The sequence below is a fragment of the Poecilia reticulata genome, chromosome 15 (assembly GCF_904066995.2).
Source record: "Poecilia reticulata chromosome 15, P_reticulata-male-v2, whole genome shotgun sequence".
NCBI classification, from domain to species: domain Eukaryota; kingdom Metazoa; phylum Chordata; class Actinopteri; order Cyprinodontiformes; family Poeciliidae; genus Poecilia; species Poecilia reticulata.
Genome location: NC_088844.1, coordinates 26,067,763 through 26,597,868, shown reverse-complemented (window position 1 = coordinate 26,597,868; position 530,106 = coordinate 26,067,763). Strand labels below are relative to the sequence as shown.

The 530,106-nt window shown below is 38.6% G+C and overlaps 11 protein-coding genes, 2 long non-coding RNA genes and 2 other non-coding genes across 31 annotated transcripts in view; 6 read left to right on the top strand and 9 right to left on the bottom strand.

The window, feature by feature from the left end:
- Window positions 1-19,523: 19,523 nt before the first annotated feature.
- Window positions 19,524-75,207, top strand: cfap46 (cilia and flagella associated protein 46). 6 transcript variants are annotated; one of them, XM_008430424.3, is made up of 59 exons: window positions 19,524-19,846; window positions 19,920-20,035; window positions 21,176-21,313; window positions 22,493-22,557; window positions 23,231-23,395; window positions 23,844-23,967; window positions 24,399-24,493; window positions 25,187-25,342; window positions 25,494-25,593; window positions 25,941-26,039; window positions 26,803-26,993; window positions 28,222-28,447; window positions 28,627-28,744; window positions 30,194-30,323; window positions 31,721-31,845; window positions 32,756-32,862; window positions 33,978-34,090; window positions 35,263-35,475; window positions 36,005-36,167; window positions 37,880-38,032; window positions 41,089-41,199; window positions 42,475-42,656; window positions 43,076-43,207; window positions 43,298-43,460; window positions 45,007-45,073; window positions 46,329-46,467; window positions 46,555-46,738; window positions 47,109-47,262; window positions 47,332-47,549; window positions 47,771-48,031; window positions 48,581-48,739; window positions 49,136-49,284; window positions 50,572-50,670; window positions 50,745-50,802; window positions 50,938-50,985; window positions 52,099-52,299; window positions 52,370-52,476; window positions 53,032-53,214; window positions 53,749-53,884; window positions 56,142-56,339; window positions 57,168-57,356; window positions 57,477-57,584; window positions 58,293-58,475; window positions 58,635-58,808; window positions 59,445-59,542; window positions 59,628-59,704; window positions 60,079-60,230; window positions 60,478-60,584; window positions 61,366-61,436; window positions 61,678-61,839; window positions 63,646-63,734; window positions 64,151-64,211; window positions 65,218-65,250; window positions 66,685-66,778; window positions 66,869-66,981; window positions 72,955-73,033; window positions 73,187-73,323; window positions 74,161-74,259; window positions 74,944-75,207. In XM_008430424.3, exons 1-59 carry the CDS (start codon window positions 19,798-19,800, stop codon window positions 75,054-75,056), a joined length of 7,734 nt encoding a protein of 2,577 aa, XP_008428646.1. In that variant the 5' UTR covers window positions 19,524-19,797; the 3' UTR covers window positions 75,057-75,207. The 6 variants fall into 6 exon arrangements, with proteins under 6 accessions (XP_008428646.1, XP_008428642.1, XP_008428641.1 ...); XM_008430420.3 differs by having other exon boundaries at window positions 50,938-51,090; window positions 58,296-58,475; XM_008430419.3 differs by having other exon boundaries at window positions 50,938-51,090.
- Window positions 68,873-69,914, top strand: LOC145555073 (uncharacterized). The gene is made up of 2 exons (XR_014091148.1): window positions 68,873-69,163; window positions 69,291-69,914. It is a non-coding gene; the product is annotated as an uncharacterized LOC145555073 (long non-coding RNA).
- Window positions 75,208-103,194: 27,987 nt separating the features above from the next.
- On the bottom strand, window positions 103,195-118,641 carry valopa (vertebrate ancient long opsin a). Its single transcript, XM_008430418.3, has 5 exons — window positions 117,855-118,641; window positions 114,932-115,142; window positions 109,981-110,098; window positions 109,147-109,380; window positions 103,195-106,415 (listed from the first exon to the last, which is right to left on the bottom strand). The coding sequence occupies exons 1-5, from the start codon at window positions 118,216-118,218 to the stop codon at window positions 106,179-106,181; spliced, it is 1,164 nt and encodes a 387-aa protein (XP_008428640.1). The 5' UTR covers window positions 118,219-118,641; the 3' UTR covers window positions 103,195-106,178.
- Window positions 118,642-136,698: 18,057 nt separating this feature from the next.
- Window positions 136,699-136,772, bottom strand: trnai-aau (transfer RNA isoleucine (anticodon AAU)). Its single transcript has one exon. It is a non-coding gene; the product is annotated as a tRNA-Ile (tRNA).
- A 166-nt stretch (window positions 136,773-136,938) lies between these two features.
- Window positions 136,939-137,012, bottom strand: trnai-aau (transfer RNA isoleucine (anticodon AAU)). The gene has a single exon. It is a non-coding gene; the product is annotated as a tRNA-Ile (tRNA).
- Window positions 137,013-156,692: 19,680 nt separating this feature from the next.
- nkx6.2 (NK6 homeobox 2) lies at window positions 156,693-160,398 on the top strand. Its single transcript, XM_008430417.3, has 3 exons — window positions 156,693-157,519; window positions 158,377-158,549; window positions 158,667-160,398. The coding sequence occupies exons 1-3, from the start codon at window positions 157,099-157,101 to the stop codon at window positions 158,916-158,918; spliced, it is 846 nt and encodes a 281-aa protein (XP_008428639.1). The 5' UTR covers window positions 156,693-157,098; the 3' UTR covers window positions 158,919-160,398.
- Window positions 160,399-161,008: 610 nt separating this feature from the next.
- LOC103461042 (inositol polyphosphate-5-phosphatase A) lies at window positions 161,009-356,594 on the bottom strand. Of its 4 annotated transcripts, XM_081616722.1 has the most exons (18): window positions 356,507-356,594; window positions 355,768-355,956; window positions 355,280-355,386; window positions 282,065-282,106; window positions 267,842-267,942; window positions 267,563-267,650; window positions 234,632-234,695; window positions 231,918-232,021; window positions 224,134-224,186; window positions 223,235-223,354; window positions 212,282-212,366; window positions 191,297-191,392; window positions 190,942-191,016; window positions 181,549-181,622; window positions 169,975-170,086; window positions 165,504-165,599; window positions 164,044-164,131; window positions 161,009-162,750 (listed from the first exon to the last, which is right to left on the bottom strand). In XM_081616722.1, the coding sequence occupies exons 3-17, from the start codon at window positions 355,361-355,363 to the stop codon at window positions 164,051-164,053; spliced, it is 1,275 nt and encodes a 424-aa protein (XP_081472848.1). In that variant the 5' UTR covers window positions 355,364-355,386; window positions 355,768-355,956; window positions 356,507-356,594; the 3' UTR covers window positions 161,009-162,750; window positions 164,044-164,050. The 4 variants fall into 4 exon arrangements, with proteins under 4 accessions (XP_081472848.1, XP_081472846.1, XP_081472847.1 ...); XM_081616720.1 differs by lacking the exons at window positions 355,280-355,386; window positions 355,768-355,956; window positions 356,507-356,594 and adding exons at window positions 283,606-283,632; window positions 321,890-322,442; XM_081616721.1 differs by lacking the exons at window positions 355,280-355,386; window positions 355,768-355,956; window positions 356,507-356,594 and adding exons at window positions 283,606-283,632; window positions 321,890-322,441 and having other exon boundaries at window positions 164,095-164,131.
- Window positions 356,595-358,073: 1,479 nt separating this feature from the next.
- Window positions 358,074-369,847, bottom strand: pwwp2b (PWWP domain containing 2B). 2 transcript variants are annotated; one of them, XM_081616295.1, is made up of 3 exons: window positions 368,780-369,847; window positions 363,379-365,106; window positions 358,074-359,538 (listed from the first exon to the last, which is right to left on the bottom strand). In XM_081616295.1, the coding sequence occupies exons 1-3, from the start codon at window positions 368,917-368,919 to the stop codon at window positions 359,532-359,534; spliced, it is 1,875 nt and encodes a 624-aa protein (XP_081472421.1). In that variant the 5' UTR covers window positions 368,920-369,847; the 3' UTR covers window positions 358,074-359,531. The 2 variants fall into 2 exon arrangements, with proteins under 2 accessions (XP_081472421.1, XP_008428638.2); XM_008430416.3 differs by having other exon boundaries at window positions 363,375-365,106; window positions 368,780-369,839.
- Window positions 369,848-371,879: 2,032 nt separating this feature from the next.
- On the bottom strand, window positions 371,880-380,870 carry LOC103477347 (uncharacterized). 2 transcript variants are annotated; one of them, XM_008430414.3, is made up of 10 exons: window positions 380,385-380,868; window positions 380,175-380,305; window positions 378,684-378,742; window positions 377,563-377,715; window positions 375,652-375,820; window positions 374,396-374,491; window positions 374,199-374,259; window positions 373,103-373,182; window positions 372,209-372,329; window positions 371,880-372,113 (listed from the first exon to the last, which is right to left on the bottom strand). In XM_008430414.3, the coding sequence occupies exons 1-10, from the start codon at window positions 380,634-380,636 to the stop codon at window positions 372,012-372,014; spliced, it is 1,224 nt and encodes a 407-aa protein (XP_008428636.1). In that variant the 5' UTR covers window positions 380,637-380,868; the 3' UTR covers window positions 371,880-372,011. The 2 variants fall into 2 exon arrangements, 1 of the variants encoding a protein (XP_008428636.1); XR_014091147.1 differs by lacking the exon at window positions 373,103-373,182 and having other exon boundaries at window positions 380,385-380,870.
- Window positions 380,871-383,545: 2,675 nt separating this feature from the next.
- On the top strand, window positions 383,546-485,911 carry stk32c (serine/threonine kinase 32C). Of its 2 annotated transcripts, XM_008430412.3 has the most exons (12): window positions 383,546-383,955; window positions 415,163-415,218; window positions 440,385-440,536; window positions 456,622-456,795; window positions 464,162-464,199; window positions 465,677-465,766; window positions 466,762-466,865; window positions 467,136-467,252; window positions 471,006-471,131; window positions 472,414-472,542; window positions 477,736-477,803; window positions 479,246-485,911. In XM_008430412.3, the coding sequence occupies exons 1-12, from the start codon at window positions 383,874-383,876 to the stop codon at window positions 479,445-479,447; spliced, it is 1,338 nt and encodes a 445-aa protein (XP_008428634.1). In that variant the 5' UTR covers window positions 383,546-383,873; the 3' UTR covers window positions 479,448-485,911. The 2 variants fall into 2 exon arrangements, with proteins under 2 accessions (XP_008428634.1, XP_008428635.1); XM_008430413.3 differs by lacking the exons at window positions 383,546-383,955; window positions 415,163-415,218 and adding an exon at window positions 420,150-420,323.
- On the bottom strand, window positions 416,860-421,182 carry LOC103477345 (uncharacterized). The gene is made up of 3 exons (XR_535629.3): window positions 420,828-421,182; window positions 418,659-418,776; window positions 416,860-417,756 (listed from the first exon to the last, which is right to left on the bottom strand). It is a non-coding gene; the product is annotated as an uncharacterized LOC103477345 (long non-coding RNA).
- A 246-nt stretch (window positions 485,912-486,157) lies between the features above and the next one.
- Window positions 486,158-499,693, bottom strand: LOC103477360 (ZP domain-containing protein-like). Of its 4 annotated transcripts, XM_081616680.1 has the most exons (9): window positions 499,541-499,693; window positions 497,846-497,890; window positions 497,664-497,735; window positions 497,123-497,313; window positions 496,691-497,046; window positions 494,295-494,396; window positions 488,083-488,174; window positions 487,931-488,001; window positions 486,158-487,820 (listed from the first exon to the last, which is right to left on the bottom strand). In XM_081616680.1, exons 3-7 carry the CDS (start codon window positions 497,725-497,727, stop codon window positions 488,162-488,164), a joined length of 726 nt encoding a protein of 241 aa, XP_081472806.1. In that variant the 5' UTR covers window positions 497,728-497,735; window positions 497,846-497,890; window positions 499,541-499,693; the 3' UTR covers window positions 486,158-487,820; window positions 487,931-488,001; window positions 488,083-488,161. The 4 variants fall into 4 exon arrangements, with proteins under 4 accessions (XP_081472806.1, XP_017164666.2, XP_081472807.1 ...); XM_017309177.2 differs by lacking the exon at window positions 487,931-488,001 and having other exon boundaries at window positions 499,541-499,688; XM_081616681.1 differs by lacking the exon at window positions 487,931-488,001 and having other exon boundaries at window positions 497,123-497,310; window positions 499,541-499,688.
- LOC103477344 (L-threonine ammonia-lyase) lies at window positions 489,113-517,405 on the top strand. Of its 3 annotated transcripts, none has more exons than XM_081616677.1 (11): window positions 489,113-489,153; window positions 508,771-509,092; window positions 510,176-510,292; window positions 510,372-510,613; window positions 511,460-511,625; window positions 512,422-512,521; window positions 513,193-513,268; window positions 513,430-513,555; window positions 514,248-514,415; window positions 514,500-514,557; window positions 515,695-517,405. In XM_081616677.1, the coding sequence occupies exons 1-11, from the start codon at window positions 489,128-489,130 to the stop codon at window positions 515,791-515,793; spliced, it is 1,500 nt and encodes a 499-aa protein (XP_081472803.1). In that variant the 5' UTR covers window positions 489,113-489,127; the 3' UTR covers window positions 515,794-517,405. The 3 variants fall into 3 exon arrangements, with proteins under 3 accessions (XP_081472803.1, XP_017164665.1, XP_008428633.1); XM_017309176.2 differs by lacking the exon at window positions 489,113-489,153 and adding an exon at window positions 504,517-504,618; XM_008430411.2 differs by lacking the exon at window positions 489,113-489,153 and adding an exon at window positions 504,625-504,857.
- A 1,664-nt stretch (window positions 517,406-519,069) lies between these two features.
- On the bottom strand, window positions 519,070-525,634 carry tmem254 (transmembrane protein 254). Its single transcript, XM_008430410.3, has 4 exons — window positions 525,483-525,634; window positions 522,947-523,050; window positions 520,280-520,339; window positions 519,070-519,292 (listed from the first exon to the last, which is right to left on the bottom strand). Exons 1-4 carry the CDS (start codon window positions 525,558-525,560, stop codon window positions 519,172-519,174), a joined length of 363 nt encoding a protein of 120 aa, XP_008428632.1. The 5' UTR covers window positions 525,561-525,634; the 3' UTR covers window positions 519,070-519,171.
- Window positions 525,635-529,673: 4,039 nt separating this feature from the next.
- Window positions 529,674-530,106, top strand: part of LOC103477359 (uncharacterized) — a 6,909-nt gene continuing 6,476 nt past the window's right edge. Inside the window, exon 1 of the mRNA XM_008430433.3 lies at window positions 529,674-530,106. This exon is cut by the window's right edge and continues 1,103 nt beyond it. The gene's annotated coding sequence lies outside the window, so the exon portion shown is untranslated.

The following is a 530,106-nucleotide window of genomic DNA, read 5'->3' as shown; positions in this document are numbered from 1 at the left end:
TTGATGCTTTCTTAACCGTATGAAAACCACTGGATGACTTTTTCTCCTTTTGAAAACACAACCCAATCAAAGCCAAAGAAAAGGATCGGAAGAACATTGAGAAAGTTAAAGGAGGAGAAATGCTCCTACTCATGGCTCCAAAAAACACCACAAATTGACTCTTCAAAGCTCAGTCAGTGACCTACTTTGTGCAGCCAATTATACGATGTCTCCCTCTTGCATCTTTTTTTAAAGTGGGTCAAGATGTCTGAAAAAAAGTGAAAACAACCAAACAAAGTCGGGGCGTTGCACATAAGGTGCAATGTTTGTTTGCTTTGTCTGGTTAATGATTAATAAATGCGTTGGGTTGTCATTATCTATTAAACATGAACCAGGCAGCTGATGACATGAATGGAAAGATTTCTGTTGAACGCTTTGCAGAGAACTATAGCTGCAGCATGTCGTCTTCTGCTGGAAATCTTTGCACCTGAATTATTGTCTCATGTGAAGAACTTTTGAGTTCTGTGAACAGCAGCTTGTGTAGAAATCAAAACGAAGGCGCGATCGGCATTGTGAGCACGTCGACAGGACGACTGTGACTGATTGCTTCTCGGATCATAAGCAACCATGATAGCGGAAAAACTGGCAACCCCCAGAGCAATCTGCTGCTGAACAGTTGCCTGCACTTGATTAATAGGTTTTACCAGCTGACAACAACCAACTGGCTGACTTTCAGTGCACCTGCGTGAGTCACGATATGATAAATCTGTCATGGATGTCCTCCTTTTGGTTGTGTTTCCACATGTTGACTTCCTACACATGACCTCTGGCCCGTCTTGATTCCCCCTGTGTTTACTCTGAATGCACCTTCATTAATGAACTCCTTCAGTGTTAAACAGTCAGACATGACTGACCTTGCAGTGGCATCACTGTCTTTGTCCCACTTCTCTCTTTTACAATCAGATAAACAAGTGAAAACATCCTCAAAGTAAATGAATCTTTTATAGCATAATCTCACACAGAAAAATGTGAAAAGTGGGATGACAGTAATCACACATGCTTTTAACAAAATCACAAGTGGCACAGTTATCAGTATCTCTAATAATCCCTTTGAAAAACCTTTAAATTGACCATTATTATCATTTATTTAAATTTTTCGAAGTTGATCAGAGTCTCTAGGAACTTCAGAAGTCTTTCCGTTGATCTGATTAAATGTGACGTGACACAGAAGCCTATTTCTTTCAGCTATTGGCCACTTGGCTGGACAAGGACCCAAATTTATCTTGACAGCACGCACAGTGAGGAGGATGGTAGGGAGGTAAAACCAATCTCCAAAGATCGCTGTTGGAGAGCTGCAAGTTTCCATAGCAACCATCAAATGAGAAATATCTCATTTGATGTATATATATAATATATATATATATATATATATATATATATATATATATATATATATATATATATATATATATATATGCCAATTAGTTTTTCTGATTAAAAATGTGCACATGTGGAGCTTGCAAGAGGGACTTTAGAAGACAAGTGCTTTGGTCAAAAAACAATGAGATCAAGATTTTCAGATGATCTCGGTTTAAATTAAATGATGAATAAAGGTTAATAATCTAAAACTATGGCCGGTACTTCAACACATTCATTTTTATTATTTAATTATACAGATTTCAAGATGACTGAAAACCCAATTCAGGAGCTTTATATTCATAAACAACAGTGATGAATGACAGAGCTGCTTCTCTTGGCCCACAGGGAGAAACGTTTTGCTTCACAATCTGATAGGACACTGGAAAAGACTGTTGTTGTGCTAAAAGGAATTGACCTATCACTGAAGCTATTCATGCCTAACATACCATCTTAATGTGCAATGCTCTCAATGTTGCAGCAAGCAGATGTTCCCAAAGCTATTGTCAGAATCCTCATTTTGCATTTCTAAAGAATTATTTTGACAAATAAGTTACATGCATGATCAGGGCTTCCTGAAACACTTGAAAGCTGAATGGGTGTAAATGCACTTAGCAGCAATCTGTTGTTTGTATAACTTTAATAACCAATAGGAAACAATAAATATATTTGTTGTTTAGCTCATATATCTATTTATGCAATAACTTAGCAGCAAAAAGGGTGTCTGAATTTAAAATGTTGCTTATTTTGTCAATATATAGCTTGATTGATAATTGCAGACCCTAAGAGTTCCACCTTTAACTAAAACATATGGCCAAATTAACATAAATGTGATTTATAACTTAAGAAATCAATCTCCTTACGTTTTTATCGGACCTAAATCCTATAGAAACCTGTGCAATAAACTGAATGAGGAGAGCTTAATCAAAGATGAAGAACTCTGGACAGCGCTGATTGTGAATAGTTGGTTTTCTCAGTACATAATTTTTAATCTAACATTCCTTATGCAGCAGCAATGATTAAAATGTTAAAAAAAATACAAGTGAACTACAGAAAGGGCCAGAGAGAGTTTTTGCTAAATGGAAAGGAAAGGATTGAATGGTAATTTATGAAAGCTGCCAGATTCTGCTGGATACAAACTGGACAGAAAACCTGATCCAAATAGATTCAGACCATGTAAAATGGACTCTTATCACTCTGTGAATTTTGCCCAAAGATCTCCTGTGGATGGTATGTGAGTAGCTATCATACTGTACATCTGGTAATGGAAATGAAAATGGAAGTAGCATCGATACCAGCATCCCTCACTTTCATGAACCTGAAGTTTTTCTCAGGCATTGGAATAGCATGTTGTTGTCCAACATGTTGTGTGTCTTAGAATCGTGTTTCTGCTGCCTGAAACATTCATTTAGCAGTTCATCACTGTGGCTCATCTTCCTAATGTCCTCCAGGATTTCAGTGTTTCATCCTGAATGTTGGCTTTGACATTCACTCCTTGCCCTTCCTCTCTCTGCATGGTATGCTGGACTTAGAATGAAAATTAAACCGTCTTCTCCTTTAGTCAGGCCTTTATGCCAGAAGGATGATGATTGGTATGCATGTACACACAATATAACACATGGCATACATGTATAGTATTGACTTTAACTTTGTTTTTACTATTCATTACTCTTGCTTATTTATGGCAGACATCTTGCAGCCTCTTCAACTTCTCCATTTTCCTACCAGATCGGAATGTTATTTCTTCACAAACTGCATTTTCATCGATCAGAAAATAACGTAAATTGGAATTATGTCAATAAATTTGCTTAAGGGAAACAAAGCTATTTTTAAAACACAATATTTTTGATAAAAGGTTTTTGCAGTAGGATGAAGACGTTTTTTTGAATGAAAAGAAATTAATGAATTTTGCAAAACTGCAATGGAAACTCTTTTTTGCATCATGTGCATCATGTGATCAACAACCAGATGTTGGTGCTAGTGCTGGTTAAAAACATGAAGAAGACGACAGGAATTTGTAGGAAGATAATAAAGCAGATTTTTTTTCTGACTTATTGCATTAACATCAAATTGCAAAGTTGCGCTTTTTTCGACAATAGCAAAATATCAACCGTTTCCCGCTTAATTAACTCTTTAATTAGTTGTCCGTGTCCAATTTCCAAGGAAAAAGCATGTGCTTGCCTCATAAAGCATCCCGATAGCCATGTTTTCATTACAAATGTGTGCAAAACTAATTTGTATTCCACTTATGTAAAAAGAAAAACACAATTATGCAATTGTGGTGTTTCCTTAAATAATAACTGCAATTAAAATCACATGTAAATAACTTTGTTCAGGCAATAAGTTATAAAATATTCCACACCTCTATTCTCCAACATTTTACTGTCATCTTCTTCTTTGTGGTTTGTGTCAGTGGCAACATCCAGTTGTTGATCATGTGACTTGTGTGATGCAAAAAAAAAAAACTGTTTCCATTGCAGCTTTACAGCCAAAAATACCACCTCATCCCAAGACCAAACTTTTTATCAGAAAACATTTTTTGAAATTGGCATGTTTTCATTAACCATATTTATTTTCAAAATATCAAACTGTGCAATTATATGGTCATTGGAAAACACAGTGGATAACACATTACATTAAGTATTCCCCACTTAATATTATGCCTGATCAGTATAGATTCAGACTACTACGGAAATGTTCACAGAAACAGAAACTTGGTGCCAAAGTAAAGCTCTTTTTATTATTAAAACCCACTCTTCTCTATCCCAACAAGAGATAAGACACACAGAGGCCTGAGAGGAATTTGAAATGGTGGATCGAGGTGTAAAACAGAGGATCAGGACCTCTAACAGCTTGTGTGAACATTTCTGACATAAAAAAAGCTCCTATCTTCACCACAGCCACAAACTGTCTGAAGTAACCAGCCGTAAACACTCGGTTCTATTTCCACTCTTTCTCCATCGACTCTGACAGATTTTCAGTCTTGCTGTTTAGAGAAACCTTAATGACTTGTCACTGTTAGTTTTTGATGGCTCTATTTTCTGTTGGACTCAAAATAATAGCAGATCCAATCACTTAGATACAGTTTTTTTTTTAAAGTTGCAATATCATAACTTTTGACGTAAACCCAAGCAATGATTGACTATTAAATCATATTGACATCAAAGTTCAAACTTTAAGGGCAATATTTTCTAAAAAGTAGAGTGATAAAAAAGTAATATAGAGTAACAGTGTGTGTTTGTGTGTGTCTAACACAAAAACATGGCAATAAAGAGCAGATTGCCTGCAGCATTACACAGCCAGTCAGGGCCATTTGGCAAGCAGAACTGTGGTCTGTGACACCAGGAGGAATACACAGTAACGCTGGAGGAGGAGGAGAAAGAAGTGGAGGAAGGCAAAATGCCAACAGACTCTAAGAAATAATCACTCTCTTGCGCTTCTCCCACACACTGAGATCCGTCAGCGCAAATACAGCCACCCACTTGCACGGCGTAGAGATCCGGCAAACACTGCAGAGCCAAGCGCAGTTAAGCAGGTTTCGGGGAAAAGCTTACTGCTGCTAATCACCGTCAGAGCTCTCCGTACAGCCCTATCAACTACACTGTTTTAAAAGAGGATGCCCCCATTACAATTGAAACGACAGAAATTACTTTCAAAAAGGCAGATGACAAACTTTTGTTACAACGTTTCATGATCTATCAAAGCCAGTGTCCTGTCTTCTCTGTTCTTTCAGATGATTGCTTGTATAGTAGATTGGTTAAGGTTCAAATTTTTCTGAGCCTGGAGAAATGGAAAGTGTGCTGCTGCTTCTGCTCCTGCTGGAGTAATAGTACATATTACTGCAGATTTGGAGAAGGTTTTCTGATGGCCGTGTCTCTCTAGAAAAGGAAAGATTTACATAAAAGGAAAATATGTTAAGACTGCACAGTGGAGCAGTTGGTAGAGCTGTTGCCTTGCAGCAAGAAGGTTCTGGGTTTGATTCCCGGCCCCGGTTTTTCTGCATGGAGTTTGCATGTTCTCCCTGTGCATGGTGGGTTTTCTCCAGGTACTCCGGTTTCCTCCCACAGTCCAAAAACATGACTGTCAGGTTAATTGGCCTCTCCAAATTGGCCCTGGGTGTGAGTGTGTGCATGGTTGTGTGTCCTGTGTGTCTCTGTGTTGCCCTGCGACAGACTGGCGACCTGTCCAGGGTGACCCCGCCTCTCGCCTGGAACGTTAGCTGGAGATAGGCACCAGCACCTCCTGACCCCACTGAGGGACAAGGGTGTAAAGAAAATGGATGGATGGAAAAAATATTATTTTTTGTTTGTTTTAAAGATGGAAGTCACTAGAACTGAAAAGCCAAATTTCTGCTATTTTCTGCTATTTGTTAACGTAGATTTTGGAAAATATCCACATGAATTGTAGGAATCAGTGAATTTGGATACTACAACTGATCTTTAGTGTGTGACTGACACTTAAGACATTTTATAAACATGATGTGGTAGTTAATTCTTTCAAGGTTGGTGATTTCTGGATTGACTAATTTCTACAGTAATGTGCTCTTCAATCAGTTTGAAGGATGCTGCTGAAAAATATTGTGGTTTACAGTTCTTAGTTGTCCTATCACATTAATTTACTCCTCTATCTAGAGAAACATCTAAATATCTACAACTTATTAAAGAAAGTAACACTGTGCAAAAAACCAAAAAAACAAAACAAACAATAATGCTGGAAATAAACAGGGAAACACAAAAAGCTGGGAAGTCATATTCTCATGAGGCAGTGAAAATCCATCAGGTCTAACCTTGAGTTTTCCTCTGTGTTTGATATTCTCCACCCAATTTTAAGTTTGTCAAACCTCAAATCCCCAGTCACAACACTGTTCAGAGTGTTCAGAGTGTGGAAGCATCACTAAAGCAAGAGGGCTTAAATTCCTTAAATAGAGGAATAAATGAATCATTAAAAACACACATAATCCCTCCAACAATGTTTAATTAGCGTTTTTGTTTCTTTCAGTTTAGCTTCCGTTGAAAGGATTGCTGCGAGCGTCACATTTTACTGGTTGCATTTTCATTCCAATCATTGACTTGCAGTGACTTTGTCACATTTTGTCACTGAACAACCACCAATTTCAGAATATTTTGTGGAACATTTGTTGTGATTGACATATAAAAAAAACACAACTGGGAAGTGGAAGAGAAAGTAACTCATACTGCATGCAGCACATCTCAGGTGAAATATGTGGGTTGGTAGCATCATGCTGTGAGGATGTTTCTCTTCAGAAACTGGTCAGTGTTTTATGAGAAGGTAAAACATAAACATATGTCTGTCCTAGGAAAAACACTGGCAGAGTTAGATTAAAGCATACTCATGTATAAGAATGACCCAGTCAAATGCAGACCTGAACTCAATGGAGTGTGTGGCGTGATTTGAAAATACATTTCTATACATACTCTCATTGCTTTTTTTTTTTTCTGGGAGAAAATGGACAAAAGCTCTCATACATTTTCTGCACTGTACTCCAACATGCAATACCTCCTCATGTAGCACCACATCTCCACTCTTGGCAGCCTGTTATGCACCTTTTTCTAAATCAGATGCAGTGCAGCTCCTCTAGCCTTTTCTGTCCTTCTCCTTCAGCATCCGTTCATTTCATTTGTCGTACTCTTTCTTGGCATAAAAGTGTAATTCTGCTCACAAATGCTCACTTCTCACCTCGGTCTAGCTTCCACCACTCTTGCCAACTTATTAGCTTTACTCCTCTGTAGTACCCACAAGAGTTTTAGCTCCAATGTATATTAGAAGTACCTTTGGAGAAAAGGGTTTCATATGGTTCAAGTATTTCTTTCTTTTTTTTTCTTTTTTTTAAAGAGGGAAAAACAAGTTTTTCATCCATCAAAGTGGCAGCAAATGCTGACTGTTACCTCAAGTGACATGTTTTTGCTTTACATTTGGGTCAAACTGAGGTGATTGCAGCAAGAGCAACTGAACATGATGGCAAAACTTCAGACTCAGCACTGCTGCGTATTACACACCATCATCCCATTTCAGAGAGATGTTTCAATTAAATCACTGACAGGGCAGTATGTTTTACTGTTTCTCTGCTGTGTTTTTTTGTCTCTGACTGACAGAAGTTGGATCCACAGTATTCAACAATCTACTAAAGCACATAAAAGAAGAGATAAAAATAACAGTGAACCAAACCAAACACAAATTGACTGCTTGGAGCTGAAAGATTGCTCTGCTGCAGCTGGAATTGTGGTAACCACTTACTGTCAAACAATAAGACTAGCATCAAACTAGCGTGGCTTTCTTTTGGATATGTAAGCCTAGTAAAATGAAGAATCACAGCTGCACAGTAACATTACTCTCTAATTTTAATGACCTCATTTAATGCATAAGAATTTCTTTCACTGCACAGTAGGAGGGTTGGGATTAGAAAAGAATCATGACAGAAAACCGCCCAGTACACCTCACATTAACGCCTGTAGCTTTCTCATTTGAATAACATATTAAAACAAGTGCATTGCTGCTGTTTCTCTGTGTGTGTGTGTGTGGGGGGGGGGGCGCGTGTGTGGGGGTGTGCATATGTGTGTGCGTGTGTGTGTGTCTGCTTCAAACTCAAAGTGTAATAGGCAGAGAGAATATGTAATATGAGAGAATGAGAGTGAAGTGGGCAGAAGCTGATATGTGCTGGTGATGATGTGTGTCAGGAGGACAGAGATGGCGGGAGGAGGGAGAATGACAGAAGAGAAATTGGGATTTGCTATGGGCTGAGTGGCAAATGCAAAAAGAGATATTCAGACTACTGAAATATTTGCTTCTATTTTATGCACATTTACTCACCAACTCTGAATATGAAAGCTGCCTCAATGCTGATGCTATAAAAATTATTTGACCTTGTACATATTTTCTTATGATTTGGTCAAATTGAAACATTTTAGATAGTCAATCAAATGTTTATCAGAAAAAAATAAGGTGGCAGCTTGTTGTGGTTGTTTATGACTCGACTGATTCTAACAAATGCATATTCCTTATGAATGCAGCTGCATTTAAAGAGGCAATATTATGTGTTTTCCAGGCACATGGTGTCATTTTATAGCACAATCAAGTAACTATATTAAACTTAGTTGTTATAAAATTGCTGCATATATCAAATATGACTTAAAAGAAATTTGACTTTCAATTTGATGCCTTGAAATTGGCCTCTGTTTCTTTAAGAAGCCCCTGCTTTTCCTGATATTCCATCTTTAGCAAGTCATCACAACATCTTTCCATTATGCTGTTTGCAACTGTTCTTAGGACTGAGAAGTCGTTTGTATGATGAGATAAACAAGCTTTCCAGATCCTGACTCAGCTGCTCAGTGAACCACCAACAGAATCTCTGAGTAAGTTGTTCCCCACAAACTCCTTCATCGTGTTTCTGACTCAACTTGCACAAGCTAAGTTTCACTGGCGATGTCAAAGTGATATGCATGCATTCCTTTTAAACTTTTACATCAACTCTTCCGTCCAGGACATTACCATTGCAAAGTGCATGTTGCTCTTTCATACATAACCTTTTCATTGCACAGCTTCACTGCTCCTAAAAAAAATCACTGATGTGAACAGGAGATGATGTTTGTCCTTGCTGGTTGTCCACTTGACGCTCTGAATTACTGCTGGTTACGAAACTTGTCTACATCAGGAATCCAAGGACAAAAACATCACAGAACAAAAGAGAGACAATAGCTTGTAGGAAATGTGTTGCAAGGACAAACTGTACACATAAATCACTACATCAGAGCTGAATTACATCAGAACTACACATACCATCCCTGAAATCTAAGTCATTTAAGCATTTATGCAACAAAACATCCCTTTCTCTGCAACTGAAATGGAAAACAGCTGTGATAGCGCATACTGGTTCGACATAAAAAAGCTAAAGTACACAATGTAGGTTTAATAGGCTACACCCAGCAGTGTTTTCAGTTTGATGTCTCTGCATCTGCTGTAAGCTGCAGAGAGGCTGTCTGTTCACAGGAGGTGTTGGCAATATCTTCCCACAGCATCTTACAGATCAAGCAGAGAACTGCGCCCACAGGATCTGTGGGGTTTTGGGTGCATGTCTCACATTCTGACGTGGCTGTGAAGTAAAGGGGGCAAAACAAGCTGAGTCAGTTTAAAGTCCGTCTCAGCAATAAATATAAATGTTTTTCTTTTTATCAAAATCCTCGTTCAGCAGGAATTCTCTGTAAACAGAGCACTGGAGAAATAATGTTATTCAGGTTGTGAGTGGAGTTTTCTATCAGAAACCTTGATCCAAACATGTACTGAATGAAGCGATAACAGAGTGGCAGCATGACCTCATAACAGAGAATGAGCAAGCGTGACAGAATACAGCAGGCAGCAAACACTTTCCAAGCAAGTTTCCAAGGATGTAAGGAAGCTGTTTTCATTTTTTAAAGAGGTCCATCCATGTCTCAGGACACCTGCAACCTGCAAAGCTTGACAAATGACTCAACTGAGTGACAGAAATATTCAAGATGTGGATATAAAGGAGGGATACTGGATGAAATTACAAGGTTGGGGAAAGCCTGCATTAAGTAGATCTTGATGTCTTGGCTCACATGAGACTCATTTTCAGGAGCATAACAGTCCATCTGTGCCCTTACGTAAGGTGTTTCCCCCAAGTGGGATTGCGAGTTTGGAGGGAAATGCCCTAATCTGTGATATTCAGCCTGGTGAAAGAAAAGATATGTGAACCGTAAAAAAGCTGGGACCATCCTGAAGGCGGTGTGATGGGAGAAATGACGCCTCGCTCAGTTTTTGCTCTGCATTCGTCTTCTTTTGCTGTGAACACAAAGAAGGAAACTGTCAATTCAATAAATCCTTTCCTGAAGCACTGGCAGTTGCTAACTCTCCCTGTAGGAACGGTCAGGTATTTGATTTATTCAGGTGAAGTGATGTGCAGGATTAGGTGTGTGGCTGACAGAGAAATGCAGCATGAGCAGAACAAAAGCAGCTCGAAGGAGATGATTAAACTTTGTGTTTATTTGCTACAACACCGATGCATTCGTTCCATTGCTGGCAGCAGGTCACATTAACCACATGGCTGTTCGCATCTTCCTCAATCACTAGATTTTATTCCTCTGCTGAGCAAATGTCATCCCTCATCCTCCAGAATAGTGCTACATGACAGAAATCTTTTTTTATTAATGAAGTGTCAGTCTCTACTGTAGACTCGGCACAGTGTATTGACATTTTAAAAATACAGAGTCCAGACACTGCAATGGTTCCTAAACTATGCAGGTGCCAAAGCTAAAATGATTGATATCAGAGGAAGAGCATAACAGAATCAGGAAAGCAGCAGCATCAAGAAACGGCAACCCGTAGGAGGGGAGACCAGCACTCTGCCCCGGGAGGACGTACCCAGAGCTCGACAAACAATTTCTCCCTTACCAGTTTATGAGTGCTCTGACCCTCCTGCTCTTTTTAGGAGACATCTTCAAAGGAGTGAAACCAGAAAGGAGCTGTTTCAAGAAATCTGGAGGGTTCAGTCCACTGTTTGCTGCCTGCACTGGACTTTTAGTTTGGACTTTTGGGATTTTGATAATGGACTTTTGGCAGCAAGACCTTTTTTTTGTGTATTATTTGTTGAAATACATTTCTTATCTCATTTTTATCGACTATGTGGTTAAGAATATGTGCCCCTTGTTTGACATTCCTACTCTGCAGAAATAGTGAAATGTTTTTTCTCCATCAGGGCAGCAAGAGCCAAAGTTATGCTATTCTCTTTTTGCAGTCCTGATTTGGACAACTTGTTCTTGACACATTTTCTGGGAAGATATATTCTTTTCTTAGTTTGGGTCCAATAACCCTTGTGTGATTGGACAAAAAAGTGAAAATCCACTGCTGATTTGTATCTGCAGCTTTAACATTTACATTCTGGAGATGGTGCATTGAAGGAACAAAACATTTCTTACTCATACACTTAACGTGATTTTCCTCACAGAATATAATGTACAATTATTGCAGATTCTTTGAATGTGATAAACACATTGTGATGTGAAGCTAATCTAATGTTGCAATGTTAGTAGCATCGGTTTAGCCTTTTGTTCTGAAAAATCAGCTTATGCTGCTTCCTTATATAGGAAAAGAAAATAATGGACAAGAGGAAGAAAAAAGATTTGGTTCTCCCATCAGAACAAAGGGAGGATTATGTCCTGGTAAGTGATGAAGACAACATTAGACTTAATTACAATAACCAACAGTTGGTCAAATAGGTTTATTTCTATAATGATAAAAAAGTACATTATTTTTGCTGTGGAAGAATTTTATCCTAGTTTTCTTTGCAGAATTGTTTTAATTCAGCCCACAGAATTTCCGACTGAATGTTTTCAATTAGATTTAAGTTCAGCAAATAATTTTTCACACAGACACTTTGCATGTTTTAAATTAGTTAAATTTTGTATATTTAAGTGCAATAAAATATTAAAACTGATTAAATCTCAGTGTGAAACACATTTCACTGCACTGTAATTTCAGTGCAGTCATAAATGTGTCCCTTCACACTTCTACATGGTTGCAAAGTAAACAATGCTGTTTGCATTTTATCAGACTGCAAAACAAGGAACAGATTCCTCGGCTAAGCTTCACAGTAATCCTCCAGGAATGATTGCCGAAATGCATTTGATGTTGTGAGGCATTTGGGAAACGCTGTGCATTATCAGACAAGGCACTGCAGCCAGAGATGAGCTCATGACATCATACATCAAGCATGCTCTTCAACTTGAGCATGCCTTGAAAATGTCAAAACTTTATTTAGAAAACATTATTTTTAACAGATAAATATTACTTAACAGTCTGTTAAGTAACATCCAGTTTCATTTTCTTGCTGTGTTGTTTACCTTTGCTGTGTTTTAAATAAAACCACTGGGATAGTGAGGATCCTGAGGCTGAAGCCAATTTGTTGGACAGGCAGCCAAGAAGCAGCTCAGAAAACGCAAAGCCACTAGAAAATATCAAGCACAATAAAAAATAAATGCGTATCTCCTTTACTAATCTCATATAAGATTTAAATACCTGACCAAAAAGCCCCTTTTTGACATTTCTTTTCATCATTTCTGCTGTGACAGCACAGCATTGTGTTTCAACTTCACATTACTTAAGCTTATCATCAAAGAAGCAAAGGGAGAAAGTGAAGAGTGAGCAAGAGGGGAGCAAAGGAGCAGCTCCCACAGAAATTTCTTTAATAACGTGACCGTGATCTGAACTCTGTCATCAGCATGGCTTGTCAACAATCCTATACAGCACTGTAAAATTAGGCTGTTACGGCTTCTTAACCAGTTGCTTGTGCCACATTGTTCAGGTATTTTCATGACTGTTTTTTTAATGAGGGCAAAAATAGTTAAAAAGATAAAATGAGAGCAGGGAATGAGTGAGATTTCGGTTGGTTACCATGGTATCTCACATCAGGGATGTTTCTCAAAGTATTAAATATCAGTGAGAGTCCCTGTGCTTTTGATCCAACTCTTCCATACACCGGCTGCTCCTCCTCCACATCCTGGCAGGACCTGCACCTGCTCTCAGAGAGACATCCGCCGCCAAAGAGGAGAGACACATCAACACATGTTTACACTAAGATGAATAAAGCACTTAAAGCAAAATGGGATCCTGAAATAAGGGGTTTTCATTAGCCAGGTGCGCAGTTCTCTGAGTGACAGCACACTTTTCACATATTCTTAGATCCAGATATTTCTGGAACTTGAAATGATCATTTTTCTCGCAGTCTGCTTAAAGCCAGATTTCTTGTTGTTATTGCTCACCATTTATTCAACATTACCTGTCTAGCTTAAAATGGAACCAGTTTGACATTTCCAACTGAGAAGAATTTGCATTCAAAAGGCATTTGAAAGTCCCCTGATTGCCAGCATAAACACCTAAAGTGGATATGTAAAGGTGGCTTAAAGGAACCTGTTATCCACTGTAAATCTTAGGATCACAGAAGAAAGCACTTCACTATAAACGTTTTATACATATTACTGTTGTCAGCATCGTCAATATATTTTTAACCTCCAGTTGTGTGAAAATACTTATCTATGTTGCTGACAGAAAATTCTTACAAGAAAAAACACAAAATTCAATGTTTCTAACAATTACCCAAAGATGCCGGCCACTGGTGTGTTTCTCTTCACTAATATTAGTCAATGATAAAACAGCCGAATGTACTGATGTTAAGTAAAATGAGGTTATATTACTGTTCATATCCCATCCAGTCTCATAATTGATCACAATCAATCAATGGTGAATTATTTACCTTTCCAGTATGTAAAACCAAGAGATTTCTGAACATTTCTCAAGCAATAAATCTATTTGCCTCAAGATTAAATTAAATATATTTACCTCAAAATTAAAGTTAACACTTCAGCTAAAAGCTAAGAAGGTTCACAACTGCATAAATGTTGGCAGGTATTTTAGTTTTAGGATGCTTCAGGATGTATACCAAATAGTCAAAATCCTTTTGTGAATTGCTTCAGTTTTAAATTCATACCAATACAGTTTACCCAGACGACTTAATTCAGCTTCGCTCCAGATGAGCTTTTGTTTGGGTTGTTTCTGCGTTTCCCGCCGGTGTTGGCTGGACTGCTGCCAGTAGTCATAATAACGATGTCTGCTCTGCAGGTGCAGGCACGCTGGGGCTTTCATGACAGAATGGATCAGATATTTTGTGTTTTGTTTTGTTTTGTTTATTACTATTTGTCTATCTATGAAGACGTGTCCGACTGTCATTGACATTTTTAGACCCAGATGCATTCAGGTCCCATTTGTTAAACAGTTTTCCCCTCTAAAACAGTTGTCAGACTGGCTTTATTTTGCTTTCACACCCTTGCCAGCATTTGTGATCTCTTCATTTTAGTCCTTTTTTTTTAAGTGTAGATATTTGCAAGTTTTTAAGTACTGAGAAGTTGAAGTAAGGAAGAACTAAAGACAACAACAACTATCTATCCAACAGCCAAGACATGAAACAGACTTTATCAGTCTTCTCAGGTTTAACACTTTCAATTTCAATTGTTTCAATTAACAGTAAAAGTCAGTCATTGCAAAAATCAATCCCATCTCACTGATCTTATCAAACTATTATGGAACAACTGAAAGAGGACTGAGATTAACTGAGCCATTGTGATGAGGTTTTGCCAAAGTAAAAGACACTACAGTAAATACAGTATGTGTTATGTTTTTTGTTTGGGTCGAACTTTAGTGTCAGCAAGAAGCAGAGCTTAGAAAGGAGAAACTAGTATTTCTTTAAGTGGTTTATTGATGCCTGTCAACAGGATGCTACAGTGTGGCTAATGACAATAAACATCCTGTCTCTCTGCTATGAGTTTTAAAGCAGAAGTGTTGGCCCTTAATAAAATCAATCATACCATCTAGTTCTTAATGTGAGCAGTGTTTTTTGCCTCTATCTAACTGCTTATTAAAAACGCTGCTCATGCTCAAACTAATAATAAAAAAGTTGTATGGCATAATCATATTGCTTTTCCTGTAAATGTTCTTTAAGGCTACTTTGTAGAGTGCATTACACAGTCAGCACAAAATTGTAAGCAGAAATGTTTGCTTAGAAATGAGAACACATTGCACTGGATGGGAAATTAACACTATGAAGCATGTGAAACTTTCCTCATGCATAATATATAGGAGTTGTTAAATGATATGCATGTACTCCTAAGTAATGCTAAGTCACAAAAAAATAATAGCCTATCTGGTTGTATATTTAATACCTTGCTGCTTCTCCAGACATGCTCTAAACAAGCTGTATGTACTGTACTACTGCATAACTTTAACCCTCTAATTTAATCATTTTGACATTTGAAAGTAATCCAGTCAGTCAGAGGTAGACCGTCAGACATGCAGTTTCTTATCTACAGCAACATGTGTTCAAGCAGCTAACGAGTGTATTGACTTAATGTTCACACTGTTATTAGAGATGGCGGATGTCACTGATTTGTTTAAACAGCAGCAGCGTGGGGGCAGGATTTGATGGCTCCCTGGATGCATACTTAGTAAAAACTGTCATGGTGCCCAATCTCTCACAGCATGCAGTTGCTGATTTGGTTGCGCTCTATAAAGATGTGTCATTTACATCAAATGGAGTGTAAGCAGGGCATTACTCTACTGCATATTTTCACCTATACATGTGAAATGTATGTTGTAACGTAAAGGCAAACTAAATCTGTACAGTTAATTTGAGAAGGATGGCAATATTTCACCCTTTAGTTACAGTAGGTACAGAAATATTTGGTTATTTGGACTTTGACTACATTATTTTACTAGCCATCAATGAGTTTCAGGTAAAAATCTGTCTGGGTTGCACGTCATTTTTCCACATTGTTTACATTATTACAGCACAGATTTTTCATCTTGTATCTAGCATGTTATGACTATACCCAGTGAAAGAAACTTTTGATATTCATACACCAAATCAGTATTTTTAATTTAAAAAATTGCTACTATTCATTACAACAGATTTCTTTTGCTCTAATAATTTAAAAATAGCAAAGACTCTTTTCCATTCTTCTTCCACCAAGTTCTCTGACTTTTGTAATAATTATATCTACACAGACCTGCAAGATTGGAGCCTGCTTGGTTTAAACATGACAATTGTGGGCCCAGAAGAAGCTTAAAAAACAGTTTTAAAACTGTTTCTGTTCTTGATTACATGTGCAATCAATATCTTTTAGTATAGTTAAGCCATTGGTAGTGAGACGGTTCTAATAACAGTATCATGCAGCTGTTTGTTTAGATACATTTAAACAGTGAATTACAGCAGTTCTACATGTTTGCATTAAAAAAAGACACCTGTGTCAATTGTATTTGTTTAATGGTGGCCTTCTGTTCTTACAATACGGGTATTGCATGTATAAAATGTTTAAATATTGATGACAGTTTGAGAGTTAATATTTTATTGGATCCTTTTGATTTAACGTCGTAAGCATACGGTAGTGTTGTGGGGATTTTTCTTTATAGATGCTCAAAACTTCCCCTCTGGGTGGTTAGAGGGTGGGGTGGGAAATGGTGGGGTGTAGATATGAAGCATACAAGATTACTGCACACTGGCTTTGATTCATAATAAATTAGTGCATGCATTTAAGACTACCTGTAGGCAAACAAGGGAGGATATGTATGTATGAAATGACACCCACTCTAAGAGGAGCTGATGATCTGAAGCTGATGAATGGAAGGGAAATACATTATAACTTATAAAGATTATAGAGATTATAAAGATGTTAGTTTCAAAATAATATGAAGGTCAAATGTATTCTGCAAAACCCTGTGCAGAGACTAAAATAGATTAGTCATGTGGCGAATGGGTTAATAAATCCCTCCTATAAACATTTTTCCAGTTTTTATAGAGTTCTAATAATTCACTTAAGCAGCAAACAAATAAGCTCTGATGGATCGTATCTTTATGTGCTTCTGCAATTCAGAAGCTTATATCCTCCTGGGTTTCTACGTCTAACTTCTGTACAAAGCAGCCGAATAATATCATTTTGATTGTGGTAATATTATAACCAAATGTGGCTTGCGTATGTACACTGGACCAAAGATAAGAGACGCAGTTTGTGTATCATCTCAACACACCGTTTCACTTTCTTATCCTAATTTACATAAGACACAAACATTCTGCATTTCAGAAAATAAAAAAACTTCATAATGCTGTTCAATAAAGAGCTGAATGGAAATCTGCTACTGTGCTCATTCATTTGCTTGAACTTTAGCTCGCTCTTCAGTTCCTTAAATTAAATTCTGAAAAGAATCCCAGCTTGTTATTTGTGTGTAATCCAAGACGGTTAAGTCTCTCTTTGTGAACACGAGCCAGTCCTGGAGCTGCTTCAGTGACAGTAAATTAAAACAGGAATTGTTCACAGTAAAATGCCACAGCTGTAATTTTCTGAGCTGTTACACATATCCTCTCAAATATGTATTGTCCTCAAAAATTGGATACAAGTTTTCCTGCAGCATGCTTTGACATTAAACAATCAGACATTGGTATTGTTCTTTCATCTAGACTTTGGTTTAGGATTTATTTATAAAATCATTTAAAACGTGCTGGGAAAGATCAGCAGGCTATTTAATGTGACTCACAATTTACTCTAATCTACAACAGGATATCTGGATTGTAATAAAATATTGCATGAAAAAAGAGCATCCAGGGTGATTTTTGTCATTATACAGCACCATCTGTGTATCCCAGATTTGCTGGTTGGAGTATTATGAATTCAGTTATTCTATTTTCTGATGGGAATCCAGTATATTGCACAAATATAAATAGCCTGTCAATCATACTGTAATCAAATTGGCAGGAATTTGGAACCTGCACTGCAAAAATAAAAACTCACACAAAGTATTTTTGTCTCTAGTGCAAATGTCTTATTTCAGTACACTTGAAATAAGACAAAACTAACTTGCAAGTAACTTTATAGCGAGATATGGGAGCTTGTTTTAAGTAAACAATTCCTTAATTCTGATTAAATGTGTTCGTTCCTTTGGCAGAATATTTCACTTAAAACATGTTTCCCATAGGCTGGTGGAGAGATCATCTCTCAATGGTTACAGGAAAGAAAGAAAACAGACAAGATTCAATGAGGCTCAATGTTCTGGACAAACATGTATTTTATTTTATGTGGTCAATATTTTTATACACATACTGTGAGAAAATGTGAATTGACTTTAGCTGTATTTTCCTTTACAGTCAACAGCTGGCCTGTGTAGGAAGAGTTACATTTGCTTGCAATGTTTTATAATATAGATTGAATTATAACGGAAAAAACACAATCTCAAAATTGTGTCTTTGGAACAGCTCAAGTGACAGACTAAAAAAAAACCTTTTTCAGAATAAAAACAATTGTAACTCTCCCGCATTTAAATTTGATCCAGAAAGCATTCCTTTTGTGTGTATTTCAAAACAGAGTGCCCGATGAACTGCTTAATAAATTCGCTTGAAAGCCACAGAGGATCTTTCCATGCTGCTTTAAAATACTGTCAGCTAACACATGACTCTGTCAATTAGGCCTTAAACTAGAACTCTAAAGGTCATTACAGGGCAGGGACAGCAAGCCTTGCTTGTCTCCTGTCACATCAGCAGCAGAATGTGGTTTGACCAAGCAAATTATATTTGCACATTATGTGGCCTGATTTCCAATGACGCGCTTTGAAGTGAAGAAGCACTTAAACTATATTGATGAAGAGGTTCTTTACCAAACTGTGTGCCTTTTGTGTTTTTGTTTTTATTTTTCCTGACAATACATTTTGTACTTATTGCATAACAAGTAAATAATCAAAATGTTACAGCTTACAAAGTCCACAATTATATAATCAGTTTATTTACGCAATTCACAGTTTATTAGGACTAAAAACAAAACAAATGGCTGAAGAATTACTTCTGTTGAATTATTTCCATCAATTCCTTCTGCTTATTTGAGATGGGCAACTGAGTTGACAAACATAAAGTAATATAAATGTTTTGGACTGGTCTAACCAGATTAAGGACTTGAATTTGTAGATTGAGCCAAGGATTATGGTCATGACAACGAGGCCTTCCAATGTCAAAGACTTGAAGCTCATTTTGAAAGATAAATGGTTAAATACTACTGGAAACAAGTACAAAATAAATCTGGTCAGCAAGAATAACAAACGTATGGTTGCTGTGATGACAATTTTCCAAATTTTTTGAGAATATAAGTGAAAAAAGAATTGACATGTAACTGTTTTAAATAAAATGTAATAAAACATTTTTAAAATTGTTCCTCCTTTTAAAGTGTTTTCATATATTTTGACAGATGCTGTTAGAGTAGTAAAATTCAGAATGTTGCCTTGTTGATGATCAACATCAACAAGATTAATGTTGATGAAATATCAACATATTTAATGTTTTCTTTTTTCCTTTTTTTCCCTTTTCTTAACGTATCTATAAATTCAATAGAATTCCAGATGCTCAACCAGGACAATAACATTTAGTTGCACTGTAAGTGGCATGAATGGTGACACAGATGAGAGAGATTGAGACAGAAAGAGAAAAAAGAGAGCGAGAGCTTTATGGCCTTTTCGTGTGCCGTAGGTGAAGTTCGGGCAGGACAGTTGTTGCTATGTAACACGCCTCTTAGCAACGCTTCCCCAGCAACAAACTAACGAACGGTTGGAGATGGGTAACACGCAAAGTAATCGTTTAGTGCAGAACTTGAACAACCGTTGATGTATTTAGTTAAAAACCGACAACATTATTATTGTTTCGTATTTTTAGAAACTTTTAGAAAGAAACTTCAAAGTCTTGACGGTTAATTTCTAAAATCAGGTGCGGGTGTTTCATTTGATAATTAACCAACTTCAGTCCAACTTCAGCACGTGTTAAATTAGCCTCAGCGTCTACACTTTCTCCATACAATGGAGTTCGATATTCGTGAGCATCTAGCGAAAGCACAGGAGAGCCAAGGTTTGTCATGCGAATATGGAAAGGTATAGAAAGTGGGAGATATAAGTTCACGGTGTTTGTTTTACATTTTCAGACTTCGAAGCTCTTCAGTCTGCTTACCGTATGATTAAAGACATGACACCAGCTGAGGCTCGCGGACCACGCATTCCTCCAGAGCTATACGTCATGTGTGCGGAAAATGCTCTACAGGTGAAGTATTTTACTACCCGCTGAAATAAAAAATTAACAAAAAAAAAACGTGCAAGAATTTAGTGGAGATTGTTCCCCTATTCAGACAAGCTTTATGAGGACGTTGATTTCATTTTCCAGCGGAACTTGGCACATTTTCACACTTTCAAAAGAACCAACAACATCTGCTTTAATTCCCAATGGACCACTAAATATAGATTGATCACCAATTAGAGTAAATATCTTGTTAGCATGTTGGTATAAAGGTGTGAAGTGTGAATATAGGATCTAAGAAAAACACCAGCTCTGAAGTTTCTCACAAAATGCTTTGAGAAGTGCTATTTTATGTTGAAAAGAGCACATAACTACTGAAGTGTCATGCAAGACATGATGCTGTGAGCACCCCTCAGGACTGAAAGATTTGCATCTGACTGCAAATGATGTCAAGGTATACATACACTCCTGCTATAGTGAAATAGCATGAGACTCAAGGAGGAACAAAGGTAGTCTGATAAAGTAAAGACTTTTTAAAATAAGTTTGGTTCCTTTAAAAATGTGTTTTTCTTGAAGATTTGTGGAGTAAAATTTTGATAAATCTTAAAAATCCCAGTGTTAACTAAGATTCACTGAATTTTAATGCAACACTTACAGTTGTGATCATAGTCTGGGAGTGTTTTGTTCTTGTAAATGAAGTCTAAAGTTTGTTTTTCTATGTTTTTAAGCAGTCCCATTGTTGTTAGTAGAACCCAGCTCTGCTGAAACGTTTAAGCATTCGATGTTGCTTGTGAAACTTTGAAAAATTAACTGTTTTGAGTAAGAACAAAACATGTCAATAATGAAAAACAGGAATATTTAGTTATCTTTTTTTCTTCACTATATCATAAAGTAAGTTTTCTGTCAACTTGTAATCGCTTTGACTCTGACAACACTTCCACTATTGGACTACTTGTTTCTCACAAAACGATTCTTAGCAGAAAATATGTAAATATAAACATAAACTTTACAAAAGGCGTAGGTTGATATCTCTTGACTGCACTGCATTGATTTTACAATTTAAAGTTTAAACAACATTTTCTGATTTTCATGGTTTTCTGAATACATATAACATTAAACTTTTTGGCATTTGTCCCTGAGTGTTCCTCTTCCTCTTTCTTTTTTCAGATGGAGCACGTGCAGATGTGCTTTGAATGTCTAAATATGTACTTTGAAGGTGATCCGCCTCATGACCAATTTTTCTGTCGAGCTCTCATGTGCCAGGGCCAGCTGATGTCTCTGTTTGTGTCTCCTGCAAAGAGTGTGGTGAGGACAGTAAATTGGGCACATGACTATGTGTGAATGTTTGTTTGGTGACTATGTGTGGGTTTTTATTCCAGAGTGATATAGATGCAGGGTTTATCTTGAGGTACACCAAATGTAAGCAGGACCCGATCAAGATGTTTTATTTCCAATATGCAAGTCCTTTATGACTGGCCATTAGCTAATACCAAATCCTAGTGGGATACCAAATGCTTAACAATGCAGTAGTCTTAAAGTGTAGCCAAATGATACAGTATCTTTTATCAGTATGAAGTGTCTCAAGCATCTGTTTTTCTCAACAGGGATTTATATTGTGTAGCAACAGAAGTTTAGTGCATAGCAGTCTAACATTAGCATTATTAATCTCTGTTTTGAGATGCCTCATAGTCGTGACTCAGCCATAGATAATTGCTTATAACATATTTCAATGTGGTTCCATTCTGTCATGTTCGGACATAACTTACATGAATGGTTGTTTTTCTGCTTAAGAAAATCTATCACTTTGATATTGGTGTTTGTAAATTTAATGACTGGTGTTCCAGCTGTCTGAGCACAAAGCACCAGTCATGACAGACAGGAAACTGCAACAGCTATAAGAGTCTCTCTTTCAGAGTTTTACAAACAACACAGTTGAAAGTTGCTTCTCTGATTTTAGAGGTAAAGACAACATTAAATCGACTATACCAGAAGGTTTTAGTAGTTAACTTTTAGGGACTCCGATACCAATAATTTAAAAACACAGGAACCGCAGGCTGGTACTGGGAAATGGATCATGAATAAAATAGTGGACACTTTTACCTTTTTAAAACCCTTATCCATTATTATTTTTACTTCAGTTTAGAAAATGTGTAGTATTTTTCTTTGAATATTTTGTTTGTCTGCTATTGCGGTGTCCAATGTCGGTGTTCAAGGGAAAATGTCCTGCAAGTTTTAGTTGTTCCTTCATTCAACACACTGGCATCCAGTAAATGACTCCCATCTTCTCTGAAACCTCCTAATTGGTTTAATTAGCAGGTTAAGCCTGCTAATTATCGGTTGAATTTGATCTGTTGACACATCAGCAACACGTAGGACACAAGCCGGTAAGGACTGGGGGTTGGACATCTCTATTGTACGTGTTTTTTAGGTTTTCTTATGTGACATGTTGACAGTTCCCTATTTTGCAATTATTTTATATTTCAGAAAGATATCAAGGAGGCTGCGAGTGATTTTCTGAAAGCAATTGAAATTGCGAAGAGCGACCCAAGGTATGCTACCACTCAGAAGTGTTCAGCCTTCTAGTTTCGGTATGCTCCTCATCAACAGTCTCTCTGAAGGTTTAATTTGTAAACTGTTAAAGCACAATACTGAACTATTGTTTAGAATCCATTCCTCTCAACGTTAAAAGTAACTTCAGAAAACTGTGCAGAGTGGGTTAAAATAAATATAACAGTAGAAGCTGTAACTGATATGTTGCCTTCTTGTTACTGTGAAAGACTCTTTGCAGACTCTGGTCAGCCTTTGTGAGCAACCGCTGCTGGAGCTCCTTGCTAATTAACTCATAACCTGTCAATAAACGGGTCGAATGAGTATTACCAATTAACACCAAAGGGAATACATATCTAATACATCCAGCTCAGATTAATGCACTACGCACTCTCTAGTGAATAAATTAGAAGCACTCAAACACCCTTCTCACTGAATTTTCTCCAGAACAGCTCCTTGAATTCAAACATGCCTCAAATTTCACACAGTTTCTTGTGCCTGCTCCTCTGGCTCATTGAGCCATCATTAATGCACTCGCATTTAGAAATTCACAGGGCTTCTGCAGACACACAAGTCTGAAGTGAGCTGTACTAAAAGATGGAATTGGTGGCAAGTGTATTGTATGAATAATTCAGTGTTCCGTTTGTTTTCCTGTATATGGTTTGTGTCTTACAGCACCCACTTCTTGGTCTTCAACACTTCAGTTCTCTACTTTCAGGGAGTGCGTCCTCTCCTTCAGCCTGGACTGTGTCAACATTTGGTTCCCTCCTTAAAGCAGGTGGTAAAAGGTTTGGAGGAGGTGGCTGACCAGGACCACAGCTGGAGGGCAGAGCTCATGATGCAAGTGACTGACTTCACCAATATGTCCAATATATATGCTTTTGAATCCGACCACACTCATGCACAATTTATTGAGATGACACACCAAGCTGTTTAACTAGCTCAGCCTTCTGGCGTCCCCAATTACTGTACTTGGTTGTCATTTTCTATTTATGAAGAGGACAATCTGTTCTGATGCAAGCTGTTAAATCATGTTTTCCTTTTATGCCATGGGTCCAAATGTTTGTTCCATCTTTGTTCGGTGAAGAAAATGTTCCATCCATGAAAAACGCCAAAGCAAGGATATCAAAAGCATCTTATACCAAACTAGCCAGAGTAGCTTGTGTAGCTAAATACTGTGTGTCCTTGCAGCACAATTATTTTTTTTTTGTCAAAATCTGATAAATAACTTGGCAAACACATATTAGGATTTTAATACACTCATAACATTTGCCCTTTTTCTATGCAGACAGTTGGTTAAATGTATTTTGGATTCTGGAGAACTGGAGGACGCTGCATGTTATGCCAAAGTTACTGAAAAGTTCATCAAGTCACATACGCCATATCTCTATCCAGGCTTTTATACATTACAGGTAAGCAGATTATTAAAAGTGGAGTGGTTAAGTTGTTTTGTGAGATGCTTCTTGCTCTTACTTCTCTTAGATCAACAGATGAAAATTGGCTGTTGTGCCAACTCGGACATGTTGATTAACATACATTGTACCACCTTGATCTTGACTGTAATTTCTAAGCATCATGATACTAATTTGTTAAACTTATTTGAAAAACAGCTGTACAACACGACTTGGGAAAAGAGAAACATGTTCTTTTTTCACCAACTGTTGAGCAGGGGTCCCATTTATACGTGTGGTGGTGCTGTAACATCTATGTTCTTTATTTTAACCAGAAGGGAAAAGACGATCCTTGGCTACAAATATTAAATCTGATAGCAATAATAAGGTTTTGTAATATTACACCTTTCAGTCAAACATATTGTGATGATGGGATGTCTTCTTCTCTGTAGGTCCAGGAGAAACTGTTACAGGATGACAAGCTCCATACAATCAACAGTCAATGTACCAGCTTGAAAGTTATTTATGAAATCCAACAGTTCAAAACGTAAGAATAGAGTTTGTCATTTTGACAGATCTGGAGGGGAGGGAAGAAGAGTGCATGGGCAGACACAGTGCAAGGAGGACTAAGTAAAGGGTATAGGGATTTTATATTTAGTCTTTTTCCATTATTATCCAGATTTAAAATCTACTGAAATCAAATTTCATTCTTTTCCGCACTGCTCTGGATCCATATAGAGTCTGCTCCATCTGCTGCTGCAGCATAGGTTTTATAGCGTTTTCGGTTGGAATCCCAGACAGTGTAGACACAGGTTTCTTTTTCAAAATCAGTGAAAATATCACCCATATACAGAAGTAGTTGGTGTTAACTCTTCTCTCAAATAGGAAGAGATTAATTTGGCTTGCAGCTTAAATGTTGGCATGATGATTGCATTAAGTGAAGGCATAGCCTATCATCTCCTGTGCCACCATCTAGTGCATAACCCAACCCCCACTCCTTTTCTGAAGGGCATGTACTCAGCATGTCAAAGCTCCGTATGGCTCTGGATTTCAGCAGTAAACGTAAGCAGCATTACTCAGGCGATGCTCCATATAGTATTTGTTTGCATTGGATTTATATAATGTATGGTGTGAGTATATCACTCGCACCAAAAAGGGGATGAAGGTGCTAAATGTGCATGGTCTTGGATGCATACATGTGGAAATGCACTCAGATCTTCAGCTCTCTTGATGTTTGCAGTGGGTGGAAGGAACGAAATGAGAAAATGCTGACAGAGGAGGATTCTGTGAAGCTGAGGGAGATTTTCTCTCTCCTTGTGGATTCAGCCAAAGAGAGTGGAGCACCTGTACATTCTGGCTCTGAGCAGATCCCAACTCCCATCCAGCCTTGTGACAGGTTCGTGACCCAAAGTGTCCCAGTCAAATCCCCTTTGTTCCTAAACCTCCGCCTACCAGAAACCTTCTCTTTAGAGGACGAGCATGGCTCAGATTACGCTATTCAAATGTCGTGAATCATATAAATTATGTTTTTTATCTGGGATATGCAGGGTTACCTTCCTGCTGGAGTTGGCTCTGCTGTCCTTGCAAGTGAAGGATCAGGAAGTAGCTGCTGACTGTTGGGAACAGCTGAAGTTGGCGGAAGAAGTTGTAAGTGTCAATATTCTTTTTAAAACCTCAGGCAAGGAGAAGTATGTGCAACTGTACAAATTGGAGAGACGTGGGAATTTATTCATAAAACCAAATTCAGCCGTTCAGATGGAATAAATTATCTTAGCTTGTGACAAATAAAAAAGAGGTCACTTTATTACTTTATTGTGGAATTTGTTTAATAGGAAAGAATTCTGTTCTTTCAGTCATTCTACACAATCAAACATCACTACATCGGCACATTCCTTTAATGACTAGAATGTTAATAGAAATTTCTGATCTGCCACCTCATGCTTTGTGCAGTGCTGAGCAGTAACCCAGGCTAATTGACTCTTCTGTCTTTTTAGAATATTGACCAACGCATAATGATGGAATGTGTCAACTGTGAAATTAACCTTCTGAAGAAAGGAGCAAAGATGAATGACTACTCCAAAGCCAGTGTGGAGGTGCTAAATCATCTATTGCAGTTATTATCCATGGATTTTCACTGGTTATTGTATGCAAATGGCCCATTGTCTTGATGACTCATTCTCTATTCTGAGGATCTTCATTTGTAAAAGTGAATCCTGAAACTCTTCAAAGCCAGTTATGTCTCTTTTATGCAGTAGAGAAAAACATCAGTTCGTAGGACCCCTCCTTTTTATACTTTGTACAACCCATCCATCCATTTTCTTACCCCCTTTTCCTACCTTGGTCATCTAAAGAAACCTGGTGGGTTGAGGTAAAGACAAGAATGCACAAATTTACCCAGGACTCTGGAACGGCCCAAGATCCCTCCCTCTGTGGGTTCCAACCTTGTCAAATGTTACAGGAGAATATGTGCTCTCCCATTTGGAAAAGTGACAAAGGATTAACAGCAGGGTGCTACGCTTGGCACTGCTGGCGTTATATAAAACAACTATTGAAGTAGAAATTTCTCCTCACTGCATAAAGTGGTCAAGGCTGAATATTTATAAATTATTTCATTGTCGAATTCAGCTGCTGATTTATTATTCAGTTTTACACATCACTACCAACGGTGCCAATAAGTGTAGAGTTACCTCCGTCACGTGTCCATTTTTTTCCCCTTTGGAAGAACTGACCTTATTAAAAATCGTCTTACTTAGCATATTGAGCTCAATTTAATCCAGATTTAGTTGCCAAATGATGGAAGTGCTGTGCTGTCATTGCCAGAGGAGAAATCCTCAATGTGCAGGTGTTCTCCCACAGGCCCGCCTGAAGGAGATAGAGAAGCTGGATCAGTGGCTGGAGGCTGCAGTGAAGGAAGGGAGGCCCCAGGCTGCGCAGGCGTTGTGTGCTTCCCAGTGGCACCTCTGCCTGCCACTCCTGCAGCACAACCTCAGGAAATGCATCAAGATGCCGCTGATCAAGTTGGCCCTGGTTCTGGAGTACACACAAAGGTTTATAACCTCCTCCAACTCACAGTCAGTTACACCTGCAGTGCCTTTTACAGCAATTGGCAGAACTTGGTAAAATGTATTGACGGCTTTAAAATCAATTGTAGCTATAGAGACTTGGTGACCCCAATATGGTGCACCCAGCTGGAGTTCTCCAACATACAGCCTTGGATAAATATATACATTTTTTTTTTTTTACCTTGCCATCTTGATCCTTGTGTGTGGTGGAAAGATACCATTTGGTTACTGTTGAGGTTATTTTACAGAGTTCAATAACTGGTCCAACTGTAGACAATTGAAAGCTGAGGTGAGTAGCTGTTTTCTTGTGGTCACTGTGGTGATTTATATAGATCAGCATACACCAGGTTTTTTTCTTTTTTAAATGCCCTGATATTTTAAAGTTTTCATGATGCTTTGCACTACGAAAAGGATCCCAGGGCCTTTGGGAAAGAAACTTCACCACAGCATCACAAATCCTTCAAAATACTTAGCAGTAGGCATGAGTTTGTTGCCAAAAAACATAATCTTACTTTAATCTTACTTAAGGTACCGGTAATAGTTTTAATGAAGTTTAATATGGAGTGTGGCAAACTCCAAAAGTTTGCAATTGGGGTTTTTTCTTGCATGCCTCACAAATAGCTGGTTATTATTGAGAACTTTTGTTTTTCATGTACTTGAAATATATAAAATAAAAAAATTTTAAAACAAAAAATATATTAATTTACTACCCAATATGATTTTTTTGTATGCCTTGCTTGGCCAGTCCAGCTGTTTAGAAGGGATCATTATCCTGTAGTGTCATATTTGGTTTTTCTTTCACGCTGCTCCATGGAACAACATTGATGTCTTTCTGAATTACTGTCACATCATATGTTGAAGGGATAACATTTTCATAGAAAGTTTTTTTAGTTAAAGTTTAACTACATTTTAAATTAGCTTTTAACTTCAGTAAAAAAATATATATCTTCTCATGTATTTGTTTTATTAATAATTTATTCATCATGAAAGATTGCATCAGATTTTTTTTGATGGGGATTAAAGATATATTTTGGTCAGGTTTTTGTTCTGCAGTCGTCAGTTCTAATTATTTTGAGTTTAAGCCAGCAATTTGTCACTTTGTGTTTATCAGAGAATCAACATAGTTCATTAATATTTCAGTTTTGAGAAGCAAAACTGCCACAGATTTTCAGTTCCCCAAGAAATGAGCTGTTGCTGAACATTTTTTGTACAGTATGTCGCTGGAGATGCGGTGCGAAGTCCACTCAGAGCTGGCAGCAATAGAAGAGGAGGAGGGGGATCTGAAAGCCACTCTGTCCCACCTAGAGAAAGCCCTGCTGCTGGACAATGGGACATACGGAGAACGCCTGTCATCTGCTCTTCATCTCCTGCAGCTCAGACGGACCCCCTACCTAACACCTGCCTGTCCCCTGGACAAAGCAGCTAAGATTATGCAGCAGGTTTTCTCCCCATCTGTTTCATTACTTAGCTCATTACTGAAGGTGATATTTATCAAGTCTAAATTAAATGCCTAATAGCTTTAATTCTGCTGGGTGTAAGAGAAGTGGCCCAGGGGACGATAGAAAAAGCAGCTGACTACCAATTAAACCTGATTTCCAACTCTTCCTTTCTTTTTCAGGTTAGGGACATTCCACCCCATCAAAGCACAGACCGACGTCCCCTTCTGGTGTCTGTTGGTCTTCTTTTGGCTCCCTTTGACTTTCAAACGGCCCTGGATGCAGACCACCACACAAAATGTACAGATGTGTTTTCTTTGATTTCACTCTTAAGTAATGTGCTTCATTGTTTTGTGCCCCTCCCCCTCAACTTCTCAGGGTTTTATTTTAAATCATTATGTTTATATCCATTTTACCCCGCATGTAGATCATCATTTATACTACAATCAAAGCTTTTCACATGTTGTGGGGATAATATCAGTACTAAAATCAAAGCAAACAAATAATTAAAAAATAGATAAAACAGTGCTGGGCTACAGATTCTTAAACAGTTTTAGCTTATACGTTTTTTTTTGACACTGTTATTCTCCATTATTTACAAAAAATAGTCAGAAACAGAGTGAGGCAGATGTAGAAAACTCATGGAAACAAATTCAGTGACATGATTTAGTGAGCAACACTGGGCTTTTGCTGTACCTCTGTCATTTTCTCTGCTAATTCTTGAACAGCCAATCTGCATAGATAAAACACAATTGAACTTTTTTTATTCACGTTTTTTTATTACCAAGAAGTGAATGTTTGACAGGAGAAATTAGTTTTTCCACAGAACCTATTATGTTATGACAAATCTGTATTGAGGTGTCTCAGCACATCGTATCTATACCAGGGATCTTCTGTCACAGACTGTATACACCTAGCTTAAATTTTTCAATTCCCTCTCTGAGAAAAAATATTAAATCCTGAAAACATGTTGCAATACTGCATCACTGTTTTATCTTGCTTGAAAGAAGAGAGCTTTGCTTACTGAGCGCTTATTTAAAATGCACCTGGAGGGAAGGTTACAGGACGTGATGCTGTGGCAAAAAAACGGGCAGAGTTGCTTACATGCAAACTAGAAGCTGGTTTACAGTCCAATGTAGACCAATGTATCTCTTGTATTAAAAAGGGTAAATAGAGAGGTTTTACAGCTTGAATGTGATTTCTTTGAGTCTGTCTTTCAGTGCTCAGAGTGAGTCACCATCAACTGTAGGGAGTAAATTTAGGGAGCAGAAGGGTGTGAGCTTTGGGAGCGCCTTTGATCTCTGCCTCATCCAGACTCTGGTCCACAGTTCGACTTGAACACTCAGCAGCCCTAATGACCCAGGGTAGAACTCGCCTTTGACAGTGAGTCAAAAGGCTTTTTCCTCAGGCATGGGTTAAAAGCTTTGCTCCCCAGAGGCGGTTCTTGCTGCTCTGGAGGAACCTCAAGCATCTTTCTAAATGAAGACACTTAATCATTGTGCTCTTTCCTTCAAAGCCAGCATGTGATGAAGCACTCGAGAGTTAAGAGACTTAATAACTAGCAGCTTGTAATTTAGCCACACATCTGTATTCCCCCTTCAAGAGCTCTTTTTAAATTTGAGGTCTGTGAATCATGTCAATGTGAATGTGCATTTTTTTTCCTTATTTTCTTCTTATGAAACAATGTTTTGGATAATACAGAATGCTTTACATTTTTATAAGAGTATTTCTTTTACAACCACTGTGTAGTTTTTGCAGGAACTCTTGGACCGGATCCTGTAACTATGCTTGCTTCTAAGGCTCTGCATCATTCCACCTGTGTGGAGAAGCTGAATGATTATCTGGACAGACAAAGTGAAGACACAGATATTACAGTGAGGTGTGTGTTTCCACTTAATAACTATGACTAAAAAGAATATGAACTGAATTAAAATCCCTATTTTTTTCAGTGGAAAAAAAATAGGGATTCTTTTTACACTGACCATCTCTTCTCTTCTCATCATCATCTCTTGAACCTTTTCACATTTTTCACCAATCCAAAAGACAAATTTTCATTATTTTCCTTAAATCTTTATGTTATAACAAGAAATAGCACATTGTTGACAATTGGAACAAAAGACGACAAAAGGATAGATTTCATTACGAACAAAAATCAATCGGATAAAAGCAAACATCCTGTCCTGCTTACTATTACCTTTTAAAGAAAATCCAGTGCAAAAACTACCACCAGAAGTCACCTTGATTTATAAATAGAGTCCACTTTTATGCTATTTATTTATTTTATAGGCCTCACATAGTTTTTAAAGGACTTCAGCAAGCAAACAGCATCATAAACACCAATGAACATGGGAGACCGGTCAAAGAAAACTTCTGGAGAAGTTTAGAGCAGTGTTAGGTTACAAAACAGTATCTCAGGCTTTAAACATCACACAGATACCTGTTTAAAGTTTATATGTAACAGAAAAGCAGCACTGCATGTTACCCTGAATACTAATATGGAATAGTTTAGATCACAGCATATTCTCTTGTTTGGCCAGTCTAAGCTTACGCCATTTTGAAAAGGAAAGAGGAAAGATTTTTTGCAAAGCTAGTAGAAACATATCTCAGAAGACTTGTCTGTGGCAAAAGGTTTTACAAAGTGTTGACTCAGAGGAGCTAGTGACAAACGCGTGCTTGTATAAAACATGCATCACTTTTTTTCCCCTTTTCAATTATACACTACTTTGAGTTGCTACCAAAAACCTTAGTAAAATGTGTCTGAGTCTGTGGTTGTTTTTAGCAAAATATGAAAAAGTGTGAATGCTTTTGTAAGGCACCATGTACTTATTGTTACACTTTCTGCAACTCAGCTGGAAAATTGACTATAGACTGAAACGTTTATGGCTAGTTGAATTTTAATCCCTATATTATTACTGTACATGAGATACAAATGAGCATTTAAGTTATTGATGCAGTCACTGTAAATGGGAAGTGTTAATGAAACACATTAACACTTCCCATTTACAGTGAAGTATCAATTATTCTGTCCATTCTGATGTCACTAACTCGTAAATCTTTAACCACTTTACTGTCACCCTCAAAATGCTTCCATGTAAGTCAGTGGATCCATGAAGATGCCGGTGTCATCATGGCAGTAAAGGGGTTTTAAACAAGCTTATTCCTAAGAGCATGCATAGACATCCAAAAAAAATTATTTTTTTTTAATGTACAGTTCAGCTTCTCAATCTAAAGAAACTAATCATTTATAAATCTATTTTTATTTTCTCACTATTTCAGGGTAAAGCTGTGGGTAACTCTAGCAAAGACGGCCAGGAAACTGGAAGTTTGGGACGTGTGCCGGGCTGCGTGTCGATTCTGTTTGCTTTATGATGGCGGAGCAGGGAAGAGTGCTGAGACCAACAGTGAGTTGATGAAACTCCTGGCAATTAAGTCTAAATCCACATATTATGGCCATAAACACATTTATTTAGAGCTTTAAACTGTTTTTTAGAATAATTATGATTCAACATGCAACTGTTATAATTTTTAAGTTTGAATGTATTATTGTACACAGAGTTAAAATTACATGTTTCTAAAAAATATTATGTAAAGCTACACTTCAAGCATGTGCTTTTTTAGACGTCAACAAGCTTACACCATAATGCCTGCTGGATATTTGACCACTTTGCTTGGCAGAATTAGGATAATTCATTTAAGCTTATTGGATGCGAGGCTCTGACCGAGCTTTTGAGCGTAATCCACAGTTTTCAACAGGATTCAGTTTGGGTCGTTCCAAAAACTCTGTTAACCTGCTTGAACCATTTCAAATCCAAAGTTGGTTCATGTGTTAGATCATTATCCAGTTGGATCCATTTGCTTCTGAACTTTAACCATCTGACCAAACCGATCTCGCTCAGATAAAGATGAACTGTTTAAATTTAGTGTGTGCATATATTTGAGTAATTTTGTATAATTTTTACACTGTGTGATGTTGACAAAATCCACAATATATTCACACCTATGAATTAATTCCTTTTACAAAAGTTTTATTTTCATAATCATCCAACCTAATTTATTCAGATGCATTTTAAGTCCTTAATTAAGATAACAATTATTTCGGAGAACTGAAAGATTAAGTATATAAAGACTTTTGCTGTAGAATGAATTCCCTTTCTGTCCAGTTTATAGATCAACTTGCTGTAAAAAGTCTAGTAACTGATTTGATTAATGGACAGTTTCACTAACTGGACAGAAATTGGCAGTATATTTTTGTTCTAACTGATGAAAATGTTTTGTCTCTGATTCACATCCAGAATGTTTTTAACTCTGCAGAATCTAAAACCTCCATAAGAGGAAGCACTTCACAGCCTTCCAGTGGAATCCTGAAGAGTGTGGAATTAATGCATCTTTTAGCAGAAATTTGCTTCATCAGTGCTGAGGTGTGTTTTCAAATATATGGTTTTGAGCCACACAAGAACGATAGTTCTGTTTGGTTCTTACCTAGAGGAGTGAAATATTGTCTTTATTAGCATAAATAGTCATCTTCCTATCTACAGCTTCTGATCTGAATAGCATAATTATTTTATTATGGAGTTTCTTCAGATAATTGGATTTGTTCCATAGCGGCATTTCTAATTAGATAATCAGGCACATTATTACTGTGTTCTCAGATTCAACGAACTGAGTGGCTTTTCATATGCCTTAATTGTTTAGGCGCATATTTTAAAACAATCGCTCCATTATATATCATTTCTATTTTCAGTGATTATGTTATAATTTGATATAACACAATCCTGAATTTCTTTGTCAAGTTTAGTAGATGTTCATCAAATTTCTACTTTATTTTTTTAATGTTTATTTTAATATTTTAATCTATTTTGAGTGGTTTATGTTTCCAAACACACAATTTAGACTTTGTTCGTTTATAAGAATATTACGTTTGCTTCTTTTACTCTAGCTCGTCAACAAATGCTCCACAGGGACGTATTCATGCATTATGGGATTATTTTTTAACAAGCCCGTGGGGCTGCACACAGATTGGTCAGAGTCAGAAGTTGTTGGGCTCGTCGTACGAGCTTGTCTTTCTGCGTAATCCTGCACCACATCAAGCCTGCAGCCTTAAGTCTTCATTAAGCCTATAGAGATGTTAACTTGACAGCACTTTGAAGAAAATGAAGACCCCCATGCACATCCACGACATGACCTTGCCAAAACTGACACACGTGCACACACACAGTGATGTCTTTTCTTGCTTCTTTCATGTTTCTTTTGCTTTGTTCTATGACACACGACTATTTTTTTTTCTGGGGAATTTGCTTATAATTCATTAATTTTATTCTGATGATGAGTACCACTCTTGCCTAAATTGTCTGCCATTGATCCTTTCTTTTGTTTTTCCTTTGATCTATGCAGCAAGGTTTAATGCCTCTAGAGACGTTGTCGTAGCCACAGTGGGAATTCATATCTTTTTTTATTGTGAAGATATCGTAACAGTATGTCACCTCTGATGTCATGTTTTGAGTCTGGAGAAACAAATTTGTTCTGTCTTACTCAGGCCACCGTCCAACAGCTGTTGGAAGAGGGAGTGCATCTTAACAGTCCAGCTGTGCCGCCACAGGGAGAGAAGGTGCATGTTGCTGAGGACGATCAAAGATGGATTATATACAGGTAAAATTAAAAATATATTTTTTGTTTACTAGTTTAAAATTGTATTGGGAAACAATGATATGGGGCAAATTCATGAGGCTAAATGCAAGTTTGCAAGACCTTCTGACTCTCAAACCACACTTAGATTTGCTCTGAAAATAGCTCTACTTAGCAAAATAACTCTCTGCTCTGATGCAGTTTGGCCTTATTTAAATATAAATACATGCATTTAGATAAAAAGTTGCCAATTTTTATGCATATTTAATTGCAACCAGAGCAAATTGGTGGGAATTCTTAAAAACAGGGATAGTTGTGTGATTGGAAAAAAGAAAAACATCTGCTGAAAGGAGTATGGCAGGAAGGAACGGTGGATCAAAGCCCAAGTTTAAAACTAGGGTTGCCAGTTGATGTGGACTATATTTTATGCGAATTCATACATTTTCAAAACTATTCTTTTTATGACCATTTTTAGCAAAAATACAAATATTTTGCTCCACATTTACAAGTTGTAAAAAACATCGTCACTTCCTCATGACATTTTTAATAAAGGGCTCCTTGCTTCTCACGTCATGAGAGACCAAGTGGAAGTTGATCATCTTCTTAATCTGCAAAACATTTTCTGTGCTGAATTTTAGTTTTTCAGTACCTGAAATTATTACATTTTATACTTTTTCACAGAGTTGAGAATCTGCATACTTCTCTCTGGAATGGGGTTGCTGTTTTGCTGCTGGCTAAAACATGGCAGAACCAGTAATTTAATACTATGTATAGACCAGAATTATTGGTAAAAATACATTTCCATTTTGGCTTTCTAATAACGCATGTGCTGCAGTGATAAAATTAATATAGTGTTCACATCAGCCCTCGCTAAGTCGAGGATGAAATGTTAGAATTATACATTGTAATCAATAAGGTAAACAAGATATTTAAAGTTTAAAATAAGTTAATATTTATCAGTTGGCAGCTAAAGTAAATGCATAATTTTTTTCCCTCATTGTCCTTAAAAGGAAAAAAATTCAGACATTTAAAAAGGTTAAACTAGCATCAGAATTTGTTGCACATTATTTTTTGTTCCTTTTTATTTTAAAATTATTTACAACTCATAAGAAATCATTGTTTCTTTTTTCTTCTTCTCTAACTGCTTTCTTCATCTCTTGCCCACTATGAGCTATAAGTGTTGAACTCATTTACAGAGACTGGATCCAGAGTCTGTCTGCCTATGCCACCCGCTGCTTCCTGCGGGGCGGAGAGATCGGGGTGGAGATCGGGGAGCATTGTCTGGTAGAAAATGCAGCCATTTACTTGTGGAACTATAACACCCACATGCTGGCTGCTGAGGAGTACAAACTCCTGCTTCCCACCTTTCAAAATCTAGTGGAAATGCTCCTAAGAATGAAAGATATCAGGTAGTTCAACTTTCTAAATTATATATAAAGCAAATATGATGCTTCTACGTAAAATAGTTCAGATAGTAGACTTGATGTTGCAAAAAGATTTAATTTTTCATGTCAGAGATTAAAGAACAAACCACCTCAACAAATTAAAGACGAATTTTGAGCACTTGCTTTGGATATGAAATGCAATCATTCATCAGTGTAGTATTCGAAAGATGTCATCATTTGACATTTTTTAGATGATTGTCTGCACATATTAATTATTCAGTGGATTTTAAGAAGTTTTTTTGTCATGAACTCTTTACAGAGTGGTTCAGCTAAAAAAAACATTCCAATTCTTCATCAATATTGACTTGAACAGTTGTTTTTAATCACAGATGACGAATAATTATTATTTTAAAGTGAATAAAATTGGACAAAATTTCTTCCAGTTCAGTGGTAGTTTTGACTAATGTAAAGAAATTGGTGTTTAATCTCTATTAATCTGCCTATTTTCATAGATGATGTGAGTTTGGGGCATTCCTTGTGTTGTTTCCCTCAGTAACCTTACCATGTGTGTAATGGCGTGTAATGCTGTATCTCGTGGGCTGATGCTCCAGCCTGTGTGTGATTCTGTGCGGTCAAGCGCAAAAGGGAAACACAGTGCATCAAAACATGGCACCCCAGATACTGCTGGCTTAAAGGATGTAAAGAAGGCATTAGAGGTACGTGTGACTGGAATCTAAAAAATTGAATGATTATAATAAACATATTTAACTTAGAAATGTAAGAAATAACTTGCTGCTGGCGTAAGATAAATTGAAAATTTTGAACTCCAAAAGGGTGATGTAAAGACTATAGGCATAGTTCTAAAGTACAGCTCAATACTTTGAGTTGTAGGCGAATGCTAAGCGCTGTGAGCAGCTACGGAGGGAGGCGGTGAGGGACAGAAAAGAAGTGCCACCAAGAAAGAGACAAAAAGTGTCAACAGTGTGGGATCCCTTTAAATGAAATAAAATGAAATAGAAAAGATAACACGCCTCAGTGGTTTACTGCAAAGCGGCATTTTACAATAGCACGTCCTAGATCAGGGGTGCCTAAAGTCAGCCCTGGAGGGCCGGCATCCTGCATGGTTTACTTCTCTCCCTGGTGACAGTAACGACCTTTTCAGGAAGTCAATGTTCTTCTTAGGCCTTCTAATGAGCCAACATTTGATCCAGGTGCGTTAAACCAGGGAGATAAATAAAACATGCAGGATGCCGACCCTCCATGGCCGACTTTGTGCGCCGCTGTCCGATGCTCAGCATAAAAGATCCAGTACATGCGTCAAGCTCATTCGTGGCTGATAACGGGTGACGTTTTTGTTCCCGTTGCAAAAAAACGTAACTTTTATCTGTGATTGTTTGTACCAAATCTGTCATGTTATATGTGTACAAAGAAATAAATTTTGGCTAATACTACATGTACTTGATGATCAAGAAGTGTAATGACATAAAAAAAATAGATTATAAATATCTATTTTATAATAATAGTTTTTTCAAACTTGAAACTAGGACAGATGTTTGAATTGTTTTTTCTTATATATAAAAAAAGAGAATGTTTTTTTTTTTTTACTAGGGTTTCTCTTTCATATATTTAACTAGCTTATCTACATAAGCTAGTAGATAAGCTAGCTTACGTAAAGAAAATCCTGCAAAACAAGAATTTTTTTTATTGGCTTGCTTGATTTATCTTATAATATATAGATGTCTTAATTACTAAAATAATAGTTCACAGCAGCCATAGTATGCAATTGCATTAGGGTTTAGAGAGACGCATATCCAGTGTTCAGGAAGCATCACTCTTTTTTTTCTTTTTTTTTTTTTTTTAAGAATAGCAGAGATGATGAATCACCTCAGAAGTATCTGGATGTATGCTGGAGTGTCTTAAATGCTGCATACATGCATGCATATAAGCCTCTATGAATCTGTTGGAAGTCAAATTTTTGACTTGTTCTTTGTTGCCAATTAAACTTGGTTTCCTCTTTTCTGTTCTGGAAATCCTGTATGAATATCAGCTCTAACTTAAGATGAAAGAGCTTTTATCATTGAATTATTAACCGAATTTCATCATGCCTGCTTATAATGAGAACTAAGAAATGGGCCTTTGTGGTGTATTTTGATGTGGATTGGTGAAATACCACATGAGAAGTCACTTTGAGGTCACCACAGGTCCTCTCAGGTCACCTACTGGCCAAGTCCATGTTCTAACTAAAGTTACTTACTGACTAAAAACATGTATTCAGGAATATCTTAAGAGTAGATGCAGGTTGATGCAGTTCTGTGTTTTTGTTTTTTAATGTAATTTATTTTTTACTGCATTTGCTTCTTAGTGAGTATAAAGTACACGAAGTTCTCACTGATGGAGCCCCAGTTGTCTTCTCTGCACTTTCTTCTAGCTGTGTGAGTATGCCCTCCGCATATCCAGTGGTGACAGGACTAGGGAGACTGTTCCAATTGCAGTGAGAAAACTGGCGTTAACCTCATGGGTGCAGATAAAGCAGCTCCTGCATCAGCAGATTGGCGTAAAGCTGGACATATTCAGAGATAAGGTACCTTTGATGTGCATTGTCTTCCATGCTTTGCGTATCTATCAGAACAAATTACAGTGCAGTCTGAGACTAGTGGAAGTTGTTGATAGGTATTAATGTCAAAATACTTGCTTGACTACGTCTTGACTATTTACAGTTCATTTACAGCAAAACAAGTTCTACATTAAAATACCTTGTTTCATGTTCCTCTTGTCGGATGTGAAACTCTCCAAGCTAACCACATGAAGCTGAATTTAATTCATCAGTCAAACTGGGTCAGATTATCCACAGATAAAAAAAAGTAGGTTTACAAATTCGTCAGCATCATTCAATGATGGATGATGAAATATAAATTAGCTGATTGGTTTTTGTATCTAGTTTTATTTACAAAATTTACACACAAAAAAACTGAATTTAGAGAATACATCGTACAAACAAAAAAACTAAGCGTTTGTCAAAACAGTACTAGCAATTTTAAATAATTTAATAGATACATTTCTATTCATGAGAAACTTTAATGAGAAAAAATGAACTTTATATGGGCGTTAATTAAATAAGGTAAATAAATTTTACATTACGATGAACCAGAAACTAAATGGATGTTTGTATTCCTATCTCTAAATGTGTTTTTATGTTTGTATCATTAGTTTGTCTGACTGCATTTGTTCAGAGTTAATTCACACTCTTTAACTTCATTTCTTCAAATTCTCCTTTGTTTATTGGAAACCAAACACATTTAATGTCACCAGAAGACTCTAAAATAATGTCAGATCTCAGCTTCAGACACGTCTTTAATGCTTTAAATGTTGTGAAATTGTTTGTGTTTTTTGAGAAGTATGTTAAATGATGATTTAGATGAATTGTTCAAAGTTTGAAACGAAAACTTTAGTTATACATAAAGCATCAAAGTACTGACAGTTTTGTTTTTTTATGTCTGTTTTATAAGTCAGAGATGATTAAAAGATATGGTGATGCCATTTTTAAACTGTATATCTAGTGCTTTCATATCTACTTCAAACAAACCTCCATTCACTTTCATTTCTGCACTAAGAATAAAACAGTTAATTACGAACCATTTTCATCTTTTTACAGTATGTGTGACATCAAGGTGAACGTGGCTTCCAGCTTAAAAAAAATGTTTGAGGTGTATTTTTGACCTTGTCGAAAATATTCCATTATATTGTTATGCTCCATGACAAAAAGTATTGTCTCTAGAACACATAAAGAAGTTTGATGTGTACAGTTTATTAACTCTATCAATATTACATTTGTAAAGATGCATTACAAGTCAAATAATCCATAGATTTTTTTTTTAAATACATGATGTAATTTTCCTGAGGAAAAAAAACAGATTTTTGTGCAGAAGGTGACTTTTACAAGCAGTCTATGTACTTCTGTTCATAAAATGAACTTATAGAGATAGTTGCTTCTGACTGCATTGCATTGCAGATGATCCAAAAAAAAGATGATAGAAACAAAATCTAGAAACAAGATTTTGTTTCTAGCTTTTTCACAAATGGCAAAACTAAAATGCTTCACAACAGTTGTTTTAAGAGACGACTTTTTCAGGCCATTTTAAGAACTTCAGAGTGCATGTTTAAAGCTTTTTTTTTTGTGAGAACATAAAATATACTAATGCTCTTCGTGCCTCTTCAGGCAAAAAAAAAAAAGCCCCATTGATATTTTTGCTCTCATTCAACTCCTATATTACCCACCTTTCTTTTTTCACCTCAAAAATATTGCAGGTCTCTATACTTCACTTAGCCAGCGTGACACTGAAAAACTGCTCCATCCCTTCATCTCTTCCAGACTAGATTACTGCAACTCCTTGCAGAAATTTTGAATAAAAATACCCAGAAAATACATTCCATTCAAATCAGTGCGGCAAGACTACTCACCATAACCAAAAGATATGATCACATAGCACGAGTTTTACAGTCCCTCCACTGGCTCCCGATTACTGCCAGAATATAATATGAGATTGGCCCCTTTGCTCACCAGCACATTTAAGATACTTCCACCTTCCTCAAGAAATTAGTTGAATTGCACCACATCCCTTATTTGCATCCGGACTGAACTTCCAACTGATGGACTTTCTGCTCAGCATCATTCTGGAATTTGCCCCCTGAGGGCCCTGAAAACCACAGAAACTCATAAAAAGGACCTCGAAGCTTTTCTCTTTCAAACTTTTTATAATTAATGACTGTGTTTTGGTTGTTTTTATGTTTGAAATTTCTAAATGTAAAATGCATTACAAATGTATTATAGTTGATGTTACTTATGCACTGGATTTCTACAGATTAATACAAATGGTGATGTAGAAAGCCAGTGCAGGCCTGAGCACAGCTACATTTTGTGCTAAAAAGTGCAATTGAGTTGTTTTTAGAGGTTTTCCACATCTGTAATGTTCTGCCCTGACTGTCTCCATTAAACATCAAATTTGGGCTGAAGTGGGGTGCTGTGGTCATGCAGAAGCAGAGTGTAACCCATGTGGGGAAGCCTTAGTCGTCAGCGCGGATGTCACGGGTTCAATTCCTGGCCAGATGACCTTTGCTGCCAGTCGTCCCCCTCTCTCATGGCCCACTTTCCTGTCTCTGTCTGGTGAAGTCCACTAGAGCCAATAAAACCTCAAAAAATGAGCTGAAGAAATGAATAGGCAAGAGGTGATAAATATTATCAATAGAAATCAATGATTGTTTGGGGAGAATTTGTAAGCTAGCATTGCTAGCTTAGTCATTCTCTTCGACTTATAAGTGTTCATGGCATATTGTTACAAAAATATTGAGGAGTAGAACAGATTAAATCTAAATTATGTTTCAACAAAGCAAAGATACTTGGATTTTCATCTTCTGCAGGTAAAATATTTACTGCTTATAATATCTTCACAGAACCCCACCTCAAAAATGTTCAGTTTCAAATTTCTCCTCCCGAACATGAATTACATAGTTTCAATCTTATGTGCAATAATATCTACATATAGGCTGTCGACCCCTCTGAAATCACACTTAAGAGACTGGTGCGTATTTAACAGAGTACTGGATTGAAGCAATCAGCGCTGTTCTCCCTCTTGTTTGCAGAGTGATAATAAGGAAGTAGCGGCGATGAGTCGCGTGCTGGTGGGACTGGAAATGCTTAACTGCAATAGGCATCCAAAGCAAATGGATTTTTCAGCTCCCAGTCTCTCCACAGTATGTACCTCCCTGTCTGTGTTTTTGTGCTGTAGCTGATGCCCAGATGGCAGCAGCAGATGTTTCAATAATCTTATGAGTCTCATGAATCTGTCAGTTTCTCATAAAGTGTCAATTCTTTGAGAAATGATATTCCTGTCTTGATTAAAAGAGGGGTTTTTTGTCATAATATGAGCGCTACATTATTTTTTTTTAATGCAAATTGAATTTCTCTGAAAGATCCACACATCAACCCTTTTCCATTTCCTTCTGATTTATTTCCCTAATCATTTCCATTATTCCAATGTCTTCATGTTTATCTTTCTTTGATTTCTCTCTGGCCCTCCTCTCTTTATGTAGCTGTTCTTTTAAATCTATTTCCTGTTGTGCATCCCTCTTCAATCCTTTTTTCTCTAGTTCTATTTTTCTTATTTTGTGGAAGCTGGCTCTCGTTTATCAACAGAGGCTGTATAATTTGGTTGCTTTAATGCTTGTACAGGTTTTGCATGGGATTCACACCAGCCAATCACAGTGTATCAACAGTTTTATTTTGATTAATTATATGACTGAAAACAGCTGTCATTGACACAGCATGTACCTTTGAAGTATTGCTGCACATCATAAATGTAGCCCTGTCCTCCTGGGTAAGTGAGGACAGGGCAATGGGTAAGTGACCCATTGTCTGAAAGCAGAGTGGAAATCTCTTGCACAAATTTTTGGCAAACATTGATTATGATGGTGCTCAGTTGAAAGAGAAAACTCTCGCCTTTGAGTTTCACATGAGAAATCCACCATCATAAGCTAAAGAAATCTGCTTACATCCCAATAAAGACAGTAACTGGTCAGCCACTGATGCCACACAGAGTTTAGATTTATATAGTACGACTGTTTTAAGTAGAAGATACTGTTTATATAGCCTCAGCTCAGTCACTACTGACTAAAAGTATTTCATATTTCAGAAACAAAAGTTGTTGGATTTTTTTTTTTTATATCCTCCAGCCTGCCAAATAAGTAGGCAATTTTTCTGTTTTCCTATTTCCTGCTTAATTCTATGATATTATTTATGTTGTTGCAGAGACAACTTTACACAGCCTAAGGCACATTCATTCTATCAGCCGTTCTAATCTTCATAGTGAATCATTAATTAATTAATTAATTAATTAATTAAGAGCAACGGTAAAAATATGTGTTAAATCTCAGAGGTACCTTGAGTTTCTCTACTGCCCTATCCCTCGTTTCCTCTCTGAACCTCTTTTCCCTGTTTTGTTTTGTTTTTTCTCCTCTCCTCACCTGAAGCTGGCGGGCATGGCGTCTGAATGCAGCTGGCTCGATGCTGTGGTGGAGTTGCAGGTGTGGTGCCAGCTGGCTGCCTTCTGTCACAGCGCCGAGGACCACAGCTTGGTGTTACTCTGCACAGAGAAAGCTTTGCAACTGGAGAAGGCTGCAGAAGACGGTCTCACTACAGCGCCCTGTCTTCTGTGAGTCAGATTTATTCACTTTATGTATAGACGGTTAAATTATAATAGAAGTAATCTCAAGACACTTTAAGAATCAGTGGTTTAATCCATGTAAATAGTTATATTTTGTATCAATAATAAAAAGATTTAGCTATTTCAGAGCAGTTATTGTTTTTATTCTTACAGTTCTTCAGAAAGACAGTAGTTGAGAAAAGGCCTTTGATACAAACCCAAAAGGTTTGTTTATGAAGGCTGGAGATGTTTTCTCCTTGGGATAGTCTGAGGGAAAGAAGGACATCTTGTGCACATCAGGAGAATTACATTAAACTAGGGCTTGCAACTGGACTTAAGTTTTGCCTGATAGAGTTTACATGTTTCTCTGGTTTAGTTCACTGACTGATGGATTGATTGTTAGCTTATTATTTGCCATGTATCTCTAGATATGAAGAGACCACTGTGAACAAGATGCTGAGCAATGCAGCCTGTTTGAGGGGTTTGAGCCTCGTCTGCACGAGCAGTGGAAATGTTGACAGATACAGGGAAGCTTTGAAAGTGATTCTGTCCGGTTTCAGGTACTGTTTAGAATAGATTGATATATCGACTAATGCCTCAGGCTCAGCTTTAATCCGACTGTTTTTTTTTTCTCCTTCCGTTTTTCATAGCTTCGCAGAGAAAACTGGCAGTCAAGAATTGTGTGTCACAGCTGCTGGGCATTTCTGGAACGCTTGTCTGCCGCTGACACAGAGCCCTCGGGACAAATGGTGGCTCAAGGAGCACCTGGAGAAGATTCTTAATACTCTACTTCATATCAGGAAAAGTGCCAGTGTATCTCATCTCCGTTGTACTCTTGCTCACAGTTTGAGTCAGAAGTTTACATACGTTCGGCTGGGCTCTTAATGTCACTAAGGCTTTTAGTTGTTGTTTTCTGAATGTGAAAAGATGAAGTTACAGTGTTGGTTGATTTTGAACCACAAGCTTGAGTGGGTTGAGATGTTTCTCTTGTTCACTCAGTGGTAAAATTAGACTTGCAGGTTAAAATTTAAACATACTTCCTTCAATATTTGAGTAAATGTTTTGTATCCATTATTCTTCTGGCAGGATATTTCTGTCAATAAACAACTGACAGTTTATTTAAGCTGGTTGGTTTTCTGACATGGACTGAGTATTATCTATTCCAAACAGTTTTTAAGCGTGTTTGGAATCATTATCCTTCTTGAACATCCAACTGTTTCCAACTCTCAATTTCCTGGTCAAATCTATCACCCTCAGATGAAAGAAAATTGGTAATCCCACTATCACAGTACTGCATATCTATTTTGCATTATAATGGCATAAAAGAGCTCCAGGACCACCGTTCTGCATCTTTCATGCCATAACGCAGTTCAAGCCACTGAAATTCCTGCCATTGTAGAGAAAATTGACAGTGTGAGCATCACAATTTGCACCAGTTCATATAGAGTGCTGAACTTTCATCTGTAGATTGTTTAGTTTTAAGAAAAATAATATGACAAAGAAGTATCACAACAGCAATGTACCTGACCTTGTTGCAGTAAAACATTGTGAAATTTACAACTTTTATCCACCACAAAGCTATGTAACAAGACTTATGCTGATCTGTAAGCCAATCATAAAGGAATGTCAAACATCTTGCCAGAATATCAGGACTATGATAAAACCGTTTTTCTGCAATTTAGTGGAAACATTTTTATTCAAATGTTAGTGGCAGTGTAGAGAAAATAACTTATGCACTCAATTGTTGATTTTTAAATTCATTGAAACTTCATGTTGCATCATTGCAAGCTACAAAAACCTTTCAACTCAAACATTAAAATTCACAAACTGTATTCTAGTACTTCAAGAGCTAGAAATATTGTTTTTATTAAAACAGTCAGTTGATGCTTCACCCATTTAATCATTTGTTCCTACTTGCAGCTGCAATTTCATCCAGATGATTCCTATGAAACGAAATCAGTGCTGCAAATTACCACTCAAGTATAACCTTTTAAGCTGGAAAGCAGCAATAAGATCCACTCCATTATCTTAAATTGATGGTGAAATAAAACAAATGAAAAAGTTGTTTAGCGTGGCGCAGAGGAACGTCTTCATGAATTATGAATTACAGTTCAATGAAGAAATATAGACACTATAACTAGATAGAAAATTAACTGCAGAAAGTTTCCACTTGCTTTGATACACATCCTTTTAACGTGCATGCTAAGTCTTCTTTATTGTATGCCTTAAGAAAAAAAAACAACCAATCCCAGATAACTGCAAGAGTCCAGCATTACCTCATCCACAGCCAAACAGCACAGTCGTGTGTTTTGTTTTCTTCCCAGACATGCGTGTAAATTTGTCCCTTCTCTCTTCTCAGAAAAGCAAGAGAAAATCATGGACCATGAGGGAAATGCCTCCAGGGATTCCTAGTGATGGATCAACAAGTTAGTTCTTAAAGGAGTCTCAATTTGTTCAGCTGTGATTTAATCCATGACAGATGAAAAGATCATAACTCTCCTAAGTGACCTATAAGGGGCTTGTTTTTATGAGTGGCTAGCAACTCTTGCTACGCCTTGAACTGTTTTCAAGTTTTTCACCTTACAAGCACAAACGTCAGTGTATTTCATTCGTATTTTATGTGATAGTACTGCATCATAGCGTAATTGAAAGAAAATAACATGTTTCAAGGTTTTTGACAAAAACATTTCTTAAAATTGTGGCATACGGGTTCAGCCCAAGTTACCTCAAGTTCCCAACTCTGAATCCAACGTTCGGTCTAGTTAGAAAAGTTTTCCTGTTCTTCTGTTTCTTGGGAACAGAGGAAACCCCAAAGAAATGTGATGCTACCACAATGATTCCAAGTGAGGATGTCGGGGTTTTTTTCAACAATGCCGTTATTATTGTCATTTTATCATGAAAATCAGATTTGTGGAGTGGCCACCTAAGTTGTTCTGCCGACAGTTTCTTCTTCCTGAGCTGTGGATTTCTGCAACTCCCACAAAGCTACAATGAATTTCTATAGGCTGCTTCTCTGTCTATTTCTCTCCTTGTTTGTCTTATCGGTTTTGGCGGACGGCCATGTCTTGGTTTTCTTACAGTCCTTAGCAGGAGATTGTTTAAAGCTTGGGAAACGGTTTACCTAACTCTGCTGTATCCCTAAGCTGTCTCTTCCGTTCCTTGGTGTTCAAAGTAGTGCTGAACTAGTTTGCATGTTATGGATTTTTAAACCTTGCACTGTATGATTCAATTGAATTGATTGTATATTTCTGCATTTAAATTTGGTCTTGAGATGAATTTTGTTGTGAAATTGTGCCATATTAATAAATTGTGTGCAAATTTGTGCACTAATGTTGTCTAGCAAATCTTGAAGGCCTTTATATTACACACAGGCAGATTCTAGTTACTAGAATCTAGATAACAGAAGGTATTTGGTTGTATTGGATTTTACCTATGCAGAGAAAATAGTGGTGCAATGCACATCATAATTTTAAGATCTTTGATTTGTTAAAGATTTTGAGAAGTATGCAATTTTTTTTCTTTCACTACTTAGTCCTTCGCTTCTTGGCACATAAAATCCCAATAAAAAACAGAAATTTGTGGTTTTTAAAGAGGTAAAATGTGAAAAAGTGTAAGGGACAGGAGTACTTTTGCAAAGCACTGTATGTACTAAATATCTGTTGCTGTTTTATGTTTTTTCAGAAGATACTAAAGAACTTTGTTTGAGAGCAAACATTATCCATTTGCTGGTCTCCATCTACATGGACAAAGAAGACTTTACACGTTCTCTAAAGCTGCTGGACAAAACTATAAGTGAGATGACTCCCAGCAAGCATCGGCTGTAAGTTACAAATGCATTAAATTGCCAAGCGAGAGGCACTGTACAAACCTGAGAGCTCTTCATTGTCTTTTCTGTTCGTTTTTCCAGATTACTTTTCAAAACTCGCATACTGCTTAAAGTACGCCTGGGAGAATGCATAGAGATTGACATGGAGATGTTACACGAGGAGGGAGAGCAGTGCTGTTCAGCGATGTGGCACCAGGTGGCTCTGTGTGGCATCACTTTAAAGCAACAGCTAACCTGCTACCAGAACGCCATCAGAAGACTCACGGTATCGCTTCTCTTTTTTTGAGCAACAAGAATGAATGTCATCAGATGAATTGAGATAGGCTGCTTTGATCTTTGACAAGTTTTAACCACAGTTATCATTTTCCAATTAAAGACTGGGTATAATGCAACATACCATTTCCTTTTGTGCTGAAAGTAAGGGACTCTTTAAAGTAGGTTAAAAAGTCTCTACCACCATCATGTGGACTTGCCATGCCATTGCACTTAAGTGTAGAAAAATATATTGTAGCATTTGTCTGGAACAGGAATAAAGTTGCATGTTTTGAATGGAAAAAATAGGCTCTACAAAGTAAATATTCATGGTGTACAGAAGTAAAATAGTCATTTTGTATTCTTGTGGGATCTGCCAACAGAGCAAAGAGTTTGAGTGGCAAAAGGTCAACCTTTTGCTTGAATTTGGAGGGTGGCTGTACTCTCACAACTTCCCAAAATCTGACGCTCAACTTCAGGTTCAGTGGGCCATAGATATCCTCCTACATCTGGAACCCAAGCAAGAAGCAGAACCAGGTTGGATTCATTATGCCTTCTTGTTCTTTATCAGCAAAGCTCTAATTTACCATATTTTTCCATATGTAGATGAAAGTGTGCTAAAGCACGTAAAGACAGAGCAATCCAAGTCCTTGATTGGAGTCCATGGACAGTTCACGCAAAACTTGTCTAGCCTGAAGGAGGTGCGCACACTTGACCAGTTGACACAGGCACACACGCTGCTCGCTATCATGGCAGACAGGACTTCACCTGAGCATCAGCAAAACCTGCTTCAAGCCTATACCTTCGTTCTTCAGATATGGCAGGTACTGCATCACCATTTTTACAATTTAACTTTGACATTTTGGAAGTCCTCAACAGACCCTCTCACTTATGGGGTTCCTCAAGAGTAGAGTCTAGTCTTGGTTCACTGCTTCTCACTCACTTCTGTTATAGTCTTAGTATAAATATCAACCAAAAACATTTAAGCTAATTTTGTCATTTATTTTAATGGGTCACATGTACAGTTCATCATATTTTATGGCAGGTTTCTTTGGCGACAGCCTCTGAGATTTTAAGTGAGATGATGAAGAATGAACCAATCCCTTCTCCCACTGATGCATCCAAGAAAGGCAAAGGCAAAGACAAGGGCAAAGGCAAAGACAAGGGCAAAGGCAAAGACAAGGGCAAAGACAAAGAAAAGGGCAAAGACAAAGAAAAGGGCAAAGACAAGGGCAAAGATAAGGATAAGGACAAGGGTAAAGACAAGAGTAAAGACAAGGGTAAAGACAAGGATAAAGACAAAGAAGTAAGTCACTGAATTTACTTAACTCATATATATACTTAAGCCTATCACAAAACAATTAATTTCATGCTGAATTAGATTACCTTGATAATTTCCATTCTGAAGACTGATATTATTTGAAGGATTGTTTAGTTTACAAAGACTTCATAATCCATTCTATTTATGGTTTCGTTTGTGTGTGGTTTTTATTTTGTTTTATCTATTGTTTTTGGTCATTGTGTTTAATTTTGAATATTTAAAATATCTTCCAGTGTTACATGTTCTTTACAAATTTAAGTTAATCAGTGTTTGAAAGAGTGAATTTGCATTATTATGCCATTATCAATAAATTACTTTAAAATTGTCTCAAAACAATATTATCATTTATTTAAAGAATTTGGTTTGTTTATATAGTTATTTACCATAATATCTGTAAACAATGACAAATTGGTTGATTATATGAAAAATAAGAAGAGGCAAAATAACAAATTTGAATAAACATTTCAGTAGGTATATGTTTGACAAAAAGAAATAAAGATAAGTGTCAGCTGACTTTCTTCTCTGTGTGACCAGCGTGTCTCGACAGAAGACGAAGAAATGCCTAAAGTGGATGAAAGTGTTCCTTCGACTCTGAAAGAATGGGCTCACTATGTCTGTCCTGAGTACATGAGACAGATATTCAAAGCCACTGACAGTCCCCACTGCATCAACAAGTACAGCTTTTTAAACCAGGTACGTCAGTAATATAGCCCACTTTCAGATTTGAACATGTGTTGTTGACTCAGATTTATTTTTAACAGTAGAAATTTTAAAGAAAAGCCAACGTTGTGGTTTACTTTTAGGCAGCACTGTCTTGCAAAAATCTTTACAGCGCTCAAACTTCTTATATTTGCAACATAAAAATAGTGCATAATTGTGTTGAGGTTCCTCTGAATAACTGTGGTAACACTTATGGTAACTGTCTTGTTGTAATGCACTCTGATCAACATGTTGGCATTAAACATCAGATAGATGGGAGTTTGTTTAGTTGATATGAATCCATGTATAAAATGATATGTTTCATATGTTTGTGATGGAAGACTATTGATTCTAAATCCTTATTTTTCTGTGCTGTGTATTTTTCTGAAGAATCTAAGCCTGTTTTATCTCAGGCGGCTGGAAAGAGAGCTTTGCTCTCTGTCTCTCGACCATCTCACTCTGCCCATACTGCACCTTGCTGAGATTATTTCTCTTGACCTGCTTCAGATGAGGAGCCTGTCTGATCTATACAGACTCAGGTAAAGTCAATAAAAGGGACAACATCTGCTTTGGACATTAAACATTTCTTTACTGGGTGTTAAAAAAATGGCAACATTTCTTTGGACAGTAGGGCATGTGAAAAGTTCAGACATTCATACATGCTTTTGTTTATTGATCAGATTGAACAGCCTATAAGATTCTACGATATATTAGAAATTATATGAGAATGCTATCTATAGAAGCCAACAGATTTTATGCAGGTTTATAATATACTACCCAGGTATTTTAGCACACAGACCTCTGAGCTAGAGTTACATGCTGTTCAGGTAAATAAGATCTGCTGATGCTGAGACAGTCGCTCACACAGGAGTGTTGCTGCTTCGGACAGAAAAGTAAGAAGATTAGGAGGTGCTCTTAGCCAGTCCACTGTAGCCAACTGTAATCTTCTGACTTTCCTGGGTGCAGCAGAAATGTAGATTTTCTTTTTCAAAAACAGAATTAAACTATATAGTTTATAAAGAGAGGTTGTTGAAGCTGCTCCCAAATGTGACAAAAGAGACAAATAAAGCAATATTCTGACATTTTTCCCCAGTGGTTACAGTCTAAAATATTAGGAAAATTAGTTACATTTTGTAGTAATCTGTAAACTATAGATTTTAAAGGAAGTGTGATAATCCTGATGAAAATCAGAGCCATTTAACTTTTAAGATAACCAGCAAAGAAAAAAATCTATTACACTGAAATGTTACATACAGCGTGACTAGTTTATTTCCTAAATCTGTTATTAACCCACATTCTTAAAACCAGTGATTGTTTGAATGTGTGCCTTGATATATAGATGCTGTAAAACAGGGGTGTCCAAAGTCGGTCCTCGAGGGCCAGTATCCTGCACGTTTTAGTTCTCTCCCTGGTGGTAGTAACAACCTTTTCAGCTTGTCAATGTTCTTCTTAGGGCTTCTAACAAGCCATCATTTGATCCAGGTGCGTTAAACCAGGGAGAGAACTAAAATATGCAGGATGCTGGCCCTCGAGGACTGAATTTGGGCACCCCTACTGTAAAACATTTAAATATGCATGATATATTAATTTGACTTAAGATTTTGTCTCCACAGGCAGCTAAGAACAGATGTATTAAGATCTAAATCAGTTAAAGTCAACAGAAAATATTCATAAAATTAGACATCTGGAATGACTGAAATATTGTATGAAATATTCAATCTGTCCAATTCCTTGTGCTCCAGGATTACAGCGACTCGGTTGCTTATTTAGCCAACTCCTATCTAAGGTTTACATTTCAATTTTTTTTTTCCCATGCATCTAAGTAGAATTGTGAACACATGCGTTGAGCTGGGTTTTGGATCCCATTCACCATACCAGGACACGCTTCAAAGCCTGAGTAAAATCCAAGTAAACGAACAAATGAAGTATGTAAACTCGCACACAAACGTTTAAAGATTGAACATCTTTCTTAAAACTGTTTTTCAAATCATTACTGCAGGTGCCGCAAAGAAGTGTCTCTTTCAGAGTTGAGAAGACTTGGCACAGTGTACCATCAGGTCAGCTGCTTCTCAAAATATCCATTCAAGGTTTTCCTGAGTCTTTCTATTGTTTTTGGACATCTTGATTATATAAAATTCTGTAAACATCTGTTGGTTTTAAATGTTACTGTTCTGCATGTTGGGAATTTTCAGAAAGCTGAAGTGGATGAACACATTTCTTCTGGGCAGTTGGGTGCAGATGTGAGTTTTCATGATATTTGGCTGAAAAAAGCAGACGTTTGCCTCAGCTTGGGTCTTTATCAGTCAGCCAGACAACTTCTAGGAGAGGCCCACAAGGTGGCTAGAGTAAGTTTAAAAATCAAGTAACGTTAGCTGTGTTTGAATTCAGCCGTTACTTCCCATTCCATTTGCAAATTCACAATAAAAGAGGCATTTAGAAGTTAAAAATTAAAATGTATTCCAATACTTTTTTCTTATTTTCTGCTCTTCTGTCCATGATTACCATCACCTTTCTGTGTTCACTGTCTATCTACTTTTGCCAGCTTGTAGTCTCTGAAGCACTCTGGTAATCAGTTAAAAATAAAGTATTCATTATTTCTGAAGCCTATGCAGACAACTAGCTTTTACAAAATTATCCATCCATCCATTTTTTTTACACCCTTGTCCCTTAGTGGGGTTGGCAGGGTTGCTGGTGCCTCTCCAGCTAACGATCCGGGCGAGAGGCGGGGTCACCTGGACAGGTCGCCAGTCTGTCACAGGGCAACACAGAGACACACAGAACAAACAATCATGCACACACACACTCACTCCTAGGGACAATTTGGAGAGGCCAATTAACCTGACAGTCTTGTTTTTGGACTGGAAGGAAACCGGAGTACCCGGAGAAAACCCACGCATGCACATAGAGAACATGCAAACTCCATGCAGAAAGACCGGGGCCGGGAATCAAACCCAGAACCTTCTTACTGCAAGGCAACAGCTCTATCAACCACTGTGCAGCCCTTCTACAAAATTATCTGGAAAAAAATATTAAATGAGATGGAATTTTAAAGTTGCTTTTAAAAAATATTTAATTGGTGAAATCGAGGTATTTTATTATCTGTAACCAAAACCCTTTTTTATGTAATTGTTTGCTTTGAAAATTTGAGTCGTTTCCAATAAGCTGCTTTATTGTTATTGCAATAAATATAATCACATAATATCACAGTAATATTTTAGCCACATAATAATACACTGAAATGTTTAGAAAACTAAAGCCTTCAATGTGAGTTCATTTATCAATTGTTACACATTTTTACACGGTATCCCAGTGTAACAGGTCAACACTGTTTCTTTGCACTTCTACACTTTCAGGAACTTGGAGATGAGAGAGCTGAAGCAAAAAGTTTAGTAGGTCTGGCAGCTCTTGCCTGTGAGGAGCAGAATTTTGCTCAGGCTCTGATTCTGTTGGATAAAGTCCAAACCCTTAAGGGTGACCATGATTTCTGGTACCACTTCACTCTCACCAGGGTAACGACTGTGATGGGACTGAGAGACAAAGCTTCACAAACTAAGGTGATGAAACGACCCGCGGACTGAAGATTCCAAACTTGTTTCACACAATAACATATTTATGTTTTTACAGGTTGATCAGATCGTCAAACAAGGCTGTGAGGCTTTGCAGCTGATTGCAGGACTGCAAGTAAACAGAGTTCAAGAGCTCAGATCAACAATCAATTCTTTAGAAAACAGGTAAATCCAAACCTCTAAGCATGTTAAGCAGTGTTTAACTTTGACCTCAGTGGTTAGTATGACTTATTAATTATTTTTAAATGATTTGTAAATTGGGCTGCACCGTGGCAAAGTTGATAGAGCTGTTGCCTTGCATTGCATGTTCTCCCTGTGCATGCGTGGGTTTTCTCCGGGTACTCCGGTGACTGTCAGGTTAATTGGCCTCTCCAAATTGCCCCTAGGTGAGTGTGTGTGTGCATGGTTGTTTGTCTCTGTGTTGTCCTGCGACAAACTGGTGACCTGTCCAGGGTGTACCCCGCCTCTTGCCCGGTACGCTAGCTGGAGATGGGCACCAGCAACCCTCCCGACCCCACTGAGGGACAAGGGTACAAGAAGATGGATGGATTTGTAAATTAAAAATAAGCATCTGCTAATGGTTGCTTAAGGTCAAATCTAATGTATCTGAACCACTTATTTTTAACGATTAAAAGTTCAAACATGTTTTCTAAGAATGTTTAAGCTTACTATGCTCATATATAAACATGGTATAATTCAAGGTGTTGTGCTTTGTTTCAGAGGTGCAGTTGAATGTGTTCGAGCCATTTCTAACGCTACGACTGCAGAGACGTCCGGCACTGAGGTTGTTGAGAGGCTAATGGCTGCATGTGAGACACTCAGACTGTCTGCAGATGGTCTCACCAAGCTCAACTTCGGACAACAGGCAGCAGAGGCACATAGAAATTGTGCATATGGTTTGAGGTCAGGCCATTGCTCAGCGTTTTGAGCAGAATTGAATTTAACTGCAAGCAAAATCTGATTATTTTTGACTCCACAGTTCTAAAAATTTTATTTGAAAATAAGTTTTTAGCTAATATGTTACTCAAAGCTCATCAAACGTAGTTTTAATTAACGCAGCATTACCTTTTCAGTCTCCACGCTGTTTTTTGCAACTGGACATATTTCCACACAGCCAAAAGTGTTTTGTAAGCAGGGAACACCTGAGCATTTTTAGAGCCAGCTAACTGGAAAAAATGCAGCAACAAGTGGATGAAAGGTAGATGAGAGCAGTGTTCCATTTGAAAACCTCTATTCACTGGAAGATTTCCTCTGGGATCTTATTAAAAAAGAGTTTAAACCATTAGAACAGCATGACAGAAATTTTTAGCAATTTTGAAAGTTTATATTTAAAAAACAGAAACTATTGTCTAATTAAGCAACAGTAACACCAACACAGGCTTTATCACCAGGTTAATTCACTCCTTCTTTCCTAGAAACATTTTTATCTTTCTGCAGGATTCTGGCCGGAAAGGTCACTGACGTAGAGAGGAGACATCAATACCTGCTTGATGCCCTCTCCCAAATGCAAGTGGCTGTCGCACAGCAGGAACATGTGACACTAAGTGCTCAGAGGCTGTTTTCGCCTCAGGAGGTAAATAAAGTGTTCCCTCAGAATGTAGCTTTCAAGGTGATGATGTCCTCCCAGAAACCGTGGGAGGGATTACATCTCACATGTTCGGAGAATCCTTCTATCTTTGGATTCGCATCAGCTGCTAACATGTTTAGCTCATAAGGTTTAGAGAGCAAATCCTTAAAAATACTTGGAGTATAAGCATAAAGCAAACTACAAAACTATAGTGTTTTAGAGTTTTTAATAATAGTAAGCTGCAATAGTAATAAACTGTTGTGGGAATATTTCTTATTAACATATCCATAAATAGAATCCTGTGCTTCCAAAAGTTTAAAGCAGAGTTGGCTTATAAAACAATATGCCAATCTTTGAACATCTCACGCGACTTTTCCATCCATTATCGGAAAATGTAAAGATTACAAGATGACTGCAAACCTACCAAGAAAGACACTGTTGAAAGAAACCCATAATAAGTTTGTTTTGCATTTCGCAAACATGTGGAAGACGATTCTCTGGCCAGATCGGACGACAACAAAACATTTTGCTCTACTGGCAAAATACTAAGTGTGATTGAAACCAAAGAGTACATCACCCTGAAAACCATAAAAACCAACCCCACAATCATGATGTGGGGATGCTTTTCTATAGCAGAGACAGGAAAGCTGGTGGGAAAATGGATAAGATATTTATTTACAAGGCAGTCCTGAACCAAAACTTGTTATAGACAAACTGTACAAACTGTACTTGTTGGTTTATTTAGCAAAGAAGAATGGAGAAAAAAAATCTGCTTCTAGATTTGCAAAGCTCATAGACACCTACTAAAGAGTCACAGCTAATTGCTGTGAAATGTTTATTAAAAAAAAAAACATAAATACAAATCTACACCTCTTTTTTTTGGTTTATCACATTAAATCTTCATGAAGTTTGTGGCTGTAATGTAACAACAATGTAAATAAGTTGAAAGATGATGAATACTTCTGCAAGACTGTTTTGGTACCACCATTTATTTTGATCTAGTTTGTACATGGGACTAGATAATTATCCCATAAGCAGCACATTTTGTGTAGGTCTGTGACAGTTCTCTCCTTTGAGCTGAGCCCTGCTATAAAGTGCCTGCTGTGATTTTGTCACATAATAAAAACTCACAACTTGTTTCTAACTTTTAGGGAAGTTTATTAACAAACAGCTTAATCTGAACAGCTTTGGAGGTTGATAGTTTGGCTCCAGTATCAATGTGGTGATGACTGCTGGCTTATTTAAAATGTGTGCAGATGGCAAATGTTGTAATTGCAGTTAGATTTTCTTGAGCTTGTTTTGGAAGAAGGGTGTTATTTTGATTTTAGAAACCCACTTGTACCTAGTACAAAGAAACAAAATGTGTAATTCCTTTGAGTGCTTTATTTTAAGTCCTTTATGCAAAGCTTTGCAAAATATTATGTCAGCAACAGATGGGAGTTTAAATCTTCCAAGCACTGGAAAAAACAAAATCTACCGTAGATTCAGTCTCCTGAGAGTCTCTGACAGAGATGGACTGCCATACTGCTGGCTGAAACTTTGAGTCAAATGTTGATAGAATCACGAAGCAAAATGATTGATTTATGAGTTCTCATAGCTGCTGCAAATCCTGGTTCAATGGATTTTTTGATGAGATGTCGTGTGGAGGATTTTCTCCAGCCACAGTGGAAAGAAGCTATGTCTGTGCCCTTAGCTTTCAGCAGATGGAGCCAGAGCCCAGTTTTACACATAATTGGCAACCAAGCTGCTGTGCAAATTCTGTTTCTTGTGCTTACTGATGCGTTTTCAGAAAGCATGTGCCAAAGTCATTTATCATTCTGAGGATGATTAGATTAGATTTAATTTACATCTGTCCCCTCTTGGATGTTTTTTCACATTTATCACCATCTTTTCTAATCATGCACAGTGATTTTGCTTTAACTTCTTCACTTTTTGTTATGTTTTATCCCCAAACTTAAATCAATTTTATCAAGATTTTATGTGACAGACAAGAAACAAAGCTTTTAATAAACGTGTGGCAAGGAAAGTTGTACTTGGTCTTCATTTTCTTTTCTCGTATAAAAATCTGAATGGTGTAGAATGCATTTGTATTCATGCTCGCTGAAACAATGCTTTGAAGAGCCACCTTTTGATGTCATAACATCAAGATATTTGACAGCTTTTATAGTAAGATTAAGGTGGATATGATTTGAATATGGATTATATTGTGTACATCTTCTCAGTTTAGATGTGACTTTAACATTAGTTCTCACACTCTCTCCAGAGTTGCAACCTGTCGCAGAAATCCATAAGAAAACTTTTGGACCTGCGAGTGTACATGACAGAGTTGTGCATGGAAATTCTGGAGGAGAATTGCGCTTATCAGACACAGGAAGTTTTTGCCCGTTTAAAGAAGACGGCTATTGAAATCATCCTGGAAGACTTCACAAGGAACTCACCAGAGCCAGGTTCCACAGAAATGGTAAGAGATTTAGAGGTTACACTCAGTAACAAATGCTAACAACTGTTAAAATGTAGAAGAAACCTATGATTTACAGTAATGTTTCAAGAAGTTTAGACTGCTTATGAACTCTTATGATAGTATTGTTAATAAAGTTACCAAACCAGTCAATAAAATCCCTTGTCAAGTTTCTTTCAGATCATGGAAACACAAAACCAAATGTTTACATTTTTCATATTCAGAGATGCATGCACTGATCCAATCAGAAAGGCTCCATGAGGCTGTACTGTACATGGGCACAAACACGTGAACTATTTTAAGCTTACACTTAAAATAGTTCTAAAATAATAGTTAATAGTTAGCAAAATGCCTTTTCACATTTTGTTACATAATGACAAACTCCAAAGTTTTTCAGCCAAATTTTATTTGACAACCCAACACAAAGTTGTGTAAAAATGAAAACAGGACACCTGACTTTTAGTTCTGTTTTTTTATTCTTTCATTGAAAAATCTGAGATTAAATTGTGTACAGCTTGATATTTAACATTGCATTGTATATTTATACATTTCATCTTTTTTTATTAGAATCCAAACTCAGAGAGTCACATTTTCTTGCAGGATGCCTGTGATTCTTTGTGAAGTAGCATTTTAAACTCTATTCCCTGATTAAAAACAGTGAAAAGGACTTTCTTCCAAAATATATTAACCTGTTGCTAGCACTTTGTTTCCAAACCGTAAATTTTTTTCTGCCAGATTCTGAGCACCTATAATGTCAGATCTAAGTACAGTAATTGGGTTAGTTATGATCCATCTCCACATTTAGTCTTAATTTACTTGTGTGTTATCCAGGACTGGGAGTGCACAGACAGAACCTTGGGGCAGACGATCCTCAGCCAGCTGGCTGCACTCAACTTCCAAACCTCGGACAACATGGAGATCCGAGCTCGCTGCCTGAATCTGCAGGGGAGGTACCTGAAAGTGCTGGCCATGCAGAGAGCGCCCATGTACGTGAAGGCTCTCTGGCACAAACATATGCAGGTAAGTGAATATTAAACATGTGCAGTCAGATTTTAGATTTTTCCTTTTCATTTCGGCTTTTGAAAGGAGATGGCATTCTTAAATGAAAACTGGTGTTTTTTAAACATCTCTGTGCTGTAGGATGCTTTGCCGGACTCTGTTCCCACGGCAGAGGAGAATTCGGGGAAACGCAGTGATTCAAGCAGCAAAGAACTAGACTTGACCTCCGACAGAGGTGTGGAGCAGCAGGTACGTGCCTCCTGTCAACTGACCCCATCTGCTCTGACTTCTCTCTAATCTGGGATCTTCAAGATCAAACTGACTGATCTCACTAAGACTGAATAAAAAAGGGTAATGTAATTATTATGTGGGAACACTTTGGAGGATAAATTATAGCTCAAAGATTAAAAACTACATCTACATCTTAAATGTGACCTATTATGCTTCCTTGAACAGGCTATGATAATGTCTATGGGCCACACAAAACATGTTCATTAAATGTTTTGCATATTCTTAGATCATGAGATTTTAGTCTGGTCAGTTTTACCTATTTTGAGTTCCTTTCAGAATGTGCTGTCTTTCACTTTAAATCCAAATGGCCCCGGCCCACAGCTTAATTTTTACACTTACACATGAAAATGGCTACTAACAGATGTGCAATTATGCAACTGTACATCTTTGGCTCTGAGGCAGACCCAAAACCAAAAGAAGAGCTTCCTGCACAACCAGTAAGAATGCAGAAAGAGGGCAGCACTGAGGCGGTCTTAGGCTAAATGTTGCAGAATTACATGGACGTGTTGTAGAGCTGCAGGCTACTAGAGTTTAATACAAATCTTTAAGAAAATAACACAACCAAAATACAATCGAGCCTTTCTATTTTTTTATTGAGAATTGTTTTGGTGGCTGTGGTTGGTGATGTCATGTTTCGTTTGAAATTGTGGCATTACTGTGATGTAGCAGTGGAAAGACGAAGCACAGGAACTGCTGGCTGAAGCAAGTAAAGTCCTGTCTGAGTCCGCCAGGCTGTGTCTGCAACACAACCTACCCTCCGCCATCTTGGCCGAGGCCTCCTTTCATATGTTGGACTGTATTGGGCAGTCTGACCCTACAGAGACCGGTCAATACCTTGCCCTTTTTCAGGTACTGCACTGCTGCAGGTTGACTGAGCATCACATAGTACATGTTTCTAATTGTTGGAGTAATTATAAGATGCATATAGCCTGAATTAAATGCAAACAGCCGTTATAACTCATCATATTGTCCCTTAATAAAATCATTGGTCCAACTCCTTTTTCCCAGACCTGCTGCACTGTTGCTATGGCGGCCGAACTCCTGAGCTGTGCCTGCGCTGACACCTCTGTGTCCCAGCTCTCTGCTCTGCTCAGCCTCCACAGGAATCTGTTCGTCTCCCAGGAAAAGAGATCCAGCAGCATGCTGAAAAGATCGGAAGAACAGCTCCTCCACCTCTTCAAGGTACAGGGTCACTAAACACCCCTCATGATTTATAGATGCTGTCACATGCAGTCCACTAAACTTTCTTCATGGGTGGCATAATGTTGGTGCTACTATGATGCTTGCTTCAAATCTGCAGAAGGGGTTTTAAATCACAAAAACCAACTGGCTGCAAATATATTCAATTATAAAGTTCAGTGATGTCAACAAACTGGTTTCTGCAAAGATGCTGCAGACGTTAAACACAACAGGATGCATGTTAGCTATTGACTAATGGTGGTGAAATCCTTGCAGTATCACATTTTAAATGTCAATTATCATAAAAGAGTATTTCATTAAAATGTATCATAAGAGTCTTTCATTTCTAAAGACTCTTTAGAAATGAAAAGGTCAAAGGTTACACCACATAACTCAAGATAGTTATGTTATCGGGCACACTTTTTCACCAGTCATCTTTTGTCGATCAACTGTTCTTTGATTAAATATTTTTCTCGCGTTATATTGAAAACGAAATTACTTTGGTCTTAAATCTAAACTCTAAAACTTGAATTTAGCTGAAAGTTGCAGGAACTTTGCCAAACATATACATTCCCATAGAGACTAGTTTTTCTTCTCATCCTGCCAAATTTGTGATCCTGAAATTGCATTTTTATGCAGGCCTTCCATCATCTGACCATCATTCCCAACCACCTGGACATCCTGTCAGACATCCCTCCCAGCATGAGCATCTTGTTGCTTCAGCACTCCAATGACGGGTAAATTTTTTGCTTTCAGTTGCTTTAAGTCAGTTTTTACCCAGTTAAACATTTTCATTTATACATGGGTTTTATTTTGTTTTAGCTCTGAGCTCTATGGGGGCTTCTATGAGACAACCAAAGCTCCAGAACATCCAAAAGCAAAGGCTTCACCTCAAACAGGTTTCCTAATTTCCATCCTTTAATTAATGCAAAAGAAGACAATCTCAAAGGAAGATGTGCCAAATTATTTTTCGTACGCTAAGAAAACAAAATCATGCTTTCCCTTTGACCTCGTCCCCACTGGATGTGACAGTGAGTAGCTTACACAATTTATTGATTGTTTTATGTGACCTAGCTGCTGTGTTGGGATAGAGAATGTGTTGTGGCTGGAGAGCAAAGAGAAGTTCATTAAGCAGATAAGACATTGAGGCAAAAACATCAGACACATGAAGAGAGAGGGAGAAATGCAGACGGAGCTCAGGGGGACCAATTACAAAGCCTGCATGTTTATGTGAGTGTGCATGTCTGACTGTTATTCACTTGTGTTGTTGCAGGTCTGGTGTCACGCTCGCAGGTGGCAAAGGTTTCAGTCTGCCCGCAGGCACTGGGGGCACTTAGGGAGCAGACTCGGGTCTTTGGCCTGGAGAACAAACATTCAGTCCTGAAGGATGAATCCAGCCAGCTGGAGACGTCCGAGGTGCATCAGGTATCGCTGAGGCTTTTCTTTGGCTGTGTATCAAACAGAGCAACAGAGCAGCCCTTATATAAACAAGCTTACTCTGGTGTAATTCTTATCTCCAACATGTTTTTACCTAATGGGGAAACTTGGGACAGCTCATTTTTATTACCAAACTTCATGTAGCTGAATAGGATAGTAATCAGCAGTGAGAAGCAATAAATTCTGAATAACAATAAAGAAAACTGCCTTCACTGTCTGTCTTGTTCTCACACAGAACACGACGAGAGACAGAGAGTTGGAGCTTCACTTCAGAGAAATAGTAGAAAAAATGGAGGACTATTTGGATCCACTTCTGTCTCAGTTTGATTTCCCTTTCATCAGGTGACCTGCAAAAAAATATGTATATACTTCTTGTCGCATCACAACTACAAACTTCAATGTTTCTCATTGAGTTTTTTATTTGAAAAACCAACATAAGGTGCTGTGTAATTGTGAATTTTAGGGAAATATAAGCTTCATTTTAAACATTTACAGTGAGTAAGAATCTGAAAAGTGTCGAGTGCATTTGTGTTCACCATGTATTTTCCTTCCACTTGGCTTGTCACATAAAATCTCATTAAAATACATTGAAGTCTGCGGTTGAAACATTAGAAAATCTCATAAAGTTCAAGTGGGTTTACACAAGACACTTGAAGTGCCAGTGAGAAGTTTTCAAACCCTTTAACCAGTTTAAGCATCAATGTTTTAATCATTTTAATGCTTAAGCTCTAAATGATAAGATCAGAGGACTGTTTCTTTTGATAAATGTCATTAGTGTCTTTTAGTGACATCCAGGTTTAAGGCAGACATGACTGATGAAAGGAATACATTACATTGCCTGTTATCTATAGCTTGTAAGATGGGCAGCCATATCTTTGGAAAACTGGCAGCATTTTCAACGTTTTGTATCAAATTCTTGAAATGCAACATTAAAATCTGCATTTTGAAATAAACATCACACGTAAAATTCGTAGAACTTGAAAAAATTCAGAAAAGGTTCTGCTGGCACTTTGTAGCATTCTAAAGAGTATTTTTCTGTTTCTGCTTATTGTGATCCCTATAAATGCTTTATTGTGCATTTCTGTCAGAATACAAATATTTATCTTCCTTATTCTTCCATCAGGTCTCAGACTATCACTCCACCTACCTCTGAAAACGAGCATAAGCATGTAAAAGAAGAAAAATGTATCTCAGGTAAAGTATTTAGTGTCACTTGTATATAGCCTCTTTCAAATACAACATCATGTGAAATAAGTTTCTCCTTAGACAATCCGAAGGGCGATATTGTTGCTGTACATGTGCCAATATGTTAACATTGAATGTTGATAACTAATAGGACTCTGCCAAAGTCACAACAAAGAGAGTGAACTGTGTTACTACTTTATAAATACACTTTTCAAAGTCATAAAACATATTTGAAATGTTTTTCTTGCAGTTGACAATGGAGAACATTTGGTGGTCCTCGCTGACAGGAAGCTGCTCGAGTTGCCTCTGGAAGCGCTGCCTCTCCTACCAAAGGAAGGCCTGGCTTCTGTGTCTCGAGACTTTTCTCTGCAGCTTTTCTTCAGTCGTCTCAGTAGAGAACAAATCCTGAAAGGTATGAAAGATACATAGAGAATAGATTTCAGTGCTGGCTTAAGATGCTGGTACAGTTTCAGAAGTTTGTCACTTCCAAGATGGCACTGCGTTTAGATCGACACGCCTTCCAGGTTCCTGGTCATGTGGTCATGTGTTCCTCTCTCACATGTTTGCTGCTTGACCTGTGGGAAATTGTAAACAGGAGAGATTTTGGCTTTCTATCAATATTTTGTCGGTTTAAATATATATTTTTTTTTTTGCCTTAATCAGTGAAATCATCATTTAGACTGCATTTTTTAATTATTCAGGCGTTTTGTTTTTTTTTGTTTGATTTTGAAGTAAGTGTTTGATAATCTCAACCATGACAAGAAAAGCAAAACCTCAATAAATATGTAAATGGAACATAGTACTTTTGCATCCTGGTATTTCCTGTTAAGCAATAAATATAAACTATATGTTTTTGTAAGAAACTCTCTCCTTAGACCCAGAGACTGTTTTCACTTTACTTTTAGACACAGAAAAGTTCCAGTGAATAAACTAATCGGATTCAGAGTTTCAGATTATATGTAGTCAGTAATCAACATTTGAATGTACTACCAAGAAGTTGACAACTTGTTTCAGTAACTGGGAGCTGGGTGTAAATACATTTTGGACTTTAGAATACCCATTAATATGAGTAATGGGTATTTGTCCTGTGACAAACTAAGCTGAAGTGTTTCACTGTTGCCTGAATAGTTACTGAACTCAAATCTTAGTGAGAAGTTCATCTTGACATGTGCAAAGTATGCTCTGAACACATTTACACGACTGTGTGTGAGAGAATGCAACAAATTATGCAACATTGCATCATCAATCATGCATTTCAGTCTTATCTGATGCAATCTCTGCGAAACATTTTCATTTGCTTTGGCTTATTTGGACACCAATTATAGTTTTAAGGGTTATTATTCATTTTGTGTATGTTTTCTGTATTGGTAACACACTGCATAAATGAACAATTATAACTGAAGCTACTTGTTATCTCTGTTTGTAGGCAGGTTGTTTTTTCTAGTAAAGATTAATGAAGTGGGGTTTTTTAAATTAAATTTAAGCGAAATATTTTTTCTCCCAGTTTGTTTTTAAACTTTTATTCTAGACATATTTCTGTAAAGCCACTTCCCAAATATGAAACAGCCTTACATAATGCCTTACGTCCTTTAGGCAACACATAAAAGGCACCACTGTAAAGTTTGGATCTTAAAATGCTAACAGTGAAGGTGTATGTGTGTGACTTAACAGTTCCTCATGCTTTAGAAAAAATACGGGCTTTATCCATCATCCTGTGTTTGTATATTTATCAATCACTATCTGAATGAGACATAAATGACAAAGTTGTCATTTTTATTTTGTTTTGTTTTTTTCCCTACAAATTTAGATAGATGGCACAATCTAAAATCTATCTTCTTTTAGGAATTTATAAAACTAAATACACAAGATTATTAGTTTATATCTTTATGACACTTGCATCCACAAGTGAAAAATAATCATACGTTATTAAACAAACGTTTACAATTGCATTTCTTAGTGTAGCTTTTTAAACAATTTAGACAGTTTTAAATGAAACTAAATATAAAGAGTGAAGGCAAGAGAAGAATCTGTTTTAAGTTTCAGAGGAAGACAGAGGCAGCCTCCTGCAGACTACCTTTACTAACACTCCTAAATAAATGTCACTGACCTTGCATATAAATTCTAAGGAAGATATTTTCTGTCTTTAATCTGTCCAAAAGCTGTGTAAACTAGCCTGCAGACAAGTGTGTGTATTAACTCTGCTTCCTGTTTGTTGTAGTTGAAAGTGACAGCAAAAAGGAGACCAAGACCAAAGGTGGCAAGGGAGCTCAGAAGAAGAAGGGAGTTAAAAGCAAAGCCATCAAAGCGGTGAGTTTGCTAAATTAATCCGGGCCTGCCAGATACAGACAGCAATATAACTTTTCCCTGCTGTCAGCGTTGCCACTTATTTAACTTCCTTACGCCTGCCTTTTAAGTGCAGCTTTTCAATCAATTACATAATGTGTTTTCATAAAGATCTTGTTTGGAGCCTCACAGAATGTTTCCGAATGATGTCATGCACTAGTTTTATGGGGTTTTTTTTTATTATTTCCGCTGTTTTTCCCTTTGAGTTCTTTAACTCTAACCTTGCATATTGTCTCATGTTATACTGACAGATGTTATAGATGTTTGCGCATATATGTAATGCATCAGTCGATACCTTGTTTTTCAATTCAGTGTGTGTTGTGCCACCTGTATGTGTTTTTGTGCTGTAGCAGAATATGAATAGTTTGTTGTTTACACAGACACCTGTCAATCCTGTGTTGCCTTCCTACACATTCCCAATGGACACAACAAACTTGAAATGTATCCTTTCTGATGAAGCTGAACTTTTACAAAACATTACATGTGACTTTATACTTAGAAATGTTTCTAAGGTAAGGACATTTCTATTTTGTTTTTACATTTTTGGGAAAAATTAATTTAGCATGAATGAAGAAAAGAGACATTTTCTACTGTCTTTTATGTTATATGTCTTTGCACACATTTGATGAACCAGGCATCCTGTGTAAGTTGGAAAAAATAAGTTGTTTCCATTTTTTCTTTTAATATCAAGAAAAATTGAAACAATTCCCTCTTTTATATACTCTTAAAACCAAAATCATCTATTTGTCTGGTGGATTTAGGTTTAATGTGTCTTTCAACTTTACCAACATGTTTCTTCTTTCTGGATTTACTATAAATATTTTGAAGTAGCCCAACCAGATTTCCAACTTAATCAAAAATTATTTGGACGGAACCAAAGATTGGGGTCATGGTGACATTTCACATTTTACGCTCATCAAGTAAATATGTCATCAAAATACCAGAAACATCTAAGAACCTGCTCATAAATCAAAAGAAGGGTCCAACTGTTGTAGTGCCAATAAATATTTCATATACACTTATATAGTTTTATGTACAGTTTAGCCCCAAATTATTGGTATGTCTCACATTTTTAAGTTAAATAATTTTTCTTCAACCAAACTATTTGTTGAAAAGATGTTAACAGCAGTTAAAGGAATATCAATTTATCAGTATCTTTTTTATTTCATGTCAAAAATGATCCATTCTCCTTTCAATAATCAGTGGAAAAATCATTCTTGGCATTCCAGCAATCAAACTTTTTTATAATTGAGTGTTTTTATTTTTGGTGATGAGCTCCATCTCTTTGAGGTTGGAATGCCTCAAGATTGTGCCATAATTGCCTTTCTGTAAACAGAGTGTGTTCATACTTAATAAATGTCTCTCACCCCCCAAAACTAGTTCAGTAGTAAGTATAAAGTGTTTAAATGAAGTTTGTCATATTTTTACCTTAAAATACCTTTTAAAGATATTGTTGACCCTTACAAGGAAGGCCAGCGTGGTAAGAAAACTAATTTACACTGTGTAATAATTATATATTATTATTATTATTATTATTATTATTATTATTTATTATAATGCTATGACAAAATAAGGATGTATGCCTGAATGTATGCTCTGTAAAATAATGTATTTTCTCTCAGAGGCATCATCTTCCAGCATATTAGAGAGTAATCACTGTAAAAAATCTACTACTGATACTACTATTTTATGATAAAGACAGAATGACTTACAGAATTGACATTTTAAGATGTCTTCATAGTGATTAGCATTAGAAAATGTTGACTCCTGCTTTAAAACTGAGATTTACTAAAGCTAGCCAGCGTTTCAGGATCTGGCATTTTCCATCACAGAAGCTGAATGTTCAAAAAGATAAAACAGCAACTTTAATGAACTCTGTGTTTCTGTTATCTGCTGAAGTTTCACTGCCTGAAAGCCGCAGTCTGTCTGACATGACTCCACAGAAAACTGATGTCTGTTACTTTTGTGTTTCCTCTGACTTCATTTCTGATCTCTGATCATAAAATTTGGAAACTTTGAGTTGTTTCAGTAGGCTGCACAGTGGCGCAGTTGGTAGAGCTGTTGCCTTGCAGCAAGAAGGTTCTGGGTTCGATTCCCGGCCTGGGGTCTTTCTGCATGGAGTTTGCATGTTCTCCCTGTGCATGCGTGGGTTTTCTCCGGGTACTCCGGTTTCCTCCCACAGTCCAAAAACATGACTGTCAGGTTAATTGGCCTCTCCAAATTGCCCCTAGGTATGAGTGTGTGTGTGCATGGTTGTGTGTCCTCTGTGTCTCTGTGTTGCCCTGCGACAGACTGGCGACCTGTCCAGGGTGTACCCCGCCCCTCGCCCGAAACGTTGGCTGGAGATGGGCACCAGCAACCCTCCCGACCCCACTGAGGGAAAAAGGGTGCAAGAAAATGGATGGATGGATGGATGGATGGAGTTGTTTCAGTCACTAAAAGCAATCAAACCAAAAAGTCTTGCTGTTAGTGCAACCTGTAGCGCTTGGGTATGTTTGTGTGTACTGATCAGAAAAAGATGTTTTTAGTTTCCAACCAACCTTTCACCGATCTGGGTCAGTCAAGCTGAAAATCCTCCTGTTCAAATCATTTGCCAATTTCTCTTTCTGTCTCCAGTAGTGAGCATCATTAGGTAAAAGTAACTTAATTGCTTAGCTTTCCATCTTGGTGTTGAGAGGCCAGATGAGACCAGCTTGACTTGTGTTCATGATCTGGTTCTGGAGGGTAATGGTCGGCCAGGTTTGCAACTTCAGGATCAGATTCATCATTGCTGCACTCAACTCCCAAACTGTTCAAAATGTCCTTTTCATTATACAGACGTTGGGAGCTTGAACATTTAAGCAGTATTGTGTGGTTTGCAGATTATAGATACAAGGTACTGTATCTAAACTTTGTTTTTTTATTTTTAACACAGAAAGGGCCAAACTGACTTCAACAATGAAGGAGGTTTTAGAACACCACAAGCATCATCTGCCTCAACTCTGGAAGAACTTCTTCAGCAGACCCAGGTTTGAAACCTTTTGCTGAGATTATCTGTACCATATAAAGTAGAACGACACTTGCTACTCACTCACTAACAAATGTTTACATATGTTAAGTCTTTTCGAGATGGAGCAGGTCCTGCCCAAATGCAGTGCCTTCATTTACATGGGGATGGATCCACTGCTGGTGAGCATTCCACCTGCCAAAGTCGCTGCCTTCAATCTAACAGGTACTGGACCCAGAAAATTTCAGTTCATAATTTTTTCCTCTGTGTTTATGACAATAGAAATGTATTTCTATTGTGGGAGATCAGTGATTAAATATCTTGATTTGAGGTGCTCTGTACGGTGGCCCTGAGGTGCAAAGCACTGCAACTTTAACAAAGCACAATTACAAATACAAAAACACTTCAACATTACGGAAAACACAATGACATTACCGAAAACACAACGACATTAAGGAAAACACAACACATTAAGGAAAACACAACGACATTACCGAAAACACAACACATTAAGGAAAACACAACGACATTACCGAAAACACAACACATTAAAGAAAACACAACACATTAAGGAAAACACAACGACATTACCGAAAACACAACACATTAAAGAAAACACAACACATTAAGAAAACGGAAAAGGTAGGTCCCAGTGGGAGACATATGAATTCGCTGATTGGACTACAGCTCGTTTTACTTTTGAACCGGAAGTTATTCTGGCGTGCTCAGTTTGAGTGAGAAGCAAAGCGGGAATACGGTCGTCATTTATTGCCCAAACTGGGAAAAAGCTGATTGAGCCGTCACCAAACTTTTGCAGCAGTTGTGGAAAGAGGCTTCAAGAAATGTATATGGAAGATACTCCACAATGTTCAAGTAAGTTAAGCATAAAGAAGTATTTATCTGTCATATGGATGTAGTAACTTGCTTATGCTGGCGGGACTCCAGACCGCGTCCACTGTCACTTAGTTGTTCATTGTAAATGCAATTAAAAGTAAAAAAAAATCTAGATGTAGTTCAGCAGCATTGTATTATATTATTAGTAAGGTCCGTTACAGCCTTATGCACTTTTTCTAGGGTAATTTGTGTCCTTCTGGTTCTTTTGCACTGCGATCAAGCTTGCCGCCTTTTCGAAGCGAACCCGCATTCAGTTTAGACATGTGCTAACTTTACTTCAGTTTGTTATACATATTATTGTCTGTTTGCATGGCTGTGATGTGCGACATTTTTTCTTTAATTTACTAATAGCACAACAGACTGTCCCATCCTGCTCTGCACCAGTCCTCAGCACCTTCCTTGAATACAGAAAGAAAAACATGAGGAGCGACAAAAAATACTTTTGGAAGAAAGTATTCTCTTGGAAGAAAGGGGTTAAAGCAAAAGGGAAAAGTGAAAGTTCGGGTAGGTCCGTTATGGCTCAGTCCAAAAACAAGCAGCTTTTAACTAATAGACTTGCTTAAACAAAGTACAACGGTAAACAGTGAGCTATTTATGGTTATAAATATTTTCAAACAATTGTAAAGCTTGATGCTCAAAAATCAATATCGATGACATACTTTCAGTTGTTCATACCTGCCACCGACTTTATGACACTGTAATTTACTATGAAAAAGTAATTGGGTATAAAAAAATTTGATCAAATTAGAGATATGAAATTACTTGATCAGATATCAAATTTAACCAGCTTTTTTCTTTGTTTTTGTGTTTTATCTTTAGTTGGTAATAGATCTTTGCGTGCCCTTCTGAAAAATTGTATAAAATACTGGAATATATTGTGCAATACTTGTTAAATTCTGTATCAATGATGATAAACTTGTATAATCCATTCAGAATTTTAGGTACAATAGCCATTGTCTTCTTTGTACTCATAAATAAAACTAATTATTTTGAATCATTGTTTACCATTACAATATGCATGGCATATGAATATTTTTTCAATGTGATTTATAAAAATTGAATGTTGCATGACACAATATCAATTTGTTGCTGTGAAAACTTTTTTCTAGTTTAAATTTGATATTGTGTTACTTTTATTTTTGAATTTTGGAGCACTGTGCAAGATTCTTTACTTTGTATATGTAGTTTCTTTTTCCCCTGTACATATTGAACTACAATGTTCACGTTTACACAGGACTTAGAATAAATCATATCTATGCCACGAATAAAGTATATTGCTTATGTTTCTGTCCTAACAGATTCAAAGATGGACTGGGAAGTCTAGGATTTTTTGCTGCACTGCAGAAGCATTCCAGGGTCCTTTCCCCAATACTGTGTTTCTCTGCCAAGGCCCTGACTGCTTCAGACTTGGAGACAATGTTTAAACCAGTTCTGAGCCCAGTAGGAAGCAATAGGCGGCAAAAGGAGGGCAAAACAATCGTTTTCTGGGCAGATTATTTGCTTGACTGCGAAGGTTAGTAAGGACGGATTGTGTTTTATTCTAAAATTGGGCTTTTTGTTTGTTTAATTGGGAGGACATCAGAAATAAAATCCATTGTGCAATGGATTATCTATTGACTACATTGTTTATCATCTTTCAGAGAAAACAACTGCTGTGTCTCTGGAGGAAGTCCTCATGTTCTCTACAGCTCTCGCAACGATTCCACCAGCAGGCATGATGCCATCCCCACATCTAGAATTTCTGAGTGATTCACCTTTTCCTCTCACAAACACCTGCGCAAACACACTCAAACTGCCGCATTTGGATTCTTACACTGCTTTTAGGGCCAACATGGACTTTGGGATACAGAACGCACCGGGATTTGGATGCTACTGAAACAAAGATTTCTTCCAGTCTTGTTGAATATAAAACATTAATTAAAAATACATAATTTGATATGTTTTCACATAATTTAAAACATAGCAATGTTTTGCTACCTAGACAGACATAAATGTTAAATGTGTTACAAAAACCTAGTTTGTTTTGAAAAACCTTTTTCCTGTTCTTTTTTTTTCTCGCAGCTGTAAGAAAACCAATAGGCTCCTCATAACTTTGTTAGAATTGTATTAAGAGTGTAATGTGCACATTTTATCTTCATAGTTCACACTGAATGCACAATTTGGTGTATAAAAAAGTTTAATGCACTTGTTGCTGTTCTGAGTAACAATGAGGTTTCATTTTAGCAAAATGAACAGGAGACAAAATATTAAACGATTTGATTCTCGTTTGTGTCTACAGCCTCGCTATGTCCTTAAGCAAGAAATACAGTTCCATAGCTGACTCCCAGTCTTCTGACTGCTGTTGTCCATGTTGTTGCATGGCTTGCTGTAGGTATTCCTCAATGTCTTTATCACCACACAACTCTGTCACCTGACTTGCTTCTGGAAAACATCCAGATCGCTGTCCTCAACAGGAAATCCACAATCTCTTCAACCATATCTGCAAAGTCAGAATATAATAAGTCATAGAATTGTGACAGATATTTTCTACAAGTAATTCAAATTGTCTTTTTTTTTTTTTTTTGGCGGCTATATGACCCAGTATAAGTGAGCACTATAAGTGACAGGTTATACAGTGTATCACAAGAGTAAACTCACATTTCTGCAGATCTTTATATCTTTTTGTGGGACAACACTGAAAATGACACTTTGACACAATAAAAATAGTCTGCAGCTTATATAACAGTGAAAAAAGACGAGCAGTCCTCAACTTGGACATTATGGGATGTAGTCTCAGGGTTTTACTCACATTTATAAAAATAAATGTTTGAAACAAATTCAATATGGCATGTAAACTGTCAAAACGACAGCGATGTGACTCAACTCCATAGGTACTTCCTCTGGAGTTGTCATGACAACAATAAACTCAAAGATTCTTGACACAGTTTATATAATGCTGGGCAATGACAGAAGGATTGTTGTTTGTTGCCCCACAAACAAGCCACATCATTCTTCTCGAAAAACCATCAATGCATCCTGAGATGGCCAAGCCGAATGGCTTCAGTTTGTCGTAGCCATCTACATGCCATGTGTAATTGGGCCCCATAGAGTGATACGTGTGTCTTGTAAATCTGCGAGTCCTCAGAGCGATGCCTTGGGGATTCAGCTGCTTCAGCAGTCTCATTACAAGATCACGTTTAACTCGCAGGTTGTGTTTTTGTTTCAGAACTTGCCACATGGTCCGATAGCCAAATAATTGCCCTGGTCCTCTCAGCTCGGTCATAATGGCACGCCTCACTTCAGGAAGTGGAGAGTAGTTGCCTCTTCTATGCAATCCTTCTTCTTTCAAATGAGACTTTAGTGTCCGCATACTAAGTGACACATCGTGGTTGGTCCGTAGCATGTCTAGTATCACCTCATATGTGTGTCCTGACTCAAAATATTCGCGAATAGTAGTGGTAAGGTGTGGATCACCAAGCACATTCATGTTTTTAAAAAACACGTAAAGCCAGAATAACTTCCGGTTCAAAAGTAAACCGAGCTGTAGTCCAATCAGCGAATTCTTAGGTCTCCCACTGGGACCTACCTTTTCCGTTTTCTTAATGTGTTGTGTTTTCTTTAATGTGTTGTGTTTTCTTTAATGTGTTGTGTTTTCTTTAATGTGTTGTGTTTTCTTAATGTGTTGTGTTGTCCTTAATGTGTTGTGTTTTTCTAAATGTCGTTGTGTTTTCCTTAATGTGTTGTGTTTTTCTTAATGTGTTGTGTTTTCCTTAATGTGTTGTGTTTTCGGTAATGTCGTTGTGTTTTTCGTATGTCGAAGTGTTTTTGTATTTGTAATTGTGCTTCGTTAAAGTTGCAGTGCTTTGCACCTCAGGGCCACCGTAGCTCTGTATGAACCAAAAGCAAAAACAAAAATAATGCAAATAACAAGGATGAGTTTAGCTGGATGATAAAGCACTATTTATGTATTAGATTTAATAAAACAACTCATGTTTAGTAATAGAATAAATGTCACTGAATACTAAAGAATGAATTGATTAAATCTGCAAGCTCTCCACTTCGTAAGAAAACTTAATTCAGACATGACAATCTTGCATTGCCATAGTGCATAAAGCATGCAAACATGAATATCCCTGGAATGTGCAAAATCCAGCCATTATGTTTCTCAAATTTTAAATATGCTTGTTAGTGGTATGAGGAAGTGAAGACCTCTTATTGTTTACCGTTTTAAGCAGAAGGTCAAACTGATGTGGTTTTAAGACATCCATTTTTTCCTTTACATTGCCAAGTTTGCTCTGCTAAAAAATAACTGGAGAATACAGATTTACCATCTGAAAAGAACGACTCGTGCCCTTGTTGCTGCTGCATGTAATTAGTTATTTTAAGGATTTCTAATATTTTTAACCTTAATTTCTCAAGATGAAACATTCCCAACAGCAACATGCTTCAAGCAAATAAGAACAGAAAGCAAGACTAATTTCTGTTGAACTTATATGACAGTTTGATAAATCTGTCCTTTTAACAAGCACATCATTTAAACATCTGTGATTTATATTTTATGTTAATATACACAAACTTCTATTTTTTCTGAAGAATTGTTCAAATCTGTTTTGTAATTTCGTTTTACTACCTGAAGAAGACATGGTTCTTGGTTCTACAGATTTTTAATCCCTTTAACAACCGTTGACGGTGTTCATTGAAAAATAAAAGAACATCCTCGAAACTTTCACCTTGTTTTATTGAGCTTAATAACACCGTGGAAATGTTTAACAAAAACATTTAAAACTGAAATGGTTCACTGTGAAAATCTAAATTTGTGTCTGTCCCAAAGCTTCAAACACGATTTAAAAATAAATATGTATCTGTTAGAACCTGTTAGCTATCAAAAAGCTTCAAAAATGATCATATAGCATCAAATAAAGATAGTCTACAAATATTTCTAATTTTCCAGAGTGATTGGCAGAGTGTCAGGCCTGACTGGCTTGTTGCCGCAGGCCGGACACATGGGCCACCCAGCAGTCTGGCGTTAGTGCAGCTAACTATAGTGTGACCGTCAACATGGACTGAATTACACTGTCAATATTATCTGTCTGGCAATTAGGACATGGCACAGTTAGATTATTTTTAGGCATCTGTAATTGAAATGGGTTTTATCTCCATTTCCTTAACTCTCAAAAAGCCTCAAAGGATCTGATTTCTGTACGCTATGCAGTGAAAAGGTTTTAGTTTAGTCTAAGATTTGGGGTGAAGGAGGATTTGTGATGTTTTTGTTGCAGTTTATTGAAAATAGTTTTTCTGATAATGGCGATTGCTGTCTGTCCTCAGAGTGTCGCATGGCTCTGCTCTTTGACCGGATTCAGAGCAAAGTGAAAGTCCTCCCATCAAACAATGAAAGTCAAAAGAGGTATTGAGTATTCTCAACCAATTTTTCTTTTTTTTCATTTAGTCTGCACTCATCTTCATTAGTGGCTTTTTATATTATCATTGTGGGTTTTTTTATGTGGTTAAAAACTTGCCTTTGTGTCCTGAAAGTCCTCACAGTTTTAGTCTCTTTCAGTGCTGAACTGCTGACCTTGGAGAATCCCCTGGAGACCGCCCTGTTGTTGAGTTTGACTGGTGTTGGCTGCATTGTCCTCAACCAGTGGCACAACACTCTTAAACAGAAAGCACAACATCTTACTGCTGTGCTGGACAGTACGTGTTAAATTTGTGCTTTATTTCCTCATGTCTCTTTGCCGCTGTGCACACACCCAGCAGCTTCTCTTTGCCCCCAAGGAGGATTTCAGTGTTAGGTTGCAGCCAATCAATGTTGTAATTGCATATTTATTGGGACTCCTGGTTAAAATTAGTAAAAACTTTAAAGTTGCACTATCTAACTTCTATAATGTCGTGACAATATGGTGTGAGGTAGGTAGTCTGAGAAGAAATGTAACCCTCATGCCTTCTCCCAGTGCTCCCAGTGCTATCTAGAAACAACCAATCACAACCAGGAGGTGTCTTAGCGCTGTCAATTATCCCTTCATATAATGCTGCTCATTTTCCTCCCACTCCCCCTTTGTTAGCATTGCCACCGATGATGGCAGATAAACGGTTTTCCGCTATTAGCAGCGAATACATGAGGTTGATTGACAGCGCTGAGACGCTCCAGCTAGCTCTGATCGGTTGTTCTTGGTAGGAACGATTCAGGAGTGATGCATTTCTTCAGATGGCTCACCCAGCTCAGGGAAAAGGTGAAGGGGTTAGATCTTTTCACAGATTATCTGTCTCATAACGACATGGTGAGAGTTTTAACAAATATGTAAAAAACATATATTTTTATAAAAGTTACAAACTGCACGTTTAAATAAATTCAGATTTTGCTGCATTGGTGAATTCTCCCTCTGAAAATCCAATCTGTAGTTTTAAGACAGAAGCAAAAGAAAAATATACATTTCATGATGTTTTTTTCAAGGTTTTTGGGTTCTGACTTTCTCATAATTTTGTTCTCTCCTTCCAGAGTTTTTCCATAGTTTGTATCATTGTTTGTTGCAGATATGCTGAGGGCCAAAGAGACCTCTGGCCATGCCATCCATGCTTTGAAGGGACGGGAGTATACCGGTATGCCACATCACAAGGTCACAGAAACATATGGTACTGTGCACTCCACTCTCAACCTCTGTCATGTCTATTAGTTCATTCTATTTTTGTGCATCACACCAATGCTTCTTTATCAACACAAAGTATAAAAAGTCTGTAGACCTCTGCTAAAATCCTGCCAAAAAAACAACCTTGATTAATCATTTCAAAATTCTTTGTGCCTTTAATTTGAAAAAGTTAAAATCTTTGAAGAAAAATAAAAATGCATACCTTCAGATCAACAAAATAATGCCTTTATAAAATACATTTAAAGTTTTAGGTAAGGCCTATCTGGTATTTAGAACTAAAATTGACAGAAAATCTGTAAGGTCTCCTGAAGATGGTGGGAGGGTGAGAGATTTTCTCACAGTGTAAAAAAAAAACAAAAAGCATTTGTATAAATGCAAATTTAAGGTGTTGGATGCTGAAAACTTCCTAACAATTACTGAAAGATGGAATTGCATCCAAATGTAGTTCAACCAGTTATCCATCAAGCACCGTTTCACATATTTTCCCTGATAAATTGTATGGCATAAATGTTTTTTTACAGCTGGAAAAAGTTTGAAATCCTTTCTGACAGTTTTATTTCATCTCTTCTACAGACCTTTTTTATTTCTACTGTATATATGACTTCACTCCAGAAAAAATACTTTACATTATCATTCCAGTACCAGACACTTTTTTTTTTTTTTTTTGCAGATCAAGATCTCAGCACTGACTCAAAGGAAAACACAGTTCATCACACTTCAGCTCTCACCCCCGCAGCCTACAATTGCATTCTCTATGGCCTTCCCAACTACAGTGTCCCATAATATACTCAATGTTTCCTCCACATTTCACAGTTCAAAATGATTGCAAGCATAAATACCTGAGAGATTTTCTTTTATTGCTTTATATGATGCAGTAAAGCTCCTGTTATATGAAGGGTTTAAAAGTTTCATTAAAGATGATCCTGCAATCTTTGTTCATGTTCTCCACTTTGCAGTTTTATGACTCGGTTCTTTTATTGCTCATATGACACACAGCAGATGTAAAATACAATATCTAACTTCCCTCAGCTCAGAGAAATAAACTTACAGCTCTTTGAAACTCACTGTAGATGAATTCCTTGTAATATCAAAATTTTACACCTGAACTACAAGCTCCAACTTTGTGATAGGTCTCAGTAAGTCTCATTACATTGTAAAATAAAAACCACATATGTTTTGCTCAGAATGCCGCATGGCTCTGATCTTTGACCGGATTCAGAACAAAGTTAAATGTGTCAAGTATTTTACTGTTCACTGTATACAGAAGTAGTTCACGCTTTTGTTAACAGTTTTCTGCACAAATCTATTCAAATAAGCAAGTGCATAAGTGACATTAACTCTTTTTGGAAAATCTTGAATTTAGCCATGTTTTTTGGGGGTTTTTTTACATGCTGGATTTAAACTTAATGTGAACTCAAACAGCATCCTCCAACTGGTGGATTATGCTGATTGTTTCCCTGTGTTTATTTTTTTAGTTTTCAGCGTTTCTGTGTCCATGTGGTTACCTTGACGGTCACATATCCTGTCATGCTTACAATTAGTATATTTTAATGTTTTATAATCAGAAAATCTTGATTACAGAACAAACTAGTCAGACTGCATTTGTAATCTGGATTACTTTGAACCATCTCACTAAAGCAGACTGAATCTAGCATTGTTTTGTTTTGTTTTTTCACTTTCATCTGTAATTGCAAAGTCAAAAACACGGAGTAAAACTGAAAAACTGCCCGATACCGAAAGGTTCCAAGTCAGTCAGTGCAAAATTATTGACCATTTTAAAGCAAATCGTGTAATTTTGGCCATGAGATTACACTACAGTTTTCCTCTGTAATTAAACCTTGAACTTATTACCCATAAATTAGACTTCGATCCAGTTCACGTTAAGGATGAACTGACGGATGTGACGGGACGCAACCAAAATAAACAGAGCTTTGTGTTGCTGTCTTATTTCTAGTGTGGCATTATTAGAATTAACCGAAGACAGAAAAACAATGATTTATTAAATTGTCACCAAAACTGGATTTTTTTGTAATCAGTTTGCCACCTGACAGCCACGTAGAGCTCCCATTAACTGGGAGATGCTTAAGCAATCATTTAATAAAAACAAGGCTTCAAATACACATAGTTGTATTCACGCATTCATTTCAATAATTCCATCTTAAAATGCTAAATGTTAAAGAGCTAAATCCCTTTGAGAAAAATAGGCTCTCAAAGTAAAAAATGAATGCCAGGATTTTTACGTGTTACCATTTTAATGAAAACACACTGAGCTCAAATTAAGCTAAAACTAAAATATAAATAACTATAAGATGACTACCTCATGGTTTCTCTCCTCATGCAAATATCCGAGTGCTTAACCGACTTAGTGCAGAGATCACACTGGGAGTAAACACACAGCTGAAACATAATCATGTTTACGTTGCTGCCTGGAGTTAATTGCATAGAAAATTGTTCTTTTTATACACTAGAAGGAAAAGCTGCAACCAGAAACCAGTTTGGATTCTAGGAGAGTACATGTACTGAAGTATAGAATCGTATGCCCTTTTACTATTAAATAAAAAAAATGTATTTGTGTGCTTGACCCAAAGTGACACCAGTGTTTCCTTTGATCGAGCTTCCCACTGGGCGGAGACTGTGGGCTGTCTTTTATCAGGACAGGATTTCAGATGAGCTTCAGAACCCTGTGGAGAATAAGCAACAAACCAACACAAGGAGCATTGTAAACCTTTACCCTAAGAACATACACCTACATAAACGTACACCTTCAACCAACAACCACTTCCTCAAGCGTATCGGTGATCAAATCCCAGAAGACTGGCTTCTGACATTTGGACTCCCAGTGAAAGCTCCATATGTGTAGGAACTAGAATTGGAAATTTAATTTTAAATAACTCCAGGTGGTACTTCCTGCTCCGTCATTTAACAAAGTTAATCTTGTACATTAATTTAATGATATTTATTTAGTCTATAATTTACTGTAGGACAATTTTATGAAGTAAAATCATCTTTAAAAAAGATGTGGTTCCCATGGAAACATGAATCTGACGTTTTGAAGTTTATCCTCTCTGGGATCCGGTTTCAAAAGTTTCCTCGTCTTCCAAGATGCCAAATCCATGTGGGAATTCATCCACAACAAAAGCTCTAAAATCGTCTCCATTTGAACGAGACCTTCAAGGTTTTTCATAGTATTTTTTTATGTTATAAACGGCCATTTACCATGTGGTCAGTTACAGACTGGGCTCCCCATTGAGCTCTGTAAATGTCTAGGTAGGGTTCTGGTTTGATAGATCTCCAGGCTGCTGTTCTTGTACAAAATTTCTACTGATTTTCTGCATTTTTCCTGAACAAACCAGCATGTAAATGTTTTTGTTTTGAATTCCCATTAGTGTCAGGGTTTTCATCCTGGGGGGGTCGTTTCATATGTCGCCAGGTTTCATATTACATATGTAATATCATCTTTATGGGGATATGATGCCTTGTGCTTAATTAATTTGTTAAACATGGAAATGAATAAAACTGAGCACAAAGAAAAGTTGTTAAATGATGATAAAGGGCCTTTAGACACATTAAACCAATCTATGAACATTCTGACCTGATTCCTTAATGCCATCTTTCTGTCAGCTAATCAGTTTTTCTGTATGTAAAAATTACTTTCAACATGTCCTATTTTACTTATGCAGTTGTCATATTGAGCAGAATAAAAAAAATACTACTTTTGAAAGGAAATGAGTAAATGTACCACTTCAGCTTGAAGACTGTCATCACTGCAGAGGAGAAATATATCATAATTATTCCTGTATGGCTTAGTGCAAAAATGCTGATTACCATGTAACATTTACAAAATAATTGTTTCAGCATGCTGTGTTTAGACAGCTTATTTGTCAAAGTGCAGTCGGAGAGTTTAGCTGGATAAAGACTTTTCTTATTCCTGTTATTCTAAAAACATAACTCCTCACCGTTTCTGCACTGCTTTTGTCTTTTTTCACGAGACTTTTTACTTGCCAGCATACATGCAACAGCTCCAAGAGAATATTTTTACATTGACCTCTGAAGTGCTTAAGCATTATAAATATTAACACATGCAGCATCAGCTAGAGGATGTTCTCCTGCCTGTTGGTTGACCTTTACATGCACCGTATGCATGCAACTAGGTCAGAGAGAGTGTGCTGTTCACTCTGCAGCACATCAGAGACGGGGACGAAAAAAGCTGGATGAGACATGAGGATAAATAATATCAGAGTCCTCTACGTTTAGTCTGTGTCAAGTTCAGCAAACCAGACCTGTCATTGAGTCTTGCTGAGGCATCATGAATGTATTAAAGAAACTGAGTGGTAATGTCTCCCAGGTGGCTGTTTTTGTCAGTGAAGTCAGAATAAAAAGATAATTAAGTGTTTTGTGTCCTTATTTTTTGGCTTCCAGAATTAAATTTTCTGTCTCTTATTCCTGGCGGTGCTGCTGGAGGACGTATTGTGTGTAGCAGCTTGTATTATGGCAGTAGCAGCTTCAGTAAAGCAGTTTGTTGTGGTGTGATTAGTAGTTTCCAGCTAAATGTTATTTATTTGTTTATTCTTCACACCCTGACACCTCTGAACATGTCCTCTTGAAGCTCTGATGTGTCTAGACATGCCTGAGCTTCATCAGCTGAATGTTTAACATGCACTCAAAGTGAATCTGGATTATCCCTACAACTAGTGACAGGTTTTTCACAAAACAAATCTCACTAGTTGCTAACAAGTATGGAGTCAAGACGAATGTGGCTGAAAAATATACATTTAAAGTGTACGTTGTTAAAAATGATCAGAAGAGGAATAATTAAAAACCTTTTGACTCGTTTGTTTTCTCTTCTGCCCGGATTCATTGAAGTCGTCGTTGTATCAGTTGAACCATAAAGACGCGACAACGCGTTTCTCCAAGTCCAAAACATAACATTTATTAGACAAACAACTAATGAAACTGACAGAACTCAATAAAATTACAAACCAGCAATATTTACCTCACACGACAGACATCCACACACCACGACAAAATAGTAGGAGGAAGCATTTCGCCGCTGCTTCCCTGGAAATTGCGTCACAATGACCTCCTCGGAGCGAAGTTTGAAGTTCCGGGTCCCACACTTTTAAAAGGGAGGGCGTGTTTTCCCTTCTGCTGTATTCAAACTGGGGGACTGTCCTTAGCTAGGTTCTAGTTAACATCCATCCATCTTCTTGCACCCTTGTCCCTCAGTGGGGTCGGGAGGGTTGCTGGTGCCCATCTCCAGCTAGCATACCGGGAGAGAGGCGGGGTCACCCTGGACAGGTCGCCAGTCTGTCGCAGGGCAACACAGAGACACACAGGACACACAACCATGCACACACACACTCACACCTAGGGGCAATTTGGAGAGGCCAATTAACCTGACAGTCATGTTTTTGGACTGTGGGAGGAAACCGGAGTACATGCATGCACAGGGAGAACATGCAAACTCCATGCAGAAAGACCGGGGCCGGGAATCGAACCCAGAACCTTCTTGCTGCAAGGCAGCAGCTCTACCAACTGCACTGCTGTGCAGCCTGGTTCTAGTTAACGAAGCAGTGTTATTTTCTTTTGAATGAAGACAGATGCTTTTTCCTTAAATCACTTATGCTTAGGAAGACTGGGCTTCTGAGAAGAACTACCAGCAATTTTAGACAGCAATTCAGGTGTGATCTTAGGTTTAAGAAGTTCCGAATAAAGTAGTTTAATCCTTTTATGAACAGTAATAATTCATTAGTCCATCATCATGGTCATTCCCGACCAAACCAACAGAAGATTACAACTCAAGAATGACCAACTAGCCTACACAAATAATGTGCTTTCAGTTATTTCAAAGCATAGAAAACACCAATTTTGCACAAATATATTTGCATTATCTGTGTTGTTTGTGCATAGCAGTGGAGACGATAAGGCAGGTTAATATCCTGGTTCAGAACCACAGACTCAAGTTCTTCTCCCACTCATCGACAGATGAAGTAATTAGTATGTATACCATCACTTTTAAGAAGAAAAAGTTCATGTTCCCACAGGTTTTTAACCGTATTTGGTCTGCAACACGCAATGCAAAATTTGTGGATCTGGCGCTTTGATTTGGTCACCGCAGAGGAATTCTGAGCTCAAAGATGGTTCCTCATATCTATAGGTTCCTTGCTCATTGGGCTTACATTTGATGATTGCTTGTTAAAAATATATATATTTATAAAAAGCCCTGCAGACTGACATCCTTCAACCTTTTAGCTGACGGAGGAAACAGCCAGGGGCCAGATTTCTTTTCATTACAGGAAAGTTTCCTCTGTGATTTAGAGTGAGCCAAGTTTCTGGCTTTTTTCACTTTCACACCTCTGTTCCCCATAGATGTAATTATATTATCTGTCCTAAAAATACAATTAGCTCATGTAATCATATCCCAGCAGCAGGGTTTACAGTTTGTTCGTTGAACATCCACGTTTTCATCGATTTTTCTCGTTGAATATGGTGTGAGATGCTGCGCACAGCAAATCTGTTCTGGTTCAGCATATCAAGTCCAACATCTTCACGTTTCAGATTATGTTACAAAGCCATTACCACACAGAAGGTACAATGAGAATCTGCATGTAAAGACTAGCGGAGATGCAAGATTTGGCAGCAGTAGCCTCTGAGGCATTAGCTTTCATCTCATTGCTACTTTATTTTGATTCTGAGAACTAAATATAAGTGGATTAGAGCCACTAAAATAATTCAGACTTTTTTTTTTCTTCTCAGAATTCAAACTTTTTTGTCGCCCTAATTGTCTTCCCTACGATGTTGCTCTAGTTGCATAAAGTCAAAGTTAGTCCACATTAGAAAACAAGTAATCAGTTAAATACAAATGGTGTAAATTTATCAAATGTTCAGTTAATTGCATCACGTTCTTGACTTGGAGCATTTCTTTATAAATCAACAGTGTCCACATGCTCATCACAGCACTGGCACTCTGAAACATTTGGATGAATTTTTTGTGTAACAAAAATTTAAATATTATGCATAAATCAAAACAAACATTCATGTCGTCGTCTTGTTTCCCATGTTGGCCTGATTTGTTCTCCTTCCACCTGAAACAATTCATGTCAGGTTTTATTCTGTGACCCTGGATTTGACTTGACTGCTTTTTCCCTCCAGTCATTCTTTATATTCTACTGAAGCTCCACTGAATGTACAGGAGCAGCAGTTGGTGCAGCAGAGACATCAGTGTCAAGAATACACATTTTCTGCTCCTTTCTATACAGCTGACTTGGTTTATGTTCCCTTCTAAAATATAATATTCATTTTATAGGTGTAATATCAGCAATTTATACTTTTCAGAGGACACTTTTAGGCAGCTAATTTGTCTCCTGCAGTCACATTAGGCACCATTCTTCATCTGATTGCATCCATCAGTAGTCGGCACATAATTCATCTTTTTTTCTCCGTGTTTGACAAATTATTATTCTGATCAAGAATGCTGAGCTAATGAGAGTCTTCTGGTCTGTCATTAGTAAAGGAAAATAGCTCCTCAGTGGAGGAGATGGTGTTAATTTGCTGGAAGTTAAGTTGAGTTTCTGTGCTAAATGAGATGATTGCTTTCTCATCCTGCTAACTGTTCCCCATTGGCTGCTGTGGTCTCTTGTGTTTTCCTTCGCCTTATATTCATTTGATCTCTTAATTGCTGAGATGTGCCTGTGTATCCTAATGGTTTCTCAGATATTTCTGATAATGCTGTATAGCTACTCTTCTCTTTTCCAAATATACAGAAGGGAAACTGGAAAACTTTAAAAAGCACAAATTTTAAGCAACGCTTATTACAGTTTGGAAAATTGTGTCTTTTTATTTCGATGCAGGGCTGTGAAAAAGTGTTTACCTCCCTATAGATCCAGCAAACTGTTGTGAGACACTTACAGTAAGATATACTTAACTATTTACCCAAAGAAAATATGACCCTGTTACAGCTTGATAGGTAAAACTGAGCAACGTTTTAAATTGGAAAGGGAGGAAAGTGTTATGGTGTATCCATGCATCCTTCCTCGCGTGCCTGTAAACATTTAGGATTTCACCACTTTGCTCAGCTGTAACTGCTGACATCTGGTTGCAAATTTTTACCTAGAAGTTTCTCAAAACGTAGCTGACTGGGAGGTCAAACGGTTTAGTTCCAAATTCCAGTCAGTTTTCTCCACTTTTTAGAAAAACTGTCAGGGAACAGCATCAACGATATAGTTGCAGCCGTTCTATTTACGGTAGTAATGTCATGATGTAATGTGGTGGGCCCAAAAGCAGCAGGCAAGAATGTAGTGCGGTTTTGAGTATTTAATGAACAAAATCAGAGTTTAATTTACAAAAATGAACATCCAAGGGAGCACAAACCGAATCCAAAATTGGGATACTTAGGAGCATGAGGGAAGTGACAAGACGAAGTGGCGAGTTGTGACTGAGATAGAGGAGCTTAAATACTGAGGTAGTAAATGGAACAGTGGACCAGCTGGATGAGATAACCACAGGTGTGAGTGGAGCTAGTTGAGGGGCGGGAAGAAGGTGAAACAGCGAAAAGATATACTGGAGAATACAAAGGGAGGAAACACCAAGGAGATGAAAATACTTCTGAAACTAAAGAAACACTAAGACTAAAGAAAACCTAATAAACTAGAAGAGAAAAAGACATGAGGGAAAACAAACAAACCTAAACAGAAAGAAGGCTAATCTAACAATAATAAGAACCAATGAACGTAGAGCTAGAGTAACTAGAAGGACTAAACAAAGAAATAACCTAACTAGAATTGCTGAAGAAAGATGGACATAGATTCAGACAGAAAGACTAACTAGACCTAAAGTGACGAAATAAGGAAACTAGAAACATTACGGGGCAAGCTAGAAAGATTTACAAAGAGATAACTTAACTGGAACCACTAAAGAAAGCTAGACATAGACTCAGACATGTAAGAATAACAGAACCTAGGCGAACTAAAATATAAATCTACCAAGAAGGACTGAAAATAAGGAAAACAATAACAAGACAATTCTAGGCACAGTAAATAACCTCAAATAGTAGAAATAAAATAACCATGAAGGGCTAAACTGAAGTGAACTAAAACATAATGATAAATAAAATGAAAAAGCAAAACCAAACCCAAAAACCCAGAGTCCTGATAAGTTATTACAGAGACGGGAGGATCTCATCGCGTCACGTTTCCCCTCAGCAGTCCTAAATGACGGGCCGGGCCACTCACTGATTCCAGCCTCATGGCAGTCACTGCAGCAGAGAAACGACCCGTAATCGTGTTTGACACCTACTGACCCCACTGGCGATGAGATTAACTAGTGGCAGCCCTGAGGGGCTTTAGACTCCAGCTACTTCCATCCTACCCCCAATAACTTCTTCGCCTGTCTCACCTCATCCTCGACCATCTAGCTGTCTCTCTGCAAGAGTCTCAGAGTTTTGGGGAAACTGGAGAACGGTGACAAAGCAGCTGTAAGCCTGTGAGTCTTAAACTATATTTCCCTGAAGTTGCTCTGCTGCTGGACAGATACAGAACATGCAGTCTAATAGTGCTGTGTCAGCACACAAGGAAAGTTTAGAGAAAAAGTTAGGAAAGCAACTAAAAGTCCTCGAACTGTTAAATGAGTCAGTTCAAAAGTCATCACCTGTCACTAACTGCAGACCAGTTTTCTCCTAACTCTGTTTTAACAAGCTTACTGTTTGTAGAGGACAGTATGTACAGTAGCGGTCTCATTTATTGACACTCCCAATAAACATTGGGTTCCCATGTTTCAAGGAAAAAAGAACCAGGTCTCACACCTGTACAGGTGTTACTATTCAGGCTATGGGAAGCACCAGCAGAGGTTCAACATAACTAAAATCATTCTTTAAGATTATGATCCATACTTAGCATTTGAATTGATCCATTATCAGTAAACATTACAGGGGACCTTTGACTCAAAATGTATATGTGCACATTTTTATACTTCCATTTGGGTCTCCGAAAAATACGTAGCCTTTTTTGGCAATGTGTTGATATTAATAAGTTAATGTCTTTTTAGAAGTAAACTAGTGGAACTAGTAATTTTTTTAAAATCAATATTAAGAAATGTACTTGAAACAAGCTGTTATATGTTACAGAAAAGTTATTTGTAAGTTAGTTTTGTCCTGTTTCAGCTGCACTAGAAACTAGAACAGACATACTTGGTAAGATTTTGTGTTTTTGCAGTGTAATGACAGTATAATCTACAATGAGGCTCTTTACCTCTTGGTGCGCTCAGTATATTGTGCCCTCAGAGAAGTAACCTTGTATGCTAAGCCCTTTATGTATAGGTTTGTGAGTCTGACTGTTGCATCTGCTGCTGGGGGCTCAGCTGTGCCCTGAATAACAAATATGCATCATCCACCATGTGTTTGTGATGATCCTGTTTGCTTCACTGTTGCCAATGGGCTGAAGCATATACAACCTCTTGAACAGTGTTTACACCAAACAACCAGGCATGAAGCAGGTTGAAAAAAAACAAAGAACGATTATTTCACACTTTGCAAGCTAATAATGCATAGAGATAGTTCAAGAAGTGACATAAAATAAATTTCCATCATTCCTTTCATCAAACTGCTGTATTGTTATGTAGCAAAAGCCATTTGGCTCACTGCCTGCCTAAATCCTAAGCATTAGAGACCAACTCAGTCAAGGAATGTCATCTAAAAACCAGCACACCTGAGCAAGCTTGCTGCTGAGTTTATGTGCAAACCTGTTTCAAAAAAGCAGAATGTACACCATGATTCAAAGTGACAAGATGTCCGGATTCTATGTTGGACTTTAACAGGGAAGACAAACCAGCAGACTAAATCAGAGTAAGATCAATCAGAGTAAGACTGCCTTCAAAATTGCAAATAGACCTTCAGGTTTTCACATTTTGCCATTTTATAACAGAAAACTTTGATGTATTTTACTTTGTTTCTTTATGTTAAAGAAAACAACAATGTAGTGTATAATTTTGAAGTGGAATGAATTAACAAATGGTTTTAAATTCACTTAATACAACTATGGGAAGTGCGTTGTGCATTTCTCTGCAGCTGTAAGCCTTTTGATGTGTGTCTTTACTTTAGTCTTCGGGACTTTAATGTTTTAGATTTTTACTTGCTGCCACAAACCTCTTTTTTTAAGAAAATCAGTGCTCCGTGAAAAACTGCAGATTTTTGCCATGGTGGGACTAAAACACGGCCTTAAGTTTGGCCTCCACTGTCTGATGCTTACTGCTTGCTCTCCTGACGAAGTAAGATAAATAACTGGAATGAATAGATATTTAACTATTTAAATTGTTTTAAATAGTTAATTGATTTGTTCTGTTTAGTGCTTTGATAGGTTCAAAGTCACCTGATGACACCGTAATGTAGAGCCGTGTATCATCTGCATAGTTACGGTTGCTAAACTTATTTCTTGAGCTAGGGGGAGTATATAGATATTGAATAAGAGGGGTCCCTGTACCCTACATTCAACAAATATCTACTCCAACCTGGCTTTCCAGTCGCTTCAATATGTCATGGTCAACAATTTCAATGCTACTGAGGTCCAACAGAACCAGCACTGTGGTTCTTCCAAAGTCTGTATTTATGTGGATTTATGTGCTGGGTGTCAAAAGTAATGACTCATTTCAAAGTACTTGCTTTGAGCCCGGAAGCTGGACTGAAAGACGTCCAGACCCACAGACGAGACTTCGGGTCACATTCCCATTTCGAATGACACAGCGAACAGTAGTCAGCAGTACAAGGCCGAACGGCCCTGCAGCACCACGATAGCTGGGGCAGCAATATAGATTTATGTGTGGAATGTTGAGATCTTTAGAAAACAGAGGGCAGCCATGGAAAAACATTCAGCAGAGCGATTGATAAAACCTTCAAAGGAAAATGACATCACATCAGGTTGGCGGAGGATTTGAGGGGATCACGTGTAACCCTTGGTGTCAAAAAGTTCATGTTTTTCATTATGGTTCAAAGAAGCTGTCTTTCATGCAATCATACTGGTCTTTGTGAACATATCCCCCAGAGCATTAAATATTTTAAAATCCATTGTTATTGGTTACACACTGGGTATCAATAATGTTGACAGAAACGGCTGTTTCAGCAGTGGGAGAATCATCGGTGTCTGTCTAATCATGGATCAAACCTTTGAACTGTTTTTGGTGTGTCATAGAAACAAACAAATCTGCAATAAAATTGTGAAAACATAGGACTTTTATTTGCTTTTGTAAAAAGCAAATAAAATAGTAAAAACATGAGAAGTCTAACATAATAAATAGTAAGGATAAGTTCATTTATTCTATCTTTTTATTTCAATCAACATTTTAAAGCTCATATGAAGTTATTAAAAATGTGTTTACATTGTTTAAAATAAGTTATCTTTACTTTGTGGGGCCAGCGAAAATTGTATTTTCCTACGGGAGTGCGGTCTGTGAAGGTAGCACAGGTGTGAGGGAGAAAAAAAGAAAAGAAAGAACAGAGAAGAAGAGTTTGGTTGAGCGTGAGAGGAGATAGCAGAGAAGGAGCAGTTAGCTGGTTTCGACGTGAGTAAGCACAAACTTGTCGTCAGGAGAAGTTAAAATATACAGTATGCAAGTTAGAAGGACACATTAAAGTTTCAATGAGAAGCTGTTGGACTGTGTTTTCTTCGTCGCTGTATGTACTCGAGAGCTAGAGCGAAGCTAACCTAACTGTTCGCTAATATGGACTGCTGTAAGCTGCTGTTTCGCTGTTAGAGTGAAACTTAAAGGGCTATAGAAGATCGTTACCGGACAAGATAACGAGAGACGGACTCCAGATAGTCACTCTGAGTGCCCGCGTCTCTCAGAGTACCTCTGGCAACGTGGGAACTGGGGGCCTGGAGGAGCACGTGGAGAGCACATGGAAACCACACAACTGCATCGTTCGTGAACTGCTGTTTCTTCAGACTGCTGAGAGGTCTTTTTTGGACCACAGGACGAAGGATTCATCTGTGGGAAATCACGATTACCAAGGTACTGAGTTGCACTTTAATATTTTGCTTTTTGAGTGAAGAGGCTCTGGACTGTTGAGTCAGTGGGACTCGTACCTTCGAGCATCTACACAGACCTGCAACGTAGGGTGTATTTTCTGCCGGCATTAGATTTAGGTTTTACAACAGTGGGGTATATACAGATTCATTGTAATACTGTTTTTTCTGTTTTGCCTGAAACCCAAAACCTGCCATTTCTTTATTTTATTATTATTTTTTGCCTAATTAAAGGAGGGTTTGTATGGTTTACATGGTGTGAAGTGTAACTTACTTTAGTAACGTCCAATGCTGATCGATCTGAAAGTATTAGAGAGAGATTAAAATTAAATAGTCAAGAGAGTATACTGAAATAAAGAACCCAAACTCACTTATTTACTGACATTGCTTAAGTGAGGGCTACACTTTTAAACTTTTAAAGAAAGTAATTGAAAGCCAGGTTTACCAAGATATAAGATGATCCTTTGTTAGTCCCACAAGGTGGGACATTTAAGTACAAAAATATCACTATATGTACAAAAATAGAGCGTTACTGTGAAAGTTTTAGTTAATTACAGCGACTGTAGTGCCAATGAAGTAAATATAGTCACACTGGCAAAGGGGAAATTTAATTGGACCAGAACTAATGTCATTTGGATGTAGAGAACACACCCAGTCTACATTGTTCGGTGAACTTTTCTTTATCTTCCTCACTCGTGACATTAATTAAAGAAAAGGCTGTATGAGAAAAATTACATTCACTGTAACCTGATTAAACATGGCAGCCATCATAATACCATCTGTCGCAAGTCTTTTTTTTTTTATAAACGATCATGTCCTTTGAAATTATGTTTGTGCTGAAGTGTTTTAGCCTGCAGGATATACTCTAATAATACGCTCAGGACATTCAGGAATGATGAAATAAATCAGGACAAATACAAACCTACTGCACAGTGGTTCACTTTCTTTCCATAGAGCATCCAAGGTCATCTCCATTAAAGTAAAACACGTGGACCCTGTTATTTGATATGCAAACAAATGTGATTTTCCAGGCAATAGGTCTTTTATTGCAGCTTTGACAAAGTTCCTTTGTTAATAACTTCCTCTGCCTAACATTTCTGTCATACTTTACCAAATGTTCTCCCTTTTACGGCATTCACTTTCATGTAATCAATAATATTTCCAGAAGAATGCAAGAATGGAGGCACATCTGCTTCTTTCAAAGGAATAAGTGTTTTCTGTTTGCAGTTTTGTGTAGCCAAGACAGAGAAGTGTCGCTGTATGTGACATATCTAGTGATGTTTCATCGTTCAGGGCTGAGTTCTAGCTCTCACTGGTGATTTTCTGTCAGATCATATTCCACAGCTTCAGCCATCAGTCAGGGAACAAATCAACAAACCAATTTCTAATCATCTCTGGGATTTTATCACCTAAGCATTTATTTACAGAATTTTGATTCCTCTTTTTTTTTGTTTTCCATTTGCAGTATGAAACACAGTAACTTTGAAATGTAAAGTTTGTTTTGTTTATATTTTGACCAAATTGTTAGAAAAAATTATTTGTTGTCACAGCAATGTAGTAGACTTTTCTAAGTACAATGCTGTGGTTCATGTGTGGAAACTAGTGAAATATTTTGTTGAATGCAGTGTTGTGCCGCTGCTCTGAGAGTCAAATTAAAGCATCCTGCTGTCCCGTTCACAATAATGCAAAAGATGGAGGGATTTAAAAACATTTTTGTTTCATTAGGCCTACATTTCTATTTTTATATTTTTGGTCTGATCTAATATTCTAGCCTTAAATTACATGGTTTTTATTAGCTGAAGAATCATAAACAACAACTTGAAGACATCAGTCTGTGTGAAAATGTGGTGACACTAGATGGAAACTCAGATTTGGTGAACTTTTAGTTTTAATAGGTTGCCCAACAACGCCACCCTGGGAATTTCACCCAGAGAGTATTTCTTTTGGTTTAAGGCACACAGGTTCAGTTATGCATGAATTTAAGACAGTTTAAAATTTATGAGAAAAAAAATAAAAATTCTTTTTAAAAACCAGTTTAAGAATAGCACACGAAGAAAAACAAAGAAAATCAAAGAAAGTGCAGTAGCTGAGGTTACCGGCCGGAGGGGGCGCTATAGGGACGGCATCCACCAAACCAAAAAAACCTTTAACACACCAGACGCAGTGAGACAACCCAAAATTACAGCACGCAGAAAAGGAAGGCACCGTCACCACACCAACACCGCCACCGGACCTCAGCAACTGCAAAACAACAAAAGAAAAACAGTTAACCAATAACAATCTTAGACCTAATAAGAGAAAAACAATATCAGCCCGACTAAATAAAGAACAAAAAGGGCCGTAAACAAAATAAGTAAAGAAATAGAAATGAACAATAGACAATACAAGTTAAAACATCAGGACCAGGCGTGGCCCTCTTGTCACACACCACAGCGGGAGGTGAAATGGGCGCGCCGATGCCACATCCCAAACACTGCCCCGATGAAGACGGACAATGCCGCCGCAGTCCAACTTTAAAACGAATGTTTAGAAGTCCGGGAAACGAACGCAGACAGACAGAGATCCGGGAGACGAACTCGGACAAAGCCGAGCAGAGTGGAACAAAACGAAGCAGAGCAGCAATGGTGCAACTGTGGGGGACCTAGGAAAAATTAATTAGTCACCATTTTAAATAAAACTAACAAATTGGAACTTAGATGAGCGTTATTTTCTTACCTGCCGATCCAAACACGCACACACACACTCGCAGAAGGAGGAAGAGAAGGAGCGCAGCGCAGTGGCGCTTTACCTATAATCACAATTCAATTTAGATTTTCTGACCAAGATCAAGTACAGGGAGAGAGAACACCTACCACCAGGATCTCAGCGTAACATGCACAAGCCGGAGATTTGTTTCTTTTCACTGCCAGAGTCCACAGGACACAAGCCACACAGTGGGAGAACAAAGGCGACATATCCTGAATGAACGCCGCAGCTCTTTATATACCACGCCCACCTTAACAACCGGAACTTCTCACCTGAAACTATTTGTGTGGAATTGTGTATTTCTATACCACTACATAATTAATTCACTTAGTTAATCAAATTACTGAATACTGTCATGTTAATTTATTTAACATGATAGTATTTTAACTTGCACGTAAAATTTGTTTCACGACCACTACATAAAAATATAAATGGCTGATGTGTGTGTGTGTGTGTGTGTGTGTGCGTGTGTGCGTTGGTAAATGTGGGTTAGCAGGACATTTCGTCAGAATACACACAACACTAGCGGAACATTTTGAATTAACAGGACAGGAGCGGTGTCCTGGTAATTTTGACAAAAATCTAAAAGCGTAGAAAGGTTTCTATTGGTCCAATAACCCCAAAAGTGCAAAAAAAAAAAAAAAGGATGTCCATTTAATACACATAAACCTGATTTTGTGTATAATCTGTGCATCACCACAGTGCCCCTATGGCAGGTTTGTGTAATAGCAGGACCTCATGAATATTCACACAAGCTGTTATTCTGATTGGTTGTCTGTCGAAAGGTCCTGCTAATTACTACAGTGTCTTAATTCACGTGTTGCTGTTACACACAAATTGTGTGTAAATTGCCAACTCTTACACTGGGGATGAGTTGGCAAAATGATTACTCTGTGCTATAAGACTGAATATTTTATGAAGGTTAGTTGGATGCCTAAACCCAACCTTTTGTCCAACCTTGGAATGTATGTGGCACATAAAAATATACAGAAATTAATATATATTTTGATAAAATATTTTTTATTTAAAATATTATGAATAATAAATGTGTGGAATAAGTGCATGGATTAAAATAAATATAAACCATAAGAGAGACATTTTTTTCACCAAACTATTTTTGCGCTCCACTACTAACATTTTGCTGATTCTGGTCTGCTCTGCATCCCCAGAACCAGAACCAAGCATTTTGAAGCAGAATTTAGCTTCAATGCACCACAAATCTTGAATAAACTTCCAGAAAACCTGCAACACAGCTGAATTCCTTTAAATCAAGGCTAAAAACACACTAATTTACAGTTGTTTCTCAATCTTAATCAATGGTACATGTATCAATATGTTTTATGTATATGATTTTAATTTTGATTTTACTTTGAATTTAATTTCTTTGTTTTTCTTTTTTAAGGTGAATGTATGTTATTTTTATGACTTTACTTCTTTGATGTAAAGCACTTTGAACTGCCTTGCAGCTGACATGTGCTATACAAATAAGATTGACTTGACAGCAGTTGTCAGATTTTGCCAAAGATTCTCCACTGAGTTTATGTCTAGACTTTGACTTTGCCATTCTAACACATAAATATGTTTTGATTTAAACCATTCCATTGTAGATCTGGCTTTATGTTTAGGGTCATTGTCCTGCTGGAAGGTGAACCTCTGCCCCAGCCTGAAGTCTTTTGCAGACTCCAGGCTCAGGAGTGTTCAGGTTTTCTTCCAAGATTACCCTGTATTTGGCTCAATCCATCTTACAATCATCAAGAAAAGAAGCACCCTCAGAGCATGGCTCTGCCACCACCATGTTTGTCAGTGGGGAAGGTGTGTTCAGAGTGATGCGCAGTGTTTGTTCTCCACCACAAATAGCTCTTTGCATTTTTGCCGAAAAGTTCAATTTGTCTTATCATTTTTGCTGTATCCCAATATGGCTTCTGGCATATTCATGGAACAGTACTCTGTGAGATGGCCTAAGCCTGCTTTAAGCTTCTCCACAACTTTATCCCTGACCTGTCTGGTGTGTTCCTTGGACTTCATGATGCTGTTTGTTCCCCAATATTCTCTTTGCCAACTTTTGAGGCAGTCAGAGGAGTTGAATTTGTTTACCATATTCAGTCATCAGGCAACTTCTGAAGGCAATTGGTTGCATTCAGGGAAAGGGGGCGGAACACTTTTGCACGTCACACTTTTTAGCTTTTATTTGTAAAAAACGTTTTAAATCATGCATAGTTTTGTTTCTACTTGCAACTGTATACCACTTTGTGTTTGTCTTTCCCATAAAATTCTGCGAAAATATATTTGCAGTTGTGAAAAAATATGGAAATGTTCCAGGGCTATGGATACTTTTGCAAGGTCCAGACAATCAACAAGTATGCATTGACAGTTATCATATACCCTGCTGGCATAATAAGACAGAAAAATTCAGTCCACTGATATAAGAATACAAAAGCTGCTTATGATGCATGGAAAATTGTGCCGCTCAAAGTTGTAGCACAGTGGAATAGCTCTGTTGTTTCATTGAGATTTTTACTTTTGAAACTTTCATTCCCACCTTTCTGGAGGAAAAATAGCTTTTGTTTGGACAAAAGTTGCTTCTTGCTTTGGATACCATGTATTTGGACTGATTTTTGGAAATATTCTGAGCAAATAATGTTCCAATGGACAGAAAGGCTTAGACTGAAATGCAGCACAGAGGCAGTATTCATGGTGGGACATAAGCAGGTCCCTAGCACCAGAGCAATAGCGGCCCAGATTTGTAACACCAAGCAAGATCTTTGGTGAATTCTATGCAAAGAGTCCCCTGAGACAATCTAGCATCTAACACCAGGATGCAAGATGGTAGCATAATACATGGAACACCACAACCAAGTACCCAGAATAGTGTGAAGAAACATCTGAAGGGAATATAACCTTGAACACACCTCGTTAAAATGGGAAATGCCACACAAGGTGGTAGAAAACATACAAGCTAAGATCCTGTGGACCTTCCAAATACAGGAAGACAAAATGGGAAAAGCAAACCAACTGAACATGGTGATCATTGATCAGCAGAGCAAAGCAGTTATGATGTAGCTATCCTGAATGAACAGAAGGTACAGAAAAAAACTAGAGGAATCTACAGTATAAGGCTAAAAAAAACATCATCCTCCTGAAACCTGAGAAAAAATTTTACTTTCTTGTACAGACTTAAAATTTGGTACACTTGTAGAGCTCCCCAAGACGCTCAGAATTTACAATTAATGTGATAGTGCAAGTATGAAGGAAGTCAGACATTTTGGATCAAAGTTCCGATTTTGACCCCATTTTGGCCGTTTACAGCCATCGCATCTTATCAAACTCCTCCTAGGGATTTCAATTGATCGGCTTCAAACTTGGTCAGATCATTCATAAAACAGTGGCTCTCACACTCACTACCTGACTGGCACCAGTCGTTCACCTGGGAGACCAGGGTTCGAATCCAGGCTGAGGCAAAAACAAAAGATACAACAGTGACATATGTCTGTGTGTATATATAAATATTATATTTTAGCTTATATTAAGGTTGTGAGAGTCAAGTGGCAGTGGATCTGATACTCAATAGCTGTCTGTGTAGCTAGCAGTTAGCACAGCTAGTAGCTAGCAGAGGGCTAACCCTTGTCCCCAGCCTCCAACGAGCCTGGGTCCCAAAATGGGAAAAGCAAACCAACTGAACACAGTGATCATTGATAAGCGGAGCAAAGCAGTTGTTATGATGTAGCTATCCTGAATCAACAGAGAAAAAAAACTAGAGAAATCTATAAGGCTAAAATAAACCATCATCCTCCTAGAACCTGAGAAAAAATGTGTCCACATAAGTGGATGACTTATTTTGGGCTGTCTAGTCCACAATACAAAATTTTGCTCTAGATGTGGTCTGGTGTCCACACATTTGGCCATTTTTTATGTCTTAGAGGTGGTGGAAGATTATAAGACATTACAGGTTAGACTCAAGATGTTCAGCGTTTACAAAAGTTAGCAATTGTATAGATTTACAATGGTGCTAAACATGGTTTTCTGAGAAAAAAGATGTCCACATATCATGTAAAAAGATAATTGTTTTTGGAATCATTAGGTCCCAATCAACCCAAATATCAAAGACGAATTAATAATGCATGCCATGCGAGAGTTTGGGTCTTGGATGGTTACAAAGAATGTGAAATGTGAAGGCAATAGTAGTGCCTGTGGTCACTGAAACCCTCAGAGTAATGACCCCTAAACTAGAAGAGTGGCTCAAACAAATACCTGGAGATACATCAGACTTCTTGATACAGAGAAGCACACCTTTGGAAACTGCTAATATACTGTGAAGACCACTCACACACCAAGGCCTGTGGTAGAGGACCCAAGCTCTTTGTAAATTTAATTTCCCTTTTAAGATCAATAAAATATTTTTTGAATTTGAAAGAAGGGAAAACTAGTCATGGAGTAATACTGAATTACAAATATAAAAATAAAAAGCATTTATTTAAAAAATATTTAAAGTGCCAAAAATATCATGTGTGTTACTGTTTGCACAAAACTTTAAAGATTGATATTTTGTCGTTATCTCAATCTGCATACATGCAGATTGTCTAGGTCAGGGGTGTCAAACTCCAGTCCTGAAGGGCCGCTGTCCTGCAGTTTTTAGATGTGCCACAGGTACAAAACACCTGAATCAAATGGCTTAATTACCTCCTCAGTTCTCCAGAGCCTTGCTAATTACTTAATTATTCTATTCAGGTGTGGTGCAGCAGAGGCACTTCTAAAAGTTGCAGGACACCGGCCCTCAAGGACTGGAGTTTGACACCCCTGGTCTAGGTAGTCTATATTTTCTATTGGCAGGTCCATCAGCCAACCTGCCATTAGACAACAGTTTTTGGTTTTATTATATAAAGCGTTTTGAACTCCCCTGCTGCTGAAATGTGCTATACAAATAAACATGATTAATTGATTGAACAGAGGAAGTGACAACTATCTAACTGTTGCCTCTTAATTGATGAAAAATGTATGATAAACTATAGGGCTGAAACGATTCCTCGAGTAACTCGATTACAAAAAATCCTCAAGGAAATTTATCTGCCTCGAAGCTTCGCTAAATTTATTGTATTGTAATAAGCAATGCTGTCAAATACACAGCACACTGGTCTAGCCGGAGGGTTTTTGTGTTGCACAACGCTACCACTTCCGTTAGCGCCTGGAGCACATGTGCTAAGTTTGTAGCTATGGAGGGAACCGGAGAATGCTCAGAGGGAGAACCCCGAAAGCGACAAAAAATGTCAGAAGTTTGGGAACATTTTAGGCTAAACAGAAAGGACAACACAGCGCAATGCATCCACTGCAAAGCAGAATTGGCGTACCGCAACAGCACGACATCAATGTTGCAGCATCTGAAGAGAAAACACCTGCTACATGCATCCAACTCGTACATGGTTGCCAACAGGTAACGTTTATATTCTCTGCTAACTACGTTGTGTGATAATCTGCCATGTTATAGATGTAAATTGAGGCACATTATTTTGCTAACGTTACATCTACCGCTTAAACATAGCGGTTACTTAACCGGGTGTAGTGTAAATTGTATGTGAGGGTGGAACTGAGAGAAATTATGCAGGACTTAATGTAAGTTTAATAAAAATATGCAGCAACAGATTACAGGCATAAGCTGAAAAGCATTTATTTATTGGTGTCTTTCCATCCTGAAAAGTTACAATCTTTTTTTCTTCTCGCCTTGCTGTACTACTGATTTGAAACTTTACTGGAGGTTTAATGTTTTTATACTCTACACTACACACGTGTCAAGATCAAATTCTTATCTTAAGATTACACTTTTTTTGGTTAACAGTGGTTAACTGTGTGTGTGTGATCATGATCTCATCCATGATGAAATGTCAAGTTTAGAAAAATGTGTTTTATGTGAAGGACTTTTTTCGCCTCTGAAATGGAGTGGTGTGTGATGTAAAGGTTATTTTTTTGAGAATGGGAATTGGGTTCATCTTTTGAATATGATCCCATAGGAACACTTCTAAAAAAGTGTTTCATGTGTAGCTGTGCTGTATGTTGAAAGTGAGTCATAGTGTGGCACTGACGTTTTAAATATTTATCATGCTACCTCCCTTTGTCAATTCTTATTTTTCTCTGTCTAGTTTACAACCAGTCCTGGCACAAAAAGTGTTATCGTAAATAAAAGAAGGACATCACTGAACTTCAAGTGGTAAGTTTTTAGTAGAAATATTCTTGCTGAAATGCTTTCAATGTATACAAAATCTGTTTTTAATCAACAGGTCTGTTCAGAACAAAGTTCAAGTGAGGTGACATCATCAAAAGAGGAGTATGTTCCTGATTCCATAGATGATTCAGACATCTCATGGGATGACAGATGCAGTCCACAGAAATATGGACTAGTTATAGTCCATATTTCCATGTTTGGACTTCTTAATGCACATAAATTGTATGTTTTCTGTATGTGTATGCCGTAGTCCTGATAAATAAAGTTGGCCCTGACAATTACTGTTGGCGCCATGTACGGAGCCATGTAAGTGGAAAGGGGTGTCCATTTAGTGTTGCAAAAAACTGGTTTGAAAAATTGTCCCGCTAATACACCAAAACCCGTATGCGTGTGTTGGGTGGCTGGGCTCTTTTTCTTTTAGAGATGTCATCTTGTGATCCATGCTGTAAGTTACTTTGTTTACTCTTATTAAAATGTTGTGCTTTGTAATTGTCGATGTGTATGGATCCTCATTAATGCAAATCTAAAGTACTTGAAGCTTATAAATGTGCAGCTTCGTTGAAGTAATTTGAAAAAGATGAACATAATCTACCAGCCAAACCTCTTAATTGGGTAAAATGTATTGTTCAGTTGGTGCTTTTAACATATGAGTAGATTAACACATCACTGCATAAAATTACAGTAATTATTACTAAGGAATATTGCTTCTCTGTGGTTTCTGTTTCCTTGCAGAGGGAAGAGTATAGTTTTAAGATCTGAACAACTAATTATATCTGAGCCAAATTTAGTGGAGATTTGAGGTCATTTTTTTTTTCCACCAATATCTATCAATGACATTTGGATCTATTTTTAGTCTCCTTCATCTGAATTACCCAACAGCACCAACAAAGTAGGACCTTTTCATTCAGGCCCGTTTCATCAAGATTCTGAATGTCCTGCCTTCGCCTTTTTTCCAGAGATAAAATATTAACACTGAAACCTTGACAAAATGATGACACCTTATCAATTAATGATGAGTTTTAAAAGTGTGAGGGGAAATAGAAATCCTTAATCTCCTTTTTTAATCATGTAGAAAAAAACTGACATTTTGGAATATTTTTATTCCAGGAATTTGGCGTGTCCCGTTTAAGAGTAGCGCTTCATTGATCCGGTCAGGGACGTCACTAAGATCGAAGAGCTGGAGGTCCGGCCCCCATGGCAGTCGGGATATACTGGCATGCATTTCACCATGTATAAATAAGCTTACTACTAGAGTATTCATGACGTTCTGCTATTTAGTTCATTTATTTACCTTAATGAACAACCGGCATAAACATTCCTAACTTTAGGAGGAAATTCTTTCTGTTTTGTTGGTCTAGAAAGTTTCTTTATTTTCCCAGCAACTTCATTCAGCCAAGTTTAATCAATGGATGGTCCAGTAGAAAATACAACTAAGTATCTCCTTTTGGTGTCAGGGAGTCAGATACACACGGAATAAGAACTTGTACAATTTTTGTTTGTCATTCTCCCCTGAAGGTGGATTTGAAGCAACAAGGAGATCTGAAATTATGTATAAACTGCTGCCTTACAAGAAAAGGCACAGTCTTTAGTTCAGTGTGTTGGAGCGCAATTTCTCAGAGAGATCTCTGGAAGTCCTGGTGAGAGGATAATGATGCTCTCATCAGGAAGTAGTTCTTAAACGCAGCCATCAATCTATTGTTGAGGAAGAGTCCTGCAATTAGTGAGTCAGACAGGAACAAATTGCCTCTGATATTTGCCTTCTCCTCGGGCTCTCAGTGATCCACAAGTCAAAACTGTCCCCTCTCCTACAAATCACCGTCTAATTGATTGGAACTGATTGATTTTATTGAGTAGCTTCCAGGTTTAGCAGCATCATGTTTAAACCAGTCTTCCTGTCCAACTGATGTCAATCTCACAAGTCAATAGACCGAAGCAAAAGTCTCATTTCTTAGATGGAGAAAAGCCGAAGTGGAGAAATATCTTTAGGAAAAGAGACATTTGGAGTTTAACCTTTGAACCCTGAGGAGTTTTTCCAAACTACGTAATATAATCTCAAGACGTGTTGATAATGAAACGCGGTTCCCATGGAGACTGAAACTTCATAATCCGAGTCTGTTTTAAAATGGAATAAAAGAAGAGTTTGGAAACACTTTCCATCTATCCATCCATCCACCCACCCATCCATCCATCCATAATTTCTTCACTGTGTCTTACAGTGTCTGTTTTTTCCAGAAACATTTCCCATATATTTATATTTGACTTTCTAACTATCTTGGAAATCTTTAGTAAAAGTGTGTAACTAATTTGTCATAAATTGAATATTGACATACAAAAAGTATGCTGCCAGAAAGCAATAAGTTATTACATATGGTGAAAGTTTTCATTTTAAATCTAGTTTCCAGTTTTTTTTTTCTTTTCTATTTTAAAATCATGCTACTTTCCTTTATTTCTGTAATAAAGCACATGATTAGGGTTTTGTCATCCTTTTTTCTTTGTTCTTTTATGAACTTCTGGATAACTCACTGATGCCCTCTTGGAGTAATTTTGGTTGGCCATTTTCTTCTGGGAAGTTTCTCCTCATGTCTTTTCCATTTGTAGATAATGGTTCGTACTCTGGAGTCCTAAAGCCTCAGACATAGATTTGTAATGCTTTCAGGACTGACAGGTGTGTTAAAACTTTGCTTCTCATTGGTCCTTGAATTTGTTCAGATAGGGTGATGTATTTTCCTGAACTCTTTCACTGAAATCCTCATCTGAAAATGTTTGTCTAATATGCTGAGCTAATACCAGATACTGTATTTCTTTACACAATCCTTTTTTTTCGTGAGCATGATCCCAGTTACCAAACTAACACTGTTATAACTCTTCCCCTGTAGCAGATAAGAGAATGTCCCAGCCATTTTATCAGACAAGACAGATGAGCTGAGGTTGCTGTCCATAGCCCTCACCTTCATTCCACCCACTTTTTGTCACTCGACTCACACAGATGATGAACGATCCCTGTCTGTGTTTTCATTAGATGAGAGTTTAAGCACTTTTAGTGATTTATAAGGTTCAAAGTTCCCTCTAGGTGAATTATCATATGCTTTAATGAGATTTTAAGCATAAACAGAGGGGATTGTTGTTTTTTTGGCACCTCAACTTATTAAAACGAGCAACAATTATGAAACTAACTGCTCTGGTACAGTGCGAGAGATCTTAATTTTATTTGATAATCCTTAATGCGGGTTTGTTCAAGAAGCAGTTTTATGGGGCTCATGATAACTAAAAACAAAACAAATAACATGTACACAAGTTTTATTATGTTCCCGGAAGTCATCCAAAACATGTAGCATAATTTATCATCATCTCAGAACCAGAGTGAAGCTCCTCTTGTTGTCTCTGCTGAACGTCTCGATAATTACATCAACTTATGCATTTAGAGACAGAGAACTCAGCTGCTGTGGTTTGTGCATCGTCTTCTTTACCCGTGTTTGTTTTTTTCTATAGCTGACACTTTCATCTCAGCTGTCAATGTGGTTTGACAGTCTTTGTAAATATTTATTATGTCTTCCGTGATGGATACAGAGCCACTGGTGTCATTGTTGCTTCAAAGGATGGATAGAGGTTGTCTAGTGGATAGAGAAGAAAGAAAGGACCACTTGAGAACAACAGTGATGCTGTGCAACAAAGAAAAGAGTCTTTCAAGCAACCTTCCTCTTCAACCTTTTGCTACTACTGGCCTGTATTTCTTTATTTTTTCCTTCTTTGTTCTTGCTTAGTGATTTATTTTGCAGAGTGCATTTTTAAGTTGTGCTGGTACTAATTGGTTGTGATTTTTGGCACACTGGCAAACTTTGGGAGAATTATGTAAAGGCTCCCCTTATATTTACATGAGCATAAATTAATAAATGTAAGTAGTAATGTAAGATTTTATACTGTATGAAAATGCAAAGGGACAGAGCAGACTGTACTTCTGAAGGAAGCTCCTTCAGAGCTTGCAGCTAGATGTTGCATATGTGAAACTAATGTAAAAAAAAAACAGGTAAAGAAAAAAATCAAAATCACTTGTATACTTATATTTTCTTGAACTCTGTCGGCTTTATGATACAGCCATAACAACTCCACTAGAGAAGAAAATGTTTTACAATCTTTTATCTAAGTTGTTTGTAAGATGTTTGTTTCATTATTTGCATCTAGTTAGGCGGAGAATGTCATGATTTTGTCATGTTTCAGGCCTTACTGTGAACAAGCTGACTGGTATTTTTTTTGTGTTTGTTCCCTATGCCATGGGCAGGTGAACTGATGCCGTCTTGGTGTTTTTCAGGCTGCTGAAATGTTTAATACCACTCTGCCCAGTGCCCAGGTATGTTTTATTTTTGCAGTATACACGTTGTTATGCATTTCAATTATTAATCGTAGAGATCAGCCTTTGATGTGTTTCTTTCCTCAAAATATGTAACCTGATTCTTTATGTTACCAATTAACACACCAAAACACACCAAATTGCGCAGTATATCTACATGTTAAGGTTGTCAAAGTTGAGCTAGTATAACTGACCTACTTTTCTCTCCCTAGCTTTTTTTTTTTTTAAGAAAAACTTATTCCAGACCTGTGAAATGCAATACCCTTGGACCTTGCTAGTTGTCTTAGTGTTAACAATTAATATCAAAGCACTGTGTCCCTTTTTATTTTATATATCATATGTACATTTAAGATTTGGCGTGTTATTTTGATGACGTCAAGAGGAGCCAGTTGAGGTGGCTTGGGCATCTGGTCAGGATGCCTCCTGGACGCCTCTCTGGTGAGGTGTTCCGGGCATGTCCCACTGGGAGGAGGCCTTGGGGAAGACCCAGAACTCGCTGGAGGGACTACGTCTCTCGGCTGGCCTGGGAATGCCTTGGGGTTACTGGAGGAGCTGGAAGAAGTGGCTGGGGAGAGGGAAGTCTGGGCCTCCCTTCTGAAGCTGCTGCCCCCGCGACCCGACCCCGGATAAGCAGCAGAAAATGGATGGATGGATGGATGGATTTTGACGACTTAGCAGTTAATACCAATGGTAGTCATAAGTCATAGTCGGTGAGCAATTTTTTGAGGGCTGGGATCTTGCAAGCGTGACGTCACGTTGCAACGTATCTATATCAATGTTGCCTCGCTCCGCCTATCAAGCCATCCAGTACCCCCAATACAATCATTATAGACATTGTACAACTCTGAACTGGAAACCAATTCAAATCCAAGCTGGGGCCTTGGCACAAATAACTCACTGCAGAAGGGATCAGCCTCTTAGTACAACACAACAAACAGCTGGATAGACTTTATTCAGTTGGATAATATGAGCTTAAGTTTACATAAAGATGGTGGATGTGCTCCCTTTCTTTTAAAAGCATGCTGTGGAGTCTCTTAAATGTGACACTGGCAGGTTTGTTTGATTTATATCCCACCCCATCTTCAAGGCGATATGAAAAAAAGCCCCTGGACACCTCGTGTATTTCCTGCTATTGACGGGTCTCATTTCTGTTCTGACCTTCTTGGGATATTGCTTTCTTTGTGGTTCATGCCAAAGTTTACATATAATAATTTAAGTACCTTTTTATTCAAAGATGTGCTCACTATTTGTTACACTTTGTTCTCGCTGGGTATTTGAAGATTTGCCACAATTTTCTGCTTTCTCAACACAAATCACACTTACACCCCAGTCATGCTATTTCATATTGTCCCTGCTTTCCAACGGCATACAAGGATACACAGCTTTAAGTAAACACCGCCCCTGATAATATTGCAAAGATAAAATGATCTCCAGGTGAACCAGGATGCCACAGATTCTTTTGGGCAGGTCGAGAAATTCTGTGGTATGAAGTATTTATTTTAGTATTTGAAAATTGTTTTTTTTTACATTATGTAACACTGATTAGCCTACAACAACAATCCTGTATATTTTAGATGCGTCTCTGTTGTAGAACAACTGATTCAAGTAATTGCATCACCTCCTCTGCATGCCATCAAGTCCTGGCGGAGCCTGTAAGTAACCCACTTATTCAAGTTAGTTGTGGCAGAAGAGAAACACCAATAACATAGAGGTAAGTAGTCCCTGAGAACTACAACTGCTCTACAATAAAGTGGAGAAGGATGGTGTTTTGAAAGGTACTGGGGGGACACTATTGAACAATTCTTATTTAGATTTTTGTGAAACCCTTAAAATACGTGAGTTTCACATGCAACTTAAGTGCATAAAAAGGTTTTATGTTTAGGCCTCCAAAACACCAATTCATTACACGGAATGGTAATAAACTCCAGTGATACAATTGGTCTTTGCAGCCGTTTTACAGTTTTGATCTAACAGCAACAAATTTAATATCCTAAATACGGGTGCATCAATTTATTGACCAGCCGATTTCCTTAATTTAGTTAGATCAATGATTGGCCGATACTTGCATCGGAAGCCGATCTTATCCCCCGATCTTAACTGCCTAAGCAAAGGTTTAAAATTCAACCACTGTCCTCTTTTGCTGTCCCATGAGAGGTTTGACTGCCAGACTGGCCCACCAGGTCATGTCATGTCTAAGCCAACGTTTGCAGTTAATAGTCACATCTCTGTTACCAACTTTTATGCTATATTTAGTGATATTTCAGACCAAAAAAATTGATATTGACCAAAATTGGAATCAGCAGGTCAGGCTTCTTAAAGATTGATAACGGGCAATTGGCCAGAAAAATGCAATCGCTGCAACCTTAATCCTAAATATGTGCATCAAACCTGAGTAGTGAATTACCAAATGGCCAATATGTATCTGTGGACAATCTTTTTTGTAGCCCATCTTTCTAAAGCCGTATATATAAATGTGTTTTGGGTTAATGGTACATAAAATGATGATACACTATTATTTCTTTTGATGATGCTGCTTGAATGCAACTGTATCTTGGAATATTTTAGGGTAGCCAAAACAGAGACAGAGACATTGAAAGGAGAGAATCAACAAACAGCATGAGCAAACTGTAATTTGAGATTGAAAAACAATGATGCAAACAGCACATTTAGAATACAAATTTGACATTTTATGTGAACAGTACAACATTTCTGGTGGTCTAACTGGTTTCTCTAAGAAGATGTAGCATTCTAAAGCCAAGATTCAGCCTACTGACTCCTGTCGATACACAGGAGTAAGTGACTCTACTCTGAAACACCCAAAGGAGCAAGTTCATTTCACCCATGCAAACAAAGATCATTTACATTAGTTAAACGTTGTTTGGATAATTTAAAACCACTTTTACCCATTTCAAAAGAGATGCATACTGTAGTAATATTATTGAAGGATGTCACCAAACTTAGCATTTGTGATCACCATGGCCTCATACTGTTATGATTACATTAATGTAACACAATAAATATAGCACAGATGTACACACCCTCATGATGTGATTTTGAATAGAACTGCCTGACATGACTGGGACACACAGACACCATAATGTTATATTGTTCATACATAGAGTATCATTGTGCAGCAGATAACAGTGATTGACATATACCAAATAACAGTGAACAAACATGCAACACAAAGTCCAGCAATTAGCAACACTCTCTGCTACACCTGTTGTAGCTAAAGCTTCGGTGCTAGTTCGTTGGACATCATTTGACTTCGGTATTGCTTTTGATTTTTGCTTAACATAGAAATTATGGCTAATTATCAAAGCAACTCTAGTCCACTGCATTTTTGTCACAGTGACTACACTTAGCAACCTGGTTTCCCAACATTCAGGGAACATTGTGCTAATAGTGGGTTTGATCCAGTTTGTCCCTTAGAATCGTCTTTATTACATTTGACATACATTTAGCAAGGTATTGTCAACACTTATGAGATTTTGGCATCAGACATGTTGTAGATTTGTCAGCTCGATATCCAAAAGGAGTTGTGTTGGACTGTGATTCAGTGACTGCAGAGAACATTGGAGTACAGTGAAAAAACGGTCTTGTCTAAGAATGATTTGAGCTTTGTTACCTGGGAGAAGGAGATGCCAGATGTTGGATACAAGTGGATCATGAAGGAATGGACATGCTGAGCAACAATAGTCAGGAAGGCTAAAGTATTTGTACAACACTCAGTTGGTAATAGGTGTCTGTGCATTCTTAAAAAGTCCTAAATTCATGCATCTAAAATTAAGGTCCTAAAAAATCTTAAATTTACAAGCTGGCTTTAGATATGTCTATCTCAAGCCTTAAATTATGTCATGACAGGACTATTTCCTTTTGTATATTCTCATATGAATTGTTTTTTGTTTGACTTTCCATATTGCAGAAGTTTTAGTTGTGCGTCGACATCTTCATTTTGTTTTGTAGCAATCAGTTTGGATTGAGGCTACCGCTAACTAGCTGCTAATACACCCTTGCTAGCTAACTAGCCTTTTATATTTCAGGTGATGGGAGCGACAAATGATGGGGTGAAATCTAACAATAGCAATAGTGACAACCGTGACAAAAGTTGAAAATCTTTCATCTTGTCACCTCTACATTTATGAGCAAAATTTCACATGCATGTCATCAGTTGCTTGACTGGGCAAGCGACTGTCCCCTCATTGTATACATTTCATAGAAAATGAATGGAAAGGGAGTGGCGTCGATCTGCCTGTGTCGAACCCTTTAAGCGTAAAATTTATCGCCGGTCGGCTTCTGGGTTACTTCTGCTGCGAACCCATACGAGGCTAGGTGCATTCTGTGAAAAAACACATTTGCATTGTGAGGACAAGAAGCACAAAGATGCTGCCAAGAGCTACAAAAAGACCCTAGAAATGTAAAACATTTTGCTATGCTTGATTGTAATTCAGCAGGATTCCCGGACCATCCCATATATTTATAGTTTTTTTTTTTGTCTTAAATTTTATTCAAAGTGGCATTTATGTAATATTTCTTTCAAAGCAGCATTTAAAAAGTCTTAAATTTGAACTGCTGGAACCTGCAGATACTCTGGAGTATCTGGAGTACAGAGTATCTGGCCTATTTTCTGGAGCAATGTGTCCAGAAAATAGGCACGTCTGCTGCAGTAGAAATATTTTTGCATTACATTATTTTCTAACAATAAACAAATGAGCAGTTGTCCGTACTAAAGTGGCCAGTAAGTTTTTAGAGCTTCTTGTTAGACAAGTGCTGTTCATATGCAGTGTTGCATATTTCCTAATCTCTTGCTAGCAGACTCTAAAACTGCAAAAGAAACAGTGGCAGACTGGTGAGACAACTCGACCATACTCAATAAAGATGAAAGCCTTGGCCCAAACTAGTCTGTGCAATAAACACTAAAATAAAAAAAGAGAAGAACTCCCAATTCAAAGACTGCTTCGTGCTTTTGACACAAAAAGCTGACTGAAGCTTGCTGCCAAAGCAAACACTGAAAACAGCATAGGAAATCAACATTTTCTATGCAGACGCTATCAAGGGGCTTCAAAGGAGAGGGCAAGGACAAGATGAAAGCCTGGATGCACTGTGGTTTTTGAAATACGCTGACCATTCCTTAACTTACTGATGTCGAGATTTTTCAATCCACTGCTACACTGAGATTTAAAGGCAGGCACTATGAAGTTGAATTGAAGTGCCCTCTGATGTGATTCATAAACAGGAAGTGCGTCAGGGACAAGGAGAAAAAGAAGAAGAGAAAGGAGTATTCAGTATTTACAAGTGGCCTACTGGGCAAAGGCTGAATATATCTGTTACTGCTATTTTCTGGCCCTATTTTAAACAAAATATAACGAACTACCAAAACAGGCTAAAGCACAAAACTTTTCCACAGTTCCAGAGAACAATGAAGGTTCTTCAAAAGTGCCCAGTGCCCTCAAAGTATAGCCAAGACATTGACTAATTATCTGAACTTCTCTTAGAGTCCGCAGAGTTTCTGAAGCACACTGTAGCTGGATGACAGACTGGTAATATTCACTCTTAGGGAGGAAAAATGACACCTAATGGAAGAAGGCTTGCAGTTACAATGGGCACACTTTGTTCTCTGGGATGGGAAGCTGAGCAAAGGAGCCACAGTCAGTTGGAGAGTCATCGGATCTGGGAGACACGGTGCCGCCTACAGGGATGCGGGCTGCGATGGCAGACATTTCCCCCGTGTGACTCTCGGCAGTAATTCCGGGTCGTTCTGTGGTCTGATTCATGTTGCTTTCTGGGATGGTTCCCATGCCGGTAAAATGCTGGATCAGGCATTTCCTGAACTGCGGCAAAAGCAAAAAAATATATTTAGTTTCAAAAGAACCGTTTAAAATTCTCTGTTTCAGACTTTGTGGACTAAGTACTTTATTACAGATGTAAGAAATGTTTGGCAGTTTAGAGGTACTGATGGACATCATACTGTTCACAGAAGGTCAACTGTTCTTGAACAAAAGTGAAGCCAAAATAGAAAACCTGTAAAAGAAATACACCCCCATGATTCAGTAGACTGTAGAACCATCTTTATCAGCAACACCTCTCACTGGTGATTAATCTGTCTGACTTCAGAGGTCTGAAAGTGTGGTAAAATTTGGGTTCTCTCTTTTTTTGTGTGTGTTTTTTAGGCCCCTAATGTCATCAAAAATTATTTGCACAGCTTTCTTAAGGTCCCACCTCAGAATTTCAAAGTGTTTGAGATCTGATTTATTTTTTTTATTCACCTTTTAGTGCATTTGCAACAAATATTACACAAACTTTTCTAAACAATCCTCTGACTCCTTCCGTTGTTTTCTCGTTGTACGGTGACAAATTATAGCAGGGTTACTGAGAATGACTTCACTTTTTTACATTATGCTCACACACATATATATGCTCTGGCAAACTGCAAAATATTGTGCGTTTATACAGTTGATGAGTAACCTTAAAACATATTTATTCTTATAACCAAATGATTTCATATGCATTTGGTATGAAATAATTAAAGCATGTAAAAACAGCTATTTGTTATTGCTTGTAGTATTTTTGGTCAGATATATTTATTCTAACTATTCTATTAATTATAACTGAACCTGTGGTGCCTTACACAATGACAAAATAAACAACCTCATTATTTTATTGAAGCATTAAACTTTTTTTGACACTTCAATATTTTTAGTTGGATTTTATGTGGCACACCAACACCAAGTAGTACGTAGCTGTTTTACAATTAAAAAAAATTGCAATCATGGTTTTCTTTTGAACTCGGCCCCCTTTACTCTTGCACTCTGAAAGAAAATGTTGAGCAACTAATTTCCTTCGAAATGTACCTGCTTTTTAGAAATGTGACTGGTAAAACAGAGATAAGGGAAGATGGATGGAGCAGAGCTATCCTAGAAGAAAACCTGTTTTAGGCTGCAAAACATTTCACACAGGAATTGAGGTTCATCTTTCAGCCTGACAATTACCTTGTTTTAGCAGGAGCCCCTTTGTCTACCAATATTAGATTGACCTAAATCTGATTTTAGTTCCTGGCAAGACCTGAAAAGTGATGCTAATAGACATTCTTTATCCAATATGACTGAGTTTGAGCTATTTTTTGCAAAGGTGAATGGCCCTCAAAACACATGCAGCTGTAATAGAAACTCCCAATTAAATAAACTGAAATTTTGAATGTAACATGACAAACCTAACTCAAATCTTTAACATGTTCTAAATATTTTAACTAAGACTAAGCGAGGTGACACTGGGAGATTAAAACCTGTTCAAAACATTTTAAATAACCTCATGAAGTGATGCGGTCCAAGGATGTTTCATAGTCAGCAACCTTTGACCTTTGAGTTGGCTGAAGGCGTTCACCCACTAAACTACAAGCAGAGTTAGTCACGCATCATGGAAATCCCCTCAGACTGTTTGAGCTCACCTTGTTATCTACCCTAGTGGGGGGGAAAAAATCTGACTGTTGCAGGTCAGCTGGAATCATATAGTCATGTGAAGGAAATTAGGACAAGAGAACCTTTCAAACCTGTCAGATAGATTAAAAAAATTCAACTTCTGACATCTAAAAACTTCAAACTATCACAAGTGGCCATCATTTCAGTCTGCTTTGGGCAAAAATTACATATCAAATCAGACCCAGAACGTTGTTTATCCTGTTTAAACTTGGACATTTAGTTTGGTGTCCTCATTGTTGAAGTGAATGTGAACACCATTGTGAGGTAGAAAGAGCTGCCTTAGGCCTCTAGAAAGAAGCTAACTGCTTATGAGTCTGGTAGGGGATTTGAAGAGATCTCACAGGAATTTCAAATCAGCTTTTCCACTTTATAGGAAATAGTCTACAAGAGGAGAGGCTTTAAAACAACTGTCACCATGTTCAGATGGAGGCATTCACTCTGAAACCATCGACACAAAAAAAAAAGCCTACAGAAACTCTAAATATTGGTGAGAATTTATCGTAATGTTTATTTTTTATTGTAATACACTTTTTATGCAATCCTGTATTGTCTTGCTTGCATAAAGTCACAGCCAAAAAGACAAAAGTATTAAATTAAGTATTAAGTATTCCACAAACATAATTTCAGACCAGTTTTGAGGAAGTTTCATGGGGATGCTTTGTTCCAGCAGGACCTGGTCAGCTGACCATTAAAGAATATTAAAGGTTTCTTTTTATTGTCATTAATTAGACTGGAAAGATTCATTTTTGTTGCTTAAGTGCTGTTATTTCATAATTTTAGTGTTTTTCCAGAGGTTAGGGTGTCTTAATTGTTTCACATGACTGTTGGCACCTTATGTCTGTCTGAGGCCCGTTGAAATCATTTCCTGTCTGCTAAATGCTGTTTACATCCAGTCGAGGTCTGCATGCAAATCCCCTCTTTGCAATCACATGGATGTCCAGACTTCACGCAGCTGCTTAGCTGTGCCATCTTATGATCTGGCTAAAGTTATTGGCATTTTAAACTTCCAAAAAGCTGCATGAAAATATATTGCTACGCTCTTTATTGTGATAATGTTTCTTCATGTTGCTTTAAAGGGAACCGTTACCTGTTTGTTCATAAAGACGTAGATGATTGGATTGTAAACGGCGGCTGTTTTGGAGAAGAAAGCCGGGATGGCAGCCGCCCTTGGGTCAAGCTCAATAGTGGGATAAGCTGTGACCAGTATGGAGAAGGCTGCGTAAGGGGTCCAACCCACCATGAACGCCACAATCATCACCACAACCATACGGGTCACCTGCCGCTCGGGCTTTCTGGCAGTTGCCAGACGGCCATGAGATACCTGAAGGAAACAGAAACTATTAATGCATTGATGAATTATGTCACCAAAAGAATTGTGTGCTTTTTTTTCCAGCAGTTTATAGCCTTTTCTTGGTCATATACAACATATCAGCATTCATAAAGGACAATAATTAGGAGAACAAGATTCCAGGGACACAGCTGTAAAAAACAATTGTACATTCTTCAAAACTGCAATGGAAACACTTTATTCGCATTATGCTAGTCGAGTGATCAACAACCAAATGTTACTACTGGCGGAAAAGACGAAGAAGACGACAGGAAGTCATAGGAGGATAGCACTGCCGCATGTTAACATTCAACTTATTGCATGAACAAACCTACTGACGTGTGATTTTGACAGCGTTTCAAATTTGAAGGAAATGCTGCAATTGCAAAATTGACTTTTCAGCATTAGCAGCATATTGACATTTGTAATGGAGACGTAGCTACTGAAGGTTTTTCCAATTACAAACAGTGTAAAAAACGATTGACTATGCACTTCACGACTGCATCTCTATCTTCTAGCACTAATGCTGGAAATCATAAAAACATTAATTCTATGCAGCACCCTGCACACGATGTCTTCCAACTCAGAACTGACCTTTCTGAGCTTCCTGAGGAGCTTCCCATAGCAGAAGAAAATCACTCCAAGTGGTAAAATGAAACAAGTGGTGAAGAAAGTGATGATATAACTGTGGTCTGTTATGTTGGTTGAATACCTGTGGAGAGGAAGACAAAAAAAAACATTGATAATCACTGTTGGCTATTTGGTTATTTACTGTTACAGTATTTCTTGATAAGGTAATAAGCGGATGCTCGGATCAGCTGCTACACTAATTGAGCGTCGCTTTAAGAACCAGAAGGCAAACAATCAATTCCCAGCTATGAGACGCTGTGAAATTCAAGAGCTTTTATGTGACTCAAGAGAAACATCACAGTTTGGCTCCTCATTTGAGCTTTAGTTAAATGGAAAATTTCACAGCTGAGACCAATCTCTGCGAACACTTAAGAGCCCTCAGGACAGCAATTTAGCCTAATTAAGTTGTTTCCATAAGAACACCTACGAATCTCTAATGAAACACCATTCAGATTAATTTCTGGGGATCCACCTGGCAGATAGAGCAGCATGATTCCCTGCCTCCATATGAAAGCAAGAGTTTTAGTAAAGCCCAGACCAAGAAATGTTGCTTCTGCAATTTACCAATTAGATAAGTAGACTGTTAGGCGTCTATTATGAGTTAAAAACTCTGTTTTTCAGCAGTAGTGTGATGTAGGTGATGTATTTGAATGCACCATAAAAGTGCAGCTGTTTATAGCAGTGGTGGTCAAACTTTTTGCTTCAAAAAATGTTAAATTCAAAGTGCTTAGGGCGCCACAAAATTTAGCTCTCAGTAAAATTTTGAAGAACTACTTTATTTTTTTCATGTCTACCTGTTCAACAGTAAATTAATCACAATATTTTTTATAAAAAAAAGTAGTCTGATTTCTCAAGAAAATCGATCGGTATCTCAAAGGTTTATCTGGTTGAAGAAAAATACAAACGGCAAACAAGTTCCTAATTTTTCAAATTGCATATTGCTCGCTACGTGAATTTGTATTTTTTTTTAAACAGTTTTAGTGAAAATTGCATCATAAAGGTTTTTTTTTAATTTTTTAAATGTATCCAAACCAAATTCAAGCCATTTTTGAATTGTGATCGATGGCCGTGTCAAATCATTTGCCTCTGTTTCGTACTTTGGACACTCTTTCATTAGAGATTTCTCCTTTTCGTTTTTTTTTTTCATATAGCCTGTCCCTTCCAGGAAAAAGGTGAGGTTTCACAGCATTTTATTTCTTTATTTTAAACAGAAGAACACTGTGAGGTTAACTCAGTTCTATGTAACCCAATTACCATAATGCCATTTGAACATTTAGCAAGCCATCTTTCCTTGTGTGTCGGTTATCAGTGTGAGCAGGCAGCAGCACCTCATCTTTCATCAAACTGATTTCAATTAATTTGATATTTAGTCTTCTCAATTGGTTAATCGGACAAATTGAGGTCAGTTAAGAAATTAGGTAATCTCAAAAACAGGAAATGCGCGACGTTTGAGTTAATTCTGATACTAGGACAAAAAATGTATCTATAAAAATCTGCTAGAAATTATTTCTATTTGCTACAACTTGCAGTCTTTATTTGGTTAAGTGTAATTAGAATGTCATCTTGACTATCCCTTATTAGCCTTATTTAAGAACTTTTGTGTTAGTTATATTTGCAACATGGTTTTGTAAACATAAAATAATAATAAATTAGTATTTTGGCATTTGTCCGTCAAAAAAGGTTTTTTGAGGTGTTATGGCACCATGGATGAAAATTAGCATTTCAACAACTTTGTACGTTCATTAATATGAACTGTCCCACTTAAATATAATCAATCAATATGAATATAACAAATATAGTAAACCATCATGAAGTATTTCTACAGCTAAAGGGAGATGTACATGCGCCTATGTAGTTTTAATTAGTTCCATCTTTATAATTTCTTTAAACATTCAAATATTTAACTCTTACTGTCATTAGCTGAAACAAGCACTTTGTCTATTAGCTCCTTCGTCTAATTGAGTTAATTAGCACACCATCCATCCATCCATCCATTTTCTTTACACCCTTGTCCCTTAGTGGGGTTGGGAGGGTTGCTGGTGCCTCTCCAGCTCACGTTCCGGATGAGAGACGGGGTCACTCTGGACAGGTCACCAGTCTGTCGCAGGGCAACACAGAGACAAACAACCATGCACACAAACACTCACACCTATGGACAATTTAGACAGACCAATTAACCTGACAGTCATGTTTTTGGACTGTGGGAGGAAACCGGAGTACCTGGAGAAAACCCACCATGCACAGGGAGAACATGCAAACTCCATGCAGAAAGACCGGGGCCGGGAATCAAACCCAGAACCTTCTTGCTGCAAGGCAACAGCTCTACCAACTGCGCCACTGTGCAGCCCTGGTTATATCAATCATTAAATGAATTTAAAATATTGACACCCATTGATCTTTTCTTCCGTTTAACATGTTACAACAAATTTCAATGTATGTTTTTCAAGTGATCAAGATGAAGCATGATGCATAATAGTGGAATAAGTTTGGAAAGTTGTGCCTGACTTTGTGTTCAGTCCCTCCATTCCAGCTGCAGGTTTTCCTCCAGGATTGTCAGTTATTTTGCTGCGTCCATCTTGACATCAACCCCAACATCCCTGTCTCTGCTGCAGAAATCATCCCCACATCATGATGCTGCCACCTCTACTTTAACCGTGTCAGTTTTGATTTGAGAGTCTCATCCGTCAAGAACACCTTCTATCACTTATTTGATGTTTCCTCTGCATTGCGTGTGGAAAATTCCAAACAGGACAGAAAATGTTTGTTTTTTTCTTCCCAGTCTTCCATAAAACTCCATAAAGATCTGTGAGGAACACAAACTAGTTTTCTCCAAAACAAATTGTATATCTCTGCAGCCCCTCCAGAGTTACGGTTGGCCTTTTAATCCATGGATATTGTTTATACCCAAACTCTGCAACATCCTCCCTGACCTGCTGTGCTCTTTGGTCTTAATGACGCTGTTTGTTCAGCACTGTCCTCTAAAATCAGCATTTTACTGAGAATAAATGACACCCAGGGGTGCTACACGGCATTATTAGCCGAGTTTTGAAGTCAACTGGTTGCACTAGATTTTATTTAAAGGCAGACCAGCTTAGTCCTTGCTGTTAGCATCAAAGCCAGTTTGGCCTTTACTCTTCTTTGTTTGTAGTTTGCATAAGGGGAATAATCTCTTTTGAACTGTTCTAATCATATTTTTACCAGATTTCAACTATAAAACTGTTATTTTGACACGGTTTTTTGCACATGAATACAGCTGCAGCACTGAGGTGTGGTCTACTCATTTTCAGTGTCAAAATTTTTCAAATTAATGACGTATTTAAATTCACCAGACTGATGATGCTGCAGTATCTGGACAACACACACGCACGCATACACACACACGCGCACACACACACCTCTGAAATCTCTGATCTGCTTTTAACCAAATGCCTTCTGTCGTTCTTACATTTACTCTGCTACATTTATTTTAAAATTACTTGTAGGAGTAGATTTACTGCGCTGTAACTTTTTTTTTACTTCTTCTTGAGTCGTATCATATTGAAGCAGTGCTGCTCTACTCACCTGTGGCATTATGCAGCCAGAGGTCATCCATGTGTCTGGACTCTCCAATGAGAGATCTGATAATTGTTCTGTGTGAACCGTTTGTTCTCCCACATTGTAGTTTCAGAAATAATTCTCCTTTCTGGGCTCGAGGTCAGCACTCGGTTCAAATCAAAACATCTAAATAGCGTTATCCAGATGGCTCCCTGGGGGCAGAGGCTGCTCAGCTCCCCTCATGAAGCGCATTCAGATTGAAGGCCCTGGGCCGTGTGCAACATGCCTGTTATCTATCTGTTTGTGTCAAAGGTATGTGGATGAAAAGTAATTACCTGGAGGGAATCGTTAGGCGGAAACCTATCAAAATTAGCTTGGTATATAAAAAAGTCCATAAGACTTCGTGCTTGTGAAATTCTCCTCAAAGTCTGCCATATTTTGTCACAATACAACCACTGAGTTTAATGTATTCATTGAGATTTTATGACATATACCACGCCACAAAGAAAAGTCATTGATAAGTAAGGAAAAATGTAATTGTAAAGGGTTTTAAAATTTTTTGCAAAGCACCCCCTAAAAAAGTGACGTTTTTTTTAACCTTTTTTTATCCAGTTATTAAAAACATTCTTACACAACCTGTGCACCATGTATTCATATTCTTTTAGTCTGACACAGATAAATAAACCAGCTGAAGGTTTACAAAGCTGGTAGAGACACAAGAATACTTGCAGCTGGAAATGTGGAGAAACGTGGGTCCACACAGCAGCTGAATGCAAATACAAGCCACACTTTTCAGATTTCTGCAAGTTAATATTGAAAACCTGCGAGTTAATTTTTTTTTCTACTTCACAATCACACTACGTTTTCCGATAATGCTGTCAGTTTTGTTTTATTTAACATTAATTGGAAGCTATCGAGGCAATTAATCAAATTCTTATCGCAATAAGACATTTTTCAAGATAAATAAATGACACGACAAAAACCTGTCTCTAGGTGAAGCATGGTGACAAAACATAAAACTGCAAGTGACTCAATGGGTTGTTGCTAGGTAACCAGAGATTAAGTGAGTTGCTAGGATACCAAAGAGTGGGTAAGTTTGTTGACTCCACCAAACTTGCTTATTGGACTATGAGAAGTTGAGCAGTTCACACTTTCCCTTTGCCTACATCCCCCACAACGCCGTGCAGATCTGGATCAGAACTCAGTGAAATTATTGAACATTTATTGGCTGTGTTTTCTATTGATATTGATCATAAATCTATCACTTTATATATTGCTGTTGGTTTATTTCAAGCCCTAATTACTAGGTATTTATATGGAGCAGGGTGCCCTTCAGACAGTCGCCACTGCCCACATTAGCAACAAAACTTGAGCGTCTCACCAGTCGGGCTCGCAGGTGGTTCCGATCTTGCTCACAGTGTATCTGTTCCAGCCCAGAACAGGAGGGAAGGTCCAGATGAAGGAAAACGTCCACACGAACAGCAGGCCCAGGATGGCATGCTTGGCTTGCAATCTAATGTTCCCCAGCGGCCGACAGATCACAAAGAAGCGCTCAAAGGACAGGACGGCCAAGGACCACAGGGCCACGATCCCTGAGGAAATCAGCAACCACAAACACACCGGTGATTAATGTGTGTGATTCAGAAAAATGAGCTCACGAGGGGGTTTCGCATCCTTTTTTGGTCTCTAACATGCTTCTGAATTTTTAAGCAGACATCCCAGAGGTCAGCGTGGCTGCGCTGTTTCTGGAAATACTTTAATGATCTGGATTGGGTGCGTTCTGCTGCCTGCTAATGGGGCTAAAAAAGGCAGCCTTTAATTGTGGTAATAAGTCACTTTGAGAGACTGGAGTTAATTACTTATCCCTGTGTAGTCAGGTAGTCTTTGTATCTGCCTGATAGACTTACTGCAAAGGATAAAGGAGGCAGGTGGAAACTGGCTGTTTAATTACCAGCCTCTTTTTAACAAGAGCATCTGGCATAAAGGTTCAAGAGTAAAATTAGCACCATCAACGTCCAGGGCTGTTTTTTTTTTTCAGGAAGTTTCAAACTGAACATTTAAAGTGTGTTGTTTGCACAAAACATTCAATCTGGTTGTTGTTTTTACTTTATCACAGCACTGTAGATTCAGATACACTGCAAAAAGGCAGGAAATGTCAAATTAAAGCATTGATTTGATTTTAATCTGGTGTAATTTCCTGAGGAGGACCTTCTCTCTCCTCCAGGGAAACCTTTCCAAAGGTGAATCAAAAGAAAAGCTTTTTCTTCTCAGAGTGAAAGAAAGAACAGACTTCCACATGAACTATTCAGGTACTCCTGGTTGCATTTATTCTCACCAGGTTCCCATGATCCTGCGTTCGGAGCTCCCTATGTGCTTTAGTAAAGGAAGGCCCTAAAGCAAAACCCAGTGAATTAGTTAACCTGGTGATTACGGGGATGGTAACCTACTTATGGCAAGGCATGCAGCGCAGTGTGTGAGAAAACTCCAGCAGGACTCTGCAGCTGATGTGAGCATAACTTTGTGAATCTGTTTTTTTAGAGCGCAGCACAAAAGCAAATACTTTGCAGGTGCAAAAAAGTAAAAAAAAAACAGCAGGTATTTTAACTCTAGAGTTTCACAGCAAATGCTGTGATACAGAAATCAGAATAGTCACAATATTCCTTCTTTTTTGGAGTTTTTGTTTATATTTCTCATTTATTTGTGATAATGTTTAAGAACTAGAATTGGTCAAAATTGGCCTTCAGGAACACTGGAAGTCATTATCAGCCTGCAAGCACCTGATTGGTGCGTCCCTTCTTCATCAGATCTGAGTCAGTTTAGACTTTTCAAATTTTACATGATAACCTTTTCAGTGCATGACTGCTCAAAGAAACCGAGTGAAATTGCTGCACTCAGAAGGTCAAAGTTATTATGACATTTTTCACAGATATGTACGTCTTGGATTCTTTTCCAAGAAGTTCCTGTCCGTGAGCAGGTGATAAACGCCAGTTTTAATTGAATTCTGGGAATCTGTGGAGTTATTAAAGCCATCAAACTCGCCGGTAAAGCATGTGATCTGAAAGAAAGCTGCGATTCCGAGAGCTGTGGAAACTATATGTATCCTTCCCTATACTTATAGCAGCAAAAACTGAAACCACTTTCAAAGAGCAGAAGCTCTTTTATGTGTTTTGCGGAGAAATTTTACCATAAATCTCCCATTTTAGTTACAATCCACAGCATGTTACTTTATTATTTTATCTCTGCATCAGAGACTCCAGAATCAGCGGATTTTTACTTTATTAATAAGACGAGAACTGAAAAATTTATTTTTATTCTCCTCATTGATAACTCACCCTCTTTAGTCTATAAACACACCACCTAACAGCATGCATGTTGATGCACTACCATTATCAAAGAACATATTCTTTTCCTTTTTCCTGTTGTAAAAAAGCAAAGTGGGATTGATCAAATATAAAATTAGTAAGTCAGACCTCAAGGAAAACAGGAAGTTGGTACCAGGATGGAAACATGATCGGTGCATCTCTACTGAGTCAGATATGATAATGAATGAAAGAATTTGCTTAAAGAATGTACTAAAAGGTAAATCTTTGCCATTTTTTTACAGGAATTCATTTCTGTTTGAACTCTTTTCCGAGTTGTACCTGTTCACCAGAATGTGTTATAAGTCAGAGTTAATGCTGTTCTGGTCATTTCTGGATATGTTAAAGTTAGCCAGTGTATATGGAGACAGTGGTGTCAGAAGACAGTCAGTGGAAAAGATTCAGTCCCTAAGTTGCCCTAAATTTTCTAAACACATGAACGCATGTTTAATGCAATTGTTCAGTGAATTAAAACAAATACTAGGATTTGAGTGCTTTGAATCATAAATGTGATAATATTGTAATTTATTCATTTTCTGGTAGATTCAGAACTACTTCTAACAATAAATCAGAAAAAAAACTCTTTTATGTGTTATAATCTATGAAGATAAGAATTTGCAAGGGAAATTGAGAATCAATATAAACCAGAAAAGTCCTGATTGGTGCATCTGCACCAGCAGAAAATATTTCCGATTTCACTAAATGTGTTTTTTTCCCTAAGTGCTCAAGCAAGCTAAACGGACTTCCTGAACTCGAAATTATTCTGACATGTTTTACAGATATTAATTTCTCATTTGTCCCTCTTTCTGAGAGCAGGTGGTAAAAGTCAACTTTTCAGAGAAGTCACCAAACTCATCTGTTCAGATTCTGACGCCTCCAGCTGCAGAGTTTGCGATTTATCCGTCCACAGAGTCCAAAAAGTCCAGAATAAAAGTCTAAACCTACCAAAGAAAGTGACGGCAAAGCCCTCCAAGACACAAGCCCACCTCCCCAGGAAGAAGTAGCCCCGGGCGTTTGTCAGGAAACTTATCAGTCCGCCGGTGAGGGACACCAGAAAGTCCGCGATGGCCAGATTAACTATGATGTAGTTCAGCGGCTGTCTGAGCTGCTTGAACTTGAAAGTGACAAACATGACCAGGAAATTTTCGGTCAGAGACAGCGAGGTGACCACGAACATGACAACGGCCAGGACGGTGAAGTTCCACGGCGCGATGTTCTTGATGGGTCCGCTGAACGGGTCGTCGGTGGTGGGGATCTCCGCTGCCACGGTGGAGGAGACCGCGTTCACTGACAGGCTCAGGGTGTCCATTGTCCACGCCCGGGGATGTGACGCCTTAAAGGGTAGAAAATCCCGCTTGCTCTCCTTTCCCCATGTTCAAAAACTTCCCTCCGGAGTCAGTCCTGGAGACTGTGGCTGCGCCGCGCGTCCTGTGCGCTGCGGCGCTCCGCTTCCTCAAACTTCTGCTGGAATCCGGACATCGCAAAAAGCGCCACAGACAGACAGAATCAAACAGTCGCTACCGTAAAAGTGGGGCTCTGGAGCAGAAGGTGTGAGGTGCAGTCAAAGGCGATGATGATGATGATGATGATGATGGTGGAAGCATCTTGGAGGGTCTTATATAGAGGCAGCGCCTGCATCACTGCTGCTGCCCTGAGGAGAAGCGGCGGCAGGGCAGCTGAATCCAGTCCAGACCACAACAAAAAGCTCCTGGTTGAATCGCGCATCCCAGTTTGATCAAGTCCCGCGTTTCCACCACGCACGTTAATTGACCGAGTAACGTTTACTGTCTTTTACTCAAAAGAAGTGACACAAAAACATCTATTTAACAAGAGAATAAACTTATTTTCAATTCAATTCACTTTATTTATTTAGCGCCAGCAAATTTCTCAAGGCACTTTACAAATTTTTTTTAATTGGTATGCTGAATTATTTAAAGCCAGCAGGTTGCATCAAGTCAATGAGTCAATTAGTGAACAAATTAAGAATTCAAATTCAGAAATATTTTACTGATCCCAAAGGAAATTGTTATTGTAATCAGAAGAGATAAAAATACTTTTATTTTTAAGTTACTCCAGTAAATGTACATTGAACATATTATAACTAACATATTAATTCAAAATTCACAATTCTTCCACACGAGAAATTAGTAAAACAAAGTACTTTAAAATGTTTTCACAACTTATGAAGGATGCTTACTTGTTTGTTTTACAGATCTTACATAAAACTATCATTTAGCATATAAGTATTCTGACTTAGACAAACAAACCTAAATCTAATTGCATTGTAGATAATTCCTTCAAATCAAGATGGAAAATATTGACACACTCAACCTTGAGGGAAAAAATTATGGAACCACTAAAGAAAAAAAAATACTCCTTTGTTGTTCCTGCTGGCTTTAAATTCTTTGTAGTTTTGAATTTATGAATAGAAAGTCGCTGCTGTATCAATCAAGTTTCAACATTTTTTAATTGCAGGTGTCTTATGGACTCATTGCTCCGTTTCTTTTCATTTCCACTGTGAAATCTCAACTGGATTTACAGTTTGGTCTCTAACGATCTCTCATCTGTCTCTGGATAAATCAAGGCAGCAGCAGAGCAATATTCCTGAGCCCGGGTTCGTCTTGTCTCTTATTCATAAATGTGGAAAAATTAAACATGCCCTTAAAGTATTTATACTAAAATATTACACACTTTTCAGTTCAAAACAAGCTGGTGTTGTTCATCACATTGCCTGAACTATTTTGCTTGTGAGGGAAGGGTATTATTTCAGAAACTTTAAATGACTGGATGTCCGCCTCGCCTGCTGCTCACATTCTAGGCTTCTGTGAAGATTTAAAAAAAAAATAATTGGCCACCTACGTTTCTGTTTTAGCTGCATGTTCCTAAGTTTTATTGTTTTTTTGGTGAGCAATTTATTATTCATGGGTAATTAGGCACCTTTGTGGACTAATTGGTCACAGTGGACATCTAGTATTAATCAAAATTAGGTCCATTTGTTCCCCTCTCATACTGTTATGGACCAAATACATATAATTAGTTCATGGTGGACTTGGGGCTTCTTGGTTCCTCAACAACCTCAGCAATGTCCTTTCAGTTAGCTGTGATCGTTAGATCTTTATTCCAGGCCCTGTAAAGTTGTGATGCAGCTAAATAACAGATGCTTGCATGCTATTGTTTGAAATTGGCCGTAGAAAAGGTAAAAAAAACAAACTTTCCCAAGTTCTGTTAATCCATAACTTTCCTTCTAAAATCTTATCTGAGTTCCTTGGATTTTCTCAATTTTCTAAGTGTTGGTTAGTCCATTGTTTCACTCAGTTGTGGTTACTGTTTTGAAATTAACAGGCCTTTGCTTCGTCAAATCAACAGGTACTCCTGAATTTGAGCTCCTTTCAAAATTGGCTCTTTTAGGGCCTTTTGTCACTTTAAATCCAGATCAACTGCTGCCAGCCACGCCCTCAACTCACCCGCAAGTGAAAATCACTGCAAACTGATGCACAATTACATAACCGGACATCTTTGGTTGCTAGTGATGTGCAGTACCTGCTAATTTCTGACATTATATTCTGGATGTTTTTGAAACAGCTCATTTTCCAAACACCAAAGAAAAAATAAAAATGAACTTATAGTCAAAAAACAGCTGACTGCTTTTTATTTATTTATTTTTTAAGAACTGGTGCTGTTCTTAGAAGAAATTAAGACACAAATTTAAGTACAAAAATGTACAAAATGTGATTTATTTTAATAGGTCCCCTTTAACTAACACTTCTTAAAAATTTAAAAAGTACTGCTTGTATTCTCCAAACCTATCAGAATTTTCAACACTGTTTTTTTTTTACCTTTCATCTACAATTGAAGAAATGAAATTCCTGAAATTGTGAGTTCAGTGCTCAGTAGAGGATCAAACTTAAGGATAATTTCTACACAGTAAGTTATTGAAAAGTCTTTGAAGTCTTAAGACTCAAAATTAGCTCCACATCCATTCCAAAAATCCTGCTAACGTGACATTTGGTTTCCACATTAAGATGAAGAACGTCAAGGTCAGCTCTGCACAGAACCTCTCGCCAAAGGTGAATGTCCGTCCAGCCATCTCCATCTCTGCCCAGTCTTTGATCTAGCTCCGTCTTGTGGAAGCCAGCTTGTCACACCTCAGTGACCATCACGTAAATGAGGATTTATTGCCCATTCTGTCTGTCAGGACCTCCGTATGAGAGCTTTTGTTTGGCAGCTGTTTTAAAGCACCGCTGCCAAGTTCAACCTTGTGCTTTTCGCAAAGAGTCAAAAAGAGCCGCTCCAATTAGTCAAAGTTTCACTAAAATACTTTCCGTGACTTTCTGTAAAACTTCCAAGATGCCTTTTGAGGCACAGCTGATTGGATTACAGCTTGGAACAGACTACAGTGTTCACGTCTCATCGTACCTTCAGTACCTGTTTTTCAGTTCATCATTTGGACAGCTCTTCTTTGAAAAAGCGTTTGGGATTCATTTATTGATGAATGTGTGAACCAGCAATAAATGTCTCAGTGTACCACATTATTCTAGAATAAAATGTTTGGCCAAACAGTAGCAAATTTACAACAAAATGCCTGAAAAGTGAAAAGAATCAAAGCACCATGAAGATCAGTGCAGCCAAAGCAACATTGCAAAGAGAAACTGGCTTGTGGTTTTCTGGCCCTTGGATGCATTCAGTCAGTTTTTTAGGTTCTTTTCATGCCTCATAGTCCAGTAGATTCAGATTGATTGGGGACCAAAATTGCAACAATTGTTACATTTTCACCTGGTGTGGTTCGCTTTCACACATTCAAATGAATTAAAAATCCTGTTCTCCTTCTCTCCTGTGGTGGCGCTGCTCTAAGAATCACCACAAAAACCCCTAAGCTCAAGTTCCTTTTTCATAAAATGCAAACAAAAATGGAGTGGTGTCACATTTTAGCTGTTGTAGGATTTCTTTTTTGTTTTTGGTAAAAGACGACGATTTAGTTCTCCTGCTAACGTTGGACTGATTGGTTGATTTGATTTTATTTACCCAGAATGCCAGGTGCTGTAGTTTGTTTCTGGTCTGCTTGTTGTTCACATACGCATTCAGACCACACCAGAGTTCACTTCAATCAAACCCAGAACTGCGTTTTCATGCGGACCAGAGTGTCAATGCGCCCTTACTTTCTGTTTGTGTGTTTCGATTGAAATACTCTCACAGTTCGGATCCCAAGCACAACAAACACAAACATTAACACCAATTCCCAAGCACGGTGCTGGAGGGGTGATAATCTGGAGGCTGTTTTGCAGTCACATGACCTTGGCAAGTGCACTCATTAAATTGACCATCCATCCATCCACCCATCCATTTTCTTGCACCCTTTTTCCCTCAGTGGGGTCGGGAGGGGTGCTGGTGCCCATCTCCAGCTAACGTTTCGGGCGAGAGGCGGGGTACACCCTGGACAGGTCGCTAGTCTGTCGCAGGGCAACACAGAGACACACAGGACACACAACCATGCACACACTCACACCTAGGGGCAATTTGGAGAGGCCAATTAACCTGACAGTCATGTTTTTGGACTGTGGGAGGAAACCGGAGTACCCGGAGAAAACCCACGCATACACAGGGAGAACATGCAAACTCCATGCAGAAAGACCCCAGGCCGGGAATCGAACCCAGAACCTTCTTGCCGCAAGGCAACAGCTCTACCAACTGCGCCACTGTGCAGCCCTAAATTGACCATGTAAAGTATTTTATAGTAAAATGTGAGATCATCTGAATCTATACCCAAACTTTTTGTTTACAAAAATATTGGAAAAGAGGTTCAATATACCTGAGCAACAATGTGATTCTGATAAACCTGCACAGAAAGGGACTAGCTAAAGTTGTTGCTGCTAACGTTGTGTCTTCAAGCTTGAATGAAAATACATGTTTCCTGACATCAACCAGAACAGCAAGGTGTCTCTTCTAATGTGCATGCTGGGCTTTTATCTGGTTGTGTTTTCTTGGTGGTCTCCATTAACATGCTCCACCTCAAAACAGCATAAAGAAACAGGCTCTGGGATTTTTGCATCAGTCTGAGCAAATCTGTGATTACAGTTGTTACATAGATGTTGTTTTTCAGATTTCTCTCACAGAGCTGTGTGCTTATCAAAAATGAAATAACAAATAAAAATGGATTTTGTGTTCAGTCAGTTTAAAGCCGCGCTGTATGCGATAACCATCAAAGAAAAACACTCTGGGCCTCAAAAGTAACTCAGGGTTCTACATTCCTCCATTTTTGAATCAAATATAGATGTGAGCAACCAGACTTGCATCTGAAATCAGAGGAGCTATGTAGCTAGCATGTTTTATTTCCCACTTTTCTTTCTTGATAAAGCATCGCACTAAAGTTTCGCAGGACAAATGCTAATAATAAGGCTAATAATGAGAATTTTTTCCATCCATTTGTAAACACACTCCTAAATCAAAAGGATATTTCTGCCCACTTATGCTGATGCATCTGATTAGAGGTTTTAAGAAGTTAGAAAGAAAAAAAATGTCTCAGTCTTTCCATGTTGTTGCCAGGTAGGAGCAGAGTAGTGCTTTGGTGTAACAAGGAGGGGATGCTCTTTATTCATGTGTTCACAAGAAAAATGATCACATCAGTGCTCCAGACGTCAAATGTTTGTATCTTTCCATATCAATCATCTTCTCTAATTACCGAGACAGTAAGTAAGTATTTCTTGGAAATACTTACAAAAAAAATAGCAAATATCAGCAACATTATGTCCATTTTCTTTTGCTTTTGCTTTTCTTTTTATGTGATAAACTCAAAAGTAATGCATAATTATACAGATAACAACAAACACCTCATATAAAGTATGGTGTGCATACCTTCTGAGACAATGAACCAATAAACTATCCTTCACTTTCAAGTCTTTGGAAAAAACTGAGCTTTACACAAACACATGAACTACTGAAGAGCTCAAAACCAGAAGCTTAGGATGAAGAGGCTCTAATAACAGAAATGTTTAAGTTTTTCCACAGATTCTGACCTGATTCCTGCTAATCATGTGAAACAAAATACACTGAAGTTTGTGTTTGTAAGTGAAGTGCACTGATTCACTGCATTTCCATGCTAATATCATATTTACCCAGTTGAACTGAGTCAAACAAGAAAATGAGTAAAACAGACAATATGTTGCAACTGATGTCGCAATGTTATCATCGCAAAATTTTCTAATATCATGCATCCCTGATCTAACTCAACTGACTCATTTTGATGTGGATGCTGTACTTTAAGCTTCTCTTAGATGGCAAAGTTCCTCATCCCATTTCTAAGGCTAAAGAAGAAAAACACTGAGGTTAATGGAGTGAGCTAGTTTGTCTGAATCCTGCTAAAAAGAAGCTGAAGCTCTAAGTTACCAAACAATCACCGAGAAATCAGGGGAAAGCCTGGTGGCCAGCTACAAGTACTTTACCACAAGGATTTTCTAGAAAATTTTGGGTCATATGTTACTTGATATCAAATACAGATTTTACTCATCGACATTAAAATGTATTTTTTATGTTCAATAATGTGGTTTTTCAGATTTTTATTTATTTTTTTGTCTGATATTCTTTTTCTCGACCAACTCACAGCATCAAAATATCGTTTCTTAAACGACGGTTTAAGAAGAGTCCAATCAGCATGAAGCCTCCGAGAATGATTGGTCAAACTCGACGTGAATCACGAGCGGTGCTCTTCGCAGATATTTGGAAAATGTTCTGAACGTGGTGCAGGAAGCAGAGCGGGATGACACACCTGCACAAATTTCACCCAAGTGCGTCTCCGGTGCCAGGGTGACCCAAAAAAACGGAGTGAGCTTTTGTTGCAGCAGCAGCAGCACACTTGAATGCAGGATGTATCTGTCAAACTGTCAAATGAAAGCTTTGGCTTTACTTTTACTAATGAAGTGCAGGAGAAAGAGCTGAACAGCAGCTGAAGGGGTGAGGCTGTATTATATCTTCAGGGCAAGATATTAATTCAAAGATTTGGGGACTCATCCAGTGGATCCGTCTTTACGGTGACTGTCAGCTTCCAGGACTAATTCAAGCTGATTGGGAAACCATTTGACAACCTGCTTTGGAGAGCAACATTTTGCATGCGGAGGCAGAGAGGATTGTGGGATGGCAAAGTCAAAGACCAAATTTGTGGAGTCGTGTTTGAAATTTCCAGAGTAGAAAAGCAAACTGAGATTCATGGAGCTCCATGGTGAAGCGGGGTCAAAAAATGTCACTTTGCTAACAAAACATCAACAAAATGTCTTTTGCAGGGAACAATGACAAATAAATCAAAGTAATCTTTAAAAGTTTTACTTTTTTATTGCTAATCTTGTAAAGTCTTTATCTCAGAAATGTTTACTTATATACTTAAAGGTGGTAATGCTTTGTAACTTTATTATTAAGATTTTATATGATAGATCCTAACAAATTAAAGCATAATTGTGAAGCAAAATTAAAATGATACATCGTTTTGTTTTTTTTTTAGGATTTTTTAAATTAAAAATCTGGAAGGTGTGGCATGCATTTTTATTCATCCCCTCAGTCATTAATTTGTGACATTTTGCTGTAGTTGCATCTGTAAACCTGTTGGAATAATCCACCAGCTTCCTGAAACTTTGAATAGAAATACTTTCTCTACTTCATTCGTCTTTGCAAAATAGCTTCTTCTCGTGTTTGTGAACATGCCTTTTTTTCAAGATCAGATTCTCAGTTGGGCTGGGCTTTGACTGGGCCATTCTAACACATGAATTTGATCTAAACCATTGAATTACAGGAGGACAAATACTTGTGCACAAAACACTTCTCAGTTTATTTGTTGTTGAAAACCTTGTATAATTCTTCCTCCATTCTCCCAGTCACATAAAATACAATGAGATTTGTCTGTGTAACATGACAAAAGCTATTGATACTTTTGCTTTAGCTTTGGTATTATGGTAAAATGAATGTAATCTGTGAAACAAAAACAAATCCTTTGTTTGGTGGGTTTTGTTTGCTTCACTTTTCTAAGAAGACGCCTCTTAACTGAGCTCAGAGAAATGCTTTAGCAGTCCCTCTGGTCAGCCTGCGTCTTTAGACGTAAATGTGATTAGGTACGTGTGATCTTTTGCTCTGTCTTAGAAAAACATTGTAACATTGAAGATGATGGTATATATTTAACCTCCCGACCCCACTGAGGGACAAGGGTGTAAGAAAATGGATGGATGGATGAATGGATGGATGGATGGATGGATGGTATATATTTAATGTAATTATATAAATCAATGACAGGCCACCAGTGAAAGTAGAAACCAACTATTTACTATCGGTGAACTGATTTTAAGTCTGAAGGCTGTGAGCTCTTTGTTGTGCCGTTACACAACACATAATTGTTTGCTGCTGTTTGTGTTTAAGATGCTTTGACTTGAGTGATGAATGCAGTTTGGGTGGAAATAGTGTGAAATACAAATCGTTTTTTTAAGGATCGTAAATCAGGAAACTAAAAAGTCAGACCAAGCGTGAAACGACCGGCCAGAAAAAGAAAAATATGGACCAAGAATGTGACTGATAATCCAGTAGGTATACACTGAAGTAATGCTTAAATATCACCAAACACAGGTGAAGCTTTGGAAGAAAGAAACTGAAAGTAGCTGGAAGGACAAACGGAAACAAAATGTTTGTGGGGAAAAGATAAAACCTTTGTCACATTGTTTATCATATAACCACACAGTGCATGCTGGTGTATTGGAAACTGTGTAGCACAATGTCAAATGTGGAAGAATGTAGTTGATTTAGGTGGAATATCAAATCCCGTCACTTCTTTAAAGTGTAAAGTCTGATGCTGTGAATAGTGCGCGTGCATCGGGATGAAGGATCTCAGTGCTCTGCTGCATCAGGATGTGTAACCGTCTTCCTGTTGTTTGTTGATTTTATTCAATAGTTAAAGACCAAATGATTACATGGGAATTAAATTTCAATACTCTATAGTTGCTTTTCCTCTGAAGGGACATTTAAAGGCAGCCATTGTGTTTTTTGAAGATCGGTGGCTTATTACAAAGTTATTCTGAGTTAAAACTGCTTTTTTTTTGGTTTTAGAGCGTAGGCACTGTAAATCTGTCAGAAATGATTTTCCTTTATAATTAAAGTTTGGAGTGCCTGGAGTGCCAGTATGTGATTCCGAAACCAAATAATAAATACAAAAGCATAAAAGACATAAGAGACGATCTCATGTTTTGCCTGTTATATTCCTATTTTAATCATTTGACAGCCCTAATAAAACATTTGCAACTCTTTCATTAACTCGGTTCATTAAAGAAAATTATTAATTCACAGCAACCCTGTGATTAATCAGATTTAAAAAAAAAACAAATGGAGAAATTAAAAGTATGTTTTGAAAAGCTAGAATGTTCAGCTATTCAATTCATATGTATGATTTTATTTTGAAAAAAATGAATCGGATGCCTGAAGTTTTTTTTCTTCATCAGTGGAATCTGGAGAAACAAAAACCATCATCATGTCTCAATTGTGGTTTTCAATCTTCAGGTTTTAATTAACTCTGACTTACTTCAAAGTAACTTTTAAAATCATTAGCTCTGTACTTCCTGTCTGACTAAAATAAAGCCCAGCAGACAGCAGGTCTGCTGAGAGGGAAGCAGAGATGACCTATGAATGTGTCCAGATCGTTCCTTCACCTTCAGCCTGAACAGAACATTAAGAGATCAAACAAACGTGACCCCGACTTCGCGTCTGTGTGTTCTTACAGGAGGGAGAGTTGATGGTAAGGAAAAAGATTTTGGCGACTCATCTGGGACCTTTCTTCAGATGCCAGCCCGTCGAAATGACATTACACGTTTCCCTTTCCCAGTTTATTTTACCTGCCGTCTTATCTGTCACATGAAAGGCCCAGACAACCACCCCCCGCCAGGAGACGAATGATAATTATCGGTTCCTTCCTAGAAATGCACAGGTGAAGTAAATGGACTGGCATTTATTCACATTAGTCTACTGGTCAATCGGGAGAAGATGGTGGCGAGGTCACAGGCAGCTGGATGCAATCTTATTGAAGGTAGAAGAGAAATAAAAGCTGCAAAAGTTCAAATCCTTCCCTTCATCTTGATATTATAAACCTACTATAGTACTGAACTGCTTGGCTTAAAGTTCGGCGCCGAACGTTAATATATCTGTAAAGAAAACTAGAAAGTGGAGCATAATTAAATGTTAAGTCACATGTGTCAAACCGCAGCATTTACTCTTCCTGTAGTTATCTTAATCAGTTTCGCCTTTCACACTTGGAACCTATATAAATGCTAATTGTTCTTTTGTGAATGTGCACAAAGCCAAACATTTGCTGCACATGCTAATGATATGCAACAGTTAACATGAAGCTGCAGCAACCTTTGTGATCACACAAGTAAATGACTTTGGTGCTGTCCTAACCTTTTAGCATTGTGCTGAGTCAGAGAGCAAGGCATTACGCCGATCATTAGCCGTATTGTGATGAGTATCGTACAAGTGGGTTTCCAATGTTGCTGCGCAGCTTTGACCTTTCCACACTGCTCTGTAAATGTCGGATCACTTCCAGGTATGAGGAAAAGCTTTTTCACATCTCGCTTCCTGACACCTTGCACATGTTTAACACTGGTACGCTGCATGCTAACGAGTCTTTAAAGCTCACTTCAGCCCAGATTGAGACCACCCTACATTATCCACAACCCTTCATGTCGTGGCTGGAAACCTTATTTTATTATAAAGGTAGTCTGTGAACTGCCTTCATAATCAAGGCAGCTCTTTTTTCTGAGCTTTTGTGTCCAACAAAAGCTGCAATGGTGGAATTATAACGTCACTAAGATGTTTGTCCAAATCACAGTCTGTGCAAACAGCAAAGGCTTGTAATGCTGTATTATGTAATAATGTAATAAAATCAGGCTTTCGTCAATGTAAAATATAATAAAATCCTTGAAAGTCTGAGATTAATCCGAGAAAAACATTTTTGAAAACATTTTTGACTTTTGAAACTCAAATTTCCAAGAATTTTTTTAATTTCTGAGATTAATAAAACATTTTCAGCATTATATTATTCTCTAGCCACTTTTCACACTCAGAAATTTCCTTTGCTTTTCAATAAAATTTCCAAGATTGATCTCAATCAATCTCAGGCAGAGATTTACTCTTTTTTTATTGCAATTTTCTGCATTGTGGTTCTTTTTGAATTTCTTTTGTCCTCTTGCTTTTTGAGAATCAACAATTGTTTGTTTAACTTGAACTATTTTTGAGACTATGCTTTCTCAATTCAGAGTTAAATCTCTTGGTGCTTATACTGGATCTGAATTAGGAGAAAACATCCAGTGGGAACTAATTTTGCAAGCCTAAAGCTTTTCAAAATTAAAGCACATCACCGTGCAACAGCTGTTTATTGGGCTAATAATGTTGACCTGGTAGCTTTTTGTTTTTGTGGAATGATGCCACTCATGTGTGCAAGGTAAAATAATGAGAGAAATGATCACAGTTGGGGCTATAATTTTGTCCTGAAATGTAATTTACCAAGGCAGGGAAGGTGAAATCAATGATTAGATAAATGTTAGCCTCCTGTGTGGCTGTGATGAGCATCTCTGTGTTTCTAAATGAGCGTGGTGGCCTGAGGTGAGGAGGGCGATGGAGCAGCTGGCTGTCTGTTGGGACCTTAACTGCCTCTGGAAATCCAGACTGGATGCCTCTTGATGCATGTCTCCGGCTGCAGTCACTTCCAAGAAATTCACTCTCCCTTACAAAGTGTTTTGGGAATAAATGCTCAATATCTACATGGAGTCTCATGTTGCATAATCGCTAATTTCACCAAACCAAGATTATTTGAACTTGGTTTGAGCCTTGTTGTTCTCATTTTGTTATATTATTCCAATATTTTCGTCTGCAGATGAGGGAGTAAAACTAGCTTTCCACAGAAACCTGTCAAACAAGCGAATGTTTGGCTCTTTTATGTCAACAAAATGCACCTGGGACACAGTTACAACACAGTACAAGCAAAGATCGCAACGCCTTCCCTTTCCCTCAGTCAGTCGTGCTGCAAATTTCAGATCAAGCTCTAATCATGTCAAGAGGGCAGAGCGAAGGGCGAGCGAGGCGAAGACGGAGCTTCTGGAACGGGGCCAGTCTCAGCTGTTTGCCTGAAGACTTGTGAGAGGAGGGAGATGTTTATCTGTCAGCGCTGAGAAAAACCAAGTGTCACCTCCAAAACACTCTTCCTGTGACTGCGGCCACATGGGGACCGAGAAGACACGATGTTCTTCACCTCCTCCTTCTGTGTTACGCAACGTGACCTACTTCGTTCGGGTCGTTTAAATGAGGGAAGGCCACTACTTGCAACAGGTTACGCTAGGAGCTCTGTGAATTTGAATTTAACCTTTTGACCCTTTGCGTAGAAGAAAGGAAGGATAAATGCACAGCATATGAACAAGTTTCATTCAGAAGGAGAAATAAAAAGCTTTCAATTAGTCCAGAACAATCCCTCTGCTGCCGTGCTCATTCAATTTGTGAATAGAAAAGAGGAACAAAATCAGAGCACAGCTAATTGAAAGCTGTAGTAAGGACTTTTTACAAAAATAAGTATTTTACATATCTCTTAAAAGTGTCACCATGTTGTGACAGATGAATACAAGGCAGGTAATCTGTGAAGAGGTCAATGATAACTGGCGTTAGCATTCATGGCAGACTACATTGTGGTTGAGCACAAGAGTGATTGACAGCACTAAGATCCTCCCCCTGGCTCTGACTGGTTGTTTCTGACTGAGTGGTGTATTTCTGCAGTTAGAACTGGAAGCACTGGGAGAAGGCAGAGGAGCATGAGTTTACTGTCTTACTCTGACACGACATAATGACAATTTTGACAAATATATATAAAAAAAAAAAAATTCATAAAGACAGACTGCAGGTTTAATTGTGTAAATGCTAAGAAGCTAAAATTTATGCTTCTGAACTTTTCTGCTAAAAGTTTTTTTTATTTGTTTTTTTAGCAAGTCAACTTCTTTGCTTTTCCAGAATGTCTTCATTTTTTACTATTCAAAAGAGGGCTTTGCGTTGATTTTAGCTTTTTTGTAGCTATATGTTCAGCTTAAAGTTTTTGTATTTATATTAATCAGCTGACAATTTTTCTTTTCTTTCTAATGTTCTCATTATTTACATTTCAGCAAGTTTTTTGTTGAATTTTCTCTCATTCAAGTCGCTTGAAAAGCTCTCGGCACATAAGAAGCGGCATTCAGTTTTTATCATTGCCTAATCTGGAACAAACTTCCAGAAAACAGAAAAACTGCTGAAACACTGAGTTCACTATTATTAAAATAGACACAATAAGAGAGTTTGAAAATAATATTTTAAATTACATGCCAGCTGTAGATGCAGGACAAGTTTAAGACTGACCCACAATCCAAGAGACTCTAAATGAAACACACTTCACTGACCACTAGGAGGAAACTAAAAACTGGAGAGGAGATGAAGGTCAATCCTCAGAAAGATTCAGTTACTGTGCTGTTAATCTTCCACATAAAAACCAATAAAAAAAATTATAGCATCAAACATAAAATAAAGTTTGTAGGGGGAGAAAAACTGATGAGACATAAAATCCTAAAAACGAATAACTTCACACATAACCATCTCCTGTCCTGACAGAAAATAGTCCAAAAAAACAAGAAATATCAACATTACCACAGTACATGGCAGTGTAAATATGAAGGAATTAGCACAGTAGCTAAATGTTATCCCTGTTTAAAACAAAACACCTCCTTGTGCAATTCACAGGAAAGAGAACAGTACATATAGTTCTATTAATAGAAGAAGAAAACGATCTAAAATTACGATACAAGATGCTCAGCACTAAGCACTGGAAGACATGAATGGGTACATTTGCAGTCACAAATCAAACCAAGAAGAAATACAATCTTAACAGTTACAGCAACTAAAGAAGATAAATAATAAATCTTGAAAGTGTAAGAATATACCTAAACCACAAGTAGACATTTTACTAAGATTAGATTACATTTAGGAAACAAAACACTTACTAGAGCGGCAAAGTGGGAAAAAAATCAAAATGCCACATGCTGTGCAGCCACCTTTGTATTAAAATCACACCAGGAAGTGGGCGGGGCTTATGTCTGTCTGGAGGTAGACTGTTAAATGTGATGAACTAAAACCTATATAACATTCTAACTTTACTTTTAGTGCACTATCTTGGTTTTTATGGGCCACAACCAACCCTAACTAGAAAGATTGTCTGGATCGTGTCCTTATGACACAATCCAGTATGTCGTCTGTACCTGCTTCTCATTGCAGGGTTGCATCGTTAGCTTCAATCCTTGATTTCTTCTCAACATGACCTGCATCCAGTCTCACTGTAAGGAGCTACAGAAACATCAGCCGCCTGACAGATTGGTAAAATGGGCAAAGATCCATGTTAGAGGTTGAAGAGAACAGCTTAAAGGCTAATGAGCCAGTCAAGTGAATATCCCTTAGAAAAATATGTCATGAGTGCCTCTCATCTCACTGATCTGTGTAACTGAAATCTGCTCTTACTCTTTCTTAGACGAACATCCTGCCTGGACTCAATAGACTAAGTCGGCATGATCTAATTTGTCAGATAATTTATTAAACATTTCACATCACTCAATTTGACATCAAACCAGCTCTGGTGAATCCCTGGGAAAACACCAGCATGGCAATTAGATGAACTACCTAATACATCTATTTTTTACTAATGTAACAGGAGTTTTAGATTGTAATAAATGTTCCTTATTCTCTTGTTTCAGTGACAAACTGAGAAAGATGTAAGCTATCCATAGTTCCTTTTGGCTTCAATCTGTGGATTCAACAGAGGATAAAACCTGTTTTAAAGCAAAAACAGGAAGTTCAGTTGTTAGAATCCAGGCAGACTTTAATTAAACATTGGTGACACTCGCCTCATTCTACATATAAATCTAAAGGTTTAAAATGAGGAAAAAGAATCATCAATGTTTCAGTTCATGCATATAAGCAATAACTGGCCACTCTAAGCAGATTTTTCAGCCCCAGTGATGGACTGATGTGCTACCGAGGACGACTTAGACGTTATTGTGGGTTATTTTGTGACCTCCTGTATGAACTCTTGAGGTAAATCCAGTAGGGAAAATTCACTACTTTTCTCTCCATGTGTGGATAAGCTTTTGCTGTGGTTTGCTGGAGTCCAAAACACATAAGGGTCCATTTACACCAGCCGTGACTAGTCCCCTTTATCTGAACTCTAATTCGTCGTTTTTCTAGAAAGTCTGGTTCGTTTGGGGAGGTGTGAATGGACAATCAAACTCTGATGTCGACCAACAAAGTAAAGTCTGGTACGCTCACAAACTTCAGCCTTGGTTCAGTTGAAGTGAACTCTGGTGCAGTTTGAACGCGTATGTGAACACCAAGCAGACTGGAGACCAGGAAATGGACTACATTAAAGGACATTCTAGGAAAAAAACAAGCAAAGCAAACTTGAGTCTGACGCTAGAGGGAGAAATAGCTTTACCAAAAACAAGAGAAACCTTTCAACTGCTAAAATTTGAAACCAGTCCATTTTTGTTTACATTTTGTGAAATGGGAAGTTGTGCTCAGTGTCTTCTTCAGAGGTTTTGTGTTGTCGGGGTGAACAGGTCTTTTTAAAGGTGCAGCGTGAGAGCAAACTGCAGCAGCTGAAAGTGCTTTTGATCCTCAACCAAACTGAATCTACCGGAGTACGACGTGTGAAAACACCTTTAGAAATTTCGCTATAACCTTTAAATCTGATTGAGATGCTGATGCACGACCTTGAACTGCCTTTCATTCTCTTAAACCTGGTTTATGAGTTCTGCAGACGTTTTAAAAACAATTTGAAAGCCATTTTGTTTTACAAGGCTCTTGTCATTTTATTGTTCTTTTATATGCTTGTTTTTATATTATATGTGATTTATGACGTATAGCGCTTTGCCTGCTAAATAAAAGTAATTCTGCAAACAAGAGGGAGCTAAAATTCTTCTTCTGTGGCGTAAAAGACTGCCCACCATCATATGATCATTATTTAAATGATTAAAAAAAAATCCATGCAGGTTATCTTTGCTTCAGAATAAAATTTGATTGATTGACCTGAGAAATTTAAGTTTGGCCCACCAAAAGCAAAAATAAAAGAATAAGTACATGCATGCAAATACACTCCTGGTTTACATTGAAAATACAATTAAAAGTATGGTTAATTTTTCTATAAGTGGGGTTTTGAGATGCAATTAGAAGTTGTAAGTATCTTACCAAACATTAGAGCAATTTTAGTCTAGAAAGTAATGGGGGGGAAATGATGGAGTCAAGATAGATGTATTCATAAGACAGCTGGTTTTAGATTAAATGTGCACAAACCACTGCTTGTCCTTCATTTGTTATGCAGATTTATTTATTTTTTTACTTATTCACACAGCACAAGGTCATGCCTGTCTGTTTCCTCTGGCCTCTGCATTCCTTTAAACTGTATTCAGATTGAACACGTGGTATTAGGTCATAAAATGCAGTTGTGACCTGTTACATAAAAGCATGATGGCTGTTGGGAAATGCTGCAGCTGTTTTATCACATGATACACAAACTTCTTGAGTTTAAAATGAATTCAATTTATTTAAATTAAATAAAAGTATTATATTTGTGGCTGTGTTGGAGCTCTTTCACCAGGTTCATGCGTCCAAGGCATTACAGTAGGAACAGTGGTGCTTTTGTTTGCTGGTCTTGCAGGTCATCTGTGATGAATTGTTGTTTTGTAATGAATTGACCTGCTCCTCAACAGGTCACCAACTAATTCTTAATGTGTTGAGACCCCTGGTGAAGATATGTAACAAGCCTTGAAATACATGTATATTTTTTGCAATAGGGATTTTTTTTCAGAGTAATATTTGTTGTTGCTTCTGCAACCCCATTTTGCCAATTCTACCCAGAACTCCAGCTTTAGCTTCACCTGATTAGCATAAATGAAACATTTTATTGCCTAAAACATTTTTTCGAATTGGATTACTTGTATATTTTCACTTTTTTTAATGCAAATTTTTGATTAACTGTCAGAATGAAATTAATAACTACTAAAATAACCATTAGCTAATTTATTGTAGTAAGCTCTTATCACTATCCTCACTGGCAAGAAAATCACTGGTTCTCCTGTCACATTTCCAGTTATTTCAGCCTTTTATATTATTCTTATAATTCTGCAAGTTCCGCTGAGAAATTGTCTTAAAGCAATTTCCTGACTTTTGAAGATAAACACAAACCTTCTTTACTTGAACAGGATGTTTGTCTATCTTTCACATTTTTAAGGTGACTTATTACGCTTCCCTGAACAGGTTAGGGCAGGTTTATGGTCTACACAAAATCATTCCTAGATAAGAAGATTTTAGTCTTTCAGTTCTGCCTATTTTGAGCTCTTTTAGAGCGTCCTATCACTTTAAATCCAAATAGTTTGCTGTTGGCCACACTGCCAACTCAACGTTTACACTCGCACATAAAAATGGCTGCTAACAGATGCAAAATTATGCAACTGTACATCTTTGAAAAGCAAAAGTAGAGCTTCCTGTACAACCAGTAAGAATAGACCAACTGATTTGTGAATGCAAAGTCAACAACAGAACACTTGTCTTTTCCAGCAGCCATTGTACAGCGCAGACAGTGGTAAAACCAGCTAACCAAACATCCTGGCACTCTCTTTGGGTTGCTAGGTAACAGCACAGTGTTCATTCAATGTGACTTAACAATCAGGAGGTTTTTGAAACGACTCAGCTTCCGGACATCTAAAAACATTTTCAAAAGAAGCATTTGAGACTCAAATGGAAGTAAAAAAGTTCTAAATTGTTTACTTTGAGATGATGAAATTATATTATAGTGTTTGAGCTTTTTACACATACTTTTGCAAATGTGGAAATAAATACTATTCTAATTACCAATCAGTGGAACGAACCATTCATCCCTACGTTGCAGCAGTGAGATGAGCTGGCGTTGCAGCTCAACCTGGAATCTGTCTGATGAATATAGCCTGTTCTTTTTTTCAAGGCAGAACCAGGCACACCAGCCTCATGTGAATTCATCAGAACAGAGGATTGGGAGTACACCGTCCCACCACCCCCACCCAGAAGTGACAGCTTTTCCAAAGTGAATCACTAAATGGGTGGTGAGCAGGAGCCTCAGGGGAGCGTGTCGTGAGTGGAGCTCCTGCAGCTCCTGTAACAGAGGGTCACCTAGATGAGGAAATTCAATCTAAACCATGACAGCGTTTTACAGTAAAGTGGGGATAACAGGCAGTATAAAGCTGCATGCATAGCTGCGCTTGTAAAGAAAAAGCCTGATGGGGCCCAGAGGGCGAGTGAGAGCAGATTAATGGGGCTTCTGTTTGATTTCTGCTGAGACTCCTGAGTTTTCCACCTGCACTCCTTCATTGTTTTCAGCAAGTAAACAGAACAACATGTAACCAGTCCAAGTTTGTTAGGATCAAACTTCGGACATTTTTGTATCCCTAAAAAGGACGAGTCAAAGGAAAGTTAAAAGAAAGAAAACAAATTCTCTCCTCCAAATAATACTAAGAGGAATTAAATGTGCAACCATTCAGGTTGTTGAAATCAGAAACTATTAATTGTCCCGTTTTGGGAAGCGAGAAGAACAACCTGGACACAATATTTTTTGCACAGATAACAATTACTTCATATGCAGATAACAATCAGCACAGGAAATGGCTGCAGCAGCTGCTGCCTCTTGTGGTGATGGACATTAGAAATTCAAGAATGATGTGTTACTGTTATTAAGACTTCAGATGTGAGTTGGCCACTGTGGGGATTGAACCCATGACCTTGGCGTTATTAGCATCACGCTCTGACCAGCTGAGCTAATCGGCTACACACACTGGTCTCTTTCCATGGATTTAAGAAATACGTAGTTGATCTTAACAATGAATTGAAGAAAAGTGCTCATATTCTAATGGTTTTCAAAATCCATATGTGTAATATTTGACTTGTCAGGCTTTTATTATGTGTTGCTTTTTCTAAGACTTCAGATGAGCGTTGTCAGGTGTGGGGATTGAACCCATGACCTTGGCGTTATTAGCAACATGCTCTGACCAGCTGAGCTAACCGGCCACATAAACTGCTTTGATTCCATGGATTTAAGAAATATGTCTTTGATCTTAAGTGAATTGAAGAAAAGTGCGTATATTCTAATGGTTTTCAATATCAATATGCATAATAGTTTATTTTTCAGCAATTAATGATGTTGATGTATTGATATTATTTCCCAGCAGTTTTTAGTTTGAAGTGTTGATTTTATTTAAAAAATAAAAGCCTGATTTGATTGATAGATAGATGATAGATAGATAGATAGATAGATAGATAGATAGATAGATAGATAGATAGATAGATAGATAGATAGATAGATAGATAGATAGATAGATAGATAGATAGATAGATAGATAGATAGATAGATAGATAGATAGATAGATAGATAGATAGATAGATAGATAGATAGATAGATAGATAGATAGATAGATAGATAGATAGATAGATAGATAGATAGATAGATAGATAGATAGATAGATAGATAGATAGATAGATATTATCTGGCATGATGTTCCCTGATCTCATTAGTCATCAGCACAAGATCAGTCTGACTAAAATGAATCATGTTATCTCAAACTGATTACATTTTTATTAAAATTAAGTTGTTGAATTTCTCGTTTATCCAACATGATTTTATCACGTTTGAAACATTAAATTATTGTGTTAAATGTACATGATATGTTTTGTTAATGTAATAACCTCCTAAGTCAATTTTTTTGAGTGTATGTTGATGACCTTCCGTATGACTTGGACAAAAGCTTTAACTTAAGAAAAAAATGGTTTGTGTCTTTATAATCAGTGTATCTATCTGACTTCAACTGTATGTGAAATGTTTAATAGTTCTTTTATTAAATAGAGTGAAGTGATTTTTGACATCTAGGACTTTTAGTATGCTACTTATTATTGTTTTGCACTATGAATTAGAGATAAATAGAGATAAATGCTTTGATAGTTGTGAATATCCTTGCATTCATTTTCTGACTGACATGAATTTTCTAGTTTTGATTTTGATGGATAAGCAGAACTTTTAAAGATTTCAGCATGTTCTGGATCTGTGATGGAAACTAATAAGGCTTTGTTTCTTGCTGACTCTGTATTTTATTAAGTTATTCTGTATGTATTCGCTGATAAAGTTGAGCATATTCTTATTAAAATACTGCAGCTGAAGTCTTTCTCTTACTTTTTCCTCAGCTCTGAAAGGCTTACTGACACCAAAAGTCGCAGAAAGAGACTGAAAGGAAGCTGGGTCACCGTTTGGTCACAATCTCATCCTGCTTTTACTCTCCCAATCAGTTCTGCAGCTGATGCTAGAAATTAGTCTGAATGGTTGCACGGTCCATGTCTCTGAACAATGCCTTCATTTGTAGCCATTTTTATGATTAGAGATTTACCCGTCAGACATGACGGATGTGGTTCTGGCCTCATTTCGCTCCACACTTACGAACAATCCTCCCATTCTGAAATTTTCTCTTCATCCACCGTGAGATCACACAATTTGAGATCATCAGGAGCTCGAAGGTAATGAGAACATCAGAGAACAGGTTTGTGTCCTTGAAAGGGGTTGTTATCATTTCCAAACCATTATTCTACTCAGAAAGCTCCTAATAAACTAACCATGACTCCTAATGACCAACAGAAAAAGTCAGCATAAAATGTGCTAATTTGCAGAATTTATTTGTAAAAGTATTAAATAAAAACATGTTGACAAGACTCCACAACTCATAATTACTTATATATTCAATTCAGTTGAAAAAGGCTTTTTTAAATACAGTCATAGTGAAAGAAAATTGCACCCTCTTTTTTAATTCTTTTGGTGAGGAGATAATAATAATCTTCCCAAAATAATAAAAAATACAGAGTGTTGATTGAACAGGATTAAAAATTGAAGGTGTCATCATTAGTGAAATCGCTTCTTCAAAAGCAGAAACTGTCACCTCCAGGGAATATGGACTGAAAATATTTATCACAAAATCTTGTGGTATGATTGTCTTGATGATAAAAGTGATTTAAAAGAAACTATTCATAACTTCTTTGTGCAAAAATCACAGCCCCAAAAACACTGAAAAACTACCCAATAGAAAGCTTAAAGAAGTGTAATTCATATTGATATTTTTTAATTTATTGATGTTCACTAATAGAAAAGAGTAAATATTAATTCTGACAATGCTGTCAGTTTTGTTGATTTAAAAAAAAAACATCATTAAGTGGAATTTATCCTTCTCCCAATAAATCAAACTTCTTACTATAAATGATTTTTCACAGCAAACGCGAAGACAGAAGAGTGGAAGAGTTATGAGTTTATCCAGGACTTGAGTCAAATGTGAGATCAATAAGAACAGCAATTTTTATTTGAGAAAAAATGTAGAAAACTCACATTTTACTTCTAATTCTATATACTTTTTTCTGGCCCATCAAATAATATAGTGCTTGCAAGCCATGAGCACACAGCTCTTCTGATTTTATCTTGAATAAAACCTCTTTGTGCTTTTGTGCACTCGAGGCTAGATTTAAATAAACAATTTTGATATGTGAAACTGTAGAAATGAACCACCAGTGTGTGCTTTCCTTCTTACCACGACCGTATGTCTTCATTTGAAGCCTGACGTGACGCTTCTACCTTGGCAGCATTTTTCAACAACCCTGTCAGGTTTTCTGAAGTTCAGCGATGGATTTAATGAAACGGAGCAGTGATGAGAACCTTCTGCTCCTAACTCTGCTGCTGAACGTTTCAACCAGTTCATCTCCATTAGGGAGCAAATGAGTTGTCCAACACCACGGGGAAAAATGTTGCTCTGCCCTCCAGAGGGACAACTACAGTAAGTAATTACTGAAACCTTTAAATCCCATTTAAACACAATAATTAAACCATTTAGTTCTGCTTACTGTATTAATTATGATGCCACATGTGGACAGTGGCATAGTGGAGAATGCATGTCTGCACTAAAATTAACATTCTTTGCTAAACAAGAATCAGTTGTGTGCTTTGGGGTTTAGCAGAAGTTTAAAAAATAGCTAAAGGCTAAACCGCTAAACAAATAAAAAGACATTTAGCAGACACTAGTGCTAAACCACTAAACTGTTAAACTGCAAAGCCGCTAAACCGCATCACAAATCTTCATCTCCTTCCTGTTGATGACTGGTGTGAGATTCGCAAATAGCAAAGTCCTCAGTTTCAGTTTAGGCATCTGATTTTTCTACATATTATCACTTTAAAGTTGATGATCAAAGTTGAAAACGTGATGTGACATAAAGTTCATCCAAGTCATAAAAATAAGCATCATTTTATAGGAATAAATTGGTTTAAAAGACTCAGAAATCTTGAAAAAGGTTGTCATCCTGAAATCCAAGTGGCTAATGGGAAATATGAAACACCTGCGACCTGAGAGGTGAGAATACAGACTTTATGTTTGTATTCACAGTCGGAAGATTTTTACAGTAATTGGAAGACTGTAAATCCTGGCCAACAATCTCAGAGAAGCCAGCGCTGTCGCTGCCGGCCGCTCATTTGTCTTCATCTGGATGAACTCCTTATGCTTCATGTGCTTCTAATTCTCTCACTTTTTATTTGCTTTGTCATCAATAACAGCCAGCCACGGCGGACCGACAGGCAGCCAAGGAGAGCTGACATCAACAGACCCTCCTTGACAAATGTCCGCAAAGAGTTTCGGGGGTTTTTTTATGAATTTTTTTCTTTTTTTATGTCCAAAGCGAGGCGGCTGCCGAGACCTTCGAGCAGCATCAGAGGTGGGAGAACACCAGCAGCGGCGAACTCTGGGTGTCGGAGCAATCAATCAGTCTGACCCTGCGTGCGCGCCGGCTTTATGACCCAGACTGTACCCTTGATATCTGCCTAACGGAAAGCGTGGCATTAATCTCTGTGCAGATTACACAGCAAAAACACATAACCTTACTGAGTATTTACTTCTAGTGCAAATATCTTGTACAAATGAGACAAAACTAATTTACTTTCAGTTCAATCTCATGAAATACTATGTTAACAGACGGTAAATTGTAAATAACGGTAAATAACACCGATTACCGATGTTTAAAAATCATCTGATTCAGATTCTTTTTTGTTTTTTATGTCTGAAATGACCTGAGTGAAGTTGGCCCCCCCACCTTCTTCAAATCAGACAAAATTGATGTCAAACGTTTGTGCTACGTTTGTGCAGCAAAAATTTTCCGTTTGTGCCGCTATCATTTTAAAGATATAAAGAAATGTTTCTAGAGGTCATCCAAGGTCAACCAGCCCCCCACCTTCTTCAAATCAGACAAAATGGGTGTCAATCAACTCAACTACGTTTGTGCTGGTTTGTGCAGCAAAATTTTTTGTTTGTGCTGCTTTGTCTTTGAAGATATTAATGAAAGTGTAAAGGTCAAAAGGTCAACCAGCTCCCCCACTTTTATGAAATCAAACAAAAATAGTGTCAAACGTTAGTGCTATGTTTGCGCTGGTTTTGGCAGCAAAAATTTTTGTTTGTGCTGCTATCATTTTAAAGATATAAAGAAAGTTGGATTTCATAAAAGTTGAGGGGCTGGTTGAGCTTTTGACCTTTACACTTTCATTAATATCTTCATTAATATCGGGGGGTGGTTGACCTTGGATTATCTCTAGAACATTTCTTTATATCTTTAAAATGATAGCGGCACAAACGGAAAATTTTTGCTGCACAAACCAGCACAAACGTTTGACACCAAATTTGTCTGATTTGAAGAAGGTGGGGGGGCCAACTTCACTCAGGTTCTGAAATGTTGCCAAATATAACAAGAAATTTACTGAATTGGCAACAGCGGGGTGAAGATTGTTACCTGCAAACATTGGAAAGTGATCTGGTCTGTCAGTCAAACCGCGAGTAGAAGAGGACAGTGGTTGATTTGTAGACCTTATATGCAGATAAAATCGGTGGAGAAGATCGGCTTCACATGTAAGCATCAGCTGATCACCAATCTCCCAAAATTAAGGAAATCAGGACCAATTTATTGGTGCACCTTGAATTTGTGCGTCGTTTTTTTTTTTTTTTTTAGAAGTGACGTAATTAACGCTCATCAGCCAAAATGCTTCACCAAAGACACATTTTTACAAGCCAGCTTTGCGTTGCCGTAACTCTGTGATACTTTGAGCCATCTGAAAAATTTCAACTGTTTCTGAAAGGTTGTGCTTTCCAGCCAATGTTCTATTATTACGGTAATTCATTCCCGCCGTTGCATGGAGCGTGTTTTACTTCCTGTTCCGCAAGAAATAGGAGCTTGTTTTAAGTCAATATTTCCTTAATATAGAATAAAAAATGCTCGCTCTTTTTGGTAGGTTATTTCAGATATAACATAGGGAAAATGTTTTGTCATAAATGAAATAATCTGCCAGTGGAGCTAGTGCTTTTTCATCAAGTTTGAGGAATTATTGACTTAAAACAAGCGCCGATATTTTTGCTGAAAAGTCACTTGTAACTTGTGAAAACAGGTGACTGTTTTGACTGAAGTCATGAAGTGTCATTTGGTTAATGATGTCACTTTTAAAGTAACTTTGAATTAAAAGTGTGATTATTAACTGAATGACACTTCATGACATCTGTTCTAAACATTCATGAAATCTCTTTCATGTTTATGACAGAGTCGAGTTAGTAACTCCTTTTCAAATAAAGTGCTACTGTTTTGCCTTGTTTCAAGTGTATTGAGATATTTGCACTAGAAACTAGACCAAAAATACTTGGTAAAGATTCCAATTATTCCACAGATTATTATAACTGAAATAATCTGCAGTTGAATACTGTGGAACTACTGCCTTTTCATCAATATTAAGGAATAATGTACTTTAAAAAAGCTGCTATATCTTGCTGCAGTTAGTCTCATCTTATTTCAAGTGCATTAAACAAAGAATACTTGATGAGATTTAGTATTTTTGCAGTGTGTGGTTAAGAGAGCAGCTTCATGGGCGCCACATGCCGTCCTTTCCTACTGTACATGTAGAACTAAATTCCCTGGATGCTCTTAAAGTCTCGCTTTATCGACCAGCTATGCTCTAAGTCCTTCTACATCAACGAAATCCCCCCCAGACAAGCAGTGTTTTTCTTTCCCGTTGAGTTTCAAACTGTCTCACCAAAAGGACACAGACATCATTTGCTGGAAATCACTGACAAATGAACTTTCAGATAACTCTAAACCACATTTTTTCCAAGGCAATAACATTTTAGGGAAAGGTTAATCTTTCACAATCGACAGATATCTAATTTCCAACTCTCAGCAGGCGAATGAAGTTACATCAAAACACCTTCAATCCAGACACTGCAGGGGAGCACGGAGGGAGGGGATCTGCGATCATTTGGCTGTTGTGACTAAATCATTCCTGCCTCGCAGCTGTAGGAACCTTTCAGTGTTGTGGTCCTAATCACGTCCATCCAGTTCAATCAAGAACTTTAATCTTCCTCTGACGCCTTCAGATTTGTTGTTCGTTTTCTTTCTCTGCAACGCTCCGACGGTTTTTGAAGTGCACGTGTCTCATCCGTTCAGCTTTACCGTTCACATGATTCACATTTATAGTTGCAACTGTTAATCCACAGGAGTCCAATTCAGTACTCTTAACTGTGACCAAAAATGTCATTTCAACAAAAATACTCTCTGTTGACTCCTTTGGGACATAGCGACATGAGAAACATGTTTGTCTACAATACAATATATATTGTATTGTAAAAGAAGAATGCGCCCATTAAAACGGAATTAGGTTTTAATAGGGAATTGAAATTTGGGACATAGCGACATGAGAAACATGTTTGTCTACAGAGGTTTGCAGAAGCTTTAAGTCAGGGGTCCCCAAACTGCGGCCCGCGGGCCGGATCCAGCCCGCCTCCACATTTGGTCTGACCCCCTGAACAATACCAGAGAGCATTCAGATTTTTTTATATATATATTGTATTTTTCGGTTTATATGTGGATTTTTCTTCAACCACCAGGGGGCTCTTGAGCAGGAAGTGTGTCCTGTAAACTGTGGGTGTTTTGTTTTACATGACGCATTGCTGCCATCTGTTGGACTTTTGGGGAACTGCTCGACTTTTATGTTATGTACGGTTATGTACGGTTGTTTGCCAGCGGTAGAGCAGATGAACACACGTGTCTGTTATGAACGCCGCATTCCAGGTCGAGTTCTTCGAAGCAATGCCTGTAAGTAGCAGCTTATACTTCAAAGCGAGCCTTTATGTTAACATATGATAAAAGAAGTAACTTGTTTATTGAATTAGTTTTGGAAATACCTGCGGGCGTTTGATTATGTGCTACGTCATTGCTAACTAGCAGGCTGCTAAGATTTCTTAGGTCGTTATGTAGCATTGCAGCTCATAGCATTCTGAGGTAGTACTGTGTATCTGAATGTAAAACACTTCTGTAAGCTGCTCTGAGCTCATCCTGAGTTATTTGTGTTTTGACAGTTTCACTCCATTCTACATGGAAATAAAGGAAGGACTAATTAATCCTGACTCGTGTGAAAGGAGTTTGGCTGATGGTTAGTTTTGGTACAAGACACGATAGCGAGACCATTACAAAGTGAATCACTGGAAGTCAAAATTGGAAATAAAAGAAGAACGCGCCCATTAAAACGGAATTAGGTTTTAATAGGGAATTGAAATTTGAGAATGTTGTTGATCAGTTAAATAGCATTGAAGGGAAATGCTATTTAACAGTTTTTTAAACAATACTGGGATCATTATGAGAATTTGAGGTATAGATATTAGGATCCAGTAGATGGCAGTAGTGCAACAATAATGGATGCAAGCTTCTGTTGAAATCTAAAGAAGAAGAAGAAGAAGTGCCCATTTTCATTTAGCACATGCTAGTAGCAACACGAAGGATCAGCACTTTTACTGTTACGGTTACCATACGGAAACTACCGTAATCAGTTCAGTTAAATCTAAACTTGGCAACTTTTTCTTTTCGAACCGTAATAAATGTGATATTCAATTGACCTGTTATGACTCAGATTTTGGATGTCCACCCCCCTCTGCAGCTGCTGCATTGTTGTGGAAAACCTGGAGATATCTGCGGCTGATATGTGTATGTTTACTGGTTTAAAAAAAAACAAAAAAAACTTTGGGGTTGTGGCTTATAGTCCGGTGCGCCTCATAGTTAGGAAAATACGGACTATGATCCTTCCTGGATTTTTTCTGTGAAGAAACCAGAGAGGGTTATTTGATTGTGCTTTCTGAAAAATGTTTACATTTACGAACTCCTGCAATCGTCACACTTTTTCTGTTACAAACTGACTCCGGCCCCCCTCCAGAGAAGGGAAAAGTTATGTGGCCCTCACAGGAAAAAGTTTGGGGACCCCTGCTTTAAGTCATCCAGACTTTCTTAAAATCTTTTTGAAATTGGCTCAAGTAAAAGTTTTTTGCGTACTACAACTTTTTTGTATGTTTTTGCTTTGATTTGGTTGCTTTTCATCTCACAAGACACAAGCAGGGTTTCCTCCAGTGTATCATAATCCTGGCGGGCCACCAGACTTTACATGCCCCACTACCAGGCTAATCATCTTTTGTTTATTTTAAATAAGGTTTTTATACACCGTGACAGTAAAGACGGATTCAGCTGGGTTTGTAGCTGACACATTAAACTGTGATGCCTGCTTTGTACCTCTCAATTTTTGTAACTTTAAGCTTTTTTTTAAACACGAAAACACTTTGGACCGCTGGTGGACGTCCCTAACGCTGCTTACCATCCGGGCTTAGCAGGTTTTCTGGGTGAAACCATGACAAGTATCCAAAAGAAATGGAGGATAAAATGCAACATTGGTAAAATGCAATGACCACAACGGGGGGGAAGAAGTGGAGGAACTTGAATTCTTGGCTGCAGACACACTGAGGATACAAACAGGTGTGAGAGTCTAAGAATAAAATATATTGAGCTTATTCCTTAACAGACAAGAGGTCAACAAAGTGTCGCCTAAAACCTGTCAGAGGAATCTAAGATTAAATTTCGATAACAAGAAATATTCAGCAGAGTGACAGGAATTATCCAGCACTGCCTCCTCCTTCATGCACAGCATTGAGTTCCTCATAGTCAGCAGATTTACTGAATCCATTACGAATTTAAAACGACTTTTCAGTCATGACATTGAATAACCCTGCTCTTTATATTAGCCTAAATGGTGAAATGTGTATCAAGTTTGTATTAAATTTGCATATTTGAGGTGGTCAGTGAAATGGAATATCATCAAAGTTTATTGATCCATCAACTGCTAGTTGGCTGGAGTTTCTTCTGCATGACTTACTGTACCGATGCAGCATGGCATGGAGGCGATCAGTCTGTTGCCATGGTGAGGAGTTCAGAAAGCCCAGGTGGCTCTCAGTCTGAGGCTTGTTGGTTCTGGTGTCATTTTACTGACCAGTCACACCATGACCTGGTACCTTTAGCAGAGCGGACCGGTACCAAGTCCTGCTGGGAAGATGAAGTCAGCTTCTCCATGAAGCTTATCAGCAAAGTGAAGAATGATGATGATGATGATGATGATGATGACATGGAACTGAAAACCGTCCATGACTTTAAACTTCACACTGGACTCCACGCAGACTCTGTCCACTCTGACAAAGTGGCTACTTTTTCCTTCCACTCAACTTCTCATACATTTGATTGGATACATTATTTGTGCATATGTTTTAATTTGTTTCACCTTTGTGTATCCAGGTTGTTGTGTGTTGCAGATTTCTGCCCAGGTCCCTCTTGAAAATGAGATCTGGATAAATTAAATAAAAAAAAAGAATATTCAGCTTCTTTGCAGATGGGAGAGCTTTTATCATTCTAGCTATCAATTCCCCTTTATTGTGTAGATCATAGTATTGCCACAACACTATTATTTTATAAGAATTTTCAGTTTCAAGAGAAGCTGATTTTTTATTATTTTTTACCAGATTTTTCTTGCCATTTTAAATTTTCTTGCCATTTTAAATCTCAATGGGATTTGTCTGGTGTCTTGAAGGATTAAAAAATAATCCTTCACAAACACATCTCTGTGTTTAGTGAATCTACTTTCAATTCAGTACAAGTTTATTTCACCAAGCCCAGCACACACAGCAAGAAATGTTACGTGATAAAAACGTTTTGTAGGAAGGTTTTGTAGCCACACACTAATTTACAAGCTCATTCCTTGGTTGGACCTTTTTTAAAGTACATGTACATTTAAGATAAAAAGACCTTTCAGGAACATTTACTGAGGCGCACCTGTACGTTCTGTTTACATCTCCACCAAGGTGTCAGAGCTTGTGAAGCATCTCCTGTTACCCCTCTGCTCTGATGATGATAGCTGTTACGGTCGAGTGTCTGAGTGATTGTGAAATCTCAGCAGGTGTTTCTTTATTTTCAGAGTTTGAGCCATGCAGGAAATCAAATAAATGGTTTCTTTCAGGGCCTCGGAGCGTCTGAGGCAGGCGCCTGAGGCCAGCGGATCTCAGAGCGAAGACTCACTTTGATGTGAAGGAGGAATTTAAGGCTCTTTCACTCGTCAGTCGATCATCGGCAGGTGTTTTCATCTGGAGCAGCTTGAATAGAGCTGTTCTTGGAGGAGCCCTGTGTCTGTCTGGTGCTTTCCTTCGTGGGTTGTTGAGATCAGATGCTTTACAAACGCCTGCAAAAGTGTGAACCGCTTCACTGTTGTGTCACTTCTTCTCCCTGAAGCTTCAACGTTACGTTTTTGGGAGGAATGGGAGTCGATGCAACTCATCAGGTGATTGTAGCAAAGTGTTTGGTAAACTTGAAGTTTGAAGTAGAGCTTAAAAATGCAAAAAAAGATAACAGAAGAATTTTATATTTTGGAAATAATGGAAACATGCATCCCACAGGATGAGGTGAGATTATTTGGTCATATTGAAATTGGTTTATTTTTCCAAAACTGCGATGGAAACACTTTTTTCGCATCACACGAGTCTCATGATCAACCAGATGTTGCCACTGATGCAAACCATAAAGAAGATGATGACAGGAAGTAGTTAGTGACGGCACTGAGTGTTTTTAATGAACAAACTTCATGTCTGATTTTAATTTTGCTTCTTATTAATGGAAACGCCACAATTGCAGCATTGCATTTTTTTCCAACATTAGCAGAATGTTGACAAAATTTCGCCTACATTTTATTGGAAACAACTATTATTCCTCTCTGGCTCCTTCCATGAAGTTACCCGTTTCTCTGTTGCCTGGTCTACATGTTGGTGTTTTCCATCCGTTTCTTTTTTCCTATATAATCTGATTAAAGACTTTGCTTTCCAACATAGGCTGAGCTGCACTTGGGTTCTCCATTCAACACCAAACATGAACGATAGTAGACAATAAAACTGCAGGAAATGGATTGTTCAGCTCCTATCAGTCCAAATTTAGAAGTCAAGAATAAATTGTTGGGTTTCATATCACTGTTTCTCTCTATAAATAGCACAACAAACTGAATATCTTCCAACAACAAAAATTCAATATTTAGCAGCTAAATCATTCTTGTTTAATCCTCTTTCACTGACATAAAATTATATTTTAAGCAGTCTTACTCAACGATTTCTTTTAAAGAATCTTCCTCACCAACGTAACACCGCCAGAGGAAGAACAGACAGATGTCTGCGGATATGGCGGGGCCGATGGCAAGCAGGATGTGAGCCAATCAGGTCACATTTACATCGCTCCGGACGTTGAGCGCTGTGGCGACCTTCACACAGTCACGACATTCATATTAGAGTCCAATAAGTTCACAGTCAAAGCAACAAAGGGATTCTTGTCCAGTTTGGTTTTGGATCTCAGTGTGGAAGTCAAAGGAAAAGATGGTGATTCAGAACAACCATGTGACTAAAGATCACACCAGATGGTTCATCTTAGGGCTGTGTAATAATATAGATTTTGCGATATCAATATTTTCTTTCCTAGACAAAAAAATCGATATTCATCCGCAAGTATGGTAACATCCAACTGTCACCTTGCTCACTCACTGCTTGCTTCTCCAGGAGAGTGATTAGGTCATCAGGCTTAGAGTGATTCCTTCAGATGTTCAGTGTTGAGGTTAAAAAGGTATCAAACTATTCAGAGCAGGTACTTGGTGCACTTTATTTACTTTACAAATGCATCTAAGCTACAGTTTGTACTGTTTCAATTAAAAGAAACATGTTTTCTCACCACTTCTTTGATTCATTTTGTCCAGCTGTCGACTTTAAGTCAGTGTCCAACCAGAGCCAGGTATTGTGTAGTTGGTGCTTTTAATCAGTTTTCAGTTAAATTCAATCCAACTCTATGACAGTTACAAAATGTCACCAAAATCACTCTGTCCCTCTAAAATCTTTCAGAAAATCCCAAAAGTGTATTGAATTGTATCGTTTGCTGAACATTGCAATATATATCATATCGTGAGCAGAATATCGTGTATCGTATCGTATCCTGAGATTATTGTATCACTACAGCCCCAGTTCATCTGAGACTTAGGGGGCAAAGGTCAAACTGCAAAAGCAAATACTTAGAAACAGAAATACCAGCATGATGAATATCTGTTTGCATCAGCAGAATCCCTAATGAAAAGCTGAGAAATCAGTGAAACTGTTTTGTCTTTGGTATTTGTCGTTTTCTTAAGATGACATTTAAAATGCTTCTTTTTCTTCAAGGTTATCTGTTTCTGTCTAAACCTGCTCATGCTTGCAGGTAACCAATTTTTAAAATCTTTAGGATCTGTATTTCGGCCCAACTTTGGCGGAGCAAAACAAACCCCAGGATGGAGCCAGAAATAATGTTTCTCCAAGCTTTCCAGCCCATCACAGCTGCACTGCAGCACCCAGTCCATTCATTTCCCTCTGGTCCCCCAGGTTATTGCTCCATGGTCTGATGCAGCTTCATATGGTCACATAAAGGAGGGAAAATGACAACACAGAGATCTGACTCTATAGTCTTTGCTGGTGTTGGCATCGGGGCTCAACGTCTCAGAGTAAAACCCACCCAGTGTCCTCTGGAGACCGATTCCAGCGGACTTCATAGTCTGAGCGGGAGAAATTTGAATCGCCTGAGGGGTCAAACAGCAACGTGAGGAGCTTTGGATGAACACACTGACCTTTTGCATCGAATCCAGAGCAGGCGTTGCATGTTGTTGACCTAAATGAGAACTGCTGCAAGCAAATTAAATCATTCATATGTACAGCAAAGAAATAAAATAATTAATTCATTTGTTCATCTAAAGAGTTTCTGTTTGGTGAATCATCCTGGTTTCAATTGATATCCTCACTCAACTTCTGCAACTTTGAAAATGGTCCCTATGCACCAAATATTTTTAATGAATTCTTCAGAAATGTATTTAGCACTGCAGGAGAAAAAGAAAGGTTTTCTAGAGTAACAACGCCATTTTTGACATTAGTTAACTTGGCCTGTTCAGCCATTTAACCCAAACATCCAAAGTCACCACCTTCAACCGCTTCTAAAATCTGCAGCTTTTTATTATTATTACTATTATTATTATTATTGGTCTGATGTAATATTTTAATTTTAAATGTTTTCATTAACTGTAAACAGATATAAAGGCTTTCAAATATCCCTCTGTGTCCAATTAACTTTGTAAAGTGTTCCACTTCATGATAAATGAACTTTTCAATAATATTCTGATTTATTGAACATAAAATAAATTGACTTTAATTTAATAGGAACATGTTAGGCTTATTGTGTTTGTGTTTCTACTGTGAAGTGATTCAGCTGATCGGTCTGTATTGATCGGTTCTCATGAGTTCATCTGAACCGGCTCAGTTTCCTGCTCGTGTTCTGGTTGCAGGGCGCCATCTAGTGTTTTCACAGGTTAAAGCACTCAGTTTGTTCACGTAGCGCCAAATCACGGCACGTGATCATGTAGAGGCGCTTCAGAAAAAATACATTTATTTTAAATTCATTTCAAGTTTCAGTTTCATCACACATACATTCCAGCTGATCCTAGTTATCAATCAGTGCATTAAGTCAAATAGTTTAAAAAGTTTCTACCTACGGAAACCAGCATTTCCTCCAATCGCTTGCATTCTCTCAGCAGTCCCTCCTCCAGTAAACAAACCACAACTAAACTGAACACCAGACCAGGTGGAGCTTCTATGGAGAGAAAAAAAAACTGAAAGAGTACATAAGGTTAACAGTTGAAGTAACCATAAATACTGCAAACTGGAGAGTATTAGAATAAGAAAGTGGTCAGTTTGTCCTCCAGCAGCCAAGCCTAATGGCAGCATAACTACCAAGATAGCTCAGGAAAAGTTAAGCTAGTCTGACCATAAGCTGCTTTACCAAAAAGGAAAGTTCTAGTCTTAAAAGTAGAGCCAATAAAAAAATGGGAGAAATATGATCTCTCTTTTTAATTTTCCATCAACACGTGCGTGTTGGATCAGTTGAAGCCTTTTAAATTTTAAATGCATTTAGTAGACTTCCTTCTAGTGAGGAATTACAAAAGTCCAGCCAGGACGAAACAAATGCATGGACTCGTTTTTCAGCATCACTTCTGGACAGAATATTTCCAATTTTGGCAATATTCTGGAGGTGAATGATGATGGTTTGAGTTTTGTTGCAGAGGAAAAAAAAAAAAAAAAAAAAAGAGAGAGAGACTTTTTAAAACATTTTTTGGTTGCACCAGATCTTATTTAAAGCAGGTCTGTGTAACTTTTATAATCCCTAATTCTACCACATTAAAACTCGTTATGAGCCACAAATGTTACTTGAGTGAAAAAAAGCACATGGTCTTTGAAAAATATCATAATATTGGAAATTTGTTGCTATTTCTTTAAAAAACCCACAAAGTAATTTATATATTTTCTTACCAATTTATGACAAAAATAGGTCTGTTAGAGTTTTTTTGGTATTATCATTTTTGTTATTTCTTTAGTTCTTATTCAGTCTGATATTAATCAATAGTTAATCAACATTCAGTCTAATGTTAATAGGTAATGACGTGCTATGCGAATACTTTTTGATTGCTGTGTTGAATATCTGTGTTCCTGAAAACTGATTATTCCCTCCAAGGTTCGCTCTCAAGGGAAAGAGCTAGATGACCTGTGTGTTAGGTAGAGCTTGCCGCTTGTTTTATTGTTTATCTTTTCTGATTTTGTCTTACTAAATAAAAGGCCTGCTCGAGCAGAGAGAGGGCAGAACGCTCTGTAGACGACTCGGAGGAGCAGTTTGCTGAGCAAAATTCATATACGTTGTTTGTGGTTCTTTTAATGAAGGTTCGAAAGGAAAAATACCTGTCAAGGTCTTTAAGAAAATCTGGCTTTTTTTGTGTGTCATTCTTTTATGAAAATGCATTTTTTTCAATTATTCCATGAAAAAATGTGAAACATTGCTGCATTTCTTGTTATATTCATTTGTCCTTTATAGTTTTTTACCCAAAATTCAAAAGAGCCATTTTGAATAAGAAAAATGTATTTTTCTTCACAAATAAAAGATTTAATTACAATTCTAAACGTTTTGATCACTATTTATTTTTATTTTTTTAAATAAAATAACTTTATTCCAGTGAATAACGAAAAGACAAATTGCCCTAAATAGTAATGAAATGCAGCACGGGCATAACTTTGAGCTGCTGCAGATTGTTCCCACCAGAGGGCGCCATTGATCAAACTATAAAAGCGCCTGTTGATTTTTTTTTCCCCCTTCAGGTCGGTCGGTCAGACTTTCTTATGGCAACACGTTGTACGTTTGACTTTTCTTTTTTTTCTGAACCTTTCCTCATATTTAAAATGTTTTACCACATTAGTGAGGACAAACTCAGAGAGAGACGGGAAGTAAACGCACCAGATAGTCTCTGTGAGTCGATAAAAAAATAAACAACGCATACATCGAGATTTATTATTATTATTATTATTATTATTATTATTATTATTATTATTATTATTATTATTATTATTATTATTATTATTATTATTATTATGTTAAATATATGTTTTCCCTCTTACTATTTGATCAGTTTCCCCGTTTCTCTTATTAGTTAATAATTTTTCGCTCATACAAAACAATAAAATCGAGTTTAAATGTGAAGCTACCTGCAGGTTTCTGATAAATCCAACTCCTCCATGGAGTTAAATTGTTACATTTGCAGTGATCACCAGCCTGGCAGCTTCATCTCTGGCTGCAGATGAGGTGCGAGAGGGAGGAGGAGGGGGAGGGAGGGGAGGAAGGACCCATTTCTCTGTCATTGATCTCCCTCCGGATGAGAACCATATCTGCCCCACATTTAACCTGCTACGGCGGCTGAGCAGCGCTTCTGTCACATATTTATAGATATTTATTTTTCCTCCGATATGTGATCATTTCAGAAAGACCTTCAAATAGGATGATAAAATAAATGCGCACAATCAGAGGAAAATACAGGAGGATAAATTAGAAATAGAAGGCCATTTACAGGATTGGAAAACGCGCGTCTGCTGCATCTCCTGAAAGCTTGAAGAAATACAGTCAAAATTGTGAATCACGTCGCGTTGAAAACCTCTTAAAACCCACAATCCCTCCGCGGTGAGCAAATCAGACGCAAGGTGCATTTTTTATTTATTTTTTTTATTTTTTGCGGGAGCCTTTTAAACACTAACGGTGCCATATTTCACTCTCTCAAGCTCCTCACATCTCCATAAAATATTACAGCACTCAGGGTGATGAGTGGAGCCGCGTTTTCTCTGCAGCGCAGCGAGACTCACAAGTAAAAGCATCACATGTTTGTTTTGAGCACTGAAATTAGGACTAAATAAAAGACTTTACACGTTTTATGCGCAGTTCTGGTGAAAAAGAATTAAAATGTTTGTTTTTAACTCATCTGAATAAAAGTCCAACTAAATTGAAAGGGGGAAAGGAATTTAGACAGCGTCTTCTAAATCTAAAAACAAATAAAATAAAAATAAACTTTAAAGCCAATGATGGAGTTTTCTTAACTGTGTTCGAGTTCGTTTTTAAATCGATTATAATGTTTCTTGTAAAAACATACGTAAATATCCTTTGCTGTGGAAGAAACGAACTACTTCCGCTCGCCAGACTGTAAAATAAGTCAAACTCATTTTAGATATAAATTGTCATCCACATAACAACACAGTTTCTCTGTGGGTTTTTTGCGTTTCTGTTTGAAATGCGTGTTTAATCAAAATCAAATCTTTCCTCCCAGCAAGATTTCATGCGCACCTTTCATGACGTCACATAAGGCAACTAATTAGGGTTATTTTTATTATGACAATTTTCTGTTTTTTTTTTTTTTTCGTTTTTGTTTGTATCTGCATGTTTCTAATTTCTCATTTTGTTGATTTTTTTTCTTGCATTCTTTGTAACCCCAGGAAAATATCATAACTGTAAAAATGAAAAGACAGGAAAATTATAGAATTTTTTTTTAATATAAAGACAGTCAAGACACCCGGAATAGTCAGATTTCAATATGAAAGATCAATCACTCCACTAACAAATATGTTTCTTTTCTACACAGAGAATCATGAAGTTCTCTGTGGAACTTCCTGATTGAGCCTCTTGTGATGTCATCAGCGTAAATGCACACGAACATGAATTAGCAGGGCTTTATTCTCCTTTAGTAAGCTCTTGGAAAATGCATGAAAATTCATACTTCATTTCTCATCTGTCTTCTTATACCTGATGTGTATTTATTAGTGGAAAAAAATAGACCACCAGCATCTTTAATTTCAGTTTTTGTACAGAAAAACTTCACCTTTAATATCAAGAAAACTTAAAGCCATCATATTGAAATTGATAACAACAGAATTTAGGCCAAATTTTAATACTCTTCATTCACAGAAGATTACAATATAAATGTGGGATTTTTGTTGTTGTTGTCTTATTAGAGGTAAACTTTCTGACTCGGCAGAGACCTGGAACACCTCACCTAAAATCCCCCATAGTTTGGATTTTATTTCTCATTATGCGATATACTTAAAATTATGCTAAATAGACGTGTCCCATCCTTCTCTCTTCTAGAAGTGCTGATGTGATAAAGAAAAGCTGCGTTAGAGCTGCTGTCATTATGAGAAAAACGGAGTGTGGAAACGTTTTGGCTGAATCACCAAAGATCTTCCACCTCAAACCTCAACAAAGATCCTTACAGGAACACTTGTTGCACATTCATGACCATCAGATGCATGGAAGTATGAGCAAAGTATGGCAAGCTGTATTAATATATGCAGGCATAACATTATGACCAATGACAGCTGAACTGAAGGAAGATGATTCATCATGGTAGCTGCTGCCTGAATATCTTAGGGAGTAAATGGAAATGATGCTTTAGAAACAGGAAAATGGTTGTTCAAGTTTCAGGTATTCGCTTGGCCTCCGACTTCAGTCTGATCAAGCCTCTGTGGGATATGTTGTACCAAACTCATCCACAACATTAAAAGATCTGCTGCTAACCTTCTGGAGCCAGATTCCACAGAAAACCTTCAGAGCTGTTATTTAGCAGGTGGTCAAACCACTTTCTGCTCAGTTTTTAGAGAAGTTAAAAAAATCTTTGTGAACAATAAACATGCTGTCATGTTAGTAATATGTTTCAATTTAGCTATAGAAAAATTAAAAGCATTATGCCTGGATTATATTCCAAATAATCCAGGCATTATGCTTTATATTACTAAATATTTATACTTTACAATTGAAAGAATTATTGATTATATGATTTATATAAGAGATACAAGGTAAACTTCTTCCAGATACTTTTAATTTACAATGTTTTGCATCATCAGTAAATAAATTACTGATATTGAGTTTGACTATTTCAAAGCAGTTTCAGACACCTGCAGCAAAAACATTAATTACCGATATCTACAGATATAACTTGAGGTATTTATTAATGTTGGATGTGATTTAAACGGAGTCATTTGCAGTTTTTTGTCTCAAAATGTATCAGTAACTTAAATTAGTTTTTTATGTTCAGAATAACAATTTTAAAAAATCACAGGATAACAGAGATGAGTTATAATCCAGTTTTTACGTATCCTAATTCTGCTGCCTTTGTTACCCATATCTGTAGGAGGCGCTGTTCGTTCTGTACGCCTTAAAGATGGCCACAGATATTTTCACCTAAAAACACAAATATTAACTATAACCCTTAAAATGAATGTCCATGCTCCATTTTTATAATTTAGACAAGATTAAGTATATAAAGAATGGCTGCTTTAATTAATTGCATGTGAGCCTGGTGTCCTGGTGGGCAGTGACGTCACGGAGGGCAGCGCCAGAAAATTTGACTTTTTCTTGTTCCACTTTGCCCTTGTTTTTATGAAAAAATGTAAAATTTTTATTTGTGCTCTAGACGAAATTGCATCTTAATTTCATATTTTGCATTTAAAAATACGAATCAAATTACCATAAGTTTTCTTTTTAATTATTATTACAATTATTTAATTAGAATCCCTAATTAACAAAGCATGCAGAGATCTCTAATTATGCATCTTCATATGTCAATATTGATTACATAACATTACTTGTTTTATCTTGAAACATGTGGCTAGAAATTTTGAAAAGATTGCGTTTGTGATTTTAAAAAATATATATGTGTATTTAATAAGCAGCAATAACTTACGAGAGGAGAAGTGCAGGGAAATGTTGACAAAGGAGGGAAAAGAGGGGACAGTTTTCAGGCTCTTAACTGATTAATCGCTGTAAAAACAAATGCAGTCAACAATAAATGTTATATTTCCGACGGTACGTGAACACAGCATTAGGGTAAGACGTATCAGCGGCGGTTCCGTGTCCTCCAATCAGAACGCAATATCACTCAGCGGTATCCAATCAGAAAGGAGCGCCTGCAGGTGGCTGTGATGTTATCAGTGACTCCCGCTTCCCTTCTAGCAGAGAGGGAGTCAATTTATGGGATGAAAAGGAGACTCTTTAATGGTTCCCATCAAAACCACTAAAAACATCATCGAACCGGCTGACTTTGGCGAGGATTCCTCCGGCGGACTGCGACCTAAACAAACACGGAGAGACACTTTCAGGGGGGGTTTCATCCGGGTCTGAACTTCCCAGGAGAGAAGAAGTTTTTCCCGACTCTTCCTTCCTTCCTTCCTTCGACATTCAGGATACTTTGGGAGGAAAAGCGACAAAACCGCCTTTTTGAAAAATAAAAAAATATCTTTAAGTCATTTATTTCCACTGAAGTGAGTTCGGTGGTTAATGTTTACAAATGTTAGCGGTCGGGCAGATGGACGCTAACCGGCAGAGTGCGTTCGTTCTGGGCAGCACCCCGCTGGCGGCGCTGCACAACATGACCGAGATGAAGACGTCGCTGTTCCCGTACGCGCTGCAGCACAGCCCGGCGGGCTTCAAGGCGCCCTCGCTGTCCAACCTCAGCTCGCAGCTCTCCGGGGGAACCCCGCACGGAATAAGCGACATTCTGGGGAGACCCATCACCACCGCCGGGCAGCTGCTGTCCGGCTTCCCGCGGATAAACGGGCTGGCGGCGACCACAGCGGCCGGGATGTACTTCAGCCCCGCGGTGTCCCGGTACCCGAAGCCGCTGGCCGAGCTGCCCGGTAGGGCGCCCATCTTCTGGCCCGGGGTGATGCAGGGGGCCCCGTGGAGGGACCCGCGGGTTCCGTGTCCAAGTAAGGATCCGTCATTAAATCACTTTTTAAAAATTATTCATCTTATTTGCGTGCGTGGATGTTAATTTTTTAGTTATAATTTTAGTAAATGTAGGTTTTCTGGAGCTATTATGGTTTAAATTGCATATATTAGATTTTCTATCTTAGCCTAAAATATCTTATGTCATTTTTTCCCCAACATTGAGTAAATTATTTTTATTTTGAGTTATCGACTATTATTTTGTGTCTAAAATATTGTAGCGTTTATACACATTTTACTAAACAACCTTAGAAAGACCTCGATCACCCAAATTATTATAACATTTAATTTGTCGGCTTTATCCAGGTTTACTTGCAATTACCCGCACAAATTAGAACAAGTAGGTTTTTTATATTTTATTTGTGCAAAACGCTTTACAACAAAAGCCTTAAAAACAGAGAATAATAGGCAAAAGCTGTGAGTTAAATAGTCTATTACGTTTTTGTAATATATTAACTGTAAAAAAATAAGTTTTATTTCAAACTAAATGTGGGCTATTTTAACCACTAATTGAAATGCAGTGGAGGTGATTTAAATAATGTTTTAATTTTAAATAGATAGTTTTATATATTTATTAATTTCCTGAAGGTGTCCATTGATGGGCTTTTAAGTTTCTCTAATGACTTTTTGCTGCGTTTTTCACTCTAACAAAGCAGACAGGGATGTAGCTTAAATCACAATTATTTAAAAAAAATATGTATATATATTTTTAAATATATATACATATTTATTTATATATGGCAAGACAATCCTGAAAATATTTTTGTTGAGACAGCACAAATTAAAGGAGTTTTCTGAATTTATTTCCCCCTCCATGCTTCTCTCTTGTGCTCTGCAGCTCAGGCTAACCTCATGGTGGACAAAGACGGCAAGAAGAAACACTCCAGGCCGACGTTTTCCGGACAGCAGATTTTTGCTCTGGAGAAAACCTTCGAGCAGACCAAATACCTGGCTGGACCCGAGCGAGCCCGGCTGGCCTACTCCCTAGGAATGACCGAGAGTCAAGTAAAGGTAAACAGAATTATGTCTTTTAAAAAAATAATTAAAATTCACAGCCACTGTAACAGATAATAGGTAAATATCTGCTTCATTTATTAGACTTTTCTTTTTTCCTGCCCTGCGCCTCAGGTTTGGTTCCAGAACCGGAGGACCAAGTGGAGGAAGAGGCACGCCGCAGAGATGGCCTCAGCCAAGAAGAAGCACGACTCTGAGACGGAGAAGATGAAGGAGAGCTCGGACAACGAGGAGGACGACGAGTACAACAAGCCGCTGGACCCCAACTCCGACGACGAGAAAATCACGAGACTGTTGAAGAAGCACAAGGCCACCACCAACCTGGCGCTGATCAGCCCCTGCAGTAACAGCTCGGACACCTTGTGATGGACAGAGCAGCGGGAGACCCGTCCCACTCAGCTCCCACCTGATATAGCAATGTGCATCTGATGGGAAGCGCAATTTATTATTATTTTTTCTGTTTCATTTTGCTCGGGCAGAGAAAATTGCCAGAGAGGGGGGCTTCATCTAAACTGGACACGAGGCGCTCCAGAACTCCTCGTCCGAGCTGAACTTGAAGGAAGAAAAAAAAAAAAACAAAACTGAGGCCAAGTTTCTGTCGGTGCAGAGGACAGTGAAACTGAGGAAGAAACTTGCCAAGTGGGAGTTTTAACAGCGGCGGCAAATTTAAACACAATATTAAAACCGGATCGGCGAGACTCACTCATTTATTCAACAGTAATTCCAGGGTACTTCAGGACTTTTTGGTTTTTTATTATTATTAGAGATGCACCAATCAGACATTTCCTGGTCGATACAGGACTAAAACAGATTAAAAGAGAGAAAATTAATGGTATTCAGCTTTTTTTTCTTAGTTTTCAATCCAACCTAAAACAGAAATATCATCTTTATTCATGCATCAAAGCATTTTCCCCATCTAGAAATGCACCAATCAACAGTCCAGGAATCGGAATAAGCTGATTTTCATTGATTGGCTCTGATTCAATGATTTGCTAAAAACTAAGAATTGCTACTTTTTGTTGTTGGCACATTAACACATCAACCAACAACTTGCACTTTGATGCACTTTTTTCAGTTTAATATAAATAAAATTTAGGGTTAGGGATGTACGCTTTATTGCATAAACGGGAATTATTTTGTTAAAAAGTTTTTTTAAAAAATTGGTACCGACCAGGAAAAGTCTGAATAACCTAAACTTTTCCAATTCAAGATTTGTTTCTCATTTCTGTTGCTTTAAAGTAACTTTTTTCTGCTTTAAGCAGCAGTACCCCTCTGTTATGAGCTGTTTTTCATTTTGTTTCGCCACGCCGCCTCCGTGCTGATCCGGATCCCAGACGCATGGTGTAAACGGGCCTGTGAGGTTCTGAAGCTCACTTTAACCAGGGTAAATCTGCTGTGCTAAAAAAAGCAAAAGAGTTATTATGCCTTTTGTTTTTGGGAGTGTAGGGGGGTTGTCTGCTTGGGATGAGTGAAGTGAGATTGTATATATTTTATACTGGATAAGTTATGTTGGCTCAAACTTCATGTCTCTCTCCCTTCCTTGGCTATTTGACCCGCTGTTTACGTTTTTAATCCGTTTTCTCAACCTTTTATTCGACTCTACACACAGAGAAGTGCAGGCAGAAAATACTTGCTGTAAATAATCACTGTAAAAAGAAGGAAACAGTTTCTTTTAACATCTTTTTCATTCAGAAAAGTTTGAGTTTTACCTCATAATGCAGCGGGACAGAAAACTGCAGCATCTTTAATTATGTTGATCTAAAAAAAAAAAAAGTATTATTGCTTCCAGGAAGAATATAGGAAGGAAAAACAAGACTTTGTATTATGAATAAATTATTTAACAAGCTTTTTTTGTTTTATTTTATTGTGTGAGCGGGCTTTATAGAAAATGGAACAAAATCTTAAAAATATTTAATTTACCAAAAAAAATGCACATTTCTAGAAATAACTAACATGATTATTCTATGTATTCTAATTTAAGGAATAAAACAGGCTTTTGGTGGTTCACAGTAAATGTAAGTGGTGCTGCTGGACAGAAGAGCGCCCCGTGTGGACTGTACCTGCTACTGCAGCTGACCTCATTGAGGCCTCATCAGGCCAATCAGGAATTCATTAGATTTGTTTAAATTTGGTAATAAACCTGCAATCAACAGAAATATTTCTTTAAAATAATTTATTACAAATATCAGACTAATATTAATAGAAATATTAAATTTTCTAATTTCAAAGTATCTTTATAAAGATGTTATTTTTTTATTTATACGCCAGTTCACAATTTTGTCGACATACATCTCTACAATTTCTATAAAGAGTTAATTGGTAAAACTAACTTGGAGACGCTGAAGTAATAAAACATTAATTAATATGTAGTTTTTAATCACTCATGCAAAACCTAACATACAATAAAGTGAGTCTCTTCTGAATAAAGAAACACGATTAAAGAGACAAAACACGAGTTGAGCTCTAATGGTTTTTATTGCTTAAGAACTGCATCACCTACAATAGAGGCCAGGCCTTCCAGAAGGGGCTAGAATAAAATCTCTTGTCTGCTTTTATAAGATGGAGTGAAGAAAACAACAACTGTGGCTTAAACTCCTACAGCAAACTCAGAATGACCAGCAGGAACAAAAACAAGCTTCTCTTTTGCCTACAAACCAACACAAACAAAAGACATTAAAAGGCACAAAAAAAAAAAGGAAAGGAAAAAAAACATTAAAAAATTCCACTTGCTGTGATTCATCAAGATGAAACAAATAAAGAAATCACAAAGAATCGGTCTGACGGCTTCAAACAGTCCGAAACCTGTAGTGTGGTGAACGAAAGCGATAAAAGAAGGAAAAAATAAAAACGCTGCCGTCTCCGGTTGCCCCCTTTAATGCTCGTCCTGGGGGCTCCACACAGCAAAAGAAGAAGAAAACCTCCCTGCTTTCTTCTTCTTCTGAGTTTAGAGTCTTACATTAGGAAATAAACACCTTTACAGATGACATTTCTCAACTCTTACACACTTTATGTCTGTGTAGGATACTTGGCACCACAATGCAGTAACAACAAAAAACAAAAACAGTTTACATCTTAAAGGGACACCCAAGCCTACCTAAAATATCACATTCAGAACCATAATATTATAGAAATAAGTTAGAGTAGGAATAATAATGACATAATGTGAGGGTGCTATTTATATCAAACATTATCTTATATATATTCCATATTTATATATATATATTTATATACTTGAATGGTCTATGGCACTGCTTAAAACATTCCTGGATAGGCAATAAATCACCAAAGAGTTTTTCTTCCTGAACTTATCCGAAGGTTTCCGTGGCGTTCCCGCTCGCTCGGCGTCTGCGCACGCTGCAGCACAAACGTTTTGGTGCGAATCATAAATTAACTCTTTAAAAAGTACAGCATATAAAATGAAAGAGTCCACTGATGTGTCAGGCAACAGGATGAAAAGTATATAGTTTCATATAGTTTCATAATAAACTAAGATCAGAAGTCCTACTTATTCCAACAGGGACGGCGAAGTTTGGTCAGAGAACTGCACTAAAACCATCCAAGGCTCTATATTATACTGTCAAATGTACAAATAAACCTAACAATATAGATATACAACATTTTTTGCATTGCACATTTTTCTTATCTTTTCTGATTTTTTTTTGTTTAACACCTTACATATTGTCTGAAAAGTAGCTTCTATACATTTAGGAATACCTAAAAATGGCCAGTAAACTGTCTAAAAGCATGTAGTATGACTGATTTGGATTAGAGTTTTGGAAATGAGGCTGTGGCATGGAAAAAAAAAAAGGGTGGCTTATTCATCGCCCTGATTGTCTTTTTTTCTTCTTCTTCTTCTGGGGAATGGGGTTGCATGGCAACGGTGAGGTCAGCAATGTGCGTCTGTCGCACGGAGCCGGGGCCCTCCTCGGGTGCTCGTCCGCATCTCGACAAGTGTTTTATGGAGAGAAAACGGCACGGATGAGCCGTCCGGAAAACTCAGCGCCGCTGAAAATAAAAGAAGCTTGTCTGGGATCTCCAGTGTGTGCTTGTGCAAACTGTGTGTGTGTGTGTGTGTGTGTGTGTGTGTGTGTGTGCGTGCGTGCGTGTGTGCGTGCGTGCGTGTGTGTGTGTGTTTTTTCAGGTGTTTTCACATAGGCTCTTCATGGAATATGTTCTAACTCCCTTTGGCAAGAATTCCCTGTGGGAGAGGAGAGAAAAAGGAAAATAAAACGTTTACACATTGATTTTAAAAAGTATTCGCTGCAGAAACACAAAATCTTATCAAGTATTTTTGGTTCAGTTTCTAGTGTGAATATCTTGATGCACCTAAAATATGACAAAACTAACTCAGAAGAAGCTTTTCAGTAAGATATTGGAGCTTGTTTAAGTAAAAAAAAAATCCTTAATATTAATAAGGAATTATTAACTTAAATCAAGCTCCAGTATTTTCATGAAAGTTACTTGTTTGTTCTGTTTTGATCCAACTGTACCAAGACATTTACAGTAGAAACTAAACCAAAATACTTAGATTTTGTGTTTTTGCAGAGTTAGGATGCTTTTCAAAAGTATTCATGAATCTTTTGCACATTTTGCGACATCACAACCACAAACTCCAGTGATTCCCCCCCATAATTTTCAAGACTTAATTAGATATATGTCTGAACTTTGACTAGGCCATTCTAACACTTCAATAGACTTTTATTGATTTATATTTCATTTTTAGGGTCGTCGTCCTGCTCTAGTCTCAAGTTTTCTACTGGTTTTTGTATTTAACTCAATCACTGCAAAAACACGAAAACCTACCAAAGAATTTTGTCTTCCTAGCGCAAATATCTTGGAGTACTTGAAATAAAACACAACTAACTAAAAAGTAACTTTTTTAGCAAGATAAATAAGCTTCTTTCAAGTAAAACATTCTCAAATATAGATAAAAATACAAGTTATTCTTATAGCAAAATATTTTCCTGTTTAAAGTGAAAACTGGTACTTTTTTGTTTATATTAAATAATTATAGACTTAAAACAAGCTTATCTTGCTGAAAAGTTACTTCAAAGTTATTTGTCTCGATTTAAGTGTACTAAGATATTTGCTTTAGAAATTAGACAAACATTTTTGACAGGATTTTGTGTTTTTGCAGTGATTGTTCACAAACCTCAAAATACTTCTGTTTGTGATAGTGAAGTGACAAAATGGGAAAAGGTCAAAGTAGTATGAATACTTTTGGACTACTTGACCTACAGGACATTCGCTCACGGGTTAGAATAAAAAAATTAAAGTCTAGCTTGTAAGACAGCATCTTAAAATGGCCGAGGCATTTTAAGTTCTCAACGGTTGAAGTTTTATCTCTGGATAAAAACTCTTCAGACAGGAAACGTTTGCTCTTACAAGTACTTTGGTGTGAGATAATGGGAGAGAAAACACAAGCAAATCAAAGCAAACAGTTGCAACAATGGGGAGGAATGTTAATAAAGAAAAGAAAAATGATATTTACCACGAAATCACTGCACCACACAACATCTGCAGGTACATGCATAAGGATTACCTTTCCCCGCTGGTAATCGGAAGGACAGGAAGACGGGCTGGCGGGGGGGAAGGAGACAAACCACAGTCAGGAAAAAGAAACCGGTGAGTTGCTGCTCTGTGGGAAGAGGACTCGCTGCTGCCCTCTGACCTCTGAGCACCTTTAACATGCAGGTTAAACTCACACAGCAGCACCGCACATTTTTGGGCCTGAGTGTCAACTACACCGGACACTTCTTAAACAGAGGCAGCCGAGATTTTAGCACCAATGTGTGATTTGGAGGCTGCTGCAGTTTTTTTTTTTTTTTTTAGTGTCCAGGGTGCCTTTGCTTGAGAACAGATTTAACTTAAGGCACCTCTGTCCACGTTTAATGTGTTTCTCTACTCTGTCATGCAATATTTCTCCAAACTCCTAAGACTGTGAGAAAATCTGTTGTCCTCACAGGTTTTCAATCAGATTTAGTTTTGGCATTCACACCAGCCCTGTTTAATCCGCTTTTATCCAACTCTACTTTGTTTGTCCAGAAAGTTTAGTTCATTTGGGGAGGTGTGAATGCAAAATTGAACTTTTATGTGGACGAAAAAAGGCAACAATGGTCCGTCTAGAAACATAGATCTCTGTTCTGATGAATTGAATTCTTCCAAAAGCAGGAAGTGGACTAAAGCGCAGGGCATTCTGGGTAAATACATCCAAAATAAAAACACTAGTCTAGTACTAGCAGGAGAAATGGCTAACGATGAGAGACAAAACAGAAATCCTATAATTGCTAAAATACTCCATATTTGATTACAATTTGCACAGCAGGAAGTCATGCTTCTTCTTCAGAGGTTTTCATGTTCTTTAATTCAGTGGGTCTTGGTGCAGCGCCACCACAGGCGAGGAGGGGAACAACTTTTTCAATCAGTTTGCTTTGACACAATAGATGTGAAAGCAAACTGCACTGACTGAAAATGTAACAAATGTTGTAACTTTAGTTCCCAATCAAACCAAATCTACTGGACTGTCAGATGGGAAAACAACCTACATTTTCTCTCGTTGAGTTATTATTTTTGCTGGGTTAAGTGCATGTTTGGACTCAATGTGATGATGAGATGAAAAATAAAGTCCCTCTACAGACGCCTCAAGATCAAAACTGACTGGAATTAGAACTGTTCTACATTAGATCACATTGACAAAAAAAGTCCCTCAGCATGACGGTGCCACCAGCGGGTTTTGCAATAACATGTTGATGCAGAAAATTGTATTTGCACTGCACGTTTTTTTTCTTTTCTGTTTAATCTATAAGATCATAAGACATTATTTAGCAATACTTTGAAAAGGCGTTTCTCAGTGAGGTGAAAGCCTCCTCCACTTCCTGTCAGTTTCAACAACATTTAAAGGGAGATTCAGTTACAATAACAGAGAAAAATGGTTGGAGACCCTGGTGTTACCTTGTGGTCCCCCATGCAGACATTTGGCCCAATGTTATCATACACTACTGAATTCTCGTCATTTTCCTGGTCTTCCTCCTCTCTCTTATCTTTTGGCTGCAGAGACAGAAAAATAAAATGCATTAGTGCTGCAGAACCAACAGAAACACACACAGACAAACACATTTTGGTTACAGAGGCAACAACATTTGCAACGCAGCCAATCCAGGAGTGACATCTATTTTTCTTGGTACAGACTGGCTGCAAATAATTAACACTGTAGATGTTAGCGTCTGGTAGTTTCCACTGCGTATTAATGGATATTATTTTGTGTTTGAATTATTAAGCAGTTTTAAACGTTCAAGTATTGGTGGATTTTTTTCTATTCATTTGAGTTGCAATAATATTTGGGGGATTTTTATGAATGTAAACAATACTAAAGTATTTGAAAAATAATGAAGTTATAGTTTTTTGAGATTTTTTTTAGAAGAATGGAGCTACTGGCCAAGGGAAGTATTAATCCTACCATCATCAGTGGGTATTTAATACCTGGTTTTTGTATAGGGTTAGTGATGATTGTGCGGTAAACTGCATTGGAGAAATAACTTTTCTTTAGTGGCACCAAAAAAGCCCACATTGCAAATCCGTGCTGTTTTGATGTTGGACACGTTTAAACTCAATAATTCATATAAAAACGTATGTAGATAAAATGTCCCAGAGGCAACAATCAGTTGGACCAATATGTTATATAAAATACCACATGAATGAGTGTGTAATTCTAAAACAAGTCGCAAAATAGTTAACTCCATGAAAACATTACAATTTCTTATTTTAATTTTAGACCTAAATGATTTGAAACCCTTCAGAGAGAAGGAGTAAAGAGCAGAAATAATTCCCAAATTGCGTATTTGCTTCATCCCCCCTGCAATCTGAACGCTTTGTGTGAGACAATGTTGTTTCTGGATTCCTCTCCACACACCGAGAGCCCGATGCCTATTCACTCATGAATCTTCAGACTGGAGAATAAATCATAACGCGTCTGGTTGAACTAAAGAGTTTTTGAACAGCCGCACGCACACAGATCCGCAGTCCTGTTTCTGAGGAGGGAGTTTGAGAATGAGCGATAAAGCAAATTCAGAATTAACTTCAGAGCGATCCGGCAGCGGCGCGGGGTCAGCGCGCCGCCCGCCTCCACCTCTCTACCTCTCCAAGCGAGCCGCCACCTCTCTATTCAAGTGACGGGCGCCCCCCCCCCCCCCCCCCTTTTTCCCCGCAAGCCCGGGATTCATTCATCAAACACACACTTGGTAATTTACAAAGGCAGCATAAAATTGTGGATTTTCGGGCTGCGTAATCTTTAGACAGATAAACAAATTACCCGGGGGCTCCTCTGGCAGGGAGGGAGCGCTCGCTCGGCTACACATTCATTACCGGCGCTCCCGGAGCTGGTGCCGCGCCGCGCAGCCAGCGGGCAACCTTTGGCGTGTTAGGGCTCGGCAAGCAGAAAATAACATGATGGCGAGTTAACCGACCGTGCCATGATAGATGACGCCGCATGCCGGGCTGTTTACGGGCCCATGTCTCAACAATCTGTAACGCTCAGAGCCTGAGAGTGGGCGCTCGGTGAATCATCAGCCAATCTGCGAAAGCACTAAACTGTTCCACTCCGGCCTTGCATTACCAGCAATTAGCCGGCACTTCAGGGCGAGGAAAGCAAACAAGCAGCCAGCTGTGAGGGAGAATCACCTTTAACATAATTCTGATAAATTAAGTTGATAAAGGAGACTGGATGTACCTACAGCGACGGGGGAAAGAAAGTACACCCTCTTTATTTCAGGGTTTTACTAATGAGGACGTAAGGAAAGCAGTTGCATAATATAATACTTGATAAGCATCATCATCATCATCATCATCATCAGTGTTTCCATTGATCATATATTTGCGCAATTTGACTTTTTAAAAATAAATGTGCTTAATGGAAACATCCTAATAATGAAAAAATATAATTTTCTGAAAAAAAAAAAAGTTTTGGCGCTAGGATGAGGTGTTTTTGTGGCCATATTGAAATTGTTTTATTTTGCTAAACTGCAATGGAAAGACGTTTTTTCACGTCACATGATGTTGCTACTGGCGCAAACCACGAAGAAGAGGACAGGAAGTAGAGGACAGACACATGGGGCAGCATGATTTTAATGACTTATGGTGTGAACAAACTTATTCATATGTGATTTTAATTGTGTTCCTTGTTTAATGGAAACTCCACAATTGTGTTTTTTTGACATGAGCAGAATATTGACAATGTTTTGTGCATCTAAATTGCAGTTTATGCAATTTGCATTATAATTTCTGCCAACAAAATGGCAAGATGGAAAGATAGCAGCAATAGCCTCATATTATCAATCCAGGAAGAGCTACAAGGATTTTTTTCAAAGTATTTCAAGTTTATCATTCTGCAGAAAGACTATTTACAACTAGGTCTGTCATAATTTTGTAGGACTATAAATTGTGATAAACTATAGTATTGCTTTCTTGATAATGGTGTAATAATGCAGGTCCTCCTTCTCATAGAAGAATAAACTAATTTTGCAACAAACACCCAACACTGAAAGTGGAAGACATTTTAAAACTCCAAAAACAATAAATAAAACAGAAATATAAAACATACACAACTGAAGCCATAAATAAAATGGATTATGATGTGTCTGTAAACAAAATTGCCTTTCAAAAAATATAAATCAGAATGGAAATTATCGAGCTCATTTTAATTTATCATGCGATTAATTGATTAATCACTTATGGCGACAGGCTTATTCATTCAAGTGGAAAGCTGGCAATCCTCCTGGAAAACCCAACAAATTCATCCTACTGTGCTCGACAAATATTATAAAAACCAACATTATTTATTAAATCAAAATGTGAAAAACAAAAAAATTCCTACATTTCAGCAGCTCTGTAGCAGCAAAAACTTAGGAAAGATTTTCTGTTTCAGCTTTTCAGACTCACTCGCTGTTTGCAGAAGAATTTTGGCCAACCGGTCTTTACTTCATAGATTTAAGTAATTAAAGTTTGTAGACGGGAAAAAAGAAAAGGATGAAAGAAGGAAAGAAAAAAAGAGCAAAAGATACAAAGAAAGAAATGTTAAAAAGAGGAAAAAATAAATGGAAAGAAAAGAATAAAGGAAAAAATGAAAAATGGGGAGAAAAGAAGTTTGCAGAATCCAGTTTCTGCACATCTATCTTATGCTCCACAGCATTTCAGTCAGGTCGAGGTCTGAACTTTGACTGGACCATTTTAACACCTAGTTTTGTTTCATTTCCAGCTGTTCTCCAGTAGATTTGCTGTTTGGCATTGTTGTCATATCATGACCTTGACCTTTGAGTCAAGGTGTAGCTGTCAGACAACAGGAGTGACTCATGTTAGCCCACTGAACCACTCCTCCATCACCATGCTTTGACAGTGGGTAGCCATGTTTTGCTTGTAAAGCCTGAGGTTGACCTTTTGTGTTTAGTAATTTTTCTGAGCTCCTTTTCCTGTAAACAGAGATTAATTCCAGTTTCTTCCTTGCTTTACATATAATAACTGTTTTGAATAACGTTTTGTACACTTGAGGTTAAACCTAAATTATTTCACAATCGGCAAACACCAGATCAGTTTTATTACGCTGCGATATCTCATACTTTAGGTGTTTTAAAGTTGCTGTTTTCTCAGCCTTTTGTTCCAGAGATCAGCCTTGATGTTTTAGGAAGGCTGCAGATTTCCATTGAAGCTTCAGTCACTGGAGAAGAAAGATCAGGAAGGAATTTCTTCTCATTTGCTGAAGACAAAAGAAAGCCAAACTTCCTGAGCAGCCCCCCCACTGTGGACTGGTACTGTACAACACACTGCTGCACCTCTCCCACACACACACACAAACACACATTTACAGATGAAAGCCGGGCTTTTCCTGCACAAAATGAGTCAAGTGGCTAAAATACTAAGGCTTAGAAGTCCAAAACGCTCAAGATTTGATGTTTTTTCGTTACTGGCTGGTTTGGGTTTAAAGATGTATTTGTCAAGGAGTAAAACCAAATGTGTGAACGCTGCTCGGCTGCACGCAGGATCACTCCGTAATCCAGCAAACAAATTAGAGAGTCAGGAGAGAAACAGACAGCAGCAGAGGCTGTGGGAGCGTTGGAGGAGCAGAAAGGTGGCAGATTGGCTGCTGTTTGTGATTCTGAGGCGAATCCAAAGTTAAACAGGGGTTCAACTCTCTGAGGAAGACGAGGCTTTATGAAGAAGATGGGGCCCAGCAGAACTCTGTAAGTGCTGGGATGCAAACTGTTCCTTGTTTATTGCTTTTTTCATAAGTCGTTACTATGTTAAGCTTTCATTTTGTTGTTGAAGTGCTCTATGCAGATACATTTGGCTTAAAGTTTGTGACCGTGACATTATAATGACCAAATTCTTTGGATAAAGATGTCGCAATTTTTAAAATCAAAAGTCCGTTGCTCACCATAGCCATCAGAAATCTAGCAGAAATTGACGTGAGGATCCGGTCACACCAGGCGGGGCACCTGGTGGTGTTGTACTGCTTGGCGTTATGGACGTCCTCACTGTACGGATAACTGCAGAGAAACACAAACACAACAATCAGAGCAACAAACGAAAATGAAAAGCTATTCACTCCTGGTAATGATTCCCTTAGAAGACGACATTAAACATAACGTGTATTAATCAGAGTTGGAAGAGAGAAATAAATATCATCTGTCATCTCAGAGATAGAGATCACAAGAAAACAGGAGGTCCATTAATATGACCAATCATCTGAGTAATCACTTGAATCAACACACGAGGATGGCTCTATCAAAGCAATCTTTCTCTGCCAAATGTACAGGTTGTGCGCGTGTGTGTGTGTGTGTGTGTGTGTGTGTGTGTGTCGGAGGCTGAAGTAAAACAGAATGAGTGTGATTTGTGCAGAGCGGGCCAGAGGGAGATTCAGTTGCCCATATGTACAGCGACACCCCGGCACGGTCATCAAAAACAGATTAGGCGCCGCAGCAAATGGCCATGAGCGATTGTGCCTTGGAAACGGCGGGGGAACAATCGCGTGATTTAAGTGGCGGAGTCGGGCGGGAAGCCATCGAGCTGATGCAGATTTACATTGTTGAGAATTCAATTTGCCCCTCCGGCTCATCAAACTGCTTCAGATTTACACGCCACCAATCCAATTTGTTTGTCTGCGCTCATCAGGATGTAACAGCAGGCTTACATACTGTACTACCAATCCAATTTGCTCCCTCAGTGCCACGCACGCTAACTGTAGCATAACACCGAGCCACTTTCCTCCGAGGACAATGATACCCTAATGGTAAAATAAACACACACAAACACTGGGGGGTTTATTCATCACACTTGCCAGGCTTTGATAGCTTAATTGGACATTGTAGTGAAGAATATCATATCTTTCAGTGCGGTTCTTTTTAGCTCTTTCACCACAGCAAGAGCTATTAGGACAACACTTAGCCTTTCTCTATAACACTCCTCAGTTCTGGAGGATACACTTTACACTGGGCTGCAAAGATCAGCACAATGATAGAAACTGTCATGTAAGATATGAGAAAATATATCTTACCATAAGTTATATATATAATATTTGCTCCTGTATTTGAACAGATATGTTTTTATTTGACCACAGTATGTTATCTGGCCTCTTTAATCTGAAATTAAACGTTATTTAAATATATAACAAGTAAACCACTGCAAATACATAAATCTTACCAAGTAATTTTGGTCTAGTTTCCAGTGTAAATATCTTAGTAAACTTGAAATAAGACAAACTAACTTAAAATTAACTTTTCAGGAAGATATAGAGGCTTGTTTTAAGTAATACTGATGAAAAAGTACCAGCTCCCTTGGTAGATTAATTAACTTATAACATGGAAATAATATCTTGTTATAATTGAAACAATCTGCCAATGAAACTAGCACTTTTTCATCAATATTAATACTTACAACAAGCCTCTGCATTGCTAAAAAGGTATTTGTAAGTTAGTTTGTCTTATTTCAATGTACTAAGATATTTGTACTAGAAACCAGACAAAAATACTTTGTAAGATTTTGTGTTTTTGAATGGACAAAAGTTCCTGTTATACATATATGTAAGGTTTTTTTGCTGTTGTTGTTTTTACTAATTTTTCAGTCAGAGGCCTCTCCAGTTTCGATGCGTGACTGACTGCTACCAGAGTTCCTTCTTGCACAAGATATATGTACTGTATGAACATGAAACAAATAAATTATTTTATTTGCCCTCTGAAAGTCTAATGAACTTTAATTTTGTACAAAACACTCCAAACTGGAATTGGAAGACATTTTAAATATCTTAATAAATATCTAATTTACCGAGATGCACCTGCACCTAAAACCAGAAGATGTCTCTGGCTCACACACACACACGCATACACACACACCCACATCCCACCAGGTGTACAAACAGACCTGCTGACTTCTTAAAGGAGTTCCCCGCCTCCAATTAGCATTAATAACATTCAAACCCTGGGAGGGGGGGGGGCTGTGGGAAGCATGGAGGTTTTGACATGCAAATCAAGGGTCTGAAGGAGTGATCCTGGGATAAAAAGAGCATGAAGAATAGGATGAGTGAAACAGATAGAGAGCGGGAGGCAGAGGAGAGGGGATAAAGATGGATCAGACAGAAGTGAGGGTGGAAAAGAGCAAAGGCTTCAAAGAGCTTTGAGAGCTGCTCCACTTCAGGGTGGCCTGAACGCCGCCGCTTCCTGAGGTGACGGCCTGAGAACAACCCACCAATCAGGGTTGGTCTTGGAGCTTCATTGACTAACAAGACTGGGGTCATTTTGGTGTTAAACAGATAGAGAGAAAATCAAGTTTCCCTCTTCACCTCCTTCAAACAATGAACTCCCGCTGGATAACTTCCACCGAACAAAACAACTTGGTCACTTCTGATGACGGCTGGTTGTAAAAAAGTGATTAAAAACACTCAGCTGTAACCATTAAACTCCCATTCTCTACATTTGCAGGTGCATACTTCCTTTTTCTGTTACCACACCCTCCACTGAGTCCAACATGAATGCAAGAGCAAACAAAGTGATTGATGCGTCCGATAAGGAAACTCACAAACTTATCTTGGAGGGTAAACTGTCGGAGAGGGTGTGTGGGTTACAGCAAGGCTAATTACTCTCATTAATGAGCTGCAGCTGATAACTTCTAGCACTGTGTGGCTGGAAAGAGGCAGCATAGCTAAAACCTCTCAGACACAAATCAAACATGGAAAAATGACCCCAACACCCATGATTGTGAATGAGATATTTCCCAGAGTTGTGCACGTAACGCCAGTCACATCAGGTTTAACAATAAGCACATGTTCAAGTTGAGACTGAAAAATGTCCTGTGATGGATGCCTGTTGTTGAGACTGTACAGTTAATCCATTCTTTTGTACAGCCGGCCACTCTGCAGATGATACATGTGTGTACGGTCTCCTATCAGGACCCCGCTAGCAGCCATGGAGAGCTCATTCATTCATGCTTGGTTTAGGGTTTAATGTTTGACTTGGCTGCTGGCACATTACTCACATGTGTTGCTGCTGGTGTCAGCTTGTTTGTCTTGCAACAGTAGAAACAAAACCCTGGCAAGGTGAGGACAGCTCCGACCTATAGGGTGAAACCTGGCCTCACCCAGCAACCTGGGAGGCAATATTTATATACAGTGCAAAAGTGTTTATACTGCCTGAACTTTTTCACCTTTTGTCCAGATTACAGCCACAAACTTTGATGTTTTTCAGTTTATCGTTCTAGATTTTATTACCCCAGATGCTGACATTTTGCCCATTCTTTCATGTCTGATTGGACAAAGAGCGTCTGGTGAATATTGAATTTGAAATCCGATTACTTTTGCCCATATCTAACGTTTTTCATGGCAGTCTGGACAGCTCAACTCCAATCTTTTCCTTAGCCTATTCCTTTTTTGGTAAATTATGGGTTTGTTAATTAGCATTGTTTTTGTTTTCTGTGTTTAATGTTGATCATTTACCAAAATAAAGTGAACCGAACTGAAATATATCATTTTCTAAACAACTAAAGTTAATATAATTACTTTATTGTGCTATAAAATGGCACTTTGTGCCTGGAAAACACATAATACTCCCCCTTTGAAGTGGTTTATAAATGAATAAATAAACGAATGAATCCCATCCCTTCATAGGATATTGTTTTAAAACCTAGTGTTAAAATAATCTGAAAAAAAAAAGATCACTTTCTTGTCACATAAAATCCCAATAAAGTATTTTATTGGGATAAAATGGGTACATAAAAGTTTCTGGTTGCAATAAAACAAAATATGCAAAAGTTGAAGTACTATAGATGCCTTAGACAGGCCCTGAGTATACATTGCTCTATTATATCTAAAGTGGCTACACCCAGTGCATTTTTATGAAGCTGTCTTTTCTTAATTTTAAAGTCCATTTAGCAAAGAGCAGACACTCTTATCTCCAAAGCAAAAGTCTTATATGGTGAAAAAGCGACAAGCCAAACAGTGGACTATTCACTTACTGAGTATTTAATGAGTGCAATATAAACTTGAGGATATAGGTAGGGCAGGAAGCCAAAGATAAGAGTTTTTATATGCGAGACATGATGTCATGGGCGTTAGCATCGATGGGATTGGCTGGAAGTAGGAATCTGTTGCTTTCAAATGACTCGTAGCCTCTCTACATCTATGTTTGCTTGCGGTTGTCAGGGGAAGCCTGGTAAAACACAACACACAGAAAGCTTCAAGAAGATCAGCCAAACGCTATCAATAACGCTGAATGTGTGGAGCTGGGAGGCTCACAGGCACAACCCTGGCACAGAAGAGCGCAAACAGAGTGCAATGCCATCGGTTGCCCTGCAGATTTTCTGGGATTCAGCAACGACAACGTCTGCCTTTAGCTGATCTAAATGAAGACAGGAAGACACAGATGGCGTCCATTTAAGCCTCTCTGAGCAAGATCGCTTTAAACAAAGCCTTCGTCTCAAGAAGCGTCGTCTCAGGCAAGAGGCGACGGTATACGACAGCAGCGAATCTTCCGCTGTAATCGCCACAGTCGGCCCTCATCATCTCCACTGGCTCTCCAGTAGTTAGAATGATGGATGCGCTGCTGCTTGTAAAACAATGTTCCTGTTCAGCAGATCAGGCCGTAACGCCGGGAGCAGCCAACACAAACCACACACTCACAGCGGAGCGCTTTTTAACACAACGCTGTGGCGCCACTGTATCGGTGGCGCTCCTTAAACGGAGTCACGTGCCGCTGCTACGGAGCAGCACAGCTGTCAGAGAGCAGCAAACAAGCAGCTTCCTTCATACGTGGAGCAAACAGAAGGGCTGTTCAACTAATGTCTTCACAACCAAATGCTCATACAGAGAGGGTGAGATCATTTCTGCAGCGCAAGGAGGAGGTCTGTTCATAGATAAGGTGTAGAAAACAGCCAGAAACCAGCAGGTAGCTTCATGTTTCTCTTGACATTTAGTTTCATCACAGCAGTGGGACGTTTAGCCTCACACTCTCACATCCTGAAGCTCTGAAAACATGAGAAGCTTTCCATACGTCGAGGACACAAAAGCGTTCATCAGTTTCAGCCTCACAACACACCTCACCTCCTGACCTTTGGGTCAGGTCGGGCTCCTCTGCTGCGTCCCATGTCTAGACTTGACACACAATGAAACAGCACCAGAGACACTACAACGTGTCAACCAGTCCTACCACAGGAGCCTACAGAGACGTTCGGGTTAGGAGAGGAGAATTATTTAGGAATCACTCCCTGCTGTAATTATACTTTTGGTCAATGTTGCAGCAGCAAACGTCGGCTTGGAACAAATTTAGGTGTTTTTTATTTAGTCTGTTGAAATGAAGCAGCTTGTTGTAAAATTAAGAACACAATATGAAACTAAAATATTACTGTAGCAATACATAATACAACCCATAACTTACAAGTAATTTTCTCCAACCTACAAGTTATTTTCCAATAATAATAAACAAACTAGCATGTTGGTACTTTCATTCATATCATTTTCATTTTTCCCAAAATATTTCAACTTGAGAGCCTTTCAGTTTCTCTTGCGCGATGCTGCATATTTTGGTATTGATCCGATAAAGTAAATACAAGACCAGTATCTCTGATATTGATACCAATACTTAATATTTAAGTTTAATATATCATCAAACTTTTGATCTTTAGGTGCTTTTGTAGTTTTTCTTTTATTATTTCGTTAAAAATTAGGACAGAATTTAGATAAGGCTTTTACAAGATATTTTAACAACATATTTGTCATAAAGTGAAGTGGTGAGTGGTGAGGGAGAACGCAGGGAGGACCCAGGATGAAGATGATGATGAATTTAATGATGATATTGCTCGTAGACAGTCCAGGACAGGCAGCACGGCAGGAAAACCTGCACACAGCTAAATGCCGGTAGCAACTGACAAAAGGACAAAAATGAGAGCTAGCACAAACCAGGACTTAGCAGGACTACTGGAGAGCACAGACAGTGTGACGACATGCATGGACAACAATTGACAAGGATCCAACGAGGAACACAGACAACAGGTGGGACTAAATACACTGGGAGGGTAATCACAGGGAACGAGAAACACCTGGGAAACAATCAACGGGGAGGACAGGACAGAGACTCACAGGTAACAGGAACCATACAGAAAAAACTCAAAAATAAACACACAGAAACACGGATCATGACAATATTAACATGATTAACAAACAACCACTGGTTTATTTCATCTTAGTTTGGATTTTCTGAATTCCAAAGCTTAATTTTCAAAAAAAAAAAAAAAAAAAATCAGAGAAGAAAAAAGTTAAAGCAGCTTCAATAAATTAGCTACCAAATAGTTTGCAGTAATGGATTATGATAAATTCAGGCAGTAAACAACAAATGCTAGCAGGTAAACTCAATCAGCTGAAGTTTACTACAATTCAGAGATTACAATTTTTATTCAGGAACAAAGCTGAAGATAAGAAATCTTGAAGTTAAACATGGATTCAAACTCAGAGCCTGACGTCATCTACCTTTGGGTATCAATACTAGCAATCAGTAAGTCATTAATATTCTGGTTTAATGTGCTCTAGGTACCTCCAATGTTGCTTTCATACTTAAAATGATTAAAAATCCAACAGAAATCCCTCAGAAATCTATCTGACTTCTTTCCCAGTGTCCCCCCTCTTCCATATATTCTGGAATCACTCATCATATGGCCACTGATGGAGTTGTGCTGCTGGTCTGATGTCACTCAAAATCTCCCTCAGAGCCCGCTTCAGTAACCACGTTACGGCTCCAATGTATTCTCCCTCCACCCGCTCATCAGCCTCTGCATTTATTTTACTTTTTTTTTTTTTTTCAGAAGCTTGGGACCAATTCAATTTTTGCATCGATCTTGTGCAAAAAAAACAGAAGAGAAATCAGATCAGAGGAGTACTAAAAGCTTTCCCTTAAATCAATCAAAAAACATGAATATGTTACTGGTACTTTTGTATGTTTTTAGGGGGATATTACCTATGTTATGCCATTAAAATATGAAATAAAAGGTACCATGATCTGCGGTAAAACTTACCATTACTTTTAATAATGGCTGTGCAGCAGTCCATGGCCTCATGGTTGGCTGGCAGTTTCATGTATTACAGCTGATAGAGAAACCGTTTCTAAATAAACGATAAGCGTAATAGTTTCATCTTTCCCCCCGAGCGGACATGCGATCCTGTCTGCGTCGCCCCGACGGTGTTGAGGCGCTTCGTCGGCCCGTTGGAACGCCAGCCGACTGGCTCCAGGTCCAACTGTCACAAGGCCCGGGCAAATTCCTCACCCCAGTGCCCAAGTACTCAGACGTGTCACCGCCGACTTTGACAGATGACTCCTTGAAAGTGGAGGAATATATATTTTGAAATTTTAGGCCTCTGTAAAGATGCAGAGGGAAGGAATTTCCTGCTTTAAAAAAATTGAAAAATGCATCACCTTTTTGTCTTGTTTTCACGACTCAAGGTTTGAGACAAACAGGTGCATCACAATAAGTCAGAGGACTATCTTAATATTAAAAAAAAGATTAAACACCAATAAGTATTACAAGTCAGAGGTGTCCAAACGTTTGGCCATATTGGACAAAATGTGACTTGCAGGCCCAAAAAATTTAATAATAAAAAGAAGGAAAAACAAAACATTTTGTTTTACGTACTGAACAACAAACCAAGCTGCAACATTTTAATTAGAACAATTAATTGATTATGTTTTTGTTACAAACTGTTTTAACCGTATTGTGTCAACTCTTGTAAATATTTTCTCTCAAGGAGTTTTATTCTGGTTAAATAAAGATTGAAGACTTTTATGTTGGGAAGGGATTTGCAATTTTTTTGTAAATCCAAAATGTAAAAAAAGTTTTGCAAGTTTGCCTCATTAAAAGAAAAATATCCACTTTATTTTAAAGGTCTTCACAGAAAATAAAAAAAATGTCAATCCTGACCAATAAATACAAGATTTATTGACAAGATTTTGGTCACTTTTTATAAAAATACAGCCAAGTTTAATAAATTCATTAAAAGCAAATCTGGCAGCATCAAAGCCCGTTGACACAAAAGATTAATAAAAAGAGTGGATATCGAATACTTTGTGCTATTACAAAGATTTTCTATTGTGAAATTTTAATTTGTTTGAAATAATTTTACCCAGATTAAAAACAAAAAGTCTCTGTGTGCATCACCCACCTGAGGAAGGAGGAGCAAGTTTCTATTATTCTTAATTTGCAGCCGGGAGCCACATAAAATCAGCTCAGGGGCTGCAAATGGCCCTCAGGCCACACTTTGGACACCCTGGTACATGTACTACTACAATTGTGCTGGTTGGGGGGTTAAAAGAGAGAAATTGGGCCGTTCAGACTGCCATGAAAAAGTTGGACATGGCCCAAAAAAACAGAAAGGAATTGGATTTAGTTGCAATTTGTCGACAAATTTTTGCTCTTACTTTTAAACTGCTGTTATGATGCCTGGTATTGTTTGTACAATTAGTAGCAGCTGATTAGCATATCAGAAGCTCAAACAATACCTGAACTCTGACCCCAAATCTCAGAGTAGTTTAAACGAAGCTTCATGGATGCAGAGCAGAGAGAGAAGGAGGAAGTTCAACCTCTTCCATCGATCATAACGGGCAGGGATGGTATCCCCTACTCCAACATCTTTCTGCCCAGTTTTCTAATCATACGGCCAGAGAAAGAGGAGCGGCAAAAGCAAATGAGATGGATTAACTGTGCTTGCAACTGATGGTGTCATGCAGGACATGCTACTGAGAAATATTAAGCTGTTAGCATGTTATACAGCAGCAGTCTTCAGTCAGAGGTCTCATCAAATTCGTTGCAAGACTGACTGCTACCGCAGATTCCTCCTGCCCAAATTATATGACATGTAATTTAACTCAGGGAAAAATAAATTATGTTTTAATTGAATTGAATAGAGGATTTGGGCAACAGAAATACTAACACCTGGGTTGGTCAGCTCTAGTCCTTAAGAGCTGGTTTCTTGACCTGAAATAATGCATTAATTCACACAAGAACGTGCTTACAAAATTACAAAAAAAATTAATAAATACTGCAGCGCAGAAAGATATACCCTAAAAAACCTTAAATGTTTTGAACACATCAATTGTAATGGTTTTATACAACATCTATTTATATAAGTATATATAAGAAACATAATTTTGAGTGTCCATTAGCTGTAAACCATAATTAAAAAAAAAATACTTCAAATACATCAATCTGTCGGAAATGAATCTACATGGTTCACAAGTTTCTCCATTTTTACCACTTTTCTGTCAGATCCTCAGTTGATTTGTGCAAGGCTATCTCACTGTGATATCCAATCCACGGAGAGAATTACCTTAAAGATTAAATGTTTGTGACTATTATTGATTTATAGATTGGGAGCAAAGTGAGTCGTGTGTGTGCATGCCTGCGTGCAGCAGGGAGGCTCCGCTCTGATGGCCGGCATTAAAAAAAAAAAAAAGAGTAATAACCTCACAGATGGCGAGGGGACGGTCCTGAGCAGAGCATGTGATGGTGAGCAATTGGTGAGGCTTGACAGGGGGAAGGGTACCAGAGAGGCAGAAACGGGTTGTTTAAGTTTAACTGGGCCGCCGCTGCCCATTACAAGCCTGACAATGATGTGTTTTGTCGCAGACTAAGAGTTGATCAAATCGGATTTCATACGCCGCTCCCGCGTTTCATCTGTTTGATTCATCATCACCTCAAGTGCGAGGAAATCATTTGTATTCTTTGGCTGCAGCACGTTCATGCCTCCCTGTGGAGAGATGATTCAGTGTTATATGGAAAGGTGCAAGAGTCAGGCGGTGTAAAAGGACGATAAATCCACCTGTCACTTATGCAAAGTGATGTAAATGGGGTCCCTGATTAAGACACAGAGTCATTTAAAAAACAGGGACTCGCAGCGCCGCGACTGAGCCGAGCACAAGCAATCTCTAATCGATTCTCACACACACACACATTTGGAACGTCCTATGTTTCTAAAGTCCTTCCTCACACACACACACACACCTACACACACACACACACACACACACACACGGACAAGTTAAAATCCCCCGCCGCCCCGCGCCTGCCACCAGAGCAGTTTATCAAGTAATTATTGTTTGATTACAGCGTTTCATTATCTGCACTGATTGAGTCACAACCGACGGCAAAGGTCAAGCGCCATTAACGCGACGCTCCCCGAAACATATTTCCGCGCCAGCCGCGTGTTTGCCCTCCCTCTCCTCTGAAAGGGCTAATTGCAAATGCATTTGTTTGAGGAGGAAAAGGACCGCCGGCTCCCGTCTCCGCCACGTCCCGCTGAGACGGCGTTATCAATGCGGCCCGTGGCGCTTGGCGCGGCACGCACGCCCGAATCCACACGGGAGCCGTTTGGGAACATGTGCAATCATACTGATCCCTATAAAGCAAGAATTCAAGAGCTTTTATTGTGCCGCCTGGTGAAAAAGTGGCAGAGTCTGCTTCTGGTTTTAGAGTGTTCAGAGCATGTAAAGCCTGCTCACTGCAACAGAACGCTGCTTCAGGTTTGATTTTTAAGCATTTTGTGCATGTCCAGAATATTAAAAAGCTGCTCTGAGTTTAAATCAGGAATAGTTCAAATAAACTGAAAGTATTCCTACATGATGTGTTTTAAACCGTAAAAATTATATTGCAGCGACTGCATTTATTTTCTTGCTTGGTGAAATAAATTAATCTTTTAGTTTTGCAGTAAAATAATTTTATCTTGTAAAAGTTTACTTGGAAGGAAAAATCCACACAAAATATATATTCACACAAAATGAAAGTAACTGAAACATTTTTTTGTAATTTTCACTTTGCATTAAGATGATCGGAGTGTCTAGGACTGTAAAATTATTATAATTATTAATCCATGACTGTTTGCGATAAATGTGACATTTGAACCACTCTTCAAAATGAGAAAGACAAGAAAACATGCTATTTTAAATAAGACAGATGTGGTCACGATTGGACAAAGATAAAATAAAAATTACAGTGGAGGGTTTTTGTTGCATTTCACAGCATAAAATCCTTCACTGTTCTGGTTGTTATGGTTTTAATGGTTATATAAAAAACTGGTTTTCAGACAAACATTGTATTTAACAATGAACTACTAAGAAAACAGCTAATGTTTTTTTTAGTAAATCATTATTTAGGAATGGGTTAAATTACTTCCTCATGATTTGATGTAAAGTCTGATAAAGTAATTTGGTTTTCTGTATAGTTTCCTCTTAAACTAGGGTGTTATATTCTACAAAATATCAAACCTTTCAAGGTCAGTTTTCATGCAATTATTTTTAAAAAGTGCCACAAAACAACATGCTTTGTTCAACAAAACAGAAACATATTCGCATAAAAAATATGTCAAAGCTGCAGAGTTTGCTTTGAGATAGTAAACATGCTATTAAATAAAACAAAGAGGATTACAGATGTTTCTATGCCAACATGTTCGGGACGTAAAGGTGCTAAAAGGTGCAGTAGTTCTTACGTGGGTGGGAAAGTGATCTCCATCTCATCCAGCTGATCCCTGAATGCCCTCAGCTCTTTGTCATACTGTAGAAACTGGGAAAGCAAAAAACAAAAAAATCAGAAATAAAGAGAGAAACACGAATAAGCAGGTAATGAATTATAACTAATTAAGTTAATTTGTGATCACTAATTGAGTTTATGTGAAGCACAGTCAGATGTTTTTCCTGGCTCACAGTCAGAAACTCCAATTTCCACTCAAATACAAAATTTCACTCTGGGTTAAAGTCAGATATTTGCTTTTAGTACGTAACCTGGAAGGAAACTCAATCACAGAGTTCAGGACCGCTGAGTGTGCAAGAAATCTTTGTGTCATTTTGAACTCAGACGTAGATTTTAACAACCGTATAAACACGATAATGAAATCAGTTTAAAAACACTTTCACTATAAATATTTTCCAGGAAAATGAATCACATGATACCGGTTCTGAAATCAGTGAGTCCTTGTCTGAGACAGGAGAGATTATAAACACTGCAGTTTGTTAATACAGTTCTGACTGGACAAGTCTGAACCAGAGACCTGCTAACTCAGAGCTCCAAGAACCAAAACTGAGCAAAGGGAGGTAGAAGTTCATTTCTGCTCCTTAGCTCAGAAACAAACTGTCTGAAAACCTGAACTGTGGAGAAACTTTTGGTTCTCGAAAACCAAACTGGAGGCTTTGGTCAAGGAACCTGACTAAATCCACCGTTTTATAAGAAAAAAGTCACTGAGGTTGCATTTACACCCTAAAATTAAACTGTTTAGTCCACTTTAATTGAACTCTGATTGTTTGTCCAGAAGGTTTGGTTAGTTGAGTTTGTATAATCAAACTCTGATGTGTGTGAAGCAAATTCTGGTCCACCTACAAACCCAGGCTTCAGTTCCGGTGCGGTTGGAATGCATATGTGAACGCCAAGTGGACTCCAAAAGCAGGAAGTGGACTATGGTGGACTACCTAAACAAACACAAGAGCCTAGCACCAGCGGGAGAAATGGCTCATCATCTTTTACCAAAGACAAAAGAGAAATCCTATTATTGACCACTAAACTCTCATGCCGCTCCATTTATTTCATGAAGAAGAAAATTTTGCTCAATGGATTCTTCAGAGGGTTTTGTATGGTTTCCATCAGTGGCTCTTGGTGCAGCGCCACCACAGGCAAGGAGGGGAACAGCTTTTTTCAAAGGGTTTTGTTTGACACAATCAGTGTGAAAGCAAAAAATGTAACAAATGCTGCAATTTTGGTCCCCAACCTAGTCAAGTCACCTGTATCAGGTGTGGAAAAAAACAAACCTTAATGTCTTTACTGTGTTTCTGTGAAGAACTTTGGATTGCTGTGTTAATAAATGGTGCTATAGTAATAAAATAGCTTTTTCTCTAAAAACCATAGGAAGACAAACGGATCAATGAAAAGACAGATGGTTGGATTCTGAGTTGATTTGGATGGATGGACAGGGAATAAAGCTGGGAATCGGTTATTTTTCCAATCTCTATCTAAACTCCTACCAAGAATATCAGAACCAACTTCCTTCAGAAACAGTGCCAGACTTTATCAAACTCATAGACAGTGGAGTTTATTTGAATTCACATAGCATTATCCGATTCAGCTAAGAAGTCAATACCCATTCATCACCCGGCCTTATAGTCTGAGGAAGAGTCAAACTGGATCATTTCATCTTTGTGCCCATTCAGTTACTCCTACATACCTGAAAGAGTATGTAGGAGGGTATTGATGCCAGTTCACCAACTGTGTGTGTGTCACCAGTTCTCTCCAACTGGGGTGTGTCTCTCTATAACAACACAGCATCCACACACTTCATCAATCATGTCTCCTCACCCAGCTGTACTCACTCACTAGAGTGTACACACACACTTCCCCCAGTTTCCCACCTTTCACAAAACCCATAAATCATTAGTGAAAAGTGCAATTAGCAGCTCCTTGTACACATTAATTATCTGGGAGATGAACAGGTAGTCAGGGCACCTGCATGACTGCCTCCCTGTGAGACTGACAGTCGCGTTTCCCAGCAACCCCTTGCGGACCTCGCTCCAGCCCCGCCCCCTTTCCCATTCGGACAGGAAGACATGCAGATGAAGGGCAGCCATGTTGGTTTGCTGGTAATTTACGCTACCGAAAATGATTCTGACATCGGGGAACGATTATGGCCTGACGAGGACATCCTCCGCCGTGAGTCTGACAGCGGTTGTAGAGCCGGCCTGACGTTAATGACATCATGTTGCTGCATTAAACCTGACAATATGTTGATGGGTACATAATGAAACATCAACGGCGCACATGGCCGATATTTGGAAGGACGTCCGGGAATTATTACACCGGCGGAAGGTAAGGGCTGTCTCCAATCTGCGGTGACATATTCACGCCTGTGCATTGTTTGCACACGCTCATAAACGACTCCCGTGCAAGCCTTCGCCCGTGCTCGTGGGTGTGATTACGTGGCAGCGGTGTAGAACAGCAGCCATTACTTGCAGCCGCGGCGGCCTCCCAGACAGAGTCTCAGCGGTTCAGGAGGGCAGATGTGCCGCATTCATCAAACTCACACCGCCGTGGGGGGGGGGAGGGTGGTCGGGGGTCACGGGAGAGACTCACACACTGTGGATGAGGGATGGCAGAGCAGAGGATGCAACCCCACGCTCTGCTGTACTCCCTAAATCACCATGTTGGAGGATGTGTTTGAAAAGCTTAACCAGTATTTTTTTTTTTTTTTGCTATCTGGAATTTCAGCCAATCTAATACAACAATGCTGAGTTGCAAATGTTGGTTCTCAATCTGACAAAAATAATTTAAAACCCTGAAGGTGAGTGAAAATGACCCTAGAATATCTGTTAGTGATGCATTGAAGTGAACATCTTTACACACGTTGGGTAAATTCATCTCGTCAAGGACTGAGATGTTACTTTTATATGGGGGGATTATATAAAATCAACTTTTTTGAGCTTTATGTCATGTTATAAAGTTATTCCCTCATCAAAAGCACATCTGGAGTGATGCTTGGATTCTTTAATGCATGTGTGAGGAATCTTTGAATCTCCCATAGCAGCCAGTCAGGTTTGTAAAACCTAACAAAGCTCCACCTATTTCCACAAGTTTATTTTAAGTTATGTTTGACATACAGTATTATTATAACATCTGAAGGTAACATAGTAACTTGACTGTGCTATAAATGGCACGCCGACCCTTCCTCTGCCTGGAAAATACATGCTGCTGCCTTTTCAAGGTCAAATTATAATCTAGAAACTGCTGGATCAACAGTGTCATCACCCACAGTGAAGCCAGTTTCATGTAGGCCTGGACTGAGAGGGAGCAGAGCAGGAAAGAAGTGGACGCTCCAAACTGGACGCCTTTGAGCATGACTGAAAGTTACGGCTGTTTACATGGACGCAACATCTGGAGAAAAGTTTTATAGTCAGAGGAGACAAAGCTGGAGCTGTTTAGCTGGAATTACATGCATCTTTGACGCATGTGCCACCACTGTGATACTGCACGGTGGTGGCAGTATCACGTTGTGGGATTGTTTCATTACCGGCAGTAGAGGAGAAAAACCCAAACTGGGCAAAGAGACCCAACTGGATGTTTCAACAGCTAAAATGATGCCAAACAAGAGCTAAAAATTGGTTTTTGGATGTTTGAGGCAGGATAAACTAGTCGTCTAGAAAAGTCTCTGTCACGTCTTTGTCGAACAAAGCAGGATGAATGTACGCAGAATCATAATAAACTGGATTTTAATAAGTAAACCAACAAAAAAACAATAGATTTACATCTAAAAAAAATGACAGATATGAGGATCTGACAATGACTGAAAAATCTCTGGTTATAATCTCTGGTACAATCTCTGGTACAAGGAACAGGTGTGAGCAGTTTACTGAATGTGGAAATCGTTGAAGGAGGATGATTCGATAATACTTGTAGAAAAAAACACAGAGGGAAATGACAGATCAAAGCAGATCTTCTCTTCCCTCTGCCAGGTTTCCAAACTGCTAGAATTTATGTTGGTATTTATTTAATGAGATGTATCCAAACAGCCAGAACAGAATAACTCAACACCTTCTCTTGCCAGCATATTGCTACACATTGCCAGTAAGCTGGCTGAAAGAGAGCTGCGTTAATTTAGCTACTTCTGGGAAAAAACAATTAACAATTTGTAACTGAATGGCAACGATGTACCGGATTCAGGTAAACTAAAAACTACATCAAAATGTTTTTACCAATTCTTATTTTTGATCTATAGACAAATACAATTATAGATGTTCATTTCAACTGAGCAGAAATAAAAATAATTGTTGCTTTTCAGCTTTAAATAAAAGCCATTGAATCAATTTCTTTACTTTGGCTTTACATTACTTCGAAAACATCATGAAAACCTGGTATTTTTATTCAAGGCCGTCACATCCTGGCCTGAAACCAGTTTATATATGTGTTTACTGCTGACTATGTTTTTATAGGACACACCAGCTCTTGCTATAATGTATGGTGGAGTCAAAATGACACAGGATGAGCAACATATGGCTGTGTGTACGCACATCGTGAGCATGCTCCTTAAGTGAATCTTGAGTTATTCATCCAGATGAATGGAAAACCCTGCGGCCGGAAATTTCACACTACATTTCATCCCAGGTCAATTAGGCATTATGCGCCGCTGCTCTACCGGGTCGGCAGCTTAAAATAAAAAAAATAAATAAATGAAAACACAGCTTATACAGGTTCAAGGCTTGTGACATTATAAAGCCGGCTGTAGTTTGTCAACCAGAAATGACCTTGGGAGTTGTGGAGAAGGGTCGGCGCGAGATGATGTCGCTCCGGCAATAACGCGACGGGAGAAAAAGATGAGGAAGTGTCAGGGCAAAAACTACCCTGTCATGGGCTCAAATTTCTGGCTGCACTCGGATGATCCGCTCCCTCCTAAATCAGATCGATGCCGATAGTTAAGGAGACGGGCAAAAAAAATAATAAAAAATGGGGCAATGCAGCGTCTCTGAGCATGTCCACCACCTGTAATTGTGCTTTGATTTACGCATTGTCAAATATTCCCTGTGACAACACCTGCTGCCACTGAAGACCATCAATAACTGCTGGGGTGAAAGGTCATTTAATTTGATTTTTACCCATCTCTCTTGGCTTTCATTGAGGTGGCCATATTTTTCCCACTTCTTTTTATGGTATCTTCATTATTTTGTGTGGAAAAGCGATAAAAAAGTGTCAGTGGCGTGGCCGCGAGGCGGGAGAGTGGAGTGAGGACAGAAGGAGCCACTCCCAGAAAAACTGCAGGAGGAATCATTTCATCAGCAGGAAAATTCAGATTCAGTCAAACTTTAATCTTCTTTAGTTTCAGTTTTAGTTAATTAAATTTGCAATATTTATATGTACTGTAGTCGTTTAAGATAAATAGAGAAATGGGGCTATTTTGCAATTCATAGAAACACAATAACATTTATAACTTTATTTAGATTTTATATTTCGAAAAAGATTTAAAAACAGATATACTATATTTATTTGTAAACAAATATAAATATTGTACTGAGAGCTGTAGTCTCAAGTTAAAACAGTTTATATGCATCACAGCATAAGTTTGACATAATGCTAAAAAAAATAAATGTTTTGTGCTGTTCAGTATTTTTGATGAAATATTTAAGCCTGTTGGACGAAAACAACGCTCAACATCCAGGGATTTAAACTCAACAAACTGGTAATTCATTCTCTAAATTAGTTTTCCTCAAGAAAAATAAACTTTAGAAAACTTGGTTAAAACTTCTGACTATCTCGCTACAGGGTGTCTCTTGGATATTGTCTCTTTTTGAACATTTTGGCTTCAAATTTATATTTGTCAGTCAGAGAGCTTGTTTTCATTTGTCACATATTCTATTTAAATGTCTTAAACTGTCACTGCATTAATAATCCCTGCTCTTTATTTGTCAGATTCTTTGCACTTCACATTTTTTATTGTCTGTTTTGTTAATTTATGTTGTGCCATTTTTGGCCAGGTCACTCTTAAGCTCAGCGGGTTTTTTGTCTGGCTAAATAAAAAATTACTAAATAAAATTTTACCTAGTCTACTGTAAGAAAAAACATTTATACATCCACATTAAATAGCATTAATAATATTTGCTTGCATCTTAGTTTGGCTAGATTTGAGTTAATTGGTCCCTGAATCACAATAAATTAGCAATACAGCATTTTCAGATCATAGTACAATTAAACTGTTAGAACTGAATATTTTTGTCACAATATATTTTCATAATTGATAGAAAAATAATCAACTACAATAAAAAATAAGTTTAAGTAAATAGTTTTGTTTACAGATACAAATTAGGAGGAAAAAGTGACCAAATGAAGTGACAAACTGACCCAGAACTGATACTAATATGTTCATCTCACTTTTTATTCACTGAAATCTCAGGCATCTTTAATATGAATAAGTCTTTATGTAGTTTTAGTCTAGAAAAAAGATAATTGATGAAATCTCTGGTGAAAATTTTACTGCTGGTAAAATAAATCTGCAAACTATTTAGCGTCTTTTGGTGATTTAGTGAAGCGATTCCTGATACAATGGACTGAAAATGTAAAATGACATATTCCAAATTTAATTTCTGCCAGGAGATTTACGTAAAGCTAAAGAGCCATCTATTTTGATAAAGCGACACAAACATTTTCCAGCCAAACTAAATGACAGAACTACTGCAGGATCACTTTAAATCCCTTAATGCTGGATTTTATTTAGCATCGATTCTGAAGTGCCACTTAGAGCAGCGACGGGCGAACTCTGGGCAGGAGGAGCGCTTCCTCCTCTTGTTTAAAACATCTCCTGGTTTGTGAGTAATGCTGAGCGCCGACGCCAACAGCATGACGAGCAGAGGCACGCCGGACAGGAAGGTTCATCACAACACAAACACATCCTGGTCCCCCATCTGCCAACACCACACTGATAAAGTTACAATAAAGAGATAGTGAAACAAAATCAATGCGGATGGGGGAGAGAGACGGAGTCGCGGGTGTGTGCTGCAGGGAGGAAACTGATTTGCAGGAGTGCGGACGCGTGCGCGGCCACACACAAGCACGCAAGCTAACGCCGCGCTCCTCCCATCCCTCCGCCGGTGCAAGGCCCCATGGTGCCCCTTGACGCTGCGAGCGCCTGGAAAATTTAATCTTCCCAAATACTCATCAGGGCTCTCCATCGTCCTGCCGTGACAGCGCCGGGGATAATTAATTATACAATTTCGATGGGAATATCGACTAAACAAACCTATTAATCATAGCAAAAGTCAATAGGCATGGACACATTCAATCATGTCCCGGCCAATGATTACTCCTCTCAAAATACAATAATTATTTTCAAGAGCTGCCTCGAATTAAATTTCTGTCAAGCTGGTACAAGTCTTGCAGTTGATGAAGGATGCAATGGATTTTTTTCCTCTACCCCACCCCGGTGGAGGAGCGGGAGGCGGGACATTTATCCTTTTGGAAAGGTAGTTTGTTTTATAAGGATCATAACACGGTGTGTTTAACTAGACCATGACCATCAGATTATCTCTGATGCCCCCATTATGTCATCCATCTTGTCTTGCTTGCTGAGGAGGTGGAGAGGGAGGAAGGGGGGAGGAGGAGGAGGTGAAGATGAAGGCGGAGGGGGGGCATCAGCCTCCTGCAGCAACGGTTTCACAGACCATCTCATATTCTGTAATGCTGCCTCTTCAATGAATACCAGGGTTTACAAGTACTACCATCTAGACAGACATTTTAAAGCAGCAGTGCAACTAAATCTGAAGCTTTTCAGTTTCTTGCATCCTGAAAACAAACAAAAAATGTGAAAAAATAAACATTTTCTGCATCTAATGGATGACTGGCTAAAGGATGCAGCTGCAGTTTACATAGCATTTTTACTCAAAAGTTCAAATTTCCAAGTTCAAAGTTAGAACAATTACCATCCAGGTATCTAGGAATCATTTTAATGTTAGAAAGGTGAAAGTTTTTACATAAAATCCAACATAAAAACCCTCCTTTTTAGAGTTGTCTTTGATTCATAGTAACTGGAACACTGATAAATATATTTGATGCATGTTTGCTTGATAATTTTGATGATGGCATTTGACAAAATGTAAAGTTTATTGCTTGTTTCATCTTTGCTTTACATGATGTTTTATCATAGAAAGCAATTTGAACTGCTTTGTTGCTGAAATGTGCTGTACAAATAAACTTGACTTGAACTTCTTCCAGGGAAAACTCACATCAAAACCCATCCTAGTCAGAGAGGAGCAAAAAATAAATAAATAAAAAAAAAGGAAGGAAAAACTGAATTTACAAAAGAGGAGAAAAGTGATAAAACAGAAAAGGTCTGAGTTACCAGAAGGAAAACAAATGCTGGGCCATCCGCTGCCTGCTAATAATCCAGCCAGGACTTTCTGTTTTCATCCATAAAACAATGATTAAGGTGGAAGGAATTCATCCTAATAATGTAAAGTGTATAATTTTGAAATAACTCATTTAACATATTTATGTGTTGGATAATAAACAACATTCCTGCTATGTTCTTTTCTAATCACTTTGTTTCTTCACGATTGGGCTTAGATTTGTTTATGTTGTTTATGTGTGGTGATTTTTAGCTATTTTACCTTTAGAGGTTCATAAATGACTGCTGATTTATTGCCCAGGGGTTTATATTAACTTTTTATATTATGAGTCAAACAGCATTAATAAGCTCTGGCTTCATGCTTCATTCTGTTGATGTGAAGGTGTGTGTGTGCGTGCGTGTGTGTGTGTGTGCGTGCATATGCGTGCGTAACTCCTGGGGAATTTAACAAGCTGCGACTTTGAACTACTTAATGTAATATACAGCCATATAAAAGCAGAGGAATGTAAAAGGTGCTTTCAGCTGCACATACTCAGCCTGTGTGCACACAAAGTTACTCCAAAGACATGAGAGTTCAAACACCGTCCATGAACTGCAAGAACGGATCCTAAATCCATCCTCCAGAGCCGGCAAATCCGGTTCTAGGGCGGCTCCGATTAGCGCTGGTGGCACCCTGGAACTGGATTTGCCAACAAAGATCTGGTCTTAAGGTTATTAAAGCAATAACACCAAAACAATAAGACATGGCTTGCTTTGTTAGGACAAAGTTTCTGTATGCAGGGCGTTTGTCGGTGACACATTAGTTCAGCATGCGCTTATTTTAGCCTCATTGAAATCTATTCAAACCACCGTGCTGCGCCTCTTTCATCTTCTATTTCACAGATAATCAGTTTAAATCCTTATAAACAGCAGCTGCCGTTATCATACCGAAAAAGGGAGAGTCCATGAAGCTGTTAGGGTCAATCTAAGTTCCTAGAAGATGAGAGGGAAGCTGAGCATATGAAGGTCAGGGCTTACCGAGGTCCCGTTGTTTTCCTGGAAAATGTTTGGGTTGGCGAAATTGAAGCTCTTCTTTTCAACTTCAAGAAGAACCTAAATGAAAGGGAAGAGATGAAATGTGCTCTGATTAATAGCGGTAATAATGAGGAGAGGACTCAGTAATTAGAGACTTAATTAACATCAGTGAGCGATGGAGGCAGGCAGGGCTGCGTTATCCGCTGCTGAGGTGAGGCAGGATCTCACCTTTACTGAAGCGGGCCAGGTAGAACAAATGTAGAACTACAGAACGGTCCAGTAAAACAGTTTTACACCTAATTACAGACGCATCATCAACATTTCACAGAGCGACTCAGGTAAGTGAGAGAGAACTGACCTTTTGGTCGTTACCAATCTCTCTGTATCTTATCTTGTCCACTTCATTGTTGGAGTTTGTGATGGTCTCCAGTTTGCCGTTATAACAGAGATGATGCTGGAAGAGACAAAGAGAGAGAGAGTGAGCGATCATGACAACATGAAAAACAAAAACACACACACTGAGTTCTGGTTGGAAGCTTTGGCCCCAAAAGTTAAAAGATTTATTGCAGATTTTCTCCACTAATTTGGTGTTAAGTCGCTTAGCAAGTTTCACGTCAAACCACCAGTTCAAGCCACACACTTCCTGGTCTGAACTGGTTCATTTATTATGTTTATCCTTCTCATGGTAGTCAACAAATTCTCAAACAAGTTGAGGTCTTTGGGAAAGTCAGAAGATAAATATTTGAACTTTTAAGAACAATTTTGATTCTTCTGGCAAATACACAATAAATTAAAAATTATATATCTACTTACAGCAGTTTAAAATCATTAATGTTATGTTTCATCGTCACTCCATCCTAGAAACCAGTTTGAATTAATTATACTTTAATTATACTAACTGCTGATCACAAGTGTATATAAAGATAGAAGCATGATAAAATGCTCACATTGAGCAGGTTTTACTGTTAACCAGATGTTCATTTATCCTCAACACTGTGTTGCGTTCAAATGCCTGTCTTAAAAGAACCGACCCACAAACTCCCACCTCACTGTCCTCCTCTTTATCCAGTTTATGTACTGAGCCCCTGGACTGTGTGCGGGGTTAAATTCGGCTTTGTCAACTCTCTTAACAATTAGTTAAACATTCGGCCATCTGTGTTTGAAGAAAGCTGAATAAGGAAATCCCTCAGCCAGAGGTTCCCATAGCACGCAGCAGAGGCTGAGGGGAACCTGATTGAAATTCAAAGCACAGATTAGATAATCGGGTCAAGCCAATATAGCCGGCAGAAAAAGGCTCTTTAGGCTGAAATGTCACAAATCAGACCTGCTTCGGCCGCGAAGAAATGGCACACCAGATTAGAACAAACACCGACCCTGAGAGAAAGTGGAACAACTCCTTGAAGACGACCCCCCACCCCTTCACCGCTCCAACGCTTCCTTCGTACCCCCCCCCCCCACTCCCAAAAGGAAATTTCTAAAGCCCCAACAAATCGCTCCATCTTTCACTCATTTAGGCCATCCAAATGCTGGGTCAATATGGTCCCCTGGCAGCCAAATGCTAATGCGCTTAAGTGTGCTTAAGCAGCTTTGTGCAATGAATAGGCCAAAGAAGGAGCTAGTGAGAAGGGCAAGAGATGCTTTTCCTGTCAAAAAGTCATTGTAGCCACATTTAGCAAAGACAATCATAGAAAGTCCTTTTTGTTGTCACTGATGGCTTTACTGTCAGCACCAAACACATTTTAGTTAATAGAAATCATAAAAAAATAACCTTTTGCAAAAGCCTGGAGAAAAAAAAAACAGCATTACTTGCTTTCTTAATTACACCTTGTTAATTTGACAAGAATCCTTCCAAATGAGAATCTTTTCCTCTTTAGAAATCCCCAGAAATCTTTAAGTTCCTATCAAATCCAGATGTTGACAATTGCACCGTTTCCACAGGCAAAAAAGAGCTTTGAAATGCCAGTGAATGCATAGACCCAGCACCAGGTCCATTGGACTTTTTCACATTTCGTCAGCTTACAACCACACACTTAATTGTTTTTTACTGGGATTTTATGTGACGTACCAACAGAAGGTCGTGGAAGGAAAATTGTACGTGGTTATTAACATTTTTCTAAATACTGTAAAGCATGGAAAGGTGCCTAGATTTGTGCCAGAAATACAAAGATTCAAAATGAATAACCGAGTCAGATCAGATATCAGTGACAATGATACATAAGTGCAGATCTATTCAGTCTAAATCTATGCTTTGTGTTATGCGCAACATCATGCTTTATTATTTATTTTACATTATATTTAGAATTCCTAATTGTTAAGTATTTGAAAGAAAGTTTGTTGCAGTTTATTTTTACGTTTGACCCTGGTAGTGCACCTGATGCTTTGGTCAGTTTTAGTTTATTTTTTATTCAGATTATCTGTTATACTCCTAATTGCACTGACTGAACTAATTAAAGCTGTATTGTTTTTACATGTTTGACCAAATTTGTGAAGCTATTGCTGTATTTAAGCATGCATACGTGTCTGTTCTTTTTTTTTAAAGCATTATAAGTCAATTCAGCACTGTTTTTATGTATCAGCCGATACTAAACTTCAGATATTTGTATCAGAAGTGAAACATGTGGATTGGGGCATCCCTAATTTGCGTTCATATCCCCAAATAAAATGCCCTGCAACCAATTGCTTTCAGTAGTTGCCTGATAATTAACTAGAATCCAGTTCACTACTTTTAGGCATGTACTCCACTAATCAGACCTTTATGGATGTTTTTGTTCACAAACACTTTCCATCAAAGCTAACTCAGTTTAAGCTACTTTGAATGAACAAAACACTGCACACTGTTGACCAGTGTTTTCAGATTTTTATTTAAGACAATAAAGAAAACACATGCTTCCTCCTCACAGTTGTGCAATACTACTTTAACTCTAGTAAAATACATTGAGGTTGTGTGGTTGAACTCTTACAAATTCTGATAAGGGTTAAGAGGTATGCATACTTCTGCAGGCTACTGTAAACGCACAGATCATGCACATAATTTGCAGAGTAAAAACAGTAATAATGGATGTCCCAGTAATAAGATAGCTCCATATATTTTGTATTTATGTGAGCCTCGAGCTTGTGCCAGGAGAGTTCGGCCAGGACAGTTCAACAATTAGCTAATGCTTCCTTTTCTTGTAGGAAAATGTCTTTTCCAAGAACGATTACTCTTTGGAATCCTGGCTGAATTCAATTATTTCAGCTTCAGGGTAATGTATGATTCCAGCTGGGCTGTAGGAATAACAACACAGACGTAGGAGAAGGAAGACCTTACATGCACAAGAGCCTAATGAGAAAAATATTTTAACAAATTAAAGTTTGGTGGATCAATACTGATGCAGGCTCCCCTTTAGCTACCGAGTTCTGCACATTTGCATAGTCCTGCAAGCTCACATTAAAACGATTGATCCATCCATATGTTCAACGACGGAACAATCAGTGTATCTGTGAAGCGGGTGATTGCACACAATTGATCACAGCTAACCTATGGTCTCCCAAATGGCTCATTCAAGCGAGGGATAAACCTCCAGGAGCTTCGACTCATCCCCGATGTTCCTGTCATAAGATCTAGCCAGCAAACTCCAACCATGGAGATGGGGAAAATGAGAACCCCATGCTGTCACTTAAAGCCATACCAGAGCACTGATGTGTCCTTGGTACCGCCAGCTGCATGGCCGGTCCAGGTGCTCCTGCAGAGTCTCTGAACAGTCAGCTCCCTTCAAAGCTGCTGCTCCTTAAACATATTACATGTAGATGCTGATCAGCCTAAATGACATTACGACCAATAACATAATTTGTGTGGTTGCAATTGACTCCTTGTTTGATGCCTGCTTATTAGCTTGCAGGAGGGACAAGAAGGCAGGCAACGGGAAAATATTAACAAGCATTGGGGGTGGAGACGGCTGGGTGACTCAGCATTATGGGTCAGAGGTCAGCACTGAGTGTTTGTAGAGGGCCACAGATTGGAGGTGCTGTTGAGGACAGCACTGGCTTTGTCCATCGATGGAGGATAATCTCCTGACTGTGGAAGGAGGAAGCTCTCTATTCCAAGAAGACAAGCTAAAAGCAATCTGTCTCACTTCGAAGACCAAGGTCCAGACCCCCAGCCCTCAAATTCAAGCCTTATGTGGATGGCACTACTGGCCAATGGACGCCATCCACTGCGTCCAGCTGAAACATTTAGGAAATCCCTATATAACGCCATAAAAGGACTCATAAGAGGGTCAGAAGTCACCAGTTAGAAGAAAAACTCATTAGACTGAAGAGAAAGATGAAAAAACTACACTTGAAAGAGTATGACTCCAATCATCAATCTTCCACCACTGTGCTTGGGTGTTTGGGTTTATGTGTTGTGGTTGGTCATTTCTGAAGATGGTGCTATGCATTATGGTCAAACATTTCTACTTTGGTCTTATCTGTTCAAAAAATGTTGTTCCAAAGGTTGTCTTCATCCAGATCAAAGGTGTCCAGATGTCTTCGAGGACCAGTGTCTATGGCTGTCGTACTTGAGACCAATCTCGTTCAATCTTAGGATGGTGTTAGACTCAACCACATTTGTACTTGCTCTTGATGAATTTCAACCGAATTGTAGTCCGTAGTAGTTGTAGTTTGGCAATGAAAGTGGAGGAAGGAAATGAAGTCATTCGGTCCATGCTGGTCATGTCAATCACAGCCATTGTCCATTGTGTTGCCTGTTTTACGCTGCTTCCATGCCATTGCTGACATATCAAAGGAAATCCATTAAAAGACAAGTAGTTGAGTGGTGAAGCTCTAGTGTATTGTTGTCAGTCAATCTTGCACTGCTTTGGTGTGGACTACTTTAGAGAATTGCTATCCTAGCCATGGCCTTCCAATGCAATTCCACTTGATTCTCATCTCCCTTCAGTTGTTCTTCTGGGATTTGTCCTATTGAGCTCGACTTCTCAGAATGGATTTGATCCTGGCCAATCAGCGAACGGAAGTAGTAGTTGTAAATGATGACAGAGTTTCTGTGTGTTTTGAATTGTAGTCTGCCCATTGTTGTAGTTTGGCAAAGACATCAGAAGAAGTGAACAAAGCCATTCAGCTTGTTTTGGACATGCTTCCAAATATTAAGCAATTAAATTCAGAGAAAGAGGATAGTTGTTTGCAATGGACGCAATTTTCGGTAAGCTTCATAGCATCTTCCTTCACAATCAAGCTGGCACATTACCTACACCACAACCAAACGTTAGCGATCCAATCATTTAAAACTTCAACAGAGTCCACGCCTCCGACAAGCAATCGTTTCTCAATAGCCAAGGGTCCAGCGTAGAAGAAGGGTACCAAACTACAGGTGTGCCCTTAATATCAGTTAGCATGAAGAAGTATGAGACGAGGAGTGTGTATGCAGCAAGAGAGAGGAGTGGAGAATGAGCTAACTATTCATTCTTCATTACCAGAGAATTTGGACAGGGGCGACTGTGTGACAGCAGGGGCAGTGGCATTGTCAGAACGTACTATTATTTGTCTGCTGACATGCAAAGCAACGCTGCCAGAAGATTTAAGGTTTGGCGGCTTCGTCCAGCTTCGCACTGCGATCACTTTTTTCCCACTCGCTACCGTTCTTCATCATCAACATGAATGGGGTGAGAGAGTGCAGCTTGAGTAGGTAACAACAAATTTGGTCTCCTGCTTTCCTACAAGCTATTACAGAGGATGGCCAGTAAATCAGCAGTGACCCTTCCCACCTCATCTGGCTGGACTCAGGCCAGAGTTATCCTCTCCTCTCTGCTTGTGGCGAGCTAATTTAATGCCTCCAAGCACAGCGGATTCATTATTGACACATACGGAGCTCAGAGAGGATTCAGCATGGAGGAGAGGTGAGAGTGGACACATTATCAACCGCAAAGTTAGTCTCTGTGTGACCTGCTGGTCAGCAGCTGACCCCAGTAAGCCCTCAGTTATGCTAGCCTCTTCCCATGAACTCGCTTGACGATGTGAGAACTGATGCTAAGAACTCATGGCGGTGTCCGCATCGTAGGAGGTCTTCCACCTCGCCACGCCTTCGCCGAAACCAAGCTCGGAGAGGTAAGAGGGCGTGCGCGGCAGCGATAATGTGCCCTATTTATCTTGTGCATTATAACATCTGGGAAACTTCTCTAAAAACAAAAGGCGAGCACTGAGGGCTGCCATTCTGCCTTTACCTTCAGAAATCCACCAAAAGCATTTGTCCCTTCGAAATGGATAATGGACAGGCCACAAATCATTCAGGACAACAGGACCAAGGGTTTCTATGTGTGTGTGAGGGAACCTGAATGCGTGTGTGCGTGTGTGTTCCTGGCATTTAACTCCTCTGCTGGCCCATTCTGCAGAGCCCTGCAGGACAAATTGCCCTGCATGGTTGTCTTTGAGAAGCAGTGCAGCGCGCAGAGAAAGGGACAGGCCTGAAACACAGAGAACAGGCCTATAAAAATTCATCACTTTGACCCCCCTGACCTTCTTTTATTCAGGGGCTACACACGCACAAGCACACACCACCCATTTGAGCTCTTAAGACAGAACTATTTGGAAGTTTTCTCCAATGATTCTCAGTAAAGTTTCCAACAAACAAAACCGGAGCAACTTAAACAAGACATCCTGAAGTAGAGAAATTCCCCAAAGCTCCTGATCTCTGCTTCCAGTTCTCCAGCATATGATCCCAACAAGCAGCAGACACAAAGGCCAAGGAAAAGCTTTCTCTGCAAGAAAAAGGCCACCAGATGCTTCTTTGTGGCCGTTCTTCTGTGTAAAAACAGTGGCAGTAAAAGGAGGGTTGGCTCTCCTGAGGCATATTAGTCCCAAGCAAGAAGAGGACATTGTCTCAGGCAAGGTTCCTGACACATTACTGCCACCTGTACAAAGAAAACCTAATGAGAGATTTAATCTGAGAAACCTCCCGTGCCACTTTAAGTCAGCACTTTGAAAACCAACCACGGCAGATGTCTGCTAGACTGTTTAACACACAGGCTTTTCCTAAACTCTCAATGAGGCCGGGTGGGTTTATATTGTCCAGCAGCCATATGGTTAAATGTTCGCTGCATTTGTTTCCAAATGGGTAAATCCTGTTTTCTTTTTAACACCTCAGGTATACAGGAGAGCTTTTATCCAGTAACTGAGAAAACAAATACACAGACAAAACTGCACCCAATCTAGAGCTAGAAAACCTAAAGTAGGAAATATAAATAATTTATAAGCTTTCTGCTTTTAGGTACTGAAAGCTGAATAAACCAGATTTCTTTCTTGGTGAAAAAACAATCTTTAAAAAAGGTGTGTAGTTTTCTTATTGGCAGCAAAGAAAAAGGATGAACATTGGGTCTGCAGGTTCACTTATTCTGACTTTTGTGTAAAATATATCTGAAATATTTTAAAGAGAACGTAGTGTGAGAAGATGAAATTCCTACCTGACACACTATTGGCTGGTGCTTGCAAACCAGCCGGAGCACCAATCATTTTCTTTGGTGCTGTTTGGGTGCACCAGTAGGAGGGGAGCTAAGGAAAACTTTAGATGTTAGCTTCTGGTAGTGCTAAATCGATTTCCACAGTGAGTATTAATACATATCAAAGTATAGTTGGTGTTTCAACAATTAAACTAAGCAGTTCTAGGTGTTTTTATTCTATAAGTAATCATAGATTTCAGGTATATGTGGACGGGGGTTCACTGGCTGAAACTTGAGTGAGCCCAATGGAAATAAACACAGGTAGGGAGGACAGAGTTTGGCTCTGGTAATTAAGAGGTCAAACATTGCAAAAAGTCCAACTTTTTTATTGTTCAAAAAATTCCACTAACCTGAAGAATTTCCACTACAAAACATGAACCAAAATCATAAACTTGTTTTATGAGTTGAATAAAATCCAGAAGCTCAGAACTAATTCCCTTACTAAAGCACCTGCAGCACATTTTTTATTCTATGCATCATTATCCTTAGGAAAAATAAAAAATGGAATCAAATGTTCAAACTTCAGAGGTACTGGGAGCTTTTAAATTGCTTTGTAAGGTTTCGGTTTGCTAGGTCACCAAACTCCTTTATTCCCACTGGGTACAAACACACACAAAAGCTTTCACTTTATGAAGCCCAAGTGGAGCTGGAGACTGCCATCTCTATTTTCCCCCTGGATGATCATTGAGTTTTGCACTAATTCACCAGCTTGATCGTCCAAATGTCACACTTTGCTTTTTGGCAACTTTCTGCTGCCTTTTTTTAAACATATTTCTTAACTTCTGCCATAAAAGTGAATTTAATTATCTTGAGGCTGCATAAATGATGATATAATACTTTCAAATATAGCCAAGAGCAGGGTCATTGATGGTCAAATAAACACATGCTAAGCACCTGAAAACACTGCACACTCATTTAGTTTACTTTTTCAGCTGCACCTCTAAGTGGGAATCAATTAAAGGAAACATACAGCGAAGCAATCTGTTGCTGCTGAGTCAATTACAGAACATCGACGAGGCAATCTGTGATTAGCGACGGTCCAATAAGCATGGGAGTATGCCGAGTTCATTATGCTGGCATTCAATACATTTATTTCTGTATGCCTTGAAAAAGACAAAGCTTTGATGGCGCAGTACAAATAGCAAAGAGCAGGATTTATTATGTTACAGGATGGTATTATTGTTATTAAAAGATTTTATTTTAATTGTTTTTTCCTTATGGAGAAGGAGGGATGACAGGCTTCATTTTCGGGGAGGGGAAACTCCAAAACCCTCCTTCCACACAGAGAACATCGATTCACTCCGAGTAGCAGCCTTTAATTTGTTTACACCATTTCATCCAAATGATGTTTGTCCACCAGGGTGAGGGAGAGGGGTGTAATTCAGCCCAGGAGAGTGTTGGGGGATGCTAGGCAACCATCTAGTGGGTGGGCTTTGTGATACATTTTACCAATTTTTCATGCCCATCCCTCTTGATGTGACCCCACTCAGGGCCCTTTATGCCCCTGACAGCTCCGCGCAGGAAAACATGCTGCCGCTGTGATAGCATGAAATCGGGAACAAAGACCCCCGCGGAGAGGAGAAGGGGGCCGCCGGGGCGCGCTGTGCTCCGGACCCGCCTGGCTCTGGACACAAACAGATGTTGGGCCGGCCCCAGCTCTCACTGGCCACCCCCCCACCCGCCACATGAGGAGGTCCTTCTCGGAGAAATGAACCCATTCGGCATTGTTTAGGCCTCCTCTAAGACATAACCCGCAGCCACTCCTTCTGAAAGGGCCCGGCGGCGTGGTCGGCGCAGATAAATCACACCATGAGACCCATGAATTCTCAATGCGGCCCTTAATAGGCCCTCTTAAATATGATGGGATATTTGTGCGAGAGTGTGAATGGGGCCTGGCGACTGTTAATGTCAGTGGGCAGAGGAGTTTAAAAGGCAGCGGTGCCAACAGCAGGTTTACAGCGGCGTTACAATGAGCCGTTCTGGAGGAACATCACTCTGCTGCTGACTGTTTGGACTTGTGTTTAAATCTTACTTCCTTTAACAGAATCCGTAACTTTTCTTATCCGATCCTGAACTTAGAAATGATTTAAAGCAACAGAAAACAAAAAAGTCAAAGCAGAATAAAAATCCATTCATAAATAAGAACATTAAAGCTATGAGACCCGTATCCAGCTTTTCTCAACAGTCGGAACAACCCATGTCTGACCTTTTCCCAACAAAAAATTATGATCTGTGCTACTTCCATTTATGGCACTAAAATGGATTTGTAGTTAAATAGTTTTCAAATTGTCTGCAGTCTGCATGACTGTGTCACATTTCATCCGGGACGTGTGTCATATTTCTGCACCAGAAAAAGCCAGACATTGTAATTCTGCACGTAAACAATGGTAGAAAATTATAATTATGAACTTATGAAAGAAGTTTGTCAGTGAAGCGCGTCACATCACAATCCCCCTGCTCTCGGCTCTGGCTACACATCAAAACAGACTTCTCTACAAAAGTTGCAGTCAAAATGCAATTTATATTAATAGTGCTTTCTTTTTATTAGTTTCCTTCATCTTGTCATGGTTTTGTGACAATATTGTTGTCTCCGATTGCTAAATAACTTTAAAATCGATCCATGAACGACTCCGCACGTTATGACTTTTGGAAAAGTGTGACATGCATGTTCTTCTTCTGTGAATGCTGGCCGTTCCAGGATTGTGAACCATTCACACAGAAGTCTGACTGTGGTTGAAGTGAATTAGTGCTACGAACAATCACAAAAAATACATAAATAAATAAATAAATAAATAAATAAATAAATAAATAAATAAATAAATAAAAATTGAGCAACAAGATGTGTGATTCTGCATCGTTTAGACGTTTTGATGCGCTGCTCCTCAAAAGTAATTACAATTTTTAAACATTTTCATATTTCGTCACATTGCAACTACAAACTTTAATGTAACTTATTAGGATTTCAAGTGCTGGACCATCTTCTTATCAACTGTGACGACCTCCACAGCATGATACTACCAACACTGTGCTTCACCATGAGGAAAATATCTTCAGGCTGATGTGCTACGATGGTTTTCTACAGACCAGATTCTTGCATTGCTTGCAATTGCTTCAAGATACAGGAAGTAAAGGAGTGAAAAGGGGGGTAAATATAAATGCTTGACACATTTTTGATATTTTTATTTGTAAAGGAAATTTAATACTTGATTCATCTTCTTTCCAATTCACAGTTGAATGTAATTGGTGTTCTTTCAAGGTTGTGGTTGCAACGAAATGTAAAAAATTTCAACGGGCTCAAATGTTTGTGCAAGACAGTAGAAACTTAATACTTTGCTTGCACATTATCACAATGATTGGATGATTAAAATGCCAGAATTAATGATGCATGCAGTGAATGTTTGTGAACGAACCCCCCCATCCCCCAGGGGACAACGTGTGTTATCGGAGCAGCCACTCCATCCTTCAAAATAGAACAATTACTGTGCTCTGCTCTACAAAGGCTGAGGACTGCATTAGTCAAAAATAGACTGACATCATACAAGTCGGACACTATGTACCAGGCACAAAGGCATCCCTATCCTTCACAGTTTATGCCACATTTCATCTGCAGTAAATAAGAACGTCACTGTTAGCTGACGCCGGCCCTTCCCTCTCACTTCATCGAGTCAAACTGAATATTAAAACGCAAAAGAAACTCAAATATGATGATTGATACAGAACCTGCTTTGTTGAGGAAAAAATGACTGAGAAAATAAAGAGAAACACGATGATTTCAAATTTGATCAGATTTTTTTTCTTCCCTTGATTAGATTTGAGATATTAGTGTTTGCATAAAAACACATTTATTTGACTTTACAGACAGCAGAACACAAAATCTGAATTAAATACGTATTATTTTAAATTATTGCACAAGGTTTGGACCTCCAAACAAATTTTTAAAGAACATTTTTGGAACACTGTTGTTTTAAATGAATGAAAACTACAAAATTAGCAACTTTTAGCAACAAAAGCAAGATTTCATATATATGAATTTATATTGATCGATCAAATGTTTACTACAATACCAATGTATTAAACAACACATTGTTTATGTATTGTAGCTAAACAATACATTTGATCGAACAAAACAAGCAAATACATTTAAATTGACATTTATATATTTTTCCCCTTTTACATGAGGAACCAAATAAAATGTTTCTAACCGATAACAGAATGAACTTTTATTGACTAGTTATGTTTTCAGTGAAGATTTTCAAATTACATAAGACCCACAATCTACAACAGGCATTTTGTTTTCTGTTTGTTTTTGCATTTAACTTTCCGGAGGTTTTTTTTCCAGATTTATGTTGCATAGAAGCTGAAAGCTGCTTCTCCTTGTTCGGTTCTGATGCAGACCAGAACCAGAAGACCTGAGAGGTCTGAAAGGTTGATTCAACAACAGCAGATCTTTAATGTATTGTGGTGATAATTCAGTGAGTTTAAAACTAACAGAAGTACATTAACATCTGTCCTCTGAGCTACTTGTAATCCCTGTAGGGTCTTTAGAACTGGGTGATGTGCTCTACCTTCCCGGTTTTGGTCAGAACGCCAGCAGCAGTGATCTGGATCAGCAGCAGCTGTCTGGTTGACTTAAGACACTTTTGCAATAATCAATGCAACTAAATATATGCATGTATGAGTTTCTCTAGATCTCGCAGAAAAATTAGTCTTGTAATCCTGGAAATGTTCTTCAGGTGACAGATGGCCGACTTTGCCGCTGTCTCTATGTGACTCTGAAGGTTCAGGTCTGAATCCATCAGTTGAACCAGATTTCAGGCCTGATCAGTAGTTTGTAGTAGCTTTGTGCCGACTCTGGGTCGTTCCTCTTTAGACCTCTTTAAGACAATAACTTCAGTTTTGTTTACTAGCACTAGTAAAAACAAACCCAGCTGGGGTCTGCGGCAGCCGCGAAGGACTGAGGGGTAACTCGGGTTGCGTCCCCGACCGGGACCAACCTGTGGGGCCAACGTTGCCTCACCCCGCTGGTGCCAGGCTCTGCGCTCATCCTTGGCTTGGTTTGTCACGCTGTCCCACCATTGGCACGGTGTTCCTAGCTGCCAGTCACAGTTGCCCCCCTCCCTTCCAGGCACACAATGGCAATAGCATGACTGGCGCCGGGCTCAAACGGCCTGTTGTTAATGAGCAGCGCCAACAGAAGCCACTGCTTGTTCTTCATTTGCCAACGTTTTAATTATATGGACAGCGCTTCCATCAAAGCCGCATCGCTCAAGTTACGCCCTCATTGCTGAACTCTTTCTTTCCTCTGTGTCTCCAGAGCTGTATTCATTAGCAGAGTAAGCAAACAGAGAGAAGAGAGAGAGAGAGAGAGAACAGGGGCTGTTGTCTAGAGAGAATAGTCTCCTTCTATATCCAGATGGGTTATCAGTGGGATAATAGGCCCTCATTGTGATAGATTGGACTCCTCTTGCCAGATAAAATGTCTGTATTGTATTGTGAGGAAATATCACCACAGGCGTCACCTGGGAGGCTAATAAATAGGCCTGGATAAACGCTAATAATTCTGCTTCGACTTGCAGAGCCGCGAACAGATGAGGTGTAATGCTCCAGCACAATTAAGACGATGTTAGGAGGGTTGTGTTTCACAGCAAACTATATTGATTTAGTAGGTCAGGCATTATACGCAAAGGATTTGTCAATACAGTTTGGCCGAGCAATGAAATACTCAAATACAGCCCTGCTAGGCATTCTCCAGTAAGTGTTTATACATAAAACTGTCCCATTTATTGAAATGTGCTTCCCTTTTTAGCTAAATCACAAGGAAGTTGGCATATTTATTCCTTTATATACATCTGCGTGAGTGTATCTGGGAGCAGCCATGGAGAGTCCCCGGTGTCAGGGGTTCCAGAGTACAGAGACCCAATCAGTGCTGGCCCGATGGTTAATGGATGGATGGCCCCCAAAATTAATTAGCCTGACTAATGTAGTGTACACTTAATTACACCGACTGCCTTTTGATTTATAGCCGGCCAGATCCGGCAGCGCACACACATGCGAGCCGCGGTCGGCCTGAATAAGAGGGGGAGGGATTGTTTTGCATTTACAAATTTATTTAGCAAGTTTAGGTTCAGCAGCCAGGACAGCGGCCGTCGACGAGCTGATGGACTGCTGGTGGTTTCGGCTTGGGGCTGAAGGTAACAAGCATGGGGTTACTTTTCCCGCCCATCATTTACTTTAACCCCTTCGTCCATGAATTATGATAACCTCACCCAGCCTTGTTTTTCCAATTATCTTCAGGATTTTTTAACCGTGTTAAATAATAATTTTTCACATTTTCACACTGTACAGACGTTCATTGGGCTCTGATGATATCGTCTTCCTTATTTCACTCCCTTATGTCATCTGCTGCACTTCAGCATTATAAAATAAATAATAAAGAAACTGTAACTCACACAACTGAACTAACCAGCAAAAAAAAAAAAATACATTTGATTAAAGTTATAGTTAAATAGAGGAAACATTTACAGCTGATCAAGAACTCTTAATACCAAAATGCTCCCAGATATGGTGAAAATTTCACTGCCAGTGATGTCAACTTTAACGATTAGATACTTAGAACAGAAAATCTATCCTCAAAACAATATTTTTAAGTGTTTAATCGTATCAATTTGGTGGATGGAAGCACAGAAGCATTTCTGTCAAAACATTTTTTTAATTGGTCTGATGTAAACCTTTAATCTTAAACGTTGCGTTTTTATTCACCGTAAGCAGAAAAGTCTCATAACCAGAAGAGAAATTGGTTGAAAACCTCAGTTTGTGTTTAATTATCAAACCCTCAGCTGCTTTTACTGAGCTGTGGCTTCTTTCCCCTGTCGCCACATGCTTGCTCTGGAGGAGAGATGGCTGCAAAGTCAATAACTCGATGAAGCTAGCTGGACTTCCTCAAATGGATTGCATTTTACAAACTACCACCTTAAACTGCATTTTACTGCCCTGTATAATCAGTAAGATCAAACTGAAATGTATGTAAGATGAAAAACCTGACGATTCGTAGTTCAGTCTTTGCAGATTTCTTCATACATCTGCAATATTTCAAAGCAAAAGCAGTTAGAGACGCTGAAATACTTTGTTGCAATAATACGTGAAAAACAGCCAATCCATTCATTTTCCTTGGAGTGGAAATAAGGAAGACTGAAGAAATGAGTTTTGCAGTAGAGCTAAGATGGTTTCCACTGTGTGTATTAATGCATACTAAGGCATAGTTGGTGTTTGATTTATTAAATTGGCAGTTTTAGGCTATTTTAGAGTCGGTCTCAAGAATTCGTAGATTTCATCAATTCATGGATGGCTGCGCTCATAATCCACATGATTAAACAAACAGGAATCTGTCTTGACGAATAGATTGATTTGATTTTATATTTCTGTCAATTAACTGGATCTGTTTTCCTATTAAAGGCCCTGGAGATTACATTTGCTGTAAATTACAGTTATATAGACTGAATCTGCTTTTAAACAGTTAAAAGCAATGCATGACCGAGTTCAGCTGAAACATGACATTCATGCTAACCCGTTTCTAATCCTTACACTAAAACTGCTTGCTTCAATCTGTCCTGACATTGTCGTACGTGCGTGCGTGTGTGTGTGTGTGTGTGTGTGCTCCATGGTGAGAAAATGAATGATCTATCACAGTGGTCTGTCATTACAAGGCATCTTACAGCATTCATTTTCAGCAGGGATAGTCGAGGGCCCCACCTTTAATTTCATGCTGCTCAAGCGAGAGAAAGGACACAGGACAAAGGAAGGGAGATTGATACCCGGTCCGTCCCTTCCCCCCGCTCCGGCCTCCCCCTGCACTTCCTGCTGACGCCAACAGGGGGACGCTAATCCAGTAAGTGAGAGGCCAGCTGAGCCTAATGAAATCTGCCCAACAGATCAGCCTCAATTAAAACAGCCCCGCACCATGTCCGGGCGACAGTAGATCAAGTCGGCAATTAACCCCTCCCGCTGGCCTCTATCAATCCTTATATTGGAGCAAGCCGGCCAGCAGCACACAATCTCTGCAGATATTAAATTTACATTCTATTAAGTTTAATTAGGAGGGATTTTAAATATACTGGGAATTTGGGCACGGGGCCCCGAGTCTGTCATCGACGCAGCTGATTCATGGCCACATCGAGGGAGGGGGGGTACATGCACATACCAACACTCTCCCTGAAACACATACTGCTGTAATTTCTTGCCTGAAGCGTAGGAAGCCAAGAACAAAATGTGTATTTGTGTATAAATGTGTCAACAACAGTTGTAAGATCTGGTTTACTGGCTGAGAGTCCAAACTGAGAAAGCAACTTGTGATTTAAATTTGCATTTCATTTAGGTTTGCAGGCGTTTGTTGCTCCACAGCGCTCTTAAGGTCCCATAACAGCTTCTGCATGTTCATGTCAGTGACTGCAAGGCTGCAGAGCAAACACAAATCATGAACCCCCCACACTGCAAAAACACAAACGTATTTTGGTCTAATTTCTGGTGCAAATATCTGAGTACACTTGAAATAACTTACAAGTAACTTTTCAGCAAGATACAGGAATTTGTTTTTATTGATCTAAAGAAGATCTACTGGCAGATTATTTAACTTATAACCTAGGAAAAAATTCTTATGAGTTAACTTGTCAGTGGAACTAGAACTTTTTCTTCACGTTTAATAAATTATTGACTTAAAATAATCTACTACATCTTGCAGAACAGTAACGTTTAAGTCAGTTTTGTTTTTTGCAAGTATACCAAGATATTTACTTGGTAAAATTTTCTGTTTTTCTCAGCTCACTTCCATGGTTTCACATTTGATTTGAGGTGTTTGTGCTGACTTGCTGAGTTGAATTGCGCACAAACTTGTTGCTGAATATTAGAGCCAAAAATCTCTACTTCAGTCTCATTTGTTTAAAGGAAGATGTTCCAGAAGACGTGGATTTAGTTCGGATGACAGTCGTAAAACGCAAAGTTGTGCTTTTCCTAGCTTTCTTCTTCTACTACTCTCCAGTTTGCATTATTTGCTGAACTGAGCATAATGCACTATTTGATATCTTGGATCAATAGCAATGTGGGATGGTGACATTTGTTGTGAATTGGGGCTAAATAAATAAACTGAATTGAACTGAAACTGAATTGCAGCCATTGTCTTTTTCTAGACTTGAAGACAATCACACAGGTGTTATGTTATTGCTGCACATTGTGATCCCATTCCTATTGACTAAAAATCCAACCAATTCACCAGGAAAGTAGTCAGTAGACGTATTTTTAAATTTAATACTGCGTAGTAAAGAGAGAGGCTTTAACATTTTGATGTGGGGTTTAGAGGACGGAGTAAATGGCTCTAAAATTGATCAAACAAACAAATAAAGCTAAACCAGATTTCCAATATTGGATTTTCTTGATAAAAGGGCAAAATAACTCCATTCTGTGGAGAAAAGAAGCTATAAAAGAAATTAAAACTGTGACTTCTGAGCAAATTAAGCTAAAAAAACCCAAAACAAAAACTAGTGAAACTCACTGCTTTAGAACTGATTTGTTTTTTAACGAGTCTTTTAAATGGAGGTTTAAGTACATCTCAGAACCCACATCCTTTGTGTTTGTCTTCATTTGTGCAAACATCTATAATAAGCAATGGCTTATAAAGAACTACAATAAATAAAACCATTATCAGAAACATCTGACTTCTTTTTGCTTACGTCTTTACTCCAGCAACAATAACTGGCTTAATTTTGGCTGAAATAGGACAATTTAATGAGACTTTAGAGCATGCACATGAGTAGGTGCTCTGCAGAGCATCCCAGATTCACACTATATGTTCAAAAGACATCCTTTGTGATTTCTTGTTTTAATCAGCAGCGATGCAGAGCGTGATCAAGCCGAGGCATGATAAGACCCATGGGAGAGGAAAGAGGAGGCCGGTGGGGCCTGGACCACCTCCAGGCTGCTCAACCCCAGCATTAGTCTCCACGTGGCTGTGTCTTTTGTCTGCCAGTCAAAGGCCTGCTGAATGGGGGTCAATTGAAACCAATTCCCTCTGTCGGACACAATTAATGGGGTTGCCTGGGCTGGGCGGGATGGGGGCAGCGGCTGCAGGTCTGTGGTTACTGATCCCGGCGCACAAGCATGTCGGGAATTTGCCACCTGGAATTTGTCTCCTGACAATAACAACCCTACAGCCTTTCACATCCAGCTCCTTTTCAGCGACAGACCTAAACATTTTCCTGAGCCATCCGTCGCGTCTAAATGCAGGAGAGATGAGGACTGGATAATGGTTGTGCAAAGTGAAAACATCCACAATGAACCAAAGGTAGAGAAGAACAGAAAGAGCATATTCATCCTGGCTCTTCAATTTTGCTCCTGTAGGTACATCTCAATATCACCAAAATATAGATTTATTTGACCTAAAAACCATAACTACGTTGATTGCACACAATTATTTACTATAGTTGTTTAGTCCTGTTAATTGTGGTGACTGTGGCTCATGCAAATAAAACATCCAGCTTCTCAAAAAAACTGCAATTTTGCATTAAACCTTTCTTCTTTTTTTTTTTTATTAAAGAACTATGGCCAACACAATCATGAAGAAAACTGGGCACTTGACACCGACACCTTCACAAGAAAAAATAACCACAAAGGGTAATTGATAAAGAAGCGGGCTGTTGACAAAGTCCTGTATCCAAGCACATCACTGGAATGTTGAGTGGAAGGAAAACATTTGAAAAAAAGGTACACAAACACATCACTGCCCACAGTCAACACAACAGACTACCAAGACATGTTATGGTGCATTTTATGTCTAGAAAGTCTGGTTTGTTTGTGGAGACATGTAATCAAACTCTGATGCAGACCAAAAAAGTGGATTCTGGTTCGCCTAAAACCCTCGGTCTCAGTTCGGTTGAAGTGAACTCTGGCAAGGTTCGAATGCATATGTGAACACCAAGCAGACCGGAGACCGCTTCAAAAGCAGGAAGCAGACTATTTGCAAGGCATTCTGGGAAAATTGAAACAAAACAAATGCGAGTCTACAAGCAGGAAAAATGGCCTGTAGTTTTTTTTTTTTTTTTTACCAAAGACAAAAGAAAAATCTTACAACCTGTAAAATCTCAAAGCACTCCATTTTTGTTTACATTTTGTAAAGAAGCAGGTCGTGTTCAGTGTCTTCTTCAGAGGTCTTTATGTTGCTTCCTTCTGTGGTTCTTGGTGCAGCGCCACCACAGGCGAGGTGAGGAATTGGTTTTCAAAGAGTTTGGTTGGTTCAATCCCGAGCAACGTGAAAGCAAACGGCACCAGATGAAAATGTAACAAATGTACCTGATACTTCGTGCATTGATGCAGTAACTCATGCCAAATAAACGCTGACCAAATATGTATTACTTTTATTTAACATTGTTAATTTTCTGTAAAAGAATTTGTGGTTATATTACCATAAAACCTCAATCATCAACAGTTATAAGATATAACTATTATAATTATGTTACTCTGTATATGAGCTTCACTTCTTGAATTGATTTACTGAAATACATTCACTTTTTGATTATTTTCCAACTGAGTAAGATGCAACTATATTTTACTGCCTTTTAATGATTCCAGACTGAGATACAAAGACAATAAAGCAATAAAAAAAGGACTCCCCGACACTGAGAAAGAGAGGCCAACCTCCCCGTGTCTGAATCAATCTGCAGATAAGTATGGCGGATCGATCCACCAGCAGCCCATCTACAGCTAAGCACTTCAGTGGATGTGCACTAATTGTCCTGTTGACATTAATTGTCATTAAAGGGCTTAGAACGGCCTCCGAGCTGTGAGTTACATCCTGCGGAGAGGTTCCAGCCCATTTGTTTATCAGTGACATCACAGCTCTCTTGGCCGCTAACACTCGGGTTGCAGCTCGGATCAGACGGGCCGATCCCAGCGTGGGTTTATGCAGCTTCAGAACTTATGACATCATCAGCTGCTGTCCTCCAATCAACTGCCAGAGTGTTTTAGCAGCGGGAGAAAACTGACACTTTACCTAAATCTTTTTTATCAGTGTTTCCTTGTTACAGTTCTTGTGTTTTGACTCTTTTAAAAATGAAATATTTCAGTAAAAGGAGGAGCTAGACAATACCAAACTGTATACAATAGTTCAATATTTAAGGATTTATATATTGTTTAGTTAAAAATCAGCAGCCTGACTTGTTTGATAACCTTTTTTGAGCTTGTGTTGATTGTAACCAATCATCAGTTGGGTGTTATTCCTCCCTTGGACTGCATTTATAGATACTGCCCACTGTGAACAATCCACAGGACATGACGTTTTAGAGTTGTTCTGACCCAGCCAGGTAGCCGTCACAATTTGGTCTTCATCAGACTTAACAAACTTCTTACTTCCTCAATTTTTCTTTTTTCAAGAGATCAACTTTGACGACACAATATTTACAAACTACCCAGAGACTTCATGATCGGTGATGAAGACATCACTAATCTGAGGAGTAAAGAAGGGCAAAATGCGGATTTAAATTTGTAGTGGAAGTTAAAAAAATGAGGAGGAAAGGATATAATCTTTTCTTTTCAGCTTATTTCACCCAGAACTAGAGATGTAAACCTTCCAGTGTCTAGTGATTCAATTTGACTCTGACTTTTAGAGTCTTAATTTGATTCAGAAATGATTTTTAATTCAGAAACAAATTTTTCTATTCAGTCTAAAATATTTAGTTTGAATTACGTGACAAACATTTGTTTGTGGATAAAATCCTGTATCTTGAATTACCAGCACTAACTTAGTTTACCTGTCAGGGTTTTTCTAAAATGAAAAAACATTATTCAAAATATAATTTTACAAAAAATTAAGCAGACCGAAATCGATTCAAAATTGCCAGGACTAGGAATTTAGATTTTATATACATATTTTTCTTCTGCACCTCCGTCCAGAAACCATAAAAATTGCTGCTTTTTGTAGATTTTAAAGCTTTGAACCCGACATCCTTTATCCTAGAGAGCCCAGATAAGATATCAACCTAATAATATCAATGTGGCAACCCAAATGTGTGCCAGGTGACATGTAACTGCAGACTCCTGCTACTGAATAGCCTCAGTGTTTTTCCCATCTGCGGGAGCAAAGAGCGTTCTTGTATTTATTACCTCCAAAGCAACACACGTTCATATGACCAGAAGGGTCCATGTAATCCGATTACAACCCCAAAATCAAATGTTCTGCACTAACTCTGAGGCGATGAATCAATGCCTCCTGATGGAGTGGAAAACACATGAACGAGGAACGCCTCGGCTCAGTCGGTCATCCCCCTAGTGGGCGGATGACAAACAACAGAAAGCTTCCTCTTCTGTGCCTCAGAGTGAAGTGCTTGCTAAGTCATCTGATTACTCCAATGAGGGAGCTTCCCGCTCCTTTGAATGGGGGTTCTAGTTGAAGCCCACACCTTGACCAGTGGTCCCGCTGATTCCAGGACCATTGTGGCGGAAAAGAGCGACTCTGTTATCATCGGACATATCGCTGTCTGCGGTGGGCTTTTATGACTGCATTGTCTACTCATGGACAATGCAGACTAGCTGCACTGCTTCAGTTCTCAGTGGTCTCATTTGCAACGAGAGGAGAGGGGAGAGGGGAGAGGAGGAGGAGTAAATGGCACCATAACATAACAATACACTTGGAGACTCAGTTGGCAAACACAGCTGGGGCTGCAACAGTGAGGCGTTTAATGACTCATAACTCTGAGCCGACCGCACACAACTAAAACCACTTTTACTATATTGCAGTTGCCCTCTAATACACGCAAACGCTCTACATCAACATGAAGCTGGCAACGCTTGCTGTTGCCGTTAAAACACGCATGTATAACAAAAAGGACACTAACCTCGAATAATTCCCTGGTGTCCAACCTGAAGTTAAAGTCCCCGAAGAGGAAAAATGGCAGCTTCTCGTGCTGCTCGTCTGAGATCCTGCAAAACAATCCAGCAACAAATCAATCCAAGGAAATGATCTTAGAAAAAAACTGAACAGGCAAAGCAACTTCACAGCCATCAGTATTAATTGCTGGAGACTTTTAATTGGAGGGGGATTTGGATCATGAGGGTTACAGCACCACCTGGTGGACTCAACAACTTCCTTTAAGGGGGTTGGTGTTTTTTACTTGTTTATTGTAAAGATCTCTTACCAGCTTTAAAAAGATTTGCTGCTTTGCATCTTATTACAAAAATCACAGGACAGTGATGTTAAGTGTCCTCCACTCATATTGGTGCACTGTAAAGCAATAGCAGAACTAAAAAAATAAAAAAATAAAATCTAAGTACAAAACTCAAAATTTGACTTTGAGAGATATTATACAGTGAGGAACAAAATCATGTGGTTGATTTTCCTTTTACAGAATCACCACTAAAACAACTAAAATTAGAAGTTTATTTTTTTGTTTTTTATTCTGTTCCCACTTGGTGAAACAAAGACACAACCAACAATCTTTACACACAATAAATCAGCTTTAAATTAATCCAAAAAAGAAAATGTTTCATGTTGTTTCAATCTCTTTGTTAACAAGGAGGATAATAATCGAAGAAACAGAGGAAAGATTTACATGTAGCAATTGTTCAACCTAAAAATAAGGAATTTTGCAGAAATAATAAAAAAAAGTAAAGTAACATTTTCAAACTTTACATATTTCATTATTCACTTTAAATTAGACACACATTTTCTGGCATTATTCCCCCATTTCTCCCAAAAGCTATAAATTAACCATGGTCACCTCATTCCATTCGCAAAGCATTTTTAATGAACACTTTAGTTATTTTTTTATTTTTATAAACAGATCTGAAAGTTGATTTCTGTTTCTCCATCATTCAAAGTGGAAAAAAACAAGAAAACATCTTCAGAAATCAGGAAATGAGAGGAAAATAGCTCATCACCTCAATGTTCCAACATCTACAGTTAGGAGAATTATTAACATTAACAAACTTCAGGTTGATGTGGAGACTAACAGGAACTGTAAAGCATGGTGGAGGACCAATGATGCTGTGGGGATCTTTATATTTCAAAACCTGCACGTCATTATGAATGACATGTTTTAGAAAAACCTAATTAGAAAACGGTTTGTCATTGGGTCTTTTGACATTGTGATGATCAGAGACATGAAGCTGAATTAGAAAAAAAATGGACAAAAAGACAGAACATTTATATTCTCTAAACTCACAGCTAATTCATCTCTGAATAATCTGACATTTTTAAATGTTACAGAAAATATAATGCGTGTAATATTGACGAGAGAGGGATGAACTCGTTCTAACACCAGAGAGGTCTAACTGTGGCGTTGCTAGAAATAATTTATAACTGAATGTGACATTTTTCTGCACTTATTAAATAAATAAAATCAAAGTTGGAATTTTGTCACACTTTTTGATATGGTAATGTGGGTTTATGCTACTGCGATAAAAAACAAAACATTTATTCCAATGCATTTTATAACTCATTGCCAAGAGTGAAACCACATATGATAATCCCACGTTTTTTTTGTCATTTCCTGCATTTTTAAAGCTCTTTTTTGTCTGAAGGAGAATCAAAACTTATTAATTATCCAATAAAACTCAAAATCTTGAGGAAAAAAACAAATTATTTGCCCATTAAGATGGAGATTAAACCCCACGTCTGTATAATTTTATTCAGATAATCTAGTTCTGGAACAGCTTCATGTTCTGCAACAAGTTCCTTCATCCTCTGGGATTTGTCTGCGGTGCATTTCCCATCCATGCAAGGCATCTGAGTGATCGCGCAGGACAGTTCATTAGCAGCCGACGCTAAATTAATAATCCTCCTTAGTTGCTTTGAACGACAGAAAATTCACTTTGCTGAGCTGATCAAAGGGATGGCGAACGAACACGACTCGGTTCGGGTCGGCTCTAAAGCTCGGCAAAACAAAAACGCTGGGAATTTAGTTTTAAGGAATTATCTTCATATCAAGTTTCCCTGCCTTTAACATCATTACATTTGGGATTCTGTTATATTATATTATCATTTCTGTTTCAAGCCAAACACATAATATTATTACACTGTTGGAAGAACTTGGTGTTCCAATTAAATCACTTATATAAAATTTTAAAGAAGCAGATTTACTTTTAATATTTGAGTCAGAAGGAAGAGCATAAATCTTCCTCCTCATCCATGCAACTACATCAGAGTGCCAGCATCCCAGCGCTTTAAAAATGCATAATAAAATTAAAAAATGCACCTAAGCGACATATAATGAACTCCTATGCCTCATCGCCTACTTAGAAGTGGCTCTTCTACTGAGCAGAGATTGGAAATTAAGGTGGATGTAGTGCTCGCTCTTGTTTAATTAATGAGTCAGGATGCTTGGCTCACTATCTCTGCTAATCGTGTGAATAAATCTCGCCGTTGACTTCCCAGGCGCAGATAACAATATATTTATGAGGCCGTAAAGAGAGGAGAAAGCCTTTCACGGCGGTGGGTCTCAGTCTGGCCGGCTGTCGTAAAGGCGGCGAGGAGGTGCGAAAAGGTTTCACAGAAAAAAAGAAAAACCTCTTTCAGTTTGATATTGCATCGGATTAAACAGAATCTGGTTCATTTTCTGAGAAAACTTTAATAAATGAGTTCATTCTGGATGACTGTGGCTGATGTAACTTTGTTTTAAATACATTTTAATTTTGTTTATTCAGTTTAGGTTGTTCTATTTTTATGTCCAATTACATAAAAACATGAAATCAATCAACAATATGACCATTTAGATTCAGTTAAATAAAGTCTAGTTAATCTCTTTATTAGTTTGTTTTTATCTAATCACTTTGTTTACTTAGTCATTATTTGTTTTAGCAATTTCCTCATTTACATATTCTTTCTTTAATTATATTTATTTACTTTTCAATTCATTCAATCATTTAGTTATCCAAATGTTTTATTCATTTACATCACATTATGTACATTTTTTTCTGATTTACTTATCAATTTATTGATATAGACCCTTTTTTCTGTATATTTTAATAGCCAGATTAATGGGTACAAATAAACAACTTTACAACACTTAACTCTGCAACACTAATAATTTCTTAAAACTCATTTAGTTTCATCTGTATAAGTATTTTAAAGGGGGTCAATTTGTTTTTATTTGAAGCAATAGTTTTAACTGATATTATACTGATTGTTTATTTTTGTCAGCATTTTGCTTCAATTTCCAAAATCAGGATTCAGAAATAATCCCAAACATCCGTTTAAGTCAAAATGAAAATACTAAATAGAACACAAATGTGATATTTATAGACAAAATATTTTAGTTATTATTTTACAGTCAACACCTTCATGACTCATCAGCCGCTGGAGTCCAGAGAGTGAGGTAAAACATTTTCTGCAACCACGACATTAAAACCTACTGACTCTATTACCACAGTAATACTGAGTGTTTGTGTGTCCTGCAGCTCATTAATTAACTCGGATTGGTGTCATTTACGACACGACATGCTGGTGCTAAGAGACTGAGCTGTATAGAAACACTTTATCCAGCCAAGCCAAGTGGAGGGCAGTAACACGGCTAATAAGACGTTCTTATAACCGTGGGAACTCAAACACGCCTCGGGTGAGAAGAGAGTTTCATCTGATTCTTTAAAAGTAGAGCAAAAAGTCTGAATCTGTCTATTGAGACCAGGAGTGGAAAAGGAAAGACTGATAAGTAAACGGGTCAAGGAAGGAAACAGTCATAAGTGAATGTTTCTCCACAGCTTGCGGTCTTTCTCTGGCTAACAGGCATGTCTAATACCCGCTGGCTGGCTGTTTTGTCTGCGGCTGCGAGGTTTCAGCCACAGGTCAGAAGGTAACACTCTGTTTACACGATCATTTCCTAAAGCACTCATGGTGACCCGCCGCTGTGAAAGTTGACTTTTTTCCTTGGCCATTGTGGAGGGTCGAAGAATTGCAACATTAGCTACAGCTACTAGGCATGAAAGGAGCCTGAGGGTGGGGGGTCCAGAGCTAAGGGGTGCCACCCCTGCAAACCCCCCTCCCAATTTGCTGACCCTCACCCTTGGTGGGGCCCCTCCATTAGCCTCGTCATCATAGTCCATTCAGGCAAACTGTACCAGTGTCAGTGACATTTCCCCACAAAGACACACTCCTTTGCTCAGTCTATAAACATGCTTTCTCCAGGCCAATTCATCGCACGGTGACACCCATGAAAGAGCCTCTTCACAGGGGCCCGTTCTCACTGGGGCCCGGGTTGGGGCTTTCCACAGGCCTTCCGAAGGGCCACACAAAGATAAGGGTCAGACGTTAATTTATTACATGGCCCAGAACCTTGCTCCCAGGCTCCACAAAAGCAGCCAGTGCATCTTCTCTCTTTCTGATTCTAATTCTCTCTAACATGCAAACAAACCATCATCAAAATAAATAAACATGCATTTAAAACATTTAAATCTGAGCATTTCAGACTTTAATATTACCCTTGTTTATGACATATAAATCTCCTTGAACTCTTCAAGTCTCTGTTCTCAAGCCCCAATCACTCAGTGGCTGCTGGTCAGATTATACGCTGATGACTGACAGCTATACTGAGCAATAACAGGAGGTCTCTATGGGATTATGAGGGAGCAGCGTGGGGCCGTGTCACGATTACATTGACAAGCTGACCGACCATACGCTGGCAAATCAGGTTCTGCTTTGCACACAATAGCCCAGTTGAACACCGTCAACCATTGTAAGTAAATGCCGAGACTTTGGGAGAATGTTAACATTGTGAAGAATTTGCCAGTGACGTCTTTTTGAATGGACCACGGTTGGCCTCCGACAGGACCTTTGACATCGCTGGACAACCGCGGCATCGCCCCGCAGTTAGCCACCCATCTCCTTAGTAACGCCCACCCCAGTAAGAACACCATGCAGGAAAGATGTGGTGTGTGGGGGGGGTGCATAAGTGGACAGCGGTCACACAGAGGTTAGGGACCACTCAAGAGACGGTCCAATTGAGTAAGAGACTAGTAGACAGGTTGTTAGACAATACAAGTTTCCAAAGATATCGATAATACCATTCTGGCTCTTCAAAGAAATGTTCCACGAATTTTGTGTTACCACATTGGAATCATCAATGATTTTAGAGATGCCACCCATAATTTTGCAGTTGGCTATAAGGAAATTTCCAAACAATCTGATAGATTATTTTCATGTGGTCAACATTTGTTCTGGTTGTAGATGCCCCAGAAAATTCACCTAAAAACCTTACAGGGCATGCTCAGTGAAAGAGCTCCATCTCAGATTCTACGTGACCAGAATTTTAAATGTGTATGCTTCCAAAAACCAACACCGGTTGATTTTTGGGAGTGTTTCCAGAAGAACCAGAACCAAACATGGAGAAGCAGCATTCAGTTTCTATGCGACTCTAATCTGGAACAAACTTCCAGAAAACTACAAAGCAGCTGAAACACCGAGTTCCTTTAAATCAGGGCTAAAAACATACCTGTTTAAAGTTGACTCGTAATAACTGGAACACTGATCAATATACTGTGATGAATATTTGCTTGACAAAATGTAATATTAATTGCTTGTTTAATAATTGGTGACTGTACTTTTTTGATGATGTAAAACCACTTTAACTGCACTTGGACTGTCTTTTTGCTGAAAAGGCAGTTATTTGTTCTATACAAATAAACTTGACACATAAACTTTGACCTAAAATAAGTCTTCAACATAATGATCCCATCAAAATAGATTAAAAAAAAAAATGAACCAACATGTTTCAATGGCCTTGAAATTGGGCCTCTTTCTCTTTAAGAAGCTCCTACTGTTTCCAAAACTCCACCTTCAGCAAGTCATCACAACGATACTCCTCCATTATGCTGTTTACAACCATTCTTAGGAGCATTGGACTGAAGTGGTTTGCATGATGAAGTCAGCAAACTTGCAGTTCCACCTGGTGTTTTCTGATTGCTGCTGCCGCTAGTCTGAAGGAGCTGAGTGAGGAGGGCGGAGCTTTGTGAGAGCAAGTGTTCCCCTGGAATGGTTGCCAGGGGAGATTCAAGGACTTCTCAGACATGCATCAAAGAATCAAAGCAACACTCAGGTATGTTTTTGATGAGGGAACAACTTTATAACATGATATAAAGCTCCAAAATGTTGATTTTACATAATCTGCTTATCTTACTGTAAAGTATAACATTGTCTAGAAAGGAGCACAAAAAATGGCAAAGCACATTTTGTCCATTCTGGTTAAATTTTTCTTGAATGACCGAAATTCCATGAATGCATCTGAATTTTCATTTGAATATTCTTGTAGAAGTTGGTAATAAATACAGAAAAATGTTACTGATATAGATTTAAGACGTTGCAAGGTGTTAATTGAATTGGGAATATTAGCATAATGCCTGCAGAGACAAGAACACCTTGAGAAGCTCCCTGTGGCTTTGTGGAGGACCTGCTTGTGATTATCCTCTCCTCCCTCTTGCTGCTCAACATGTCTATTGGCTGGAGGCGAGCCGGCCTCTCTCGGCTCTTTCAGCCTGTTGTTCTGGGAAAAGCCTAAAGGGAAACATTTAGATTGGAGGGCTCTTTGAGACGCTGTGACAGTTGACTGATGACCCTCCATAAAATGACAAAGCATCGCTGTGTGGTGGCCAGTGCAGCCCACTGGCTCCCCATGGGAAACTAATTGCTTTGAATTGTTAACGGCAACATTATTTTTCTGCCAATCATTCCTTTTCAATGGCCCCGAAAATGAGCATGAAACAAGTCTTTTCAGCTAACAAAACAGTTAAATGTCCCCAATGTTGATCAAATTAACTTCAGCACTGTGACAATGGACTATATTTGTGCGAAAATAATGGTGCACCACAAAGGAAGCCTTTATACCAGGATTTCACAGTTGTAATGTAAAACTGTTCTCCCCTGAACCAGACCAGCCACTCTGAATGGGGCTTGGAAAAAGAAACAAACTTCAACACACAAAAGAGATTTTTTTTAAAGGAAGATGGAGGAAAAAAGTGTTGGTTTGATCATTTAACAGCCAAGGTTTTTCATCAAACAGAAAAATCTGAGGTTTAGCATCACTGAAGCAAAAAATAAGATGGATTTTACATGAAGTTATTCTTACTGAAAAATGTAAAGTTCAGGTGTTTACCCCATGTGATAAGGTTGCTACATATCCAGTTCCACATACTATTATGATTATTCCAAAAAGCACAGAGTTATAGCAAAAACTGCAAATTGTTTTATACATGCAAAACATGTTTTTCCCCATTTTACTAGGCGATTTCCAGAAGTGAAAATATGGCCAGTGTATTTTCAAAGTTACTGCACAATTTGTGGAGTTTGCATACCGGGAACATGACATAAACATGACATAATTTTCATATATAGAACATATCAGGAAACATTTTGCATGTGAAATGTTTAGTCACATGTTATTACTTGAGATTGTTGCCTGATACATGTTTACATGTTACTACACAGTATAATCTACATGTTAAATATGTGGGAAAATTCCAGTCAAATTCTAATAATGACTTCATTAAAAATGACCAAAGCAGACACACACTGCAAAAACACAAAAGTATTTTTTGTGTAATTTCTAGTGCAAATATCTTAGTACACTTGAAATGAGACAAAACTAACTTATAAGTTTTCAGCAAGAAATATGAGCTTGTATAAGTAAAAAATTCCTTAAAATTGGAGAAAATGAACTAGTTCAACTGGCAAATTATTTCACTTGTAAGAAGACATTTTTCCATGTGATAAGTGAAATAATCTGTTAGTGGAACTGGAACAAACAAGCTCCTAAATAGTGCTGAAAAGTTAATTGTAAATTACTTTTGTATTACTTAAAGTGTAATATGTTCACAAAGAAACAACACCAAAAATACTTTGTAAAATTTTGTGCTTTTGAGTGTTGCAACCATATTTATGTTTAATTAAATACACCATCAGACAAAATGGGAAAATTGTAGTATTTGAACTTCCAGATTTGTGTAAGTATGGAAAACCAGCCATTCATACTCATGCCTGCTTTCAATTTATCATTTAAAAATGGGGAAAAAAATAATTCTGGAAATGTGTGAAATTTCATGGTTCCCGGTATTGCAGGAGAAAGACGACGGGTGCAGCACTTTTCATGCCTGTTCACTTTCTCTGAATCCGTCGTGCGCAGATCCGGAGCACCGGAGTGAGAAAAAAACCCGGTGGTTTTCAGAAGGAAGGGGAGGAGGAGCACAAAGGCTGCTCGGCTTCTGTAAAGGGCAGTGAATAATGGCTCGCTCCTTTCACAGAGGCTGCTAACCTTTTGGCAGCCACCAGCAAACTCCATTCTACTCCACCGATCTGGGGGGACAATGTTCCAGGGCCGGGCTTTGAATGAGGCGCTACCACCAACAGTGTTTCCATTCAACGCCTGGTTGGGAACCATCTTTTTGGCCATTGTCCTAACTCTGACTCCTACCCCCAGAAGGAAAGCAGGAAAAGGGACAGGGGGAATACCTAAAGCTAGTCCCCCCACCTTCTCTCTCACTCTCTCTCCAGTTCAAGGTTTAATCTCTCACTTGGAGATGGGAGGGGACGGCGTACACGCCGCGATCACATGTCAGTGCCGCCCGGACCGAGTCTCAGCCTGCACCTTATCTGTGTCTGGCCTAATAATGCTGCTTACAGCCCATTGAGAACACATCTGATAAGGCTTTTCCTCAGTGGCCCTTTTAACTGCTAAACAGTGTTTATCTCCAAAGTACTTCAAGGCCTCTGGGGAACAATGCTGAGGAAAGGCGTTTAGCCACTATTGAGTCGCATCAGAAAGGCAGCGCTCTGCTCTGCAGCCTGCAGTGATGAGAGGGGAAAGCAGCAAGATGCTTCTCATGCAGCCTTCGCTCTTTAAGTTTTTGACAAATGTGGACCCGCAAACTCCAGCGTTTACCTCATAAACTCAGTACTGGAATAAAAAGAAGCATTTTTATAGGAAATTAAAGAAACTTTATTTTTTATCTCCCATAATGCTTAGGGGAAAAAACTCTAATAAATGTCACATGTGGAAAATTATATGGGATGGATGGATGGATGGATGGAAGGATGGATGGATGGATGGATGGATGGATGGATGGATGGATGGATGGATGGATGGATGGATGGATGGATGGAGATGGATGGATGGATGGATGGAGATGGATGGATGGATGGATGGATGGATGGATGGATGGATGGATGGATGGATGGATGGATGGAGATGGATGGATGGATGGATGGATGGATGGATGGATGGATGGATGGATGGATGGATGGATGGATGGATCTATCTCAGACTAACTTTCTCTTCATCCACATCAAAGTGGAATTTCCTCCAAAGCTCAACATTCGTGTTTTTCCTACAGACGGATTTACTAGGGCACTAAAAAGGAGAAACACAGAAAAGCATGACGTAAGCCGTAAAAACCTCAGGAAAACACTTCAAGGAGAGCAACAACAGAGGTCCTTTTAAAAACCGCATCATGTCAGGTGAAATACTACGTGATAAAAACGGCAAAAGCTGCTATATTCTGTAAACACTCCCACTTTGCTGTCCATTAAAGGCCTTCATTCATTAAATCAACAAAGAAGTACAGGCTAAATGTCACCTCTGTGAGATTAGAAAGCACCTCATAACGCAGCGGCCGGCAGAAATGGCCGTGTATTCCACCCATATATGCATGTACGCAGTTATTCAAAGCGGAGGTGGAGGGGAGCCGTGTCATGCATTCTTATAGCGTTTGAATGGGAGGTCAGCGGCTGGGAGCCGGGTACCGGGCTTTTATTCTGAGTTAGCACGGCCAGGTAGGGAGCAGGGGTGGCACCGAGCACTCCATCATCCCTCCCCGCTCCAAATGGAAACGCCATAAATCACATTAGCGTGGAGCAGGAGGGGGAAAGAATGGCCCGTCTGAATGGAGGCTGAACTGAATGCAGGTTCATTACAACGTCAGCAAGAGCAGAGGAATTAAAAAGGACACCATCATGTAGAATCAACGCTTCTGAGCTTTACATCATGTTATAATGTTATTCCCTCATCAAAAACATACCTGTAGCGTTGCTTCAATTCTTTCATGGGAAATCCTTTAATCTCCATGGCAACCATTCAGTTTTCAAAACGCTTGGATGGATCTAGCCCCGCCTTCAAGGACGAAGCTTCAGTTTCCAAGCTTCTGAGCTTACGCCACCCCAATGACTCCCTCACTCAGCTCCTACAGACTAGCCAGTAGCAATTAGCAAACACCTGGTGTACCATTATTTTTCAAGTTGGATTTTGTGGGGAGATGAAAAGATCGAAATACATACAAATGTTACAACCAGAATGTTTACGGTACGTCCGTAAATCTGACGCACAAGCGACATCCGCAAACCACAGTGATGAACGACAAAGCTGCTTCCCTTCGCCCACCGAGGGCTAGCCTTTGCTTCTAAAAACAATCTAATGGGACATTCGGAAAGATTGTTGTGTTCAAGTTGTGCTAAAAGGAGCTAGCTATTCAAACCTAAAATAGCATCTCAATGCTAATTTTAAACATGTCGCAGCAGCAGAAACGTCCCCAACGGTAGTTTACATTCCTAAAAAAGTATTTGTTCAAAGACGTTCAGTGAAGCATCAGGAGTTCCTGAATGGATATAACAGCAGTTTGCACCAATCTGATGGTTGAATAACCTAATTAACAAAATAAAAGCTATAAATATCTTTATTGTTGAGCCCACATGTTCGTTTATTCAATAATTTAGCATCAAAAGGTATTTTTCAACTGAAAATGTTGCTTTTTTTTGTCAATATGTGTTTTATGGCTGTCTGCTCAGTGATATCTTCTGCTAACAGCTGGTCCATTACCTGTGTAGAACAAAGTCCATGGCCTTCCGCCTGATCCCGGCGTAGTAGGAAGGACTTTCCTTCCAGGCCACAACGTTGTGAGCGTCGTGGAAGAGGTGAACGTTGACCAGATCGAAGTTACTGTGAGGGGGAAAAAAGAAAAAAAAAACACTTTGTGAGGGACATTTCCTTCAAAACATCACTTTTACAGCAGCTTATTAATTATTATTGCTTAAACAGAGACCTAAGCATATTTACTAGCAAAGCCGTGTGACATTTTAAACCCCTGATTGGCTTTCTTCCACCCTGCCCTGTTAGGAGGAAGCAAGACGACTCAATGTGCTGATGAACACCTCCCTGCTGATTGTATCGGTCCGAGGAATTGATCGTATCTCAAGGTTTATTCTGCTGTGACATCCTGAACAAATGACAACATTCATGGCTTAGACAATACGTGTTTATCCCGTCCCAGATCTGATCTCCTATTCTTCACCGGTCGGCCTCTCCCTGCCGCTGCTGTCAAACGTCATGCCCCTATTAAATGCTTACCGTTTCAGCTCTTTAGTCCTCATGTCATCCCTCTATTAGATTACAATCCCCTCCGTCCCCCCGCCGCCTCTGCACACTGGGAGTTTCTATTCATGCCGTGCAGGTTCAATTGCATCTTATGTTTTCTGTCATCTGTCATATGCAGCTGCTTGACTAAGGGGATTACGTGTAATCAAATATGGAGGCGCGGGGCCCGCAGAGGGTACGGTACGTACGGAGCTCTCCCCGTCTAACCTGGGAGACGTCAGACGCGACTGACACGGCTGGATCTGCGGCCCTAATCATGCTGATAGAGCTGCATCGACTCGAGGCTGAGCGGCGATGAGGTGGGTGGGACGTGTTGCTGTTAGACGGCTGTTAATAAAACTCACCAGCTGGAAAGACTCCATCGAGTTCTGATGAATCCCTTTCTGGACCACTGGCACTGCAGAACAGAGAGACTCGGTTTAGAACCTGTTATCAGCCAGAGTTTGACAGAAAGATGAGTGGAAGCTATTAGATGACGAGGATATTTCATTTTCAGAAGTGGTTTGTTGAGATGCAATGGTTAAAACATCAACAGAACTTTAATGATAAAGACTTTTTGAGCAAGATATTTGATCTCTTTTCTTGTTTGAACTGGTCGGTTTCCCTCCACAGACCTGGATTTGAAGCATGTTACAATGATTTTCAAGTTAATCTCAGCCTACTTTCTACGTTTAAAAATAAATTCTGACATGCATTTATGATCCATATCCTGTTGGAACACCCAACCATGTTTTTACCTTCGAGCTGCTGATCTGAAGTAAAGTCAAAGAAGACAGAGGGACTGAAAAAACAACCATGACTGGCTTCTTCAATATTTGAAACACCAAATATACTTTAGGATGCGTTGATATGCAGTAAAAACCATCTTAGCTCTAACACAGAATCTAGCATCCATTCTTATCTTCAGTATCAAAATTTAGTTTAGCAGAGCATGAGGGCCTACAAAACCCCCCAAAATTATTCAATCTGTCAAAGTTTTTCCTTCCACTTAACTTTTATTTAATGTTATTGGATGTAACTTTGCCAAACGTATTCTTGTTATGAAAGAAACTGAACTTTCATAACATTTCTTTTTGACTTATAATAGTTTAAAAATTGTTTTAATATAATTTTTACGTTTTATGAAAAAGCTTTATGAATTCTGAGTTTTCCTTGGTTGTACAATACAGTTTTAAAATGAACAGAAAAAATATATTCAAATATATCTGTGTGTTTAATGTCAACACATTACAAGTTTCCCTTTTTGGATTCTTCAATGTTATCCTAAATTATTGGATTTGCTTACTTGCATCATCATTTATTTCCCTGTAAACTGCAATAAAATAACAATAAACTTGGCTTGGACCTCAATTAAAAAATAATATAACTTCTGACCTATGTTTAGAAAAGAAACCAGACCAGACTGAGGTCAGAGGTCACACCTACAGCAGTGTGATCTGTTTGGATCAGACCTCACCGGGTTTGTCCAGCTGCTTCGTTCCCCAGCAGCACATGATCAAACAGCGCATGATTCACCATGAAGCTGGTTATTAAATGAGAGACAAATTGATGTTGTGAGTCTTCTCATTCGGAATAAGATAAATAACTCTATTTCCCACAACCTCTTTCTTTCTTTCTTTTCCAGTCGATCTCTCTCCCTCTCCGGGAGTTAACTGCGGTGATAAATAAACTAATTATGGGCCAGGTCGCATAATTACAAATTGACTAATTTTATTTAAAAAACCCAGATGCAAATTAAAGGGCTAAGAGGTATTTGATTGCGCCTTGCATCCTTCAATCTGCATTAGTACAAGATTAACTGTATCAAATTGAATTACATTAGCATACTTGAATTAATCCATACTGCCTCTGCAGGATGCATGGGCCCAATTATAACTCCCTCGTCCAATGTTGTGGTTTTGAAAAGAGCAAATGGAATTAGATATGAGTTTCACCCTGCTGGAAAAACAGATTGACCTTACACACTCAGGAAGTGAATAAAAAGGAGAAACACGCACAATAAAGGCTGAGTAACTACAGGCATAATGGACTTTATGTCCTCAGAACAATACGATTACTTTACAGCAGGAACAAATCCCTCAGCTTGTAAAGTTGTGGAACGAAGGGAAGCCGCTGGAGAGGATGAGGAGGTGGAAAGATGAAGGTTAGGGATGGCGGTGGGGGATTCGTACGAGATCTGACTGCCGCCAGAGACGATTAATCTCGATTTAATTTAAAGAGCCATTAACTACGATCACAGCATTAAAATCCATCACTTTCCTGACACCTGGCCCCAGATTACCCCATTTCCTGCACATATGACTGATTGACCCCCCGGTTTCTCACAAACACACACAAACAACACACACAAAGGCAAAGTCTCGCACTTTAAAACAGAAAGGCAGCTCTCAGTCACTGCTGCAATGAAACCGGTTCAGTCTGGGACAAGAGTCTGGTTTGAGGTAGCGTCTTGCTGCATCAGCTCACAGGAAGACGTCATGATTTGGTTGCAATACAGGTACACTGAACATTATGCATAAGCAACCAAAATGACAGAATTTAAATCCATTTATCTAGTATAAAAGATAGGACTGAAACGATTAATTGGATTAATCGTGATGAATTGATTGAATTTAGTTATCGATTAATTGTTAGCTGGAGTACACGTACTCAAAAAGGCCATTTTGCTGAAAGAATAACACACTCAGAGCACTAATTAAACCAAAAACTGTTGTGAAAGACACATACATTTTGCATTTACATTGAAATTAACATGTTTTTCTGTAAATATGTTCCACCCAGAACTCCTTAAGTGGCAAAGTTTTAACTTCTAATTCTGGAAGAACCTTTTGCTATTCATTTACTAATCAGTAATTTAAAATGCAATTAACAGATCAGCCCTACGCTGTGTTGATGTCAGGTCAACCAGAAACAGCTCAGCTTTTCACATGTTGATGTTAGAAGAATATTTCAATCTCCATATGGATCCTTTGTTACAAATAATCAAGTGTACACTAATTTGTCGCGTTTGAGGGAACAAAATGTTTATTTTCTGATATTAAAGAGGAATTTTATTATTTATTTGCATCTTTTAATGTATTTGATATTATGTCAAAAAGGCTTAAATGAAAAAATCTGCATAATGTGCCATTTTTATCCGATTAATCGTCAGAATAATCGATCAATCGTCAGAATAATCGGTTAATCGATTAATTAATCGGTCAGCATAATCTATTAATAGTCAAAATAAACAATAGATTAGGTTATTTAGTTGATTACTTAGTTAGTTTGTTGCAGTCCTAAAACAATAAACTGATGGAGTGACATGTTGGGTCCAAATAATAATGTCATCCCAGGATGTGGGTGGGGGTTTGATGGGTGGGTGCGAGGGGCAGCAGGAAGGCCACGAGGCTCAGGGTGACATTGGCTCAGCTTCCACAGGTCAGTGATGGCGTCTCCGCCTGCGACAGTGATGAACGGCGGCTGCAGAGCGGGTCGCGTCCGGAGGACGTTGGGCGATGCACAGACTGACCGCCAAGCATGGACCCACACGGAGGTGTAAGAGATGGAAGAAAAATGAAGCATTCAAGAAAATACTGTCATGATGAAAAGAAAGCACTCCTCCTTTCAGTTCTAAAACGATTTAAGTCTGACCTAAACTGTACAGAAAACATAACAGATTCAACCCAACTATATATTAGTCCCTCCAGTTTTCCACAGTTCCAGGATTCACAAAAAAATAACAAATTTTATTAACAACTCTCTGCATTTGTTTCTTGCCAATTCATAATTTTGAGTAAATTGTGTGCCAAAATGGTCAAGAACTACTAACTCCCACCTGAAGGTGGCAATACTTCTTACTTCTACAAAACTGCTGCCTAATGCGTACTTGATATTGACTAATAGTCTGTGATCGATATGGCGAGTAACAAAAAGTCACATTTACGGTCATAAATAAGTGCAAAGGACATAGCAAAAAGTAGCAGCACAAAATTTGTGATTTTGAAAATTACAATAACAAAATCCTAGAAAGACTGTCTATAAAAGCAACTCAATTCAAACCTAGAGAGACAACAGCATTGGCCATCAATCTGGGAAAGGCTCTAAGGCCATTTCCAAACCATCTGAAGTTCAGCACTGCGCTTTGATGAAGACTAGTGAAAAACTATTAATACATTTGCTGATCTTCTTAAAGTTTAAGACTCAGAAATGGGAAGTTAGTTTTTTTTTTTAATCTTAAATGCAAAAAATACTTTGGCTTAGGTTTGGCTTAATCACTGCTTTGACTATGTTGTTCTTTCAGCAACTGGCGTTTCTGAAGTGTGTGTACTACAGCTAATGATTGTTTACTAAACTAGCTGACAATTATTTGATATAGATAAATCACAATTAATCCAACTAATGATTTCAGACCCAGTGGAAGTCTTTCGATCATGGAGTGTGCTTCTATTTTTCAGAGATTCAATGTGGATCTGTTGTTTGTGTCTGGGTGCCAAAATGGGATTTTCATCATTTGTGGGTTAGTATGTCTAATTTAAAACAGCTACAAGGCCTTTTCTTTACCCCACAACTTAAAAACTACACAACTGTGACTACAGACATTTTTTATTTATTTTTTTATTTTTTTTAAATGTCAGGATTTATTATAAGAGCCTCACAACACCCTCCTACGACTATTTCCTGGTCCATCTCTTTTGATTCTTTGACCTTTTGTATATCCCAGCTGAAAGCCTGACCCCCATAAATAACATTATGGCAGGATGATGTTTGGAAGGGGGTGGGGGGCGTTGTAGTGGTGCGGGACAGAAATGCACAGCCAGTAATAAGTAATACACACAAACACTGATTGATTTGAGCCTCGGTAGATGATCACATCTATCCTTATTCCATCATCTTGCAAGGGGACCCACTAAATAACAGAAGGGCCCCTCGCAGGGTTTACAGCCGCAAAGCGACTCCCTGCAGCAGAGTTTACTCGCCTTCTATTTGCGAAAATGAGCTCTGCAAGCCTTCATCTCGACATTAGCCCCTCATTTGAGAGCTCCTCGCCGTCTCATGGATCACGCCTGTCACAGAGGACGGCATCCGTGTCACAGGTGTCTTGTCTGGTGATAAACGCGGCGAGCGTTTTACAAGCGACGTCGCTTTAAATGACTTCATCTCCTTAACGTAAACATGAATCACGGCGGAGGGAGGGGAGGAAACAGGAAGGAAGTTAACTTCCATGGAGGTCTGAACTTTAAAGTAATCAAAGTGCTGAAACAGAAGCTTACTACAGGGGGCACTAAAAGGGTATGAAAAGTTGGTGCTTTTATGGACGCGCTGATGGTGCCAAACAACAAACTCATATAGATGTTGATCTACAGCCTGTCTGTTCATTTCTTCCTTTCTCTCACTTATTTCCCCCCCCCTCCACGCCTGTGTAAAACAATCAATACCAAGGGCACATTAAGGTCTGGGTCGTATACTTTATTTATATTAGGCAATGACAAATCCTTATGATGCAGTGGCTTTTGGACGCACGTAGCGCCAAAGGAGTATTTACATTCACTCCCACGGGGGAAGGTGGAGATGGACGGAACAACGGAGAACAACAAGACGTCCAAATCCATCACAGAGGCCTTTCAAAAGAAATCCACCCCACGATTTGGGCCAATTCCCTCTTATTCAGCATTTCAATAAATGTCCTCCTTTCTCTCTTTCTTGTTGCCATGTAGCTACGACTCAGGGGCCGGTTGTGAAAAAGAAGTGATGGTCAGCATTGTTGCAAAAATCAGCCCAATTTTTGCAAATTTATAAACTTTTTTACACCAATTAAATACAATTTACCATAAACACCTCAATTGTTTATTTGGTATGAGATTCTCAGATTAAAAATATTATTTTATTGTGTTTAAAAACAGCTGTGCTGTATTATTTTAAGCTTTGTTTGAGGATGTGTGTGGATCATCACAGATCTCAGTTTCTTTCTCTCTGGTTCAAAACACATACAAACTGAAGAAGTTAATCCGAACTGAATCATTTTACTGAACAGAGAGATTCTTTAAAGAACCATTTAAGATTCATGAAACCTTTGTGAAATCACTACATCTTAAAAATAAACCAGCTTTAAATCTCTAATAAATGAACAAATCAAACCAGAAATAAACTGTTGAAAAATCTTGAAAACATAAAACAAATTCTAAAATATTGCTAACATCTGATGCAGATGTTATGATGAACTGAGTGGATTGTCAACCCCATAACATACAACAATAAAAATAATAATCATCAGTTTTCTGAGTCCTTTTTGAGGAGCAGAAATAACTGTTACTTTTCTGTTTTAAAGTAAAGCAATCAAATGTATTATGTAGAATATTTTTATTTGAAAATGTTGTGTAAATATCATGACACTGTGAATGTGGGACAAAATTAAATGCAAGTCATATTTATATATAATTCCAGAAATGTGCCGCTGACGGTGGCGGCATGTTGGAGTTGCTTGGTTATGTTAGTTCCTATTCGGCGGACGCCTGTTTTTGGCTGAGGCATTTACTTCTTTAGACAGTGATGCTCCTATTGCTGTGCAGCTGGAAGGATGTTTGCTCCTTTTCACAGAGATCTAAACAGCAGTTGTTGTAACTGGATGTCACTTCTGGTGGAAAAGATGAAGAAGACGACAGGAAGTGGTTGAAGGATGATGACGGGGCGATTTTTTTAATGACTTATCGCGTGAACAAAACTTATTTGTGTGTGATTTTTATTGTATTTCTTATTTATTGGAAAAGTTGCAATTGCAAAATTGTGTTTTGTCGACATTAGCGAAATATTGACAAAGTTTTGCGCACATTTGTAACGGAGACGCAACGGATGATGATAGACTGTTGAGAATGATTCCCACTCATCTGAGGTATTGTGACAGACCTTGTGGTGTTTTCGTGTAAAGGTAAAACATGAACACCTGAGTCGTCATGCTGTAATCTTCATCAGATGAACCATTTGAAGGTAGAAATCAGCTCCTCTTTTAACATTTGTCGCCAAAGTTCCTCCACAGATCTCAAGCCGTGTGAGCCCCAAAACTAAAACGATCCGTTTCGGACTCCGCACGGCGTCCCCTCCGATCCAACAGCCCTCCCCGTACGCCCCTCCTCTGGAGTAATGGGATTCCTCAAAGCTGCAGATGGATGGCAAATCTAGGCAGTTTCATCTACTAAAAGAGGGCATAAATCAACAGTGGAGGAAGCGGGGACGAGGCAGGGGTTATCACCAGTCTGCCTCCCTCATGAGAGCTTTGCATTAAAGCATTAGTGAAATTAATTCATCTTTCATAAGAGGTTTGAGCAGTATCTGTGATCTATGATAACAACCAATTTCTCACTACGGAGGGGTCGCAGGAGGAGGGAGAGAGGGAGGGAGGGGGAAAATACTCTGCGACCCTGATAGACTACACAAATCTGCTCTTTTTAAATGGGCTAACATTATGTGGAGTGGTGCTCTCTGGAGCATCATCCCAGATTCATACGCAGGCTGGGGAAGAGGCATCTATCACGGGCCAAAACTTTTCTCATCTGCTTGCCCCACACACACACACACACACACGCACACACACACACACCCTTCTCATGCCGTTTTTGGGCCTTCGTCTTTAACGTTATCACTCTTTAATTGGTTTTAGATCAGGAGATCCTGAAGCTGCTTCTGTGGATCTCTAGGATGCACAACGAGGTAGTGGGGGAGTGTGTGTGTGTGTTTTTGGGGTCCTAAAGTGTGTGAAAGAGACGGAAATTGAGGGGAAGTGTGTGAAGGGGCCGTATCCATCTGTTTTGCATATATTCGCGGAGGCGGCCGTTGGAGCATGGTTGACGGATGAGCGGGGAGCGCAGGGATGACACGCGGGCCGCCGTGCTCTTTATTACTACATCAGCACTGCGGCGCTGGGCGCTGTGCGCGGCTCGCCGTCTGACGGGAAAACCGAACACAGCGGAGCGATCAGCGGGAAGCAACCAGGACCTTTTTCTTTTTAGGTGAAATTCATGTTCAAACTGAGCATGCATATGAAAGAGATAACTTTTTTTTTATATTTATATATATCCAAAATGAAGGAAAAACAAATAAAAAATATCAAATTGAAAAAAGTATTCATGTGTTTATAAACTTTATTTCTTCCCACCTGTTCAAAGAAGTGCGCTGGGAACTTCTCCTTCTGCGCCATGGGTGACTTACGCTGCTTTATTGAGCGGATTTCCTTCCCGGTCACCTTATGAAAACTGGAGTCTGAGGAGGAAGAAGAGGAGAAGGAAGAGGTGAGACGGAGAAGGACAGAAGGAGGAAGAGGTGAAGGAGAAAAAAAAAGGAAAAAACGAGAGAAATGTCCCAAAAAACAGATTGGTTAATATTTGGAGACTTCATGAGTGAGTCTGAATCTTCTCACTGCTCAGGCTGCTGAAGTGGCAACTGCACCACCTGCTGGCCAGACTGAAGAACTTCAGGAAGAGAATTAAAACGAGGAGCAGCTGGAGGAATACAGCTTTTGTTTTAATGTGAATAATATATTTAATGATTAACAGTTTTATAGGGGGTGATATATGTAATAAAATAACCGTATTGATCTGAACCCAGAATTAAAACATGGATTTGGGGTTTGAAAAGTGTTCAAACCCCAAATCAACCTTTTGATTCAATTTCAGCAATCAGGGCTCACACCTGCCACAGAATAGAGAGAATCTAATTAACCTGAAATAAAGTTAAGCTGCTCTAATATAATTCTACTGACTTAAGTCGCTCTATATTTATATTTGTATATAAATATTTGAATACCAAGTGGACACTGAAAACATTCAGAAATAAGTAGTGGGTGCATAAAATACATTTTTGATGTGTTGCAGATACAAACAATTCTGAATCGACAAACAAACATCAAAACTCTTATTTCAGTGTTGTTTTCTGATCTTATTCTGAGGAAGACAACAGGTGGAACCTCAACGCAGGTGAGTGCAGAACCCGGGCGGTAAACGGTGAACACGTGACGTCACAATCATGCTTTACAAAAATGTGACAAACCACGTTACACGGTTAAAAATTAAATGTCATAACTCATTTCATCCAAGCACTTTCAAAGAAAAGCTGTTTTTGGTGATGCTGTGGATCTGAAGAATCTCCTATAGCAGTCAGTGTTCCAACTAAACTGAAGGAACCTCTGACTGAAGACGTTTGACGTTTGACAGTCTCACTACTGTCATGAAATGCTAACAGCTCAATATTCGGGCAACTCCACAGTAATATGTCCTGCTTGACACCAGTACTGCTAATCCACCTTATTTGCTTTTGCTGCTTCACTTTAAATCTCTTTCTGGCCACAACTTCCTCCTTTTCTCCATGAAGCCTACATTTCAACTCCCCTGTGATTTGGGGTCATAGTTTAGGTATTATATGAACTAATCAGCTGCTGCCATTTATAAAAACAATACTTTGTTGCCAAGGTTACGCATCAGGTCAGCTATAAAAAAGTAGAAATGTAATTTAAAAAATTCTTCCAGCTGCACAGCATCCAAAACCAGAGGGAACAATTGTCTAAACCTGCAACGCCTCAACCCAAAGCTAAATTTGATCCCAAGTCAAGCTTTCATTTTTCAGCAACAAAACGATGCTAAATATTAATACGATGAAATATTGACATCAACAGCAGAAGATTATTTTTTTGAGGAGGAGGGGGGGGGGGGGGATGGTCCAGCCAGAGTTCAGAACCAAATCTGACTTTAGGAAAAGACGTGTCGTCACAATCTGACAGCAGCTGGGACGCTGACAGACTGCAACCAAACACAATGTGACAACTCAATCAAAAAGCACACACTCATGCAACCAGGTGAGTGTACTTTTTGTTTTTTTGTGTATTTTGTGATTTTATTGTAACACACGATGGTTTGAATACTCAGAAACATGTAAAAAAACACAATTAGATAAATAAGTGCTATTTTTATAACCTTCATTAAGTATTTTCTCAGGATTAAAGGGAGAATGTATGAGAATTTATTAGTAGTTGATTGGTGTTAAAACATGTTTTTATACATCTACAGCACAAATATTAGGGAGGTGTAATTGTTGCGTTGCATTCCAGCTTGCAGGGAGCAAAAGCCAGCCCAGAACAAATTTTACCAAGTTGAAAAATAATTTAATGTTACTTTTAATCAGAATTTATTTGTATATTTGGAAACAAATATACAAAAAACCCCACAGAGAGTACAGACATGCCCAGATATGAGTTAAATTAGAGAGAAGCAGAGTAAAATGATTATTATTTTAACATTTATGGGTGTGAACATTTAAATTCCACAGCAGAAAATGATAAAAATATAACGTTTCTGACTGAAGTTCTTCTTCTGCCTGTAGATGTGTGTGACCCTCCCCCACGCCGCCGCCCTGTCCTTCACTGGTGCTAAAGCTGATCTGGTGTCTAATAGGAAGTGAGGCGCCTCCTCATCTATATCCTTTCTTTAATTAGCGCGGTCGTCGGACCCCGGGGCCCTCTGACACGGCAGGCTGATGAGACCGCTGTAACTGTCCAATAACTTGCAGCACGCCATTACCGGCAGCCCCGAAACTGTATGAATTAAATCCTAATATTAATAAGCATTACCATCCGGTCCTGCTGCCTCCGTATTATCTGAAGAGCCAATCTTAGCTGACTGGTTCTGATGGAAACAAGAATAGCCGGTAAATGGGATCGACACGAGGATTCATTTCTAGGGATTGGTGATGTATGGGTGGTGTGTGTGTGTGTGCGTGTGTGTGTGTGTGTGTGTGTGTGTGGGTGTGTGTGTGTGTGTGTGTGTGTGTGTGTGTGTGTGTGTGTGTGTGTGTGTGTGACGGGGGGCGGGGGGGTCTCACCTTCAAAATTATACTCCAAGACGTTTTTCAGAGAATCGTGGATAAAGTAGAAACATCCAAGAGCCTGCAGAGAGAGAAGAGAAAACAATGTTAGATGGTTGATGCTGAATGAAAGGACTGACTGAAACATTTAGAATAAATACAAAAAACATCAGCAGGAATTCAGGACAAATGTTTATTTAATGATCACAACCTAAACATGGAGCCTTCAAAATCAGCGAGTGAATGGATGGATGGATGGATGGATGGATGGATGGATGGATGGATGGATGGATGGATGGATGGATGGATGGACGGACGGACGGACGGACGGACGGACGGACGGACGGACGGACGGACGGACGGACGGACGGACGGACGGACGGACGGACGTTGCCCCAGCTTGTTCAGGTCCAACACGATGTCAGGTTGAAAAGACATCAGCAATGCCGTTACCATAGCAACTGTTGATCCACATTGCTGTGACCAATTAGCTCAAGTTTAAAACAGCTGCCGCTCCTCATAGCGACTTTAAAGCCCTCAGCCTGCCTCCCTAATTAAACGACTGGCTTCATAAGGTTGGCAACGCGGCCGGACAGACCCACTCCACCAGAACCGCTACACACCATCAGCTGCACAGTGACAGGTGCAGCGTCCTCCCAGTACAGTACACTTCGCCTTTTTCCTACACTCCTCCAATGCAACAATTTACCCTTTCAGAGCACACATTCAGATGGACTTTTCAATGAGCAAAGATCAACTTCAATAGGCTTAAAATCTTAATTTTCCCTCCGAACAATCAGGAAACTTTCCCAGTCGGTGGACGAGCCAATCAAAGTCTGTGGGAAGAAGTGGGAGAGCGGCAATGGGGGGGATTTGATGCGGTTCACACTCCACTACACTGCTTTCTGTTGGCCTCTTTACATTTAGGGCAAATGGAGGCTAAGCTCAAGCTCAATCCCCTGTGTCTTTGAGATAGCAGACCTTTGGCTCAGGATAAGTCTCTGTCCCCCCCCCCCCCCCCCCCCCCAGCCACCACCAAACCCCCCCAGCAAACACTGAGGCGAAGGCTGGTGAGTTAGTTCTACTGGAAAGAGCTGATCCAACAAAATAAAAACAGAACAGAGGACAAAAACAGCTAAGTTAGATGCAAATGTGAAAATGTTGATGAATAAAAAACTAATAATTTCAGAGTAGGGATGCACCAGTCTAATATTAATAACTATATCAGTCCTGATATTGAAAAGGTATAGATATAAGCCTGTTGCAATAAGCAATTGATCAAATGATAAATCAAAATGAGCTTGATTAATTCAATTCTGATGATTATTATTTTTTTAGTCAGCAGTTGCACAAGCTTCTGTCAATCCCAAAATTAAGAAAATTCGGATCAATTTATTGGTGCATGCCTAATTAGAACGGTCTAGTCAAAGCACAGACCTAAGTCCAATTGAGAATCTGTGGCAAGACTTCAAAGCTGAAGATCAAACATGTTCTGTTTGCAGCAAAATGTGAATTTCTTCGTGAAACATTTGAAAATGATGTGCAATTTATCTTTCATTTCACAAATACACAATTAGACACGTGATCAACAACAGACACTAATACATCTGACAGAATATTCAATACATAGTCCTCATCTGACATCACACTTCTGGGATCCTTGTATCTGGCAGCCATCTTGGTAGGTTTTCGTAACTAACTAACTGACAAGTTGCTATGGAGTTGAAATGGCAACAATAAACAAGTCACAGGCTTACAGCTAGCTCTTGCCTCATTCCTATTTAACTTATTAACAACTATAAAACCTTAAACTTTTGTTTTCTCACATACTTTCTTCCTGTTGGTCTGGAAGTCATGGTTCATCTATGCTTTGTGTTGCCAAGGTGACGGTTCAGTGGTGTGGATAACTTCTGGTTCGGACTAGTGGGAACTAAAATATAGACTAAAATATTCACTGAACTACGGGCCAGAACAGCAGAGCATTCTGGGAGATGTAGGCAGAGGACAGGCTTTAGCTGCTCAACCTCTCCTGGCCCGCTAAGCAACGTTGGTGGAATCAATCAACTCACTCACTCTTTGGTTACCTAGCAACTCACTCACTCTTTGGTTACCTAGCAACAACCTGTTGAGTAAGTGGAGCAGCAGCAGTTAAGGTTCCTGTGCTTCATGGCTACTTAAAAATACAAAAACAATGGCGTGGCAGTTTGGCAATATTTCAGATATTTAAAACAAACACTAATCAAAAATTATCAATACTGAAGTTTTTCAGCCATATCGTCTGATGCATATAATCCAAAGAACTTCGGTTTGTAGCATAACAAAAATCAGAAATGGTCCAAAAGGCGTGAACACTTTTGTAAGGCAGAGTGTATGATAAGGGGAGAAGAGCTAAAGGAACAAAATCAGGAGGCAAGAGGCAGGATTTTATCTTTTCTCGTCTTTTCCTGCGCGGAGGACGGCGTTCCTCTGCATTATTTATGTTCGCCGGCACATCTTGAGATTAAACATTTGCTGATTTGTCAAAAGCACAAACATGAGGTCCTGCCCATCTCCTTGACATATAAGTTCAGCCGACACAAAACACCGTCGCGCATTTAATTGATGAGAACTGCGGCTGGTGACCCGAACCTCCGCCGCGCCACCCGCCCCCTCCCCTTCCCCTTCGTCATTCCCTCTTCCCAGCTGTGATGGAGGAAGGCGAGACTCAAGGTCAAAACTTCACCGCAGAGGGAGAGCGGCTTCCAGGAAGGCGGCCGCTGCGCTTTATTTGTGCTCGCTTCTCTTTATGTTGTCTTTCACCTTAAAGGTGCCAACACCAGACTGGGAGATAAATAGGAAAACACAGGCAGGGAGGGAGACGGGTGCCATTTGTCAAGGCGGTGGCACCGTGCTAAGTGCTGTTGTTTATGGGAATTTTTCAGAGGCTGGTGAAGCAAAAATAGAGAGACATAAGGTGCATATCTTTTTAAATAACAAATTAAACTGCACTCTGCAATTTATCTGACGGGTCCAAGCACAGCTGATCGACAGAAAATGGATGAACTTCATACGTAGGAGCTTCTCATGATATATTATTAACCTTGAAAAAAAGACCAGACATGACATTTACAGGAAAAAAGATAACATGATGTAACTGCTTTTAATTTCAGGTTGAAAAAAATAACAGTTTTTCATGCTGCTGAAAATGATTAGGACATATTGAGGTTAAAATAATAGTTACAAAATTGTTTATTTGTTAAAGTTTTTGTGAAAAGATTGTGCATTTTTTATGGTTTGTTATATACAACAGAATATTGGGGTTAATGTGAATCAAAGAAAAAAATAAAAATAAAGCAAGGATTGAATTTCTATCAAAAAATCCTAAAAAAAAAAATCTACATTCATTTTGCATATTTCCAAAGCAAACTGAAAATATGCATTTCAATTTTCTGTGATGTCTAAATGTCGAAATTTGCAAGGAAAAAGAAGATAATTTTCCAGAGTAAAGACATAAATTTATTAATATTAAAACCAAGATTTTGTCTGGTATTATGAAATCAGACATTTGAAACACAAAGTGCCAAAACTTCTCTAAGATTAAAGATGTAAATAAAAAACATCCACATCTGGACATTTTGCTGAGTGGAAGTGGAAGATCTGGACTCTTTTCCTGAACCGGGTCCAAACTGGATCCAGACATGCTGCAGAACTCCAGAGATCATTCTGATTTAGTTTACCAACAACTTCTGGGATTCGTTTGTTGAAAAACGTTTATAATCTCTGTAAACTTTGGAACTTTTTCTCACGCGTGACATTATAATTCATAGAATATCTAAGTGTTTACAATTAAATTTACGCCTTTATCAATGAAAAATTATAATTTCTTTCTTGCAAATACACAACTTCTCAATGTCAAAACATATTTTTAAAACTGTCTAGGAAATACGTAAAATTATTCTAGAAGTTTTCAGTTGTTTGCTGAAAATCTACTCCTCTGGGCCGTATGGAATATTTCCTTTCCTTGTTGCCTCTTTAAAATGCCTTTGGACAAAATGCAGTTTGGAAAGTCCCAACAGTATTTAAATATATAAGTATTTAATACATTAAAGCTGCCAGGAGTGCACAGCAACAGGTGGGGGAGGAGCAGTACTATTTAAAAAAAAAAAAACTATCTGCATTTGAACCATAGGAATGCAGAAGAATTTCAGCAGCTTTGGGCCTTTTAAAAAGTCCAAAGCAATCAGAAACGGACTTTGTCTACATGTAAGTAATGGCTGAAGTCTTCAATAAAATAACTGTCAATTTTGTGCTTTACTGTCATTAAAATGCAACAGTTTTCTGTCTTATTGCAAACAATACAAGGATTTAAATTTTCGCAAAATAGAAAATCTCACAGGGTTTTTCCTAAAGCATTTTTAAAACTAAAAATCCTCAATGTGTGGATTTCGGAGGAAGGTGGTGCTCCTGCAGGAGATCCAGATCAGACGACGATAAACAAAATTAATATGACACCGGCTAAATCAATGATCAAACAAATGATAAACAGGCGTGCCTAAGTGGCTACCCGTGTAATCGCAAAAATCTACTTAACCCCAACCCTCATAAATATTCATTTGACGCTGGGGTTCTGAACCCAGCAGCCACCGCGCTCCTTCCTCCTCCTCCTGCTCCTCTTCCTCTCTCCTGCACTCTTCATGAAGGAGCCATTATATTAGCAGGGGCCACAATTAATCCATTTCTCTCCTTGCATGACAGCCTCAAAATATTCATTAGGGCCGGACTGCGCTGACAGGCCGTGCTTATCTCTTACCAGTGGCTTTACAATGGCCCGTGTCAAACGTATGTTTGTCACGTCCCTCTTTATTGATTAGCTGCCAGATTCACTTGAAATAATTAAAAGATTTTTTTACATATTTATAAACCTCACTGCCAAGGCGCCTACTTAATTTTCCATTAGTAAAATGCAGTCTATTAAGTGCGCTGTGAGGGCCGCGGGGGGGAGGAGGTGAGGGGAAATGAGTAATCGCTATAATTGTAGACAGAAAGACAATAACCGCGCCATAAAAGCTGGGATTTTATGACCTGTTCTGGCAATGCTATCTCTTATCACAAGTCATGTCGGCTCACAGATAAGGACACACTGACACAAGCCTGGCGTTGTGCACTACTCTCTATGTGTGTGTGTGTGTCTGACATTTCCAAAAGCCCTGCAGATACGAGCTGAACAAGTCCCAATAGACTTGCTGGTGGAAAATAGAGACTTGAGAGCAGCAGTACATAGCCCGCATACTTTGCTCTGCTGAATGTTTCATCAATACCAGAGGTTGCAAAAAGCGCCGCGGGCCGGCGGGGAGAAGCAGGTGTTCTGTGACCCCCGCATAGATTTTCTGCGTTTAATGTGAAAAATGAGCCATAAAGCAAACATAAAAGTAATAATTTTTCCTCAAGGTCTCGCCTCCAATCTGCGCTCAGGGAAGAGTGGTCAGTCCCACGGGGGCCGACACACTCCGGTGTCATGGCGGTGTCACCGTGAGACTTCAGAGGGTAATGCTCTGCCGCCCCTGCAGATGCTCAGTCTTAGTGGGTTTGATGGTGAGGGTCCGAAAAGGTCTAAAGCAGGAAAATGTGTTGGATTTTACAGGCAAAGCAACAACTATCAGTGAGATCATCTCTATAAAAACAGGAGTTGGCGGTTTCGGCAGAAAGACGTCATCAGTAGATGTGTTTCCAATGCAAATGTGCGAAAATCTTTGGCTTTAATCTTCTAATGTTGAACAAACACAATTTTGAAATTGCAAAGTTTCCATTTAATAAGAAATTAAAATAAAATCACACGTGAGTAAACTTGTTCACAAGGTAGGTTTTTAAAACTCATGGCAGAGACGGATGTAAACAGTTACATGAAATATGTTCATAATTCAGACATGATGCCATCACTCATCTATCAGCAGTCAGAGAAGTTGGCGTCTTATTCAGGCATTGGAGAGGCTATGTGTGGCATTTTGGAAAAAATTTACAGAGGAGCTGCGGATTCGATACAATAGTTTTCCAAAAAAAAACAAAAAAACAAATACCATCATCCTCCTTCCTGTCATCGTCTTTGTCGTTTCTCCCAGTAGCAATATCTGGCTTTTGATCACATGACTTGTGTATTGAAAAAATAAAAGTTTCCACTGGAGTTCTGCGAAATCAACTTTGATAAGTCCAACAAAAAAATAAATAAACACACACCAACATATCGCAAAAACAAGAGTTTTCTTTTTAAATTGACATGTTTTCATTAGGCAAATTTATGTTGGCAATAGCAATTTCTGCAATTCTATGGTTAATGGAATAGAATAGAAGCATTGGTTGAAGGGTGTAAAACAGGAGAGTCTCTAGAGATGCTGTCCCATCACATTCATCCAAAGCTCAGACTTTGAGAAAATGCAACACCTCAAGAGCTCTGTCTCAGACTCGACTCAGCATGATAAATGTTTAAGTTTATGACAAAACAATTAGAAAAAGTCTGAAGTGTGTCTGGAAGGGATGAAGGAGAAAGTCTCTCCTGTCTAAAAAGAAAACGATTTTGGTCTGAACCACTTCTGGAGAAAACCAAATATAACAAATGTCAAGCATAGTGCTAGAAGAATGATGATCTGAGCGTGTTTGGAAGTCAACTTCCTGCTTTGCAAACTGGACTTTCTAGGCAAACAAACTAGAGTTCGACTAAAGTGGTCTAAATGGGTGTGAATGCACCCTAAACGCCGCTGATGCTACCACTATTCTGCAGCCATAACAAAAGTTACGTCAGAGAGGTCAATCAGCTCTGATTAATAGATTCATAATATCCACAAAAAGTCATCAGAGATTAATATTCATGTAAATGATCTTTCTGATGTGGAGAAGCTCTGCTGAAGCCCCTATTGATATGCAGGATCTGGGCCCCAAGCAGCACCTTCACAGGAGCCTCTCTGCACAAACAGCCTGTTTGTCATCCCAGCAAGGAAAACACCACGGCACTAAAGTGTGCAGCATCAATAGACGGCTTGCTCTTTTCTTCCAGTCCAGAGATACAGATGGAGAAGCTTTAGTATTTTTTGCCTCTCCAGAGCCCAGCAGCCGTCCCAAACTGCCATATGTGTTTGCCAAGCCCCCCCCCTGCCCCCCCTTCGCAGTGCCATTGATTGAGTATTCAGAGTATTGAGCCACAGTGTCTATTATTCATCGGCTGCTGGGTAGGCCTGACTGGATACACAGACAAAACTCTCATTAAAACTTCTTCTGTCACTTCCTGTGATTTGAAAGCGGCCCGAGTGATGGAGGCATCCGTCAGGGGCCTGGAGAGACGCTGGTCTCTGGGGGGCGGGAGGGGAGCCAGGGGCTCTAGGTAAGAACGGAAAGGACTGCACTCTACAAAGAGGAAACAAGTTAATGTGAATTTACCTAAATACAAGGTAATTACAACTAAGATTAGATTTACTCTCCTTCTTCTCTAATGAGGAAAAATAATGTGCAAAGCTTGAGAGAAAATTGGTTTATATCACAAATCAGGACTTAAACTGATCCTGTGCAATTAATGAAACCAGGTGGATTAGCCATTTTAACCTCTTTTTGATCAATACTAACCCAAAGCAGTGCATTATGGCCACTGTACTAAATGCTACTAAGAGCATAATAAAGGGTAGAGGGTTCCTACACTTTTCTCTCTGTAAAATTCAAACATTTTCAAGCATTATCAAAATTAGATGTTATTGTTTTTACATTTGTTAATGCTTTTATTGTAATTTTGTAGTACTTTAAGATTTACATGTAAGGTGTATTATTATTATTATTATTATTATTATTAACTTCCCAAACTTAATTAGCAAAAATAAATAATGTTGTTAATTCTAACTGACCTTAAACAAGAAAAGTTTCGTCTGGTTTGACTTCAAACTGTGGGAAAATTGTGTCTGTCTTTTTACTATCTTTAAATATCTGGTTTCAACTATAAATAAACAACTTTAGGTTTTTAATCCAACGTTAGATTGCACTTTACTACAAAACTGTGCAGTTTAAATCTCAAACACTTTCATAAAAACCAACAAAGGGGAATTCATGAAGCTGAAAGTGATCAAATCTGCTGCATGTTTTGCACATTAACAGCTCCAGTTCCTCACTGGACGTAAATATGAGCATTAAAAGTCCAGCTGATGCTAACAAATTGAAAATATTTTTTGCAGACGTTGATAATTTGTCTGTAAACTTTGTATTCTAAAGTTTAAGAGACTGGCATTTCTTCCACATGGCAAAAAACACAAAATCAAGTATTTTTCTAATTTTTAGAAAAAATGTTTTAGAACACATTAAAGTAGACAAAAATAACTTACAACTAACTTATAAGCAAGATAAATACGCTTGTTTTAAGTCAAGATTTCTGTAATATAGAAAAGTTGTAGTGGCAGATTTTTCATTTATAACAAGACATTTTTCTCATGTAAAAAGAGAAAAAAATCTGCCAGTACAATTATTACTTTTACATCTGTGAAAATGTAAATGTAAATCTGCATCTTTACGAAAAGTTGATTGTAAGTTAGCATCACTTTTTTTTTTTTTGCACAAAGTATGAGTTAAACTCTGGTTTGAACAAATGTAGTTAATCAACTTTATTTATAAAGTGTTTTAACACTGAACATCAGTGATAAATAAAACAAACCATAAAAATAAAGCTATAATGATTTAAAAACTCAAACACAATAAAAGACGCAGTTAAACAGATTATTATAAACAATTAGTTCAGTAATTGAGTAATCAAATAAACAATTGTCCCATTCTCTAGCCACTTAAGCTAGAAAAAGAAATATATGAAAGAGAAAATGTTTTTTTTTTGTTTTTTTTAATAAGAAAACATTGTTTTGCTTAAAATGCAATAAGATTCAAACATCTCTAGACTGAAGTATCGAAAAAAATTAAGTGTAAAAATAGATGAGAAACAAAACATTTCACATTAACTTTAAAAAATTAAAAAGTAAACTTAAATTGAGCCATTAGCAAACATTGCTAGCTCCACCCAGGCGTTTTCCCCAGCTGTATGGTTGCCATGGTGATTCAATGATTTCTCAAATATCCATGAAAGAATCAAGGCAACACTTCAGGTAAGTTTTTGATAAGGGAACAACATTATAACATGATGCAAAGCTCAAAAAAGCAGATTTTACATAATTCTGTCCCCGGATTGAACGCTGGCATAAATCATTCTCACCAGTTGGGACACTGCTGCCTGTTTTATACAAAAGAATAAATAAACGAGTTCAGACATTTAATTTTTTTGCTGATTAGCAGTGATATCCAACATGCATTACATCAAAAGTCGCATCGGAGGACATTTATTCAAACCCATCTCCCACAAAAAAAAAACGAGGTGCTGTTACTGTATGTATCAAAGATATTTAACAAAGTTATCAAAGTCTTCCATCAGAATTAAGCTGAAGGGGGAAAAAAACCAGCATTATACCCCAGATGCTTTAAAGTCTGAGTCATATCATGTACACTCGTATTCACTTTGTTTCTTTCTTCTTTTTTTTTTTGATGAATGTCGCTGCTGTGATGGTTTTATTGCTTTAGACCCCTCTGCCGGGCAGGTTAGAGGAGCGACTGGACGACTGATGAGCGTGGCAGGAAATTGGCAGATGGAAGCATCCATTTCACTGCTAATTAGGGGGTCCAGAAGCCCGCCGACTGACAGGGTTCAACTGGGCAATGTAGTGCCTGCCAGCTCCCATCCCGAGCGCTTTATAAAACGCTCTTTAATTCCCCGGCACAATATCATTAACTTTGTAAGTGGATGAACACAATGGACAAGCAATTTAATTAACTTCTACCATTGAATGTTGGAGGGGAGACTAAATGAAATTAATGCACAATATTTCCCAGGGAGGCAGCCAACCTTGGGAGTCGGTCTGGATTGTTGGCAGGTCAGGCGCTGCTGTGGGTTTGGCCAATTATGCCTTGTTTAGACCCATCCATAATATTTTCCTCAAAAGAAAATAAAATCAGTGGTTTTTAGATCAATCATGAGCGTGTGTCGCTCTGCATTCTGGGAGATTTTAGAATAATGAAGTGGAAGCCCGGAAACGGTCCGCCAAAAGCCTTGAAAGTCAACCGAGCTGAAAAATCACAACTGATCCGTGGAGCTGCGGGGGTTCACCTGCAATAGACGATCAATAAATGGCTTCGTGGAGGTTGGGATTGGGAAATAAAACCCGACAGGTGATTTTATTTGATTTTTTTTTTACACTTCTGTTGCTGTTGGATTTCATTCAGATCCTCTGACCTCAAAGGATGAAGCTTCTTTAGTGGCGGCGAGAACCCAGCACACCAGTAAATATCAGCTAATTTATTAAAAAGGCATCGTTTTGTGCAAATATACATTAAAACAGATCATATTGATAAAGTATTTTTGAAAAAAATAATGTTTTCATAAAGATTTGATGTATTTATCGCCTCTCCAATAAACTACAGTGACATGTATGATTGCGTTACAGAAATCATATTAGTGCTGCCTTGCTTTTTTATTTTTATTTACCTTTATTTTACAAGGATAAAATCCCATTGAGATTAAAAACCTCTTTTTCAATAAAGTTCTGGCAAAGGGGCAGCGACAAATAACGCATCTTTGCATGTCTTCTGGTTTTTATGATGAGTTCTTAGTCTTTGACGGGTGACAGGCCTACTTGCCATCACCCTAATCTTTACTTCCCGTTACAGTCAGTCAGATGCAAGGCAGGACTTTGACTGGGCCGCTCCAGAACAAGAATCCTGCTTCCACCCTTACAAAATGTGTTGTGGCAATTAAAAGATTACTGGGGTATGAATAGTTTTGGGCTTCTGTAATGACTTAGCGTCACTGACTGCAGAGCTGTAAATCGCTGCCATTAAATGGAGAAGTTTAATAAAACAGAGAGCTTTGAAACATCTTTCCGCCTCCTGGTTTACCCAGCTCGCGATTAAGACGCTTCAGATCCTTGATGAAGCTCAGGTCAAAGCGGAGCGGTCCACAATTAAATTAAGATGCATGCGCGACCTCCAAACTTCGTTTAACATCCATTCATTAAAAACAGCAAAGAGAAATATGAAGAAAATTAAAGGTTCTGAGAAGAAATCTAGCTTGCTAACAAGGTCAACTTCTCAGCACTAAGTGTATCGGACATCTGCGAGTGGGCATGAAAAGACCTTTCTTCCTTCCTCGCAGGAAGAGCGTCTTCTAAAAGCAATCTTCAAATGACCCGCTGATCTCGGGGGCTCGCATAAATAGTCACTTTCTCTAAACGACGATGCTGTCTTGGCTCGACAAAATCATCATTTTAAAAGGGGATATGAAGATGATGAATATTTGCCTTATTAGATTGTTGCTAAAGATGAAAAATCAAAGTCTGTACAACGGAGATACCCATTAGTAATTAAAATGACATTACCTCCTCCCTGCATTCTCAGCCACTGCTTGCTTGCCAAAGCCATTATTCAATTGTTTCAGATGTCGGGGGTACAAAGTCTTTAATATACTTATGCTCATTAATGTAAATCATATTTGGCTATGGATGTCCAATAATCAAAAAGAATATTTCAACTTGTAATTTCCCATCTATAAAAGCATTCCCATTAGCGAAGGAGGCTCCATGGAAACGACAGCTCCTTGAGCTCATTGATTTTCTTCGTCTTCTTTTCATTTTTTTTCTTTCTTTCTTCATTCCTCCATTTTGGAAAGGCTGCTAATGTTGTCATGGACTGTTCATCAATCTATATTTTTATCTGATTCAATAACGTGCCTATTCATGCGGTCTCATTTGTGAAGGAATTGATTAAATTAGGATTATACAGGCTGTGGGGAGGCTGGAAGCAATATAATTTTAACTGATTACTGGAATCAGATAAAGAAGTTTGAAAAAGTTTGTTGACTGAAAGTACAACTTATTTATTTCAATTCATTCTTTTTAGTAGGCTTCCACAACATCCTTATTTCAGAACTCCTGATTTTTCAAAGTGATCCAAAGTAAAAGTTTGTTACTGATGATGGTGGCAACAACGATCTATCTATGTCAAAAGGGCTTTACAGCATCCACAGGTTTCAACAAGTCAAATTTAAGACTTTTTAAGACCTTTTTGATGCCACTTTGTATGAAATACAGACCAAAACATGTTAAATATGGGAAATTATTGGGGCATCCTGGTTTATTACAATGAAATACAGCAAAAACTGACATTCTGTGGTCTGTCTGTGACTCAAGGTAGCAGCTTTTTGCTTCTCATGCTCCGCTTAACCCCCATAGTACCTAGCTTAAAGTATTTTAGCACAAAATGCACCTAGCTTCATATAGGTTGGTGATGGATGGATGGTTGAATGGATAGATGAATGAATGGATGGACAGGTGAACGGATGGATGATTAGATAGATGGACAGACGGATGGATGGGTGCTGGGTTGAGTATTTGGTTTCAGCCTCATCATGCATCTCAGTTTCTGCTCGGCTGCAGCGTTCGGCTCCCTCTGCTGGCCACCACAGGCGTTGTAGTGAGTAGCTCTTCTCGGCTGTCCAGTGAGTTTCTGCCCTTTAGCTCTGAAATGTATTATTTGTTTACTACATCTTAGTGGTGCTACTTCATCACATGCCACACAAACCTATCTCCACATCTAGAGCCTCCTGCACACAACTCTTCCTAAATGACAAAATCCAGTGTAGATCATGACCATGAAACATCTATTGAACATGGCCGCTTCCCGGCCTATCGTGTCTCCGCGGACAGAGATTCGATTCGCCTCTGTGGAGTCCAGGCCACCGAGCCGGAGGAGAGGGTTCAGTTTCAGGGTCATGTTCAGAAATATATTTTTTTCTTCTTTTTTACCCCCTGGGATGTATAAAAAAATAAGCAGCTTTCTGTCTGCGTGCTGTCTGGGTATGAGCAGAGGCGTTCTCGGAGCACAACAGTGAGCACGGGAGCGTGAAGCTTTAGACGAGTCTGCAGGAGCACATGCAGCGGCTCGTCTCGGGCTAAGACGGCCGTCCGGTGCCTCTTTGTGGCCGTCTTTGTCTTTATGTAAAAACCAATGCTCTCCAATGATGTGTTATGTAAAATTCCCAGAGGCTTGATTTAAATGGTTGGATATCCTCCATGCTAGCTTAGTTATACTCCAGTGCATCGCCCCTGAGAGCGCAGGGACGCTGCATAAAAAGCAAATGTAAATGCAGCCTCAGCTTCTTAGATAACAAGAAATTATGTCATGCCTTTTTCGTCTTATTGTATTATTATAATAATAAATAAAAAAGAGGGACTTTTCTCGCGCAGATGTTTCTTTTTATCCGTACAATCTCTGCATCCGGGCTTTAAAAGACAGCTTTATAAAAAAAAGAAATAAAAAAACCTGCCGGTCCCGGTGCCAGGAGAGAGAGTGGCAGCAAACCCACGTCTGCTTTGCTGTAAACATCCCACAAGCAGAAAATGTGGGAGGAAAAGAGGATTTGGATGGGGGCCCATGCAGGCATGTCTGCAGCAGGTTGCATGGGTGAGAGCTCCACCCATGACCAGGTGCCACCTCATTCTTTATCACCGCACCACAATGTAGATCTGCTTTGTCTCAGTCTGTGCAGGTGCCTTTACAGACAATATTATTCAGAAACCTTAAACATTTACATGTTTTACAAACACAAACTGCAATCAGGGTTTCACCAAATCAAATTTAAGACTTTTTAAGACCACTATATCTGTATGATGACAAAAATGTACAAAAGGAAACTGCATATTTTATATCATAGTAGTGCCAATTGTATTACTCAGAATACATGTAGCATCGTCCAACCAAGCGGCGATAAACTTACACTTACCAAACTTAGACACCAATAAGCTAGCAAGGGTTTATTAGCAGCTAGTTAGCGGTAGCTGCAAATGCCTCAAGTCAAATGACTCAAACTTTTGCTATGAGAAGAATAAACAGAATACGAGATTAAATAGTTCTGCCACAACAAAATTTAATACCGGCTTACATTTTTCCAAACAATTTAAGACATTTTACGTCCTTAATTTTAGATACATGCATTTATGATTATTTTAGGATGTGTGGAAATTATATTAATGTGTTTTAGGATTTTATGTGATGTACCAAGATAAAGATGTGCATAATTGTGGAGTTGGAGGAAAATGATCCATGGCTGCTTTTAATTTTTTTAAATGTGGCATGTTGTATAAATCCATGGATAAATGGAAAGAAAATCATAGCATTTTTTCAATCAATCAATCAAATTTGATTTGTACAGCACCTTTCAGCAACAAGGCATTTCAAAGTGCTTTACATCATAAAAACACTAAAATACAAAGTCATAGAAAACACAATCAACGTTACATTTTGCACATCAGATTATTGATGAATGTTTCATTGATTATGTTTCAAAAGCAGCTGGGTTTTTAGTCTTGATTAAAGGCACTCAGTGTTTCAGCTGTTTTGCAGTTTTCTGGAAGTTTGTTCCAGATTTGTGGTGCATAGAAGCTGAATGCTGCTTCCCCATGTTCGGTCTTGTCAGGTCTTCTGGTTCTGGTCTACTCTGCATCCCCAGAACCAGAAGGTTGATACAACAGCCATAGATAGCTAAGCCGTTCAGCGATTTATAAACTGTATTTTAAAATCTATTCTCTGAGCTACAGGGAGCCAGTGTAGGGAATTTAGAGCTGGTTTGATGTGCTCTAACTTCCTGGTTTTAGTCAGAACACCAGCAGCAGCGTCCTGGGTCAGCTGCAGCTGGAGGTTTGATTGTTTTTAGGCAGACCTGCTGCAGTAATAAATGCGACTGAAGATAAATGAATGAATGAGTTTCTCTAAATCTTGCTGAGACATTAGTCCTCTAATCCTGGAAATGTTCATCAGGTGACAGAAGGCCAACTTTGTTTTAGCAGCAGTGTCAAAATTACACATTTTCCTGACTTTGAGCAAACATGGACTAAACCTATTTAAGTAAATCTATGCAAAATGTAACAATCAGAAGACAGAGTAATATTAGTACTACTATTAATTTTTTTTAAATCAGTCCTATTTTTCTCAATAGAAAGCCTCTGTAGAGGAATTATCGGCACAGATTTTTCATCATTAGCTCAAAGCAGCCTATGCATTAATCATCCACACAATTATCTGCTATACACTCACTTTACAAAATCCGCTCCCATTTCTCAAATCCACAAGTCCGTCCACAAACCCAGACGACAACATTCAGGCCTCTCTGACGTTGCAGAATCGCCTCATTTCCACTCAGCCTGGCTTTGCTTTGAAAAGTTTTTTTTCTTCATCAGAAAATGTAATTAGGTTGTTAAAATCAAGAGCTAGAACTTAAGTGAAAGAGCATAAGATGTAATGTGATTAGAGAGGCCTTTAATGAGCTGGTAATTAGCCACATCATGGCGCACACTGGGTGCCGTTGTGTCCTGAACTTGAGCAGGAACCCTTACTGACTGGGGCAGCCTTTGTGTTAGATTAGTTCCCACTTGTCAGACATTATTCCCTGGAATATGGTTATGTTTTACTTTATACCTTCATGAGACATCGCTTGGGAATGATCTGGAGGTCACGCAGAGGTCAAGGAGAGAAAGTAGGAAGGAAGATTAGATAGATAAACTGAATAAAAGAAGGAAAAATGAAAGTAAGGAAGTAAGGCAGGAATGAAGAAAGGAACAAAGAAAAAAGAAATGAAGGAAGTAACAGATGACGGATAGATAATCAGAACAAGAGAATGAAAAATGGACAAAGCAAAAAATAAAGGAAGGTAACAAGGAAGCAAGAAAGGTAAGAAGGGAGGGAGGGAAGGAGGACAAAGAAAGAAAGAAATTAAAGGAATAAGAATGGAAGAAGAGATAGATAGATAGATAGATAGATAGATAGATAGATAGATAGATAGATAGATAGATAGATAGATAGATAGATAGATAGATAGATAGATAGATAGATAGATAGATAGATAGATAGATAGATAGATAGATAGAACAAATCAAGGAAAAATGGATGAAGCAAGGAAAGAAGGTAAGGAAGTGAGAAAGATAAGAAAAGAGAGAGGAAGGGCAGATAGAAAGAAGGAAGAAAAAATGAAAAATGGAAGTGCAGAAGGAGAAAAGGAAAGACGGAAGGAACAATGAAAGCAAGGAAGAAAACAGACAGATAGATAAATAGAAGAAGGAAAAATGGATGAAGGAAGGAAGACGGATGTTTGGACAAACAAAAGGATTAACTGACCGAAACAGATGGAGGAGTGAAAACGTGGATATTTGTAAGAATGCAAATGAAAATCTAACTACTTTAATCATTTTCTATCCTCAAATTGCTTTTCCTTCCTTCCAGATCTGAGAAAATCATCAAATTCCAGATTTTGCAGCCAAACAGCCAAAACATTCAACATAAGCCGTATTTACAAAACACATTTTGGTTTATGTCTCAAATATACAGAAACTATAAATCACGAGAGACTTGAGGCTCCACCCACAAACACCTTCACCGCAGGATTCATCAGACGGAAACCAGCGTTCCAGAGGGGGATCGTTGTCTTGATGTTTGTGCCGCCCATCATCAGCCGGAGCCCATCGTACCTCAACCCCACCCGAGTCTCCCTGCCTCTGCTTTAATTTTCAAAACAAAAACACGTCGGTCAAAGGAGAGGACAGCGAGAAGGGCGCTCCTTACGACGGCGAGCCGGACCCTCCTTCCCGCTGACAGCAGATTGCCGGTTTTATTGGAAACGGTTTAAGAGACGTCAGAAAATCTGGTAAAACTGAGGCGGAAGCATATGAAAGCAATTAGCTGAATAAGACGAGAGTTTGAGCGGGAATATAATGCTTCCAGTCAAGGGCAAAGAGGGGCCATATGACTTCAAATTTCCAAGCCATGAGACGGTTTCATTTTTGCGTTTCTATTTATAAACCGACTGGACGAACATCCCCCCAAAAATCCGATTAGGGAAATTACGAGCCCAATAAAAGAACCGGCTGTTTCACTTAAAAGCTTTGGCCTCCCATTTCCTAATAAAGAACAAGTGAAAAATGATTCAATAATGGAACAAATGAGCTTTATGAGCTATTAATATGCAGTACATAACATAAACACGGCAATAATATTGGCTGAACATTTAAGGAGGTGAATAAACTGTCCACAGTGGGGGGAGAGTGGATTAATGACGGCGGCTTGTCCATGCAGAGCTTGTGATGCAGTCCCTCTGAAAACAAACCCAGCTCAAAGTGGGAGGCAGTGACTGAGTGTGTGTCTCTAAAACGCTCTATGTGTTTAAAATGTGCTGCACAATACCTGCTAATTCTATTAAGTGCTCCTGCGGTGTGGCCGTGTGGTTATGGTCTGATGTAAATGGACGGCTGGTTGACTAAACAATGCAATAGCATTAGAATAAGATGATTGGATGACAGAGTGAGGTAGAAAGGCCCGAGCCCGGCCACCCTCGGGCCGTGCCAAGTCCATTATGCGTATTGGAGGCATCTGGAGATCCGTCATGGCGAGTCAGCTGGGAGAGAAGGGAAGCTGTTGTTCTGTTTACCCGCCATCGTCAGGATGGCTTCCACCTCGCGACATCCGGGCGCAGATAATGCAATCAATTAGGGACCTCACAAACAATCCCCCCTTCTGTCAGTCTGAACCGGGCCTTCGGGCGGACTGAGGTATCGGGAGCCACCAGGCTCAAGGGCAAACCCGGAGTTTAGACGAGTCTCACTCCAGCAAAGGTAACGTCTGTAACTGGTTTTCACAATTGTTTATGTTTTCATGATGGAGAGCACAATGAACTGCCATGTTGCTGAAATCTGCTATACAAATAAACTGGATTGACTGATTGATTAAAGAAGTTCGTTGATGATTGGAAGGACAAACTTTCGCAGGCAGTGAATCTGAGATGACGGAAAATCCCTCAAATAAGCTTTCTGGGGGAATCGTATCACTTGTTTCCATTAAATGGTGGTCGGTGGGCTACTTTGTAGTCTGGCATATTCAGGAGAGTGTTTCCAAAGCCTGGTCAGGTGGCGCTAAACCCAAATACGTAACACTGCATCATACTAGAGTGACGACTAAAGTGAGGCACTAGTTTGTCTAGTGACGTTTTTCTGTCCTCCAATCATGGGACTGTGGTGTGTGACGCCAAAATGACATTTTTCTCATGTTACAAGTGAAAGAATCCGCCAGTGGAACTTTTTCACCAATATTCAAGAATTATTGACTTATAACAAGCTCCTGTATCTTGTCCATAAGCTACTTATGAGCTATGTTTGTCTTATTTCCAATGTGCTGAGATATTTAGACTAGACACCAGACCAAAAACACTTGGTAAGATCTTGTGTCTTGCAGTAATTCACTCCCATGTAAAGCTGGGAATTACCTGCTACTTATGCAGTCACCCAATTCACCTTAAGACAACATTCTCACTGGCTGCTCACTCCGAGTTGTTTAAAGCACTTATGCAGCATGTGATTGTTTGAGTGCAATCACCAGAGAGCCAAGAGGTTGTTTTAATTGGTTCACAACACAGAGCTTACCCCAGGAGCCGCAGGATTTGTTGACACCGCAGAGAAATTGTGAGGATTTAATGTTACAATTTCCCCCTGATATCAGGCAGCTGTGCGTGACACCGGGCTCATGTGAGAAGATCAATTCCCCCGAGGTGGAAGCATCTTCGTCAGATAGCTCGCTGAGCCACCATGACGGGGAAAATCACGAACCGCCACTTCCACCAATGTGGGGGATGTTTGGATTACAGATCTCACCCCCCTCCTTCGCCTCGCTCCCTTTCTACATGACACCTTCTGTGGAGCAAGGTGTTCCCAGAGGAGGGAGAGGGGGACATCTATATACACTTAGGCAGGAGAAAGGTCAGGCTGCCTGAATGTGCCAGGCAAACAGGCAGCGGCGGTCCAGGGGGCCTGGGGATGAATCACAGGAGAATTGGTGCATGGCAGTGAATGAATAACCCGCCATGTCTCCCCAAACCCCATTATTTCCCCGCTTCTCCGGCGGGGCCTGAAATTCATGTCTGCGCATGCTGCCAGTTCATTAGGGGAGGGATGTCATTCCTCTTCTGGCTGCGGCAGGACAGGCCAGGCGGGCCCCAGGAGAACCCGGCCCTGTTTAATTCCACATCAAGCGCTCCACTGAGGACCTTAATCTCTGCTTGGGTGATCAATACTATATCAGTGTAAATTAAAACGACAATTTTAAAGCAATTAAGCCCGTTAATGCTCGATTCAAATGCCGTTATTTGCCTGGTGAGAGACGAAGGGCGGACCGGTGTGTGTGACGCACACACACACGAGTAGTTTGGCAGGGGGTGGGGCTAAATTATGAGCCGTGTCCACAGTGACAGGTAAACCGCTTTAACCGGCACGGCACAATGTTGAGACCAGAAAGACAGAGCTTAACAAAAGCAGCTCAACTCTCCACCCAGAGACCTCTCCAATTTCAGAGGACGATAACCCAATTGTTCAAATCTGATTTGTGCGGCCAAACCCAATTACGGCCATATTAGATGAGAAGTGGCAGGGAGAGAACGCTTGCTGAGGGAAGGCAGGGTAAATAGAGAGGGTTGGAGAGGGTGCAAAAGAAAAAAAAAAGGAACGTTACACAATAAAAATGCACTTAACTATAGAATCAAGCTAGGCAGTAATTGCGTGATTGGATTATTTTCATCTCAATCCCGCGTTCTGCTTTTGAAAGGCTGTTTGGAGTCATTGTTAGAGGGAAATAAATGAGACCCAACATTAACCTTGTCCCTCTGTGAGTCCTGTCTCAAGTGAGGTGATGTGGAAGTGAAGAGGAAATGAAATGAAAACGTTGTTGGCCGTCTAAATGCCAGACAGCTAACGGAGTTTTACAAATTCGCCAATTAAAACCAGTCACACACCAGGAGAGAACGTTGCACTTTCTGCATTTAAACTGAGGGAATATTTAACTGAAAAATGTAAAAAATAAAATAAAGTAAAATAAGATAAAAAAATTAAACTGACTCATTGTTGTACTTTCTCCTTTTGGATTTACTTAAAGTCATGGTTCCATCAAATACAGCAAGTCGGTAAAGCCTTGAAAAAGCACAGCAGCACCATAAAATCACCACAAACATATTTTAAAATTATGCAATGATGCATTAGATTTACTCAAGTTGTGACACAAATTCAAATAAAAGATTCTTACTTTTGTTTCATCGGTTCGCAGAACCAAAAAGTCTTTGGGATCCTCAAAGTATTTTTAGAAAATGTGAATTTATGTTCTTTTTGGCCAGCAATTTCTGCTTCAATAACTTACATATTACACTAAACATTATAATTTATATTTTAATTAACTTTAGTACTTTATTCTAAAAAGAAACTAAATTGTAAAGTCATGTCATCAAAGTATCTTAAGGGTCAGTTTTGTCTTATATGACAATATTGAGAAAAGTTGTGATGGTTGCCATGGTTACTGATCAAAACAACTGTCCAAAAGTCATAAAAAGTCAAAGAAAACTACAGAAGCGTGCAACGCCTCAACCAAAAAAATAAACAAAATCTAAAAAAAAGAGCAAATCAGAAAAAATATAACTCCACCATGAAAGACGCAATTCTAAAATTGAAATTTCTTTAAAAAATGATTTGTGTTTCAGCTGCTCTCTGATTGGGCCTGTTTGTAATACATTGGGGCCATTCACTGCTGGTACAATCAGTTAATGTTGGTGAGAGCCCAGATTTGTTAGATCAACAAAATATGTGCAGGGCCTGTAACAGATTCCTGCAAAGTGCACTTGAAAATAAGCCGTGATTCTTAAAAAAACAGGCAGTCTGGCTAACACTACGTCCTCAAGATCTGTCCAGACGATCATGAAACCCACAAAATGTCACTGGCAATGATCACAGTAACCCAGGAAGCTCTCAGACACTCTAATGAAGCGGCTAACAGAATTTCACCCTGAAAGAGCCCTATGTCTCTTAATTAGGAGCTAACGAGTCACGTGTTGACAAACCAAGAGGAAGTGCAGTGATTAAAAAGATGGCTGGAGCCCCGGGGCAAGGATTAGTCATGGAAGTGTCCGTCACTGGTCCGAGTAAACAGCTGTCACAAGACGCCGCGGTTCGGCGACACGGCTGTCAAACCACCTCAGTGACAGCATCTTAGCAAACAGTCTAATCATTGTAGATGAATGATGAGAGATATTAATGATTACAACGCACCTTTATGTGATTCAACGTTTAGGGTTAGAAGAGCGAGCCGAGAAACAATCAACAAGATCAAGCTGTGAAGCACAAATCCAAAACTCTGTCATCGGCATTCGGCTCCATGAATTATTAAATACGTGCCAATAGTGATCAGGTCTGAAAAAACAAAGGCAACCCCAGAGTGCTTAATTAGCAGGGCGGGTGGCATCGTGCATCTCTGATCAGGCAGGATGAAGGACACCCAGAGGGCCAGAAAAAAGGCCCAGCAGCGTCTTGGTTAGCGTCCAAGCTGTCCGATCCATCACTCTGTCCGCTGACTGGTGTTAGCAGGAGCCAGCTCGTATTAATTATCAGCTCATTTGGGCGGTGCGGGGCGTCAGGGGTGGGAGGTGTTCGGTTTTCTTTGATCAATGTAACTGATCGCCGTTAGAGAACTCCACTGAGGGTGATTAAGGTCAGTTCTGCCCGGTTCGATGCATGTTCTGTCCCAGAAGATGGTTAGGGAAAGCTGTCGAAGTCTTGGTGATTAGATGAAGCATTTGTTTTCAGCCACCAAAATTGTTCCAAAGCACAGGAACTAAGAACTGATAATTCAGAGCTTTGATAACTCATTGACCAAGAGAAACAGATTTATGAAAGCTAATCGGTATTGAATGTAAGCACTTCGGTAGAGTAAAAGTGAGGAGAGATTCTCTCCATATTTAGATTTAACTCAACAGGAAACACAATCAAATTATTATATAAAATTCAGGCTGCCAACAAATGACATATTATATTAATTAATTATTTAATACACAACCAACCAAAAATCAAGTGGGTGCAAGGACGGATGGTTGAGGGCCATTGATCGGGTGAACTGATGATTGATCAGATGGATTGGGGGTCGGTTGGATGGACTGAGAGTTGGTGGGATGAATTTTGGGTTATTCAGTTGGATGTATTAAAGGTCAGTCAGTTGGATGGAATATGAGTCATTTAGATGGATTATGTATGGGTTGGATGGATTTAGGGCAGTGGTGTCAAACTCATTTTTATTTTGGGCCGAATCAAAAATCTGAATGTTCTTAAAGGGCCGGTTGCACCAGAATCTATTGATAAAACCAATTTAACTGTTAAAATGTCAATAAATAGCTGTTCCTCCAGGATTTGTGATTATTTTAGTGTTTATTTTTGCAATCAAAATGACAGATTTTGTGGTGAATATTAAGAAATATTTGTAATTGTTATTTTTTTTACAGTATTTACGCTAATGTGTGATGTTAAATGTGATTCTATAACTCGCTGTATCAGTTACGGATTCAATGTTTTTGACCAATTTTGAGAAAATTAGCAGTAAAATCAGGACAAAATGTGGACATTTTTTGATTTTGTGTGATTTTTGCAGATTTGTGAAAAACTGGATGAACTTATTGATGTAATTTGGAGTCCAGAGAGCCACATAAAAAGCTGCGGCGGGCCAGATTTGGCCCCCGGGCCTTGAGTTTGACACCTGTGATTTAGGGTCTGTGGGTTGGATGAACTGAAGATCGGTTGGATGGGTTGAGGTTTGAACAAATGGATGGATGACATTCAATAGGACCCACTTTTATATTTGTGTGATTGTTAGGATGCCTGAATCTATTATCTTACTGTGCAGATTTATTCAGAATAACATATTTTGAGTGGATGTGAGGTCTGGGCCTGCGCGGCTCTCGCAGACAGAGCGTTTATGAAAATCAAAGCCAATAAGAACATAATGACCCCTGGCTGCTGGGGTCAACCATGCCATGCAAATGAAGCAACTACAGCTGGTGGTGGGATCAATACGTATAGACAAAGCGCTGCTGGGGATAGCCCTGTATCAGCACTGCTCCACAGACGTGAGTCCGCACTGAGAAGCAGAGCCGCACTCTAAACGGAGCGAGGGCCCGAAGCCAGCAGACAGAAGTGAGCTTTCAGCAGGAAGGCCGGCTCAAGTGCAGAAGAGGAGATATCGCCAGTCATGCTTCCTCTCACTGATGTCAACAGGCAGCATGTGATCGTCCCCCACGCCTGGCTCTGAGATGCTACGCTACTTCACATACCTACTCCACCCGACCCAAAAAAACACCACGCACGCCCTTGTGGGCGATCAATAAAACCTGCGACCAGGACAGCCAAGTATTGCGACAGCGTTTAGACACACTAAGTAGTTTATTTTCCCGCAGGCTGGACAATGTGACATCCACCTTTTAGGGTGTGCGGGTATTAACCTTCTCCAGACATATGAGCTAAAGAGAGCGTCGTAAAACACAATCAAGGGGGACACACTCCGGCTTTCACCATCAAACTAAATTAAACATCTCCTCTCTTATATGTCAGAATACCAATTCTGAGCGTGTCAGAAGAAATTTCAATTTCAGGTGGGAGCAGCGGGACTCTGCCTTCCCACGGCTGGCCTCTCCCCTCTCATTTTCATTCCTACCGCTCGGCGCGGCCATCCATCAGGGTCTGGGCAGAGGACACCTCCCGCCTGCTCACAAATGCATGGAGCAAGCAATAAAATTAACCTTGTGGCAATTGTTTTCCCACCCGTTTGATGGCCCTCGTGTCAGCTCATCTGTTAAGGCGGAAAGGCATAAAAAAAAAAAAAGTCAGGCTGGGATGTGGACAAAAATGATGACTTGTTGGAGAAGGGTTGGACCTTGAATAGAGCGAAGCTAATGCCAGATTATAGAGTCAAAATGCAATCAATCAGCGTTAGAGAGTATTTGAAAAGACTGTTGCTTGTTGATTTGTGTTTGAGAACAATACAGAGATGGACGTTGGACGAGAGAGCAACAAAACTGCCTTGCAAATGTAATCTTTGTTGTGTTGCAAGCTCATTTAGAGGCATTTTACTGGGATTTAATGTGACAAGTTAGTTTATAACTGTTTTTGAAGGTTAATGTAAAGAAAGTGAAAAAAGTGTGGCATGCAAAGACATTAAATGCATATATATCTAGGAGACAGCAATTCTGTGGAAGAAGATGATCAGGTCAATTAGGAAAAGAATAAAACGCCGTATGTCTCAGACAACGGACAGCTACGCTATCCTATGGTGTAACACGGTGGTGGCAGCATAAAGAGCCACAACAGGTTGGTTTAGATTCTCAAACGTCATGTTTAAAGATACTTCCTAGATAACATCAAATGTCCATATCATCTATTTATGAGTAATTAATTAATTTGAAACTTCTAAGCAAATTAAACGTCGCTTTATGCCTACATGGTTTGTTTACACCCTTAAGTTGCTCTCGTTTATTTTAACTAGCAGTAAAGCACAGTTAAAATACAAAAGCTAAAATTTTCTACCTTTTTCTCTGTATTCATTTGACTTGTTGATAATAAATTTTTTATTTGCAGTTGTTATTTTACAGAGTGTTGGTCTCCTGTTCTTCCATTAAAATGTTGATTTGGTCCAAACTGACTTGACTTCATCCATATCAAAGCATTTCATGTGTTAAAATGGTCTAGTCAAAACCCACACCTAATCTAACTGGGTCTGAGTTATTTCACATATATCAATGGGTAAAATGTTCAAATATGTACAAATGGATGCCACACTTTTCAAATTTTGAGCTGAAAAAAAAAGTTTATCACATAAAATCCTAATAAAATAGATAAAAGTGTATAATTGTAATACAGCAGATCCACATGGACTTAAAGTTTTGTCATTATATTTTGTGGTATTATTATGATAGTAATAAAAGTGACAATAAAAACTATGTATTGCTTCTATGTTGGGTAGCCCCAGACACACATACATACCAATATGTGTTAATTTAATATATGAAAGCATATAAAAGTGTAGTTTGTATCACTAAACTACACAAACCTTTTTCAAATTTATTGATCCTTTCATTTAGCAAAAAGTGAAAATGGTCAAATTAGCAATTCCGTCAACATAAACAGTTTCAGGTTTTTTTAAACATCATTAATTTAGATATATTATCACGATAAGAAATGTATCTCGATAAATGATACGATAAAATCCCAACCATTAGGTTGTAATACAAGGAAATGTGGTTCAAAAGGTGTGAATACTTTTTCCAGACAACATGGCGGCTCATCCCTGACCCTCCTCTCCGCTGGGCAGACCAGGACAAGCTGGACGCAGGACAGCGGGGGATAAAAATCTTTCAGGGGGTGTTTATTTGCTCTCAACACCTTCTAAGCGATCAATATTTTTAATTTGGGTCCGAGTTATTATTTTTCACATCACTGCGCCGGGGAGCAAAGTAAAGTGGCTCATATTTTAGCACTAAAAAGATCGATATGACAGGCTCACCTTCACTCTGCCCCCTCGGCGGCTGGGGGTGGCTTTGGAGCAGGGTGGCGTAGCGTGGGTGGAGCGAGGGGAGGGGGCGTCGTGCACATCATAATGGACGGCGGCGAGGTTCGCCCGGCCCGGCTCGTTGCTACAATCACATCATTATCTACAGGCCGGAGACACTCGGACACCCCCACAACACAACATCCTGCACCTCCAACACCACTGATTTACTCTGCAAACACACACACTCACAGGGAGACACTTTATCAGCTCTGTTTACGACGAGAAGCTGCCTCTGAGTGTGTGTGTGTGTGTGTGTGCTTCAGCTACAATCCATGAGGGCAAAGGCTCGAATTTGACTCCTTGTCAGAAACGCATCAATTCCTTCACCTCTTTACACAATCCATTAATTACATCTACATTTTAAGCCTAAATATTTTCACAGAAGGAATGCCCACACTCTGTGCTCCATAACTCAGGCCTGATGGCAGATTCATTGATCGCCGCTCTGCCCCGTTTCCACGGCACCAGTGTGTTTCCCGCCGTGCACGCTGCCGGTTGTGTCTGTGTGGCTTTGTCGCCCGGTGTGTGTGTGTGTGTGTAGGTGTTCGCGCTTATGGCTGCCCTGCTGGCATGACTGATGGCGAAGGAGAGTTATGCCCCGGGCGATATTACTGAGCTGACATTTACTCCGTTCGAGTGGCCTCAGGCGGCGCCGCGCTCCTCGCCGTATTGAAATAAGAGCCAGCTCGGATTTAGTTCTCAATAGCTTAGGCTCTTTATGTGGAGGCTTTTTAAACAGCGAAGGGTTGCTGCTTCCTCTGGGGAGAATAAAAGCTCCTTGAGAAGCCTTGATTTATCAGACAGAAGAAGAATTGGCCGGGAAGAGACTCCAACTCTTTTTGAACAAGTTTTTTTATCTCTAACTTTTTTTTTTAATCTCTATTTAACTCCACCAATCTCTCCATCAGCTCCGTGGATGACAAAGAACAGCGTCCTCTCAGCATGATTCTGCCACCACCATGTTTCACACAGACATAACTTCTCATTAAAAACAAAAAAAGAGATATTAATGGATATTTTAACTAAAACATGACCTGCTGGGATGAATGAGGAGATATCGCACTGCAAAAACACAAAATATCTCCAAGTATTTCTTTCTAGTTTATATTCCAAATACCTTAGTACTTTTGAAATAAGACAAACTAACTTACATAACTTTTTAGCATATATACGAGCTTGTTTAAGGTAAATAATACCTTAACATTGATAGAAAAAGTTCTAGTTCTGCTGGCAAATCATTTAATATACAACAAGAAATTTTCTCCACATTATAAGTGAAATAATTTTCATCAATATTTAGGAATTGTTTCCTGTATCTTGCAGAAACATTACTTGTAAGTTAGTTTTGTCTTTCTTAAAGTGTACTAAGATATTTGCACTAGAAACTAGATAAACAATACTTGGTAGTGTTTAACTTTAGAATGTATTAATCCTCAATGCAGCCATGCAAGGTTCAAATTCAAAATCGGTGACCAAAGCTTCCTGTCTTCCTCCTCATTCCTGATTACTGCAAAGAAAGGCCAAAAATCCTTGATTTACATATTTGTTTCTTTAGATCCTAATAAGATCTAGAGAAACTCACTCATATGTTTCTCTTTAGTCACATTGATCCTCAATGGTCTGGCTAAATAAAACAACCAAACAGCTGGAGCTGATCCAGATGTAAAGTCCTCACACCGGCTCCTTGCACCTCAGAGGACAGAAACTTTATTTAGTTTATAAATCACTTAATAAATTAGCACCGTAATACATTAAAGGTCTGCTGGTTCTGGTTCTGCTCTGCATCCTCAGAACCAGAACCAAACATGGAGAAGCAGCATTCAGCTTCTACCACAAATCTGGGACAAACTTCCAGAAAACAGCAAAACTGTTGAAACACAGTTCAATTAAATCAAGGCTAAAACCCAACCGGTTTAATTACCTTTTATTAATAATAAATGGAACACATATTTAATGATGATTTTACTAATTGTTTCATAATTAAATACTGTGTTGTGTTTTTATAGTGTAAATCACTTTGAACTGCCCTGTTGCTACAATGTGCGTTAATGATAGACTTGAGAGGGAGTCAGTTCACATTTCAGAACCATTTAAATACACTCAGACATGAGCCTTTCTGCGAAATTCCTGAGTCCAGGACGGAAACAGAACCGGACTCAGTCCTTCAGCGGACTCCATCGTGTCAGGGCATTACATCTACACTCATGTGCACGCATGAACCCGGGGTAAAGGGAGACAGCAGCATCCTGTCAAGGCACAGATCCTGATTTATCCGCTGTCACTGATCTCATTCCTGTCCTGCAGACCACACACACACACGCACACGCACGCACGCACACACACACACACACACACACACACACACACACACACACACACAGGCGAGGGATGCCTTTAATTTCCCATTAAAATGCCCTGGAACAACTCAAACCAGAGGAGGCAGCGTGTGTGTGTTTGCGTGTGTGTGTGTGTGTGTGTATCACGGTGTGTGTCGGCGGCCTGATTGAACTGTGTGACAGCGGCGGACGCTGCCGTTAAGCTGCAGGGACGCCGCAGCTCCGGTTTGTATGTCAGGAGTCGGTGACGCCGCCTCACATCGCCCCGATAAATATTAATGGGCGAGAACGAGTGGATTGGGAGTTGAGTTATCAGGGCGGGCCTTCCTAATTGACATTTTACCTGCTGTATACCTTAACAGAGCCGTGAAGCAGCCGGCCGTGTCAGTCAAGCTCCTGCAGGCCAACGCTGCCCGTCGAGATCTGCACTCTGGCTCCAGGTTTATGAAAACACAAGTTTGTTTTCCCTAACGTGAATCTTTTCAAGCATCTGAAAGCTTAAATTCTGTTTAAACAACCAGTTCAAGTAAATTCAAAATATATCTCAAATTAAACAGAATTTATAATAAAAATTATCATGTATTTCAGTAATTTAGTTCAAAAAGTGGAAGTAATGTACATAAAACACTCACTCAATCAATTATTTCTGTTTATTTTAGTGTTTACTCTTTACAGCTGTTAAAAAAACTAATTATTTATGTTTCTCAAGAAATCAGGATGTTACCTAAAAGCAAATAAAAATTATTAGCTGATTTCTGCATCAAAATGTGGAAAATTGAGTGGAAGGAAAAAAGAGGGAAGAAAAGTTTGCCCAGGCAACAGGAATAACTAAACCTGTGGAGGAATTGTTCAAGATGTTGTTGCTCAGTGGTTCACAGTATTATTTTTAATTAAAAGTAACTTTTCGCATTTATTCAACAAAACCTTCGACCAAAAACATGCAATCTATGGAGGAACACGAGACAAGATTAGGACATGCAAAAGGTGCAGGCTTACTGCCTCCAGTGCCAGGCTGCACTTTTTCCTTCCACTAAATGTTTTTTATTAATAACAAGTCAGCTTCTTTAGTAGTCAAACATCTGATGGACAATTTGTCCATAACGTCACATTCCGGGATTAAAACTATTTTCCATTTGAGCCAGAATGATCAAAATGAACAAAACTTAAGTGATTAAACATCTATAACTTATGAAGTGGATTCACTTTTGAATAAATGTTGTGATCCGACCCATACAAAACTATTAAATAGTTTTAATAAAAAAACACAAATCTGTGCATTCAAAGTGAAAACTTTTTCTCTCATTGCAGAAACATGAGATTATCAAACCGTTTTTCAGATCTGAGAGAAGATAAATCAATAGTCTCATTACTGAGCGTCACACACGCGCGTTCATCTCATCCATCAAAACACACCCACGTAAACACTCCGGTGGGCGTTTTTATTACACACCCGCAACGTCCAACACCTTTACTTCAACAGCCTCTTCACACACAACAGCACAGAGAAAAGAAAAAAGAAAAACAAGTGTTCCCGCTTATTTTATCTGAAAAACGACAGGCGGGCCGGGCAACAAACAATTATCCCAGGAGCGCGTTTGAGGGGAAGAGAAAAGATCGAAGATTGGGAAAACAAACACGGTGATGTCATCAAAGCTAAATGGCAAGCCCGGCGTGTGAAACGACTGGAGAGTCTCTTCATATTTACTGTTGCTGGGATTTCAATACCAGCGCCGCAGGAAGCACATCCGCTGTTTCTCTTTCCGCCGACCGATTCGCACAAACTGCTATCTCTATTTGATGGGAATCAAAGTAGGACTAAAAAGGTTAATGTACAGACAAACAGCGCTGAACAAACGGCGGCGGAGCTTATACGAAACGGCAGATAATTATGTTTGTGAAAAGGCCAGCGTTTTGGAATAATTTTTTTTCTGAAAAGAGCAAATGTGACTCTGCGGGCGCTTTGATTAATGAGCGTTTGTGGAGAAGCAGCGTAGCGTGGGGAAACGGCGGAGAGGCTGCCGTCCATAGGCAAAACACACAGATGTTGTTGTTGTAATAGCTCCTCAGGAATACGCAGATAATTACTTTATTGATTGAACATTTAAGCTCAATGCTGCTTCACATTTAAACATTATACCTCCAAGTCCAACTGTTTGGTTCCAGAAAACAAAAACTGATTTTTATTGCGATTTTATGTGGCAGGAAAAATGAATAGTTTTGAAGTGAAGCAAAATAAAGACTTTTTTCCACTTATTCTTCTTTGAAAAATAGCTCAACCTCAGTCAGAGTGGACAGAAAGCACGTGTGATCTTCCGCTTTACATCCTGCCTCTCATTCCCATTAGGATTTAATCGTAGACTTTGACTGGGCCATTCTAAAATATGATTGGCCTTTTATGTAAACCATTCTTTGTAGCTTTTGACTGGATGTTTACTCTCATCCTGCTGGAAGGAGAACCTCGCTCCAGTGTCAAAACCTGCAGCCTCTCACAAGTTCTAAACACTCCCACACCATGATGCTGCCACCACCGTGCTTCACCTCATGTGTTCAGGTTGATTTGAAGTGTCAGTTTTCCTCCGCACACATTGCTTTGCATGAAGCTAACCAGATTTCCTGAGATTAAACCAGCATTTATCTCCACTTTATAATTTAGTTATGAACTACTTTGTTAGTTTATATTTTTAATATATTTTCCTTTTTAGAGTTAAATTTGTGTTTAGCTGAGTCCATCTCTGTATAAATGTCACCCTGATTTTGAACCGCAGTCGCTTTCTCAGCCTTTGGCCACTTTATTTCTGAATATTTGCTGCCCCCTGGTGGCCGTCTGCGACCACTGCAGGAACCCCTTTCAGTCATAAAACAGCAGAATGGGTCATCACCAAGGTAACGGGCGACAGAAATAAACAGCAGTTTAAATTGTGGCTCTGATGGAAATATTACCTTCATACTCTCAATCTAAAGTGCTTTTTTAGTTATTTTTATAAAAACTTTATAAGTTCTGAGAAGTGAAAAGAAAGTAATAAATTGACTTGGATCAGTGATAATAGATGAGCTCTGTTATTAGCGCTTATACTTAGATTAACAAAACATTTTAATAACTTAGCTAAATTTCATAATATATTAATTTAATGTTTGGATTAAATACGTTCCATCAACCGTTTCCACACATTTTACATATTTGGATGTAAACTGCAGTATCTACTGAATTATTAATTCATTCATTCATGTAGTTTTACAGTGTAGAAAGAAATGGTTAAAGTGCCCGGAAAGTTTAATCAAATAAAAGTACTACTACTTCAACATATTTTTATTCCAAGTAAATTAAAACGTAGCAGCACAAGTAATTACTCGAGTAAAAAAGTATTTGATAAAAAGGCTACTAATGAATTATTTACCTGTTCAGAACATCTGATTTAAATTAAAAATTATGGCAGACAAATGAAAAATCTAACATAATGTTCAAATTCTGATGTTTTATAGACAAAAATTTAATAAAAAATCATACAATAATAACACAACTAGTTTTAAGCAGAATAAGCACTATTCCTAATTTAAAGTTTTTCCAAAATACACTAAATTTATGTGATGTATATGTTAAAATAGGGTGAAGTACTTCCTGTGACAATATTTGTCGTTTGATCACAAGAAATTAGAACAACAAAAAAACTCACTTTGACTTAAATTGTGTGTTTTTGGTGAGTTTTTCTAATATAATATGTTTGTTTTTCATTTAATTAAGTTGCTCAAGGTATGCAGACATATTACTTATGCAAGAGTAGCAATACTTTATAATACTATTACTCAAGTAAAAGTACAAAGTATAGTGTACAAGAACTAAAAAACTACTCTTAAAAGTAAATATTTTTCAAAAAGTTACTCAATTAAATGTAACTAGTTACCACTCACCTCTGGTTGGAAGAGAAATAAGTACTTTTTAAATAAAAAAATAAACATTATATTCTATAACACGCAATACCATAGCATATAGTTTATTATTTCATTTGTAGCAAGAGAAGCATCTGCAGTGAAAAAATACTTGTAATACTTCTAGGCTCAGGTCTTTCTGCTTGACTTCACATCAACACAGTGTAGGGCTGATCTGTTGATTACTTTTTTTCTATTACTGATCAATAATTTGACAGTAAAAGGTGCTAATATGAGATTTTCTCTGCAGAATTTGAACCAGGTGAAGCTAAAATGATGCTACTTGAGCAGCTTTGGGTTACAGAAAAAGAAAGATTTTCAATTTAAATGGAAAATTTATGTATTTTTGGTCCAATTTTGGCCTAATTACTGCTCTGACCATGTTGTTATTTTAGCAAGTGGCCTTTTCTCAGTCGATGACTCGATTAGTTGATTTCAATAAATGAGCCATCACGATTAATCTGACTGTTTCAATCCAAGAAACTTCTATTTTAGTCTAAATATTCACCTGGTTGATGCCTATAAAATGCATTTGGTTGAAGTTCAACTTGCTAACAAATTATAGGTAAAAGTGTAAATACACTCTATATCACAGGTGTCAAACTCAAGGCCCGGGGGCCAAATCTGGCCCGCCGCAGCTTTTTATGTGGCCCTCTGGACTCCAAATTACATCAATAAGTTCATCCAGTTTTTCACAAATCTGCAAAAATCACACAAAATCAAAAAATGTCCACATTTTTGTCCTGATTTTACTGCTAATTTTCTCAAAATTGGTCAAAAACATTGAATCCGTAACTGATACAGCGAGTGATAGAATCACATTTAACATCACACATTAGCGTAAATACTGTAAAAAAAATAACAATTACAAATATTTCTTAATATTCACCACAAAATCTGTCATTTTGATTGCAAAAATAAACACTAAAATAATCACAAATCCTGGAGGAACAGCTATTTATTGATATTTTAACAGTTAAATTGGTTTTATCAATAGATTCTGGTGCAACCGGCCCTTTAAGAACATTCAGATTTTTGATTGGCCCAAAATAAAAATGAGTTTGACACCACTGCTCTATATGTTGATTTAAAAAACAAAGTTCAAGCAGCATTATTCTGCTAAACAAATGAACAAAACTTTAGACAAGCAAAACACATAATCTATTTAACATAATTTATGGATTTGGGCTGAATAAATGGTCGTGCTCACCGTGAAGCGCTCTGGGGATTCGTAGCTCTCATCGATGTAGACGCGGGCTCTGCTGTAGTCCTTCAGCTCCTGAGCGGCCATCAGCTCTCTGACGGACACACAATGATAAACTGTTAAACCGATGGAGCTCTGATTACGGAGCCATGAAATCCCATTTCACACAACAAACCAGAGGTGACGCGAAGTGGCCACAGGGGGGCGTAGTCCGCTCAGTTTCTATCAGCTGCTCTATTTTAGACTGTGAAATCAATTAGAGCGAATAATAAGTGGCACACTTACTTGACGAAACGTTTCACCTCCGTCACGCCTGACTCCAAACTCTTCCCACCGCACTCCTGACAGTGCAGGGCCAAGAAGTTGGGCTTCTGCGCTTTTACTGTCTGCAATAAAAAAAGAGGAAAAAAAGAAGAAGTGGGTCAAAACGGTTTCATTTGATCGTTTTATTCTTTTGGCATCTATGGAAGTTAAAACAGAAACATGTCGAGTCGTTGTTTCTAATAATCAAACATCTCAGTTTTGATCCCCTGTCTCCTATCAGGGATGCTGCTGCAGCTGTGTATGCATGAAGGGTGTGGCTGACGATCAGACGTCACTCCACGCCAACAAGCCGGCGGCGCCGCAGAGTTTCCAGGATGACTCGAGCAAACAGAGAAGACATAAAATTCAATTTCAAGTTGTCTGTACTTCATTGTTTGAAGGGTTGAATAGATATAAAATAAAAACTGGCAAGGGTTTTATAAAGAGATTCATGGATTTTCAATAGAGCAGGGATGTCCAAAGCGAGGAGCAGGGGCCATTCGCAGACCTTGGAATGATTTTACATGGTCCACAATTTTAATTCAAAAATGGTTTTGTAATCTATTTCCCAAGAAATTTAACATTTTCTTAAAAATTAAGTTTTTGCCTTTTATTAGCTATTTTCCTCTTCTTTTATTCATAGAAATGGGACAACAGGAAACCAGGGAGACTGTTTTTATGTTTCTACAATGGTTAATACATCCATTTGAATAGAAACCTGACTATGTTACCGTTCAATGTACAGAATTATTTTTGTGTTTTTAAACAAAAATAATAATAATTCACGACCCAGCTGTACTGAGGTTTTTATCCGACATAGCAAATACTTTCAACGTTACTCAAGATGGATTGAAAACAACAATTTACTTCAGGAAATCGTTGCTTCTTTTATTCACTATGAAGCTTCTCTTGTTGGTAGAATTGATAAGGCTCATTTAAAATGACAAATATTTAATTAGGTTGCAGTCAGGGCCATCTCTGAAGCATTTCAGATGAGTTCTTGGGATTATTGTCCTGTTGGAAAACCCAGATTTGACCAAATTCCTTCAGTGAATGTTGATCTAAACCTGGTTTAGCTTTGGACTGTAACACAGGAGTAGCAGGAGTTTCCAGGTCAGGTCAGGGTTTGAGATTTGGTTGCTCATCGCAACGAGTTTCCACTGAGATGAGGTCAACAGTTTGACCCAGAACAAACCAGAACCAGAACAGACGGTTGAAACTTTGGACAAAACTGGGGGTTCTTGCAGCACAATTATCGCGTTTTGAGTCTGAACCCAAAAAAGATAAAGATAAACTCTGTAAAGAATTTGACGGACCGGGTTTAGAGTTTGGGTCTGTGTCATTTTCTCAACTCTTTACCATTTCAATCTGTCCCAATTTCAGCCACTAAATATACACACATCAAGTCCTACCAAGAAAAAATAATAGTAATCCAATCAACCCTTTGCAATTGGAATGATTGTTGCAATTCAATACGTATTGCAGTTCAAGAGGAAACCAACCAGTTGAACTAGTGCAACTCCTTCACTTTATTATCAAACTTTGTATTGTATTTATTGTATAGACTTATTGATGTTTTTAATGTCTACTTTTGTTACAACTGACTACTTATCTTGTCTACTCTGACATTTAGTGCTGCCTTTCTTGGCTCTTCTGAAACAGATCTTGAACTTACTGGGTTTCTATGTGGTTAAATAAAAGTTAAATGATAATTAAAAATAAGTAAAACTCCACCAAAGCCACCCAGAAGCTGAGTCATGGATGAGACATTTGGAAACATCGTTGGGTCAAAGGTTTGCTGTGGAGCCGGCGATAAAATCTCCAATGTATCCATTTTACATGGCACTTTAGATAAAACCAATACTGACTGATCAATACTGACTGTTTGCATGAAGCTCACTAATAATTTCATACCAACAAGCTGAAGCCAGGTGAAAAGTAATACTTTCATTAAAAATCAAAGCAAAGAGAAACATCATGTAATAAAGTCTCTTTGTTTAGAAAAAATCAGCGATTAGATCAAATGGTTTTCCTGTTTGCTGTGAAGCTTTCTTCCATGGAACAAGAACAGATCCCAGATTCATGGTTTTCCCTTCGGCGAGAGTCACATGACCTCATGTCGCTTCCCACTTCCACTCAGTGAGGCGTTTGTGAGCGGCGTGTCAGAGGGGCTCGCAGCCGCCGACTTCTAATAGAAAATCAATAGCATGGAGTGATTTACAGCGCTCGCAGGCACTCACAGGGGTCCGGCCTGTGGACGGCGGGCAGAGGACCCCCGATCATATAAAGGTAATGTATGGCGGTGCTGCTATAGATTTTCCATCAACCTATGGCTTGTCACTTAACTGGATGACCCAAAAGCGCCGACCTCAAATGGCTCAAAGTTGGAGCCATTTGAGGTCCTATCAATCTGACGACGGGAAAGGTCACAAACCCAAGCAGCTCGCAACTAATGTGATATGAAGGATGTGTGTTTGTGTGTTGTTGTTTGTGTTGGACCTGTTCTGCTACACTTATTAACCTACAGAAGACAGATGGGCCTGGTGGGAACCAAAACCCCGTCTTAACGCGGCGCTAAGAGTCCAGGGTTAAGGAACAGAGTGCTTATGGTTAAAGTTACTAATGTGATCAGCGTAAGGGCTGAAGCCATTAATCAGATAACAGAGATTAATCAATAAATGAAATATTCGTCAACTAAGAACAGATTCACTTTAGATTTTAAAAAGGGCAATTTTCTGAAAGAACAACATATTTATAGTGGTAGTTAAGCACACGATTTTTAAAAAATATATACATTTCTATTTTAATTTAAAAAATAAATAAATAAAATAGTCTGTAAATATGCTCTATACCCAGAACTTCTCTAGTGGCAAAATTTTAGCTTCATCCAGTTCAAATTATGTAAAAAAAAAATAAAAATAAATAATAATAATAAATAAATAAATAAATAATAATAATAATAATAATAATAATAATAATAATAATAATAATAAATCTCCTGTTAAGCACCTCTTGCTGTCCAGTTGTTTATCGGTTAATGCCAAAATTAATCAAATAACTTGCAAATGATCAAGAGTTTTTATTTATTTAACTAAGTAAATACACAGTTAGACCACTAATACATTAATAAATTGAATTAAATATGGAATAAAGTTTTACTGACTGGAAGTCGATCCGAAGTCCCAACATCGGCATAAACACAAACATGCGTGTGTCTGCGTGCGTGCGTGTTGTGTGTGTGTGTGTGTGTGTGTGTGTGTGCGCGTGTGTGTGTGTGTGTGTGTGTGTGTGTGTGTGTAAGGAACCAGTAATAATTTCATTACCAGCCTTACGTTTCTTCTACAAACAGAAAGCCTTTTACTGGCATCCAATTACACGCAGCACGCTTTACACAAACTGTTGACGTTTGAGCAGCAGCTGCCATATTGACTCTGCGTTCTGCAGCCACTGATGCGTAACAACGGAGCGAGGCCTCGGCGCTGACAGCTGCTCCGTGTGAGCACAGAGAGGAGCCCGTCCTGACAGAGACCTGCCATATGGGGCCACTTCTCAGCCTCCCGAGGATGTCACACACGAGCGTGTTTGATGTGCAGGCGTGTCCTCTCGCCCCGCCTCTTCCTTCTCGGGAAAGCGACTACTGGCAACGTCGGACCTCCAAGGAGACTCCCGTTTGTGTAAATAACTCATCCGTCAGGGTTTCAGCAGCTCGCCTCAGGCATTTTATCTGCTATTATGAGATTCCTAAACACATGTAAAATTTAATCTTTGTATCTATTTTGATTAATCGGGGATCAGAAACCATTAGACATCGATTTAAGTGAAGTGAAATGTTCTCCCTGCCTTTACTAACTTCATCTGAAAAACTGTACATGTAAAAAAAAAAGATTGTTTTCTTCTTCCTCAAACATTGGTCAGTTAAACTCAATGGTTTTTGGCCATTTTTGCAGAAAATGTGCAATAAACTTACAGATATGCATTAGCGTGAAAATGCTCGAAAATGCTGCTGTTTAGCGTGAATTTCTACAATCACAGAATCAACTGCAGAAAACTGGGCGGACTTATCAATGTAATTTAGTGCCTCGATTCTTGAGGGCCACACAAAACACCGGGGTCTCGAGTTTAACACATGTGAACTAGAGTTTGATTAAAGCGAACTAAACGGTGTGAATGCATTCTAAATGAGAAGCCTCCCTACTTTAAAACCAGGACATATGTACAAAATATTCCACCAGCAGCAAGGCTTTCTGCCTATACATGTTACATATTTATTTGTTTCTACAAACTGAAACCGATTCCATATAATATCACACGTGTCTGATCAGAAGCCTGGATGTGACACCGTCTCCGGCTCGTCTCCATCCGGAGACGTTTCCAATGCAAATCAGCCAGGCGACCATTGATTTCAGTGCGGCGCGATGCAAAGTGGTGCCTAAACTGCTGCAGCCGCAGTGGTGGATTCCCATTTAGTCCAGTCTATCGCACACAAGTGGGGCAGGCAAATGACCCTGCATGGTTTATGTGTATGCGAGCTTTTAAATTGCAAAACCTTGAGAGCAGAGCAGAGCCTTGATGCAAGATTTGATTGGACTCACTGGCAAGAGAAGAAAGGAGTTGTTTTATTTCCTTTGCCTCGCTTATATGATCCAATAAAGGGGAGAAATCTAATATATAAAGGTTCAAAGAGTTCACACAGGCTTTATGTGGCTGTCAAGGATCCTCAGAAACTACGTTATATTACTGGGGAGATTTTTTAAAAAGTTGTTATTTTTTGAATCTGGTCTCTAAGTCAATTTATTTGCATTTTTTTAATCCTCAGAGATGCTGGAAACACTTCAATTTTATCGAGAGAAAATGATAACGAGCTAGTTTACAGCATGTTCCAGAATTACTTAAATCTACCCAAAGGTCCACAAAATTAAACAACAGCTTGGGCATTGCTGTTATTAATTAAACAAAGGTGAAGCCATAAGGAGAAGCTGCTTATTGTAAAACTAAGTACACCCTTGCTGTCTTTCCAGGACTGGAAGGAACTGAAGAGCATCAGTCATAACCTTAAAGAAGTAACTGTTGACCTGGAAAGGCACAAGGTAAAGCAGTCAAGAGGAAAAAGGTTGATTTGATTCTTTCATATCTGAGAAAAGCTGCTCTCACTCCTCCAGACTAGTGGCAGCACCAATTAAACACCTGGTGGAACTGCACATCTGCTGAGCTCATCATACGAATTCCTTCTCACTTCAAAAAATATAATAAAAATACTGTTAAAGATTTAAAGAAGAGACATTGTTGTGATGATTTCCTACAATAATTACTGCTGGAAAGTTTTTCCAGCATTGGGAAATTGGTAAAGCTATTTCCTTCAACTGTATCAAGATTCATCATATAAAAAAATCACTGCAAAAGAACCTAAACGCAGCCATATTTGACGGTCCGCTTATTAATAATTTACTGCTTATTTTAGCACAAAATAACTCAGTTTATAGTATGAGTCAACTTCACCTTTTCCGCCCTTTCTTCCATCTACTGAGGTGTTCCTGATTTTAGCATAGAGGAGTCAGTCAGCAGGCTAACAGCTGCATTAGCATGAGTAGCCTAGCATCCTGGCTGATGGTGGCTAACTTGTTCCCAGCAGAGCCGAGTTCAGATTCGGATGCTTCTTTCCATGACGTCAGCTCAGAAGCAGCAACACGGAGCTGGCATGGAGCTACAGGCATGAGGCCTGGTTCACTCAGGGGCACACCTCTCCCACCGCATGCTTTCCTTGCCCTCCTTTTTGCTCCACACACACACACACACGCACGCACACACAGAGGGAGAGAGAGAAGCAACCATGACACGTTCCTCCAAAGCACACAAACCTGCAGCCCAGTGCAAACAGAATTCCTCTACCGATGCAACCAGGACATACATTATTCCCCCGCCCCACACACACACACACACACACACACACACACGTGATGTATCCAATATCCTGGGTGTAAAACAAACACGAGCAACAAAATCCCTCAGTAAACAGCCTGCTTGGACCTGCTCCTTTCACTAATAATTACAATGAGGTGGAAAGCAGAGGCTAAAAAACAGGCTAATTCTGGAGCTAGCGCTATGTTTGCTAATTGGGGGTGGGGTAACAGTTGTAAAGCAGTTTTAACCAGCTTTTAATTGGATTTAAGAGAATATTAAAAGCTGGTCAATTAAAACCAGGAGTCAATTTAGGCCCCTTAGTGACGAAACTTGCAGCGTTCAGAAATAAACTGACGGAGTGTTGGGGCCATTGCAAATGAAAGAAAGGAAATAACTGGCAACAGAGAAGTGCATTTCTGCCAAAAAATAATATTTACAAGGAAGACCAAAACTATTTACTAAAGCTTAAAAATGTTATATTTGCGAGAGAACTATTTTTTAAAAAGCCACTTTGATAATGAAAAACATACTCGGAACAATAATTAAGCCAAACTCCATGCAAAATATGAATGTTCTGCATTTAAGCTTAAAAAAAAAAATAAAAAATTCTTTGTCTATAATATGTTTTGTCCAATAAGTCCTCAAGTGGCAGGTTTAGCTTCACCTGGTTGATGTTAAGCATGGGCCATGTTGCCATGGCAACTATTTGTCATGCACTTCCCAAATCTGACATTTACAGAAGAGTTGCAAGAAAGAAACACTTACAATTGGCAGATTATGTTACTTATAACATGGAGAATAATAACTGGTTTTAAGTGAAACAATCTTTTCATCAATATTAAGGAATTATTAACTTAAAACTTCAGTATCTTGTGGAAAAGTTATTTGTAAGTTAATGCACTTGAAATAAGACAAAACTAAGATATTTGCATTAGAAACTAGACTAGAAGTACTTGATAAGACTTTGTGTTTTTGCAGTGTAGCTAAAGTCCAGATCTTAATCTAATCGTAACAAGGCTTAAAGCCGAAGTTTTATGTTCTCTTCGTCTAATTTTACTGATCCTGAGTAGTTCTGCAAAGAAAAATGAGCAGAAATTTCACCTTTTTCATGTAAACATCTGGCAGAGTATCAACTCAAGGAGGCTAAGCACAAATGAAGGCCACACTTTTCAGATTTTTATTTGCAAAAAGAAAAAAATCTTCAAAAACTAACATAACTTTTTATTCTACTTCGCAATTATGCCCTGCTTTGTGTTGGTCTATACCATTAAATCCTAATCCAAGCGTCCTTATAAGTATTTAATTCCTACAAACGAGGACACTATCCTGTCCTGGAAGGCATCGTCAGGTGATGGAGGAATCCAGCCAGCGGAGACGGCGCATCGATCCGAGGCGCTGCACAGCTGGGCGTGAGCCGTTCAAAGTCTCCTCTCCCCCGTTTATGTGCTCTGCTGGGAGCAGCTCTGTTTATTGTAACCAGTCTGCGTCCAACTATAACACCCTTCAAGTGTGTTCAATGGAAACTGCAGGGAAGTTCAGGGAAAAACGGAGCAATGAGGGGGTTTTTCTGTACAGTCACTCCCTTGTGACATTTCTCAGATGTATTACAGTCCACTCTGCAGAGAGGCAATAAAAGCAGAATCTGAATCTTCCGGGTTCGAGAACGACTTTTATTTCTTTACGTGCAATAATAGACTCTATAGAACGATACATAAAACACAAAAGGAAATGGACTCGTGCATTATTAACAAAACTTCTGTGTATTTCCATCTATGGCTTGTCTGCTTGTGTTAATAAAGGCAAAGTTGTGATGTCAAAATGAAACTCCTGAGGATTCATTTTGAATGGATAACTGAATGAATAACTGGATGACCGAGTTCACAGCAGCGGCTCTGCTTACACCACATCGCGCACACACACCGTATTCATAACAAAACCACAAGATTTGATGTATTTTATTAGGATTTTACGTGACAAACCAACACAAAGTTGTGTGCAACTGTGAAGTGGAAGGGAAAGGACACACAGTTTTCATTCATTCACTTTCTCCTGTTTACGCCCAGTATGCAGCTTTTATAAACATTTGTTAAAACTGACTCTACGTTTTGACTGTACAACACGAGACAAATCATCTGTGAAAAAGTGATGCTACTCCCATCTTCAGAAATGCATCGCTCCAGGTCAAATCTAACCAATCAGAATCAGGAGGAGGAGCTTAGCGCTGTCAATCAAGTTTGTGAATGCACTGCTCAGTGTGCTAATGGAGCAGAAACAGCTTAAAGTTACAGAAAAACAAACCATTTTTATCAGCCATCATTGGTGATTATGCTAACCAGCCTTAGCATTCCTAGCAGACTAACTGTACCATAGCAGATAGCAAGGGGAAGGCTGTGAGCAGCGCATACATGAGATTGATTGGCAGCCTTAAGATCCTCCTCTGACTGTTTATGACAGAGCACCGTATTTCTGCATATGAACCACTGGGAGGCAGAGGAGATCGATTTTCTCACAGACTAATTGACTCATGTTATACTGTCTGTTTTAACAAATATATATTTAAAAAATAACAAAAAGCATATTGTTCAGAAAAGTTACCCATAAATTAAACATTCAGCAGCCAAAACCTTTGTGAATCCTGGAAACCTGATGCTTACGGATTTCCATCTAATCAGTTTCAGATTTTTGCAGCTGTAGTTGCAGAAAAACATGAATTTTACTGGGTGAACATAAATTCACATAACCCTTTTACAGATTTCTATTCATAAAAACCTTTTAAAATAAAACTTTTATCTTTGCTACTTTGCTGTGAGCTATCACATAAAACCCAGGGGGTACGGTTACTTAACCAAATTAGCGTTCTGGTTTCAGTTTCTTGATATAAAAGTTCATTTAAAGAGAAGAGTGTTTTTCCGTTTTGGAAGTCATAAGACTCAACAACATCCCCGTTATTGATCTGGAAAATATAAAAAAGCCATTAAGAGGCTCTTAGTGGTCTGGCAGATAGCAGGAAATCTAATCAAGAATATCAGTATTCACTTGTTGGTTATTAGCTCTGCATTATCCTCAATCTGTTTTATGCATTTTCAGTTAATATGAGGAAATCCATTAATCTATTAGTCCGGTATGTGGCCGTGATTTACCGATAACCGAACTGAAAGTGAACACTCACTGAAAGAAACCAGTCGTCTGGAGTTTTCTTAAGCTCCAATTTTATTACATAAAACACGACTTTATGGTGCAGAAAAAGGTTCGGACTTGTTTTCTTTTGATTACAATTAAATGTGAAAATTGCTAATACTTGTGCATCTAGAAACTGGAATATTTTCTTCCTCAAACGACAAAGAACAAAAACTACACATTTTGAAATTAGCATCTCAAAAGCTCAAATGATACCTGAACTTTGACCCTAAATCTCCAAAGAGGTGTAGAAAAAGAGGCTTCAAAGATGCAGAGCAGAGAAGACGAGGAAGTGCAAACGCTTTCTTCCACCAATCTTAAAAGAGAAGGACCGTGTCCCCGACTCCAACGTCTCTCTGCCCAGCTTCATAACTACACGGCTGGTCAAAGATTCAAAGAGGAGCAGCAAAAGCAAGTGAGGTGGATTAGCAGTGCTTATTTCATCCCGGTCATGTTAATGTGAAATATCGTCTCTGCTGCCAGGACACTGAGCTGTTAGCATTTCAAAGCAACAGTCTACAGTCAGAGGCCTCTTCCATTTTGTTGCAAACCTGACTGCTACTGGAGATCCTTCCTGACCAAAGCATCAATCTCCACGACGACTCTCTGAATATACCTGGTTGACATGACGACATTTAACTTCTCTTTGGGATAAATATAGTCTTTTAGAACTGAATTTAATCTAATTTAATGACAGATTTTCATTATTTTCTCAGCAGCAAAAATAAAAGTATCTAAATTAGCAGCAAACTGAGCAAAATCTGCACTCAAAGTAGCTCAGCTCCTCAGAAAAACTGCATTATGATTAGAGTGTGATTACAGAAACTCTCACCGTTTCTCCTCTGCCAACCTGTAAAAACAATTTAAATAGAAGATTTATATCCACTCATTCAAGGCCTCAAATAGCAACAATTCAAACAAATCAATAGAAGTTCAGTTTTATTGAGAGATTTGGTGAGTGGATGGAAACTTCCGGCTGTTCTGTGATGAGCTGGTTGTGACATCTGCCTGCTTAAAGCACGGCGACATTCGTCAACTTGAAAGTGACGTTTGGGTTGCAGGAGGCTGAAAATAAACCCATCTAGAAAGTGCTTGGTGCTTTACACTGCAGGCAAAAAAAAAAAAAAACCTCAATCAGCTTTGAAAAAAAAATACTGGAGAGTTATTGTTCAACTAACTTTTGCAAAAAGCTGCAGCAAACTGTTGGATTGGCAAGGACATCATTTGTTAAAAAAAAAACATGGCTATATCCAACAATTAACAGTGATTAGATATAATTGCATGACGTTCTTCTAATTCATGAACAGAAAATTAATTTCTGCCTCATATACAGCCATTCCTCTGTGCATTTCTTCTTCAATAAAGCGGCAAATGGAAAATTTCTCTAGGTCAAACCACTTCCTGTTGAGAAAATATCACTAACTCAACCTTCAAAACCTGTTCTCGTCGACAGACTGGCTGCTACAACGTGTACACGCTACTATCACACACGATTATTTTTGGCCACAGCGTGTCGATCAGTGACGCAAGAATTGCACAACTGCTGATGAGCATGCATGATTTAGCTGTGGATCCGCTGCTTCCATCTCTGCTGGAGGGATTCGTCGAATTGTGCAACCGTAACGAAGGCTGCATGTCGGCAGTATGCAATATCCTACATGTTATGCATTCAAACTCTGCTTCCCAATTATATATTTGGCTAGTTGGTTGAACTTTTACTTTCTAACCCTAATTGGATGTTTAGGACGCTGAGACGGGAAGAAGCCACATCCAGGTCAAAACAAATGATGCGAGTCAGAAACAACATCGTTTGTTGATGTTTTGGTTTTATGTGAGGCTGAAACGATTAAAGGGATTAATTATGATTAATCAATTATTTAAAAAATTGTCAAATAATTTAGTTAATGGGGCTGCACAGTGGTGCAGTTGGTAGAGCTGTTGCCTTGCAGCAAGAAGGTTCTGGGTTCGATTCCCGGTCCCGGTCTTTCTGCATGGAGTTTGCATGGTGGGTTTTCTCCGGGTACTCCGGTTTCCTCCCACAGTCCAAAAACATGACTGTCAGGTTAATTGGTCTGTCTAAATTGTCGCTAGGTGTGAGTGTGTGTGTGCATGGTTGTGTGTCCTGTGTTGCCCTGCGACAGACTGGCGACATGTCCAGGATGTATCCCACCTCCTGCCCGGAACGTTAGCTGGAGATAGGCACCAGCACCTCCTGACCCAACTGAGGGACAAGGGTGTTCAGAAAATGGATGGATGAATTTAGTTGATGATTAATTTGTTAACTGGAGCATCCAGGCTTTTAAAAAAAGTAATTTGACAACATACAGAGTAAAATGTACAAAAATCTGTAAAAATGTTCCAACCAGAACTCCTCAAATGGTCTAGTTTTAGCTTCACCTGAAGAAGAAAAAAAATCATATCAATCACTTTTTTCTATCCAATCATTAATTGGTCAACATTGTATTGATGTTCAGTCATGCAGAAATGTCTGATCTTTTCATGTATTAGAAGTATTTTTATCTGCAGATGCATCCTTTGCTACAAATAATCAAGCAAACACCACAGAAATGCTATACGTTTTAAATTTAGGTGATAAAATTAATTTTCCAATATGAAAAAGGAATTTAATTATTTGTTTAATTTTTAATGTACGTCTAATTTTGTACGCAAAAGTTGTTAAACGCAAAATCTGCAGAACATGCCAATATTTCCATTCAATTAATCAATCAATTACAAAAACAATCCTTAGTTGTGCCCCTAGTTTCCTGACACTAAAGAGGAACAAGAAAAAAACTGACCATTTTTACATTTACTAAATCATCAGAGACAAAGAAAGAAAAAGAATAGAGATTTTGATCTTTACCCAAAGTGTTTTAAAATGTAACAGAAGTGATTCAGTCTCTAGCTGAGACCTTTGTGTGGAGTTTGCATGTTCCCCCTGCGGCCAGCGTGGGTTTCTCTAGATACATCACTTCCTTCAGCAAGGCAACGAAGGGTTAACTGACCTCAGTGGACCCCAAAAATGGGCTTTCTTAACTGATCGAAAGCTGAGTAAACGTATTTCTTAGCTACTTCATTTGTGCATAAAAATGCCTGTTTTTGCTTCGTTATCTCATTCAGTCTCACTTTTCTACCACTTTCAGCAGCACTTTGTGACAGCAGTCAGGAGGTTCAGCTGCTTCGCTTCCCTCAACACAGTGGAAACAGTTGTGGTTAGTCAGGGGTTCCTCAGCAGATGAAGGAAGCATTGTGATACGAAACATGACTGAGCTCAAACGTTTGTTGGAGAAAAAAAAAAAAAGGTCATGAAAATGACAAGATCCCAGCTACACCAACATCAGAAAATTATTTCCACACATCTGTGCTTCAGCTCTCATCTACAGCTGGGAAACAAGGAGGAAATCACTCTGCAGCGTTTGTGGTCATATAGGCGCGTAGCAGCTGAAGGTGCAGGCAGACGACACACCCATTGTCTCACTCAGCACCACAGAAGAAGAACATTCTGACAAATTAATGTGTATTTTTTTATTTGCAAGACATAATAGATTTCTTTGAAAAGAAAATGTTTTTTATTTTTATTTTTTTTTCTGGCTTCCAAAAGCATTGGTACCCCCGGAAGTTTTTCACAAGTTTTCCTATTACAACCACAAACTTTAATGGGTTTTATCGGGATTTTATGTGATGGAACAACACACACACACACACACACACACACACACACACACACACACACACACACGCATACACACACACACATAAAAAAACCACCAAGTCAAGTTAACGATTTTTATGTTTAAGTACAACTACAGCTGCAACTAGTTTGGGGTAAAGTTTCTACCTGCTTTCAAGAAACAGACACAAATATGTTTTCCCCTGTTCTTCTTTAGGAAGTAGCTCAAGCTCAGACATCAACTCCATGAGAGATACGTCTGGACTTTGACTAGGCCTACAGTGTTCGTCAACATCTCAAAGGCGGACGCTGCACAGCACAAATAATCACCCGGCCGTTTTGTTCTCCTGTTCGATGATTAATTTTATGTCAAGGTATCAGAGTGAAAGGGTTTCTTTTCAGCATCCACATCTTTTCATTTTATTTTTATAATGTTGCAATTTTTTCTTTTACTTCACAATTCTGCAACACTTTCTGATTGAAGTTTGTGGTTGTAACCCGAAATGCTTGAGAGACACAAACACAAACTTCAATCACAAGAAGCAATGAGCAGATGCAAACTCGCAGTTCAAGCCTGAATCTTTACACACTAAAATAGATAAAAGATAAAAGTTTGACAGGCAGAAATGGAGATTTCTGTACCCACAGGGTGACTCCAGGAGGTACTTCACTCAAACATTTCACAGATTTTAGATCACTGCCTCCCAAGTAAATAGAGAAAACAACATGGAAGCCATTTCCAGTCACTGTAATCTGGGTCACAACACTGTTTTCTATGTGGATTAGAAGCTAAACAATTTGAGAACCAATGGAAATCCTGTCAAATCTTTGACAAACTATCAATTTTCTTTGACACATCACTTTCACTTTGTTATCTTCTGCTAGACGATCAAACTCTCCTTGGGTTGTCAGTTTCCACCATTTTTGACACAAACTGCACAGAAAACCAGCAAATAGCTCAATGGAAACCTGCCTTACTGAGATAAAGAAAAAGTCAAAAGGAAGTATTACCAAGAGGGAAATAAATATATCAAAACAATGAATAGGGTTCACTCAGTGTCAAGAGGATTAATTATTTTTAATTAAGTTACTTCTTACAATGACATTCTAATATATTTCTTTTGCAATCTTGTTAAAAGTCCCAAAATTGAGCCATAAATCTTAATCTTAAACCAGGACAGAAAAACAAAAATGTGTTTTATATAGAGGATTAATTTAAGTGTCAAACTCAAACTGTTTCGTGACTAAAAAAAACCTGAGACTTGATACAGATTCATGCACAACCTGACAGGGAAAATGTTCAGAAATGACTTTCCACTAAGTGATCAATTTAAGTCCTGATGGATGAAACCACAGAATATATTCCTTTATAAGCAGAGACACTTGCATGCTGGGTAATGAAGTCTTATGCCACCTAAAACTACTGGAATCATTGCTGAATATTTGAGTTTGTGTCTTACCTCGAAAAATTCTTTCAGCCATACTTTCTGCAGATTTTCAGTCTGAAAGAAAAAGAAAAGAAATACAATCAATGGATTTTTTTTTTTAAAACAAGAAATTGCAACGACTTTAAAAAGTCTTCAGATGTCAATTTCCATTCCCAAAATGTTCAACACCTCAGTGGAAGTGACCGCTACGAGGAAACCAGAAAGAAGAGGCGTGTTACAGTGATTTCACCTCCGACAACCCAGTGTTGACACCATTAAAACTTCATTTTCTTTGATCAAATTACATTTAATATCAATATTTCTTATTTGGGGTCTCTCTTCAGGAGACCCCAAATAAGCTCTTCTAGTGAAATATTTAACTTTCAAGCAAAAACTGATCAACAATTATGTGAGAATTTAAACAATTAATTGGATTAATCTATTGTTAAAATAATTGTTAGCTATTTTAATAACCATTTAATGGTTATTTGGAGTAAAAACAAAAAATATATCTCCTACTAAGCAACTTTTTCTTCAGATTTTTCATCATTTAACCCAAGTAATGGTGACCAGATTAGAGATTCACTGTACTGATGCTGAGTCCAGCAGAAATTAAGGCGAAGTGTTGCTTAGCTGCAGATGCATCCTTTGCTACAAGCGATCACTAATTGAACACTGTTATTGCATTTTACGTGATTATTCAAAAATGATTTTATTTATTTGCACATTTTAATGCATTTCTAAAATTGTAGAAAATCAGTTTAAGTGATTAAATGAAACATTTGCACAATCGTCAGAGTTATCAGTTACTACAATAATTGTCAGATGCAGCCAAACATGGTGTTTAAAGCACCTGAATTTCAACTACCTGAAGAAAAACCCAGACGCTCAACCTGTGGAAAAATGACCGCAGAGCTCCACTGCGCCACTACCGTGTTTCACTTTGTGCTGCATCTTTTGGAGCTCATGTTTGATATCAGAGCATAAAAACCGTCTCCCACAGAGTTTTGGGAGGTTTTAACAAGATGTTTTACTGGAAAGGAAAATATTTGGTCTGGGAAACCTACTCCTTCGGATTGTTGACCCATGCAGAACACAAGCAGAACTTCCTGGAAATGTCTGCAGCTCCCTCGGCCTCTTGGCAGCCTCTCTGACCACTTTCTGTTTTCATCTGTTTAAATACCAAGCAGGAAATCTACTGGTTGATTCACCTGCTGTTAATTTTTGGTTCTTGTTAGAGAACAAGTTGTATTAAAAAGTAGTAAAACAGTTATGTGCATTTAAAATATTAGAGTAGATCACCTGGAAATGTTTCAGTGCATTTTAGGGTTATCCTGAAATTTCACCCGTCAGCCAAAAAAAGTCTTTGTTAGTATCCTACATGATGAAGCCCAAACTTATTCCCACAGATTAAGATTATAATTTAAATTTCCTTTAAACCATTGGGGGTAGGAATAACACTGGGCTTCATTGTTTATTTTGAATATTTATCTCCAACTTAAGAGTGAAATGAGAAAACACCAGGAAAATCCCTCCAGAACAGCTGAAAGGTACTTAAAGTTGATAAATTTTACCTTTGATGGAGACAGGAATGTATCTTGCTGTAACAATGAAATAAAAAGGACAATTCTTTTATTATCAGTATCTGGTTAACTCAGGCATGCAGGTGCTACGCTAGCACCTGCATGCTAACACAGAGCAATAACTTCATGCTATAAAACAAATCGGGCCTAAATTCAAGCCGTCACAAAGGTTGGAATTTGTACTGTTGATTAGGGCTGAAATCATTAATAAAATCAATCGTGATTAATCAATTATTCAAATGATCATGCCTAGTTAAGTGATTAATCATCAACTGGGATACATAAACTCTAAAAAATGTCAACTTCTTGAAAGAACAAAACACTCAGAGCAGGAATTGAGCCAAAACTGTTCCAGAAATATATACTTTTAGCATTTAAGATATAAAATAAAACTTATATGTAAATATGTTCTAATCAAAACTCCATTGTTTTAGCTTCACACAGTGCAAAAAGAAAATTATAGTAGGTACCTTTTGCTATCCAATTATTAATCGATTTAGATGCATCCTTTGCTGCAAATGATCAAACGTTCAGTAAAGGAATGCCGTTATTGCATTTTAGGCAATAAAATGTTTACTTTCTCATTTAAAAAAGGAGTTGAATTGTTTCTTTGCATCTTCTAATGTATTTCTAACATTGTATGAAAGGTGCTAAAATGTAAAATCTGCAGAATGAGAGTTTTTTTACACAACATGAGAAGAATTAATAAATTAATCGACAACTAAAATAGCCACCCTATTTGTTTCTCTTCAATTATATTATCTTTAAAGGTCAAAACCTTTCCAGGGCCTCTCACCATCGTTTTTTTTTTGCTTTCCCTCCAGCTTTCCCCTCCTCTTTAAAAGGCTATTCCCAGACCTGGACTTCATTTAGTCTGCGTGGTGGAAACAGACACAGGGCCCTGGGCAGTCTACCATTTAAGGAGAGATCTCCCAATGTCGATAACTAGGTCTGATGAACGACCACGGACCACGTGCGTGCGTGTGTGTGTGTGTGTGTGTGTGTGTGTGCGTGCGTGCGTGCATGCGTGTGTGTGTGTGTGTGTGTGCGTGCGTGTGAGAGGCAAGAGAGAGAGAAAGCTTGTCCTTACTCGACCAGTCTATAATAAGAACACTTGGGGGATTCACAGGCTTTGTTGGCATTTGTAACAAAAAGCAAATACATTACAAAAGTTGGCCCGAGATGGCAACCAGGCACAAAGCTAAGCGAATACCTCATCGATGCGATGGTAATTACTTTAAACTACTTTAAACTAAAATAAGAACTCCACAAAATCAAGCAAACGGGCTTTACTTCCAAAAATCCACAAAGAGGTGTTTCAATGGGAAGTTCAATGGTTGACGGTGATATTGTTCATGTGCTCATATTGCAGATATCCTGGCATATTGATAAACGCTTCACGTCAGTCTGAATACAAGAACACAGCAGATCCCCAAGTCCCGATATTTCCAGGATTTGAGACCTCAATCATCCACAAACAGATGAAATCTACAGATACTTATGACTGTATTTTAATAGTTCATCAAATATGCCTTGATATGCATTAATATGTTCAGCAGAAACTGTCTCGGTACAGTAGGAAAAACCAAAGAAACATTCTCGGGGGCACAAACTTTTTTATGCCACTGCTCATAAATCAATATTTTTCTCTTTGAAATAAAAGTAATAAAGTCACAAAAACTAAATTTTTGCTACAATTCTTTATGTTAACATGAACCATGCCCAGTCCACGCTGATTAAAAGACAGAATCAAATGAGCTAAAGAGGAAATGCTTGTCAAATGTTAGTGTTACAAAGGGGCACCTGAATCCTGCAGGGCTTGGTGAATGTGTGCGCCGTCCGTTGAATCTGAGGCAGATCAGACCGAGTGTGGCTCTATATAAGGAAACGAGCGGCGGAGCCTGTCGTTAGTCACAGGGACGGAGGAAGAGACGGAGAGGGAGACAGATGCAGACGTACAGAGGAACAGACAGGTTCCGACCTTGGAGATGCTACCGTACCTCCATGGTAATGAAGATACAAACAAACAGAGTTATGTACTGCTGAAACGATTAATCAGATTAATAGTGATGAATCGATTATTGAAGCAGGTCGTCAACTAATTTAGTGGTAGATTAATCGTTAACGGGAATATACAGACTCGGAATAAGGGCAATTTATTGGAAAAACGACTCAGAGCAGTAATTGAGCCAGAAGTCTACAAAACATACCGGGTTTCCTTATAAGCCTGGCGGGCCACCAGACTTCTCTTATGCCCGCACCAGGCTAACCACTGCTTATTTTTTAAGTCTTTTTAAAATGTTTGCATTTGCATATTTTAATATATTTCTAATATTGTATAAGAAAAAATAATATGAAAAATCTGTAGAATGTTTTCATTATTTTCATTTTAAATCGATTATTTGATTGAATATTCAATAACTATAGAGTTATGCCCTTATGTTTTGATTCTGACCTGATGAAACTAATAATCCGCCTGTTTTCACCTCTTTCTTTTGTTTCTGTTACATTTTATATAACAACACAAAACAATAAACGCGTCCCGGTGACAGTTTCTCAAACGAGTCTTTAAGTATGTCATCACCAGACCCTGGAGATCTTTTCTCCATCATCCCAGATAAGTCCAATGCTGCGGCTTTGATGTGCAGCAAAGACGGTTCTGGGGAGCAGATGTCGGACGTGCCGGGGCGGCTCAGAGGAGCGCCGGCGGGGGCCCTCAGAGGCCCGACAAATTGGGCTAATAAGAGAAGAGACTTTTATATCTGCAGCCTCGGATCCAAGCCGCCCACCCTCGACTCGTCACAAGTTAATTCGGAGTTAATTAGAAAGTGGGGCTCCGCAGACGGGGGGTATAAATAGACCCTAACCCTGCGCTGCTCCTCTTCATCCTTCAGAGGAACTTTCACTCGCTCACTTGTCTCCACCTCCCGTCTCGTCTCTGTTTTTGAGAGGATGGCCTAGATTCCACGCCCTTTGAGGAACGAGGAGGCTGTGCTGCAAAACAAATCAGGCCAAATTCAAGCCTTCCCAAAAGGTGAGATTTAAATGTTTGTACTGTTGACTAGGGCTTAAACGATTAATCACGATTAATTGATTATTTAAATGATTAACAAGTTTAGTAGTTGATTAATCTGTAACTGGAGTACATAGACTGTAAAAATGGCAAAGAACAAACTCAAAGCACTGATTAAGCCAAAAATATTAACACTTTGCATTTAAGATGAAAAACTTTGTCTGTAAATATGTTCAACCCAGAACTTGTCAAGTTGCATTTTTAGCTTCACTTGGTACAAATTCTGTAAAAAAAAAAGATCCAATTAAGAACCTTTTGCTGTCCAGTTATTAAACAACAAAATAAACAGATTAGTAGACAGTAGTTTTTGCTGCAGATGAATCGTTTGCTACAAATGATCAAGCCTAAAATAAAGAAATGATGTTTTATATCAGGCAATCAAATTTTTTTCTCATTTAAAAATGAGAAAAAATGTATTTCTACATTCTACATTGTTTTGAAAAGCTTATGTGATTAAATGAAAAATCAGCACAATGTTAAATTAATCGTCAGAATAATCAATAGAATAATCAATTGCTAAAATAATCATTATTTTGAAACCCTGTTGACACCCAGAGGACAAGCAGAACCGTCTTCCTGTCCAAATTGGGACAAAAACAAAAGCAAAACTCTGGACAGTCTTAAACATTTTACCACAAAAACCTTAAAAAATATTTACATCCCTTTAATTTGTTATGCTTTGTCATTCTAGAACCAGACAGTAGATAATTTTACTGGGATTGTTTGTAAAACAAGACAATTTGTGGTATGATGCAAATTTGTATTCAGCCCCCTTTACTCTGATACCGATAAATAAAATCTAGTGAAACCATGTGGAAGAAGGTTTTCTGCTCAAATTAGACCAAAATCCCAGAGAGGCACATGGCAGTGGCAGCATCATGCTGAAATATAATTTATGGAGCTAAACTACATTACTTTCCTTTCATTTCACAACTATATGATCTACTTTCTAAGGATTAATTAGAAAAAATCCCAATCCACTGAAGTTTGTGGATGAAACATGAAAAAATGCAATAAAGTTACAAAGTGCACCATACAGACATCATTGTTTTTATAAGACAACTAATTTTGTTACCCCTTTTATTTTTAGTTTTACTAAGCATAAAAGCATCAACGCATCAGCGTAACTAGGTCACCATCAGAGTGTTTTCTCTGGGCTGCAGCAATGACTGTCTTGTGATAAGATATTAGCCACTTGCAATCTTTGAGCTGAGCTAATGTCACGCAAACCACTGACGCCAAGCCCGCTGTGGATAAAATATGTGCTTTTCCATTAAAACCGGCAGATTAAATGAGAGGAAACGCCTTCACACCCAGAATAACTCACTAAAAGGAGGTTTGTTTCATATTCTTGACTCTACTTGCAAAGGAGGAGTTTTTACTTTCAGTTTCAGTACTGCAAACACAAAACCAGGACTCCTGCTGAAAACACACAACCAATATGTCTATAATTAGGACTATCCTAAAGTTAACATAATTTTCACAATGACCATGAAATGGAGAAGAGCGGGAAACTCCCTTCTGCTTTCCTCTGAGTAGACATAGTCAGGTCATAACCCTCAGAGACTCAGAGGTCGTGACCTGAAGTGGACACGCCGTTATTTCCACTGGACGTCTTCTGTGAGAAATTCTTTCGCTGTCGGTGTTTTAGGGTTCCCTTGCAGCCTGCAGTGCAGCACACAGGGTCTTCTTCCTGATCCACCAAGCACTCAAACTGAAACTCATTCTGTTCTAGCACCAAAATGTAGGTTCCATTCACACCAACCCCGTTTAGGCCGCTTTAATCCAAATCCAGTCCGTTTGCTTAGAAAATCCAGTTCGTTTGGGGAGGTGTGAACATGTCAGCAAACTCTGATGTGGACCAAATCAGAAAACTCTGGTCTGCCTAAAAACCTTGGTGTCTGCTCGGTTGTAGTGATTAGAAAACGTATGTGAACGCCTTGCGGACTGGATACCGCTCCAAAAGCAGGAAGTGAACTGCAGCAGAGCATTCTGGGTAAATACAACCAAAACAAACATGTCTAGTAATAGTTTTAGAAATGGCTGGTGGGCTTTTACCAAAGACAAAATTAGAAATCATACAACCACTAAAATCTGACCCTGCTCCATTGTTCTTTACATTCCTTAAATAACGAATCTGAAGGCGTTTCCTTTAGTGGTTCTTGGTGCAGCACCACCACAGGTGAGGAGGGGAACACATTTTTCAAAAGGTTTAGTTTGCTTGACTCGGTGCAGCAACTGAAAATGTAACAAATGTCTCAATTTTGGAAGAATTAAACAAACTAGAGACGCACAGATAAGGAAAATTTGGGCCAATAACCGATATTTACCAATATTTTCAATGGAAAAAACCACACAATCATTGTCACATGACCAACATGTTTCGTCTTCTGAAACATAAAAGGCGACAAGATGGATATAAATCTTGGTCATTCATATTGGCCCACTTATATTCACTGCCCCGATAGCAAAATGTGAAAAAAAAAATTACTAAGTACAATTAGGAAAAACTAACTTGTGTCCCAAATTCTTGCTCTTAAAAATATCTGAATCTGTTTGTTGTGCAATTGTTCAGCTCAGCAGTTAAAATACATCAGTAAAACCACCGGATGATTATCCTTGTAATCAAAAAGTCTCCAAAAAACAATTGCTTTCTTTCCTAGGCAAGTAGAAAACATACTAATGTAAAAGGAAAAAAAAAAGTAGGTCTGCTGCTTAGAGACTCTATAATTGATAAGAGCGTGGAGATGAGCAGCCTTAAAAAAGCTCCGGTTGCTTAGTTACACCCGACACTAATCGCAGACATACGAGTCCACCGCTGGGAAAAACAGCCAGGTTTAACGTCTAACCTTCAAACCAAAAAACAACGAAGGCTGAAATTGGATTGTGCAGCTTTTATTAGATGTTTGTAACAAAACAGATCAAGACTTATTTTTAAAATAAATCCATTCTGTACAGCAGCACTTCCTGTCCACCCAAAAACTCCCGCACAACGTCTTGACTCATCAGCCTCACCAGACAAACCGAACACAGCAACTGTGAGGTCAAGTGAGTTTGACCTCAGTCTGCCTTACAAACTGAGCAGCAGAGCCGGACGTCTGCAGAGTTTATAGAAGCGAGGAAGATGGAGGAAAATCAGGCAACAAGTTCACCAAAATGCATAAATCATGTCTAAATTTATTTGACCAGTGCCAGGTTGTGTCTGTTGGTTGTAAAAACATTTGACAACTACAGTTTTTAGGAAAAATTATTGATGGCAAAAGCCAGGTTTTCCCCAAATGCTGGATGCTGTGCAGCCAGACACAGTTTTGCTTTTCCATTTTCACTCATGGTCAGTTGTTATGATGCACAGCCATCTGGACGCAGCTGATTAACATCTCAAACAATACCTGAACTATTCAAGAGTTGAAAAGGAGTCTCATGTTAGCATGTCATACAGCAACAATCTTCAGTCAGAGGCTACTTCAGATTCGATGCAAGACTGACTGCTGCTGGAGGTAAATTTTTTTTGTTTGTTTTCTGTTTTTTTATTTGCAATTCTGACAATCACTGAAACTGAAAGACATTTTAAAAATGCATAAACCAAACAACCAAACCAACAAATAAAATGGATACTGAAGTCTCTATCAAAAAAAGGTTCAGCTGAGACCAAGGCACCAGACTTTTGTCATCCAGTCTTTGGTAGAAAAGAGACATGTGAAAAACCACCAACCAAATGGAAATGATCAAACTTACAGCAGAAAAGTTGATTTCATTTCATCAAATCAAACTACACCACAACACATAACACACTGATCTGAACACCTGATTTGTGGTGCAAAAATGCAGCAATAAAATCCTAGTCTGTCTTTACAACATTGACGTGTCTGGAAACAAAACCCTCATAAAGCTTGTTTTCCCAAACTAATCTTCCCACTGCTTTGATGTGCTAGCATACTTTTCCTCTTACGAACAAGACCCCCAACACTTCCTAGGTAAAAATAAAGCCCACTTGGCTTTAGGATGAAAGGAGAAGTATTTCACATCTTGTTTTTTTCCTGTGCATGAAAAGCTAGAGTGTGTTTGTGTGTTGACAAGTTGTTTGAAAGGAGGTTATTGGCTTTCAAGGGAGCACGCAGCGGACTAAAAATACCCTGGCTGGATGGAGCTGGAGGTCCGGAGAGGAGGGAGGGGGTCCGATGAAGGAGAATAGGCTGACCCAGAATCCTTCAACAGGTTGGAGCCGGAAACAACTCTTCCTCCGAGTCGCTCTGCGGAGGCCGGCTGGCGCAGAGGAAGGTCCCTTCTGTGTGTCATGCAACTCCACATCAAAGAGGCTCATTAAGGAATTAATTAGAGCAAACCCACGCTGAAACCTTAAATTAGACCGAGGCTGGCTCCTGTGAGATGGTCTTCATCCATCAAGAGAGAAAAGGTGGAAGTATGGAGGAGGTATGAAGTGTTTCATGTCTCCCTAAAGCGCTCTTTGCCCACATGTTACATTCATATCACCAGGAGACAAATTATCTTACAGGAAAAGGCAACGAGAAAGGATCACCCACCTGCACAAAACTTCAAAGTCTACTGTTAAAAAACTCATGCATCCAGATTGATCCACTTAATCTGTACTTTCTGTCTGAGCAATTATCCTTCAAATTTAGACGAGTTAAAGCCTAGATTTGCAATAATTTTGACAAAAACAAGTATTAAATTAACCTGTTTAGAAGCTGCAGTGAAGAAAATCATTTCAGTAATGGAAAAAGAAGAAAAAACACTTTTCTGAGTGTTTCATTTGACTGAAGGGTCAATCAAAGAATCTGATATCCTTATCTGCAGAGGTTTTTAATTCCTTCCTGCTCATTCTCTGGGTTTTAAAATGCTGCCAAGTATAAAAACCTGTCGCAATAATCGACATTCAATTAATTGTGGGATAGACTAAAATTAGCTCAATAATTTCCATTTTAATGATTAATAATTTTTGGAGGGCATCTTTGTTTACAGATGCCGAGTTGTGCACTTTGAATTTTGACAGTTTTTGTCCCTGAAGATCAGGACTTGATGAAATAATCTGACGAGACAAACCGACTGACCTAAAGTTGGAAAATCAAACGTTCTAGAAATTATTTGCTACCCAAATACGATCTGCTTTGATTAACATGTGATGAGAATGATATGCAAATGATTATTCAAAAGCAGCAGACTGCTGTCTCAGCAGAAACCCTTTAAGAACATCTTCAGATCTCAAGAAAACTTTTTTTCTCCATCAGTTTAATATAAGAGGTGTAAACATATTTAGATGAGACCTTTGGAAAAACTATAACTGCGACTGACTGAGGAGTTACAGCAGGTTCGTATCCTGACTGGAAATCCCATCATTTTAGAAAACTCACTACAGTTAATCCTTTGCACAGAGACTCGACTTTCCCATAAACCTTAGAGCTTAAGCAGAAAAACTGGTTACAGTTTCATTCCTGATATTTGTACACTGCAAAAACACTAAATCCTACCAGGTATTTTTGTCTAGTTTCTAGTGCAAATATCTAGTACACTTGAAATAAGACAAAAGTAACTTTCAGCAAGATATAGGAGCTTGTTTTAAGTCAATAATTTCCTAATATTGATGAAGAAGACAATTTTCCTATACTGTAAGTTGAAATGCATCATTTCACTGGCAGATGATTTTCCCTTATAGCTGGTACTTTTTAATCAATATTAAGGAATTAACTTAAAGCAAAGCAATCTTCAAGCACTATAATCAAAACGGTGTAATAATGCCCAAGGATATTCTTAAAACGAGAATAAACTTTAAATTCTAAAGAACATTTAAGATTAAAACTGGAAGATATGTTAAATATCCATCCATCCATCCATTTTCCTGCACCCTTGTCCCTTAGTGGGGTCGGGAGGGTTGGTGCCCATCTCCAGCTGGCGTGCCGGGCGAGAGGCGGGGTCACCCTGGACAGGTCGCCAGTCTGTCGCAGGGCAACACAGAGACACACAGGACACACAACCATGCACATACACACTCACATCTAGGGACAATTTGGAAAGGCCAATTAACATAACAGTCATGTTTTTGGACTGTGGGAGGAAACCGGAGTACCAGGAGAAAACCCACGCATGCAAAGGGAGAACATGCAAACTCCATGCAGAAAGCCCGGGGCCGGGAATCGAACCCAGAACCTTCTTCCTGCAAGGCAACAGCTCTACCAACTGCGCCACTGTGCAGCCCGATATTTTAAATATCCAAAATAAATAAACAAAACTTTAAATAAAAACAATTTTAACATGTCTGTAAACAAAATTGTCCTTCAAAATAAGAGCTAGTTGAGGCCAAAGCACCAGACTGAAGATTTCTGGTAGAAAGAGAAATTTATTTATTACAACAGCAAACAAAAATGTGCTTATTTTTTAATTTAATAGAAACGCATCACTCTGCATCGAATCAGTCTGTGATAATATATAATTTCCTTCTTTATTCAGATGTATCTGAATGATCATGTTTATGCAGCCCATGCATGAAGCTTGAAGAGCGAATCAACACTGCAGTCAGCTGGGATTTGTGTCACCAGCAGACAGGAAATTACGGCACTCAGAAACCACAGCTGTAAGAGCAGAAAGCCTTTTCCCCTCTCAGCATGAGGGTGTGAGCTCCTCTGCCTCATGCTGTGCTGCAGGATCCATCAGGACAGAATCACCACAAGATTGTTGCAACCAGATTGTTGATCTCTGCAAACGGAGGAATATTTTTGCATTACATCATAATCAGCTTTCTACTACAAGACGTATGTGAAAATGCTGCATTGTGCAATCCACCGCAGCCTGAAGGGACCTCTGACAAAGCTGTTATCTCACACACACACACACACACACACACACACACACACAAAGTGTGCGTTCTCCCACTCACACCTCTGCCTTGTGTTACTCAACACACACCAGCAAACTCAGCACCGCAACATGACGCAAATGTCTCCTCAGCACAAAGTTACAATCATGAGATCATTGACAATTCGAGTTTTGCATGACGAGGCATTTGGATTGGATACGCAAGAGATCGGGACAATTTCCTTCAACCAACTCTGATCGGCGATCTGGACTTTCTCTTGTTGATTTAATTGATTTTTATTTTGTACATGAAACCAAACAGAACAACAGGATATAAATATAAGTGAATACATAAATGAATACTGGGCCCGTCCAGCATTTTCAGATGATAAAAGCATCAACAAAATGGGGCTTGACAGTGGAGTGGGGTAGTTAGGTCAATAATTAGGCCAATAACCTGGTTTCCACTCCCTTCTAATAATATTTATGGCAGCATCGTTTGGGTTTAGGGATGCATCCAGTCTGAAATAATTAATCAGATTAATCGATTACTGAAATAACCGTCAGCTAATTTAGTCATCCTTTTATCATTAACTGGAGTTTACAGGCTCAAAAAAAGCCAGTTGGGGAAAAACGAGCAGAAATTAAATAAAAACTGTACAAAGACTATAAACATTTTGGAAATGGAAAATGACCTGGTTCAGATTTTGTTTTAAAAAAAAAAAAAAACAAGATCTTGAGCATCTTTTCCTAACCAATTATTAATCTGTTAATCCAATAAATATTATGAATTATTCCATTATTGATGTTTAGTCAAGCAGAAAGGCCTGAGCTGATAAGTATTATTCAAAGTATTTTTTTAAGCTGCAGATGAAAATGATCAAACATTTACTAAAGAAGATGAAAATATAAAAGACACATTTATTTATTGACATCTTTTAATGCATGTCCAATACTGAATTTTAAAAAAGCTGAAAAAAAATATGCACAATGTTCCATGTTTTTATATGATTAGTCGTCAAAATAATCAAAATAATCGCTAGTTCTACTGCTGATGCATATTATGGGGTATTTAGGATTTGAACTGTTAAATAGTTATAGTTATAAACGCTTTTAGAGTATTTCTGTGTATTTTAGTTATTTGTGGGAGGTTTTGGGGATTTGGGGAATCTACAATAAAATGATGCATTTGGGTTTTTTTTCCCATTCTTCCCCAGACTGATACCTTTGTTCAAAGCAGACTCTTTAGATCTTCTGTAAGTCCTCTACTTCGAGCAGCTGGGTCTCATCTCCGTTTAATCACACTCAGGTGTGAACTTAAGAAAGAAACCTGAATTTAATTAAAGAAGTAAATAGGTTAAAAAATCATTTATTACATCCTCATCCTGTAGCAACTACAGTTTCGGTTTTAATTTACTCCATTTAAATTATTTATTTGCATTCAATGATCTCACCAACATAAAAAAGGCACCAAATATTTTCCAGAAAAGGTTTGCCTATAAAAGTTGAACAAACATCAAGCAGGGGAAGAGCAGAACACCCTGACTGTCGATGCCAGAGTCTAATTACCATCGAGGATAAAGACCGTCTCTAGTGAGGAGGCCTGCTGCGTTTGCAGGATGTTTCACGTAAGCTGTAATTACAGAGCTAACGGCTGATGGAAAACCTATGATCAGATTATCGAAAACAATAAGATTTATACTTTTTCCAAACATTTCTGAGCTGATTTAACTTCCTTATATTTCTCTAGAACGAGTGACTAAAAATTAGTATTGCTAAAGTCTCTGTTAGACAAAGTTATTTATACTTTCTTTTGGTCTTTTATTCTCTCAGACACCCCCCTAATTAACCGAAGGGCAATTTAAAAACAACTTGAACTGCAGGAACAAGGAGTCAAACAAAAGTACAACTCAGTAGATTATCATTAAGGAAGTTCATTTATGTTGGATATTCACCTCAAAAAGTTACACATCTGTAGATTTATCACAGAGTGATGTTAATGACATACTTCACAAGAGAAGTGAGCTCCACCTATAGGTGGAGAGACAGAAAATTAAGTGGAAGGAAAAAGTGTCTGAAAAAGGTAAACGAGGATCATCGTCTCTTTTCTTTAGCTTTCCTCAAGACAAAAATATCACCCAACTGAAAAGCGTGCATGGATATACATTATATGCACTTGTCTATCCTTGTAACACTTTTTCCTTCCACTCAACTTTCAATAAATATGTATGGCTTCAGCAACTTGTCAAGTTTAAGCTTCTTAAGCAATTACCTTATTGTGGCAATGACTGTCTGCTGGACAACTATCAAGTCTGCAATCTTCTTTAACATTTTGTAAGCCGAAATATATTAATCGTCATTAAAAATGTATCTTTATGGGCGTGGAAATCAGCTACAAGCCATAATTATATAAATATATCACTGTGTGTTATGCAAGTACTAATGTTTTAAGTAAATTACTGAAATACATTCATGTTCTCATCTTTGCAACAGTGTAATTTCATTCTGGGAATTTAGTTTAAGTCCTAATAAAAACAAAACAAAAAAGACAGCTGGGTGATTTTGAAGGAGTTAATCGCACAGGAAAAATATATCTATTTTTTCCAGGAAAGTAATGAGCGACAATTACTTCCCAGCAGAGTCGAGTGACTTTCCACATAAAATCAGTAACTAAGAAAAGTCAAAAAATAAAAGTAAATGCTGCAGACGCCTGGTTACCGTCTCAGTAAGCAGAACATCTTCAAAACAAGAAAAGCTTGAATATGTTCAAGGTTCAGATTAAACTGGCAGTTTTCAGTCGGTTTCTCCTCCATTTGAGACATAAATGCTGACAAATGCAACTCTGTGGAGGTTAATCCTAATGTTTACTTTGCTCCCAATGGAGCCATTACACAGAAGGAGCTGACATGGCGGCTTCGCTTTTCAACATTATAGGAATGCTCAGAGAAGACCACGGTTTCATTTCCCCAAAAATAACTTTTCTCACGGATTTTTGGGGGCTTCAGTTTAAACCTGCGTATCTGAGTTACTAACCCAAGTAAATGCATAACGCCACTGGTCCCAGGACCTAAAATAATCTGCCCCACTGGAAACCCAGGAAAGGTCACGGACTATTTATTTGTCCTAATAGAATCACGTGACAAAGAGCAGGAAATCCCCGACAGTCCCAAAGCTAGGAGACAGTTTTTCTAGTCCTGCTCCATCTTTCTGTCTAGGCTGGATGAAACCTTTACGCTAATTTTTCCGCAGCTGTCAAAAACAAAAACGGCAACAAGTTCAGCCGGTTTATCAGTTCAATACTGAGGAGGTTTGTTCCATTTACTCTTTTCTTTCCTGGACTTCTCTTATGGATCACAGGGCCAAAGATCTGTTTGAACATGAGCAGTACGTAAATTAAAGCCTCAACAGTTTCCATTTAGCTTTAGAGTAGTGGATTAATGAAACTAAGTACACCTATGATTCATTCCCAAGATGCTCACGCTTCTCAGCCTGCATCCGTTAGATTCTCATCAATGTCAGGGAGTTTAGACCCAGTTTTCGTCACACTATTGTTTTACTTTATCCCTGCCTGGCTCTCTCACAGGGGAACTTTTATGAAAAATTCACATTTTCCACATTTTTGATATTACATTTGGGTCTCTGCTTCTAAAAGAAAAAAAAAAAAGAAATACACCCAGTCTGGGTTTTTGGGAATAAGTTTGTTTTTTGGTGCCTTAATCTTTGATTTTGATTATTACTCGATTATTACTCGAATTTGATCTGTTTCAACAACATCTGGAATGTAATGTCACAAATCAGCAGACACTGGCCCGTTACCTAGCAACCCCAGCGAAGTCAACCCGTTGCCCAGCAACCCCAGCTCATACTACATTAAAGTGCTAGACTTTTTGAGCCTTACATCATGTTAGAATCTAAAAGATACCTGTAGTGTTGCTTTGATTCTTTCATGCATGTTTGAGAAATCCTTTAATCACCGTGGCAACCATTCAGCTGTGCAAAACGCCCGGGTGGACCTAGCTCCGCCTTCGAGGCGAAGCTTCTCCTCGGAGCTGCAGTTTAAAAGCTTTCAAGCTTCTGCCTCAGCTCCTTCAGACTAGCCAGCAGCAATTAGCAAACACCTGGTAGAGCTGCGCGTCTGCTGAGCTCATTATACGAGATACTTCTCAGTGCAACGCTGGTAAAAGCGTTAGGTGTTAGAGATGTTATCATGACTTCCAGAAGGTGGAGTTTCAAAAAGAAACAAAGGCCCAATTTTGAAGCATTAAATTACAAAGTCAAGGTTCTTTTAAGTCATGTTCGATACAGTATTTTTATAACAGCTGAAGGTAACATCGTTAATAGATTTTCCTAAAAAATGTCTCTATATGCCTGGAAAATACACAATACTATACATTTAAGTCATATAAGTATGACTTAAATGCTCTGACTGCTAACCAAACACTGAATAGCCTTAGTAAAAAATGTCTGGTGACCCCAGAAATACAAAGTCTGAATAGTGAAACTGAAAGTGTCAACTAGTGAGCCACTCAAGTGTTCGGCTGGCCTAAAAACACATCCTGAGGGACACCGCCCAGCATGGTTCTGCTAACACTTTCAAGAAGACAAAATCCTAAGAAACCCATGCATAATTTAGGAGCATAAGAGAGAGTGCAAGAATTAGGCTGCGGCCTAATTCTTGCACTCTCTCTATATTTTCTCTGGCTTTAAAACCTACTCAGAAGCTTTCCATCTCTCAGGGCATCTGTGAAGAAACGCTCGATGGGAATAGAGAAGGATTTTTGCTCCTCTATATCCGGATGTTTGTGCATAACAGCTACAAGTCGAGCACTGACTGTAAAATTGATCCTGCCGGATGGGTGTTGTTGTCAGGCACATTAGCAGTATTGATTCAATAAAACTAACAAAAGCAGAAGGAATTGTGGCATTGATCTTGGCGAGCTGTAACAGTGAAACACAAGCAAACCTGCGTTACTGCAAACTACAATCTCCAAGTGCAGCTATGTGTGTGTGTGTGTGTGTGTGCGTGTGTGTGCGTGTGTGTGTGGGAGATCATTTCAAAAGGAAATGTCAACTATAGGGTGTGGCGACTACAAGAGCATGAAATTAACTCAATATTTCAAGACTCTTTCACGGAAACTCACGCAGGGACATAGTTCAGAAACACAAGCAGCAGTCAGACCAGTTGCTTTCGTCTTCATAAGGAAATAACGCAGAGGTTATTTGTCAGAAAAAAATGTTGAGCACCAGTTCACATTCCTTGTGGTGAGCTATCAGCAAACTCATGCAGAAGGACACAGACTCAGGACTCAGAGGCCTCCAAGATATTTAGGAAACATGTGACTGTAATTTCTTAGAGCTGTGAGAAATTGCAGAAATGCTTGTGATCAAATTAAATTTTACTGTATTTGAAATACAAACTTGTTGTACGCATTTTTTTGCATTTGCTCTGGATAAGGTCATCGGATCAGCTCTGCATCATCAGTTTGTTTTGTTTTTGTCTCTCTTTGTCCAAACTTGTAGGTCCAAAGGTTTTAAACCTCGGTTCACTCTTGAATCGAGAGTTTAAAAATTGAGTAATAATAAAACATCGTCAAAGATCATTAAACTTTACATTCTAATGAACTGAAAACGTAAGGCGTTTTAAATACCTTCAGTAAAGAAATAAAATAACACAATATCAACAAATAAAGTATTAAATTTCTGTAAACAAAATTGTCCTTCAACAAAAACGGGTTAGTTGAGACCAAGACTGAAAATTTCTGTCATCCAGTTTTTGGCAGAAAGAGAAAAAGCAATAAATCAAGCAACTGGAAACTGTTTTGCTAGTTTTAATTAATCAAGTGACTGATTTTTAGCTTAATGTCACCATAATGGCACCGCTGCTGTAAGCCAAGTGGAAGGGGAAGTGTTTGAAACCCATCCTTCAGCTCTGTGACGACAACATGTGGCTGAACGGGGGGAGAGTTGCGTCTCTCTGAACCTTTACTATGACTCGTCACTCACATCAGGTTGAGCTGCTGCCCTAAATCAAGTGAACTCTCGACAGGAACCAACAGGAAATGGTTAGGAGTAGGAGGAGAAAAACAAGGCAATGTCTACACAACAGGTTACTCTGCACACAGCTCTACTTCCTGTGCAGGGTTTGAACTATCTAGAACGGAGCTGAAGCTCCTGATGAGGTCATCAGATCACCTCTGCATCATCAGTCTCACAGCTGTTTTTTCCTCCCTTTGTCCAAGCAGTCCTCCCGCCTCCTTGCATGCAGTTTTTTTTTTTTTTTTCCGTCTTCCCTCCTTGTACAGCAGTGTGTTATCTCATGGCGTTGTCTGCATGCAGCATCCTGTTTGCACTGCCGCAGGACAAACATCGTCTCTGTGTGACGCCGAAGACGTTTTACAGGCTGTCAGGTTTTCAGTGTGGCCCTGATATCTCTGCAATTGGGTTCTTCCTGCTGGGGGAGTGAGAGGGGCGTTAAAAAAAATGTTAATTTAAAGTGGGCGAGTAACAAGTGGGTGAAGGAGTGGGGGGGGTAACTGGTTTCCATTTCCACCAGAACCTCGATAAAATGCACGATGGGGTCTCTTCAGTCATTTCATTCATTTGGAAAAGTACAACCTGCTCCTGTAACATGTCCAAAAAGGAGCTAAATCATTTGTTTATGTTTTTAACGTCTCTCTAATATTGCATAATTGATTAAATGAAAAAACTGCAAAATGTGCCAATTTTTAATCCGATTTATTGTCAGAATAATTGATGGTTAAAATCATCGATAGTTGCGGCCCTCAGTATGTTCCAAACCGTCCCTCATTTCAATGTTTTCCCCTCGGCAGCGCTCTCCAGAGGAGACAGGGAACCAGGCCTCCAAAATAAACAGAGAGGTGCTGCCATGAAAAACCCGGGAGAAAGAGTCCCACCTCGGGTTCACCACATGAGATCCCCGGCTGCGAGAAACACCCTGGACAGTGTCCAGGAAAGACATCTGACCAGAGCAGACGCAGAACATGAGTGTTAAGCTTTGTGTTGGACTGCTAATGAGAAACTTCCCATGGATTTGGCCCCGCATCCGAATTCTTCTCCGTGCCCCACCTCTCCTTCCTGAATAAAACTTCTTCTCTTCTTGCTGCTTTCAGGTTTTCCCCGTTTGCTTCCACAGACGTCCCGATGCTGCGGAGGCGCACGGCGTGAGTTGCAGCCCCACGTCTGCAACACCGCGCTCCTCTTTGTCGCTTTCCTTTTTCGGCATGCAGCGCTCACTCATATGTTTTATGGCAACTCTTGAGCAATTTCACAACTCGGTTTTGCAACTTTCTTGAGAAGAGACAACACAGAGGAGAGGTTGGGTAAGTGATGTGGCTGGAAAGCATCTCAAGTGGAGCTAATAACTTCTTTAACCACAAAAATGTCAACGTGCTGGTCATGCGGGTGTTTAAACAATAGTGGAGCCAATAAAAGTGCACAAAGGGCACATATGTGAAGAACAATGCTACTTCGTCCCTCAGTTGAATGATTCACACGTTGTCTAGACAGGAACCAAGTCAGAAACGAGATCTTTGTGCTTAAAACGAATCCTGGCTGTCAGGAATCAACGATTATTTTCAGGTGTTTACAATCCTTCAGCTGTCTCACATTTTGTCACGTCATAAACACTATAATATTATAAAAAAAGTAGTCCACAGCAGGGAAATCAAAAGATAAATGTTTTTTCACAGTCCAAACAGTCAGCCCCGTTCATTCTGATATCCTGAAATAAACTCCTAAAATGAAACTAATTGGATTCAAGAGTCACCTTAAAAGCAGAGCACACTTGGATAGATTATTAATCATAGAGAAACCCAAAATAAAACAAAAAAGGTATTCACGAAACATCCAAGTCTACAGGAGAACTCCTAATGTGACACAATTTCAGGCAGGAGTAATGAGGACGACGTTAGTGAGGCCAAGAGTGTTTAAGCAGAAAAATGGTGGAAAAACCGCTATAAAGTAGAGATATTCTCCGTAAAATGGATAGAGCTCTGCCAACAGCAGGGTCTGCATGGTGATGCTGTGTGGTAATTAATTACATTTTACATAGTTTCATCATCATCATCACATTTCATTAATACAGGCTAGATTGTCTGATTAATTTACATCAACTGATTAATGGGGTCGTGTTGTTTTCTGTACCAACCAATCACATTAGAAATTTGATTTATTTCATTGAGACTCAAGCCATATTCCATTTAAGGCAGTGTAATCCGGATGATACGAGTTTAGTTAGTGCTCCATTACATCATTTGCAAACCGTCATTAAATAGAAGTAAAAGAATAAAAGGAAACAATCAGAGACCGTAGATGTTGTCACACCAAGCAACAGAGTCAAAATAATGAAATGTGGAACACACTGCTCTGTACAGACGACGATGCCATTTCCACGGTGGTGGTAGCATTATTCTGTGGGGATTATTTTTTTGCTATTATTTCTTAATAACTGGAAAATTGTGCAGTGTTTATGGGAGAAGGATGGAGCTAAATGCAGAACAATCCTGGGAGAAAAACTATAAGATCAGCTCTAAACATACAGTCATGGCTACAATGGAACAGCCTAGTCAAAGTTCAGACCTAAACCCAACTGAGAATCAATGACTGAGCTAGAGCTGCTGTACAGAGCTGGTAGAAACACCAAAACACCTGCAGCTGTAATTGCAAGCCTCTTGCTTTGCGTTGGTCCGTCTCTTAAATCCAAAAATACACATGTTTGTTCAAGGGGTATGAATACTTTTGAGCATACAGGATGAGATGCAAAAACTGTTCCCTCAGAAGACACGTCAACAGGAACTGGGAGACAGAGTGAAATGTAATCTCCCTGCTCCAGATGCAAGAGTGGCAGCAATTTAGCATTGACAGGCGCTGTGCAGGTTTCACCAACCCAAATTTAAGACTTTTTAAGATCATTATAAATAAAATTTAAGACCTATATCATGACCGAAATGCGTAAAAGAAATGCAGAAAACCAAACTGTCTTTTTGTGGCTCTAGGCAGCAGCTTTTAGCTTTTGAACCACATGCTAGCTTCTAATGGCTAGTTTTAGCAGTATTAGCAGCTTATTACTGGTAACTTTAATCACCTTGAATCACAAAACACATTAAATGAAAACATCTGCACAACCCAAATATTTGCTTCATACAAAAGTCCTGCAAGAAAAAACCTACATAGAATATATTAGATTAATTAGTCCCACCACTTCAAAATTTAAGACCTGTAACTAACATATTTAAGGCTATTTTACATTTTCTTTAATGAATTTAAGATGTTTTAAGGCCTCAATTTTTAATAAATGAATTCAAGACATTTTAAGGATACACAGATTTACCTCTTACTCACATAGCAAGAGGTAAAAACACACATGCCGTCTAAACTCAACGCACCTTTAATTCATCTTCCTGAAGAAAAAGACACAGACAGACTCTGCTGATAAATCCTCCCAAAACCACCATTTCTTTCATGGGAGATGCAAAAGACTGCTTAGACATTATCAGCAGAGCCCTATAAAGAACAGGTGACATGTTGACTCTGCAGTTAAGAGTCATTTCTTCAGTTACACACCGACAAACAAAACAATCCCAACCTCACAACACGGATAATCAACAGATTTGTTCATGATAATCACATTGACGATCCCTAACAAGGGACTGAGGGCACTAAGGGGATCAATCTAGATAACATGATGGTATTCAGCGGGCCAGAACATAAAATGTTGATAATTAAGGAGGGATTAAATGGTTTAAATGTGCTAAAAAAAAAAAAAGACATGGTGGATTATCTGAGTCATTCAGAGCAGGTTCAGCTAACAATAACACGCCGAGATGTCACTCGCACGCTGCGCCTCGGATGGATGGCATTTGAGTAATTTAACAGACATTTCTGTCATCACTCAGGGTAAGACTATCCAGCTTTTATAAACACTGTTAAATAGCAGGTGTGAAGCAGCAGATCCAACCACAGTATTATGTCCCTAAATGTCTTTCTCAAACAGAGAGAGAAAGAAAACAGCAATAATGTGACCATTGCTGCTTCCATGGAGCTTTCCAGGGCGGCAGTAGAAAGGGGCGGGACTCCCAAAAAACAAAAAATAAAATGCATCTAATCAGTCAGTTGTGACCTGACTGATTAGGTTTGCTACTTCTTAGACACATGTGGAGTGGAGTAAGTTTCCCTTGCTTGGTGCAGAGAACTGGGAGACACAGTGACCTGCTTTCTGCTGGAGAAAATGTTTGATAATTACTTAAATAATCAAAAACTCCTTCAAGAACCAACACCGTTTGGTGGACTACTTTCTGAAAATGGATTTCCAGACCTCCTTGGCCATAAGGAACTTGTCTTTAAAGTGTTTTTGTTTTTTTTTCATTGGAACGTGACTCCTAGTTACTGGCAGAAAATTCACCTTTGCATGGTTTTTTTTTGTTTTGTAGAGGATACTTAAATATTCAAAAGAAATACAGCTGAAATACCCAGTAGCAAGGTAGTTACTACCTAGTAGCATGCCATGTAGCTAGTCCTACTTGGCATGCTATTGGGTGGTGTTTGCAAAGCAGCCAATCCAGGAGCGCCATTCATTTTCCTTGGTGTTGATTGGCTGTACCTCACAGAGCAGAAAACAAAAAACACAGCCGATGCTAAAATGGTTTCCACTGTGCATATTAATCCATATTCAGGTATGTTTGAACAAGCTGAATGCATGTTATTTAAAAAGATCACATAAGTTCAGTCTGGACAAATATCCAAATACATCTGAATGGTCAAGCCAAATTTCATAAATGTAGTGTTATTTATTTTAATCCATAAATATGTGATGCGTTTCAGGGTTCCTGCCCATTTCTGGAGCCAAAGTCCACAGTTTTCTAGGCTCAGATCTCCACAATTATCATGGTGGTTCCATTTTAAAACACAAACAATGCATTTATAGCACAACTGCAAGGTAGCAACAAAAAAACGTGTGATATGCGATACTGTTACTGAATGTAGCAATTATGAAACAACTTGTTATAAATGAAAAGTGTTAACAGCTTTCTGCTTTGAGTCCATTGTAAAGATAAACCCAGATAATTATCCAAATGCTGGAAAATATAAGTTTTGCTCCTAAATTCTTGCTTTTACTGAAGGACTTGTATCTGGCTAAAGCTGCTGGTTTGCCAATGAAAACATAGATATTTTTTGCATAGCAGTAACAATGCATTTTCTACATGCGTTTAATTCTTGCAGTGCACCAGAGGAGGGCATCTCCACTGGTCAAAGTGTGACTGGGCACATACTGGACAACCAGCTACACTCACAGGATAACTTAAGATAACCAAAGGAAAGGAAGCTGCAGTAACCGCAGAGAAAACAGGTTTGCATTGGACAAAACATGCAAACTCCATGCAGAGGATCCCTCAACTGGGGTTTAAACCCAGAACAGAGCCAATAACTACACCACGTTCAGTCTGCAGTAATAACAATACCAATGTGTAATTAGCCAATATCTATTTAATTCAAGAGTTTTTATTTTACAAAATATTGCGATGACGACAAATTTGCGGTTTAACAAGCATTAACAATACTTTTCCACACTACTTCATTCATTCAATTCAAGGTCTGGAAAATACTTAATTTCAAGATTTTTCCAGGCTGTCGCAAACTCTGAGGGAACAATTTGTACACCCAAACAAAAACAGCTGATTCCACAGAAAGAATGCTGCAATCTGGACGTAGTTTGGTCCAATCTGCAGATTAGATATCAGTCCAACTCTTGGCATCAGCGGAAAAACTACAAGGGGAGGACTAGGAAAACAAATACTACCCTCGGTTTTGTTTTCATTGCTGGATATGCAGACATTAGTGCACATTTATCTAAACAGGAAGTGGGAAATAAGAAAGCTAATGACCATGACCTCCATCATCAGCCACCTTTTTTATTTTATTGCCTTGTACCTAACCACTTTCTCACTGCGTGTAGCTGATAAGAAACTCAGTGCCGGCCACTTCCCTGTGTGCTCCGTGAATTACTTCATAAAAATTTTACCAAATACCTAAATAAATCCACAACAGGAGTTTTGGCCATACTCTAGATATGTGAATATTCAACCAATTTTTACACCATTTTGCAAAAAGACGGACCAAATTGCCATATGTGTGAATGGTCTGCAGTAGGTGAACAGATGGACAATAGCTACACCTTGCTTGTTTTCATGTAATAAAAAGCACCGATGAGCAAACAGCAGTCTGCTACTCACTTCCCCACTCCAACGAGAGGAGCTTGACGTCTTCATCTCAGCTCTGCTCTGAAGATGAGCACATCGCTCAGACAAAAATAAACAGAGTAAGATCTACATCTTCTCAGACTTAAAACCAACTAAGATTATTATTAGCAAAGAATTTATTACATGTGTAAAGGAGGAAGAGAACATTTCTGCTCAACTAGGTCAGGGGTGTAAGAGTCACGGCCCATTGCCGCCTGTAAAAATATAACTATTTTCCATGAGTTTATCTCTCTGTAGGTCTAGATTTGATGGCCATAAAGATAGGCAGCTTGCACAGGCAGCCAAGCAATCAGTATTGCTCGTTTTGCAGGAGAGAACAGAACAAATGCCAAACCCTGTAAAACGTCCACGCTGCTTGGTTTCAGACATTTTTATGTGTACTGGACAGTTTTAAACAGCCCAGGCAGCTGCTTTTTTTTCTTCATCATGACTGGAATCTCTGTGTAATCCACAAACCAACGCATTAAGCCTTTTTGTACAAATTAAGAAGTCTTCCATCTGCCACACAGGCACAGCAAACGCCTGTAAAAGCACACAGAGGCAGATAAACGTGCTCCCGTTTAAGGAGATACTCGTCTTCCGTTTCCAAAAAGCCTCCCGCCGGCCAAATTGGGTAATAAAAAGCCACGGAGCAGGAGAGGTGGAGATGGTGCCATCTGCTCAGAGGGCATGTGGCCGGCCAGCTCCATGGAGCCATGGAAACCTACGGACGCTAGTCGGCACGAGTTGACAGGCTGCAGGCAAACCGCCAAGAGAGCTTTTCAAACAAGTGTGTGCTTACGGGCCAAGTGTGAAGTATACTTTCCTCCGTCAATCCTCTGTCAATCCAGGGACTCCTCAACTTCCTGATTTTCCCAGCTTTCTTTTGAAATTGACACCAACTAGTCTTTAATGGCACCTCAATAAAAACATTGATGAAGACAGAAATACTTAAGCACTTATAATGTTTGTCAGGGTGGCGATGATAACATAACATATACCGCTTAAGTACTTGATCACTCTTCTTGGCCACCACCATGCAACTCAGTTGGTGCAGTGTTCTTAGAGTCTGTTCCCTGAAGGCATCTTCTCTGACCACTAAACGTTTCTCCATGAGACGTGGATGGTCCATATCATCAGTAGCTGAAAGTTTCAGACTTGTTCGAACGTGTCCAGATTGCGGTTTTCTGGAGCGATCACCGATCAACGATCTTTAAAAAACCTGACCTACCAATTCTGGTTTTGGCCCACGCAGAGTTCATTGTCAGCAACAGTTGGGTGACTATTGCTAATCATCCACATAAAGACTTTAAAATACTTGTGTTAGTTTATAAATCACTGAATGGCTTAGCACCAAAATACATTAAAGAAGTAGTTGCATCTTCCAGACCTCTCAGGTCTTCTGGTTCTGGTCTGCATCTCCAGAACCAGAACTATACATGGAGAAGCAGCATTCAGTTTCTATGCACCACAAATCTGGGACAAACTTCCAGAAAACTGCAAAGATACTGAAACGCTGAGTTCCAAAGAGTTCCCTTTGATTCATAATAACTGGAACATCGATTTGATATATTTGCTTGATTATCTTGCTTCACAATTAGTTACTGTATTGTGTTTTATGGTGTGAAGCACTTGTGATTGCTTTGTTGCTGAAATATGCTGTATAAATAAACTTGACTTGACTTAGACATGGCATGGTGGACAGCAGAGCAAAAAGGCACAGCAGCTTATTTTCAGACTTTTGCAGCAGCAGATAAGATCGGTGGATAAGATTGGTTTTATGATTTCCCAAAATTAAGAAAATCTGGGCCAATTTATCGTTGCACTCCTACTTCATTGTGTTGCTGCAGTGTTTTAGTTCACCTTAGCCTTGAATCTTGGTGATTTTAGAATTGTTTCTGGCCATTTTAAGCAAATTGTTTAATCTAAGAGTTGAAATTTGGACACAACTGGGTGATCGAAATGAGCAATACCCCAAAGCACATCAAAATTATATTGGAAAAACAAGGCAGGCTCGTTCAAATGCATTAAGAGCTCAATATCAATATGACATGTTGTAACTCATGTAAAATTATATAGTTTCTAGGCTTTCAAAAACCAAACATGCTCCTTTAAAGAAACTCCTTAGATGGCAGCATTATCTCAACTCCAGTGACTAGCTGGGATCTAAAATAATTAATCCATTTTTCACTTCTTTTAAGCTTTGAGTGTGGCAAACATCTCAGAGAACACTTTGTAACCACAGGCCAAACAAGTTCCAAGGTCCACAAGACCTTTTCTAGCAACAACATAAATATAGAAAAAAATAGGATGTCCTGGACAAATATGTGCTCCTGACTGAGATCTAAACATAGCCACCAGAAGGGCTACAGAATTGGTGGAGACAAGTGGGGAGGGTTTGTATTGTTTGAGCTGTCTGCAGTGGAAACTTCACTGTCCACAGTGGAAGAGCGAGAGATAACCTTCGGCAAAGGCCGGCAGAGATAAGGCAGTGAGAGGAACCACGCAAACAACAATAGAGGCATGCTTGCTGGAAAACTGGCAGAAAGCCCCTGTGTCCTTTCAAAACACACCGGAAATCATTTGGGGAGTGGTCACTCTGGTTCACCGTGGGGAAACATCAGCAGCTCTTCATAGACCTGCTGATGTTTGAGAACAGCTTAAAAAAGGCCAGTAAAGCTTCTGTATCTGCAGCAGTGAAGGTATAAACATCCAGATCAACATAAGACACAACTATCCGTTTAAATATTAGCTTCACAGAGACCAACAACCCAATGCCGGAGATCCATCGAGATGAGCTTCCCAGCTGCAAAGGTCTTCTGCAAACAGCTCAGTCAGATTCTAAGAAGTGAAGCAGCAAAACAAACTTGAAAAGAAAGAAAATTGTATGCAAAATTACCAGCAAGAAGAAACAGGACAGAGCTGCTGCTGAGTATCTGCATGGGCCAAATCCTTGTTTACACTGTAAAAAAATATGTTTTGTGTGCCATAGATCCATGTTAGTTTTGAAACATTTACCTTAGGATAGAATGAACCTGTATTTATCTCTCAACGGCAAACTGACAGACAAACTAAAGATAAACAACAAATTTTAAATATTTGCACGACTGCAAAGTTCCACAAAGCTGGATATATAGAAGCATCCATATTAAAACTAAGTAAAAAATAATCTATCCATTTTTTATTAGTCAAAAAAGCGCAAAGTTTAAAAGAGTCTGCCAAAAAGAAAAGTTTATTTATTTATTTAAACATTGTTTTTACCTTTCAACCCATCTGTTAAGCAACATTCTGCTAGATTAAAAAATATTGGCAGTAACTGTGTGGAAATTTCAGTGAATGCATCTTTATACACAGCTGCAGTTTATTTTAAATGTTTCTAGGTGGACCAAAAACAAATAAACGCGAAACTAAAATCTCTAGAAATCCCAACGTTATACTCTAACAGGAGCCAAGAAATCAACTTTCTATGTTCAGCAGCTGAAACAAGAAACCTCATGACTATTGTTTTGGTAAATAATAAGCCTAAATAGGCCTTTCTGTGTCAATACATGTTGTTAACGTGATTCTCCATCATCTCCGTTTGCGACGTATTCAACTGTTCTAAGGCTGTAATTTCCCTCCAAAGTGTGGCTGAGAGTGGGCGACTAGTGACGGCGTGATTAAAGCAGGCACCAAACTCCTACTTTGCAGCAGCTTGATGGGGAGCAACGCCCAGCCACCCCCTGTGGCCTCTCACCCTCCGTTTGCATCTGCGGGAAGGAAACGACACGAGCCGTATGGATGCATCACGACCCGGCGACAAGAGCAGCAGCCACAAAACAAATTTTTAATGCTCCACATACAGTATTTGCATAACTTTAGGGAGCAATGCACACTTTTCTTTCTCCGTAGAGTAAAAATTTATGCAACTAGAAAAAAATTGGCATCGTCTAAATACATAAAAAATGCAAACAAATAATCCAATTCTTCTCTTAAATAAGAAAATAAACATTTTATTGTCTAAAATGACATCAAAGTGTGGGGCCGACCTGTTAATTACTTTTTAGATTACTGATTAATAATTGGATATCAAAAGGTGCTTAGTGGGATTTTATTTACATAAATTCAGGTGAAGCTACAACTAAACTTGCCGAGTTTTGGGTAGAATATATTTACAGACAAAGGGGTTTTTCTATCTTAAATGCAAAATGTACACATATTTTTTTGCACAGTTCTGGCTTAATTAATTAATTAGCAAATACCCTTTTTTTTTATAGTCGGCATACTGCAGTTAACGATTAATCAATTCCTGAATCAGTTGACAGTTATTTCAATAATCGATTAATCACGATTAATCACTTCAATCCATTGGAAAACATGGAGCTACATCTACAGAGATGGAATACCAGGAGCAGGTATGCAGTAGTTTGTGTATGTAGTTATAAAATATAGCTTTGCGCGCCTTAATGGGAAGCAGAGGCGGTGAAATACTGATACTGGCTGGTTGGGAAAAGTTCTTAACGGAAGCCAGACTCAGCTCTGACTGACAGAGGAAATAAACAACGTTTAAACACTGTAACTGCAAGATGCATGAGCTCTCTTTTGAATTTTAACGTATGGGCATGACCCAGTGATACCTGATATTTATAGAAGCAGAGAAACCCCCGGTGCTCAGAGACACAGCAGGAGTCCGGAGCAGGAAGTCCTAAAGGACGACAACGCAGGATAAGGACGGACTTTACGAGACTTGGCCTAATGACTTGACCAGACCAGCCTGTGCTTCTCCTGCTGAAGCCATGGTGGAAACAGAAGCAGCAAAACAATAGCCCCATTCCCAACCAATGACTGTACAAGGACCAGAGAAAATAGACTCCCCCCATCCAAGACTGGAGGTTAAATAAACACCCGTCCAGCTGGGAATGACTTATTGACTGTGAATAGGATACAACAGAAGTACAACAACGAAGTTACAGAGTCTTCTAGCACTGGAACTGGAAGAAATGTGGAGATGAAACATCAGCATAGTGATCTCTAGCCACCTGAACGTCGCCTTCTTTCATCCTAAAACGTTCTCAGGTTATTGATTCAACAGTTGCAAAAAGTTTTTCCATCATCCAACAATTTAAATCATTAATTTCCTTCACACTTACTGGTTGAACATCTGACAGTTGTTGTAGCAACAAGACAGTTTCCACTTTGGCCTGTCACAATAACAAATTTTAGGGGTGGCAAGCAGCGCGCACATGAGGATGATTGACAGCGCTAAGACCCTCCTTCTGGCTCTGATTGGTTGTTTCTAGTAAACACTGGGAGCACTGGTAGAAGGAAGAGGAGCTCGATTTTTTTCACAGATTATCTGTCTCATTTTAAACTGTCATGAAAAAGTGACTTTCAACAAATATGTAAATCTAAAAAATATATATTTTCAGCATTAACGCACAATGTGGCTCTTATAAACTTTGTCCAAAAATGCTGAAGAACTAATCAAAGTTTTAAAATGTAATGGTAATTTTAAAAAAGCAGATTCAAGGCATTTCCCCAGGCATTTTATGGAATATGACTAACATTTACACAACGTATTAAGAATTAAAAATGAGTATGTTAGTCTTTAATGAACTGCGTTACTTATTAATCATCAGTCACACCTGTTGCCATTTCTCTTTTAGCTGAATTAGAGCTAAAAGCTCTTAAAAATCAAAACTTCAAAGCTTTCTTGAGTCCAATCCACTTTCATCTAATCAAATCAACATCACAGCAGTTGGCTGTAAAGCTTTCATTTTATTTTATTTTCGGGTAACGTGGAGCAGAGTAGCGACCACAGCCTCAATTCACGTCCGGCTTCAGCCGCGGCACGAGGCAGCTGCTGAAGAAATTTGGCTTCTGTGGTGATAAAAGAGGTATGAGCGCTCCTGTAATCATTCAGCTTCTGCCGCGTCCCCTCGCCAGCTGCCAAGATAAAACACGGCAGGACAGAGCGAAGCATGAAGATGTGCAGGTGTGAGTGTTGACTGTTAACAAACACAGCAAGAGAGAGAGAAGCTTCTGAGAAAGTGAAGTGGATGTGCATCTCAGCGAACGTCTGAGGCTCTTAAAGCGTCGCAGTTTGGGTTTACAAGATGCAGTCGAGCCAAATTCTTCCAATAAACACAGCAGCAGCGCGCTACACAGAACATAAACTGCACTCTATGTAAAAACAGCTTTATGACATGAAGTTAAAACAAGCAACAAAAATACTTCGGCGGGATATTTCACATTCGCCAACGGCAAAACAGAAAAGATCAATCTAGGCTGGGGGTTACGGAGTGTAAAAACATTTACGCTGAAATGTCCCACATGTTGGCCTCAAACACAGATTCATTAACAAGCCACTTTTAGAAGTTTCCTTTCAGAGCAAAATGTGCAAACTTGTTATTAAAGTAATCGATTACTCTCTCAAATACTTTTACGATCAATCAAGTAAAAAAACTGGCACATTTTACAGATTTTTCATTTAACTACAAAAGTCCTTTTTACACAATATTAGAAACGCATTAAAATATACAAACAAATAATCCAATTCCTGTTTTAGATTATAAAATACATATTTTACTGGCTAAATAAGGTAATAAAGTTCAAATTCCTTTAATGAATTGGAAGTAATTCAACATAAGAAAAATGCAATGTTTTTTTATATCTTGAATACCAAATGTATATGTATTATGCACAGTTTTAGCTTAGTTATCACCGAATATTTGGGGTTTTTTGGGTCCCGTTAACAATTAGTCGATTACTAAATTAGCTGATGATTATTTCAATAATTGCTTGATCACAATTAATCGCTTCAGCCTTACTCAAACGTTTTCAGAGCTTTCAATAAGCCAATAAACCATAAAAACATAATGAAGTTAATCACAAGCTCTCCAACTGTTGCATCTCAATAACTGACTATATCATTGAAGAACTAATTTATCTCCATAATTCAATTCAAAAAGTTAAAATATGGCATTAAAAGTGTTTATTGCTGTTCATTGATATGAGAAAACAAAATCTTTCTCATGTCAAACACCATTTATAATTTGTTTGAGTGTTCCTGTTGCTTTTCCAGGTGGAATAAAAGCTCAAGTCATCCACAGTCTGGACGATCACCTACTGAAACTCAAGACAATTTCAGCCTCATTACGGGACACGGTGACCCACCTAGTCACCAAGGAGATCCAGCTCAGATTGGCCAGACAAGCACATTAGACGATCTACCCTGATGAATGAGTCACACACAAATGAATCAGTTCACTTAGCTTTGGATGAACTAGGGTCAATTTGGAAAAAGACTGAACTGCCAGAAGAAAGGAGCCAGCTGACATTTGGAACAAAATCCTGCGTACAAATGAGACCAAGAAAACCCAAGCACAGAGGTGGAGGGATGATGATATGGGCTTGTTTTGCAGCCAATCAAGCTCAGCACTTTGTACTTAATGAGTTGACTGTTAAATCTAAAGAACGCCAAAGCAAACATATATGAAATGACAGCTGAAATTTGACTAAATTTGTGTCACACAGGCCAACATTTATCCAGGGTTATAATAAAGTCAAAACAGAAGGTACTGCAAGCCTAATTATTTTTCCCTTAAGGACAAAAAACATAAAAAGGACTGAGAAGGTGTTGCGGGTTCTTTGTATCTAAGCCTGTGGGCTCAGGTACGACAACCAGCAGCAAATAGCCAAAGACCATAAATACATCCCCCACAAAAGCTCTCATAACTGCCTCAACTACGCCTTAATATGCAATAATACACAGAGGAAACCGTCCCAGCACTGCTGAAGAAGCTAGCATCCATGCTATTTCTTATCTTGGGGGTGCAACCAATCAGCAACAGGGAAAATTATAGCTTTTGTGCCTCAACTTCCCAAGCTGCCTTTTTAATTTTTTTTTCCAAATGTTTTAGATACACTCAACAACAAAAAAAATCTGCAAATAATTTGGAGTTACGTTCCACAGAAAATCCTAAAATTAAATCCGCAAATTAGAATGTGAGAATAGGTCCACTGTAGCGAATGGATGACAAAAGCGTCCCAATTCTTGCATCAAAGCTTGTGTTTTCATCTTTAATCGAATAATTGTTAATCCAAAAAAGTATATCAAAAAGTCTGCTGCTAATCACGGCATGTATAAGACAAATATATCGACCGATTACAAAATCACTTAATTTCCACCATGAATGCACCAATTCTTCACCCATCTCTGGTCAATCGAAATGTGAAATCTCACGGCTTACTGCAAAAACTGTTTCAAGTTCAGGCCAATAACCTGAGTTCCCATAAGCTTTAGTGTTTCAGGTTTAAAGCTGCATCCTGTGGCGACAGAAAAGCAACTTCTGGGAATAAAGAACCAGACGTAAAGTGGTTTCCATTGACATTGATCGACGTTCTGCTGGAGCGGCAATAAAGAATCAGAAAACCCCCTCAACTCTCAACCTTTCACCCCGACCTGGTGTGAAGAGGGAGGCTGGAGTTTGGTTCATCGTTCTTTTATAAAAATTAACGTTTGCTACATGTAAAATGTGGTGGGTGGGGCTGCGAACTGACTGTGATACTCGCACCACCCTCTAATTCACAGCTCAGGTGTTTGGAAAGGACGATTTGACGCAGCCTGTCAATAATTCTGAATCACAGTCCAGATGCACTTATCCATTTACTTCCTTTTTAAAATCCTAGCTGGCCGTTATAACAAAATGGAAGCAGGGCCGAGCCAACAGAAATAGAAACATCTGATATTTCTTTCGTGAACTTTTCCACTCCTACAGCGTCATGCTGGAAAAAACAGCAACAGAGGTAGAAAGTTAGACCGTGCAGCAGAGTTTCCTTTTATTGTGTGAATTCTCGACACTCGATCAAACGTCCACATGGCGCCGCTGGACTGAAGCATTGCAACATGAATGCTCAGTTACATTATTCAATAAGGACATCCAACACCATCCACCATGTGACTAAAAGCTGCATTTAGTCTGAAGGATTTATGGCTGCCTGCTGCAGAGATAAAAAGAAAAGATTGGAACTACAAGGTTACATCTGGACAAAGACTTCCTCTCTTTTACAGATAGAAACACGTCATATAGCAAAAAGTATTCACACAGCAGGCGTCTCATCCAAACTAATACACATATTTATCCAACTTGTTTCTAGAGCGGATCTTGACTCGTCACATTTTCACCCTGGTTTTCTGAAACTGCCGAGTTACTCTGGTTTGACCAAAGGTCACAATCTGTCATATTTCATTGGTGTCGAGTGTCACAAACTGCAATCAGAACCAAAATGGATGGAAGTAAGAGATGTAAAGTGAACCCCAGATTTATTGCCACATTTAATCATTTTAAAAATTGCAATGACAGGTCAAAGGTTGTTGATCGGCTGGGAAACTGCAATCTATGCACCTCTGCCGTTTCGTTTTGGATATTTTAGATAAGCGTTACAGAAGAACTGAACTGAAGAGCTCCTTTCACTGCTGCATCCTAAGTGCACAAAGCAGCTTCATCATAGATCCTTCCTCCCAGCAGCTGTTACTCTATAACCATCACTTCTCCAAACAAACTAAGTGTTCACACCCCAGCTGTTATTTGAACAGTATTACTCGTCTTAAATAACATTTCTGCCACTGTTTGCACAGTTTTTAGTTTTCATACATTGTAAATAATCTGCTGGCCTTTAACAAACAAATACATGTATTGCATTGTGGATTTCTGTCTTTATAAATGATCTTACTTAGTTATTTCTGGTAACTACACAGTATGTTTAACTGATCATTTTGACCTTGGCTTATAGCAAGTTAGTCTTAACTTTGTTTGTTCTTATATAGTTTAAATACTTTTTATCTTGTGTGCCTAAGTCTCTTGAAATAAGCAATAATTGAATTAATTGCATGGTAAATGAAAACGAGATCAATAGTTGACATGATTAGCCATTATTCTCCTGTTATTTTCTCTTTCTACCAAAAACTGGATGATAAAAGTCTTCAGTCTGGTGGTTTTGTCTCAACTAGCCCTTTTTTTTCAGTATCCATTTTATTTGTTTTTTCGGGTGTTTTGTCTATTTACAAAACACCAGTTCTTGGAACTGGATGAAATTTAAAATGTCTTCCAGTTCCAGTGTTAAAAGTTTGTTAGATACTAAAGTTGACTGATCTTTGAGAATGTGTTCTTGCATTATTATGACATTACCATTATTTTACTTGAGTGTCTCAAAACATTATTGTTTATTGGAATAACTTCTGGGAAAATGCTGCTTTTACACCTGAATTTACCCTGAACTGTCTAATCTAAGGTAGTTTAAATAAATGGATGGATTTTTATGCAGATGCATAAAATAAGATAACATGCTTACAGCTTACAATGAAGCGTTTCAGTTTGGCCGCAAATTTAATTTCTACTGAATTTTAGTTACTTTAAGTAAAGGAATTAGACACATCTGAACAAGTTTGTTTGTTGTAATGTTTTCTTTGTGATTTTAATGAAGCCAAACCTGAATTGGAAATGTTCGATTTCATTCATCTTTCCACTTCTCCTGTTTTCAGCATTGTTGTTTTGTTTCCAGCATGAATTCCCAGATCTGAAATGTTCCGTTTTAATATCACAGCGCTGATCCTCAAGTTCTCAAACTATAACTATATAACAACCCTCAGCTTGGCTCCGTTCTTCAGGTTGCTGCAGGTCCATCAGCCGTTTAACTTCAACCCTTCGTCTATGAAGTTGCTAATTTGTTGTTCTTCCACTTATCTTTCCTGTAAAGCCCATTAGCCAGCATGGCAGCGACAGCTCCATTAAGACGCTCCATCTATGATTAACGGCGCAGAAAAAGAAACTTCACTGTAAGAAGGCGAATTCAGAGGAAGCCATGATTTCAGGAGGTGACAGTTCAAGAAATCAAACCAATGCACAACGTGTGCAGCATTTTCTGTTTCCCATTAGCAAACATATATATATATATATTTGGCCTGTAGTGATACAATAATCTCACGATACGATACACGATATTCTGCTCACGATACAATATATATTGCGATATTCAGCAAACGATACAATTCAGTACACTTTTGCGATTTTCTGAATGATTTTAGAGGTACAGAGTGATTTTGGTGACATTTTGTGACAGTTATAGAGTTGGATTGAATTAATTTAACTGAAAACTGATTAAAAGCACCAACTACACAATACCTGGCTCTGGTTGGACGTGGACACAGACTTAAAGTCGACAGCTGGACAAAATGAATCAAAGAAGTGGTGAGAAAACATGTTTCCTTTAATTGAAACAGTACAAACTGTAGCTTACATGTGTTTGTAAAGTAAACAAAGTGCACCAAGTACCTGCTCTGAATAGTTTGATACCTTTTTAACCTTGACACTGAACATCTGAAGGAATCACTCTAAGCCTGATGACCGAATCACTCACAGCGAAGCAAGCAGTGAGTGAGCAAGGCGACAGTTGGATGTTACGATACTTGTGGATGAATATCGATTTTTTTCTATGAAAGAAAATATCGATATATATCGCAAAATCTATATTATTACACAGCACTAATATATATATATATATATATATGTAATGTATTAATAAGCTATTAATTTATTTTTTGTATAATACCTCTCAAAGACTAATAAATTTTAATTTGTAAAGAATACTTCACATTGGAACTGGAAGATATCTTAAATATCCAAAAAAAAATAAAATAAAATAATAATAATAATAATAATAATAATAATAATAAATAAAACAGAATTAAGTCCCACTTACAACCAAAGCTGTTAAGAAAATGGATTATGAAGTTTCTGTAAGTAAAATTCCCTTTAAAAAAATATTAATCACTGCAATGAAAATTGCGCTCATTTAACTTATTGTGCAATTAATTGATTAATTGCTTAGTGCGACAGACTTAGCAATGCCTCAAAATGCTTAACAAATGTTTAGGGAGAGAACAAATCTGAACAAACGTAACATGTCGCCATGTTGAGAGGCACAATTCTACAATCTAAATTTAATTTATCTGACATTAAAATCTATTTTGATGATCGGAAACATTTAGATGTTGGAGTGATTTGGTCAAGACAAACTAGAAGAACAGGAAGCCAGGGGTGAAGCTGTGAGCACAGGTGACATACCTCGTTTGTAACTGGGGCATGGGGAACGAAAATTACATTTAACAGGTTAAACCTTAGCGGTTCTAAATACCAAACAAACCAGTTTGCCGTCATTATGAGATCAGCAGCCGCCTGAGGGAAACTGAGACGTCAATTAATCAACAACAGAAACAAAAGTTGAAATAAGCACATTGCAGCCGACTTCTTCCTACAGGCAATGACACAGCAGTCTGCTTGAACGGCTATCTCCCTCCGCTGCTGCTTGGAAACTTACAATCTACCATAAATAGGCAGCAGAAAACTGTTCTGGTCAATGCAATACGAGCAGAGGATGGTCTGCATCAATTTGAGTCACGCAAAAGCAAAAATAAACAGAAAACGAAAAGCTATAAAAGCCAAAGACTTAAAACTGTCTAATTTATGTATTTTTTGTACTATAATATCTTGAAGTTGATGCATTTTTGCATTTTGAAGAAGCTTAAATAATTCATCTGCACTGCAGGTAGAGGAGGAAAGCTGCATGGAGGCACTGCTGACTGAACTGAGTGCTATCTGTGTGAGACATCTCTGGTTTACAGAGCAAAGCTCAACAACTGCACACCACCTGGTAACGATGTGATCTGGTAAAAAAAAGAACGCTGCTGATCGATTAGCTGAAAAACAGCTCATCATAAGAAAATAAATCCTGACGTCGTAGATACAGGGTGCTTTAATTTGCTCCTGAAAGACGAATGATAGTCTTACCTGCAGTTTGCAGCAGGTGGAAAGAACCAACATGACTTTACATTCACTGGGGCTTAATTCAAGCTTTTGAGTCAAACCTCGACTCTTCCGATTACTGAATATGATAAGAATACTGACAGCGACACCAGAAATAGCACTGGAAATAAAATAGTTATTAAATTTTGTGATGGGAAAAAAAACGCTTAAACCATAAATCGGGATAATCTCAAAATAACTTCATTTTCTTCTGGTTTAAAACCCACTGGCTGTCAAAAAAACTGCAGAATGATGAGGTTGATAACCAGCATGCACAGCAAGGGTGGGCGATACGGACTTATAGTTTTATCATGATATTTTGTGGTATTATTGTGACAATAAAGGTGACTGTGTGTCACAGCAATTGTAGTCCCACAAACACAAGTACTGCTCTTGTTAAACATTCCCATTTATAATGTGCTTCTTTAGGACACCAGCCATATTAAAAAGTATAATTTGTGTTACTAAACTGAACACTGTGACTGTATTTTTACATTTATTGATGCTATTATTGACCAAACAGTGGAGAAGATAGTAAAACTGTCAATACTGACAATTAGACGGTTTTGGGAGGTTCTAAGCATCGTTAATTGGAATTTATTGTAACAACAAATCAAAATTCTTATGATAAATGCATCACAATAAACAATAAACGATACTATAAATGCTCACCCCTAATCGAATGTACGCATCAGAAAAATGGAGAGATCTCCCATCCAAGCTGGAGATTAGAAATTCTTCAGAGTTTCGTGCCTCTGGTAAGGCACAGAGCCACAGTGTTTGTTATGTCTGATCGTTTTCGGCAAATATTGTTTCCATCTACCTTTAAAGCACATCAAGTCTTCTTGGGATCAGCCAGAAACCACCTTAAGAGAAGCATTTATCATGATACATTTCTTATAATATTAATAACAATGTTCATTTATTTTTGTCACAATAAATTCCAGTTAAATTCCAGCTCTGAAAACTCTCCATCCATCCATCCATTTTCTTTACACCCTTGTCCCACAGTGGGGTCGGGAGGGCTGCTGGTGCCCATCTCCAGCTAACGTTCCGGGCGAGAGGCGGGGTCACCTGGACAGGTCGTCAGTCTGTCGCAGGGCAACACAGAGACACACAGGACAAACAACCATGCACACACACACTCACACCTACGGGCAATTTGGAGAGGCCAATTAACCTGACAGTCATGTTTTTCGACTGTGGGAGGAAACCGGAGTACCCGGAGAAAACCCACGCCTCCACAGGGAGAACATGCAAACTCCATGCCGAAAGACCGGGGCCGGGAATCGAACCCAGAACCTTCTTGCTGCAAGGCAACAGCTCTACCAACTGCACCACTGTGCAGCCCTCTCCATACTGCTAAAATAATTTTTTTCCAATTTTGCCTTTTCCATCAACCTTTTGTAATGTGAACATGGATGGAAAGGCAGCTTAAAGAAGTGAAAGGGAAAATATTTTCTTTTCTTTTTTTTTTTTTTTTAAATTAGGGTCAACCGGTCCCGCTTCACACAGCGCATAAGAGTGCTAATAATAGAAACAGCTTTTAAAGACAAAGAATTCATTCAGCCCACAGATTCATCACAAGGGGCACCAACGCATCAGACGTCAGTTTGCCTTAAGTGTGAGCAGCTCACCCACTCATCGCAGGAATCATGTTCAAATGCGCATTTTTGGCGAAGTCGCTTATTAGTCTAGAGAAGGAAAACACGAAAAAACGACAGCCAAAACATGATGCTGGTGAGAGGCGAGCTATTTATAGGCTTACTCCACTGCTGGAGACAGCTCTTCCCTTATGTTTGGGATCGGCGCTTCACATGAGTGAGAGGAGGAAGGAGGAGGCGGCGGCTGGTTCTGAAAGTTGAACTGCTGTTATTCCCTCAGTTCTGCCTCGCATCCTTAACGCAGAACGATCAGAACCGAGAGAGTCTCTGAAGACAAACTTCAGAGAAAACTCAACAAATTGCTCCGACACTCCGCAGGGGGCGTGATTTTATACAAAGCACACTTTTTATTTCTGAAGTAAAAATACTCAGCAGCTGGTTGGTCTAAGCTGTGGGTCGGGGGTCATTTGCGGCCCTTGACATGATTTTATTCGTCCCCAGACCATAAGTCAAGAGTGGTAAAAAATAAGGAAAAAAATGATGAAGCAACAAAATCTGGAAATTGCCTGTGTGTTTTTTTAAATAAAGCAACAGTTTGAACCCCTTAAAAATATACAGATTTGATACAAATGTAATTTATATTTGAGCAGATAAATCTAAAATACAATAAACATTTTTTTTGTTTCACCAGTGATTTCAGAGTGATGTATAATGTTGTTTAAAAGTTATTTACTTTTTAAAACCATCTTAATGTATGAATTGAGTTTACCAGTGTCACCATATTGTCAATATGCCAAAAACAGTATCGTCTACCATTTATCGTGATAAATTTCTTATCATGATAAGATTTTGATTTATTGTTGTCACAATAAGTTCCAATCTTTGATGTTTAAAACCTCCTAAAACTGTCCTTATGCTCAAGTTTGTTATGTTTAGTATTTTTCTCCACTATTTGATCAATAAAGGTGTTTCAATAAATATGAGCATATGGTTAAATGTGTGCATTTTAGTGATAGTAAAGACATTTTTTAAAGAAGCATATTACAAATGCTATGCTTTCTAAGAGCAGTATTTGTTCTTGTGAGGCTGCAATGCGGTCACAGCCAGTTAACTAAAACTACTAACAAATCGTTTGTGTCGTCACTTTTATCAATTATACCACAAAATATCGCGATAACTTTAAATCCATATCGCCTAACCATACCGCAAACCCACAAAAACATTCAAAACAGCTAGACCGGGTATAGAAATGGAAAGAAAATGTTTGATTTCTTAAAATTTGTATTAAATGTGGTCTAATTCTTAAGCTATACGTCTTCTTTTGGACATCCATACTCTACTTCAAAGGAAAAATAACATATTTCCACATTTATCTGAACGGTTAGTGTACATTTTAGCGACTTATTTGCAGAAACATAGAGCTACTGCATATATATTCTACTCAAGCTACAAGATTTATATTTAAAGTAGATTTCTACGTGCTTTTTTCTTCAAATGTCGCAACATTTTATTTACCGGAGCATATACATCCTGGGACATGTGTCCTGGGAAACCAGCGACGCCTGTATAGGTGATACTATAACGGTCCGAGTCGTGACAACATCACACGTTATGTAGCATAACCTGGACACAGCGTGGACTGCGTGGGGGAGAAAACAAAAACCACCGAGTGTGTTTATCAACAGAGACACTCACATCTTCGAACAGGGATCCAACGTTGGCTGTCACCAGCAGTATTTTTGCGCCCAGCTCTGCTGTCCTTCTTGCCATCATGGTTCTCCGGGTGCAGGAGGCTCGGCAGGGGAGAGACTCTGACGGCGGACTTTGTAGGCTCAAAGAGGCGCTTGATACGAACCAGGAGGAGGGTCGACGGCTGTGTTCAGGAAAGCGGTTAAAACGCGGGGAACCTGCGCTTGAAGCCGGGGTTGTTGCTGCTGCGGAGGCTCGGCTGGAGCATATTTTTTTTTCTCCTCTCTCCTCAGCAGTGGTCGTGCATCTAACCAGGAGTTGTTGCTTGCGGTGACAGAGGCTCCGTGTTCTGCGGCGGCTGCTGCGTCTCGCGCTACTTTTCCACGCTCAGGGCCATCGTGAAAAGTTTCCCGTTTTAATCCACGGTGAGCGCCTGGATGGCTTCAGCGGGGAAGGCTTTCCAACCTTTTTGAGCTGTGTAAAAAAACTCCCCCTCCTGAAGCTGGACGCCGTGCCAGGACCGTAGCCTTCACCGTCAGCAGAGGATAGGCTGAAGTCCTTCGCTGCTCTGACGTCACCGTGCCAATGGAAACACGGGACTCTCTTAAAGGGCCCGCGCACCGTAAACACAGGATCCCCCTCAGCCACCGCCTCGACGTCATCCATTATCGGACAGGGTGCCATTGAATTGGGCTATCCCAATTTGTATTTACACAACGTCTTTTTTATTCCATTGGTATTTAATTCAAACTCAATGAGGTCCAGTTATTAAGATTTCAGTCCAGCTTTTGTTTCCTGTAGAGGTGGGTAGAGAATCCAAAAAACTGTAACCAAGTACTACTACAACATATTTTTACTCAAGTAAAGCTAAAAACAAAAGTAGCCATCCAAAAAAAATACCCAAGTCAGAGTAAAAAAGTACGTGGTAAAAGGTGCTTATAGTTCAAGATCAAAACAATTTTTAAAAAAGAAGTTGCTCAATGCGTATTTGTTTCATAAATAAATAAATAAATTAAGAATAAATCATTTAGAACAACCTTAACAGCACAGTTCAATCATGGCCATCTTGAGAGCAAAATATTATTTAAAAAAAGAAGAAAAAAAAAACATTAATGGCTTCACCAAGCTAACAGCGTCTGCAGTGTGTGTGAGTTAAATTGTATCTCTGAATGTAGTGACCATCCAGCTGTGCAGAGATGACAGTGGCCCTCAGACTCTCACTGGAAAGCTTGTACTGCTTAAATTAACAACATTGAAGTGTTTTTAATGGGGGCTGCAGGGCTCACAGTCATGGATAACACGTGTCTATGAGGAGAGCCGAGAGATTATCACCAAAATGTAAATGCTCACAGCTGTGTCTGGCATGAGAGAGACACAATGTGTGTGTGTGCGTGTGTGTGTGTGTGTGGGGCCTTGTATTTGACCATTTTCCTTGCACATACTGCGTTGTGGGGACCAGCATGAGGCATTTACCTGTAACGGTTGGTTTAGGGTAAGACTAGTGAGGGTTAGTAAAGTTTAAGTCAAGTTAATTTGTATAGAACATTTCAGCAACAAGGCAGTTCAAAGTGATTTACATCATGAAAATATAATACAGTCACCACTTATGAAATATGAAATAAACATTCCATTTTGTTTAAATGAGGAACTCAGTGTTTCGGCAGTTTTGCAGTTTTCTGGAAGTTTGTTCCAGATTCGTGGTGCACAGAATCTGAATGCTGATTTTCCCTGTTTGGTTCCAGAGGTGCACAGCTATAGAAATGAATGGACGTCAATGCAAAGTCCAGGTAAAGATATAAATCACAACATCTGTGTGTTTTTTCTTGCATATTCTACATATTGATGACCTCTTTCACCATTTTCACCAGCAGAGGGGGGTCATTTGTGGAACGTTGTTCTACTAGTTAAGTTTAGAGGCAATTACTAAAATGAAGGAAGTTAATTCAAAGTCCTCAGTTTGCATAGAAGTACAAGAATGAGTGTGATTACTTATATCACACACACGGTTTTATGCATGGAAATGATATGCAGCAGAATATCCGTAATCAGTGACTCAGCTTTGGAAGAGCATAATATTAGGATTTACAAGCCAGGAATTAATACTACTACTAATGTGTGCGTCTGTTTTTTTTTTTTTTTTTACTCTCTGTGTGCACACATAGAGAGCTTTAATTAAAATGGGCTCAAAGCAGCTTTGAAAGCAATTCAAATATGATGATACTTCTTTAGCCGATTGTCATCCCTGCTCCTACTGCACTGAATTTAGCATTACCAAGCATCATCTGCAAGTTGTTTAAACCTTAAAATTAGCTAAGCTAGGCATTTCATAGACTGTCGTAGTCTGTTGTAAATCATCGAACTGAAAAGAGAGCTTTGGTGTAGAAGGGATTAAAAAACCTGAATTACACAAACAGGATTTCAAAATTTGACATTTATTAGAGGACATCCTGAATATTCAGGCTACATCCTGAGTGCAGACTGAATATTTGCCTTATATGAGCAGAAAAAAAACTGAAGAAAATTATTTTAAATGTTTTGTGAAACATAATTTTAAAAATGCAGTGTTTTGTTCCCATGAAAACTGAAAGCGAACACCATGGTAACATGGAAAGATTTACCTGAGGTTGCATGTCGGAAAGAAGCTTGTAGCAGCTTTGGGGAGAGGAAGGGATTTAATTAGGTCCCAAAAGAATCTGATTTGAGCTCTTTCATGGGATGGATTATAGTGGAAGACATTCAAAGCACCCTACCTGAGTCTGGGCAAGCAGGTTTACCCTAAACCTGCATTACAAGCAGGTTTACTCTGAACCTGCTCGTCCAGTCAAGGCTGCAAATAGCTAAGAGAAGTCTAAAGAACGCATAAAATGTCATTGTAGAGGCAACTGCAGGCTCTTGATATGGTGGATGACCGTACAATCAAAAACAGATCGCAGAAGTAAACTTTTATGAGAAGTTTGTAAGGAGAACACCTTTGAAAACATGAAGGATTAACTAAAATTTGCCCGAGATAACATAAAAAAGTGGTTTTTTTGGAAGTGTCACGGTTTGGGAATGTTTGGTCATCTTACCAACATAAATATGTACCAAATGGTGCTTGAGAAAAATGTGACAATCTCTCAAAGCTGAACCAACCTTGCAACACCTGGATCGAGTCGAAACCTAATTTGTACTAAATTTATTATTTGGCATCTCATATGGAGCATCAACGTCAAATTTTATTTGGAAACAACCATCATCTTCAGTAATAACTGCTTTCTATATTTGCTTTTTTGAATTTAAATTGATCTCCATCCGTTTGTTCTCTAACATAGCCAGAGGATACTTGAGTATATAAGAGGTTGTATATTTTTATGAATTTCTTTTTCTAAGCCAGTGTTGAGTAAATATTGTGCAGGGAGATTTAAAAATATCGTATTACCTTAGGACAGAACTAGCTAGCTGTCTCAACTTGCAATAACCCTAAAGCAAGTGTTCATTAGACTGCAAAAAACTTAGTGAATGAGTCAACGCACAACTGATCTCAGCAAAATAAAAACACTTTACGATGTCTACGATCAACTGCAGTTTTATGAGTCAGCATGTGATAAAAATTATCTAGTTTATTCCAAAAAGCTATTAGGCAACTCTAAATAGGTGTGTTTTAAATCTTGATTTAAAGGAACTCAGTGTTTTGGGTTTGTTGCAGTTTTCTGGAAGGTTGTTCCTGATTTGCGGTGCATAGATGCCGAATGGTGCGTTTCCATGTTTGGTTCTGGTTCTGGGGATGCAGATCTGTTTGGTTTTAACCACAAATGCACAAGACCTGCAGTTTTTCTTAAATTTTTATACGTTTATATTGGAAGAAACTGATTTGGAAAATGTTTTATTTTGTCATGTTTATTCAACAAGTATGTTATTTATATGAATTATTTTCATTTTGGTCTTTAAAATGCCACAATTTGCACATAATTTAATTTTTGCTCCACCTGATGATGTCATTTTTAAATATTAATGACTGAACTGGATGATTTCAAACTGGATATCGAAAGTTATTTTTTCGATGATTTTTATTAAGATTTATAAGTTTTGTTCTTAATTATCTTATTTTTCTCTGCCATTTAACTTGTTAGAAATAAAAGATTTCATTTCATGTCACTGATGTTTTGATCAGTTACTCAGTACTTGAATAACCTTTTTACCTAACACTTTTTTTACTTGAATAATTTCTGGAACTTTTTACTTTTACTTGAGTGAAAATATGTCAGAGTAGTGCTCTGCAGAGAATTATGCTTGAGTTCAGGTTTTTTTTATTTATTTAAATCCCCTAATAACTCATTTATTTTCCATGTTCTGAAACTAAGAGCATGCCATTCCTTTTCCACTTAAATTTCCAGGGAGTATATCCATCATGCAAGGCCTTGTGTGTCATGACTGTGTTGTTGATGATGAACTGAAATGTAGGAGTTGCACAAACGATTTAATAAAAAAGTTTACAATCAAAAACTTCCAAAAACCACAGCAGCATAGGGAGCCAGAGGAGAACAAAAAACATCAGAAACAAACAAACACAAGGAGCCTTTCCAGGGGAACCGGCTCTGATGGGATTTAACGGGACTAGATGGGAATGAGTTTTATTCATACTGGGGAAATTGATTACTGATCAATTTCCCCACAACCTGGATCTTGTTTCTAATCAAGAAACAAGATGCAAGTGTGAGGGGAGACAGACAAGACTGGCACAAGGGACTAGGAAATGAACCTAACACTAAAGAATAACTAGACCTAGTTAAACTAGAGTAACAAGGAATAAACATAAATAGAAACTGTAAGAAGGACTGAACTAAAGTAAAATGGAAACAATTTTGATATAATCAAGAAAAGAGACTAAGAAACACAGAATAATAATGAAACTCGAACCAAATAATCAAAACAACCCAGGATCAGACATTGTGTGCCATCACTATTCCTATTATTGGTCAAACTGAGTGGATCTGGTCTTAAAACAAAGTAATGTGAGACGCATGCACAAATCTGGGCAGGTAGAGTTATTAGTCCTGACATGGTGCATATGGGTCAGTAAATGCTACCCTGTTCTCTGCAGATGGAAAATGCCAAATAGGAGTCGCAGGCAAAGAGTAATAACATTTGTAAGTGTGCATGTGTGTGCGTGTGCGTGTGTGTGTGTGTGTGTGTGTGTGTGTGTGTGTGTGTGTGTGTGTGTGTGTGTGTGTGTGTGTGTCCACTGATAAAGAAGCTCTACTCACTGCCCACAAAGGCCCCGTCTGCTGTGGGTAATGGAAAAAATTGCGTTGGAATTCCAGACTGCTAGCAAATATGTGCACTTTGACCCCGATCTTACTAAGGCTTAAATTCAGTTATCTAAAAATAGACAAACCTGGAAAATTATCAGGCGCTCACATGTCTTCGAGGAAGCACGTGATAATGTATCCAGACTTGGTCAACGTGAGGTTTTATCTCCAGCTGCAACTCGGGGAATCAGTCATGTGGATCTGATCTGTCAACCTCATGAGACGTTTGCTTTGCTAGCTTGGGAATTTGACGTCGCTGGAGCAAAATTTTTGTTTCTTCAAATAAATATTCCTGTCACTTTAGTGAAATATTTGCCCACCAAACAGCACTGAGATTGTGTGAACACAGCTGGAATAAGTTTTGCTTAGTGAGCCACAATTTAGGACACCATAACATTATTTACTCTGGTTCAAAGGGCAAATAGCAACACATTAAAAAGCGTTTCTCTTTTCTCTACGGGTATGTAGGTCATGAAAGCTTTATTAAATTGCATCAATATGTGAACCAAAATCCAGACATATGTTAAAGCATGAAAAAGAGCAAATGTGAGGGATCAGAGAATCCATTATGCTCTACTTAAAGTTAGAAATAGAGGAGAAATTTTGACTAAGAGCAATAGCCTGGATACCTATCAAACCAGCATCTTACAGAAGGGTTTGAAGCACAAGCCTGCCTGTTATTGTTCACAGTAGCTGTGTTTCAATTCATCAGTCAAGGGATTTTTGAATTAACTTTTAAAATTTTGCGCGAAAGAAAAAAAGTAGTTTGGATCGAGTCAACCAGGCTACGCAAACCGTGATTTCGTCAGATGTTGACATCATGCATGGTTGTAATAAACAGGTAAATGTTAGAACTTATTCAGCAAATATGTGTCAATCTCCCCTTTTGCATTAACTCTTTTTCAGAAAAGCCAAAAACCACCTCAAGTGTAAAACTGTTTCTGCAAAACTGAGGAAGCTGTATTGACCTTTGTGGTTTCCATCAACCTCATCAACCTTTTCTAATGAAATACTTCAAAATGTACATCAAAAAAACGCTAATGGAAACTATCTGTGGTGTTTCAGACACGTTTTTCAGAGAAGTGAACTTGAGTTCTCTATTCCAGCAGCTGTGGTTTTCAGCCTTGAAGCTTTTGTTTTGTTTTTTTGCCAGTCTAGCTTGTGACAAAAATAAAAGCTCATCCGAACATTTTTCTGTGTTGAAACCATTTCAACAGATTGTCGTTAAAGAACGTTTTTGTCGAGTAAAAGGCCCTTTTTGTGGTTACTGTGAGATTTCCAGGTTGTGACGTTGCATATGCTACATCATCACTGATAAACAGAAGTGCAAACCACATCATCCTCAACAGATAAGACACCCCACAACATCATCTCATTTGTTTTTCCTCCACTGACTTAAACCTCAGTTAATCATCCGTCTTCTTTCTCCAGCGACTGGAAAAGGAAGATGGATGTCTTATGTTGTCTTATGTTTGCATCTAATCCAGAGTCTATTTCAAATTAAACGTAAAACTTTTATTCCAGAGTGAGCGAACGAAGTCAGAACCAGTTAAATGCATTCAGCTACATGAATCTGACCCAGTATTTCATTAACAGACCTTTTTTTTTTTATAAATAAAGAAACGCTTCCAGATCCACTTAGTTGCTTTTTCAAATTGGTTTGATGCAAAACTAAGAAACCAAATTTTAATCAAACTTTGTCAATGTATTTAACTGGAAAACTTGATATTTTAAAAAAGTTTTCTAAGAAAAGAAAAGCAAACTTATGGAGGAAAGTGGCAGGTAAACAGACGGGCAGAAACACAGTGGCAAGCGAGGATCTGCCAACAAGTAACAAAAACTGACAGGAAAATAAATGCAGGGGAGACGATTAGGAGAGCCAGGAAAATGTGAGGCTATTGAATAGGATGGATAGCAGCCATGAGTGCAAGTGGAGGACTGTTTAATGACACAGAAGTATAGAAAAGCAACAGAAGAAGACAGACAAATCATGGAATCAGAACAGGAAAAACAACTCAAATTAACCCATGGTATCAAAACAGAGTCTTGCTCCATCAAGTAATTATTTATCCTCTAGTTTAAGATATTTTATTTTTTCTTTCCCATGGAGACAGGGTTTATTTTCCTTCATTTCTGCCACACAACTTGCCTCTTTTGCTCCTCCATTCGTCAAAACCACTGTGTAAACTTCTGAGGATAAAATAAATATTCTACATAACTGGCTCTGACATATTGGAATGTCGATTTGCACATTATTGACAAGAATAAATACACATCTTGTGCTGGATTTGTTACATCGCAACACGAATAAGCACATTTATAAGTCAAGCAGAGCATTTAGTCCATCTGCTGCCCTGTGATTAGCTGGGAGCTTCAGTCAACCCTGTCGTATCACTTTAGTTGGGTCAGAGCACAAAATTAGCTTTTTGTGTTCTGCCTGCACTGTGATCTTAAAATCTCTGGCATATTTCTCCATCTCCCTCTCTTGGCCAGAGTGGATCCCACTGTGAGGAAACCTATTTCTGAGCTCCCAGTGGGGACTTCAGAATATTGCTCCATTACTAATTTAGCCTTCCCCTACCAATTAATTTGGAACATGATACTCTGCTGGGAGAAGAGGTCAGTTATTTTCTGAAAGGGGCCAGAAGCATGGCCTGAATCATTTTTATTTCAGCAGAGAGAGAAACTGAGGCAACCTGCCTGCTGCAGCACAGAGCTGGGGACATTTTGAGACCAAACACAAGTTTCAGTCAACAGGAAGCGGCAATAAAAATGTTAAACCAAAACTGCACTGGATTGGATCAATTGGTTAATAAAATGTAACTATATTGTTTTCAGCCCCACTGTAATCACTTTGTGAACAAAAATAAAACTCTAAATTATTTAAAAAGGAAATCTCAGCAAGGTGAGGCTAACTAAACGTCATTTTCAGATCCTGAGAAAATGTGAGCAGCTTTGCTGGTTTGCTGCTTTCTAGCATCCAGATGTGGAAAACGAAAAATGTTTTCCATATTTGGAAAACATTTTCTGGATACGTGTCCTGCAGTCTGATGAAGCTAAAGTGTAACTGTTATATTTGGAGAAAAAAAAGGATGCTTGCATCATCCCAACGGTGGCGTATGGTGGTGGCAGCATCATGCTGTGGAGTTGTTCTGCAGCAGGAGGAACTGGTGCATTTCATAAAATTGACGACATCATGAGGAAATATAGAAGCAGCTATATCTATGTAAATCTTTATTTTTCTGTTTTGTTTTTCTCAGACATTTGAAATACACTGTAAAAAATGAAGAGCCCACTGCACTGAACCCCGTTGAAAACCTCCTGGTTATTCCACCAAATACTGATTTCTGAACTCTTCCTGAGTTAAAACATCAGTATTATTGTTTCTAAATTAATTTAAACTTGTTTTCTTTGCATTATTTGAGGTCTGGAAGCGCTGCTGATTCTTCTTTGTTATTGTGACCATTTCTCATTTTCTGCAACTAAATACAAAGTTTTTGCTTAGAGTTTCAGACACGTTATCAGTAGTTCATAGAATAAAAGAATAATGTTCATTTTACTCAAACATAAACCTATAAAAAGTAACATCTGATCATTTTAAGTGGTGTCTTAATTTTTTCCAGAGCTGTAAATAAAGTTTTCATTTAATTTCATAATCGGAGGCATGGGACCATCATTGGATATAAACTGGATCCTGTTGATTGCTCACATCCTCACATTTCTGTTTTCACCCATTTGCTTTTGTGCTGACAGATGGTTTACTCTTATTCCACATTACTATAAAAAGAAAAGCCCAGCTCTAGTTCCAGCAGTAAAATAAAGCATAAAACATGTCATTTTGTGGAAAAGATCACCTTTTCCTTCTGAAAACTAAAAGCGTAACTGGAAACATGTCAAGCAAGCGACCCGGTGATCCAGAGTTCTCGTAATGAGACAGCTGTTCTAACTATAAACCTCAGGGATTAGGTCCATTTTTTGTGTTTTTGCTGCTTGTCAAACACAAAGCTCCTGAAGGTGTTGAAAACAGGCTTGTGTGTATCTAGGAAACAGCCGCTGCCAAATCGGGAAACAAGCCGCGGTCTGTGCTGCTTCCAGAGCCTTATGTAAATGTCCCGGCAGACTGGGGCTTAATTGGCATCAACGGGAGGCTTTGGCTGGATTAGAGAAATTAATTTTCCACCTTCTGACCACAAGATTTTGATTTTAAGACACCACTTTTGTTTGTATTTAAAGTGATAGAACAATTTAGCAGACGTGAAAGTTTAAAGTTTGATGTAAATCGATACATCATCACAGGCACCAGCCGGAGCAGATGGAGGTTTTATTGGATCTGCTGTGGAAATAAAGAACCTGAGGTTGTGATGATGATTCAGGGAAGCCGTTTCGAGAAGGAAAGGAGGAAAACTGGGTGCATTCTCGCTTTCTTCCAGAAGATGGCAGCAGAAATCAACACAGTGGAAGATTAATTTACTTTTAACAAGACATGAAATGGGGCTGCACAGTGGTGCAGTTGGTAGAGCTGTTGCCTTGCAGCAAGAAGGTTCTGGGTTTGATTCCCGGCCCCAGTCTTTCTGCATGGAGTTTGCATGTTCTCCCTGTGCATGCGTGGGTTTTCTCCGGGTACTCCGGTTTCCTCCCACAGTCCCACAGTCTCTTGCCTGGAACGTTAGCTGGAGAGGCACCAGCAACCCTCCTGACCCCACTGAGGGACAAGGGTGAAAGAAAATGGATGGATGGATGGATGGATGGATGGATGGATGAAATGGGGCTGCACAGTGGTGCAGTTGGTAGAGCTGTTGCCTTGCAGCAAGAAGGTTCTGGGTTCGATTCCCGGTCCCGGTCTTTCTGCATGGAGTTTGCATGTTCTCTCTGTGCATGGTGGGTTTTCTCCAGGTACTCCGGTTTCCTCCCACAGTCCAAACACATGACTGTCAGGTTAATTGGCCTCTCCAAATTGCCCCTAGGTGTGAGTGTGTGTGTGCATGGTTGTTTGTCTCTGTGTGTCTCTGTGTTGCCCTGCAACAGACTGGCAACCTGTCCAGGTGACCCTGCCTCTTGCCCAGAACGTTAGCTGGAGAGGCAGCAGCAACCCTCTCAACACCACTGAGGGACCAGGGTGCAAGAAAATGGATGGATGAAGACGTGAATTGAAATAATCTGTCAGTGGAACTTGTAGGTTTTCATCAATATTCAAGAATTATTTACTTAAAACAAGCTCCTATAGCTTGTTGAAATTTTTTTGTCCAATTTCAAGTTTACTAAGATATTTCCATTAGAAACTAGACCAAAAATACTGGGTAAGATTTTGTGTTTTTGCTCTTCAGGCTGTGATGGTTGATGATTAAACTGTTTCTTGGTTTCTTCTTCACCACAACAAACAGGAGAAATGTTTTCATTACTGCAGACAAAATCCATTTCCTGCTTTGTCCAACACAACACAGCTCACCCAGGTTAAATTTTACATTTTATCATTCTTTGAGAAAAAGTATTTTGGAGTAAATTGCTCCAAACCTAAAAAAAAACAAAAACCTGTTATGATCTTGGGATGTTTGTGTTTCTAGTTTTAACTGTTTCCTGGTTTATTTATTTTTTTTATTAATTCATTCCTCGTACTCAGCTTAGAGTGTATTTTCACCTAGGTCAGTTTCTCCATTTACTATTCCTTATTTTATCCTCATTTACCTCTTTTTCCAGGTTTAAAAAACATCAATTTGTGATAATTATCCAAAACAAACAAATGAAGGTTTTTGAGTGGCCTAGTCAAAGCCTAACATAAATCTGACTGAGATGCTGTGGCTTGACATTACACAAACTGAATAAAAGAAGTTATTTTTACTAATGGAAGAGAAAATCATTTAAAATAAAAGATATAAATTGGATATTTATTAGTATATTTTTGATACAGTGATATAAATATTATGAATGATAAATCAAAAGTGATTGATCAGTAGAAAAGTGGATATTTCTATAAATCATCTTCAAAATACGTCCAATAGTCACATATTTTACTGTTTATCTCTTGTTGTAAGCGCTGTGCCACTTACTGTACAAATGGATGATAAAACTTCTATTTACCACTAGAGGGAGCACAAGCACCTCTAATGAAAAAAGGGTTTACTTTCCCATCTTCCTTCTGATAATAAACTAATTTTAAAGAAAAATACAGTATAATTAGAAAAAGTCAATTTAGAAATTATTATTATTATTATTATTATCCATCCATTTTCTTGCACCTTAATGGGGTCAGGAGGGGTGCTGGTGCCCATCTCCAGCTAGCGTTTTGGGCGAGAGGCGGGGTCACCCTGGACAGGTCGCCAGTCTATCGCAAGGCAACACTGAGACACACAGGACACACAACCATGCACGCACACTCACTCACACCTAGGGGCAATTTGGAGAGGCCAATTAACCTGACAGTCATGTTTTTCGACTGTGGGAGGAAACCGGAGTACCCGGAGAAAACCCACCATGCACAGGGAGAACATGCAAACTTAATGCAGAAAGACCGGGGCCGGGAATCGAACCCAGAACTTTCTTGCTGCAAGGCAACAGCTCTACCAACTGCGCCACTGTGCAGCCCATTATTATTATTATTATTATTATTATTATTATTATTATTATTATTATTATTATTATTATTTTATTTTTTAATTTTTTTCTTCTTCTTCAATTTATGGATGTAGGAATAATGAGACAGCAGCAGAAATCTATTTATTTTCCTTTCGGTGTACTTGCATTTCAAACTGTATGACTCGGATCAAACATTTTGGGAATGTTATAATGTCGGTTCATTCTCTCTGACAGAACTGGTGTAGCAAAAACAACGTTCACACTGCAGCCTGAAGTGACCCAATTCTGACTTTTTGTCAAATCTTTTTTCTTCTTCTTCTTCTTTTTTTTTGTTGCCGTGGTTGTTCACACTTCCAGATGCGATCTCCAGTGTGAGCTGCAAACGAGCTGAAAGTGTCCCGCATGCGCAGTAGAGGGCGCAATAACGTCACAGGTAGAGAGCGCTCTCAGTGTTTTGTCAGTGGATTTTGAAGTTGTTGTCCGACTGGAGGCAGCACATTAACAATTTAATCCTCATTATTGTCCGCCATGTTTGTTCTTTTTTTCTGATTTGCGCGTATCAGGACGCAGAATAGTGACGTTTGTCGAGTATCAATGACAATCAGTCGGCTGAACGCAACCTGGACGTTCAGATTCAGGTTACAAAGATCAGATACGTATCCAAGTGGCCTGGGTCGCATTAAAAAAAATCCGCCTTGTATTGCGCAGACTGTCAAGAAAAGATCAGATTCTGGTCGCATTTAGGCAAAAAAAAAAAAAAAACCCACACAAAAAATCGTAATTGGGTCACTTGCAGCCACGCCCTTTTTTGGCTTTACGCACAAATTTTCTGAGGAACTTTGCGATGTCTGTTCCAAAATAGACTTTGTTACCTTTAAGCCACCTGTGCCTCAGGTAATTGTCCACTTAAAAGACAATTGCAAAGGTGATATCTTGAGAAATGACAATTAAAAGTTAAGATTCTTAACTTGATTGTTTGATACGTTGCTTTAGGTATGATGGCTTCTTCCTCGCTGAGTGACCTTTCTGCTCATATAATTTGCCCACCTATAATGACTCTTTCCAGCTTTCGCCGGCGTCTTCACAGTCTTTTCCTTCTGTTGATTGTTGAAGTTTATTCCCACATTTCGCACCTAAACACATTCATCTTTGAGACCCAGAACCTTTTTAATGGTTGGACATCCCACTGCTGTTTAGAGTTGCATATATTTATTTGAGCTGATGAACGTGGCACCTTCAGACATTTGTAAATTGTATGAAAGGATGAGCCAGACTCATGAAGGTCGTCCACCATCTTCCTGACATGTTGTTCCATAAAATCACACAATGTGTTGCCTTATGTACTTTAAGGAGTAATTTTACTACACTTTTATTTGAGTAATGTTATTATGATGTATTGCTACTCTTAGTTGAGCAGAAGTTCTGGATTCTCTACTCACTGAATGTTTTAACTAAAAATCCACCAGACACAGACACACACCTGCAGTGATTAGTCTCCATTTATCTTAAATGTTGTGAATCAACCTGACAAAAAATTACAATATCACCAGCTGGGCTTCTTTCTAAAATTGTTCAAAAGGCATCAAAATAAAAAAAGTCCCACCAAAAATTATCAGAAAGTTTAGACTTATTTACTGGTAAAAAAAAACTTACCATTTAATCTCAGAAAAAAAATGTAGTGGACCTACAATATTTTATTCTTATAATTTCAACAAAAACAGATCTCTTGCTGGCCCTAGTACTCCTTTATTACCACTAGGTGGCAGCATTGGATTTATTTAACCAATAAATTACATATTAGTTGGTTTATTTTGTGAGCCGACTCACTTAACTGGGTATTACTTCATGTTTCATCAACATTGGTTTGACTTGATCATCTACATTTGTGATCAACACGACTAAAAGACTTCAAAATCCTTTTCCGTCTAATTAAGTCACCAAATCCAGAATGTTTAAGATTCTTGGTTCATTACATCATGAAAAGATGGGCACTTCCTGTTGCTGTAAGAGTCACCGTGGCGATGTGCAGCTAATACTAACCGAGCCGACGGCCAGCACCGGTCCAGATGAGCGGCTGTGATAACATCCTGAGTGACAAGTCTGCAGCAGCTGGGGGCTGAGGGAGCCTCCGCCAGCCCCCACCTTTCGTCGCCAAGCGCCCATTCACAGAGCGAGGCGTTTGTTACTGTGTGACAGCTGTCACGGCCCCCCTCGCACCTTCAGCCACCTCCTCCAGCACAGCTTTCCACATCATTACCTCTAACCGTAACCTGCTGACCTTCCAAACCTTCACACTTGTCAATAATTCGAAGGACGAATTCAGAGCGGCAAATACAGTCAGTCAGGGCCGCGAAAGATCCAGGAAAGCGGTGTTCATTTCACTGCGTGGATTTAATATATTTCAGAAGCCGAAGAGGCTGCAGATACAGAGGACAAAAATGTGAAAGGAGCAAAACCAAACTATAAAAACGGGGCTAACGGGACACCGAAGGCGAAAAAGAAACAAGATCTGGTGAGGAACAAAGGAAGCCAGTGCAGACACTGAGGGAAGTGAAAAGAAATAAACAACAGGTGTGGGAACCCCAGTTTGAGGCCAGGTGTGTTAAATATCCAACACCTGTTGGATATCCAACCATTACAGGTGACCTATTGTGCTTCCTTGAACATGTTAGGATAGGTGTATGCGCTATACAACCCATGTTCATCACATTTTTTGCACATAATCATTCAGAGTCTTTTTGTTTGCTCAGTTTTGCTGTTTTAGGACCTCTTGTCACTTTAAATCCAAATAAGTTGCTGCTAGCCACACCCCCCAACTCAACGTTTATACTCACAAGTGGCTGCAAATAGAAGTGCAATTATACAACCGTACATCTTGGAAAAGCAGAAAGAGTGCCTCCTACACAACCGACAAGAACGAAGCAAGTGATTTCTGAATGGTAGATCAACAACAAAACACTGGTCTTTTCCAGCGACCATCGTAAAACCATCTGACCAACCCCTGCTAGAGCTCAGCTGGGGTTGCTAGGCAACAGGCAGTTACATTTTACGTTCCAGGGGTTTTTGAAACGGCTCATTTTCCAGACACCAAAGCACATGAATTTACTGGCAAAAACAAGTTGGGTTTTTTTTTTTTAAGTGCTTTCGTTGTTTTTTTTTTATAGCTTTAGAGACCCAACGGGAAGTACAAAAACGTGCCAAACATAATTTTTTCAAAAAGTGTCTCCATTAAAAACAGAACAAAGTAAAGAAGAAACACGACACATCTAACTCGACATGAGTGAGGCAAAAGTAAAAGTACTAAAACCAAGATTGACTTTTGTACGAGGAGAAAACAAAAGATCACAGGGCCTCAAGAAACCAGAAATCAAACTCCAAACACACGAAAACCCACAAAACAGAAATAAGCATAGTCTGCAATCGAGAGAAACAAAACACATGCCAGACTCCTCCAGATTCAAGAAGCTCAGTTTATTTGTTCTGCCAATTTTAGCAACCAACAAAACATTTGACATGGTTTCATGTTATGTCATTTCTACTGTGATATACAGGGAGTTGTGATCGTGCACAGACTTTGGAGCTTGGTATTTAACTCGGTCAATCCAAAACCGCCATAATGAAGCAATAATATTAATCTGCAGGCCTGGTCTGGCAATTAAACCAAAAAATTACATAGCGGGCGCTATTACTACATTTGTGGAAGATAAGCGCAATAATCTCTCGGAAGGAAAATTTAACGATGGCAATAATGTGACGAGGTGAAATTAACTCAGCAAATAAGATCTCAAGATCATTTTCATTATCTCAAGGTCTTGAGAATCCAAGACTGTTTTATATGATGTTGAGAAATCAAGCACTTAAACTCAAAATACTGGAGAAACTGTAAGGTTAGCTAAACATGTCAAGACTGAGCTCAAACCTTTGCAATAAGTTTAAAAATGTCATTATCAAAGGAGGCAAGGACTCAAACGTATTTTGTCGTGACAAGAAATTAATTATGTCATATCAAGAAATCTAGATCTTGAGTTAATTTTGTTGAGTTTTTTTATTTTGGTCAGATAATATCTCGCAAAGTGTGATAAACATTTAGTTGTTATACTTCCAGTTATTGCGTTGTTGCAATAATAGTTTAATAACTCATCCTTTTCTTTTAATACTATAAACTTTAGTTCATTTTGTAAATATAACAACTTCATTTTTGACAAAAACAAATCACCATCTTGAGCTGATTTTGTCTCATTGATGGGTTTGGTTTCTGAGTTAAAGATAAAAAAAATGAATTTACTGCTTCCTTATTGCATATTGTCAGCATAATTATAAAGGATATGATTATTCTGAAAGCTACACCAATGTTTCTGAGAAATTTATTTTTAGAAAGTACATTTTTCAGTTTTGAATAAACATGGAGATGGAACTAAAAATACATTTTGAGAACCTAATTAAATGTTTTTAATGAAAATAGACTGAAATCGTGACTATAAGAACAGTTATCAGCCCCAAAAATGTAAAATATAACACCCAGTTAAAACACTGAAACATGATAAAACTAAGATTGTTTTTCTTTGTTTATTTTTTGCTGTCACAATGTTAGCTCAAACAATTAGCTAGCTAAAATTTGATAGCTAGCATAGTAAAATAAACAATGTGTAAATAAAATATAAAGATATGTTGAATATTTAAGCACAAACAATGTTCACTTACTTACTATATTAAAAAAATTAAACTACCTGAAAGTTGTAGTATTTTTTCATTAAACATGATCTTAGCTAGCTTAGCGTTAGCTAGCATATAAATGTGGCTAGCAATAGCTGGAAGCAAAAAGATCACAAATCTTTAAAAACCTTTACACTATAAAGTGTAAAGGTTGAAATATGTTTTCAGCTGAAATATGCTGAAAACATATTTCAGCATGTTTTCAAAGGGGTAGAGGAAGAACAGCTAGCAAAAAGTGCTTATATTACACAAAACCATCTGTGTCTTTTTAATGACTCTGTGCTGATATCCACATTTTTTTTCTTGTGAAACAATGAAGAATTTCCAGGTGCCGTCCAGGCTCGGCTCTTGAGGCCATAATTTTGCGGTTGGAGGTCATGAGTTGATGCTGAGTCATTTGCAACCACTCATAAAAGGCAAACATTTAGTCATCGCTGTTGTACGTCTCATGCTTCCTGTTACATTAGTCAGCAGAGCAATTTGATATTTTGAAAGAAAAGGATTGTGAAATCATTCAGAGAACTTGTGGGAGCTTTTTTACTGTAAGATAAAACATCTAAAATTCAAAGAAATCAGACTTTCTGCAGAGAGTCTGAGTAGTTTTATAGCATTGTGTTGAACAATTTGCCTCAACGAAAAGTTCATCTTGACCTTTTTGTCAAACGATCTTTTGGATTTTGTACAATACCTTGGAGTGCTTTAATGAGCGCATAAAAAGCAAAGCACATGCATTCCTGTATTAGCAGGCTCTCTATAAACATCATCCTGGCAGTCAGTTACTTACATCCTTCATGCAAGAATGGTTTAATCTTTAATTGCAAAGTGGTTTGATTATTTCCCGTAAATGCACTTTTAGATCCCTCTAGCAGTGCAAACACTGTCTGTTGAAACAGAATATGAATCTGATCTGACATTTCTCCTTCAACTGTTTGCTGAGTCACATTTTGAGCTGCAAAGTTGGCGGTAAATTAAACAAAGGTAATAAATCCTTTTGGTTGATTCATTATTTTCTCCCTACAACAAAATACCAAACCGCAAATGACCTAATGGGCGCTGAATCCAACCTCGTATGTGACCGAATGAGTCACTTTCACCACACTATAAACACGTATAAAGCCCTTATTTTTCCTTAAGATAAATAAAAAACGGCTACATGAGAAAGCTAAGCTAAGCAGCTTGTTACATCATTTGCAGGAATCTTTTGCAGCAACAGTTTATTGCGACAGACTTTAGATGAGTTCACTTTAGCAACCATAAAACTTTTTAAAAATAGAATTATTGCTAAATGTTAAAAATGAGCATACTGGCTAACTATAGTGATGCATAATGCATTAAAAGCATGGTAACTTGGGGAATATATTCTACATTTAAAACATTGTTTGTGTAAGAAGTCCTCCCTGATGCAGTGTTGAGCATCTTTGTCACACTTAAATGTTTTAGATCATCCATAAAAATTTAATATCAGACCAAAATAACCTCATTAATCAAAAATGTAGTTTTCAGTTGATAAATTCATACGCTAAGATTTAAAAAAAAAAAAAAAAAACATACAAACCAAACTGACCCCGTGTGAAACATAACGCTCCACTGATTAAGTCATTTACTTACTGGGATATTTTTAGCATATGTGAACGCCAAGCGGACCAGAGATCACTCCAAAAGCAGGAAACGGACTACGGTGCAGGGCATTCTGGGTAAATAAATCCAAAACAAACGCGCTAGCGGCAGAAATGGCTCAGTCTTTTACCAACAATGAAAGAAAAATCCTACAATCGCTAAAATCTGACGCCATAGTTTATATTTTATGAAGAAGAATATTACTCTCAATGTCTTCTTCAGAAGTTTTGTGTTGTTTCTTTTAGTAGTTCTTGATGCGGCGTCACCACAGGCGGGGAAAGGAACAGGCTTTTCAATTAGTTCAGTTAATTTGACATAGTTCATCCTTCAGCAGCTAAAACGGAATCACATTTCAATTTTGGTCCCATTTGAACCGAGTCTACCGGACTACACCCTAAAACATCAGAAGAATAGACGCCTATCCTCAAATCAAAGGATTTGAAAATGCTTTTATCTAAAAGACAATGAATGTAAATATGAATCACCTATAAACCAAGTGGACTCATTGTCTCCAGATGAGAGAACATTTATGTTTTATGCCCCTCGGCTCTGGAACAAACTGAATGAAATCCTGAAATATGCAGAAACAGTTGGCTCTTTAAAAACATTTTTAATTACCACACTATAGAGATCAAAACTTAGTTTATCAGTTTACTTTGTGATTTCTAATATTGTGCGATGCCACAAATTACTATTAATTTTTGAATGTGTCTTGACTTTAACATAATTTTCTTTACCCAAATGCATTTGTTCTGCAGAGCAGCACACTGCTGTGTCTCCACCCCTGCAATCCAGACCCCAACTCGCTTTAATATTAGTTATAAGCGGCGGGGATGTGGGCTGTTAGCCTCGTTGAATGTGCGTGTCTTGCATCGGCGGGCATCACGTAAAGATTTTCCATTTCTCCTGAGCTGCGGATGGAAACACTGACGATAACAAATTCAGGTCTGCTATCAAATTAAACACAGATTGCACTAGATATAATTAGGGAGTGTGTAATTGCTGCTCTGATTAAGGGCGAATCAAAGATACATTCATTCTTTGGTTGGGAGGGTTCATTTAAACACTTGAAGGATAACGCTGATCAGCTGAAAGAGTCTAACTGGGATGGCTTAAACTGCGATTCAGCACAGAGGCAGCCATTGATTTCCTCCCTGCTGATTACCCTGTGCAAGTGTGTGTGTGTGTGTGTGTGTGTGTGTGTGTATGTGTGTGTAGTGGGCTGAAGCTTGGAGCTGTCGTTGATGAGAAGAGTGGGAAACCTGTGAGGTGGCTGTTAGATACCACTGTGTCCGCAGGGATTTGTGGGAGAGAGATGTGTTGCATCTCTGCTCGACTTCAACACCATCCTTCAGTCAGCAGTGATGAAAGAGACTCATTTATATATGTTCTGGCTACTTTCTGCTACAGGAGCCTCACTATATGAATTTGGAGGTCAGATTTGCTTCTTTTAAGACCTGTGTACGTGTTTACCGCATTGCAGAATGGATAGCACACACATGCAATCTACAGATTTGGGAATTTCTCAGGCTGTATCTTTCCACAGCATTGGCGTTCATGCTAAAATTGTTTAAAAATAGCCACAAAAAAAAAACCAAAAACAGCTGGAATAGAGTTTTGAAAAGGAAAGTTTATTAGCTGCCCTGGAAAAGATGAGCAAAAAGACTTTGGAAATACCACTGATAATTCCCAGAATCAGCTTGAAACTCCCTCCACAAACGCTTTTAACTACTAGTATTAATAGTTCAAACACACAATTTACTTTAATATACATTAATACAAATAGTAGAAATCAATTTAGCTCTACTGCGCAAACATCTACAGTTTTCTTATTTCCATCAAGAAAAATAAATGTTGCTCTTGGATTGGCAGCTTTGCAAATGCCAGCCAAGTCGCATTACGTCTCGATGTCTGAGCTTCCAAATATGTTAGATATGCTCTGCAAAAAAACTCAAGAGTCACATTCTGCAGATTTGTATACTTTCTTTATTGTAAAACCTTAAAAAAACAACAACAAAAAACCTGTGACTTTTTTTTATTGAAGTTGCCTTTTTTGTTCAAAAGGTTATGTAGCTTTTTCGGATGTGTAACTTTTATGTAGCTTGACTGAGGGCAAAGCGGGTCTTTGGTTTAGACTGTGAAGAAAATCGACGCATCCATTGAGAGAATAACCGCCTTCCACACGAAGGAAAGCACAGACAAAATTTGTTTCCGTGACGTTGCGTTTCTGCAAGTCTGATCACCTTCTACAGAAAACAAATTTCCCATATTATGTGCCTAAAATGGCCTGGGGTAGACAAACCAGAGGGAGCTCATTAGCTCAGGCGTGACAGGTAAGTAGTTGGACCAGGTGGGGGTGGAGCGGCGCGGTGCAGCAGACAGAAACACAGTGGAAAAATGTGGCAGAAATCACAAGCATGGGTTAAAAAATGTTGCTTAAATAGTCAAATTTTAACATTCATCCAGTTAAAAATCCACCAGAGTTGATCATTTATCGCAAGCAGTGATACACCATTTAAAGCCGACTTAGTTTCAGTATTAATAACAAAGGAAATCGTTTGGTTTTTCTCAACAGCTCAGTCATCCGTGTCGTCTCATATCTGATTTTCATCCAGATGACTGTAAACATTTCCAAGTACTCACCAGAGACAGACGAAACCACAAGCTTAACTTGCTGTGAAGCCCTGAGGCACAAAGCAGCCGTTACAAGGTCCAACTTCCAGCTAGCTGCCAGAGAGCGAACCTTTTCTTTCCCTTCGCCTGAAATCATGCTGATGTTTCACCGGAGCGAGAGAGTGCACGATGAGGCGACCTGATGTGCAAAACTCACATTTTGTAAATTTCTGTACTTCCATTTGGGTTTCTACTGCTTCTAAAAAAAAAAAAAACAGCCCAAGTACGTTAAAAAAACCTACAAAGTTGTTTTACTGGCAATAACTTAATGGGTTTTTTATGCCTGGAAAATGAGCCGTTTCAAAAACTTCTGGAATGTTCCAAAGCCCAGCCTGTAACCTAGCAACCCCAGCAGCGTTCCACCCGTCGCCTAGCTACCCAAGCTAGGCTAACATGTACTGTACATTACATTGTACTGTTTCCAGCAGTACAATGGCTGCTGGAAACACTAGTATTTTGTTATTGACTGACCATCCAGAAACCATTTGCTGCATTCCTGTTGGTTATGTAGGAGGTTCTACTTCTACTTTTCAAAGATGTATGGATGTAAAATTGTGCATGTGTTTGCAGGCATTTTAATGTCCGAGTGTAAACGTTGAGTTGTGGGGGCTCGGCCAACAGCATCTCATTTGGATTTAAAGTGACAAGACGCCCAAAACAGCTCATAGACAGAACGTACCAGACTATAATCTCATTATCTGCGAATGATTTTGAGCCAAAAATGTAATGAACACGATTTTTACAGACGATAGACCTATCCTAACCTGTTCAAGGAAGCATAAAAGGTCACCTTTAAAAAAGGTCTCTGTGTTTCACATGGGCAGTCAGAGATAATGACTGAGCAGCTTTGGGTATGAATGTGCAGACTGGCATTTCCTTCCTCTGGGAATTCAATCCTGCTTCAAGGCCTAAAGCAGTTTGCTCATCGGTACGGGAGAAAGACGGCGCATTTCTCCAGATGTTGGACTGAAAATGAAGCGAGAGTCTTTCATCCTCTGTGGACTGGGCGGTGGTGCACAGTAGACACAGGGAGTTGTGGTTATTCTCTTCTGGAGCAACATCTGAGGCCGATCTGCCTTACAAGGCTAAAGAATGTCAAACACGGGGGGAAGGGCGGCCTGTTTACAAAGAAACCTCTCCGGCTTTTGAATCTCTGGATTCAGTGGATGCATGCAATTAGAGCACCCAGTTTGGAGATTATGTCAAAGTAAAGTTAAGCATTCACATATCTGAGCGTGCAAAAACGACAGCAGCAGCAAGAATAGTGAAGAATCAACAGTTCCCAGGGTTCAGGAGTTGGACGCTTTGCAAACTCAGCTCCTCTGACTTTCAGTCAGCTTAACCGCAACGAGAACAGAGATCCAGTTTCTTTTCCAGCAGAGAGCTGAGCTAGGTCGGTTAGCAAAGGCCCTGGAGGTAAACACGAGTGCCCGTACCTTGGCTTAATACGCGATTTTTATCTGCATGAACTATTCATGTGCGCTTCCAAGTTCTTGGTTACAAGACAAGCCTCCAGGCGTTCGGAGAAAGCCGTTTATAGCAAAACTGCTGAGAACCGGCAGAGAGGCTGAGGAGGACGGAGGAAAGGATTTATGTGTGTGTGTGTGTGTGTGTGTGTGTGTGTGTGTGTGTGTGTGTGTGTGTGTGTGTGTGTGTGTGTGTGTGCGTGTGTGTGTGTGTGTGTGTGTGTGTGTGTGTGCGTGTGTGTGTTCACATTTAGAAAAGTACAAGTGAAAGCAGAAATGATGTATTTTCAGAAGAAATACTCAGCAGAGTGGACATCGCTTCTGACCTTTACCAGGAAGAGAAATGCCTTGCAAACTTAAGCTGCAGGAATCAATAAAACTGCCTGAGCAAAACTAGAATCACAACTTCTTTCATTTGAAGTGTAGATCAGGGGTGTCCTAAAGGGAGGTGCGAGGGCACTGTGTGGCCCTTCAAATGATTTTTTGTGGCCCCTGACCACAATTCTAGAATGTAGCAAATCTTCACAAAAATCTTTTAGGGTGACATTTTCACAAACAAATAAAAATCCTAAAAAGGTACAAACAAAGTTTTTAACGAGGCTTCTGCATTCAACTTAGTTTTGTAGTTATTAAAAGCACACTGAGAGTAAACAAAATGTTACCAACTATTTTTTTTTGTCTAGTTTCTTGAGCAAATATCTTTTTACTTATGCTTGAAATAAGACTAAATTAACTTACAAGTGGCTTTTCAGCACAAAGTACAACATTGTTTTCAGTCAATAACTCCTTAAAACACAAATCTGGAACAAATGTCCAGAAAACTGCAAAACACGTAAAACTCTGAGTTCCTTTAAATGTACAAGACATTTTTCTTATATCATCACCTTCCTAAAATAATGTCTGAAGTCAGTTTTTTCAAAACGTTTTCTTTTTTTGTTGCCTAATACATCAACTTAGGCCATTATTTTACAAAGGTGATGATAGAAATCAAAATATCTAGTCATTATCTCCACATTGTGGGAAAATATAGGAAATATTTAGGAAACCTATATCTAGTACTTTCTCATCGATACCAAGGAATTACTGACTGTTATGCTGAAAAGTTACTTGCAAGTTAGTTTTGTCTAAATTCAAATGTGCTACAATATTTCCACTGGAAACTAGACAAAAAAAAATACTTGGTAATATTTTGTTTTTGCAGTGTAAAAATGCTGATGATGTGTCTTTTTCTTTCACTTCACAATCTTTCACTACTTTGCTCCACAGCATGAAATCTAATAATATGTATAATAATGTAATCAATCCTAATAACTGCAGTCATTTTCATATCACCACCTGTGGCTGGCTGGCCTCACCCCATTACCAAAATGCTACTAATCCTCTGGATTCTGCCGACGTCATGCACCAACACATGTACCGACTAGCAGCACGCTTCCACCCGCCCGGCCTGTTCTGACTTAATTAGATTGCTGTCAGTTTAGAGGAGAGAGTTTCAGGAGCCATCCGGAGCTCCGGCGAGCGCCTGTTGTGGTGCAGCAATGGTAATAGTCTGGATTAGTCAAACAATAGATGTGTTGGTGGGATCAAGCTGTGAGGAGGCAGAGTTCACAGATGGGATCAGCATAGCTGCAGGCAAACATTCACATGCACATAAAAGGGACATCCAACCCCCTCCAAAATCTACATACAGAAGGAAAAGGATGAGAATATTTTTCATTTTTAATTAACTTAAATAGCTCCATTTTTGTTACTCACCATATTAATTACTGGAAAACATTAAACAACCCCGCGATCCCCAGACTTTGCGTTTCAATATGGCCGCTCCTCCTCCAGTAATATGTGGTGGAAACGTGTTAATTTTACAAGACACACATATAACAGTGCATCTAAAATTAATGTCGCATGTAGAGACCGCAACTATAAACTGAACAGTTGAAAGCCGTGTTTTCTTACAGAAAGCAAAGCTGGAAATTATCTACTGCAAACAATGATTATGGGCGTCGCCGTGTTGAAATTCCAACTTCTTTAATAGAGCGCCGTTACCTCGGGTCAAAACCAGCTTCGAGTTACAACTTCACAGCTAACTGGACATCTTGTAAGGCTGAAGCAGAAGTGTAGCATTAAGAAATACTGCCACCTGCAGGTGGGAGTTGGGAGTCACTTAAACCAAACGTTTTTGACCATTTTTGCGGAGAAATTCCAATAAACTCACAATTATCTATTAGCACAAAAAGTGTGGGATCTGTTGATGATGCTAGAATTTCCGCACATCTAAAAATGTTTATCAGGAATGCGTGGACTCTGCTGTAATTTGCAATAATTGGATCGCTAACGTTTGACTGTGACATATGCAATGCGCCAGCTCGATGAAGCTTATGGAAAACTGCATGCGGAGTAGAGCCAGGACATCATTGCCAGCAATGTCATAAATATCCCTTTTAATCTGAATTTAATCACTTAATATTTGTTTGCGTGACCAGCTGAATGTCTTAATTTATTTCCTTTGTTGCCTTTGCTAAAGCTACAGGCAGACTACCATTTTAAAACAATGCACAAAATCAACATCATCATTCAAAATTTATTTTGTTTGCTAATTGGTCTGGTTGAAATTCAAAGAATTCAACTGAATGGGAGAAATTCCAGAAGGAGCAGTGGAGGAAGATGAGAATCTGGCATATGAAGCCAGTCGAAGGTTGGGCAAATACGTCAGAGTTTTCGCCATCCACTTGAAATATTCGCTCTGGGTCCCCTAAAACACAGTTTCTGTGACAATGAAGGGGCCAAAAAAAGAAAAACCTTTCCTTTTTAGAGGACAGGAAAGGTTCAGGCCACGTCTTCACATTCCCGTGAAGACGTGGCCTGAGATTGAAACAAATGTAATCAGCCATGTTTGTATTTACTTGAATCTAAACGAAAACCCTCGACTCTGTGTAGAGAAAAGAAAAAATAAACTGGATTTAAGTGAAGTTATTTGTTATTGTGAAAAACCAATCATCGAGATGGCCGTTGTGATGTAATTTCTCCAGATAGTGTTCACATTTTCCCACTCATCTCACCTGGTGAAAGTTTTACAAGCTATAACTGTAGAATCATTAAGTTGCACAATCACTTAGCACTTCGTAGTTTAGCCAAAACCAAGCCTTTATCCTTTCGGGTAAATGATGGGAACAGATCTGTGTGTGTGTGTGACTCAGCTGGAACATATGTGTGAATCACATGATCTTGGAATGTCCTCTCCCTCTGTGCCAGATGACTGACGCTGAGAATGTGCTGCAGATCATAATAATCGACAGATAATGACAGCCTAAAGAAGCCAGAGAGCAGAGTCTGAAAGATAAGACAACAAACAGAGATGCAGGAAGGTAGAGCGTCCAGTAAACAGGAGAGATATTAAGATATGGTTTTAAGATTTCCTGAGTTTCTCTCAAAAGTGAACACAATCAGGTCAAAATAAAAAGAATGATTTCTACTTTATCCTGTGTAATTCAAAGCCTTCTTAAATCAGTCCGGGGTTCGTCCTCTGATTAAAATTCCTCTATGCAGCTCCATCTGAAGAAAAGTACCCCAGAGCATGATGCTGCCACCACCTTGTTTTACAGTTGTCTTTTGATGACGTCTAGTGTTGTTTGGTTTTTGAGCTAAATATACCGTAACTGTTACCGCAACACATTCACCCCAATGTTTTAGGAGATTATGCACTTCAAAAACACAAAATCTCACAAAGTATTTGTCTAGTTGCTAGAGCAAACATTTTATTACTTAAAACGTGAAAAAAAATAACAAAGTAACTTTTCAAGTAAGAAGATATAAAAATGCTCTCCTCTGACAGATGATTTCTTATAAGCATAAAGGTGACTCTCCCTATGACTCTCCCTCTTTAACAGTAAATTATGTTTTACTGTTGCAATCCTTCTTATTTAAAAAATAAGATATTTTGGATTTAAAGAGATATAAATCATGTTAAAGCTTTTCTCATTGTATTGATATCTTTATAGGCATCTTAGATGGGATGCTGTTTGAAAACCGCTTTATTTAGAGAGATGAAAGATGAACTAAACTGTTCTACAGATGCTTGAAACACAGTTCGTGATTTGTGAAACCTTTACTGCGTTTATGAAGGCAAATAACGTAGACTCTTTGATTTCTAAAAACTATTGTGAGCATCTCTTGTGACCCAGTCTCGTTTCCTGAGCTACATGTCTCAATAAACTCCCAATCTGAGAATATAATTGCTCCGTATCTCGTGTAAAGAAGGGTCACGAGTGATTCTGTTATTATGGGAATGAATTTGTAAACAGTTTCTTAGGGTGTTTCCACACCTGATAGTCCAGTAGACTCGGTTCGATTGGGGACCAAATTCGCTACATTTGTTACATTTTCAGCTGGTGCACTGCGTCAAGTTAAACCTTTTGAAAAATCTGCTCCACATCTCACCTGTGGGGGCGCTGCACCAAGAACTGCTGAAGAAAACAGCACAAAAACCTCTGAAGAAGACACTGAGCGCAACTTCCTTCTTGACGACAAAGTAAATAAAAATGAAGCAGCCTCAGATTTTAGCAGTCGTCTTTTGTTGTTGGTAAAAGACTACGAGCCATTTCTCCTGCTGGGACTAGATTTCCGCGCTTGTTTAGGTTCTATTTACCCAGAATGCTTTGCGCTAGAGTCTGCTTCCTGTTTTTGGAGCAGTCTCCGGTCCACTTGGCATACATTTCACATACATTCAAACTTCACCAGAGTTCACTGAAACTGTTATGAATGTATGGTTTTGTGTCCTTTCTCCAGCTCTTATCTGCTTACATGCACACTGCTGCACGCTTACATAACCACAAATATATAAAACTGGCGCCGGTCACACAGTGTTGGATAAACTGATAACGACAGATAGCCCAGCACTGGACGGCGACTGGCTCTCTATTTACTGTATCTCTGTTCTCGTATTATACACCATATCATTGGTGTATACATATTTTTATATATGGCTAACATCTCCGTATTTCTTAAGGTTGAATGACAAACAGAACTCCGGGTCTGGTCGCACGTGGAATGAAAATGTTGGGGTTACGCAGACTAAAATCTAACAAACCTGAACTGAAACCAAGCTCCGTAGGTCGACCAGAGTTCACTTTTCTGACCTGCATCAGATTTTGATTGCGCAGTCTCACCTCTCCAAACAAACCCAAACTAGAGCTCAATTAAAGCAGACTAAACATCAGATTAATTGTGATGTTTCAAGACAATAGAGAAAACAGAAAGCTGGAGACTGGGAATGAAAACGGCAAAGTAATGGGTGCATTAGGGAAAAGACAAATAGATTCAGTTGCTTTGTGTTATCTGTACAAATCTGCATGTTTAAAATTAATTTTGCCTGGAGATGCAGAGGAGCAGCTTATAATTTCCTCCCTTTTTATGTCTGAGCATGAAAGCCCATCCCCCTCCTTCAGTGTCTGCAGGCAGGCTGGTAGGAGATGGGGGCAGGGCGGCTCCCTGCCTCTGCCTCACTCTTCGTCCCTGGGGCCCATTGACAGCTGCTCAGGGAGGCCCAGCAGAACCAGAACCACGACCGCATCCCGGAGGACTCAGGGAAGAACTCATGCATGCTCACGGCCTCGGCGCGGATCGCCCTGAAATAAAAAATGGCCTTCACAAAGAAGTCTCGATGTTTACTCAGTCTGTCCAGTTGTGTCAATATTTGAAGGAGCGCTACGTGTCTGAGTGGGTGGGAGGAGGCGAGACACTAACACGCCGAGCGCTTAACAGGTTTAAAGTCCATCATAAGTGACGGCTGCTTCCTGCCAGGGCCTGGATTGTGATTATCCAGGTCACATGGTTTGACCCACAGGCTGTCATGTAAACTGTCAACTGGAACCACACCCAGATACTTTGGTCATTCATGGAGTTTCTCCCTGAAACTGCATGAGTCACAATTGGGCTGGAAATTTCTCAAACGGAAAGAAAACCCCAAAAAAGCTGCTTAATGAAGCGCTTTGAAATAACTGCGACCGCTGTGATGTGCTAGCATGAGTAGGATGACCAACAATATGGCAGTGTGGATCTGGATACCTTCACAAATAATCTACAGTGTAACCAGTTTACTTCATGGCTTCCTAATTGACTTAAAAAAGTTTTCCAATTGCAGAAATCATGCAAATTACTGCAAATCAATTAAGCAGCCATAAATGCCAATAATTTAGTAGTTTTTTTTAGCTCCATCTTTAGAGTTGGAGAAGCTTTCCTACCATTAATAATTTGCAAAGTTCTGTTCACACTACAGTAGCACAAAGGGGCAGCATTATGTGGTTTCCAACAGGTAACTATGTCACCTTCAGTTGCTATAAATATGCTGTACATTTCAAGACATTTGACTTCACAAATCGAGCCTCTGTCTCTTTAAGAAGCTCTTGCTCTTTCCGACACTTCATTATCACAACAATGCTCTTCCACTATGCCGTTTACAACTGTTCTTAGGAACTTTGGACTGAAATGTAGCTCAGCAGAAATGCACTTCCACCAGGTGTTTGCTGCTAATTGCCTGTCAGGACTTTTCGCTCGCTTAGTAGAGACGGAAAATTGTGCTGTTTGGAAATGTTCCACTGCCTCAAAGCATTCAGACATGTTTGTTTGGCTGACTGAAATCGGGCTGGTTCCCTTCACACAGTTAAAGACTCCTGTCTGAAAAAATAGTGTAATGTGGGTCCAGCTTAGGAGCAACAAACACTGCAGATGGGTTTGGCGTGAAGTGATGTCTAGTGTTTATTATGGTGGAGGATTTGTAATGCTGCAGGCCTTTGTCTTTCCTACGGTCCTGGGAATCCAAATGTCAGATACCAGGAGACTTTAATTTGAAATCTGATGGCTTTTGCACATATACCCACAGTAGAAAGTCTGGTCAGCAGGTCTTTCAGGACACAAAATGCCAAATCGACACAGAAATGATTCAAATTACATCTTCTTTCAACCCTGTCCTAATGGCTTAACCTTTTTTTATTACAAAGGTTCCAGCCAGAACCGTTGCTCGTTTCTGGTACGCCCGTAAATCTGACGTACAAATGACATCCGCAAACAACAATGATGGACTGTAAAGCCGCTTCTCTTGGCCTACTGAGAGTTCACTTTTGCTTCAAAAAAAACATCTGATGGGATGCATGCTGGAAATGACTACTGTGTTAAAGTGGGAGCCTAAAATAGCATCTCAATGCTAAACATGTTGCAGGAGCACAGGAGCCCAATGCTAACGTCAGCGTCCACAGTCCACATTTCTAGAGGACTTGTTCAAAATGATCCAATTAAAGCAGCACTTTGCACCAATTTGATGGTTGAATGAGCTAAATAACAGATTTAAAACAAAAAATATCTTTGCTGTTGAGCTCTTATGTCTATTTTTTCAATAGACATTTCAACTCAATGTGGTTTTTGAGTTGAAAATCTTATTTAGTCAATATTAAGTTTTCTATTAAAAAAACTTAATTGCGATTAATTAGTTACAGATTAAGTCAATTAAAATTTTAACCAAGTCCGTGGCATAGACGAGTAATTGTAAAAACTGGTAAAAGACTAAATTGTCAAACAGACTAAAAAAAGAGTCAGTATTTGTGATGTGAAGTAACACCATGGAAAACTGCGCAGAAGCAGAGCTGACTGGAGGAGAATCTGTTTGATACAAACTATGACTCTGGTTTCTCACCTTGTAGGCAACAAATAAACCTTTGGATTATTTAATTAGCTCTAACATTTGCCATGTTGATCTACTATAATAAAGGCACGATTACTCTATTCTCTATGGAACAGGAATAGATAAGTAATTATTGTGTGATTCATGCTGTAACATCACAGTAACAACGTGTGTCGTTCAGGAAGCTTTAAAGGTTTCAAACTCTGGATGTTGTCCAACCCTATACCATCCTAAATCTGCTACTGAATGCCAGGAGTGCAGCAATCAATCCCCGAATGATTAACCGGGATCAATAAAAACGACTTCGTTTAAAAAAGCTCAGGCAGCAAAAATTGCCTGTCGATGCAGACGGCAGGAATGAGAAATGACTGCAAGACATCAAGGACAAAGAAGGTGACAGTTCTCCTGGGCATGGCTCTGAACAGGAGCCAACGCCGTGCTTCTGGAGTTACCCTATCATTTGTTTTGCAACTTCAGTCAAAGGTGGAATGCGTTGAATAAACTTCTAACCCGTTAGGCGGGATGGTTTTCATTGTTTTTATGCCCTTAAAAGGTTATAGTGGTGTGTTTTCAGAAGCCAAACAGCATCTGCTGCGGTGAGTGAAAAGGAAAACAAGAAAATGATGGTGGCAGAAACTGGATGAAGTCATGATTTATGCATTAGGTCATTAAACCACCTGCTTAGAGTTGCTTTTGAACCATAATAAATGAAACACTAACCGACTTTTTGATGTATAATGACGGCACTTGGCAAAATGTAATGTTTCAATTTTAGATTTTTGTGTTTTTATGATGTAAAGTACTTCATGAACTGCTGAAATGTGCTATACAAATGAACTTGATTGAGTCATTATGCAATGATTAGATTTTTTTCAGCAAGGTGAAATACACAATTTAAAGAATATAGTTAAAAAGACTAAATATTTTTCTTATTTAGTCAAAGGGTGAAGGGAAGAGAGGAGTAGAGAACATAAAACTTGTACTCAAGTAAAAGTAGCAATATCTCAACATATTTTTACCCGTTTAAAGCAAAATGTATCAAATTAAAAGGCAACTCAGAATATCTGATTTAATGCTTCAAAATAATGTCACCAGATGGAAAAATTTTAAGATTATATCTGAATTCTGGAAACTAAAATAAAAAATAACCAACAAAAAACTAATAAAAATAGATAACTATTCCAAAATAACAGATGTAGCAATTTCCAAATCATAAAAACTATGAAACTAATACTAACAGTTGGTAATGCAAATATCTTACAATTTGCATTCCCGTTTTTTATTTTTATGTTTTGCAAGAACTCACTTACAGAATGCATATCGCCAGGGGTTCTCCTTGAAACAAGAGTAAAATATACTGAATGTTTAACTCCATAAAAATATTACTCAAGTAAAACTTAAATGTACAGTGCAGTAAAACTATTTCTAACAGTAATTTTTTTTTTTCTAAAAAGTTATTCAAGTAAATGTATCTGAGTTTATTTATCTAGTTACTACCCACCTCGGCTCTTTGGGTAAAGTTAATGCATTAAAATGTCAGAAATAACCCATAAACTTCATGATTATTGTAACATTTAACAACGAATTGTTAATTACTTTGAGTGTGTTTGTGGTTTTGTTTCCATATAACTGAGAATTGTGAAATTACGTAAATAAATCTGCTAAGTAGAAAAAATATGTTTTTCCCATCAAAATGTTTGGTGGGAAAAACATGTTTCAGCTATATCAAAATTTGTGTATTTCTCAAAACTGCAATGAAAACACTTTTTTTTGCATTATGTGAGTCATGTGATCAACAACCGGATGTTACTACTGGCAGAAAAGACGAAGAAGATGACAGGAAGTGGGAGGAGGAAGATGGTGCGGTGTGTTTTTTAATGACGTATCACGTGAACAAACTTATTCATGTGTGATTTTAATTATTTGCCTTATTTAGTAGAAACACCATATTGCAAAATTGTGTTTAAATGCCGACATTAGTGGAATACAGACAAAGTTTTGCGCACTTGTAACGGAAACGCAGTTTGTAATTGTCCTTGTTCCTTGGGTTCCATTTTAAGATCCACTCCTGCCACTGCCGGTTAGCCTCCTCCCGACCAGAACTTCTTGTGTGAGCTTCAGCTTTAGCTCCGTTCTGCAGGATAAAACCTCCAACATCCGTATCATGTTACTCTTCACTCAGGACCACCCAACAGGTCTAATCTGGGATAACAGGCGTGTTTGTCTGAGCAACGTCAAGGACAGGTGTGCTTTCTTAGCTTTGGCTTCAAGTTCTGGGTCTGCATCCCCTCACGCTGAGCTCGCACAGGCCTGGCTTCCTGCAAAGTTAATTAAGGCCGCAGCTTGCATGGAGGCATATCATTAGCAGTAATTGCACACAGCATCTTGCTGCCATGTGTCTCGTATTTTTTTCCCCCGTCTTTGTTCCAGATTTAGGCTCCGCTGATCCATGAAGGAGGAAGATGTTGGGGGAAGGAGTGATGCAACTTTATTTTCCAGTGCACATCTGTCCATGAGAGGAACACAGGGAATGTTTTACTAAAATGTTACAATGAATGAAAGATGTGGTTCCATGTCGGCTCCAGGAAACTCCGAGATTACCCCGAAGCAAAGCGTGTTTGTTGTGCAAGCATGTGCAGAGGTGCGCTTGTTTTCATGTCAACACTGGGACTCCTGTTCAATCCTGCATGGTTAGGACATGCTGTACTGACAACACTGGAGTTTTTAGTGCAAATGCATCAATTTATGGAAATGTAATTATTTGTTTCTCTCATTTTTTTAGACTTTGCAGAAGAAAACGCTGATGAGTATATAAAAAATATAAAATCTTCACTTTGAGGAATCTGAAGATAAATACAGATTTATTGGTAAAAAACCACAAACAGTTCCTTTTGTTTTGGTTGTTTTTACCCAGAATGCCTTGCACTATGGTACACTTCCTGCTTTTTACATTCGCATTCGAACCTCACCAGTTTACTTCACTCAAACTGAGACCTGGGTTTGTAGGTGGACCAGAGTTCACTTCTTTGGTCCACATCAGAGTCTGATTGCGAATTCACACCTACCCAAACAAATCTGACTTTCTAGTTTTGTTTTAATTAATTAAAGTGAACTAAACAGGGATGCTGCAAATGCATCATTGAATCACTTTTTGGTTCAGTTCAAGGATTCTACCTTCTTCAGTAGGAGTACATTAGCATTCCTGATTTTGACAATATTTGTCCACTTTACTTTGCAAAAATTCTCCAAATCCATCGGGGCATGAGAACATCTCTTGACCTCTAACGTCTTATTTTTTTCTGTCAAATTTAGTTATGAAACCATGGCTAAGTCATTCCAGATCTTCAGTATTACTTTCATGAAGTTACTCTTGTTCGTTAGTGTGTATGCTTCTACTCACTGTGATGCCAAAAATGTAAATTTCCTCTTCATATCCAGTTTTCTGGAACCACAAGGGTTTTGAACAATTCACAACTGTATCCATCTTGAAGAAAAACTTGGCTCCATCTGAAAAAAGTAACCCCAGTTAATAATATTGTTTCACATTGGTTCATGGCACTCTTTTGGTTATGCTTAAGAGTTGTTTTTGTGCCAAATGTAGCTTTTGAAATTATGGCCAAGTTCAAGTTTGGTTTCATGAGACTGAAGCACATTCTGTCACAGTTTCAAGTAATTTTTTTTACTTCCCACTAAGGTTACTGGTAAATATGAAGCTGCTATCCCTGGTGTTTTAAAACCAGGCAAACAAAAATATCATCTAACAGAAGAAATTAGTCAACAGAAGGATCCAATGAATGAGCCCAGCTACATTACAGGTGGTAGCCGAGATAGTATTGACCTTTAAAGCTCAAACTGGTTTATTTCTAGACTATCCATTGTGACACCCACCATTCAGGCCTCACTGGTTCGTTTACTTGGGGAACAGGAGCAGCTGTGAGGTGGGTTTGTGGAGGAAGGATGGAACCTAGAGCTGAAAGGATCCGGCCTGAACATCGCCAGGCATGGGTCACTTCACTCTGACCATCCTATCCTCTGTGCTGCACACACTGGTTATGCAACAGACATACCTCACCAGTCCTATTTAAAGCAAGGAGACAACAAATCAACACGTCTGACACGGATCAGCTTTCTGGATGTGTTGAGGGGTGTGGAGTAAGGGAGAAACAACAAACAAAATGGAGGTTATCTAATCTGTCATAACCTGCTACACTGCAAAAATCAGTCCTTTCAACATTTTAGAAAAATGTCAAATTATTTCCACATGGAAATAGAAGCCAAAGCAGCAGCCCTTGTTTAAGCATCTGAAACCCAGCAATAAATTAAAAATAACAGGCGAAATTCCAAAACTAACTTCAACTCATAGCACTAGCAATAAAAAGGCTTCTTAGTTTCAATGTTAAGCCAAGTCAACTTGAAGAAAATACGACACTATACTGCGTCAAAATGTGCTAAAAAAGACAAATAAGGAAATCCATCAAACAAAAAAAACCCAGGGGTTCAGCGTTTCTGAACCCCTGCTATTCGCAGTTATCCACCCGCGAATAGTTAAAATCCGCTAATACTTAAGACGACTCCATCTAAAAACACTTATAACTGCCTATTTTAATAGTTAAACCACCAAATATACCTCAATATGCATTAACATCCTCGGGAAAACCCGTCAAATGGTCTTAGTGCTGCCGTAGAAGCTAACAGCTACATTCTACTATACTTGTGCTTATGGGGATACAGCCAATCAGCGCCAAGAGAAAAACAATGCCGCTGCCTGATTGGCTGGTTTCCTAACGGTTATCACAGAAATGGAGACTGGTCGTTTTGTTTTGGAGACCTTTAGATCTTTATATCGCCCCTCTATGTAGTCTAATATTTGAGTTTGTGTTGGTTGAAGATTCAAACATGGACACACGTCTCAATTTTCAGAGTGCTTCTTGAGTTCTGAATTAGATTAATATCTTTTTAGTTGGTTGAATGAACAGCCCACTCATCATTAATCAGACGCATTTTCCCATTAAGCAAAGTATTTGCTGATATAATTCAAGGAATGTACCCATGAGAAACATCTGGCTTTTATCTCCAATAAATATTTCATTTTACAATAACAACCCATGAAGTTTACATGCCTTACACACGATTAATAAATGCCTGGTATGAGAGCAGTTTATTGTCCAGATGCCAAAGCTACAAATTTTGTTTTTAGTACATCTAGTATAATAAAAACAGAAAAGAACAGCCTTTTTGTAACCCTTTTCTCCAAAACGCTTGCAAGTTTTACATAATTCTGATAAGGGATAAACCAATCCATACTGAGTTTAATATTTTTGCAAAAAAAGGGAGATTCTAATACAACAAATTTAATAATTGTTTAAAATGAAAGTGTTTTAAAATTAAAAGTCAAAATTGGAGTTGTTTCTATTACATTTCACCAATATTTACTTTGTTGCCTGGTTTCCGAAAGTCAAATAAGAGACATGTTTAATAAGCTATTGAGGAAAAAGTATTCATTTTATTAAATTAGAATATTATAAAATATGTATTAAGTATTTCTCTGTTAATTCATGATTGTGGTTCTGCTGAAGCTTAACACAATGTGACATTTCTAGTCCACTTCCTGGATAACTCTGTGAATGGCTGCTTTTAAAACACCGACTCCAGCTGTTTGTGCAACTTTTTCAACCACACTTTTTTCTTCCACTAAACTTTCCAATATTATTTGGATACAGGAATAAAAACATTAAGCTTCATTAGCAATGGTCTTCTGCAATTTATCCAAAAACTAAGTATGAGATTATCTCTGAAATTTTATAGAAAAGCCTGGAAATTTGAGTTTCAAAACTCAAACATTTTCAAATTTTGAAACTCAGAAATCTCCATGTTTTTTTTCCTCATAAATTTCATATTAATCCCAAACTTTGAGGCAATTTTTTTACTTTTTAAATTCAGAAATTTTCTTTTTTCTAGAAAATTTCTGACCTCAAATTTTCTATTTTACTTTTTTGGTAGAAATTATTTTTTTTGTCTACAATAACCATTATACACCGCCACAGAGCTGGACAACTGTCAGAAAAATTTTCTAACGCTATATACAAGTTTGAATTCATATTAACCATAATAATGTTTATAAAGCATCACTTTAAAAGTTTGTTTTATGTTTTGACACCGTTTTAGTAGCCACAAATTATACACAACTGCACCAATATTGCTTGTATATTTTATTTTATGTACAGTACAGGTAAAAAAAAGAAAAAAAAAGAAACATAAAGTAGTCAATAGCATTGACTGACGTGGGCAGCAGTAAACGGCCATGTTGCTCATCCATGGGAAGACGACCGCCTCCCTTCTCAGGCGTACACTCCAGCTGCGCCTGACAACAGCTTCACAACGAAGATTATCAAAACAGGAAGAAGGGAGCAGCTCTTTTTGAAAAATAATAATAATATTAATAATTATAATTCTGTCACCTAAACTGAGCCTGCTGTTCTGGTTCTGGGCTGGAAGAAAGGAGTCGTGCCTGTGCAATCTTCGGTTAACTTTTAAATACTGACCGCTTCACTGCACTGGATTTACAACGCTAAAGTCACTAAAAGTCAGTGCTGCAGTCGCCATTTTGCACGAAATACTGCGACGAGTTGCAAGCCAGCTTTTTGCTTTGTTTGTCCTTCAGTCCCAGTCAGCAGCTGAATTCACAGTATTCTTACAGCATGGTATTTATTTGTATTTTTTTCCTCTGAAAGAAACTCATAACTCATAAAGCTTTAACTGATGATGCATGGGGGGGAGGGGGGAGGCGTTGTTGACAAATGTTCACCAGTGGATCCGATTTTGTAGCGAGCGTTAAGAAAAACAAAAAAAACATTGTGTCTGGTTTTCTTATGGATTTAACTTTTAAAATAAAATAAGAAACAATAAAATAGGGTTTTAGTTTTGTATCTCCAAGGCCATAGATAGTCGACCACAAAGACTTCTGCGCTCCGCTGCCGACTATCAAGGATGTATCTCTCAATAGTGTTTCAGACAGTGAGCTCACAGCAGGCCACCAAGGTACAGATAAAGTGCTTTTTTTTTTTCTTTAAAATGTGTCACTTTAAATAATTAAATGTAAAGATGGTTTTCAGGATATCTGAATAGTTAAGAACTGAAACGGGGCTGTGGGGGACAGACGCGACGTGACTCTGGAGTTCGGTCCAAACGAACGCATCCTCCGAATGTTGCCCTCTGGAGCGTTCACATTTTCCAAAAGTGAAGAGTAAGACTTTCAGACGTGGAAAAACAGCAGCAAACTAGAAGGGTTTTCCAAAAAACTATCAGGGAAGGAGGACTGAAGGAGAATAAATACATTTGGGTCCATGTAGTGTTTGTTATCCGGCTCTATAGAAATATGATAAAACCTAGAAAATAAAAAGTTCAGAGTACATAGAAGACCCATGAGATTCCTGGTCTTTTGTTTTTTTGTTGTTTTTTTCCATTTTTGCTCCCTTATCCAGTCTCAATAACAATAATAATAATCCATCTTCTGCCAGCCTTGTGAAAAAAAAAACAACAAAAAAAAACAGGTATATAAATAGTAGCCATGGCAACGGCACGTACTCCCACTCCCGGGCCTTGATGACTGAGTCTGAGAATCCAGAAAAACCTCGGAGACATCTGTTTGGTCCTCAGCCTCTGCAGGACAAATACAGACAAACCCAGTCAGCTGAAACAATGAACTATTGTCGCTCCTTTAATCCAGCTTCCACCACTCAGGTGAGAGTATTTTAATGGGATTTTCTGATCGATAAAATAAGACATAATGACGAATAATTTTCACCTGGTAAAGGTTTGCATGCAGCTCCATCTACGCCCGAAACAATTAAATGAGTTAATCAATTATTGAAATAATCGTCAACTCATTTAGTAATCAATTAATTGTTAACTGGAGTGTACAGACTCAAAAAAGGCAAATTCCTGAAAAAAACAACATACTCATTAATCCAAAACTGTTCTATAAATTTAAACGTTTTGCGTTTTAAGATAATAAAAAAAAACATTTTTCTGTAAACATGCAGAGCTTCAAATACTATGAATTAAATGTAAAAATAAGCAACTTTTGCTATCCAACTATTAATCTGTTAATACAAAAAAATAATCAAGATTATCCTCTACAGTGCATTAATGTTAAAACAAAATAGCTTTTCCAGTTGACATCAGAAGTAGTTTTTCAGCTGCATCCTTTGCTATAAATGATCAAACATTCACTGAAGAAATGCTGTTATTGTATTTTAGGCAACAAAATGTTCAATGTTGTATTTAAAAAGGCAGATAAATAATTTGTGTATTTGCACCTTTCAATCTATTTCTAATTTTGTACTCAAAGGTTTAAGAGGTTAAATGAAAAATGGGCAGAATGTGCCAAATTTTTATTCGATTAATTGTCAAAATAATATTAAAACAATAATTGAAGCATTATGACTTCAAGTAATTATTTGAAGCTCCATTCATCTTTACATCAGCTCTTCTCTGCCCCTCCTGTAGAAAAGCCTCCCCACAGCATGATGCTGCCACCACCAAGTTTCATCGCCTCGGTCGTCATGGTGCCGTTTGTTCATTTAAAAACCTCCTTCGCCTTCAGGGAACATCTGGATTTACACTCAGGTCAGATTAGACACAGATGGCCTGGATTTACTTTGCGTCTCTTTTACATAAAATCCTTGCATAGACTGAGGTTTGTGGATATAAAGTGACCAGAATGAAAATTTTAGCAGGTCGGTAAATTGTGACATTTTTAACATGGAGGAACTCTGAGGTGAACGTCAGCAGCTTTTCCCACCGCTTCAGGCCTTCGTGTCGCCGAGGAATCAAGAGAAGCGCTTCCTGTATGATGACTGGAAAAAAGCAGCTAACAAGAGGCCAGGCTCAATTCCTTTTCTGTTTGTCCTCACAACAGAGCTAATAAAGGAGCTGGAAAACGCAGGCCTGCCTCTGTAAACACGGCAGGCTTTCACGTTGAAGTGCGCGTCAAAGACCTGCGCTGTAGCAGCTGCGTTTTCTCGGCCACTAACCCCCAGAAACCAGAGGAAGGAGCTCAGAACAGGCGCATGACAAAGTGCTTTTGACACACAACTGAAACCAAAACCACATGCTTATGCAGTTCAACAGATTTAACTTGGCTGAATCTGCTCTCTGGATTTAAAAGTACTAAAAACGACAGCAAGACGCAATAACTCTACTTTTTTTTATAGCTCCAAAAATCATTGATACCTTGCAAAAACAGAACTTATTCAAAGTATTTTGCTGGGATTTTATGTGGCAGTTAATTTCACTCTGACATCCCTGAATAAAATCCAGATTAGCTGCCTTCAGAAGTCTGCTGACTGGTAAACGAGGTCCACCTGTGTCTTATTTGTTCGTTAGAGAACAACCGGCATCATGAAGACAAAGCAGCACAGCAGACGGGTCAGGGAGGAAGTTCAAAAATATCAAAACAAAATTCCACGCCTGAATCTCAGCCAGATGAGATCAAAATTAAAGTTTCTGTCAGACATTCAAATAGGGATGAAATTGATACATTAATCGATTTCTAAAATAATCCTCAGTTGCAGCCCATATGTCATGTTCATCTTCCAACAGTACAACACATAACAGCCATTAAAGCATTGTCATGTTACAACAGCCTAGTCAAAGTCCAGGTCTAAATCCAACTGAGAATCCAAGTTTCCAACTAATTTTGCTACTTATACTAGTTAGTTGTTTGTTTTTTTTTCATACCTTTTATTAATGTCATGAGGCTTAAAACTGGGATCAGAGTTTCGTTCCACCTCATGTTTTAACGTGCTGAAATGACAGATAAACTCTTTGAACCTTGAAGAAGAAGTTAAAAGGCATCCAGTCTCGACTGAAGAAAACTGAAACAATATTTTGCCTGTTCTCAGCAATGAAAACAGGATCTAGGTCAGTCTGCATCTGAAAACACTTCTGTATTTCGCCAAGTTTTAACACAGCACATAAAAGCAGATTTGGTGTACTTCAGAGTACAAGTCAATGTAGATGTGGTCCAAGTTACCATGACAACAAAACGAGAGCTTGGAAAATACGATCACTTTGTGTCAAATCTAACGTCTTTGTAAGTAGATTTGAATTTAAATGTAGTTTTGTCCTAGTTCATTTAATGTATTCTTGAATTGTGGTTAAAGGGCCAAACAAAATCAGTCCAGGGTCACAAATGGCCCCCGAGCCTCACTTTGAACACCTTTACTTTAGATGATAAATCTCAAAAATAGCTGTAGCTGTGATTGTGATTTATCGAAAGGTAAATCTACAAAGTGCAAAGTGTGGGCTGGAACTAGCTACACCTAACATAATAAAATGTTACATAACAGCTGAGTGTTGTTTGGACACTTGAAGTTGGATTTAGATAATCTTAGAATCAGTTAAAGAACAAATTAACTAGAGATGAACTGATCAGGTTTTTACTGACCAGCATGGAGTCACTTTTTTGTTTTTACAGTCCTAGAACACAATTTCCATGTTCAAATGTAAAACTTCTGGTTTCTGAGGCTCTTATAACATTTAAGTAGAAAGTGTTTACTGTGGAAATGCAGTGGTTTATCATCTGTATGTTCCTCAGATCATCAAACAACACTGTGCCAAAGTTAGCTGAAGGGTTTTTTTGGCATGTAGACAAATGCAGATAAGCTCCGTCTCCAAATCTGTCCCACTCAGGACGTCAAATCTGGACTGGCTCATCCAACAATAGGTTTCACCGTCTGAACTAAAATATCTGCATTCTGGTTGAAAATTATGAGTTTCAATGGTTAAATAAGAGAAATGACTCCTTTTTGAAAAAACATCCTTCTCTTCACAATCTTCCTTTTTCCGCAGCGATCCAGACTAATCAAACTATGTTTTTCTAGACCTTAATACTTTGGAACTGTTTGATTAAGTACAACAAATCATAGCCAGACGGGAAAAAGTGGGACTTTTTTGTTTAGACCAGGGGTCACCAACTCCAGTCCTCAAGGGCTACCATCCTGCAACTTTTAGATTCACCTCTGCTCCAAAATGTCTGAATTTCCTCACCAGCATTCATTCCTCTCTGCAATAGGCTGGAAATTAGCAGTTTATTTGATCCAGGTGTGTTTGAGCAGAAACATCTAAAAGTTCAGGACGGTAGCCCTCGAGGACTGGAGTTGGTGACCCCTGGTTTAGACTGTTTAACCATCACTGCTTCCAACAACTCAATAGTGTTCAAATCCCTGCTGGCATTAGCACAGTTTAATTCGATTTCTTTATTATTTGGAGGTGGTGATTTTTTTAAGGCAGAAGTGTTGATTTTTTTTTATTGAGAGGAGGTGCTGATTTTTAAGGATGAGCTGCTATTTTTTTTAGGCGGAGGTGCCAAATTTTATTATTTTTTGAGAGGAGGTGCTGCTTTTTAAGCGAAGGTGCTGAATTTATACAGTTGTGTTGTCTGTGAGATCATAATAACTGAGCTAACAGCTCCTGTACTAACTGGGACTGACCTACGTGTCGCAGTGGGAAAGCAGTGACGTAATCTCTGGTCCCATGTGACCCACGGCCTTGGCTGCCTCCAAGATGGCTCTCCTGTACATCCCTTTCTTCTTGCGGTTGAAGCGGGACCTGAAGAGCTCTCTGAAGGGCGACAGCTTGGCTACGGACAGCTGGGAGGTGGTGGGCGAGCCGAACCACGCCACCTTGGCCTGGGGCCACTGGGCCTCGCAGCCGTCGGACTCCTGCTTCCGGGTGCCACTGATGCTGAGCACGCGGGCCGGCCACCAGGGGAAGCCGTGGATCTTCCCCCACACGATGTCGCCCACTGCCACGGCGTGGCCCTCCTCCGTTACGCACTTCGTCATGCTGCGGGTGTGGAGGCGCACCGTGAGCGGCGGCACCGTCTTGCAATCCTCGCGCGGCGTCACGGAAGACGAGGTGACGGACAGGTCTTCGCCCGGTGCCAAGTCGCACAGCTCTGGCGACGTTCCTTCGGAGCTGAAGGACTTGGACTCGTCCAGGCTGTCGCTGCTGCACACGGACAGGCTGGATGAGTCCGCTTTGCGCTTCCGGAAGTTGATCAGGAGGGTCAGGTCGCTGTGGCTGCGGTCTGCCTCCTCCCCAGAACTCCCTGACCACAACTCCAACGAGTTCTTTCCCTCCCCAGAGTCTTCAGAGTGGGGGATGCAGGAACCGGGCCCCCTGGGGCTCCGTCTCCGGCTGCCCCCAACCAGTTCTGCCTCGTACTCCATCATGGTCTCCTCTCCCTGGCTCTGCGGCGGTCTCAATCGGATCTTTGGACAGGACGAGCCTTGGTTCACCGTTGCAAAAGGCCGGGTTAGTTTGAGTTTTGGAATAGAGACAGTGAGGCCGGACCTAGTGGCGTCCAAAATGTGCCGCTGGTCCTTGGTGGCGTCCGTGGACCTCTTGCCGTTTCCTCCGACGCCGTTCTGCACCAGCTGTTTTGGGCAGAAGGGTTTGATTGAGCCATGCACCCGGGATGGGATCTTCATGACCTCCCCCTTCCCCTGTGGAGTGCTGTAGGAAATCTTTATGACAGGGCTGTGAGGGATAACATCACTTGCTGTGTATTTCTCAACCTCAGCCTCGCCCCTTTTGTCCTTTCGGAAGCGCTTGCCATCGAGGACAGGGGCGTTTTCTCGTCTTTTGGCGTCCTTCGTTGTGATGACATCCTCTTTTCTCGACAGCTTCGCCGGGTTGTCTTTATAGTCCCCATCATCGTCACTCTGCAGAGTATTCTCTTTTCTAGAAGTCTTTGTGTTAATGCCGTCTTTGCTGTCCTCGTCGCTATTAAGCGTGTTTTTACACTTTTCACACAGAACCTGCCGCGGCCGCAGTCGAATGGTGCTGATGGTCATACGCCCCGGCTCTCGCGACCGCCTCTTCTTCCTCTTGATTGGTCGCGGAGGGGGTTGAGGTACCCACTGGCTGTAGGTGTGGCGCACCCATAAAGGCGGAGGGAACGGCGCTCCTTCAAAATAAGGAGGGAAAGGAGTCTGTCCGGCTGGCACAGGCGTGGGGATGGGGCAGGGTGGAGGCTGAGGTGCTGTCGGTTCGCTGCTTTCAGGGACCGAGTTTTCATCCTTTGGTCTGTGTGAGGCCTGGCTAGGAGATTTAGCAACCGGTTCCTCGTTCAAGATTTCTGGGATTTCACAGTCTGGCTTCGTGATGGGGCAGTCACCAAGTTTAGCTGTGAAATCTGGCAGACAGAAGAGTCCAGTCCTAAAGTCCAGAAAAGAAACACAATAGTGTCAATTACTTGGCACACATAAAAGCAGTACAATAAATAAATCTTATGGCAGTAGGATAAGCTCTCAAACTTTAATTTCAGAAAATTTTTGTATAGAACGTGAGCCAATTCGGTGTTGAGACAGCCAAACATCACTAAAACATCCTTCAACTCTGAGAAAGACCACCAGATTTGATTTAGGGGTTTTCACTCCGTTAGACTCAGATTGGGGACCAAAGTTGCAACATTTGTTGCATTTTCAGCTGCTGCGGTTCACTTTCACTGCACTGTGTCAAACAAACCAAACCCTTTGAAAAACTTGTTCCCCTCCTTGCCTGTGGTGGCGCTGCACCAAGAACCACTGAAGGAAACTACATAAAAACCTATGAAGGAGACACCAAGCGCAACTTGAAATGTAAACAAAAATGAAGCACTCTCAGATTTTAGCCATTGTAGGATTTCTCTTTTGACTTCTTTTGACCAAGAGCCATTTTACCCGCTAGCGCTAGACTCACGCGTTTCTTTTGGTTGTATTTACCCAGAATGCTCTGTGTTACAGTCCAATGTGACCTTGTGGGCAGGTCTACTAGTCAGCCCTCTTGCACAATTACGCAAAAGGTGACAGAGGCTGATTTTCAGACAGTTGTAGAGACAGAAAAGATTGGTTTCTCATGTAAGTATTAGTCGATTGCTGACAGATTTTGGGAGACTTTGGGTGCCCCTTATATCTAATAATTCATGATGCCATGGACTATTGACCAGTATCACTCATTTAAAAGGTAAACAAGCCCACAGCCTAACCAATCCTCCTCCATACCAAAAAGTGGCAATCAGATTCTTAGTGAGATTTTGATCCTATGTTTTACACCACCTGGAGTTTTTCTTCTCATCTGACTGAAGCAATGTTTAAATCAGTACAATATTAGAAGCTCATCTAATTCATGCACAAAAATCCATAACAAGGTAAACCTAATCATAAATAGATTACAGTTTTGTTAATTTGATCAAAAGTTCTAAACCAGTGCAGTGAAATTAAGTGCAGATTACCAACTGGCAAAAATGTATTTAGTTATTGACTTTACAGCTACTCCTCTATGTGTGGACTAGAGAACAGGATTAGGGTCACTGGAAAATAAAAAAATACTACATCCTGACTTTATACTCTAAATTATGGATAAAAACAAGAGGTTTTACCCAGTCCTGACTCAGGGTCTGACAAGTAATATGTAGACAAGTCTACACAATTAAATTTGGGATGGTAGGACAGACAAATGTTTCTGTATTCTTTGTGCAATGGTCTCAATAGAAACCCAGCTGGGATGTAGATGTCATCTAGTGGTTGCTAATGAGACCGTGCCCCAAGATGCTAATCTTATCAACAAATCACCAATAATTACCTATGAAGATACTTTTGATGTTACCTCTAGTTGTTTCAAATTTTAGGTGCTCAATTATAACTAAATCATGTTTTGTTTTGAAGGGTTCTGGTCGTGTCATATGCACATCTCAAAAGGCACAAAAAGTAATGAATTCATAATTAAAAGGCTAGAGATTCTGTGATCATTAAAACAAAGAAAAGTTAAGTAGGATTTTCCGTAAGCCCTTTGTAGCATTTGTTGCATATAAATAAAGGTGTGGCACCAGTGCTTTTTGTATTGTATATTTTCCCCCCCAAATGAATGAATGCAATCAAATGAAAGGTTGTATTTTTTTTTGTTTTTTTCCATGCGAGATGAAGCTGCTGCCATAAAAGACAAATTTATTTTAAAGTTGTTTACACGTATTTTTACCAGGGTGCTATTAAGTGTCAAATGAGGTGTTGAAATAGTCTAAGAGAAAATGAAGCACCAAAAGAACTAAAAGAAGAGAAACGTGAACGGTTCTGTTTCTCTATGACAGGACTGAACCACGCTGCTCGTCACCTGCGTTCTCAAAGTTCTTATAGAGTGGGGGTTGGGTTCTGCTGAGCGAGCCGTGCAGTAATCTCTCCTTATGCCTCAGGCTACAACAGCAGAGCAATAGTATCACCCACTTTCCCTGCTTGATTGTACGCATCTTCTTTCATATCCTGGGATCGATCAACATGTCTAATGAAGGCCAAACGGCCAAGAAGTCATCAAGAGGTGGCTGGCAGGCAAAAAAGTAACATGGCCGAGCTGCTGTAGTCAGGAGACAGCAAACAAAGAGTCTACAGGATGCCCAGGCGCTCCCCCTCCTCGCCTTCCCAACATCTGACTGAACAAAAACAATCCCATGAATCACTCGGGATTCAGAGATGCAACCAGGAGATTTCAATTTGTTTTTGCATCCACGTCTACTCAGGGCTCCTGTGCGGTGAGATTATTAATTAGTAAACATTTGGGGAGCCCATTTTCGGCCCCAAGAGAAGGAGCTGGCATGGCTCGGTGGGTTATAGTCTCCTGGCGATGTTTGTTCCTCCCAAACCTTTCTATAGGTGCCCCAAAGCTGCCAAATATTAACCTCCACTGCGACTGACAGCGCACGAACGGTGCTGCCTGTTACAGGGAACAGGCCGTGCTTGTTAAACATAGCACAAGGACGCACAATATGACGAGCAGTGATTCACTAAAGCTGCTGGCACTTCACTTGGCATACAGCAACTAGATAGTGGAGATTAGTTTGAATGATACGAATACACAAGGATATCTTTAAAAAGCGGAGAAAAACAATGAGAGGAAATGATTTTCCCTAAGCCAAAAAGGAAGAAGGAGTCAGATTTGATTTTGTCGAGGCCTGGAATAGAGGTCTATTTCGGGTTATTTCAAGGCCTTCTTTTTCCCTCATTTAAGTAGTTTGTTCTCAGAGCAGCTTGAGCTGTTGCATAAAGAAGGGCCAAAGCTGGTCAGATTTTGATTCTGCTAGGCTATAAATAGTGTAAGCCATCGGCTTTTAAGGTGCGCAACACAGAGCTGACAGTTGAGGTAAACAAAAACATGAAATAATTAGATATTAATAATGTCACAATAGTCTTGACCCCTTTATTTTTCTTATACTTGAGCAGAGCTGTGCTTATAATCACAGAGAAGGGCCTTCAATGCCAAACAGAACCAGGGTCACTGATTATTACAAGTTGGATGAAGTCAAACAGCCAAACATGACAAATAATCCATTACATTTGTAATTTTCCATGATTCTTATGAACTAGAGGTCCCTGGGATGCACCTCAAATTAACACAAATACTTTGGATTATTTTAAACAGCACAGCAGAAAAGTCATTTTAATCAATTTGTGTGGATAAACACATCACTGTCTGATTCACCGACCTGCTTTTATTCAGTTTCTTTGAGCTTCTTCAGCATTTGATAAGGCTAACAATAAGCTATTGATGAATTCAGAAACAGTAGCTGCTGCACAATACAAGTCATCAATCACTGCACTCTCTAATCTTATAAAATGAATTCAGTGTTTTCACAACGGAAAAACTGATATTCTGCCGTTTTATAACGTAAAGTGAAATGTCAGTTTATGATTAGCCACCAAAGTTAGCCGTTAGCTCCCCTGTCAGCTACAATAACCCATGTCTTTTTTCTGAGGGCCCAGTTAGCTGCTACAAAGCTAAGGAGCTAGCATTTCAGATAGCCGTTAGCACGCTATGGCAGAGAATAATTTCTGGGAAAAATTAAAAAGTCCATGAAATTACTCACTTTTTGTTGGAATCAAGTAATATCCCCGTGTAGCTCCTTTCTCGGTAGGTCAGCGTCACCACCAGCGTGTCGTTAACAACATGATCGATAGTGACAGGTACCAGAGAGCCGGCCCGCAGCTCCTCGTCCGCAGCCTCCATGTTTCCCGGGGTGCTCTGTCCGGCTCCGCGGTACTCGCTCCCGGCCAAGGGAGCCACGGTCGCGTCGGCCTAAGATCCGTCTCCCCCTTCGCTATCGAGAGCAGGAGGCTACGCTAAGGCAGAAAATGACGCCATCACCCCCACCAAGTCCATTACAACAGCGCTGCCACTGCTGACATCACGCTCTGTGTGCTACAGGAGCAAAAAAATCTCCCCGAGACGAGGCCTGGCCTTTTTCTCTGCCTCACTCTGTTTGATGCCGTTCATTACTGCTCACCTCACCCTGCTGCCCATGCTGAGAGAATAATGGCGACTTTGCAAGTAGATCAAGAAATATCTATAAAATGTTGCGCTAGTAAGAAATGTACAACAAATAAACAATTCTTTTAAAATGTTTACAATTTCTCAATAGAACTGAATGTGTTGTTTTCGGAAAAACAGCTTTAGGATTTTTAAATCCGTAGAATATTTATGCTTCAAATCAAATATATGATAAATATATTCATCTGATGTTGCAATCCAAAGGTTAGTTTTTATCAACTTTCTGAAATGACCTTTACTTACCCCAACAATTGCAAGGTTTACAGTGGAGAAGTGCAGAGGACAACAGAAGTACAAAGAAAAAATGATTGTCTATTTTTTGATTCCACAAAGCTTGTAGATATATCTCCCATAAATAGCTAGTAAAATGTTTATTTTTTTATTATTTAAAGCAGGTTTAAATAACAAGAAAACAAATAACTAGTAGGACAAGAGAAAACATGCATACATAACCGAGAATGTAATAATAAGCAAGTTTGAAAGGGAGTAAGAAGCGAACTTATTTTCTTTAACTCAGATTAAATATATCAATTACTAACTCAGTCACTATCAGAAACATGTAATAAAAAATCTGTTCTGGTGTTCTAATGTTACATCCTAGCCAAAAAAACAAAGCAAAGTAATTTAACTGAGCAAATAGCTATGGATAATTACTGCTGGGGCGAATACCTTTCAGCTGGCAACAAGTTATTTAACCCCAGATGATGTAATGAGCAGCTTCTCATTTCACTAAACAACCAGGTGGAAAGACATCCTGTGATTGTGGGAAAAAATGCATCTCTGTTTTAAAAGAGTCAAATCAATGGCATCTAAGAAGATTACATAAAAAAATGGGTTGAGAACTGTTTAATGCATTATTAAGAACTGGAAGAATAGTAGGAAATCATTGTTTTGAGGGGAAAGAACCCTGAATGATCATGGTTGGTGACATCAGATCAAAGAAAATCAACAGCAGAACTCAGTTCAATGTGTAATAGTGAAAATGAGAGCATTCTCATCACTCACAATGTGAAAGGAACTCGGATTGAACAGCTGTGTAGCCATAAGAAAACCACAGATCAGAGAGGCTAACTGGAGATAAAGACTACAATTTGCTAAGGAGCATAAAGATTAGACTTTAGAGCAATGTAAGAAAGTCATGTGAGCCGACGAGCTCAAATTTATCATCTACACAATGGTTGATCTCTCCCATCTTTAATACTAAATCTTGGTGAAAAATTAATGCATCACTGGATGGAAATAAACAATGTGACATTTCAGAAGCTTATCGAAACAATGCCACAGCAAATGTGTGTTCTAATCTAAATCAAAGGCGGTCCAACGAAATATTGGTGTGTGTGACCCGTTTTATTTTTATATTTGATGGTGCTTTTTTTTTTGGGTCAGGCAGTTTATTTCTGTGCTTTAGGGAATTTTCTGGGTCCTTTTAAGGTCATGTCCCAGCATCTGAGTAAGATTTATGTCCAGACATTGGCTAGTCACTCCTACACTTTCCTTTTCTTCTTTTTTTGAGTTAATCAGAGGTGGACTTGTTTATGCAACAGGATCATAGTTGGTGACATCAGATCAACCATGTCACCAACCATGGTTGATCTGATGCATAAACCCAAGTGTGTTGAGTCATGAACTGATCATTTACTGATGGCTGGACTTTCTTAGACTTACTTTATTGTCATTGGAAAAAGACACAACAGTAATTTTGGTAATGAAATGTTGATTCTTGGCTCCACAGTACACAGAAAAATGCTGAAAAACCGTAACTGTGACAATAAATACACAAAAAAAAGTGCTACTGGTGAAGTTGTGAGTTGTTGTTCTGGTCCTGAAAAATCCCCTCATTCCCAGACCATGCCTCTACCACCACTGTGTTTGACTGCTGGTATGATTCTCTTTTCCTGAACTGATGGTGTATTTTAACGTCAGATGTAATGGGACATATAAAAAGTTCCACTTTTGTCTCACCCGTCCCCAAATTAGAGTCTACAAAAGTCTGGAAAAGTATAACATTTGTACTGAGCAAATATCTGAATTTCTTTAAAGGGGCAATATTGTGTGTTTTCCAGACACATAGTCCCATTTTATAGCTTAATCAAGTAACTATTTTATCTTAAGTTAGCATATATATCAAATATAACACAAGATAAATTTGACATCCTAATTTAACACCTTGAAATTGGGCCTCTGTCTCTTTAAAAACTCCTGCTCTTTCTGAAACTCTGCCATCAGGAAGTCATCTCAACATGGCTCCTCAACGTTTTTACCAACATTTCATTGAGAAGTAGCTTGGTTAATGGCCTCTGCAGATCCCCAGTTCCACTAGGTGTTTGCTAATTGCTGCTGGCTAGTCTGAAGGAGCTGAGTGGGGGGCTTGCAGGGTATGGGTGCTCTGTGAGGCGGAAGCTTGGAAACTGTGGTTGAAACAAGCTTCTTGAAGGCGGCGCTAGGTCCACCCAGTCGTTTTGCCCAGCTCCAAACGGTTGCCATGGAGATTAAATGATTTTTCAAACATGCATGAAAGAATCAAGGCAACACTCCTGGTATGTTTTTGAATTGATTTCAAACAGATCTGTGAATGTTAACCATACCTAAAGTGTAAAATGGAGTAGTTGTGTTGCAAACATCCAGTATAAAAAAAACAATTAGACTTGATATGTTTATTTTTGAAATGTCTGCATTTTGGCCACTAATGATGGAATCGTGTTTTTAAGTCATCTGGAGGATGTTTTGAATCCTAAAACTCAAAGCATGGTGTAAACGGTCAGCGGTCCAAGTCACTTGAAGAGGAGTCTCGGCCAGGAGCCTGGACTGAAAGGGTTTTCAAAATTCCTTCGCTGACTTTTTCTTTCAAGAAGTCGTGCTTGTAATCTCCTGATCTGTTGGTCAGACGGGAAAAAAAGTTTAAAAAAAGATGAAATCAATGACATCCGAGTTCAACACAGATGGGTTTCTGTAGATTCTCGGTGCTGACCTCTGCCACGTCCTCCAATGTCGCTGACGTCTCCTGGTTCACGGTGCTCTTGGTATTTCTGTGTCTCTCCTGCAGCCGCTTAACACGAGTACGGATGTTTCGCTCCAGCTCCCGAGCTGATCTAAAGGTGCCAAAAAGGTCAAAACCGGTCATCAGAAGAGAGCATTTTAATGGTCAGAGGTTTTTGCACAATAGATGGTGGACAGCAGAGTGAAAGTGCAGAAACTGTGACTGATTCTTTCACAGAAAACAGAAAAAAAACAGCTGCTTTTCAGAGAAGTAGGCCGAGTCCACATGGAGCTGCATATCTGGGAAAACAAATGCATTTTAAGCATTATGGCATTTCATCCACATGAAAACTCTGCTTAATATCACTAAAAACAATGTAAAAAAATGTAACTCAATTTAAAATAAGATACAGTAAAGCCATTTTAAATGGTTAATATGATGGAGGATGGATAGATGTTGATAGTAGAGACTGTTTTTGGTGGATATATGTTTGACAGAAACGACTTTGGTGCGTCATCTCTCTCTTGTGGAAGAAATTGTTCTGTTTTTTATTGTTTGCTTTACTTCATATATCTTTTTCTATTCTCCAAATACAGAATCATGTGCAAAGTAAGACATAAAAGAAAGGGTGCAGCATCAAATAAGTTTATATTTCTACCTACCATTTTTTCATTAGTTTTATAAAGACCCAGCCACGCATTTCTAACAAATGATCAACATCTTCATGAAGAGTTCGAATGTCCTGTGCAGCATAGTGATCAGCACAGTGACACTAAATTATGACTTCCTGCTGAATATTCTGATTTAATATTAACCCACACACCTGGCTCCTATCCTAATATCTCTGTATCTCTTGGGGATCTGTGCTACTTTTCTCCACTTTACCTGTCCTCTTCCCTCTCTGTGGACAAGCACAACTTCGGCTCCTGTGAAGGTCCCTCTAGATGCCACTTTGAATCCACTTCCTGTAACGTAGCGAGAAGCTCTATGTGTCTCACAGCACATTATTTAGATTTTTATTGCATAAAGGAGCTATTGCAGGACACCCTAAGTTGCAGCCGGAAAGCAACAACATGACAGACTTACTGCGATACATAATCCAAATTCATTTCTGCCTTTTAAGTTCTCATTTCTTTTTAGGTATGTTTGAATATTTGCCAAGTAAGAAGAGTGCATTTCTGCAGTAAGCGGTGAAATATGGTTGAAAAACATCCAACTGCAACTGCAGTGTTGTGAAAAGACTACACCCTCTTACTGATTTCTCTTGTCAGGTTTATAGGTCATCACCAAATGCATTTTGGTATCACACCTGAGTAAATACAAAGAGCAGTTATCCGCTTTTTTTGAAGACCGAGTTCAATTTCCTGAGTTAAATCCAGTCCTTTAGGATAAGGAAATTACTCTAACAGAACCTCTCTGACGACACAAAGTAGGTCCAATGATCTCATCATGCCCAGATCAAACAGAAATTCACAGACATCTATCAGTTTAGAAAGGATTACAAAGCTATTTAAACATAGACAGTGATTAGGTTTCTGTCGAGAGGGAGGAACGGATCTCCTGTAGCTGTCTGTGTTATAGCGGCTGTGGAGATACTTGAGTCTGAAAATGCAGGTTAGTTATAGAAGAGTCGAAATTATTCCAAAACTGCATCTACAATTCATCCAGGCAGTCAGAAAACGACCCAGAACAGAATCCAAAAGTGCTTTTAGACTCCAAAATGTAGGTTGTTCCTTTCCCTTAATAGAGGAAATCATGTTTTAAAAACTGCATTTTGTATTTACAGAGATTGTCTTTGTCTGATATTAAAATTCAAAAATGTAAGAAATCTTTTTTAACTGCTAGAATGTCTCTGCATCCTTGCTGTATCTGCAGATTCTAGTTGACTTACTGCATTAAACATTCACTGTGATTTAGATGGACGACCAGCGCCCCCTGGTGGTTACCAGGTGAAAATAGAGTAGCGGTGTCCCACATATACCTGTCTCTTTTTCTGTTTTGCTTTTCCTTTGGCTTGTTTCTGGAGCTTTAGAGAGGCCTCTCTGCAGCAGAGTCACAGAACAAAGCAGTATTTCAATGATTTTACTCAAGTTAAATGGTTTCTCTGTGAAATGTAAAAATTAAAATCTAAAGTCTAAAGGACATGTGAGTGAGCAGGAGCTAAAAAAATCAGCCCACCTCTCCTTCTCTCTCCGCGCAACTGCTTCTGCCTTCTTCCCGTATTGAGAGCCAGAAACTTGAAGCTCGGGAACGGGCTTGGTAGAAGAAGCTTTCCTGAAAAAAACAAAAAAACAAAATGCTTTTATTCCCCATCACTCCTCAGAGCCTCGGTGAGAAAACAGCATTATTTCTACTTGACAATCTGCGGAGAATGTCACTGAAAAGAAGTGGCTAGGTATCTCCTTCCCACATGCAGTCCTTCAGAATTACAGTTTTCTGCAGTAACAACAGATTCAGCTGCTCCATGCTGTGACTGCATAACAAATAACACAAGTGCTGTGTTAGAAGGTAAGTATGTGGAAAGTATAAATGATTTCTGGCTATTTGCTGAATGTGTGGACCTGCTGAACACAAAAGAAGCTGGAATAAGATGTCTCCCTTTAGCTTAAGCATTTCAGTCTGGGTGACTTGGGGGGTTTCAAAGTCTTGATTCTTTTTTTTCTTCATCTGTGATCTGTGATCTTCAAAAATGTAATTTTGAAGATCACTTTTATTTCTGTAAACTTTTTTATTTTGCTGTAGTTGATGTTCTATTCATACATCTCTCACAAGTTATGTTTTCACTTCAAATGTGTCCAAAACTTTGCAGATATTTCTCTAAATATTGCTAAAACAGGAGTGTCCATTTTTGTTTGGCCTTGGACCACAACTCAAGAATTGTTCAAATTTGGCAAACAAAATAGAAAATTGATGACCCCCAAAATTGGGAAATTGTCTGTTTTTCTTTTAACAAGGCAACAAGTCAAGAGCCCTTTTAATGTTTTGGATCCTTAGTGTTATACAGATTTCATTAAACTTGCGTTTATAGTTCAGCAGGCAAAAAAAAACTTTTGTTTTGCACTTTCAATTGAATGAATCTTGTGGCCCACCAATAGTTTAAATTTGCCACTTTTGACCCTTAGAGCCTTAAGTGTGGACACAATTGGTCTAAAATCTTATTATTTCTTCTTCAGAGACAGAAAGAATGTGTCTTTCAATCTGCAGAATGAAGCACCTCATACTGTTGCACAGCAGAAATAATCCAAAACCCAAAGATGGACCATCGTTTAGACTCAGTAAGTCACTGCATTGCTGAATATATCTTAAGACATAACCTTGTTCATCCCATTGATGAAACATGACATTATAATAAGTTCATGGGGTATAAATACATGTGTGGCACGCTGAATGTCCATTTACTTCCTATCTGATCCCATTCATACACTTCAACCCACCTTTCGTCCAAAGGGTGAAGCCGGCTGCTGTATGGTACCAAGGACATCTTTGCTTTTTCCAGCAACATCAACTCGTATTTGAGCTCCTTGAACTTCAGCAGCTCGTCCTCGTCTGCTGATCCATCCACACTGGAGTCCGGCAGCTTCACCAGCTGGAGCTCGTTCTCAGCTGGCAAAGAAACAAACATGGCGGCTACGAGTGTGTTCTCAGAGCGCACGATGGCTGCAACAGTTCAAAAAACTTCTAGTGACAGCAGCGAACAACACAACAGGCAGGTTATAATGAATTAGGGTTGCACACAAATAATGGTATATTAGATTAAAATTAGTTCCCGTTGATTAACTAAAACCTGCTTAGACCTTCTAGTAGTGTTGTAGTTTGGCCGCCATCCAGCAGAGGGCCCCGCTGGTCATCCTGAAGCGGGGCCAGCTGATACATGACGCCACCTGTCCATCACTCTAGAGGGTTTATCAGCATCTGACCAATCGGTGGTCGCAATTTGTATGGAAGTACACAGCCCTTATCTGGAGGAACTGAACTTCCGTTAACATTGCCAACACACTGCGGTCATTGAGGTTTTAAGAAAAATAACAAGAAATCATGGTCCAACGTTGTCAGTGGGGAACATGCAATCCCGACAGGCATTACCCAGGGCATGTAGAGGGCGGAATACAATTTATTATATTTTCAAAACCCAAACGGAGTCTGGAATAAGACCAGAAAGGCCTGCATCTGACCTCATGTCCAGTTGACTGAAACTGTGACCGACAGCAACTTTCACACATCCGTCTGTATTAAGTAAAGTGGTTGTACACATTCCTTTTTTGTCATAATGACACTTATTGATAGTCAAATCAAAGCTCAATAAGTAAAGGTAGTTATGCTTGATTTTATGTGTGTAAATTCCAATGGTTGTTCTATGGCAACATGAACATGTGCCGCAGTAACTGCGGTATTTTCATTTACAGCACATTTTTATACTAATATATACTTTTTAGCATTTTCCCGAAGGCAGATTTTCACAAACTGGTATTTAAGTCATTACTCACCTATTTTACACATACAAAATGCATCTAACACAGTTTTCACACTCATATCCAATGAGACTTTGTGCCTCTCCTTTCTCTGCTGCAAAAGACTTGGGTTTTAATTTTGATTTCTCAGTTGTTTTCCGCAAATATTCTCAAAGACTTGATGTAGGACTCCTTGGAGAATTTTCTTTTTAAATTCAGCATATTGAGATAAATATAAGATTTTGTTGGGGAAAAGTTACGACCTTATTGATACAAGAAGAAGAAAATGGCCGCTTATCAATACTATCAAATTACTTTAGATTAACTCATTAATGATAACTTGCATTCCTATATTGAATAAATGCTTCTGAAACGGGGTTTGTGACACCGAAAAAAGGTTGAAGAGTGTGTAAATAAAGGCTCCGATGTTTATAGACTGACACTGTGAGGCTGCAACAGTTAATAAAAAGAGCTTTCTCTCCGAAGACCGGAGCTCTGCCTCCGTTAATAACCTTGTAAACGGGGAGAGGAATGATCAGATCAGGACTCTGGCTTTGCTCACTGTGCATCAGCTGCATCTCCTGTGGAGGGCTGTCTAGGGCTTCTGACGGTGATTACCTCCAGACAGCAGAGAGCTCCTGTTTAGAGCCCACTGGTAATCGATCATTTTCCACCCGGCTAAAAATATTACAGAGCTGGAAGCTGGAGCAGTGAGGAGAACAAAAAAAAATAGGAGAGGGAGTGAGGCGAGTGGCACGAGCTGTCTCCAAGGGAACACAAGTCACGCCAGCGAAGTGGTACCAGGGCAAGAAGCTATTTTTGTTCCCAGTCGTCCTATCTTTGACAAAGAGCAGATGGTTAGGAAGAACGAGGCCCGTTAAGGTGCCTTTGATTCACCTGCAAGGCTCCTCCTCTCGCTGACTTCCCTCTCTGCCAGAACAGTCCTCAGGTGCTGCAAGATGGTGTAGCATCCCTGTTGCAAAACCTCTTTTGGAGGAAAATGAATGGGGCAGTCCCTCAGGCTCAGGCCTCTCAGTGTAATCACATTGCCTACAAAACAAAGGGAAGGGATGTTTGCTGTAGCAGCTTTCAGTGGTACAAGACAGGTGTTAGAGCTGGGTGACACGGCTTAAAAATAAAATCGATGATTTTTTTCAGATCAGATCCAATTTTAATAAGGTTTTTTAGTCAGGTTTTTTTTTTTTACTCAATTTGATTTTATCTGAAAAAGAACTTACAAACAGGAAATATTTTTGAAAAGTGAAAATAAAGTCACATTTGTTTTGTTTTAAATTCTTAGTATAGCTTAAAAACAAAATCACGTTTTTTTCTGTTTTAATTTTTTCTCTGAAAAAGGAATTATAAACAAAATATATTTTCAAAAAGCGGGTTTTTTAATCTGCATATGGATTAAAATCAAAATCTCAATTTTTTTATACCAGATCTGATTTGTGATTTCAATTTATTTTTTTTTCTAAAAATGAAATTACACAAAAAATATACATATTTTCAAAATATGGGTTTCATTTCAATCATCCATTTTCTGAGTTGTACAATGGAGAAGCAGGGCCAAGATATAGAAATGTCTTGTTTAGCTACAAACATAATGTAATTATATCTGAAGAATAAAGACACAGTTTTACCAGAAAGATGCTTTAATTTTATGAGAAAAAGTTATTTTAATGAGAAATAAAAGCTTTTTAGAGTTATCAAAATCTGACATGAGCAGATCAGTCTGGGTGTTTTTCACTTGGTCAATGGTTTCAGTCCTGCTGCTGCTGATGATGTGATGCTCATATGTTAAAACATTATCTGTAAAACTGACACCAAAGTATAACTTCAAAAGATGCTCAACATTCCTCATTTTAATCTTTTGTTATTTTTCATGTTGCCACTATCTGTTTACTGAATGTGACTGGTGTGTTTGAGACAGGAGGCAGTGATGAAACAAAGGAGAAACCTTGCGTCTCAAAGAGTGAAACGTTGCTCACTAATTCATGTGAGTGAACTGAGCTCACCGAGTTCTGCTGGAAGCTCTGTGATGGGATTGGCCTCAAGCAGAAGATGTGTTAGACACCTGCATGATCAGAATGACAGGTTACGAGATGGCTGAAAGCAATGACTCTCCTCTACACAACATAGTGACGTTCATTTGAGTTTATTTTTCAGTCAAACTTCATGACACAACCGGTATCAAAAAACAATCGTCAAGCTGTAAGTAGTTATGTTTCGATCTAAAGAGGAACAATCTAGAATCAGCACACAGCTTCAGTTATTACAGCTAGAAATTAGTGGTTAGGTCTGAAATTTGGGTGTGGTGATAGACCTTCAGAAACACATAAAAAAGTTACAAAGTCAGCCTTTTATCACCTGAAGAACATTTTCAGGATTAAATTACTAATGACCCTGCAATTCTATGCAAAAACAGAAATTCATTCATTCATCCTGTTTTTATAGGTCTGAATAACAAAATCAGTCCTCCAACTGCAGCTGATCCAGAATCCTGCTGCTGGCATTCTGACTAAAACCAGGAAGATAGAGCTCATCACCCCAGTTTAAAGTTGTTGTTTCAAACACTCAGGTCTTCTGACTCTGGTCTACTCTGCACCAGAACCAGAACCAAACATGGAGAAGTAGCATTAATTTTTTTTATGCTATTCTAATCTGGAGCAAACTTCCAGAAAACATCAAACCAATATAACACTGAGTTAATTTAAATCCAGGCTAAATCTCAGCTCTTTAGAGTTGCCTTTTATTAATAATAAATGAAACACTGATCAACATATTTGATGCATATCTTCTTGATGATAGGATTTGACAAAATGTAATGTTTATTGCTTTTTTCTATCTGATGTTTTAATGGTTTAAACCACTTTGTACTGCCTTGTTGAAATGTGCTTTATTTGACTTAATACAATATTAGAACATCACCAAATCATATCATCAAGATGGACAACCTGATGTTTGACAATTTCTAAATAAATGCAACAAATAGTGCGATTTATTCAATTCATGCAAAAATATTTTATTGATCCCAAAGAAAATTAAATGTTGCAGTAACTCATAATAATTCAAAGAGCAAATTTGAAGAAGCCGCTGACTAAAGACACTCTGGAACATACGGTAATAAATTAAACCTTTAAAATATGAAATTCAATAATAAAATGCCACTTTAAAGATGCATATAATTATGTCACTCTATGTATTTATGAAATAATTTTACATGTATAATGGGAGTCACCAGATGTGGCTCTATTTTGGGGAGGTTACAAGCTGAAAAGCCTGTGGATTAAACAACATAGAAATGCAGTGATTTCTAAAAACAAAAACTTTTTAACTGTGATCTCCAACGCACACAAGAATAGAAATGTAAACCTCCGCTATTGATAAATGGGAAAACTAATTTACTTTCTGATGGCCATGTGTTATAAGGCGACCAGATGTGGAGTGTATAATACTTTTGCTAAAGATTGGCCCATTTAAATACAGTAAATGCAACAGAACCTGACCTGTGGGAGCCAATTTCAACAGGAAGGGACGTAATGATGTTCTTTCTGAGGTCCAGCCACTGCAGCTGGGGCAGGCTGGAGAACAATGATCCTGAAATGCTGGAAATCATATTTTCTTGCAGGCACAGACGCTGAGGAACAACGGGAATCCTGTTAAAGAAAGAGGCAACACGAAGCCGAGCATACACCTGCTGCTGCTACTGGACTGACCGTGAGCAGGCTGTTCTTCAGCACACTGTCAGGAACATGAGTGAGACTGGATCCCTTCAGGCTTAGCGTGTCTGTGGGCTCATCCTCTGGCTCGGTCTTCTCAGGCAGGCTGAGCTTCCTCTCCAAGTTCATATCATGGTCTCCGAAGACAAAGCGTCCCTGTATGTCTTTGTCAAAGACAGCCGTTGACGAAGTCCAGTTGAGGTCATTCTGGACCAACTCGGTTTCGAACATCATTTTTTCTTGAGGCATTTAACCCATGAGTAGTGATTTTTCGTAAGAAGCTAACTGTATCCGCTTTAGCTAAAACTGGACAACTGCCGGCTGAATAAATGTCAGAAAGCGTCCCCTGCTTTCCCAGTTACTAAACTCCAACGACATAAAAAGAAACCCTAAATACTTGAACCAAAACGTTTTGTACTCATTTTAAAAGTAAGCTAACTTTTGACGGCGTCTCCTAAGATTCAAATTGTAACCATAGCAACAAGAGCAACAACAACGGCAGCCACTAATGCCGTTGTTGGTTGGCTCTATGGAGGGCCAAAAGGGCCAAATAAAACACAGCAAAAACATAAACTCTTACTAAGTATTTTTGGTCTAGTTTTTTACGCATATATCTTAATACACTTGAAATAAGACAAAATTAACTTACAAATAACATTTCTGCAAGCTGTAAGAACTTGTTTTAAATAAACAATTTCTTAAAATTGGGAAAGAAGTACTTCTTCCATTGGCTGTTTTGACTTGTAAAATAAGTGAAATAATCTGTCAATGGAAATAGTACTTTTTCATCAACATTAAGTATTTACTTGCATAAAACAAGCTCCTACGTCTTGCTGAAAGGTTACTTTCAAGAAGAAAGTAACCTTCCTTGGTCCACATTGTTTTTGGGTTAAAAAATGTTTAAAGTTGACAGAAAATTTGAAAATATCATTTGATAATTATGTGTTTTTGGAAGACTGGAAGATTAATACCTAAACACCAGCTATAAAGTCGTTGAAAAAAGCAATCATTAAAAAAGAAACTAAAATAAATAAACAATGCTTAGCCTGGTGGGTGCGCAAGTAAAGCCTGGTGGCCCGCCAGGCTTACAATACACTGGAGAAACCCTGCAATTTAAATGTTAATTGTTCCACTCATATTTATTTAATATTTTGTATTAATATTAAATTTCTACTGCTACATCTATTAAGACATTGATTAACAATTGTATTTAAATATCACATATTTAACTACTGCACTTTTAGTTCTTGAAGGTTCCGATAGACATTTCTAAATGAAAACCCAATTTAAACCCCCCAGATACTACATTATAGTTTGAATAAATAGAAAAAAGAAAAAAAAGTTATCCAGTTCAAATGTCCTCTAAAATGGAATGTGACATTATTTGGAGAGCAACAACATCAACAAATAAACCCAACGAGTAAATTAATAACCTTCTGGTCTTTTTTTCAGTACTCCAGCTCCACCCATCCATATTCTAATCGGATTGTCAAATATTAATTCACTGCTCTGATGAAGGCCAGCACCAGTTTAACACCTTACATCGCGTTAAAGCCCATCTCTGCTCTCTGTCTTTGTTCCTAGGGATCCAGAAGCTGCACATGGCTTTAAACAGAGGTTGTTGTTTTATGTGCTACGTGTGGCAGGCACACCGACTTCTCATGGGTGCGTTCCTTCACAGTAAGCCGGTGGAATAAACTGCCGTAAATAGTAACAGTCCGGCATGGAAGGAGCTTAACTTGAAATGCTGAAATCAGGGACAGTGGGGACAAAAGAACAGACCATGATTTGGCTCCGTTAGTAGAAATGAAATATTAACTAGTCCACCATATTGTGAGTGGCAGGTTTGCATTGGAAAGAAAAAACAGCTGAATTTTCTAAATATGATCCAATTTGATCATAAACTAATTACAAATATTTGTTCTTAATAATATATATTCACTATTGTACCTGCACTGACGATCAATGGGACAAAAATGTACAAAATCTGTAAATAAAAACTAACCAACATAACACATTGTGCCTCATTAAATGCATTAAATGTGGCATTTGAAATTATACCAAACCACTTATCTGAATTAGATTGTGGTAGTAATAACAATAACGACAATGAATGTCATTATTAAGTGGGCGTCCCCTTTTGCTGGAGCTGAATCTGCCTAGAGTAGCACTCTGGCGTGTGCATGGTGCACACCCAGTAACTAAACCAGCAGTGTCAAATGATGGTCAAGTTAACCAGAATAGTACATGTAACTTCCGGTTACCTTTAAATAAACGACTTGACTGCTCACAAAGTTTGATAATAATAGTAATAATAATAATAATAATAATAATAATAATAATAATAATAATAATAATAATAATAATAATAATAAGTGCAATACATTGAAATAGTAAAAAATAAAAAATGAAACCGTTTTAATAAACAATAGACTAAAGCTTTGCTAAAAAAATAATCTAATGAAAAGGATGTGTGTTTATGTTTAAAATAAGTTCAACACCATCAAATAACTAAGTTTAAAACAAGTTATAGTTGTTCTGAAAGAAAGAAAAACAAAACCCCATTTTAAATAAAGCCAGTATTATTTTAATAATGCTGATATCAACAATGGTAAGTGCAAGGTAATCAAATTGTAAATAATACGTTCATAAATAATACGTCCACTAACAATAAATGGATATTAATAAAATAAAAATAATTAACAAAAATTATAATTATAGCAAAATTTATTGAAATTCAAATGTAGACAATTACACAAAACTATAGTAATAGTGGCAATAATAATATCAATTGTAATAATCATTGTAATAAAATTTCAGTGATGAGCGCAACAGTTTAAAATAAATAAAATAATAGCAATATTTGAAGGATATTGCTACTATAGTACCCCTCCTAGAAATTATCATACTAAATTAGAAATTAAAAATGATCAAATAATAAACCGTAACAAAAGACACTTTGTTTATTTCCTTGTAAAAAATACACAATCTATCTTTATAAGCGTTGTTTTCCAAGTAAAAAGGTCTAAAAGCGTTCCTGTCTTTTATTTTCTTAAGCAAATTGTCTCTGCTTCCGGTGTTTATTTGCCGCTTAACGCAGCTTCCACTCGCGGCAGCATCGATGAGCTGGAAGCGTATTGGTCTGTCTGCGGAAGACAGCTGAGCGCTACAAACATCGAGTCACTGTTTGAACATCCAGCTCCAACTTACAGAACACTGTCAGATCCCAACACGTCCACAAAACCCGCTCGCTTCACTTCCCGTCATCTCATCCGAAATTACTTTCACCATCATCATCCTCATTTACTCGCGCTGCTTCAGATTATCGGCTGAAAACAGGGGAACACGGACAGATAAAAAGAAAACATCCCCCAAACCAAACGGAGTCTGGTGAAATGCTCGGCTGCCTGTTTTTTTAAGGAGGAGGGTGTCCAACGCTAAGCTGTAGTTTCTCTCCAAGAGGCGAGGAATGCAATCTGAGCATCAATGTTTCACTGGGGCAAGTGGAAGAAGAGGATGGGAGCCAACAGTTCTTCAAAGAGACCAGTGTTCGACGAGAAGGAAGATGGTAAGAGCTGGGAAAAGTAAAAACACTGATTAAGTTGAAGGAGTCATTTGCATAATTAACTGAAAGATGCATTTGAAGCCCAAACTGAGCTGAGAGTAAGTGTTGAAAACTGAGCACATTTGCTGTTGGACTTTTTTCTGTGTCTTGGTAAAATTGTTGGAGGCGTAAAGTCCAGCTTCCTTTTATATTCCTACCAGTTATATAACCCATTTTAGACGGAAAGTAACATTACGTTTCTAGTTTGATCACTTTATGAGAATAGAAAGTTTCTTAAAGCGTCGTTCTCATGCAGCTTTTCCAAACAGAGAAGACAATAAGCAAGTCAATTAGGCCAGAATAAGAGTCCTAATGTTGGATATAATTAAGTAAAACAGCGGTTTGAGTGAATGTGCAAGAAATGTTAAACATGTAGCAAGATTTAAGTGCATCTTTTAACCAGCAGAGGTAATTACTATTACTATAAATCATTTATTTGTGCATAATTCATATCAGTTACAAGATAGACCTGTTACATACATCACAACAAACAGCATCAAAATAATCTGAGATATTAATCAGCAGAAGTTGAATTGGGGTTTTTAAATAAGCAGCATGAGAAACCCTGACTTGGATGCACCAATTGGGCTTTTTGTTTCCGGCGCCGATTTCTGACCTGCAGATTCAAACAGAGAATGATTCTGATTCGGAAAGAATAAAAGTCCTAAGAGATGGAGATGGACAGAATCCATTAGAAAATGATGAAATTACATTAACCTGTCTTATGATCCAAGCTTATGTCACTATTTAACGCTAAGAAGTTCAAGTACAAATCCAAAATTTACTTGATAATTATGTTGTTGCTTTCTTTGTTTTGTATTTACTGTTTATCGTGATTGGATTTATAGTATTTGTGTGTCATTTTAACCTTGCTTTATATAACCTTTGTTTGTTTTAACGAGACAAATCTCTTTGTCCAGAGACGACTGATGAAAAATAACATTTTGGCTAATTCTGGTGCGTTTACAGAAATGTTAATTAGTGTGCATTGTCCCTCCCCAATACATTTAAATTGTAATTTCCAAGGTACCTCTAACAAACCACCAACAGCACATTTTTTTATCTTTACTTTGTTGCAGTCAAAAATTTTGGCTCTTACCTGCTTTTTAAGTTTGTTTGTTTTATAGAAAACCTCAATCGACAAAAGATAACTGGAAATTGGTTTCAGTTGAGTAAAAGCCCAATCAGTGCATCTCTTGCGTTAAAAAAAAACAACAAAAAACAATGAAAAGTTAATAAAACCTGAATTTATTTTAAAGATTAATGCTTTGCTACATAGACTCCAAACTACTACCTCTGTCAAGCAACACGTTGGACAATTTCTTCATTTTATAGTCAACATTTGTTGCATTTAATTGTAAAATAAAACCAATATTTGCACAAATCAGATTGGTACTTAAAGAAGCCTCTAATTCATTTGTTGGCCAGTAAAAAGGCAGATCAGTGCATCTTAGAAATGGTCCAGTGGGGTACAATGTAAAACTGACTTTTGTTTTTAGCTTCAAATCATGTTATAATGCTATTCCCTCGAGTGTTGTTTTGATTCTTCTATGAATGTTTGAGAAATCCTTTAATATCTGGTGGCAACCATAATGTTTCACAAATCTCCGCCTTGGAGTTTCTGCCACACAGACCATCATCCGTCTCCCACTCAGCTCCTCCAGACTAGTGGCAGCAGCAGTTAGCAAATATCTGGTGGAAGTGCATGTCATCATATGAGCTACAACGCTCTTAAGAATGATTGTAAATGGTATGTATGATGTAAATGTTGTGCATGGAGTGTTCCTAAAGAGGAGGAGCTTCTTAAAGAGACAGAGGCCAATTCAAGGTATCAGATATGGCGATGATGCAAAGTCAAATTTGTTTTAAGCTATGTTTTATATATACTGCATTTTCATAATAATAAAAGGTAGACCTGGGGAATATGGCTAAAAAATAAAATCTAAAATTTTCTTATAAAAAATGATAAATGACAGTAAATATTTTCCAAAACTTGCTTTTATTTCCATCTTCCCTACTCGGTGTCTCTTTGAATTCAAAGTCCAAGACTTTGGAAAACAAGATGGCGGCTCCGGATGGGCCGACATCACTCTGAACTTTGGAAACACAAGGAATGCATTGGTAAAAAAAAAAAAATCCAAAAATCAAATCTTCAAAAACAAAAAACACTTTGATTAGTTAATAAAACTGATTAATCGTCCAAACCTAGCAGAAGGTTACAGAGCTTTATTGTCCCAGAAATGACTACAATAGACGATAATATTGAAATTTAACAACAATACATATTATAATATAACAATAATCATTCAGCTTAGACAGGGAAAAAAGGCAAAAGTGGCAGGCAGGACTTTAGTAAAGAAGCAAAGAATAAAAGAGTACAAACCACTTCATGCTGAGTATCAAACAGGCCTGTAATGATTACAAACTTTGCTGGATGATAAATTGCCCCACTAATTATTGTGATAAATGCTAATATTGTTGTTTGAAACCATTTTCAAGTAATGCATAATTAAGGGCATCATAATGCTGGAAGATCTTTTAACAATCTAAAATAATAACAACCAACCGAAACAAAAAACAAAGTGGATTACAAAGTCTCTGTAAACAAAAATATGAATCATTAAAATGTAAATTATCAAGCTCATTTTAATTTTCCGTGTGATTAATTGATTCATTTCTTATTGCGACAGGCTCAGCTGCGCACCCAATAAGCTCAACTTTGCTGTGTCTCTGAGATAAACTAAAAAAGAAAAAAAAAAAAGCCATGGCTGCAGAGGCAAAAACTCGGATAAATGAGGTCGTTTCGCAGCAGGGATCCGGTCATATGTTTGTGTCTCTGTGCACCCTCGTGCAAGGATAACCCAATTAGGTCTACAGCAGTTCTGTCAGCGGCCTTGAAGGGAAATTGTCCAGCTCCACGGGTCAGGCAGGCTGCTGTCAAGGCAAGTAGACGCAGAGAGAGCAGAGAGGGGAGGCAGGAAGGAGTGGCCCTCCAGCTTTAAGTGCTCTCCTCCATGCAGCAGCTGATCAAAGCTGAATCTGGATCTTTATGGTGTCGCTGATTCTGGATGATTAGAGGGGCAGCATTGTGTATTTTCCACTCACATAGAGCCATTTTACACCAAAATCAAGTAACTTCAGTAGCTACAGAAAATGCCGTATATATCAAATATGACTTAAAGGGGCAGGATTATGTAAAATCAACTTTTCTGAGCTTTACATCAAGCTAGTAATCACAAACACACCTGGAGTGTTGCCTTCATTCTTTCATGCATGTTTGAGGAATCATTTAGTCTCCATGGCAACCATTCACCTGTCCAAAACGTCGGGTAGGACCTAGCTCCACCTTCAAGATGCTAGTTTCATCTGCAGTTTTGAAGCTTTAGAGCTTCCACCTCACAGAGGACTCCTACCCTGCGACTTCCCCACTCAGTTCCTTCAAACTAGCCAGCAGCAATTAGCAAACACCTGGTGGAACTGCACATCTGCTGAGCTCATTGTAGGACCTACTTCTCATTGCATCGCAAGTAAAAATGTTGTTAAAGGGTTAGTAGTGGTGCCGTGTTTCAAAAACAGCAGGAGCTTTTAAAAGACACAGAGGCCCAATTTCAAGGCATTAAATTATGAAGTCAAATTTCTTTTAAGTCGTATTTGATATATGTAGCATTTTTACAACTAGAGTTAACATAGTTACTTGATTGTGCACTTGATAATACATAACACCTGCCCCTTTAAAAGAAAATTCACTTTGTAATTTAATGTCTTTAAATTGGGCTTCTGTCTCTTTAAAACTCCTTCTCTTTCTGAAACTCCCACGATCAGGAAGTAATCACAACATGGCTCCTCTATTAACGTTTTAGCAATGTTTTTACCAGCGTTTCACTGAGAATTAGCTCATATAATCAAGGTGATCACCTTGAGCACCAGGTGTTTGCTAATTGCTGCAGCTCAGAGGAAGTACTGCGCCTCGAAGGCGGGGCTAAGTCCAACCAGGCGTATTACACCCCCGAATGGTTCCCACGGAGATTAAATGATTCCTGAAAGATGCGTGAAAGAACTGAAGCAGCACTTCAGGTTTGTTTTTGGCGAGTGAATAGCATTACACCATGATGTAAAGCTCAGAAATCTCGAGGAAACAAGGAGGTTAGGTTTATTTTCAAACATTCCTCAGGCTGGTGCCACTCATGAATCACAAGCTCCATTATTATCTTAATCACTGCTGTTGCTTTAATCACTATCATTATGCATATAGATTGAGCTTGGATCTGCTTCATGGTGCAAAAGTGCGTTTGATGTAATTGTGCTGCTGAATGTGGTCTACAGCGTGTGCAACAATGAAAACAGTCCCCTGCTCAGCCACTCTGTGAGTCTAATATGTGTGATCACCTTGAGCACGGTTTACCGCCTCGCTTCGCTTTCACCCGGCTCGCTGTTCAAAGAGCTGCTTGAAGCTGATAAGAGCTGGAGCGAACCGGGCCGACATACCCACCCTGGATGTCACGTCTCCCTGAAACAGCTTCCCCACCTGGCCGGCTGGCTTGTTGGCCCGGTGATATTTGGTCTCGGCTGCCGTCCGTCCCAGGCTCACTTGGACCCACGGTGCTGTGGGATGGATTGGGTCGGCTCTGCTGGGTTCTAATGATTGGAGAGAGTCCAGTTGGAAGATCGGAGCTCTGATTGGGAAATTAGAGTTTGATCACATGATCAGAAAAACTTTATCTCCATCCATCCATCCATCCATCCATCCATCCATCCATCCATCCATCCATCATCCATCCATCCATCCATCCATTCATCGCCCTTCCATCCATCCATCCGTCCGTCCATCAATCCATCCATCCATCCATCCATCCATCCATCCATCCATCCATGCATCCATCGTCCATCCATCTATCAATCCATCCATCCATCCATCCATGCATCCATCGTCCATCCATCTATCAATCCATCCATCCGTCCATCCATCCATCGCCCTTCCATCCATCCATCCATCCATCCATCCATCCATCCATCCATGCATCCATCGTCCATCCATCTATCAATCCATCCATCCATCCGTCCATCCATCTATCAATCCATCCATCCATCCATCCGTCCATTCATCCGTCCATCGCCCTTCCATCCATCCGTCCGTCCGTCCGTCCGTCAATCAATCCATCCATCCATCCATCCATCCATCCATCCATCACCCTTCCATCCATCCATCCATCCATCATCCGTCCGTCCGTCCGTCCGTCCGTCCGTCCGTCAATCCATCCATCCATCCATCCATCCATCCATCCATCCATCCATCCATCCATCCATCCATCCATCCATCGCCCTTCAATCCATCCATCCATCCATCCATCCATCCATCCATCCATCCATCCATCCATCCATCCATCCATCCATCCATCCATCCATCCATCCATCCATCCATCCATCCATCCATCCCTTCATCCATCCATCCATCCATCCATCCATCCATCCATCCATCCATCCATCCATCCATCCATCCATCCATCCATCCATCCATCCATCCATCCATCCATCCATATGCTATTGGCTAACTGATTCTGGTGCAGTTTGTTAATCTGACAAGAGAAAAATGCTCATGTCAGATTAAGAAAATGAACTTTTAACTGAAGTAAAAAAGCTATAACTAATAATATGCTTCAGAATTCTGTTATCTTTCACATCCTAACTGTGACCTCTGACCTGCCTGTTAGTGACCAGAATCCCACCTTATGGAGGAAGTGATAAACGTCTGGGGTGATGCGATAAACGGTCCCTCATGACTGACCGGCAGCTGAGTTTAACGATTATCCTCCAGACTCATGACCAACGAAATCCACTCTCCTCCTGCCTTATTTGAAATAAGCACACGTGATGTGAATAAGTATCAGTTCTCAGCAGAGTGTGAAGAATCGACAAATGTCGACTTTAATTGAAAATGAGCTCAAACTCGTTATTTCTGATCCGAGGAAATTCTAAGTGTATGCTTGACGTTTGTGTGGTCTGTGTTTTCTATTATCTCTCTGTATCCATTTGATCATTCGCGTCGAGCCAAAGGCAAATTTGCACTTCTGTGGACGGTAAACTTCTTATTTGGTGTGTAGGCGTTTGATGGTGCGAGTGCCTGGATGTCTGAATGTGTGCCTTGCTGCTTCTTCCATCAGCGATTGAAAGTATGAGCCTCTGAAAGCAGATTTGGTTGAGGATAAAGATAGATGCAGAGATGGATGTCTGATTACTGCTCAGGCACTCCCTTTCTTTCATCTTTGTCACTGTATCTTGATTCAGCGCAGCTTCCTGTCTGCCGCCAGCTACAGAGCTGCTGTAACACAGGATGGAGAAAAACTGTCCTGGCAACATTTTGATCCCATGTTTTAGTATCTGGGCGATGCCAACCGAGAATAACTCTGGGCAATTACATTTAACTGATCCAACCGCAACTGCAGATCCACAATCAGCAATTGTGACCACAATCAGGTCCAGAAGGTCACAATCAGCAATAAATCAATTAAATGCAATAGTTAAATGCATTCACATTTGCATGATTAATTGTTTTTCTCTTTTCTTTCTTTCTACAAAAAGCCAGATATTGAGTCTGGTGCCTTGGTCTCAACTACCCCCTTTTTTTGAAGGACTGTTTTGTTTACGGAGATTTCATAATTTTTTTCATTGTTTCTGTTGTTTTGTTTATTTATTTATTTAGAATATTTAAAATGTTTTCTATTTACAACATTAACTGTTCATTAGAATTTAAAGTTTGTCAATCTCTGAGAATGTGTTTTTTCATAATTATGCCATTACCATTACAATGGTCTCAGAACAATATTATCGTTTTTCGCAATAACTTCCGGGACAATTTATCGTTCATAAAAAATCGGCTCAATAATAAACAACATATTCTATGGGGTTCATTTAAACTAGTTCATTTTCTTGTCCTTACAATCAATGTACAAATTTGTGAAATCAGTGAAATGTATTGTTAATAAACTTTATCTAGGGGGACAGATTGCAAAAACACAAAATCTTACCAATTAAACTGGTTTAGTTTCTAGTGCAAATACTGTACCATTAAAACAAAAATAAATAAGTAACTTTTCAGCAAGATATTTTAAGAAAATAATTCCTTAATATTGATGATAAAGTATTACTTCCACTGGCAGATTATTTAACTTCTAATGACTTTTTTTACCGCGTTATAAGTGAAGTAATCTACCAGTGGGACTAAAACTGGGTTGCTAGGTAACGGGCTGGGCTTGGCTGCTGTTGCTAGGTAACGGTGCCAGTGGAACTAGAACTTTTTGATTAATTTTAACTTAAAACATGCTCCAATTTCTGGCTTGATTGCTGCTTTTAAGCTAGTTTTGTTTAATTTCAAGCATATCAAGATATTTGCACTAGAAACTAGACCAAAAATACTCCTGAAACCTGCAGGTGTTTAAAAATGGCACCAAAATACTTCCCCATTTCCAGTAAATCTACAAATCTGCAGTAACCGCTGTCAATTTAATCCTGTTTATGGAGGCAAAGAAAATCTACCTACTGTCAATCAGCAGAGAGATACACATTTCAAACACAACAGAGTAATAGATTGTAAGAAAAAAACAATAAACTCAGAGAACTGGAGCTTGGTTTTCTGCTTTAGCAGCTGTCCTGTTGGTTTCTTGTCTGCTCGGATTGACGGACTGGCTATGATTCTCATACTGTGTTGTTGTTGTTTTTTCCTACTGCCTGACTGCACCTGCTGTTCCTGCTGAAAGCACCCATTTTAACTTGTCACTACAAAGGCTGTGTTCTCCTGGAACAATGTTTTAAAAAGAAAGTTTTTCTTTTTTATCTGTCGTGAGGTTCTCTTTTCTCTCCTTTGTTCCCTCTTCTTCAGTCCCTACCAAAGTTCCTACACCGCTTCTTATGTTGTCTCATAAAAGCTTTGCCCGTAGCCACGCGGCACGGCTTTGTCCACCTCTCCGGGGTTATGTAACCCAGTTTGCTTCAGGCGGTGACAGCTGTAGCAGCGAAGGAGTCTTCAAAGCGATGAGCTCAGCGTGATGCAGGTGATAGTTGGAGGAAAGGTCGCTCTCGCTTGTTGACGCGTGTGTCCATTTAGAGCAAGGTTATTATCCTCAGTGAAAACGAACGAGATGACGGAACTAGAAATAAAAATAACATTTTGCAAGAAAAGGAAATCTACCTGAAACTTTAATGACCGCTCACAGAGATAACTGAAATTAACTGAATTTATAGAGAAAACGTTTGTAGTTTTCGCTTGTGTGTCCCATTAGTATGTGGTCCAGTTTACAGTTGTTGTTCTTTTCTTGTCATGTCAGTGAAAATCAAGAGAAATCATCACAGTCCAATTCATGTAACTGTGTTTTAGATAAAAGCAGGAGCTTGCAGTGGAGTAAGATAAAGCAAATTATTATAGCGGAAAAAATTACACAAACCTTAAAGTTCATTTGAGAAGCTGCTTTGCAGGTGAAGTTATTGTGTTTGCTAATTTTTTTTAATTTACTCTGATTTATATCATTTACACTTGCCTGGTATGTATAGTCCTTCATTTGAGCTAAGCTAACAAATTTCCTTGAAAAATGTGACGATTTTTTGTGGATTTTTATTATTTGTTTCCTATCTTGCCCCTAGTATGGAACTGGCATTACGAAAAAGACTAAATCAATAACTGATTTAATAAAAACTAAACTGAAACAAAAATAGTTAGCAAACAATTGGTCAACATTTGAAAAACTTGAACAAGACCTGCTTTTCAGGTGTTATTTTGATTACTGAATTTGTCTGGGAGGTATAGTCATTCATTTGCACTAAATTAACAAATTTACTTTAAATTAAGTTAATTTAAAATTTGAGCTTTTGTTACACAAAAACTATTTCTATAATTTGTTTTCTGCTTGACTCTGGTATGCAAGTGGCGTTACAAGAAAAGGACTAAAACAATAACTGAAACTAATAACTAAAACTTGGTTAAAACTTGAAAAGCTTGCACAAGATCTGCTTTGCAGGTGATGTTTTTGCCTAGGGTGTATTATCATTTATTTACACCAAATTCACAAATGTTCTTAAAAGTTGTGACCATTTTTACAATAGTTGCATAAAAAACTCTTTTTATAACTTACCCTCTGCCTTACCCCTGGTATGTAACTCGAATTACAAAAACAAAGACTAAAACTGAAACTAGTAGAAACAAAACTAAAATGAAACTTAAAAAAAAAAATCAAACTAAAATAGAATTGAAAATTAAAGTAGCAAAGCTATAAAAACGTTGGTGCAGAGAGGGGAATGCATTTCCTCGTTGGTTCTTTTCTGACCTGCAGATAGAAAATAAAACTAAATCAGAGAACGTGCTTCTCTTTGTGACTTTGAAAACAAAACCTTGCAGCAGGAGTTAGTTTGACGTTCAGCTGATGGAGCAACATGTCGCCTCTTCCAGCTCGACTCCTTCAGCTTCTTATTTCGAGCCAGTTCGTGACGGCAGTTTTCCTCAGCCCGGCTCCTGTGGGGGAACCTGAATGAGACTGTAAGCACATCTTCACTGCGCTCAGGCTCAGGCATCCCCGCAGCAAACGAGGAGGATCGCAGATTACAAAGACAGCCAGAGCCGCGCGACAGGCTGACTGATGGGAAACTCTCTGTAGTTTGGAATCCAGTTCATAACGCTGGATCTGCCTCTGTGGGGAAGAGGAGGAGTGGGGAGGCCTCTGTGCGCTGGTGGAAGACAAAACCCTGGATTCCCCCACCTTAACACCCCACTAAGGCATCATTTCCCATAGAAACCAATTAAAAGCTCTTGGCAGATAACCTCACTGTCTCCGCGTTGTTTTAATAGCAGAATTATTCCAGCGTGTTGATAGAGAACAGCACTCTTTCTGTTTCTGCACAAAATCTTTTTTTAGTAAAAGGATTAATTCCCGTTAACTAAACTTCTTCTGTTATTGCTGCTCTGCCTCTTGAGTTTTTAATTTCTTCCCACTACAGATGCAGTCCACAAGCACAAACTGTGTTCAAAGGACAGACGGAAATATTAATCTTTTCCGTCTTTTCTAATTCACCTTTGCTGTTTACTTTTCAGCCTCAAATCTACGTCTTGTGCTTCAACGGAACATTTCAGATGGATGCAGAAAGATGTGTTAGGATGGTCTAGACCACATGTGTCAAACTCGAGGCCCGTGGGCCAAATTCGGCCCACCGTAGCTTTTTATGTGCCCCTCTAAATTCTAGACTAAACACTAAATGTGCTTAAATATTTCTTAATCAATCAAATCAGTTCAGTTTTTATCCGTTTACTGCCAAATTATATCAATCAGTCCCTCCAGTTTCTTGTGAATTATCATGGAATTTCATGGAAAATCAACAAATCCCCACACTTTTTTAAACCAATTTTTTCTCAAAAACTTTCGTACTTGTACTAAACTGCTGCCTCAGCCTTACTTGATGCCAGATTGTAATCCACAATCAATACAGAGTAATAAAAGGTCGCATTTACCAACATAAATAAGCGCAAATATTTCCAAATCAGCACCACACTTTGATTTTTATTGCCAAAATCACAAAACAATTGTGAAATCCTGGAGGGACTGAAAAGATGTTCAATTATATTTAATTTTAAGAATTGATCATTTTCTGAAGAAGTTTTATCAATACGGGCTGCACAGTGGCGTAGTTGGTAGAGCTGTTGCCTTGCAGCAAGGAGGTTCTGGGTTCAATTCCCGGCCCCAGTCTTTCTGCATGGAGTTTGCATGTTCTCCCTGTGCATGGTGGGTTTTCTCCGGGTACTCCGGTTTCCTCCCACAGTCCAAAAACATGACTGTCAGGTTAAATGGTCTGTCTAAATTGTCCATAGGTGTGTGTGTGCATGGTTGTGTGTCCTGTGTGTCTCTGTGTTGCCCTGCGACAGACTGGTGACCTGTCCAGGGTGACCCCGCCTCTCGTCCGGAACGTTAGCTGGAGAGGCACCAGCAATCCTCCTGACCCCACTGAGGGACAAGGGTGTAAGAAAATGAATGGATGGATGGGTTTTATCAATACACTCTGGCACAACCGGCCTTTTAAGAGCATTCATGATCTCAATTTGGCCCAAAACGAAAATGAGTTTGACTCCCTTGGTCTAGACTAACAGGTGAGTTGCTGCAAGTCCAGATCTGAGACAAAGTGAATTTGCACTGACGTTCTCCACGAAGTCTGACTGAACTCGAGCTCTGTAAAGTGAAGACACAGATACTGAAGTTCAGCCTCTCAGACTTTTTCTGAAGCGTCCATCAGTCTTGAGTTGACATTTGATATTGCAATCTGTGGAAAACCAAATAAATCCAACAAACAGAACTTGTAGAAAATTTCATTACGCCTGTCTTATCAGCCTGGATCAGCTCAGACAAGTAGCTGGAGGAGGGAGAGTTGTTGTTTTTCACGGAGCGCTCTGAAGCACGATCTCATGCATGAGCTTTTGTGCCTGATTCACAACCTAGTTAGCTGCTTTGACACGGTTTGACTCAGCACTTCCCTCTGCTGTGCCATGATTTGTATTCATCTTAATGTGCTGCAGTCAGAGCTGAGAGTATGAGTAACATATTTAGAGCTGCTCTCATGCTAAAGTTTCCCCGACGATGCATAACTGAGATGCAATAGGCCAGCAACTGTGACTGCAAGTGGACATGACAGGACGGTCAGCCACTTTGATGTACGAATGCCACCCCCCTCTTCGCTGGAGGACCTCATGCGATGCTCTGAGATCTCTTGAGCAGCCAGAGGGTTTGTCACTCGCTATTTTTCACATGCACGCAACACTAACATGGCTAATCAGAGAAATCAGGGTGAGGGAGAAGATCAGAGCGCCTAAACCCAAGTTTACAAGCTGCTGGTCAGAAATCAGATGTCTTTCTTACTCAGTTGTTTTTTTAAACCAAAGGCTAATTAGATCTAATTAATGTCAATAATAAGATGCAGCACTGTACATTATTATCATCACTGTCATTCAGCGGCACAAAGAGGCACCCTTCTGGACTTGAATCTTTCAAGCCAAGTGGTTTTATTAAGACTCACACATACTGATAAAATGCCTGTAGCTGCCTATTTTATTAGTTCAAACACCGAACATACATTAATACGCATCAATGCACACACTGGAGACTGTCTTGGCATTACAGCTAACATCTACAGTCTCCTGTATAGCTCCTCTTCTTGGTTCAATTAATTGGATTTGTGTGTTTTCAGCCAATATTCAGGGTCACAGGAGTCTTTCATTGGTATTTTTAGGACTAAAAATGAATTGTTTGGAAACTGCTGCTGGGCAGCACTGACCAAGGCATTCTGGTGTTTTCACACCTGATATACTCAGTTTGATTGGGGACCAAAGGTGCAACATTTGTTACATTTTAAGTTTTTTTGGTTTGCTTTCACTTTGCACTTTGTAAATTTAACCAAATCTTTTGAAAAACCTGTTCCCCTCCTCGCCTGTGGGGGCACTGCAGCAAGGAAACGACACAAAAACCTCTGCAGAAGACACTGAGCGCAACTTCCATCCATCCATCCATTTTCTTGACACCCTTGTCCCTCGGTGGGCTCGGGAGGGTTGCTGCTGCCTCTCCAGCTAATGTTCCAGGCGAGAGGCGGGGTCACCTGGACAGGTCACCAGTCTGTCGCAGGGCAACACAGAGACACACAGGACACACAACCATGCACACTCACACCTAGGGGCAATTTAGACAGACCAATTACCTGACAGTCATGTTTTTGGACTGTGGGAGGAAACCGGAGTACCTGGAGAAAACCCACCATGCACAGGGAGAACATGCAAACTCCATGCAGAAAGACAAAAGTTAAAAAACAACAAAAAACAACAACAACAAAAACATTAGCTATTTCTCCTTCTGGTTCCAGACTTGTATATTTATTTTGGATATATTTACCCAAAATGCCTTGCGCTGCAGCCTACTTCCTGCTTTTGGAGTGGTTTCCAGTCCACTTGATATTTAATCTGCATTCAAACTGCACCAGAGTTCACTTCAACTGAGCCAAGACGTAGGTTAGTAGGTGAACCAGATTTTGGTTGTCCATTCATGCCTCCCCAAATGAACCGAACTTTCTAGGCAAACAAACTAGAGTTAGATTAAAGTGGACTAAACAGGACTGGTGTGAATGCACCTTTATTGATTTTTAAGTTGTGAATTGTATAATCCAGCTACTTGGTGAGTTTTTGTTTTTTGTTTGTTGCAGCCTGGCTTGAGCTTGTGGTCTACACATCTTGGAAAACCTAGCTCTGATGCTACACCGTTCACCCAGAACCTAGATATGCTGCCACAGTGATGATGAACCATAATCATGTCAACAAGGAGAATATTTGCAAGCTTGAAACAATCCGAGAATGCTCCATGATAAGCTCAGGGGAACTCGCTGATTTCTCCAAGAACCTGTTGGGTTTTTTTTCCTGAGGTTTGAAGGCAGTGTTAAGGGGTGCATCAGCATACTGACCAACCTGCTGCACTTAGATTCCTATTGTCATTCTTGCAATATTCCAGACTGAATGTCCAGTAAAATGCATCCCTATTAAATCTGACAGAAACTCCTCCCTTCCAGCTGCCCCTGTATTGATAGTTTTCCCCTGAGGGGGTTGGAGTGCGTATGCAAACAAGCCTGCTTCTAGTCATGAAGCAAAAGTCTATAACACGTCCTCCCTCTGCTGCTTACAGGTGTTGAAAGAGACGCGTCAAATTCAATTTCTAGTCAGAAAGCTGTAAAAAAAAAAAGATAAAACTTGATTGGAGTTGATGCATCATGTGAATGTGGACATGACTCAGGAACTGAAGATACTCTTCTGTCCTAAATACCTGCAAGAACAAACAGAAGTCAGGTGTATCTGGGCCAGAACATGATGTGTCCTGCGCTTTCCTCGAGGCTGAACTGCTAAGAGGGAAAAGAACTAGGCCACAGTGTCCTTTCCCTCTCACCTTAAATGTACACTTAAATGCAGCACTATGCATATTGTGCTTCGCAGCAGCAGCGGCAGTGTTTTGACATTTTAAAATGCGACATCTCCCCTGTTATTGCAGAACAAAGCTTTTTTCCCCTCCTTTTCTTACAGGTTTGATGCCTGAATTGCACTGTGCCAATCATCTACAAAGCTATGATGATAGATATGTTAGTTTTTCTAATTAATGCACGCATCCAAGACAGCTTTACCTTTGCAACAGTCCAGGACTTTACGTCCATGTTTGGAGGAGTGGGTGCATATTTCAGCTCTCTGTGTATTTTGGACTTTCGGCTGGAAATAAATGGTGCCATTTCCTGACAGGTCTGGCGTAGCCTCACTATTTTGCTTTTCTCATGCAGCCAATTTGTTACTGCCTCTGCTGCATTCCCTTTCCGCCTCACACCAAGCTTTAAATAGAGTCCTAATGTGTCCCTCTGCGAACAGTCGAAAGGTTAGTATGGCATTTTAACCCTGGAGCATGGTCTATTACTTTAGGATGGGTCACAGCTCAGTGGTTTGTAAAACTAGGTCCCACAGAAAATGCGTCAAGATGTAGACATGTTGAGGTTCAATTCTTCAGCTAAATGTTTTTGAAACTTTGTGAAAAAGGGGATTTTTGCTGCTATTGACAAACTTCTTGTTATATTTTCTTCCAGAAATGCCCACACTGGTCAAAAATTGCCCAACAGTGATGAGAAAGAGACTAATAAAGACACAGAATATGACTTCTGGGAGTTTTTGCTGCTTATGGTGGTTCTAAAAGCAGCTACACTGTTCTCATTCACTGAAGGTTTATTTGCTTTCAAACCCAACTAAGAATAGTTTTGCTCCAAATACTCAAAGTCTCTTGTTGCAGTCGACATTAGAAGAACCTTGATTAACAAATCCAAACTAATTGGCGAGTTGTTGCAATCCAGAATCTGTCACGTTTAAACTGAGACGTTGGTTTCTTGCACTTGACATCTTACTGTACTTTTCTCCTGGCAAGTACTGAAAAGTATATTGTGCAAAACACCTTGTGAATTTGGGGAAACTTCCCAGTCAACACATGATACAATAAAACTGCAGTAAGTAGTTCTGAGAAAACTGTGAAGTGTCTGAAAATTGGACGAACACATCGTACAGGTTCCTCTCTCACTGCAGAACTCAAGAAATTGGACGTTTTCCTGTAACATTCGGTTGTTTTTCCACCAGCAGCACAGCTGCCCGCAATAATAGTTTTGAACAGTGGTACATGCTGAATGGTAGAAGCGGTGCAAGCAGCGAGTACATGAGCATGATTGACACTTGTAAGACCTTTCTCCTGGGTCTGATTGGTTGTTTCTTACTCAGAGTGGTGTAAGTGGCAGTAGGACGTCTGGGAGGAGGCTTTTTTTTCCACAAAACATCTGTTTTATAGTAGCGTGTCGGGACTTAATTACAGTTTCAACAAGTATATAAAAGTACATTCTTATAAAATTTGCGTACTGCAGTTTTAAAGTTCCAGTAAGTCACCATTAAGTCTGGGGAGGGTTAGAAATGTAGCCAGCCAATTTTACACAAGTTCTGAGGAAATAACCTGTAAGTTCTGTTACAGTTCTAAGAAAGTTACGGAAAGTACATTAAAAATATGGAAAATAACAATTAGGCCTCAAGAAAGTTCCAGAATAAAAGCCAGTTATTTCCACAAATGTTCTGAAAAGCAGCACGCAAAGTTACAGGAAAGTAACCATTAAGTCTCATGAAAGTAACGGGTAGATTAGCAGATACTGACCAGCAAATTCCGTGAAAGTTCCAGGAAAGTAGCCAGTTATTTCCTCTAAGGCTCCAAAAAGTAACCAGTATATTAAAGGAAGTAGCATTAAAAATACTGTACAGTATTGTCTAAGTTCTGGAAAGTATGCACCATATTAAGTGGTTAAACTTTTTGTTTCTGTTCTGTGAAAACACGTTTTTCTGCACTTCTATCCCTACTTGTACAAAATGTCATAATTACAGTAAAGCTTTTCAGCATTCAGGACCAAAAGCAGCATTAAAGGCAATGTGACGGTGGATTTATTACAGCCTGAAATGAAGAAAATAAATTCCTGACGCGTGTTCTTCACCACTTCCTCCTTTGCTGCTCATTTTGGCAGCATCTGTTTCATATGCTGCTTTTCAGTGGAAATGTGTGGCTCAGCTGATTACAGTTTATTCAAACGGCTTCTTATATTTTATTTAAATGTGGATCTTGAATGCTGAATGTGCCACGACCTGTGACCTCATCCCTGTACCTCTTTAAATCTAGCTGATGTGTTTTTTGTTTTTTTTATATCTGATGTCCTTTTGGTCAAACAGAAGAAGCAACTATGATTCTGCATTGTGATGAACGTTTGAAGAGTTCATCACATGTAGCACAGCTTCACTGCAGGAATAACTCCACACTACGTTACCTTTGACTCTCAATAATAATAATAATAATGATAAATAATGGGGTCAGAGAACGTATTCCTGCACGGTTCCTGTGCCGTGTTTCATTAACAAGTCGAGACGTTTGAATACACAATGTGCCGATTCAGGCCCAGGAGTCGTGAATCACAGTGACTAAATTATGCCAATACTGGGACCTGATGATGCGGCAGCCCTGTAACGCAGCAGAATGCTCTCCTTTCACACACACACATGCACAAAGGAGCCCGTCGCCACGGCAACGTCAGAAGTTTTCACACGGTCCAGATGATGTTCCGTTGTGACAATGCCGTGCATCTGAGAGTTCCCATACTGCAGTGCAGAATTGTCCTCTGAAGCGTCCCCGTCTCGTCTCGTCTCGCTCCCTCTTCATCTAGACGGTCTTTAGATGTACGATTCGGGCCCCTGTGGTGATTTCCCTGCGCGCAGAGGCCCAATTTCACATCTCTCAGCGGCGCGGCTCTACGTTTGTGATGATTGATTGCCATCATTTGAGCGGTTTTTGTTTCGGTATTCTGTCCGCGCTTACATGCTTCCATGTGTCTGAGTTTGATGAAGTAAATAAATGGTGGAAATGGAGGGATGAGAAAACAATGGAGACTTGAACAGCGACACTTTAAGGATCTTCTGCGTTTAAAAGAATCCAGAGGTTTTCTGCTGCGTTTCCATTACAAATGCGTCCAAAAATGTTGGGGGGGAAAAAAACCCATTTTGCAGTGTCTCCATTAAATAAACACAAATAAAATAAGTGTGTTAATGCAATAAGTCATTAAAATCCACGCCGCCATGATCCTACAACTACTTCCTGATTGATTTCTTCTTCATGGTTTGCACTAGTGGTAACATCTGGGTGTTGATCATGTGACTCGAGTGATTGCAGTTTTGTGAAATAAACCAATTTCCATACAGCCAAAAAGCCACCGCATCTAAACTTTTTAATTTTTCAGAATAGGTTTTTCACCCTAAATGCAAAATGTTTATATTTTTTGTACATTTTTGGCTTAATTACTGCTCTGAGTATATTGTTCTTTCAGCAAATTTCCATTTTGAGAGTCTTTATACTCCAGGTAACAATTAATCGATTGCTAAATTAGTTATTAGTTACTTCAATAATCGATTAATCACAATTTATTCAATTAATCGTTTCAGCCCTTAACGGATTCTCCATCTTGCTTAACAGGAGAACTTTGTAAACTCTACATATTTACGTTTGTGATGGTAGGACAGAAAAAGCACGAGTCCATAGGGAGTAAAAATGTTGCCAATTGAGATTCACATCCTTGATCTGTGCTCTTCTTCGATCAGCTCAATTTAATTTAACGTGTAACCGTAGCAACAAGGTGTAGCGTAGGAGTGGCATTCTTCTCCAAGTCTGATCTTGTTTTTGTTTTTAAGAGATGGCCGCCACATTAGTGCAACAACAAAAGCCTTAATGGCCGCTTTAATTTTTCAGCTCGATGGCTCCTTTGTGTTGCCCTAAAAGCTGCCCACCAGATGGAGAGTTGGAGGAAAAAAAACAAAACCGAGGGTAATTAATGCGCCTGCAGGAAGAGTCAAGATGGTACGACCACATGACTCACCGCTGGAATTTGGTGTAAAGTTGCACCGGCACATCCTCCTCGTATCCAAAGCTCCCTCTCCATGGCCAATTATCAACCTCAGCCGAACTGCGAAGCCTAAAAGGACCCTGTGCTTCTGATGAATATTCATGCGACGCTCTGTTTGGAGAGGCCGCATTTAGACCGCATTAGCGCTGGAGCATGCAAGGAGAAAATAATGATGCTCCGTGATGATAGAGATTTAAGTAAACAAATTCATCAAATGTAGCCCTCAGCTCGCTGCGCGGGCACTGAGGAGTTTGAGATGGCAGGGTTTTTTGTTTTCTCCTGTTTTCCCACTGGTTTCGCAGGAAACGACTTTCGCATGCAAATCTCTTTCAGAGGCAGGAGTTTGCTGTTTCTCTGATAAATGCGGGATCATTGAATTCTTGGTTCAATGATCCACTTTACTTACGGTAAGGCTGACATGACGCCTGTAATGTGTGAGGCATCAGATAAAAATAAAAAGGTTTGCTTTAGGAGAACGAGTTTAATCCTTTCCTGTGGTGCTGCGCGTCGGGAAGAAATAATTCAATTCAAAAACTCATCGATTTCTCTACAGATACGTCTGTAGTTTAAGTTTTACTATTGTGGCTTACAGAATGGGCTGGGTGATTAATCAAAGAGTAATAAATTAATTGCTTAATCGCTTTTTCAATTAATCGCTTAATTCAATTAATCGTTTAATCACTTAATTTGATTAATCGCTTAGTTTGATTAACCAATAAATTTGATTAGTCAAATATTCGTTTTTTAATTTTTGGAATATTTGGATTTTTATATTTATTTTTCAAATGCATCTGTTGGGTTTCCAAGCTTGTTTGACAAGCATCTGTTTGCTTGGACTTTGAATTCAAATCTGAAATTTAATATTGGGGCCAAAATTAAGATTTTTATTATTTTTTTAATTACGAGGATAAAGTCATAATATTAAATTAATAAATTATATTATTCAGAGAAAGAAAGTCATAATTTTTTGAGCTCCAACACTAAAAAATAACAAAACATTAAAATAAGGAATGTTGAGTATCTTGTGAAGTTATACTTTCGCATGTTTTACAAATAATACTTAATATCTACTAGAGATACTTCACCATCCATCCATCCATCCATCCATCCATCCATCCATCCATCCATCCATCCATCCATCCATCCATCCATCCATCCATCCATCCATCCATCCATCCATCCATCCATCCATCCATCCATCCATCCATCCATCCATCCATCCATCCATTTTCTTCCACTTATCCGGGGTCGGGTCGCGGGGGCAGCAGCTTCAGAAGGGAGGCCCAGACTTCCCTCTCCCCAGCCACTTCTTCCAGCTCCTCCAGGAATCCCAAGGCGTTCCCAGGCCAACCGAGAGACGTAATCCCTCCAGCGTGTCCTGGGTCTTCCCCGAGGCCTCCTCCCGGTGGGACGTGCCCGGAACATCTCACCAGGGGGGCGTCCAGGAGGCATCCTGACCAGATGCCCGAGCCTCAACTGGCTCCTCTCGACGTGGAGGAGCAGCGGCTCTACTCTGAGTCCCTCCCGGATGACCGAGCTTCTCACCCTATCTTTAAGGGAGAGCCCAGCCACCCTGCGGAGGAAACCCATTTCGGCCGCTTGTACCCGTGATCTCGTTCTTTCGGTCATGAGCCAAAGCTCATGACCATCTATGGTCTCATGACCATCAAATTATTATAAGTAGCTGAATGTTGAAACAATTTTGTAACAATTGTGACTATTTAGAAGAAAGAACCACATGAACTGAAGTGCTCACAACAGGTTCTAATAACGTTTTTCTTGTAATTTTAATGTTTTTACTGGTAAAATTGCATCACTATTTGCTAATTAAACTAAAATTGTCATAGGCTTAATACTCTGTCATTCAAATCAGAGAAGGGATGATTAAAATAAAAGCCGCTTTTTGTATGAATCTGACATAAAAACTGTTTTGACGTTTGCAGTGAATTTTATTATATAGCAAGAATGTGAGTATTCTTAGTTTTAAAATGACTGTAATTTAAAAAAAGTCTTACATTTTATTTTGAAGAACAATATTAAAGTTTATAAAACACATTTATATTTTAACTCTTTTTGTAAAATAGTCAAAATTAGTTCTCGTAATGATAGATTTGAAAAAGAGCCTCAGCATCAGCAAAAATCATTTCATGACTCGTTTTGCCCTCAACTCCTGAAAGAAAATAATAAAAATACAATGTTTAAAATTACAAACCAAAGACATTAAATCAGAATATATGTAATTTTTCTAACTAAATGAGGGATAATTGTGAAGTGAAAACACGTGTTCTGTCTGGAGCTGCCAGCTCCAGCGCCTGAAGCTTCGTAGCCAAGAACAGCAGCCGCTTAACCAGGTTGTGTCTGCAGGAAGGATTAGCAACACGCCGTAATTTACCGCTGAGTGGAAAACTGGAGATCCACCTATCAGGGATTTTATGGCCAGTTTCCAATCTGCAATCTTTGTAAAGCTGCGTCCTGCCAACACGGCTTCTTCCAGTTCCCCTTTTGGTTTCCTAAATGACTGAAGTTTTTTCTACTTTCTAGATTTATTTAAGTTTCAACTAATCGATTATTGTGAAGTAAATCTAGGATTTTATATCCTTATACATGCACTGTGTATAAACTGTTGATGGTTTGATGATTTGTTTAATTGATGTTAGAGAAAAGGGGTAGACTACTAAAAAGAGGAAAATTTCCACTTTTGATATTTCCAACTTATTTCTCAAAATTTCAGATTTTTTTTCTAACAAATTTTTGAGTTTTCAAGTTCAAAAATTTCCAAGTTGTTATCCACAGAAAACAATTAACAATGAATCTAAAAATGTATCTAAAAATTTTAGTTTTTTAAATAAAAGTTTTTTAACAAAATTTTCAGCTTAAAATTATGAAATTTCCAAGTTTTTTTTCCTCAGAAATATTCTGGGATTAATCTAAATATTTTTTTAGAATTTTCTAGCAAATTTTCTACTTTTCAAATTCTGAAATTTCCAAGTTGTTTCCTCAGAAATTTTTTGAGATTAATCTGAAAATTTCTGAGCTTTTTCGAGCCAATATTTGACATACAAAATTATAAAACCACCCATCTGTTTTCCTAGAAAATTTCAGTATTTTCTAGCAAACGTTCGACTTTTCAAATTCTAAAATGTCCAAGTTGTTTCCTCAGACATTTTCAGAGGTAAATCTAAACATTTCTGAATTTATTTCTAGCAACCTTTCAACTTTTAAAATTCTGAAATCTCCAAGTTGTTTCCTAGAAAATTGCTGATATTAATCTCAAAATGTAGAAATGTTCTGCTCTTTCTGTTGTCTCTTAACACGCCGTCTTAGCCGCGTGAAAGTGAACCTCAACAGCTGAAGACATACAAATATTTTGCCATTTTGATCCCCGGTCAAACCGAATCTACCGGACCATCAGCTGTCAAAGCACCTGCACTTTTGTCTGATTTCTTCTCTAAATAATCGCATCCCTAGTGATTCTCAAACACTCAAATCTGCTTTGATTTTCACGAAAAGCTTCCCAATCAGCATCATCTTAAAAGTTGCGCTGCTGGAGATGAAACAAGCTCCTTTAGCGCTCCGGTTCCAGCCAGACCTTCTCCCTTCATCGCCGTCCAAGGCTCATGGCCTTCCCTCCGCTGATCAAAAGAACATGTGTCATGGTGAGACTATCAAAGAATGTCAGAAAGATAAATACGGCCTATGAAAAATGTCAGAATGAAATTAGGATAAATGTTACAGTAGGTTTCTCTGGTGCTGCTGACTACTACACACCATGAAATGTGGCTTACTAGAAGCCTGAAATATTCAGTAATCACGTGGGAGGGGAAGCTGCTGCAAAGCAAACTGTTTCTTTAATGCAGGGCCTTTAATGATCCTGGCTTCACAACCACTCAGTCGTATACTTCTGCCATTGCCAGTGTGGATATTAAAGTGATGTAGTGAGCACTCAAGCATGTAGTCCTCGTATTTTAAAACAATACCTTTCTGCAGATGCTGCAAAGCTGTTGTGTTCGGCGTTTATGCAAATGGAAACCTGTCAGCGAAATCAGAGAAGACAGTTTGGATGAGAAGATGGAGTATCTTCAGAAGATAAAACAAGAAATGATTGATGCCTGACCCCATTGATTCTGTCCAAGACGATGTGCTAGTCACGCTGACTCTCAGATGTGCTTCGTATTAACATTTTCAGCTTTTCTCATTTCTCAAAGGACAAAGCTTTGCTTTCATACTCGCTCTCCCGTCTCCCTTTTAATTTGATATTCAGATTACAGCCGCTGCAGAAAGAGCCCCGTGTGACAGAACCTTGGCAGAATCTCGAGCTGTTTCAGGGGGAATACCGGCGAAAACATTGAAACCCAGTCATGTGGACTGAAGCTTGAGCGCTTTATGAATGATATATTCTGACAGACTGAGATAATCAGGAGAGAGATGAAAGAAAGCAGCCGATGACGCCGCAGATTCTTTTATCCACCTAACTCATGTTTGTGTGGCTTCAGGGTTGATTCTGATAGCAGAAGTAAAAGGACAGAAGTTTGTTTTGGTAGCTGATCAGAACTAGCCAGTTGTAATTTTCAAGTGAAACCTTTGTTATACAGCAAAGTTTCTGTTTTTGTCTCCTGTTTTGTTTCTGTCTCGTTCCTTATGAGCTCCTGCATCTGTTGCACCTCTTTTGGCCTCTACAGATTTCTTCTGGTTTGACATATTTTGTCACGTTTACCTGCCTTAGATTAAACGGCCGGGATGAGGCTCAGTGCCTCCAAATCCGAGGCCATGGTCTTGAGCCGGAAAAGGGTAGAGTGCCTTCTCCGGGTCGGGGGGGGTCGTCCTGCCTCAAGTGGAGGAGTTTAAGTATCTGGGGATCTTGTTCACGAATGAGGGAAGATGGGAGCGGGAGATCGACAGGCGGATTGGGGCAGCGTCTGCCGTGAAGCGGGCGCTGTACCGGTCCGTCGTGGTGAAGAGAGAGCTGAGCCAAAAAGCGAAGCTCTCGATTTACCAGTCGATCTATGTTCCCACCCTCATCTATGGTCATGAGCTTTGGGTCATGACCGAAAGAACGAGATCACGGGTACAAGCGGCCGAAATGGGTTTCCTCCGCAGGGTGGCTGGGCTCTCCCTTAGAGATAGGGTGAGAAGCTCGGTCATCCGGGAGGGACTCAGAGTAGAGCCACTGCTCCTCTACGTCGAGAGGAGCCAGTTGAGGCTCAGGCATCTGGTCAGGATGCCTCCTGGACGCCTCCCTGGTGAGGTGTTCGGGGCACATCCCACCGGGAGGAGGCCTCGGGGAAGACCCAGGACACGCTGGAGGGACTATGTCTCTCGGCTGGCCTGGGAACGCCTTGAGATTCCTGGAGGAGCTGGAAGAAGTGGCTGGGGGGAAGGAAGTCTGGGCCTCCCTTCTGAAGCTGCAGCCCCCGCGACCCGACCCCGGATAAGCGGAAGAAAATGAATGGATGGATGGATGGATGGATGGATGGATGGATGGATGGATGGATGGATTAAACTATCTCTGCCTTTTTAGTGTTTTTCCACTTGACTTTCCATAGGACTTTGACTAGGAACCTCAAAAGCCTTCATTTGGTTTTAGGCATTAAAATCATTGTTCTGTTGCATAACCAGTTTGCTGAAAAACCATCAAAATATATGGTAGAGAACAGAATTATTTAATCCTGAGTTATGGTGGGTTTACAGGTTAGTTCAAGTAACTATTTCTATAACTAAAGTGTTTGCAGCCATCTTTTCACCCTGTAGTACAGTTTTTGGAGGAAAGGACCCACTTTAGTTAAATATGCAACAAAAATAATACATTTAGTTTTATATAAACAGTCAAAAACAAAACGTTTGCACTCTAAGTGGGTTTAAAAACTTGATCAATGTTAAATTAAATTATATAAAAGATAATTTGCTTTCGATTAATCGTATGTCTGACAGTGAATTTCTTATTTTAGCTCCCCACAAGCTAAAATAATAACGTTAGCTAAAAATGCTAATAATAACATGTTGACCACTCCACTCAGTTTGTTAGCATTCACTTTCACAAGTTGAAATCACTCAAAAAATGCAAATGCTAACATTAGGATGTTGACTAATGTTAACTTTGTACATGTCAATGGTATTAAAACTGTTGTTTTTAAGCTAAAATTAAGTAGAATGCTAATGTTAGCATTAGTGCTATCACACTGGGAGCGACCACTTTTAGGAGCTTTATCCTCAGAGTCCAGATTGAACACATAAATGTGTTTTAATCTCTCCGGATTAGGAGAGATTTTTGTTCTGGTTTCATCTTCGAACGACGCAGTAGATGTTAAAAAACTGGCAGAGCAAAAATAAAAAGCTTGATCCAGTTGTTAAAATGCTTTAGTCATTTGTGGGGGGAAAAAATTGCTTAATAATCCATTAAATTTATTATTAAAAGGGGTTACATAAATTATAAATAAAATAAAACTGCAAGATTTTTATATTTATTTTTACCAGCTTGTGTTTGGCACCATCATTGTTGCTAGGCAACTGGACTTATGCTGGGCTTGGCATCAACTAAGCACTTTGCCACTGTCAAATGAATGATGTTAGCTTACTGCTAGCATACATCTAGTCTACTAGCAGCAGTTTATAAGTTAAATTTGGCAAAAATGCTAATGGTAGCTAAAACGCTAATGGTTTATGCAACTTTTCAAGATGCTATTGCTAATGAGACGCCATCATTTCCCAATCCTAGAAAGAATCAGGCGCCGCTGTGATTATATTAGCCAATTGAAGGATGGTGTAGCAGTGACCACTTTGAGTTGTTTAAATGCCACCAAATTGGTCTTTTTTCCCCCTCAGTTTTAGTCTCTATCCTCCCAGCTGAACTCTGAGGCAAGCAGTGAATCTTCACGTTGAACCTTGGCTCCATGGCATTAAGTGGTATTGCGTCGATCAATACGTCAAGCCCTATTGACATCAAAGGCATTAGGTTGCCTCCCCATTAGATAAGTGCTTTGCATTCTGCCCCCCCAGCGCAGCAGCAGCGCCGCTCGGCTCGGCTCCATGCTTTCAGTTCAGGTGACAGCCAGCAGTATAATCGGTCCGGTTTATCGATCATAGTGGGGATTCTCTGCAGATTATCTACTTGGGGGGAATCCAGGGTGAACTTGAAAGCAGAACTGAGTCGTTGTTGTTGTTATTGTTGTTGTTTTGATTTAAAGACGAATGTATTTTCTACTCTTCCTCATTCTTGGTGGTTTTATGTTACACACAGAGATATTTTTAGAGATGACCACTCACTGAATACTGAGGCTGTGGATTTTCTTGTTGTATCTTGATAATCAAAAATCTTTAAGACACACAGCTGGAGTCCTGAAGGAAATCTGGAAACTGATCGAAAAACAATTTTCAATTTGCATTTAGCCTCTGAATTTCACCGTCTTGATTTTGTTTAAATTGCATAATAAAATAGAGGCATCTTACACTTTGTGGCCATTTGGTTCGTTTTCTGTTTGTTTGTTTTTGCAGCTGATCTTTTTAAAACTGGCCTGATGAATGGCACAGATAATCCAGAATTCAGAAAGCATTGAAAGAGTGCAGCAGGAGCCAAAGATTTAAATTAAAAATTATTTTCATTCAATATAGACTGTTCTATCTGGCTGGAAATGAGCAGAGGGTGTCTCAAAATGAAATAAAAGTAAGACAAAATTTTAAAATGTTTAATTCACGTGTGTTTCTTCGTGTTTTTAAGAATGGGTTGTTGAAAATTATGTATATTATTCTGAAAAGTATTTCTTAAAATCATATTGCAGCTTTTATTTTATAATTGTTTTGTCTTATTTGGGGGGGGGAATGCAGATTTGCGTTTTCTTGCTGCGTGAATGCAGCCTCAGTCAGATATGTATTAAATCAGGACTTTGACTGGACCGTTCAAAACATTCAGAAGAAAGCTTTAATCTGAAAATTATTCAGGTGTATGAATAATTTGGGTCATCTTTATCTGTTTTGATGACAAGTTTTTGCTACTTTTGGAAGTCGACATGTCTTATTAAGCAAACATCTTCTATTATTGCTCTAAAATTTAAACTTGGTTTCACATTTCACTGAGTTCTGGTTCTGTTTTCTTACTGTTTCACACACACTAACATCTACATCTGTTCTTGTAACGTTATTGAGTGATTGTGTTTATTTTGAGTTTTCCCTAAATATGGATTTCATGGAGACGTCAGAAAAACCGTGATGTTTTAATCTCACCTTTTGTCTTTTTTCCAATATTAAATCTTATGAACGCGGTGACATCAGAGCAGGTGTTGGGCTGAAATCATTGGTCCTGAGTTGTGGGTTGGTTCTCCAAACAGAAGAGAATTGCAGGAGAGTTGAAGTTGTTTCTGCTGATCGATGGCCGCTCCTCCTCCTCCTCCTCCTCCTCCTCCTCCTCCTCTTCCTCTCTCATACGCTCTTTGTGCCGGGAGCAGCCACTGTGATGATGATTAATAAAAAATGTCTCATGAAAATTACATTATCTCAGGATTCATAATTAATATCAAAATATGACTACACAGCCTAAGTTTGTATTCGTTCCTACATGTGTAGATGTTTTTGTGATCTTCCTCTTTGCGCTGTCATTTGATGTTATTGCATCGTCTGAAGGTCTTTGTGCTTCACCTCTAACCTTTTATCTCTTTAATTATTCTCTGCATAAAAATATGTTTCCTACAGACTTTAATTATCATGTCTGAGATTTTGATTAAAACCACAAGAGGCAAGAAATAATCAGGAATCTTTAATAAAATGAGCTGGATGGTGAAGCCCTGGTTCAGAACGATGACATCGACTTTAAAACATCAGTTTTGTGATTTCTTTATAATATTTACGTACTTTGGAATGAAAGCTGATCAGTTTTTATAAAAAGTAACTTTATTTTTTACAAGTAATTCGTAAATTACTTACTTTAAAGTATAAAGAAGCATGAAAAGGAGCAAAGATTAGGGGAAATTTTTCTGTCATAATTCGAGAGCACACACATTTTCAGTCTGAAACCAACATTTAATGTCTTTTGTTCCCAAAACTTTAATACTTTTGCTTAAATTTTAAGTTTGAAAGCAGGACTTCATGTCTTTCTTCTCAAAACTTGTAAATGCTTGTGCTCAAAACTCCAAACCTCTAAGCCTCTGCTTGGTTGCAAATCATTTTCTGCTCTCGCTTGGAACACAAAAGTACCGTTGCCTGGCAACCTGTCAGCCAATAGGATGAAAGGGTGGTACTGGGTGCGCTTGTTTCCTTCTAGTGGGTGTGCCTGCGTGGCACATACACTAGAAAATAAAAAATACTTGGTAAGATTTTGTGTTTTTGCTTATATAGGCTTTACAGAATTTGAACCACAAAGAAGATTTTTCATCTAAAATGCAAAATGTAAATTTTTTGTACAGGTTTTACTACTCTGAGTGGTAAAAATCTGTGTACTCCATTTAATGATTAGTTGATTACTATATGACAACGAATGTGATTATTCGTTTCAGTCCTAATTGAGTAATCTGAAGGACAGACACGGCCAGCAGACTCCCAGCTCTTCCTGGTTGGGCTTCTTGCACGCCGCTGTCAGTCTCACACTTCCTGTGCACCTCGACTCGGGCTTTCTGCCAACAGCAGCTTCCCTACAGGAGACAAACACCCATCGCCGAGGTTCTCCGTGTCTACTCAGCGCCGGGTCCTGCTGGGTCAGCAGATTGTAGCACCCAGACAGAAAAAGGAAGGTTGTCGTTTTCCCATTACACAACGATAAAATAAAGAATCTGGCTTTCCGCCGAGGCTTTGGATGCATTTGGCTGCGGTCTTTAGCGCAGCATCCAGAGGAACCTGAGAGTGCTTGATGGCGCCAGCATGCTGCGCTGTAAAGATGCTGGTTTCCTCCCGGGTTTCGCTCACCGCCATCTAACTGTTGTTTTCTTTTCCTGAAGCGCCTCTTGACCGTGAAACGTTGCAGCTTGCAAAAACGTTCAGCGATGCTCCGTTGATTGCTGTAATTTTCACATCAGAGTCTCAGACGGAGGTTCTTAAGGTCTTTGGTGTTCGCCGCAGATGTTCCTGCGTAGAAGTCGCGTCTCGTGGTTCTGTGAGAGAAATGGTGACGCTTTGGCTGGAGTTTATATTTAATATTTGACAGGAAAAACAGTCCATTAGAAACTGCACCGATTTTTTTCTCTTGTACTTTTAAAGGTGACTTATAATGCTTCCTTGAACAGGTTGCGATATATTCATTAAAGTTTTTGCCCCAAATCATTCTTAGACAATGAGACTTCAGTTGGCTCAGTTCTGGCTATTTTGAGCTGTTTTAGGGCGTCTTGTCACTTTAAATCCAAATGAACTGGCCACGCCCTCCAGCGCAACATTTACACTCGCCCATAAAAATGGCTGCAAACCTATGCGCAATTACATAACCATAAAACTTTGAAAAGCAGAAGTGGAGCCTCCTGCACAACAAGCAAGTTGTTTCTGGATAAGTCAACAGCAAAACGGAGCGTACAGTGGGTGATCAAGCATCTTGGAATTCATCTTGGGTTGCTAGGTAACGGGCTGGGCTACGCTGGGGTTGCTAGGTAACGGTGGAGTGCCTGTTGAGTTGTGATGTTACATTCCGGAGGTTTTTGAAACGGTTCATTTAACAGACACTAAAAAACATTAAGTTATTGCCAAAAAACAGCTGGGTGGTTGTTTTTTTTAAAAGCACTTAGACTGTATTGAGAAAGAGTTGAGGCAGAAGTGGAACCAACAAGAACAAAGCACTTGTATAACCCAGCAGCCATTGTACAGGCCATACAGTGGTAAAACCAGCTGAGCAGACCTGCTGGAGTTCAGCTGGGGTTGCTAGGTAACAGACCACGCCTACCGCTGATTTGTGACATCACATTCGGGAAGCTTTTGAAACTGCTTATTTTCCAGACGCCAAAAAAAACAAAAAAACATTTAACTTATTGCCAAAAAACATTTACTTTTTTAATTAATCTAATTATTTTAAGAACTTTGGCTGCTTTTAGAACCAGTAGAGACTCAAATGGAAGTTCCAAAATGTGAGTTTTGTTCAATAGGTCCCATTTAAGATGTCGTGAACCTATTTATGTCCTGCGGTACGAACTTCTCCCCCTTCACCGTTCGGCAGAGGCGGTTTACTCTGCGCTGCCTGTATAATAGGTCTTGCATTGCTTCCTACATACTTCTTCCTCCCAGCGTGTGTGGGCGCCAGGCTGCCTCAGAAAGGGATCGCTACAGGAAAACACTACATCCACAGCAATTATCCTCTTAGCATGCAGCGATGTCTCCTCCTCAATCTGAAGAGCGGCTCCTTTCAGCCGGACCGGCCTTGAAGAACCAGGGTTCCCTTTTGTTTTGCTTCACATTTAGTCGCTGACTCATCCTTTGTGGAAGCGCCGCCATCATGGATCAATGGTTAGAAAGAAAAATAAACTTAATGTGATCGGTTGCTCAATAGATTTCTCCTGATGGCAACATTTTCTGACTTTTCAAAAAGTCATGCTCGGCGTCACATCTGCGTGGCGTGTGAGAGGCGGAGCGCTTCATAGTGACGACAGATTCAGGTTTAGTTTTGTTTAAGTCATAAGACAGCCGGGTCTCCATGGCAACAGAAACTCAGCATTAAGAATGAGAGAAATTGACCTTTTACTGATTTAGTAGATTATGGATGGATGGATGGATGGATGGATGGATGGATGGATGGATGGATGGATGGATTTTCCAGGTTAATCAATAAATCTCTTGTGTCTCAGTTTGATAAATAAATTGATAAATTGATTATTTGAAGACGGAATGAACTGAAGCTTTAAATCTCGTCTGTAAACAGTTTTGACATTTTCTTTTCCCCGTTTTTGTTTCTTTTCAGATTAAATCATTAAATATTACTTGAAGGCAAATAAAGAGTTCAGGCTCAAAATTCTTCCTGCTAAACTTGGAAGGAGTTGATTAAAGTGGAGTGTAAATATTGAACTGGTTTTTCTGAAAGTCGGCGCTGCTAAATGCTCAGAGACGCTTTCATCGCGTCTCTGAGTCAGAGGGAAAAAAATGAATCCTTTAAAAAAGGAAACTGCTGAGTGTGTGAACCCGGCTCGCTGTATTTACATTTTCTCACACTTCTCTTAATCCCTTTTCTAATGCCACACAAAACGCTGCGTTCATGGTACTGTCTCACAGAGTCAGAACGAGGGGGAAATCAGAGCCGGGCCTTATGGAGGGATTAGCTGCGCACAGAAGTCTGAAATAGGAGAATCCACACCGGATTATCCTGATTTCCAGACAACACAGAAACATCACAGCAACCGGAAGCTCTACCGACAGGCTACCGGTCTGCTCAGAGCAACCGAGCGTGCTGGTTTTTGTCTTTTCCCTCTTGATTGCTTCCTGAAAAAGAGCTTAAAATCCTGTTGAAATTCCATCGTGACGCCGCTGGAGTTGCCGTCCGCCCTGCTGTGGCCACATCTGCCCGGACCACGGCTGCACTGGCAGACTTGCACCCGGGGATCAAATCTCAATCAGGAGCCTGGGATGCCAGGAGGGGGCCGGCGAGTGGAAGCACATCATCTGTGCAGCGCGGCTGATTTCTCTGACTTTCGTCAGCGCATGAGATCACAAGCTTTCCACGCATCGAGAGACGGGGAAAATGTTCACACACACCTCTTCAGATCGTATATGTTTGATAAGAGCGAGACTGGAAACCACTTTGGCAGTATGCCCAAGGTCAGCTGTGGAACATCTTACTTTCATAGAGCAACTCCTGCAGACTAGCGGCAGCAATTAGCAATACCATGCAAACTACTTCTTAGTCCGACACTCTGAAGAATGTTTGCAAATGGAGAAATGCTGTTGTGATGAGCAGGAGCTTCTTAAAGAGACAGAAGCCCAATTTCAAGGCACCAAATTGCAAAGTCAAATTTATTTAAAGTTGTTTGTTATACACATCATTTTTATACCAACTGAAGGTGACATAGTTACTTGATTGTGCTATAAAATGGCACTATGTGCCTGAAAAATACACAAGTTCTATAGCCACCCAAGCTTTAATGCTGCTTCAGTATTTCTACTTTACATTTTTAGTTTGACGTTGCTTGTTCTGTTAAAATGTCAATTATCATGTTGCAACCAAACCTCATTTTGTAATTGCTCAGTGTTTCCTGACTCTGCTTCTGTCTCTGTTTCCCGACAGTGAACTTTGACCACTTCCAGATTTTGCGGGCGATCGGAAAAGGGAGCTTCGGAAAGGTAATGCAGGTTTTTTAACGCTTCACCTTTTACCCGCCACGTTCATTTTCTCTGTTCCTGGATAGTAAATCACGTTGTGGTGCCTAAAAGAGTCATTTTTCTGTTTCAATGTGATTATTTCCTTTAAGTCAATTTGAAGAGAGTAAAATGTGCTTTTCCGTCTCACTCTGCCGGCTTCTGGGAGTTCTGACCCAGCGTCTCAGTTTAATTACCGAGCAGCGCTGCGCTGTGGCCGCGTTTGTCTGGCTGGAGGGAGAAACGTGGAGTTTCTCCGGTGTTCGTGGGCATTCTCACTCCCAGCAGCGGCCACAGGTGTTCGTGTCGTCATCGGTGGACTTTGTGGATTAAAAAATGACATTTTTGATCAACATTAGTTTCTAGCTGTGTGTGTGTTGGAGACTTTAATGTGTTTTCATCAGCACACAATTGGACTCTGGAGGCCTGAGTAGTTTATTCTAATTTTAAATCCCAAACATCTCAGCTAATATTTGTTCATTATTCATTTGTTGTGATATTCTCGTTCTCTTCTGAAAACATGTCCCCTGGATATGATGAACGCATTAACATGTGAATTTATGTAAATTTATACTTATTGCTTTGTTCCCTGCAAGCTGTTTTCACCTCCTTCGCTATACAGACGGGAATCTTCAGCAAAACAGGATGAAGAATATGTGGAAATATGAAAATATATTACTGAACCCATTGGTGACCTGTCCAGGGAGATCCTTACAACCCTGCAAGGATAGGCGGGATGTTTTCTAAACTGCTGCCCAGAGTAGTGAATATAAATATTATTTAGTGGCGTAATGAAGTCAGTAACTAAATCAGCAAAGAAGTTTTTCACAGTGGAGAACCAAGGAGCTTCAGCACACAACAGATTAAAAGTTTAAAGTTTTCAGCTTTTAACCTCCATCTGCCAGAGAATAAAGAGACTTTTTCTCCAAATGAAAGACCCAGAGTTGAAGATTTGTGAGAAAAAAACCTGAAATTTTGTGGTTAATCCAAAACTTTCTTGAAAAATGTGGAAGTTTCAAAGTTAAAAATTTTAGATTTTTGAAGCTCTAAAGTTTCCATTTTTTTCTAGAAGATTTCTGAGATTAATTAAAACATTTATGAGTTTTTTAATGGGAATTTACTCCCATTTTGTTTCTATTTACAATAGCCCTAATAAGTGATTCTCAATTCAAATTTTGTGCTGAAATCCTTTTTTTTCTACGATGATGCTAGTAATTAAGTGCGATCGCAATCAGACTTCTGTGTGAACGGTTTACGACCAAAATGGACTGAAATACATGCAGTGCACTGTTTGCAGAAGTAGCAATGGATGGAGCCGTTTATGGATTGATTTTAAAGTTTATGGGAGCCGACGGCATCGGCACAAAATCCTGACAACACGAAGGAATCTAATAAAAAGAAAGCACCAATAATAGCAACGGCCTTTTGGTGTAGAATTATGGTGCATTTCTCACAACATAACTGTAAAATTCAGAGTTTGAAAACTTCTTCATATTATATATAAAATGTAGCTCCACATATGGAAGTGGCAAAAGTCAGATTTTGAGGGGTTGAAAAGATCAGAATTGGAACTAAGTGGCATGATTGGAAAACCGTCTCTTGTATTTACTCAGGTTACTCGTGATATCAGGTTACTTACTATATTATTTATTTCAACTGAAACATTTACAAAACAAGATAAATCCATAAGGAACCAAACAGCCTTAATGTCGGTCACACCAGTGCAACTGGGGGAAAAAACGTTGCACTCCAGAGACTTTTAGTCACATTTGAGAGCAAATTAGTTGCACTCTGGTTCCCTGTAATATTCATGCAATGAATCCAATTAACTGCAGCAGAAAGCTTCCTGATCTGCAGGAAGATAATGGTAAAAATCTGTCAGTTTAAGGCATTTGGTGGAAAGTTTTCAGTCCGCTCACAGAGACCTCCAGATGAGGTTCGCCCTTGCTGGAGGTGATCTCATTTGATGTGTCGCGGCCTCACGCTGTGCTCCTGCTGCGTTTGGGAACCTAACAGCATAACTCTTTAGTTTCCCACGAAACGCATTTAAGGAAGAGGAGATGCAGTTTGAAATAAATTTGATTTTTGAGGCAAACAATGATGTGAAAAGTCATTATGTTTCCAGACGAGTATTAATCCTGCAAAGCTGTTACTTTTGCATCATGAAGAACAGATTTAGTTTCTGTTACACGCTACTTTGTGTGGTAAAAAAAGACCTTATGTAGTGCAAGGAAACACAATCTGTGGTCCATAGCTTGTGTAGGTGCTCCAAGAAAAAAAAAAGAGAGAGAAGATCTTAAAGGTTTGAGTCGTAGTAGCTGTTGTTTGATGTTTGTGTTTGCTTGTGAAGGAGTGAAAATGAGTGCTGTGGGACTCGTTCTTGCATAGCAGGGAGTCGTGAGCCGCAGGAGGGGGAATGCCGAGAACGATGCAGAGGAACCTTCTTCTTCTTCCAAGAGGCGTTTACAAACTCTGTGAACCGTTTACCACTTCATTCTCAAATCCATGACGCTTCAGCTTCTTCTGCAGAAAAATGTATTTTTTATAACACATCAATGTTCAGATTGGTAACAGTCAATTCATGTAACTATAAGAGTTTGTTAATCTGGGCTTGATGAGATATTTGGTGTGCTTCTGCAGCCTGCATTGAATTTCAAGGACTAGACAGCAACCGCGTATAATATTGAATATTAGTGCTGCAACTATTATTCTGATAATTATTGGATTAAAGAAACTTGGTACATTCTGCTGATTTTTCATTTAACAAATTAAACCTTTTTTATACAATGTCAGAAACACATTAATTCATTATTCATTAAAATAAATAGCAAAGAAACTGAAAAAAACATGTTGACTAATATGTAAAAATAAACTTTCAAATGGATCAGAAATTGCAATATTTAATATTATTATATGTTTATTATAACTTAACATAAATATATTATTTAATTTAGAATTTATGTATTTATTTAATCTATAATAAATGAAAAACATTTAATAAATATAGTATATATGACCAGATATTATAGATGTAATATATATTTATATAATAGAAATAATATATTTATTTTAAACAAATTATTTTAAATATGCTATCTGAAGTAATTTTGAATAAAAATTATTAATTTAAAATAAATCAATAAAATAATAATTTTTTAAGAAAAATATTTATAGATTTATTATAAACAAATGCATGTTTAAAGTAAATATTTATTTATATAATATAAACATATTTACATAAAATATAAAGTAAAATACATAATAAATCATGTCACTCAGAGCACAAAACATAGAAATAGACTGAATAGATCTAAATTTATGGACTGGGAATATTGTCATCGATACCCGATCTAGAGTTTTCTTCAATATTGATGCCGATATCAGTATCGGTGCATCTCTAGTGTGAATACACCCTGCATAGCTACCTGCCTGCGTCGCCAAAGGAATACATCGTCCTGGAAACTGAGGTGCGCCGGTGTTATCGTGTGAATTCCTGCCGTCTCCTCCATCTTTCTCCCGCTGATGTTCTGAAGCATCTGTACTCTGGCAGAAGGAGTGAGGAGGGATGTGATTCATTCCTCAGCGTAGCTCATTTGTAACAGCTCACAAAGCTCCACACACGTTCTCAGAGTTGATATAATTGCCTGCTTCCCCTTCACACCCCCCCGCCCCCCACCTCTTCTCCCATGAGTATCACCCTTTGCCCCCCACCAACCCGCGCCCGTCCAGAAACCGCCGTGTCGACCGCGGGGCTCATTAAAACCTGTGCTACCGGAGCTGGAGGGCGACAGTCATCGGATCTGACAGCAGTTTAGTGACAGCTCCCCAACGCCAGCAGTCAGGTCAACATCGAAACGCAGAGAGAGAGAGGATGGAGACAGACACGGAAGGTCAGGAGTAGCGAAAGAACTCAGCTGGTGGCTTCCACGTCTTCATTTCCTGTGCCACGCAGACACTTCACTACAAATAATAACCCCTTGTTAGGCGCCCGTGTGATGGAGGTGGAGAGACAGACAGACAGACAGACGGAGACAGAAACAGGCGCTGGCAGTGAGTGGGAGCAGAAGAGAGACGAAGGGGGGAAAAGGACAGCGAGAGGAAACTGTGACGAGCTCATATGGGAGAAATGCAGCAGGAAAGGTCAGGAGATGATGAAGCCTTTTTTTAGCATTTGCTCTCTTTAGTCGCCCCACTCCGTGTCCAAGGCAGATATTGCTCACAAAAACGTCGTCCGTCTTCTTTAGCTGCCAGTGCGAAGACGGGAATTTGTTTTGCAGAATGCAGTTTTCCACCATAGCCTTCAGCTACCTTTTAACCTAGAAATTCGGCGCCTCCATCCCCTTTGTGCCTCTTTAGGTTTCACTGGAGCTCTGTTGCTAAGCTGCACAGGATTCAGGGACCATATGGATAAAATCGCTCCAGGAACCCGAGATCTGCATCTTTACTTATTTAGCAGTTTGTTTTTAACTACGTCACTATTTCTTTGCATGGTAAAAAGAAAAAAAAGTACAACTTTTACTTCTGTTCCAAGTTGTAAAATTATTAAAATCTTAACGATAGATGTGGCTGGGATCTGTTATGACTTGGACAAATAATGCCGTAGCTCACTTCAGAGGGCGTTTGTTGTGCTCATGTTCTGGTGAAAAACTCTGAGCAGATTAAAAACAGCAATACCTTCACTGTGACCTCTTGGGAGTCAAAACTTAGACTGACTCCCTGTGTGACATACAGTCACAGGCTCCGCCCACAGGAAAACAAACAAGAAAAATAAATAAAAACTAAACAATTACTTCCAACTCAAGTAAACTCTTATCAAAGTATACACAATAAAATAATCATAGCATAAACCCGGGTCCAAAAACACAATACTCACTTTAATAGAGAACACGCGATACGTCCCGATGACATCATCACGTCATCACGTGACTCCCTCCCGGCGCGCTTTAATCCGGAAATAGCTTTGTTTGAAAATCTGAACCGGGAAAATGTTTGACACTGAAAATTACAAAGTAGGACGATACGACAACTGAGGCAGGAACGCCGCGTGTTCACCCACGACGAAACGCGCCAGTCTGAACCGAAACCAAAGCGTAAGTTATCGGATCATATCCGTATTTTTGTGTGGTCGCGTGCTAGCATGTCGACACGGACTTTACTGTGAGATGACGTCACACCTCGTAACGGTTCCTCCCGTCATAACAGAAAAAAAAATGCAACTGATTACAAAGTTTTACTATGTTATTGCTAGGGTGGAGCTTATAACGATATGCATTTCATATCAGTAGATAAAGCTAATTATTAGTGAAATGATCGTCAGCTTATTTAGCAGTTGGATACCGACTCAAAAAGCCAATTTTTACTCAAAAACAACACACTCAGAGCAGTAGTTAATCCGAAACTGTACAAAAAATAAATATATGTTCTGCATTTAAGTTGATAAACCTTCTTTCTCTGTAATATATGTTCTTCCCTGAACTCCTCAAAGGCATAGTTTAGTTTCAGCCAGTTCAAATTCCTTAAACAATCTGTAGAAGGGACCTTTTCCGATCCAGTTACTGATAAATAATTGAAAAAAATTAAATAAAATTACCTACATTGTGATGATGTTAGGCCAAGCAGAAATGACTGAGCTTTTTGCATGTTGATGGTAGAAGTTTTTTTTTTTTTTTGCTGCAAATGATCAAATGTACGCTAAAAGCAGCGTTTGGTCCTCAAGGCACACTGACCTGCATGTTTTAGATGCTTCCCTGCTTCAACACAACCCATTCAGTTGATTGCAATTCAGCAAAACCCTGCTAATCAGCCAACAATTGAAATAATGTGTGCTGAAGCAGGGGAACGTCTAAAACATGCAGGTCAGTGAGCCTTGAGGACCAGGGTTGGGAAACGCTGGCTAAAAGGAACGCCGTGTTATTGGGTTTTCAGCAACAAAATGTTTTTTATTTTAATTTTACAAATGAACTTATTTATTTGTGAAATATTGTATGAAAAAAGTGGTAAAATGATAAATCTGCAGTATGTGTCAATTTTCAACAGAATAATCAATAGTATCCACATAATTTGTAATGGAGACGCAACTAGGAAGTAAAATTAATTTTAAGTTTGATCATTTTGCTAAAGATTGGAAAACAAACCCAGATCAACACTTACAGAACCATGTAGGTTTAGATTTTTATTATAAACACCCTCATGTAAAATAAGCATTTTGTATTGACATGTGTCTTTGACCAATATTTAAATTAGTATGTCTTTAAAAATAGCAAATCAGTCCTAAGGTTCCTAATGTTCACGGAGGGCGTACTTTCTTTTTTTTGTGACTGTATTTGGTGAGAATACCGTAGTTTTACATCCATAAATCAATTCTTATTACAGAGAATGATCCTTCTAAGAGGAAAATAAAACTTTATACTAGTTCACAAAACTATTGTGAAATCTAAATCCTTCATTTTGCCGTCAAAGTTTGGTAAAGTATGTTGTAGATGTAGGAAAAACTATAATTAGATATTCGGAGAGTGTTGTAATAAGAGGTTAAATCTTTTTGTTTCCATTAACATTCCAACCATTTTCCCCTGAGAGACTCCTTCAAGTATCAGGACTTATAAAAAAAAATTAAATAAAATATCTGCTTGTCCACGCCAGTTTTGTTCCACCTCCACATTTTCCATATCTGTGGCGCCGCGTGGAGAATTAATTGCAAAGTTGTGACTACATTTTCTCCCCCTTCAGGATAAAATTACATATTCTGCTTTTTTAAAATCTGATTTGGTTCTGGGATAAAAAAAGGTTATTATGCTTTAAAAGTTCAGATAAGAATTGAGTCGACTAAACGTCCTTTCATGATCAGTGCTTCTGCCCCAGGCTGGACTTTGGGGAGGATGAGAAACCTTCAGAGGTTCGTATCTTCACGGCCTTTGAAGGTTTTGAAAATATGACATTTTTTAAGTACGAGTCCCTTTTTGTCAAGCAGCGATCAAAAGAAGAGATTATTATTGACTGTTGGCTTATTAAAGAGCCTTGGAGTTTATTTATTTCACTTTTATCTCAACAGTACAAAAATGTCCAAGTTTTTTGTGCACAATACATTAGCTGTTTTAAAAAAAAATAAATTTAACCTTTATTAAACCAGGTAGATCAGATGGGAACTAATTATTTAGTAATCAATTAATTGATTATTCAGATGATTAATCGATTAAGCAGATAAAAATTGGCATCATTATTATTAATAATTAACCATAAAACTAGAAATAGATTCAATTCCTTTTTTAAAAATAAGGAAATAAACATTTTATTGCCTAAAATGCAATAACATTACATTCATCCATTTGTAACATCGGTGCAGTGTGGATGTCCATTTGTTTATTTTTTCATTACAGATTAATAATTTAGTTTCAGAAGATTATTAAAAGACTTAATCTACTATTAGTTTTAATAATAGTATTTTTTAAACAGGTGAATGTAAAACTGCCACTTCTGATTTAGGTGGAATCTTCAAAATGTAAATATTTTTTGTATATTTCTGGTGTAATTACTGCTCTGAATATGGTGCTGTTTCAACAATTAGCTGTTTTTCGAGTCTGTGTACTCCAGTTAACATTTAATCAATTAGTAAGTAAGTAAGTAAAGCTTTATTTCTATAACACCTTTCAAGATAATCTCACAAAGTTCAACAAACAAAATAACAAATACACAAACCAAATTTATGCAAAAGCAGATTCATTTTGCAACCAGTTACTAAATTAGTTGACGATTATTTCAGTAATCAGTTAATGACGATTAATCTGATTAATTGGTTCAACCATGAGAATTTATTCTTATTATTGAGCAAAGAGAAATTGGACTGATGCCATTTTATAGCTTAATCATGTAACTATGTTAACTATGTGTCATAAAAATACTACATATATTAAGTATAACTTTAAATGAATTTACTTCCTAATTTAAAACCTTGAAATTGGGACACTGTCTCTTTAAGAAGCTCCTGCTTTTGCTGAGACTCCGCCTTCAGGAAATCATCACATCATGGCTCCTTTATTATTCCTCTAACGTTTTTACCAGCGTTACACTGAGTAGTGGGTCATATGACGAGCTCAGCAGCAGCGTAGTTCCATCAGGTGTTTGCTGATTGCTTCTGGCTAGTCTGAAGGAGCTGAATGGGTAGAGGGTTGCTCTGTGAGCTGGGAGCTTGGAAACTGATGCTCTGAGGAGGAGTTCATCTTCGAAGGAGGAGCTAGGTCCGCCCAGATGTTTTTCAAAGTTGAATGGTTGACATTGAGATTATATTATTTCTCAAACATGTATGAAAAAAATCAAGGCTGGTGAGAGGATAACATAACATGATGTAAAGGAAAAAACATAGATTTTACACGATACTGCCCCTTTAATGCGTAGGTGACAAACATCCTGCTCTAAAATCAGAGGTTTTTAATTACAAATGGAAAAAAATATATACATGTTATGATTGTGCAAAGCCAAGAGGACATTACTAATGTGTGAATATTTATGTTCATAATATCTTTAATTCTTTGGTCAAAAAATTCATAGTCCAGTCGAAAGGTTGGTGGCAGTAGCTGCATTTCCGGTGACTGCAAAATTGATCAAATTGGAATTATGAAAATAAATTTGCTTAAAGCCACAGTGTGCCTGTAAAACACATAATCCTGCCCTGTAGGAGTTGGTGAAAAGCTGCTAGCTTTGTGGCCGGTCCCACCTGGATGTGTGAGAAAGAGAAAACCTCAGAGGAACTGAGCTGCAAGCTGTCAGAACCGACTGCTGAACTGTTCACATCGCTGTCGTTAACAAGTCGCGGCTCAGTGGCTGGATGTCACTCGCTACCACTCTCACTTTTATTCTGTCCTTTCGTAGAAGCTGGCAACGCAATGTACGGTTTCTGTGAGGTTATGACACCATTAGTTTTCTGAAAGCTACATATTTTCATCTGGAGAATCGGAAAGATGTTGGTGTCTTCTGATGAATATGTATGAGTCGTTTCATCGCTAATGAAATACTCAGCTACACCTCCGACACTTTCAGCACATCTGAACTGAACATACAGGAGACGAGCCTTCAGTTCTGCTTTGTGCATCTTTATTTTTGCTGAAAGTCTGAAAACCACGCAATCTTCTTAATGCTCTCCATCTCTATAATTATTATTATTATCAAAGAGTGGCTTCAAAGCCCTTCTTTCATTATTTTATTAGTAATTGCGAGAACAGATCCCAGACATAATTTCTTAATTAATTCAACTGAGAGCATATATTTCTCCAGTTTGTTTTTCTAAAGCTAAGATTTATTTAAGGATTGGCTTTAACATGCTGTATTTACACTAAAATCCCAGTAGCTTAAAACTTTAAAGAAATCAGGTTTGGTTACTTTTTTTTGGTTCCTGTGGATTCAAAGATTTATCACAATATGTTGTGGTAAATGTTAAAAGCGACAATACGAACTATTTATTAATACTTTTTTAGGTAACTGTACGGCTGTGACAGAAGTTATAGCCTCATAAACATGTTTTTTTTTTGGTGGAATTGAATTTGGTTTATTTTGCAAAACTGAAATAGAAACACTTATTTTTTTGCATCATACGAGTCTCATGATCAACAACAGGATGTTGCTACTGGCGAAAACTACAAAGAAGACGATGACAGGATGTAGTTGGTGGATCGTGTGTTTAAATAATTTATCACAAACTTGTTCACAGACGTGGGCAGAGTCTCCAAAAATTAACTGTAAAGTAAGAGTGGCACTACTTGAACATATTTTTACTTAAATAAAATTTAAAATAACCATCCAAGAAATTACTCAAGAGTAAAAAGTATATTTTGGTACGACTCAAGTACAGAGTAACTTATCAAATTATCAATCATTTAATATTAAAAGTTACATCATCAGATGGACCAAAATATAAAGTCAAGAGGAAATTTTGGTATTTTAATGACAAAAATGACAATAATTCATATAAATAACAATATCAGGTAAAAGAACACGTTCCTTTTGATAAAAAAACTTATGAAACTTTAACAAAAAACTGCAGGTGTGTGTCTGTGTCTGGTGAATTTATAGTTAAAACATGTTTGTTTTTCATTCAGTGGGTAGAAAATCCAGAAATTTTACTCAAGTAAGAGAAGAAATACTTCATAATAAAAATACTCACGGAAAAGTAAAAAGTAAAAATGCTCCTAAAGGTACATTTTTACAAAAAGAAACTATGCAAGTGAATGTAAAAACTAGTTATTAAACAACTCTGCTTATTCACGTGTCATTTTAATTGCATTTCATATTTAATGGAAACACCATAATTGCAAAATTATGTTTTTTCGACAAAGTTTTGCCCACGTTTGTAACAGAATTGAAGCTTGAGATAACGGCCTTTTGTACAGTATTGGGAGATGAGACAGAAACTTTCTCGTCTAGTTTTGAAACCTGCAGTGAAAATACCTGGAGAGTACTGAACGCAGAACAGCATTGTGGGTAATTGCAGTTTTAGGGCTGATCCAGCTGTGTTTTAATGACCTCAGCGCTCCTGTTGACCGCAGGGCAAACTTAATCTGACATGAAGTGTTGCTAAGCAGCCATAATAACGTGTGAGTGTGTGAGGCAGGCCCTGATGCGTTTCTGGTGCTGGTGTCAACATATATTATTAGGTTAATTGTTCTCAAAATGATGCACACAGTTCTATTTGGTAAAAGTCCCATTTTCCCCCATTTCAGTCTCAGAAGCCCAATCTGTGGCTGCACTGATTCATGGCGATGCCTGCAGTAGTAGTGAATCCTGGAGTCGAGCAAATGGATTGCTGAGCTCAGTAAACACTTACATTTCCAGTGGGCTGACAGCAGCCGCTGCAGACCAGAAGACATCCAGAGGAATGAACCAAATGAAAGTGGAAATTATTCCTTCTTCTCCCAGGATGACATGTTTATCAGACCCTGAAATTGCGTTTGCTTCACTTGCCTCTCTCAAAGCACTGTTTCCAAAATGCAGCTTTTGGCAAGAAGGCTGTGTGTGTGTGTTTGTGTGTGTTGTGTGTGTTTTCATTCTATTCTGTAGTTATGCACCAATCAGCCATAAAATTATGACCACTGACAGGTGCAGGGAGTAACATTGCATATCTTGTTACAACACAATGTGCGGCTGGGGAAACCTGCATCCTGGCAGTCAAATGGGCATTAGTTTGACACTTGCTGCCATCCTGAACGTTTTCACCGACCACATGGCAGCAGGAGCTTAGAAATGGCAGCATAGACGCTAAACTGATGTGGCTGTGTTGACACCCGAAGAAATCAAACCCAATTTACCCAAAGAGCTACAGCTGAGTTCAGGAGTTACTGTATGTTTGGCTACTGGGCGTCCCTTCATGGCAGTAGAGTCCAAAGTCAAGACAAAATTACACCTGGGCCAACAAAATATACTAACGGTATGTTTTTTTCCAACAATAAACTCAAATTTTCATATTTGTGCACCCCTACAATTACTTTTCTGTAGTTTAGAAAATTAACCCGACACGATAATAGCTCACTTTTTAAGTTAACCTGGAGAAAATATAAACAAAAATCAGAAATTATTTTCAATTTAACAATAAAGAGGCAGGTTTTATTAGATTTATTCATCTTCAGTCCATGTGAACGCTCACCTTCCTCAGCCATTTATCTCCATGTTAGCGACAGGATTTGGCTCCTTCGTTCGTCACACACAGAAACTCATCCACCAGCTACATACCGCCACGATGCTCTCCAACACCCATTTGTTGAGATCAAGATGATATAAAATGTATTTTCTGGTTCGTCCGTAAAGCTACATTTACGTTAATCATTAACCTCACGCTGTTTTCATTCTGTCTGCTCACCTGTCTAAATACACCCGCTGCGCTCTTCACCGCCACCAGGCAGCAGCTCCGGGAGGAGAAAAGCTGCCGTACTCCAGGCATCGCATCAGTCATTTTAAGGATGCTTATTGATCGTTCAAAAAATGATAAGAACCCGGACATTATCATCAGTTAATAAAATCCCCCCAAACTGAACTTGCTTTTAACTCTTAGGCAGAAGTGAGAGCTCTGTGTGACATAATCACCTAGCCGGAATACGATGCGCTAAATAATAAAACATTTTTTAACAAAGCTTCGAGGTAGGAGCATTTTTCTTGAGGAATTCTAATAATCGAGGTACCAAATTTACTATAAGGCGAATCGGATTATAAGGCGCACCTTCAATGAATGGCCTATTTTAAAACTTTTTTCATATAAAAGGCGCACCGCATTATAAAGTGCATAGAATAGATGCTTCAGTTTGAGTTGCCGATTTGTCCGTACTCTATTATTACACATCCACATTGGTAAAGAAATGGTCCCCAGTACTTTATATACTAGGCTGCCCCAGTCATTGTTTCACTCACGGTGTTGGTGTTGCGACATTGTGCCCAACTGCATTCTGGGTAACACAGACCAACCGACACGCTGCCGCCGCAGTCTCTGTCTCTCTTCCCCCTCCCCTCCCCCTCCTGGCTTTAAATGTATTATCAAACTTTATGAACAAACCAGCGTTCTGACAACTATCCCAGCATGCACCGCGCATTTCTTCTTCTACGGGGAAAATGAAGTTGGCGGCTGCTTACCGTAGCTGCTAGACCTGTTGTGGCTCAATATTGGTCCATATACAAGGCGCACCGGATTATAAGGCGCACTGTCGTCTTTTGAGGAAATTGAAGGTTTTTAGGTGCGCTTTATAGTGCGGAAAATACGGTACTCGAATCATTTGAGGAATCATTTCAGCCCTATTTAAAGCAGCTTAAGACAAAATGATACATGGAGATTTATGTGAATGCACTGCTGCTCATGGAAACACCGGGATTATCTCTTTGTCATGAGTCAGATGAGATAAAACACTGGCTCCAGAAAAGAAAAAAAAACTCAACTAAGGCATCTTTGTTTGGATGCATGCAGTATTGAGCCAAAGTATTTCACAGGAGGACATTTTAGAGACATTTCAACCACTAATTCCAAGTAACTTACTAAAAGTGAGTGCTGGATGAAAACTGATTTGAGTCAACTTACTATTTTCAATTAAATACCATTTTGCATTTACAGTGTTCTTCTCAGATCACAGCAATCTCTGCAGGAGGAAAACCCACCAATCTTTAGTTCAAGAAACGTAAATAAATCTCTGTGGTTGTGGAAAATCCCACATCCGACAGCCAGGGCAGAACAGGAGGTACAGGAAAATTAAGTTTTGATGCAGAAACGTTTCGACTCCCATTGTCAAAACGTCACTAGCTATAGGTTTTCCAGAGCCAACAGCTTATTCAGTCACTACATTGGGAAGAACAGTTCAACCTTATGGAAAGGTAGAATAACTGTATTTTTTATGAAGTGCAGGTGAAAGATCCAAGCTCCCCTGCCTCCATCCCTGCAGGCAGTTGTCTTCTGCCTGTCCATGCTGCTGCTCAGAGGTGTTTGGCCCACTTGGCAGTTACCTGGCCTAAAAAAACATCTCTAAATCTGCAGCTTCCTGAATGAATAGATTTTAAAAAACAACCTTTTTACTCCTCCTCGCTGTCTTGACGTCTCGGGAGCTTTAGACCCCCTGACAACAATTGATAGGGCGGCTATCTATAGCAGAGAACGGTGAGGGGAGAGGCAATGTGGCGGACTGGAGAAGTAAACAACATGACTGGGATTAGGCAGTGATTTACCACTTAAAACCCACTTTTTTTTGCACAAACCAAGTGATATATTTAGCTAATGAGCGTTTCAATAAGTGCATGTGTTTAAAGAGCATGCAACACTGAGATAACCAGCAGGAGATTCGGGTTCGCTGCAGGCAGAGAGAGGGAAGGAGTTACACAGATATTAAAGACTTGGTTTGGTCAAAGAGGTTTAAATTTTTTACTTCAGGCTTTAGATGCACTGAAAGCTGAGAGGAAAACCATCCATACTGTGTGTTTTCCCATTTTGTGCACTGAGACACAAAATCTTACTCTCCCATATTATGGGTTAAATATCTTGCTCCACTGGCAGATTATTTCACTTATAACCAGCATTTTTTAGCCATATTAAGCAATTATTGATTTAAAATAACCTCCTGTTTATTCCAGAAAAGTTACTTGTAAGTTAGTTTTGTCTCATTTAAAGTATGCCAAGATATTTGCACTTGAAAGTAGTCCTAAAGCACTTGTTTCTGCAGTGTCATTTCAGTAAAAAAGCTTCAACATATTTTATTATAGTACAAATGTGCAAACTACACTGTAAAACATTTGAAGGTGGTTTATCTTTAAAAAGAAAGCTCCACCTGCTGCCTTGAAAATGCAAATAAAGTCAAAAGTGTGGTTTTAACTCAGAAGTTAAAGTTCCTGAAGTTCATTTAAGAAGAGAGAAGTCGTCTAAACATTGTTTTTTAAGTTTATTGATCTTGTATTGTGAGTTTTAAGTTAGTGCTGCAATTTAAACCAAATAATTATTTCACAGTATACAGGAAAAAAAAACCCTCACCTTGTTAAAGAGCCACATTTCTATATTATTTTACTCACAATATCAAGTTGAAATAATGATTTATTTTACTTCAGAATAATTTAAAATATTCTTTCAAACTGCATGAACAAAATTTCTGATCTGATAATGAATTTTATTAAACATCACAATAAATTCTGCTCGGAAACATTTAAAGAGAACAGGACATCCATCCATCCATTTTCTTGCACCCTTGTCCCTCAGTGGGGTCGGGAGGGTTGCTGGTGCCTCTCCAGCTAACGTTCCGGGCGAGAGGCGGGGTCACCCTGGACAGGTCGCCAGTCTGTCGCAGGGCAACACAGAGACACACAACCATGCACACACACACCAAGGGGCAATTTAGACAGACCAATTAACCTGACAGTCATGTTTTTGGACTGTGGGAGGAAACCAGAGTACCCGGAGAAAACCCACCATGCACAGGGAGAACATGCAAACTCCATGCAGAAAGACCGGGGCTGGGAATTGAACCCAGAACCTTCTTGCTGCAAGGCAACAGCTCTACCAACTGCGCCACTGTGCAGCTAACAGGACATAAAAATAAACATTTTCCTTTAACACACAAGAGTCAGATCAATGTAACGCACTTCCATCTCAGGATACAAAAACATGCTGCTAAGCATTCTGGGAAACAGTTCCCACTCCTGTCTTTTTTCTTCTTTCAGTTTTTTAAATACTTGCATAAGTTCATCTTTCATTAACTCACACATTTGAGTTCAAAATCTAAAACTTGCTAAATTTATTTGAGTTAAAGACACAATTAATGGAAACAGTCATTTTTTTTGTCTTTGAATTGTTTATTTAAAAGAATCTCATTCCATTGTCATTTAACATCTGCAGTTATTAAACATACACAAAAACCCTCTAAGTTAATTGTTGCATCATAAAGGTGTGCAATGCTTAATATTTTGGTATCGATCCGATACCAAGTAAATACAGGGCCAATACCTGATATACTTATACAGATACCTTTTTTACTCTTATGTGATTATTTTTTGTTTTTCTTTCAAATTATTTTGTTCAAACCTAGAACAGAATTTGGTCAAAGTTTATAGATGTCTACAAAATACTTTATATAAACATGACAACCAGTAGGAAAACAAAAACTCATTTGAGAGAAAATCTAAATTAAATATTTTTGAGGTAGAGTTGAGAATTGGCAACACAAAAATATCTGAAATCCGCTACTGATACCGACTTGGAATCAGAATTATTGATATTCTGGATTGATCCGCCCACCTCTATTGCACTATAAACTAAACTTAAACTTTTCCTCGTGCCACATTTTTGTGTTTCTGCTTTAGTTTTGGTTGCAGCTGCAGCCTCAAGCGAACCTGCATCCATTAGTCTTCAATGGCGTTTGCATCTCTTTGTATTTTGGATGACCTGCTTTATAAACCCAGTACAAAATGATAGCAGAAGGTGCAGGCGCCCCATAGTCGTCCATGCAGCCATCCAGGGTTTGCATGTTTTCCGCCCGTCTCTCTGTCAATTTCCTGTCAAAATTATCTAAATAAAGGCACAAAAACCTTTTTTTCTTTTTTTAAAGATGCAGGAAAATATATAAAAAAGAATCTGTTCAAATGCCCTGCCTTTAAAAACAACAATAAAAGTAAGAAATGAGAATCAGCATCTGTGCAGCTGGGAGTAGCAGTCATAAAAAATACAAGCGTGAGACGAGCTTTCATTTTGGTTGATGCTCCATTTAAGAAAAGAACAACATAAAAATACAATATGCAGTGACAAAAACACACCCAACCCAGTGCTGCCGTCTCATATGACAGTAATATATTGATATACCACAATCCTACGTTATTGGATGCCATAAATCAGGTTTTAAATCCTCAAAGCCCTCCAGGGTGTACTGCCACGGTTTACAACCTCAGCAATACCTTAAATTCAATTGCTGCCTTTTGTCAAGTGTCCTTCAGCGAGACTCAACGCTCGCCTTTGTCACCGGCGTCTGTGTCATGAAAGCCATGAGTGAGATTGAAGTGGCACTCGCTGGGATCCAATATGGCCTCCGTGATGGATGATGTGCATCGTCAGTGGACAGTACAAAAGGTTTTTAAGCAAGTTTTAGGCGCCTGTCATAACTCATGAATATTAATGCTAATTTCAGTCTAGATTTGTTTTGTTAAGGCCTCAGGTTTAAACTGTTTTAATGTAACTTAAAGAGACCAGACCTCTTGGACTGTATTAGGGTTATCACTTAGTTACATTCATTCAGTTAGGATAGCTCTATTCTGGCTGTACACGCTGCAAAAACACCAAATTTTACTAAGTATTTTTGTCCAGTTTCTAGTGAAAATATATTTGTCCACTTGAAATAAGACAAAAAACTTAGAAGTAACTTTACAACGTATAGAAGTTTTATTTAAGTAAATAATTCCTTAATATTAATTTTTAAAAACTCTAGTTTCATTGGCAGATTATATCACTTATATACTTGTAAGTCTATCTTTCTTATTTCAAGTATACTTAGACATTTTCACTAGAAACTAGAACAAAAACATTTGGTAAGATTTTGCTTTTTTCATTTTTTTCTTTTGTACAAAATCATTCTTAGATAAGATTTCAGTTTGGTCAGTTCTGCCTACACTACCTACTTTTTTTTAGGACCTCTTGTCACTATAAATCCAAATAAGTCTCTGCTGGCCAGGCCCCCCAACTCAATGTTTTCACTTTCACGTGAAAATGGCTGCAAAAAGATGCACAATTGTACAATCATAGATCTATGAAAAGCAGTAGTTGGGTCTCCTGCACAACCGAAAATAATCCAGCAAGTGGTAAATCGGGAACAAAACACTTGTCTTTTTCCAGCAGCCATTGTATGGCGCACACGGTGGTAAAAGCAGCTGGAGTTCCGTTTGGGTTGCTAGGTCGCGGGCAGAGCTCTGCTGAGGTTGCTAGGTAACGGTGCAGTTCCTGTCGATTAAGAGGGTTTTGAAATGGCTCATTTTCCAAACATCAAACATTAACTTACTGCCAAAAACCGGCTGTGTGGTTTGTTGAAGCACTTGGGCTGTTTGAGGTAAAACTTAAGTATATATACAATCTTACAAAATGTGAAATTTGCATAATAGGTCCTCTTTAAATGAGAGGCTGGTAAAACACAGGAGACACTTTAGAACATTATTCTCATACCCCAATTAAATCAAGATGATTCTACGTCTTTCTTTAATTCATGACACAGTGTATTACCATCCTCCACCCAGCCAGCAAGACTGGAGCTTTTCTAGATACGTAATCTCAACGGGATATTAAATTAGTCTCATCTGCAGATGGGTCATCCAAAAAAAAAGAAGAAAGATGGGTCACCCTGAATCCCAAGAGGCATTTTTCTGAAAAATATATGCTATATGATGTTACGGACGCTTGTTGTTGTGACATAATATCTGTTTTTACGAATTTATTTAGAATGAGACTACAAGAATTAGGACAAATCCCCTTTAAAATGCCTGATTTTTAAAGGTTTTGTGATATTTAAAGTATATTTCAATTGGACTTTAGACTGTAAAAAGCTTTTAGCCAGTCAAGATTTGAATGCATGAAGCAATCAGCTTTATTCTGCATCAATTGAAGTTTATCCAAGTCTTTCCTTTTTGCATGACAACATTCAAGCTAACTGAAGCTCTTGCTACGTTTCCTCTGCATGTCCTGATGCAGACGGGTTGATATTTTTGGAGAAATTCCCTCCCTGCTGCCAGGCGCATCTGGGTGACCCTATCGAGATTAACTCCATGAAACGGACCGTGAAGCTCCTCGTTATGCCATTCTCCCATCTCACAGCCGATTAAATAATGAATGGGCTGGCTGCTGTAAGAAAACAACAAAAACAAAGTTAATGCCATGCTTCAGAGCTCAGGCCTGTTAAAAGTGAGAGCGGCGGCCGTCTTTGAGGATGAGTCAGACAGGTTGGGCCCCTTGGCGGCTGCGTTTCGCTTGCATCCTCCTCTCCTTTCAAACCACCACATGAAAAGGCTCTGCTGTCTCTCACACTGTCTGCAGAGAACCTTAATGTAAATTGACTGACCACCTCTAAAAGGCTCTTTTACAGATAAACTGGTGCTGTGTCCTGCTGGTGGGGAGAGATTACAGAATCTAAACCAAACAGGAACTGTCCTCCTTCCAGCCGAGCACAAAACCTGGACACAGCTTGACCTTTTATCTTCCCCTTTAATTATATTTTCCTTAACCAGAGCACTTGCTGCATTTCCATTTTCCATATAATTGTGCAAATTGGAATTACGATAATATTTTCTTAATAAAAACAACTCGCGTGAGGCAAAACTGCAAAGCTTTTTTCGCATCTCACAAGTCACATGATCAATAACTGGATGTTACTACTGGCAGAAAAGATGAAGAAGATGACAGGAAGTGGCTGGAGGATGATGGTGCAGCATGTTTTTAATGATTTATGTCACACATGTCAAATCTGACTCGTTGTAGTTTTTCACAAATCTGTAAAATTCTCACAAAATCAACAAATCCCCACATTTTTTCTGATTTACTGCAAATTTTTATCAAAATAGGTCAGAAACTTTGAGTTTAAGTGACTGCTGCCTCAGCCTTAATGGATGTCAAGTTATCAATACGGCGGTTAATTAAAAGTCACAAATAGCATCATACATTTTCACAAATATCGTAAAAACTCCTTACAAACATTTCTAAATTATACCACAAAATCTGCAATTCTGAGGGAGAAAACCACAGAAACAATCACAAAATCCAGGATGGGCTAATTAATGATTAATTCATTTTAAGAAACACTTGTTGAATGCTGAAACAAGCATCTATTTATTGATATTTTAATGGGTTTTATCAATACATACCAGCACAACCGTCCCTTTAAAAACATTCAGATTAATGTTTCTGATAATATGCGGTTGTTACTGTGTTTCCATTCACCATACAATGGCGCAAATTGGAATTGCAAAAATAAATTTGCTTAATGGAAACATGCCAATTTTGACAAAAATAGGATAAATATGCAAACCGCTTGTCATATTTGCACAGTCATATGACTGTGGGCTTGCCATACAGGTATTTTCCAGGTGGGTTTTCAGCACTACCAGCCTTTCTTGCATTGATTTGGTGTGGACTACTCATGCTTAAAATACTAACCTTTGCCACAAAATGCCAACATGTGAATATTTTTTGTGAATGAAATTGATCTTCTCTGGGGAAAACAAATCAAATGTGACAAAATAGTCTTAATTATGTCACTTCAGCCCAAATCTTTTCAAATAAATCATCATGACTATCAGATACTTGCTGTCAGGTTGGAGATTCGCTTTATTAATGATTTTATGGACTAAAATGTTTTATGTTGCGATAAATAAGTGTAGAGGAATAGGGAGGCTGAAGTATTTAATTAACTTGGGTGAGTTACCTGAGTTATTGCAGTTCAGGTAGTTTGCATGTTACTTATAGTGATGGTGAAATCACAATATTGTGCATATCAGATGATTAATTAGTCATTAGAAATAGCGACACTTATTTGATAATAGCTTTTTCATTTGGTTATCTAATCATGCGTTTCCATCACAAGCTGTTTATCTGATGTCAGGGAAGGAAAACATTTTATAGTTTGTTTCTTAGCCTTCGTTTCACCTTTAAAAACGCTTCCTGTTAACAGATCTGCTGTAACAAAAAGGATTCTGCACAGAAATGAATCACCGTTTTACGACCACGGATGTGTTTTTATGTTGTTTCTGTGTTAGTCGGTGGTTTTATCTTGTCCAGTTGACGCCGCTGTGACTCCTGGCTGGACAGCCTGTGCTCTGAATCCAGAGCCTGATCTGGTCGACGTGCCGAGACGCAGAGCCAGCTGGTGAACGGAGCTGGCTTCAGGCTTCCTGTCCGACAGCAAACACAACTTTGTGTCTGAGCAGCATCCATGGAAAATATAAAATAAAGCGCGCATAAATTAAAACTTCAGCATTTTCGTAGGTAATTTTACAAAATTACTTTGGTAGATTTTAGGATTCATCACTTCTCCGTGGCTCGGTACGTTTCTCACATCGGAGCGATCTTTTGAGTCTTCCATCTCAGCTGACTGGAGCTGAAAATTTCTACATTCATATGCAAATAGCTCTCCAAACTTTCCGCCTCACCGCTTTCGCCTCTAAATCGTTACTTTTTTCAGCTCTTTACAAAGCTGCTCTGATGCATTGAAATTGCTAATATCCTCCATGAATACATGAATAAATCCTTGTTTTCATCGTTTTACTCAGCTGACCGATTCATGAGGATTCCTCATAATGTGAGCCTAGTGGGAGATAAATCAATGCAAGGCTGCAAAAGTCTTTCACATGAGATCTAGAATGGAAGAAGTTTTAGTATCCCAGGTGTGAAGAATGTGGAAAAAACATGTTAAAATTCTCAACTCTGATTTGTAGAAAAACATTTTCTGCTTATTGTATTACACTGGGTTACAAAGGAAGTTGTCTGTGGTTTTCCAGCTAAATTGGGAATATTTTGCACCGCTGAATCCAAAAACGACATCAATTTCTCTCAATCAGTTGGCGAAATCCAACCTTCTGTCTAAACCGATTACATTTCTGTGACGTGAATCAGTTCATTTCCGTTAATATATCTCATCCAGAGAAGGGGGAAAGAAAAGTTTTCTTACAGAGCGTGTTAATTAATTAAATGCTGCAGACTTGGATTTCTGTAAATTGAAAAATAAACACTTGTAAGTGCGTGTAAACTGAACATGGCGTCTTAAACCGATCCATCTGAGAACAAGTCAAGCCTGTTGATGCTCATGTTGCGTTCAGAAAGTTTTTCTGCACAACAAAATGACCCTAAAACAGTTGAAAAGCCTCAGACACGTTTTTGGCTGTTGACCACTGTAATTAATAGTTTCCATGACAACCCACAGACAGCATCCTAAAGATGTGTTAACTGCCTCAAATAAACCTTTTATTCCAGCTGCTGAATTATATTTTTCATTACAACATCACATAGTAATCACTTAATTTCCCATGAGGTATAATGATAATGTGCTACTCTTCAAAATAGGAAACACACAAGAACATGTCACTGATATGAAGTAGTTCCTTCTTTATTGGCTGCAATAAAATGTCTATTTGCCTTTCCCCATAGCAACAGATACTTGCTATATGTATGTGAACTGATTATTCATTAGGCATGCCAGTAAAAGTTTTCTTCCTGTCCTACCATCACAAACGTAAACATGTGATGGTTTAGAAATACTGTTTGGAAACCTCACGTGTCACCTGTCCTCTGAAAGATGCTGAGCTTGAAGCGAAAGCAGTGGCTTTTTAAACAAACTCCAAATTTCATAAAGTGGAGAAATCTGAACCTAAAAATCCAAAATGAGCAAATTTGACAAGGCGCCAAGACAGAGTGAGCTCAGCGCATGAGGGGAATCTGAGCACAGCTTTATAGATAATGACTAACCCTCCAGTCGGCATTCAAATAATGTCCATCTTGCAAAAACACAAAATCTTCCCAAGTATTTTTGGTCAAGTTTTCAATGCAAATAACTTAGTACACACTTTGAAAAAGACAAAACTGAATCACAAGTAACTTTTCAGCAAGATATTAGAGCTTAGATAGAGAGAATAATGCATAATCTAGAGAGAGGAATCACAATTTAATCCCCCCGTCTTGGCATGTCTTACCTTCAAATCAGCAAAGTGAAAAGCTTTTCCAGCCGAATCTCCGGTTGCTGCAAAAAGTCCAGCGTAGATAAAAGATATGAGATACACGAATCAAAATGCTTTTTCTGAAAATATAAAGACATTTTCTTCTTATTGAGAAAAGGCTAAAGGACAGTTTACACTATTTTTCCAGTGAAAACATCTTGTGCACTTGAAACTAGACAAACTATCTTACAAGTCTCTTCAATAATTACTTAATATTGATGAAAAAATGTTCCCCCAGCAGATTATTCACTTATAATAAGACGTTTTCATGCCAATATGAACTTTTTCATCAATATTACAGAATTATTTACTTAAAAAAAAAAACTCTCCAATCTGCTGAAAAGTTACTTGTAAGTTAGTTTCGTCTTATTTAAGTGTATTAAGATATTTCCACTAAAAACTAAACCAAAAATACTTTTTGTGTTTTTGCACTGTAGTCACAACATTTATACACATTCAGAATTGCAACTTGAGCCACGATTTTTATGAAATCCAATGTGCATTTCCTCCATTATTCATTTCAAACGACTGCTCTCTGCCCTCTGGCCAATTTTGTAATTAAGAAAGGCAGAAAATGACAAAGTAAAATAAATTTTTTTGCAGTAGCGTCTGTTACGCCTTGGCGTTAGCCCCAAAATTAAAATGATGTTTAGTGTTCAGAGCAGCGTCTTCGGTTTTGTTTTTATCAGGATGTGAAGAGTGAATATTTCAGCGCTTTCCTCTCTTTTTGTGAAGGTTTCTCTTTAACAATCTCAGCATGCAGAGAGAAATCCAATCAACTAAAACAATCAATTCAATTAAACCTGACTCTGCCGTCATGGTGACATTCAGAAACTAATTTTTAAAAGTCCTTGGTGTGGAGATGCTCTCCTGAAAAAACCCAGACAAACTTATTTCACACAGAAAATAGCTGCTTCCATAAAAACTAAAACCTGGCAGCGTTCTCTTAATCCCATTTTCCCAGTTGTTCAAATCAGTGTTTTTGTTTTCCCTCTGGCTCTGGGAAGCGTTTTACTGACTAGATTAAAGGTGGAGTTTTTATTTACAACTCAAATTAAGCCTTTAAGTCCTTTGGGGGGATTTTTCAACGCACCATTAAAGTTCCCATGAAACTGCAATTTACAACTGCAAATATTTGTTTTCTGTCACTCGAAACGGTGCAAAGCATCTCTCTCTATTTCCACTGGCATGAGTATAATCTGGAACCGCTTTACTTCATCTCTCCTGGTTCAGAAATGCATTCAGGTTCTAGGAAAAAGAACGTGGGCAACTCTAGACCAGTGGTGCCCAAAAATGAGGCAAAACTTGCTAATTTTAACACTAAAAAAAGAAAAATCAAAAAACTTAGTTCATTGTGATGGAAAGTCCGGTTCTTTTGAGGAGGTGTGAATCGAACTCTGGCCCACCTACAAACCTCTGCCTCGGTTTGGTTGAAGTGAACTCTGGTGCAGTTTGACTGCATATGTGAACTCCAAATGGACCAGAGACCGCACCAAAAGCAGGAAGTGGACTATAGCGCAGGGCATGCTGGGTAAATGCAAAAACAATCGTGTGTAACTTACGCTAGTGGGTCTTTTGCCAAAGACTAAAACAGAAACAGCACTCACCAAAATCAGACGCCACTCCATTTTTGTTTATATTTCCTGAAGAAGGAAGAGGTTTTAATGTTGTTTTCTCCAGTGGTTTTTGGTGCAGCGCCACCACAGGTGAGGAGGGGAACAGGTTTTTCAAAGGGTTTGAACTGGTTGAACTTGCAGAGCTGAAAATGTAACAAATGTTGCAATTTTGGTCCCAATTGAAGCCTGAGAGTCTACCAGACTATCCTGATGAGTAAAAAGCAAGAATCAAAACAGTTTTCAGTCACAAAATGAGCGTTCTAAGAACATAAAATGCACTTTCCATCCCGTCTTTGGATATCAAGTCTCTTCCTCTTCCCCAAAGTGGCCCGTTAGCTTGTGCTAATTAGCATTTATCTGTCTTTCTGTTTTTTTGTGTTGCCCTTTCCATGTGTTTAGCAGCAGAACAAGTAGCAAGAGGTGAAATCAAGAAATGAGGGGAGCTTGACAATCAGGCCTGAAGACTGCAGTCATTATGTGTGGCGGGCAGCGCTGGCTGCGGTCACATGACCGGCGTAATGGCTGCCTCCAGTGCTGTTGCTGTAATGAGTTTCATCCCTCTGGAGTCTCGTCCTGCAGCTGACCTTTCACAGACACTTCCTGACAAAAACAACACAACCGGGATGAATAAATGATGAGGCGATTTGTTCGGAGGCGCCGCTTTGGAAACCCGTGTTCAGGAAGAGAGCCGAGCCAGGCGGCGTTTCCTAGGAGACCAGATGTTACCTCATCCATCCGTTCATCCATCCAACTGTCCATCCATCCATCTGTCCATTCATCCATCCATCATTCATCCATCCATCTGTCCATCCATCATTCATTCATCTAACCATCCAACCTTCCATCATTAAATCCATCTGTCCATCCATTCATTCATCCATCCATCATCCAACCATCCATCCATCCATCCACTCATCCAACCATCCATCCATCCACTCATCCAACCATCCATCCATCCATCATTCAACCTTCCACTCATCCATCATCCATCCATCCACGCATCCAACCATCCATCCATCATCCATCCATCCATCCATCCATCCATCCATCCATCCATCCACCATCCATCCATCCATCCATCCATCCATCCATCCATCCATCCATCCATCCATCCATCCATCCATCCATCCATCCATCCATCCATCCATCCATCCATCCATCCATCCATCCATCCATCCTAAACATAAATTATTTCAGTTTTTTTCCTTCCGCTGCATTAATCAGCAGCTGAATGATGTTTTCTTATTTGTGTCTTTAAACCAATGAAACCTGTTTTGCTTCTTCTAACATGTTTACTCTTCTTGTCTTCTTCTCCTCTCTCCATCCCTCCTTCCCCCCTCTCTCTGTTTGTTCCCCTTGCAGGTATGCATTGTGCAAAAGAGGGACACAGAGAAGATGTACGCCATGAAGTACATGAACAAACAGCAGTGCATAGAGAGAGATGAGGTCCGAAACGTCTTTAGAGAGCTTGAGATCCTACAGGAAATTGAACATGTATTTTTAGTCAATCTCTGGTGACTATCCGATGTTTTTACACTTTCAGTGTGGTCTGCTGTCGCTTGCTGTAGCTGTCTGTGCGTTTTCTGCAGTGCATGCTCCTCCCCAGATCTGCTTTCTGTGGGTTTTGCGCTCATTGTGTCGCATGCATGCATTTCTTTAATCAAGTTTCATTTTCTCCAGAAACCAACCGCTATTAAGTTGAGAAACAATTTACACAGAGGAGATACTTTTTGCACATTAGTTTAGACTCTGAGCCCATGAAACGCACATTTGATAATTACCACACTTTGAAATGACCTTACTACTCCCTGGAGCCTGATATGTGGGTGAACGGAGGCTGACTTCATTATTCAACGCTCTCGTTCTCAGGCGGGACTCATTTCCAAATGTAATTGTGAAGCTGGCATTCGCTGCGTATTAGACAAAGCGCTGTACTCCTCTGTAATTGGGAGAATAGTTGCATGTTTCAGAGCAATGGCTGCCAGTAAATTTTGTATCTGACACATCCTGCGATGATTATAAGCAAACCAAACAAATTAATGTTTTGGACTTGCCGGCTGGTAAAGTTCTGATTTAAATTTGATCTATTGGATGTTTTCCCTGTTAGAGATTCTCCCCTTCTTGGAGAAACTGAGGGCATTTTAATGAGCATACAGTAGTGGCTCTGTGTGTATATTTTTTATATAATTCCCCGTAGGAGTTTGTGGCTGCCAGAACCTTCTGTGTTCTAGTTTTCAATGTGCCGGGCTGCTCCACTCTCCCTCTCATATTCTGCATCCAGCACTATTTTGAGTGCCCATTAGCGACAAACACACTGTCTTTGCAGCTATGTGGGAATTAGAAGTTTCACACCTCCTCTCCCTGCTCATGAGACTCTCCAAAAAGTCGCTGTCCATCTCATCGGGGGAACAGTGGCCGCGTCTCGGCTTCCCTCCCACCACAGTCGCAGTGGTGCCGTGCTCAGCAGTTTGTTTTCCCTTTAGCTGGTACCTTTTAGCGCTTGGCAGTGCAGCCAGAAAAAGACATTTTATCTCAGGATTTGTACACAGGCTGGCAGCACACAGTCAGTATTTCCTACGTTTATTGGCTTCAGTGGTGAAATAATGACAGAAATGTCAATGCGGTTTAAAAAAAATGTATGCACTGATTTTCTAATTATACCTAAACAGAACGGTTCACTTAAAATAACACAAGAGGATTTGATTTGTAGAAGAAAAACAATGGTGGACACGTTCTTTTGCTTTAAAGCTCCTTTTATGGCCATTTAACTGTAAATTCATGCAATGTTTTTACATCAGATTCATGTTGGATTAAATATGTGCATTTGAAGCCAGCAGTGTTGGCCACACCTCCGCTAATGCGCTAATAGCAGAGCTAGTTTTTCCTTTAGCGCTTTGGCTAACTTTGAAAACATTTAGCACACTTGGCTTTAATTTTTCAGTTATCAAAATTTTTGGTAATCAAATTCATCAAATTTTGATGTTCATGCTCTTATTTTGAAGTAGATGAAGATGCAGTTCTGTTTCCTCTCCTCTTGTTCTTTTTCTTTTTTCCCTTCATTAACTTTTTTTTCAAACAAGAAACAGTAACAAAAGAAAGCAGATAAATACAATATCTAAAGTAAATTGTAATGTCACAATTAAATTGGGTTTTAGTCTCTCCACAGCAGATTTAATTTAAATTTAGCTAATGTTAGCATAGTGCTTTAGCGTTAGCAGAACTAATGTTTATGATTAGCGCAACAAATGTTTTAGTTATCGGAGGAAACCAGTTATTTATACGAGTACAAAAGGACTAAGGACATTTTTTGTTCAATATTTGACATTAAATCAGGCAAAACATTAACTATTTTAGGTCGTATCAACTAAATTATTTCTATTTTCTTGTTTCTTGAACAACAAGATAAACATTTGACTTTCCTGGAGGATTACTTTTGTGAGATCATAAGGAAAATTTGACCTTCAAGTCTGGTCCAGGCTCTCTTAAAAAAATGTAGAAAACAATTATTCTTTAAAAGATGAAGGTCAAGACCTTCCTGTTGGTAAATAACAAAACCTGAGAGGATTCCTCTCTGTTTTTATCTTTTTAGCTCAACTTCTAGAATAGATGTTCAGCATCTTACCAAAGAAAAACCCGTCTATTAAACGTTCAACCTATTTAAATTTCCTGATCAAATTGGGCCAACAGGCCGAAAAAGACTGAGGAAGACAGCGGTGTGGGTGGTGAAAAGTGATGAAGCTGATGCTGAGTGTCAGCTGGAAGGAAGTAGATGTTGGCGGAGGGGAAGAAGGTTGGCTGACTGAGCGGAGTGGGCGGCGTAAAGAAAAAGCCTGAGACAATGACCGACTTTCAGTGGAGGAGAGAAGCAGCGTTATCCTACGGAGCAAGAAAACAAAAGAGTTAAATGAAAATTATGTTAGATAAGTTGAAAAAGGTAGCTTGGACTGACTGAGTGGGTTGAAAAACAATTAAACAAGCAAGCAAACAGAAGTACTGCGGAAAGAAACAAAACTTTTCTAAGATAATTAGGTTGTTTAAGTCGATGGTTGAATGTTTTTTCCTCTTTCAACATCAGCATGACTGCTGCAGCAGAGCTTTTCTCTACAAGCTGATTGTGATGTTTTATCTTATATATGACCATTGAAAAATGGAAAATAAGGAAATCATGGAAGTTTTACTTTTTTTCTAGTTTTTATTGCAAATATCTTTGTCCACTTGAAATAAGCAAAAAGGAGTAACATTTCAGAAAGATAAAGCTGCTTGTTTTAAGTCAATAACTCCTTAATGACGATTAAAAAGTACTAGTTCCACTAGCAGATTATGGGGAAATGTCTTATTATAAGTGAATTTATCTGCAAATGTAACTAGTGCATTTTTAAAAAATCAATATTGAGGAATTATTTACTTAAAACAAGCTCCTATATATTTCTGAAACGTTACTTGTAAGATACTTTTTTATTTAAAGTTTCCAAAGAAACACTTGGTAAGATTTTGTGTTTTTTGCAGCGTAATCGACCCACAATATCATATTATCACTGTTCATGACTGTCTATTTTCGATCTTTTTTCATATAACGCGGCGCATAAAGCAAAGCGAAGCTAAACAATTATCAAAGTGCAGTATTACTACGGTAGCCGTCATGTGACGTAACTAAAACATTTTAACAGAGCGCCGTGAGCCACACAAAATCACTTCGAGGTAAGTAAGCACAACCAGAATTAATCCGTATTAATTCAGAGGTGGCGGTTTAATCCAGGACAATATATAAGGCGCACTGTCGTTTTTGATCAAATTAAAGGCTTTAAAGTGCGCCTTATAGTCCAGAAAATACGGTATTTGCTAGTAAAAACCATGTTTTTTTTCTTTTCTGTGTATCACATCGGAGCATCAGTGATGCAGAAGGATATGGCGGCTTGTCAAATCGGTGTTTCTTCGTCTCCGCCGCGCCGTGAGCGAGGCGTTTCGGGTGAAACCAGCTGTGTTGTGGTTTTGGGTCGCAGCTGTTTAGCCTCCGATGGCGAGAGGCTGCGCCGGTGCGTAAGACGTCAGAGAGGAAAAACAGGACGTAGCTGACCTGCTGGGAGGAAAACGGGTCTGGGTCTGGTTCTGCCTCAGCAAGATGGCGAACGAGCTGCTGACTGTATCAGAGGAAATTAAGATTATGAGAGATTACGCAATGGTTCTTCTGGTGGTAGAAGGAGATTTGACATTAAAATAGTCATTTCTGACCTGTCCATCCATCCATCCATCCATCCATCCATCCATCCATCCATCCATCCATCCATCCATCCATCCATCCATCCATCCATCCATCCATCCATCCATCTGTCCATCCAACCATCCATCCATCCATCCATCCATCCATCCATTTGTCCATCCATCCATCCATCCATCCATCCATCCATCCATCCATCCATTTGTCCATCCAACCATCCATCCATCCATCCATCCATCCATCCATCCATCCATCCATCCATTTGTCCATCCAACCATCCATCCATCCATCCATCCATTTGTCCATCCAACCATCCATCCATCCATCCATTTGTTCATCCATCCATCCATCCATCCATCCATCCATCCATCCATCCATCCATCCATCCATCCATCCATCCATCCATCCATCCATCCATCCATCCATCCATCCATCCATCCATCCATCCATCCATCCATCCATCCATCCATCCATTTGTCCATCCAACCATCCATCCATCCATCCATCCATCCATCCATCCATCCATCCATCTGTCCATCCAACCATCCATCCATCCATTTGTCCATCCATCCATCCATCCATTTGTCCATCCAACCATCCATCCATCCATCCATTTGTTCATCCAACCATCCATCCATCCATCCATCCATCCATTTGTCCATCCAACCATCCATCCATCCATCCATTTGTTCATCCAACCATCCATCCATCCATCCATCCATCCATCCATCCATTTGTCCATCCAACCATCCATCCATCCATCCATTTGTTCATCCATCCATCCATCCATCCATCCATCCATCCATCCATCCATCCATCCATCCATCCATCCATCCATCCATCCATCCATCCATCCATCCATCCATCCATCCATCCATCCATCCATCCATCCATCCATCCATCCATCCATCCCTCCATCTGTCCATCCAACCAGTGCATAATTCCATCCACCAGACTTTATCTTTCATGTTTCGTTCTTAAAACGCTCATCAGTGTCTCTGACGTCTCGTTCTGGAAAACGCTGTGATTTTTTTCCTTCCCTTCGTTTGTAGGATCCTCTCTGAGCGTAATGCTAGCAGCCTTGTTATTTGTGCATCACGTTGACTGTCTGCTCCATTTAGCTGATGCTTGAGACATGCATCCCAGCAAGGCAGGTAATGAGATGGGACCGATGAGAACGCTGCTTCCTGCTCCTATTGTCTCTCTTACTGTATAAAAACCAGGAAAATAATTGGTTCACTGCGTGGGCATGCAGTGTGTGTGTGTGTGTGTGTGTGTGTGTGTGTGTGTGTGTGTGTGTGTGTGTGTGTGTGTGTGTGTGTGTGTGTGTGTGTGTGTGTGTGTGTGTGTGTGTGTGTGTGTGTGTGTGTGTGTGTGTTTTCCTCCATACCCAGGGAGATCTGACAGTTGCCTTATCCATTTGGCTCCTCACACAGAACATTATGATTTCTGGCACTTGGCATTTGGGCTTTCAGTTCATTATTAATGGATGTGCGACAGACCAGCTGGGGTTTTTGGGATCTGCCAATTCTCAAAAAGCAAACAATAAAAATGAAAAAAAAAAAAGCATCTCATGAGAAAACGGCAGCTTTGATAAAGCATCACAGGAGTGCTTTTATTGATATGGTGCCGCGAGGGAGCCAGAGAGGCAAACACACAAAAAGCTGTCAGTCGAGGTAATGATTCCCGCAATAACAGGGAATAACGGGTCGGGAAGGGAGGATCGGGAACCAACACGGAGAGATGCACGACAGTCTGGAGAAAGCATTTGGCATTGATTTGTTTTGTCGACAAAGAAATGTGCAGACTAAGAGGATTTGTAAGATATCCCGCAGCTCAGACCTGCACACACTGTGTCTGGAAATGGGCTCCTGCTTTTATTGAGTCATCCCGAGTTCTGCCGCTGTGCCTGTGAAGAGGCGGCTTCAGAAGAAAAGCGTTCGGCTGCAGCCTCGTGAAAGCCCAGTCTGAATCCCATCAGCGGGGCCAAGGCTGCCTCCAGCCCGCCTTACGTCCGCAGACCGCCGTAATTGCTGCAGCCGTTCCTGAACTTCACAGAAACCTTGTGTAGGAGTTGTGGGTGCGCCGAATGGATTACTTCAGGAGAGGGGGAAAAAAATTAATCATCACCTGCTGCACACCAAATCCTCACAAATCCCTGAAAGGATTCGCAACACATGAGGAGACACTGATTCCTTCTTCTGCTTTATAATGTGTGAAAACCTAAAGAGAAGAGGTCACTTCTTTCCTCTTTACCTGCAGAAAACGGCTAAGGTGCATAAAAACATCCACGAAAGATGATCAGCTGCCGTACTTCTATTTAAAAAAGTTGGATTAATGTGCTTTGTTTGACACAAAATATCATCAATGGTAATAGTTTGTTTATTACTTTGCTCCTTGTGTAGTAAGAGATTGTTGTGCTACGCTTCATTTCTTCATATTTCAGCAACTAGGAAATTCAAAGTGCTTTAAAAAGGAGTAAATTTCCACAAAAAAGCAACAAATGTTTTAGATTAATCTCAGAAATATTCTAGAAAATTTCAGAGAAAATTTCATAAGGACATTTATTACAAAATCACAAAACCTTACCAAATATTTCTGGTCTAGTTTCTAGAACAAATATCTCAGTAAACTTGAAATAAGAAAAAACAAACTTACAAGTAACTTTTTAGCAAGATAAAGAGGCTTGTTTTAAGTAAATAATTCCTTATTATTGATGAAAAAGTGTTACTTACTTCCATTGGCAGATTATTTCACTTATAAGAACATTTTTCCTATAAGTTAATTTATCTGCCAACGTAACTACAACTTTCTAGTTTATGTTGTATTTTAGGTGTGCTATGAAAATACACCAGAAATAGTGTTTTTGCAGTGTTGAGTTTTAAAGTTTTCTACTCATCAAGACAGATTCACAAAAAGAAACAGAAGAACTGAACCAACAACACGTTTTATCTCGGTGAAAAGTGAAACGTTAACAGCAGAAGTGGGAGGAAGTTCAGCATTTTTCTCAGCTGATGCTTGAGTTGAGAAACACTGAAATAGATTTACTTCTCTTCAGAAAACATCACTTTTAAACGGCATCTCTGCCAGAAATCTAGAAAGCAGGGGTTTCATTTTGGGCTGTTCTTAAATGGCCAGAATCTAGAATAAACACATGCAGCTGTTAAAATATCAATAAAAAGACGTTTGTTTCTTAAAATTAAATAATCACTGATCGGTCTTTGTTTTTGTGATTTTTTTTGCAATCAAAATCACAGATTTTGTGGTGCTAATTTAGAAATATTTGTAAGGAATTTTCTGCTAATGTCTTTTGTTAAATGTGACTTTTTATTGATCGCCGTATTGATTATAGCATCAACTAAGGCTGAGGCAGTAAAATTTGCCGTAAAATCAGAAAAGATGCAAGGATTTGCTGATTTTGTGTGAATTTTGAGTAATTGTAAAAAAAAACTGGAGGGACTTATTGATGTAACTTGGAGTCTAGAGGGCCACATAAAAAGCTACAGCGGGCCAGATTGGGCCCCTGGGCCTTGAGTTTGACACACCAGCTGTTGGACGGGCCTTCGGTAGTCCCTCCTCCTCTGTAGCAGATTCAGAAAACGAGGGCGGCTGATGGTGAGGATGGATGTGCTCCATCCTGTTCCTATTACAATATTGATTTCAGGCCTTGAAGAGGCGAAGCCTGCGTAGAATATGGAACGGCCGAGTCAGCGGCTTTTCACCGAGGCCCCTAATTGGCTGTGGGCAGCGGAGATGGTCACAGGAGATATTTACAGCAGATTGAGACAGAAGATGATGGAAGCAACGTCAACTAGAAAATTGTTTTGGTTTTAACTTTGAATTTTTCAGCAAGTTGATTTAACAAGAGGCAAGTTGTCAAAACATTGTTTTCAGGCCTCATTAATCATGAATTGAGTCATTTCAACGTGATGCACTAATTTAAATCAAATAATTATTTCACAATATGCAGCAAAACTGTCTCCTAGTTGAACAAAAAACACATTTCTGTGTTATTTCTCTTACATTATCAAGTTAAAATAAGTACAAATTCTTGATTTAACTTCCACCAATAAAATATCTGATTTGATAATTAAATATCACTCGATTTGAGAAGACGTCCTCAACCAATACAAATTGACAGTTGCTTGAAAATGAGTATTTACTTTAAAAACACAGGCAGGTCAGTTTAATGCACTTCGCTTTTTGTGCTGCTTCTAAAAAACACACACCTGTTTTTTGGCAATAAGTTAAAGTTAAAGTCACATTCTACAGGCGCTGCTCCGTTACTTAGCAACCCAGGTGGAGCTTCAGCACGTTGCCTAGCAACCCAAGCAGAGCTCCAGCACATTTAGTCAGCTGGTTCTACCGCTGTAAGCGCTGTACAACGGCTGCTGGAAAAGACAAGTGTTTCGTTGTTGACTTACCGTCCAGAAACCACTTGCTGCATCCCTCGTTGGTTATGCAGAAGGCTCCACTTCTGCTTTTCAAAGATGTACGGTTGTGAAATTATCACATTTGTTTTCATGTGTGAGCGTAAACGTTGAGTTGTTGGTTGATGGGTGTGTGGTCAGGAGTACCTTATTTGAATTTAAAGTGACAGAGCCCTAAAACAGCTCATTCTGGAAGAAAATAGCCAGAGCTGATGCAGACTAACATTTCATTATCTAAGAAATAATTCTGTGCAGAAAATGTAATGAACGTGTTTTGGTATCCTAACCTGTTCAAGGAAGCATAATAAGTCACCTTTAAGTTCTAAAGACCCTCGTTAACTCAACTTACTACTGCAAGTTTATTTTTCACAATCTCACAAATTTAAGTTCACAACTAAAGAGTAAATGTCAGTAGACACAACTAAATGCAGCTCAAATGTTTTATAGTGCACAGCACATATTAGCAATTGCAAGGTTTAAACAGAAGTAGAAATATGAAGGCGATAAGAAAAGGTAGCGAGGAGCAACGTTATGAATTACCCTGAAGTTTGAATTGTGCCCTGAACCTGGTGACAAGAATACCAACGAGATCAGATGTGGAGTGTGGGGAACGGCAGAGAAAAGGACCATTAATAATGTTTATCATGAGCCGTGAAATCCATGAAATGTGCATCACCCGTCCTCCAGTCATGGCAGATTCTGACCTTGTGTGAGATTCTTCTTGCCTCTCTAACAAAATCAGCCGAACTCCCTAATGAAATATCGCACTGCACCGATTCGCTTGGCGTCGGCTCCAGTGGGCATCAGCCACCAGACAGAGCGCGCCCCACATGCACGTCAGACCGCGTTGATGGATCGCTGGGGGACGCTTCCTGCGTTTCTGTGTATCCGGGTCGCGAGGTCGCCCAGCATGTGGGGGTACAGATGTCAACAACCCAGTTTAGAGACAAACTGTAGGTTTTAATTACAAACAGCATCATGAAGAAGACAGGAGAAAAGGTGTGAAGTTTGGAGCAAAATTAGGTTTAGGGCTGAAACGATTAATCGGGTTAGTTGTGATTAATCAAATATTGAAATAATCGTCATCTAGTTCAATAACTGCCTAATCGTTAACCAGAGTGTATAGACATAAAATATGGTGAGTTGTTCAATCTCTCAACGGACTTCCAGTTAAAAATACTATAAAGTATAAATACACACGTTTTACAGATTTGTATTTGTGACAACTTTTAAAATTCTAAATGTTTTTAAGTTCATTCTAGTAAAAATGCCATGTGATAGTTAAGGCTGCAACTAATGATTCTTTTAATAATCGATCAACCTGTCAATTATTTTGGCAATTAGTCGGATTAAAAATGGCTCATTTGAAAGATGAATCTGTAGAAATACATTAAAAGATTCAAATAATTAAATTCATTTTTAAATTCAATTCATTTTATTGCCTAAAATGCAGTAAGATAGCATTCTTTTAGTAAATATGAACCGAGTGAAGCTGAAATAGCCACTTGAAGATAATATATATATATATATATATATATATATATATATATATAAAATTACTGATCTGAATATGTTGCTTTTTCAGAAAATTGTATCTTTTGAGTCTGTTTACTCCAGGTAATCGATTGCTAAATTAGTTGACGATTATTCAAATAATCAGTTAATCACCATTTATCCAATTAATCGTTTCAGCCCAAATGCTGTTGCATCATTAGTTCTGTCTTAGGGTGACGCCAGCAGTTTCCCTCTGGATCTGGACTAACTCTGGTCATTTGATCCTCGGGGAGGAAAAGCTCCTTCTGCCTAAAGATAATAAAAGAGAAGCTTGGACGATGAGGCAGTTTGACACAAACACACAATGTCCTCCCGTTTTTTGATAGTTGCTGGTTTCAGCTTGATTCGTCTCGTTTGGCAGTTTTGGGGTTGTTCCTGCTAAGCAGCAGAAGAGTTTTAACGAGGAAACTTTGTCTACTTGGTCCTGTTCTTTCGCGGCGACGCCCCTCTGCTTTCAAACCGGGACATTTTGTAGGACGCTGCTCTTAAAGTTTCACTTTGTGAAATCAGGTCGGTGTTTTAAGGTGACTCTGGAGCTTCAGAGAGGAGAGGCAGCACTCAGTCAGATCATTGTTGGAGGAATCCTCTGAGGACAACGCAGGCGTCTCGTGAGTGAGTCATGCAGCCAGGCCTGAGCTTTATATAGGCCACTGAAACTTTGCAGACGGCTCGAGCCGACAGAACCACAAGCTCTCCGGCTTTTTCCTTCAAAACTGTTTCTCCTCTTTCGTTGTCCTCCTACTTCCCTCTCTCTGCCTCCCAGAACTCATTTGTCATTGTGGCCTGATTATTTCAGCCTCTGTCTTGTGTTGCTCCTCTCTTTGTGGCTGTTCCAGCTTAGTGCTGGACCGGACTTTCCGCTCAGTCTCCTCGTGGCTCTGGGCAGGTATCCAGAACACAGAGGTGTTCATTCATATTCTTTTGTGCTCATTATGAAGCACCATTCTGTGTAAGTCTGTTCCTTTCCAAATATCTACAGGTTCCAGCTTCTACAGAGGGACGCAGCCATGGAAGACGGTTGATTTTTTTGTTGTTTTGTAAACTGTTTCTGTGTGGATTCGGCCCGGTTGAAAGACCCACACTGCAAAAACACAAAATCTTACCAAATATTTTTTAGTTTGTGTTGTAAATCACTTGAAATAAGACGAAACTAACTTGTAAGTAGCAAGATATAGTAGCTTGTTTTAAGTAAATTCCTTAAAATACTAGATCCACTAGTTTACTAGTACTTTTTTTTTTAAATCAAGGATTTATTGACTTAAAATAAGCTCCTATATCTTACTGAAAAGTTACTCGTTTTGTTTTGTTTTAAGATATTTGCAGAAACTAGGTGAAGTTGGTGAGATTTTATGTTTTTGCAGTGTAATCTGCCCCTCAGTCTGCTTCCAATCAGAGCAACACTGCAGTAAGCGTCTTTATTTTCAGAAAAAACTAATCATCCACACAGCCCACATTTTTCTAAGTTCAACTTTTTGCAATAACCGGAGAGTCGGCTCCTGATATTCTCAGAACCGACACATTTTAGGAGTTTCATTGTGCTGATTTGAAGGTAAGATATGCCAAAGATGGGGGGATTAAATTGTGCTTCCTCTCTCTACTTTTCCGCTGGAAGAGCCCTGAAAGTGTCACTGCTTGTCATCGCCGGCTCTTTTATATGCTCCAGTTGTTGGCCGTTATCCGACATCTCCCTGTCACCTCAGACGCAGCGAGGGAGGAAGTGACAACCGGGGAGAGAGAGAGAGACGCCGCAGTCTGCAGGCCGGGAAGCTCGTTTTTAGCGAGGGGTTTGTCTCGGAGGGAGCTCATCTGTCAGCAGGACGGCGAGAAGCTGAGTCTGACGATGAGGTGTTAAAAAGGTGGCCGAGCCAACGGCAAGCAGCGTCCCGCGGCCGACCGGCCGTCCGTCTGTTTCAATACTGAAGCCGATCTCTGAAAGGTCAGGCCAGGTGGAATAACTGTGACTGATGAAGGCGGCTGAAGAGCCGTTTCCTCCTGACAGCGCAGCAGCAGCAGCGCGGAAAATGAAGTTCAGGGTTTTGCAAACCAACTTCCACCAATTATATAATAAATCTCATTATTATGATGGTCAGTGGCGCAAAAAGTGGGTATGCAGCGCATAGGGGCGCAGCACCAGAGGGGGCGCCAAAACCCCGTCTGGAGGGGGCAGCACGCCGATTATGTTTTCCCATAAACCTCAGCGCGCCTTACGCTCCGTAACATTTACCTCGTTACGCTACATCGATTTACGACACTGTCGCTCCTTCACACTGACTTTCCCTCCCTCAGGGGGGGAGGGGGGGGGCGATTTATGTTTTCGCATCCACCTGAATAAGGTGTAGTTGCGCCACTGATGATGGTACATTAGGGCCAATAGATACAGAAAAAAAGGAGGAGCAAAATTCCCCTAAAAATGAATGAACAATGAACGACATTCCCACGTTTGAAACGTTGAAAATTTGCTTGATTAATCTCACAATTCAGAAGTTTTTCTCTGGAAAATTTCTGAGATTAGTCTGAACATTTCTGAGTTGTTTTTTTTTTTTTTTTTAGCAAATTTTCAACTTTTTAAATTCTGAAATGTCCTTGTTTTTTTCTGGAAGTTTTCTGAGATTAATCTAAAAAATTATTAGATTTTTTTTTGTAGCAAATTTACAAAAAAAAAATTTAAAATGTAAATTTTGAGATTCATCTCGGAAATTGTTTAGAAAAAGAAGTCTGGAAATTTCTGAGTAAAAGTTTAAAATTTATAGGAAAAAGAAGTCAGAAATTTTGAAATTAATCTCAAAAATAAAAAAAACATGAACGTTTCAAAAGTTAAAACTTTTCTAATTTTGGAAATTGTCTAAAGTTTTCAAATTCAGAAATGTCCTTGTTTTTTCTGGAAAATTTATGAGATTAATCTGAAAATGTTTGAGTTTTTTGAGCAAATGTTTTACATTTCAAGCTCAGAGATGTCCTTGTTTCTTTTCTAGAAAATTTCTGAGATTACCCTCAAAAGGTTTTTGGTGGATATGTACTCCTCTTGTTTTTTTTAAATATATATAACACGCCTTTATGTATTTTACTGCAGGTGGATAAAATCGGTACTATGAAATCATTGTGTTTTCTTCCCTCCTGAAGCCAAAAAATAATTTTCTGCTTTTCTCCGTTGCAAACATCCGCCCCTTTGGCTGGAAATCACGGCTAAATATGAGCAATCAGAATGCCCTTGTGTGCGTTCATGGCCAGACTTGAGGATATAGAGGAAACCTGCTGCTATAAATAGAAGTAATATCACCGTAGTAGAAGAGCTTTGATGAGAAAATAAAGAACTGGCTCGCTCGCAATCACACGAAGCCCAGTTTGATAAAAGAAATCACAGAGGCTCGGATTGTTTTCCCACCTGGGGGATATTAAGTTATTAATCTGTCTTTATTCGACTTGGCTGAGTAATCAGCATCTGTTCTACTTTAATTGTTCACTTTTGTGGTTTGATGTTTTGTTCGGAGTGAATCTAAATAGTCACTGAGCGGGCTGCGTTTTAATTTGACTTGCATGATTTGTACGTCTGACTGACAAAACTGTTCAGAGAGCTTTAAATTGGTCTCCAGGTGAGCGCGGGTTCAGATTTAGAGTCTACGTAAAGTAAAAAAAAAAAGATGAAGTGAAGGGCGCCAGTGGACAGAGAGTCTGGCTAATGAACAAAACCTGAGAGCTGAGTCCGTAAAAAAGCAGCCTGATAAATGAAAGGTCTCTCTTCTGCTTTCAGAAACTCCAGGACAATTAAAATACTTTCTCATGTGGGACAAAGTTGTTGAGTTAAAAGTACTCTCAGGACAAGAAAAAAAACAAACATTAAGCAAATAAGTCTTTTTGTGTTGTAGTAAAGTGATGTTATTTGTTGTACAATCAAAACTTTTCTAAAAACATCCAGACGTTTTCTGGCTATAGGTTAATGTTTTCTGGTGTCTGGAAAATAACATGATTGAAAAATCTTCCAAATGTAACGCACCGACCAGAAGGCACTGCCCGTCACCTAGCAACCATAGAAGCCCAGCCCGTCGCCTAGCAACCTCAGCAGAGTTCCGCCCATCACCTAGCAACCCCAGATTTTTTGAAAAACAAATGACATTAACATACAGAGGATCTTTAACACAATGACAAATATAGCAATAACATAATAAAGAATAACCACAGACTTTGACAAGGTTAGTGTTGAGGTTTTGCAATCTTCAATAAATAAAGTAAATAAAAAACAAAAGTTAAATATATACATAAATTGGTAAAATAAAACTATGTGTACATTTTACATTCAGATACATAATATCAAGATGACCTCAAGGATGTTTGGTCAGCTGGTTTTTCTGCCATTTTTACGTGCAAGTGTAAAAGCTGAGCATGTTTTTGTAGCTCATAACATAATAGGTCACCTTTAAAAAGGATTTTGCACATATACTGTGTTGAAAATGGCATTTAGTTTAAAAACTGTTTATTTTGGCTTGATTGAGCGAATTTGTTCTTGTTGTAAGAACAAGATTTGGGTCATTTTCTTTCAAAGCGCTTGCTTTGGGCCTAACTTCATAAATTAGATGAGAGCTAATTTGGATGCAGCAAAAAGTTTCTGGATGCACATAATTCTACTTATTATAAAAACTTGATCGTAAAAAGATGAATGCTTTATGTTGTTCTTGACATTTTCCCTTATAAAATTGTTGGTAATAATTTTAGCCTGATTCCCAATAAAAAAATCTCCATCTGCATTTGATGGCCACACAAAATCAGGCTAAGCGCCACAAAAGGCCCCCTGCGCCGCACTTTGGACACCCCCACTCTAGGAAGCAGAACTTCTGTTCATAACTGGCATGTAACAATAGATAGATGGATGTGTTTAGCGTGATTTCAAGCCTGCCAATAGGATTTTATACAGTTTAACAAAAGCCCAAAGAACACAATAAGCTAATATCTTAAATAGTTTGTGTCTTTGTCTGTTACATTGTGTATCTGGATGCACATAAAAAAGAATAAACCCTGCAGCTGAGATTTGGCTGTGGAAAAATGAAGGCCAGATAAAGATCACCGGCTGCAGGAATAGCCACGGTCTCCAGCATGGTATGTTATTGTTGCGTTGACAAAAGAAGCAGAGTTGCTGTAAACCGCAGCCAAGAACGATGCAAACACAGAATCAATCACTGAAACAAGGAAACAATTGCTTCAGACTTTCACTCTGGGGTTATTGATGAACAGCAGAAATGTCTCGACAGCTTGAATGATGCGCGGCGTACAGCATAAAACTCTGTGTAAAGCAAACTTGCTTTCACTTTCAGATGTGATGGAACAGCAAATATTTCCAGAAAAGGACAATATGGAGGGAGGATTTTCTCTGCCCAGATGAATATGATGTTCATTTTTTAAAGCTAGAATCTGGCTGAGTGAAATACAAATGTCAACAGCGACTAGTTTGGATAAACATCTTTTTTTACGCTGATGATAGTTAACTATTAAAAGAGAATATCTATTTATGGGACATTTAGCCTTTAGCATTTATTTCAGACACAAGAAAAACAGCAGAAATCAACTAAAAGCTTGGATCATTTTTTTATTATTTTGTGTTGGAGTTTTCCTAATATTATGATTTTAATCTGGTAATATTAGGACTTTATTGTCGTATTACTTTGACTTTGTCATCTGACTTTATTCTTTTAACATTATGTCTTTATTTTCCTTAAAAAAAAGATAATAAAATCATTTTATCCAGATCTAAACATTCAAAGTGTAAATAAATAGAAGCTGTAAAACAACCTTCTTAAACAAAATGGTGGCCCGACTGTTGATCATTGAACTACAGAAACCCAAAGAGTGCATTGTTGAAAAAAAAAGAAATTCTGATTTTCCAAAACTTATATATTCAAAAACCAGAAATTTGATTAATCGATAAAATAGATTTATTGCCCAATGGAGAGAAGATGAGGACGGTCTTCATACACTGCAAAAACACAAAATCTTACCAAGTATTTTTGGTCTAGTTTCTAGCGCACCTGAAATATAATGAAACTAACTTATTAATAACTTTTCAGCAAGATGTAAACAATAATTCCTTAATATTAATGAAAAAGTATTAGCTTTACAAGTAGATTATTTTACTTATAACATGTAAAAATGTCTTGTTTAATAAAATAATCTGCCAATGGAACTAGTATTTTAATCAGTATTAATGAATTATTGTTGCCAAAAAGTCACTTTTGTTTTATTTCAGCTGTACTAAGATAAATGACTTGGTTGTGTTTTGCTTTCTAACCCATCAGGATCCTGGTTAGAAGCTTTCTGCATGCAGCCCTGCTTTCCGTTTGCTGTGTTTGTGCTTCTGCTGGAGCGCCGTCTGCGTTCCCTTGGCCGCGTCACTGAGCGGTGTGTTTGCTCCCAGGTACTCCTTCCAGGACGAGGAGGACATGTTCATGGTGGTCGACCTCCTGCTGGGAGGAGACCTGCGCTACCACCTGCAGCAGAACGTCCAGTTCAGCGAAGACGCCGTCAAGCTCTACCTGTGTGAGATGACTCTGGCCCTGGACTACCTGCAGAGCCAGCACATCATCCACAGGTGCACACTCACCTTTTACCTCTTGTTTTGGTTTTCTGTTGCTTGAAAAGGCTTGGTTTCTATCCGCAGCTACATTTTAATGACTGTTTTAGCTCATTTTGGCCGTTTTTGCAGACTTATGTAACAAAAACGGAAAACTGCCGTATAAATGAGCAACTTTAAGTTAAAGTGAAAGTTGTGACTTATTCATGACAACAGCAAGATTAATATTACATCTTTTGTTCTCAGATTATGCACTATGGCTGCAACTAACGATTATTTTAATAATCTATTATTTTGACGATTAGTTGATTAATCAAATTTAAAAAATGGCACATTCTGCGTTCATTCCACCAACTAAGCCTTTTTACACAATATAAAATACACCAAAACGTGCAAATAAGCAAATAATTACATTATTTTTTTAAACAAGAAAACTAAAATGATATTACTAAAGTATATTGTCAACTAATAGATCCATTATTTTTTGTGTTGATAATTGGACAGTGAAAGGAGACAAAAAGGAAACTCTGCTAAAAATGAAACTTGATCAATTCTGGGTAGAGACTATTTGCAAACAAAGGTTTTTCTCATCTTAACTAAAAAATTTATATAATTTTTGTACCGTTTTGGCTTAATTACTGCTTTGAGTGCTATTTTTAGAATCTGTAAACTCCAGTTAATGATTAAGCAGTTACTAAATTAATAGACTTTTATTTCAATAATCGATTAATCACAATTAAATCGATTAATCATTTTGGTTTTGACCTAATATCCTCAGTTTTTACAGATAGACGTGTCCAACTATAACTTAAAACTAAGTTAAGTTGTTAAATCATTTCAAAGGAGCAGAAACTGCAGATCTACAAAGAAATACTTCAAAAGAAACAGTCAAGGTTACATGTGGCAGCTTCAGCATTCAAGAGGCTTTGTGTCTTTGTATTCAGCAGCTTGCACTAACATTATTAATGCTCCACCTTGCTTTGCTCCTCCGTCTTCAGCTGAAACAGGACGGATTACATTTTAAGACTGAGTGCAGATGGAGGAAAATCTGTTTTTCCTGTAGTTAGTTTATCAGAGCCGTGAAGTCGCCTCTCCTTTCTGAGCCGTGCTGCAGACAGTTTTATGACAGAAACATGATTTGGATGTTTCGCACCTTCATCCAGTCTGAGCTCACTTCCTGTTAGATGTCACTACTGTTTCCTGTTGTGTGTTTTCGCACAACTTGAGTCGTTTACTCCAGGCAGAGCATAAGCATCCTCCTATCTATTGTTTTTGTTCGGAAACTTTTGGTTGGATAACTACTCCCTCTGCGTAACCATGGCAACAAGGTAATGTCTTTGTTACTATTGGGAGCAGATGATTAGCATCTCAAAAGCTCAAATATTACCTAAAAGTTCAAACCATCTCTTAACGGGCAAGGCTCTGATGATCTCTGATCTCTGACTCCAACGTCTCAGATATTTAAAAAGGAGCAGCAAAAGCAAACGAGGTGGATTAGCAGCGCTAACCAACGACTGATTGTATCACTCAAACATGTTTCTGTGAAATATTCTCTCTACTGTCTGGAAATTGAGCTGTTGGCGTCTAATGGTGGCCATGAAACTGTCAAACAACAACAGTCTTCAGTCAGAGGCCTCTCCAGATTTGTTGCAAGACTGACTGCTACTGGAAATCCCTCCTTTATTTACCTTCAGTTCGTACTGTAAAAGCAACAAATCAAAAGAAGATTTTTCCAGAAGATCTGAGTCTCTCTTCTTCTTTTAGATCTTTTAAAACCAACTTTTAAAAATGAATAAAGTTTTCTGGGGTTTTTTTTCTTATTATTTTTAAAATGGAGATGGGAATATTATGTTTCTGTCAAACGTTAGTAAAATCAAAGCTGAAGTACAGTGAAAACGTATCTGCCTCTAACAGATATGTTCTGATTTTCCATCATAATGTCAAACAATTTTTAATATTTTCACCTTCCAAAAATAAAGAACAAAGTCATTTTTTGCCAAATGTGACTTTGGCAACAAATAAAATCACCACCTCTTTATTTCCAAACGATGTTTTAGGCAACAAAACACTTTTTGACACATCTTAGGAATGTGTCGACGTGCAGTTTTCAGATTCACATTTTATTTATTAAAGAAGTAAATCTATTCAGATCAACATGATAAATTAAAAGCCATCTGAGATTTTATTCATATAGTTGTGAAAAAGTGTTTCTATAATAAAGTGTTCATAGAGGAGAAACAGATTATATTGAGGCTTCTCAGAATATAAAACCATATTTAGCTACTGAATGAGTTTCTCTGGTCATGTGGGTCAGACTGTGGGGTTCCTCTTCTCTAAATGAAGAACGGCCATGTATCATCTTTAATCAGTTCAGCCTGCAGTTTGTAGTTTATTCTGCACAGAAACGCTGAGCTCAGCAATACAGCGTCTGCAGTTTGGTGAGCAAAAGAGCGGCGATCCCAGCAGACTGCTGATTTAGTGCCACAGATGGCTCCAACGTTGTCTGAATGCTGCTCCAAACCTCGTCTGGGCCACATTTTTACCTTCAAACAACTTGGGGGTGTGTGCGCATGTGTACCTGCATTATTAATGTTGTGAGGAGTTTCGGTTGTATTTCCTCTGAAGTGATCTGTATGAGATGAGTGTTTCTCCTCGATCTGTCTTACAAGCAGCGTTTGGTTCTCTTGCTAATCACAGAGGGGATGAAACGATGCTGCTCTGCAGAAAATAGTATTCTGGTGAAATGTGACGGGTTTGTTCTTTTATGAAGAAAGATAAGATGCAAATACAATACTGTACGAATTAGTATAAGTTCCAGAACAAATCTGCTGTTCTTTTTTATCAAAATGGAAAAGTATCTCTGTCTTCTCTGACCCGCCACTGCATTTGAAGACTCTAGAAAGTTACATTAGAGTTTATTTTTGGGGCATTTTTTGTGTCAAATACTACAAAAAAATTATGATTGACAATTGTTTTGTTGAAAACGCATTTATTTACAGGGCATTAAGAAACGTCTGATTCGCTCCAGACATAGAAATGGTCACTTAAAGGGAAACCATTACACAAAATTCACATTTTGTGTGTTTTTATTCTTCCATTTGGGTCTCAACTGCTTCTAGAAATAGTTCAATATCCTAAAAAAAAAAAACATCCGGCCATTTTCTGGCAATAACGTAATGTCTATTGGTGTCTGGAAAACAAGCCGTGTGAAAAAAACTTTACTAAGTCACAACTGATAGGCGCTGCACCGTAACCTAGCAACCCCAGCTGAGTTCCGCCCATCACCTAGCAACCCACGCTGCCATCCAGAAACCAGTTGCTGCGTTCTTGTAGGTTTGATTCCATTTCCACTTATATAAAGTGTAAATACTGAGTTTTTGTGACGTGGCCAGCAGCAGATAATTTGCATAAAAGTTACAAGAAGTTAAAGTTAAAGCAACTAAAACTCTGAGTTGAAAAAATTACACTGCACAAAAAATCTCTCAAGGTGTTTTTGTCTAATTTCTAGTACAGATATCTTTTTACATTTGAAATTGGACAAAACCAAGGTACAAATAAGTTTTCAGCAACATAAATAATCTCATTTTAAGTAAGTAATTCTTGAATATTGATTAATAAGATCCACTGCTGATTTTTTTTCTCTTATAACAAGTGAAAAATGTCACGTTATTACTGAACAAACTGTGAAACTGGGATTTTTAAATCAATATTCAAGAATTACTTAGTTAAAACTATCTTATTTATCTTGCTAAAAATAATTTTTCAGCAAGATAAATAAGCTTGTTTAACATTATTGTACCTTAATTTTGTCTTATTTAAAGTTTAATAAGATATTAGAAACTAGGCAAAAATACTTAGTAAAATTTTATGAGAATTTTATGAGCGTATGAGAATTCACTGCAAAAACAGAGACTCATGCCAAGTAATTTTAGTCTAATTTATAGATAAAACATCTTAGTTTTGTCTTATTTCAAGTTTACTAACTACAAGTAACTTTTAAGTGATTTTTTTTATTTTTTATTTCTTGATAATTATAAGTATTTTTACTGATTTCACTAAGGTTATGTAATTTATAACATGGGAAACATGTCTTGTTATAAGTGAAATAACTAACCAATGGACCTAGTACTGTTAAAATTAATATTAAGAAAGTATCTAGTTAAAATAGCTACTATATCTTTCTTAGGTAGTTTTTTTATTTAAGGTGCGCTAAGATGTTTCCACTATAGATAAAAAATACTGAGTAAGATTTTATGTTTTTACAGTGTATGAGAAGTTTACTGCAAAAACACAAACTCATGCCAAATAGTTTTGGTCTAGTTTATTGTACACATATCTAAATATACTTGAAGTAAGATAAAACTAACTTTTAATTTCTCAATATTGATTTTAAAAAAGTTCTGGTTCCACTGGCAGGTTATTGAACCAGCATTTTTAATCAATATTTAGAAATTATCCAGTTAAAATAAGCTCCTACTTCCTGGTAAGTTAATTTATTATTATTATTTCAAGTGCGGGCTGCACAGTGGCGCAGTTGGTAGAGCTGTTGCCTTACAGCAAGAAGGTTCTGGGTTCGATTCCCGGCCCTGGTCTTTCTGCATGGAGTTTGCATGTTCTCCCTGTGCATGGTGGGTTTTCTCCAGGTACTCCGGTTTCCTCCCACAGTCCAAAAACATGACTGTCAGGTTAATTGGCCTCTCCAAATTGCCCCTAGCTGTGAGTGTGTGTGTGCATGGTTGTGTGTCTCTGTGTTGCCCTGCGACAGACTGGCGACCTGTCCAGGGTGACCCCGCCTCTCGCCCAGAACGTTAGCTGGAGAGGCAGCAGCAACCCTCCCGACCCCACTGAGGGACAAGGGTGTAAAGAAAATGGATGGATATTTCAAGTGCACTAAGACGTTTCTGCTAAAACCAGACCAAAAAGACTTGGTAATATTTAATTTTTTGCAGTGTTCACATGATGTGCAGGAATCAGGACTCACATCGGTTTCACTGTAAAGCGTGGAATCAATGGCAGCTCTGTGGGATTTCTCCTTGTTTCCTCCTCCTCTTCATGTTCTTCCAGCGCCGCTTTTAATGGCTTGTCGAGTCGTCAGCGTGGAACAGACGAGCTTTTCACACGTCGAGTGGGTTTCGCTCCTCAACACATCCATTGACTCCTTTTTTTCCTTCAATCTGCCTCCAGCTTTCAGTCTCACATTTCCTCGCCTGCAACCGATTCCTGGGGAGGTGGGATGTTTGTTTACCTGAAACCAGGATTTTATGTGCAGAAAGAGGTGAATTAGAAACAGTTTCAATAGCGACTGCTTCCCGTTCTTTACAAACAGATCCTCCAGATTCCAACTTTAGATATACGGAGCTAGAAATAAACCCGTTTTCTGTAACTCAGGCTCAGGAGCTGCCGCCCGCCTCTTAACACATGATTGAATGCACCCCTGCCGATGTGTATCTGCAGCTATTTTTAGGTGCTCAGACAGAGGTACATGCTGTAAAAATATACCCACCGCTGCAGCGCCCAGCAGTCCGTTATCATCTCTGCTTCCTGCTTCACATCCACGTAAATGTGGGAAATGTCCTACTCCTTCCAAGTGTCCTCTGTTTGCTTTTGCTGTCGCTGATTTCTCATTCAGGAATGTTAATATGATAAGTGAGCGACGCTTTGATGTTTACCAGCCTGTCCCTGCTGGATCGGAGCCGTAATCCCATCGCCGGGGATCCGTGGCCTGTGCGGCTCCAGCGTTTAAGTTGCCGACAGTAGGATACAGTTTGCCATTTTTTTGTTTTTTGCACCAACTTAACGAAGACGGGTCTCTGGTCTCCTAGCAACAGTCAGCTGTCACCGTGCCCAAGGAGGTAAAATTAGTCTTATTAGGGGGAGGGAGGAACCAGAGAAGTCCTCGTGTTGCTTTTTCCTCGTGTCTCACTGATGTCAATAAATCACTACTGGATGTGAAGCTGCAGTTTGAAACTTTTGTTAAAATTATGTAGTTTTTTTTACATATTTGTTAAAATTGTCAACATGTCATATGAAACGGATAATCTGAGAAAAAAAAATCGGTCTCTTCCACCTCCTGCCTGAACTGTTACTGCCATCTGAAGACGTACACCGCACCCGACCAAAAACAACCAATCAGAGCCAGGAGGAGGGTCTCAGCGCTGCCAATCAGGCTTGTGTATGGATTGCTATATGTGCTAATAGTGGAGAAACAACTTACTGTTCCATCTGTCATCCCGCTAACTAGCTTTAGCATTCGTGGCAGGCTTTCATAGATCCAACACGTAGCAGACAATAATTAACAGCGTTAAGTCCCGCCCCCTGGCTCTGATTGGTTGTTTCTAGGTAGCTCATGCCAGCCCCCACAAGATGCCACCCTGGGCGGTTGTCAGAAACCGCCACGTAATCAAAGGTGGGCTAAACAGGTGGATTTTAATCTCCATTTAAGGAACTCAGTGTTTCGGCTGCTTTGCAGTTTTCTGGAAGTTTGTTCCAGATTTGTGGTGCGTAGAAGCTGAATGCTGCTTCTCCATGTTTGGTTCTGGTTCTGGTGCAAAGCAGACCAGAACCAGAGGAACCTGAGATGTCTGGAAGGTTGCTACGACAACAGCAGATCTTTAATGTGATGTGGTTCAGCGATTAACAAACCAAATAAAGTATTTTAGAGTCTGTTCTCTGAGCTACAGGGAGCCAGTGTAGGGATTTTAAAACTGGGATCTATTTAAAAGTCAAACTTTTAATTTAAAAACTGAATTTGTGATGAAACCCTAACGTATAAAGATCCAGCAGTATGTTGTCTCCGCTCCTCCTCCTCTCTCCTTCAAGGCTTTTGCTTCAGCGTCTTTGTCAGACGCTCTCTGGAAGCTGCCTGTGTTTCCGTGCTGCAGTGTGACGTGAACCGTGATTAAATACAACAAGCGTGTTCACTCTGAAGCGCCTGGCGAAAGTCATGTGTTTGGCGCACGCAGCCCGTCTGTAACTCGCTTGTTTTGAGGGAACCTGCAGATATCGTTCCACCTAAAGTGCCTCCGGCGGCGTTCGAAATGAAAGAATCTCCTCCCTCTTTTGCTCTTACTGACACAATATTGCACCAACACGTAATTCACACATGCATCAGCCTCCAACACACCTCCTACAGACTTTCACATCTACACATACTGTATATATCTAATCCCAGGCTTTCCCACATGTGATGACATCTTGCAGCACGGTTTCAGAATGTGTTGGCTGCAGAGCAGACCAAACACGTTTAGTTAATGTAATGAGCATGAAACCCAACCTTCACTGCTCTGGTTGGACTTTAAAGAGGCTGTAAGAGCTGCTAAGCTTCATTTAACTGTGTCTTAATGTCAAGGTGATTCAATCACGTCTGTGTTTTGTGTTTTTTCAGAGATGTGAAGCCGGACAATATCCTTTTAGATGAACAAGGTAAGAAAATGACTGATTTGTTTTTAGTTGCGTTCTGCTGTTTCCTGCTCTAACTTCAATTTGTGTAAACAATCCTTTTTTTAAAAAAATTACAATAATTCAAAGTTTGCAACACATTTAAACTAACATACTTTCTCTGCAAGAATTGATTTTTTTATTGAAAAATATTCTGACATCCACTATAAACTATTTTGTGAACCCAAAGCTGTTTCCTTTTGCATGTTTTAGACAAAAGGTGTCCAAAGTGTGGTTCGGGGGCCGTTTTGTGGGCCTCAACAGAAATCAAGGATGGTATAACTTTGTTTTTCCAGCTCAGGGATTGGATGCAGATTGATTTTAAAAATTGAATATACGAGTTTCACTGATACGAGGCGTCTAAAAACAGATCCTGAGGAATTAAAATGGAAAACCTGTTTGTCTTTTATCATCTTTTTCGCTTTAAGTTGAATTTACATTGAAAAGGAAAACATAGAGCATGTGACTTAACGAGCAGCAGAAGTTTATGTAGTTCATTAACTAAATAAACGAGGAGATTGGAAAATAGTGTTCTTGTTGCTTAAAGCACACACACAAAAAGAGCTGTAGTTTTCTTTTTTCATTGAAATATTGTGATTTTTTTTTGTCAAAACTGAAGAAAAAATTACAGAAAAAACAAGTTTTTAAGTTTATTTGAAAATAATAAAACGCTGGGATTCCTGGAAAGGCCAGAAAACTTGGACACTACTACTTTAGGCGCATACTCTACATACTTTCTCCTTTTGAAATAGTATTTAAAAGTAATCAATTGTGCATAACTGATCATCATCAATGTGATCATCTCTATAAACGGTATTAGAAAAAGTCCTAACACAAACATCTGCATACCAAAGTCTTCTATAGTCAAATAAGACCTTCATTTAACCGAAACCGGGTGTCTGTTTGCTTCAAACGTTTTCTTTTATATTTTTATATAATAATCCTGAGTAGAAACGATGTTAAACTCAGAGCTCTTACTTTACTTTGTATTCAATGTCTCTTTTATTCTGTTACGTAATCCAGTCCTTTGGTGTTTAATCCAGAGGAACACATTTCCAGCTGCAGAAAAATCCATCATTACTTTAAAAAATGTGCTTCTTCCTGATGAGTCACAACAGTGACGATACGAAAAAGTCCAAAACGATGAGTTCACACTGACCCGGTTCACCGAAGCATCACTTTTTATTTATTCTGTTTACATTCTGGAGTAACAGTAAAAAAAACAGTTTTTTTTATGTTTTCCTGTTAAAAGTTGGTGCTGAATATTTCTGATCTCCCAGCTTGTGCACATAAACAAGGAATGTGATTTCCACTTTGCTCTCAGGAAAGGCATTTTGAATATAAATATGTAGAAAGTAGTGACGGCGTCTCTAACTAATTAATCAAAATCAACACATTAAAGTCCCGGCATTAACACAAAGTAAATATATGAGCGATGTTGTCCTTTGTTTCTGTTCCTCAGGTCACGCTCACCTGACAGATTTCAACATAGCGACCATAATAAAGGACGGAGAGAGAGCCACGGCGCTGGCTGGAACCAAGCCCTACATGGGTAACACTGATCCGCCATTGTGTCCTTTAAATAGCTGCTCCTTCTCTGCAGCAACAGCTGCGCTCTGAGAAAAGAGTGGAGCAGGAAAACTGGCCTGGTGCCACTTTGACCACAGATTGAGGTTTGTTTCTAAAACTGAAGTATCCAGGATCAAAAAAGTCTTTAAGTGGAATCATTGGCATCCAACCATGTGGATTTTATCATTTCTTTTCCCGTTTGCTTATTTTCCTGGAGTTGTTTTTAACAAACGTTTCGATCGTGACACAAATGTGTTTTGCAAACTTTACAGCATCGATCGGTTTTTGCTGTGACAGTTTGCTCTGTTGAACCGGGGAAATAAATCTTAAAGAATCTCAACTGGAAACCCAAATAGACTGTAGCTGCTTACATCCAGTCGTCAAGCGAATTTAAAATGTTGCAAAAACGAAAATGTGAATTTGGCGTGGTTGCATCTTCTGGCTTGATCCAGACGAATTGAGTCAGATGTTGATGTTACGTTTGAATGTAATAAATAGGAAGTAGAGGTTAAACGAGCATGAACCACACATCTTAGAAAAAGGAAGAGGTTTGGGCTTTCGTGCCTCTGTAGGTCGGGAAGTTTGTCAGAATTTATTCGGCAAATGTGTTTCCATGTCCTCTGTTTTGGGAAAAGCCAAAAACCTCCTAAAGCTTGTATGAGAAAACATATGAGTTATTTTGAACATCAGCATTTTCTAATGCAATACTTTAAAATGAACAAAAACCACTGATGGAAAAAAACAATCCCACCATTAACATTTTGGTACTGAAGTCGATTATTAACATGTTTAAATAGTTTAAATGACAAAAAGCTGATGTATCAAACACATTGAGCTGAAATCTCCACCGATTGGCTGCAGGTTCTTTGTTGAAGGTCCAAAAGGAAGTAAAAGCTGTTTGTTCTTCATTTGTGTGTTTTAGTTGGTAAAACCAGATCTTTTTCTGCTCCAGACTTGATTTTTCTGCTTTTCCTTCAGCTCCAGAGATCTTCCAGTCGTTTGTCAGCGGAGGCACAGGCTACGCTTTTGAAGTGGACTGGTGGTCGTTGGGGGTGACGGCCTTTGAGGTGCTGCGTGGATGGGTGAGGCGCTCTGGGTTTCAGCCTGGCAGATGCTGAACAAGCATTCAGGAGGTTCTGAAGGCTTTGTTCTGTTTGTTTTATTTGTTCTTTTTTTCCGCTTTGTTTGTTTTGTTCATTCTGATCGTTCTTTTCTTTCTGTTTATTCTGTTTGTTTTATTCATTCTTTTGTTCTTTTCTTTGTTTTGCCTGTTTTGTTTGTTCTGTTTTATTCGTTTTTTTCTGTTTTGTTCATTCTGATCGTTCTTTTCTTTCTGTTGGTTCTGGACCCAGCGGCCGTACGATATCCATGCCAGCAACTCGGTGGAGTCTCTGATCCAACTCTTCAGCACGGTGAGCGTCCAGTACAGCCCAGCCTGGCCCAAAGACCTGGTGGCACTGCTGAGGAAGGTGAGTTACACTGAGCATCCATCCATCCATCCATCCATCCATCTATAATACATCCAACCAGCAGAAAGCAAAGTCAGCGGTCTGGAGGTGGTTCAGTATGTCGGGTTCATCTCAGGCTTGTCCTCCAGGTAATTTGGTGGTTTGGATCGGGCACCACAGACTCCCAGTCTGAACTCTACTGGGAACGCTGCATTCAGCAGATGGAGAATGGTGTTTGAGAACTGGGACTTGCCCAGATGAGGACTAACCTATCGCTGTAATCCCACAGCATCGTCAGAAACCTTCACCAGTTCAACTAAACATGAACTGGATAAACCGCCTCACCTGAATCCAAAGTTTGTTTCCTAAAAAACAAAACTGGCTTCATAAAATCACTCAGAAAACTACATTTTATGAGTACCTGTACACTCTGTGTACAGTCTCTTCACTCTGGCTCTAAACAAATCCAGGTAATCCATTTGTCTTCCTTGTAAACATAAAAGATTTGATTTAGGACCTCAAGCTGTTTGGTACATTTTGGCCTCCAGGAAAGAAGCTTTTGCCAAATTATAGCAGCATAGGAAGATTTTGTGTTAAAGTTATTTCTTTTGCAAAACCATAATTTGAGAAGCTGTGGTATTTGCAGTTTTATTAACATTAGATTGTTTTAAAGAGCATTTTTTAGCGTTTTAGCGATTTGAGTATAAAAAGAAAACATCTTTCCTCACACTAAGTTTAGCAGAGTTCACAGTTACATGGAAATGTCAGTGGAGATTTCATCATCTTATTTTTAGTCAGCGCTGACCTTTTGTCTTCTCGGAGAAAAACTAGCAAACACTCCCTGCAGCGCGGCGTATTATCTGTCAGTAATTAACCTTGAGTCTTTGGGTTAGCTGTTGTGGAGTTGAGCTTTCTCTGCATCGCTGACGTTACAGAAACCAACTTCCCAACCTCAAGGGGACTCTGTGTTTTTTCATTGCATCCCTAAAATTTAATGAGCGATGGATCTTCGCTCTAACTAATTACACTACTTATTAAAGAGGGAATCAATTAAAGTATGACGGAGTGCTAATCGAATTTTCATCTCATCCCAAGTTACCGAGTCTTCCTCGGAAAGACGATCGGTGCGGACTTGGAGGTGATGCACTCAGATGGAAAGTGAGTGAGGAGGGAGGAGAGGGTTTGTGTTGAGAGGGGGAACATCGCTGGAGGGAAACGGGAAGAGTCGAGACCTCCAGGGCATCCGAGGAAAAAAGCGACAGATGGGAAGAGAAACATGCATGAGAGGAAAAGTCACCTCTTTCCTCTTCTGCATACATCTATGTGTTAATAATCAGCACACCAAGGAATACAGCCAGCCAGCTGAGCATTAACGCTTGGAAACAGGGGGCCTTAAAATGTCTTAAATTGTTTTAACTAAAACTGAGGCCTTGAAATGTCTTAAATTCATTTTTAAAAATGTAATTTGCCCTTAAATGTTGTGACAGGATTATTTAATCTCCTATATTCTGTGTAGCTTTTTGCTGTTTCTTTCTTTTGCAAGGTTTTTCTGTCTAGAGAAAGTTTGAGTTTATTTTGTAAAATGTGCTTTATTTAGAACAAATAACTTTGCATACAAAGATCTTCAACAAAGTAAAATTAGATCATAGTAAAGAAGAAATAATGAACAGTGGAATAGTGTTATATATATATATATATATATATATATATATAAAATAAATTTTTGTCTCCCTACAGGTCTTAAATTTACAACAAAGTATTGGGGCCATAAAATAATATAAAATTATCATGGTAAAGTCTTAGCATTATGAGAATAAAGTTGAAATAATACGTGAATGAAGTCATAATATTACAAGAATGCAGTTGTAATTTTATGACTATTCTCAAAATATTCTAGTATTTTTTATACTTTATTCTCTGAATTCGACTTTATCCACGTGATATCATGACTTTATTTATAATCTTATTGTTATTTTACTTTCCAAGCATGACCCTAATGTTTTGTTGTATAAATTTAATTCACAAGGGTTTTAAACAAATTTAAATGTGAGTTGAAAACCTGCAGAAACCCTGGAAAAGACGTACAATAACACCTGTAAATTGTTCACTTAGTGTCAAAAAGATGCGGAATCCTGCAGACGTTTATTCGTCTCTCTGCTGGTTTCAGTAAAAGTCTTCCAGTAAACAGAGGAAATAAATTCCAGAGGATGTTTTACAGTGCGCTGTCTGTCCGTCTGGATGACGAAGCGCTCTGGACGCAGAGACGGTCTCTTCCGCTCGGCTGCTGATCGATTAGCGTGTCTGGATTCCACCTAACCTGCCCTGCAGGAGAAAAAGTGAATCATCCTGCAACCGAAGGAGGAAAATAAAGCACAGGAAGAGAGTTAGCATGACAACCAAAGCCACTTCCCATTATCACTTCCTGCGTTTAGCCCCAGGTGAAGGATGAAACACGACGCACGCTATTAAAATACAAACAGCATATTTATTGGTTTTCAGGCTCTCTGGGGGAAAAAAGCAGCTCTGTTTGCATATGGAAAAGCTGCAGCAGTTTTCCTGCATCAAATGTTTTCCAACGGGAATTTTTGAAGGTTTGCTCTGGAAATGACGTCGCATTCAACTGAAGAGATAATCAGTCAGTTTCCTGTGGCGAGCTGACGCAGAAACCATAACTAATTCTACCAGTTTCCTGTTTTACCTCCAGTTTTAACATTTAATTCAAAATTAATTTTTCCTCTTCAGCCGTACTGAGAGTCACAGTTTTCATCTGCTGAACCCGAGTCCGTGGCTCTCTTCACATGTTAAACTGTTTCATTTTGTGGTTTTTTTTTTTTTGTTCTTTGTCTCACAAAATATTGAAGGTAGAACTGAAAAGGTGTGTTTGCAAATCACAAATTAATCAGTTTAAAAGGAAATTATTCCAAACAATAAGTAAAAATGTGCAAATTCTTGTTGTCAATTAGGAAATAGAAATAATTTAATTAAAAATAGTTGGTTTAATGTAGGACTTAAACGATTAATCGTGATTAATCAATTGTTGAAACAATCATTAACTAATTTAGTAATCGATTAATCATTAACTGGAGCACAAAGACTCACAAAAAGGTCATTTTGCTGAAAGAACAACGCAGTCAGAGCCAAAACTGTACAAAAATATATAAATATTTCATTAAGATTAAAAAAACTCATTGTTTTAAATTTGTTCTGCCCAGAAATCAACAAGTGGCAGCTTTGGCCTCACCTTGTTCAAACTGTGTAAAATTCTCCTATTAAGAACCTTTTGCTTTTCCAATTATTAATCAGTTAATTGAAAAAATAACCAACAGATCAATCCTACACTGTAACGATGTTATTTTCATTCAGCTGCTTTTAAATTGCCTGAATATGAATGACTGAAGCAAGAAAAGCAAAAAAAATAAGGAACTTTGAGCAAAGGTTTCTGCTCATATTTAATATTTAGCTCATAAATACCAAAGTTACGTGTTTTTATGAAGGTAATCAGGGAAGCGATAAGGAACTAGAAACAAAATGTTGAAACATTTTGACAGCTCAGCCACTTCACGTCTTTTCTTTCTTTCTCCATTTTACTTCACACCTGCAAAGTATTTCAGCGCTCAGAATGAAGTGACTGGTGAGAGATGGAGAGAAGTTGTGAAGGTGATATTTGAACTGGCAAGGCGTGTGTGTGTGTGTGTGTGTGTGTGTGTGTGTGTGTGTGTGTGTGTGTGTGTGTGTGTGTGTGTGTGTGTGTGTGTGTGTGTGTGTTCCTTCCAGCTGCTGACTGTGAACCCAGAGCATCGGTTTTCCAGTCTGTCTGACATGCAGACGTCTCCGTACCTCGCCGCCGTCAACTGGGACGCCGTGTATGAGAAGAAGATGGAACCTGGATTCGTTCCTAATGTATGAAATGTTTTAAAACAATCAATATTTTATCTCAAATTCATGTGTCTAAAATTGACCCGTTATGCTTCCATGAATAGTTTCGTTACAAAATTATTCTTAGAAAATGAGGTTTTAGTCTGGTCCTTTCTGCCTATACTGTCAGAATGAGCCGTTTTAGGGCCTCTTGAAAAGCAAAAGTAGAGCCTCCTGCAAAACCAACAAGAAACCAGGAAATACTTGTCTTTTCCAGCAGCTATTGTTCAGTGATAAAATAGCTGACCAAACGTGCTGGAGTTTTGTTTGGGTTGCTAGGAGACGACGGAGTTCCACTGGGGTTACTAGGCAACAGGCTCGGCTTGCTAGGTGGAAGGCAGTGCCTGCCGATTTGTCGCATTACATTTGAAGGCTTTCAGAATAGGTTTTCTTTCCCAGACACTGAAAAACATTAATTTATTACTTTTAAAAAAAACAACATCTAGCTGTGTTTTTTCTTTTTTTTTTAAACAAGTGGGCCATTTTAAAAGCAGCAGAGAAAAAATACTCTTTAAGTTTACTTAAATTATGACAACACAAACTTACAGAAACTCCTCAGCTCTGGCAGATTATTTCACTTATGGGAAAAATGTCTGCGTAAAAGTGAAATAATCTGCCAGGGGAAACTTTCCCTTTTTCATCAATATTAAGGAATTATTTACTTAAAACAATTTTCTTTATCTTGCTGAAAAGTTACCTGCAGGTTGGCTTTGTTTTAGCCAATCTTAGTGCACTAAGAAACTGGACCAAAATTACTTGGTATTTTTGCAGCGTATTAGCAAAAGTGTAAAAATGTTGATGATGTGTCGTTTGTGCAAGGAGCTGGACCAAAAATTATTTTTCTGCAGTCTGTCAGTTAGCTTGAAATACGTTAATCACATCTTAAATTTTGTCATGTCGGGACTATTTAATTGCTTATATGTTGTTTTTCTCACAGGACATTTTTTGATCAGGCTAAAGTTTGAGTCACATTCAAACGTCTTCGTTAGCTAGCTGCTATTAAGGCTTTGCTAGCTAGCTTTTTTGCGTAGCCTTCGCCCACTTCTGTTGCTAACCCGTACAATGCTACATGCATTCTGTGGTTAAAAAACTTGTCAACATGATATAAAATAAGTAATTTCTGTTCCTTGTCGTTTGTAATAGTCTTAAAAAGTCTTAAATCTGAGTGTGTAAGTTCTCCTTTAAAGTGAGCCGTTCTTGTAAACTCCATTTCTGCAGTTCCTCCTGGCGTCTCTCTAATTATGTGGTGTTCGTCTGCCTCCCACAGAAAGGTCGGCTCCACTGCGACCCCACCTTTGAGCTGGAGGAGATGATCCTGGAGTCGCGACCCCTCCACAAGAAGAAGAAGAGGCTGGCTAAGAACCGCTCTCGAGACAACAGCAAGGATTCACAGTCTGTGAGTCAGTCAGTCAGTCCTGCACACACCAAGCCGTGAAAAACCATGAAACATCAAAGACAATTCTTTACAAAGTTTAACTCAAACATTTCTGCGAAGATTTTAAAATTATGAAAGTTGTGAGTGAATGTGTGCATCGTAGTTTGTTTCCAGTCCAAATATTTTCATTTATATATTGCCAAAGCTTGGTAACTGAGAAAAATAGATCTGGTTCACATCAAAAACTAATTTCGCTGAAATGGAGTTAAATTTTGTACAATCTAGTCTAATCTGAATAAGGTCCAGTAATATACTTTTATTTTTTCTTTTTATCCAATACAATCAGATCTTTTTACAATATTAATGTTTTTCATCCATCCAGAGTCTATTTCTGGTTTCTGGTGTCTCCATTTATTCCTGTTTTAATTTAAAACATGTTTCAAAATAAGACAGAAAGCAACAAAGCAACAGTTTTACTGTTAGCAACACATTTCCTAGAATAGAGACTAGAACTAAATATTTAATTAGAGATGCACCGATCTGATATTAACATCAGTATCGGTCAGGATATTGATATCGGTGAAAATATGTCCGATTCATGAGGGCAGATCTATTTGGTTTAATTCTATACTTTGAAGGTTTGTTTCAGCTTAAATTTGAAATGTTTTCAACTTATTGTTTTTGTCAGTTTCAGTTTCTTTATTTGTTATTTTATTCTCCTAATTGCACTGACTGAACAAATCAAAGTTGTTTGTGAAATTATTGTTTTATTTAATTGTGCTGGACTGAAGCAGAGTTATAAAATAAATTAGTAATTCACTACATTTGTGTTTAAACTAAGTAAATTCAGAACTGTTTTTCTGTATCGTATTGTACGATACCTCACTTCTGATACGATACGGTATCAGAAGTGAAAAATGTTGATCGGTGCATCTATAAACAAATTGAGAACCAAATTAGTGGAACAAAAAGCAAAAAGTCTCCTTAAAGATAAAGGAAAACATTTAAATTACATTTAGGTTAAAATCGAATCACATTGACGGCTTTAAAGGATTATGACTCGGTGAGATTGTTCGGCCTAATTTACATGTGTCAAACTCGAGGCCCTGGGGCCAAATCCGGCCCGTCACAGTTTTTTATGAGGCCCTCCAGACTTTAGAGGAGAACAGTTTACTTAAATATTATTTTATCAGTCAAATCAAGACATTTGTATCTACTTCCTGCCAGATCGCATCAGTTAATCTGTCCAGTTTCTTGCAAATTTTGGTGGAAATTCAGGCAAAATCAACAAATTCCTGCACTTTTTTGCGCTAATGCATAATTCTGAGTTTATTGCAGATTTTTTGGGTTTAAGAGAGGCTAGCTTCTTAACTTGTACTAAACAGCAATAACTGATGTCAAATTATAATCCATGATCCAAATGATGAGGAATAACTTACCGTCATCACAAATGTTTGTAAATTAGTACCACAAACGTTTGATTTTTTTATTGGAAATAATCATAAAACCCTGGAGGGACTGATCAATGTGAAAAGATGATCAATACAATTAAATTTTAAGAATTTAATAATGTTTTAAAAGTTTGTTCAGGGGTTTTATCAGCACATGTGAGAGCGTCCAGGATCTTGATTTGGCCCAAAATGAAAATGTGTTTGACGGAGCTGGTCTGATCCTTCATCAGTGGATGTTTGAGATTGTTATGTGCTTCTGGCACATTATGATTTTTGTCTATTTCTTTTCCTCGTTTTCTTATAGACGCTAGTTGAATGACCTTTTGTTAATCTATTTTGGAGTTTGGATAATTCCTTTTTGGTCATTTAATTACGTTAATTTGTGGCGCTGTTGGCTTTCGGCATGTTGAGGAGTTCCGCCATCTTCCCGCCTGAGCTCCACCTTTCCGCTCGCTCCACCCGCGCGGTGCGGCGCGCTCGTCCAGTCGCTGTGGGCCGCAGCTGACCTTCCAGCCTGCCAGGCGGTATTTCTGTTAGCCTTTGTTTGCTTTTCTTGTGATTTTGGCCTGGTGGGACCGGTTCTTCTGTTTTCGATCTTTCTTTTGCATTAGATTCTTTTTTGCTTTAGTCCGGTACCAGTAGGGGTTCGACGGCCCTGTGCCGGGTCGGCCCCCTGCTGTACCGTTTTGTTCTGTTTGATCGGCTCACCAGGTCCAACTTTCTGTTAATACTTTTGGGTTTTTTTTTTACTTTTTGGGACACGGGCTCTGAGGGCCTTTAACGCTATTTTCTTTACAGAAAATCAGAAGAATCTGAACTAAGAAAATCAACGTGAAGAGAATAAGAATAAAATATTTTGTTAAACCCTCATCTGTTTGTCTCGTGTCCTCAGATATGTTGTGCCCTTGGTGGACGTAACAGAGATGATCCTCTGCAACGGTTCTTACCTCAGGAATAACTGCAGCAGGTTCTGTTACGTAGGAGGATTTGGGAGCTGTGAGGACGAAGACGGGATCCAAGATGTTACTGCATCTGTTGTCATTTCTTTTCATCTTACAGCAAATCCCACATCTTTAGCCTCATGCTGTCTTTTTACATCAAGAAACAGTTTTTGTTGTTAAAACTGATCAGATTTTGCATACTTTGTTTGCGTAATTTCCAATTTTTGTATGCAGCGGATCAATAAGTGCTGCAGGAGTCGTGCTGAAATGAATAGTATTCTCCGAGAGTCTGTGCTTGTCTGGGATAATAATAATGCAGCTCAGGTCTCCTGTAAGGCACTTCCTGTCAAAACTGCATATTTTTAGTCTGGCGGTGAGCCAAGCTCCATTTTTTTCCCCTCAGCTGATATGAATTGCTTCTATTCTCCGCTCTGCAAACAAAATGAATAAAAGAGCGCTCCAGTAGAGAGCATGAAGAGATACTTATTGTTGAAGTGCGTAACCTGCTGACACTGTGCAGCTTCCTGCATGACTGACCCGCTTTTATTCTGGATCATATGTTCAATTTCAACAGCATTCGGGATTCAGCGCCGCTGCAGTTCGTTTTCACATCAGATGTCGTCTGGAGACATTTTACGGAACAGATAGATCCGTTTCAGTTTCGATTCACAACAAATCAATATAGTTATTTCCAGCAAAGAGGCGCACTGTAAAAAACAATGTTTAACAGTAATAAACAGTAAAATTGTGACAGGAAAAATTTGTGAACTAAAAAACTATTTTAAAATGTTGATTTGATAAATTAAAACAACAATTTGTACATTTCACATTTGTACACTAGTTTTATGGGGATTTTTATGCTGATTTTAGAAAAAAATAACATTTTTTTCAAGAAAATAAAATATTTTGAGGCAGATAATCTGTGAAAAAATGTAGCTCCTCCACACCCACACTGTAAAAAAAAAAAAAAGACTTGTTTTACAGAGAGTACAGTAATTTACTTCAAAATATTGGCATAAATACAGTAAAATACAAATTTATACTGTAAAATTCTGAGTGTATTTTTTTTACCGTATTTATTTGGTAAATTTCTGGCAAACACAGCTGCTGGTATTTTACCATAAATTAGTGACTTTTTTTTTACAGTGCAAGTGCTAACTAAAAATAACCAATCAGAGCCAAGAGGAGGGCCTTAACGCTGTCAATCACTCCCCATGTGGCACTGCTCATTCCCTTTCACCCAACTTGCTCTTGGCTTTGTTGCAGTTAGCGTAGCCTGTTATGAATGCAAAAGCTAGTTAGCATAGCCACCGCTAACTGGAGATAAATGGTTTTCCTGTAGCATTAAGCTGTTTCTCCTCCATTAGCACATTTAGCAGCGAGTGCAAGAGCTTGTTTGGCAGCGCTAAGACCCTCCTCCTGGCTCTGATTGGATGTTTTTGGTACATTTTTTCAGGCGGCTTTAGTGGCTCATGGAGGAGATTAATAATTTCACAGATTATCTGTTTGTGTCACAACATGGAGACAGTTTTATATGTAAACATTTTTATAAAAGTTATACATTGTTTATATACATTATTTTCTGGCTTATTTACTGCTCTAGATATGTTGTTCTTTCAGCAAATGGCCCTTTTTAGAGTCTGTAAACTCCCGTTGACTTTTAATTGATCACTAAATTAGTTGCCGATTATTTCAGTAATCGATTAATTTGATTAATTTGATTAATCGTTTTAGCCCAGACAAGTGCAGTGGCAGCTCAGTGATGAATTAGTACAAAGCTTATAATGAGCGTCTCTATAAGATACAATGTTTTGTCAGTATTCCACATTTCAGCTTGTAGCAAAACAGAAAAATAAAGCAGATTTGACTCAACACTGTTTTTTTAACTAGCAAGTCAGAATAAATACATTTTCATTCTGGTTAGTTATTCTCCATAATGAGCCTTATTATAACTTTTAATTTAGCATCCACAGGTGTTAACTTTTGTGTGCGCCTTTCTCATTTTCAGTTTAATTTCCCCCATTAACCGTCAGTCAGGACTGTTTGAATCCGAAGCCGTTGTTGGACCGTTTTCTAAAAGATTAATCAGTTAATTGAAAACATTTTCAGCTTATTATGCAACAATGGGAATAGCCGGCGCTGATGGCATTTACTCCTCTAACATTTAGCGATCATTATAAGATTATTGCTGTAAGATGTTCTCCTAATTAAAAGGATTACGCTGGAATATTAAGTTCCAGATGGATAACAGTGACGAATCTCCGCTGGAGACTGAATTCAGGAGGATCTGTGGGTTTATTCGCTGCAAAGTTTTCATCCTGAGACCGGCTGTGATGTTTTTCAACCACAGACCAGAGGTTTCCGCTCCGTATCAAAGAACCAGCCTGTTCGCATCAAGCAGCCCTCATGACTGTGTTGTTACCATCAGTGTGTGTGTGTGTGTGTGTGTGTGTGTGTGTGTGTGTGTGTGTGTGTGTGTGTGTGTGTGTGTGTGTGTGTGCGTGCGTGCGTGTGTGTGTGTGTGTGCTCATGCTGCATTATTACTAAGATTATTAAATTATGAAGCCTTTCCGTGCCGTTGTCATGGCCCCGGGTGCTTTTGAAAATATGAGCTTCTATTTTTGTCCCAAGCCAAACATCCAATCTGAGGACGGCTCGCAAACAATTCACGAGTCGTCCTAAAAGCAACCGCGAAGGTTGGAAATGACGAAACGCCGCGTCATTAGAAGGGGAGCCGACCCATCCAGGCTTTTCTGAAACGACGGAAAAGGTTAGCGAGCTCTGATTCGTGAAGTTGAAGACTGTGTGTGTGTCGCCTGCAGGAGAACGACTACCTACAGGAGTGCCTTGAAGTGGTGCAGCAAGAGTTCATGATCTTCAACCGCGAGAGGTAAGAGGAAGAAAACACGGCGGAAAGTGGAACACAGGGGTCACAAAAGGCCCTTTTTTTACCGTCTACAGTGGAAAAATAGAAGAAAAAAACAGCAAATGTTTTAAACAAATGCAATGTTTAAATTTTTCCCTTCAATATTTGCGTTGAATTTCCACAAAAAAATGGGAGTAAAAGTACCAGTAATATCCTTTCATGTTTGTTTTTCCTTGCTGGACAATGTGGCTGGAAAACATATTGTGATATAAACATTTCATATCAGTCGATATTATTGATTTGTGGGTTTGTTTGTTGTTGTTTTTTTGCTTTAAATATCTGACATACTGTCAAACAGGGCCTTGATCTCTCCTACTTTATTTACAGGTTTTACTTCACGCTGTTATTTTGAAAAGTTTTGACTTTTAAAACTCAGAAATGTCCAATGTTGTTTTTTTTTTTGTTTTTTTTTTTAATTCTCAAATTTTTAAACTCAGAAATTTCCTTCTTTTTCTAGAAAATTTCAGATTTTTAGTCGGCAGCATTTGTTGTTTATAGTAAATTTCCCCCAAAAAACATTTTTCCCACAAATTTTCAACTTTTGAAACTCAGAAATTTTCAAGGTTTTTTTCCTAAAATTTCTGAAATTCATCTAAAATTTCCTAATTTTTTTCTAGCATATTTTCAGATTCACATTTTCTTGTTTTTCTAGAAATTTTCTAAGATTTTTTTTTGCCAACAGCCATTGTTAGAAAAAAGGAAGAGTCAATTTTCACCTAAAAACTTTTCTAGGAAAAATAAGGTAATTGTAACAATTTTAGGAAAATGTTCAAGTTTTTTTTCCTAAATCTTCTGAAATTAATTTACAGTTTTTTCTAGAAAATGTTCAGCTTTTCAAAGTCAGAAACTTCCTTGTTTTTTCTGAGGTGAATCTAGACATTTACTCTTCCTTTTTTCTATCTACTAAAGCCCTAAAACGCCACATTAGAATCTCATGTGAATCTTTTTTTTTGACACACTCCTATCTGGTAGCCAGCATTGATTTAAAACTGCTACAAAGCTTTCCTGCAGAATATGCAGAGTTAATTATGAGTAAAAGTGGCATAAATTATAGTAAGGTATTCCTCTTTGCAAGGTGCAGGGAAGGATATTGGTTCTGTGCTGCACTCAATTATTGCCTCATTTATTATTGACCAAGTCCTGCCACCGCAGTCCTGCTGAACTCCCTCTCTGTGCAAGTGTCTTATTATATCCTATTGCTCTAATTAATGACAATCTACTGGTATTTATAATGAATCTAGAATTATGCGCAGCAGTGAAGAGCCCTACACGGTCTAATTCAGTCAAGTCCTGTAATTACACTCCACTCTCATTACTGTGGTTTCTGTTTTTTTGCCGCCACATGCAGCAGAGTGATTAGCACAGGCAGAAACTCTGATCCCAGTTATTTACTTTCTACCTGTGAGGTTGAAAAGGCGCCAGGAGGAGGGCCAGTCGGAGGCCGGGGGCGACGACGCCAGCGCCGACAGGGACGACGAGGCGGAAACTGGGGTCGCCGACGACAACGCGCAGGATCCGGACCCAGAGCCGGAGCCCGACCCGGAGCCGGAGTCCTCCTCCAAACTGAGCATGTGCGGCTCCGTGTGCTCGTCCCCCGGCAGCTGCTAGCCCCACACAGCGACGGATCTGTCTGTGCCGTGCCAATAGATCCCCCCCTTCACCTCTCTCCTCTGTCGCCGAGGAAACGCACACAGAGGAGGAGGCCGGGGGGGGGCGAAATGACCCAAAATGGCTGCCCCAATGTTCCGTCTCTTTTACTTTCCGTAGCATCTTTCTGGTAAGGCATGAATGAAGCAGATCCCCAGAGACTCTCTGTGCTCATAGAGTAAGCTCTAACTTCTATGCAATGTAACATTATAGCATGATAAATAAGGTTTCCACTCACTGGGAAGTGTTGATCGTAACCACGGTGACATCCTGAGCGACAGCGCCCCACAGCTTAAAGCTGCAGTATGTAATATTGTGTTTTTTATAAATTTGTTTAAACTGTCGCCATGTTGTGATGGGGTAACATGAGACAGATAATCTGTGAAAAAATCAATCTCCTCCACCTCTTCCTTGAGCTACTTATGCTGTCTGAAAAAATGCACGAAAACAACCAATCAGAGTAGGAGGCGGATCTTAACGCTGTGAATCAAGCTCATGTACCCGCTTCTAAATGTAAAAATGGTGGAGAAGCAACTTACCGTTACAGGAAAGCCATTTATCAACTTCATCAGTAGCTAAAATTCTAATAAATAGGTTTACAAAGAATAAAACAAAATATATTATATCTACAATTTCAGTGCGTTTACATTAGCTTTACAAACGCATGATGTAGCTCCAGTTAGTTTAATGTTTCCTCATTAACTCGTCACTGTTTTTATTTAGTTAACGAAAAACATTTTCTCAATTTCAGTTTTTGTTATTTTGTTGCCATTATAACCTCGTTAGCACTGGGAGAAAGCAGATTTTTTTCACAGATTCGCTCTTTCATATTGTACTGTCGCAACATGTTGACGGTTTCGACAAATAAAAATAAATATCTCTTGTAAAAGTTTCATACAGAAGCTTAAGTTGGGTTGCTTGGTTTGGTTGAGGCTCCTCTGGTTCTCCTCAAAGTGCCAAATCCGATCGGGACGACTCAGAAGCCACTCGGTTTGCTGTCGTCTGTGTTTCCGCTTTGCTCTTCCCTCCCAGCCTCTCGTACGATCATGGTGTGGAGAGAGAACGCCTCCTTTCAGCTCCACGACTAGTTATTTTACTATTCAACGACCCGACGTTGAGGCGAGTGTTTTCTGTCTCGCTTGTCTAAGAATAAATAACCTCAGATTGAAAGAAATTGACTTAAAATCCTTCACAGGGTGATGGGCACGACTCCAAGATTATTGCTGATACTTTTCCATCTTGGCATTGTGTTAAAAAGCATCTAAATGCTCCAGAGAAGCAAAATGGCTGCAAATATACAGAAGCAGTTAGGGCGTATTTAGTTTTCCACATACAGCTCTTACTTTTTGACCTCTGACCCTTTTTTAAGACTTGAGATTAGATTAAAATATAACCGTGGAGCCTGGTAAAGACAAGATAATACATATTATGTCCTGATCCCTAAAATTAAAAGTAGGTGTTCTCTCTCTTTTTTACAATTATTATGTGTTTAATGCCAAAACACAAAATCTTACCAATTATTTTTTTGTCTAGTTTCTTGTAAAAATATCTTAGTTTTGTGTTATTCCAAGTAAATTAACTTGTAGTAAGATATAGGAGCTTGTTTTAAGCAAATTATTAATATTCACATTGATGAAAAAGAACTAATTCAACTGGCAGATTACTGTGTTTCCATTGACCACATTAATTTGACACTTTGAAAAATACATTTGCTAAATGAAACAAACCCTTTTCGGAAAAAAAAAAAGTTTAAAGACAAAGTCTTGGCGCTAAGATGAGGTGGTTTTCAGCCATATCAAAATTGGTTTTTATTTTTGCGAAACTGGAATGGAAACACTTTTTTTCTGGTGTAAACCATGAAGAAGACAAACAGGAAGTGGCAGCAAGTTTTTTTAGTAACTCATCGCATAAACAAAATAATTTACATGTCATCTTAATTGTGTTTCTTATTTAACAGAAACATTAAATTGTGAAATTGTAGGTTTTTGAGAGATTAGTGGAATATTGACAAAGTTTTGCAGACATTCATAATGTAAATGCAGTATAACAAGAAACTTATAGCCTGTGTTACAAGTGAAATAATCTGGCAGTGGAACTAGAACTGGGTTGCTAGGTAACGGGCTGGGGTTGGCTGGCGTTGCTAGGTGACGGGCTGGGGTTGGCTGGCGTTGCTAGGTAACGGCGCCAGTAGAACTTGCACTTTTTCATCAACATTAAGGAATAATTTCCTCAAAATAAGCTCTTAAATTTTGCTGAAAAGTTGCATGTCAGATAGTTTTGTTTTATTCGAAGTGCACTTAGATATTTAAACTAGAAACTAGACTAAAAATATCATAATATTTGGTGTTTTTGCAGTGCTAGGTTGCCTGAATTCGGGGCTAAAGTGTTGGATTTCCGGTTGCAGCAGCTTCCTGAGTCAGTTTCCAGTAAGTGTTGGCTGGTTTCATGTTCTTAAACCTGTTTAAAGTTGTGCCTGTCTATGATAATCAGTATCTGTTAACCTTGTTGCACCCACAGATGCATTATAAGATATTAGTCTGGTTTTTCCTCTCTAAGTGTGAACCAAGTTCGTTTGAAGCCTTTTTTTTTTTTTTTAAGATATTAAGGTAACTTAATTCATGGGAAATCAGTACTAATGACTGGAAAAAGGCCAGAATAAGCTCTAAGGGTAGATTCCAGCATTGTCAGCCTTTAAGAATCTATTTCAAAGCTGCTTTACTAGACATCATCCTATTAAGTGCTCAGTTAGGACAAAGATCATCTCCCCGTAGGGCTTAGTTTGGGGCCTAAACGTGTAGCTGTTGGTTCTTCAGACTGTATAGATGAGCTCTCACAGCGAAGCTCGCTCATTTAAGGTGGTCGTGTAGCAAAGGACTACCTTAAATTACCCCCCTGGGCCTCATAATGAATAAAAAGCAGTGTAAATAGCATGTAGTGTAGGTAATTAAACTCTCCACAGTTTTATGTGGGACTGCTAACTCTACGTGTAGACTGAGGGAAGAGCGCAGTGAAGCCCCGCCCCCTCCTAGCGCTTCACTCCGCTCTTCTCTCCAAGTGTGCAGGCACAACTTGTAGGCAAAATATGCCAAAGCTTTTTCTACCATTTGCATAACCATTTCTAAGGAACTTTAAATGTCTGAATGTATGTTGTATTTTCTTTTTTGTAGAACCCGAGGTTTGCTCTGTTTAATAGTGAAGACTGTCATTGTTTATAGGACAGTAATGTGGTTATTTCAGGTGGAGTGGTGTCTTGAATTTCTGGTGAAACAACTTGCAATTTTTGGTGTCTTAGGAATAGAAAAGAAGATTGACGCCATTTTTATGTCTGTGTGGAAAACTCTTACACTGCAAAACCTAAATCTTACCAAGTATTTTTGGTTTACTTTCTAGTGGAAGCATCTTAGCACACTTGAAATTAGATAAAATGAACTTACAAGTAACTTTTCAGCAACTCTAAATTATTGTTTAGAGTCAATAATTTCTTGAAATTGTTGAAAAATACTAGTTGTTCCATTGGCAGATTATTTTACTTATAACACAGGAGAAATGTCTTGTTATAAGTGAAATAATTTCCCAATAGAACTGGTACTTTTTCATCAAATTTAAGAAATTATTGGCTTAAAACAAGTTCTCATGTCTTGCTGAAAGGTTACTTGTAAGGTGGTTTTTTCCCATATTAAAATTTGTTTATTTCACAAAACTGCAATGGAAACACTTTTTTCACATCACAACCGGATGTTACTACTGGCAAAAACCACTAACAAGACGATGGCGCAGCAGCATGTTTTTTAATGACTTATCACATGAACAAACTTATTCACATGTAATTTTAATTGTGTTTCTTATTTAATGGAAACGCAGCAATTGCAAATTTGCGTCTTTTTGGCATTAGTGGAATATTGACAATGTTTTGCAAACATTTGTAGTGGGAATGCAGTTAGTATCTCATAGTCAGTCTCACAAAAAGTAGCATTTATTCCTCAGTAGTTTGAGTTATATTTCTTTTGTACATTTTTGGTGTTAAATTTAATCCATAATGGTCTTAAAAAGTCTTAAATTTAAGTTGGTGAAACCCTGTTTCATCCTTTTTGTCATGCTGCCTTTTAAAGATGGGAACTCAGCATAGAGCTGATGCACAGACATGAGACTGGTGTGAATCTTCTCAAATCGTTCCCAGAATGAGGCAAATATCTCCCAAAATATGTAATTACTCCCTTTATCCCCACATGACAACTAGATTTAGGAGCTTTGATGAAGGGATGTAAAAAGGCATCCTTACAGTCTGCCTGTGATGACCTGAGTAGTCGTTTTGAAACCTGTTTTTATTTATTTTTCTGCTGTGTTTTGTTTAGTTTTTGCATGTATCTTTACAACATAAGCCTGATTTAGCCAAAGCCTGGAGCTTGAGCCTGACCGGCTGATCTTATGCATGCAGAAGCTTCTCCTCATACCTCGCCGCTCACCTCATTACTGACTGAGTGTAGCTGGATTGCGAGGCAGTGAGTTTTGTGAACACATGCGTTGTATAAAAACGATATAATCCCGGTGTTACGTGGACAGCATGTTACCTTAGATGATATGGAGTACCTCTCGGCATCCTCTTGGTGGCCTTCGTTTTTGTTGTTCAGGGGTGCAGCTAGGGCTGGGCGATGGCTCGATTCTGTCCAATTTTTGGTTTTGGAAGATTTAATTTTTGGAAAATCTGATAGTTTTTTTTTTTTTTTCTCCAAAGTTCAGAGTGATGTCAGCACGCCCAAGGCGGCCATCTTGTTTCAGAAACAAGATGAATTCAGTTCATCTCTACAACAAAATGTAAAACTCAGGCTAAGATTTAGATTTTTTTAATGAAAATAAAGTCAAAATGTTACAAGAATAAAGTCAAAATAATACGAGAATATTACATAAGCATATAATATATGAGTTGTAATATTAGGAAAATGAAATAGTAAGTTTATGTGAACACAAAAAATGACAAAAAGTTAATTATACAAGGTTTTTTCTCATTAAAACGACTGTTTCCTCATAGTTTTAATTTGTTCTTCAGTAAAAATGCATCTATATTTTGCTCATATTATAACTTTATTTTTGTATTTATATAGAAATTCTCCTAGCCTGTCCCTAATACTCTATTGTACGACTTACAAAAGAGATAATTAAAATAAAAGCCACTTTTTGAAAAAAAGCTTCTGTCATTTGTAAACCTTAGTGTTAATTTTTTGTACATAAAATTAAGGCCTTACAATGTCTTAAATTCATTTAAATGCATGTAAGTTACAAACATTGATTGCAGGTCTTTAATTTTGTCCGCGCTGGACTATTTAATGTCGTATTTTCTAAGAAGTGTGTTTTTTTTTCTCTCAGGGCTTTTGTGTTAACCAAAAGTTTGAGTAAGGCACAGACATCTTCAGTGCGTCACACAGCAGTTGAGGCTACTGCTAGCTAGCTTTACTGCATCCATCATGGCGGTTGGCAGGACGATGTTCATCGTCATCTCTTACTCACTTCTGTGGCCAACCTGTAAGATGTTTTGTGCATTAAAACGATTTAAAATACAATAAACTCAAGTAAAATTCTGATGACATCTCATAGTCAGCTAGACAAGGAGTGCCATTTCTTCCTCAATAGTTTCCATTTTTACTGATATGTACATAAAATATGTAGTTTTTTTTGTACATTTCTGTTTAAATTTCACTCCTAATGATCTTTTAAAGTCTTAAATTTGAAGACACCCTGCCGTCGTTTCTTTTTTAGGAAAAAAAGCAAGTTGATTGAAATCGAAACTGGTATAAAATAAATCTGACTTTTTATTTTTAAGCCGTATCGCCCAGGCCTAGATGCATGTGAGCGACACAACGTCCGCCGTTGTGTGCGTGCGCGATGATCTGTTTTATTTATGCAGCAATTAAATGAATATCTAGAATTACTCCCTGATCTATATGAAGAATTTGCTGCTTTCTTTTATAGTGACTCCTGAAAAGTTCTGGTTTGTGGAGCAGAAGGTTCTCAGACTTTGTTCCATCAGATTCAACATATTCCTGAGGTGTCGATGTAATCATCTGTTAATCATTTGTAAATGAACTTATTCTGATATTTGCGTACCATTTCTGACTGGTCGCGTGTTTCTTTGTTTATGTTCTGGCTGCCGTTTAGCAGCAAGTCTCTTAACTCAAACATTTTTCTGTGATGTTGTCGAGACATCCTGGTCTGTGCTTCGTCTCTGCCCTGTGGATTCAGTCTGAAACCCGGTGGAAGGCCCATACCGCTCGTCCTCTCACGTAGCGTTCTCGTACTTCAGGATTTCTACCGTCAATTGGGTGGAAAAAAGAAAACAAAGTCTTGTTCCTGTACCAACTAAAAACTGCTCCGTGTTCAAAAACATGATGCTGCTTTGATTGCTTTGATAAAGAAATAAATCTTCCAATGATTCAGTGTCTGTGTGTCACTTTTTCTAGATTTATTGGGAGCGAGTGAGACCTTTCCTCTCTAAATAGCAGTGTACACACACGCTTTGCCAAAACCAACTGCAGGAAGACGAATCTAGGACTGAATCGGAGACTTGGGGGAAGACATGAGGCTGTCTCAGGATTGCAGAGTAAATAATGCAGAGAATGTTGCTTATTTTCTGCAAAACACGGTCCTTTCTCTAAAGATGCTCAGTCAAACACAGTGGATATTATTTTTCCACCTTTATTGTGGCATATTGGAGAGGAAAAGCACAGATTAAAAAATAACCTGGTTGCATAATGAGTGTGCACACCATTAAGCTAATGCTAATTTTTTATTCAATTCCACCTGCTGTCAGTTAATCTGATTAACCTGAAATAAACTTCAGCTGTACCAGAAGGATTTTCCGGCATTTAATTCGTTTGGCTAAAATCACAGTTTGCAGAGAGATTAACAAAATGCATCAGTCAAATTTAGATGCCATCATATGGTGAAGACAGTTATAATTGAAGAAAGTATGGAAAAGGAAGAATATTAGACAAATTCTCAAAAAAAGGTGAAAAGATGAGACATAACTCCAACTTAAAAATTGGTTAATTTAATGTAAATAAAGTAAGTTAGCCAAACTTACTTTATTTACATTTGCTTAATTTGACAACTTAATAAACTTAATATTTTACTTAGATAAACTTAAAATTATTACTTGATTAGTTCAAGCTTAGTTTATTGTTGAGTTGGTAAAAACAAAAAAAATCACAACATGTTTCCTCATTTTAGTTTGTAAAAATTATACATTCTTGCCCCACTGATACTTTTGAACATAGATGTTTTCACAATCTGATAGACTTAAAAGATTTCTGCAAGGTAGAGAGAGCAAATATTTCCAAGTCAAGATTTGGGATCCTGACCGGATCCCATGACTGAATGCTGAAATTTTATTAAAATATATTAATTCAAGGTTCTGTACATCTTGGAAATTGGCTTATTGCAGCTTTCTATCTTTTTAGCTGAATTGCATAAGATCTGTTTTAGTTTTACATTAAAGGTGATTTTTGTTTTTAAAAAGAGATATATCATGGATTTAAGTTTTTATGTCACAAAAATGTTATTCACTCACTTCCTATTCAGATTGTCTGAAAGTTGTTACCCAGCTGATCATTATGAGGAAAAACTGATATTTTCCTACTGAGACATTTCACACCAATTTGACTCATAACCACAAAATACAAAAATAAAGAAATGGACCAGCATTTTAATAAACAGCTGCATCTACACTGCAAAAACAAAATTGTACCGAGTATTTTTGTCTAGTTTCTGAAGGTCATTCAATCAGGTTTATTTCTGTAACACATTTCATGAACATGGCAGTTCAAAAAACAAACATAAATGCATCATGTGGTCTACAGCTATGAAAACCAAAACAATCATTACATTTTGTCAAATGCTGTCGCAAAAACGTATTTGCAGATTTTACAAAACTTGAAGTAAACAAAATCTGTAAGTGGAATTAGTACTTTTTTTATTTATGTTGAATTGAAACAATATCTTGCTGAAGAGTTAATTTCAAGTTAGTTTTGTAAGATATTTCCACCAGTAGCTAGACAAAAATTCCTGGTAAGATTTTGTGTTTTTGCAGTGCGTATTCTTTTTGTCTCGATTAAACATAAAGACTTGAAACTTTTGCGCAGAATTGTCTATGTAGAGACTTTGTGTCATCGTGACGTGGGGTTTATTCTCCATTCACGACTGGCGCCTTTGGGCTGGATCCTCCAGGATGTCCACAACTGTCTTTCCAGATGTGTCCAGCAGGGGGCGCCACTGCGGCGCATCGATGGCCTCCATTAGAGCAGCCAGCTCCCCCTCCAACTTCATGACTGTGTTCTCCACCCTCTGCAGGAAACAGAAGGCATATCTTATGAGTGTGGCTGACAAGTGAATAATACATTATTATGTTCCATTATAGATAATTGAAACGTCACTCATGAATAATGCAAACAGACCTAAAAAAGGGAGAGGATCATTGTGATTTGTCTGTTTTCACAGAAGGTGGTGAGTCAGCTTTCCAAATAGACTGAAAAATGGTGTAACCAAAAAAAATATGTTGGATCCCTCTACTGTTGGCTAAAGGTGATGTTAGTTTTGGGTGTAGCACCTTCTCCACCGCGTCCAGCCGGTTGTGAAGGTTGGTGTGTTCCCGACAGATGCTTGACTGCGCCGCCTGAGGTCGCCGGTCAGACTCCAGTCCTGCAAACGAAACAGATTCCTGAGACGTTAACAGAGGACTGCAATTAAAAGAAAACCTGCAACTGGTTTGGAGTCATTGTGGATTTTCGTAGGGTCAACATTAATGCGAGTTAAGTGGTTGCTTAGGTCCCCCACACCACCAGGGGGACCCCAAGAGCACCAAGCTACATATTAAAACATACATATGTACAAAACATTATATTAAATAATACAAACTAATTAATGTTACACATGGAAAAACAATTTATTACTTTTATATGCAAATAATGGTTACATCATCCTGTTGATTTCTGCTGCCTTTGTTGGGGGAATTTACTGTCAAACTTGTTTACTGTAAATTTAGTGTTTATCAGTTGGTGTTCCTGTTAAACAGATAAACACACAGTTGACACACTTAAATTCACTACAAAAACACAAAATCTTACACAGTAGTTTTTTTCTAGTGTAAATATCTCAGTACGCTTGAAGTAAGACAAAACTTAACTTGCAAGTAACTTTACAAGATATAGAAACTTTATTTAGAGTCAATAACTCCCAGTTCCAACGGCAGATCATTTCATGTAGCTATAACATGTAGAAAATGTCATGTTGTAAGTGAAAAGATCTGTCAATGGAACAAATATTTTTTCATCAGTGTAAAGGAATTATTCATCAAAAATACGCTCCTATTGACCTTTAGCACGTGACGTCACGACGTAAAGAACTCCGCCCACTCCGCCATGACGGATGTGAAAATAACTTTAAATCTAGTCTAGAACAGACACCTGTAACCTAAAGTCGCTTTTATTTAGTTGATTTCACTTTAAAAATGGTTATAGGATGCTGCGCTGTCGGCTGCACAAACAGACAAGGATAGAAACCAAACTTATTTTATTTTATAACTTTTAATAAGGAAAGATGCGGCAATGATGGATGTCAGCTGTCAGTCATAATGACTGCCAGCCCTCGGTGTAATGGCGGATTTGCAGCGAACTGCAACGTAAGAAGACTAACGTTCATATACTTTAGTTAGTATTACTTTATAAGTAAGTATTATTAGAAAAATATCGCATTGTGGAGAAGGTAGGTGTCTTAACTGGTTAGCATCGCGTCTTTTGTACGTGTTTAATGCTGCTCCGGTGTAAAGGGGAAACTGTTTATGACATTGTGACATAAATCATGTGGTGTGAATTCAGACAAAGTCGGTAATTTGATCAACACGTCAGGAGGGAGGAGGTACGGGTCGGTTTCTAAGCTAGCTGCTTCCAACTCCGGTAAATACCGCCGTCTATGAGCCCCAACCAGGTGTTACGTTCACAGATAAATTAGCTTGACTCAAACAAGTAGAAGCCATGAATAAACTGGCAACAACAATTTCAGTCGCTCTGTTCAATACTACCGTCTCTCACTTCCATCATGGCCCCTCGAATGATTAAGTAATGTAGTTACAAAGAGTCAATATCTTGGTGAAAAGTTACTTATAAGTTAGTTTTTCTTATTTCAAGTGTACTAAGATATTTGCACCAGAAACCGGCCCAAAAATACTTGGTAAGGTTTTGTGCTTTTGCAGTGTGTCCTCAAATCCTCTCTCAAACTTCTTTCAGCCTCGGCAGTGTGAAGTGTGATCTCTCTCCTGCAGGGTGGGGAGGCTCCATGCATTGTTCCAGCTGTTTCCTCCTCTCTGCTCTGCTCTGCTCCCAATTACCCAGTTCTCTTTGAAGCCAAGATGCTAGAGGAAGTCTGCATTCATTCACAGGAAACCGCTTCTGTTTTCCAACATCTTCGACTGAAACGTGATGCTGCATGTGAACTTTTTAAACATCTGAACTTCAGGTTATTTCACCTTCTACCGCAGCCGTTGCCGTCACTGATGAGAATCTCATTGTGTCTGACGGCGAGCTGCCGAACGTTGTCGATACCAAGATGGGTTTTCAGTCAGGCTGCTGTTTTAAGCTTCATTCAGCATCTTGTTAACCCAGTAAAAGGCTATTTTGTGTAGCTTAAAGCCGACCTTTTCACAACAAATCAAAACAATCCTGTTTGTTGATGCAAATCCGATAATATCATGATGCTACGGTGATATGTCCTGTAGTTTAGGGCATAATTCAGATGCGTTCTAAGGCTCCTCCTGAAAGTAAGCTGCCCTTCTTTAGCCTAAATGTGGCTGAAACCAGGTTACTCTAAAAATAAGGTTATTTTTGCTACATCACACAGATTCCAGCAAGCAGATCTGTTACAACCTTTCTTAAACATAAAATAGGTTCAACTCTGCTTTAATGCTTTCATGCGTAATTTAATGAAAAAGAAAACCCAAATAATGACTCTTCTTTCTTTTTTTAATTTATTATTCAACAGCAGTTAAAGCAGGGAGATCTGGTTGTCATGGATACAAACGAACTTCTTTTAAGGACAAAAAGCTGTCGGCTGTTTCTTCTCTTTGAGAAAAATGCAACAGAAGTGTCGTGTTGTATGACTTTAACTGTCCTAGAAGGAAAAAAGGTCTGTAAAAAAAAAAAACCAAACACTGTACTGGTGGTAAGATTATTCTGTTTCACACTTACAATAGGAGAAATCCTACAGCCTGCCAGGACTAAGGACAAAGAGTCATCTTTAAGGCTGTTTTCACACCTCTTAGTCTGGTAGATTTGGTTCAATTGGGGAATAAAATTGCAACACTTGTTACATTTTCAAAACCTTCGAAACATTTGTTCCCCTCCTCGCCTGTGGTGGCGCTGCAGCAAGAACTACTGAAGGAAACGGCATGAAAACCTCTGAAGACACTGAACGCAACTTCTTTCTTCATGAAATGTAAATAAAGATGGAGTAGTGTCAGATTTTGGCGGATTTCTCTCTGCAAGTGACAGATTCAAGCGTTTGTTTTTTATTGTATTTACCCAGAAGGCCCTGTGTTGTAGTCCACTTCCTGCTTTTGGAGCGCGCTCCGTTTACCTGTGTATTCGAACCGCTGCAGAGTTCACTTCAACTGAACCGAGACCGAGGTTTGTAGGCGGACCAGAGTTCGCCGTTCACGCCTCCCCAAACAAATCAAACTTTCTCTACAAACAAACTAGAGTTAAATTAAAGCGGAATAAGCCGGACTGTCTCTATTCAGTTCTATTTACTATTATTATGACTTTTTTGTTGAAATATTTCAACTTTATTCTCGTAATATGTTTTTCCTCATGATTTTGTTGTATCTTGTAATGTTTTTTATTTGTTCTTAGTAAAACTGTCGTACGTTGAGCTGCTGACTTTGATCTAAGCTGGAATATGTCTATTTCATGAAAGTGGACAGCATTTTCTAGTTTGTGATTGGATAGAGTGTTTCTTTCAGCGTTGAGAGACGCCGTTTTGACCGACTCCACTTCGCTGTGGTCTCTCAGTAATTTGGGAATTACATCATTGTTGAGCCAAAGTGTTTGTACTGAAACTGTTCTCATTCAGTCAGATGAAGCTTCCTCTGTTTACTCCTTGCAGCTGGATTTCTTTTGTCTTTTTTTGACATTTAGATTCGGATAAATGTTCAGTTTTAAACTACAGTGATGTCATTTGCTCCATGATCTCAGACCTCCTACTTGCTCTTTGGAGACGTGTTGGAAAACCTCCAGAAAGTATACACAGTTGTTTTTCTTTGCAGCTGCCTTGATTTTAGTTATACGAATCACCAGAAGTGATCTAGTCCATCAAAACTCACTTCCCAAAGGAGAGAACTGCCTTTATTTCACAATAACTTCCTCTGGAAACATTTTCCAGACTCCATGATGTTGGCCGGCGGTTTACTACAGATGTTTTCTGGCAGTAAGTTCATGTTTGCCGGTGTCTGGAATATTAGTTGTTTCCAAAACCTCCTGAATCGCAACCCCTGGGCTACCCTGTTGCTTAGCAACCCCAGCAGAGTTCCGCCCGTTACCTGGCAACCAGAGCTGGGTTCCAGCACATTTGTTCAGCTGGTTTTACAGTTGTATGTGCTGTAAAATAAAGCGTTAGTTGTTGACTTACCATCCAGAAATCACTTGCTGCAATATTTTTAGTTGTACAGGAAGCCCTACTGGTGCTTTTCAAGGATATGTAATTGTATAATTCCGCATGTGCTTGCAGCCATTTTCATGTGCGAGTGTAAACGTTAAGTTAGGTGGTTGTGGCCAGCAGCAGCTTATTTGGATTTAAAGTGATAGGAGCTCATTTGTAAAGGAGCAGATAAAAATCTCATCTAAAAACGATTTTGCGCCCCAAAAATGTAATGAACATGTTTTGTATTGACGTATCCTAACATGTTCAAGGAAGCATGATAGATCACCTTCAAAACAAACTCCTATATCTTGCTGAAAAGTTACTTGGAAGCTAGTTTTGTCTTAATTCAAGTGTACAAAGATATTAGTGCTGGATTATAGACTAAAAATACTTGGTGCGATTGAGTGTTTTTGCAGTGTAGACAGCAGGATGGACTCTGTGAGCGTGGACACACACAGCAGCTGTCTGCTCCAACCTGTGCTCCACAGTGGGAGGTTTTGTTGAACTCGCTCAGGTGTGCGATAAGTTGGCATCCCATGTTTCCTCCTTTCATTCAAAGATGACAGATTAATCATGAAAGACGGTAAAAACAGCTGGATGTAAACGCGTCTCTGCGTTACTTCCTGTGCAGTTCACGAGAGCCACAGCGCTATGCTGGTTTTCCAATCAGGAAGGAGATAAATAAAATGGAGAAGAGGTTCTTAAATCCATCCAAACCACAGCTGTGCCCCCATCTGAGAGCCAGAGCCGTGCCGAGTTTCCAGCCGAGAGCTTCATGATGAATGCCTCGTACCAGGACTGTGTGTACCATAAAACTGCATGCGGGGAGAAAGTCGCGCATCGAGAAGAAAGCTACATGTGGCTCAGTTGGGAAGAGTTTTCCCCTCTTCCAGCTCATGCAAGCATTTTTTCCTTTTTCTTGCACAAAAAACGGCGTCAGCAGAATGGAAAAAAAATCACACCAAAACACTTCAAGAGTTTCCTACACTGCAAAAACACAAAATTTAACCAAGTATTTTTTGTCTAGTTTCTAGTGCAAATATGTTACTTCACAAAACTATCTTAGAAGTAACTTTTCTATAAGATATATAATCTTGTTTTAAGTCAATAATTCTTGCATATTGATGAAAAAGGTTCACCCTGCAGCAGGACAATGACCACAAACAACCAAAGCTAGAGAGCTTCAGATGGAAGCGTATTCGTGTATTAGAATGGTCCAGTCAAAGTCCAACTGAGAAAACATGCTTTCCATTTAATCTGTCTTAAATTGAGAGTTATAAGCAAATATGTCAGTCAAACTGGTAGAGACAAACTCCAAAAGATGGATTTAAAGTAAAATGTGCACTGACTCAGCGGGGCTTAATGCAAATTACACACCACACTTTTCAGATATTTACGTGAAAAACAATCTTTTTTCTACCGAATTACAAATCTGCATAACTTATGATGGGCCTTTCTCACAAAATCACAATTAAAAAATCCTTAAATGTTTATGGTGGTAAAAGGTGATTTTGATAGATTTTGCTTTTGCGTTTTAGCAACATGACAACATAATTTGCTGCGTTAAAACAACAGTTTATGATCAGGAGTAATAAACACTGCTGTAGGTTTGCTGCAGGCAGCTGCACATCCTGCAGCAGTTGGACTTTGTTTCAGGCTGAAGCTAAACCTCCAGCAGCTGGAAGCCGTGCTGCCACGGCTTCCCTGTTTTCAACATGATGTCAGCTTGAAATTATGTTGTTTTCACCAGTTTGACTCATGATTTAGTAGGATTTATCAATAGTAAGTTAAAAACATAGTTAATGAGATAAAAGAAAATGTTTCTGTGTTAGCATTATTGGGTTGTTTAGCTTCAGCAGGGTAATCTGGTTGTAATTCTCTTCAGGATTTGTCTTCGTTTCTGTAAATTTCCATTAAATACCAGTAAGAAACAAGGGTTTGTTGAAGTATTTGTTAGAAACTTGCTACCAGTGAATCAGAAGAAGTGAAGCAACAACTGCAGCTAAATCAGAAACAGATGTGCTGGCAAAGCTCGGGTTCCTGTGTCTGGATTCAGATTCAGGCTGGATCTGAATCCACAGAAATCTGTGGAGAATCTGTTTCCCACCGCATGTTGCTCCCATCCCTTACCTGCCGCTGCGTAGCCAATCAGGAGAAGCAGGAGTCCAGCAGATGAGCAGGAGGGACGGGTCATGGTGTGGAGGCAAACCTGGGTACAGCTGGTGATAAAAACTGAAGTGTGTGTGAACAAAAACAAAAAAACAGAAGGAACAAAGCGTGGAGATTATTATTTTTTTTAAATCCAGAAGCAGAATTTCCAGAAGCACAAAGTAATTTCCAGTAAGCGCTCACAAATCCTTTCCTGCTCGACTCTGTTGCTCCCGGTTTGCTAATGAAAACATTAAATGCAGAACAAAAAGTCTCAGTTTGTGGGAAGGGGTGGGTGGGATGTTCAGGGGAGGGGACTCAGTCTTAGTTCAGCTGCAGGAAATCTGGATTATATTTATTATCCTGTTTCTGTTTTTCCTTATGATATTCATGCAAATCATCTTTACCCAAAGGACAACATGACATGATGAGGTTTCTCTTGGTGGCTTCCAGACTGAAAAATATGTCAAACATCAGACTAAGACTTCAAACTTTCAGTTCAATGTCTGTTTAAGGAAGTTTGAGTCTCTCTCCCTCTAAATACTTTGAATAATGTCAATAACAGACCCACAGAGTGTTAAAGAGACAGTTATATGTAAAATCGACAGTTATGTTATTTCCTCATCAAAGCATACCTGGGGTGTTACCCTGATTTTTTCATGCATGTTTGAAAAAAAATAACTTAATCTCCATGGCAACCATTCAGCTAGTCAAAGTCCCTGGGGGGACTTAGCTCCGCCTTTGAGCCGCAGCTCCTCCTCCTCACAGCTGCAGTTTCCAAGCTTTCAAACTGTTTATCCGTCTACAGTTACAAGTAATTCCCACCATCAGTAACTCTGTCTAGCAGAGGATTCCTGTGGTTATTACCTTTCATTAGATCCCTCATTGATACCTGTTCGTTGAAGCACTGAGGAGTTAGTGATTTGTCCAATAAAAAGCAAAAATAAAGAATATTTTTATTGACGCATTCAGAAATAACAAATCCACTTATATATACTTTGGAATTGACAGAAAATGAAAATGCTAAAATAAAATTCCTTTCCAAAAAAGATCTGTAGACTTCCATCATAAAATAAAAGCTTAAGGTGCATTTTCTTAAATCTGGAGGCAGAATGATTATAATTAAAGAGAAGGAAAATGTGAGTTGGGATACTTCCTTGTTATGATGTAAAATATGAGAGAAATAACCAAAACCTTGTGAGGAGCTTCTTGGATCATAAAAGATTAATTGGCTCATAAACACTCATGGTGCGTTCACACCAAACGCGTTTCGCTCATCAAAGGCTCGTTGTGACGTGTTCAATGCGCCCAACGCTGAGCGATTGAAGCTTTTGGTGTGTTTGACGCATCAAGCTGGCAGTGGAAAACAACTGTTAGAGCGATTTTGACGCACCATCAACGTGCCTCCACATAGACTGAAAGTAAACCAGATGCGCCTGACGTGCGAAATGCTAGGTTTAGAGCTAAATATCAAGCGTCTGCATTCAAAGTGCACACGTGTCAAACTGGAAACATTGGATGCGTTTTTGGCGCGCGTAACGCGTTTGGTGTGAACGCAGCATCAGAATCCCATGTCCAGATTATCCGAGCAGTTTGGCCGATGCTGCAGTTTTAGCTTTCACATGGAAGCAGAGGCTGATATTTGGCCCTGGAGGTTTTGGTTTGGTAGATGATCACGGCGCAGATCATCTCAACAGCAACAAGAAGACAACCAGCCACAAACACCAGACTCAGGTTCAGATGAGGGGAACACGGTTCTGTTAGAGTCCTGTTCACATTTTAAATAAACCTCTCCACATGGTTTCCTTACCTGAGCCTCCAGTGGGGTCTGCTTCACGCTTTAGACGCAAAGGACCCTGGGAAACAAAGTGCTTTCCACTCTCGATCACAGCCTCTCTATTTCTGCGGGCTTTCAGGTCGTTTTCTTTCACAAACGACACATACAGATTGTATTTGGAAGTGTAAACGACCACGACGGAAAAAATCTGATTTTACAATCGAAATTGAGTCGCTTCAGGCTGCATTGTGAACGCAGCCTTTGTTTTATCCTCCATAGTTATATTTTTTTACTGAGATCACGTCAGAAAACTCACCACTACGCCACAGTGAAGAGTCTCTCTGATTGGTTGACGCTCTGCATCGAGCGGCGAAAGTTCAGATTTTTCAACGGAAGCATTAGATGCGCTTGACCCGCGTCAAATGCTCAAAATGCTTCAAATTGCGCAGCACTGGATGCGCGAAACGCGCCTCGACGCGCCTCCACACAGACTTTGAATGTAAAGCAGATGCACCTGGCACTCAAAACGCGATTGGTGTGAACGCAGCATTACCCGTTCTCAATGATGGTGTAGGTGGGACGGTATTTGGGGTTGTCATACGGTGCGGCTCTGCAGGACTCCACAAAGATCTGCGTGTTCTTGATAGAGGAGCTGGCGTCGATCTGCATGTAGATCCTGTTTCCGATTGTAAACAGCAGTGGATATGAGTTTGAGTCATATACAGCGTTGAACTGGTCGTCCTTGTAGAACTCGAACTGGTAAGTGAATGTCCCGAAACCTTTATCAAACACCGTGACGTTCTCTCTGTGTGCTAAGTATATCTGGTTCACATTCCCCCGTTTGGGGTACTGGCAGTAGAACCGGGCCTCCGCCAGGTGCTTCCTGGTGATGAGGTGTTTGAGGTCGTCTTCCTTGATGGTGATCTCATTCTTGAAAATAAGGTAATCATCGTTTTCCTGCAGAGGGAAAATGATGAGTCTTAAAACTCATTGGGAGATAACGAGTGGGACGAATCAAAGGACCCGTTCTCACCTCGATCTCGGTACCGCAGTCGTTGAGAGGAATGATGGCGATGATGTGAGTTCGGTTGGAGTGCTCACCAAGACTGCAGACGGCGTTGCTGGAGTCGATGAGGCAAAGATCGTCCTCCTCGAGTCGAAAGAAATAAGCTTTTTCAACCTCAACCTTCATTGTGGATTCAGTGCAGGTCACTGTGACTTCTGCTGGAAAAGGTATCGGTATTAAAAAATATACTTAATGAGATAAAAGATGTTTCTGTGTTAACATTATTGGGGTGAGTTTACTAATGTCGCTTACATTTTTTTTCCCCGGAATTTGTTTTCGTAAATTTTCATTACATTTCAGCAACAAACCAAAGGGTCTGGTGAAACTTGTGTTAGAAACTTTGCTGCCAGTGACTCTGAAGAAGTGAAGCAACAACTGCAGATATATTAAAAGCAGATGTGCTGGAAAAACACAGATTCATCTGTCTGGATTCAGATTCAGGCTCTGTTTGGATCATGTATGCAGAATCTGTTTCCCACTGCATGTTGCTGCCATCCACACCCCTTACCTGCTGCTACGTAGCCAATCAGGAGAAGCAGGAGTCCGACAGATGAGCAGGAGGGTCCGGTCATGGTGTGACCTGGATGATAAAAACCGAAGAGTGTGAACAACAATGAACAGAAGGAACGAAGCGCAGGTGTTTTTTTTAGTTCAGGAGCATTAAGGGATTTGCAGTAAATGTTCACTCACTGTATCCGTAATCCTTCCCTGCTCGACTCTGTTGTTCCCAGTTTCCTAACAAAAATATTAAATTCAGAACAAAAAGTCTCAGTTATTTGGAAGAAGTGGGACGTTCAGGGGAGGGAGTGTTCTCAGACCAGTTGGAAACTGGCTGCTATCCAGGATACCTGGATTATATTTACTAACCAGTGTCTGTTCTTCACTGTGATATTCATGCAAATCATCTTTACCCAAAGAAAAACATGACATGATGGGGTTTCTCTTAGTAGAGAAAAAAAAAAGTCAAACATCAAATACATACAATGTCACAAACTTTTAGTTTTTTATCTGAATCTTTTTTTTCCAGAGTTTGATTCTATCTCCCCTAAATAACATAAAAAATCTGAATAGTTCCACAAATTAAGAGGGAGTAACATGTAAAATTTTACTTCTTTGAGCTCTGTATCTTAATATGTTATTCCCTCATCAAAACACGCCTGGAATGTTGCCTTGATTATTTCATGAATGTTTGAGAAATCCTTAAATCTCCGTGGCAACCATCCAGCTGTGTTAAACACCTGGGTGGGACTTAGCTCCGCCTTCGAGGCGCAGCTCCACCTCTGCAGTTTCCAAGCAGCCCTTTCCTGTGGCTCCTCAGCTCCTTCAGACTAGCTAGCAGCAATTAGCAAACACCTGGCTGAACTGCACATCAGCTGAGCTCATTATATGAGCTACTTGTCATTGAAACACTGGAAAAAACGTAGTAAAAAAGTCAATAGAGGAGCGATGTATTGACATCCTGAAGGCGGAGTTTCAGAAATTACAAAATAATTTTGTTTTAAGTTATATCTGATATACAACTCTGGAAAAAATGAAGAGCCCACTGCACTGAACCCCATTAAAAATCTGATGGTTTTTCCACCAAATATTGAGTTAAAACATCAGTATTGTTGTTTCTAAATCGATATGAACTTGTTTTCTTTGCTTTATTTGAGGTCTGAAAGCGCTGCATCCTTTTTGTTATTTTGACCATTTCTCATTTTCTGCAAATATTACATTTTTGCTTGGACTTTCAGAGACATATTGTCAGTAGTTCATAGAATAAAAGAACAATGTTAATTTTGCTCAAACATAAACCTATAAAGAGTAAAATCTGAGGACTTGATCATTATAAGTGGTCTCTTAATTTTTTCCAGCGCTGTAAGCATATTTTTTATGCTAACTGAAGGTAACATAGTTACTTGATTGTGCTATAAGATGACACCATGTGGGTGAAAAATACCTAATGCTGCTCGTTTGATATTGAAGTAGAAGTTGTCGTTCCATTGACAGATTATTTCTCGTATAAAAGTGAAATAATCTGCCAGTGGAAGTAGTACCTTTTCTTCACTGCTAAGGAATTATTGACGTAAAAAAGCTCCTATATCTGCCTGAAAAGTTGGTTTTATTTTAAGATATTTGCACTAGAATAGACCAAAAGAGTGCACGTCTTGGAAACACAGCACTTGAAATAAATCAGTTCTGTCTTACACCGACTTGCATCACTAGACTGCAGTGCATCAAATATTTCTCATTTCAAACCAGAACAACCTTCTAATTATTCTCAATTTAATATTTGAAATGCCTCGTGGTTAAAAACACACCAGGATTAAAGCTGCTTTCCTCCTCCTGGGAAAATCTGACCGCCTTTTATATATATATTATTGCATTGATTAGTTCCTGTACCTCCCACTGAACTGACCCGTCTCGCTCTCCCTGTCTCTCCGACTCACACGCCTCCCCACACACGGACCGACTCGACTGTTGCGTCGTAAACACGGCTATCTTCGTTAAGCCAGACCGTCTTCAGCCTCCTCCTCCTCCTCCTCTGCCGCACTCGTCTGGCCGCTTAAGTAGATCTACGGTTTTAGCACGGAGGCGAACAAAACTGGGGGGCAAACGAGTGAAGGGATCAGGGGGGGGTTTATGACAGGACGGGGTTGGGAGGCACGTCTGACTGTAAACAGATAAAAACCGAGGGAGAAAGGTCAAAGACGTGTCGAGATAAGAAACGGCTAAATGTCACATTTCCAATATCATCCTCCAAACCCCTCGAACGGAGAAGAGTGACGTGAAAGATTTTAAAACATGGGATCTCTCTGATGCAATTCGTTTTTAAACTTTGTGTGGGTGTTATGAATATTTAAATTGTGGAAATTCAGCAAATCAAAATGTCATTTTCTCTTTGAAATACAGATATGAGCCAAATCATTAATTCACGCAGCAGATTTAGGTTTAAAGTAATCTTTTACTGGTGAGTAACATTAATGTTTGGATAGAGTCTGTGGTGAGAGCAAAAGAAAACAGGAAATATTACCAAGTATTGTTGGTCCAGTTTGCAGTCGAAATAAGACAAAACTAACAAGTAACTTTTCAGCAGGATACAGGATGTTGTTCAGTCAAAAAATCCTTAATATTGACAAAAAAGGCCCAGTTTTACTGGCAGATTATTTCACTAATAGCATAAATGTCTTGTTACATATGAAAAAATGTGTATGTGGAACTTTGACCCTTAAGCTAGCATAGCAGGAGCAAACTGGAAAAGATTTTGGCAAAAGAAAAAATAAAATGGCACCTGGCCGACTAAAATCAGAAGGCATAATTCAGTATTTACACTAAATAAATGTAATAATTATTAAATATTGAATGAAAGTGAGGACAATATTTTAAAAGTTGACGTTTCTGTGGCCAAAACCCTCTTTCAGGTGTTTCAGTGTAAAAGCACTTTAGGTTTTCCAGTCAGTAACATTTTTCTAACCTTCAAATCAATTTTTTTTACTTGTTTCTTTCATTTTTAAAAGTTTACAGCAGTATGCAGACTCTCTGTGTTTCAAAAAAGACAGGTCCAAGTATAGACCCCTGAGGTACACCGCAGGTTTAGACTTTAGAGCAACTGTTCATCAAACTGATATGAAAGAACTAAAATGGAGATTTCATCCATTTTAGTTGTAGATTTGTTTGTTCAGCCATCTTGCGAGTGTCGGCTCAGGATGAGCCAGCAGACACAATGTAAAGAGCAAAAGGTCCTCAGAGCACAAAACCAGAGGATCACATGACCTCTGGCTGGTGCCACGCTGATCCGTGGTGTGACGGATTCCTGGAGGCAGGGTCACCTTTTCTCCGTCTATTCCTGTCCTCCCCTCCTCTTCCTGCCGTTCACGTATCTCTTATTTTCATTCAACCTCAGGCCTGTCAGCACCGCCTTCCTGCCGTTTGAGATGTTGAATCTAATCTGAATGGGGTGCGCGGCGGGGCGTGTGAAGTCATTACTTGCACTTGATTTTCCTTGACTTTGTCCTCTTCTAATCCTATTGTGGCTTTTCTGTACTTACGGAGGCTATCAACAGCTTGACTAAAGAGATAAAGGTGGGAAGCTAGTAAATTATTACTCCTCAGGGTCATTTACTGCTTATTCTGTAGATCCCATAGACCCCCCCGAACTGTTTTATGCATAAAAATCATATTAATATAAACAGTTGGTGTTTTTTGTTATGCTGGAATGAAAATAATAAAACTGAGTGATTAGACCTCAAAGCTTGCCAGGTAAGCTGTATAATGCTCCATGTTGAGTCCGTATTAAAGCCAGTGGGGATCAAGACGATCCCTACGTCCGAATGGCAGCTCCTTTGTCTTTGGATTTACCTGGATGCTCCTGGGGGTGCGTCATCATTCAGTGCTTCAGCTGTTTTGATTGTTTACTAAAAGGGCCCAAAATGGCCGCCGGACAGTGCAAAATCCTGAGAAAATGGAGCGCGGCTCAATTTACTCCTGTCTAGAAGTGCTGTTGGCTTTTTATTGAGCAGAACAAGTCTTTACTCGGTCTTAGAGAATATGGGGTGCTATTAGTAAACTTGTAGTCAAAATTAACAGCAAAAAATTTGTTTTTGTTTCAAAAGAGAAAAAAATGGGGGTTTAGTCCCTTTAACCATATTATTCATTTGAATATCAAGCTAAATATTTTATTTACCAATTAAATATTTGGCTCCACAAGCTAAATAATCAGTTGAAGCTAAATATTTAGTTAGCAAGTAAAATATTTAGTTAGCATCTTACATATTTAGCTTACGAACTAAATAATTAGCTCCACACCAAATATTTAGCTCTGAGCTAGCTAAATATTTGGTTAGCTTTGAGTTGAATATAGTTAGAGTTCAGTAATATGAGTTTATAAGCCGCTGAAGCTCATACTTTCTGCCAAAGTTAATTTCAACTGCCAAAGATTTTAAATCCACGTCTGTTTACTGCTTGGGGGTTGTTGCTGCTTTTAGTTGGTGGTTTTTATTAACTATCTGTGAATGTTACAAGCTTCCTCTGATTTTGAAGTGATTATAATACAGTTTTACAGTGTAAGGGCTGTGAAGTGATTAAAAATATATGGATACTATAATCTATACTTTATCTATTCTCTTTTGTTCTCACCTGAAAAATCCAAGAAAACCCTTAAAATTTGGTACTTTGTTTTCTGTGGAGTTTGTAGAGACTAAATATGCTATAAAGTGTAGTCACTGTGATTAACTCATCATTTTCAGTTTCATTGCTAAAAATGAAAAAGTACTACTTCCACTGGCAGATTATGTCACTTATGGGAAAATACAGTTAAAAGTGAAATGATCTGCCAATAGACATAGTACTTTTTCATCTATATTAAGAAATTATTTACTTCACGGAAGCTAAATTATCTTGCTGGAAAGTTGCCTGCAAGTTAGTATTATCATATTTCAAGTGTACTATAATATTTGAGCTAAAATATGTTTTCTTTTTGCAGTGTGCTTATTCAGTGAGTGGAAATCCAACCTTTTCCCTGTCAAACTGCACCTTTTAACGGGGAAACGTTTTTGTACTTGGTCTCTGAAAACAGAAAACAGAAATCATCCATCTGTTTCCTATCAATAACTTAAGGTTTTTTGTTGTCTGGAAAACGAGCCGTTTGAAAAAACTCCTTGTTGTTTAGTCACAATTGGTGGGCACTGCCCCGTTACCTAGCAACCTCAGCCAACGTCAGCCCCGTTACCTAGCAACCCAAACGGAACTCAAAGTAGGCTGAACTGAGAAGTGGAAATCTCATTATTTTATTTTATTTAAGCAATTTGATTTAAAACAAATTCTTATTTTCAACAACGACCTGTTCAGAAAACATTAAAACATAATGAAATAGATATCGGAAAACAGAAGAATACCATAAAGCAAACAAAATAAATAAAAAACAACCAAGTTCAAATGGACTAAATGTACTATGTACACATAATAAATCAACAGTTTTCAAAAATTAAGTTACATTGATCATAAATTATGTTTTTTACTGGATTGATAGTTGGCGTACTGAACCTTAATGCAAGTTGTTCCAATATTTGGGTGCAGCAAAAATGATGTATGAACTCTAGGAATTATTATAGTGATGAATTTAGTAGCACGTAAAATGTGAGTGTTGTTGGAAATATTAGAGAATCTCAGATAAACCTGTTATAACTTCTTTAAAATAAAACACAACAGATGCCCAGCAATGCATTTTGTATGTTTTCCCAACATTGTTAGGAGGAGAACCAAACCCTGTGATGAAAAAGGAAAACTTCTAGCTGTAAATAGTTAAAAGTTCGCCTCGGTGCTGACGCATTGAGTTCAGAAACTTTGTGAGCCAACAAAGCGCCTCAGCCAGAATGTTTTAATTTATTTGTGCCATCCTTCCTTTCACATATCCTACATTTTGGGAACACTCATGTTACCTTCAGGAGCTCTTTCCAGTAATTCTTGGCGTCTACAGTTGCTGCTAAATACAGATTTGAGGATCACATTGGACACCTGATCAGAGTTAAACAGGATCTGAACCGCCTGCTGTGACTTAGCTAGAGCCAGTTCCATCTATTTTATTCTGTCCTGGTTACACTGCAAAAACACAAAATCTTACCAACTAATTTTGGTCCAGTTTCTACTGCAGATATCTCACTACACTTGGAATAAGACAAATGAACTTTTCAGCAAAGATATAGGAGTTAATGAAAAAGTATTATTTCCACTGGCAGATTATTTCACTTATAACAAGACATTTTTTCTACATAAAAAATTATTTACTTAAAACAAGCTCCTGTATATTTCTGAAATGTTGCTTCTAAGTTAAATTTACATTATTTCAGTTTCTATATTTACACTAGAAACGGGACCAAAACTATTTGGCATGTAAAATAGAAATAGCAAAACATGGTTGTATTTTTAATTATACTTTTTTTGTGTTATTTAATAGGATATTGTTAGGTAACAATTCACTAACTTTTTCCTATGTTATAAGTGAAATCATCTGCCAGTAGAACTAATACTTTTTCATCAATATTGAGGATTTGTTGAGTTAAAATAAAATCCTATCTTGCTGAAAAATTGGTATGTCTTATTTCAAGTGTACAACTAGAAACTAGACCAAAAATACTTAGTAAGATTTTGTGTTTTTGCAGTGTGCATCTCCTGAAATCCACCAAATAAACTAAACTCTTTGTGTTGTTAAAGTTTCCCAAACTGATATTAGCTCTTCCCCTTCAATGCAGCAAATCAAGAAAAAGGTTTCCCCCTAAAATCGTTTCCATTTTCCCTTTTCCTTCTCACTCCACGGTTGTTTCTTGTGTGTGTAGCTTCCAGTTCACCTGCCTCCAGATAAACCCTAATTCTCCATCTATCTCCTTAGACCGTCTGATTAGCATCGCGTCACAGAAAGGGGAAGTAATCCGCGCCCAGGAATAGAGCCACAGCAGAGACTCTCCACAGCCGCCATGTGTCTGCAGGTAATCCGCTCTTAAATACCTCCGGGGCAGGCAGCTCGGGTTGGGCAGAAGCTCCAGTCAAGTGTCCTGTTATCCCTCGGACACGCAGCAGCCCGAGCAGGATTCGTTGCTTCCTCGGTCAGGATGAACTTTGCGGCCCAGTTATTCTACTCCAGCTACCTGAGCGAGCGACTGGAGCGTTTGTTTGCACCGAGGCCTGCAATTAAAGACAGCGAGGAGAATGACCCGTTCTGGGCGAGGTGGGACGTAGCAACCAGTAGAGACCCAGACCCCTGACCTGCCCCAGGCTAGCAGCCATTATAGCTCCACCTGCAACATTAGCTGCGTTTCCATTACAAATGTGCGCCAGTCTTTGTAGCTGCTTTTATGTTGGCCATAAAATTAAAAGTACGAAAATAAATTTGTGTAATAGAAACAGGGCAATTTCGAAAATGTTCACGTTTTTCGATTAAAAAAACATTTTTGCTGAGACAAGGTGGTTTGTTAGCCGTATAGAAACATTTTTTTGCGTTAAACACGTGATCAATAACAATGTTTCTACTGGCAAAAGAAGATAAATACTCACTTCCGTCTAGTACTTTCAAACAGAAAAGTAGTGGCAAACTAATAATTTTGTTCTTGCACATGTTTTGTTCTGTCCCATTGATTGCTTGTTCTGCTGTCTTTTTTAATTATTATTTATCTGTTTTAAATAAAAATGAATAAATAAAGAAGATGACAGGAAGTGGTAGGAGGATGATGTTTTTCTTTTCACTAGAGCTCTCATGGCACAGTTCATAAAATGTTATCTGTCTCTTGGGCATGTTGAATACGAAGCTCTTCTATAACATCTGCGACTATAATTTTCCCAAAACGTTCCGAAATATAAGAAGTTCATTGTTTCCTCTTGTCGCTGGTTTATGATGAGTTCTAGCACCACGACTAAATTATGAATACATCCCCTGGAACTGTTTACATCCGTCACTGCTATCATTTTTAATGATTTATTGCGTGAACAAGCTTATTTACTTGTGATTTTAATTTTATTTCTTATTTAATGGAAACACCGCAATTGCAAAATTGTGGGGTTTTTTTGCAAATCTATTGACAAAGATTTGCTCACATTTGTAATGGAAACACATTTACTGGTCTTTGATATCCTTGATTTGGCTCAGCAGGCCGAGTTTACCTTCTCAGTTGGTCCATCCGATTCCCTCAAAATTCTCTCTCTCTGTTTGGTTTCCTGCTCATTTTGATGGTTTTGCCAGAAAGGCAGACAGAAACTGAAGAAGAGCCTCCTAAGAGTCACTTGGTCACACTTTTAGTTCTGCACTCAAGCAGACTAAAGCAAACCAGGCAAGAAATTCAACTGATTCCAAACCTCAACACTGTAAAAACACAAAATCTGACCAAGTTGTTTTGTCTAGTTTTCAGTGCAAATAATTTACTACACTTGAAATAAGAGAAAAAGTAACTTTTCAGCAAGATTTAGGAGCTTGTTTTTAGTAAATTCCATAATATTTATGAAAAAGTGGTAGATTATGGCATTTCCCCCATTTTATAAATGATATATTAAAGTATCATCGACTTAAAGCTCCTTTATCTTGCTGAAAAGTTATTTGTAAGACAGTGTTGTCTTATTTCAAGTGTACTAAGATGCTTGGTACACTTCAAAAACACAAAGTCTTACTTATTTCTAGTGTAAATATCTTATTACAGTTGAAATAAGACAAAACTAACTTAAAGTAACTTTTCAGCAGGATATGGAGGCTTGTTTTAAGTAACTAATTCCTTAATATTGATTTTAAAAAATTCTTGTTCAATTGGCAGATAAATAATGACATTCTGCCAACGGAATTAGAACTTTTTCATCAAAAGTAAGAAACGATTCCCTTGAAACAAAATGTCTGCATCTTGCTAAAAATGACTTTTAACATGGTTTTGTCTTATTTCAAGTGAACTAAGATATTAGGATGAGAAACTAGACCAAAGAATACTTGGTAAGACTTTGTGTTTTTGCAGTGAACATTAAGTAAAGCAGCGTCAGCAGGCAGGGCCTTCAGAAAAAGCTTCACCATTCATACAAATGAACTCTTTGAGGAAGACCTGCTAAAATGATAAAAGCCTGCTGGGTTAAATGCCTCCTTGACCCGCTTTGCTTCATCCTGAGTCGTTATTTTTTTTTTTTCTGGACCATTTGAAGCAGAATAAGCTCCTGCTTACCACTTCATCCCCTCTTCTTCTCCTTTGAAGAGATTCTTCAAGGTCGCCATGTTTTTCTTTTCCCTTCTTTGATGCTTTTTTTTATTATTATTATTATTATTGAACGCTGCCCTTGATTCAAAGCACCTCTAACACAGGTGCAGCTTTGGACTCTCCTCTTATTCTCATTCACAATAATAAGGGCACTCAGTTTTCACTGGACTAAATATAAAGTGGGGCAGGGAGCGGTAATGGATTCGTGAGGCCAGGTGAAAGGTGAATGTGCTGCTTATAATAGATCACTGGTGAAGGAAATGGAGCAGGGTGTTGTCTGCGAGCGAGATTTATCTGAGAGAGCAGCGCCACCTGGTGGCCATCTACCAAAATAAACCCACATCCGCTAAATCCATTTTGATTTGTTTTAGTGCCTAAGCACATTACTTAATGCATTATGGGTAATCCTTTATGTTGCAGAAGGCCTGCTCTATAAATTACGCTTCAGAATATGCATAAAAAAAATCCAAACCAGGTTTGTTTGGTGTCCTTTGATAAATGAGAGTATATATGGAGCAAAATTAAACAATTCAGATTAATTGTGTCCATTTACCGAGCTGTTATAAATCAAACTATCCTCCCTTCAGCTCTAAATTACCACTTAATTTACATCTCCCTTATAAGAGCAACCGAACTAACCAATAAATCATAAGTAGACTTATTGATGTAATCAGTCACAGCCACTTAAAGCTGGATAGATGTGAAGGATGAATCAATTCAGCTCAGACTTGAAGGATTTATTATTTCTGTCTACACTTACTGAGGCCAGTTCTGGTTCTTATAACCCTGGAAATACCAGGAACTGTCATCTTAAAAGTGTTTATTGTGATAAAAGTGCTTTATTAAGAAGGTACACGCATCAAACAGAAGTAAATGTGCGGCCATCTTGAATGTTGTCACAGTTTAGAGATGAAATGTAAGGGAAACGTTTCATAGCGTTTTCAGATAAAGGTTTTTAAGCTAGGATGAGGTGGGTTTGTTTGGTTGCATCGAAATTAGTCACAAAACTGCAACACTTTTTTAACATCACACGAGTCATGTGATCAACAACAGGATGTTTGTTACTACAGCCAGAAAATACGAAGAACACGGCAGGAAGTGCTAGGAGGAGGATGGCGCGGCGATTAAATATCTTTAATCAATGCTTGTTTTCCTCTTGTTTTCTATTCCAAAAAAAGTTGCAAGCTTTAATTCACAGAGAAAAATCATCTTATTAGCAGAACAAAGACTTGATTTTACCAGAAGAACATCTTAAAAATACGAAAAAAAACTTGCTTTAAAGAGAAAAAACTTGAATAATTAATTTTCTGTTATTTTTTGTGTTGGGGTTTTCATAAAATTACTACTTCATTCCTCTAATACTACAACTTTATAATATTAAAACTTGATTCTCATTTTATTTTGACTTTGTTGTCATATAACAACTGTACTATTACCATGATTGTATTCTTGTAATACTTTGACTTTATTCACATAACTGAAAAAAGTATTTATAGCTTAATTCAGTCATAGAATTGACCTGAATGAAAAGTACAAGAAATAGATGCTGTAAAACATGCTTGTCAAACAAAATGGCCGCCGTGGATGTGCTGACATCACTCTGAGCTATGGAAACCCAAGGAGAGCACTAGTGGAAAATTATCCAGATTTTCCAAAAATTTAATAATAAAAAAAATCAATGATAAGATTCATTTATTGCCCAACCCTGAAACCACCTATTAGAAGCTGAAATTGGTTAAAATTCAGGAGACTAAGGAACCAAATCAAAGGTCTGGGGATTGTCTTTGAACAATCTTAAAATGTTTAGATTTGTCAAGCTTTTCGTTATGAATCTCTAGTAGAAGTTCCAATGAGTTTAGTACCTTCCGACAAGGACATTAGCACCTGAAAGTCATTCTCATTTGTTTATTATTTCAGGGAGGAACTGCGTCTTGGCCCCAGTCTACCAGGAGGCTCCTACAAACCCGTCTGTAACGGCGCCGTGGGCCGCCGGCCAACTCTCATTGAACCGGAGCGTCTCAAGGACTTTGGTGAGGAGGAACTTCTCAATGGAGATGTCAAGTACCACCAAATAAGCATGGCTGGAACCCATGAGATAAAGCTCATGGATCCCCCCAAAACCAGGAGAGTGAGTGAGTTCAGGATCATCCCCAAACCTCCGGCTCAGTTCCTCCGATTTGAGGACATCAGCGCGGCGGCCTTCACGATGCAGTCAGCGATACAGAAGACACCTTGCACGGTATGCTGGTTGGGTGAATTTATGAGGCAATCAGAGAGTGGTGCGTGTTTAGCTTAGGCAGCTAATTCGGTTAAAATTCTGCCAGAGAAATCCATGTCAATGGGAGAAATTTGAGACAGAGCAGAGAAGGGAGGTGAGAATCAAGCAACTTGCAATGAATTAAAGCAGTGTTGGAATGTAGAGTGGGTCAAAGTTCATCCACTATGACGTAAAAAAAACTGTAAAAAAAAACTAAAGTACAACTACTGATGGTTCTTGCTCATAAATTTGGTTCTACAAGCTGCAGAATCGAGGGGTGTGTTTAGTTCGTCTCATGGCTGTGTTAACGGGACCCTGTTTCCTTTTGGAACAAATGAAACATTTTTGAATCCCGTTAAAGGTGACCTATTATGCTTCCTGGAACAGGTTAGGATCGGTTTATGGGCTAAACAAAACATGTTCATCACATTTTTTTACACAAAATCATTCTTAGATAATGAGATTTCAGTCCGCTCAGTTCTATTTATCTATTATTATTTATCTATTATCGCATCTTATCACTTTAAATCCAAATAAGCTGCTGCTAGCAATGCCTCCCAACTCAACACTTACACTCGTACGTGAAAATAGCTTCAAACAGATGGGCAATTATACAACCGTATATCTTTGAAAAGCATTAGTAGAGCCTCCTGCACAATTAGAGAGAATGCAGCAAGTGGTTTCTGAATAGTAAGTCATCAACAAAACACTTGTTTTTTCCAGCAGCCATTGTACAGCGCATACAGCTGTAAAACCAGCCGGCTGGGTTGCTAGGTAACGTACAGGACTCTGCTGAGGTCGCTAGGTAACAGGTTCTGATTTGTGACGTTACATTTGGAGGGTTTTTGAAGTGGCTCATTTTCCAGACACCAAAAAACATTAAGTTTTTGCCCAAAAATGTCTGTGTGTTTATTTTTATTTTTTAAGTGCTTGGTCTTTAATTTAGAAGCAAATGAAAGAACAAAGATGTGAATTTTCCATAATAGGTCCCTTTTCATATCTGGTTTAAACGGAAAGCAGCAGCCAGTGAGCATTTAACAGATGATGCTGCTTGTTTGTGCGCAGTATTCCAGACTGTCCAAGCAGTACGGGATGGAGATCTTCCTGAAGAAGGAGCATCTTCACTACACCGGCTCTGTGAAGGAGAGAGGAGTGCTGTACCTGCTCACCTCCCTCACACAGGTAAATGCAGGAACTCCTTCTGTTCTGATCATTTGTGAATCAGGGAGACGACGATAACCGTGGGTTTGTCTCCTCCCAGGAGCAGCAGAGGAAAGGTGTGATCGTGGCCACCGACTGTAACTTCTCCATGGCCGTGGCTCACCATGCGGCCGAGCTGAAGATACCGGTGTTCGCCATCATGCCATCAAGCTGCTCTTCTCCACGCCTGCGGACCTACAGAGACTACGGCGCCATGGTCATCTCGTACGGCGGCACCAGCCACGACTCCCAGAACCACGCCCGCCATCTGGCCAAAGAGAACGGATACCTCTACCTGGAAGAGTCAGTCTCATTTTTAAAACTCCAGATTCAGGACGGGACTGAAACGATTAATCAGATTAATCGGTTACTGAAATTAATTTAGTAATCGATTAATATTTAACTGGAGTAAACAGCGTAACAAACTGCACAGCACGGTGATGGCAGCACCATGCTGTGTGGCTGTTTTGATATATTCAGATATTAGGGCTGAAACGATTAATCGGATTAATTGTGATTAATCGATTACTGAAATAATCTTCAACTAAATAATGAAATTCAAGTTTCTTTGTGTAAGAGCACATTTCAGCAACAAGGCAGTTCAAAGTGCTTTATAAAAATATGATACAATCAATTACGAAACAAACATTAAACATTACATTTTGTGAAATATAATCAAAATCATCAATGCACATCAAAATACACTCAGAGCAATAATTAAATCAAAACCGCGCAAAGAATATATACATTATGCATTTAAGATAAAAACAAAACCTTTGTCTATAAATGTTTTACCAAGAAGCAGCTTTCCCTTCAATTGGTTCCAATTCTGTAATAAAAATAAATAATCTCACTTTTTCTGTTCAAATATTATAAAAATAATAAAAAAAATAATAATCAACAATAATTTTAGGATAATAATCCTAAACTGTAATAATGTTAAGTTAGGCAGAAATGGCTGAACTTGTCACAAATAATCAACAGTTCACTAAAGGAGCTGCGCTAATTAGGCAACAAAATGTATTTTTCTTATTGAAGAACAGAATTATTTATTAGTTTATGTGTATTTATAATATTGTACAAAACAACTTAAGTGTTTAAATGAAAAGTATGCAGAATGAGCCCGTCTAAGCCTTTCCTTGTTTCCAGAGATGAGAGTGCAGCGTACCTGGCAGGACTGGGAACTGTGGGCATGGAGATCTTTGACCAGATTCCCAAAGTGGATGCAGTGGTCATTCCTGCAGCAGGACAGTATGGACTTCTGGCCAGCACCGCTGCAGCCCTCAAATACCTCAACTCCCAGATTCTCGTTATAGTAAGTAAGCCGTACTAAATGATGATAATAAAGCTTCTTTTTGTGCTGTTTTATGTTTCATGGAGACGCTATCAATAGTTCATAATGTGACAAACATTTTCCAGAAGTTACAGGCTACTTTCCAGATCAGGGGTGTCCGAACGTTTGGTCACACGGGCCAAAATTGTCAAGTCAAACATATTTGATAATAAAATGAAGTAAAAAAAAAATAGTGAATTCTTTCAACAAAATGATTAACAAACAGCATAATTGACAAAATGGACGTTTTTCATCCCATATCCAAAATTTAAAATGTATATTTTGCACATTCGCTGTTTGCTGTACAATTTACTTTATCAAAACAAAATCTTAAGTACTTTTGTTCAGTTTTTAGTGCAAATATCTCAGTACACTTAAAATAGGACAGTAATATTTCAGTAAGATGTAGGAGCTTGTTTTAAATCAGTAATTCTTGTGTCTTAAAACCCATCTATTTTACTTTGCTTTCAACTCCAGCGGGATCTAATTTTAAACTGTATGTTTTTGTTTAGAAACTGCAAGAATGTGTCTTTTTTTATTGTTATGTTGTGTTTTAATGTACAGCACTTTGTATCAGCTGTGGTTGTTTCAAAGTGCTTTATAAATAAAGTTGGTTTGGTTTGGTGTACTGATGAAAAAGTAACTTAATTATTTCACTTAAAACAAGACATCCGTTTTAGATGGAGAATCTGCCTTTCTGATTTCAACCACACTGGACATCATTCCCTTTAAAAGCTTATGAACGTTTAAATATCAACAGTTGAACTTTCTTCAACAGGGAGTTGAACCAGAAGGTTTCCCTCTGCTGCTGCAGTCTCTGAACACAGACGGCCCGATCAAAAACCTGCACAGCAACCACAACAAGAAGCTGTACGGAGGTGAGAAGCAAACGGCTCTTTGCTGATCTCTTTTCTTTCCAGCTTTGTGCTTTGATGCAAAACCCATCAAACTTTGAAGTGCCGTTCATGAAGTTACACAGTCAAAAGCTAGCAGCATTAATAATTAAACAGAGGAAAACGGGTTCGTTTTTCAAAGTCAAAATTCACCATGTTGTCTATTCACTTATTTAAAACTAAATATTTAGCTCAGCACCTCAATATTTAGCAGTAAAATACATATTTAGGTAACTAGCTAAATATTTAGCTCAAAATTAAACATTTTGCTCCAAATAAAATATTAGTTAACAAGATATTTAGTTTCAAACCACATTTTTAGATCTAAACTAAATATTTAGCTTCAAACTAAATACTTAGTTTGAAGTATGAAATACTTAGTTTTAAAGTATTAGTTTGAAGCTACAAAGTTACAAACATTCAGTTTGTACTTTGAAAAATACTTTTTTATTATTGTCTAAATATGAAATTATTTCTGTTAACTTTTGACTGTGTAACTTCAAGCTGCACCTTGAAACTGTTATTTCTGCAGGTTGTCACGGTGATAATGAAGAATCGATTAGTTAATTAATCGGTTAACTTTCTGCTCACATCACTGTGGAACACAATAAATAAATGTCTTTTCTTAATAGATTGTATATTATTTCTCTTTTCAGATTTTAACGAGCGTTCGCTTGGTGCAAATACCTTCCGTCTGTCCAAGAAACTGATCAACAAAGTTATTCCTGTCAGGTACTGCAGCTCCACAACAAATCCACCAAAAAAAAAAAACTGTTATTACCGAAGAAGTGAGACGAACAAAGTTGCGTCTCCAGGATAATCTCACCAGTGCGATCTCTAATCCCCACTTGGTGAATTCAGTGTGTGATTTTTGATTCCTGTTTTGTTGTCAGTGAGGAAGACTGTCTGGTGGCGATGCTGCGGTTTCAGGAGGTGGAGCACTCCACAGTGGACACAGTGGGCGCCATGGGACTGGCTGCCATATTGGCAGGGCAACTTCCAGAACTAAGAGGGAAAAAGTGGGTCAGATATTTTGACGTTGTCGTAGTTCAGCAGCTGGTTTCAGTCTAAACTCTGAGGTTTGACCCAGTTGCCACCCTGGTGGAAGTAACATTTACTCAGTTACATTTACTTAAGTAACGTTTTTTTTATATATTTTGATTTACTTTTAGGAGTATTTGTACTTTTTACTTTTACTTCAGTAATTTTATAATGAAGTATTTCTTCTCTTAAGTAAAATTTCTGGATTTTCTACCCACTGAATGAAAAGCAAACATGTTTTAGCCAAAACTTCACCAGACAAATGCCTGCAGTTTCTGTTCGTTTTTTGTTGAGAGAAACCGATTTGGAAAATTTTCTTTTGCCTGATTTGATAAATTTTTGTTATTTATATATTAATTATTATCATTTAATTTATGGCAATAAATTAAAATACCAAGATTTCCACTTAACTTTAAATTTTGGTCTGTCTGATGATGTAATTTTTAAATATTAAATCATTGGTAATTCGATTGGTTTCTCAGTATTTGAGTTAACTTTCCACCAAATACTTTTTACTCTTACTTGAGTAATTTCTTGCGACTTTTTACTTCTAGAGTAAAAGTATGTTGACGTAGAGCTACTGTTACTTGCGTACAGTTTTTGCGTACTCTGCCCATGTTTAGACGTCACCGGCCACCATTTTGCCTCATGCTAGCCGTTTCTGCTGCAGGGTGGTGGTTGTGGTGAGCAGCGCCAACATGGAGCCGGACCTGGTGAGGCAGTGTGTGGACCGGGCTCTGGTGCTGGACGACCGGGTCAGTAAATTCTCTGTGCAGCTGGGAGAATGGCCAGGAGACATGGCCAAACTGCTGGACGTCCTGTCCAGAGAGGACGTCAGGTAAGGACAGGTTCAGGCTTAATCTGTTCCCGTTTTGGTGCCAGACGCTTTCTTTAACTCGGCGTGTTTTCGTTCTCCTCCCAGACTGCTGGATGTCTGCCATCGCAGACACGGTGACAAGTCAGACGTCTTCAAAGCAAAGGTAGGCGGGTAATGTGTCCTTTTCTGTCCTTTTCATGATTTCATTAGTCATGGAGTCTTCAGTCAGAGGCTTCTTCAGAGACGCTGCAGTTGGGCCAAATTTTGCTGGATAATAAATTGAAGTCATTGCAATAAACGATAATGTTGTTTTGAGACCATTTTCAAGTAATTTATAAGTTGAGGATCATTTTCTTTAAAAATGCTAGATTTAACCAAGTTTAATAAAAAAATAAAAGCATAAACGCAGTTTTACTGTTTCCATTACAAATGTGGGTAAAACTTTATCAATATTCCTCTATTGGCAAAAAAAACACTCAATTTGACAATTGAGGTGTTATGATTAAATAATAAATGCAATTAAAGTCTTGTGAATATTTCTGTTCATGTGATAAGTCAATACGTAGGAAGTGGTCGTCCTACCACTTCCTGTCCTCGTCTTCTTCATGGTTCTTGCCAGTAGTAACGTCTGGTTGTTGGTCATGTGACTCACAATGCGAAAGTGTTTCAATCGCAGTTTTGTGAAATAAATTTTGATACAGCAGAAAAACCACCTGATGCTATCTCAAAAACTTTTTAACGAAAAATGTGAGTTGTTCTTTTTTATTAATTGGTTTGTTTCCTTTAAGAGAATTTATTTTGAAAAGATAAATAATTCATAAGAAAATTATGTTGATCATTTTAAAACTCTGCATCTATTGACCAAATTTGTGTCAGTTTTTCAACTGCTGTTTTGATTTACACACAAAATCACTTTAAGGGCCACAAATGGCCTGCGGGCCACACTTTGGACACCCCTAAAATAAAGTTTTTCCAAATGTACTAATTTCCCGGGACCTAGCCATGTTCTAACAGGTCATGCAGACTGATTAGCATCGCCAGTCTCTCCATATAAAGTACCATAACACATCCTCAGACCAAACATAACACTTTTTCCTGGACTTGGTTTCTAATCTCCCTAATTCTGATTAGAAACAAGCTGAAAAGTCTCTTAATCTCTGGGCCATTCATTGTTTCCTCTTCGGCCCAGACTAATTGTTGCGTTGTTTGCCAACCGGCTGTGTCAAAAGGTGAAAGGTCTGGGCTGATTAGCAGGCGACCCCCCCTAACTCTGAAGCGTACGTGTTTGTTGTGTTGACAGGTGGAGTGCGTGGTGGAAACCAGGGATAAGACGCAAAGCACTCAGCTGCGCAAGACGCTGAACGAGCGCTACCCTTCGATATGCTGGCTGGACCGGTGATCGAAACAAAACCAGACAAGAGGAAAGAAGGTGGAGTGTAAATAAATCTGGAAGGGATTCCCAACACATCCGTCAGTAGGACAATAACCATGACCAATCTCTGAATCTAGCTCTTAACAGAATAAAACACTCTGAATTAGCTGCAGGTTGGACGGTGTGGTTAGTTTCAAGATAATTTCCCATTAACATTATACAAATGCAAGAAAAGATTAAAACTAGGGGTGCACAGATTGCAGTTTATTTAAAAGGCCAGACCTGCTGACACTAATTTTGGCAGATACCAGGCTTTTTTTTGTCTGAAATGTCGCTACTGTTGACGTCACGCTGTTCAGAACTCCACCCGCTCCGCCATGATGGACGTCAAAACAACCAATGCTCTCCTTTAAAGCTAGTCAGAAGAACAAACATGTGGTAGCTTAATATCTCTTCTATTTAGTTGATTTCACCTTAAGTGGTGCTACACAAACAGACAAGAATAGAAACAAAACTCGTTATTTTATTACATCATTTTTAACGAGGCTAAAGATACAGCGGCAGTCAATCATAACGACTGTCAGCTGCTAATGATTGTCAGCCCTCGGTGTAACCGAACAAACCCGCTGTAAATTACTTTTTCCAAGGTAATTACATCAACGTTCATATACTTTGTAAGCATAATTAGAAAGATATCAAATATTGCTTTTTGGAGAAGGTGCGCGTTTAATCGTAACCATGGAGACAATGCCGTAGTCGTGTAGCCTAGCATGTATGGGGAAAAAAACTGGCTAGCATCTCGTCTGTTGTACGTTTTTAAGGCTGTTCAGGTGTAAAGGGGAAACGGTTTTTATGACATAATGATATAAATCACGTGGTGCGAATTCAGGCAAAGTCGGTAATTTGATCAACACGTGAGGAGGGAAGAGGTGTGGGTCGGTTTCTAAGCTAGCTATTTCAGCTATTTTGTAAATGTCGCCGTCATGAGCTCCAACCAGGTGTGTTACGTTCACAGACAAATTAGCTTGGCTCGAACAAGTGGAAACCATGAACAAACTGGCAAAAACATTTCCCGTCACTCAGTTCAACACTCCCCTCCTCATTTCCGACGTCCATCATGGCGCCTCGAATGATTAGGTGACGTCGTGACAAACGGTCCGGACAGCGGTTGATTTTAGACCTTTGCTGAAGATCGTCTTCGTGTGCAAGTATCGGCCGGTCTCCCAAAATTAAGGACATCGGCACAGATAAATTGGTGAACCCCCTATATAAAAGTAAATATTTTCAGAGTATATATATTTTTAAGAAGCTGTACATTTCTGTATTTATACACCCCACTTGTAGTTGTGTCCGAGAGAGACGACAAAAGCGAACAAACGTTTTTTGTTTTGTTTCTGTGCAGATTTTATGAAAGGAAAGAAGGGCAGAAATGCATCTGTTGTGTAATTTCTTAAGAGTAAAAGTGAGTGAGAATGGCGCGGTGAGCTGTGTCTTCAGATGAGCTGAAGCTCTTAAGGTCTTTAAGCAGAGGGCAAAGTGAAAACCTGTGCTGCTGTTGCTTTGAGACGTAAAACCTGAGGTTGAGCAACGCACTGTTCTGCTGACGAAGCTAAAATAAAACTGGTGAACATCCAAACAATTTCAAAAGGATTCTTTATTTGATTTTATGATGTTTATTTTGAAACAGTGGCTGAATCTGGGATTTCATGACAGGTAGAAACATAAAAAAACCACCTATTTATTATGAGTTACTGTGGCTAAACTACATCACTTAATAAAAAAATAAATAAAAATGAAATGCTAATTTCAGCTTTAGTGTTCAGCATTTGAACACTAAAGAAAAATGTATTCCTACATAAAACATTGCATTTATACGACCATGAAAATACAATTTAAAAAATTACAAGAATAAAGGCATGTTATTGAAACTTTGTCACAATATTACAACTTTATTCATCTATTATTTTGACTCCAAGATTGACTTTATTCATGTATTATTTTAGCTTTATTCTCGTTTGATTTCATCTATTTTTGTTATTTTATTTTTTATCCTTTATGGCCCTAATACTCTGCGGTACATTTATGTAAATTGCTTTCCAAATATTAAAAACTGGAACATTAGAGGGATGTGAATCTATTTGGATCAGGTCAGAGTTGTTCTTTTCCCCCAGTTTCCATTCAATATTGTGGCAACATTTAATTATTTTGTTCGTGATTAAATTAAAACCTTATCCCAGGCTTTAATCAGAAGTGGGATTTTTTCCAATTCTTGTGTGACCAGGCTAACCATTATTAGCGCTTCCAGCTAATTCCAATTATTTATTCAGATTTGATGCATTTAAACTCTAAAGAAACATGTTTGCAAATAGATGGAGTTCAGTAATATGTGTGTTTGGGATACAATCTGTGAAAAGTGCAAAATGAAGAGTTCGCTACTAGTTTTCACAATCTGCTCCGTCGATGAGCTCAGCAAAGTTTCAGTTAGAGCCGGAGCTTCTTAAAGAGATAGAGACCTAATTTCAAGGGAGAAAATGTTTTTAAGTCATATTCGATATACATATATAATTTTTATAACCGCTGAAGCTAGCATAGTTACTTAATTGTGATGTAAAAAGGTAGTATGTGCCTGGAAAATACATGATTCTGTCCCTTTAAGGTTCTGTAGTTCTCCATCCAAAGTCCAAACATCAGCAGGACTTTACGAGAGCTGTGAACAAATATCCATACACCTGTGTGAATGCCGTTTATTTTTACCTTTAGAGGCTAAATTTAAAGACTTTGAGGGTAAAAATAAATAAATGTTTTTGTAATTATATCCAGATTCATAAATTGAATGTATTTTTCCAGAGAAAACCCAGATAAACAACGTAAATGAAACAGAAACAAGGTTGCAAATTATTCTCTTTATTGAAGACCTTCAGCGTCCTCCACAGGAAGCGAAAGCGCCGTAGAGTGACAGAGGTAAACATGAAAATATCTCCTGTTTTTAGAAATCTTCTCTCGAGCCGCCAGCAGCGTATCTGTGCCCGACGTTGCGACTCAGCAGCAGTTGAGGAGGAATCTCTGTTGCAACCTCGCAGGCTTGTTGTAAACATCATTAGAGCACAAAGTAATTGATTCAGGACTCCTGTTGTATTGCACATAAAATCTATCTGAAGGCAGATTAATTAATTAAAACACTCCTATCAACAATATTATTCACATCAATTCTATCATTTTCTCCAGCTTTTCTTCATGGAAAATAAATGGAATGTAGTTAAAATGTATGAACCAGTGAATTAAAGGTTACAACAGAGACACTAATTCAATTTCTAGTGTTTATATCGTCAGTTTTCCCTCATCCTAGGGGGAAAAAGGCACCAGGAATGTTCAGCTGTTTCGCTCTGGAGGCGCCGCCGGCCGCGTTCAGTACCTTTTCTGGCGCTTCGGGTTGTACTTAACGAGCAGGCCGAGCGAGGCGTAGCCGAACAGGAACGTCTGGACGAACCACCGCCAGCGAGTGTTCGGGTGGTTGATGCCTTTGTCGCTGCGAGGAAACAAAAATAAATGAATAGAAAAGCGTTGGAGGCGGTTTTTAGACGTGATCCTGTTCTTTCGGTGTTTGAATGCTTGAAATTCAAGCACTTTTCAAGTATTTTCAAGGTAAGTTTTCAAACTTTTCCAGGCCAACACTGAGAAAAAAATAATAATACCAATTACTTAAAAAATAGAGATGCACTTTTTTCATTTCCGATATTTGAGATTTATCAGCCGATACCGATCCTAATCAGAAAAAACAACTTAAAACCTTTTTTTTAAATAAACAAATGTACTAAACAACAGATTTATTTAATAACTCTGCACATTAAATACACAAATAACTTCACAAACTTGATCAGACATGTAGAAGCAACTTTAATTTGTTCAATCAGTGCAGTTAGACAATGTAAAAATAAATAATGAAACTAAAATTGACATAAATAATAGGTTGACTACTTTAATCAAACGTAAAAAAAATAAACTGCAACAAAATTGTTTAATCTCGCTAAGTTTTCTGGTATTTAGGAAATGGAAATAATTTTAGTCATTTTAAATGACCTAAAACAAGAAAATTTTAGTCTGATTTAACAGACGGCAAGAAAAAAATGTTTGTTTCTTATTAATAGAGGTATTAAATTAAAAATATGTTTTCCACATTTAAGCTTTTAATTAATTGTTAGATTACATTTCATAACAAAACTGAATACCAAGAACTTTCAAGGACTTGATACAGAAATCAAGCAAACCTTGAAATGTTTATCCAAACATTAGTGAATAAAATACGTATTTATTTAAGTTTTTGTGTAGTTTAGAGAAAATCCACAACAAATTCAAACTTGAACACCAAACTCTTGTATATAAAATGTGTTTAAAACATATTTTTCAGTTATATTGGCGCCCATAATGATTACATGCAATAGTCAAATGAGTTTAAATCAGATCAGCCTGAGCTCTACCACCACCTGGTGGACGGTTGGGCTCCCTGCAGTCTTACCTGCACAGCTTTAAAGCGTAAAGAGCTTCACCGAGATGAACAGCAACGGCTGCCCACCACCTGAAACACACAGAGAAACCCATTTAATCACCGAAAGAGAACTTCATTAAACATCAATTTGTCTCGTTTGTCCCTCTATAAACTCCTTATCCTGCTTTTACACAATTTTATTAATGTTATCACTACAAACTGGGACACCAGGACTGGAGTTTGGGTCCGTTTTGACCCGGTTCTGTGAAACCAGAGGCAGCCAGAGAGCCACGTTCTGACTGAAACAAATCTTCCAGTAAATGTTTGACCCTGAGTTTCTGGAGAGGAGGCTTGGAGTCTCTTTATCTACACAAATCACTGGGTTTGTTTTATCTCTGCAGACAGACGCCCTGACGTCGGCTCCGGGTCGGTCCAGACTGCCACACTGCAAAAACACAGGGCTTTAACAAGCATCTTTAGTCTAGTTTCTAGTGCAATTATCTTAGTAGCCTTGAAATAAGACAAAACTAACTTATAACCAGATTATCAGCAAGATATAGGAGCTTGATTAAAGTAAGTAATTCCTTCATATTGATTAAAAAAACAGAATTACTAGTTCCTCTAGCAGATTATTTCACATATAGTAAAATATTATTTTCATATTATAAGTTAAATAATCTTCCAGCACTTTTTCATCAACATTAACACATTATTTACCACAAATAAGCTTCTATATTTTGATTTAAAGTTACTTAAAAGTTAATTTTGTCTTATTTCAAGTATATTAACATATTTGCACTGCAAACTAGACCAAAAACACTTGGTAAGATTTTGTGTTTTTGCAGTGCGTTTCTCTCTGACCTGCAGTCTGTCCACTTCAACCTGATGACAAACCAGGACATGAACTCAAGTTCTGCTTTAAACTTTGGAAACGTTGCAACGGAAACAACTTTAGAGGCTCGAAACAAAAAGTTTCACTTTCCAAAACGAACGATTGTAAACAAGCATCAAAAAGCAGAAACAATGTAATACAGAAAACATCTTCTGAGTTGAAATCAGTTAATCATGTTAAATATCACATAAATCTTTGGTTATTTTTCTAACAGTTTTGAAGCCAACGGCCTGCAACACCAAGCCGGTTCGGATGATGGACGGTTCTGAAAACCACTTTAGGTTTTGTTTTACAGCTGATGAGAGTAGTTTTTAGTTTTATTGTTTATGGAAACTAAACAAAATTGTTTCCTTATTTTAAATTAACTACTAGAGGAATAAAAAAAATGATAAACAGTTGTTCTATACAGCAGAGAAAATCCCAAAAGAAAAGTAGAAAGTTTAAATGAATGGATTTTTTTTTTCTTAATAAAATTTGGAGAGGCTGGAAAATGGCGTTCCTCAGGGACGGGGCTCGGTCCACTTAAAACGACTCACCAATGATGTCACCTTATGCGCCTCTTTCCAATGTTTTTCATCTTTTTGGCTGGAGATTGAGGCACTTGGACATTTTGTGTCATAAAAACATTTGTTTTGAAGTATGTGTCTAAATAAAATTTGTGATTTGTGTTCAATTTAGCTTTTTCTTTAAAGACAGATACATTTTGTACCAATGAACAAAACTTCAATAAATAAACTAAAATTAGTATGAACAATTAAACATTAAATACAAGTGAAATTTTAGCATCTTCGTGACTATTTAACTTCAAAATGTACCAAAACTACTTTACTTTGCAAAGAAAACTGACTGATATGGAAGGATTTGGAAATCAAATCCTCTAAAGTTTATATGAATAATCAGCACCTGGAGAGAATCCACACACATGGAGGGAAAACATGCAAACTGTATGCAGTAAAACCCAAAAAAGACCTTCTTCCTGCAGGGCAACAGGTCTACAAACTGCTGCTGCAAGATAAAACTTTGTTTCCTTACAGAAGATAATCGGCAGAATTTAGAAATCCTTTCAAAATATTGGATTATAAATCAGGAAGGTACAAACTAATGAAGGTTAAATAATGAGCAACAACCATCAATCAGTCAGGAGCTGCGTTTCTATTACAAATGTGCAGAAAACTTTAATATTCCTATTATGTATTTTTAAAAAAACTACTTTGCAATTCTGGTACTTCCACTAATTGAAAAATGCAATTAAAATCACATGTGAATTAGTTTGTTCACGCAATAATTAATTAAACCATCATCCTCCGACTACTTCCTGTTGTCTCCTGTCCCAGTGGAAAGATCTGGTTGCTGATCATGTGACTCGTGATGCAAAAGATAAATAAACCAATTTCATTACGGCTGAAAAACCACGGCATCCAAAATGGTCAATGGAAAAGCAGCAAGTCGCAACATGGAGACTGAATGTCTCTTCCACCATTTTATAAATCACTAAAGTTACCCTGAAGATAAGTAACGCCTGTCACATGATTTGAATTTCTCCTAATCTTCTGCAGAAACTGCAGCAGTCACATGACTTTAAGGGCCTACTAACAAACCATTAAGGCTGATGATGGTATTCACGCTCTCGTTCGCAGCGACTATATTTAAGATCTACTCATCAGCGCAGGCGTGAAAAGCCGTGTTTTCATATGAATAGAGCTGTTAGGGCTGGTTTTGCACATCACAGAAAGCCATTTTGTCTCTGTGATGTATTTACTCATCAGGAGTCGCTGTGGTTGTTGCGACAGCTCCTAATCTCTTACCCTTTGTACATCAGGTCAGCATAGTAATACACCAGGTGACTGCACAAGCTGCCAAACGGACCGAGGCAGTCGTACGGGATTACATCCGGTGCAAACACGATCAGCTGCAAAATAACAGTGGAGAGTTTAGATGTAAAACACCCAAAACAAACAGTTTATACAGTTTGTGACTATTTTTTTTGTTCATAAATTTTGTCGAAACATAATCAAAGCTGCTAAGAACGCTGCATTTTTCCATAAAAGTGATTTATACCTTTTTGGGGATTTTTGCAAAAACACAATTGTAGTCATAAACAAGTTATAAAAAAATAAAAATACAACAATTAAAATATAAAAAAAAAAAAAAATTTAAACAATTACAATAAAATAAATATATATTTTAAACATAATTTTTGTATTTATTATTAAATAAATGAATAAAAACAGGTTAGAAAAGCATAACATAGGATTAATTTCATATACGCTCCCATCTTCCTGTTCCTTTGTTTTTTTTATTTCAAATTCCAAAACATTTTATTGATTCTAAAGAGAAACTAAATATTAATTACATTTTACAAAGCGTCGTCGTAGCAGGTTATGGCTGCAGGCAGGAAGCATCTCCTGTAGCAGTCTGTGTTACGGGGAATCTGAAGCAGAGTTTAATTCTGAATATCTGTCTGAAGATTTTCTGTTTTTCTAAGGCATGAAGAGGAAACTCAGGGTTGTCCATCATTTTCTTAATTGTATGTAAAATTCAGCCGTTCTCAGAACAAAACCCTCCTCCTTTATCAGGCTGTTGAGCCTTTTTAGGTCCCTAAATTTAAACTTTTCTCTTCTCGTGTGGGTTTTGTTGCTTTGCATCATTTAAACTCAACTCTGGGGTCGTATTTATGAATGCTGTGAGTCCAGGAGGCCATCGGCGTCCAGTTCATCAATAAGTTACAGAGACGCTAACAAAGTGTGAAACTCCAATAAACGAGTCTTTGCTTCAGTTTCCACTGCGACCAACAAAGCGTTGCTTCTCAAGAGTCCCAACCAAATCGGTTTTGCTTTTAATTCATCAGTTCTGCACAACCAGAGTCACATGAAGATGAATGAACAGAAGATATATGGAGGAAATGAATCTGAATCATTTTAGAATTTTACACTCAGGGTGGGTTTAAAATTAAATTTTATTATTTCACCACAAGTTAGCGAGGAATCATCTGATTCCTTTACATTTAAAATGGCACAAACACAGAATTAAACTCCGCTTTAATTTTCTGTGATCTTTGTGTCTGCATTGGTTGTTATTTTTATTTTAAAAGACATAATGCACATTAGGAAATGTGCTAAAGTCAGCCAAAAAGGCTAGTTTTCATCTGCAGTCCCTCAATTAATAAAAATACAGTGCACACTGGGCAAGCTACCAAGCTTCTTCCTTAAAAGAAAAACTGCAATAATAATAAAAATAGTAAATAAAAAGCAAAAGTTAACCAGAAACTGGATGTGAAACACAAACTTCTAAGATCAATCAATAAGCAAACGTGTTAAATATGACATTTTTGCTTTTCCCAGGATTTATCTTTGTAGACTTAAGGAAAATGTTTAACTTATCTTTTCAACAAAGATGGCAGCATATCAGTAAAGGTAATACATGACTTATTTTATTTATTCTACACGTTTCATAACAACAGAAAATGTAAACAAATCAAACCTTTTCCTTGGTACCCAGAAGAGCAGAAATAAGGAAAACTACATATTACATATGTAGTGCTAAGATAGCTTCCACTTTGTGTATTAATGCATATTAATGTATATTTGGTGTTTGGAACATCAAAGTAGGCAGCTATAAGCGTTTTTATAGGGAGCCTTATGTATTTTAGCTATTTGCAGGTGGTTGTGAATGCAATAGATCAGATTTAATTTAAAAGAAAACAAACTACAAAAAACTGACACTGGTCAAAACTGAACTGCATTGTTAGGATATATTCTTAAAAAAATACAGTTTGGCTTGTTGGAAATAGTTAATCTCTTCTAAGGGGATCACAACAGGGGAACTTTTCTCACTTTCCAATGCAAATCTATAACTAACACTGCAGGGCAACCGGACCCACCATGATGTTTATGCCTAATCTGAAAGGACAGCACACATTAAATGATAATAACGTTCATAAATTCGGACATTTTGACCGAGAATAAAGAAGCGTTTTGTTGTTTAAACGTGAACTGGCTGCTGCGTAGCGTCAGTCCAGCAGATCAGGTTAATTTTAAGCCAACTTAGACTTTAACCTAAAGTCTGTTGAACCCGCCTTAGGACTTAATTAACACTGATAAGATTAGCTATCAACACGATAACCGCATTGACAGTTTTTAACGAAATAGGATACATTAATTGGCGTCAGAGAAGAACATTAAACTGAACTACAGCAGCAGACGTTGTTTAAATAATTTAAATTTACCCGGGGGAGGATATATTAGGTAACCCCAACTGTGCAAAATATTTAATAAAAGTTTGTTAGGATCACTTAATATTTGCCCTAATTATGTTCAGTCGGAGAAAGTTTAAATTACTTACAGTAAAGTACCCAAATGAGGCCGTTATAGTAACGATCCAAAAGAGAGTGGTCCGTTTAAAATAACCGCTAGGAGCCATTGCTGCTGTTTAACGTTGTTCTACGGTGGTGGCGCCGCCGTCAAATACGACCGACTCGAAACAACACGCACACGTCAACCACGGAGGAGGCGTTTTTGTTGTTTTTTAAAAATTTCAGTCCAAAGCTCGTATAAAAATAATAATAATTCTGAAGTAATTGTATGACATCTGTATTTTAATGTGAGTAAGTATTATGTTCTGTGAGGGCTTCAGAATGAAGACGACGGAACAAAAAATAACATGAACGCTGTATGCTCTGGGTTTTTACCTTAGAATGGCCAAGTCTCTTTTATTCCTCTGTCAATTTGATACAGTAGGGGCTTCCGCACTTCCCATATTTGTGTCCTCTGTCACTTTTATCAGCAGTTAAAACTGTTTAATTCGTTGTTAACATGTCGTAACCTGTATTTCCGAGCCGCCTTTAAACGCAACATGAGACGCTCGCGCTGGGTTTACACCTGTGCGGCAGTGAAGGAGACCTGCTGCTGCTGTGCGGAGCTGCGCAGGTGTGTTAGAATCATGGCAGCAAACCAGCAAAACGCAAAGAACTTTTCACAGTTTTTCCCCCCAAACTTACAGACTGTTGAGTAAAACTGTTGGCTGCAGGTAAAGTTAGCTAAAAGATGACTAGCTAATATCAATACAGCACATTAAGCTTGTTAACAAGTAGCTTGTAGGCTACTGGTGTTGTCTATATTCAGCTATGATTCATTTTGCCCCCCAAAAAAGTCGATTCCCCCTAAAGCCCCTCTCCGCCTGGAGCCGGGGCTGAATATAACAGGGAGTCTCTAAGAATCCAGCCCCTTCGTTCACTACACGAGTTGTCGGCGGACTGTCGGTCCATTTTCAAAACCTGACAGAAATCCAGGTGTAACGGTTCGATCGGGTTCGTCGTGCCGTGTGGTGTCCAGCCACATGGGCACAAAATAATGACTACAAGTCCAGTTAACTCATTTAAAACCAGGCATTAATCAATGCTTTACTAGAATCTACCTGTGATGCATGTGACTGAATGAAAATCATTACAACCTATTTATGTCACGTTAACAAAGAGCAGCTGAAATGTTACAGCAATTTGGATCCAGTTCCTCCCCTTGTCATTTCTATATTCTTTGCACGAAATGCTGAATAAATATTAATGTTGTTTCCACATATCCTCTCCAATGTCCGCTGGACTTCGGGTTGCGCCGTGTCAGCTGTTTGTGATTCCCCGGCATTGACGCTTCCAGTCGGGGGAAATCGCTGATTTAGATCGGAGCGGCCACGACGATCCACCGTAACCCACCACACACTAAACCAAACCAACTTTATTTATAAAGCACTTTAAAACAACCACAGCTGATACAAAGTGCTGTACATTAAAACACAACTTAATAAAAACTTACAGTTTCAAAACAAACACATACAATTTAAAATTAGACCCCGCTGGTGTTGAAAGCCAAGTAAAATAAATGGGTTTTAAGACGAACTTTAAAAGAATGATCCGTTACGGAATCACCAGCGGCAATCTTGGATCGGCCAACGATCTAACATTGTCATAAGGGGAAAAAAGGGGCAAAAAAAATCGTGTGAACTATTGCATTATATAGTCGGATGTGCCCGTTTTCTCTATTTAAATACTGAAGGGCAATATAGTATACAGACTTCACATCTGCACTCTTCTGGTTGAATGTAGTATTTATTTCCACTTTGGCTTTATGTTGTTTTGTTTTTATTCAAGTACGTTTTTTTGTTAATTGAGACTGAGAATCCATTTTGTTTTTGGTTGTTTTGTTTGTTTAGTTTATCAGTTCCAGTGTTATATGTTATAAAATAAAGTGTATCTATCTATGGCAGGAAATCACATGCATTATTACGTCATTTCCATTAAATCAGTGTCAAAAAGTCTTGAAACAATATTATGGTTTATCGCAATCTTTTTAGACAAATGTGTTATTAGCAAAATGTGTTATCGTGACAGGCCTGATCTCACTTGGTGCTGCTAAAGAGTTTGACCTGAAAAGAGGAAGAGTACGACACAACTACAAACCTACCAAGACCTGGCCGCCCAGTGTTAAACGTATTTGTACAACTACAAAATACAGCAGTTGTAGGCAGAAAAAAATAATAAATTCTCACCAAAGGATGCATTCTTTTTTAAAATTACTGTAAAAATTATAGAAATAAAAACGTAGACATTTCTGAGTTTCAAAAGTCAAGCATTTGCCAGAAAAACCTGAGAAATGTTGCGATTAATCTCAGAAATTTTCTGGGGGAAAAAACTTGGACATTTCTGAGTTTCAAAATTAGAAAATTTTGACTTTTGGAAAATTTCAAAAGTCAAAAATGTTAACATTTCTTGATGTTTGATAATATGATTTAATTGTACAACAGTAATTGTACAATATGATTTAATTGTACAACAGTAAGACCAAAAGTTGACATTATATTTTCATTTGAGCTTTCTCTCTTGCGTTACGCTGCACCGTTCCCAAGCCTTCTTTTAAAGTCTCTGTTTTGGAGGCTGGTTGTCTCAGTTGGGAAGGTTTTTGTTTGCCAAGACGAATACACACTCCAATAATGCTGACATCCATCACATGAGGAGGTCAATCCATGACAGATAGCGTCTCATTGTGTTTTATCTGTCGGGGTACATGAGTTTACTGCAGCTTCATCATCTTCTTCATGGAAAAAGTGGAGCTCTTAGAGAGTTGGGTGTTGGGTCAAAAACAGTTTTTTTGTTGTTGTTTTGATTGTTGTTTGTTTTGTTTCTGCAAAACAACAGGCTAAAAATGCAGCATCCACCTCACGATGGCGCCTCTCTCATGTTTGACTTGTGCAACTTTTCAAAGAAAAAACGAAATTCGCCCCCAAAAACTTGCTGAACCACATTTAACAGCAGTAGCTGCATCAGGCTCTTGCAGAGAAGTTTTAACCCACTTTTCTTTCCACGTTGCTTCAGGCGTTGCTACACCAGGATTCTTTGGTTGTCCTGTCATTCTTTTGAACGTTTGAAGCTGCGTTTGGGGTCATTTAAGCTGTTTGTGATGTAGTTTGGGAGAATCAAGCTACATATTTTACTCTAGAATAATTTAGTATGCAGAGGAGTTCATAGATCATCCAACACCGACATCGTTCATAAGCACCGTGTGTTGCGTTTGTGCTGATATGCTACGTTCTACTGAGGTTTGTATAATCTGAGAAGGAGCGTGTGAGTTTCTATGTCCAGGCCTGTGAATACTGACAGCTTCCTTCTTATATTTGATTGTTTATTTCATTTTTTTATTAACTCCTTTTCTTATAAAAATGATTTTTTTTTAAATAAAAAACAAATTTTTATGAAGTTTTTAATGAAAATAATGAGTTTTTTAATAGAGAAAACCTACTTTCTTATTTAAAAAAGTTTATTTTATTAAAAAAACTCATTTTTTTATTTAAAAATATGACTTTTTAAGTTAAAAAAAATTCCTTTAAGATCTTTTATTAAAAATCTTTACAAAAAATCCAATATTTTTGTTTTTTTGACAAAAAAATCTTACATAGGTTTGAATAACAGATACACGTTTACAGCACAACAAATCGACTTTTGAGAGAAGGGGTAACTATAAACGCTTTATTTTCTTTAAAAATTTATGTAGAATAGAATAGAATACTTCTAAGATTTCTTTAAAAAATCAAACCATTTTTTATGAAATAAAAACACATTTTATTATTAAATTTTAATCAAAAATTAGTTTGTAATAGTTCTTTTTGAAAAATGATAAAGAATCCATATAACAACTATCCACTATTCATATAGACACAAAACAGGCAATGCTTATATATAAAAATAATAACAAAGAAAAATCATGTATCTTTAAATGATGCAACTCTACTGAATCAATATGTATCATTACACCTTGATATAATATTACATTTTATTATTTTCTTAAAAGTATTAGTGGATCTGCTCTAAGTTTTAACACTAAAACATAAAATATCTGCTTTCCTTAACATCCATCCTCACTCAAACTGAAAGAGATCATCAGTGTTTTACTACTTTGACTTTTAAGTTGATTTTTAAAAGAAAAAATATGCACATATCTCTGCAGGCAGGACTGAGCCGCAGCTGTTTGTAGTGATTTCACATTAGCTGGTCAGCCTGTCGGCTGAAACCGTTTCTAGTTATCTTTAATCACTCGATCATTGTATGTTAACCTGGAGCATAAGTAATAATCTGATGGGACGGTTCAGTGATAGAGGACTTTTCCCCTTTTCCAGAAATGCATCTGAAATATTTTAGATCATATTTACACAACTAGAAGTTCATTAGTATTTTGAGTTTTATGTGTTATTTAAAATATGCAGGTCTTGCATGAGTTATGCAAGTTTGTAAAAAACAAAAAATGCTGAGGTTGTCTGATAGGATTTAGCTGAAGCACAGAGAGAAAGCTGAGACATTGATTTTCTTCCTCTTGCAGATAAAAGATAAAACAATGGAGCTTGCTGTGCTCGCCCTGATAACTCATGACTGCATTGTCTTCTTTTATACTTGCAAAACTGTAAATCTGCTCCTGGACTTTGCTCC

Excerpts from the sequence above, each read along its gene's own strand:
- stk32c (XM_008430412.3), top strand. The coding sequence starts at position 383,874 with ATGTTTCACTGGGGCAAGTGGAAGAAGAGGATGGGAGCCAACAGTTCT. Across the intron at positions 440,537-456,621 it reads GTATTTTTAGTCAATCTCTG|GTACTCCTTCCAGGACGAGG; the intron begins GTGACTATCCGA and ends GTTTGCTCCCAG. Across the intron at positions 471,132-472,413 it reads AACCTGGATTCGTTCCTAAT|AAAGGTCGGCTCCACTGCGA; the intron begins GTATGAAATGTT and ends TGCCTCCCACAG.
- LOC103477347 (XM_008430414.3), bottom strand. The coding sequence starts at position 380,636 with ATGCCTCAAGAAAAAATGATGTTCGAAACCGAGTTGGTCCAGAATGAC. Across the intron at positions 377,716-378,683 it reads AGAGCTTCCAGCAGAACTCG|GCAATGTGATTACACTGAGA; the intron begins GTGAGCTCAGTT and ends TTTGTTTTGTAG. Across the intron at positions 374,260-374,395 it reads GCGCGGAGAGAGAAGGAGAG|AGAGGCCTCTCTAAAGCTCC; the intron begins GTGGGCTGATTT and ends ACTCTGCTGCAG.
- nkx6.2 (XM_008430417.3), top strand. The coding sequence starts at position 157,099 with ATGTTAGCGGTCGGGCAGATGGACGCTAACCGGCAGAGTGCGTTCGTT. Across the intron at positions 157,520-158,376 it reads CCCGCGGGTTCCGTGTCCAA|CTCAGGCTAACCTCATGGTG; the intron begins GTAAGGATCCGT and ends TGTGCTCTGCAG. Across the intron at positions 158,550-158,666 it reads TGACCGAGAGTCAAGTAAAG|GTTTGGTTCCAGAACCGGAG; the intron begins GTAAACAGAATT and ends CCTGCGCCTCAG.
- tmem254 (XM_008430410.3), bottom strand. The coding sequence starts at position 525,560 with ATGGCTCCTAGCGGTTATTTTAAACGGACCACTCTCTTTTGGATCGTT. Across the intron at positions 520,340-522,946 it reads GCTGACCTGATGTACAAAGG|GTGGTGGGCAGCCGTTGCTG; the intron begins GTAAGAGATTAG and ends TGTGTGTTTCAG. Across the intron at positions 519,293-520,279 it reads TACGCTTTAAAGCTGTGCAG|CGACAAAGGCATCAACCACC; the intron begins GTAAGACTGCAG and ends GTTTCCTCGCAG.
- LOC103461042 (XM_081616720.1), bottom strand. The coding sequence starts at position 321,967 with ATGATGGCAAGAAGGACAGCAGAGCTGGGCGCAAAAATACTGCTGGTG. Across the intron at positions 223,355-224,133 it reads CGATGGAGTCTTTCCAGCTG|TAACTTCGATCTGGTCAACG; the intron begins GTGAGTTTTATT and ends TCCCCCTCACAG. Across the intron at positions 191,017-191,296 it reads AGATTGGTAACGACCAAAAG|GTTCTTCTTGAAGTTGAAAA; the intron begins GTCAGTTCTCTC and ends CCTTTCATTTAG.
- LOC103477344 (XM_008430411.2), top strand. The coding sequence starts at position 504,742 with ATGAACTTTGCGGCCCAGTTATTCTACTCCAGCTACCTGAGCGAGCGA. Across the intron at positions 510,293-510,371 it reads TGCTCACCTCCCTCACACAG|GAGCAGCAGAGGAAAGGTGT; the intron begins GTAAATGCAGGA and ends GTCTCCTCCCAG. Across the intron at positions 512,522-513,192 it reads CAACAAGAAGCTGTACGGAG|ATTTTAACGAGCGTTCGCTT; the intron begins GTGAGAAGCAAA and ends TTCTCTTTTCAG.
- pwwp2b (XM_081616295.1), bottom strand. The coding sequence starts at position 368,919 with ATGGAGGCTGCGGACGAGGAGCTGCGGGCCGGCTCTCTGGTACCTGTC. Across the intron at positions 365,107-368,779 it reads TTACTTGATTCCAACAAAAA|GACTGGACTCTTCTGTCTGC; the intron begins GTGAGTAATTTC and ends TCTGGACTTTAG.
- LOC103477360 (XM_081616680.1), bottom strand. The coding sequence starts at position 497,727 with ATGACCGGACCCTCCTGCTCATCTGTCGGACTCCTGCTTCTCCTGATT. Across the intron at positions 497,314-497,663 it reads GATTGGCTACGTAGCAGCAG|CAGAAGTCACAGTGACCTGC; the intron begins GTAAGGGGTGTG and ends TACCTTTTCCAG. Across the intron at positions 494,397-496,690 it reads GAGTCCTGCAGAGCCGCACC|TTTTTATCACCAGCTGTACC; the intron begins GTATGACAACCC and ends CACACACTTCAG.
- valopa (XM_008430418.3), bottom strand. The coding sequence starts at position 118,218 with ATGGACACCCTGAGCCTGTCAGTGAACGCGGTCTCCTCCACCGTGGCA. Across the intron at positions 110,099-114,931 it reads ACCACCTGCGAGCCCGACTG|GTATTCAACCAACATAACAG; the intron begins GTGAGACGCTCA and ends TCCTCTCCACAG. Across the intron at positions 109,381-109,980 it reads TCCTCAGGAAGCTCAGAAAG|GTATCTCATGGCCGTCTGGC; the intron begins GTCAGTTCTGAG and ends TGTTTCCTTCAG.
- cfap46 (XM_008430419.3), top strand. The coding sequence starts at position 19,798 with ATGGAGTTCGATATTCGTGAGCATCTAGCGAAAGCACAGGAGAGCCAA. Across the intron at positions 23,968-24,398 it reads CAGGCTTTTATACATTACAG|GTCCAGGAGAAACTGTTACA; the intron begins GTAAGCAGATTA and ends TCTTCTCTGTAG. Across the intron at positions 34,091-35,262 it reads CAAAGATGGATTATATACAG|AGACTGGATCCAGAGTCTGT; the intron begins GTAAAATTAAAA and ends ACTCATTTACAG.